The sequence below is a fragment of the Camelus bactrianus genome, chromosome 6, assembly GCF_048773025.1.
Source record: "Camelus bactrianus isolate YW-2024 breed Bactrian camel chromosome 6, ASM4877302v1, whole genome shotgun sequence".
Taxonomy (NCBI): Eukaryota; Metazoa; Chordata; class Mammalia; order Artiodactyla; family Camelidae; genus Camelus; species Camelus bactrianus.
In genome coordinates this window covers 2,766,775-3,331,203 of record NC_133544.1, presented here as the reverse complement: position 1 = coordinate 3,331,203, position 564,429 = coordinate 2,766,775, and the positions used below count along the sequence as shown (strand labels likewise).

At 47.8% G+C, this 564,429-nt stretch overlaps 9 protein-coding genes, 6 long non-coding RNA genes, 3 other non-coding genes and 1 pseudogene across 60 annotated transcripts; 10 read left to right on the top strand and 9 right to left on the bottom strand.

Annotated features, from left to right (window-relative positions):
• Positions 1-3,528: 3,528 nt before the first annotated feature.
• On the top strand, positions 3,529-17,882 carry LOC105079940 (uncharacterized). Of its 4 annotated transcripts, none has more exons than XR_012507335.1 (4): positions 3,529-6,247; positions 8,560-8,774; positions 10,807-15,117; positions 16,851-17,882. It is a non-coding gene; the product is annotated as an uncharacterized LOC105079940 (long non-coding RNA). The 4 variants fall into 4 exon arrangements; XR_012507334.1 differs by having other exon boundaries at positions 15,985-17,882; XR_836313.3 differs by having other exon boundaries at positions 3,532-6,247; positions 10,807-11,120; positions 11,570-17,882.
• Positions 17,883-27,624: 9,742 nt separating this feature from the next.
• Positions 27,625-88,897, top strand: DYNC1H1 (dynein cytoplasmic 1 heavy chain 1). Its single transcript, XM_074365017.1, has 78 exons — positions 27,625-28,019; positions 36,079-36,166; positions 38,270-38,443; positions 38,676-38,931; positions 39,316-39,502; positions 40,870-41,141; positions 41,232-41,459; positions 44,430-45,506; positions 46,139-46,318; positions 48,028-48,177; positions 49,774-49,920; positions 51,953-52,093; positions 52,445-52,621; positions 52,752-52,862; positions 52,946-53,065; positions 53,548-53,787; positions 55,243-55,398; positions 55,531-55,644; positions 55,874-55,984; positions 56,064-56,273; positions 56,441-56,587; positions 56,724-56,890; positions 56,968-57,141; positions 57,738-57,903; positions 57,983-58,171; positions 58,260-58,454; positions 59,127-59,409; positions 59,920-60,020; positions 60,616-60,775; positions 61,778-62,021; positions 62,190-62,373; positions 62,581-62,793; positions 63,509-63,747; positions 63,934-64,090; positions 65,747-65,974; positions 66,442-66,672; positions 66,871-67,011; positions 67,255-67,488; positions 67,577-67,783; positions 67,868-67,989; positions 68,444-68,609; positions 69,535-69,698; positions 70,509-70,638; positions 72,094-72,227; positions 72,657-72,771; positions 72,869-73,030; positions 73,120-73,334; positions 73,435-73,639; positions 74,649-74,822; positions 74,934-75,053; positions 75,256-75,376; positions 76,647-76,842; positions 77,309-77,426; positions 77,509-77,724; positions 78,407-78,619; positions 78,742-78,869; positions 79,619-79,772; positions 80,301-80,447; positions 80,539-80,689; positions 80,845-81,098; positions 81,181-81,315; positions 81,404-81,498; positions 81,641-81,815; positions 82,003-82,078; positions 82,745-82,905; positions 83,032-83,143; positions 83,243-83,303; positions 83,396-83,519; positions 83,640-83,753; positions 84,396-84,566; positions 84,703-84,920; positions 85,006-85,109; positions 86,343-86,554; positions 86,936-87,089; positions 87,611-87,753; positions 87,868-88,036; positions 88,230-88,357; positions 88,545-88,897. Exons 1-78 carry the CDS (start codon positions 27,764-27,766, stop codon positions 88,671-88,673), a joined length of 13,941 nt encoding a protein of 4,646 aa, XP_074221118.1. The 5' UTR covers positions 27,625-27,763; the 3' UTR covers positions 88,674-88,897.
• A 1,834-nt stretch (positions 88,898-90,731) lies between these two features.
• Positions 90,732-94,996, bottom strand: LOC105080018 (uncharacterized; annotated as a pseudogene).
• Positions 94,997-104,646: 9,650 nt separating this feature from the next.
• On the top strand, positions 104,647-107,133 carry LOC141577868 (uncharacterized). The gene is made up of 2 exons (XR_012507333.1): positions 104,647-105,895; positions 106,911-107,133. It is a non-coding gene; the product is annotated as an uncharacterized LOC141577868 (long non-coding RNA).
• A 3,277-nt stretch (positions 107,134-110,410) lies between these two features.
• Positions 110,411-115,851, bottom strand: HSP90AA1 (heat shock protein 90 alpha family class A member 1). 2 transcript variants are annotated; one of them, XM_074365015.1, is made up of 11 exons: positions 115,693-115,851; positions 115,096-115,257; positions 114,638-115,004; positions 114,249-114,382; positions 113,656-113,976; positions 113,279-113,444; positions 112,952-113,142; positions 112,694-112,841; positions 112,194-112,462; positions 111,503-111,836; positions 110,411-111,196 (listed from the first exon to the last, which is right to left on the bottom strand). In XM_074365015.1, the coding sequence occupies exons 2-11, from the start codon at positions 115,255-115,257 to the stop codon at positions 111,087-111,089; spliced, it is 2,202 nt and encodes a 733-aa protein (XP_074221116.1). In that variant the 5' UTR covers positions 115,693-115,851; the 3' UTR covers positions 110,411-111,086. The 2 variants fall into 2 exon arrangements, with proteins under 2 accessions (XP_074221116.1, XP_074221117.1); XM_074365016.1 differs by lacking the exons at positions 110,411-111,196; positions 111,503-111,836 and adding an exon at positions 111,843-112,078.
• A 1,548-nt stretch (positions 115,852-117,399) lies between these two features.
• On the top strand, positions 117,400-119,355 carry LOC141577867 (uncharacterized). The gene is made up of 2 exons (XR_012507332.1): positions 117,400-117,538; positions 117,754-119,355. It is a non-coding gene; the product is annotated as an uncharacterized LOC141577867 (long non-coding RNA).
• Positions 119,356-130,641: 11,286 nt separating this feature from the next.
• Positions 130,642-152,116, bottom strand: LOC141577866 (uncharacterized). Its single transcript, XR_012507331.1, has 3 exons — positions 151,508-152,116; positions 149,049-149,118; positions 130,642-131,302 (listed from the first exon to the last, which is right to left on the bottom strand). It is a non-coding gene; the product is annotated as an uncharacterized LOC141577866 (long non-coding RNA).
• Positions 152,113-211,964, top strand: WDR20 (WD repeat domain 20). Of its 22 annotated transcripts, none has more exons than XM_074364997.1 (6): positions 152,113-152,385; positions 169,036-169,095; positions 187,750-187,932; positions 190,534-190,626; positions 199,293-200,552; positions 211,114-211,964. In XM_074364997.1, the coding sequence occupies exons 1-6, from the start codon at positions 152,137-152,139 to the stop codon at positions 211,165-211,167; spliced, it is 1,899 nt and encodes a 632-aa protein (XP_074221098.1). In that variant the 5' UTR covers positions 152,113-152,136; the 3' UTR covers positions 211,168-211,964. The 22 variants fall into 22 exon arrangements, 20 of the variants coding, with proteins under 20 accessions (XP_074221098.1, XP_074221097.1, XP_074221099.1 ...); XM_074364996.1 differs by lacking the exon at positions 211,114-211,964 and adding an exon at positions 202,999-205,176; XM_074364998.1 differs by lacking the exons at positions 169,036-169,095; positions 211,114-211,964 and adding an exon at positions 202,999-205,176.
• A 1,543-nt stretch (positions 211,965-213,507) lies between these two features.
• Positions 213,508-258,278, bottom strand: MOK (MOK protein kinase). 11 transcript variants are annotated; one of them, XM_074365010.1, is made up of 14 exons: positions 258,041-258,278; positions 257,516-257,600; positions 256,778-256,878; positions 239,983-240,097; positions 229,222-229,311; positions 227,744-227,814; positions 220,993-221,071; positions 220,815-220,863; positions 219,008-219,186; positions 217,510-217,611; positions 216,476-216,649; positions 215,796-215,919; positions 214,100-214,300; positions 213,508-214,015 (listed from the first exon to the last, which is right to left on the bottom strand). In XM_074365010.1, the coding sequence occupies exons 4-14, from the start codon at positions 240,048-240,050 to the stop codon at positions 213,935-213,937; spliced, it is 1,218 nt and encodes a 405-aa protein (XP_074221111.1). In that variant the 5' UTR covers positions 240,051-240,097; positions 256,778-256,878; positions 257,516-257,600; positions 258,041-258,278; the 3' UTR covers positions 213,508-213,934. The 11 variants fall into 11 exon arrangements, with proteins under 11 accessions (XP_074221111.1, XP_074221112.1, XP_074221110.1 ...); XM_074365011.1 differs by lacking the exon at positions 256,778-256,878; XM_074365009.1 differs by lacking the exons at positions 256,778-256,878; positions 257,516-257,600.
• Positions 258,279-265,583: 7,305 nt separating this feature from the next.
• LOC123612417 (uncharacterized) lies at positions 265,584-269,609 on the bottom strand. The gene is made up of 3 exons (XR_006719642.2): positions 269,278-269,609; positions 268,828-268,902; positions 265,584-268,635 (listed from the first exon to the last, which is right to left on the bottom strand). It is a non-coding gene; the product is annotated as an uncharacterized LOC123612417 (long non-coding RNA).
• On the top strand, positions 266,093-266,166 carry TRNAI-AAU (transfer RNA isoleucine (anticodon AAU)). Its single transcript has one exon. It is a non-coding gene; the product is annotated as a tRNA-Ile (tRNA).
• On the top strand, positions 269,610-284,727 carry ZNF839 (zinc finger protein 839). Of its 4 annotated transcripts, none has more exons than XM_074364991.1 (8): positions 269,611-269,944; positions 274,259-275,143; positions 277,099-277,320; positions 279,573-279,665; positions 280,245-280,394; positions 282,331-282,471; positions 282,613-282,739; positions 283,520-284,727. In XM_074364991.1, exons 1-8 carry the CDS (start codon positions 269,657-269,659, stop codon positions 284,356-284,358), a joined length of 2,745 nt encoding a protein of 914 aa, XP_074221092.1. In that variant the 5' UTR covers positions 269,611-269,656; the 3' UTR covers positions 284,359-284,727. The 4 variants fall into 4 exon arrangements, with proteins under 4 accessions (XP_074221093.1, XP_074221094.1, XP_074221092.1 ...); XM_010968790.3 differs by lacking the exon at positions 269,611-269,944 and adding an exon at positions 271,561-271,817; XM_074364992.1 differs by lacking the exon at positions 279,573-279,665 and having other exon boundaries at positions 269,610-269,944.
• Positions 284,728-288,044: 3,317 nt separating this feature from the next.
• Positions 288,045-302,766, bottom strand: CINP (cyclin dependent kinase 2 interacting protein). The gene is made up of 5 exons (XM_074364995.1): positions 302,641-302,766; positions 298,991-299,159; positions 296,602-296,731; positions 290,133-290,262; positions 288,045-288,553 (listed from the first exon to the last, which is right to left on the bottom strand). Exons 1-5 carry the CDS (start codon positions 302,645-302,647, stop codon positions 288,351-288,353), a joined length of 639 nt encoding a protein of 212 aa, XP_074221096.1. The 5' UTR covers positions 302,648-302,766; the 3' UTR covers positions 288,045-288,350.
• TECPR2 (tectonin beta-propeller repeat containing 2) lies at positions 302,751-386,509 on the top strand. 5 transcript variants are annotated; one of them, XM_074364989.1, is made up of 20 exons: positions 302,751-302,890; positions 310,202-310,491; positions 324,318-324,446; positions 324,842-324,973; positions 328,787-328,944; positions 334,929-335,241; positions 337,080-337,212; positions 340,238-340,552; positions 341,369-342,372; positions 344,462-344,645; positions 346,512-346,685; positions 348,540-348,720; positions 349,950-350,091; positions 352,352-352,592; positions 353,308-353,397; positions 354,845-355,078; positions 362,848-362,996; positions 381,764-381,905; positions 382,275-382,424; positions 382,782-386,509. In XM_074364989.1, the coding sequence occupies exons 2-20, from the start codon at positions 310,273-310,275 to the stop codon at positions 382,931-382,933; spliced, it is 4,242 nt and encodes a 1,413-aa protein (XP_074221090.1). In that variant the 5' UTR covers positions 302,751-302,890; positions 310,202-310,272; the 3' UTR covers positions 382,934-386,509. The 5 variants fall into 5 exon arrangements, with proteins under 5 accessions (XP_074221090.1, XP_074221086.1, XP_074221089.1 ...); XM_074364985.1 differs by having other exon boundaries at positions 340,205-340,552; XM_074364988.1 differs by lacking the exon at positions 302,751-302,890 and adding an exon at positions 302,930-303,346 and having other exon boundaries at positions 340,205-340,552.
• A 3,674-nt stretch (positions 386,510-390,183) lies between these two features.
• On the bottom strand, positions 390,184-393,074 carry LOC123612428 (ankyrin repeat domain-containing protein 9). The gene is made up of 3 exons (XM_074364994.1): positions 392,839-393,074; positions 391,805-391,881; positions 390,184-391,270 (listed from the first exon to the last, which is right to left on the bottom strand). The coding sequence occupies exon 3, from the start codon at positions 391,217-391,219 to the stop codon at positions 390,275-390,277; it is 945 nt and encodes a 314-aa protein (XP_074221095.1). The 5' UTR covers positions 391,220-391,270; positions 391,805-391,881; positions 392,839-393,074; the 3' UTR covers positions 390,184-390,274.
• A 27,903-nt stretch (positions 393,075-420,977) lies between these two features.
• On the top strand, positions 420,978-431,943 carry LOC141577865 (uncharacterized). The gene is made up of 2 exons (XR_012507329.1): positions 420,978-422,662; positions 431,687-431,943. It is a non-coding gene; the product is annotated as an uncharacterized LOC141577865 (long non-coding RNA).
• Positions 428,412-428,483, bottom strand: TRNAA-GGC (transfer RNA alanine (anticodon GGC)). Its single transcript has one exon. It is a non-coding gene; the product is annotated as a tRNA-Ala (tRNA).
• TRNAA-UGC (transfer RNA alanine (anticodon UGC)) lies at positions 429,608-429,685 on the bottom strand. Its single transcript is given in 2 exon segments — positions 429,608-429,643; positions 429,649-429,685. It is a non-coding gene; the product is annotated as a tRNA-Ala (tRNA).
• Positions 431,944-454,698: 22,755 nt separating the features above from the next.
• RCOR1 (REST corepressor 1) lies at positions 454,699-561,506 on the top strand. Its single transcript, XM_074364984.1, has 12 exons — positions 454,699-455,268; positions 455,353-455,412; positions 520,484-520,567; positions 539,932-539,984; positions 541,409-541,570; positions 542,246-542,364; positions 544,622-544,700; positions 547,641-547,835; positions 553,202-553,279; positions 553,516-553,573; positions 554,180-554,409; positions 557,413-561,506. Exons 1-12 carry the CDS (start codon positions 454,965-454,967, stop codon positions 557,452-557,454), a joined length of 1,464 nt encoding a protein of 487 aa, XP_074221085.1. The 5' UTR covers positions 454,699-454,964; the 3' UTR covers positions 557,455-561,506.
• Positions 561,507-564,429: the final 2,923 nt, after the last annotated feature.

Sequence of the window (564,429 nt, the reverse complement as noted above, 5' to 3'; positions counted from 1 at the left end):
TGACAGTCAGGGGCAGGGCAGCCACGCCAGGGGCACTGGCCGGGGGCACGCGTCCCTTACTTGACCCAGGCCGGGCGCCCACTGGGCTGCCCACTCCGGCGAGGTCTCTCCGGAGCCTCCCACAAGCTCCCTGTTCACTCCTCTGATGGGGACAGGAGAGGTGACTTGTTATCGACCACCTCTCTTTTTTTATTTACTTTTTTTTGGAGGGGGAATTAGGTTTTTTTTGTTTGTTTGTTTGTTTTTTTATTTAATGGAGGTACTGGGGTGAACCCAGGACCCCGTGAATGCCAAGCACGCGCTCTACCGCTCCCCTCAGCCGCCTCTCGTTTTGCAAGTAGGCAAGTGTGAAGCAGAATACAGTAGATAGAAGTGGAATTATTTGAGCCCTAACTGTGGTGCCTAAAATTGCTCTTGGAGAGACATTAAAGTCGTACGAACATGGGCTCTGAGAATAGGAGTTTGGAATCCTGGTTGATCCACCCCCTTACTGGGCAGCGTGCGATCCTCACCTACACTGTTAGCGCAGGGTCACTGAGAGCGGGCCCAGAATAAAGCCCCTCCGTCATCGCGAGGACACCCTCCCCACCCAGGTGCGTTTGGTTGGCTTTCCAGCAGGTGGGCTGTGATGGTGCCCCTCGCTTTCCTTGCTTGTCAGACGTCCCTGTGACTAGCCCCCCCACCGTGGCAGAGGTGCAGAAGTTGTCCTTGGAGCTGGGGTGCAGTGGCGCGTGTCTGGTGACGGGGTTTGAGGAACCACACACACCCCATTCCCTGGGGGCATCAGGAGACACTTCAGCTCTGGTGCAGCCCAGAGTCTGCTGTGTCCTTAGCCGGGCCTCCCTTGTCTCCTGTCCTGAAACCGGGGAGAAGCTGCAGTGTCCAGCAACTTCTGACGGCGTGAGAGTTCTGGCGAGAACTTAGGGGACAGAGCAAGGCCAGCTTCATGCCTCTCTCGTTCCAGGGTGGCGAGAGGCCGCAAAGCAGAGAGGAGCGGGCCGGCGACTCCCTCCCGGGATCTGTCAGCCGCGAGCAGCAGTGACATGACAGCGACTGACTTCTTGCCCCATCTTCAAGCCGGGGCTGTCGTGGGGGCCTCGCTGGCCTGTGTCAGCCTCCTTCATTCTCACGACCCACCGCGGTCTTTGCCTCTGTCTTCCTCTCCGACAGAGGAGGGAATAGGCAAGGCTAAGTCGCTCGCCCGGGACACAGCAGGGACAAAACCAGGGACACAACCAGGGCTGAGTGGAGCCAGATGTCAGTCCAAGTGGTGAGCCTGGGGTCCAAGCCAAGCCCCACCGCGCTGCGCCGCAGAAACCCCGGGACGTGCTGGGGGCGGCCAGGAGCGCTAGCAGGGGCTCCGGGTCACTGGAGAACCACCAGGGCCTTCAAGGTCAGGCATGGGGCCCGAACACGACTCCAAGCTGGAAGAACCCCATGTGTGGTTTCACATGAGATTTCACTGGAGGGGGAGTGGCTTCCAACTGCCACTGAGGTGAGCTCCTACAGGTGGAGGGACAGGGGTCCTCCCCGCTCCGTCTGGCCTGTGTGTCTCACGTCTTCCTGCTGTTTACTCAGACGGTAGGTAAATCCCCAGAACTCGGCGGGAAGGACCCAAAACTCCCCCCTCACCGTTTTTTCCATCCCAGGTCCACCTGATCACTCCCCCAGCCTGGTTTGGTTTACCCCTCTGGTGCTTTCAGAGAAGTAACTATAAACGGGAGCTGAACTGGGCCTTACGACTTGTTGATTTTTGTAGCCTGAAGCGTTACTTCCCGTCCCTCACAAGGATTTTTTGACCCATCTTTTTTTTTTCCAGTTAGTGGGTACAGTGGACTCACAGCTCTGTACAAGTCTGTGTCCTGCGGTGATCTGCCACTTGTGAATAGTGAAGTGGTTCCTACAAGAAGTTTAGTTAACATTCAGCTCCTCCCATAGTTACAAAAAAACTTAATCCCTGTAATAAAAGCAGCCAATAACAGACACGTTTTTTTCACTTTATTTTTTATTGAGTTATAGTCTTTTTACAATGTGTCAAATTCCAGGGTAGAGCACAATTTTTCAGTTATACATGAGCATGCATACATTCATTGTCACATTCTCTTTCTCTGTGAGCCACCACAAGATCCTGTATATATTTCTCTGTGCTACACAGTACAATCTTGTTTATCTATTCTACATTTTGAAATCCCAGTCCCTTCCCACCGCCTGTCCCCCTGGCAACCACAAGTTTGTATTCTGTGTCTATGAGTCTGTTTCTGTTTTGCATTTATGTTTTTTTTTTTAGATTCTGCATATAAGCGATCTCATATGGTATTTTTCTTTCTCTTTCTGGCTTCCCTCACTTAGAATGACGTTCTCCACGAACATCCATGTTGCTGCAAATGGCGCAATAACAGACACTTTTGTTGAACACTCAGCACGACTGGGACGGAGTGAGATTCCTGAGGCCAGGAAACCAGTTAAGCTTCAAGGGACCCCCTGGAGTGATGTGTGTGGTCTGCTTTTATCACGTAGGGAAACAGCTTTTATCAAACAGGTCTGAGTCCCAGAAGTGTCCCCACACACACCTCACCCTGACACGCTCGCACTGGCTCCACACAGTCAGAATGTGGACACGACCGGGCACCAGGCCGGGGCAAGGTGGGGCAGCCCCAGCCCTGAAATGTAACACTGAGAAGTGGGTCCATGGCTGACCTCTCCGGGGTGGTGCCCTTATCAGTGCCTTCATTTCTGTCTCCGGATGCACCTTGTAGAAATCTGCCTCAAACTAGCTATAAGCGAAGGGGCCCCCGCGGGCCCGAGAGTGCGCAGTCTGGTCTCGGGCTGGGCGTCCTGCACGAGGCGGGGACAGAGCCCCAGGGAGCCTGCGTCCAGGCCTTCCTGAGGACAGGCTCCTCGTCAGAGGTCGCCCGCGGTGAGCGTCTCGGGCTTCGGGGCCACGAGGCCTGGCTGCCCAGGGCGGCCACGCTCACCGGCTGGTCCGGAGCCCAAGCTGATAGCACATGTGCTTCGTGTTGCTCGTGAACGAGTTGTTCCAGGCGTTCTTTTTTCCGGTGTCAGAGTCCAGGTGATTCCACAGGGAAAGTTTTGCTGGGGAGCCTGGGGGGCTGCCTCCAGGGCGGTTTCTTCCTGAGTTTGGATACAAAGCCCGCAGCGGAGGATGAATTCCAGCAAAGCCCAGCGCCGGGCGGGCAGGCCATCAGTACGGCTGGTGGAGGAGAGACACCGGCTTCCTCGGCCGCTGTGCTCAGCCTGGCGCTTTGGAGACTGATGGTGGGAGGGCTGTGTCCCCTGGGCCTCCCTTGGGTCCAGCGGTTCCCTGGAAGGACTCACCGCAGGAAGCAGAGCTATTGTACTCGTGGTGACAAGTGACGTCCGCAAAAGGAGCCAGGTGGAAACCAGCAGCAGGAAGAGATGCTCACGTGGGCGAAGCTCCCACTGCCCCTCCTCCCTGCCACGGGGTGTCCATGACCTTTACGCGGCTGACCTGGCGCCCAGCCCCTCCAAAGGTGGAGCTGACACTGTGCGGCCCAAGCCCCCCACCCAACTCCCACTGGGGGCGCAGACTATCCAGCGAGGCCCCAGGCCCCCAGTTAAACACAGGCACCCTGATCAGGCAGGACATTCCGGGGCCTCGAGGCGACCCTCCGGGAGCTGGAAGCGAGGGGCAGACGTCTGTGCGGCGGCGCGAGGCCTCGGGGACACAGCGCCTCGCCCGGCCCGAGCTGGGAGCAGAGGGCTTCGTCGCCCGGCCGGCCGCGGTGGGCAAGCGGCCTCTGACTACGAGCTGCTCGCACCGCACCACACGCCTCCAGTGAGAGGAGGGGGCTCCCGGCTGAATGGGAGGAGGCCTGCTTTCCGGGAGGCCTGCTTTCCATTTACCCTGCTTAGAAACAGGGGCCTCCAGACGCGAGACGGGGCAGCGCAGAACCTGTGGAACCGGGACCGGCCTCCGTCCCCCAGGAGCAGGCGGCTCCGGAGCTGGCCGTGGCTGAGAGGGGCGCGACTCAGGGTCGGAGCGCGCGGGCACCGTGTCCCTCGCTCCCGAGGCATCTGGAAGGGGCCGGCGCGTGAAGGGTGTGCTGCGGGGGAGCGAAGGTAACCGGCCGTCTTGGCTGCCGGCCTCGCAACGCAGGGGCCGGGCAGCGCCTCCGGGGCGGGAGCCTCGCTCGCTCGTCCGGAGGCCGCTGAGCGCGCGGGCGCGTCGCCGCCCCGGGGCCCGTCCGCGGCGGGAGCGCAGGCCTCCTTGCCTCCCGGGGCCTTCTGCCCGGAGACGGACGCGACTTCACCCCCTCGCGAGCCGCTTCTGGGTGAGGATACCCGGGTCCAGGGAGGCCCGCCGAGGTCCGGAGCGGAAGCCGCGCCTCCCGGTTCCTGGCCCCTTGCTCGGGCTGACCTGGTGCGGCGGCGAGGCCCCCAGTCTGCCCCACCTGAGCTGACGTTGTCGGGTGTCTGACGGCTACACACGGTCCCCGCTGCCAGCCTGCACGCCGGTGCTGGGTGTGACAAAGTGTGCACGACCCCGTCAAGATTAAAGGGCAACAGGGCCGGTTCCTGTCCAGGAAAACACTGTCCCTTACCTGACAGGCTCTTCCTCCACTCTTGGCATTAAACCTTCGTGAAACGGCAACACAAACGGCAGGGAGACAAAAATGTGTACCCGCCCCGCCCCGGAAAAAAGTGGTAATACGGCCATCTGCCTCCCGACCTGTGGAATCTGCAGTTGTAGGAACCCCTGGTCTAATTCGAAATCCTTGTTTAAGGAAAATGGAATAGACCCAGAGAAGGGAGCGGACAGAACTAGCGGACGCTGGCGCCCGCACCCTCCACTGTGCGGATGTAATGAGGTCTCAGTTGGGGGGGGGGTCCTCCTTTGTGGTACCGGCTACTTGAATTCTTTCTAGGTTGTCAAATTTTTTAATATCTCTGGGAAAATGCCCACATGAAATAGTTACTTGAGATAGGCAACAAGCTTCATGTGGAAATGTTTTTACTTTAACACGTAAAAATGTAGGTATTCCCTGAACAGGAAACAATTCCCCATATTAACGCCTAAGTTTCTCAGAACGTTTGGGAAGAGCTTTCTGGAATCATCTTCAGTCCGTTGTACAGGATGTACCAGAGATGCTCACTTATAACCATACATTTTCTATTTTAAAAAAAAAAAGACATATTTTTCACCAGTTGACTTTGCAAAACGTCGGTATTAAAAAAAATAATCCAGATCAAACCCAGGCCCCCAGTGAAGACTTGACCCAAGTGAACAGCGGGCAGAATTCTGAGGACAGGTGTCTGTGGGCGTGTGGGCGCCAGGGCCTCTGGGTGCCTGGGACGGTCCTGACACCCCCAAGCAGAGGGGCCACACCTGCCTGCCACCTCCCAGCCACGGTCCTGCAAGCGTCTTCATTTTGGCATAGGCACTGCCGCCGCCACCGGTCTAACCTGGGCCCCCCAGCGTGGATTCTTCCCTCCGCTAAGATCCGTGAATCCTAGAGAACGCTCCTCCCAGAGGCATCTCTGTCCGTCTGCCTTGCCCCAGCCTCGCTCCCCGGCCAGCCCTCAGCTTCCATCATCCCCTGGACAGTGATGGCCTTCTCTCCAGAGCATCTTGAATCAGTGATCACGTCACCCTCTTGCTGAAAACCCTTGAGTGGCTTCACGTGGCACTTAGATAAAGCCTGAGCTCCTCGCCATGGACACAGGAGTCTCTCATCTGGCTCCTGCTGAACTCTGTGCTCCTCATGGTCAACGTGTTCCATCGCTGGCGTCCCTCTCTCACCTGACAGCCTCTTTCCCACCTCAGGGCCTTTGCACAGGCTGTCCTTGCCCACCCCATCCCCCACCCCCAAAGGACCTGGCCAACTTCTTTTTATCCTGTGGGTCTAAACTGCAGCGTTTTCTCCTGCAAGGGATCTTCGCTGATCACCGTCCAGGGGGGCACCCCGTGACTCTCTCAGCCCGACCCCCGGTTTCCTTCGGAGCCCTAATACAACCTCAGTTAAGACCCTCCACCATCAGACAGGGACCTCACCTGCTTTCTCATGCGTGTCCCTGGTGCAGACAGGACACTTGGCTCACTTTGTCAAGAGAATGGAGGCACAGAGGGCTGCGATACAAGCGGGGCAGAGCCGTGGGGACAGGAAACCCGCTTATCCCATCTCAGTGTTTACGGGATGTGCCCAACAGTGACGGAGGTGATACTCTACAGACACCCTGCTTCCACAGAACTGAGACGGTCCGCCAGGTAAGGACCACGCCCGGGAGAGGGTGGGTGCCGCAGGGGGAGCTTCGCACTGGGCTTCCCCCTAGTGAGTGTGGAGAATGTCCTAAGCAAAGCAATGTGTACAAAGACCCAGGGATGGGGGAGGCTGAAGTTTTGCTGGAGCTAAGGTGTCACTGGAGGGGCCGTGGAAAGTGGCCACAAAATGAGACTTTTGCCAGGCCAGCTCACCGAAGAATTTGGTGAGACCACGGAAGGCACAAGCCAGCTTCTTTGGGGTGACGGGGAAACTCACTGACTTGTGATAGTGACTACCCAACTGTGTATGTCTGTCAAAACTCACAGAACAGTAAACTTTAAAAGTGCAAATTTATTTAACCCAATAAACTTGCCTTAAGTAAACAAGCAAAAACAATTTTACATTATAAAAACATAAAATTGGGTCCAGTGACCTGATGGTAGAGCACGGGTTAGTCTAAAAAGAAAGCAGAGTGTCACCACAACAAGAAAATTCTCATCGTTCTGAAAGTCATAATTTACTTGAAAATTTAATTTTTTATTGAAGTGTAACTGACTTACAATATTATATTAGTTTCAGGTGTATGAGACAGTGATTCAGTACTTTTATACATTACAGAAGGATCACCAGGGTCTGTCAGCATGCAGTGATTACAGTATTACTGATTATATTCCCCATGCTGCACAGAAATTAATTTTGAATAGAAGTTTTTAAAAGCCAAAAGTAGGAATTAAGAAATCTTTAAAAAGTAGAAATTAGTGAGTTAAGGGGGGGGGAGGGATAAATTGGGAGTTTGGGATTTGCAGACACAAACTACTAAAATAGATAAACAGCAAGGTCCTACTGTATATAGCACAGGGAACTACATTCGATACACTTGTAATAGCCTATAATGAAAATGAACATGAAAAGGAACATATTTGTGTATCACTGAATCACTATGCTGTGCACCAGAAATTAACACAACATTGTAAACTGACTATACTTCAATTAAAAAAATTTTAGTAACATTTTAAAAAAGAAATTAGTTAAGTTTGAAACCAGAAAAAAAAGTGAAAGTGACAGATTACTTGTCTTAAAAATCAACAAATAAATGAATCACCAGCCAATCTAACCTTTTAGAGTGAATCCCCAAATATCCAAAATAAAAAATGACAAAAGAATAACCATTTATACAGATGAAATGTTTTAAAGTCATAAGAGACTGCTTTGTAGGAAAGTCAATTTGAAACCTATTTTAAATGGATAATTATATAGGAGAATATACCCCAAACTGACCCCAGCTAAGATAGAAAATCAAAAGGGAATTATTGAAAAACAAATTTTTGAAGAAATTCCCCTTAATAAGAGAACCATGACATGTTAATCAGGGTTCTCCAGAGATACAGAACCAGCAGGCTGTGCAGAGGGAGACAGAGAGGCAGAGACAGTGGGAGAATGTGAGTGAGTGAGATGGATTTGGAGGAACTGGCTCATGTGAATACGGAATCTGGTAAATTCAGACCTGCAGGGGGAGCTGGCAGCCTAGAGACCCAAGGAAGAGCCAGGGTCACAGTGAAGCCTGAGAGCCACCTGCCAGCAGAATTCCCTCTTGCTTGGGGGAGGTCAGTCTTTGATTCTATTTAGACCTTACACTAGTTAGACACGGCCCACCAGCCTTATGGAGGGCAATCTGCTTTACTCAAAGTCTGCCATTTAAATGTTAATGTCATCTGAAAACACCCCAACTGCAACATCTGGAATCAGTTTTGATCACATACTGGGGCACCGTGGCCCAGCCACATTGCATAAAATTCACCATCACTCCCTTCCCTGGCCAACTTGGCTCCCACGTTGTCTCCTTAACCCAAACTTTGTCTCCAAATTAGGACAATAAAAGTTTGTAATTCCACCAAACACAATACCACTCTCCTCCATGCAGTCTACCAGAAAGCAGGAAAGTGCTCAAAAAATGAGGGGGACATGTTAAAAGGACACCAGAGCCAACTTGAAGGGACTCTCACTGCTCAAATCCACGATAATCAGAGCACCAATGTAAATAGTGAGATATCAGATTACAACCCACTGAGTAGGATTCGTGAGTCCATACGAATGAAACGAATGGATGAACAGAAAACTCTCTCAGGGAGAAGGGAAAGCTCTTCCTGCAGTAGCATGCCACCTAGTAGGTGTGGAAGGGATGGTGGGAATAGATCACTCCTGTGAGGCAACCACCATAGTGGTTTCTGATTCGCACAGAGGCATCAGTGGGCAGGAAGGCATGCGGGTGGGTGTTTGCTGGTGTAACAGTGGAATCTCTCCACAAAATGCTGTTCAGTATGAAGCAGGACATGGTGGCCTGGCTGGTGACTGAGCTTTCGTGGCCATCGGTGGACCAGGAGGACACCAGGAATGGCACCTGGAGAAAAACCCACATCAGCTCTGTGGTCTCTCTGCCGAGAATGCAGGGCTGCATCTGGTCACAAGGAACCATCCACTGGGCCCGGGTGGAGGGTCGTCTTATGCAACAGAGGCTCGGCTTCTGCAAGACTGGTAAGGACCCAGAGGAACAGAAAGGCTGAGGAATGGCTCCAGACCCACGGGGGTTGGTGGGACGTGACTGCTAACTGCAGTGGGTGTTCCTGGACCAGGAAGGAGAGGCCTGAGAACAGGCTGGTGCCGTGTGGGTGGGCTCTGACTTCGGCTCAGTTGTTACCATTTTTAATTGCTGGTACAGGTGAAGTGGGATGTGTTTTGTGCAGGCATCCTCAGTGAACTTGTCTATTTTTTAATGGAAGTATAGTCATTTTACAATGTTGTGTCAGTTTCTGGTGTACAGCATAATGTTTCAGTCTTCCATATACACACGTATATTCCTCTTCATACTCTTTTTCATTATAGGCTATCACAAGCTGTGGAATATAGTTCCCTGTGCTGTACAGTATAAACTTGCTGTTTGTTTTATATCTAGTAGTTAATCTCTGCAAATCTCAAACTCCCAATTTACCCCTCTACCCCCACTTTACCCCCTGGTAACCACAAGTTTGTTTTCTATGTCTGTGAGTCTGTTTCTGTTTTAATTTGTATCTTTTTTTTTTTTTTAGATTCCAGATAAAAGTGGTATCATACTTTTTCTTTCTCTGTCTGACTTACTTCACTTAGTATGACAATCTCCAGGTCCATCCATGTTCTTGCAAATGGCATTATTTTATTCTTTTTCATCTCAGTGAATTTAGAAGTGTTGGGGCAGCATGTCAGGAAAAAATGATGCAGACCAACATCTGGAAGAGAGGGTGCATTAGCAGACGTGATACAGCGTCAGCATCGGGGGAACCTGGCCCATGAGGTGGGAGGAAAACACAGAAGCCAGAAGCAGCGCGTGTTTCAGCTGAGAGAGGGAGGAGGTAGGCGGCCAGGGAAGGAGCACCCACCGTGGGGCCGGGCTGTCGGACGTGGCTGTGACATCAGATAGAGACCCACGGGGTGTGGTAGAAGCAGAAGGGAAGGTGAGGACATGGAAAGGGAATGTCTCCACAGAGACATTTTGATGTTTAGGAAACCAGGAAACAGGACCTGCCACAGGTGTCTGGTCAATGGAGTTCTTACAAGTATGTTTGGGCACCGATGGACTAAGCCCATCCCAGTGTTTGTGGAGGAGACAGGGGCCTGGAATCCAGAGCACAAGCCAGGAGGTCTCAAACAGGAACAGGATAGATTATCCAAAGTAGTTGTCATATATATACAGTGGACTACCATTCAGCCATAAAAAAGAATGAAATCATGCCATTTGTAGCAACATGGTTGGACCTGGAGATCGTCACTCTAAGTGAAGTAAGTCAGACAGAGAAAGAAAAATGCCATGTGCCATCACTTATACATGGAATCTCAAAAGTGAGACAAATGAACTTATTCACAAAACAGAAACAGACTCACAGACATAGAAAACAAACTTATGGTTACCAGGGGGGAGAGAGGGAGGGAAGGGATAAGCTGGGAGTTAGCGATTAGCAGATACCCACTACTGTATATAAAATAGATATGCACTACTACTGCGCAGCACAGGGAACTACATAATACCTTGTAACAGCCTATAATGGAAAAGAATATGGAAAGGAATGTATGTATGTATAAGTGAATCACCATGCTGCACACCAGAAACTAACACATTGTAAACTGACTATATGTCAGTTTTAAAAAAGGCCAGATTATCTGTTTCAACAGAATGAGGGAAGGGAGGGAGAAAGAAGGCAGGGATACAGGTGTGTGGATTTGGGGTGGGTAGGTAGGGGGGTGGCCCTCTGCCTCTGTCAGTTTTCTCAGTGAATTTGCAATGTCCAGATGAAGCTGTGCTGGTGAACCTAGAGTGAAACCAATGCTGTGATTCTCTCTGGCCGCGCCTGGGTGCGGAGGCCCTGGGACCTCCCTTCACCTGCCTGCCCCCTCCTGGGTGTGGGGTGTGATTGGCCCCATTCTCCACGAAACCTACTCTCCCAAGGATGCTACAGGTGGTGACCCAGAATTCACAAGACGTAGCTGGACTTTCTGTCACTATAAAGGAGGAAAAAGAATCTGTTTCCTCTAACAGGGCCTCCCTTGGATTGCGTCCCTCTAAGTGGTGAAGAGACATCAAACAGGTCATGACCAAAATGCTCCACGGAGCTGCAGCTGGGACGGCCCACATCCACCTGTGGCAGCTTCCAGCTGTCCTGCAAAGGTGGGTTCTGGAGGTTTCCTGAAGCCCGCTGGGCTGGGCTGCAAGTCTGGCTCTATCCTCCTCCAAGCTCTCATCTGTGAAATGGAGATAGTGGTCTGGTCCTTGCAGATGTTTGGGAAGATGAAAGAAATGATCCTCTAAAGCAGGCAGAGAAAGCCCATCAGATGGCACCTGCTGTAATGATTGTAAGTGTCCCCACCCCATTTCACATCAAGAAAACAGGGGCTCCGAGAGGGAAGGGGGCTCGTCCACTGAGAGTTAGCCAGCCTGGTGGGATGAGCTCCACCCCACCGACCTAAGAAAGAAATTCAAATCGCAGTGGGGAGGCTGGGAGGAAACAGCACTTCCGTTGATTGTTGATGGCTATGCAAATTTGTATGACTCTTTGCAAGGGCAATGAGGTAATGTTTCAAATACTAAATATTAGAAACAGTTCAGTGGGTAGGGTATAGCTCAGTGGTAGAGCGCATGCTTAGCGTGGTCGAGGTCCTGGGTTCAATCCCCAATCTCTCCATTTAAAAAGAAAGGAAGGAAGGGAGAGAAAGAAAGAACTAAAACAAAAAAGAGCATTAAAAAAGAAGAAAAATGTTTAAAAATTTTTTTCTCTCCATCGACACTGCGAATCTGCTCCCAGGAATTTAGGCAACAGTAACACTTGCTGGAGAGGATGAGGCTGCGAGCTGGAGCCTGCGAGCTGCAGCGTCATTCTCCACGGTGAAAAGTGGTAAAAGCCACAGAGACATCACTAAATAAACAAAAGGGCATCCCGGGAACTGAGAGCTCCTGGCAGACACTTCTATTGCACCCTAAAATAGAATATGTGTACCATACACCATATATAAGGTCAGTGTGTGCATAAACTAGATAAATATTCCAAGGGCTTATATATATCTGGAATATGTGCAATGATTTTACAAGTGTACAGTCTTTTTTTTTTTTTTTTTTTTTCTTAATCGTGAGTCACGCGGCAGTGCGACCTTTGGAATCAGCCATGTCCCGCTGGCCTCTCTCAGGCCGCCACGCCGGCCCGCAGTCTCCCGCCTCGCCACCAGAGGGCGCGCGGAGCCCCAGCAGCGACCTCACCACCACCTCCCGGCACAGGGGGTGCCAGCCTGGAGCCTCCGCAGGCTCAGCTGTTTTTTCAGTCCCTGGCCGGACTGTTCTGTAAACGGAACGCTCTGTGCTTCTTGACATGCTCTCCCAGCATGTACATTCTAAAAGCCTTTAAATGAAGTTAACCTCTTGTGGGATGAGACACATAAACATGAACTGCGTTACATTTCCCCAGCCGACAGTCCTGGGTTCTTCAAAGCTAACGGAGGAGGAAGAACGGAAGTGACACTTCCTGAGCCCCTACAGCACGCTGGCTGTCCCTTTGCACACAGCATCTCGTCGAATTCTCTACAATTAGGTCGGTGTGGTTAACTCCCATTTTTCAGATGAGAACACTGAGATTCTGAGGGACTAAATGATTTACCCAAGCTCATGACAGAGTCACTGATTGAATCAGAATCCAAATGCAGGCCAGCAGGGTCCTAAGATTTTGCTTTGCCCTCTAGAGAGCCCGCACTTGTCCCCAAATTTATGGATGAAGAACATAAATCCAGTGTGTGTTGGCGGAGACCCTCCATCTGAATTCAGTTGTCCAGGCACCCAGAACATGCCCTTGCTAATGCTCCTCTGCCTTCACATCTGGTAGGTGCCCGGCTGTGACCAGTGCAGAAACACCGAGGCCTGGCAGCTCTCTCTGACTTGCCATGTTGTTCAAAAAAAAAAATAATAAATAAAGTTTAAAAAAAAAAAGCTTCCTCCCAGTCCTGTGCCTTCCCTGCCCAAAACCATCCAACCACCCAGTTCCACTCCTCAGAGGCAAACTTGCTTACTTTTCCAGAGATTATTTTATATGTATGTAAATCAACGTTTTTTCAGAGTTGCCATTTCCTACTATGGTGTCCCCTAAAACCCAAAGACAATGTCACCTAGCATTATTAGTACTACTATTACCCCCATGTCACAAAGACAAAACCTGAGACCTTGGGAGCTGGACTGAATTGCCGAAGGTCTCACAGCAGGACAGCCGAGGGTCTGTATCTAAGGATGGCTCTCTGACCTGGGCAGGCCCCTGGGTCGTGCTCTTCCCAGTGCCCCCTTAGTGTCTGTGTCACTCTCTCCTCAGTCTCCCCTGCCTCCCTTCTTTCCTGTTATCTTTCTCCTGGCTGCAATCACTTAGAAATCCTCACCTGCCTGGAGTGTTGCTAAATTTGAATCACAGGTGGGAGGACCTTAAAGACAGAGTCCAACCCCTACACTTTACAGACGGGCAAACTGATACCCAGAATAGCTCCTGCACATGGTCAGATTTCTACATCCAGCCTGGCTCAGCTTTCCGGCCTGTCTGCCCAACTCCCTCCCGCTCTTGCACTCTTCGCATAAACAGCCAGCCAGCTCTTCATGTGGGAGTATCGCTGGTTTTGCATCTTTCAAAAACACTCATCTCACAGGTCCGCACCTTCCTAGCAACACTCTTAAGGGTCAAAACGCTGGCCCTGCTCCCTTCTCTACTCTCCTCCTGCGACAGGCGGAATCTTTCCCACGCTGTTCCAACCCGCTGTTCCCCCTCTCACCCTGACTTGGTTATTAGTCTTTATCCTTCAGTCTCAGCCCTCCCTGGTGACCAATCCAGAGGTGCTCGCAGCTTTTCCCTCAGCTCCAACCTCACTGTCTCTCCCAGCTTCTATCCTGGGCTCTGTAGGAACAGTGCCTAGGCCTGTCTTGTTCACCACTGTCTCCAGTGTCCAGCGCTGTGCTCCACCCCTCCACCCCTAGTATATAGGCTCAATCAACGTTTGATGAACAGATGAACGAATGAACGGTCCGGCAGAGGGAAGTGCGTGATCCCAGGAGGGAGGTGTGCAATCAAAAGTTGTGCAGCGTTCGTTCCTGTGGAAGTAGGTCGAGATGCCTGCGGGGGGTAATTGGGAGAAATAAAGTTAAGCTTTTCTCTTCCATCTAATAAGCGCCTTGGGACATCTGCACCAGGCCGTGTGCTGACAGAGAGCACCCAGACGGGACCAAGTGCCACCCCGTCAGTCCTGTGAGGAGTTCTCAGCACTTGAGTCCGATGAAAGCCCCCCCTCCACAGAAGCACCTGCACAGCCTGTTCTGCACATAGTCCGGCGGGGAGCACAGCTCTCACAAGTCCACTCAAGGACCACGGCTTAAGCACCCCTAGTCTAGGTGGAACCAGCAAAATCAAATGAGTGCTTGGAGCACGAGCCAGCCTGCGACAGAAGTGAGGAAGGAACCCAGGGCTTCAGAACACATCGCGGGGACAAGGCCTCAGAGGCAAGGAAGGGACGGCGATGGGAGGCCCTCGGGTCCACACTGAGAAACTCGTCCCATTCTCCAGACAGAGGGAGACAAGGAAAACTTTCAGGCGAGGAGCACCCCAAACTCCAGGCCGGCTCAGCAAGATGACGCAGGCGGCGCGCGAGGCCGCGCCTACACGCGCCTACCCCGCCCGCGCCCGGTGCATTGTGGGGCTTACAGTCACCATCCGGGCACCGGTCTCGCGAGCGAGCGAGATTCACGCGGATGACAGAGATTGGGCGGGCAGGGGATGACAAGGCTTCCACTCCTGGGAGCAAGAGTCCCGCCCCCCGACCGGGATGGACCAATCCCAAGGCCTCTCCTTCCGGGCCTCGGGGATTGGTCCGAGAGCGCACATGATCCAGCGCACGTGACCAAGGCGGCGGCGTCTTTGAGTCGAGTTAGTATCCGCGGCGGAGAAGGGCCTTAGAGACCCAGACTCGAAACCAGGGTTCCGGACAGCGAAGCTCGCGGCCTGTCGGCCGAGTCTCGACCTCCACACGGGGCGACAGCAAGTCGGGTTCGAATAGTTGCTAAATTAAAAGCCCGCCTAAAACGTGAGCTGTACCTCAGTTCCCTCGCCTGTGAAATGGGTACAGTGTTGGCAGAAGAACAAGGTTGCCGGAGGCCCATGTGAGGCTAGGGGCGTGGAAATGCACTGCCCAGTAGGAAGCGGGCCGAGTGCCTGGCGGGACTCAGCGGCCCTGGGGAGCGGGCACGCGGTTGCATCTACCCAGAAAGGTGACCGTGGTTCGCGGGTTGAGCAGAGCAGAGACCCCTGCCTTGGCTGACTTCAGCGACCAGTCGTCCATGGTGGGTATGTGGCGGACCTGCGCCCTCTAGGTGCCGACCGCTTGACTTTTGTTGTCTTAACTAGATCTTTACAACAGCGGTGAGGGGGTCAGTGTCATAGAGGGCGAGACTTTGCTGAGGCTGCACAGCCTGAAAGTGAAGGAGCCACCCTTGGTTGTAGGCGTCAACCTGCTCAACCGCAGACCTTCCATGAGATGGCTCTTGCGCCCTGAGGGGGCGTATGCAGCACCTCCAGAAGGGGCTTAGCCCTAGTCCGTGGGACCCCCACCTATCACTCCTGTTCCTAGCCTTGAAACGGGGTTCCGTTTTCCTGATCAGACCCAGTGTCTGGAAAACCTTAACGGGTTCGTGGCCTTATGGGACCATAATTAGGATGCTGGTACCGCGGGCCTAGAGATGCGGTTTTCACCGCCCAGGGAGGGGCTGCCCCTGAGCTGACTAGGCATGGCCGCCGCCTCAGAATGCTCCCCTCGCCCCCACCCCGAGTACCAGAGCCACCCACCGCCCCAGCAGGATGCCTGTTCCTCCAGGAGGAGGGGCTTTCCAACAGATGTCGTCACAACAACCCCAGCCTCACTTTCTTTTTTAATACTTTTTGGGGGTTGGAGAGTTTTGGATTTACAAAAAAAATGAGAGTACAAAGTATTCATACTCCCGGGGCACACACGCATACACAGTTTCCTTTATTATTAACATCTTACATCGGTGGCCCATTTGCTACAATTGATGAAACAATATCGATACGTTATTGTTAACTAGAGTCTCAGATTTTCTGTTTTTCCCTGGTGTGTTTCTTCTGTGTCAGGATACTGTCAGGGATACTGCATGACAAGTGATTTTCCACCTCACTTTTTTTTCATTCTGAAGGTGCAGTGCTGAGAGAGGAGGTTAAAGAAACACAGAATTGCTTAACATTTCCTTGGCTTTAAGTCTGAGTAAATGCTAGGGAGGGGGATGCCGCTTGTGGCTGCATTTTGGTGGTGTGGCTGACAGGTGACAGCCCAGTGGGGCGCTGGGTCCTTGGACAAGGTGGGCCCCTAAGGAGGAGCTTCCCCCCAGAGTGCTCCTTCCCAGAGCTGCCCCTCAGGCTGGAGTCCTGGGAGTTAGTTTAGAGAGAGAATCTCTGTGTGGGGTGATGAAAACATTCTGGACGTGGATAGTGGTGATGGTTGCACAAATGTACTTAATGCCGCTGATGGGGGTACTGGCAGTTCCCCTGTGCTTGGTGCTACACTGGGGACTGAAAAAGGCAGCCCACGCCCTCCTGGTGGTTAAAAGGCTCTGGACACGGGCAGCATCTGAGTTTGAACTCCTCCTCTGCCTCTTGCTACCTGTGAGACCTTAAGCAAGTTATTTCTGCTTTCAACTCTGTTACCCCATCGTCAGTCCACACCGGTCACTGCGGGCCCCCCGGCCCCATGGTGTTGTGCCGCTGCTCCCATCCTCAAGAGCCTTTCTGGCCAGCCTGCCTCGGGGACCCTGTCACTTGGCTGCACCCCCTGTATTGCTCGCTGGGGCCTCACGGGCAGCTGGCCCGGGACCCCATCACCTGCCTCTCCACTCCAGCCCGGGGGTCTTCCTGTGGCCCAGGATGTCTCACCACACCCTGCTTCTCCAGGACACTTTGCCCCCAGGGGAGACTCCAGTCCTTTTTTCCTCCTTGTTTTCCCGAGGGCTTGGACTGTGGGGAAAAACTAAAGCCCAAAAGACCCACAGGCACCTTCTGCTCTCAGTCCTAGGGCATCGGGCCTAGGCCAGCTCCTGCTTGCCGGGGGGCAGGAACAGGAAGACAGAGGGAAGATGTCAGTGCAGACGGTCCTGCTCTGCCCGGTTCCCGCAGGCAAGATTCTAGTTAAGTAACACCAATCCCCCAGCACAGTTCTGATCCCAGTGACCGCAGCGTGTTCACCTGAGTAACCGTGTCAAGTACCAAGTGCTGCGGGCTACTCAGCCCGCAGACCGATAGCAGACGTGCCAGAGCCACCTCCTGACGCGACGCTGCCTTCAAAGCCATTGGTCACCCCGCACCTGCTCCTCAGTTCCCAGGCAGCCGTGATCAACCCACTTTCCATGCTACGTAAAGGCATCACTGGCCAAAAGGTGAACGTGCAGGAGAGGCACAGAGCGCTAATAGCGCTGAGAGGGCCGCTCGGGGGGAGCAGTGACTGGGCCCTGGGAGGAAGCGCTGACAGAGAGGTCGCAGACTCTGCCGCGGCTCCAGAAATGGACACGCGTGGCCGGAGGAACCTGGTGACGCAGCGTGTGGACATGAGTGAGGACGGTGACGAGAAGGATGAATATGCCTCGAGGAGGTGGTCCCAGCAGAAAACTTCACGGTAAAGGGCTCAGAGGTGTTTCAGTCACTGACAGTGCAAAGATCATGGTGGAGGCTGATCCAGACCTAGGAAGGAGAAGACCCTTCACCGCAGGGGAGGGAAGACATCGCCCCTGTTGTAAGTTACACAGTGAGCAGAAGGCGAGCTCTGTTCCAACTACTGTTGACAAGTTTTTTTTTTAATCATAGAATACTATTATTGGAGCATCTGCACCCTTAAAGAATTTTATTTTAACTTAAAATATATAAAAGAAAAGTATGTTTATATATAAAACCTTATTCATGTATTTGCCAATTGTACTAGATACATAGCTGCTTTCAACCCTCATTTAACCCCTTATCTATTTGCAGAGCTTGGAAAACTTAAGGAAAAAAATCTATGTTTCCCAGACTCTCTTGCAGTATAGTTGATTAAAATGTTTCTGGTGTACAGCACAGTGATTCAGTTGTATATTCCGTTCCGTATTCCTTTTCATTATAGGCCATTACAAGGTATTGAATATAGTTCCCTGCGCTCTACAGTAGGTCCTTGTTGTTTGTCTATCTTATATATAGTAGTTAGTATCTGCAAATCCCAAACTCCCAATTTATTCCTCCCCACCCCCCCATAACCATAAGTTTGTTTTCTATATCTGTGAATCTGTTTGTTTCATAAATAAGTTCACTTGTGTAATTTTTTTATTCCACATATAAGTGATATCGTGGTATTTTTCTTTCTCTGTCTGATGTACTTCACTAGTATGATCATCTCTAGGTCCATCCATGTTGCTGCAAATGGCATTATTTTTCATGGCTGAGTAGTATTCCATTGTATAGATATACCACATCTTTATCCAGTCATCTCTCAATGGGCATTTCGGTTGCTTCCATGTCTTGGCCATTGTAAATAGTGCTGCTATGAGCACTGGGGTGCATGTGTCTTTTTGAATTAGAGATCTCTCTGGATATATGCCCAGGAATGGGATTGCTGGAGCATGTGGTAAGTCTATTTTTAGTTTTTTAAGGAATCTCTGTACTGGCTATACCAAAGAGATTACATTTTGCCATTAAACACACCCATGCAAGCCTTGGGAGGTAATCGTTCCCAGGAGATTAGGAGAATGGGTGGCAAGGAGGCTCTGGCAGCAGCTGGAGCCACATCCCACTGCCTGGTCACCTGCTTTGGGCTGCAGGCAACCAGACAGGAGCAAGCCCCTGACTTCTTATGACAACTGTGGCAGTGGAGCCTTAAGCACTGTTCGGAGGCAGCCCCTGATGTCTGTGCCTCTTTGCATCTGACTCCCTCTATGAAATCCCTTTCTACTTGAGATACCTGGAATCTTCTGGGCAGAATGCTGAATGAGCTAGTCAACCATGGCTTTTATATAAAGCCTGGAGCCTTCCGTTCAGGGAAGGGTCCCCTAATAGAAATGCCACACGGTCTTTCCTGCACAGCCCGCACCCCCATCACAGATCACGTACCATTTCCAGTCTCAGTTTCTTTACGTGGAGCGAGAATAGAAAGGCACTACGGGAGCTGTGGGCACGCTAGATACTTATGGTCCTCCCCACGCCCCCGCCAGCGTCTCTGCTTGTCTGACTCAAGCGTAGATCAACAGTGCTTTTTAGTGACGGGCGTTTATCCAGCCTTCCCAAAGAATCCAACTTCGTTTTCATTGGAAGAGCAACTCCTTTTGCGTTCAGAGTTCACTGACCTGCTATAGTGGTTTCATCTCTCCTCCCTGTGAGTTCACACCTCTTTGTCCGCAGACATCACACTTGGCCAAGTGACTTACTTCGGCCAATGAAATACGAGGGGAATTGACGTGTTATTTCGGAGCAGAAACCCACGAGCCAGCAGTGGTTCTCCACATAGCCCTTTCCTTCTGCCCTAAAGCAGGTGCCATGGGCTGGATGTTTGTGTCCCCCCAGAGCCACACGCCAAAGTCCTGATCCCCACTGTGACAGAATTTGGAGAGGGCGCCGTGGGGAGGGGATTAGTTCACAAGAATAAGCCCCCGTGATCGGGATTAGTGCCCTTACAGAAAGAAACGCTAGACAGACGGTTTCTCGCTCTGTCAAGTGACACAGCGGGAAGGCGGCCAGCTGTAAACCAGGAAGAGTCCCTGCCGAAACCTGCCATTCTGCTTCCCTGACCCTGGACTCCAGCCTCCAGAACTGTCAGAAATATGCTTTTGTTGTTTAAGCCCCCCCCCCCCCGTGTACGGTATTCTGTTCTACAGCTTGAATTGACTCAAACAACAGGCCGTGCTCCAGACAGAGGCTGTTCCATGAGTCGGTCTTAGAATGAGATCACACAGGGCAGAGTCACAGCCAGCCCCTGATGGACGCGTAGCTGGGGCAAGAAATGAACCTTTATTGTTTGAGCCACTGAGACTTGAGCGTCATTGGTCCCTGAGGTATAACCTAACCTCGCATGATTGATACAGTTACCCTGACTTTCTGTGAGGTTGTGTGTTGGAGTTTGCTCTACTGGCTTCTGTGACTGCAGCGCGAAGATCACTTCAAAAACCTTCACCTGGTCGTAACATTGATTGCTGGTACAAACCGATGGAACAGAAAGGGCACAGAGCAGACACGTGCGTCAGAGGAAGTCCCTGGAAACTGACGAAAGAGCTAGCCTGGTGCTTGCCATCCGTCAGCTCGGGGTCTGGCTGATTCTTCGAGAGGGGCAGAAAGGGAAATCTCACCAGTTTCTGCTGCAGGTGTCAGTGCCTGTAAAGGAAGCTCATTTTGCAGGTCCCTCACGTTTAATGACAAGACCACGTCATCGTGAAAGTGGATCACGTGATGCTGCACACAGGCGCTGAAACCAGCGTGTTGCGACCGTGCACATCAGGGATTTGTGCCACATCAGACACAGGGGTCTTTGGCCTGTTCTGCTTTGCAGAGGATACAGTGACAGGCCTGCAGGGGAGTGATCGATCCCACATTCATAGGAAGTCCCCGACAACTTCACTTTCTGGCAGATGGAATCCTGTCCCCCTTCCATCATGTAGTCTTGAAGTTTCCACAATGCAGGATCACGCTGTCTCTGGAACAGGGGCATGAATTCCCGAGGGCTGCTAGGGCAGATGACTGCCAGTTGGGTGGCTAGAACAATGGCAGTTTGCTCTCACACAGTTCTGAGGGCTAGACATCGAAAAAGCAGGAGTTGGCTGGACTGGTTCCTTCTGGAGACTCCGAGGGGGTCTGAGCTGTCTCTCCCAGCTCCCGGTGGTGGCCGGCAACCCTCAGTGTTCCTGGCTTATGGTTACCTCCCTCTTACTCTGTCTCTGTCATCACGGTGTTCTTCCTGTGTGGGTCTGTGTGTCCGGGTCCAAGTTTCCCTCCTCTTAGAGGGACACCAGCATTGGACTTCGGGCCCACGCTAATCCGGAATGACCTCATCTTAGCTCAATGGCATCTGCAAAGACCTTATTTCCAAACAAGGTCACATTCACAGGTCCCAGGGGTTAGGACTCCAACACATCTTTCGGCGGACATAATTCAGCCCACAACAAGTGGCCTCTCAAATCCCCAGACAGCCCTTCGAGATGCATGGAGAACTTTATATTTGTGTCACCTCTTCTCAAAGTCTTGAGGAAACGAAGAGATGACTTTAGAGCTGGGGTTGACTAGTGTATGCCTGGAGGGGTGCCTGGTGCAAAGCGTGACATCATAGAACCAAGCTGTGAGGGTTTCTTTACAACTCGGCTTTGACGTGTTTGTATGTAACAGTGGCTGAGGAATACTTTTTATTTTTTAACTAATATTTTTAGGATCGCCCTGTAATTCTCCTGGAGGGAACAGAAGCGCTCTGTGCCTTCGCTCAGGCCTCAGAGTTTCCTCCCCACTCACAGCAAGCAAGATGCAGTTCCAGCTACCCGGCCGCACTCAGATGCGCTGTTAACCAGAACGAGTCCTTGACCTGGTGGAATCACGTCCTAGTCTGGGGCAAGGACCACACACAGGAAGCCCAAGTATATGTCATGCAGAGAAACATGCTCGGAAGGAAAATGAAGCAATAAATAAAGTGGCGAGCGGTGGCCTCTCTACAGGGTCACACTTGATCGGAGGTCTGGGAAGAGAAGGACCCTAGAGGAAGAACATTTTAGAAAGAGGGGAGGGCCCTCGGGCTGGGGCTGCCTGTGGCACGGGGACAACGGGAGGTCAGCGGGGCTGCGGGGCTGCGGGAGACGATTGGAGGTGAGTTTGAAGGGAGAGCAGAGGGCCAATCCCTCGGGGCCTGAGCCATCCAGTCACAGGGGCGCTGGGCAGAGAGCGACCACTCTGATCTCTGTTTACAAAGACTCCTCCCCTCATTCCTGGAGGAAGCCACAGGCAGCCCTTGCAGTAGCCCAGGTGAGGCCAGAGGGGTTGAACCAGGGCGGCAGTGCAGGTGCAGAAAGGAGATCAGATTTTGCAGACATCCGTGGAGAGTGGCAGGGTTTGTTGTTGGACCAGATAGAGAGGTGAGTTGTCTGAGAGGCACCAGGGGAGCCTGGAGCACAGGGTGAGTGAGGCGGAGTGCACTGAGATGTGGAGTTCTGGAGGGGAGGGTGTGTGGGGACTCGGGACTTCTGGACAAAGAACAGGTGGGACCAATAGGAAACAGATAGCAAGATGGTGACTAAACCCAGGCATATCGATAAACCCCATCCCCCCAGATAAAGCACAGAGATTGTCAGGATTTTTACAAAACAAGAGCCAACTGACCTAAACCAGCAATTCTCTGATGAAGACATACAAATAGCCAATAGGCACATGAAAAAACGCTCAGTATCGCTAATTATCAGAGAAATGCAAATCAAAACTACAATGAGCTATCACCTCACACCAGTCAGAATGACCATCAGTAAAAAAGTCCACAAACAATAAATGCTAGAGAGGGTGTGGAGAAAAGGGAATCCTCCTACACTGTTGGTGGGAATGTAGTTTTGTGCAGCCATTATGGAAAACATACGGGTTTTCCTCAAAAAACTAAAAATAGACTCACCATATGACCCAGCAATCTTGCTCCTGGGCATATACCTGGAGAAAACTCTAATTCAAAAAGGTGCATGCACCCCAAAGTTCACAGCAGCCCTGTATACAATAGTCAGGACATGGAAGCAACCTAAATGTACATCAGCAGATGACTGGACAAAGGAGTTGTGGTGTATTTATGCAATGGAATACTATTCAGCCATAAAAAAGAATAAAATAATGCCACTTGCAGCAACATGGACAGACCTGGAGATCATCATTCTAAGTGAGGTAAGCCAGAAAGAGAATACCATACCATACCACTTATATGTGGAGTCTTAAAAAAAAAAAGACAAATGAACTTATTTACAAAACAGAAACAGATTCACAGACATAGAAAACAAACTTACTGTTACCAGAGGGGGAAGAGGGTGGGAAGGGTTAAATTGGGAGTTAGAGATTTGCAGATACTAACTAATATGTATAAAATAGGTAAACAACAAGTTTATACATATAGCACAGGGAACTGTATTCAATGTCTGAGTATTGTGAAAAATAATACGAAAACGAATACATATATTTCATGTATGAATGAAGCATTATGCTGTACACCAGAAATTGACACAATATTGCAAACTGACTATACTTCAATAAAAATATATATATACAAAAAAAGTAAAGGATGGTCAACAGATGATTGGATAAATAAGGGGTGTGTGTATATATATATATACACACATACATACAGTGAAATACCACTCAGCCATAAAAAGAATGAAATAATGCCAATTGCAGGAACATAGATGGACCTAGAGATTATCATACTAAGTGAAGTAAGTCAGAAAAAGACATGATATCACTTATATGTGGAATCTAAAAAAATGGCACAAATGAAGTTATTTACAAAACAGAAACAGACTCACAGACATAGAAAACAAATTTATGGTTACCAAAGGGGAAAGGGGGGAGGGATAAATTAGGAGTTTGGGATTAGCAGATGCAAACTACTATATAAAGAATAGATAAAGAATAAGGTCCTACTGTATAGCACTGGGAACTACATTCAATATCACATAATAACCTATAATGAAAGAATATATATGTATGTAGATATAGCTGAATCACTGTGCTGTTACACCACACAACATTGTAATCAACGATACTTCAGTAAAAACAAGAGAAAAAACAAAGGATGGAAAAGACATACCACACTAACACTGATCCCAAGAAAGCTGGAATGGCTATGCAACTGTCAGACAAAACACATTTCAGAGCACATGCTACTACTAGGAATAAAGAGGAACATGTCACAATGATAAATGGACAGATTTATATAAGGTATACAACAGTGGTCCATGATCAGGTACCTAATAACAGCTTCAGGATGCAGGGAGCAAAGCCAGACTGAACTGCATGCAGAGAGACAAGTGCACAGTTATAAGCTGGAAGTTAACCACCTCTCTCCATAGACAGAACAAATAGATAGAAAATCAGCATGGATATAGAAGACTTAACACTTGCAGCCAAGTTGGCCTGATTGGCATTTTCCGAAACACCCAACAACAGCAGACGTACTGCCTAAGGTTAGGAATGGTCAGTGTGTAGAGGTGCTGAGTACCCAGGGGCTGGGGGAGCGGGCTGGGAGGGAGTGTTGATGGAACACAAAAGCCCCGCTGTGTCAACGACATCCCAGGGGCAAGAAAGACAAGGACTGAGAACTGGTCACTGGATCTGGCCACGCGGAGGCTGCTGGTGACCTTGACACCTGCAGCTGCCCAGGAGTGTGGGAGTGGGCTGGGTGAGAGATGGTCCCCACCTTTATGAATTTTCAAGGAGTTTTGGTGAAAAGACGTGAGAGGGGCTGGCGGGAAGGTGTGGCAGGGGGTTCTCTTTTTTAAAAGGATGCATTGGAGTAGATTGGACACAGGTGGAAAGAATCCGGGAGGGAGGAGAGAACATTTGAGAGCGAGGAGAGAATTTCAGAGGCATGTCCATGAAAGAGGGTAGGGTCCACCGTCCCCAGGGAGCTGTGGCCTTAGCTGGGGACACAATTTTCAAGAAAAGGGAGCAGCCAGGGCCCCGGGCAGGATTGTCTACATTAGAAACCAACTTCTCTTACTTTACTAGTGGGCGGTGGGATGCAGGCTGGGCCACGGGCTGGCACTCTCTTCCTTATCACTGCTGTGTCTCGCTTTGTGACCCCGGACAAGTCACCTGGGTGACCTTGGGAAGGCCAGCCGGGCGGCATCACCGAGATGGACCGGGCTGCGGGGGAAGGTTTGGGTGTGCGCCCTCTCCTCTACAGCACTAGAGGGCGCCAAGAGACCGCTCTGGTCCTTAGGGGCGCTTCCCCTCCCGTCCCCCAACCGCGCCCAGCGGGGGCTCAAGCCACCAGGATCTGGTTTGGGTTCCAGCCTCACCCCGAGGCTCACTAGACAAGGAACCGAGCTCGGATAGGGGCTGGATGCTGGGACGAGCTTCATCAGAAGGTGTCCTGTAGCCCCCTGAGCGATAGGTGGGTGGGGTCCCGCGCTGGCGACGGAATGACACTGCCAGGTTAAAGCAGCTGGAAAGTCAGAATCCAAAATGTGCCCCGTGGACCAGCCACCGCCAGCACCCCGTTCCCGGGTGGAAGGCATTGGTTTCCAGCCGTTAACCAAGCACCTACGTTGGGCCAGGCCCTGCTGGTCTGGGAATGAGCCCATGGAATGAATGAATGAATGAATGGGCGAGCCCAGGGTGGCATTTCCAGGAAGAAGAGGCAGATTCCAGGCACAGAGCCTGAAAGCGCTGGGCCAGCCGGGCTTCCGCCACGGGCTTGGTGCGGCCCACGGTTGGGAGTGGGAGAGGAAGAGAGAGGATGAGGGTGAGAGTGAGCCCCTAACTCAGACGTGAGGGGCCCTCCAGGGCAGTACTTTAAAGAGAGGGGTGGGGAATGGACATGTAGACAGTTAATCACCAATTTCTCATAAAATATAGGTGGCCCAGCAGCCACTGTGATCCCCATCAACTTAGAACGAATCCTCCCTCCTGCACCCACAGCCCACAGCCAAGTGAAAGCAGATTCTACTGTGGATGGGAGAAAGCTGATGCCAACCAAAGCAAGGGATGAGAGAGGCCAGGTGTGGGTGGAGGACCTCCGCCCCTACCAGATACAGCTTGGGGCATGATGGGAGGCAGGGGCAGGAAGCCAAGGGGACATCTCACAAAAATATCTCCTTCCCTTTCAGCCCTGGCGCAGTCCAGCCCCCAGAATAAGGAATTTAGAGTGCTTGGCACTCTGTGTACAGTAAGCACTCAATCAGCGTTGACTATTCTTCTATGTATTTATTAAACACAGCAAACATCTTTAGAAAACAGAAATGCAAGCACTTTTGATCAATGTGTGGATCTTTGAGGACTGATTGTTCAAATTCTTCTGATTTCCATCCTCTCAGAAATAACAAGCACTTTACATTTTAAGCCTATAATACAGGGCTGCAAATCCAGAGCCTGCTGCTCTGTTGCTCTGGCTTGGGGCCAGGCTGCAGATGTCTGAGTCCCTTGGATGTCTGAGTGACTGCATCTCTGAACCAGTGCTGACTCACGGTGCAGGCTGCAAGCAGCCCTCTCCATCTGCCAGGTCGCTGCTGGGTTTCTGGGTTTCAAGTGGTGTGTGGTCAATTCAGAGTTCAGTAACCTGCACCTAGTTAGTGGAAGATGGATTTTCTCCCATTCCATACCGGTTCCTACGCTAAAGGACACAGCAAGGGGGCAGCCCTTAGCAGAGTGCCTGGTATAGAGCGAACTTTCAGTGTTAGTTGTTGTTGGCGTTACTATTATTCATTACCATTATGATCATAGTACAAACGCATTGCAGTTGCTTTATATTTTTCCCAGAAGGTTATTTAGATCTGTAATGGGCATACAATATAAGAGTGGAGGGCAGGAGGTTGGGATATTAATCTACCCCCTCTGCCATGAGCTTCTTAAAGACAAGAATCATCTGATTAGTTTCCAGGTCCCAGCGGCTCCTGGGGGTTGGCACCAGGTAATTGAGCAAGAATAGGCATACTGTATGTTTCGCAGTTTTCCAAAGATGATTTGGGGAAATCAAATCATCCTATCATAATTCCACCAATCAGGGCTCAGCTCTCTGTGTACTTTGATATAAAAATATCACGTTTGGCTTCCCTGCCTCCACTCAACTTAAGCAAGTTATGAGTTTGAACTTTTAAAGACAATTAATGCTACTTATAAGAAACTACCATTTCTAAGTCAAGAATGTGGGCAACCTGGATTCTGGCCTTTATGTCATTGCTGTGTCAGGGAGGAGGTCCGGGCTGATGGGAGCTGGGGCAGACTCGGCGGGCAGGCATCCCAGTCCCTGCCTTGTGTGGACTCAGGTACTGAGGCCCCAGGGATGACAGCGCCAGCCCCGGCTGCTAGCGGAGCATCACTGTTCTAGTGGATGTGCTCACGTAGGTCTCCCTCTTGATCCTAACAGCTTCCTGGCGGGAATTATTTTGCCATTTGCAGCCAGGACTCACAACAGCTTCACCCCACCGTTCAGGTGTCATCTCCTGGCTTCCTTTACATTGCTCCTGCCTCACTAACTTTGTAGAATCTGGTTTCTCTGCTGGGAACGTTCCCTCCCCACCTCCCTCTCTCCAGCCTTAGCAATGTGACACTGCCCCCATCTCCTCCCCCTCTGAAAAACATCCTCACTCTCCCTATGTATGCCTAATGACAAGCAAGACTGTATACACACGTCGTAGTCATTCCTTCGTTCAAGGAAAGAACGCAGGTTAAGTGCTTAGAACGATGACAGACAAGCTAAGTGCTTAAAAAACCTTAGCTCTGGCCATTAATAACACCATTCATTCAGTATTTACAGTGGCTCAGCCTCTGTGCTGTTTGCGAGGCCACAGCAGTGAGCAGGACAGACATAGTCCCTGACCACTCCTCACCCACCCGCCCGCCAAGTCCATGTTCAGGGATAGAGGTGCTTGAGGCGCAAAGCCCACCATCAGGGCTTGAGGCGCGGAGACGGCGGGGCCCCGCCCAGCCCTGGGACTACGAGTCCCAGAAGGCTGCGCGGCGTCATTTGGGGCTCCTGTGCGCACGCGCGACGTCGTGACGCCAGGCCCGCGAGCGGCCGCCAGTGGCTGCGGCGAGGGGCGGGCGGGCGGCCCGGGGGCGGGGCGGGTCCGGCGGGCGGCGGCCTTTAGGGCGGAGCCGGAGCTCGCTCGCCTCAGTCGGCCGCGGGCTAGCGGACGGTCTGCTTGCGGCGCCCGTTTCTCTCGTGCGTCCGCTCGCTCGCTCTCTCTCGCGCCCAGTCGCGGCCGCCTTCTCAGCGCTGCCTGCGGGCCCCTGCGCGGCGCCATGTCGGAGCCCGGGGGCGGCGGCGGCGAGGATGGCTCGGCCGGCCTGGAGGTGTCGGCCGTGCAGAACGTGGCCGACGTGTCGGTGCTGCAGAAGCACCTGCGCAAGCTAGTGCCGCTGCTGCTGGAGGACGGCGGCGAGGCCCCGGCCGCGCTCGAGGCGGCGCTGGAGGAGAAGAGCGCCCTGGAGCAGATGCGCAAGTTCCTCTCGGACCCGCAGGTCCACACGGTGCTGGTGGAGCGCTCCACGCTCAAAGGTGCGGGCCGGGCTGGGGCGCCCCCGGGTGGGTCCCAGCGGCCACCGACTCGCTCCCGCCACACCCCCTGCGCCGGCGCCCCGGGGCCCCCTTCCGGGTCGCGGGACGGGAGGAGGGCGCCCTGGCTCGCCGGCGCCCGCAACAATGGGAGCGCTTTGTCTGCTCGGGCCTCAAGATGGCCGAGCTGGGTGGAGACAGCGTCTCCGGGTGAGCGCGGGCGGAGGCCGCATCCCGGCCTCCAATGTCACATGAGCTGTTCGGTTTCGGTTTGTGTCCAGGCGAGACGGATCTCGGGAGGGATGTGTCAGGGGGAGGCCCCGGCGGGTCGGAGCCGAGGGGACTGCTGGCCGGCGGCATCCCGGCCCCTGCCTGGTGCGGACCCGGATGCCGAGGCCCCAGAAGTGACAGCGCCAGCCCTGGCTGCGAGCGGGGCATCGGTGTTCCGGGGGGTTAGCCCACACGGACGGTCTGCTTGCGGTCCGGCTCTCCGTCCCCACCGCTTCCATGCCGGGAGGTGTATCTGCCCATCCACCCGCGAGGAAACGGGCTCTGGTGAAGTGACTGGCCCAAGGTCACACCAGCTAATCCTACTCCCTAGACTAGCCTCAGCTTCTCAGTTTCCAGTCTGCCGCTTGTTTTCACGGATCACACGTTGTATTTGTGTAATCCCGAGATGACCATAAAGATGACCCAGTGATACCTGAGTCGGCCTTACGGATTTGAAAAGAAGAGAGATTCCGGTTAGGCACCTAGCGAAGGGAGGGGGCAAAAGGTTTACATATTCCAGTAGTCTCCTCAAATAGCGACCTCCAAAAAGCAAGGCTAGATTCCTCTTGAGAGTGGAGCTTGCCTTCAGGGAGGGTTTCGCCTTGATGCTCTCAAACGTTTTGTAGCCGATGGTGAGCAAGTTTGACTGGGCATGAATGGGTGTGGCATCGTCCATCCGGGAACCCAAGGATGATGTCCAAGTAGATGCAGGCTTAGTACCAAGGACTGGGCATTGCCTGAAAGTGTTCCCCAACCAGCTTCTTACAATCTCAAAAAGCTGTATGGTCTGTCAGTAAGAGAATTTCAGCTATATGTCTGTCCTGTCCCACGTCCCTCCCCCCCCGCCCCCGCCATGTTTCAGGTACTTTGTTTCTTTCACAGGCTTTCCTTACTCAGGAGATGCTTCATTGCAGCACTGGTTTCTGCAGGAGGGGTGTAGGGTCAGAGAGTGTGAAAGTGTTTTTCCTAGACCCACATGGAATGTTCAAAGCAAATAAGCCATTCAGGCATATTTAGAGTATTAATGTTGTTTAGGGTTTTCTTTTATGTTGGGGTTGTTTTCACACATGGAAACCACTACTGTTTACAGAATTTTTTAACTCTTGCTTTTTTCCCAAAAAAGTATGTAGAAAATTATACAGATAAAATTAAAGTCACCTGGGATCCTTTGTCCCAGATATGACCACTGTCAGCGTTTTGGTGTCTGTCTCCTTGGTCATTTTCAATGAATATATGTTATTTTATTTAAAATATATTTTAATCTGCATTGTTACAGTGTTTCAAGTAGCTTGACCTTAGCTATTACATGACCTCATTTTCACTGCAAGTTGGTGTTTTGAAATGAATGATTTCTATCTTGAGTCTCAATTTCTTTCTATGGAAAACACTAAGTTTTGTTCTTTGCTTCTAGAGCAAATTCACTTTTCTCCAACATCTTAAAATTGAACTTTGCTAAAATCATTGGAGGGGGATCCTGTTTCTGTCAAATGCTTTCTGGTGCAGGTCATCTCTTTTCCTGGTGGGTCCATTTTCTCCTTTCAGCACAGCAAATGCCTGGGCATCCAGATCTTGGCTCCATAATGACTTGCACTTTTGAACATTGACTAAGGAATGAGATTGTCTAAAATTGAAATCCTGTCTCATTCCTATATTTATAAAAATCCTGGAAATATTTCTAGTAATTCAACCTGTCTGTAACTTATTTTTCGCTTACAAAAATCTGAGGAAAAGGTATATTATCCCATCAGTCTTATTAGCATCCTGGCTACGCTAGTGTAATTCAGGTATACGCATAGACCCAGGTCACTTAGTAGGAGAGCTGTCTGTCTTCCAGGTGGTTTTTATGAATTAGCATTGCCATTTGCACATGTAATCAAATATGAACATCCAGTAGTTATTTACAGTGGGAAAAATAGGCTCGCATTATACAATGGAAAACAAATCTGAACAGTTTAAACAGAATAAAGACCACCACCAAGAATGGAGTCATGTAATTTATCTAACGAAAAGGAAAAATTACTGTTACGTTATCTTCCCCATTTTTTATGTAAAGAATTTTACAAACACATGTAATTGAATGTAAAAGCTTTTTTTAAAAAAAAAACTTGGGGTAATTAGATTTTTTAAAATTATTATTATTATTATTATTATTATTATTATTATTATTATTATTATTATTATTATTATTATTATTTTAATGGCAGTACTGAGGATTGAACCCAGGGTCTCACGCATGCTAAGCATGCGCTCTACCACTGAGCTTACCCTGCCCCCGAGAAACATTTTTTAATATGAAAGTCTGTCTATTTTATCTATTTTTAACTGCTCCAGCTAGCTATAAACTTTTTTTGTTTAAGTGCAGCATTCCTTAAAGTGTAGAATAAATGTTGTGAATTTAACAATTTATTTTGATAGCGAAGAATTGGAGAGTTGGTAGGAAAGGAAATGTTAAATCTCATTTTAAGAAGAGAATTCTCCTTTCTAAAATTCCTGGCGTGTAAAAAGTTGTTTCCTCATAATACTTCTAAAAGTATGACCAGATGTGTGGTCATTACCTAATAGGCATTTTACAATGTTAGTGATGTTTTTGGAGCACTTTTAAGCCAAAATGCGTTTTTGGTTGTGTTTCATCCCAGTGAGAAGTTGGGTGGTAAAGGTAGGAACAGGTAAGGATGCTCCGGTTTGCAGCTGGTGGAGCTGGCGGTTCCCGGGCTCGTCAGTGTCCAAGCTGGGAACAGGTGGTGTGGGGCTTGGGGGGGGGGGGTTCCACTCGGCTGTCTTATCCTTGGAACTTTGTCTGTAAGACCGAATATAGTGGCTTCTTTAGCCAATACTTATCCTAAACTAGGAATTCTAGTCTTTCCCGAGGTGCATGATTTAGGAGTTTTACGTCTGTCCTCTTCATCAGTGCAGAGATGGCTTAGGACTGGAATGTGAAAGGTAGTGCTTATGGGACTCAACTCCCAGAGGTGTAGCGGTGTAGAGAGCTTTATGAGGAATGTTTTTGTGGAGTTTTAAAAGTTATTTTTCTGAGGACTTAATTCCCCTAAAAGATGAAGACATGCAGTAGATTAATGACTAAGAAGTATTAATTTTGGGCCTATACTTAGATCTCAGACTGGTTAATGAAGTGATCAGTAAATTAACAGGAAGCATTTCCTGTGGCACCAGACTGTCTCAGAGCACTGGGCCAGGAGTCCATCAGCCTGGGTCCCTCCTGTCCTGTGCTGTCACGCTGTAGGCGGGGGCCCTTACACCCTTTGTGGGACAGGCCAGTGTGCAGCAAGATGAGTCTGATGCAGCAAGTGTAGTGTAGCGTAGTGAGCAAAGTGCACGTACTGGAAAGGGAAGACAGTCATCACTTCTTTTTAAAAAGTTAAGATGGATGGACTTTTTGTCTGGCAACATTATAGGGAATCAGGCTGGGAGGGGTGGAAGAGATTTAGTCCGGCCTCCTCTGTCGTGAGTGAGGAAACTGAAACCCCAGGGTTTTAAGACCCAATTGGGAAAAAGATGTTTTAAGGAGCATCCTGGAACCCAGAAACTAATTTCTCTGTTCAGTTCCTTGGTATCCATTAAAACAGGCGTGTTTGTTTTCATTTACTTCATGTCAGTTATTTCCTTTGAATTAGTGTTAACCTTAAAAAGCATTGTCTTTAGTCCCTTAGGCATTACTAACTTGCTAGTTTTTTCACTTCTTTATTTCTCTTTTTTTCTGGAAACTTCACAATGGAAGCATCACATGAGGTTTGACCCTCCTTTCATATTCCCATCAATGTTACAGATGGAAGTCTTCAGATTGAAGAGTAAACTAAAGACTTTCTCACCATGCTCTCAGCTTTGTGCCAGAGCAGGGAGGGGTGGTGGCAGAGAAGCCGCAGCCCCTCAGAAGCAGGACCAAAGGGTGGGTGGATGTCGAGGTGACGGGAGAAAGCACCAGAGATGGGAAAGGAGAAAAACTAAAGCAACCATGTGAGAAAAAAAGAGAAAGATGTGTGGTAGTGACCAGCCAAAACAATGTGGTATTAGTAGGTCTGGATTTTAAAAGGAAAAGAAGATGAAAGATAAAGAGAGCCAGGAACACATAACAAGTAATTTGGCCAAGAAAATGCCTGGCTTGGTTGGTTTGCTAGCCCGAGAAGAGACTTGCCCTGTGTCAGAAGGTTAGGGGGAAGGTGAGTGACCCGGGGCGCAGGGAGCTGCAGCCTCGCCTGGCCCCCTTCCCATTGCCCGCCCCGCAGGCTCTGGAAACCTGCCTGTCTGCCTGTTAAGGTAGTTGAATGTGCATCTGTTATTTCATAAAACGAGGCATATTGTTCTCAGAATTCACAGTGTAATGATACAAGTCACTCGTGGTTTGAAATACACTAAACTAGTCTTTCAACAGAAGTGCTCACAGACTAGTGCTAAATGACATTTTGAACATCTCTAGGAGTTCAGTAAACTCTGAGAAGTTAGCCCAGGAAACGTGCACAGAGGTGAGGTGTGGTAGTGCGGCTTGCAGCAGGGGAGCTGGCGAGGCGGGCGAGCTCTCCGTGCCGTTCTCTGAGTGCGTTAGCGAGCAGCATGGCACCTGCCTGCCGTGTGTTACTTGGTAACTTCAGCATCACTAGGGGACTGGTTCAGATTCTACTGCAGGGGGTCTCTATTACCTGATAAAACATGCAGATTGTGTTTGTATATAAGCTTCTAACTATACCAGGATTAATACCCTCTCTGTTAACATTGGACTGTCAAGTGTCTTTCCTCCTTCGAACAATTTTTTGAAAATATTTCTGCAGAAGTAGAATTACTGTTATTTGAAAGATGTAACAACTTACAAAGAGGCAAGAAAGTTTAAATTATTTAGCAGTGTATAAAACAATGTCATAGTTTTTTCACAATGGGAATCAGATACGCAGACTTCATTTGATCTTTGTATTTGTGGAGAATAGCACTGAACAACTAACCTAAAATGTAGTCTATGGCTGATTAATAATGACTTCCATAAGTAATTGTCATTGAAAGAAGTTAAAATTTGCCAAAACAGTTGCATCTGCCATTTGCGTCTCCCTGTGTGAGGATTATGTCACTGGGTGTGCCTCCCGAGCCGGCAGCGTTCTGCTGCATTGCGGTGCTGTTCCTCGTGCGGGCGGGGCATTCACAGCAGTCCCGGGTCGGCAGTGACTCATTGCTTGGCGTGGTGCCCTGTTCCTTTAACCCTGTTAGGACCTGCTGGTGTCCAGTCGGCATGTGTAATTTTATTTATACAGCTGATGACTCTTCATCCGGGAGGAAGAAGTGATTCAAAGTTAACATGCCACGTTCTTAGTTATGTCAGGACTTTCCTTTGGGGATTATAGAATGCTACTTTTATTTTCTATATGTTGTTTGGGTGTTATTTTAATGATGTATATTTTATATAAATCATAAAACATTAGGGAACGTTCCAAAAATTGAAGGAAAAAATACTTCCTAATCCCACCGCCCCAACAGCTATTTTAGTTTGGCGGTATTTCCTTATACTCTTCGTCTTTGTGCTTGTATTTTACAGATTTCAATTATGTTTAGTTGGTTTCAGGCAGTATGGTTTATTCTCTCTTGTGGTGTATCCGCATTTCAGTAGTTGGAAAGCTCAATTGGTTGGGGATTTTCTGAGGCAGTTAGTAATTTTTTAAAAACAGCTAGGAAGTACCTGGCATACTAGAATGTTCTGCCACTCCTCTCCTTCCTAAAATTATACTGAAAACAATATTTTGGAGGAATTACTGTCTTCTTCATAACTATACTAATATTTTATGCTCTTATAATCTTAGTGTGAATTTTGTATTTATCTCATCTTAAAACTAATGAAGCAAATCACTTTTGCTCAGACCCTGTACACCCAGATTTCATAGTTTTTAGCACTTACAGAATCCTGACAGACCACCTAATTTAAGATCCCACTCCCTCCTCTGCTGCCCGTTTTACATTTTGTGAATTTGAAGCCGGGAGAAATAAAAATGACTTTCCCAAGATCAGTTTGCTAAGTCTACCACCTTTGCTTTTGCACCACGACTGAGAAGTGCAGGTGCACCACACTTACCAGGTTGCTCATCCTTAAACAGTCCGTTTTGCTAATGCAGTTGTTTCGTGCAGTATGTCATCACAAAGATAACGCAGCTGGAGCTTGTCAGTACAGATCTAGAGGTTTGGATTGCTTCCCATTTTTACAACTTTTTATATTAATCTTTGCATTTTGATTTTTAACTGTTAAGAAATTTCATTCACATGCATCTTGAGCCGCCTTACTGTGAGGTTCCAGTCAGCTCTTCAAAATGCCTGCCGTGCATGTTTGTTGAGGGGAAGCCTTGCCCTGTGAGAGCTCATGGTCGGGGAGAAGGATGCATTCGTAAGTCAGCCGTGGAGCAGGCTCTGAAAAGTGCTGCAAGAGCAGAGGGAAGGCCAGGTGGATGCCTCTCAGGGACCGTGGGGATGTTTCTTGATAGCAGTTTTCTTTTTTTTAATTTTATTATTATTTTTTAAAATATATTTTTATTGACGTATAGACAGTTTATAGTGCTTTGTCAGTTTCTGGTGCACAGCACAATGCTCCAGTCATATAGGAACATGTGTGTATTCGTTTTCATATTCTCTTTTCATCATAAGTTACTACAAGATACTGAATATCGTTCCCTGTGCTATACAGGATGAACTTGTTGTTTATCTATTTTATACATATTAGTTATTATCTGCAAATCTCGAACTCCCAATTTATCCCTTCCCACCCTCTTTCCCTCTGGTAACCATAAGTTTGTTTTCCATGTCTGTGAGTCTGTTTCTGTTTTGTAAATAAGTTCGTTTGTCTTTTTTTTTTTTTTTTTTTAAGATTCCACATATGAGTGATACCATATGGTATTGCCCTTTCTCTTTCTGGCTTACTTCACTTCGAATGACTGTCTCTTGGTCCATCCATGTTGCTGCAAATGGCATTATTTTATTCTTTTTATGGCTGAGTAGTATTCCATTATATAAATATACCATATCTTCTCTAGCCAGTCATCTGTCGATAGACATTTAGGTTGTTTCCATGTCTTGGCTGTTGTAAATAGTGCTGATAGCAGTTTTCTTGATGAGGGTTTTCTGAGGGATGGGGGGCTTAATGAGGGAAGAGGACAGACTGTGTACTGGTGAGGACCCTGGGTTTGGAATCAGACTTCTGCATTCTCCCTTGTCCCTTTCCAGCCACATGTCTGAGGACAGTTTACTTACATTCCTTGCTTGGGAAACAAGGATAGTAATAGTCGTGCCGTCCCCCAGAGAGATGCTGTGAGGGTTGAATGTCTCATGCACCTAAAGGAATGCCCGTCACATAAAAAGTATTGAGTTAAACAACTGGGCAGGAGGCCCTGGGGTGTGGGGGTGGAAAGTGACTTCTGTGCTTGGAGCACTGAGGCTGAGACTGCTGGGATGGGGTGGGAAGAATTTGGCCATAGGGAACAGCACCTAGCACCACCTGGGGCCGGGCCGTGCTCTCCGCATCAGCTCAGTTCATCCTTCCAACAAGCAAGGCGTGCCAGTGCATCCCCAGTATACAGACAGGGGACCAGAGGTGCAGAGAAGTTAACTGCCTTGCCCAGGATCACACAGCAAATAAGTGCCTGGGTCAGCAGTTGGGAAAACTGGATAGAAGGAAAGTGAGGTGGAGCCAAGTCATGGAGGGGTTTACACGTCGGGTTGGGGATGGGTGAGGCTAATCATGCTCTAAGCAGTTGATAGATTAAAAATTGGAATATTGACGTGAATTTGACAGAATATTTATTATGATTTGTAGAGGATGTTGGCGATGAAGGAGAAGAAGAAAAAGAATTCATTTCCTATAACATCAACATAGACATTCATTATGGAGTTAAGTCCAACAGGTGAGTGGTATGAATATACCATTGTTTTGGGTTATAAACTTGTAAGAGTTAAGTGTGATTCCTGATCGACTCAGACAAAGACACTAAGAAAACACTCAAAGGATTTCTGCTTTTTCAGTTCCTTATCTTTAATTTTACTTATTCAAATTAAGAGGATTTCCAAGTTAATATAAAATCTAAAGTATTTTAATTTAATTGCCGTATCATGGCATCATCCATTTTAGGTTTGAGCCATAATATATTAAACACATCTAGTAATACTCCCAGATCACGTCTGAATTTTCATGATGATAAATAGCTAGTCAGCCTTTGGGTGTAAGTTTGGTTCTCCTTAGGATGAATCCCTAAAGATAGCATTACTGGTTCAGATGTGATGCACCGTTAAAGTCTTCAGTGCATGTTACCAGATTTCCCACCTTCTCAAATGGTGGTGCCAATTTATACTCCAGTAAACATATCTCAATTTAAATATGTAAATGTTTAATTTATTCTGCGTTGGCTTTTTAAACTTTTTTATTTTGAGTAATTTCAAGCCTACAAGAGTTGCATGGGTAGCATGTAGAACTCCCAGACAACGGTTAACGTTCACCACGTTTGCATTGTTTTTTTCCTGAACCATCTGAGAGTTAGTTATGGACAACCTGCCGCTTTATCCCCAAATACTTCACAGCATTTGCTGAGAACAAGGACATTCTCATTCATAGCCTCAGTACAGTTTTCAAATCCCAGGAACACTGCTGCAGGATTATGCTCTAGACACTGTACGTATTTGTATTTTCTCAGTAATGCCCCTTACAGTAATTCTCCCATGATGCAGAATCCAATTCTGTGCCTTTCTTTCTGTGTCTTTGATGACATTGACATTTTTGGTAAGTGCAGACCAGTGGTTTGATGGAACACGCCTCCTCTGGGTCCAGCTGATGTTTCTCCCTGGTCACATTCAGGTTGTACCTTTTTGGCAGGAGTGCTGTTGTGACTGTGTTCCTTCTCAGCGTGTCTCATCAGGAAGCGTCATTGACTTTTTAGAATAATATGAAGTATTATTTGTAAAATACACATACACAATGTGGGAACTGGAAAATTCAAATGTTAATTCTCTTGAAGCTGTTAATTCAGCCACCTTTGAGCACCAGTTATGTATAAGATCCAGCAGTAGGTATGCAAAGAAATAAAACATAGTTCTTGTTCCCAAGAAAGATACGGTCTTTTGGGAGGAAGAATGGCAGATACACAACTAACTGTAACACTTGCAAAATCTTAGAGGTGCAAAAATACCAGGAAACACAGACTAGACAGATTACTTCTGGTTCAGGAAGATCCCGGGGAAGACGTAATGCTGGAGCTGGGGTTTGAGGGTTACTTGGAATTTCAGCAGATGAGTAAAGGTTTCTTAAGCAACTACACAGAAGCACGTGATGTTTATAGAATGACATGTGTAGTTTAAACGGTGAGGAAGGGGTGCATAGCAGGAGATGAAGCTGGAACGGTTGGTTTGGGTCAGGCTCTAGGAACCTAGAGTGTTCTCTTGTCACTTTAACCTCTGGGTGACTTTAGTCAAGCCGATGTATGATTTAGTGCCATAAATAAATGGGACAGATTAATATCAGATCAGATTTAGGTTCATCAGGGCTTGTAACTTGTAGCTGCTTAAAGGGGTTGGTTTTAGTGATGGCAGGATCATGAACTCAACCCGCATATGAAACAGATGAACTTGGCTTGGTTTCACAGTCACGTGCTATAACCTTAACTTTGATTCAGAAGTTCTCACACAAGTGAGTAAAGAAAGAGAAGCAATATTTTTCACCATTAGAAAAGCAATTTTGTCTATTCTTTATTTATTTTGTTTGTTTTTGGAGTGGGGTAGGTAATTAGGTTTATTTATTTATTTTAATGGAGGTACTGGGGATTGAACCGAGGACCTATTGCATGCTGAGCACACACTACCACTGAGCTATACCCACCCGCCAAGTCTATTCTTAATGTGATTTTAAAATTAAAACATTCAGATGAATTTAATTTATAGGCAACACAGAGAAGGCTACAGTTATTAAGACTGATTAGGAATGAGACTCTGTTCTAATTTCTTCTTTTCCTTTCTTTCAGCTTGGCATTCATTAAACGAACTCCAGTAATTGATGCGGACAAACCAGTATCTTCTCAACTCCGAGTCCTCACGCTCAGTGAAGACTCACCGTACGAAACCTTGCATTCTTTCATTAGCAACGCAGTGGCTCCTTTTTTTAAGTCCTATATCAGAGAGTCTGGCAAGGCAGACAGGTAAAAACTGTTTTTCCTTCATTAGTTTGAATGTCATATTTTACTTACACAAGGCACTGTGGAAGATGATGTAAAATTCCAGAATTGGGAGTGCAGATCTCGTAAACCAAGAGGATATAAATCTGTTGCATTAATAAAACATGTATTATTAATACCTGACAGACCTGAAATAATGGAGTCTCTTTGGAGAACAATAGTGCACGGAAGTCTGAGGTATTTCCTGTCTTTTTAGGGATGGTGATAAAATGGCTCCTTCGGTTGAAAAAAAAATTGCAGAACTTGAAATGGGACTCCTTCACTTGCAGCAGAATATTGAAATTCCAGAAATCAGCCTGCCAATTCATCCAATTATTACAAATGTTGCAAAACAATGTTATGAACATGGAGAAAAGCCCAAAGTTACAGACTTTGGAGATAAGGTTGAAGACCCAACTTTTCTCAATCAGTTACAATCTGGAGTTAACCGCTGGATCCGAGAAATTCAGAAAGTAAGAGCACAGTGTTGGGAGTATCATGTGAAATGCTTTCCTCTTTAGTATCTGTGAGAAAACTGCTCCGAGTTTTTATCAGCAAGGTGAATTCTGTGCCGACCGGTAGCAGTGCCTCCTGTCGGCCCTGGGAACGCACAGGGGAGGACTAACGCTGGCCCAGGTGGAGCAGCCAGCGGGCAGCATGTTTAACATCAACCCTGAGAGGGCGCTGATCTCTGCTGTGGTCTCGGGCCTTTGATTTCAAATTAAACCGCTTACAATACAAGGAAGGAACTCTGCGTGAAATGTACAGCTAGATTGTAATGCATATGTTTAGTTAATGATGCTTTTTCTACTTTTGTTTAAATGATGAATACTTCTGAATGTTACTTTATATTTAAGGTGACCAAACTCGACCGAGATCCTGCTTCAGGAACTGCCTTACAGGAAATTAGTTTTTGGCTAAACTTGGAACGTGCATTATACCGCATCCAGGAGAAGCGAGAGAGCCCGGAAGTCCTCCTGACTCTGGATATCTTGAAACACGGCAAGCGTTTCCACGCCACCGTCAGTTTTGACACTGACACAGGTAAAAACGAGGGCTTACAATCTGATCAGTAGTTCTGGATCTGGGTTTTGTGAGGTCTTATTGATAACGTAGATGAAAATTAATAGTTGCACCCTCTTTCCTGACTATTTCCTCCCTCTCTTCTTTCCCCCAGCAATAGGCAATGAAAACGATGTTCCCACATACCTCCCACTTCCCTCCGGGGTTTGAGCACGTAAGCCCGTTTCTTGGCACGAGTGCAGGGAGCCCTGGGAGTTTCCCTCCGTTTCTCATTTGCTTAGTTCCGTGAGCAGGCTGGGCTGTACTTTCTTAGTGTAAAGTCAGGTGTGCTTCTGACAACCCAGGCAGAAAGATGGTTTACATTAAGCAGAAGTTCCTTGCCCACAGGGCTGTGGATGGAGAGCTGGTCAGTACGTTCTCTTCCTCTGTTTACCTGCCCCTTCCTGTTCTCTGCTCTCCTCCCCGTTCTGAAGAGAGGGGAGACAAATTTAGTTTTCTGAATGGGCAGCAGTGTGAGTGATGGTGAATGAGCACGTAACAGGGCCACAGATGTTGGAATGACTGAGCCTGGTAGACGCTCGTCCACAACTGTGTGCCCATGAGAGACCTGTTAGGATAGGCTGTTAGGACTGCAGTGGTTATCATGTCCTTTCCTTCCCTCCACAAAAGGTTGTGGTGCCACATTTTAAACATTAGAGGAAGTTCTGGGTAGAAATCTTCCACTTTGATCACACTACATACGTTCACTAAGATTTGGGCGTTCACTGATACTGAAATAGATACCTTGAATTTTTTTTAAAAATACCTCTGAAACCTTTCTTTCTTTCCTAATACATTTTTATTTCAGTCTTATGCCAGAGGAAGTTAAAAAAAAAAAAAGACTTGGATCCAGGTTCTTCATTGATTCCATGTCCATAACATACTACCCTAACTTGAGCCATGGGTATAGAATTTAAATTTCAGTGTTCTTAAGGATGATAAAATTCTAGTTTTTGAAACTTAATTGTTATTTCTAAGACATTTTAATAATATAAAATATATATAAAAATATAAAAGCAAAAAAAGATGAAATCTATGGGGCTACCACTCACAACCTTATAGTGTAAATGTGGTGGCTGATAATTCTTAAAAAAGCAAAAATGAGACCACACTGGAATCATCTTGTTAACAATATATTTTTTTCAAGTAGCACAACTTGTGTCATGAAATCTTTTGCAACATCAAAGTGTTTCTTTGTGAGGATATATTTTAGCTTACTTCACCACCATTAGGCTTATAAGGAATATTCTTTTCCTTTTTTTTTTTTTAATTGAGGTATAACTGACATAACATAATATTATAGTTGTTTTACTTGATATGAAAACCATTAACTGTCTCTGTTAATCTAGGTCTGAAACAGGCTTTGGAAACGGTGAATGACTACAACCCTCTGATGAAAGATTTTCCTCTGAATGATTTGCTGTCTGCCACTGAGCTGGACAAAATAAGGCAGGCGCTTGTTGCAATTTTCACCCATTTGAGAAAGATCCGAAACACGAAGTACCCCATTCAGAGGGCGCTGCGCCTGGTGGAGGCAATTTCAAGAGACTTGAGCTCTCAGCTGCTCAAAGTGCTGGGCACGCGGAAGCTGATGCACGTGGCGTACGAGGAGTCTGAGAAGGTAAGTTGCAGGAGCCCGAGACTCAGCCTCAGGGCGCCGAGGCGGGGACGTGCCTTACTAATGAGCTTCCTTTGTTAAATTACGTCCTAGGTTATGGTCGCATGCTTTGAAGTTTTCCAGACTTGGGATGATGAGTATGAGAAACTTCAGGTGTTGTTGAGAGACATTGTCAAAAGGAAAAGGGAAGAAAATCTGAAGATGGTGTGGCGAATCAACCCTGCTCACAGGAAGCTTCAGGCGCGCCTGGACCAGATGAGAAAGTTTAGACGCCAGCACGAGCAGCTGAGAGCTGTCATCGTCAGGGTCCTGAGGCCACAGGTGTGTTCACATCCTGAAAATTCATGCTTGCACTCTTTTAATGACCGCCTCTTTCTCTGTTTTTAGAAGTAACTGCTTGTTTCTATTTTAAACTGTTAAGTGCTTCTTTAGCTCCGTTTCCATCGTGCCACTGTCACCTTTAAGGTCTAGTGATTCTGTGTCATGGTGTTTCAGTCCAGATCGTCAACATTCTTCATCCGTTCATCCCTACCCCAAATTGCCTGGACCCTAGAGCCAGACTTCACGGCTTTAAATCCTAGTCCCACTGGTGAACTGGCTGTGTGACCGACCGGGGCACATTCTTTAACCTTTTCCCCGGACTCCTCGTCTGCAAAATGTGGGTAGTAATTGCGTATGCCTGAGATAAAAGAATTAAATGACTCCTTTCTTTGTTCCTGATTTTTTTTCTCTTCTTAGTTCACCTCTCTTCTTCACCAGTGCTTTTCTTACTTTAAAAAATCCAGTCCAGAAATGGAAAGTGGCTTGATGTACACGTAGGTAGAGGACCTGATACGTGGATAAACATGTATGATAAAGCCAGTATCTGGCCAGTGTTAGTTGGCTGAGTGTTAATTACAGGCTCTGGCTGGGGTTATAAGTCTTTCAAGCCTCCTGTAGTTAGAAAATTTTGTAATAAAATGTTAGGTGAGTTGGGAGTGGGGGGGTCCTGTCTAGAAGTCATGCCCTCCGGGGAAGGTTCATTCACTGACTAGGAGCACCTGCTGTACAGGGTGGAGTGGACTATGAACAGGGCGTCCTCAGCATCTTACTCTGCGGTTCTAAGTTATGTGTACACGTGTGCGTGTGTGGGTTTCAGGGTTAACCCTTTATTGTATGAGAGACTTGATGAGGGCTGATTCCTTCTAGCCTGGAGTGTCTCAACCCTTTTTACCATGTCCCCCTTCTCAGATACCTTTGTTTTAAAAGAACGTTACTTTCTTTTTGTTTGTAAACCGTGTGGTGCACATCCTTTATATCAGTAAAATTTATGATAAACTTGTGTGTGCATGCATACGCCTCAGAATGGTTTAACTGGAGGGCTTAGTCAGGTCACATCTAATGTAATTATTGGTAGGCTTGGATTCAGAGCTGCCACGTGCTCTTGGCTTTCCACGGGTCTCATTTTTGTTTCTCTGTTCCTGTACTGCCGCCGTTTGTGTTATTTTTAGTACGTCATTTTAATTCTCCTATAGACTTGTAGCTGTTATTTCTTCAGATGGTCTTCTTCAGTGGGCACTCTAGGGGTCAGGGCAGAACTCTTTAATGCATTGTGGTGGACTCAGTACTGACTCTCAGAGCTGCACAAGCAGTGTCGCTCTGCCTTCTCCTGCTTGTCGTGTGCACAGGGGGAATAAGGCTTTTCTTGTCATACGTGTACTTTACATACCTACTACGTCTGTTATAAACCCAACAATACAGCATTACAGGTTTTGTTTTAGAGTCATATATGTCTTAGGAAAACTAGGAGACGAGAAGAAAAGTAACATATAATCTTCGCGCTTGTCCCTGTTTGTGTTTCCCAGTGCTCTTCACTCCTTCCTGTGGACTGAGTCACTCCTGCTGTCTTACCTTTTTAGCCGAAAGGAATTCCTTTAGTATTTCTTGTTTCATAGGTTTGTTGCCAACAGATTCTTTCATTTTTTTAAAATCAGGAAAATATTTCACTTTCCCCTTTGAAGGATAGTTTCACTGGATATAGAATTCTTGGTTGACAGCAAGTTGTGAATCTCCCCAGACTTCCCATTCTTGCAGCACCCCCCTAGGGTCTCCCATGTTCTGTGCGTGTGTAGTTCCCTACCTCGGCCTTTGTCAGGCTCTCTGGCTTCCAGAATCTCCGCTTTAAGCGTGCTGCTGTTCTGCTCCCCCAGCACAGCTGCCGGTGCTCCTGCCTGAGCCGGGGCTGGGGCACCCCAGGCAGGTCGGCCACCAGCTCACTGCTCTCACCTCGTATAAACATGTCCCGAGTTGTTGGCCGCCTTGTTTTCCATTGCCCTGAAATGGCTGTTTAAGAATTTTGTCCGATTTTTGCCCTTACACTGTCGTTACCAAGAGTCCTCAAAATGCTTTTAAATACATAAAATAAAATGCACAAGTTTACAAAGAAATTTATCAACAGTTTTGAAATTGTGATTTAGTGACGTGAGTGCCATTTCACGAACATAAAATAGCAAAATCTAGTGACAAGCCTGAGGCCGTAATTTTGCAGTTAGATCTCAAGATGCACACAACTGTGGTGTGCTGGGGAGGGACGTATTGATGACAGAGTCTGGAACTGAACAAGCATGACTGGTGTGTGCCTTCATAATCGAAGGAAATGCTAAATTTATTTAGGGGTTAGTGGAAATAATGATTGTTAATTTCTCCTGAAGAAACTTACAACCTGAGTTTCATCCGAGGCATCTGTGGACCCCAGCTCAAGACCCCTGCCAGTGTCGTAAGTCTGGGAGTGAGGGCCTGAGCTGCGTGTAGGAGTCTGACTTCCTGCGGGGAAGGGCACCTGTGCTCCGCTCTCTCCCAGTAGCACATGGAGAACTGAATGGAATCTTCTCTGTTACTGTAGCACTTTATCGGTCCCTCTGCTGTGGCATTGATCCGTGGATTATACTTTAAAGTTTTAAAAATAAAAAGGGAAAATTAAGTTGGATACTGAATTATACGTAGCACTCCTGTGAATTGGGCTTTCCAAAGCAATTTTAGCCATAGGCTAAACATCACAGAGGGAAGTATCCAAAACTGAGGTTTTAACACATGTTATTTTAGCTTCTTAAGCAACAGAACTGCATTGTCAGGAGATCTTTACAATGCAGAGTTAAAATACACTGTGCTGTTTCACGTAGCCTTGTTGGGTTGTGGTTATAACATGCCTGACTGAAAGTCGGTGGGCTGGCAGTTTTGTGCGGTATGTACTGCTGGTGCACGAGGACATAATCCTCCTTGGTGAAACTTTCTGTCCCAATCCTCCCCTTTAAGGTCACCGCTGTCGCACAGCAGAATCAAGGAGAGGTGCCTGAGCCCCAGGACATGAAGGTGGCCGAGGTCCTCTTCGATGCCGCTGATGCCAATGCCATAGAGGAGGTCAACCTGGCCTATGAGAACGTCAAGGAGGTGGACGGGCTGGACGTCTCCAAGGAGGGCACGGAGGCCTGGGAGGCTGCCATGAAGCGCTACGACGAGCGGATCGACCGGGTGGAGACCCGCATCACCGCTCGCCTGCGGGACCAGCTCGGCACCGCCAAGAACGCCAACGAGATGTTCAGGATCTTCTCCAGGTTCAATGCGCTGTTCGTCAGGCCTCACATCCGGGGGGCCATCCGCGAGTACCAGACCCAGCTCATCCAGCGTGTGAAGGACGACATCGAGTCTCTTCACGACAAGTTCAAGGTCCAGTACCCGCAGAGCCAGGCCTGCAAGATGAGCCATGTGCGTGACCTGCCGCCAGTGTCGGGCTCCATCATCTGGGCCAAGCAGATCGACCGGCAGCTGACTGCCTACATGAAGCGGGTGGAGGACGTCCTGGGCAAGGGCTGGGAGAACCACGTGGAAGGGCAGAAGCTGAAGCAGGATGGTGACAGCTTCCGCATGAAGCTCAACACCCAGGAAATATTTGACGACTGGGCCCGGAAGGTGCAGCAGCGCAACCTGGGCGTCTCCGGCCGCATCTTCACCATCGAGAGCACCCGCGTCCGGGGCCGGTCTGGAAACGTCCTCAAGCTGAAAGTCAACTTCCTCCCGGAGATCATCACCCTTTCAAAAGAGGTCCGGAACCTCAAGTGGCTTGGCTTCCGAGTCCCACTGGCCATTGTGAACAAGGCTCATCAGGCAAACCAGCTCTACCCGTTCGCCATCTCGCTGATCGAAAGCGTCCGGACGTACGAACGCACGTGTGAGAAGGTGGAGGAGCGCAGCACCATCTCTCTCCTGGTGGCCGGCCTGAAGAAGGAGGTGCAGGCTCTGATCGCAGAGGGCATCGCGCTGGTGTGGGAGTCCTACAAACTCGACCCGTACGTGCAGCGCCTCGCGGAGACCGTCTTCAGCTTTCAGGAAAAGGTATGTTCTGCTCTCTTCCTGCCATGTCCTGGGAGTGAGCCGCACACAGGGACCACACACTCCACTAACACGCCAGCTCTCCCGCAGAAGGCGTGCATGTTTGGTGCAGCTTCGGGCCACGTGAGCTGAGAGCGAGAAAGGCTTTGTATTCACCTGCTGTTTGGTGATCGTTGGGGCTTAGGGAGGACAGTAACACCCTGAGCTGAGCCGGGAACCCGTGGAGAGGTGAGGGACGCGGAGTCTGACACAGAATGAGAGCTTTACGGGTAAAGCTGCGCCGTGAGCTTGCTCTCGATACCCCCCTCCCAGACCCTCGCCTGCCGCTGCCCTCAGGACAGAGTCTGGGGTCTGGTGCGCGCTGGCTCCCGGGGACAGGGGCAGGGTGGAGCTGGTTGGTTTCCTGCTCCCAGGCTTACCCGTCAGAGGTCTCCCTTCCCGTGCACAGAAGTGAGGAAGGGTTTCCCTTCCCTCTACAGCGACGCAGGGTGGGGACGTGTTCTCATGCCAACACACAGGGTTAGCTATTTATGGAAGAACTTCTCTGCCTCGAACATTTATTCATTAATTGAGAAGAATGTCCATAAGATAAAGGAATAGAGTGAGTGTTAAATACTAAATATGCCTTCCTTTAGGTGGATGATCTGCTGATTATTGAAGAAAAAATAGACCTGGAGGTCCGCTCCTTGGAGACTTGCATGTACGATCACAAGACATTCTCAGAGATCTTGAACAGGGTCCAGAAAGCCGTGGACGACTTAAACCTGCACTCTTACTCCAACCTGCCCATCTGGGTCAACAAGCTGGACATGGAGGTGAGGGGTGAGGCTTGGTGCACGGTGGTGTTCATTTGTCTGCTGTCAGCATAGGAGTGCTCCCTGTTTCATAAGTTCATTAGTCGATCATCAGTGACAGTCCAGTGTCTTCCCTGGAAATCCCGCATAACTAACAGTAGAGCCACGCTGTGGTCCTCGCACCTGTACTCACCTTCTTTCTAAATTGGGAGCAGGGAGCTGTGAAGGAGGAGAGAGTTTGGCCGCCTCCTGCCCTCCCCCACCCTTGCTAATAATGTAGGTTTTCCTTCCTGGGCCTCTTCTGCAGGCCCCCTTCTCTGCCTACCCTGTCCCCCCCCCCCCCCCCCCCAGTTTAAACAGAGATGCCCAGCAGCAAAGTGCCTCTTACTCCTGGTGTGGAGGGCCTCGGCTCACCGCTTGGAGGTGTGCGGGCAGGGGGAGGTGCGTGTGAGTGTGTCCACATGTGTGAGCACGCTTGTTTGAAGCATACTTCCCCATGGGGCTTTCTCATTGGTGGGTGTCAGAGACTGCAGCTGTGAGGAGCTTCCAGAAGGAGAGTGTTTTATGGCAGACGTCCCTCAGTGGACAGCGGGTGGTTGGTCAGTTCTGAGGTGGTGGTTCACACGTTTTCTCTTTTGAAATGGACACACAGATGAACAACAGGGTCCTACTGCAGAGCACAGGGAACTGCACTCAGTAGCTTGTAGTAGCCTGTAATGGTAAAGAACAGGAAAGAGGCTATGTACGTGTGTGCGTATACGTGTGTGCGTATAACTGAGTCACTGTACTGCACGCCAGAAACTAACGCGACACTGCAAATCAACTAGACTTCATTTTTTTTTAAGGGTTACTTAAAATGGATACATAGGGGAGAGGGTAGAGCGCATGCTCAGCATGCGGAAGGCCCTGAGTTCAATGCCCAGCACTCAATTAAAAATTAATAAATAAATCTAATTACCTCCCCACCCAAAAAACAAACAAACAAAAATGGATACGTAAGTTGCAGAGTATCCACCAGTGAGACCCTGACAGAGTAAAAGTTAACAAACCCCACTCTTCTGAATCTACCGAAAGTCCCCAGTTTTTCGCACAGCCGTCCTCATGGTATTCCCAGGATGGTTTTGTGGCCCGAGGCAGACTCTTTACAAGGACATACAGACATCCTTTTCGTGGGAAATTTGTCTCATTCTAGATCAGAGAGAGTTCTGACTTTCTTCTTTACCTATTGTTAAAAGAAAATGGTCATTCTGTTCAGTGACAGATGTTTACTAGACTTACTGTGTGGTGATCATTTTGCAATAAATACAAAAACTGAATCATTATGTTGTATGCACGAAACTAATACAATGTTATATGTCAATTATGCCTCAATTAAAAACAAAAAACGGATTAAGCACTAAACTATAGTTTTCTAGTTTTATCTCTGGGGCTGCCAGGAAAATGCTTTTGTTCTGTAAATTTTGTATCACTTCATCTGCTGTGTTCATGTTAATCTCTGTATCACTCACAGTGGGGAAGACTGCTGGTTCCGCTGGCCCAGAGCACAAGCACAGTCAGCCTAACAGATGAGTTATCTGAGGCCAGGAAGTGAGGAAGGGAGACTGAGCCTGGGCGGGGAGGGCTGCGGTCAGTAACAGTTCGTCTTGGACCTGCGGCGTCAGCTTTCTGGTATTGTGTTCTGTGAGCTACTTTTGGAAGAAACACTGTTCTTTGATACATTTTCTCTGTAGATTGAAAGGATATTGGGTGTCCGCCTACAAGCTGGCCTGAGAGCCTGGACGCAGGTGCTCCTTGGACAAGCTGAGGACAAAGCGGAAGTTGACATGGACACAGACGCACCACAAGTTAGTCACAAGCCGGGAGGAGAGCCAAAGATCAAAGTGAGTACCTCCCACGGCAGTCACATGGCAGTAACCGAGACAAGTCCCCCCTGACAGAGTGCCAGCGGAAATCCACTTACAGCGGAGAACCCTGACTCCCAGGTGATCCGGCCTGCGTCCCAGGGGTCCTGTGTGGGTGTCACATATGGAGGGGCGACATGGGCTCTCCCCTCTGTAGTCTTCCTCCTAGGTCCTGGGAAAACAGCAGACAACCCCAGAGGGAGGGTCATTTGATGAAACTCCAGAGGGTCTTGGTCGTGAGAGAAAGACAATGAAAAAGTGAGAAAACGTCACAGATTGGAAGGGACTGAGGAGATGTGACACCTGACGGGTGTGGTGTGCTGGTTAGATCCTGGGAAATCTGGCTGCAGTCAGGATTCTAGCTCATAGCCTTGTATCCACACTAATGTCTTAATGTTTCAATGGTCACATCACGTTGGCGGAAGCTGGTGAAGGGCGGGTGGAGACTCTTCATGCTTTCATCAGAGCGCCCCTGTAAGTCTAGAGTTCCAAAAACAAATTTTTAAAAAATGAAAATGAAACTTAGGAAAAATTCTACACGAGGGAAAAAAATACAGCAAAAAATCATTTCAAGAACTGAGTGTGATCTGCTACAAGGAAATGTTCAGACTGTGACCCTGAAATGTCACTGTTTCCACAAAAATCTAAACCAGAGTTTCGTGGAAGAATGCGGTAACACACTGGTAAGCACTCCAGACAGGAGTCTTTGTCTCCCAGCCACCTATTTCCCATTTGTGTGAAGGAGTGGTCAGCTGGGGCCCAGCAAGCTTTCCAGAAAGTTCTGTTCAGACTGTGCAAGCAGGTCCTGTCTCCTGGCGTGGGCAGTGGTTGTGAAAGTGTCCACCTCACACTAATTCATTAAGCCATGCATTTGTTTTATGTAGTTTACAGTATTTGTGTTACATTTACCAATAAAAGGGTCTCACAGATCAGAAGCCTGGAAGACCTTTGCAAGTGAAAACTTGAATCTGGGAGAAATGAAGACTTAACTTTTTTTTTCTTTTAATGCTTGAAAAATGTTTTTACTTTTGAGTATTACAGATATTCATCCCCAGAGCATATTTTTTAAAATACTGAGATGCAGAAAAGCAAGTGAGTGTGTCTGAGTTGATTCAGTTATTTAGTGGAGACAGGGTTGGAATTTTTGATTAGCTAAAGGCACTGGCAGGTGGCAGAAACCTACCCCACCGTGTAAACCCACGTCAGTAAGGTTGGCCTCATGTGGCTGCATCAGTGGTACTGGTTTCTCAGGTCTCAATGTCTTCGTGTCCAGAGGTCACCATGCACATCAAATCCAACAGTGCTTCACTGAGCGCCCGTGGTGTGTTGGACACGCAGGCGCTGGGGGACCGAGGAGGAACCTGAGCAGTACCTGTCCTCTGACCTCTTACAGTCCTCTGGGAAGGGCCACAGACCACAGCATGAGATCACAGAAGACTATCTGCTAATAACGTAACAGATTATGTGGTTCAGACGGAAGTAGTTTAATGATTCAGAGAGAGAAAAAAAAGTTATATATCAGAAACGTTTTACTGCAATAGATGACTGAGTAAAAATGAAATCTTTCTTTTACAGAACGTTGTTCACGAGCTGAGAATAACCAATCAGGTCATCTATTTGAATCCACCAATCGAGGAGTGCAGGTACAAGCTATATCAGGAGATGTTTGCCTGGAAGATGGTGGTGCTGTCTCTCCCCAGGATCCAGAGTCAGAGGTACCAGGTGAGCCTCCCGAGCTGCCCCCCTTGGCTTGGGACACCGCGCCTCTCTAAGGAAGCTTGACCTGTCTTTGCAGACTCCAGACCTGAGGCTCGGCACGCTAAGGGCAAGCTGGAGGAAGCTTTGTGTGACCTGACATTTTCCCCCAATAGTTGCTTTTCCAAATAGTCGTGTTTGGAGCTCTGGTCTCAGTGCTCTCTTAGAAATTCCTGCTTCTTTCCCCCTCACATTTTATTATGGGAATTTGCAAACACACAGAAGCAGAGGGAGTCATGTGAGCTCATACAACACGTGGCCAGTTTTGTTTCATTATATGCCATATTCCCTTCCCCACCCCACCCCCACCACCAGATTATTTTAAACCAAACCCCAGATACAGGGCACTCTTCCTAGTATACTTCTAGAGCAAAAGGAGAGCTCTGAAGACTGGCTTCAAGGCAGTGTTACTTCAAACAAGACCAGTGGTTTTCAGATAAACAACCCCCACAGCCTCTGCCATGACAGGCTCTCGTAGGAAACAGTGATCCTCTTAGGAAGCGTCTGCTTTCTTAACTTTGCACATGAGCGCAGTTCTCTTTCATATCCTCTTTTATATCCTCGATCTGCTCTCATCACTGGCTCTCCTCCCCGCTCACCGGCCGGTCTGCTCTACTCGCTCCTCTTTCGTGTTCCCGCCTGCTCAGCGCCCCTTCCGCTCCGTGCTCTCTCTGTCTCATCAGTTTGTCGGCTGTACATACCAGCCGTGTGCTGACAGCTCTGTGTTCGTATCTCCAGCCAGACTGCCAGTTCCACTGCCTCCTCGGCATCTCCACGTGGCCGCCTGATGGATGCGTCAGACTGAGCTCGTCTCTCAGTCCCCTCTCCCACTCGCTCCTCCCCCAGTCCTTCCTTTCCCATCTCCAGCTGCTCAGGCCAAAAATCATGACGTCATCCTTGACTCTCATTGCCTCCTTCTTCAGAGTTATTCCTCATCCGTGTCTTACCGCATCCCCTGCTACCACCCATCCAAGCTACCATCGTCCCTCGCTGGGATCAGTTAAGTTCCTCCTGACTGGTGTCTCTGTGTCTGCCTTTGCTTCCTGAAATCTATTTTCAACACAGCGGCCAGAAGAAGTCTAACGTTGTGTGCTGTCCTGAGTGCTCCTTTCAGAGTCCGTTAACGGCTTCCTGTTAGGCCCCACATGCACGCTGTGTGCTATCCTGCTGAGTTAAGCGCCTACCTCTCTTCTCATGGCTCTGCTGCGGCCACACAGGACTCGTGCTCATCCCACATTTGTCAGGCAGACTCTTATCCCTGGGCCTTTGCACTTGCTGGGCTCCCTGCTCAGAAGCCATGGTAGCAGATATTCACATGGCTCCCTCCTCCTCATCCTGGTCCCCACTCAAAGGTCACCTCCTCAGTGAGGCCTTCCCTGACTCCCACATTTAAAATACATCCTCCCCACCCCACTTTCTCCATAGCACTTCTCACCGTCTGACATTGCATGCGTTTTGCTTTTCCCTTAATTGTCTCTCTCCTCCCACAGAACGTAAGTCTATGTGAGCAGAGGTTTTTGCCTATTTACGGTACATAAAACAGTGTCTGGCACAAGGCAGGCTCTCAAATCATTGAAACAAACCAAGGACTGCGTCACAGGTTCCAGCGTCCACGTTGGTGCACACTCTTGGTCACAGTCCACCCCACTCTCTTAGACATGGCCTTCAGCCCCGCCCGCCCAGGCGAGGCTCAGACCTCAGGGCCCCGCTCTGGAGCGCCGCTCTCTGCCCCTGGGGCTCACGTGCTCTTCAGCTGGTTTTGCCTTGTGCCGACAGTGACGCCACAGTTTGTAGCTTATGGTTGGTGTTCTTTCTGTTGGTTCGATGTATTAAATATAGGCAGGCTTCTGGTTACCTGTGACCAGGAGAAGTAGGTGTCACCCCTGAAGTACCACTTTCATCGTGAGCTGTTCTTTGGTTCATTCTAATGAAGTGAAAGGTGACTGAGAGTCACGGTTTTGTGCGCATGACTTGGGTGTGTTTCCGGCTTTGCTGGCAGGTGGGCGTGCACTACGAACTGACGGAAGAAGAGAAGTTCTACCGGAACGCCCTGACGCGCATGCCCGACGGCCCTGTGGCCCTGGAGGAGTCCTATTCTGCTGTCATGGGCATCGTGACTGAAGTCGAGCAGTACGTCAAGGTGAGAAGCCAGTTCTGGTCAGATACAGCGCGTAACCTGTCTTAGGCACTCTTTGAGTGTGAGCCGTAGCGAGTGTTGACTGCGCGATACAGTTCGTTAGATGACGTTCGCTGTTTTAAAGCAAACGTCATCTAAGCTGAGCAGTAGGACAAGTGTTCTGAGGTGTTAGTCATTTTGAAGAACAGAAACTGTATACTCTTCCGCTATGAAAATTCTGAGAATTTAAAGTGAGAGTTTTTCTAACCTTGATGAAAGGACATGAAATTTTTTAACAGAGCGTGAAAATGCATATCAGTGTTACAGAGAATGGCAAGCCCGGCTGTCGTGTCTGACTCTGACCTTCGCGTGCAGGTCTGGCTTCAGTACCAGTGCTTGTGGGACATGCAGGCTGAGAACATCTACAACAGGCTGGGGGAGGACCTCAACAGGTGGCAGGCGCTCCTGGTGCAGATAAGGAAGGCCCGGGGAACCTTCGACAACGCGGAGACCAAGAAAGAGTTCGGACCAGTGGTCATAGATTACGGCAAGGTGAGCCCTGCTCACTGTGGAACAGTGTCAAGGCAGCTTGAAGGCTGCGTCTCTGACTAAAACGGAGTTCCAGCGTAGACTCCAGCACGGATCCTTGCTGATCCGCTGTCTCGTGCTCCCCCACCCGCAGGTGCAATCTAAGGTGAATTTGAAGTACGACTCCTGGCATAAGGAAGTCCTCAGCAAATTCGGGCAGATGCTTGGCTCAAACATGACAGAATTCCACTCCCAGATCTCCAAGGTGAGGACGCAGGATCCTGCCGCCACGACAAGGCCACGCACAGCCTCGGCTCTGAGTTACAGTTCTGTGCTCTCTCCAAACAGTCTCGCCAGGAGTTGGAGCAACACTCAGTGGACACGGCCAGCACCTCTGATGCGGTGACCTTCATCACCTACGTGCAGTCTCTGAAACGGAAGATCAAGCAGTTTGAAAAGCAAGTTGAGGTGAGCTCTGTCCGACCCTGCTCCTCAGGTGGGTCCCTGCACCCTGTCAGCCACGTTAACCGCAGACACTGGCCTCCTGGGTGTCTGCGGTTTAAAAAGCCCTGCAGGCAGTTCTCACGCACATCAACTTTTGAGACTCACAGGGTTTGTCTTTGGAAATCTTTTGCTTTAGTTGTTGATCTGTGAGTCACCACACTTGAATTTCCTTTGTACAACTCGGAATGAAGTGTGAATCCTAGCTCCAGCGTGCTTAGCTCCTGTTCGGGCCGTCGGGACGCAGCCGGGAGCAGGCCCGGGTCTGGCCGCGGGCGGCCATCGGGCGGTGGGCTGCCCTCTGACCACAGTGCCGTCAGGATGGAAGGTTCTCGGAGAGCAAATGTGTTCTGTAGCCATGGAGTGTCTTCTCTTTTGTGGGACTCTGACAGTAGTTTCGGTTTTTATTATGGAAGGAAAAACTCAGTTTATTTTTTAACTCTCAAAAGCTCTACCGCAATGGTCAGCGCTTGCTGGAAAAGCAGAGGTTCCAGTTCCCGCCCTCCTGGCTCTACATCGACAACATCGAGGGCGAGTGGGGGGCCTTCAACGACATCATGCGGCGGAAGGACTCAGCCATTCAGCAGCAGGTGGCCAACCTGCAGATGAAGATCGTGCAGGAGGACCGGGCCGTGGAGAGCCGCACCACCGACCTGCTGACCGACTGGGAGAAGACCAAGCCCGTCACGGTGAGCCTCCCGCGGGCGCCACCTCGCACACCTCGGGCCTGGCTGCGGCGCAGCGCTCCGCGTGAGGGTGGTCCTTTTTCAGTTAAAAGCAGCAGCCCTCGCAGAGAGTGAATTTGAAAGTGTCACAGCCAACTTAGATCTCTTTTTACCTGGAGCCCCTCGGGACAGTCATTTAAGTCAGGAAATGGTTTAAAAGACTAACGTTCTCTGTTCTTAAGTTACCCTCTTACTGAGGCTTACTCAGAGGTTAGAATTTCTTTTCTCACGGACGCAGGCCAGGCGTCACGCTGCTGCTAGCTCTGTGCGGTGGCGGGGCCGCAGGTCTGCCGTCGGCCGTCCCGCGGGTTAGAATCTCCTGTCCTGTCCCTGCGCTTGCCACCTCCAGTCCTTCGTTCATTCAGGTGTTTATCGGGCACTGCCCACGTTCAGGGACGCAGCAGTGAGCAGAGAGGCGGGAGCCCTGCCCTCTTGGGGTTACGCTCCAGTGGGAGAGACAGGATGAGAAGTGAATGAGGAAAAGATGTATTTTGAGTCAGAAGGTGATCAGTGGTGGGGGCAGGGGGTGGTAGTGTTTACTGCTTCGCAGGGAAGGTGACATTTCAGTGGAGACCTGAAGGAGGGGCGTTCAGGCAGAGAGGACAGTGAACTCAAGCACATGGGTCCCAGCCTGCCTGGTCTGCGCGGGTGGGATTCAGATTGAGACGCCTGTACAAACACAGCTGGGAAGGCGGGGGAGGATGCTCTCGTAGCTCAGGGTGCAGGTTCTCCCCCATCTGCTGGCTAGGCCTCCACCCTGCCCTTGGCCCTGTCTGCACTGCTGGGCTCTAAGGTCCTGCTTTGTGTTTGACTTCAGGTTGAGGGGCCCTGGTTTGAAGACGGCGTCTTCTTTTGCTGACGCCAGTACCTCCAGGTGATGCAGGACGCCAGCTCTGGTGGGGAGCGTGTATTGATCAGTAGGCAAGAGTCTGCTCACCAGAATTTGAATATCTCTCATGGCCTCACCTTGCTAGTCATGTGTTGCAGTTAAAATTTTAATTGATACTTTACATAGTTATCTTTAAAGGTTATTAAAATAAAAAGGAAGTGTGGAAATAGTCTTCAGGCTGACGTGGAGGTCATCTCCAGTGAACTGACGTGTCCCTCAGGGGGCACGGCTGGCCGCCTCCAAGAGCCTTGTCCTCTCGGATCAGGGGCGTCCCCCAAGGTGCTTAGTGAGGGGGTAGCTGGATGGAGAGGCGTCCCACCTCCTCAGTGTGTGTTGGGTCAGACATGGAAGTGAGCGCTCCATCTGGGAGTGGACCCGCGTCATCAGTGTACACCTTGTGTGTGGACGTATAGAGACATAGTCGAGGAATCACAAGTGTCTAGAAGCCCAGCAGGCTCCCCACTGTTTTGGAGCCAAAGCTCCTCTGTCCTGAGAACTGGCTCTGATTCTCTGGCCTCGACCACTTTCAGGGCAATCTTCGGCCAGAGGAGGCTCTTCAGGCTCTTACCATCTACGAAGGGAAGTTTGGCAGACTGAAGGACGACCGGGAGAAGTGTGCAAAGGCCAAGGAGGCGCTAGAGCTGACGGACACGGGCCTTCTCAGCGGCAGTGAAGAGCGCGTCCAGGTAGGAACCGCGTCCGCAGGGTGGGGCGGCTCCTCGTGCTGCCTCTGCACCCGACACGGCCGTCTCAGGGCCCTGCCAGACTGAGACGGCTCTCCTTCCAAAGTTTAACTGCTCTCCTCTTCTTAATCACAGGTGGCCTTAGAAGAGTTACAGGACCTCAAGGGCGTTTGGTCAGAACTTTCTAAGGTCTGGGAGCAGATTGATCAGATGAAGGAGCAACCCTGGGTTTCAGTACAGCCTCGAAAGGTACGTGTAGTTAAAGCGCGTGTGAGTATACCTTCACACGCTGAGCGTTGCAGGCTTTACCTAGAAACTTGGCAAGCAAGGAGCTACATTGTGGATCCACAAAATGTCACTGAACGGTCATTTATATTATCCAGGCTACGTAAAAAATTCCTTTAACGATTTTTTAAAATACGTTACCATTTAAAGGAATGTTGGCAAATTAAATGCCATCTTGTGTTACTCTTGATAGCTTCGACAAAATTTAGATGGCCTCCTGAACCAGCTGAAAAACTTCCCCGCACGATTACGGCAGTATGCGTCCTACGAGTTTGTCCAGAGGCTTCTGAAAGGTTACCTGAAGGTAGGTGATACGGAGCTGCGGTCGCGGATGCCCGTTAGAAACACAGCTACACAGGTAACGCTGCCTGCTCCCTCCACAGGTAAACATGCTGGTGATTGAGTTGAAGTCCGAAGCACTGAAAGATCGCCACTGGAAACAGCTGATGAAAAGGCTTCACGTAAACTGGGTTGTTTCCGAGCTCACCCTGGGCCAGATCTGGGACGTTGACTTGCAGAAGAATGAAGCTATTGTCAAGGATGTGCTGCTTGTGGCACAAGGGGAGATGGCTTTGGAGGAGTTTTTGAAGCAGGTAAGGGGCTGATGGGCACTTTTATGTCGTTTTAGGCTGTAGCGTAGATTTGAGCTGTGTGTAAACAGCCTCGTCTGTAGTCCTCTTTGTCCCTGTGACACCTGGTCACCTGTGGGGCTAGTGAATGCCCACGTGTTGACAACGCGTGTCTTCCGGGTTCACTTCAGATAAGAGAAGTGTGGAACACTTACGAGCTGGACTTGGTCAACTATCAGAACAAGTGCCGCTTGATCCGCGGCTGGGACGACCTCTTCAACAAGGTCAAAGAGCACATCAACAGCGTCTCCGCCATGAAGCTATCCCCGTACTACAAGGTGCCCGCACTCCCACCGTCATAGCTCACGGTCACTACATAGCTTGCTGTGACCTTACTCTGCATTTTGGGTAAGTTGTGGCATATCTGTGAGTGGAGAGCTTAGCAGCTGAGCTGTGTGTCCGTCTGCCCGCTAGGTTTTTGAAGAGGATGCCCTGAGCTGGGAAGACAAACTGAACCGGATAATGGCTCTCTTTGACGTATGGATTGACGTGCAGAGGCGGTGGGTCTACCTGGAAGGCATCTTCACAGGCAGCGCAGACATCAAGCACCTGCTCCCGGTGGAGACCCAGCGGTTCCAGAGGTGCGGCCTCGCGCGGGGGCAGAGGAGCCTCAGGCCGACTTGGCTGCTGACATCTTTGTGTTTCGCTTGGTTTGCAGCATCAGCACGGAGTTTTTGGCCCTAATGAAAAAAGTATCCAAGTCTCCCCTTGTTATGGATGTTCTGAACATCCAGGGAGTGCAGAGGTCTCTGGAGAGACTGGCAGATCTGCTGGGAAAGATCCAGAAAGCACTGGGAGAGTACCTGGAAAGAGAGCGCTCATCCTTCCCCAGGTGGGAGTCGTCTGATGAGGAGTGGCGGGAAGCTTGGCCCTGGGCCGCTCCCCCAGCCTCACGCCCTCTGGGCCTGCATGTCGGTCCCTCTGACGTCGGGGACTTTGTTACCAATAACCCTTTAGTGAATGCTCTTTCCCTTTCACCCACTGATTCCTAACTATAACTAAGAATCCTCATTTTCTACCTTGGAGTTACATGTTAAGCTTCATTTCAATTATCATCCACCCTCCCAGGGAAACTGCATGTCTTAAAAATTTAGCTCTGATAATTTTATTTTCTAAGTGGCATTTTTTTCTTTCTGAATAGCTCACTTAGTATAAATTGAACAGGTTTTTTTTTTTGTTTCTGTTTTTAATAATTCAGGAAATGAGGTGAATTACATGAAGTCCGTTGTGTTTCTCTTCAGTGTCTTGTTGGGTGGGTGTGTCCTGTGCGGAGGGCTGCAGAACTTTGGATGTGATCTGATCTCAGGCTGGAGATCGTCCACCACCTCCCACAGCCATCTCCCTTCCCACAAGCTGCAGTTTTGCCTCGATTCGCCTTATTTGTGTATATGTAACATTTTAGCAACCTGAACGCTATTTTAATTTTAGGTTCTATTTTGTGGGTGATGAAGATTTGCTTGAAATCATTGGAAACAGCAAAAATGTAGCTAAGTTACAGAAACACTTCAAGAAAATGTTTGCCGGTGTCTCGAGTATCATCCTAAATGAAGACAACTCTGTCGTCCTGGGCATCTCGTCCCGGGAGGGCGAGGAGGTAGGTCAGTTTCTGGTTGTGACTTGGAGAGCTTCTCTCACCTTGGCACACCGCAGTTCTCAGGTTGTCTTTGTTTCAGGTTATGTTTAAAACTCCCGTGTCAATTACTGAACATCCCAAAATCAACGAGTGGCTCACGCTGGTGGAGAAGGAAATGAGGGTCACGCTGGCTAAGCTCCTTGCCGAGTCCGTCACAGAAGTCGAGATTTTCGGTAAAGCAACTTCCATTGACCCGAACACCTACATCACCTGGATTGACAAGTATCAGGTTCGTACAGCAGAAGGGGCAGTCTGAGGGTGGGTGCACGGGCTGTCCTTAAAACGTCCTTTTGAATCTTGTGCCCTGTGTCTTTCAGGCCCAGCTGGTGGTCTTGTCGGCCCAGATAGCCTGGTCTGAGAACGTGGAGATGGCCCTGAGCAGCGTGGGCGGGAGCGGCGATGCGGCACCCCTGCAGTCCGTGCTCAGCAATGTGGAGGTCACCCTGAACGTGCTGGCCGACTCGGTCCTCATGGAGCAGCCCCCGCTCCGCCGGCGCAAGCTAGAGCACTTGGTTAGTCCTGGCCTGGCTCCTTCCTCCCAGTCCCCTCTTGTGCCTTCGACTCCAGTGGTTGAAAGAAATCATGGTTGGAAAATACTCTCATTGGTGTAAGGAGAAAGCGGACGGCCGCTGACAGGCTGGGGTGTGGTGGTCAATGCCTGTTCCTGCTGAAAAGCAGTCTTGGGGAAGTGGAGTCGCACACACGGCCTCCTGGTAAAGAGGAGGGGGACACCCCGTCAGGGTCTTCCGCCCTCTCGTCCTCTCCTTCCCGAAGAGCCACCCCAGGAGGCCGTGGCCCACGATCCGGGTGAGCCCGGCGTGCCCCGAGCCCAGGTCACTCGCTGCTGGGCTTTGCCCCGTGTGCAGCAGACAGACGGCTCCTCTCCCACCACGCTTCATGCTGGTGGCAGAGTTTTTACTTAAAATGGGGTGTTTTTGTTTGTTTCTTTGTTTTTGCTGCAGCTCTTGATTCTGTGTAATTCCATTACATCGATAACAGTCTATTGTTTTTAAAAGTGAATTTGCATTTTGGAATATTTACACTGTAACTGTGCCTAGAATCTCAGTTTAAAAGTCTACTGAACAGTCCCGACGCCCAGAGAATGCACTTGTGTACTTTAGTTTACATACTTTAGCTCAAGAAGCGTACTGTATGATAAACTCTGAAGGTGACTCTTTCTTCAGATTACAGAGTTGGTTCACCAGAGAGACGTCACAAGGTCCTTGATCAAGAGCAAGATCGACAATGCCAAATCTTTCGAATGGCTCAGCCAGATGCGATTTTACTTTGACCCTAAGCAAACCGATGTGCTACAGCAGTTGTCCATTCAGATGGCAAACGCCAAGTTCAACTATGGCTTTGAGTACCTGGGTGTCCAGGACAAGCTGGTGCAGACCCCCCTCACCGACCGCTGCTATTTGACTATGACACAAGCCTTAGAGGCCAGGCTAGGGGGGTCCCCCTTCGGTGAGTCGCTCCACAGAGCTGGACGGGTGGACTCAGATAGCAAATGTAATTTTTAAAGGTTAAGCAAATGATCTAAATGTATTTCATAACTGCACAGCTGGTCTAAAACTTTAAATTTACTGACAGTCATTACATTTACAGTTGGCCCTTGAACAACACGGGTTTGAACTGTGCAGGTCCGCTTGTACACAGATTTTTTTTTTTTTTTTTTTTTTAATAACTGATGCAGTCAGCCCTCTGCATTCATGAGTTTCACGTCCTCAGATTGGACCAACTGTGGACTGAAATTTCCATCCATGGTCGCTTGAATCCGTGGGTGTGGAATTTGTGGGTGCAGAGGGCCAACTGTGGACTTGAGTTCTGTGGACTGGGGGTACATGGCAGTCCTGGATCCAGTTCCCCTCAGATACCGTGGGACAACCATACTTTGACTTTTTTGCTTTTTATAATTCTTTTAAAACCAAAGGTGTGTTCTTGTTGAGTTCTCAGTTACTTTTCTTCAAACAATAGGGCCTGCTGGGACTGGGAAGACTGAGTCTGTCAAAGCTCTTGGCCATCAGCTGGGACGCTTTGTTTTAGTTTTCAACTGCGATGAAACCTTCGATTTCCAGGTGAGAAGCTTTGTGGGACCCATCTGGAGTCCAGAGCCCCCAGAGGGCCGGGTGGGACGCCATGCCTGCACCCTCACAGAGCCACCGGCCTGATCGCTCAGCTGGGTCCCTTTGCCTCTGAGGCCTTTGCGGACGGGGATGTTGGAGCTGTTCGAGACGCCCGGCACGCGCTTGCCGTCAGCCTGGCCTCCGCGCCTGCAGAGCTCGCTCTGTGGTGTGGCTTAGCGTCTCTCTAGTGTCTGTGTCGGGGAATAAACAAATGACGTGGAAAAGGTTTTTTAAATAACAAAAAGTGATGGCATAAAAATAACAGTTTCATCACTGGGATTTTATTGGCACAGGAGCAAAGTGTGATTTGCTACGTCTGTACACTTGCTGTGTGTAGGGCTGGGCCCCTCGCCTCGCGTGTGAAGCTGATTCCACCCTCAGGCCCCCCGGGAGGGAGGCAGTGTTGCTCCTACCTCACAGATGGGCAGATGAGGGTTTTGAGGTGTGATTTGCCCATGGTCGGGCAGGTGTCCAGGCCGGGCTTGGAGCCCTGTACAGCCAGCTCTGAGGCTGTGGTTTTTAGCTCCTTTCTGTCTTTCCATTTCAGGCGATGGGCCGAATCTTTGTGGGACTTTGCCAGGTGGGTGCATGGGGCTGCTTTGACGAGTTCAACCGCCTGGAGGAGCGGATGCTCTCGGCTGTGTCCCAGCAGGTGCAGTGCATCCAGGAGGCTCTGCGCGAGCACTCCAACCCCAACTACGATAAGAGTAAGACTCGTTTTTCTCCTTCAAGTTCCTTAGAGAACGCAGAGGGGATTCCACTGTGGGCTGAGTTACCACCCCTCTGGTTAGAAATAAGTGAGAATTTGATTTGTCTCCAGGACTTGCTGTTGGGGCAGGGTGGTGGTCTGGGAGAGCAGGTGCACCCTTGCCTCAGAGCAGTCAGTCCTTCCCCTGCAGAAAGAAGCCCCCTTGCTCCCCCCAACACCTGCCACAAGTACATGTTTGAGCCACTGGGGTCCTGTTCCCCTCTTCCTCCCACATCCCCATAAGCCAGGCTTCCTGGCGCCTGTTTGGCCAGAGTGTCACAATGGAGTGCCCACTCCAGGGGCTCCAGGGCTGCTTCACTTGCCCCGTCCCACGCAGAGCCCGGGCGCGGGAGCTGCAGGGGGTGTGGAGGTACATCGGCACGGGGCTGTTTACACGCCCAGTTCAGCTTCTAGTGCTCCGTTTTATGTGATAGCGGTAGTAACCCGTCTCACCAGACCTCCTGAGTGAAACAGAAGGAGTGTCAAAGCAGGCGGCACCTGGGTGCTGCAAGGCCCCGTATGGAGGAAATGTAACCCTAAGAAGCCTGGGCTGCTTAGGGGGAAGGCTGTTTATTTGTGTCATGGCCCCAGGAAAGGGTTATTCTTGTGACCTAAGCCAGCCAGTTTTTTCACGACATTCATTGGCTTTTATTTCTGCACCTGCTGTTGGGCTGTACTTGTGTTCTTGGGTTGACCTTGTGACACCCAGTAATGCGTGAGTAGGGTAGCGGGCTCCCTGCCTGGTGACTTGATCTGTTACACATTCAGACAGCTTTCGTGGGGATGAGGTGTGTGAGGATGGGTCTGCCTGGGCGGGTGGGTGACACGCCTGGTGAGAGCCCATGGAAAGGTCAGACAGCAGGGAGATGGGTGCTTGGTCTGTAGTTTTAGAGAGATTTTAGAGTGGGTTTTTTTGACCATCACAAGTCTTAACACCGTTGTCTGATTTTCTGATTTTCAGCCTCTGCCCCCATCACCTGTGAGCTGCTGAACAAACAAGTCAAGGTGAGCCCGGACATGGCCATCTTCATCACCATGAACCCTGGCTATGCAGGCAGGTCGAACCTTCCGGACAACCTGAAGAAGCTGTTCCGGAGCCTGGCCATGACCAAGCCCGACCGGCAGCTGATTGCCCAGGTCATGCTGTACTCCCAGGGCTTCCGCACCGCGGAGGTCCTCGCCAACAAAATCGTCCCATTCTTCAAGTGAGTAACGTAGGGGGACTCATGACCATGTTTCTGCCGTGCGTTAAGGCGCCATTTTAAGTTTATGTGATTGTGACACATCTTTCCGAGTGCCCATCTCTGACTTGGCAGTGGGCACCCTTGGTGCTTAAAGTGCACTGTTTTTGAAGAGACCCTTTTCCTCTGTAGACTCTGTGATGAGCAGCTCTCTTCTCAAAGCCACTATGACTTTGGTCTGCGAGCCTTGAAGAGCGTGCTGGTCAGTGCGGGTAACGTGAAGAGAGAGCGGATTCAGAAGATCAAGAGGGAGAAGGAAGAGCGCGGCGAGGCGGTCGACGAGGGAGAAATCGCGGAAAACCTCCCTGAGCAAGAGGTGGGGGCGGACGGACGTTCCTCCATCACTCAAACCCACACTGGTTTCCCCGGACGTTCCAGCGTCTCAGTCGTGGCTGGAGCGCTGTCACTGTACCCGTGCGTGCGGGGCCGAGCACTGACCCAGGGTGAGGGGGCGCCGGGTCTCCCTGCTTGTTCACAGGACATCCTGGGCATCCCCAGGGCTCATGCGCTTCTCCCCACGCAGATCCTGATCCAGAGCGTCTGTGAGACGATGGTGCCCAAGCTGGTGGCGGAGGATATCCCGCTGCTCTTCAGCCTCCTGTCGGACGTGTTCCCCGGCGTTCAGTATCACCGCGGTGAAATGACCGCGCTCCGAGAGGAGCTGAAGAAAGTGTGTCAGGAGATGTATCTGACATACGGAGATGGAGAGGAAGTCGGCGGCATGTGGGTTGAAAAGGTACCTGGGGTGGTCGTGGCGGCCATGGCCACGGGGAGAAACCCATCTGAGAGCTCTGTTCACGCAGGCTGGGCCCGTCGGCTGCCTTGTGCAGATTTGCCCCCAGGCTTATTAACCTAAATGTAGTGATAGCAAAACTTACTGAAATTTTCACTTACACAGCGTAGTTCTCTGAAGGTGCCAACTAGAGGGAGCGTCGTAGTTAGCAGGAAGCGTCTATGGCAATGAAAGCCCTGTTGACAAGACTTCCCAGCCCCGTAGGGTAGCAGCGTGCTGTCAGGACGCCGTTTACAGTCTGTGCTGGCCGTTTCTTTCACCCCCGCCGTGAGGTTGACTTAAGAGAAAGTATGTTAAGCACACAAGCCACGTGCTGACCCTGAGCTACTGTCCTCCTGGGTTAGACAAGCGGCTCGTTCATCTGGTCCCTGCTCTCCTGGCAGGGGATCTCGGTCTTTTTTGAGGCAGCTTGGTCAGCGTCTCCTATTCCAGGGGCTCCCAGTTTTCCTAACTTACCAAACAGCTCCCACAGTTTGGTTGAAACCCCTCCTGTGCTGGTTGTGGATGTGGCCTGTGGAAGGTCTCTCTGGTTAGAAAGCCCCAGTATTTGCCTTGAAGGATTCACGTTACATGTTTTTTCTTTGGTGTCGGGAGACGTGGCCGAGGAGCCTCCCTCTCCTCCCCCGGCGCTCACGCACCGCTCTGCTGGGCCCTGCAGGTTCTCCAGCTCTATCAGATCACCCAGATCAACCACGGCCTGATGATGGTGGGGCCTTCGGGGAGCGGGAAGAGCATGGCCTGGCGCGTCCTTCTGAAGGCTCTGGAGAGACTGGAGGGCGTGGAAGGCGTGGCCCACATCATTGACCCTAAAGCCATCAGCAAAGACCACCTGTACGGGACCCTGGACCCCAACACCAGGGAATGGACAGACGGGCTGTTCACACACGTCCTGAGAAAGTAAGTCCCCTTGGGTCAGTGTCTGCAGTCCAGAGAGGTGGGCCCTCGGCTCGCTGTCCTGTGATAAATGTACATTCTTTCTCCAGCCGCAGTCTGAATGCATGTGAAAGTCACCCTGGAGACCACCCTGGGGTGAGCATTTCTGATCTAAGTCATGCTGCTTTAAAGCCCTTCCTTCTGCCGCAGGATCATAGACAACGTGCGAGGGGAGCTGCAGAAGCGCCAGTGGATCGTCTTCGATGGCGACGTGGACCCCGAGTGGGTGGAGAACCTCAATTCGGTGCTGGATGACAACAAGCTCCTCACCCTGCCCAACGGCGAGCGCCTCAGCCTGCCGCCCAACGTGAGCATCGCGCTCAGCGCTCGCTGGCTGGGGCCGGGGGGCGCAGGCAGCGATCTGTGCGCTAGGTTCTTCCATGTCCGTGGCTAGTGAGAAATACTCTCAAAGGGTTTATTTGTAACTTTGCACTATTTATTGAACGTTAGGCAGGCTCCACAGTTGTCAGTTAACCTTCCCTGCAGCCCTGTGGTATGGGGTCGTAGTCAGGACTTCTGGGAAGTGGCAAAATGAGGAGGCTTTCAAGGCCATCCGTGCACACGCCGCCTGAGGGGTCAGTAAATGCGGGCGGGCCTGCCATGGCTGTGCGTTCGTGCTATGACCCCATGTCTGCAGTGTCACCATCTGCCGGCCCTTGAAAGTACAGCAGCGAACAAAACAAAACCCTTGCTCTTCCGGGGCTCACAGTCTGATCTGGAAGGCCAGAAGACGAGATGCATGGCGATGGTGCCGCAGAGAAAATTGAGGGGAGGGGAGCATCGATGGGGTGGGTGGCACTGCCGGGAGGGGCGACGCAGAGGCTTCTTGGGAAAGGGGGTGGCTTCTGCAGGGGTTAAGGGTGTGAGGGAGCAACCATCGTGGCTTCCAGGCATTCCAGGTGGAGGGACGGGGAGCAGGAGAGCATCTGGCTGCGCCTGGTGTGTGCGCGGAGGGCAGGGCAGGGGCTGAGTGGAGAGAACTAGAGGAGAGAAATCAGGGTGAGAGCAGGTCGGGCGTGAGGCCTGGTGCGGGGGCTGCGAGACAGTCTGGGTTGGGGGTGATGTAACCTGTTATGTTTACGGAGATCCTCTAGCTGTTTGGAGGATGATTGAAGAGGGCAGGGTGGGAGCAGGAGGACCACTGGGAGGCCGCACCCCGGGCACAGCCATGGGGGTGGGTTGGGCGAGTTGGGTGGTGGTGGAGGTGCTGAGAAGCGGCTGAGTTGTAGGTATAATTTAAAGTTTGTGCCAGAGGGATTTGCTGACAGCCTGGAGGTGGGTAGAGGGAAGGACCCTGAGCGGCTGGCGATCGCCAGCTTGTATCTGGAAGGGTCCGCACAGTGGCTGTTGTCACTTTAGGAACCAAGCTGCAGTGCTCAGTGCTGGTCTGAGAACGTGCACTTACGCAGACTCGAGTCCCCATCTGGCTTGTCAGGTTCTTTTCTCAGAGCTCGTTGCCCAGTAGATCATAGCGTTGTCAGAAAGAGATGGATCCCCTCGTGAGCACTGAAGTTCAGGCTCTGGAATCAGGCTCTGGTTTGAATCTCAGCCCTGCCATCTGCCAACGGTGGGACCCAGCCTGGTTGCCAGCCCCGTCTGTGAAAAGGAGACACTGCATGCCCGTCTCATGGGACAGGTGTGAGGACTGAGCCTGGGTGCGAGGCCACGGCTTCTGGCCGGGTGGCGCCCTCGCTGCTGACACCCCTCCAGGGAGCTGTTGCTCCTGCTCCGCCAGGAGCTCCCCTGCTCCTCCCCCAACACCTGTTTTCCTGCACAAATTCTTTTGTGGAGTGAGGTTGGTGGATGTTGTAGTGACGCAAGCTATAGATATTCTTATTTTTAAATAAGTGCACAGAAATTAGATTTAAATTGCTGTTTCAACACATCTATAGATAAAATCACTTTAACATTCAGGTCTTCACCAAACCCACGTTGTTAAATCTACTTAACGTTTTCTCTCAAGGTGCGAATAATGTTTGAAGTGCAGGACCTGAAGTACGCCACCCTGGCCACTGTGTCGCGCTGCGGCATGGTCTGGTTCAGCGAGGATGTGCTCAGCACCGACATGATCTTCAACAACTTCCTGGCCAGGCTGCGCAGCATCCCCCTGGATGAAGGGGAGGATGAGGCCCAGCGCCGGCGCAAGGGCAAGGAGGACGAGGGGGAGGAGGCTGCCTCCCCGATGCTGCAGGTCAGAGCACAGCCCAGCTCAGCTCGGCGGGGTGCTGGGTGCGTGTGCGGGGCGAGGTCAGGCGTGCCAGCCCTGAGCGGTTCACGGACAGTCACCGCACCTCTGTTGAAGGCAGGCAGTCGTTGGAGGTTTGCATAATCGGTGTTGCCTTCTACCAGCTTCTAGGGAAGCCAGTGGTCGCAGCTATGAAAGCCACGACAGGAAATTTTTTTGTTTTCTCTGCAAGTTAGTGGAAGACTGCCCTTTCCCTTTTCAGTGGTGAAAACCACTATTCCCATAAAGCGTGGTGTTAGAGGATCAGCAGGGTAAAGGGATAAGGGTTGGTTTCTGCCACTTCATTCTTCATTTTTGCGATCCACAAAAGTTTCTCAGAGTCGTGTGACCCTCTCCGGGGCCTCAGGTAGGAGAGATGTTAATCTCCTGGCTTTCTGAGGCGGCAGCTAAGCCTTGGTCTCTCCCTTCCGCAGATCCAGAGGGACGCAGCCACGATCATGCAGCCCTACTTCACGTCCAGCGGCCTGGTCGCCAAGGCCCTGGAGCACGCCTCCAAGCTGGAGCACATCATGGACCTGACGCGCCTGCGCTGCCTCGGCTCGCTGTTCTCCATGCTGCACCAGGCCTGCCGCAACGCGGCCCAGTACAACGCCAACCACCCCGACTTCCCCATGCAGCTCGAGCAGTTGGAGCGCTACATCCAGGTCAGGGCGCCGAGGCTGCGCATCTGCGCGGCCTGCCTGCCCCAGGGAGTGGGCTGGGCCTCAGGGGCTGGGGCAGTGCGGGCCACCTCCCGACCTCAGAGGCTAGGTACCACTTCCTCGCAGTTAGTGGTGCTGAAAGTGTTTTTCCTTTATCGTTGAAATTTTATTGAAAATGGGCTCCCGTTGCCCTTCCAACAGCGGTACCTGGTGTACGCCATCCTCTGGTCTTTGTCTGGAGACAGTCGGCTGAAGATGCGAGCGGAGCTGGGGGAGTACATCAGGAGGATCACCACAGTGCCGCTGCCCGCTGCGCCCAACATCCCCATCATCGACTATGAGGTCGGAGCATGGCGCACGCCCTCATCCCTTGGTCCTTGCCTGGCTGATTCCATCTGTCCTGGGGCAGCCTCACTGCAGACTTTGACTTTACCTTTCTTTCCTGGGAAGGGTTTTGTCCTTCTAGTTTTGTGTGGTACAAAGGAAGCAGGTTGACCTGGAGGTTCCGATTTGTGTGAAACTGAGCATGTCCTGTGGGTGGGGAGCCCACGGGTGGCGGGGTGACCAGCCCACCCATGTGTGCAGGTGTCCATCAGCGGAGAGTGGTCGCCGTGGCAGGCCAAGGTGCCTCAGATTGAGGTGGAGACGCACAAGGTGGCAGCCCCCGACGTCGTTGTCCCGACCCTGGACACTGTCCGCCACGAAGCCCTCCTGTACACCTGGCTGGCCGAGCATAAGCCGCTGGTCTTGTGCGGCCCTCCGGGTTCCGGCAAGACCATGACGCTCTTCAGTGCCCTCCGGGCCCTGCCCGACATGGAGGTAATGAGGCTGGCGTGGGCAGCAGGCCTTTGGGGCTTGGGTACAGGCTCAGCCTTCCAGCGCTTGACTGGTCTCTCCCCTCCTCGAGGTCGTGGGCCTTAACTTCTCGAGTGCCACGACCCCAGAGCTGCTGCTGAAGACCTTCGATCACTACTGCGAATACAGGCGCACCCCTAATGGAGTCGTCCTGGCTCCCGTTCAGCTCGGAAAGTGGCTGGTGTTGTTCTGTGATGAAATCAACTTGCCGGACATGGATAAGTACGGCACGCAGAGGGTCATATCCTTCATCAGACAGGTACGTTTTCCCCCCGGCCCCAGCCCCCCAACGACACTCCCCGTTCTCATTCCCCCTGACGCGTCGCGCTCCGCCTTCCCTCAGATGGTGGAGCATGGAGGCTTTTACCGCACCTCGGACCAGACCTGGGTGAAGCTGGAGAGGATCCAGTTTGTCGGGGCCTGTAACCCGCCCACGGACCCTGGAAGGAAGCCCCTCTCGCACAGGTGACACGGCCCTAGATGCCCCTGGCCTCGCACACACACCAGTTTCGTGATCGCCTTACACGTAATGTGACGGAAATCCGGTTCTAATTACAAAGCACTGCTAGTCTTAGAGTTCCTCTTGGGTTACTTGCTTTGTGCCACGAGGATATGCCCTCAGAACACAAGCACAGACTTTCTGTTGGGCAGGAGTGAGCTGCCCCTGACCTGACTCTAGAGCCAGGACGAGGCTGAGAGAAGCCTGAATCATTTTCCCATCTCTGCTTGGTTCTTTTTCGGATTTTCTCACCTGCTGTCACATGTCAGACCCAGGCCTGAGAAGTTGGTGTGAGACCTCGACCAGCGGTGACCTGGCCCCACGGAGGTGGAAGCAGCCTGGTCTGGTCCGGGGCAGGGTGGCTGTCCCCTGGGGTGCGCTGCTCCTCACCCGCTTGGCTGAGCCGGGCTCTCCGTGCAGGTTCCTGCGCCACGTGCCCGTAGTGTACGTGGACTACCCGGGACCGGCCTCCCTGACGCAGATCTACGGCACCTTCAACCGGGCCATGCTGCGGCTCATCCCGTCCCTGCGCACGTACGCCGAGCCGCTCACCGCCGCCATGGTGGAGTTCTACACCATGTCCCAGGTACACGGGCTCCCGCGCCCTCGTACCTGAAGCGCTGCGTGCAGAGTTCTTGGGCCCAGGGGCGTCCTCCAGGGGCTCACAGCCGTCCGCCCCAGGGCTGCGGCGGTGGCCGTTTCCTAGCCTGTTCACACCATCCTCGGCCAGCAGGGCACCTGTGTTCTCCACTGGGGAACTGAGGCTGCGCTAAGCGGTTTCTAAAGGGACGTGTACAATTCTGCTGTAGCGGTGTCAATATTGTGGGTCTGTAACTGTTCTGCTGTATTTGTGGTGACTGCGCGTGGCCTAGCCTCTCGGGCTGGACCAGTTACACTCCCACTGCAGTGCCCCTTTCAACCTCGAAAAGGTATTTATTAAGAAGACTTTTGCCCATAGGATGTACAGAAGTAGTTCCCGTGGTTTTGACTTTTGTTCCTTTGTGAAGCCTTCCTGTGTTGGTCTAACAAGAGCTTGTGGGAGGGAACTGCCCATTTTCTGTTTAGAGTCCTTATGAGCCCTTGTCTGTCAAGCACTGCAAATATTTTAAATTTTGTATAATTGCAGTTTTTTCCAACAGCAATTTTAATGTCATTAAATGTAAGGTTTTTTTTTTCAATTGCTTCTGCTTTGGAAGTCAAGCTTCAAATGGCTTTCCCTCAACTTAGCAATTACTTTTTTTTAAAGTATCTTTAGAATTTTTTGGTAGTTTCATTTTTATAGTTTTATTTCTTTCAACAGATCTTTAAATATAACTAATTTCAACATAAGGTGAACTTGGACTTGACTTTGTTCTGAATAGTAGTCCCAGCATTACTTACTCATTCTTAAATATTCCAGGGTCTATATTCTTTATCTTTAATATAAAAATGTTAGACAGCATTTGCCCTTTTAACCACTTGTTGTGCCTTAGGGCATGTACACGTAACTTACATTTTTCCAATTCCCGCAGGAGAGGTTCACTCAGGACACACAGCCCCACTATATCTACTCGCCCCGTGAAATGACCCGGTGGGTGCGAGGTATCTTCGAGGCACTGCGACCCCTGGAGACGCTGCCGGTGGAAGGCCTCATTCGGATTTGGGCACATGAAGCCCTCCGTCTCTTCCAAGACAGGTGCAGCCAGGGATCCGAGTAGCTCCGAGCTCCCCTGCGTTGGCCCTCCTGACCCCCCCAAGTCAGGGTCTACACAAGGCTGGCCTGCCCTAGTTTGAGGCAGTCCTGTTTTTATCTCTTATGTTGGGGTTCTACCACTTTAAAAGGTGGTCCTTTTTATGTTACGTGAGCTACCTTCATTCTCCCCTTTTAATTAAGAAATTGAGCTACAATACCATTTTCACAGATTTCTCAACATATCAGAGATAAAATCTTGCTTAGGTTCAAACTCTGCACCAGCAGTTATGCTTCTAAATTCTGCCTGGCTGCAGTAACTACATGTCATGCTCACTAGACTTGGTAGACTTCTGAGTTTATCATGTGTTCAGCTTCTCAGAACGTACCCCTCACACCTGTAAGGACAGGTAGAGGCTCTCCTGCCTACTATGTGTTTTCTTTCGTAAGCCTTGTGTCTCCCAGGCTGTGCACATTGCAGTTCCCTATTCTGTTCCTTTAATATCCCTTGATATTTGGAACATTTATGCTAAGCAAGCTTAGAAGTTAGAATCAAGCTTAGAATCAGATTTTCATTGTTTAAGACAATGTAAACATTTTTAGAGGAATTTTTTAAGGTTTTCGTATTTAATGTCTAAGTTTTGGGTTGCTTAAGCATCTTGAGATTGTTAGGTTCTTCCATTTGTAGAAAATGAAAATTTCTGATAAAAGACTAATCCCAGCCCTTGCAGTAGCCCACCCACCCACAGAACCTGGTGTTTTCTCACCGCGGCCTCTGTCTAGAGTCGGATACGCATGTCGCTTTTCTTCCAACAGACTTGTAGAAGACGAGGAGAGGCGCTGGACTGACGAAAACATCGACATGGTTGCTCTGAAGCACTTTCCCAACATAGACAAAGAGAAGGCAATGAGCCGGCCCATCCTGTACAGCAACTGGTTGTCCAAGGTAATGAATGTACATCATGTTACAGGTGCTTCCTTTTCTTCTGTCCTTTTAGTTAGAATTATCTCCTAATCAAGACATCTTTGCCTTGAAGTGCCCTGTAGATGGGGCTGTGGTCACAGGCATGCTGCTCTGCGTGTTTGCAGCCACTGATAATTCAGGGCAGAAGATCGCAGGGGCGTGGCGGTGGCTGGCTGGCCACCTGTGTGTCTTCCCTCGGGAGGCGGCTGCTCCAGCAGCTGTGATCCCAGCCAGCACGAGGGGGCTTCCGCCTGTTTGCACTGAAGGAAGTCTCTGCTTCGCCTTGCTTTCATTTCTTCACAGTAAAAACAGGGCAGTTGTGAATAATACTAAAATACTGAACTGAGTTGACATTTCCAGAGTTACCTATGAATTGTCCCTTTCTCTGAGAAAGAGAGTAGGACGTCTTCGTAAGGTACAGTCTCGTGCATTTCGTTCAGTGGGCAGTGCTGATCCAGGGTGAGTTAACTCTTCCCGAGGAGAGCTCAGTCTCGTGGGGTGGAAACGCTCAGTTTTGGGAGAGGTGGCCCTGGCCTTGGGTCTTAGGGTTCCTAGGCCTTCATCTGAGTGTCAGGAAGCATGTGCCAGGCAAGGGCCTGCAGAGGCCAAGGCACAGAAGCAAAATAGCATGAGAGGCTTGTTCAGTGTTGCTAGAATGTTCTATTTATTTCTAGGTTCTGGATACTAATCCTGTTTCATTTATTGGCAACATCTCCCAGTGGCCTTTCACTGTCTTTATAGTGTCTTTTGAAGAATAAATACTCGTAGCCGCCTTGTCATTTACACCTGTAGTCCATCTGTAATTGAGTTAGTGTGTGGAGTGAGCCCCAGGTTCGTTCTCAGTTTTTTTCTTATGAATGTCCATTGTCCCTGCACTGGGACTCTGCAGTGTCACTCTGTCACAGTGTGTTCCCTGTGTGTGTGGGTCTGTTACTGAGCTCGGTCCTGGCCATCGGTCCATTTGTTGCTTCCTGTGCTAAAACCATCACAGTTACGAGTTTACCTGGTAGGACAGTCCCTCACACCTGGCTCTTCCTTAGGGGAGGCCTTTTTATCCTTGGGCCTTTCGTCTTCGAGATGAAGTCGGCGCCAGAACACCACCCACCACTGCGACTTTGACTGAGCTTACGTGGAATCTGTGTCAGTTTGGGCGGAACTGACATTTTTACGATAGTATTTCTCTCTCCATGATCATGGTGTATCTCTCCATTTATTTAGGTCTTTGTGATGTCTTTCAGTGAAGTTCAGATTTCTCTGTAAAGATTTTCCATGTCTTTAGATCTCATCCTAGTTACTTACATTTTTGTTGCTGTGTAATAAATACCTACGGTCATCTCATTTTTTGACATTTCCTCGATACATGAAAATATTATGCACTTTGCTATAATAATTAAGGTGATTTCTTCTTAATAATTGAATCTTACCTTTTTCCTACAGGATTACATTCCAGTAGACCAAGAAGAGTTAAGAGATTATGTCAAAGCCAGGCTGAAAGTCTTCTACGAGGAGGAGCTGGACGTGCCCCTGGTGCTGTTTAACGAGGTGTTGGACCACGTGCTCAGGATTGACCGGTGGGCTTTTTGTTGTTGCGCCCTCGCCACTCGCCTAAGCAGTTCTGGATTTGACGTTGGGAGGGATCGCACCAGGCCTCGGGCTGTATCCTGACGGGCCTCCCTGCACCTCCACTTCGGCCGTCTCTCCCACTTCTCTCCCAAGTCCAGCTCTGCTGTCCCAAATCTCCCTGCTCCTCCTGGCACTTCATCCCTACCGTGATCACGGCCATTCATCCTCCTACTGGGGGCAGCTCCACATCTTTGGTCTTTGCATCCCCACTGGACCTGGCAAATAACAGTTGCCCTACAGTGTTTAATGTACAAATTCAAGTTAAAACACTTTCCAAATGCTATAGACTGAATCATGAAAAGGTTTAGGACTTGAGTGTCACAAGGGGAGTGGAGTATAAAAGCCTTAACGGTTTACCCTTCCTAATAATGTTTCAGAATATTCCGTCAGCCTCAAGGCCACTTGCTGCTGATTGGTGTCAGTGGAGCAGGCAAAACCACCCTGTCCCGTTTCGTGGCCTGGATGAACGGTTTGAGTGTGTACCAGATCAAGGTGAGTCTTGCAGCCTCTTAGTCCCAGCAGTGGATCCTTGTTCATGCATGTGGCTCCTTGAACAAGACCAGATCTGACCTGCCACCCACTCCTCTAGGTCCACAGGAAGTACACAGGGGAGGACTTCGATGAAGACCTCCGGACGGTGCTGAGACGGTCCGGCTGTAAAAACGAAAAGATAGCGTTTATAATGGACGAATCGAACGTGTTAGATTCTGGATTCCTGGAGCGGATGAATACCCTTCTGGCCAACGGAGAGGTAATCAGAGACACACCGCGTACCGTGTGCACATCACGTGGCGTCGGGGTGACGAGGACCAACCAGCCGTGGTGCTCTTTTACCTCCAGGTTCCTGGCCTCTTCGAAGGGGACGAGTACGCCACCCTGATGACCCAGTGCAAAGAGGGTGCCCAGAAGGAGGGCTTGATGCTGGACTCGCATGAGGAGCTGTACAGGTGGTTCACCAGCCAGGTCATCCGCAACCTCCACGTCGTCTTCACCATGAACCCGTCCTCAGAGGGGCTCAAGGACCGCGCGGCCACCTCCCCCGCGCTTTTCAACAGGTGTGCTGGTCTCTCTCAGCCCTGGTCACAGCAGTCGGCCCCCTTCCGAGAGGCAGACGCTGCTTTTGGTCGCTGTTTTGAGATGTGGGCATCTTTGCAGGTGTGTGTTGAACTGGTTTGGGGACTGGTCCACAGAAGCTCTGTACCAGGTCGGCAAAGAGTTCACGAGCAAGATGGACCTGGAGAAGCCCAATTACGTCGTGCCCGACTACATGCCAGTCGTGTATGACAAGCTGCCACAGCCGCCGTCACACCGGGAGGCCATCGTGAACAGCTGTGTGTTTGTTCACCAGACCCTTCACCAGGTCGGTTCAGTTTGAGATGACGGGCAGTAAAACCCGCCACTGCGCTGACATAAAACCCGCCACCGCGCTGACATAAAACCCGCCACCATGCTAACATAAAACTCAGCTGATAGAAAAGCAGGTCCCGAGATGCTTCTTAGTTGACATTGTTCTGTCACCTGCAGAAGAGATGCCCACTTCTCATCTGTTTCCTTACCTCTGCTAGTGGCATCTCCTGCTGGTCGCCCAGCTGTGTATTCCGAAATTGGCTAACCTTTACTGCACATGGTGACTCCATCCCTGTGGAGCACCTACCCCGACCCCCTGTCCTCACCGCCACCATGTCCAGGCCCGTGCTCTCCCTCTAGGCCGGGCTCATGCACTCTTTCTATAAAGGGCCAGGCAGTGAATGTTCTGGGCTCTGCAGGCCAGACACAGCTGCTCAGCTCTGCTCTGGGCACAGGAGCGTGTTCACGTGTGAGGGAGAGTGCACAGATGTGCGGCTGAAGCCCCGTCTGCAGAGGCTGCAGGGCAGGGTGTGACTTGCCAGCCCTGGCTTGCTACCTGTCCTTTGGACTCTGTATCCGAAGAGTCCAGTCTACTCCCACCTGCAAGGCTCTGTGAAAACCACTCTGAGTTTGTGGGTGTCCTGTTGGCCCTGCCTCCCCACCTCCTATCCCTGCCACGCCTGCAGGTGGCCGCCTCTGCTCCCAGTGTGGTCCAGCTGGCTTCCTGGATGGCCTCGTCTCCCACTGCCCAGCTTCGAACCCCCCAACCTTGATCACCAGGCATCAGTGCTGCCTCTTAGTGTGATGTCTGCTGAGAATCAGCAGCAGAAATGACTGGCTTACATAGTAATGACCAGTGTGCAGAGCCTTCCCTTGCAAGGTGTGCCTCCGGGGCAGCCGTAATCACTTTCTTATGGGGGCTGTGTCCATGCCACCATCTCTCACAGGCAGACAGGGTATTTGAGGGTAAGTCGCAGACAGCGTCCTGAGAAGTGAAAAGATTTGACTTTGTTTCCTAAAAGGCTAATGCTCGGCTAGCCAAGCGCGGAGGCAGAACCATGGCCATCACTCCTCGCCACTACCTGGACTTCATCAACCACTATGCCAACCTGTTCCACGAGAAGCGGAGCGAGCTGGAGGAGCAGCAGATGCACCTGAACGTGGGGCTCAGGAAGATCAAGGAGACAGTCGACCAGGTGTGCCTCGGGCCTGGGCGAGCGCCTCTTCCTGCAGTGGGCCGGCTGGGCTCCCCCGTCCAGGGAGTTCCCACATGTCCCTGTTTCCCTAGTGTGGCTTTTGCTCCTTAGGTGGAAGAGCTGCGTCGAGACCTCCGGATAAAAAGCCAAGAGCTGGAGGTAAAGAACGCGGCGGCCAATGACAAGCTGAAGAAGATGGTGAAGGACCAGCAGGAGGCTGAGAAGAAGAAGGTGCTCCTTTGTGTTTGGGGGCCGGGCACTCTGGGTCTCTAGTGAGGGAGAAGGGAGTTTAGTCTCGGGGTGGGGTGGGGTCAGGGCTTACCGGGTTTAGAGCGGGGTGGGATGTCCGGGGGCAGGCGAGGAGCGCTGTTTCAGGCTTTGCTCAGCAGGTTAACCAGTGCTGACCCCTAGCTCAGCCATCTTTCCTCCCTAGGTCATGAGCCAAGAAATCCAGGAACAGCTGCATAAGCAGCAGGAAGTCATCGCAGACAAGCAGATGAGCGTCAAAGAGGACCTGGACAAGGTGGAGCCAGCCGTCATTGAGGCTCAGAATGGTACGTGCACCCTGGCAGAGGCCTGACTCTCTGGGGGAACGTGGAGGCTGGGGGACAGCACGGGCTGCCCCCAGGGTTTCTGGCTGTGTACGCATCCCAAAGCGTGATTGATGAGCTTCTGGGGGCTTCTCTAGATTCTTACCACTGTCCTCATCTCTTAAGCAAAGGTCCTGTGATGTTACTCTGCCTTCACCATAGTGAGACCTTTTCTTAAGAGAAAATCGACAAAATAAACTTAGTGAATATATTTTTTAAAAATCTGGTAGTAATTTCACAAATATGTTAGTTATAAATCCCTGACTTAAATTTCATTCAGAAATATGAGGTACGCAGTGTTGCCATCTTATGGTCATTTCTGAGAGCGCCCTGGTTGTAACTAGTAGTTACTGATTCAGTCACTTCTTCCTGTCCACACTCCAAATGCCTGTGAAATGTTGCAGGAGGAGGCAGTAACCCATCACGCTGTCTTAGTTTGCAGTAACACAGTAACTAGGAGTGGCCTTGACCCTGCAACCCCCTTTCTGCCCATCAGCCTTTAACTTGTTTCAAATAACCTGATTGTAATTTTCACATTACACCACAAGATGAATTTAAATGCACATCTAAACTAGGTTTTTGTTCAGAGCTGTATTTCAATGAAAATTTAATTTCACTCTTGCCTGCTGAATAATTACTTTAAAAAAGCGTTTGAACAGAAGTTGAGAGTGGAAAACTGCATTTCAGTTTGTGGAAGGTGTTGGCCATTTTTTTAAGAACTGTTAGTTCTGTATCTTTACCCAGATAGACAACTTTTAAATTGTGGCAGGGTGGGATTTATAGCTCAGTGGTAGAGCACATGCTTAGCATGCACGAGGTCCTAGGTTCAATCTCCAGTGCCTGCATTAAATGAATGAATTCTGGCAGATTGGAAATGTCTTTTGTTTTATGGTGTAATAGTAAATGAACAATTTTATTTTTAAAAAATGTTTGAATCTTTATGGAGGTAAAGGAATTAATGAGGATTTGTGAGACATTTTTAAAGATACTACCCTGCTGGTTACAGAATGTTGCAATGTGGGCTTAGTACCGCAAGGTCTCTGCAACTGTTTAAGAGATGGGCCACTTCAGCTGTTTCAGAGGGTTTTAAGACAGAAAATCCTCCGTTCGCTTAGACCTTGTGCCCATTGTCCCTCCCCTGATCAGAGTCGAGTGTCCGGCTGTGGTTGGGTCCCCTTCTCACCGTGTTCTCCTGCCCCTCCCCGCCCCACCCCTTCTGCTTCTGTGCGCCCAGCCGTGAAGTCGATCAAGAAGCAGCACCTGGTGGAGGTGCGGTCCATGGCCAACCCTCCCGCCGCCGTGAAGCTGGCACTCGAGTCCATCTGCCTGCTGCTGGGCGAGAGCACGACGGACTGGAAGCAGATCCGCTCCATCATCATGAGGGAGAACTTCATCCCCACCATCGTGAACTTCTCTGCCGAGGAGATCAGGTGGGTATTGCCGGGAGGGGAGAGACTGCTCGGGTGTTGAGAGGTTTTCCTGCTTGCTCACGGCCTCGTGGTCCGTGGCTTAACGCACGCAGAAGCCGGCGTCAGCTGCATCGATCGCACAAACACCTTCCCAGCCCATTTCTACTCAAAGTGGTCAGATTTCTTCTCCACGTTCCTGACAGTAGTCTTCTGATCCCTTTACTCCTGAGTACTGTTCTGACCGCACAAATGGCTGAGCGCAGAGCTGGCCTGAGCCTGCCTCCAATTGTGGAGGGGGCAAGAAGGTCAGAGTTCCTTTCAACAGCCAGATCCCTGTCACCTGAGAACTGGGGTCGGTCTGGCTCATTCTCGGTGGTCATCGGAGCAGCAGGCGGGAACTGGCTCTGGTCCTTTACGCTTTGATTTCCTAAGACCCGACGTTACCTTTTCCATACGTGAGCTCAGAAACGCAATTCCTCTTCTGCAGTGACGCCATACGGGAGAAGATGAAGAAGAACTACATGTCCAACCCAAGCTACAACTACGAGATCGTCAATCGGGCCTCCCTGGCCTGCGGGCCCATGGTGAAGTGGGCCATCGCCCAGGTACTCAGCGCAGCCGGGGGCCCACGGGAAAGGTGGCTTCTCGTCCACTCACTCCTGACAACCACTGATCTGCCCTCCGCAGCTCAACTACGCGGACATGTTAAAGCGAGTGGAGCCCCTGCGGAATGAGCTGCAGAAGCTGGAGGACGATGCCAAGGACAACCAGCAGAAAGCCAACGAGGTGGAGCAGATGATCCGTGACCTGGAGGCCAGCATCGCCCGCTACAAGGAGGAGTACGCCGTCCTGATCTCGGAGGCCCAGGCCATCAAAGCGGACCTGGCTGCTGTCGAAGCCAAGGTACGATTGTCTCCCACACACAGCCTCTCTGCCAGCTCCCCTGAAACACCCCGTCTGTGCTCGCGGCCTCCCCTGGTGGAAGCCAGATTAATGGACCTCGACGTGCCCTGTGTGTACCACGTTCGTCTCGGAATCAGCTCCTCAGTGTCCACAGGAGCCCTGATGACTCCTTCCTGCGTGTCCACTGAGTGGCCTTAGACAGCAGCTGGGCAGTCTGAAGCCAGTGACCCCCCTCTGCCTGGCCAGCTCCAGACCCCTGTTCTCCCACCTTGGGTTTCACAAGTGGCGTCACCGAGGGCCTGCTTGTCAGGGTCTCCCATCCATTGCTGTCCCCACCGCTCACGCCCACACTCCTCTTGAACCTCAGAGCAGGCTCATTAGTCTCCTGCCACTAGCGTCTGTTCCCTCCAGGTCAACCCTCACCTACGGGTTCCTCCCACCTTGGGGGCACCTGCTTTCTGACCCCAAGGCTGCTCACACATGAGTCTCCAGTCCCACCCTTCATTCTCCACTCTCATCTTATGCCCTCGGATTCTGAGATGTGTGTCACCTGGGTCGCAGCTCCTCTTGGGTCTGAACAACTTGAGCATGCTTCTGGAAAGGCCCCCCCAGAACCCTTCCCACAATGGGGGGAAATATATTTGCCCTTCTCAGTGTAAATCCTGTTTGACTTCCGTTTCAGGTGAACCGGAGCACTGCTCTCCTGAAGAGCTTGTCTGCTGAACGTGAACGATGGGAAAAAACAAGTGAAACTTTCAAGAACCAGATGTCCACCATTGCTGGGGACTGCCTGCTGTCAGCTGCGTTTATTGCTTACGCAGGTTATTTTGACCAGCAGATGCGTCAGAACTTGTTCACCACCTGGTCGCACCACTTACAGCAAGCCAACATCCAGGTAACCATGGCAGGGGACGCCACAGCAGTGCGAGCCAGACTGATGGGCAGTCAGCCCTCCAGTCTCACTGGGAAGCTGCCCGCCTGCAGCTGTGCGGGGGCCATAACCGCTGTCACTCTCAGTTCCGCACAGACATCGCGAGGACGGAGTATCTGTCCAACGCTGACGAGCGTCTCCGCTGGCAGGCCAGCTCCTTACCTGCAGACGACTTGTGCACAGAGAACGCCATCATGCTGAAGCGCTTCAACAGGTACGTGCTGGGCCGGGGGGGGCCACCGAGCGGGGTGCGCCCATTCGTGTCCGTGAAGGCCTAAACCACCCCTGAACACGGACCAGGACCTGTGACCGAGGAGGAGGGCACGGCTGCCACTTCACCACGTGCCCTTGTGTAGCTTCTGATGTTTGTACAAGCGCTTGTGTGTGTTGGGTGTTTTATTGACTGCGTGACCTTGGACAGATCACGCTCGCCTTTCTGCCTTCTTTTCCTTCTCTGTAAAATGGATGTGATCACAGCATCTGTGTCTCAGGGCTGTTGTGACGGAGTGAGGAGTGTGTGTTATCTGCCGGGGTCCCGGCGGCATAAACTCTGTAACTGCTGGCTCTCGGTGCTGCTGCAGTGTGGGTGTGATACCTGCTCTCTTAGAGTTTGCCATTGAGGGGGCAGCAAATAATACAGAGAACAGTCATCCAGCGCAGGGTGCCAGGCCTTCGGAGAAGAGCACGTGCAGGACACAGAGGAGCACCTCTGTGTCCCCAAGAGAAAAGAAGTTTTAACTGCAGCCCTTCGTAACAGAGTCTGTGTTTAGTTACCTCCTCATCACAGTTCTTCAGAAAGATGATTTTAAAGTCTTAAGTCATGTTTGTCTCTACTGGTGAACCTGGAAACCACGCTTGAGGCCGGGGGCAGCCTTTCCATCACCTTGTCGGGCGGGGCTCTGTCTGCTGTGTTGTGCTTCCCCATGGCCTCTCTGACCTGCTCTCCTGTGGCCTCGTTCCCAGGTATCCACTGATCATTGACCCCTCGGGACAGGCCACAGAGTTCATTATGAATGAGTACAAGGACCGGAAGATCACGCGGACCAGCTTCTTGGACGACGCCTTTAGGAAGAACTTGGAAAGTGCGCTGAGATTCGGCAACCCCCTCTTGGTCCAGGTTTGTGTGTGCGTCTGAGTTCCTCAGACCCTGTTTCCAGGGATGAACACCTTTTAAGGCTGTGATTAGTTTTTCCCAAATGAATTCATATGAAATAAAACTGAGTCACATAATATAGATAGTGCTACTGTTCGAGCTTTGTGAGACATCATCTGATATCAAAGCAAGGAGAAGAGGTTGATCCAACAAAAGCAATGTTTGCACTTAAAGTTCCACTTAATCTAGATGACCCCTGTCTGTGGGGACTTTCTGCAGTGATGGAAACATTCTGTAACTCGTTCTGTCCTGTGTGGTGGCCACACGGGCTCCTGAGCACTTCCTGTGGTTAGTGTGCCAAGGAACTGAATTTTTAATTTTACTGAAGTCGCCATGTGGGCCTAGTGCTCACTTCACTGGACAGCGCAGGTCCAGATGGCTGGGTGGCTTCCAGGGACATGTATTTACGTGGAGCAGGAGGTCAGCTATTTGGGTGAACGTGAACACCGTGACCCTCTCACCGTGAGTAACACCTCACACGTACGTATCTAGGACGTGGAAAGCTACGACCCAGTTTTGAATCCAGTGCTGAACCGTGAAGTCCGGCGAACAGGGGGGAGAGTGCTGATCACCCTCGGTGACCAGGACATCGACCTGTCACCGTCATTCGTCATCTTCCTGTCCACCCGAGATCCAACCGTAAGGAGTGAGGCCCTTCCAGGTGAAAACGGGGTGTTTGGTGGTGCTGCTGACGCAGCCAGGCCGACTGTTCTGTTACCCCTTTTGGCAGGTCGAGTTCCCACCTGACCTCTGTTCCCGGGTGACCTTTGTCAACTTCACTGTCACCCGAAGCAGTTTACAGAGCCAGTGTCTCAATGAAGTACTGAAAGCAGAGAGACCCGACGTGGACGAAAAGCGCTCCGATCTCCTTAAACTCCAAGGTGTGTCCGGATGCATAGCTTCTAGACTCTCGGTGCAGGTGGGAGCAGAGCCCCCGCAGGACTGGGGCGCCCCAGGCTTGCCAGGCGCTTCCCAGAGCCGTACTGTCGAGCGAGCGGAAGTGCTGTAGTGAAGTTGCATGTTTTGATCACTTCAGGGGAATTCCAGCTGCGCTTACGTCAGCTGGAGAAGTCTCTGCTGCAAGCCCTGAACGAGGTGAAAGGGCGCATTTTGGACGACGACACCATCATCACGACCCTGGAGAACCTGAAGAGGGAGGCCGCCGAGGTGACGAGGAAGGTCGAGGAGACGGACATTGTGATGCAGGAGGTGGAGACCGTGTCCCAGCAGTACCTGCCGCTGTCCACCGCCTGCAGCAGCATCTATTTCACCATGGAGTCTCTGAAACAGGTGGGCGCGGCGCGCACGGCCGGGGCGTGGTGGCCGGCAGCCGGGCTCCGGTGCTCACGGCCGGGCGCCCTGCTGCTTTCAGATCCACTTCCTGTACCAGTACTCCCTGCAGTTCTTCCTGGACATCTACCACAACGTGCTGTACGAGAACCCCAACCTGAAGGGTGTCACCGACCACACACAGCGCCTCTCCGTCATAACCAAGGACCTCTTCCAGGTACTGCGCACCCGCCATCCCAGTGGGGGGGGGGGCCCCGCAGGGGCGGTTCCCCAGGGACAGCAGCGTCCCCTGCATTCGTCTCCAGGTGGCGTTTAACCGGGTGGCCAGGGGCATGCTGCACCAGGACCACATCACCTTCGCCATGCTGCTGGCGAGGATCAAACTCAAGGGCACCGTCGGGTGAGTGGGCCGCCCTGCTTCTCTTCCCGCCACTAGCGTTACGATGGGATGAGTTCTTTCCTTTCTTTAAGGCGTTATTGCCCTTTTAGAGACAGTAGAAATGAACCTTAGAAGACGTAGCTAACCTGTGGCCCCCTCCCAGGGAGCCCACCTATGAGGCCGAGTTCCAGCACTTCCTGAGAGGGAAGGAGATCGTCCTGAGTGCTGGCTCGACGCCCAAGGTCCCCGGCCTGACCGTGGAGCAGGCCGAAGCAGTGGTGAGGCTGAGCTGCCTCCCCGCGTTCAGAGACCTGATCGGGAAGGTCCAGGCAGACGAGGTAGGTGCCGTGCGGGCCCCAGCGGAGAGCCGGCCTCTCCCAGGAGGTCAGCGGGCAGGAAGTCCACGTGTTGTATCAACCCGGGACGTGTTGTGTCTTCTCACGTCAAACGCCTGACCCACTGGCCTGACCTCTGTGCCCGCGGCATGGGCTCTGCGTGGGGTGACGCGCCGCTGTTTCTCCACAGCAATTCGGCATCTGGCTGGACAGCAGCTCCCCGGAGCAGACGGTGCCGTACCTCTGGAGCGAGGACAGCCCCGCAAGTAAGCCCCCAGCGCTCCGGGCCCACGCATAGAGGTGGGCTCTGCCGCTCGAATGCGGGGACGCCCCCAAAAGCAAAAAGCCGCTGATTCCCAAGAAAAGCCCTTCCGTGTGAAACTTGAGGTGCTGGCTTGGAAGTGGGAAATTAGAAAATTCTAAATTTCTGGTGCAACTCGTGCCTAAAGAACAAAAGAGAAATTTATGGGAAGGTCCTTGCCCAGCACTGGGGAAACTGGCTGTTTCTGGGTGTGTGTCACGAGGCTTTGGGCCAGCCAGGCCCCCCAGGGGAGGGCGGGAGGGAGAGCTCCGCGCGGCGGCAGGTGAGCAGTGCGGGCCGAGCGGTTCCTGTGATCTTAGGTGTTCTTGAGACTCTTCAGCGGTTCTCCACGGGCAGGCTCTGTAGTCATTTAAAGTCAGTAACTGCCCTGTGCCCACAGAGACCCTGGTGTTGTCACAGCTGCGTCCAGAGGGTTCAGGGAAGACTCAGGGGCTGGGGTTCTCAGGGCAGAAAGGATCAGAGGGGGTGTCATGATTTCTGGGGTGCTGAGCCGAGTCTTGGACACCGAGTGTTTGGGGAGCAGAGGCTTGCGACAAGAACAGCCCAGGCAGGGGACACCTCACGGTCTGTGCCGTCACCAACCCCAGCCCTTCGCACGGCCTCATTTCAGCACCCATCGGGCAGGCCATCCACCGCCTGCTCTTGATTCAGGCCTTCCGCCCCGACCGCCTGCTGGCCATGGCCCACATGTTTGTTTCGACAAACCTCGGGGAGTCCTTCATGTCCATCATGGAGCAGCCGCTGGACCTGACGCACATCGTGGACACGGAGGTAGGTGCTGGCCCCTGGACTCGGAGCCTGCACGTCAGCACGAGCCCCGCCCAGTGGGCTCTGCTCCCTGGACAGTCCGCCGTCGGGCCGGACACTCCCCCTTGACTCCGACTTCCCCACCTGCAGGTAAAGCCGAACACTCCCGTCCTCATGTGCTCTGTGCCCGGTTATGATGCCAGTGGGCACGTGGAGGACCTGGCGGCCGAACAGAACACGCAGATCACATCCATTGCCATCGGTAAGGTGCCGGGTTAGTCCCCTGGGTGGAGCCCCCTGAGTTCTCAGTGGACACCGGAGCCCAGGCCCGCCGTGCTGACGCTGGGCTTTCTGGTTCCAGGCTCGGCGGAAGGCTTCAACCAAGCAGACAAGGCAATAAACACAGCCGTGAAGTCAGGCAGGTAGGCTTGCCTGGTCTCGCTTTAGAAAGCGCGAGTCCCCCGGAATTCAGGCAGGACATGTGACGTGTGGCTGTGCCGTGTCCTGCCCGCAGGTGGGTGATGCTGAAGAACGTCCACCTGGCCCCCGGGTGGCTGGTACAGCTGGAGAAGAAGCTGCACTCCCTGCAGCCGCACGCCTGCTTCCGGCTCTTCCTCACCATGGAGATCAACCCCAAGGTGGGCGCGGAGGACCAGGCTGCTCAGCGCTGCTCCAGCATCTGTTCTGCCCCGCAAGAGCATGGAGCCGAGCTGGCGCGCTCGTGGGGCCGGTGGTGACAGGCACCCTGTCTTCCTCAGGTGCCCGTGAACCTGCTCCGAGCTGGCCGCATCTTCGTGTTCGAGCCACCCCCGGGCGTGAAGGCCAACATGCTGCGGACGTTCAGCAGCGTGCCTGTCTCCCGGATCTGCAAGGTAGAGGCCGCCCTCCTGCTGCACCCCGGGCTTCAGCGGCACCACAGTGGCTGGCGACACAGGCCTGGGGAGGCTGCCGCCTGGGCCCAGATTAGCGTCTGCAGCCAACGTCTTGGTACCAAGCAGAGGCCGGGCTCGTGGCCAGGAGAAGGGGGTTGTGGCAAGAATTTCGCATCAATTCTGTGTTTCTTAAGCATGATTTCATTTTATGTCATAACTCACGGTTTTGTGCCATTTTTAGAAAATTGTCTTCTATCTAATGGCTGAGTGAATCTCACACTGTAATCGGGAACTCATCTTTATTAATAGGAAAATTGGCATGTTTTTCTCTTAGCAGTAAGATTTGTATTAATCATTAAGGTCAGGGTGGTTCCAGTGTTAGTAGTGGAAAGTTTTTTTTTTTTAAGCTTTTGGAGGAGCAGGGGAATTAAGTTTACTTGCGTATTTATTTTAACAGAGGTACTGGGGATTGAACCCAGGACCCTCGTCTATGCTAAGCACCCACTCTACCACTGAGCTATACCCTCCTCTCCATGGAAAGCTCTCTTTAAGGCTTAGATTCGACGGAGGACTTGCGCTGTTTTCTTAGACGGACACGGGGCTGCTCTGCTGGCTCTGACCTTGCTTACTTTCCCCATCCAGTCTCCCAACGAGCGTGCTCGCTTGTACTTCCTGCTGGCCTGGTTCCACGCCGTCATCCAGGAACGCTTACGCTACGCGCCTCTGGGCTGGTCGAAGAAGTATGAGTTTGGGGAGTCTGACCTGCGGTCGGCCTGCGACACGGTGGACACGTGGCTGGACGACACAGCAAAGGCAAGTGTGGGCCGTGCCGTGCCAGGGGGGGAAGTGCACCAGTCACCGCCCCCGCAGGGGCCTGCCTGCCCGCTGTGAGCGGAAGGAGGGAAGTGGCCCCTGCCCCGCACACGCGTGACCTCCACTTCTCCCCCAGGGGAGGCAGAACATCTCTCCGGACAAGATCCCATGGTCCGCGCTGAAGACCCTGATGGCCCAGTCCATCTATGGCGGGCGAGTAGACAACGAGTTTGACCAGCGTCTGCTCAACACCTTCCTGGAGCGTCTGTTCACCACCAAGAGTTTCGACAGTGAATTTAAGCTGGCCTGCAAGGTCGACGGGCACAAGGACATCCAAATGCCGGATGGCATCAGGTAGTGCCTGCGTCCGGACCCACAGCGCAGACGCGGCACTTCAGCACCGTGAGCAGCAGTGTTAACACGTGTGCCGCTTTTCCAGGCGGGAGGAGTTCGTGCAGTGGGTGGAGCTGCTCCCCGACACCCAGACGCCCTCCTGGCTGGGCCTGCCCAACAACGCCGAGAAAGTCCTCCTCACCACTCAGGGTGGGTACCTGCCGCCCAGCCCCACCTTCCCTGCCCAGACCCCAGCCTCCCCTCGCTCCGCTCCCAGGGGAGGCAGAGAAAATGACCAGCCCCCGTTGGTGTCTTCCCTGCATTGCAGGCTCTGTATCTACAGAAACGAGGTCTGGAAACTGCATTGAGGTTTTTAATCTTAGATTCAGAAATAATTTCGTCTTTTCTTGTTTAAAAAATAGGGGAGTACTTAGCATTAAGTGATGTTTTAAAGTTCTGAGGCTCTTTATTGGATGAAATTATCGAATCCTGTGGGTTAAAAGTGTGGTCCCAGACCAACAGCCTCAGCACAACTTTAGAACTGGGGCTGCTGGGCCAGGGCGGAGTCACTCAGGCTTGAGAACCGGACTCCTCCTGATGGGGAACAGGCCAGAGCTGGTGGTTCGCCCAGACTCACACAGCTGGTTGACAGGACAGACCAGGACCGTTCACCTCGGGTCCTCCCTTCAGCTCTGTGACGAGAACCCGGATGCCGAACAGGTTTCCCGGGGTTGGGCGTTCCCAGTGCACCAGCATGTGCGGAGCTCACTTAGGGTGTTAGTGCTGGTGCCACCTGCCAGGACGCCCCCTCAGTGCCGTAGTGACCATTACCTCAGCTCTCTGTCACGCCAGTGCTAGGGACATCACACCCAGTCCTGTTATAGAAGGCCCAGGGCAGTGGTGCCCAGGGTTGTGCCCCACGTGGAGGCCATGACGTCCGAGCCCACAGGGGCCAGGCCTGGGGAAAGCCGGGCCCTTACGTCTCTAGTCTCCAGCCTCCAGGTGGCAGCGCTGCTCGTAGCTGGACTCTGAGCACTCAGGCATAGGTCAGAGACAGGGACACCAAGGTAAAACAAGGCAGGGACCGGTGGGCACAAGCAGAGTGCAGAACACGCAGGTGGCTGCCATGTGGCTCAGCGTGGTCCCAGCGGAAAGTGGTCACGCGTGAACGGTACGGTGGCTTCCCTGCCCACAGTGCCCGAGCCCGCTCCCTGACCACCCTGCTCCCAGGGCATCCCAGGCTCCACAGTGAACGCGAGTCTTAAAGACCCCTCCTGGGGGTTTGCACTTAGGCCACTGGTTCCATCCCCACAGCCGTGACCTGACCTGGGGGCAGCATTTCTTTGGTCGCTGCCGCCTTGTCTGTCGGGCCAGGCCGCTGTCCGTGTACTGTTACCCCGTGTGAGCTCATGCTGTGCCCGTCCCTCCCTCCCTGCGGCCCAGGCGTGGACATGATCAGCAAAATGCTGAAGATGCAGATGCTGGAGGACGAGGACGACCTGGCCTACGCGGAGACGGAGAAGAAGGCCAGGACCGACTCCACGTCCGACGGGCGCCCCGCCTGGATGCGGACACTGCACACCACCGCCTCCAACTGGCTGCACCTCATCCCCCAGACGCTCGGCCACCTCAAACGCACGGTGGAGAACATCAAGGTGGCCTGCCACCCCCAGTTCCTCCGGCCTAGGGGCGGGGGTGGGGTGGAGTCGAGCTCAGTGTTGTCGGGGTGGGGCCCAAGGGCTGGGCCTAGTTAAACTGGCCGGAAGCCCCTCGGGTGAGGCTGTCCATCTTCCTCGAGGAGGTAGACGCCTCCAGAGGAAGCGGTGGCAGCCTTGTCCCCTCTTCACGGAGCTGCCGGGAGCCGCCGACAAGCAAGGCCGCAGCTTCACTCGGGCTCTAGACCAAGACTGCGCTGTGAATCCGGGGCCCCAGAGGCTCAGTTACTGCCGCTTCTTTTTCCCGCCAGAGAGAGGACCTCTTTCTGGCCCCTTTCCCCACCTTCACTCTGGCCTGCTCTTCTCTCCCGACGATTTTAGGATCCTTTGTTCAGATTCTTCGAGAGAGAGGTGAAGATGGGAGCTAAGTTACTGCAGGACGTCCGGCAGGACCTCGCGGACGTCGTCCAAGTGTGCGAAGGCAAGAAGAAGCAGACCAACTACCTGCGGACACTCATCAACGAGCTGGTCAAAGGTGCGCAGCCGGGCCGCAGGCGCCGGCCTCCCTGCGCTTCGCAGGCGGCAGGTCCCGGCCAGGTCTCGCCCGAGCTTCCTTCTGCCCAGACTTCTCTCTGAGGGCAGCTCGGGGCCCTCAGCTGGGGGCAGACTTAGAAACGCCTGGTTCTGCTGGTTCACCAAACGTTTACCAGAAGCTTCGCTTCCCTTCTGCGAGCTCTAGGGAGGGCCGGGCAGGGAGGGCAGGGCGGGGTGCTGGAGGCCGAGGCCTGGGGCCCCCGAGCCCGGACTGGCAGCGCTGCTGAGCTGCCGCTGTGATGGGAGCTGGTGGCTGCGGTTCTTGGGGTGGTTGTGCATCTCCAGACACACCCTGGCCATCAGCCTGGACTGAGTGCAGAGGAGGTGCAGGAGGGCGGTGGCCCATCCAGGGTGTGGGGGCAACAGAGTCACACGTGGGGTCACACCTGCTGTCACCTGTGTCCCCACCTGTGCCGAGGGAATTGTCAGAACTGACGCTGGCCCGGGGCTCCTCGCTTGCAGGGATTTTGCCTCGAAGCTGGTCCCATTACACGGTGCCCGCCGGCATGACCGTCATCCAGTGGGTGTCCGACTTCAGCGAGAGGATCAAACAGCTACAGAGCATCTCCCTGGCAGCGGCATCCGGTGGCGCCAAGGAGCTAAAGGTGGTGAAGGCTGCTTCTGAGGGGCCTGGGGCGGGCGCTCGGGGGACAAGGCCGGGCCTGACCTGCAGGAACGGGTGGGGCCCACTCCTCACCTGGGGCTGCTTCCTCCCGCAGAACATCCACGTGTGTCTGGGCGGCCTGTTTGTGCCCGAGGCGTACATCACCGCCACCAGGCAGTACGTGGCCCAGGCCAACAGCTGGTCCCTGGAGGAGCTCTGCCTGGAAGTCAACGTCACCACCTCTCAGGGCGCCTCCCTGGACGCCTGCAGCTTTGGCGTCACGGGTGAGTAGGGGCTGCCCTGGCCGGGCTCCTCCGAAGTTCCCCTCCTGGCTCCGGCCCGCCGCTGGCCAACACGCCCCCCTCACGGCCACCCTGACGGTGGCTCCCACTCAGCAACCGGGACACGGGAGAGCCATGCGTCCGTCCCCACCGAGGGCCCGTGCCCACCTCAGGGGTCCTGACTTGCTCCCTGCAGGCTTGAAGCTGCAGGGCGCCACGTGCGGCAACAACAAGCTCTCGCTGTCCAACGCCATCTCCACCGTCCTGCCCCTGACGCAGCTGCGCTGGGTCAAGCAGACGAATGCAGAGAAGAAAGCTAACGTGGTGAGCGGCTCTTTTCCGGTCAGGGGTGCTCTGCGGGCACCAGTAGAGCTAAGGCGAGGCCCCCCGTGTCCGCCCCAGACACTTGCCGTCCCTGGAAGTCACTCTGCACCCGAGAAGCCATCCGTTCCCCTCTGTCGCCAGGGCCACCTTTCCCTCCATCCATAGGCCGTCTGCCCTTTCCCTGCAGGTCACCCTTCCTGTCTACCTGAACTTCACGCGGGCAGACCTCATCTTCACGGTGGACTTTGAGATCGCCACCAAGGAAGACCCGCGCAGCTTCTACGAGCGTGGCGTCGCCGTCCTCTGCACGGAGTGAAGCACGTCCCCGCCCCCTTTCTGTAACAGTACAACTTGATATTTAACACATGTTTATTATTAAATGTTGGAAGGTATGGACTTCTCAGAGCAAAGTCTTTAGTGTGAGGTCAGAGGAAGCCGGACGGAGTGTGGCAGTTGGAGTGGTGGGGACAGGAGGGACACCATACGTGTTTTTGCGGGTCGATGGCACGGCTTGTTTTATGAATAAAACACTAAGCATGATCTGGCTCCAGCGTCTGTCTCTGCTCCAGCTCCTGCTAGGAACCCAGGGACCCTTCACATTCAGAGAGGCAGCCACGTGCCCGGCCTGGGTCTGTGACCAGCACCCCCAAGGCCAGACCCAGCAGCCCTGCTGCCCCAGGGTGGAGCCCGGCGGCACTTTCTGTGCCTCCCTTCCGCCTCCTCCCTGGCGCCTTCATTCCCAGGGGCCCCGAGGTGGTGGCAGGTAGAGGCGGCTGGTCAGCTGACGACTTGTTCTGGGTGGAGGTGCCGGAACTGTTTCCCGTGAAACAGGTTTCTGGCCTCTCTGTAATTCGCAAGAGCTCCTAGGATTGACGGGTGATCGGCCCAGGCACTGGCACAGACCCTGCGATAAAAGCCTGTTCATCCTGCTGGTGGGCTGGGGGCTGCCTGGGAACCAAGCTTGGCCACCAGCAGGAGGACATCCTGAGGCCCTGGACGTTCAAGCCCTGCCCCCCGACCCCAGACTCCAGTGGCTTCCCGCGGCATCCTGGGGGTCTGAGCTAGGGTCAGAGCCTCCTCCCACCCGGTTCTGGGACGTTCCCTCTGGGGTCCCTTGGTGGCCTGACAGCAGTCCAAAGCCATATTCAACTGAAAAATGTCTTTCTCTGAACCAGTAAATAAGGCTTTTTAGCTTTTCTTGAGTCAGTGGGAGTGTTGAACGGGGCTGCAGGCGCTCAGCTGAGAGCTGGGGGTGCCGAGGGGTGCCCACAGAAAGCCTGTGGGCACGTGTCCCCACCTGACCTTGCCACCCCTGCCCCATTCACAGGTGAGGGGCCCGGCAGCAGTTCCGGACGCAGAGGGAACGCGGTCCTGGAAACCCTGAAAGCCCACCAGGCAGGACGCGGGGGCCCCCGAGCGGGAGGCGTCGGCTTCAGCCCAGAGGGCAGGAGCCAGACCCTCACCCACCGCCTTCCACGTGGCGGGGCAGGGGAGGGGGCAACGCAGGCCCAGGACTGAGGCTCCCTGCTGAGGGTCCACGCTGACCACGAGGAGGGCCCGAGGCCCCTACTTGCTGCCCCCCAGCCTCACCCCACCGCGAGCTCAGTCCGTGGGGCCCAAGGCAGACCCACGTCGGACCACCTTCACCTGCCACAGGAGGGTCCAGGTGGATGGTGGGCCTCACCAGGCAGAGCTGGCAGGGGGACAGAGGAGGTCTGGAGCATGGACAGCACCCGCCCGGCCAGCTGGTCCACCCCCACCTCCCAGTGCCCTGGAAGAGCCACCTGGCTGTGAGGAACAGGACAGGCGCGCCTCTCCTCGGTGGACGCCCCTTTACTGGCTCTCGGGACAGCGGGCTCCTGCGTGGCGGCCATGGCGAGGGGCTCTGCTCCAGACTCGGCTCTGTGCCTACCTGCCGGGAAGTTTGTAAAAGGCTCAGTGAGAAGGAAGAAGGAAAGCGAGCCCGCCCCCCGCCCCATGTTCTCAGCTGTTACCCAGAGGAACGCTATGGCAGGATGGCAGGATCTGCCCACCGGGCCGCCCTGCTCAGGAAACCCCGCGTCGGGGGGCACAGGACTGACTGTGGGGGCGGAGACGGCGTCTATGCGAGGGCCAGGTCCCGGGCTGCTCCAGGGAGGGTCCCCCGACAACCGCACCCTCTGCTCCGAGCCGGCGCTCGGCCTGGCCTCCACCTCCGCGTTTAGTTGGGGCCCATTTGTTTTCAATATTCTTACAAAACAGTCTTTTCATCAGCCCCGAGAGCTCGACCCTCCCCCTCCACTGGAGGCAGCTGTGGGTGAAAATTGCCAGGGGAGGAGGGGAGGGCCAGGAAAGAACCACAGCCAAGACCCAGGTCAGCTACAGAGCACCGGGCCCCCAACCACCCCACTCCCCACGTCAAGGTTTACAAAAATACACAAATATTTAGTGAAAGTGCGGAAACTAGGGTCCGGGGAGGTGGGACCCAGAGACAGCACTGAAGATGCCTGCTGCCAACACCTTAATCTCAGGCTTTCAGTTCCCAAAACGGTGACAGTGAACTTCTGTTGTTCAAACCTTTAAAAAGAGATATAAAAGGGGCCAAGTGTTTCACTGAAGCTTCTTTTCATGTTCATCAGCCTCGGTTCCGACCCCCGAGGCCCCAACTCCCGTCAAGGCAACACCCACCCCACACCCAGGGCCAGGCTGGTTCCGCTCACCTCGGGCTAGGCCCCATACTGCTTCTTTTTCTTATTTCTCTCAGGCTCAGCAAGTAAAAGTTCCAGTTTCCTCTTGGAGAATGAGAGCTTGGGGCCCCCTGTCCTCAGTCCTGAGCCTGGGTGGCGGCCAGGACACTCTGGCTCTGCCCGGTGTGTGTCTGCCAGTCTCGGGGGTGCCCGGTCCTCCTCCATCATCCTCGAGTCCGCTGGGGGTCTGGGAAGCCTGGCTGCCCGCCGCTGCGCCTCCAGGCTGCTGGTGCCCACAGGCTGCAGGCCCACGTCGCTGGCCTCCAGGGATGCAGGGTCCCAGCCAGCGGCTGGCAGCACCAGGACTGGGATGTTCGGTGAGAGGGGGTCTTCGGGGCTCACTTCCCCTGGACTCCTGGATGTGAGCGCGTGCAGAGGCACGTTACAGTTCACGTCACCCAGAGAGCAGTCGTTGAAACTGCAGGAGGAGTGACTGGGGGCGTCTTCCGAATCACCGTCGTAAGATCTAAGAACTGACGACAAAAGCGCTTCTGAGCCAGTCAGCAATCTCCAGCAGAAGAATAAAATAGAACACACCCCTTATGTGCGTAACGTATCTCATCCACCACTGACACACAAATTTTGCCTGATCTGCCCTGCAAATAATCTTTCTTTTACCCCTGAGTCAGTGCTTTGGACTGAGGGGCTTGGCTGGAGAGCTAAAGTGCCCGCAGCTCATCAGCACCACGTCCGGGTAACCATGGGCGACCCCGAGCTGCGCTGGGGCTCCTTCCAGAAGTGCTAACAGGGCCCCGGGAAGACTGGCAAGCCGTGGGGTGGAGCCACACGACTCCACATGGGTGCACCTCCGGGCACTTCCCACCCCGCTGACCCGCGGCCTCAGTCATACACACGGAGAGGACCCCAGGGCAGAGTCAGCAGGGACCCCTGGGGGCCTTTCACTTGGATGAGAAGCTCCCGAGGGAGCTCTTTTCCTCTTTGGATGGTGGACACGTTTATTCCAGAAGGTAAAAGTGAAAATGATCACCACACACTACAGGCAGCCGTAATCATTTCACATACATATCAGAACAGGTGGAATCCATGAACTGGGCACCTGTTCCGGTGACCTCCCCCCTGGCAGAGGAGTGAGCATCCTTCGAGGCCCCGAAGCCCCAGCGCCCAGCCTCACGCTGCAGACGAGCCGGCAGGGTCGGTGCTCACTAACCCCGGGGTGCCTGGCCGCTCAGCTCTTCACTGGGTCTGGGTGGAATGACTGAGCAGCACGCAGGCCCTGCTCATCAGTGGTCCCTGGTGTCTCAAACCACCGTGAGGCCAGAATTAACTACACCTGTGTGACCAGTGAGAGTGAATTTAATTTTGATTGAGATTCATCGCAAACCTATGGTCTTGTCAATCTTTAAGGCAGACTACTTTGAGTCTTGTCTAATTTAAAAAGTTTGAAAGAGAAAAAAACATCTGAAAGAGGAAAAACAGTCAACTTCAATAAAGTGAAGTTTGTCCTCAAATATAGTAACACCGCTGGGCAGAGAAGACTCACAGGGCAGGCCTGAGACGGCTCTCCTTAGAAAGGGCTGCTTGCACAGTTGTCCTTGGCTGGCCTCTGGGATCGTGGATTTCAGGGGGTTCCCGCCTTTCCCCAAAGACAGGAGCGGTTTCTGGCTCATTTTGTGACATACCTCTCTCCAGGTACCTTCAACAAAGTCCATGTGGTTCTTCTTGCGACTGGCCTGGGGGGACAAAAGGAGGCTTGAAGAATCCTTCCTATGAAGGGGGATGGATGGCAGCTTCATGTTCAAGGGCAAGGGTCAGGGCTCCACAGCCCAGGCCAGTGGTTCCTCCCTCGCTGATACTCGCGGGTGGCAGGCCTGCGGGGTGGGTGTTGATGAGGAAGTCCGGGCACAGGCCGAGGACCACTTCGCGGGCTTGGTTTGAAGGACTGAAATGCAGACCTGGGAGAGCCAGGAATGCGGCCAGGAGACAGACTGCTGCTGGGTCCAGTCCCCGGCGTGTCGGGAAGAGCTGGAGGGCCCCGCTCTACACAGCTCCTGGTCCTTGCTCTGGACCCAAAGCCAGAAGATTACCCACCCCAAACCCTTCTGCACAGATGCAGAAGCTGGGGCCCCAGGAGGGGTCTGGCCTTGCTCAGGGTCCCCGGGAAGAGCCCAGGGCTGGCATCAGACATTCTAGAACCCTCCCCCAACACCAGGCTGCCAGGAAAACAACCCTTGTTTTGTTTTTAATCAAAAGATTAGAAGATTAGGACAGGAATTTGAACACCCACAGCTGGGAAAAGAGAAAAGATATGACACCAAGAACCACCAAGAAGACTAATTCCAAGGAGGGGTCGGGCCCAGGCAAGTGTTCTGCCTTCAGGGACATGGGTCCTTCCCTCGGGGACATGGGGTCTTCCCTCAGGGACATGGGGTCTACTCTGGGGCTCTGGCTCCTTCCACCCCTCAGGCTGCCCCTCCCCACCCACAGGGGTACCTTGAGGCTCCGGAGCGTTTCTCTGCCCCTTCTGGAAGCCGGCCCGGCTGCTGGCCGCGCTGAACGCCACCTGGATGCCGCTGGGTCGGCCGGACTTCAGACCAGCCGTGGCTCAGCTGCTTACGGATCTTTCACGTGAGTGAAAAACAGGTTCACAGGGATGACGCGCAGGCCAGTGGTGACAAGGGGTCGGGATAGGGCCGACCACACGAGGGCAGGAGGGAACTTTCTGAAGCCACGGAGCTGTTTTGTCTCCATGGTTGTTCCACGGGTTCATCTGTCCAAAGTCAGAGCTACTGTCAAAAGGGGTGAATTTTACTGGAAGGTGTAGCTCAGTAAGAGAAATCCAGGGAGGTTTCAGTTTAAAAAAAACAATTTTTTGTGGGGGATAATTAGGGATTTTTTATTTTATTTTTTACTTTAATGGAGGAACTGGGGATTGAACCCAGGACCTCATGCATGCTAAGCACATGTCCTACCACTGAGCTATACCCTCCCCACCTCAAATTGTTTTTAATTAAAAGGAAAGCCACAGGCCGCTGGTGGTGGGGAGGATGGTACTTCAGTTTGAGGAAAGCCCCTGTGCACCCAGACACTCATGGGAAAGTCACATGTCGCTGACATGAAGGTTCTAGAACATTAGAGCAGGGAGTGCCCCGATCCAGCCCCCATGTTCTCCCCCTACTTTGTTTTTTAATAGATGAGAAATTTAAGCTGAGTCCGGGGACTGACTTGCCCACAATGACATAAACTCAGTTTTCCTGAGAAGCGCAAGGTTGTGAAAAACATTCAACAATTTAAAAAGAAAGAAAAAAGACCTGTTCCCACAGGGGAGCAGAGAGAGGCCATCCATCAAAGTGAAACAGAGCGAACGACTCGCTGAGGAGAGGCTACCGAGCTCCCTGCAGCCCCGTGCCGCCGGCGCCCTCCGATCCGCGGGCGTCCCTCTCTCCCTGTTGGGAATCGGCCCGTCCCCACCGCACGCCGGCCCCCCGGTAAACTCAGGCCCCCCAGCCTGGGCCCCTGGGAACCCCCGTTCTGAGGCCAAAGTTCAGAGACACAGGAAATGCTACAAACCAGACCCTAAAGCACCATACAGAACAGCGCTTCAAAGGCTAAAACGGTTCCCAGCAAAAACCAGAAATCCACTTTTGTTGCTGTTGTTTTTAGGAAGGAACCGAAGTCCGCAAACTCAGGTGTCACCAGTTTCCCCTCCCGTGGTCCCCGTCCCAGGATCCCACCCGGGACACCACGTCACGTTTAGTTCACGTCTCCTCGAGCTCCTCTTGGCCGCGAGGGTTTCTCAGACTTCCCTTGCTTTTGGTGACCTTGACAGTTGGGAGGAATATTCTGGAAGATGTGCCTCGACTGGGATTTACCTGGCGTTTTTCTCATGAACGCCTTGGGTTAGGGACTTGGGAAGTGTGACCCAGTGGTGAGCTGCGTTCTCACCGCAGGCCATCGGGGACCCGCACTGTCACCGTGACGTGTCTGTCACCTGGCCGGGCCAGCCAGACTTCTCCCCTGTACCGTCACCTTCCCTCCCTTTCCAACTCATCCTCTTTGGTTTTTTGGAGGGGGGCATAATTAGCTTATTTATTTATTATTACTATTATTTTTTAGCAGAGGCACTGAGGATTGAACCCAGGATCTTGTGCATGCTGAGCACACACTCTACCGCTGAGTTATCCCCTCCCCCCAAACTCACCCTCTTGGGAAGAAGCATCTGTGCGCAGCCCCCAAGCAGGAGGGACAGCTGTCCTGACGCCCGGGGGGTGGGGCACAGCTGTCCTGGCACTCGGGGGGGGGGGGGCAGCCCCGTCAGCCCCTCGGCCTGGGTGGTTCTCCCACTCCCTGACTTATTTGCTCCCGCACCTGTCAGTGTGGACGTGCTCAGTTCACCCTTGGGTTGTAATAAATACCGCACCATCCACTCAGCTGGCTCCCGAGTCCCTCTGATGGGCCCACACCTGCCTCATTTTGATTTCCAAAGGAGCACAGCCTGGGAGGCACTTAGCACTCTCTCTCAGCTGAGTTTAGATAAAAGTACCAAAAAGTGACGTTGTAACAAGTAGAGGAAGCAGGTCCCCTCCCCCTTTCCTCCCCATTTCCCCCACCAGGTTAAAGGACTTCTCATATACTTTTTTAAATAAAAAGGCATTTCATGCATGTGGTTAAAAAAAACTATTAAACGATATACAGTAAGTAAATGAAGTCCCTCCCCGTAGGTCTGGTACCACTTTTTAACGCCGAGAGGAATTCAATAGATAGATAGAAGCTTGCAGACGGCCTAAGCATGTCTGCTAGTTTGCAGCTGGGGCAACTGTGGCTGAGAACATCAGATTTGCCCAGAGGCACAAGCCAAGGGCACAAGTGGGTCCTAGACCCTGCTGTGTGGCTGTGCGCCCCTACACAAACTCACACACACACACACACACAGGCCGCCACCCCAGGAACCTCCTGGGCCCCACGGGGCCAGATCTCAGCCTCCCCTGGCTGAGCAGAGCAAACAAGCAAACACTCCAAACGACCCAAGACTCCTGCCTCCGCCCTCTGGACCCTTACAAGTTCCTTTAAAAACTCGTCATCGCACAGATGCACTGAGACCCACCTGAATGCAAGCCTTTTATCACTGCAGTCACCTGGTTCCACACCCTGCCACCCAGTCTTCCTGATCAAGGTCAAAGCAGGCCTGGGAGGCTCCCCAGCCCCTTTCCCACCCCAGAGGTCGGCTCTCTGCCCCAGAATCGCCCAGCCCGTCTCCGTTCAGTCACTCCAAGCAACCGGCTGACTTTGCACCTTATCTCTTTTGGCCTCTTTACAACCACCTCCCCTCTCTCACCAGCTGGATAGCTTTTACCCCTAGGGCTGTGCGGCTACCCCCTCCCCGATTCCCCGCCCTCTACAGCTAACCCAGGTGACAACTCCAGGGGGCACTGGAGGTGCCATGAGGGTGCTGCACTGTGTCTACAAAGGCCTTCCTGCCTTGAAGCTGGGAGAACATTATGATCCTCTTCTGTTGTTTGTCTGAACATTCCCTAAAGCAGAGTCCAGAAGTCACCGCTCTGCCCAGAGCCACCAAATCGCCTGCAAGTCCTGTCCATTAAGCTCTAACCCTGAGTGCTGGCTGCCCGCCCAGCCTCTGCCCAGAACACACACCTGTGTATGCACGCACATGTGCTTATGCACACACGCACACACACGCATGCAGGTGTACACACATGCACACACCCATCCAGATGCACACACACCCATGCAGGTGCACACGCACAAAACATCCGTGTTCACACACACACACACATAAAGCCACACCCATGTGCCATCTGGCCCCAAGCTTCCACCCTCCCCACTGTGGCCCCGTTTCCACACTCCAGGCCCCCACGACAGCCTCCTCTGGGGTCTCCTGTGAGTTCTTCCAAGTTGACTTGTCCAAGATCAAACCTCTGATCTTCCCAAAACTAGCCACACGGGGGTCCTCCCAGCTCCGTGGAGGGCACCTCTGAGCAACCCATTGCTCAAGCTAAAAACACTTTCCCATCACCTGACCCTGCCCTTCTTCCAAACTGCACGTCCAGTGACCAGCCATGCGGACCCTGCTTCCCGGGGAGTCCAGAACTCATGTACCCCACTCCCCTGGCCCTGCCTTTCTCATCTCTGCCTCCTAAGTGGCCTCCCTGCTCTGAGCCCTGCCCTCCCTCATCCTCACCCAAGAACAATGCTGTGAACACTTAGCTGGAATCGAGCCATACCCCTCAGAGAAATCCAACACCCCTGCACCCAGAGGCCCTCCAGGACCAGCCCCCACAGCCCCCCAACACCTGGAGGCCCCCCCAGGACCAGCCCCAACAGCCGTCCCACAGGGTGCCCAGCCGCTGGGAGAGGACATTTTAAATGAGTGTCCCCCATCCACGCGGTGGTGGAAGTCTGCATGCCATGTGGTCTTGTCCAAAATTCTCCCAGGAGGCCCTGGGTATATAGTTCCACACCTAAACCCCAGAACCTGACTGTGACCCTATTTAGAAAAAGGGTCTTTGAGATGTAATTAAGGGTCCCAAGATGAGATCACCCTGGATTTAGGGTGGACCCGAAATCCATCCAGTGACAGGTGTCTTTATAAAGAGAGACCTTATACCAGTCAGAATGGCCATCATCAAAAAGTCCACAAATAATAATAGTGGAGAGGGTGTGGAGAAAAGGGAACCCTCCTACACTGTTGGGAATGTAATTTGGTGCAGTCACTATGGAGAACAGTTTGGAGGTTCCTTAAAAACTAAAAATAGACTTACCATATGATCCAGCAGTCCCACTCCTGGGCATATATCCAGAAAAGACAGAAACTCTAATTCAAAAGACACATGCACCTCAATGTTCATAGCAGCACTGTTTACAATAGCCAAGACATGGAAGCAACCTAAATGTCCACTGACGGATGACTGGATAACAATGAAATGGTATATTTATACAATGGAATATTACTCAGCCATAAAAAATGAATGAAATAATGCCATTTGCAGCAAATGGTTGGACCTAGAAATTATCATACCAAGTGAAGTGAGACACAGAAAGACAAATATCATATGATATCACATGTGGAATCTAAAAAAAAAATGACACAAATGAACTTATTTACAAACCAGAAACAGACTCACAAACATAGAAAGCAAAGTATGGTTACCAGAGGGGGAAGTGGAGGGGTGGATAAATTAGGAGTTTGGGACTAATAGATACACACTACTATATATAAAATAAACAACAAGGTCCTCCTGTAGAGCACAGGGAACTATATTCAATTTCTTGTAATAAACTATAATGGGAGATAATGTGAAAAAGAATATACATATGTATAACTGAATCGCTTTGCTGTATGACAGAAACTAACGTAACATTGTAAATCAACTAGACTTCAATTTAAAAGAGGAGAGCTTTCACACGCACACGCGCGTGCACGCACACACACATGCTTGCGCAAACACACACACACACATACACACACACACATACAGGTGGTGTGAAAAGAAAGCAGAGATTGGAGTGATGAGACCACAAGCCCAAGGTGTCCAGCAGCCACCAGAAGCTGGAGAGAGGCCTGGAACAAAGTCCAGAGGGAACATCTAACCAACACCTGGACTTCAGACTTCTGGCCTCTAAAAACTTCCAGAGGATAAATCTGTTGTGTGAAGCCACCCAGGCTGGTGGTTCATCACCGCAGCCGTAGGAAACGCAGGAACCCTATTAAGTACAAGGGTTGGTGCTCGGAGAAAAGTGATCCTAAAGAATTCTGATCTTTTCTCCTGCACTTCAAAAGAGCAAGAGAAGATCACAGTGCTGTTAACTTTGTGAGGGAGGGGAGAGACCCCTCCTGGCCGGGGGAAGCTGTGGCCAGACACTAAAGCACGGGGGATGGCAAAAGGCTTGGTTAGGCGTGAAGTTATCCTGAGTTCAGCTCTGGCTGCGTGAATTTCAATCATTTAAAGTGGCGGTATTCCCGAAACATGGCAGGAACTACCCTGACCGGTAAGAAACAGAGAGTAAAGGAAGAGGACAGTTTGGGTGGACGTGTGGGTCCACGTTTTAAAGACATCACTCTCCAATGCGGTATCTGAGTTTTAGAATGCATCCTTCAAAAATATAAAAGGAAATATATTGAGTATATTGTCAGAATAAAAAAAAAAACAGAAAAAATCCCAGGGCCCACCTGGGAAAAGGCCATTTTCACAGAATGACCCCACAGCTGTCAAGAAGTCACAGCCTGGCAACCTGGGGTTTTAAAGTGGAAAAGTGAGGGAGAAGCAAACCGACTTCTGGCCCGTCCTTGGTTCTGCCCTCCGACCTGTCCCAGCCCCTCCCTCCTGCCCACCAGGCCCGCAGCTTCGCACAGCTGTGGTCATTCAGGAGAGGACGGAAAAGCCCAAATGGAAGATGAGAGGCTGTTTCTGTCACTAGCCTCTTCTGGCATCATTTGCTGGGAGGGTTTTTTGCTTTGTTTTGTGGGGGATTGTGGGGGATATAATTTTTATTTGTTTGTGTATGCATGTACGAATGTATGTACGTACTGAGGATTGAACCCAGGACCTCATGCATGCTAAGCACGCACACTACCGCTGAGCTATACCCTCCCCTCTGCGTTTGCTGGTTAACATACTAAATGCCAGATGGCAAAGGGTCAACGTGGTAATTTGACATCTGTTACCAGTTGAACACTTGGCAAATTTTCCTAATGAAGATTTAAAAAATTCACTTTGTCAATAGAGTGCTTTAATGCAACAGTGAAACACTGGATCATAGCAAAAAAAAATTATAATAATAAAAATTAAATGCCTGCCAACAAGGCAGGAAGAGGAAAGGCATTGGGCCAGGACCTTCTGGAAACAGTCCAGAGCCCCAGAGACTGGGGCGGCTTCCTCCCCATCTCTGTACCTGCTCCAGCCCCTGGTCACTCCACCCCTGATGCCACCCCCAGGGGAAGTGGCCCTGGGGGGACAAGCCAGGTCCCCAACTGAATCACCTCTGAGGGTTCCTACCTGGAGTCCAGGAGCATCCAGGAGCAGGCACCGCAGACAGGAGGTGGAGGCGAAGTCCAGAGAGCCAGCTTCTGAGAGAAGAGGAGCTGGGAGAGAGGGACATTGGTCTGGAGAAAAGAACAAAGCAGGTGCAACATGGTCTTTAGAAGAGGAGCTTCGCAAACCTAGGCACAGGGGACGCTGGGATTCAGGATTCAGAGCTCGGGACCTCTAAGCTGGCCTCGGTCAGTGCTTAACTCAATTTTGCACTTCCCACTTGAAAGGAAAAACGCATTCAAAAAGTTCTCACTTTACAATATTCAACAATTAACCAACAGTTCTAGTTCAAGAACAGTCATCCTTTCCTTACAATAAAATCTGTCCTGAAAGAGGCCTCAAACTCCTCTTTCTCCAAAAGTGCTGTCTAAGACAATTCCCTTTACTCAGGTGCCAGTCGGCAGCGTGGAAATGGCCTGTGCTTTCCCAGGATGCAAAGTCTTTTTCTATGCACTTGAAATTAAGATCTGGTTGAAGCTTCAAATATCTGAGCACATTTCCTGGACCAGGAACCCGGGAGAGCAGGGAGTCTTTGACAGCCGAATTTCTGAAGATAACCCCCTGAGCAGTGCACACACACACTCTCTCTTTGACAAGGAACAGTCCTGGATGTGGACACCTTCCAAGGCTGCCTTCACCGTTTCCACTCCTGTCCCCGGGCCAGGGTAGGTGCCCAGGAAATATGATTCAAGTGCAGTAGTCTGAAGGGAAGTCAGGAGACTGTTATCCCCCATGCCTAACTGCACACAGGACAATGACGGAGGGTCCAGAGAAGTGCGTCCTGCCCCGTGTATGGTCAGGCCCTTCGGGGGACATTAAGGTCTGCATTTTCATGCACAAATCACCAGGTGTGGGAGGAGTGGGTCTTTCTTCTTTTTTTTTTTCTCCAGTATTAATTTTTAAGACTGACACCTTCATACCAGACTTGGTGTTATTTTGACCAGACACTTTTTGGTACAATTATTCTGAGATATAAAGGTAAAAGGAATCACAGTGGATATATCGTTCCATTTTTCAATCCCCTGTCCTTTAATGCCATCTGAAAAACAGGTCAAAACTTACAGCTCCAGGTCAAGACAATGTTGACCAAGCTGTAAAGGGAAAGAGTTTGAGGTGTGGCCGTGTCTCGCTTTACTTTGTACATGCAGGTCAGCCTCTCCAAAGCTCCAGGGCTCGCCTCAGACTCCATCAGATCACGAAGTTCTACAACCAACACAGAAGAGTTCCTGTGCAGCCTGAAGGGACTCACAGAAAAGCACAGGGCCATCCGAATTTTCTTATTTTAAATCAGTTTGTCTGGAGGAAACTACAGTTTAGAATATTTTATTTTGGAAATACACTACGTAGCTTTGCATGCAGGCGTTAATTTAACGCCAGGTTAATTCCCAGGTGTCCTGGAATTCTCCTGTGGGTTTGGGGCGGTGGGGGTCGTTGTCCAGACTTCCCAAGTACAGGCTGCTTGCGGTCCCAGGGACAAGGAGGGTGGCCCTTACCGTGGTCAGAGCTGGCCCAGGCCACCCTGTCTTGGACACGGGCTGGGGGTGCCCCTTCTCAATACCCGCTCATGCTGGGGGCACTGGAGGGACCTCCCCCATGGGCCCCCACCTCACGCCAGGATCTCTCCACCCTGCAGGCCTGGCTCCTGGAGCCAGGAGAGGGACAACAGATGTTTCCCCATTAAGGGGGAAAGAAAAGGGGACTCTGTGAGGCAGGGATCCCAGCCCCAGGGAGTAGGGCACCATCCTCACACCTCAGGGCACCCAAGGTGCCCCCTACGGCAAAGCAAGGACACGCCCATCCTCACGGTGGGGGCTCTTCACTCCCTCAGGGCACAGCCCACCCCACCCCCCACCTCCACCAGACTGGCATGGTCCTCCTGCCACAGGGCAGGGACCCCACGCGGGGTCTGGGCTTGGCTGCCTCCGCCCCTCCTGGCCGCTGGGGTCTGTCTCTTCTCCCTGGAGGAGGCCCACCGCGTCCTAATCCGGCCCGCGCGGCTTTACACTGGACAGCGGGGGGGGGGGGGGGGCGGGGGGGCGGGAAGCAGGCGGCAGCACCTCGTGCGGGGCGCGCGCCCCTGGAGGGGCACCTGCGCCCACCGGCCCGAGACGGAGGGGCTGGGCCGCAGCTCCCACTGCTCCCAGGAGAGCAGCGCCCCAGTCAGCCTCTGGGCGTAGCGAGGAACCGGCTCCTGAGCCTGAGGTCTTCTTACTCAAGTTGGGGCCCGCGGGACTCCTGCGCAGGGGAAGCTGGCGCGGCGGCGATGCTCATCCGGAGCAGCTGGGGTCGGCATGCGAGCGTCGGCTGCGCAGGGCACAGGACAGTCGCTGCAGACTTGCCTTCTGAACGGCATGTCCACTTTGCTCCCAGAGGGATCACCACTGAGTGGAGAGGGACGGGCAGGCCTGTGTGACGGCACAGGCATCTCCTTGGCAACAGGCGTGCGGCTCGCCCCGCCCCAACGCCCAGGCCGTCGACATCTGCGGCCTCGTCACGAAGCTCCTCTGATCCTGCCGCGCTAGACGCCCCGTCCGTGCCCCACTCGCGGGCAAAGAGGCCTCATTAAGGACACGGTTTTGCCACAAAACCTTGAGTGACTCCCCTGTGCCCTGGGATGACCGTCAAACCCTTTAGCCCCGTGCTCATCGCCAGCAGCATCCTTACCTGAGAACTGCCCCTGCCCCACGGCTGCAGCCGCTCCCATCGCTTCCTGATTAAGGAAGATAACAAATCCCCTCCCTTCCCAACCACTCACAGTGGCTTTCTTAATTTGTGCGTCTTAGTTTGACACCACCTCCTGGAAGCCTTCCTTGACCTCCAAGTCTCGGTTAGGAGCTGCTCCTCTGGGCTCCCACAGCAGGCCAGACCAGCGTGGGTCAAAGCTGCCTACTGATTGCTACGTGGCTCACTAGACAGTCACACTTTGAACCAAGGGACTTTTAATCTACGTGCACAGCACAGTAACTGCTCAAAAATATCTTTTTCAATGAATGATGAAAGGAATTACCAAATGAATATGTCACAAATCACATTAGCTTCTCAGTCACTGATATTTTTAATGGAAGTACAGTTGATTTATAATACTGTGTTAGTTTCAGGTGTACAGCATGATGATTCAGTATTTTTGCAGATTATATTTCATTACAGATTATTACAAGATAATGGGTATAATTCCTTGTGCTCTGCAATAAATCCTTGTTGCTTATCTATTTTTACAATAGTAGTTTGTATCTGTTAATCCCACACCACCAATTTGTCCTTCCCCCTTCTCTCTCCCCTTTGGTAGCCACTAGTTTGTTTTCCATGCCTGTGAGTCTGTTTCTGTTTTGTAAATACATTCATTTGTATTTTTTAGATTCCACATATAAGTGGTACTATATAATATTTGACTTATTTCCCTAAGCATAAAATTCTCTAGGTCCATCCACATTGCTGCAAATGGCAGGATTTCACATTTTTATGGCTGAATAGTATACCATTATATATATTATATGTGTGTGTGTATATATATACACACGCATATATTGCATATATACCACATCTTACTCAATTATCTGTTGATGGGCTCTTGGGTTGCTTCCATGTCTTGGCTATTGTAAATAGTGCTGCTATGAACACTGGGGTGCATGTATCTTTTCAAATTAGTTTTTTCATTTTTTCCAGATATATACCCAGGAGTGGGATTGCTGGATCATATGGTAAGTCTATTTTTAGTTTTCTAAGGAACCTCCATGCTGTTTTCCATAGTGGCTGCACCAAACTACATTCCCACCAACAGTGTAGGAGGGTTTTCTCCAAATCCTCCCCAACATTTGTTATTTATAGACTTTTACATGATGGACATTCTAACAGGTGTGAGGTGATACTTCATTGCGGTTTTGATTTGCACTAATTTTTTTTAGTAATTTTTGAAGTCAGGAAATGAGGACTCTCCCACTTTGTCCTTCTTTTTCAAGATCATTTGGCTTTTCTGGGTCCCTTGCATTTTCAGGTGAATTTTAGGACAAACCTGTCAATTTCTGTACAAAAGCCAGCTGGTATTTTGACGGGATGGTGTTGAATCTGTAGGTCCATTTGGGTAATGTTGCCGTCTTAACAGTATTACATCTTCCAGTCTAAGCATGGTATGTCTTTATTAGGTCTTCTTTAATTTCTTTCAAAAATGTTTTGTAGTTTTTTTTCAGTATGCAAGTCTTGTATTTGTTTTTGTGAAAATTTCTAAGTATTTTATTATTTTTGATGCTATTGTAAATAGAACTGTTATTTTATTTTTAGATTGTTCATTGTTAGTATATAGAAATACAGTTGATTTTTGTTTATTGTTCTTGTATCCTTAAACTTTGACAAACCTGTTGTTCTAACAAGGGGTGTGTGTGTGTGTGTGCGCGCGCGCGTGTGTGTGTTCCTTACAGTTTTCTATATACAAGATCATGTCATCTACAAATAGAGGTGATTTTTCCTCCTTCCTGTCCAATCAGGATGCCATTTATTTTCTTATCCTGACCAGCTTCCCTGGCTGGAACCTCCAGTACAGTGTTGAGTACAAGTGGTGAGAATGAACATCCTGTTTTGTTTTAAATTGTGCATTTAGTTGTAGTACCAAGTACCTTGAGTTTGAGTTACAAAGATATGTTAAGGAAAAGATGAAATACTTGCAGATGAAATGATATGATGAAATTCAGAAAGTGCTTCAGGAAGGCTGGGGGACGGAGGGAGGTTGCATGGGGTTCCACGTGCTCCTGTCTATGAGTGTACACCTTTAAAATGGAAAACAGAAGGAGAAAAATAAGGCATATGTAGAGCCAAAAAGAAAGAACAGAAAAATAAGGAGTAGGACACAAAACCTCCACTGAGGAACTGGAGGACGGGGAGGGTACAGCTCAGTGGTAGAGCACGTGCTTAGCATGCACAAGGTCCTGGGTTCAATCCCCAGCACCTCCATTAAATAAAAATAATAATAAATAAACCTAACTACCTTCCCACCTTAAAAAAAATAAATAACATGGGTGGCTCATTTATCACATTTTTTTTACTCTGATTTGTTAGTTATTTTTTAGCTTGGTATTTAAAAAACACACACACACTGCTTTTTGGACCACATTCAAAGCTCTAGAACTTTCACTGGTCAAGTGTTGAGTGAGGCCTTAAAGGACTTTTATATGAAGAGGATGTATGTTCCCCGCAGAGACACTTGGCAGATAATACGCTGAGCTCCCTGGCGCTGCACCAGCGTCATAGAATTTTTGTTCAGATTCTGATGTGCTATTAATACCCCATGACTCACTGAATGTTCCTTGGAGGAGGAGAAGTGATGTCCCTTCCTATAGAAGAGTGATCTGTAATCACACTTTCAAAGGTTTGAGCATATTTTGCAGGCTTAGAAAAGGGAACAACATCTTCCTAAATTATACAGAATTGTTGAACAACTCGCCATCCCCACAGGAAGAGGAAGAGTGTCAGCGGTATGTACCGGTGATTCATTCACTCCACAAATACACCGGCGCACCGGACTGGCACGGAGCGAGCTAGGCACCTGCCCGCCTTCAGGGGACTACAGGCAGCGGAGAGGCAGGGAGACAGACCGCAAACTAACCATCGCCGGCCAGTCGGGAGAAGCGCCACCAAGAAAGGGAGGAGACGCCGGGAGAGGCCGCTGGGGCTCTTCCGAAGAAAGTGACATGTAAACCGAGGCGGACAGCGGGGCGAGTTAGCCAGGTGTAGGGGGACACCGACCATCCTCGCGAGTGACTGCTTCACGGCGCAGTTTCTGCGGGGGGCGTGACGGCTGCACACTTTGAATGCAGGTAACGCCCTGGAGCTGCCCACTTCAAACGGTAAATTCTATGCTGTGCAGATTTTATCATCCCGGGCGGAGCAGCTGCTGTGTGGTGTGTGAAACTCTGAGAGGGGACATCTGGGACACAGCCCATGAAAGGCTCTGTCTGTTTATCCACTAATTCACTGATGAGTCTGGGTTGTTTCTACCGTTTGGTTAACATGAATGACTCTGCTGTGAACAAATGCGTTGAGTCACTGATTTCCCTCCTGAGCACATACCCACGGGCGGAACTGCTGGCTCATATGGTCACTGTTTAATTTTTGGAGGGTCTACAGAGTCCCTCTACGTTTTTCCAATAACAGTTTGAGATATGATTCATCTATGATACAACTCACTCATGGAAAGTGTGCAGCTCAGTGATTTTTTATGATATTCACAGTATTATGCAACCATCACAATCAATTTTTTTCAATGCTTACATCACCCCCAAAAAGAAATTCTATACTCATTAAGCAGTCACTCTCCGTGGCTCTTCCCCAGAGTCCCTGGCCCACCACACATCCATGTTCTGTGTGCATGGATTTGCCTGTTCGGGACGTTTCATATAAATGGGGTCACACAGTAAACACGTGGCTTTCTGTAAGAGATTTCTTTGACTTGACATAGTTTTCCAGGTTCGTTCATACTGTGGTAGATAAATCAGCGCCTCATTCCTTTCTAAGGCAATAATCCAATATTCCAAATAACATGCCACTGTATAGTTATACCATATTTTACATAGCCATTCCCCTGTTGATGGACATTTGGTTTGTTTCCACTTTCTGGCTTTTATGAATGACGCTGCTGTGAACACGTGTGCACAGTCAGCCCTGAGGATACAGAGGGCTCACTTGTGCTCGGTGCGTTACGTTAGGGACTGGAGCATCCTCATACGTCAGTAACCCCAGGGATCCTGGAACCAGTCCCCCAAGGGACGGATACCAAGGGACGACTGACTGTATATGTTTTTTTGGACACATGTTTTCATTTCTCCTTGGCAGATACCGAAGAGCAGCATGGCTAGATCATATGGTAATTCCACAGTTTAGCTTTTCCAGGAGCTGCCAGACTTCTCCAAAATGGCACCGTTTGAAGACCTTCCCATCAGCTGTGTATGAGGGTTCCCGTTCTCCACGTCTTCGTCAGCTCCTGCTGTTGTTTGTTTCCCTCTACGCTGCATGCATTTTGGAAATCTCCAAAATAAAAGAAGAACCCATAAGTTAACGTGTTTGTAAACTGGGAAGTGCTTAGACTTACTTGTTAACAAATATTTGAGTGCCTGCCACGTGCCAAACACTGTGCTATTTGGGATACATGAGTGAACAAAACAAACATCTCTGTTCTTGAAACTCAGGACTGGTCCTGTGGGCTCTTCCTAAGCCCCCACCTTTGGAGGCGGGGGTGGGGGTGCAGGAGCCAGGAGCCAGTGGGAGCCGGCGTGCTAGCTCCCTCCTGCTGTCCTGTCTGTCGGATGAGCTGGAACAAGGAGCCTCCCGGTGTGAAGGTGAGAGATGGTGATGCTGAACCCCAAGGACATTTCTCAAGGGGCGGGCATGGACCCCCCATTCTGGAAAAGCAGCCCCGTGGCAGACCACGGCTCCTCCCTGCCCCCCGACAGCTGAGTTGCTGAACAGACCCACTCCAGGCCTGAGGCTAACAGCTAATGTCCAGGGCACACACAACTAGCAAGGTTCCCCCTCTGGCTTTCCCTCCTCACTCAGACGCCCCCACCCTCCCCAGGTCACGTGCATCGAGGATCGCAAGCCCACCCTACCCTGGGAAGCCTCCCCACTTCTTGGCTGAAATCAGTTCACCTTTGTATGAGCAGTCACCTCCTCTCTGGAGCGTTCCCGGCCTGCCCGGCCGGGTGAGCCCCCTCCCCGCTCTGTGCTTATGCCTCAGGTAGGGCCTTCCTGGCCTTCACTCTCAGGGCCAGAGCTGGTTTGGCTTCCCCAGTGATGCACTTCATCTGTGCGGCCCATGGAACAGTACCGGGCTGGTTCTTCATTAGCGTTCAATAAAAACTTGACGGATACGTGCTTGGTAGGAATTACTGAAAGTTTGAGGACCGAGAGACAGTGAGGGCAGAAGCGATCTAGAAAAACTTCCAGAGGGAGCGAGGCCTAGGCTGGGGCTTGCAGGAGATTACGCTCCAGAGGAACACTTGGTGGGCGTGAGCCAGAGTAAGGCAACCTCACAGGGTAGGAGGCAAGGCCCCCCTGAGAAGTGAGTCCTTGGAAGTACAACCTCAGTTACGAGCACCCATTAAATGCCAGGCACCTGCTAGGCCCACCATCTTGAAAACGCCAGAACAAGCTTTTAAGCTATCATTAGCTCTAATTTACTAGATGCACAGCACCTTCCTCAAGGTCACTTTTGAATGCCAGCAGACTGCCTTCTAGATTTCTGCTTTTGTTTTTTCATTTGCTGTTCATGCACAGCACACCATGGAAGTCACCCATCTTGTGTATTCAAAGCTTGATGACTTTTAATACAGAGATACAGCAGTGGCTGCCATCACCCCAAGTTTCAGGGCTCTTCCGTGGGCCCCAGAAGTTCCCTCCTGCCCCTCTGCAGTGGGTCTCCCCAGTAGGACTCCTGGCCCCAGGCAACCTGCTGACCTGCTTTCCATTGTCATAGCTGTACCTTTTCTAGAATTTTATGAAAATGAAATCGTGTAGAAGTAGCTTTTTCTGTCTGGATTCCTCCACTCTCTCCCCCTTTCCCCAGGTGTGATTTCTCTCAGCAACGTTTAGTTCTCAGCATGCAGGTCTTGCAAAACCTCTTGTAAAATTTCTATCTAGTATGCTACTATGAATTAACTTTTGAAGATGAATGAGTATTGTCTGTTGAAATCGCAAACTTTCGACTGGATTTCATGTTTTGATCTCCTAACCTAGGACCTTGTTAAACTGATGTATTCTTGGACTGGTTCTGCAGACTCCTTTCCGGTTGTCCTCACAACCACGTCATCTGTGAATAAAGGCTTTTCCCGCCTGCACCGCACCCATCTCTACTGCTCAACACTCACTGCCACATCTGGTCAGGAGGGGACTGACTGCGGGACTCGGGCGGAATGTCATTGCCCACGTGCTCGTGTGACCTCTAGCCCGACTTCCCCTCCATGGGGCTGGGGGTCTTTGTGGGCCAGTCCCTGGCAGCAGAGTTACCAGGGACAGTTCCAGATCCACAGTTAAGTGCATGTATTTGCCATAAATGCCTTTCCAGGAACTCGGGGAGGATGTGCTCAGGTGGGAAATCGTTTATACAGAAGCTCTCAGTTCATTTCCCTCAAATGCCTTTTTTTCTTGAGGCCTTGACAGTTTTAAGTAGCAGTTTGGACAAACACCACGCGTCCTGGGCACCGCATGTGCCGGGCTGAGAGCGGGGCTCCAGCGGCAGCGGCGGCGTCCCTGCAGCAGGACAGCGCCGCCTCCCCCCCGGGGAACGCAGGGCACCGGGGACAGACCAAGGGGAAAGGCGCAGTGTCCCCCTGCTCTTCACTGTACCTAATCCCTCTTCCCGTCCTCCTGAGTTTCACTCCTGGAGGTACCTGCCCCCTTTCTGGAACCACTCCCAATACATTTGGTGGAAATGGTCCTTTGTCCTGTCAAAACTCTAACGAGATACAACCCCTTACAAAATACCCTCTGGTTGAAGCTGCACAGCTGTTTAGAGGGTGCGGTTCCCAGGAGCGGCCCCACGAGCCTAAGCACCTCCTCTTGGTTTGAGACCTGTCTTGCTACCGAACACAAGGATCATGGAAGAAACTTACCTTTTGCTCTACAGTTCCCGGCTCCCCCACTAAACCTCACACTCCCTCCCAGCTGGTAACATCTGCCAGTGAACGGGGGAAGGGGCTGACTCCACTTAATGCCTCCCATTTGTCTGAAGAGGGTAAGAACTTCTGCCTCAGAGGATTATCAAGATTAAACAGCTGAGTGCCTGCTGGGCACTGGGCGACAGGCCTTCCAGCCTTCCTGCTCCCCCGTCATTGGTCATTGTCACTTTTTATACATGGTCTTACGCTCAGGAACCCAAATCCATAGACCTTCCTGACCCGCCTCCTCCACTGCCGCCCTCTGCTCCCAGCTGCAGCCTCCTCCACGGGCAGCCTGCCCGAGGCTCCAAGAATCGGAGGATCGCAGGTGGGACGGCTAATGAACCCTGAGGCACTCGTGAAGCCAAGGTAGTAAGGGGCTGCGCTTACAGCAATGTTTTACCAACACTATTAAAGAGCAGCAGTCCCGAGGGAGGACACGCCTAAAGAACACGACACGGGGACACGGGGACACGGGGACACGGGGTGGGGCAGCCTGCCCCACCCTCCCGGGCCTTCGACACATGCTCCCCACCCACCGAAGCCTTACCATTGAAGGCATCTCCTTCCTTGCTTCTCCTCTAGCAGGTAAGGGGTGCACACCTCGTGTTCCACATGCTGGGACCACCATCCCGTCACCTCTAACCACCCTGCCTCCTCCCCAATTAAGACACTTTCACACAATTTTTTAATTCATTTGTATTTGTTACAACTTTTTAAAGCAAAATGTGACTTAAGCACTACATTTCCACTCACAAAACTTGCGGAGTTACTTTTCACACAGCTTTACAACATGCCTTAGGTTGGCTTATAATTTTGCTACTCTAAACAATACTTTTCTTTGGAAAACAAGCCCTACGGACGGACAGTTATTCCCAACGAGTTGGTTCAGTTTAACATACTATCTCCTAGAGGCCTGGTTCATGCAGTCAGTAACCACAGGGGATGGAAAGTTTAAAAAGTAGATCCCAGAAGATGACAGTTGCTTTAAACATCAAGGTATGTAGTTCAGAGCACTTCAACAACGAAAGATTTGGTCTACTAAAGAATTCGCTTGATAGCTACATACTCCAGAACACAAAGTTAACGTTAAGTTACATACAGCTTTCAACAAACGCTACCTTGACCTGTTAAAATAAGCCAACGTGAAACTAGGAGGAAAAACTAGCTCTGCTTTAGGGCCTAAAGTATCACAGTATCACATTTAGAAAGAAATCTTATCCCCCCTTACGTAGTTATTGTCATGCCATACGGGTATCTTAAACGTTAACAAAAATAAAGAAATACTTGAGAATAGATTACGGGAGGGAATGGAGCTAGAGGACTGAGCAGGGGTACAGGAGCTGGCCGAGGACGCCTAGTCCACTTCCTCCATACGCGACGTGTCGTCGTCCCCTTCCAGGGGCGGCATCTCCTCCGTCACCGCCGCACTGCTGTCATCAGCAGTCGGGTCATCCTCATCAATACCTTTTAGATAGAAGGCACATTATTAGATTTCCGAAAGCCAGCTGATCAACCTGAACCTGCTGTTCACACCCACTCTCAGGGCAGGCTGCGCCATTCCGGGCTCTGTGAACCTGCTCATCTTTCATTTCTTAAATCAAGAGGCCCATTTACCCCTTTTAACTCATGTGACTTCAGTGTTTCCCAAACCACACAAGACAGTCCAATCTCGCCTGAACTGCTGGAACTCACCGTTTCCACCAGTCTCTTGTGCTACAAGTGTTTTAAGTTTCCTGACGGTATTTCACATGATATGTGCGCAAGACTTACCAAGACCGAGTTTGATCATCCTATAGATCCTGTTGGCATGTGTCTGGGGGTCTTCCAGACTGAAGCCGGAGGACAGGAGGGCAGTTTCGTAGAGCAGGATGACTAGATCCTTCACGGACTTGTCGTTCTTGTCGGCCTCTGCCTTCTGCCGTAAGGTTTCGATGATGGAATGGTCCGGGTTGATCTCCAGATGCTTCTTTGCTGCCATGTAACCCATGGTGGAGTTGTCTCTCAGGGCCTGAGCCTTCATGATCCTTTCCATGTTCGCTGTCCAGCCGTACGTGCTGGTGACGATGCAGCATGGGGACGTCACCAGTCGGTTTGACACGACCACCTGCAATCAAGGCATCCAGTGACGTCTGCGCCTGCAAAGGCTGAACTTTCTCCACGCTCTATCAGCTTTGTTCGGAGTACTTAAGGGACTCAGATATTGATGAATTGGAAATACTACCTGCAAATCTAGATACCCAAAATTTCCTTCCTGTACTTTCATTCCCTTCCTCTTTTTAGGTCTTTTAAGAATCTTTAGGTCTATACCCATCACTAAATGGTCAGGCTGAAGTTTTCTAAACTTTCCTAAACAGAGAGAAATTGAGGGACCATGTATGACTTGTCTGAAAAACACGTAACACTCCTTTCTAAGAACTGTCATTATTAAAAATGCGCAGGTGGGAAGGCTGCATTCACGTACCTTCTCAACTTTCTTCTCCAAGATGTCCTTCATGATTTTGCAGAGGTTTTCAAACTTTGTCTTTTTTTCTTCCTGCTTCTTTTTCTCTTCTTCATCTTCTGGAAGCTCTAGGCCCTCTTTGGTGACTGACACTAAAGTCTTCCCCTCAAATTCCTTCAGCTGCTGGACACAGTACTCATCAATAGGCTCGATCATGTAGATCACTTCCAGGCCGTGCTTCCGAAGACGCTCCACGAAGGCAGAGTTCGCTACCTGGTCCTTGGTCTCACCTGAGGTATTAGAAAGTTTTAGACTTTTACCAGGAAGTGGTTTCTCTTCGTCTTTTTCTACTACCACCACGGAGGCAGAGCTAACCACAGATTTGGGCTAACTCATGTTAACCGTCTTGTGTGTATTAACACCTATTAATTTATCAGTAGCATCATGTGGGTCGAACACACCCACCTGCTCTGTGGGACTGCAAGAACAAAAGCATGACTGTAACATTTACTGCCCAGTACCTGTGATGTAATAGATGTGTTTCTGGTTTTCCTTCATTCTTGTGCAGTAGTCCTTGAGAGAAACCATCTCATCACCAGAAGCAGATGTGTAGTACCTCAACAGCTCCGACAACTTCTTCCGATTTTGAGAATCTTCATGTATTCCAAGCTGAAAGATAACGACAGCTTTATTAGGAAGGCTTTCTCCGCATTAAGATCACTTAAAATGAGAAACCAGTTTATTACTGCTGCTCATGATCAACCGTATTTATAACCAACCTTAATATTTTTAGAGAACTGCTCATAAAACTTCTTGTAGTTCTCTTTATCTTCTGCCAGTTCAGTGAAGAGTTCTAAACATTTTTTGACCAAGTTCTTCCTGATAACTTTCAAAATTTTGCTTTGTTGCAACATCTCTCGGGAAATATTTAGAGGGAGATCTTCAGAGTCCACCACGCCTCTAATGAAATCTGGAAAAACCAAGACCACACTCAAAGTCACTCCAAAGATCAAAACAGACAAATATATAAGCCCCAATAACCCCAAACCAACAACAGGATTAGTTTCTTGGACTAGTGACGACCCTATACACTTCACTACACTTACTCAGATATTCAGGGATCAGCTCCTCACAGTTGTCCATGATGAAAACTCTGCGAACATACAGCTTAATGTTGTTCTTTTTCTTTCTGTTTTCGAATAAGTCAAACGGAGCACGTCTTGGGACAAAAAGGAGGGCTCTGAATTCCAACTGTCCTTCAACTGAAAAATGCTGTAACCAAACACACGAAGTCACGATCAACGCAAATTGCTAACAGTTTCCACTGACATGTACCTCTATCAACCTGACAGCTACACACTTTGCAGTTACAAAACTTAAAGCACTTTGGGGGGAGCTGCCAGCATCAATGCTCCAATTTAACAGTTGGAGGCAGACAACCTGCAGAGACATGCTGTCTTTGAAGTATTCAAAAGTCACTCACCTTCACTGCCAAGTGATCTTCCCAGTCGTTGGTCAAGCTCTTATAGAATTCTCCGTATTCTTCATTAGTAATGTCGTCAGGATTCCTGGTCCAAATGGGCTTCGTTTTGTTCAGCTCCTCCTGATCAATGTATTTCTCCTTAATCTTCTTCTTCTTCTTCTTGTCACCATCCTTCTTTTCTTCTTCCTCTTCATCAGAACCGACATCTTCTATTTCAGGTTTGTCATCGGACTCCTTTTCTTCTTTTTCCTTTTCCTCCTCTTTGTCTTCCTTTTCCTCCGCCTCATCATCACTGACTTCCTTATCACGTTCCTTCTCCACCTTCAAAGAAGAGACATCACATCACCTCTCCATCCCAGAACTAAAAAAAGAAGCTAAACGGAGAAGCTGCACTTACACCACAGCCTACTCAGCCAACTGGCAAACATTAAGTAGCCAGGAAGCTTCCCATCAATATTTGATGTATTTAAATAACCCTGGGTACCTTCACAGGCCCAGTGAATACAAGTGTGGATCTCTTCCTTATGAAGACTAAGGAACTCACTTTCAATAGCTTTAACTAGCTACATACAAAATACATAAAAAAAACTCACAAAAAGAGTAATTGGATAGCCAATAAACTGTGAGTGTTTCTTCACAATCTCCTTTATCCTTCTTTCCTCCAAGTACTCGGTTTGGTCTTCTTTCAGATGCAAGATAACCTTTGTTCCACGACCCATAGGTTCTCCTGAAATAAGAGTAAGGTCAATTTCAATCTCAATGGCTTAACGTTGAAGAAAATCAAACTCCCAGCGCCATACCTAACAATCACTGAACACTACGAAATACAAGTTTACTTACACTACAAATGAGTGCAGTCCCAGAGTTAACTGCCTTGCCCAAGATAAACCACCACAAGGTCACGCTATTACACTCCAGGCAAACAGAAGCTGCCTTGAATTTTAAGAACCGCGCCCTCCGTGACAAAGCCTCAGACGCCCACCTGTGTCAGTCCTCACTGTGAAGGACCCTCCTGCAGAAGACTCCCAGGCATACTGCTCGTCGTCGTTGTGTTTGGTGATAACGGTCACTTTCTCAGCAACCAGATAGGCGGAGTAAAACCCGACACCGAACTGGCCAATCATAGAGATGTCTGCACCAGCCTGCAAGGCCTCCATGAACGCCTTGGTACCCGACTTGGCAATAGTACCAAGATTATTAATCAAATCAGCCTTGGTCATTCCGATTCCGGTGTCCACAATGGTGAGGGTTCGATCCTGCTTGTTCGGAATGAGATTAATGTGCAGCTCTTTCCCAGAGTCTAGTTTACTGGGATCCGTCAAGCTCTCGTACCTGATCTTGTCCAGAGCCTACCGAAAAACACGAACGACATTAAGCTCAAAGCCCCTGAGCAGTGAACCTGCAACCGAAACCAAAATTCCGCTCTCCACTGAGACTTACATCAGACGAATTCGAAATCAGCTCCCTCAGGAAAATCTCCTTATTCGAGTAGAAGGTGTTGATGATCAGAGACATCAACTGGGCAATCTCCGCCTGGAAGGCGAACGTCTCCACCTCCTCCTCCTCCATCGGCTGGTCTTGGGTCTGGGTCTCCTCGGGCATCTGGAAGGACACGGAGCCGCTCAAGCGCCGCTGGCCGCGCTCGGGAGCCGGGAGGCCGCGGGGACAAAGGGATGACCTCATTCCGGGCCAAGCCGGGAGCCAGTGCGGCCCGGTGAGCGCGGCTCCGACCCACGCGGGCGCCGCTCGGCCCTGATGCCTCCGCCGTGGTCGGCGGGAAGGGCCGGGGGCCCCTGCCGGGCGGGAACGAGCCCCCGACCCCGCACGTGCCCCCACCCGCGACCGCCCCGTTCCTCCGGCGCCTCGGCCCGCCCGCTCCCGCCGTGGGGGAGGGGAGGCCGCAGCAGGCCCCAGGCCTCCAGGAGGCCATGGCCGCCCCAGGCCCGCCGGCCGAGTGGCCCGGGGGGCCGAGCCCAACGCCCGCCTGTGCCCGGACCCCCGCGCCGCCCGCCCAGAGCCCCCCAACGGCCTCCTCACCTCGGCTGAAGGACCACACAGGCTCCGCAACGAGGCAGCACCAGGACGCAGAAGCAACTGGCGCGCCGCCCCCGCGCCTCCCTTATATAGAGGCGGGTCCGCCCAGCGCGCGGCGCCTTTTCCAGAAGCCTCCCGAACCTTCCGGAAGAACCCTCCCTAACCGCCGCCGCGGCCGCGCGCCTGCGCTCTGGTCGCCGCCCGCCCCTCCCCAGGGCGCGCGCGGGTCCCCGGTAGGGATCCGCCCGCGCGCACCGCGGCGCGCGCGCCTGCGCCGGCCTCAGTGCGCCTGCGCCGCCCGGAATTCTCGGGAAGGTCTCGCGCTTTCGAGGACCTCCGCCCCCAGCCCCGCCCTGCATTTCCGCGCCCCGCCCGGCCGCTTCCCGGGCCTGCGTCCAAGCCCACCTGCTCCTCCCCACGTCCCCGGCGCCCCAGGCCAGGCCCGGCGAGACTTGGCCGGGGAGTGCGGGCGCGTGTGTGCGTGTGCGCGTGTAGTCCAGAAAAGTAAACTTTCAGTTCTCCAGGAAGGGCCCCACGTTGTGTAAACTTCGGATACCCCAGCGTCAGGGCCCGAGATTGGGGACCCGGGGCCAGGTTTAGGGCCTGACGCCACGGGCGGGGGATCGAAGCAGGGGATTTGGGTGTCCCAGTTCCGTGTCACATTTATACCCCTGGGGCAGTGATTAAAGGCTCAGGCCTAATTTAGGGATTCGGGGCCCAGGGCAGCGGTTGGGTTCCAGGGATGAGTTGGGAGGCCTGGGGCGCATCTCTGCCAGGGGCAGCGATTCTGGGTTCAGGGCACAGGAATTCAGGTAACAGGTGCCTGCCAGAGCCTTGTTATGCAGAGGCGTTGACCCATGATAGGGTATAAGTGAGGGGTGACCAGCCCATGCACACGGCGAGGAAAAGGGGACCCCAGGGCCTCGTGGGGTTCCGTGTGGCTAGTTTCTGAGGCTGAGTGGGATCGAGGACAAGGGCCCTCCCCCATCCCATTGCTACGGACTCTGCAAACGCAGGGCTCGGATTTCGGGGCTCATCCTGTTCTCAGGCCACACTGTGCACAGGGGCACATGTTGAAACGGACACCAAAAGTCCCAGATTCTCCCAGCCCATGCTCAGTCCCGTGGGGATTTGTTCCTACTGTTGGTTTGTCCTAAAACCATGTCCTTCAATATGTTGCGGGCCCTAGCCTGGAATTCCACGGTTTGGTGAACATGCTACCCCAGTTGCAGTCATCATGCTTTTGTAAAGACTATCATTTTTATCCTTTCACGTAACTTGAGGTATCTGTATTAAGTACCTAATTCATGGTTTGGGTGACTAACTTGCCTTAGAAACCACTTTCTAAATGGGAATTCCATTCCCATGTTTTGAAGAGTGCCAGGTCAGACTTGTAAGACTCTTGGAGGTGGGAGGTGGGAGGTGGGAGGCGGGGAGGGGGGTGGCGGGGCTTCGCCCACGTGGATAACCGGGTGGCTTCCCGTTTGAGGAAACTGACGCCCGCTGAGCAGTACAGCCCTGCGCGGCTCAGGCCTCTCCCGGGTAAACCACCCCCTCCTCCCCTCTCCTTTATCCCTAGCTCCTCCCACCATTGCTCCCCCCCCCCCCCCCCCGTTCCTCCCCACACTCCGGGCCCTTGGGAACAATCTGGAATCTCCTTACGCTGTAAACAAACTTGACTGAACTCTTCTCTCCACTGCCTGGTCTCCAGAGAAACGCAGCTTTTCCCGGAACGGGGTTCTCACTTCTGTGCTTCAGACCCTTTAGGAGGCCGTGAAATCAACGCAGGGCGTCCCGACTGGGTTAAAACAGGAAAGATAGAATGGAAACCACCAGCCACGTGGTGAGGGTAGGTGGGGGTTATAAGCATTTGCTGGGCACCTTTGTAAAACTTGTTTCCGAAGCTGTCTGGAAGCTCTCTGCCGTGGGTGGTCTGGGTTTTCCCTGCGGCCTGGGCTGGGGGGCGCATGAGCAGAGGGAGGGGAGGAGGGGATGCGCTGGTAGCCCTGAAGTTTCCTTGTTGCCACTGTCAGCAGTGTGAGGTCGCTCCTCCTTCTCCTCTAGCCTGCAGCTGCCCTCCTGCTCTCCTGACCTGGAGCCTGGCCCACTTCCTCCTTTCTAGCCCACTTCTGCCTTGGCCAGGGAGGTTCAGGACGTCTTATAGATGAGCCATTCAAAGCCCCATCTGTGACAGTGAAATTCTCGACTTGGGGTCTTCTCCCTTCTCCTCCAGAGAACTTGCTCCAAGGCCACCTGGGAACCAGGGTTTCCCGCAAGCTCCAGCTCTAACATCCTTCTTCCAAATCCTCCTGCGCCTGCCCAGCCTGCCTGCCTGCCTGCCTGCCTGCCTGCCTGCCTGCCTGCCTCAGTTGCTAAATGCAGGGACTTTTTTGGTCGTGTCTGTCCTGACGGCTGGGACCGGTTCCACACTGACCACTGGGTGCTCCTACGCCATCGGCATGCTGTGGTTTCCCTCTCCTGGCTGCTCCTCTGCCCCCTCTCCTGGCCTGTCACCAGGGCTCCTGAAACCGTACCTATGTGCAGGTGATCCACAGAAAACCTCCGGCCAGGACTCTTCCAGCTCCAGACCTGGATGCTGACCTCACTTCCCCCACCTACCTGGCCTTCTTCCTGGTGACTGTCCCTCTTACCTTCTGGAACCCCCCACAGGGCATCTGGCAGGGTCCCTGCCACTTCTGCCTCCAAAATACCTCTTGCATCCACTTCCCTCTGTCCTCATCCCTCCCTCCCCCAGTCTCCCATCCCAGCCCACACAAGCAGCAGCTCACCTGGAAGACCTCCACAGCCACGGGACTGCTTCCTGCCTCTGCCCAGGTCTGTCCCTGAGCTTTGAGAACACGAGTCTGACCCTGCCAGTCCCCTCCTGCACACACTCCCCAGACCCTTGCTGACACCCCGTCACTGCTGACGTAGGCCTGCCAAGCCCCCAGGGCGCCCCGCCTGCCCACTGGCCCTCAGCTGCACTGCTGTGCTCCGTGTCCCGCTCTGCATGCGACCTCACCCTGCAAGCTGCCCCCACGGGCTGTGCACACGCTCTTCCTTCCACCTGGAACACCGTCCCCTCTGTTCTCATTAATACTCGAGCGGACCTGCAGTTCAAGCATTAGGGACCCCTTCCCACCCCCACCTGCCTTTCTACCAGGCCCCAGCCCATCCCCTGATACAACAGGTTCTCAACAGGGGTGGGGTGCCTGCCAGCCCTGCTCTTTGCTCCCACCCGCTCCCCTCCTACCCCGCCTTCTCCTGCTTCCCCAGCTCGGCTTCCCATCCATCTCCAAGTCCTGCAGATTTAGCTCCTAACCCTTTGTCGTACTCCTCCCAAGGTGACCTTCCTGTCCTGACCACTTTCCTTCTCCATTTGAAACCTTTCGGTGTTGCTCCAGGAAGCCGGGGCACAAAGCACGGACCCCGGGTCCAGGCATCCTGGGGTCAGACTCCAGCTCAGCCACTCCTACCTGTGTAACCCGCCAAGTCACTTTTCTCTCTTTGTGCCTCCAGTTCAGCATCTATAAAATGGATGTGAAAGTGTCTTCCTCGTTGGCTTGTTACAAAGCCTAAATCAGCTCATTGTATTTGGAAAAGGCCCAAGACAGGGTCTGGCCCACAGTAACTGCTGTATGTTTATTAAAGTAAATAACTTTCTAATTTCCCTTTTGATTTCTTCTTTTGACCCACGGGTAATTTATAAGTGTGTTAGTTTTCAAATATTTGGAGGCTTTCCAGGTATCTTTTTGGTTGGTATTGATTTCTAATATTTAATTCCATTGCGGTCAGAGAACATACTTTGCATGATTTGAATCCTTTCAAATTTACCATTTTATGGCCCAAATTATGGTCGCTCTTGGTAAATGTTCTGTACACAAAACAATTATGCTGAGGGAAAGATGCCCATCGTTTCTATACAATTTTAGAAAGTGCAAACCATAGGGACAGAAAGTGGATCAGTGGTTGGGGGAGGCAGGAGCAGGAGGGAGGGTAATGTGTGCAAGGAAACTAGGCGATGAATCTGTTCACTCTCTTGATGCTGTATGTGTACATAAAATCCAATTGTACTTTAAACACGTACAGTTTATTGTATGTCAGTTGTATCTCATAAAGCTGTTTTTTAAAAATTGATGTGTAGCCAGACATAGAAAACAAACTTTTGATTCCCAGGAGGGAAAGGGGGTAGGAAGGGATAAATTGGGAGTTCAAGATCTGTAGATACTGACTGCTATATATAAAATAGGTAAATAACAATAGTCAGACCTGCCGTCCAGCACAGGGAACTATATTCAATAGATTGTAACGGCCTATAACGAAAAAGAATTTATATATGTATATCTGAATCAACATGCTGTACATGAGAAATTAACACAATATTGTAAATTGACTATACTGTAATTAAAAAACAAAAACAAAAAAAGTTTGATGTGTAGTAATGACCTTGGAGAAATGTTCAGAACCAAGTTATAACTGTTGGGAAACTCAGCGGTGTGTACTGTGGAAAGAGGTACAGTTGACTTGCATGCAGCAAGATGTCGGTTACCACACAGGTCTGCAGCTGGCTGTGTGACTCTGAGCAAGCTACTCAATCTCTCTGTGTTTCAGTCGTCTCATCACCACAATAGGGATGATCCGTGTTAAGGATGTGGGAGGATGCCCTGAGCTAATCCCAGGGAAGCCTTAGCGCCTGGCACACCATGAGTGCTCAGAGGATGGATACATTGTTGCTCTCCTGGCAGAGATGGGGAGACACAGTGACCACACTGGCAGCCACAGAACCCCCACGATGCTGTCCTGCACTCGTGCCTGTCCGCTGGGTTTGGGTACAGGCTTGCGAGGGGAGGGCGGGCTGAGTGAGCCCCAAAGCAGGGATGAACTCTGCGAGCGAGGGGAGGTAGCCAGCCCTCTGTTTCTGGCCATGTGTCTTTTAGTGTCGGCTCTAAAGTTGATTTCCACAGAGCAAACTGGTTTTCCCATTGACTGTATAAATGGGGGTATTTTGGTACCAAAATTGTCCTTCTTTTGGCAAATTTTAACCCATCCTTCAAGGAGCACCTTGGGCAGCCACTCCTGGAATTCTGGGATGGCTTTGGCCACGTCTGCATCAGCTTGCCACGGGCTGTCACCAGTTGGGGGGCATGGCCAGCACTCCCTCCCTCTGCTCCCCACAACTGTTGTCAGCATTGGTTGTGGCCAAAAAAAAAAAATGTTTGGCCATTTTGGTAGGGGAAACGGTGTCTTGTTTAATGAACACCGTTCATTAAATGCCTGTTTACTGAAAGCCCACGTCCAGGCCCTGGGATGCAGTGGCGGGGAGTCGGGTCACTGCCCTCACGCCGGAAGCAGACGTGACGCCAGTGCCACACCACTACCTGGATTTATAAGCTGACACGTGCTGGCAGGGTGTGGGGCGCCACTCGGGTTGGGTCTCCTGGAGGCATCTCTGGGAGCTGGGAGGGGTCGGGGACATGCGTTTGTAAAGGCGAAATCTAGAAGGAATCCTAGGGGTGAGGAGCGGAGAGGGAGAGGGCAAAGCGGAGCAGGAAATGGAGGCTGGGAGAGCCCTTCTGTGTGAGGGGGGTGGGGACACAGCCTGCATGAGGCAGGGGTTGGCGGCAGAGCTGAAGCAAGAGGTAGGCTGGTGCAGGGGACTTGAAACGTGGCCCGAGAATCTTAGGAGGTGTTGGAGGCCTTCCCCGGGGCCCTGTCAGACCTGTGTCCACTCTGACCCTGGTGTGGATGAAGGTCAGGGCCAGTGAGACCCAAGGAGGGCTGGCTCCTGCAGAGCCAGTAGGCGGAGAGGGGGCAGGCTTGGAAGAGACCTAGGAGAGCAAGGTGACCGCGTGGGTGACGTGAAGGAGCCCCGCAGGATCCTGCATTGGTGGGTGGGGCTGTGGTCACCATGGAGCAGCAGGTGGCTGGCTTAGTGTCCCCACGTTGGGCACAGATGTCTGTGGGACACCAAGTGGATAAGGCATCCAGGAAACGGGATGCTGGAGATGTGAGCAAGAACGCGGTGGGAGGGCTGGGTGGGGAGGAGGGGAATCGGGCACACGTGGACAGGTGCAGGACCTACCTCCGTGACCACGGTCTCAGTACAGCCGAAGGGCTGGGAGGGAGAGGAGACTGGGGACAGGGGGCTGTGCCTGCGACGAGGGTCTGGTGTGGGGTGCCCGGCCCAGTGTCGCCACCCTGGGACGCAGCGGGCGGGAAATCAGGTCCCGCTAACCCCCAGCCTCCCTGGTCTCTCTCGGGGAAGCCCCAGTCCAGTCCCCATGTGGCCCTGTGTCAGGCAGGGGACAGGTATGCGCTGAGCCCCTGGGCAAGACACCTGAAGCGGGAGAATCTTGGGCAGCACCCTGGGGAGCTTCCCTCCCAGTGGGGCTGGTACAGGCCGTAAACACACGCGCAGGGAACGGGACGGGGTCGGGCCTCCTCTTCCTCGAGGAGCCAGCAGTCCTGGGCATGAAGCTGTCTTCTTCCCAGAAGTGCTGCCATTTCCCTCAAACTCACCTTCAAACCTTCTGAGTCATCTTTGACTCATTCCCTCAGCCCCCACGTTCTGACAGCTGCCAAGCCGGCTGGATTTTTTTGCTTTAAAATGTCCTTTCTCTCCAAGCTCAGGGTCCCACCTGATCCAAGCCACCTGCAGCTGGTTCTCGCTAGAGTTATCTGATCTGCATTCCTATTTGCCTCTGCCCGCCTCCCAGCGCAGAAATGCCCCAGGGCTCCTGACGCCAGGAGCAGTCTGGTGTCCTTCTCACCCCCAGCCCCACTGCCCAGCTCCTCCCAGCCCCAGGCCCCTCACTCTGCAACCACTGCTCTGTGACTCAGCCCACAAACTCCCTGTCTCCACGCCTGATCTCCGACACCCACCCTCCATCCAGGCCCTCTGGCCCTGCCCACAACCCCCGCTGACTGTCAGCCTGACCAGGTGACCTAGGATGCAAGGATGCAGCAGAGAAAGATACAAAGAGAGGACAGGCAGAGTGTGACAGCCAGCCTCCCCGCTCCATCCTGCCGCCCCTCGTAGCCTCCTGGGCAGCAGGAAGGGTCCCACAGCAGGGGTTCAGATGCACCCCCAGATGAGACGTCTTCACCGCACCTTTCCATGCATTCCCTGGACAGAATAATCACAGACCTTATGGTCTGGCCCTGCTGCCCGCTCTCAGCTGCCCCCAGACACTCCTGGAAGCTCACGGCAGTTCCTCCTCCCACCTTGACCCTCTGCTCCAGGCCACGCTTGTCCACCCAGCCAGCCCTGTTCTGCCTTGGCGCCTCCTCCCCGGCTCTAGCCCGTGGGGCGAGTTGAAATTAGACTTTGTCTTTCTCATCCCTTTCTCACCCAAACCCAGCTCAAGGCTGGGCACAGGGCAGGTGACCATCTACCACCTCCGTGCGGAAGGAATGACAGTCTGTCTGAAGGCAGACCCTCTGCCCAAAGGCAGGGTCCCCTTGGGCGCCATCTACTGGCCAGTTGATGGGCTGTGTTTGGGGACTCCAGCTGGAAATGGCTTTGATGTTCAGGAATTTCTTTTTTTTTTTTTTTTTAATTTCTCAGGAACTGGAGAGTTAGGAAAGGGAGAACTCTGTGAGAGGCAGTCTCGATCACCATCACTGCTGTCTCACTCTAGAAGTTCGTGGCAAAGCTTCCAGCCTTTCACTGAGTAGGAATGAAACTGGAAGAGAACAGGAGGCGACTTTTAAAAATTGAAAACAGAATTTTACACACATACATTAAATTATACGTAATACATATATCATTTATGCATGTATATATGTGTGTATTTTACAACTAAACCCCCCCTTACGTGAAGAAAGACCAGAGGGGAAAAAAATGCAAAATTCGACCCGTCTGAGTCTTCAGATGGCCTTAGGGATATGTCCAGCCCTCTCTCCTCCTCCCTGCACCCCCAGCATCTCCTGGGGTCTCAGGGTGATGGCCGTAAAGCCAGCTCTGCCCTCCCTGCTTCCTTCTTTGTCTCGGCCACCCAAGGGCAGCCTCTTGTTCAGCCAGTGGAGGGACAGCCCAGCTGCCCTGACAGGTGCCCAGAGGGGCTGTTGACCTTCAGATGACCCTGAGATGAGGCGAGCTAGGTCAGAAATGGAAACGGGGTGGGGGAATGAGCAGGTGTGATGTCCCTGGCTGGCCTAGGAGTGGACAGTTCCTTTCCATCTGCACTAAGCCAGGGGTCACCTCTGCACATATGGCCAGTTGGCCAGGTGGTGGGCACCTTGGTTTGGCCACCTTGCCACAAGTGAGGTCATCATGAATGAGGTCGTCACTCCAAGGGAGTCCCTGCCAGCCCCACACAACACAATGATCTTATTGCTTCTTCCCCTTCCACACGCACCTCAAAACCCTGCAGGAAAGGGCTCCCCCACCAGACTCCAGCCTCCTGCCTGTTCACGCCTCTGCACCCATGCGACCCCCTCCTGCCTTTCTCTCCCAGTCCCGCCTGGAAGACGCCCACTCCTTTAAGAGCCCTTCCCTGCCCAGCGAGAGGTGGTGTCTGCTTCTTTGCCCCTGTCTTGTTTCTCCTCTGCTGACTTTGGGGCCAGTCTCGTGAAGCCTGTTTCCTCATCTGAAGTTAGAGTGTGTATAAACGCGTTACTTCACAACTATGTCCCAGTGAATACGTCGTGACAAATCATAACGCAGGGTTCACAGGTCAAGTTGCCACTAGACGTATAGTAAGAACCACTTTTAATTTCTGAGCTCCTTCACAACGCAGCATTCTGAGCAGCATGACCGCAGCAGAAAACGGGCGGCTGCACATTCAGAGCCCTTCCCACAACCTGGCATTTCACCTGGAAACAGGGTAAGAAACCCACCCCGCCCTCCGCTGCAGTCAGCGTTCAGTCTCATCGTCCAAGTTAAGACAACTGGAGACCAAATCCGACCAGCGGATGAAGGGCGGTACAAACCCTGGGCTCTTCCTGTGGGGAGGGAGCCGGCAGGCCCGGTTCCTGCTGAGCCCGCCCCCAGCCGCCCAGCCCTGGGTACCGGCCTCCCGCTCTGTTCTCACGGGGCCTGGCGGTCCCTGTCATTAATGCTACCTCTTCTATTTTTAAAAAATGTATAAAATAAAATGATTATTTTAAAATCCCCCCTTTAGAGGGGAGAGTATTAGAGCACATGCTTAGCATGCATGAGGTCCTGGGTTCAATCCCCAGTACCTCCTCTAAAAATAAATAAATAAGTAAACCTAATTACCTCCCTCCTAAAATAAATAAATTTTTAAAAAATGCAACACATTGGAAAAATTTTTTAAATAAAATAAAATCAAATCCCCCTTTAAAACAGAAGGGCTGGCCAGCCCCCCAACTTTTCTCCTCTCTGAGGGATGATGGCAGCAGTGAGGGGAGTTAGACTTGGAGAGCTCCCCCAGGATGCAGATTTAGCGCATATCAACCAGGCGAGTGATGATAACATTAGCAGCCATGTACGGCCACCCTGCCTACTGTTACTCAACATCACCAGTAATAGTGAAGAGCTCTGTCTCACCATATACATGTGTGTGTTCTTAAACGATGGAGGTGTTTGTACATAAATAAATGGTTATCACGTGTATTCTGTGACTTCTTTTTTTGCTCGGCACTGTGTTTATGAAATTTATGCATATTGACTTGAATAACTGTAATTTAGTCCTTTTCCTTGTATGATATTCTACCAAACGACTCTACTACAATCTGTATCTGTTCTGCTGGTAAACATTTTGGGTCATTTCCAGACTTTTGTTTATTTGTTGGGAGGTAATTAGGTTTATTCTTTCTTTATTTTTAGAGGCCGTACTGGGGACTGAACCCAGGACCCCATGCATGCTAAGCATGCGCTCGACCACTGAGCTATACGCTCCCCCAGATTTTTTCTATTACCAACAATGCTGCTGTGGATAGCCCAGTAATGTTTCCTGGTTTCATTGGGTATTAAACTTTTCAATGTTAGCGGATATCACCTAATTGTTTTCAAAACAATGTTATCAGTCGACACTCCCAGCAGGGTCCTGTGGCTTTACATCATCCCTTGAAATGACAGTAAAATTTTTTCCCAGTCTGGTGGGTGTGCGGTGGTCTCTCACTGTGATTTTAATTTGTGTTTCCTAGATTAGCAATCATATCTTCACCTCTTTACTGGCCACAGGTTTGAGTCCCTGCTCCATCACTGGGCTGTGTGACCTTGAGGGAGATCATTTAACGTCTGTGTGCCCCAGCTTCCTCACTTGAAAAGCTCCTCTCTAGAGAGAATGACCAGCTTCAAGGACCTATAGACTCTGACACTGAGTGTGTGTGTTGGGGGTGGTCCTTGAAGAAACTGCTGGGCCCTTATCCACAAACCAGGAAACTTCCAGTTGGTGTTTCATACCACCCTTTCTCGTTCAAATTACCACGAGCTGGACACTGCACTGCTGGGGCTGTGAACACAGAGGTGATTAAGGCAAGGCCGGCTCCTCCCTGTCCATTAGCTCCCAGCGTCCGTAATGTGAGTCCCTTCTTTCCCGCTGCATTCTCCTCCTCATTCTTTTGTTCTATGCCTGCGGCTACGTGAGAGACACGTGGGTGACCTTTACCACCATATGGGGGGCTCTGGACCAAGTGGAGGTCACTACAAACGCCCTGCCCACCATGTCTAACCAGAGGCCAGGGGGACCTTCCGAGGCACCAAGAATGATTATCCCTCCACGGCTCAACCCTTCCCATGGCTCATTTTGACCATGGGGTTGAGTCCAACCCCCTCAGTACAGTCTGCCAGGCTCTGCCTCCATCTCCTCACTCACTTCCTGCACCACCACGCTCCCAAGATCCGGTCACCCCAAACCCCTCCCGCCCCCTCCCAGCTGCATTTTTCTGGTTTACTGGCTCTACTATGAGCAGTTGCCCGAGGGGCCCTGGAGATCCCCAGCTCTGAGAGGCCAGAGATCGTCCATCTCGCTCGCCTTTCCTCCCCCAGAACTCCTCATGCATGTGCTGTAGCCCTGCCCTGCAGCTACCTGTCCAGTGCTCTCAGGCGGGGACCTGGCACCCTCCTGGGCACTGCCAGGTCCCAGGTGGGCCCCAAGGAGAGTGGACAGATGAGGGAAAGAGCAGTAGTGGCAGGGACAGCCTCTGCCAGCCTGTGACGCTCACCCCTCACCAGGGTGGCTTGGTGGCCGGGCGGGTAACTAGCTAGAATGTGTAGTGTAGTCATTCCACACCTCAGTCCACGTACCCTTAATGATACGAATAATGCACACGGCTGCCAGAGCTCATCAAGCTCTCTCCCCTGGCCTGAGCTCCTAGGAGGCCCAGTGACGGAGACCCAGAGAGACAGACTGAGCAGCAGGGCCAGGCGCACACGTCTGACCGCCGGGGAACACTCAGGCCTTTCTGGGGTGCAAGTGAGCAAGCACCCTACTGCCGGCACAAACGCACGTGCAAACCAAACACAGAAGAGCCAGGAAATGGTCTCTGGGTCAGGGTGAGTCAGGTCCCAGCGAGGGTGGAGCCCGTTCTCCAGGTGTTAGGAGGAGGAGTGTTCGGGTCCACACGGCAGCAGCGCATCTGGCAGCTCACCTCGCGGTTGGGCCAGCAAGTCACCCAGACACATGCTGGCGGCAGAACAAATGCTGGATTGAAGGAAATGGGTGAGAGCAGCTTTGTGGGAGGGAACCCCCCGAATTAGGTCGAAATACATCTAACACAAATGTGCTGAACACGGCGAGGGCCAGAGAAGGCTTCCTGATGGTAGATGACACCTGAGCTGAGTCAAAAGGCAGAGCCGGGCCAGGGCAGAGGAAGGGCACACAGGGGGAGGGGACTGCATGTGCAGAGGTGCGAGGTGAGCAGCAGCGCGGTGACAGCGCAGCTGGAGGTGGGGAGCCGCGTGGAAGAGGCCTGGGAAAGAGGCAGGCCCGGCACTGACCGCGGGGAAGTGGCCTCCAGCCCACAGGAGACCACGGGGAGCAGAGAAGGCCACTTGGAGACTTGTTTCCAGGTAGATCTCGGTGGCTTGGTGGGAGTGGGGTTTGAGGGTCACAAGCCTGGGCACAGGGGGACGATTAGAAAGCTGTCACAAGGGTCCAGGCAGAGATGGGGCGAGTTCCATGAACCAGGAGCCTGGCAGGCGAGTCAGTTACGTCACATCCGAGCACCGGCGTGAGCGGAGACTGGCTCCTCCAGTTCCTTGTTCAGAAACAGCCCTCCGATCGATGATTCCTGACCTCAGAAAGCATCTGCCCAAACAAATGTGCAACTGCTCCTGGAAGTTGTTTTTTTTTTTTTTTTTTTTTTTGCTATTTTCAGATCAATGAATATGAAAATTCATTTTGGTCAAAGTATTTCATTAGCTTTTGACTTGCAGCGAGCAGGAAAGAGCCTCCATTTAATCAAGGACCTTTTATTCTGTCAGCTAATATCAAGTAGGGAGCCTCCTTAAAGAGACACCCTGATTACACAGTTGTGAATAATCACGATGAGGAGGAAGAGAGAGAAGTGTGGTGGAGATCAGCGTGCCAGCCCCACCTCCCTGGCAAGCTCCTTTTTTTTGTTTGGATGAACAAAATATAGATGAAGAAAAGCGTTATCTGAGATGGATCTGGGGAAGTGACACAATCCTGAAAACCAGCACCGGGAAGTGCTGCGGTTTTCCAGAAATCCCAAGGAAAACTAAAAGGTCTTTACAGTTATTCATAGAGCAAGAAGGAAGAAAGGTTAGATCTGCTGGTCAGGGGACAATACAAAGTAGCGAGATGCTGAGCGAGGGCAGAAACCCCTCCTGGGCAGAAAAGCTGCTGCCCTATGCAGTGATTTCAGCAAAGTTTAGGCCGTGTCTCTTGGTAAGCTCAGCCCTCTGAGAAGGCCTGGGGATGGGACACTGGAAAGTGCAGTGATGCAGGTTGGGGAGGAGCAATCGGCATCTCGTATTTCCACGGGGAAGGGCTGAGCTTCAAGAATCAGATGGAACTCCTACCTTTTGGCTGGTATTTGTGGCCGCTGTAACAAATGATCACAAATGTGTGATGTAAAACAGCAGAAATGTATAGAGGCCAGGAGTCCAGCATCTGGGTGTCGGCAGGACCTCGCTCCTTCCAAAGACACTGGGAGAGGAGGCTCCTTCCTGCCTCTTCCGGCTTCTCATGCTGCCAAACACAAGTTCATGTGCCTGACCCACCATGGCCAAAACACACTGAAACATCAGAGTTTGGAGCAGAAAGAGGTTCATTGCTGGGCCAAGCAAGGACGGGTGGCTCACGTGCCCCCCAAAACCCAGAACTCCCAGGAGGGTTTCAGCTGAGGGAGGGGCGTCCCAGGTATGTGACCAGCTGTGCACAATTCTGACTGGTTGATGGTGATCAGTCCTTAGGCACCAGAAGGTCTGGGGGCCATGTGCTCATGACAATCAAATAGTTAATTTCTTCCACTTGGTTGGTGGTTTGTAGCATTTGAAAAGCTCAGGAAATACACGAGATACTGGTATCTGGGCACTTCACAGAGGGGCTATAGTAGAGGATATGGGGGTGGGGTCCGTCCCAGGAAGGCCAGAGAGGGTCTTGCTCAGTTACACTGGTGGGTTTGGGTGTTCCCTGGCTTGTAGCCATGTTGCTCCAATCTCTGCCTCCCTCTTCACATGGCCTCTCCTCTGTGTGTCTCTTTAAGGACACTTGTCATTGGATTTAGGATAATCCAGGATGATCTTATCTTAAGACTCTTAACATAATTACATCTACAAAGACCCTTTTTTCAAATAAGGTGACATTCACAGGTTTCAGGGACTGGGACATGGACATATCTTTGGGGGGTCACTATTCAACCCACTACAGGATTGTAAACCACTTTAAGAATCTGATGAGGGCCAGTGAACCCTGAACTGGTCAAGGTCCTGGAGGCAGAGCCTGAGACAGAAGTTCTTGTACAAGTGACTTTTGGAGGCAGCGCTGCAAGGAGAGAGTAAGGGAGGCAGGCGAGGACCGGGGAGAAGGGCTAAGCAGGAGAGGAGAGGGCCTCATGAGATGCCGGGGAGCATGAACTGCACTGCAGAGTTGTTCCCACCCTGAGCCAAGGCGGGGCCTTTGTGCCCCCAAGGCAGTCAGTTTCCCTGGTCAAGGTGGGTGTAGCCTCTCTGGCTTGGAGCTCCCTTTCAGCCAAGGACAATTCATCACAGAAGGGGGCAGCTGTGAGCTATCAGCAACACTCACAGTGGCCCTAGGGTGTGAGCCCCGGGCAAGGTACCCACAAAATCTACTGTAGACTTTCTAGAAAAGTGACACACACACACACACACACACACACATACCCCTTTTCAATTTCAGTCACGGACTGAAGGTTAAGGACCCCTGACTGCTCACCTCACACTTCTGGTCTCTCATCCCACCTTGTCTGTCCCTTTTCCTCCTCTCCTACAGGAAACGATTGGCGATGTTTGGGAGAACTGAGCACCCTCAAATCAATCCTCTTCTGATCACCTACCAGCAGAGAGCACGCATCCTGGCCGACTCCCTGCCCCAGGGAGGGGCCTGCCGCTCTCCCAGCAGACTGGGACAGGGTGGGGAAACGAATTCAAAGGGAATTTGAACTCAAAGGGCAGTACCTTTGGCCACAGGTGTATAACCCTTGTTCCTAATCAGCTTTTCAGAAATAAAGCTAATAGCCTGATCTCCGCCTGTCCAACTCTTGTGCCTCTCAGGTAGTTCTGAACTCAGGCAGGGAAGCAAGAGGTTATTTACAGACCCCCTTAGCCAAATCACCTCCTAAAACACAGTGCTGCTCAAAGTATGATCTGTGGACTGTCACTTGAGTGCTCACCCCAGGATATAATCAACACACCCTTCCCTGAGAAAGCTTGCTGCCAAGGAAAGTCAGCTGAATTCCGTGTGTGCAGTAATGGACATGATCTGCATTCTGGTGGCAGCCCCTCTTGTGCCTTGAGGCTGACAGAGCCAGGATGGAGGGATCCGGAGAGACCGACGAGGTAGGTGGGGCCATTTGAAGGGCTCTCATTTGAAGCAGGACAGACAATGCACATAAGATAAAAAGAAGCAACATTTGACTCAAAATAATGTCATGGTAACAAGAATTATTAAGGGGAAATTATTCAGCCTTTGCTGCTGCTGCTGCATTGCCAGCTTTCGTCCTGGGGGCCCCGGCAGGAGGAGAGAGGGGCTCTGTCTTGGGGACGCAGGGGCTGCCCGGGGAAGGACCTGGAGCGCGTGTGGGAGAGAAGGAACAGCGTGGGGATGCGGAGAGGCGGGCACCACAGAAGTCCGGCTGACAGGCGTGGGAGGGCGCTCCTTACTGGGCGCTGTCCTGGAGCAGCTGCCACCCTCGGAGCGGGGAGAAATGAGGCCAGCGGGGCCCACCATGAGGCCCCCACTCGCACGGCCCCTGGGCGGCCCTGGCAGTGGGCTCATGTTTTTTAAGTTTCACTTCAGCACAGATGGTTTACGACCGCTCTCTCTGCTTCACTCCCACTGTCACCCGTCCCCTCCTGCGGGACAGCTGCACTTGCCTGGCTTCCGGGGCTGTGTGGCTGTGCTTCGGTCACTTCTCTGTGCAGCCAACGTGGCACTAGCTTGCCCAGAGGGTCAAGGGTGCAGGACCAGCGGTCACAAGGAGATGCGAACAGTAGTGCCTGCCAAGTGGGGGGAGAAGCAACACGTGAAACATGTGAAGCCAGCAGGAAGCTGGCGGAAAATCCTTCTGGCTACCAGAGGGGTGAGATGTAAATGGAGGGCTCGGTTCTCATCAGTGCCTGGTCAGAGTGGAAGGTCTCTTCTGCTAGGGACACACTCAGGAGCGCAGTGAGCACAACTGTAAACACATGGCATGTTTTCTTCTTTGATAGGAAATACATGACTAGACCTGATGAGAATCTGTGTCCTCTGTAAGGACCAGGAGCCATACTGCAAACAGCCAAGTACCCTGGGCTGTGATGCTGTGGATTTCAACATCCCAGGCTACTGGAGTGCAACTCTATATCTGCTGCATCCTGATGAAGTCTGGCACGCAAAACCATCCCGAAGGCAGCAAAACAGCCCTGGAAACAAGTGTTCATGTGACAAGGCTCCCACAAGTTTTCATCAATAAGTCAACGTACAAAGGACAAGAACAACTTGATGACAGCACTGGGGTGCAATACCACACAGTGGTGAGACACATTTGAATTGTTATTTGTATGTCTTAATTTCAGATTTATTTGGATATTCTGAATTGTTGATCATGCCAGAATTCAAATATGATGATGAGGAGATAACCTAGCAGATGTGAAACACATAAAGTGAAAGAGAGAAGATGGACAGAAAGTTTAAAACATTAAAAATTATCACTATATCATGACAACACTAACAATTTTATGGTCAAAATCATGAAGGAGAAGAATCATGACAGCCAAGAAGAGTAGATAATGAACCTTAAAAGAATAGAAATAAAGGTGATTATGAGAATCAGGAACTTCCCAGACAGGAAGCAAAAGAGTTAGAAGACAGGTGAAATAATAAAGGAAAAGTTTGTGTGTTCAGACGCATGTGAAGGTCCGCAGCAGCTGCCTTTAGATGAATTTGTTCAATAGACACCGTGGTCTTTTGTGATGGCCTGTCAAAGTGAACAATTGCAGTTTAAAATTTGGCAATTAGAATTTTTTAATTTCCAAAAGCTCTTCTCTACAACTAGGTTTTTAAAAAATATGTTTCTTTATATTACATTGTCTTTTGGGGGGGAGGGTAATTAAGTTTTATTTTTATTTATTTACCTTTTTTTAATAGAGGTACTGGGGATTGCACCCAGAACCCCCTGCATGCTGAGCACGCGCTCTGCTGCTGAGCTGTACCCTCCCCGCCTACAACAGGTTTTTGATCTAAGTAATTTTGTGGGTGATAGTGCTGTCACTCACGGAGATACATAAGACTGGGGAAGAACCCGTTTAGGGGTAAAATCAAGAGTGTCTTACTGTTTCATGCCTGGAAGAGGAACAGGAAGCACCGTTGAATCATACATCATTCAGACAATACTAGGTTGTCAACTAGCACACTAGCTTTCTGTGCCTTTCATTATCTTTTTTTTTTAAACAATCAAAAAAATTAATTTATTTTTTAATGGAAGTACTGGGGATTGAACCCGGGACCTCGTGCACGCTAGGCACGTACTCTACACTGAGCTACACCCATCCCCCCATTATCTTTTATACTCCTACGGTCCTACTGCCATCTCTGGAAAACATGGACAGGTGCTGCTCGGATTCTTCCAGAAAGGAAGCAAGGAGTACAGTTAGCTGACCGGCTCCGGCTTTTTCTACTTCAGGGTCCATCTCAGCTTTTAGCTGAGGTCATGCTCTTTTCAGGGCCTCTCCCAGCCAATGACTGACCAGGGCACTCTCTTCTCCAGGCAGTCCCCAGTCAATGATCGGGCCAGACAGCAGTACCAGGGCCTAGCCACTCCCCCGCACAGGGCTCCTCTGTGAGGCAGCCTTAGCCTGGAGCTCCCTGGTGGGCTGGCGGAGATTTGCCAGGTCTGTAATGCCATCTGACACTACCCGCCTGCTTTCACAGGTATTATTTTTCAGTAAACCTTCTGTGCTCAAACCCCATCTCAGCGTCTGCTTCCTGGAGAACCCAACTTGTGACACTGAGACCAAAGTACAATCTCAGTTTTCAGCTCTGGGCCATATATTAGTAAGATCATATGAAATGTTGACTTGGGGTATGTATTAGTCAGATACTGACACAACAATGCCATGTAACAAACAACCACAGAAGCTTGGCAGTATACAATAATCACTTATCTCCTGCCCAGCATACTAGGGTTAGCTGGGGCAGCTCTGCTCCCCGTGTCTCCTGCTGGGCTCTGGGCTGAAGGTGTCAGCGGGAAGCTCTTTCCGTGGTGGATTACTGGAGCGCAAGAGAGCAAGCCCAAGCGCCCACACGAGGGCGCTGCAAGCCTCTGCTCACGTGATCTTCACCAACATCAACCAGAGCCGGTCACAAGGCCAAGTCCAAAATGAAAGGGTAAAGAAAAACCTGACCACCCTGAGGTCACGGCAGAGGGTCTGGATGTATACTACTACTACTACCGTTACCACCTCAGAGGACCAGTCATCCACTCACTGCCAATAATGGTTCCATCAAGTTGGGGTAAGACCTGATATAGCCATACACAGTCAGCTCATACTTCCCAGTTATGTATCCTTTCTGTAAGACTGTGAACGCGTACTTGCAGGGTTTTGTCCAGGTTTAAGGGTAACTGAAGATTCCTGGGGAAGGCCTGAAGATTATTCAGATTAAAATGGCTTTCTGAATGTGCAAAGGCAAAATCTAACGCTTCTTTATTACCAATGTCATATGAAGATTGAGAATGCTTCTTAGTTCACTGAAATCTGATTAACATGCTTGGTGGGATATACCCTGTGACTCTGTCTTGCTGTGAAGCAGCTGTTTCAGGAATACATCCAAGGCAGAGCTTGGAGATTCTGTGGGTCTGGCCCTAGGTCACCACAATAAAGCAACTACTGCAATAAAGTGAGTCACATGAACTTTTTGATTTCCCAGTGCACATAAAAGTTATGTTTACACTATCCTGTAGTCTACTACGTGTGCAACAAATAACATTATGTCTAAAAAATGCACATACCTTAATTAACAAACACTTTATTACCAAAAAATGTTAACCATCATCTGAGCCTTTAGCAAATTGTAGAAGTAACATCAAAGATCACTAGGTGGGAATGGCTGTAGCTCAGTGGTAGAGTGCATGCTTAGCAGGCATGAAGTCCTGGGTTCAATCCCCAGTGCCTGCATTAAATAAACAAACAAACAAACCTAATCACCCCTCCAAGCCAAACCCCACTGATCACAGGTCACCATAACAAATAATAATGGAAAAGTTTGCAACATTGTGAGAATTAGAAAAATACAACACACCGTTAGGAAGTGAACAAATACTGTTGGGGAAATGGTGCCAACAGATTTGCTCAGTGTAAAGGTTTTGTACAATACACAGTATCTCTGAAGCACAATAAAGCACAGCACAATAAAATGAGGTGTGCCTGTGTGTGTGCGCGTTTAAACCACTTCACTGAGGTACATCTGACACAGAGGATGCTGTATGTACTGAATGTATATGATGATGTTTGTTTCAGGACACTGATGAACTTGTTTTGTTTTGTTTTGTTTTGTTTTGTTCTTTTGGGGGGAGGGAGGGTAAGAAGGTGTATTTAAAAAAAATTTTTATGGTGGCAATGGGGATTGACTCCAGGATCTCATGCACGCCAAGCACGTGCTCTACCACTGATGAACGCTGTTTTAATGTAGGCTTGATCTACTGTCAGTGTGACAATGCACACCTCTAAGCTCTCATCTTTTAATGTTCCTGAATCTGATCTACTGCACAGATCATAGGTATCTTGCAACCTTTATTTTCCAAATGTATAGAATTGGATTATAACAGAGCATAATTCTCAGAGCTTGCTACTGCTTTTATAATTCTTATCACAATCTAAAATTATTTTTAAACTAATTTTTTCAAAGTAACATACAGTTTAAAAATAAAGTTGTTCTTGGGGGAGGGTATAGCTCAGTGGTAGAGTGCGTGCCTAGCACGCACAAGGTCCTGGGTTCAATCCCCAGTGCCTCCATTAAAAATAAATAAGTAAATAAACCTAATTACCTCTCCCCTCCAAAAATAAATAAATAAATAAATAAATAAATAAAATTGTTCTAAAAGGCTCATAATGAAAAATAGTGGCCCCCAGCCCTACCAGTCCCCTTTCCTCTACCTGCTACACACAGACAACCACTCACTCTCAACCCTTAGCAGTTTCCAAATGTTTTAAGTCACCGATAGCTACTACGGGCTTCCTGTTATGACAGGTGAAGATTTAGCTCTTTTACCACCACTAACCCTTGCTTCTGCTGCCTCATCTTCTCATCATAGTTTACAATAAATTTTGGTTAAATCAATAATCAGTGTTTACACTTTTAAGGATGTGTAAAAGTTGCTCAGTGATGAGCCCAAAGGGTACCACTACATCCCTCCTTCTTATTTTTGATAGCTTTTATTCTGCCAAGGATTGCCTCGTATTTACATTTGCATTTTTTAAATTTTTTCCCTAAAGTCTCCAACAGATCCTTCAAATACCAATCAATATAATATTTTCACACCACTTAAATGCAGTGGCTCACCTATTAATTTCCTGGAATCCTCCTTCCCACAGCCTCACATCCTTCTGGGAATTCCTTTCCCCACTTTCCTAGACTAGAATCCTTGCTTCCGAGCTCCTATGCCTTCCTCATTCTTGGTTTAGCCTCTAGTTTTGCAGAAGCACATTCTGCAGGGCCGTGGCAAACACTAGCCACACTGCTGGTGGGTGTGTCGGCTGGCGCAGCTCTTCTAGACGGCCATCTGGCAGCTTCCATCAAAAGGAGGGTCCAACAATCCTGCTCCTGGGCACACTCCAGGGGAAATGCTCACATGCGTCCTTAAGAGGACACACACGAGGATGCTCACTGCAATGCCTTTGTGTATTTGTGTGCATGAAGCCTCCTGATTTCTGTAGACAATTTTATATCCTATTACTTCACTGAATTCTCTTAAGGGCAGTTTTTTTTAAATCAACAAATAGTAAAAGTTTTCTTCCTCTTTTAAAATATTTTACACATCTAATTTCTTCCTCTTGTCTGACTGCTTCGGTTAATACCTTCAGTACAGTGGTAAACGGTAGTAGAGTTGATGGTCACTCCAGTCTAGTCCTGACGTTAGTAGGGCTATGGGCATTCTATTTTATTTTAATTTTTATTAGACAATGGGATTTCTTTTTCACTTTTTTAATTAAAGTATAACTTACATAAAGTACTCAAGCCCTACATAGAACTTGATGGTTTTACAAATTTAGACACTTAGATCAAAACAGAGAATTTTCAGCACCCCAAAAGGCTCCCTGTGTCCCCTTCTCAGTATCTCCCTCAGAGATAACCACTATCACGACACTCTTGACTAGTTTTGTTTCTGAACTTCATATAAATGGAATTTTACAGCATGTACTTTTGTGCTGGCTACTTCCACTCAACACTGTGTCTGCGGGACTCGTCCACGCTGTGTGCAGAGCAGCAGGTACGTTGTCATTGCTGCGTGGTATTCCACAGAAATACGTCCATATACCACAACCCGCTTGACCATCCTACTGCTGATGGACACTGGGTTATTTCCAGTTTGGGTTATTATACATAAAGCTACTAAGAAAATTTTTTGATGCACACAGTATGTATCTCAGATGTATACACAAGAGTGGAATTACTAGGTCATAGGGTTTATGTATTTTAGTTCATCCATGTGCTTAGTTTTAGTAGGTATTGCAGAAACACTTTCCAAAGTGGTTGTAACCAATTTACACTTCCAGTTGTTCCATTTCCTCACCAGCACTTGGTTTTTCAGTGCTTTTAATGTTAGCCCTTCCGGTGTGAGTGCAAGGATACTACTGGGCTTTTGTTTTGAATCTCCCTGGTGAGTGATGATGCTGAGCACCCTGTCATAGGATTATTGGTCATCCAAATGTTACCTTTTGTGAAGTGTCTGCTCCAGTCCTTTGCTCATTTAAAAAACTGGGTTGCCTTTTTGTTGATTTGCTCTATATATTTAAAATTTTCATAGATACTGCAAAATTATACTTCAAAAAGTTTACATCAATTTACAATCCTATCAGAATTTACAAAGATGCTAGTTTTGTCACATACTCTTCAATGCTGTATATTTCAAACTTTTTAACATCTGCCAATTTGGCAAGGGTCAATGGTACTTCATTATTACTGTATTTTTAACTTTTTAAAATTGTGGGTATACAAAAGAGTATATATATGTATGTATATATACACACATACACATACATACATATATTCTAAAGAATAAGAATAAAACCAATAGCAATGTACCTATCACTCAGGTTAAGAAACAGAATATTATCAAATCTTAGAAGATCCCTGTGTGCCCCTCCCTGAGGTAGCTACCATCTTGTCTTTTGTGTTGTCATTTTGTATTAGTAAGGGGGTGGAGAGGATAAAGTCTGAAACAAAGATATTCAACATTGCATTAAGAAATGAAGAATTCTTTCTCTCTCACATGCCAGTACAATGGGAACAACTGTTTATTCTGAGTGGCCTAAAGTTCCACAATGATGTGCCTTGGTATGGATTTCCTTTTATCCATTTTGCTGGGTAACAGTTGGGCTCATTTATTCTGTAAACTCATGTCCTTCAGTACTGGACATTTTTCTTGGATATTTTATGGATTTCCTCCTCCAGTGCCTGGATGCTGACTGTGTAGGGCGGTCCCCTTCCCTCTCTCTTACTCTCCAAAGATTCCTGTTTTTCTTGCTGCTCTTTCTGGGAGATTTTCTCAATTTTCATTTCCAACCCTTCTGCTGTTTCTATTTCTGCTATCATGTTTTTAACATCCAAGAGGCCTTCTTTATTTTCTGAAGTTTCTTACAAAAAAGGTAATCCTGTTTTGATTCACAGATGCAACATCTATTTATTTGAGAATATTAACATTTGTTTTAAAATTTTCATCTCCCTTGTATGGCCTGTTTTATCCAATATTGCTTTTTTTTCTGTTCATCTGTTTTGATCTCTAAAACTCAACATTTCGAGGCTTGTCTCAGATGTGTGGATAATCCTTGGCTGTCTGCTTATGACTAAGAGCTGGAGACCAAGAGGCTGTTTGGAAGATCTGAGCACATGGTTTTTAGGATAGTCGGGCTTTGGGGTTCACTGCATGGTAATCTGCATGGGCTATTTCTTGAGGAAACCTCTTATGCCTACATCTTGGGAACTGTCAGATTCTCCAGAAAAGAATCTTCTAAAATTTCTGCATGGGGAGTAAAGCCCTGGTTGTCGGTGTTCTGGGGGACTGGTGGGGAGAAAAACGAGGATTTGGCATTCAGTAGTCACATGTTTACTTAATCCCCATGTTCAAGACACTGCTTGTGACCTTACTTTGGTTTAGAATCCCTGCACAAAAACTCTTTGTTTTGCTTTTTCCAAAGAATAAACTTTCAGATTCCCAAGAGGATGGGAATCTAGATTTGCAAGGATATACGTAGGATAGACTCCAAGAAGTGGGGTTGCTGGATTGAAGAGTACAGACATTTTAGATTTGGAATAATTATAGCCAAATTATTCTCTGTTGAGCTTACACTAATTTGCACCACCACCATCAGCAAGACATGACTGTTTCTTCACAACTTTGTAAACAGCAAACTTTTTCACTTTGAAAACAGGTGGGAAATATTTTATCTATATATTTTAATTTACACTTTTCTTCAGTCTGAGTTTGAGCATCTTTTCACGGGTAAGAGACGAATTTCTTTTCCCCTCAAATGCTTGCTCGTGCCCTTGGCCCACCGGGTCATTTTCCTTTCCTGGGTTGATTTCTAGGAGCTCTTTTCCAGTTTCTTGTTTGTTGACTTGCTTACAGTGGTTTATCAAAGGGAAAACTTTTTTTTTTTTAAACAAAACAAACATTTAAATTTTCTCGGCAAAGGTGATTCAGAGAATTTATATAAAGCTGGGAGAGGGACAACTGCGCAGGGAGCTTCCAGTGCAGCGGGGGCAGCACAGCCTTGGGATCAGGCATGCCTACCAGGCCTTCTGCGTCTCCTGACATGAGTGGCTGACTGGACGGGAGGGACAGCAAAGGAGGCCAACCCCAGCCTCCACCGTGCCCACCCTTCCCTAGGTGCCCGTTAGCAGGGCTCTGGCCCTAGCCTGAGCTCCACCACATGGGAGTTTGTCAGGCACAGGGGGAGCAGAAGCAGACAACTGCCTGTGGTGAACCATAACATCTCCTTGTTTCCCTTTTTTTTCTGTTTTGGAAGGAAAGGTCCCTGCAAGTCCCCTTCCTAAGCTGGGGAGGGACCAAAATGCCACAATAGCAGTAGGGACTATGGCGTCTGCCACAGTTGACCCTTGAAGAACAAGTTTAAACTGTGCCAGTCCACTTACATGCGAATATTTTTTCAGTAAATACATACTACAGGGCTGCATGATCCGTGGCTGGTCGAATCCAATGATGCAGATCTCCCCTCACTGCTTCTATGTTTTCTTTTTTATGTTTTTAACCTTTCATCCATTTAGATTTTTTCCTCCCAGATGGCTACCTACTTGTCCTAAGTCTATTTATTAAACATTCATCTTTTACTCACAGATATTAAATATTAAAAAAAATACAAAACATACAAAATTTTTGCGTGGCTTTATTTCTAGAATTCTCATGCTGTTCTGTTGACCTGTCTATTCATGCCCTTGCTACATTATTTATAATCATTCTGTTGTGTCTTTTAATATCTGGTAGCGCTGATTCCCCATTTCTTCTTTTTCGGAACTTTCTTGGCTCTTCTTACTTTTTCCACTTGAGCTTTGAAGTCATCTTGTCTAGTTTCCAAATATAATTCAGAATTTAATGGAATCACATTAAATTTATAAATTTAGGAAGAACTAACATCTTTATGATGTCGAGCCTTTCTGTTCAAGAATGTGCTGTGCCTTTCCACTTGTTCTTCTGAGTCTTTCTATAACATTTGAAAGTCTTTACCATAAAGATCCTGCAGTTCTTACTAAGCATATTCCTAGGTTTTATCTTATTCACAACTATTGTAAATAGAACCTTTTCTATATCTGCTAACTAGCATGGCTTGTGTATATATTGATTTCTGTACAGCAATTTTGTACCTAGCTACCTTACTGAAATCTTACTGCTTGCAATAGTTTCTTTATTCATTCTCTTGCATTTTCCAAGCAAAAATATCATTTGTAAATAATGATAATTCATCCCCTTCCCCCCTTAATCTGCATGTTTTTCACCTCTAAAATCCAGTTGTTTTTGGATATCCTGATCACCTAGAGCGTCTGTATTCATTCCTCAGGGCTGAGGTAACAAAGTACCACAAACCAGGTGACTTAAAACATTCATTGTCTCACAGTTCTGGAAGGTAGAAGTCCGAAGTCAAGGTGCAGGCGCGGCCACGCTCTCTGAGACTCGTAGGGGAGGCCCTTCCTTGCCTGTGGCTTCCTTCTGGCGTTTGCTGCCATCCTGGGGTGCCTTAGCTTGCAGCCACAGCGCTTCACACGCTGCTGCTGCCTCACACGGTGCCCCCCACCCCTGAGCCTCTGTGCGCCTCTCTTCTTCTCATAAGGACACCGGTCTCATGGAGCAGGGCCGACCCTGACGATGGCATCTTAAGTACATTTGCAAAGACTGTATTACAAGTAAGACCATGTTCACAAGCCCTGAGGGCTAGGACTTTAACGTGACTTTCAGGGGGACACAAGTCCATCTGTAACAGCAACGAAGCATTTTCCTCTCCTCTGTGCACCTTGAAGACTAGAATTTATAGCAGGAATCCACAGAATTATTTTGTAGTTTTGTTTTGAGGAATTGTCTATGGAACCCATAAAGTTGTGTGTAAAATTTGGTACGTGTATGCATTTAGGTTGGGGAATGCGGCTTAAAGCTTTCACTGGATTTTCAAAGGCATCTGTTACCTTCTAAAAATTTAAGAATTACTTATGCAGACCAAAAAGATAATAAGCTTTACAGTATTAAATCAAGTTCAAAAAATAATCACGTTTATTAGCTTTATTAAAATATAGATTAAGGAAGTCATCTACACTTAATGACTATACAGTGTATTACTGTTTATAAAGAGCTTTTACGTACATTTTGTCTTTTGGGCCTTTTCACATACCTAACAGGTATGTTTATAACACTCTAATTTTAGGCACAAGAAAAGAGATTCAGAGAGGTTACTCTATGAAGTGAAAAAGTAAGTAATGAAGTCAGTTCTTAAACTCAGGGCTTTAAAAAACCCCTAAGTGTATATATGTTTTAGTTTTTCAGAAATGGAATCATATCATACATACTTATCAGCAAATTAATGTTTTTCACTTAATATATTTTGGACATTTTTCCATGACAGTGTACGTGGATTTACATATTTTTTTAACAGGTAAATGTATGGCATTTCCAAAAATTTATTTAATTCCTTTCGATGGGTATAGTAATTTTCAATTTTTCACTACTAAGAGTAATGTTTCAGTGAAAATTCTAAAATACATAAACTCTGTACATTGTGAGAATAAATTCCTAGAATTGGAGTTGTTGAATCAAATCACATAACTACAATAAATGATTTGACTCATTATCAAATTACCCTCCAAAGAATAGCAATTTACATTCCTATGAATGGGGAGTAAAAGTGCCTACTTCTTGATATTTTTGCCAACACAAAAAATCTGTGGCAACACTATTATCAAACTTTTAATGATAATTTGTATTTTCCAAAGTGATAGTAAAAATTTTTGTTTTAACTTGCACGTCTTTCATTGTTAGAAAAGTTGAGCATCTCGGAGTGGGGACGGCAGGAAACTCGGAAGTTATAAACAAAAAGTGATAGATGCAGCTTTTGTGAATTGCTTACTTATATCCTTTGCCTATTTTTTCCACTGGGTTATTTTTCCTTTCTAACTGATCTTAAGAAGTATTTTTTTTTTAGTGATATTATCCTCTTGCCATATGTGTTACAAATATTTTTTCCAAGTTTGTTGTCTTTTTGAATGGTGTTTTGCGCCATGCAAGATATAGAATAAAAATGTCCTAACGCTTCTGAGTTTCAGGATATGTTTAGAAAAGTCTTCCCCATTTTAAGATTATAAATATATTATTGAACCAGTTTCTTTTTGGACTCTTACGGCTAAATTTTATATTTAAATCTTTGATCCATCTGGAGTTTATTTTGGTATGCGAATGGAATTAGGAATCCATATTTATTTTATTATAAATGACTAGCTGGTTGTTCCAATACCTTTCATTAAATGAACTTTGCCATCTTTACCAGTTGTCCATTTTTACTGGGGTCTAGTTCTCTGCTCTGTCATATTCCATTGATGCTTTAATTAAAGAGGTTTTATAGTATACATTAATACTGGGAGGAAAACTCATTCCCAACACTATTCTTCTTTTTCAGAATTTTCCATAGTGATTCTTAGATATTTATTCTTCTAAATGAAATTTAGAATAATTTTCACAAGTCCTAAGAAAATCTATTGATTCAGATTTGGATTGCATTCAGTTCATATATTGATTCAGGAAGAATCAGCATTTTTACATTGTTGAGTCTTCTTACCCAAGAAGAAGGAGTTTTCATGGAATTATTTTATTTAGTTTTTTCATAGTTTTAAAGTATTATTCAAGCAGTTCTGAAAACTTTCTAAATATATTCCAAGACATTGCCTCAGCTCAACCCCAGGGGGCGCCATTCACACTGTAGTCAATGATTAAAGGCCCCTACTTCCCTGTGTGATGAGTTCACTTCTACATCTTACTTTGTTGTTGTGGATGTGATATTTTCTTTAGCTATATTTAAATTAGATACCATTTTGACATGAGAAAGTTACTGATGTTTGAATATTAATTTTATAACCTGCTATACTTGTTTCCTCAGGTTTCCAGTTGACCCTCCTAGGTTTTTCAACATGCAGTCATGGATAACTAATAACTTATGTCACTTGAACTGTCACCTGCTGTGCTGGCTAGCACTTCCAACACAGTATTAGATAGTAAGATCATGAGTAGAACTCATGTCACATCTTTTGACCTCAAGTCCTGTGCTCTTTTTTGGGTACATATTCAATCCACTAAACAGCTGCTGAGCACCAATGATCTATATGAGAAAGACATGGTAAAAAGAGAAATAAATTGTTCAGTGCCCTAGTTCATAATCCTTTCTTATCCCAATACACAGATCCAGAGCCACAGTAAGTATTCAGTTGATAAATCTTATGCTGTTAAAACCTTTCCAGCAAATTCAATATTCTATCCTACTAAATTAAAATCTGACCCTAAAGAAAGATTATTCTCCAAGGACAGGACAGGGTTTTGTTTCGTGTTTGTTTTTTGGGGAGAGGGAAGCCAGCTGGGGCTAAGACAGTGAGTGAACAAGGGGCACCCTAAATGTTTACCTGAAAGCCAAATACATAAAGTAAACAGGGGGCTGAAGCCCCGTTAAGACACTAGAGGGAGAGCTATCCGAAATCACAAGGGATGTGGCCCTGAAGCCGAGTTTAACCTCTGGGGTAAGATACGAGAAAAGCAAGCATGAAGGAGCATGTTTTCAAGTATGTGAACTGTAATCACGTGTAGCTAACAATCTGGTGAGATGAAACAGCGACGTGATAAATGCCATAATAAAGTTAAGTATTAACATTAAGTGCTAGATGTTAGAGAATGTTTCTCAAAGGATGTGAGTCATTCATTTGGCAAATCTATGTGGAGTACCTGCTGAATGTCAGGCCCCAACCTAGGGAGAAGACACTGAACAAAAGAGATAGCGCGCCTGTTCTCCAAGAGCTTACAGTCTCCTGGGGAGGTGGGAGTTACGTAAGTAAACACAGACATCTGTGTGGGTCTATCATATACATATTATTAGAGACTGTGTCAAGGGCTATAAAGGAAATAACAATGCTGAGAAAATAACAGGGTGCCGTAATTTAGACGTGGGGTGTCCGGGAAGCCCCTCTAAGACAGCAGCCTCTAAGTCGAAACCTGAGGGATGAACCGGCAGGGTAAACAGCAAGCCGGGCAGGGGCGGTTTTCCAGTTAAGGTTTAAAGAATGAGGCGGCGTTCTATCCTCTCCGATGAACAGAGGAGAGGGAATTCAGCTTATGCAGAGGCACGAAAGCGCAGGTGTGACAGGTATGAGGAACCACAAATACCACAGCTCAGTAAGGGAGCATGTATAAACAGAAATACCAGGAAGAGAAAGGAAAAAAAAAGACAAAAATATGAGGAAGATGGATAAGGGGAAAACTAGAAGTTCAATTCGGTATATGTTGAGCATCTATTATGTGCTTCATGCTACCCCAGGGAATTCTTCCAATTTTAAAGAGTAAGAAGAAGGGTTCCTCCTCTCAGTAAACGCAGCATCTAACTGCGTCGGTAACCGTAGCATTCCCCTTTTAAAGAGAACCTTTTGGAGAATACTCCCCACCCTGTCCTAGACTGGATCTTTTTAATATCATAAACTGTATCTTTACTTTCCCAAACAGTAACTCCTAAAGTAGATTTTTTACTTATTTATTTTTTGTTATTTATTCATTTATTTTAATTGAAGTATAGTCGATATACAATGTGTTAATTTCTGGCACACAGCATAGCGGTTCAGTTAGACGTCTACATACATATTCCTTTTCATGTTCTTTTTCATTAGAGGCTATTCCAAGGTATTGAATATAGTTTCCTGTGTTCTACACACAGCAGACCCTCTTGTTTATCTATTTTATGTATAGTAATGGGTATCTGCAAATCTCGAACTCTCAATTTATTCCTCCCCACCTCATTTCCCCCTGGTAACCGTAAGTTTGTTTTCTATGTCTGTAAGTCTGTTTCTAAAGTGTATTTTTAAATGAACAAATGCTTCTTCCTTCCTATCGCAGCCTACCCACCCCCGCAACTCTCCACAGCGGCCTATGGCTAGAAATCAGCCCACTGTACCAGCCGCCCCACGGCCGCGGTACTCCAGAGGCTGGCTGAGCTCTCCCGGTAATGTCCAAGCAGCCTGTAAACATGTTTGACATACAGCACACCAACTTTTTTTTTTTTCAGACTTTTCTCTGTCTTGCTTAAGATTCTCAGAAAAAGAAATTGTTACTGAGGTTTAAGCTTGAATGTCCTTGTTCTAATCTCTAGAGATAAATCCCTTGGACAGGCTGTCATTGAACCTCTCACTGGAGGAGCTCAACAATGAAAAGCGAAGCTGGCACAAGTTCTAGCTTCAAAAAGTGATGTCTTCACGTGGGTCCAGCTCTAAGAACCCTCTGAGTAATGAGTCAGCTGGTTCTGTGCTTGTGAGCGAGTGTCATAGCCTTGTGACAACTGATTCTCTCACTTTCTCCCTACATTTTCCCCTCCACCGCTACAGTTTGGAACCCATATTTCTGTCTTATCCCTAGAGTCTGAGAATATTAAAACAGCATACATGGAGCTGCATTTAGATGAGGGTGGGAGACAGCTGTGGGTCTTTTAAGGCTCGGAGTGGAGAGCTTGGACAGTAAGTAGAGGTGCTTTTGTTAATCGGATAAAAAGAGTAATTCTGTTGACAACCACCAGTCCCACCACCAACCTCTCAGGCAGAACTAACCACTGTTTCCCCTCTTTCCTTGATCAGCATATTTGGGCTGCAGGCAAGGAGGCAGCGCAGGCAGCGCAGTGTGGGAGTTTGTCCAGGAGGCAGGGAAAATCACTGTGGAGCTGCCGTCCTGCAGGGGTCAAGAGGGACTTACTACAAGAGCATGGTGGAAAAATTAGTTTTGAAAAGAAGAGATACCTCTTCCTTTGATCCTAGAAGAGTCAGAGTGGGTTCAGATACAGATACAAATGCATGTACAGCTTGGAAACTGAGGGAGGTTCACACTTTCTGACAGAGATTCCTGAACTTCCTTGGTTCTCAGAGCCCTTAGCATCTCAGGAATTTCTTCAAGTCACCCCTAGACCAAAAGAACACCCAGTAGTTCTGTTTATAAGTCCAAACAACCTAATACATAAGTATTTATCCCTAAAATTTAGTAGCTGTTTGAAAAATAAACTGGGCACTGTACAGTTCGGATTGAACCCATATACATTTCATCCATTTCAAGTGCATAAAATTCAGTGGTTTTTTTTAGCATATTCAGCATTGTGCCACCATCACAATCAACATTAGAACATTTCTGTCACCTTAAAAAGAAACACCACACCCATTAGCAGTCGCTTCTCCTTCCCCCTCATGGAAGGGTGCTTCCATCTCTAAGCAACCAATAACCTATTTTCTGTCTCTAAAGATTTGCCTGTTCTTGACATTTCACATAAATGTAATCATGTGATACGTGGCCTCTGTGTCTGCCTTCTTTCATGCAGCATGTTTTCAAGGTTTATCCATGCTGTAGCATGCATTGGTATTTCATTTCTTTTTATGGCTGAATAATATTCAATTGTATGGACAGGCTACATTTTGCTTATCTATTCATCAGTTAATGAACATCTGGTTTGTTCCTACCTTTTAGCTATTGACTCATGCTGCTATGAACATTCGTGTCCAATTTTTTGTGTGGACGTGTTTCCACTTCTCTTGGGTGTACACCTAAGAGTGGAATTGCTAGGTCATGTGATAACTGGTTAAACTTTTGAGGAATACCAGACTATTTTCCAAAGTGGCTGCACTGTTTTACATTCCGACCAGCAGGAGATGAGGGTTTGAATTTCTCCACATACTCATTTGGTATTACCTGTCTTTTCGATTATAGCCACCCTAGTGGGTGTGAAGTGGGATCTCACTGTGGATCTGATTTGCATTTCTCTGATGACAATGATGTTGAGCATCTTTTCATGTTCTTACTGGCCATCTGTGTATCTTCTTCGGAGAAATTTCTATACAAGTCCTTGGCCCATTTTAAAAATAGGTTGTTTCTTGAGTTGTGGGAGTTGTTTATTCTACATACAATATCTTATCAGATATATGATTTGCAAATATTTTCTCCCATTCTGTGGTTGTCATTCCTAGTTTTGAGTTTTTAAAAAATCTTTGAATTAAAAAAAATACATTGCTTCATTTGAATTGCTATTTTTCTCCTTTTAGCAATGTATAGTTTAAAAATGAGTATATTTTGCTGCTTTACTCCAAGATGTTTCTCTTTGGAAAACTGAATTCAAATTTTGTTTCTGCTAATACCTAGCTCTAGGGTAGGAATTTGCACAAGTCATTTCGTTACTCTGACACTTCATTTTCTCATTCGTAGAAGGGTGATAAGGGTGCCTACTTTACAAGGTTGTGCATGAAAATGAGAGGGTGTAAAAGCACTTAGCATAATGCCTACATAGCACGCTCTCACAAAATGGGCTGTATTTGAAAATCCTAAAAGACCTTTTAAAAAACACTTTTATTTCAAGATATGTGTGAAATAGTAAGTATTGCCCCAACTTAATAGTGGTTATTTAAGAAAGAATAAGACTTTATATAAATCAATTTGTATCAAAAAACATATCGTAGTTTAGCAGTTCTGATGGTTTGTCAGTTTGACCATGTTGCAAATGTGAAAGAGTGCTGTATCAAGGACATTATGTCATGCTGTTTTCCAAATTCGTTTTCAAGTCCCATAATGGTTTTATAAGTACTGAGTCGTAATACAATCGAATAAGCTCATCCAACAAGATAAATGACAGATTGGTTACTTTACATAGCGAGTCAGTAAAAAATCTGAATGTGATTTCTACAGATACTTGCCTACCCCCATTTCTCTTTATAAGGTCACTGCAGCAAACACTGTTTCCCTTCAAAGTTAAAAAACAAAACAAAAAACCCCCAAAAAACTCACACTTTTCAGCATCTTAATGGAGTAATCTCTGAATCTGAAAAACAGCAAATTTGGCCTAAAGTATGGAATACTTTAATACTTAATACATATGGAATACTCCATATGTATTAAGTTGCAAAAATATGGTATGCTTTTTTCATCAATGAAAATTCTTCCTCTTCTCCTCCACCTCCTAGATTGTCCCACTGTTCCCACTCACTTCCTTGGTGATGGGATCCAGGCTTTAAGTCAATCTATGAGCTAATAACTGCCAGATACCAGTTGGAAGGCAAGACTCCTCGCCAGATCTGATTATTCAGCTGCGTCCTGGACGTTTCTTGTAAATGCCTTAGGGACACTGCACACTCAGCAAGTTCAAAACTGAGCTCTTGCTCTCTTTCAAAGCATGCTCTTCTTCAGCCTTTTCATCTCCACCCTCCAGCTGCTTATGCCTACTCTGGAATCATTCTTGACTCCTCCGTGTTTCTCCCACAAGTCACATCTGATCTGCTGGGAAATGCTATCGGTGTTACCTTCAGAATACAACTAGGATTCTCTAACCTTTGTTAATCTCAACTGCTACCATTTCTCATCCAAGCCTCTGTCATCTTTGGCGTAAGTGACTACTATTGGCCTCCAAAGTGGCCTCCCCTTCCCACTCCTGCCTCCCTTAGCCTACTCTCAACCAGCACACAGATGGATTTTTAAACCCTGCAATGGCTTTCTGCTCAATCTGCTCCAGCCACACTGCCTGTCTTGCCATTCCTTGAACATGCCAGGCACACTCCTGCCTTGGGGTATCTGCTGAGGCCTTTCCCTCTGCTTGGTGTGCTCTTCCCCCAGATCTTCCCATGGCCCATGCTCTCATCCCTTTCAAGTCTTTGCTGAAATGCCACTTCTCAAGGAGACTTATCTTGACCACCATATTTTAAACGGTAAGCTACTCAACACACTCCCAACCCCCCTTATCTTACTCTACTTCTTTTTCCTAGCACAACCATGGTGTCACCTACTTATTTGTGTTCACTGTTTATCTTCTATCTTCTCCTTATAAGAATATAAACTCCAGTAATGGAAAAGAATCTGAAAAAGAATATATATATGTATTACTGAATCACTTTGCTGTACACTTTAAACTAACATAACATTGCAAATCAACTATACTTCAATAAAAAAAATACAAACTCCGTGAGTGAGGGATTTTGTTTACTGATGCATCCAAAAGGCTACAATAAAGCGACAGGTGTGGGCACTCAAATATACGTATTTGATAACAAATTTTATGAAGGTCCCTCACATTGTGGAGTGTGCATACAATCTTGTTGAAAGGCAGCATGTACATACCAAAAGATAAATATCAATACAAGATAATTAGCACATGCTGTTGAATACCAAGAGAAGATAACATGTTAGGATGGTACACATAATAAACGAAAGCTCGGAGAAGTGCCACATTTAGTTTAGAGAGGTAATTTTTAAATTTGGGGGGAAGGTGGTCATACCTCCTTGAAAATCTGATGAAAGCTATAGACTTTGATGATGTAATGAACATATATACAAGATTCTGAATACAATTACAAGAGGTTCAAACATTCCCTGATGCCACCCATGAAACCTGAATCAAGAATCATTGGTTTCAAGGATGTCACCCAAGGCCTGGAAAAGGCTTGGTGAAGTTAGGACTCAAACCAGTTCCTGAAGAACAGGTTATGAAGATGAAAGGAGAGGAAGATCTTTTCAAGCAAGAGGAAGAGCTAAATGTGAGGGCAGAATAGCTTGACTAGACTAGAGGATTTATGTGATATGTAAGTATAGGCTGAGAACTGCTTCGTGTATGACTTAAATAATATGGATATTGAAAGTCATAGAGAGTTTTTGGGCAAAAGAATGTAATGCCCAAAGCATTGTTTTAAGAAAATTAATCTGGTGGGGTTTTTTAAGGAGGAAAGTTGAGACAAAAAAGTTAAAATAAGGAAATATTCACAAAGCTATTATATAATGATTCAACTTTGAAGGTATGGAAAGGGAGCTGATAAGGTTTAGAAACTAATAAATTTGAGGCACGAATCCATTTAGAGACACCTGGTTTGAAACTGAAAATCAGAAATAAACTTTAGGTCAAGCCCAGTTACATAAATTTGGGTATTTATTGAATCCCTGAGTGTGGTGGGGGTGGGGGGATGACAAGAGAAAAAGTATAATAGAGATTATTCGAAGGCTTTGAATGGGACAAAGTGAACAGCCTATTATTACTCTGATCACAATAAAATGATAAATTTATATAGACTAAAACCTTAATAGAAGCCTAAGGTATACAGGTATTATGCGCAATTGAAAGTTGTGGGTTAACTGAGGGCTAATACAATTTTTTTGTCTTAATTTTTGTTTGCTGAGGTTTTTCCTCCAAAAAGTATTAGGCTTTTTTTCCCTCTGATAACTAGGGAACACAGATGAATTGTTTTTAGATGATTTGGGATGTCATTATCCCTTGAGATCATTATAAATACACATTTTCAATATAAAATAACACAGTTATAGGCAATTGGGATAAATCCATGGTGACCACAGAATACATCCCGATATTTTTAAAGACTTCTGATATCTATCTGACTTTTAGCAGAAGACAGTTAACATCTAAAAAAACTGTAACAAAAAAATCTTTAAGTATTTTAGGTATGTATTCATTAAGATTTTAGTCTAGTACTTTTTTGCCAACAAGTACAAAGGATACAGGATGTTAGTGTCATATGCATTATTACATCATTGACATAGTTTCCACTGGCCTCTACTTGCTTTGTAATACATAAATGTTTATGATTTAGAGTCCTCTTACTTTCGAACTTAACTCCCTCTACTTTTGTGACACTCTAGCTATGACTTGTACGTAAAAGAAATATATCATTCTTGATGTAACGTTTGTTGGCTCCCCCCGCCCCCGAATCTACCAGAATGCTTCTGTCACCTTAGAAACTTTCTTATTTTAGTGCAACAGGCCAAGAAACCCAGGAACGACATGGTGATTGCTTAATCTGCAATACGTGTGCCTGTCCTTACACATCTAAACCTAGTATAGTAAGACCTGTAACTGTGCCTAGTAAACAACTTCGCAGATTCCAGCTGAGCCTTTTTTAAAAAAGTCAATGGCTCTAACTTAATTAAGGGCTCTTATTAAACTACTGAGCAAGAGAAGTGAATCCTGCTCAGATTCAGTCTCGGGTTCCCAAAGCCATTCCCGACCCTCCTTCTCCCGGCTTTCTTTCTAAACGCCTGGTGGAGACCAACTGAAGAACATAAGTACCAGCACAACCCGCTTCCCTTAGATCAGCCAGTGCTCACGACGGATAGGGATTCAGACATCTAACTTGCAGACGCGGATGCTGTGTATCTATACACTCCTCTCCCCGCCACCCCGCCTGAAAAACAGACGGTGAAGCGCAAAACGGACTCTGGGAGGTGCAGAGGGCTTCCTGACCTGAGCATCAGACGGTCGCGCGGGGTGGCCAGGGGAGGCCGCGGAGGTGGGGGCCGCCCCCCGCCCGGCCTCGGGGCTCCCCCGCACCCTCCGGTCGTGTGAACATGGAGGCTTCCAAGCTCGGGTCACCGTACCCCACGTGCGGACCCCTAATTGGGCGGCGACCGAGGCGGCTCCTCTCTCCGCTCCTCAGGGTCCCCGGGCCCGCAGGGGAAGACTGGAGGCTGCTGAGGAGGCCGCCCCGAGCTCACCTCAGCGCTGCGGACCGTAGCCCCGCCGCGGCTTCCCCCCTCCGGCCCAGCCTCAGTGAGGGTGGCGGAGGCGGCAGCACTGCCAGCCCGCCCCCGGACCCCCGCCGGCTACACCTGCGCCGCCACGGGGTCGCCCCGAGGCCGTGCCCGGGGGAGGAGCCTGCGGACGCCCAGCCGCGTGGAGCGCGCCAGGTGAGCACGCCTGCGCAGACGGGCCGTAAACAAGCCCGCCCCTTCTCCTCGCCGGCCTCCGCGGGGCCGGCTCGCGGGTGGGTGGGGCCAGCAGGAAGAGGCGGGGGGAGAGCGAGAGCCCGGGACGGCGCCTGCGCGGTGGGCGTGATCCGGGCACTTAGGGCAGGATGAACGCTGCTTTCCAAGATGGCGACGGAGGGAGGAGGGAAGGAGATGAACGAGATTAAGACCCAATTCACCACCCGGGAAGGTCTGTACAAGCTGCTGCCGCACTCGGAGTACAGCCGGCCCAACCGAGTGCCCTTCAACTCGCAGGGATCCAACCCTGTCCGCGTCTCCTTCGTAAACCTCAACGACCAGTCTGGCAACGGCGACCGCCTCTGCTTCAATGTGGGCCGGGAGCTCTACTTCTATATCTACAAGGGGGTCCGCAAGGTACCGACCCGGGCTTCACCGGGGCTCGCCAGCGGCGTGGGCAGAGGCCGGGAGCTGGGCGGTGACAGCGGGGGCCAGGGTGACCGATGGGGTGGCCGTCGCTCCTACTTTTGAGTGGGCCGGTAACTCCGCTGGAGTGCTCCTGAGGAAGGGGGATTCGGGAGTGAGGAGGGTGGTGGCGGGGGTGTCTCGAAGGGGTGGGGGCGGAGGAAAGGAACCGTGCGGTGGTGGGGTCCGGCAGGGAGGCCCCAGAAGGGCCGGCTGCCTCCCCTCCGGCAGGATCCGTCGGGCTCTGACACGGCCGGGGAGCGGGCCTGCGAGTCCCCGGAAGAGGTGGGGTGGCCGTCTGGTCTGTTTCGACCGCCTTGCCTCCCGGGAGGGTTGAGAGTCTAGCTCTGGGTTGGAGAACCGGGGCGCGGGGCGACTTGGGAAGATCTGTAAGGCGGAACCGGGGCTGGGAAGAAGAGGACTTGAGACTAGGTCAGAAAGGACCTGCTCGGCACGAAGGGCTACTCCACCTGCTGCCGCACTGACACTTCCTAGGAGCCTCTCCTTCTGGTGTTAACACTTTGAATTTCCGAAAACATCCGAGGGAGGACGGCTGTCACTGTCTCCGCGGAGGGAACCCCCACTTGAGAGAGTGTTAGAGAGGGTCAGCTTGTCCCTTGTCGTACGGGGAAGGGCTGAGTACTACAGTTAGGAGGGCGAAAAGATGTTTCCAGTGAACTAAGCTAGTTCCTAGGGATTCTGTGTGAGCGTGCCCAGCTCAGTCTTGCCCAGCTAGTCAGACTGTGTCCCCAACAGGAAGGGATATGCCTTAAAAGCTACTTTACAAGAACCATTCTTCCTGGCGGGCGATTTAACAGTAATTCTGTCAAGCATGTAATCATCCTTTAAAAATATCTCTTTAACAGAAGCAACTTAGGAGAGTTTTTCTTTCATTGGCTACGTAACTTTGTTCTGATTGAGAACTGCTTACTTTTGAGGTATGTGGTCTTTGAGTCTACTCTCGGAAGAGTGAGGGAATTGCTCCCCTCAGCACCTCGGCTTGTGAAACGGTGATAAAAGGTTAATTTATAAGTGTTCAGTCAGTGTGAAAATAAATTGTATACATTGAAGAGTGAACATTTTCTAGGAGTTTCTTTATCCAGAAGCGGTACGTTTTTGCTTGTTTAAAAGAACTAGGGATGTGACAGTGGTATCTAATTGTAGCGAGTTGTCTAATTTGTTCAAGGTGAATCTTTTTGTTAGTGTTTGTGGTAAGTGTACTCCTGTATTTGAGGTACACTGTTACAAATTGTTGAAAAATTCGCTTGACTTTCTTTCGGAATTGGAAAAGTGTGAAGTGTAGTTAGTAGTCTAGGAGCTGAAGTTTTAGTCCTCCTCCCAACTTTGTCACTGACTTGTTGGGTGACCTTGAACGTACACACGTTGTGATTTATAGCATAATGGCAGTAATGAACTTTAAAGCCTTGAAACACTCAGTAGATGTAAAATATAGTTAAACACTTAGAGCAGCTGTCAAATAGGAGCTGCTGTCTTGACAGCAGACAGACAGACTGAAAGGATCAGATTTTTTTTTTTTCAGGAAATAAGTTTAGGATTTTAAGTTATTAAAATTTATTTACATAAAATTTAAAAAGTGTGTAAAAACTATATTAGCAGTTTATAGCAATTAGTGCAAGCGTTACCTTAAAAAAACTTCTTTAAAGTATATTATTTGTGAAGCACTCTAGTGGCAAACCATAGTAGTTGTGGCTTGCATCATAAAAACAGGTCTCTTGTCTGGAAGTATCATAATAGTGTCCTCTTTTAGTGGGAGATATTCAGTGAAGGAGAAACTAGGAGAGCTTTTCAAAACTACACCAAAAAAATTATTTTAAATGAGACAAGTCTTAAACATGTAAATTTGCCTTTAGTTGCATAATTTACTTAGAACTTTAACTTTTTTGTAAAATTTCAGTTTCATGTGATAGTATCCTGTAGATACATTTGCATTACATGGTAGACATTTAAACTCCCTTCTAAACACTGTCATTAAAAAAAAATTCTTTGTTTTCCATGAATGATTTTGCATTTATTTTTTGTCTTTTCTGAGTATAAGTGATTGTTTTTGTGACTCTATTTTATGATTTTAAAACAGATCAGATAGGTTTCTTTAATCAAAATGCCAAAATTTACTTTTTGGGGTTAGGAGTTATAAATCTGTTTTTGACATTTGGTCATTTTGACTCTTCTTAAAAATGTTTTTCGCGGGGGGCATATAACATTTTACAACAATTAATCGGATCATTTAGAAAGTCTAATTTGGATGAATACATTCAACTTAAATCTGCCTGTAAAATTAGTGGAAACTAGGTCTTTCATTTATTTTTTATTGAAGATTTCCGATATGATATGTACAGCATAGTGATTCAGTATTTTTACAGATTATACTCCATTGAAAGTATAAGATAATGGCCATAATGCCCTGTGCTATATAATATATCCTTGTTGTTTATTTATTTTATATACAGTAGTTTGTATCTGTTAACCCTATACCCCTAACTTTCCCCCTCTCCCCTTCTCCCCTTGGGTAACCACTAGTTTGTTTTCTGTGCCTGTGAGTCTGTTTCTGTTTTGCATATACATTCTTTTGTATTATTTTTTAGATGCCCATATAATGATAGTAGACAATATTTAACTGACTGATTTCACTAAGCATAATATTCTCTAGCATAATACCCATCCACATTGCTGCAAATGGAAGCTGGGTCTTTTAAAAAACTTAAATCATGAACTATGTGCTGCCATTCCTGAAAGAAAGTGTGTAGTCGTGGGGGAATGGAATGGATGAAGAGGTAGTCTAAAATCTAAGCCGAGGACTGTAATCTTGGCCACTTTAAAACATTTACAAGTTTGTTTCTAGAGCTAGAAGGAACCTTAGAGTTTATGGAGTCTCACTCTCTCTCAGAAGCCAAGGCGAGAGAGAGTGCAGACCTGTGGTGCAGTTTTGTCTCATGGTGAAGAGGCACAACTGAATCTAAAGGACCGTCTAGTGAGAAGAGGCTGATGGAGCTTTTTGGTCAAGCCCTTCAGAATTTACCCTGGCGTTTTGCCATATGTTATTTCTTTGATTTTTTTTTTCTTTTTTCTTTTTGAATGGAGGTACTGGGGATAGAACTGAGGACCTTGTCCATGCTGAACATGCTCTCTACTCTGAGCTGGTCCTCCCCACCCTCCACCTTTGAATCTTGATCGCAATCCTGTTCCATAGATGAAAGTGTCTTCTTTTCACAACTGAAGTTCGGAATGGAGTTTCTTGTGTTAGGATATCTAGTTTTGTGAATTTATTTTGTTTAAAAATAATGTGAACATTGATTTAATACTGAGAGTGAACTAGTCGTTTCAACAAAGATCTGAGTGACTACTATGATAATTGCGCTAGGCAAGGTGATGTGGGTTATCCAAAGATGAGTAAGACCCACAAAGAACTTCCAGCTACTGACTTTCAAATCTTTTTATGACATATTTTGCTTTCCTCTTTTTTAAAAAGGTTGTTTTAGGATAAAGATGCCAAAGGGAGCTGAGCTTATTGGATCAACCCTTTCATTTTATGGAGATCTGTTTTTACATAAATGTGAACGGCCACCATTCAGATCTCAGCTTAAATATTTCTTCCTCGGCATATTCTTTGAATTCACAGGCTAGAAATAGTTTTTCCTATTACATGTTTTTATGGCATCCTATACTTTGCCTTTCTAGCACTTTTCTCAATTTGTAATTCTTGGTCTCTTCTATAAACAAAGCTTCCTTAGAATAGGATCTTTGCTGCTTTTTTGTCTTCCTGGTGTCCAGCATAGAGTAGACTCCTGTTAATTTGTTGAGTGAGTGACTGGATAAAGTGTCCAGGTCCATTTATGTCCTACTTTAAAAAGATCTTTAGGGGCTGAAAAATCTATTCAATTTTGAGCCCTAAAGTAACAGGTATTTTTAGTAGCTTACATCTTTTAAAAGACATTTTAAATTATTGTTAGTTGGTAACAAATTTAGCTTCTTACAACTTGGAAATTATGTAGCAAGAGATAGTGAAAGTAGTGGAAAGTAACCAAATGGTACAGATTACTTTTGATCTACTTCTATCGAACCATGTTACCTAGCAGATATACGTCCTATCAAGCAACTTTTTAAAACTATTCACAGAATGACTTAACATTCAAGTCAAAAAGCCTTTACTTTTTCCCTCCATCTTAAGATTCGGGCTACAAATGTACTGCCCAGAGATGTTATTGAGGCAATTCCTACAATAGATGAGAAGTAGAATTAGTTGGTGTCCAAGGTCTTTTCAACTCGTAAGGTTGTATGACTCTGTGCTCAATAATTTTTTTGATGAAAATAAATTCATTTTTATATTTGGGGCAGTATCTTCATGTCTTGAATTCTTTGCCTACTTCTTGAGTGGGAATTGAGAAGAGTAGGGTGTGTTGTGAAAGCACATTGAACACGTAGTGATTCTAGGTCTTTATGTTAGAAAGACCTCAGGTATTCACCATGCTGAGATGAAACTGGGGCCAGATAGTAATAACAGCTAAATTTTTTTTAGAGCCAGAATTATCCAGGAGGGTAATGGGTTGACTTGGGAGGGAATGAGCATTCTATATAGTAAATACTCTGTCTCAGTCAAAGGCAGCAGAACCACCTGTTGGTGCCTGGAGGAATTCGTGCTTTGTGTGGGAAGGTGAACTAGATGCCTTTTAAACGTTTTTTCCACAGACTAGTTTTAGATCCTCGATTGCTTCAGAGAAGGTAATATTCACACCTTTCTCCCCAGTTGTTATTTTCACACCTCTCTGCTCCCCATTTATAATTTAGAAAGAGGCTTAGAAGTCTAGAATTTTTTATTTCAAATTTACTTTGAGAAATTTTGTATTGAACTTAGTAGGGCGCCTGTGGAATTGGGTGGAAACCTGTAGGGCCCCTGCCCTCCATTAAAGGCCACTGAATGACTTTGAAATATTGATAAAGATTTAGTTATTTGACTATAGATTCTTATACACTGAGGGCAAAGCATCTTAATCACTTAAAGGAGGCTTGAGAAACTTTCATATGATACCTTGAAGAGGAGGATGGTGATGAGATTTTGAAAGACTCCATGGGTGGATATGAGCAGTGGTAAGAAGCTCCCAGAATGTGTAGTGAAATCCACTAACTAGTCATGAATGTCATTCTTTAAGCAAATATTTACGGCACACATCTACCAGATGTGAGGGACTAGATAACATGTTTTAGGTGCCAGGTGTAGATGAAGTCTCTGCCCTCAAGAAACTTGTCTCCTCTATTTATTATCATCAAATTTATTGTCTGGTGACTTAATTTAAGTGTTTATTGTGCTCTGGTAGAAACTCGAGCAGGAAGCAAAACAGTGGATTTTTGTCATTGACTAGTTTGGCTATATGCCTGAAGAACCTTATTTTAGAAATAAATGTGAAGATTTTTGTATTCTGATATTTAATATCTTAGAGAACAATCTTATTTATATTTCATCTAGGTTAGTTTGTGCAGAAATATGAAATCTGGTTCTATTTGAATATTTAGAAGAGGACATCAAAAATAGAAATTGGTAGACATTCTCAGTTTAAATTTGCAGGACATTTAAAATTGTCTGAGAATATCAGTGACAAACTATCCTCTGAACATTTGGCATCTATTTTTCATAATAGAGTACAAGATATGTCTTGCTTTGAAAAAAAAATCCTCACTCATCAAGTGTTTATTGCAGAACTGTTTTATACAAGGTATTCCTGTCTACTGTGGGAGATATGAACATGAATTAAGACACTTTCTGTCTGTAAGGAGCTCGTGTTTTTGTCTTGCTCGCTGTGATATAAAGTAGAAGGCGTGTGCTCTGCACGTGGTGTAAGCAATGCAAACATCAAGTGGCATTAAGGAGTAAAGGTGAAGTGGAGAAGTATTTCTCTGCCTAAAGGAGATGAATATTGGATTGGATTTCAAACAGAGGATTTGTCCTGAAATGTGTATAGAACACATTTTTGTACATTCAGAACGTGTAGCCTTATATTCTAACTTCAGAAATGCTTTATCTTCACTTCTGAGCCTTGGTTGGCAGTTGCGCTTACCTTTTAGCATTTTTCTCAACATCACAGCTTCTCTGACAATTGGTAATTTGAAAATGGAGTAATGTTTTTACATTGTCAGTTCTATTTTGTAATACGGAATTTTTAAAGGTAGGGTATTTTGTACTAAGAAACATACCAAATCAGTTTGTGCTACACTTCATCTAGTTTATGTATGTTATGTGTGTGTATATATATACATATATTTTATTATTGAAGTATAGTGAATTTACAGTGTGTCAGTTTCTGGTGTACAGCATAATGCTTCAGTCATACATGAACATAGATATATTCGTTTTCATATTCTTTTTCACTGTAAGTTACTACAAGATATTCAATGTAATTCCCTGTGCTGTACAGTGTGAACTTGCTATCTATTTTGTATATATTAGTATCTGCGAATCTCAAATTCCCAATTTATCCCTTCCCACCCCCTTACACTTTTATCTTGTTTTGTAGCAGTAGGAAAATTTGCCTGAAACTATTGATTTTATGAGAAAGAAGCAAGAACCGTTCGTGAGGGTGGAATTTTTAAGGTTTTCGTATTTTAAAATAAGAATAGGAATATTTTTAACATATTTTCAAGTAACCACATTATAGGTTGTCCCTGTGACCTGAAGCTTTTTTCCTTTAGTTGGTTCATAGCCAGCTCACTGTTGAGCAGGGTTTTTTTCCCTGCTATGTCCAGCCTGGTACAGGTGCTCATTCTCTACTTTGATCCTCATTTCAGAGGCTCTGTCTTGTCTTAATGTTTCATTTAGTAAATATTTGGGTGATTTTGTGTGAAAAATGGTATACTAGATTATGGGAAATCAAAGAAGTGTGAGATATGATCTCTGACCTTAGGAGGCCCGTCATCTAACCAAGGAGACCATTTGCTCACACACTCACGTATTCTATCAAGATTTATTGAGTGCCTGCTCTGTATTGTTGTTGAGACAGAATTTCTGCCATCAAGGAGTTCACAGTCCATTGGAATAATAAGTGACTTGTTCATTAACCTAACATTTATTGGACCTATAGACTCAAAGACAAATGAGACATAATCCCTGGGCCTAAAGTGACTACAGTCTTGTAAGATGGGTGATTAAGTGGTGGTGAGATGTACAGACGATACTCACTTAGTATGGTTTAATCTGAATGGAATTTAGGAGGTATGTTAATCTATATGGGAAGAAATATTTTACATCTTTATTTTTGTAACTTCTAACTGAATTTTAACATGTTCTTCAATTATGACTGTAAGCAACAAATGACACTAGGAACAGACCTGTGACCTCATCACCAGTGAAGATCACAGATGTTTTCATATCACATTATGGTTGTTGCAGATGTATCGTGTATCATTTACACTTTGAAATTACAGTAGTTAAAAAAATACTGAAAAAAATTATAGTAGTTGGTGGATCTGCTACTAGAGCCTATTATTCAATGTGAAATAAACTTAAAAATCCTAAATCTGTTTACTGTAGTATAACTGTATTTTAATATAATTGATCTCCTTTGTAATCTTTTGTATTTAAAAACATCATTGTGAGGAGTCCATGGCACAGAAAGTTTAAGCACCTTATTAGATAAGTCTTGGCTTACTTTCTTTAGCGTCATATGTGTGATTAAATGTGCAGAGGATAGCTGGTTTGTTTCATCAGGTGAAACTTTTAGCTCCACGAAGCAATCTCTGGTACTGGTGGTGGCGTTTTACTCAGCAGTTGAGTATCTGGAGCTGTGAGTTGGCCATGCCATGTGCTGCTTTTCGTTTTCCTCCTGATCATTCTTTGCCCGTGCTGCCTTAAATAGAGGGAGAAATACAAGAACTGCGCTACAAGAGTGGCTCTGTGTTCTTTTTGGTTCAGAGGAGATGATTACAATGTGATGTTTGTCTCAAGTGCAGTGGGAACTTAGGCTTTAACAAGGTGACGTTTGACTTGAATTCTGATGGGTGGGTGGGCTGCAGGGGGAGAGGGTTCTGTGCCAGCGTACTAGAAGCCCAAGGCCTAATGATGTGGCATTTGATGGCTCCTTCCTAGAGTCCTGAGCTGCGCTGTGAAGGTTGAAGCTTGAGCAAGGCTTGGGAGGATAGGACTGTCTTCCTTAGTGGTGAGCACTTAAATGTTGACTAATATTCTAGCTTCCAGAACTCTCAGTATGAGTTTTTAAAATTTTTTTTCAATGTATTTTTTTCTTTCAGTACTACTTCTGAGGTCATGTGCTGCATTAGTGTATTACTCTCTTCAGGGGCGCAAGCCATCGGTTATCCCACCCCTCCTTGGATGCTCATCACTTCCCTTCAGTTCTCAGTGACTTTAGCTCCTGCCACACTCCAGCTCTCTCCAGCATACTCCTGTCTTAGACGCTATGGTTAATTGTTTTAATTTCCCTTGCATGCACTCTCTGTTCTAACCCTGACTGAATCAAATACTACAGCAATCATGCTGTTATCTCCTCTGTCTTAAAAAGAGGGGGACCCTTTCTCGCCTCCACCCACTCCCTACAGGTCCTTTGCCTGGGGCAGCTGCTGCCCCATTTCTCAGCTGCTTTTTAGAGCAAAGCTCCTCTTGTTATGTGGACCCTCAAAGTGTGGTCCACAGACCCGCACCGCCAGCATCATCACCTGTGGGCTTGTTGGAAGTACAGAATTGTGCCCCACTCCAGACTTACTGAATCAAAATTCACATTCTAGGAGGGCCCCCAGGTGACTCATGCTCACTAAAGTTGGAGAGGCAGTGGTCTTTACAGCTTTCTTTAATTCTTTCGCTTGTCTTCAGACTTAATCCACTAAAATTATTGTACCTTCCTGCCCTCTATTTTAAGTGTACAATTCTTTGTTGTTGTTTTTAAGTAAGTTTACCCAAATTGTCCAACTATTACTCTAATTCAGTTTTAGTGCATGAGGGGGGATGTGTAAGTTTCAGTTATGCTAGATGAATAAATTCTAGAGCTCTCTATGGAACATAATGCCTGTGTTAATAGGACGGAATTGTGCACATCAAGATTTGCTAAGAGAGTAGATCTTATATCTCTGTCATATTAAGTGTTCTTACCACAGAAAACAAAAATAAAGGGACACGAGGAAGCTTTGAGAGGTGTTAGATATTGTCTGTTACCTTGATTGTGGTGTTGGTAGTATGAGTGTTTGCATATGTCCAGACTCATCAAATTGTACGCATTTAATATATGCAGTTCTTTGTATATCAGTTAGACCTTTCTAAAGTTGTCAAAAACAAATTCATTTTTGTGTTTTAATTATATAAAATATTTCCATGGTTCTGACATCAGAACCATACAGCACAGTTACATTCAGAGATGTCTAGCTTCCATTTCTGCCTGACCCCTAAGTTTCCTTCCTTTCCCTATAATCATTTTATTTGTTTCTGACTCATCCTTTTGTTGTTATAAGAATAAGATGACATTTGAGCAGAGATTTGAAGGGATTGAGGAGGGAGCAAACTGTGCATGATATTTTGCATCTTGTTTTTTCTGCTTAATGATATATATTGGAGATCTTTACATATTAGTAAATAGAGAGCTTCCTCACTCTTTCTTATAGTTGCTTTATACTCCATGCTGTGGATGTGCCACAATTTATTTAACAAGATGACTGCTGGCTGTTAATATTTTTTTAAATTACGGATAAAGCTGCAGTGAATAACTTTTCATGTGTATTATTTTGCACAGAGGCAGGTGTATCTGTAGTATGTATTTCCAGAGGAGATACTGCTGGGTCAGAGGGTAAATGCCTGTATGTTTTTAACAGATATCATCAAACCGCCCTCCGAAGGGAGGAGTTGTACTAATTTGTACTCCCACGTGAGATCACCTGTTGCACAACAGCCTTGCCAATAGTATGTGGTCAGACTTTTGCATTTGATCTGATAGGTGAGAAATTAGTATAATTTTGTTTGTTTTCTCCTCGTAACAAGTGAGGTGAACTTATTTCTAAATATTAGGAGTGAAATGTATTTCTTTTTCTATCAGCTATCTGTTTCACATCCTTTGCCCATTTTCTGTTGGGTTTTTGGACTTTTTTTTTTTTTTTTGAGAGCTCTATATGCTTCAGGGAGATTTTTGCCTGTGATGTGAATTACAGATTTTTTTCTTCTGTTTGTCATCTATCTTGTAATTTTGCTTAGGGGGGCTGCGTGTGTTTGTTCCTGTTTTTGTTTTTGCCATAAAGAATTTTCATATTTTTTGTAGTTAAATTTATAAGTTTATAAATTTTCTTCTATAAACTTTTATAATTTTGAGCCACAGTTTTATTATTTAGGTCTTAACCAGTTGTCATTCTCTAAGGTTTAAATAAGAGGGATAAGATTCTCATTTTTAAGTTTGAGAATTAGGTTTAACAAAGACTTTTCTGGAAGCAGGGGATGAACATTGAAATGTGCTGTACAGGGAGCTGGTGGACAGTGATTCACTCGTGGATTTCAGGGTTTGACTTACCCTGACTATGTTATAATATTAGATACTGGGTTTGCAAATAACAGGAAACCCAACTAGATTGACTGGGGCACCAGTTCTGTTTTTCAGAGATTCTCTGGGTTTTGCTTTCTGTTGTATGTCAGCCTGGCTTAGGAGGCAAAATGGGGGTAGGGGTTCCAGGCTTCACATTTCTGTACCACATGGACCAGAATGAGAACCAGGATCCAGGATGAGAACAGTTCTTCTAGTTATTTTCTCAGAAGAATAAGGACGATTTTTTTCACAGAAGCCCCTAGCAAACGTCCTTTAACTCGTTTCCCCGAATTGTATTACCAGCCCATTCCTGTGGCCTGAGTCTTGACTAACCCATACCTTTAGCAAGGGGTTTGGATTATCTGATACCCTGATTGCTCTGGAGCTGCAGTATGAGTAGATTCCAGACAGGAGACTAGATCTGTAGATAGACACTGGATGGGCAACCAAGAGATGCAGACTGCATGGACAATCTTACACTGGGTTAAGTGTTGGGGACCAGACGTAGTGGACACAGCTGTTTCCTCGAGAGAAGAGCTCATGGTGTGATGAGTTGGTAAAGCAAGGGCTACAGCTCGCTCCGGCCGCCTGGGCTGTGTTGTACTCCGGCGGGGTTTAGCAGCCTCTCTTCCCTTTACTCTTGCTGTGTGGCTACTTTGAATGTCCTCCCACTGTTTCCCACTGTATTGGCATTTTTTTGTCTGACTCTTTGTCTCCTCCACTAAACTGTGAAACTCGAGGGCAGAGACCACCTTATTCACTATATTCATCACAGTGCCTGTGCATAGGATGCACATTGTGTTCCATTTTAAATGAATGAGTTGGTTGAAGTTACAGTCCCCTAAGGACTTACTTGAGTAAATTCAGTAATCTTTCAAAATCCATGTCACAAGACAAATCTAGTTAGTGTTCATTACCAGAGCTTGCAGAGAGGTAGGCTTGCCAGCCCCTTTTGAATTTGTTGAGAGGCTCTTAGAAATTAGTCACAATTTTGAATCTTGTGCTGTTAAGAGTTTTGGGTTAATCCAAGAGGTAGCTGTGTTTGGTGTCTTGATTGCCTGGAGCAACATTGTCCTTGTCCTGGCGTCTTGGAAAAAAGTGCTCACGCTCTCCCTTCCATTCCCTTCTTTCCACTTAATCCTAGAAATCGCACAACTCTTTACATGCTCTTCTTCTTCTCTGGACTTTGGAATACGTGAGCGTGTAGCTAGCAAGACTGAGGACAGTATTAGCTCAGCTAATTAAACAATGGTGGCTGTTATGCTCAGGGCTTTCCTTGGTGCGACCACAGTTTGCAGTTCCCAGACAGCTCGGAGAGTGGGTGCAGGTTGAACTGGAAAGGCTTCACAGGGTCCCGACCGCTGCTCTGCAAAGTGAGCTCCAGACCAGGCATCACTTCGTTTGGCACTACGCATGTCCCTTTGAGTCTCTGCCCTTAGACTCATGCCATCTTCCTCTTTTCCTCATGAGCTTGTGCTGACTTCTTGGCCACCTCTGCTCATTGGGAGCACCTTGGTACCTGCCTCACAGCCTGCCTTTCCTCTCCTGCTCCTGCTGCCGTCTTGGGTGGTTTCATGAGTACCGCAGAGCCCATGAAGCTCCTTGGCTCCTCGATTTCTTGACTACCATGTCCACCCCCCGTGACCTCCTCTATGGCCCTCTCCCATAGTGACACTCTGGGTCTTGTCAGCTGAAACGGCTTCAGCTCCAAAATTATTAATTCAGGTAGAAACAGTTGTCCTTCCACTCCATTGTGACCTTGGCTCCCACTGCTCTAATCTCTTCAAGGTACCGGTTACTCAGCTTCACGCTGCGCAGTCGCTAGACACCATGCAGCCCGCAGCGTCCTTGACCTCTCAGCAGCATTTGACACAGCTGGTCATCTTCTCTTTATTGAAGCACTCCATGTCATGACACTGTTTTTTTCTTTTTTCTTTTTTTCAACATTTTTTATTGAGTAATAGTCATTTTACAATGTTGTATCAAATTCCAGTATAGAGCACAATTTTTCAGTTATACATGAACATACAACGAATAGTTGTCACATTCTTTTTTCACTGTGCACGTCATGACACTTTAATCTCAACTTCTTTCTGCCTTTCTAGCCCACATCTCTTTGGCCACTCTTTACTTCACCTTTCTCCATTCCGTCTGCTCTACCTAGTCTTTAACTGGATTTCCTTATGACTCAGGCCCCATTCCCTTTTCTTACTCCCGTTGTAAATGTCCTCTGTATCTGTGCCTTTTATTCCTGAAATTGTTTATGCCTTTTCTCCCCCGACCCACCACCCTCCACAAAGGAAAAGGTATTTATTGCAACAAATTAATTCCCTGTGGATATTCCCCTGCAAGCACAAATCCCTTTGTTAGGGCAATTAGATCTTATGCTACATGTGCTCCAGCAGAGCTCATCTCTGTCCCTCTTAGCTCTAGAGCTTCCTTCTTGATGGTGACTTTTGCCAGTTCCTTCTTACCCCGTTCTCTTTTGCTTTCTAGACCATGTTTCTGTGATCAAAGGGCCACCTCCAAGTTGGAACCGTGGCCCCGTCCTCTGCAGAGCAGGGACCTGCTCTGGAGCCCCTGGGGCATTCATGTTTCTGCATTCTTAGGCAGCTACTGGCTTCAGTCACTAGCTTGAACTTCACCCCTGGTTCATATTTAATCTTTTCTTGAATAAACTTGCAAGGGTTTGTCGATGAAAATTTTGTTTCACAGAATCAGTTTTCTGTGTTGTAATATCTGTTATCTTTATTTCCTTTCTGTTTTCTTTAGATTTATGCTGTTTTTTTTCTAGCTTTCTGAATTGAAAACATAGGTTTTCAGCCTTTCTTGCTTTTTAATGATGTGCTTAAGGCTGTGGAATTTCCTTTAACAGTCATCCATGTTACATATGTGGTAATATCATTGTCATTAAGATCTAAATATTTTGTTATTTTCATTTTTATTTCATCTTTAACCCTAAATTTCTAAACAGGCATTTAAAAAGTTTCTATTAATGGTATTTAATTTTGTTATTGATTAACTTATTCACATGATGTGGTCATAGAATATATTTTTTGATACCAGTTACTTGAAATGTGATGATCTTTTTCTTTGTGACCTAGTTAAAATGTTCCATATGTTTTTAAAAGAATGTATATCCTCTGTTTGTTAGTTCAAGGTGACATCTCTTTGTGTTTGATCAAGTTTTTAATGCTGTTCACATTGTCCAAATTTTTACAATTTTTATGACTGCCTTATTTGTCAATTTCTGATAGGTGTGTTAAATATCTTACTGTGATATTCTGTTTTGAGGATTGGAAACTCATTTTATTTTTGTTAGTTTTTGCATGGAATGTCTTTCTATGCTTTTTTCCAACTTATTTTTGTGATTTTTGTGTTTTGATCCTTTTAAATCTCTTCTATTTTATTGTTAGTCATGACACTTTCTTCTCGCTCTTCCTCCCCACACCTACTTTTACTGTCTGGAGTGCCTGCTGATTTTATCTCCATGGTAGATCTTGACTACATCTCCGTTTGTTGCCCTCGTTCGTCTCCCCGGCACCGTGCAGCCTTCTGACTGGTCTTCTGCGTTGCTCTTGCCCCCCTCTCATTCATCCTCTGTGAGCTTTAAAAATGTGATTCTGATTGTCACTCCCAGGCTTCACATCTTTCAGTGGTTCTTGTTGCTTTTAGCATTAAAAGCAAAATTACTGACATGGCTTCTGAGGCTCCGCGCGGGCTGGCTCCTGCTTACCTCGTCATCCTCTCCTCCCTTTGCTAGATCTTCCTGGTGCACTGATTTCCTTTCAGTTCTCTTACCGAGCCTGACCCTTCTTGCCACAAATTCTTCTTACGTGCCGTTTCCTTTGCAGGGAATGTACACTCCCTGCCCCTTCATCTCTTCAGTTCCTACTCTTTCAAATCTTAACTCATGTCTTTTTAAAAAAATACATTTTTATTGAAGTATAGTCAGTTTACAATGTTGTGTCAATTTCTGGTGCACAGCACAATACTTCAGTCATATAGGAACATACATAAATTTGTTTTCATGTTCTTTTTCACTTTAAGTTACTACAAGATGTTGAATATAGTTCTCTGTGCTGTACAACTCATATGTCTTTTTTCCCCAAACCTCTCACCCTGACCCCTGACTAGGTCAGCTCTTCTGTTATCCTCTACCAGGTTGTCTCTCTAGCATGTCACAATAATAATAAAATAATCCAAATTTGAAATGTGTTGTCCCTCTTCTCCCTACCAGCTAAACTAGATTGCAAACTCAGGAGGGCTGATTTCATCTAGTTCATTCCTGAACCTGTGTTCTCAGTGCCTTTGATGCATTACATGCACTCTTTAAATATGTGAATGAAAGGATAAATGTATAAATGACTTTGCTGTTTGTTTATTGATAGTAGGTAGATTATGGTAACCATATTGTCTTTATGTAGTTGGTATATTTGGTTAAATATTTTAAATGAATCAGTCTCTGATCTTCGTGATATCTGTTTTGTGAGATAATGTATTTCAAGAACAGCAAGCTGTCATGAGTACCCCCTTCCCTCTCACCTAGTCCTTCCCTCCCTCCTTCTGCAGGTACATCTTTCCCTGGCACTAGCAATGGGTAGAGGCATGAAAGAAAACTGAGAAATCTGTTCTGTTTAAAAGCTTCCTTAGACGGAAATTCTGCTAATCATTCAAATTACTAATAAGTTTGCCCTGTTGAAATTTCTCCTTCATTGGCAGCAGTAAAAAGGAAAGTTGTATTTCCCCCCTTAAAGTTAAAATTAGGATATGTTTATTGTAGAAAATTTGGAAAATTCAAGGAAGAAATAAAAAAACCTACCCCACAGCTCTTACTATTTTGATGTTTTTCCTGCCAGTCTGTCCTGGTGCTCAGTTTTACCTTAAGTGTCATTCAGATCCCCTGTGCCTAATACTATGCCTGGCACAGAGTGAGTGCTTGTTAAGTATGTGGAGAGTGAGCCCAAGTGTGGGCTCTAGTTGGTCTGTAGATAAGCACTGCTTTTTGTTGATGGTATTTAAAACCCATTCTAGCGTAGTTGAGCTTTGTATGCAGGTGTGACTTTTTTGTAAATGAACTTATTAGATCACTGTAAAGCATTGCATGGGCTAAATAGTTTGGAGTCCTCAGTCTACTTCCCATCCTTCAGTACAGCCGGCTGACTTTGCCTTAGAATGTACCCAGAATCTGCTCACCTCCACCGCACCGCCTTAGTTTCAGGAAACTCCGTCTCTCATGGGTTGTGACGGTGGACTCCCTGCTTCTGCTCTTGCCTCTTACAGTCTCTTCTCCTGTCGGTAGCCAGACTGACCTTTCACACAGGATCAGTCAGAACTTATTTCCCCACTGTTTAAAAATTTGTAATGCTTTTCCATATCACTTAGAGTAAGACCTCAATTCTTTATTGTGATCTGGTACCTTCCCCCTCCCTTAACCCCCCCAGGAGCTTTGCTGCTGCAGCCTCTCTCGCTGCTGCTGCTCCCTCCGTTCTGTTCCTGGAGGAGGGGCACTTTCCACCCTCAGAGCCTTGTGTCGCTGTGTTGTTCCTTCTGACAAATCTTCTCCCTGGCTTCCACAGGGCCGGCTCCTTCCCTTCTTCTCATCTCGGCCTTTCAAGGAAGCTTTCTGTCACCCCTACCCAGAAGGCTCTAGAATCACCCTTCCACCTCAGTCCTGCAACTCCCCTTTCCTGACTGAATTTTCTTCTTAGCCCTTTCCACTCTCCGATATTCACTTGATTATTTGTTTACAGGCTGTTTCCCTCCTGAAGTCCCCAAGAGGAGGGATTTATCTGTCTTCAAGGCTGAGACCCAGTGCCTAAAACAGTGCTTGGCACATGTAGAACTCATTAAATATTGAGTGGATAGTGAAAGGAATTTGTCATCTCAAGTAACTTAGTGGGAAAGTCTTCATTTAGAACATAGGTATTACGACTTCACATAGGCATACTTTATTTTTAAAAAAGGTAATGCATTCACATGATTCAAAGTTCAAATGGTATTGCAGCGAAAAGTCTCTCACCCCTGTCCCCTTGCCACCCTGTGCCCCTCCTCGGAGTAACTAGTGTTCTTTGTATATTTCCAGAGACAGCCTGTGGTTCTACAGATAAAATCACAGATATATTCCTCCCTCCTAAAAAAAAAAGTAAGTGTGAGCATCTGTACTGTTTTGCACCCTGCCTTTGTTTTGTTTTGTTTTATAAAATATATTTTGCAGATTATTTTTTGTCAGTGTGTGAAGAGCTCTTTCTTTTGTTAGTAGCTGCACAGTATCCCATTGTATGACTGTCCTGTTGTTCCTTTTGTGATAAACATTGACGTTGCTTCCAGTCTAACTATCATAACCTGCGCTGCAGTAAGTAACCTTGTGCAGATATCATTTTGCCAGGCTGCTAGTGTATCTGAAGAGTAGATTCCTGTGAGGGAAATCACTGGGTCGAAGGACATGTGCATCTGTAGTTTTGGTAGACGCGGTCACGTTATCCTCCACAGCAAGCTGTCCCAGTTTGTACTTCTGGCACAGTGTGCTCTTGTTTGATCTTTGCCACTTTGACAGACGAAAAGTGGTGTGAGCGTCACTTCATATATTAAAGAGCCATTTGTACTTTTTTCTGTGAGTTGTTCATGTCCTGTACCCATTTTTCTACTATGATTTTGGGTTTTTTTCTTTTTTTAACTTGTAGGAGCTCTCTTTTATATAAATTAGCCCTTAATTTATGATCTGAGTTGCAGGCATTTGGTTCCATTTGTCAGTTTTCTGACCTTGCTCATGGTAGTTTTTCCTAGGAAGAAATTTTATTTTTTTATGGACAAACGTATTAGTCTTTCATCTTGTGGCCGTGGGTTTGGGATTATACTTAGCCCTTCTGATTTTATTTTTTTAAATCCTCATGGTGTCTTCTTGTACTTCTGAGGTTTCATTGTTTACATTGGATATCCCTTTGATACTGCTGAGATTTATTCTGGTAGAAGATGTGAAAATGGGTTTCAACACTTTCCTTTTACAATCTTAGGGTTTTTTGATTTCTTATGTGTTACGTGGAAAATAATCTGTCAGCAATTTTCTCCTGAATTGTGAGTGGTGTAGACTGGTGAATCATGGTGTTGTGTGTATTTTTTCATTACAAATTGTAGTTATCTTTATCTCACCAACGTTGACCTAAAAATAATAATTGAAATGCAGTCTTTTGGTGAGATTGTTTTGTAACAAATTTCGTAGAATTTTCAGTTGGTAAATAAAGATTAGTAATAACAGGTGCAATGATAGCTAATTAACATGAACTGCACTTAAGGAACATGTTTAGTAAATGATGCAAAACTAAAGAAATAAGAGGTTTTTACCCTCTCATTTTAGTGAATCGTGTTTGAGGTGTCAGCTCCCTTGATTAACGCCTAGTAATGCCAAATCAATAAATAGGGTTTAACAGGGCTTGATTCTCATATCTGCTAGACTCCCTCTGTGGGGCATCATCGTGCAGAGTGAACGTTCTGCAGGTCTTGGCTGACAGGGTGCTTTGGGATCACTGCGTCAGAATCAGTGATGATTCTTCACTACTTCTGCCCTTTTATTCCATTTCCGTGCCAGCTAGCCTGGCTTTACCTTACCTGCTGCATCTTTGCTTATGGTTACCATTTTCACTGTGTGGTTAACTTTCTCAAGCTTTGTAATGGCTCATTTACTAAAACTGTCAAAAAAATTCAAGCTGAGCCTAGTGAGAAAGTTAGCCTAGCAATGGCTTCTTTAAAGTCTGTCAGTTCTTGTGATGAACTTCTCCCACATGGATATTTAACTGGCCAAGCTGTGGCCTCGCACACTTGTTTTGTCTGTCTGTCTTGGTCTTTTCTCCAGTGCCATCCCACACCTTTCTGCTCAACTATACCATTGCCTCAATATTTGACTTCTTAACATTTATGAAAACTGTCAGGTTCGTCTTCCTTCACTCTTCCCTTCCCTCACTGGTTCTCTTCCATGTGCTCCTCAACCAGCAGCATCAGCATCTTTTCAGAACTTGTGGAAATGCGAATCATAGGCCCCCCTCTTGACCAAACTGCATCAGAAACTCGGGCTGGGCCCAGCACTGTGTTTAACTGGCCGGTGACTCTCATGTGCTGACGTTTTGAGAACTGCTGCCTTATGGGGTCCAATTCAGGGCACTTCTCACAGCAAACACTCAGTAAGCTTATGGGTCACTTAATTTGTGGATTTTATTAATGGCCATTGATGAGTTTGTTTATCATCACAGTTACTGTGGTATTGAACACCTACTCAGTGCTGAGCACTGAACTAGGTGCTTTCACACACGTTATCTCATCCCGACAAATACTTTGCAAAATAAGGACTGGTGTTTCCCACTTTGTATACAGATGAGAAAGGGGAGTCTCTGAGGAGTGAAGTGGCTCGCCAAGCCTCACAGCTGGGGAGTGGCGGCGTGCGATTTCAGCGAGGCTGTCAGACTCCAAGCCTGTGTCCTTTCTGGCACACCACACTGCCTCGTGTAAAGCCCTGTCTTCAGAGAGTACATGCGAGTGTGTGGCTCTTGTGCGGCCACATGACAGATGTTTGTACTAGCCTTGTTTCTGGACTTGTCCCCTCACAGTCTTAACCATGTCTACTAAGCAACAATCTTATAGCTTTTTTTTTTAAATAGAAACAAACACTGTTTTATTTCCTTTTCTCAATATTAGTTTACTTACAGTATATCAGAGAATAGGAGGTAAAAGAGGCTTTGAGATCAGAGTCAGACCTCTGCGTTTTCACTTGTCTAGTCATCACATTTTATATGCTACTTGGTATTTTTGTCTCAGAAATCAACTTGCACTTTCATTGAGGTATAAATTAGTATACTACCCAGCTCTGGCCTCTGCACTTACACTATTTGTACAACTTTAAAAAATCATGCTGCATTAGATTTAGAAAAATCTTAATTGGATAAAGTAATCTTGCTGGCTTTGCTGTAGCCCAGCTGTGTTATGAGCGGGAAGTGAACAGGCCTCAGCAGGCTGAGCGCTGCTCTGACCCGGCGGCGGTGGCAGCCCACTGCCATCTCTGCCACAGTGGTGGTGGTTGTGGGGGGGCTTGTCATTCAGGCTTTTTGCTCCCTCTTACCTCTTTGACCTTCCCCCTTCCCGCTTTCAAACCCCCACCACTCCACACACACATTTTTGGACAGGCAACTAAATAGAAAAATACATTTATTTTTAAAATGCCTGCAAGGAATCAAATGCTTGTTTCCATGCTAATTTACTGTACTTCTTGCTTTGAATGCATTTAACAGATGTAAAGTGATACTATTTACTTAATAATGATAATAGCTAATACTTGCATGGCGTATTGTGTGGGCACTATTCTAATCGCTTTGTGTATTTTAACTCCTTAATCCTCAAGCACTGTATACAGTAGGAACTATGTTATTATCCTCCTTTTCCCATTTTGTGGAAATGGTAGTGTGGAAAGGCGAATCGTTAGTCCAAGCCCACAGGGCAACAGTGACGGGACACGGATCAAACCCAGGCATCCTGGCTCCAGTCTGTGCTCCTAATCACTCCTCAAAGTATAATGTAGGTTTTCCAACCGAGCTTTCTTTATAATGTGTCACTTTACATTTTTGAACTGGTATCCTGTTCAATGTTTTTATTTTCCTGGGTTAGGACCTGTGTGGAGGATGGGACTGACACAATTGTTTTCAGAAAGAAATAATTTAGGCCCTTTAAAAGTGTCAAATGATTGAGTTGTTTGCTAGGGACTCCGGCGGAAGACCTGTGATGATGGCAGGTGTCATCCTGGGCTTGAAAAGAGCCTTCCAGGGGCTTTCTCAGCCTTGTCCTGCACCGGGCAGGCCCTGGCTGGCTCTCTGCGCTTTGCCGTGCTCTCCCTCCTGTGTCCTTGAGTGCGCCCTGGTTCCTCGCTGCCTGATGTGCCCGTGTGTGGCTGGAGGTCTGAGAACTTTGTGAGAACAGCACAAGTGCTTGGACTTGCTGTGGGCAACAGGAACATTTGGGATGTTGTGTCTAATTTAAAGACGAATCTAGTGGCAGTACCCTACGTGGAGGAGAAGTGAGATCCTTCCATGCCACCCTAAAGACTGCCTTCTAGTGCACAGCCACTTAGAAACTTGTAAGTGCTGCCTGTGGGACCTGCTGGTGTTCGGAGCCTCAGCCTTTGTCATAACCATGTGTACCACCACGGTGAGCTGCTGGCCTGTATTTCTTAGCTCTCTGTGTCTGTGCAGCCTCGCTTAAAATTGCTGCCTATTTCTGCCATCCTTCTTGTATTTGCACACAAAATTTGGATACATTCCTGCTGGCCAGAGTGTTATTAGTGGGCATTTGGCTCAACTGCAGAGGGAAGATTTTCTGGAAGACAGTCAGGAGCTTTGGAAAGAGCTGTGGTAGTGGACGTTGGCCTTAGTTGCTCAGGACACAGCCAGCTCCAGAACTTTGAATTATCCAGAGGCAAGCAGCTCACTTCTCCTGACTTGGGTCTCCCTCCCCACTCCTCAGCCTAGAGAAGGCTCGCAACTTGGCGCCAGCTAAATGAATGTCATTGCTTTATGCTGTGCTTAATAAAAAGTTTTGCAGAAGTCTTCTGTATTTCTTTAAGTTGTAAATAGTTTCAACATTTGACAACTCGTTGTTACTGACTGATGTAGAAGCAAGAAAACCACAGGTGAAAAGAAAGGCGATGGAAGTGAGAGCTTTGGGTTAGGTTACCCTTGTGCTTTTCCTGAGCTTACTGGGTGCAGGGCACCTTGTAGGCAAGAAGAACAGAGCTCCAAGTTTAGCTGCAGTGTAAATCAGTTTTAGGATTTTAGGCAACTTACTTCCTTGGTCTTAAGTTGCAGCATCTTAAGAGTAAATGTGATTTTGTTTTTCTTTTTTGGAGCTCTGTTCCAGCTCTTCATGTCTGTCTTCTTTCTGATTCCGTGAGTGTGAGATTTAGGTTACTTGTGTTCATGTAAGATCATTGTGTATAGAGATATGTTGTAGAATTATGCTGGGATTTGCTTCTTCAGCCTGCTTCTTTGTGAATAGTTTTGTATTTAACTTTTTAAGCTAGCAGTTGCGAGTTTTACATTCTGTATGTTTTATCACGTGAGGTAATGAATGATAAGTGCTCAGAGCAAAGCACATGAGCAGTTGTGGCCAGGCGCTAGCTTTTGGATTATGGTTGATCTCAGCCTTCAGTGTGGAGCTGCCTTTTCAGCTGGTTGGCCTGCTAACCTACATTTCAAATACACTGCTGTCCCCATTGAGACTACAAATACAATACTGTCCCTCTCGAGCCTAATATTTTTATTTCAGGCCTCAAGATTTTAAATGTTAAAATATTACTGAATACCAAAAAACGAATTCCACTGTGTAATTCTTTTAGCTGTTTCTTCTGGATTGAGGAAAATTTAGGGCCTGGCATCTCTAGAAGAGCATAGGACTGATGATGAATTTGTAGTTCAGTTCTTGTGAGAAAGAGGAGGATTCAGCTTTATATCTACATTAGTGGAAAAATTGGGAGGAAACCTTGGAATAGATTGAATTTCCCAAAGAGGACTCTGGGAAAAGTCCTCTGTTTGCCACTGTAGCAAATTAGGAGCACATAGTGAATGCTTCTACACTGTAGTACTATTTGAAGAGTGAAACAGGGGAACCAGCCATGGCCTTCTTATCTGTCCCCTGAATGGTTGGCTTCTTTAAAGAATCTTCTTGTCCTTTCTCATCAAACTGAGTGACATCACTGGTGCCACAGAAACATTAATAACCGACTCCAGTGATCCTAATTGGTGTGACACTTATGATTTAGCCCATTCAAAATACATCTTCACTGTTGGTAAAGTATAATCCCTGCTCATGCATTTACTTGGTATACCCTAAACTTCCTTTTAAGGTGAATTTTACTGTTTGTTCGTAAGGCACATATTTTTCTGAGCCCGTGCAAGACCACAACATGCCTTTAAACTACTCGAATACTTTTCAGATGGTTTCAGTTGGGTTTTTTGTTCTTATTTGTTTGTTTTTTGGTCTGTATTTTCACCTTTTTCTATTTAAAAAATTGTACAAGTAATATATAATTATTGAGGAAAAGTTAGAAATTAAGAGGCAAAAAAATGTCATCTATATACAGCCCCCGTTTTAATAACCACTTTTATATTTTGGTGAATATCTTTTCAAGTTGTTTACTTTGCAAGCATATATATCTCAAACAGAATGAAACTTTTTTAACTATGGAAAATTCCCAACTTACACGAAAGTAGAGAGCGTGTCTCCCAGCTTCGCCAGTTGTCAACATAGGCTAGTCTCTTTTCATCTATTATCTCACCCTCACTGCATTATTTTAAAGCAAACCCCGAATATCATATATTATTTTTTCTGTATTTTTTCTATGATACATGGACTGTTCTGGGAAATAAAACCACATTTTCATATGTGCAAAATTTATATTTGATAAAAGTCTGTTCTTTGACAGATTCATGAATACTTTTTACAGTTGATCTCTTGATATATGAGGATCTTTTTTATTATTTTATTTATTTTTAACTTTTTAATTTGAAATAATTACAGATTCATAGGAAGCTGCAAAAAAATGTGCACAGAGGTCCCCTGTAAACTTCCGCCAGTTTTCCCCGATGATAATGTTTGCATAACTATAGTACAATATCAAAGCCAGGAAATTGACATTGGTGAGCTTTACAGAGCTCATTTGGATTTCACAGGTTTGTGTGTGTGTGTGTGTGTGTGTGTGTATTCCATGTGTAGATTTATGTAACCACTACCACAAATAAGTGTTATTTTATAGTCAGTTTATTCAAATTCATTTTGTAGTTGGTTTATTCAGATTTGTTTCCAAACAAGGACCACACTTTGCATTTAATGTGCATGCCTTGTAAGTTTCTTTTAAATACAAAATTATTTTGCTATAATTTCACACTTAAAGAAAGTGACAAAAATAGTACAGAGAACTTCCAGATAGACTAATTATTTAAAATTTGCCTATTTGTTCTATCATTTGTGTGTTCCCTCCCCTCCTCCTCTTCCATGCCTTCCCTCTCCCCTCCATGTATATGTGTACATATAATAAGTCATTTGAGAGTAATTTGTGGACATCATGTCCATTTATCCGTGTAAACTTCAGTTTGTTTCCCAAGAACAAGGATTTTTCTCTTATATAACTACAGTGCATTCATCAAAATAAAAAATGTAACCTTGATCTAATCCGCAATTCACGTTAAAATTTCACTTGTTTCCCATTTTCCCTTGGTTTGGGATCCAGTGCAGGTTCACACACTATAGTTAGTTGCAGGCCCTTTAGTCTCATTCAGTCTTGACCTGTTCCTTAGTCTTTTGTTTTCATGACTTTGACATCTTAGAAGAGTTCAGACCGGTTACTTTGTACAGTATCCCTCAATTTGGATTTGTCTGCTTTTTTCTTCATGACTGGGTTCATAGTCTGCGTTTGTGGAGCTGGGGATACCACAGAATGAGGTTGTGTCCTTCTCGGGGCAGCAGGTCAGGAGGCACAGGCTGCTCTTTGCCCGGGTTCACAGTCTTGCTCTTCATTGATTAAGGTTGTGTTTGCTAAACGAATCCATTGTAAAGTTCCACTTTGCTCTTTGTAATTGATATGCAATTTGGGAGGGGATACTTTGCCACTACATAAATATCCTGTTTCCCTTCAGACTTTCATTTGCTAGTTTTAGCATCCATTGATGATTTTTGGCTGAATCATTTATTACATTATTACTATGATGCTTGTAAAATGGTGATTTTCAGACTCCATTATTCTTTCCTTCTACGTTTGTTAAGTATTAGTCTAATGTAGGGGAAAGCTTTGTTTTCTTCCCATTTATTGATATTAGTATGAACTCATAGTCTTATTTTATTCCATGAAAGTTCTGTAGTATTGTTTTTATGTTTAAATTGTCCCATCTTTGACCAATGGTAGTCCCTCTGCTTTGCCCTCTGAGTGTTTTGGACCCAACTTCAGTAGTCTTTGATAGCTTTCTTGCGCAGAGGTACAAAAAGATGTTCCAGATTCATCTTGTCCCTTTCCTTCCCACACCTGGTATCAAGGCTATAGGAGCCTTGGTGACTTTAAGTTGCAAATAGCATTTGTGGCGCAGTGTGGGCAGGAGTTTCTATTACCATTTGATCATTGTTTCTATACCTTTTTACTGGACAGAGCTAGAAAATGAGTTTGTATTGGTCTTTCCTAATCAATTTTTAGATTAATGATTTTACGTTTATACCTCTCATGTGGAAAATCTGGGTTGCTAATGATATTCACAAAATTAATTTTTTTCTTTATTCTACAAGACATTCAGAATAACAATACACTATTATTACTAACAACACGATTACAGTATGAATACAATTTTAAGATTTCTTTGTAATTCTTTTTATCTTTGGAATCTTGTTCTTTTATTACATTTTTCACTTAATGAGATAGCATATAGCATCCTTCTTTGTGGGTAAGTAAATGTCTTCATTTTAAATGGCTACATGATACATTTATTTCATTTTTAGAACACATTGCATGTTAATAATGTTGTGTTAGAAACAAAGTCGAGTTGACTATCTTTGTATTTGTGTTTGGTCATTAAAATTACTTTTTAATTTAAGGATAGCGTTCAAATGGAAACGTGTGTAAGTGTAAAGGTGTATTAGTTTTTTAAAAAAGCAGAATCAACCCCAGATTAAGAAACAGCGTTCCTGACCACCCAGAGCCTCCCCTGTGGTCCTTTCCCTGCACTCCTCAGGGGTAACCACCGTCCTCACTTCCAAACATCACAGATTTAGTTTTCCTTATTTTTGAACTTTATATAAATAGAATATTTAGTATATGGTATACTTCTTTTGTATCTGGCTTCTTTCACTTGATATTACTTTTTGAGATTTGCCATGTCAGTGCATGTAGCCTACGAGTCAGTGTCCATGTACAGCCTGCTGTTTACCTAGCCTACTGCAGGTGGACATTTGTGCTGGGCCAGCCTTGGGCTATTGCAGACAGTTTCCACACTTGAAAAATATTTTCTGAGAATAAATCCCCAGGGGCTGATTTTGTGTATGAAGGGAAAGCAGCGTTTTCTCGGTCTTGCCAGGTCGCCCTCCTCAAGGCTGTGCTGACATGCAGCCTTGTCATGAGGTAAGGCCTGCCTCTCTGCATTCCTGCGTGTGCTGGTCTTCTCGTCCACATTTGAAACTGGCTGCTGTTGCATTACTAGTGCTGTACCAGTGCAGGATACACTTCAGGTGCCTAAAAAGGCTTTTTTAAATCTGATGGGGGAAAAAACATAAGAAACGTCCGAGTAAATGTTACTAGGTGGCCTGTAAGATAGTTGTGTCCTGAAAATTTTTGGATTAGTTAGGACAAATGGCTAATAGCACAAGTGCCAAGTGAGTAGTATTCCAATGATTCTGTAAAACTTTAGATGAAGGAGAGAGTGAAGCCTTTCCTCGTGGTGGTATGTAGAATGGGTCAGATCTCTGTTACTCCCACTGATTTGAGGCTGCTTTCTTTACCCGAGGCCTGGCTGGATCAGACTGTTTGAATTACAGAGGCCAAATCCAGTATTTTGGCCTCCTATTTTAGTGACTGACCTCCTTTCATTTTAAGATAAGTTTAGTGTTCTCTCTAGCTCTCTGGCTTCCTCTTTGAAAACCCAGCAATGTACTGACTTCAAAATGCTGTCATTTTGATGTAAAATTAATGGTACACATCAGTGTCATTTCTTGAAATTTTGTATGTTACAGATTCAGTTAGATCATTGTTCTAACTGAAGTTGGGTGATTGAAAAGGTAGCAGCAGCTTGTGATTGAAAGCACAGTTCTAAGCTCTGTGAAACCTTGGGCAGATCACCACTCCTCCGTGGGCCTCACTTTCATTGTAGGATGAGGAAATAAGGGTCAGAAAATTGGAGGGCTTCCACACAGTTGGAGATTTAGGGCATATCTTGCTTAGAATGGGAGCTCCTCTGCAGAGCACTGCTTATGTTACTCAGCAACTTGAATCGGAAAATTGAAAAATCACCCATGTGCTGTGCCAAACATAATAAGCTCGAGGATCATCAGGGAAACAATAGCGTAGTAGTTAAGCAGTGTATAGGAATGCTCACTCCTTGGAATGGTCTTTAATTGACCAGTATTGTCACAACACTTTTAGCAGGTCATAGAATTCCTCCCTACCACCACCCCTTGTAGGGGAAACTTAAAAATATATGTTTTCTAAGAATTTGAAATGAGTCTCTTTTGCAGAAATGAAAGCATCTTGCCTTTTCTTCCATTTGAGATGTTGGTATTCTGTTGGGAATAGGAATACATATTTCTGTGCATAATTAACAGACGGTTTTAATAAATATGGGTCATTTGAATATGTCAGCATTTTAACGTGATGAGATCTGGTGTTAGAATGTGTGCAAATTGAGTTTATCTGATGTTTATTCATAGTTTTCTTTAATGAAGAAATCAATATTTCATTAGCCTAAATGAAGCACCACGACAACCATTTATAGCATTTCGCGTTGTGCTAAGAGACGTAACCTGAACTTGGAGTGCAGCGTAGGGGAACAGAGAGATGGCGAAGATGCTGCAGTTAGCAGCTCATTAAGTTCATTTTTAAAAACCACTCCAAGGGAACAGGAGTAGAGTTTACTTGGCTGGCAGTTTTTAAGTGACAGGCTGCCTTGGGAAAAAATGGTCCGTGAGGAACAAGAGAAGCTTGTTATTTCAGCAGATACTTGACTGACAATGCCGGGCAGGGAGAAGATGGGGCTGCACCCACGGCCTGCTTCCTCTGGGCAGCCGCTCCCACCACGCCCAGAGCAGATTCCCACGGGAGGGAATCTGGCTCCTGTGAGAAGCCTTTCCTTGCGAACAGTAAGCAGTGCCCCAGTTTGTTGCTGTGAAAATTTTGCTGAACACGTTTTATGCGTTTTGTGACTGGGCATCTCTTCCCACTGGGGAGTGATGTAAAGGTAGTGCCCCTTGCATTTTCCATCTGCTTACTCGCCTATGTTCTGATGGCGGCTGGCATCGTCCTTCCCTTCTCTCTCCCTCTGTGGAGTTCCCTGCCCCACTTCTTGTGGCCATGCTGCTATCCTGCCACAGGAGAGGAGCCCCAGGTCAGGACCACCAGAAGCCAACAGGCGACACGCCTACAGCTTGTTTTTGGAAAAGGGAGAGGGTCTGGTTTGCCAGTGCCAGTGTGGGCGTGTGCTAGTCTGTCTGACAGTGAAGGAGGATGGAAACTAAGAAGAGGAAGGTACTGTCTTGTTTTGGAAAATTATATTGGAAGGAAGACCTGCCCTAAACTTGGCTTCTGATGTTTTTCTCCAGGAAATGCAGGGCAGAAAGAAATATCTCAATTTTTCCTTATTGGTATTTCTTTGAAAGCATAAGTGAATGACGAGAATTTTCAAAGTCTGTATGAAAAGCAGCAAGTCCTTATGTATTCAAAAGGAGAAATATGTGTTTCAAAGAGGGGAACTAACTTCTAAAATACTTTGAGTGTCAGGCATTATGCTTCGGGCTTAAGTGTATTACTCCATTTTAATAGAACAGCCCTGCAAGGTAAATGCATTGAGAAGGTAGGTCTGGAATCTGGGCCAAACGGAGCAAGACTGGAATATTTGATTCCCACTTCAGCAAGCATGGGAGTGCGGAGTCACACCGTGATAGAATTTTAGAGCTAGGTGCTACCTCGGATGTTGTCAGCTTCCTTTCACAGCAGCATGACGCAGGAGACGCGGGGCTGGGGTTCAGAAGGCCCGGGCTCCACCTGGGCCGAGTCTGTTTTTCTGTTTATAAAGTGGGAGTGGCGATAGTTCTTATGGGCACAAGATTGTAACGAGGGTCAGAAGAACTGATGCTTGGGGGTGCTTTGTCAGCCTCAAGTGACTACTGGTATTTGCTAACAGAGGTGGTTTTCTTTCACAGACGGGCACCCAAGAAGGCATTGGTTGTTAGGATTTTGGTGAGCAAAAGGATTATGTGTTCGCTTTCAGAAGTGTTTGGCTCTGGGTCTCTTCTGCTTCCTGTTACTTTACTTTTCTTTCTCTCCATTTTGAGAGTTTTTTCATTTCTACAATAGATATTTAACTATTCCTTCTGTGTGCCAGGCCTTTCCTTTATTAGATGTTGGAGATAGAGTGGTGAATAAGACAGATGTTTCTCTCCTTTGTGAAACTCCAGAACTGTACGATTGATTGGCAATTTTTCCCCTACTGGGATAAGTTATCCCAAACCCAACTTACTTCTTTATACCCAATATCTTTTTTTTAAATGTTAGGTTCTTTAAATATCATTAATGACAATTATGCAGATATTTTGAATGTAACTATTGAACTGAAGAAACTGTGAGAAAGATGGATTGTGTGGGTGTGGATTAGCCTGATTTTGTTTCTGCTTCAAGGGCAGGTGGGTTGGATATAGGACCGACATCTGTGCAGGGCCTTACAGCTGGCTGTACCTGAGTGTGAGCCTGTTCACCTGCACATGAAGTGCGGGCAGTGAAGGTGTTTGGTATTTTTGTCATTAGAGCTAGATGATTTTCCACTACGTTACAGAAACTCTGGATTAAACAGTGCGTTGAGCTTTGTTCACAAAGCAAATAACGTCTCAGCTCTGAGGGGTCCGCGTCTCACTTCTGTGCCTTGGGAGGCGCTTCCCCAGGTCTCGTCCAGCGTGACCAGCTAGGTGCATGTGGTCCAGCCCCAGACTGTGGACTGACCCCTCGCAGGCATTAGAAACCCCAAGCCTGACCAGGTTAAAAGTCTGCCCTGGGAAAAGCTGCACCAGCCTTTATAACACAATTTACTTTGGGGTCCCAGGTCTTAAGGTAGGACTCCAGCTGTTGCACTTCCTTCTAAGCACATGATCCCTTGTGGCCCTGGGAAGTAATCCCCTGTTCACTTCCGGCTCCTGTTCTGGTTGTATGAGATGTGGTCAGAAGGAAGGCTAATAGAAAGCAGAGGAGGGTTCTCTTGATTTTCAAATGGCACAGTGGCGACCTTTGATGCCACTGGGGCAGCTCCAGCTATTTTTTGATTAATCCACTCGGGCCGTTGGTGACTCAGCAGCCTCCTGACGGTCTGTGTTGTTTTTGAAAGGAACTGGGCTTTCACAATATATGGACTACAGTTCACCGATTACAGCTCATAGATACAGCACATAGTGAGAGGCACTCAGTGAAGGTCTGGCGAAAGAGTGCCTCCCAGAGGCGAGATCAGGAGGAAACGACATCTGTGCCGCGGCGGGCAGAGTTCGCGTGATGTTGGGGGTCGGGAAGGCTTCTAAGTGCAAGAAGCAATATGAGGAAAGGCAGGAGGTGTGAAGAGCACAGGTGGCAGGTGAGCAGGTGGCTTTGTGGGTAATATTTGTGAAGGGGCGGGTGGTGCGGCCTGTGGACGCTGAGCTTCAGGGGTCGAGCCGTTGTGATGCCAGGCAGGGCCGCGGAGGTTTGGAGAGGAAGTGACCTAAGTTGTAGTGAAGACCAGTCCGGCAAGTGTGGGATGAACTGAATGCGTGTAGAAATGGGTGGAAGGAGCCTGCTGCCAAGCCAAGGAAGCTGACCCCAGGCTGGGAGGGGACCAGAGAAGGACAGCCTGCACAAGGGCTCTGAAGCTGTCATGGGGGTGCCGCGCTGGGGACCCGACTGAGGCAACAGGCTCCAAGCTTGGGAGGGGGCACAACATGGGAAGGGCGGGCTTAGGGAAGAGAGTGGTCTCTCCGGTGGACGGAGTCAGCTGCTGGTCCTGGTTGGCTGTTTGGCAGCTGTTAGATATGCCGGTAAAAGGACTTTTTTCTGGCAAGTTCTGTGAGACTGGTTCTCTCTGAGGTGATTCTCGGCAGGGGAGGGAGGAGGAGAAATTTAGGGAAAATAAAGCCTACCTTTATTACCTAGATGCCCCCCCGTATCTCCCATATACCATGACCTGGCGTGAGTTTTTCAAAAGAAGTCTTTGTGACATTATTTTCCATATCCCATCAAATGCTTCTGGGCACTCAGCAGTATCAGGGAGCAGGTGCCATGAATAGGGCTCAGCACAGGCCCACCACATGCCTTCTCTGAGCTCCCGTAATGACCATGACGGGGTGCCAAGGCCCTGTCAGCGCCAGCAGGCCCACCGAGCCCACGGGAGCCCTTTCCCACCTGGTCCAGGTCCCTCGTCCACATTCCTGTTGGCTCAGCCACATTCCCTGGGGCCGGTGCAGATCTGGGGTGAAGGTGTGAGCTTGGAACAGCTTTCTTTTGCAGACCTTTGTGATTCTGGAATGATAAATGCTCATTAATGCCATGCTGAACTGACCCAGCTGACTTCCTATTTTGACAGTATTCGTCATGAAAAGAATTCCAGGGATTTTTAAGGATCAAAAGTCCAAGAAAAAAAGAAACATGACATTTTAAAGCTTGTATTTACTGATTGATGATTTTGGTTAACCAGCTCTGTTTATGCAGTAGGAATTTTTCAACCATCATTTAAATTTTTTCTGAGAATGAGACACTGACAAATTATTTGTAATCAGTAACTCCTTATGCAAAAACTAACGAGCATAATGATGAAACGTAATCTTATCATTGAAAAAAATTTGGATCGGTCAGTTTCATTCATTAAACATAAATTCAGCACTTGTGACAGACTGGATACTCTACTAGGGCTGGATAACCAAATGTGATTCTGATTCTTAAAATTGCTAAGACTTTTTAATAAATTGGTTCTGCTTTAAATTCATGTTTAAGAATTTAGATAATTGGCAATCATTAGGATGCAGAAACACTTCAAAAAAAAAATAAAGTATCTCTAACCTATCTATGCAGGATTTACCAGAGAGTTGACAAACAAAAGTTAATTTTGTGGAATAATACAGTGGTAACTATTTAATAAAGAAGTTCTGCTTTTTAAAGGAGTCTTTATTTGTAATTTTTGGTTGTAATTGTAATTGATGATAGCAGACATAAAACAGTACTGTAATCATGTAAGTGATTAAATACTAGATTTTGTGGGACGAATTAAGTACTTCAGAATTGAGGTAAAGGAGCCAGCTCGGAGAATGGTAGTGGGGGAAATGCTTGCTGGAGGTGATGGGGCTTGAACTGAAGGAAGATTCCTGGGAACAGGGGCAAAGGGGACTGTCCCCACCAAGAAGGAGACTTAATGAAGCCAGGAAAGAGGGGACATCTGCCTGCACCAAACACAAGACGTGTGTGCGGGGCGAGGCAGGTTGGGACGGCAGACGAGGTAGAGCAGTGCAGCATGGCCCTTGACCCGTAATTCCTTCCCAGGTTCCTCAGCTGTAAATACGGATGGGATTCGTGCTGATTTTGAGGGGCAACTGTGAGATTAGAAGAGATGGTAAGTGTGAAGTTCCTGGTGCACAGAAGGTGCTCCGTGGGCAGAGCTGGTGTTGCTGTTAGGGAAGATGGATGGGGCCGAACCAGCAAGGGCAGGACTGCTAGGTAGTCACCATATTTTGATGTGATGGAAATGAGAAGTCCAGTCTCCCGTGGGCCTCACCACTACCCTACAAGGGAGCAAGGGGCTTTGCTCCCTGAGGCCCTGGGAGAGGTGACAAGCACCTTGCCCAAGGCCACCTGGCTTCCAAGAGGGAAGGTGAGGTTTGAACCCAGACCTGCCTGGTTCTGACGTCTGGGCTCTTTCTCCTCCTCTCAGACTGCCTCTGCCCGGGAAGCCATCTGTCAGAGGCTGATGACCCCATGGGGAAGAGGAGTGGCTGGCCCAGGTAGTTATTACTGCTACTGAAAAGGGGGGTGAGTTCAGAGTATGTGTTGGCACACCCTACCCCACCTCCCAGGATGAAAGGAGGAGGGGGAGGAGGAAATTAGACAGCAGCACCTCAAGGGGAGAAGAGAGAGCACCCGGTGATCAGCTGCGAGAGGAAAGAGGACAAGCTGAGTTGGAGGTGGGCGTGCTGTTTGAAAGGAAGGCAGGCACTGGCAGGCTCTACCTTCCCTCCATCTGGGCTTGGGCCCCAAAATGCTCAGGCAGCAGTGGTGGAGTCGGCGGGTTTCTCAGAAGTATAACTTCTTCAGGGTTCTCAGTAAGTCTTGCTTAGTGTGAGTGACATGTTGCTTGGCTAAACTCCCTGTTTCATCTGTGCCATTGAGGGTTGGGGAGGAAGGAGTGACCTTAGGTAAGAGATATCTAGATGTTCTTGGGCTGGGGTCTACTTTTACGCCTTCTAGGGTAATGCTTCTCCCACCAGTGTTGAAGGACCAGTTTAAAAAAATTTTTTTTTAATTTAAAAAGTTTCCAGTCTATCTGGACTGATACTTTTGTAAAATGAAAACAGGGTTACTAGAAAAAGAAACTGAAAAAGATATGCAGAATGCAAACTTGCATTTTTTTGTATTTTTTATCATTAGATTTAATTAGATATAAAATCACTCTGTCACATTGCCATAAAAGTTTCTAAATGCTTATTCTCAATTCCTGTACTTAATTTTGACTGCAGACTAGCAAACTATTCATGGACTGGTACACTTTGAGAGCAATGATCTAGGAAGAAACTTTGTTAAGCAAATAAGTAAACAGGACGTTTTTGGAATATTTGCATGATTCAAGAGTAAAAACAGTCTTTCAGTTGGCATTTCAAATACTTTAGATGTGTGTTTGTGTGTGATCTAATTACAAATGACATCTTTTCAGGAAAGTTCCACGTTAGGGGGCAGGAAAGTAAAAGAAATACACCAAGAGCCGAGACGCAGTCATTGTAAGGGATGTGTAAGTTCAAGCTGCTAGCATTGCTTGGAAGAACGGGTGCTTTAAACTTCCTCTGTTGTTTCTGAGAATCGTATTTCTTTTCATTTAATTTATATTAGTTTGTTTTCTCTGTTAGTTTTTGCTTGTCTTTGAATTTATTTTTATATTTTGGTGCATAATTTTAGGTGTATTCTTTCAGGGGATAGTTTCTTAGGCAAACTTTAAAAAAGTCTCAAGAATTAACACGGAGAGGTCATGTGATAATGTAATTGTTCATATTTCAAATTTGGTTTCTGATTCTAGCTGCCAGTGTATCTTATTTTATATTTTGAACTGTTTTTACTTTTGATCTCTTCCCTTGCACCGAGATGAGCTGCCGTGTTCTTCCCTGAGCCTAGACTTCTCTTCCCTGCCTTTGGGGCCCTGCCCAGGAGCTGCTTCCCTGGAGGGGGGCGGCCTGTCAGCAGTGAGGGGTGCCTTCCTCTGGCTCCTGCAGCTGCCTCTCCAACCCCAGCTGAGCACCTGCTTCAGCACTTACTCCTCTCCCACTGCCCCTTTCCTCCTGGCTCCAAACTCAGGACTTCCTTTTGTTTTGTACCTTACTATTTATTACATGTTTCAAGGCTCTTTCATGTATATATTTTCTTATTTCATCCTCCAGACAATCCCATGAGTTTGGTAGAATCTCCATTTTAATTGAGGTGAGGCTGGGAGAGTTGTCCGCCTGGCAGGTATCTTCCTTCCTTTGCCCTGGGGCTCCCAGTTACTTGTACCACTCACGTCCAGACTTCCACACGCTCAGGTTTTGAGCCTGCCATTTTGAGGTCCTCTTTTTCACACAGTATTTATACTTGTTACCTGAGAAATCTAACATTAGAATACTCGGTACAGCATCACAGGCCTCTGGGAGAAAGAGATCTTCAGAACTTAACGCCAGGGCGGCCGGTAGAGAACAGGAGCTGAGAGAGCCCTGGAGCCGCACACGGGCCGGGGGGGTGTTTTGAAGGGTGTGTTGGGTTATCTGCACCTGTGATTTTCAGACGAGTGGGAGGGGTAGCTTTCTTCATTTCAGCAGTAACAGCCCAGCATAGTGGATTGCTCAGAACATTTCTCATGAAGAGAAAAATCCTGCTTTAAAAGAGGGGAGGCAGTTTGAAGAATCACATTTAGTCCAAGTCAGAAGTCGTTTGCTTTTGTCTTTGGAGTGCGTGTTGTATGTTTTCTCCTCGACTCTTGGTGAAAGAGACCTGAGTTCCAAATGCAGCCCTGCTACTTACTAGGTAGGTATGGTGACCTTGGCTGAGTTATCTAACCTCACTAAACATGTTTTCTTATCTGTAAAATGGGGGAATATTACCTACTTTGAGGATCGTTGTAAGAATTAAAGATGACGCAGGTACCAGTGGGCTTGACAGGTGAAAGTTACTTGAAAGCTGATAGAGAAGAGAGACTGACCCGGTCACTGCCTGCTTGTAATTGGCCGTAGTCGTGGTTCTCCAGCCTGAGTGGAGGGACCTCAGAATCACCTGGAAGACTTTTTAAGTGACCGCTTGCTGGGCCTGCTCCCTGTGGTTTCTGATTCCCCTGGTCGGGGGTGGGGCTTGAGAATGTGCATTTCTGAGTTTCCAGGTGATGCTGCTGCTGCCACCACTGGTCTGGGGACCACACTTTGAGAACCACTGGGCTACAGGTAAACTCACCAATGAGCACTTAGGTGCTGTAGCTACATTTGAAAGCCGAGCTTTTATGTGGTTAGAGTTAACTGTTAGAAAATGCTTGGAATACATTTTGCAAATACTGAATTTAGTATCTCAAGGATTTTCCCTCCTGAAATCCAGGAGTCTTTGTTAAATATATGTGAAGAGGAGTAAGTTGTGAAAGTAACCGTTACAAGCGTACTGTGGATAGTCTAACAGTGTCAGATTGGCTAAGGTGTGTGAAAGAGCTTTTATAAAATGCTGAAAACTGCAGTAAAATATATTAAATACTTTGTTTTTAAGATTGAACATCATAATGGAGTGTAAAATAGTGTAACTTAGATTTCTCACCTCAATGTGCTGTTTACCGTGTGTATTTTTCTCTTTCTCCTCCAGGCTGCTGACTTGAGTAAACCAATAGATAAAAGGATATACAAAGGAACACAGCCTACTTGTCATGACTTCAACCACCTAACAGCCACAGCAGAAAGTGTCTCTCTCCTAGTGGGCTTTTCCGCAGGCCAAGTCCAGCTTATAGACCCAATCAAAAAAGAAACTAGCAAACTATTTAATGAGGAAGTAAGTAGCACCCTGTCTTAGCTGTTAAGAATCCCTTTAAGAATGTGTACGTTCTTGCCAGGGGCAGTGGGCCTTATGTCACATGTTGAGCTAAAAGCCCAGTTTTCATTCTCAGCTGTCCCACCTAGTATGACCCAGGTTCAAATGTGGTGAGTTAATTTGTTGACTTTTACCTGTTCTCCCTTGGGGGTAACTGTCTTGTGTGTTTTTAATGGAGCATGCACAGGTGTCTAGCAGCAGGTGCTTTAAATTCTTTTATAATAGAGATAGGGGTGAGACTTGCAGCTTGATATTTATAATTTAAATAAGAAAATATGGAATTCTGGACTTTGTTCACATCACCAGAAAATTTCAGTAGTTCAAAGAACTTGATAATGTTTCTTTAGATTACTTAAACTGTAGTTAACGCTTTGGTGTGTGTCTTCGACAGGCATTTGACTGAGAATTAGTTCTCTTGTTGCTGTAAAACCACATAGTTAGAAATCCTGGCACTTAAAATTGGATCACATGACATAGCTTTTGCCAATGTTGTAGTATGTACTGGGGTTTCTGGTGTCTTAGCTTCATTCTGGAAGGAGCCTGAGATAACCTGAGCTGTCTGTTCAGGAACATGTCAGAAACTTTAAACATGGCAAAACAGAAGTTGCCAAATAGATTATATTTTTAAAAGCTGTCGGAGCGGCTTTTCAGCCCCGAGTATCTCCACTGCTTGTTTCTTGTGCCGCCTCCTCTGTTTCAGTGCGGCTTTCCCAGTAAGCAGAAGAGATGGGCTCGGCGCGCTGAGGTGAAAGCCCTGGGCCCCGGCCTTTGCCCGTGGCCTTTGCCTGCGGCCTCAGCCCCGGTGTGGCAAGGGTCAGATCGCGTGGAGTCGCTCTCAGGAAGAACAAGTGCTTTTGCGTGGTTCAAAGGCATAAATTTGGAGCAGAAGTGCATTATAGATTCTGATCTTTGAGAAGTAATTTTGTTTAGGGAAGAATATTTAACTAGACAAATTGCAGTTAAAATTCTGATTCTTTTTGCGGTCGTTATGGTATATGCTGTCCATGTGTGTCCAGTACCCATCCGAGGTGCTCCTGTGTGACACTGCCAGTGGATCTGGGGAAATCTTTGAACCATGCCATCTTCTCTTCTAGTTGCATCTGGGATAACTGGAAACAAAACTTGCTGTCTGGATTGAGGAGAAGTATTTAATCCCATTTTATGTTAAAAAAAAAAACAAACCTTAAACAGAAAATTAGTCTGTTTACATAGATGTTTTATTAGTATTATCTGAGGATGTGATTTCTGAGTGACTGGATGATTTGAGCGGGGGCCATAAAACCAGGCTTCTCTGTATTCTCAATAGAAATTATGAATTTGGAGTCTTTATAGGGTTTTGTTTATGTTTAGATGGGGGCATATTTTTGAGGGGGGAGGGATTGGAATCTTGTAAAGGGCTGTTGGTAAACAAGATCAGGAGGCTGCTCTGCTGAGGATGGCACAGAATGCCACTTAGAGAACAAGAAGGGTTGTGTGTCACTGCTGGGGGAGGGCAGGAGCAGAGACCACAGGCCCCAGGAGACGCACAGCTAACCCGTTCCTCACTCAGGACAGCTGGGAGTTGCAGGCTAGAAAGCAGCTCCTCACTCTAAGTGATTTAAGCATGAGCTATCTCCTACTTCTTTTACACTGTATTTGAAAAATGGCTGTTCAGAGTGCTGGGGTTTGCCTGGTCGAATGCCAACTTGGCATTTACGGCTTGAGGGGAGATTGATTGCCCTTCACAGTGAGGACACCCTTTGGTTTTATGGGTAACATTTTCATCAGATTTTGGCCAGGATGTCTAAGAGAAAGGGTCATCAGAGGTTTGTTTCTCAGAGACTGCCAGGAGTGGTGGTGGAAGCAGTCGTTATGCTGGGCTTTGCATTGGTATGAGACGTGGAGTGTTTTATATATTTCCTCTACGTGGGAGGGTGAGCAGCTGTCTCCATTCTGCAGATGAGGAAATAGTCCAAGAGAAGGTAAGTGCGCTGTTCAGATCAGGTAGTGAGTCAGTGATAGAGTTGGACCCAGAAATGAATTCCACAAGCTCTTATTGGTCGTAGACTGTAAGCAGCACCAGGTATGGTTGCCAGATGGGCTCTTGTCTCCCCAGGAGCTCTCAGTTTAGTAAGATGGGCATATGGGGTACTGGGACATGTGCTGTCATAGTGCTATGAACAAAGTACCAGGGGACATGTATTAATTGCATCCTTCAGTATGTATCAAAATATAAAGTAAAAACAAAAGTTCAGTGGGGGAAGTTGGAGAAGGCTTCCAGAAGGTGGCGTTCGATCTGGGTCTTAAAAGATGCATAGGAGTTGGAGGAGGGTGAGCAAGGCCTTCAAGGCTGGAGGAAACAACCTGGCACGTGGAGGAACATCAGACAACCAGGGGTGGCCAGATCACAGCGTGTGGGCCTTGGAGTGGGGGCCTCGAAGCTGGACAGGTAAACTAGAAACCAGGTTGTAAAAGCCCTTTCAGGACAAGCTAAGAAATTTAGATCTGACTCTGGAAGGTGTGGGGGAACCTTTGGGCTTCTTTTTGATCAAGGGAGTGACAGGATCAAATATGTTTTTTTAGAACTCTTGTCAGCACTTGTGGAAGGTGGATTGGAATGAAGAAAGAGAGAATGAAGGTAGCAAGACCAGTGAGGAGGCTCTAGTAACTGTCCAGGTGAGAGCTGAGGACTTGAACTAGAGTTGTGGCCGTTCTCTCCATTCATTCGACAGCCCTTAATTGCCTACTGTGTGCCTGGCACCGGGTCTGCACCCGCCCCGCTGTTGCTCCCTCAGAGAGACCTGGGACAGGTGTGAACAGCAGCGCTGCGCACGCACGCACCCTTACGGCAGGTGGCGGTGAGTTGTTGCAATGTTAGAGGAGGCAGTGGGCCTGAGAGACAGACAGATGGACAGACAGACAGACACAGAGCCCTGCTTTACAGGGAGGTGGAGAACGTCTCTCAGAGGAAATGGTGCGCTTTAAACTGAGCCTCGAAGGAGAAGGAGGCCAACAGGCAAGGAACTGCAGAAGGGAGAGCAGGCGTGGGCTCTGGGGCCAGAAAGAACGTGGGGACCAAGGGGACTGGGAAGACCGTGGGCCTTGGAGGGCGGGGCCACGTGAGTGCCCGCTGCTGGCGGCCAGCCGCTCAGGGCTGGACCCAGGTTTGCTGCTTTGCCTGAGATGGTGGGGTCTCACAGAAGGAGCAGGAGCAGGCTGTGGTCAGAGTGGTGTTTTTGAAAATTGCCCTGGTTGCTTCTTGGAGACTGAATTGGAGAGAGGCGTGAGCACGCCTTGCGCTTCTGGCTGTCACTTCCCGCTTCTGGCTGTCACTTCCCGGGCTGGGCGGGACTGGGGAAGGAGCAGGTCCCGGGACCAGAGGGAGAGAGCAGAGTTCCATTCTGCGCTTGGTAAGCTTGAGAGGCTAGTAGGTGGTTAGATACGTGGTCTTAGAGCTCAAAACTAGGGGTGAAGATTTGGGAGTTGTCAGTGTATAAATAGTAATCATGTCCCTGAGATTAGACGACAGGTCTGTGGAGAAAGCAGAGTGAGAGCAAAGAAGAGTGCCGAGGCCTGAGCCCTGTTTATGCTCTTCCCATGTTGCCTCCAGAGGAGCACTTAGAACAGTCGGTTTATTGCCCTGAAGTACTCACAGCCCAATGGCTAAGGACGCACAGACCCTTGAACTTGAATGCCCAGGCTTCAGACGCCAGCTCTGCCACGCACTGCCTGCAGGATGGGGGTCTGTTGCTCCCCTCTCCTCCTCAGCTGGAAGATGGGTAAGGACAGCAGCACCGTGAGGCGAGGCGAGGCGAGGTGTTAGCAGAGGGCCTGGAGGACAGTCCCAGTGAGTGCTCGGTCACCGCTCGGGCACAGGGGCCCAGAGGCCCCTTTCACCCAGGGCTGGGATGAAGGGCGTCCTGGGAGGAGTGACAGCAGCAGCTCTGAAGGAGGAGCACAGATAATTCTCCAGGACAAGAAGGTAAGAGAGGGGCAACCCGGACGGAGAATCAGCACATGTGAGGCAGGTGACAGGGGCTGTTTGTCATGACTGTGCAGTGCTTGTCTGTCTCGCCTGATAGACTGTTACGCACATGCACACACGTCTTTGTAATTTTTTATTTTTTAATGAGGCGAGACTGGAAGATTCTCTCCCTCCATTAGAGGTGCTGGCAGCCTCCACCTCCCAGGCGGGCCCTTATCTGTTCAGCTCATTTCAGTCAGCAGAGGCGAGCCCTGCTCCCAGGCCGTCCCAGTCACGTGGTGGCCCTGTTGGCCATGCCTGTCCAGCCCAGGAGGGAGGGGAGGGCCTGGTCCTTCCTAGCCTCCCTGGGGGAGTGATGGCCTCAGATCCCCTGAGTCTCCAGTCTCCTAGAGTAGTTTGGAGGTTTCTGTTTGTAGTATTGTGTTTGTTTTATGCCCTTGAAAGTAGCTAGTGGGTCTCTGTTGAGAGCATCTTGGCACAGAGAGAAGCTCCCAGACGGTGAGCCCAGCTTTGTGCTTCCCGGTGAGAGCTACCTGGGAAGCAGAGCCCCCGCTCAGAATTCAGCCCTGCGGGGAGCACCCCGAAGGGGTGAGGGGTTCACTTTCCGTTGCTCAGGTGATGATGTACTGGGGAGGAGGGATCACCGAGGGACAGTTTCTGCGTGGTAATGAGCTCTGCCTAGTTCATCTTCGTAAAAATTCTGATTATATCTGGGTTATATCCATAAAACAGTAACTTCAGAGGATTTTCAAGTGTGTTTTGATTTCTGGGAAAGATGTAAAACCTGAAAAGAACTTGTTGTCTTGGCTTCTTTCATCACTGGCATATAATGAGACCCTGTGTCGTTGACTTTCTCCTCTCTCACAGGTCGTGAGGCCAGGGCCGCACGCTGGGGAGGCTCCTGTGTCCTTGTCGTCTTTAGATCAGTCCCACAGCAGGGCGCTGAGGAGTGGCCCTGACTCGTGGCCCTGATGCTGCCCAGGGCTGCACCTGCTCTTCCATCCCAGCACCCCGGGAGTGGGAGGGGGTTGGTTTTGCGATATTCTGTCTAGCTCTCTAGCAAAAAGGTGGCGCTGGGCATTCTGTTAGTTTTGTTTTCGTTGTTGCTTTTTTTTAATCAAAGGAAGGAAATGAGCACATAATGATCTACTCCGTAAAGTCTTGACTTTGAGAAAAATGACACCTGATCCTCTCTCACAGAGCTCTGAAATGCCCTTTCCTAATGCTCCCTGTGGGAAGCAGCCGTTGCTGATGCGGTGCATAATCAGAGCCCTTAGTTGCCACTTTTGCTGTGGCTACATTATGGCTTTTCCAGCAGCTGCTGTGGTTTTTGAATTGTTTCAGTATTTTTGTTATAAATTAATATCTGCATTGTAAAAGGCAGAATACCCTTCCCCTCCCCAGCAATGTTTTCCTGCTTGTCATGTTGATAGTGAAAAAAAGGAAAAAAGTATGTGCTTTAGAAAAGCTTCGTTTTAGCGGTGGTGCTTTAGTGTGGTTACAGGTTTATTTTTATTCTTGCTTCCTTTTAACTAGTTTAGTATAGTTTGAAAATCTTGTATGTTAATGCCGTTAATGATGGCAGTTTTGGTGTTTGATTTTCACTGGATCAATATTAGAAATGAGACTAATATTCTGTGAACAGGATGAGGACTGTGGGGGCGGCAGGTGATGATCAGGAAGAGAAGTGGCTGGGGGAGCCCACCTCCTGGGTCGGGGTTTTGACAAACAGAAACGGTGTATTAACACCCAGATTTTGGCTTTGGTTTTGGTTTTTATGAAAGTGACTATAAAAGTAGGCCTTGGAGCATTTTGGAATTTGACTTTTTAATGGAAAGCCCAGTGGCTGCCCCAGGCAACTGAAAAGATGGTCTCAGCTGCTGACTCTGCCTTCGCCCCTCCCTGAGACCTGCCTTGCTTCCCTCCCTCTCCGTGCTTGCTGGGAGTGGGATGTGCGTCCTCCTTGGAGCGCCCTCCCCCAGCCTCTCCTCTCCAGCCCGGCAGGTGGCTCTCTCCTCGGGCGTCCTCCCCTCGCTCCCCAGCCTCAGGCTGGCTTCCCTGTGCTCTCGAGGGCGGCTGTGCCCCGCCTGTGGCTCTGCCTCTCTCCGGGCAGGGCTGTGGTGGAGGGAAGTGATGGTGCAGGGGACATCCTCTCCTCTCCTGGGGGGACTCCTGGGTTATTCTCTCCACTTTTCCTTCTGCCTCCCTGAGTTTTGTCCTGCTCCCTGTAAGCTGGCTTTTTGCAAAGCTTCATAGTCTCCTCCTTCTCTTGCCGCACCTGCTGCCTTGGAGGTCTGGCTCCCGTGTTCACAGCCGGTCTCCTTGTCTCCCCTGGCCACTCTCATCAGCTGCCTACTGGATGGGGACATGTGGACTTCTCCCCAGCTTAGCCACCCTCCACTCTTGGTGTCACCACTTTCCCAGTCACTCAAGCTCAAAACCTAGGCATTTTCCCATGCCTCACCTCACCGCCCTTCGCCACCCAGCTGATCATTGTAAACAGCCCACCTGCCATGCTGCCACTGGTCATGTTTAAGACTTTTTTGTCCACAGACAGTTGTCATAGTCCCCTAACCTGTCTCCACCCCCCCGACCTAATATTAGTAGTGGAATTGTAGGTGCTCTTCTCTGCCTGCTGACAGGGTTTTCACGTTGTTCTGTCACCTCCCTGTTCAGAAGCCTTCATGGTCCCCGCTGTCTGCAGCAGCACTGCCGGTAAACACAGTGTGAGCCACAAATACAACTTAAAATTTTCTAAGTAACTTAAAATTAAGTAAAAAAAAAAAAGGTGAAATTAAGATATTTCATCTAATATATCCAAATATTATTTCAACATACAATCAGTATAAAATCATGAATGAGGTAGTTCCCATAATTTTTCCAGTCTTGAGAATCCAGCACGTCTCACTTTGGACACACTGCAGGCGCTTGGGCTGTGGGATTGGGCAGCACCAGGCCTCGGGGTCACAGCCCAGCCCCCCAGCCTGGGACTTCGTCTCTGTGAGTCCCAGTTCACAGCTCCAGACGCGATTTCCTGCCCTGCTCAAGTGCTCCAGCCAAAACACACACACACACACACACACACACACACACGCACGCACGCGCGCACACACACACACACCCCCATATCCCCACATCCCCACATCCCCCAGCACCGTGCTGCGCCTTTGTCGGGCTGCCCCGCGCCAGCTTGGGCCCCTGCCTCTCTCAACCTCCTGCCTCACCTCTACTCAGGAGCTCCCCAGAGGGCCCTGGGGTTTTGCCAAGGGTGGCTTCTCTACACACTCAAACGTACACTCTTCAGGTCAAGGCTGCATTGATACTGGAAAACTTGAGCCCAGCAGGGAAATCCCATTACTTAACATTGAAAACTGAGTAAGATTCTTTACTTTCTGTGCTAGACATTTTCTGGAACCAAAAGATACCCTCATGGTGCAGAAACTGGGCTTCATTCTTTATATTTATTGAATAACATGTTCTAGGTATTTGTTTTTTAATTTGAAAGGCAGTGTAAAATGCTTTCTGTTCTCTTCCTTTTTGGTTAAACCTAAACCAAATAAGAACCCAGAGCAATTTAAATTCAGTGACTCCTGGCTAGCCTGAGAGTCATGTCCGCCCTGCTCAGGGTCTGAAGTAGGCTTGTGCCCTGTGCCTGAGAACCTGTGTGCAGTGGCCCTGGCCTTCGCTGGCCTTTGTTGGTGGCACAGAAGACAGACGGCAGCCCCACTTAGGGGTGTGACGCCCTGCGTTGGTGTGTCATCTTGCCTGGTCTGTGCTGCCTGCACCCACTCCTTCTGTGTCTCCAGGATGTCTCGTGCTTGGTCCCCCCCGCTCGCCTGCCATCAGTGCCCTTAGAGTGGTTCCCTCTGTGAGGCTGCTCTTCCCAGCATCCCTCAGCCTGTTGTCTGCTGCCCTTTAACTCTGCTCAGCGAGCCCTCACTGCCAGAGGTAGAGCCTTTCCAGGCCCTCTTGTTTGGGATTGAAATCACTATAATCCCCCTACCCTTTGTCTTTGTTTTGCTCCACAACACTCCTTACCATCAGAGTGTGCCGGTTTGACTATCTTTTCATCCCACTTGAACGTAAATTCCATGTGGGAAGGGGTGTCTGTCTGCCAGTGCTGTATCAGTGCCCAACACAGTGTGTGCTCAATGAACAGGGAAAGGAGGAGTGAGTGAGTGCGTGCACTGCCTGTTCCCTGGTGGGTGAGACGACAGTACCTGCCTTCATATGGGGACAGGCCCTCCTGCCTACATCGCGGATGGAGTTTAATTGTCCCCTTCTCCGTGGGAGGTGATTTGGTGATACCTATACAAATTATGCATGTGTGTGTCTTTTGACCCAGCTGTTCCATTGGGAATTTGTCCTGCAGGTGTAATTGTGCATGTGGGACCTGCTGTGTGTACGAGGCTACCCTTCGCTGCATACATGTCCCTCAGTGGGGGACTTTTGAAATAAACTAGTACGTCCATATGACTGACTACTCTGCAGCTGTAGAAGAGAGTGAGGAACCTGTCTTTGTAGCAGCACAGACGGATGCACACAGTGTGTGGCTGAATGAGAAAGCGGAGGTGCAGACGTGCGTGGTCTGCCCTTCGGTGTGAAGAGGGTCCGTGTTTGCCTTGTCCGCCAGGAAGACACTCCGGAGAGAGAAGCAAGACGCCAAGCACAGCAACTCGGGACGGGGTTCTGGAGCGGAGGGCAGGTGCGAGCGCGGCCTTTCTCCTGCACATCTCTGTGTGTGAGTGTGCACGTGTTACCTGTTAAAAACAAGCGCTTACATCGCAGGGTGGTTTTGAGGATCAGAGGGCACATGTGCAGAGCCTCTTCCTCAGAGCCTGTCACGCGCCCCAGACACGGGTGGGGCTGGGTACCCCGAGATGCAGCAGGCCTTTTCCCTACGCTGGAGCACACAGTCTGGTAGGGAAAAGCGATGATGCAGAGCAAGGGAGAGCCCCTTTCGCACCACAGTTGCATCTGTGGTGCGTTTATTTTTCTGGTCTGCGGTTTGTTAAATGGCTGTCCCTGATACCCACGTGCCGAGGCGCGACCGTAGCGTCTCCTACTTGGGTGTCCTGGGGGGACGCAGAAGGCGGGCTCAGGTTTTGTCTGGAAGTCACATCCACGTGCCTACTTAGAGCAGTCTTGGTGCACCTTTTTATATGGAATACTGTTTTTAAATGAGCTTCGTCATCCTAGTAATGCGTGTTTTAATAATGGTGCTACAGTTATTTCTCTCCTCGCCTCACATTTGCAGGGTGATACTGGTTTACTTGACAGCATTGCAGTTTTGAGTTCTAAGAGAATTACTTCTGCTGTGTCTTTTTAAATCAAGAGCAAAATTTTCTCATAACCGTGGTGCTAGAAGTTTTTATGCTCATCCTTAAAATTTTCCACACATGATACAGTAACAGTGGCGAGATCTTGGAAGAATTGAGGTTAGGTTTGGTTGTGGGGGATGTCAGGTTTGGGAGTGGAGAGCCTCAGTGCCAGGACAAGGACAGCAGCCTGGCTCCCCAGCTGGAGTTACCTTCTGTAGCCGCCTGACGAGGCCGCAGGTCGGGGCTGAGCTGGCACCATGCTTGGACATTAGGCTGGTCACAGTTTAAAGGCTCAGGAGCGCTGAGGCAGCCTGGACCCGGCGGTCCAGCAAGGTCTGGTGGGGAGGGGTAGGTCACCCCCACAAGCAAAATTCCCGATCTGTCCCTGTAAGTCACCTCTAACCTCCCAGGGAAGAAACGGCGAAGGTCTCGTGGAAGCCCTGCCGGAGCAGCCCTGGGCTTTCAGGGTGTTGGTGTTGGTGTAGGTCGGGTGCCACGTATGGGCAGGTCACCAGGCAGGAGAGGAAGGAGGAGGCAGTGACAATGTAGCTGTGTGCCTGAGGTCGGCTTGCAGCATCTCTGCTAATTTAAGAGGGCCAGCGTGCTGCCCTGTGGCTGAGACACTGCAGAATGACTGCAGTGACACTTGCCGCTCAGTAACCCTTGCTGGACCTGCTGTCCCTGAGCTTCGGGCCCTCGTGCTGTGCAGGGTCAGGCCTCCTCACTCCTCCCTGGCTGGGGTCATTGGTTGGCCACCTGCCTTCAGGGGCCTAATTTTCTGCAATAGCTTGCAAGGTTCATTAATCTCTTCTTTGAAAAAACCAAGTGTTTTCATTTTCTATGATTTTCTGTAAAGATGCAGCCCATACAGCAGGCACACAGTGCAGTGCCGACCAGGCAGAGGGCCCTGTGTCCCCACGGGCTTCGCATCTTTGTGCCCCAGGGCCCCTCTGAGGTGTGAGGTGGGGAATCCCAACCAGGAAGGGGAAGGAGAGCACTGAACTCAGCCCGAGCCTGCTGGCCCCTGAGGCAGCTTGCCCTTGGGGGCGGCCGCAGGGCATGTCTAGCAGCCGGACTTGCTGGGAACTCCCGGATGGCTTCTGGTGATGTGATTATGGGACCAGGCACCGCGCGGAAGCGCTGTGCCGGGGAGCCCCACAGCTTGGTCTGCAAGCAGGGAGGCTGGCTGGTCGTGCCTTCGGGGAGGCTTCTGCTTTTGCCTTCTGTTCTTTTGGTTTTAAAGACAAGACTCCCAGTCTGTGCCTGTTAACGAAACAGTTGGTCAGTGGACCAGAGCATCCTGGAGCAGAGTGGCAGTGATGAGGCGCATACTCCTGAGTTTTAATCATCTGTTTATTTTTTTTAAACACCACGTGGTTCCAAAGAAGATTTGGAGGAATTGCTTATAAAGATGCACACAGGACCGTGATGTGAGTGAGGAAGTTGCAGTGCATCAGGGCTGAGGGAGAGCCCAGGAAGTGCGTGTGGCAGCCCTGGATACCGCTGGCTGCACGTTCACTCCCCACCCGGAGCAGCCAGCGGGGCAGGTGTAGGCATCATGGGACGTGCGGTGACAGTACAGTGCAGAGAACGCGGGAGGCCTAGCTTCCTCTGCTGTGAGGCCCGAGAGTCCCTGGGGGCCTCGGAGAGAGGACGCTCTGTAGGCTCAGCAGGGCGCAGACCCAGCCGCTCCTGGCGTAAGACCTGAGAGGCGCCCGCAGGCAGCCCCTCACCAGTGTGTCCCGGCGCCTGGTATGGAGCGGGTCGGCTGGGCACATACCAGGCTGTCAACAGGGTTTGTTGAATGACTGACTCGCTCAGCGAAAGCCACTGGCCTGACACACAGGTGCAGTTCTAGAAAGTAATTCTCCAAGGGGCCAACTTGCTCTCCGCTGGCCTGGCTGCCCTCGGGTAGGACGTGGAGGGCCTGGAAGGATGCGGCTCCTCTCACCGCCAAGCGGACGAGTATTCTTGCTGGAAAAGTAGACCTTTCCAACTTCTCCGTTGTGATAACTTGTTCTCCTTTGTCTTCACAGAGACTAATAGACAAGTCACGAGTAACCTGTGTCAGATGGGTTCCTGGTTCGGAAAGCCTTTTCCTAGTAGCCCATTCGAGTGGGAGCACGTACTTGTATAATGTGGAGCACGCTTGTGGCACCACAGCCCCCCACTACCAGCTCCTGAAGCAGGGAGAGAGCTTTGCCGTGCACACTTGCAAGAGCAAATCCACGAGGAACCCTCTCCTTAAGTGGACGGTGGGCGAGGGGGCCCTCAACGAGTTTGCTTTCTCCCCAGATGGCAAGTTCTTGGCGTGCGTGAGCCAGGACGGCTTCCTGCGGGTGTTCAACTTTGACTCGGTGGAGCTGCACGGCACGATGAAAAGCTACTTTGGCGGCTTGCTGTGTGTGTGCTGGAGCCCGGACGGCAAGTACATCGTGACTGGGGGCGAGGACGACCTGGTGACAGTCTGGTCTTTTGTAGACTGCCGAGTGATAGCTCGAGGCCACGGGCACAAATCCTGGGTCAGCGTCGTGGCATTTGACCCCTATACCACTAGCGTAGAGGAAAGCGACCCTATGGAGTTCAGTGGCAGTGACGAGGACTTCCAGGACCTTCTTCATTTTGGAAGAGATCGAGCAAATAGTACCCAGTCCCGGCTGTCCAAACGGAACTCTACGGAGAGCCGCCCCGTCAGCGTTACGTATCGGTTTGGCTCCGTGGGCCAGGACACACAGCTCTGCTTATGGGACCTTACGGAGGACATCCTTTTCCCTCACCAGCCCCTCTCGAGAGCAAGGACACACACGAACGTCATGAACGCCACGAGCCCTCCTGCCGGAAGCACCGGGAACAGCGTCCCGACGGCCGGCAACGCGGCGCCGCCACCGCTGCCGCGCTCCAACAGCCTCCCGCACTCGGCGGGCTCCGGCGCCGGCGGCAAGGGTGGCGTGGCGGACGGGGCTGTCGCTTCCGGGGTCAGCAAGTTCGCAACGCTCTCACTGCATGACCGGAAGGACAGGCACCACGAGAAGGACCACAAGCGCAACCACAGCATGGGGCACATTTCTAGCAAGAGCAGCGACAAGCTGAACCTGGTCACCAAAGCCAGAACGGACCCGGCCAAAACTCTGGGGACGCCTCTGTGTCCCCGAATGGAGGACGTCCCCCTGCTGGAGCCGCTCGTCTGCAAAAAGATAGCTCACGAGAGGCTGACTGTGCTGGTTTTCCTTGAAGACTGTGTAGTCACTGCTTGTCAGGAGGGCTTTGTGTGCACGTGGGGAAGGCCTGGTAAAGTGGTAAGTTTTAATCCTTGATGCTGCACCAGATTGAGAACTTGAATAGGTAGTGATTTTTCCTCGCGGGAGGGGTGGGGTGTACAATGAATGTGAATGACACTCCTTATTCTTAATGTAAATCTTAAATGCATCAGAGCCATAATTTTGGATACTGCATGCCATGTAATTCTGAATCATTTGATAATTCACCTTAGAACGTTTAAAAGAATATAATCAAACTAATTGCCAGCCGAGTCAGTCACCCTCCTGGGAGTATATAGAGTCCCAAGGTTAGCGTTCCTGTATTAGCCTATTTCGATTTTAGGGAAATCATGACAGTGTGGGGAAGCTATGACTTTAAAATGCTAAAATTAAAATTTCTGCTTTAACTGGAAAATTTTTGCTTAACTACTCAATTAGAATATTGTACACCTGATCAGAGTGTGTATTCAATACGGACGGCCATTAATTGTCATTTATAGTCCAATTTTTTATCTTAATCATAAAATGTTTAGGAATCTATGAAATTTAACTTTAGGAACAAAGCATTCAGCAGGGTTGATTGATATTATTTTTACATTGTTCTGGCAATCCACAGAAAGAGAAGAGCCTTAATTTTTAAAACCCATTTTAGTCATTTTATGACAATTAAAATTGTTTAATAAACATCTTTTTTCAAAGAAGCAGTTTGTAGCACTTTGATTGAGATTCTGTGCACTAAATAAAAACCCACGTTTCTCAGAGCCTGGATAGTGACCGTGGCCCGCGGCTGAGGGCGCCAGCAGCCTTGTCAGAAGTGCCTCTTGCCACAGAAGCCAAGGTCTTTTATGTCCCGTGCATTTGCTTACGTTTTTCCCAAGGGGAAGGAGGTTTTGTTTTCTTTTGTTTTTGGTGGGGGTTGGGAGGATTTTTTTTTCCTTTTTTCTTTTTTCCCATTTTGTTTTTTTGTCTCTCCCTGCCCCCCCCCGCCCCCCCCCCCCCCCCCCCCCGGTCTAGAAAGGCACATGACCGTAGGCCCTAGGCAGAGCCCTCAGCTTTCTCTGTGAAGACTTGGGTTTTGTGTCCCGGCAGAGGGAGGGCGCGTGCAGGCCGCTCCGCTCCTTGTTGGCTGGTGGTGGCGGGTCCCCTGTCCTCAGGGCTCACAGCCCGTCCCTCCCAGTGGTGGACTCCCACTCCTTCTGAGCCTCACCAGCTGTGGGAGGAGTTTCTTTCCAGATTTCTGTTCTCACTACGGACAGCATGGCCGTTTGAGCTGTGTCTTTTATGTCAAGGTGAAGATGATCTTATTTGCTAACTTATTTTGGTCACTTAGGTTGATTTTTCTGTTGTGCACACCTTTGTTAAGTAAACACAGAGATACTGATTATTTATGCTGGTCTGAGTAGGGAATGGGAGTCAGCGAAGTGCTGACCTGGAGACACTCGTTCCTCTGTGGTGTGATACTGGCAGGTGAGCAGCAGCTCCGGGTACTCTTAAAGCAGCCCTCGCAGGATGGCCAGGCTGCTCCCAGCCCGCCGCCCGCCCCACACGTGTCCTGGCTGCATGCTTCACTCTGTGTCCTTCCCACGGTGGCTTCTGTTACCTCTATAGCAGTGTTCTTCCACTTGAGAACCACGGTGGCCTTCCAGGTGCTTGTCGCTTATGCATCACGGTCCATGGGAATGTTAATGTCCTATCTGCCTGTAAGATGCGGTCCTTTGTTCCTAAATGTTAACTAATGTAAGGTAGCAAAGACAGCCATTCTTGTGGACTGTTTGAAATTTGGAGGCTAATAAATTGGGCTGTCAGGTGGAGAGATTAGGAACCAACACTCCATGTGCAATTTTATGTACCTACCTAGTTTTAGAAATTCAGTTTCAAATGCTTCTGAGGCATTGAGTATGCAGTTTCAAAATTCAAGACTTTGTATGTGGCCTAAGCAAAGAGTGGCTAATCCCAGGTAAGTGGCCTTTATGGGGGAGTGTGTCCTGCACAGCCTTTCAGTTCTGAGCACTTGGCTCCTCGCACTGTGGCAGAAAAGCTGTGCGTGTGGCCTGTGTCACTGACTGGGCTTCTTCTGGTTCCTTCCGCCCTTCAGCGTCCTCAGGTGACGGATAACCTGCCCAGGGGCAGTCTGTTGATGGAAGCAGAGGTGTGAGAGGCAAGAGGAGGATGTTAGTGGTCCCCTAAAAAATAAGCTGTTAAATGTGTCCGCAGAAGCCTGTGTGACCATCTCCCCCATCTGCCCCCACCTTTACCCCACCTCCAGTTTTAAAAACCACGGTCACCACACAGTCTGGATTTGGGGCTTGGTCAGTCTTGTTGTTCCGGTTTCTGTTGGTGTTTCCTGGATGTGTCTCTGGCACCTGGTCTGGGTCCCTGTGCTGGGGAGGGGCTGTGTGGCTTGGCCCGGGCTGGTTCTGGACGCTGCAGGCGCTGCTGCTTCGTCGGCTTAGCCGCTCTGATGCCTGCCCCCTTTCTTTGACAGCCAGCAGAGCCCTTCTCCTGCAGTCAGGAGGGCAGGATGCAAGGTGTTCTCCAAGACCAGGACTAGAGCTGCCGGCAGCTTGAGAAGAGGGCCCTGGAGAGGGCGGGTGGGCTCTTCCCTTCCTGGCCCGGGTTTGCTTCTGCACAGCGGCTCCTGCAGACCCAGGGCGGAGCAGGGGGCAGGGGGAGCTACGAGAGGTCCCAATCGCAGGTGTGTGGGGCACAGCGGCCACTAAGAGAGATCTGGGGAGTATTTTCGGTGTTTTCTCACCAAACTTTGAGCTTCCTCATTGAAATTTAAGTTTTTCAGCTTAAATATTATCCTGAGCGAGAATCTCTTTTCTAACCAAACCTCTGGAATAAAACAGCTTTTGGCAAGAAGAGGCTGTTACTACTCTGTCAGCACAACTTTTCTATTGAGCACTGAAACACGTCGATGAAGAGACCAGAAATAAAGTGCTCAGAGTGGCACTCGAACCCTGCTCCCTCCCAGCAGGAGGTAACTCAGCCTGCCCACAGGACAGAAGCTCTTGTCCCTCCGAGGGCACAGGCCAGGCAGTGGCTCTCCACTCGTCTCTGGCTCGCCTCCTTTAGCCTTCTGGGAGCTCCAGGAGCGAGGCTTGTGCTGACTGCTGATGCGGGCTTCTGAGCCCACTGGCTGCCCCAGCCCCGGCCCTTCCCTGAGCCGCTCCTCTCCTGGGGGGCTGGGGAAGGAAGCCTTTGGAAAACTTTCCTTTCTTTTAAAAGCAAACATGTAAGAGAGAGTAGGCAGACTCTTTAAAAATAACCAGTAGCTTTGGATTCTAAATTTACTTAAATAATGGTGGAGAATCTTAATTTTGTCTTTTGTGGTGATTGAACCTCCTAGCGTTTTTGAAGTATTCTCCTGTGAGCCATTGACTTGGGGCTAAGGACAAATGCCTTACGGTAGAACAGTGGAGGAGTGGAGATGCAGAAGTAAGCTCTAACAGGGATCGTTGTCTCAGACATTTGGGAACCACGAGAAACCAAAGGCTATGAAACGTTATCAGTCTGTACGGCGTGTAGACATGTCCTAGATGGGACTCAGTATTCTGCTCCGCTGTCTGGCTTAGCGGCCAAGTCCTAGCTGGCAGGTAGCCCAGCGGCCACTTCTCCCTGAGTCCGCCACTGCCGGTGGTACATCTTGAACTTTTAAGAACCTGTCAGGTGTTGAGTTTGTGCTGAAGCTGGTGAAGCTGTCGTATCAGCTGTCTGCACTGGTGGACAGGGTCCTCATGACCTCTTGCTTGGGAGGGAGATCTTTGCTCTCTTGAGGAAGCTCAAGGTGTGAGGGGGCGAAAGGGTCGGGGAGCACTGGAGAAGGAATCCTTTGGAAAACCCAGATGCCACGTTTTGTGTATCTGACTGTCGGAGGAAGCCCTGCAAGCAGAGTTCGACTGTGGATTTCCTGGGACAGATGCACCGAGCACAGCACCCCGTGCTGTGCGTGAGGCCGTCGGGGGCTCGGCTCCATGGCCCCGGAGCCGGCCAGAGAGAGCGTCTGGGCTGGGAAAGGGTGGCCAGGGCTCAGCTGGGAAAGCGCTTGTGTTCAGCTGTTCTCTTTGAAGCTCAGAGCCAAGTTCAAACCTGTGCAGAAAAGCCCCTCTGGGCTGGGAGGGGGAAGCTGTCCCACTGGTACTGACTCTGTTCATTGCTGTGTCTGTTACATGAACTCCGTGTCTTGGTTAAATCGTTGTCTCTCCATTTAGAAATGTAAAAGAAAGGTTTTCTGCATTTTTTATTTCTGTATACCTAAGTTTATTAAAGGTTACTATGTTAGGTGACACTGTATAAAATTGTATGAATATTTACCTTTAGTGAAAATCAAAAGTAAAATTCATATGTATTTCCTTTTTTACATTTTCACCTAATTTCTTGAAAACTTGAATAAATTTCATAAAGAGTCTTCCTAACATGATATGTTGGTAAATTAAGTTCTTAACTGTTGCAATAATTAATGAAGCTTTAATATCAGTATTGTTACTTTATACTTTAAGAAAATCGTGTGTTTGTTTCACTGCCTTGGTTTTTAGCTGTTCCCTTGTCACTGTCACGGCTAGAGACTTACTACATACTTGATATTCCGAAGAACTTTGGGGTTGTCCTCTGTATACTGACCTTAAATAAACACGTGTGAATGAATTGTAAATGCAGATAATTTTCAATAGTCATTTTCACATCTAAGCTTTAAACAAAATCTCAATGAACCACAAAAGAAAAGCTTTTAAATGCTGTAAAATTAAGGGCCTTGTTAATGTTTACGGAACAGATAGCCCCAGAAACTGCTACCTCTTATTACTGATTCTGAGTTTCTCATAATTAGAAACTTACTAAGTTAAATGTTTGCTCTGAGTATGGAAGGTGCTGTCTTCTGCGACCTTCATCTAAGCCAAGCCCAGTCTTGGGGGGACGGTGGACTGACTCTTCAGCCGAGCTGGTGAAGGTTCTGTCTAACGCGCATGCCGACGCTCAAGTTGCCGGGGCTGGGCGGGCGGCGGTCTCTCCAGCTCCACAGCCAGCTGCCGGGAGGGTGGAGAGGCGGCTCCAGGCTTTCTTCCTTAGCAGCCCTTTTCCTGGGGAGATGTTGTTGTTTTCCTACTCAGAATCCTGGACAGTTTGCTTGAGGCTCTGTTGTCGCTGTTGGGGTCATCCTGCCCACACAGCAGGCCTGGAGGCAGCAGGGCAGCGGGGTGGTCCATGCTCCGGGGGGCAGTGGTATGTGATGTGTGGGCTCGCGCTGTGTGGGCCACGCCCTCCCTCTGAGCAGCACCTGCTACCTCCATCCCCAAAAGCTTCAATAGATGTGCAGGCCCCCCTCCCCGGCACCCTCGTCAGGCCCTGCTGCTCCCCGCAAACGGCCGTGAGCCTGGAGTCCGGGCCTGGAGCTTGGGGCTGGCAAGGCCTCTGGAAGCTCCCTCCCAGCTGCCCAGCCTGCAGGCGGGCCGCCTGCCTCAGCGATCTCCAGGGGTGCACGCTGGCGCCTTCCCAGCCGTGCTGCCCTCCCGAGCCTCCAGTGCTGAAGGGCTTGGGCTCTTGCCTTTGGCCCGAAGCTCCCAGATACCAGAGTGGAGGGGATGGTCACATGCTCCGCCCTCCAAGTGGCCCGCCGGGATCACTGCCATAGGAGCTGTATGTTTTTCCTTAGCACTGAGTAGATTTTAAGCCCTGAACACTACTAGGTTGACAGCAAGTTTAGAGACACATGCACAATTTTGATCTTTTAAGAATAACTAGTTTGTACCTTGAAAAAATATTGTAAGTCCAGCCTGTTGAAATAGTTGCATCTGGGCCACTGGGTGTCTTGGAAGGAACAAAATGTAGAGGCACTCAGCCTACCGCCTGTAAGACCGGAGCCTCTGAGCAGCCTTCCATGGGGCCGGCACAGGGAGTGCCCCTGAAGCGACTCAGGCTAGGCTTTAGGAGGACATAGTGAGGCCCCTCCCCCTGCCCCACAGAGCAGGGAGGATTTCAGAGCCACAGTGGGTCACCCAGGAGTCCGAGGGCCCGCAGGCGATGGAAGGGTCTCTTCCCAACCACGGTTCTCCCAGGAGCCCTTGCCTTTTCCCCAGATGTCTGAAAAGAGCATGATCACTTTTTCTGGGTAGAGTGGTCTCTTTGGAGCAATGTGCCACCATCAGTGTGACCCATTGTTGGGCAGGTTAAGGACAGCAAAGGGGCAGCTGCCCAGTGGAGCCAAGTTCCCAGGCCTATAGCTAACAGTGGGTCTGGGACAGGGAGGGGTGCAGATGCTCAGGGAATGGCCCAAAGGATGTGCTAGGGGAGGGAGCACGTCCCTCTCCTAGCCCCACATCTACTTCCTAAGTCTGACTCAGTGAGTCCAGGGACTCTGGCCTCACGTGCCTTAGAATGAAATGGTAGCTACTCTGTCCGGCTGTTCTTGGTTCTTCTGTACAGTGGTCTGGGTGGCGTGAGTACTGGGATCCTTGGGGACGGGCTACAGAAAATGTATGCATAGCTAGAAACAACGGCCCTGGAGGGAGTTAGCCTGGTGATGTTTCTCATCATGTTTGCACACCATCTCTAGAAAAAGGCATCACTTTACGAATCTTTCCCTCTTAGTCTCTCAGAGAGGTCATTCGGGGGAGCCTTCCTGGCAGGTGCCTAGAAGCATAGCCTCGGGGATCCGCGCTCTGGGTGCAGGGCACCTTCCCGTGACCTATCTGTGCACGGTCGTGCTCAGCTCCTCTCGTGGCTCTTTCCTTCACTTTCTACAAGGTCTCAGGACCTGTCCCGAGGCCAACACGCATGTCACTTTTGTGTGGGGTGAGGGTGACTTTGAGAGAATCAATTGACCAGGCTTTGAGCAGTGCTGGGATGACTTGGTGATCCACATGCAGCCCGAACCCGCCGACCTCTTCCGACCTCATCCCACAGCTGCCCCCTCGAGGTTCTGAGGTCTCAAAGGTTTATGGGTGAGTCCAAGATAACTGGGGTCAGATGGGAGCCCGCTAGGGGCCCAGCAGAGCTTCAGGACAAGGCTTCTGTCTGATGGGGGCCTCTGTGACCCCCATGTCTTTTCTTGCTTTCAGGGTCTGCAATCTTGGCAACAGCCGTGCACAAAGACACGTTCCTTGGTTGTAAATTGTAGCCGAAGTATTGCTTTTCCCTATGCATTCTTGTGAAACAATGTTTAATTCTGTTAGCTTAGTATTGTAAATTAGGATCAAACCCAAACTAAGAGCTGGAGAATTTTATCAGTTTCCATATGAGATCTCCAGCAGGAATGAAATGGCAACTCCGGTGAGAACAGACCAGCTATGAAATGTTAGACCCAGGAGTCACCACTGTTCCTGTAACAGGCTGCCTTCCTAGGGGGCTGTTAGGACCTTATGCCGACTCTTGGCTGGAGAAATGCAGTGATGCTTGCAAAGCTCTTAATTGCCAGCTGTCTGGTGTCAGGTGGACAGACCGGCAGTTGCCACGCTGCCCAGACCGCTGGACACCAGCAAGGTCTCCAAGGCCAGGCGCTGCCCCGCTCCCTTGATCCTGCCGGGGGAAAGGAGGGTGCAGGCGGAGGGGCAGAGGGTCGCCATGTGGGCCGTGGATGGCGGGTCGGGGAGCAGGTCCCCCACTCTGAAAAGCGTGCCCCAAACCGTGACCCTCCATTAATGTGTCAGGCTGGGCCTCCCTCGAGAGGAGTCTGAGTCTTCGATGGAGGCCTGTTAAGTGTGCGTTTTCCATCTCTCTTGTCATCACCCAGGAACCTTTCAACTAAAGCACAGGCTTATAGAAATAAGGTTACTTTTTACATTTAATTTTCTTTTGAACAGTGATGCTTCCTCTGATGTCTCCACTGTCCATTCTGTCCAGCAAACAGTTCCATCTCCAAGAAGCAGACAGGTGTCAGGTCTCCCTCTCCAACATACCAAGGCCGGACAGGCTCCCGGCCCGCGTGCAGACCCCCTGCCTGCGGCCATTCCCTGTTTAGTCCTGAGGGGCCCTCCCCTCCCCCAGTCCTCTTGTTTCAGACTCTGCCTCACCCGCCCCCCACCCCAGGAGCATCCCAAATCTGCACCCACACCTGGTGCCCACCAGGGGCCTGGAGGCCCAGCCCCTGGCCTTGCCCCCACACCACACTTCTCTCCCCGCTCTGGCAGGGGGGGCTCCTGGACGGGGTGCCTGGGGTCCTCTTGCGGTTTTCACCCACGACTGCTTCTGGCTCAGGGCCTGAGGGGCAGGACCCCAGGCGTAATGCTGCACAGTGTCCTTTCTAAAGTCATTGTCCCTCGGGGTTGGCATCAAAAGGGCTGGCCTGTTCACCCTGTCCAGTTGGTGGTTTAGGTGGGTGTGGACCGCAGGAGCTGGAGGGTTTGAGGGCAGCTGCTCGCTGAGATGACCATCAGGGTCTCTTTCAAACATCCTGGCGGACTGCTGTCAGCTCCCCGCGGCCGCCACAGCTGGATTAGGGCTTTAGACCAGCGAGACCTGGAGACTGAGTGCTTTCACTCTGGCTAGGAGAGCCTCCTGCAGCCCCTGAAGGCAGGGTGGCTTTCCAGTGGTGTCCCCACTGACCTCAGGACCCAGGAAGCCGGTGCCCTGCCCCTCTGTACCTCAGCTCCCTTCCTCCCTCGGAACTGCACAGAAAGGCGCCTAGGCCTCCAGCCCCTCACACTCAGAACTGGACAAAGCCTAAGGCCGGGGAGGGGCTGGGCCAGGGTGGCCAGACCCCGCTGCCACCTGGGGCCCCTGGACACTGGACAGGGGGCTGGTCCCAACCAACCTCCAAGGCTTCTTATATCATTAGTAATTCTCACATTGATTACATGTTGAAATGATAATATGGGATATGTTGGGTTAAATATTTAAATTCATTTGACCAGTTTTTAATTGTTAGATGTGCCACTAGTTTTAAATTTCATGTGTGGCTGGCGTATCCTTGTGCTAGCAACGCTGGTCTGGAGATACCACCTGCCCCAGTGGGACGGGTGTCCTCAGCACGAACATCACCCACAATTGGCGGGGGCTGGGAAAGGGGGCTCAGGCCCTGTGGGTTGAGAGGCCTGGGGTGGGGGCCTCTGCATCTCTGTCCCCCTTTGCAGGGAGGAGCAGTTTGGGGAGAATGGGGACCTCTGCCTTGGGTACATTTGACAGTTCCTGGACATCCTGTGGCTCCCGGAATCCACTTTCCTGACTCTGAATTGCCTTAGACCCTGAGGAGGTTTATCTGTGACACAGGTGACTCCACTCCAGACTGCCCACCAGGGACAGGGAGCTGGCCCTCGCGGCCTCTCTCTGCAGCCCCTGAGGAGCGTTTCTCCTCACTTGGCCAAAGGCTGCCCCCATCACTGAGGCAGTAAGACAGCTGTCCTTCCCTCTGTGCGCCGGGCCGAGGTGGGCAGTCTCCCCGGGTTGGGTGGGCCAGAGCTTTCCCTCCGCTGTCTGGACTTCACCCGGCTGTGTTGAAGGGTCTGAGTGAGAAGCGCGGAGCTGCCCTCGCCGTGAGGTCGGACAGGGCTGTGTCCCCTCCAGGAGTGGGTCCTGGAACCCAGAGATGAGCTTCTGTCAATTCTGAGCGGGGGCAGGTTGCTAAATTCCATCAGCTCTTTGCTTCCTGACCTTGTCCAGATGAACAGATTTCAGGTTTGACGTGAGAAACTGGAGATAAAATGACTTGCAGCAGGACCACGTGTTTCCCAGCTCCTCTCCAGCGAGGTGTGGGCGAAGCTGAAGGTCAGTTTCAGGTGGTCACCCTCATCTGTGTCGGCGCGATTCCGCTATGTGAGCAGGTGGCCACCTTGCTTACATAGCGCCAACCAAGTGCAGCGTGTTTCAGGACAGCTAAGGATGCTTGTGTCAAAACTGAAAATCTATAGCTGCAGTGTTGCACTATTGTAACCTTAAAATTCTTAGTAAATGAATGAGGCCAAATTCTGATGGCATCCCAGTAAATGCAAAGAAACCTAGTGCTCTTTGCTGTGTAAGAGGTTTATCTTAAGCTCACGCCTATATTGCAAGAAATCAGTGAGAGCCTGTGGCCTCTCAGTAGGAGCCACCCTGAAGGGACAGACACCACCTCTTACTGGTGCAGAGAGTCCCCAAGTCCACCAGGCCAAGTGGCAGGACTGGGCTTTGTCCCAGGTCCTCCTTGCTTTACCTGTTGGGCCCTGTATGCCGGCGCTACAGCCAGAGGGGCCCCACCAGCACAGCACCATCAGAGAAAGCCATGCCTTTAGGAAGTGCCAAGAGACTCCCTCCTTGGAGGCCTACCCTGGCTCCAGGGGACTGGGCGCACAGCCGTTGGAGGCGGCAGTGAACAGCCCCCTACGGGGTGCCCCTCACCTTTGGGCCAGTGATGCTGCAAAGAATCTCGGCCCTGAGACCTCCCCTAGGCCAGCCCTGCCCCAAGCCTTGCACCCAAGCAGGAGGCCGAGCTCAGTAGATGCCGAGCTCAGAGGATTCCGATGAGTTAGGAATCAAGTAGATGGAAATGGAGGGGTTGTTAAAACCTTGGCTTCCAAACCATCAGAAATCTAACCGTGACCATGTGAAACTCCTGGAAAAGAGTAAGAGTGACTGTGACTTTTCTTCGTTGCCCCGTGTTTTGCTGGGTTAATGTAAACTGCTTTGTTTGCAGGGTTTACTGTCATCCCCAAACCAGGCCAGTTCTCCAGGTGGGACTGTAGTGTAGCAAGCCCACTCCTGCTGGAAAATTCTCGCCCGACTGGGTCCTGAGGGAGCGACGCGGACATCGGAGTCCAGAGCCCACCTCAGCCTGGCGTCCGGCGGCGTGGGAGGCAGTCGCGGCCGGAGGGAGCAGACGTCGCAGGAGCGAGAGTGGGAGAGAAGCGCGGGGCAGGGGCCTTTCAGTTCACCCAAAGATGTTTCATTTTTAAATCATTCTTTTGGGGCTGCAGTAAAAAATAAGAAATGAGATTTTCTTGCTTTTTACTCTAAAAGTCAATGTAATTAAAACCTCATATATATATATATAAATATATACATATATACATAGTGTAAAATAAAATGTTTCTTGGACAAGAAATCCCCTTAAATCCAACTATTATCAACAGCACTTCACTCTGTTTTTGCACTGATCTTTTTAATACCTTAGGTGGTCGGAAGACAACCTGAAATGCACTCATAGAGAAAGTTGTTACTTTCTGGCTTAAACATGTGATTCAGGAAGACCAATGCTGCAATCATAGATTTTTAAAAAACTGTTTGCACTTAAACTAGTTTAATGTTAAAAAGTTTCTTTGAACTTGGGTTAATGGACCTCCAAGGTGTGGAGTGAAGGTGCCCTTTAAATCTGTTACCATTTATTTTAATACTGTTGTTCCAATGCAGTCACCTGTGTATTATATGTATACAATGTCATTCTGCGATAGGGGAAATGGTCACTTCGGTGGTAATTTTCATCATCTAAAAGTGGTATTTCTAATTCACAAAAAATATTAAAACTATCTTGAATATACCATTTGCTTATCTTCTGTTAAATTGGCTCAGTTTTTCACGTTTTTTGCTGAACTGAATGTTTAACGCCATGCCCCTCACAGCCCTCTCCATCGGTCAGCCCGATTTGAGATGGGCTCATGGGGAGAGTTCTCTGGTTCTCCAGACCCTCCATGCGGCCTCCCCCATCTTGGGCCTCTGTGGCAGCTGCTCCGTGTGCACAGACCCAGTGTCAGCCAGCCGTCTCCCTGTGGCTTCAAGTCCACGAGGCCGTCTTTTGTCATGGAAATCCTGGGATCACATGTACCTCTGGGGTGAGTACGAACAAGCTTTGCTAGCTGCACGGCAACATCACAAGGGGCTTTTATGTGGTTGAAACCAGCTCGGAGCAGGGGTCTCGCCCACACCTCCTGGTAGACGCCCACAAGTTACTAGGATCTGTGTGTAGCTGCTGCCAGGCAGAGGAACTTAGTTTAAAAGATATACAGCTGGCCCCTGTGAAGACCTTTTTATGGTGTGACTAAACCACGAAGTGCCTAGAACACATTTCTCTAAGTGATCCCGCTTAGCGCTCGCATGGTGGGCTCCCGGGCCCTCTGCGGAGGTGGATGGGCACCGTCCCGCCCCATTGCCACTGCCACACAGAGGCAGCCCTGAAAACCCCCCCAGGGGCTCGGATGGGCTTCACAGGAAGCTGTTTCCCACTCCTCTCCAGGGGGCACCCAGCTCCGACAGGCCCATCCCCCTTCCCGTCCGCCTTATTTCTGGTCCTGAATCTGCCCTGCCTGGGCCACTCTGCCCCCACAGGGCCCACATGCCCAGAACCCCGCTCCCCGTACCACTGAGATGCTGCAGCCGCCCCGCCTGGGGGGGCCCGTCCTTCTCTCAGTGCCGCCCTCCCCTCACTCCTGGTTCTCCCTGGCTGTCAGGTGGGCCCGAGGCGGCGGTCACCGGACAGTGTATGGAAGGGTGGCACAGATCTTTGTTGTTTTTTGTTTTTTTAGTAGTTGTATTTCTTTTTTGTTTGTGCCTAACAGAGGCCTGAGGATTGAACCCAGGCCCTGGTGCATGCCAAGCACACGCTCTACCACTGAGCTGCACCACCCACCCCACAGATCTGCCTTACAAAGGGAACAGGAAGGCAAAAACTCACCTGGGAGATTCATAAGTTTGCGAAGATGAGAAGGAACATCCACTTACCAGCTTACATTCCCAGACAAATGGGGGCTTCGATGGCTGTCCCCTCTGCCTGGCCGCCCCTCTGCCCCGTCCCCTCACCCCCCTTGTCATTGGCACCCCTGAACCCAAACGGGCGCACCCACAGGCCAGCAGGGAGCAGGGCTCTCTACTCACGGGAGGAGGCACCTGGCTCCATCCTCCCCGCCCAGGAGGCACTGAGCCCTGAGGGCACCAAGCCCAAGCCTGTGCTCCTTCCTCAGCGGTTTTGCAAGCAACACAGAATGAAGCCACACCAAAGTCTTCCTAACAAAATCAATTTCCCTGCTAAGCTCACAAAAGTAAAATTAAAGGAATGGATAGTCAGGACATATGTAACTCAGAAAATATTAAAATGAAATACTGTAAGGATAGCTTATTTTTTAATAAGAATCAGGGGTCTTTAAGGGTACAGCGCGTGAGCTGAAGCCTTCTCAGCACTACTGGTGGTGTGCTGAAGAAGGCCCACGGCGCCCGCGGTGAAACCGAGCCTAAATAATACATAATAAAGTATAATTTCTGTTTTGATTAATACAAAAAATTACAAAGTAGTCCCTGCCCCAAATTCTTATGTTACGAAAACGAAATAAAACCCTAAAATGAGGTGGTTATACACTGTATTAGACTCGGACGTGCGGTACAGCTGCCTTCAGGATGCCGGCAGCCGGCTCCAAGCTGAGTGGGCGGCGCTGGCCAGCAGGCGGGCTCTCCAGGTGCCAGGCCCCTCCCTGCAGTTGGGCGGGGCCACACCTGGACCCGCCCTCGGGGCAGGTACGCACGCGTGCTGGTCAGCAGCCTCCGCCCCTCCGGTCTACCGTGGGCAGGCGACGCTGTTTCAGGGTCGGCTTGATGTCCTTCTGTGCGTCTGTCTGTTAAAGAAAGTGACAGGCACTCAGCAGGGCCAGGATGGGTGCTGGAGCGGCCAGGGGAAGCCGGGGGGGGGGGAAGCCTACCTTCTGGTTTGCACCAACACACTTCAGGGGTCTCAGCAATGGGACTCTGCCATTTGCCCCTGGGGCCAGCACTGACTGCAGCGCCAGGCTGGAGTATGAGGACAGTTTGGTCACTCCCGCCAGCTTAAGTTTGGGCAGTTCCATCAGGTAGGCCGGTCCTGGTCTCCTAGGATGGTCCTTCTCTTGCTTTAGGGGCTGTTTCTTGAAACAAAACAAAGGCCAGTTGAAAAGAAGATGATTCCCTGCTCATGGGAATTAGGAAAAACAAGAGCAGCTCTTTCGTAGTACCTTTGCCAACACAATTTCCTGACCGTGAGGTGTGACCACAAGGTGACTGGAACACACACACCAGGTCCCAGCCACCCACAAGTGAGGCGGTCACTCACTAGGCCAGGGCCTGGACTAACATCGGGGGAGGCCGAGCTGCGCCGTGCGTGCAGCTCTGCAAGGGCCGAGGCCACGGTGACGCCACCTACTCTAATTCCTGGAGGGTGGCCAGAGCGGCTGTGGCCGCTTCTCTGTGGCCAGTGAGTTAAGGATGGATTTCACACCTTTCAATAGTTGGGAAATTTTCCTGGCATGTGAAAACTACATGAAATTCAAATTTTAGGGCCCACAGTTTTACTGAAATCCACCCCCACCATTTGTTTACATATCGTCCACGGCACCACAAGCCAAAACAAGTGGTCAGTTGAGACAGAGACTTGGGCCTGCAAGGCCTAAACCTCGGCCAAGTGGGCCTCACAGACCAGCCTGGGCCTCGTCTCCACCTGCAGGGGGCGCCTTTAGTGGATGGAAGCAGGAGAGACCGTCAAACACCTGACCAGGCACCTGCCCAGGAGGAAGGGGAGGCCCCGCAGGGGCGGCAGTCGGGGCAAGATGGGCGAGGCTCGGGCCAGAGGTGGGGTGGGGTCCGTCCAGGGTTCAGGGCCCTGAGCAGCTGAAGGACAGACAGCAGCACAGGGAGAAAAGCAGGTTCGGGGGGAGCGGAGCCTGGGTTTGAACACGTTTGCCTCCTGGACTCCCAAACAGAGCTGGAAAGCAGCGGGCTGGACACGGGGGGCCTGGGTTTCTGCAAAACAACCTGACTGCAAGTGCATCTGGGCCCTCAGCCCTCAGCCCAGAGCCACAGCCGCTCAGCGTCAGGCTGAGTGATAACTGATGGAAGGGCACAGCTGCCAGTCTGGAGCCAGCTCACACCTGGAAAACTGGGGGAACTGAGCAAATGGGGGCCACACAGTATCTGAAAAGAACACTCTGGTTTCTAAACCAGAAGTGTGCAAAATGACCTCTGTGATGGTCAGCGTGCCCCTCTGGAGCCTGCTGCTCTCACAGGGGCTCAGTGGCCAAGTGGGAATGGTCACCTAGGCCAGAGTTAGACTCTCTGTGGCCCTCCTTGGGCCGGTCTGAGGGCACAAGGAGGGGACATGTGCACTGCTTTGGCTCAGACCCTGGCCCTGTGTGCAGAGCCCCACCTGGGGATGCGGTCAATCTCAGCTAGAGTGGCAGGAAGGGCTGGCACAGTTGCAGCCGGGCTGCCCGTGTCCCAGCACAGGGAGACGCTGTCTGGCGGGGTGGCAGGTCCCTGACAGACGCGGCAGCCCAGCCAGCCATGCCCTCCACAGGTGGTGTTGGCCTGAGAGACACAGGCTCGAGGGCACCCGGCCCGGGCTCAGCTCACCGACGCTCTCAGTACCTGCTTTTGGCCCTCCTTGGGAGTTTGCCAGGTGCTGCTGAGTAGTTCCGGGGCCACAGGGTGCTTTGGAAAGAAAGTTGTGGCTTTCCTCCAGTGGCTGGCCAGAGCCTGCTTCTCGGTGGCCCTGCAGGGAGGGTAGAGAGGAGGGGGCGCCTACCCTCAGAACCCACCAGCCTGTAGCCTGTCTGCCTTCTTTGTCTCCAAATCGGTGAGCGCCTTGTCGCTGCCTCCCCTCCCCAGCGTGCGCTGCCCGAGGAGCCCTTTCCCTCTCCTGCTTCTGCCTGTCTCTGGGCCGGGAGTGGAGGGGTCCACCCCCCCAGACACTCGAGGTTTGGGGAAGATGAACCCCCTCGTCACACGTACCCCAGTGGACACGGGTGTGGACTCGCATGCCCTCCGGTGCCAGATGCCGCCCAGGTGCCCTCAGACCTCACGGCGCGTTCACCCCATTTACCCGGACATGCACAAGATGACTCGCGAGTCTATAAACAACTGAGCCTTGGCATCAACGGGAAAGCAGCTACAGAGCCCTCCTTCTGCCCCCTGCGCAGCCGCTGACAGCCTCCTTTCGGGAGACTATACCAGAAGGGGCAGGCTGGGGGTTCCCTGAGGTACTGGCACAGCTCCTGGAACCCACCTGCCCCACCGCGGGCCCCGCGGGGCCCCGCCAGCGTGCCCACCTCTGCTGGTGGAAGTAGGGGTGCTGCAGGGCCTGGTGGGCAGTGATTCTCTCGTCTGGGTCATAGGCCACCATGGCGTGCAGGAGGGAGAGGCATTGTGGAGACAAACTGGCTGTCAGGAGAGGTATTCCTGATCCCTTTTTAAAAGGAAAATCAAAACTCATAGCTCTCGACCTGTATTAAAAGCCCAACGATAATAAACGATCACACCATCACTGGAGCACATGGCAGGTCCGTCATCGCGACTCTGTGGGGCCTGCACTTAAGGTAATGGTTAACGGTCACAAAAGGGAGGGGGACTGGACAGCGGTCCAAATCCAGAGAATACAAGAGTGGACCGACACGGACACTGTGGGCTCTGGGTCACAGTGACGTGCCAGTGCAGGCTGGACCCCAGCAGATGTGCCCCAGGGCCCGCGCTGACGGCAGGGAGGCCGCGCGCCGTGAGGGAGGCCAGGCGGCACACGCGAGACTTCTATACCTTCCACTCAGGTGTTCTGTGAACCTCAAGCTGCTCTAAAAAATGAAGTCTATTTTTAAAAAAAGGTGGGGGAGATCATGAAATCTGTTATGCTATAAAATGTAAGAAAAATACTTTTCTTCAAAAAGACTAATCTCTCACTCCCACCAGAGAAGCATAAAATAAAGTTTAAAAAAGAAAAAGAGTCCAAAATAGTTGTCATCTCTTTACTCCCCTCACAGGGCCCTCCCTTGGAAGCCCCCAGCCCGAGTCCCCGTCCAGGTGACGGAGTGGCCACAGCAGGCTGGGTGGCAGCTACACTGGGCCCTTGCGTGCAGCCCATGCGTGCAGCCCATGCTTGACGACCTTTCTCACCCAGAGGCCTCTATATCCTAGCAAATGTTCAGGGGACAAGACCTGACTGTCCAGCCCTCAGGGGGGCTGTGAGGAGGCTCTGCCTGGGCAGCCGTGCTGGGGCCAGTGGTGCCCAGCAGGCGCAGGGGAGGCTGTGGGGTGAGGTACCCTGGCCTGGCAGGGTGAGTCCCGGGGGACTCCTGGGAGCAGGTGCACTTACTGCTTGAACTTGGCAAGGGTGTTCTCAGTAGGCGTGCCGATGATGTCGTGGATTCTGGAGATCTGGTCCAGCTCATTGGCTCCAGGGAAGAGGGGCTGCAGGCTGGGCAGGTGCAACCGGGGGCTGTGGTCAGGGCAGCAGCCCAGGTGGAACCCGGGGTGCCAGCCCTCCCCGCATGGTGACTTCCATCCCCCTGGGGCATAGGTCTTCCTCCATCTCCTGTCCCAGACAGACAGAGCCCTCTGCCCGCACAGCCCGGGTCTCTGCCGGCTGCGAGATGTAACCACCAAGGGTCTTCCCACAGCCCAGGAGAGTTTCACTGACAAAAACTCAGGCTGGGCCAGGTCAAGTTTTGCTACCAACTGAGTTCCAAGGAACATTTTGGGTTTGGAGTTTTTCAAGGATTGTGGAATTGTGGATGAAAGACTTCAGACCTGTAACATACTACACGCCACAAAGGAGGGTTTAAAAATCTGGCTCTGGCAGTAAGACTAGCTTCTAGCCAAGAGAACAGCAGCATCTCACGGCTCTCGGGGAAGAAGAGAAAACACAGGCGAGCAAGTACCAGATCCCAGTGGCGGAGGCCATGGGGTCACCGCTGGCAGCTAGACTCAGACCAGACGCCGCTGGTCGTTGCGCACTTAACGCTTAAGCCCTTTAACACCCTCGACTGACTCCCAGGACTTCAGCACGAGGAGAGACTGTATGCTGGTACTTCAGCGGCAGTGAAAGCGTCACTCCCCTTTCACCTATCAGTACGAACGACACAGAATCAGAAGGTGGGCCCTGAAGGATAAGGGGTCAGCCGAGCAGGCAGGAGCAGGCGGCCTGGGTGCTGCCTGTGCTGGGCTCTGCGTTCTGCTGCGCGTCACCCTGGCATTAAATTCACCCACCTCTTCATGATCCACTTCCTCCTTGGGTTTCTCCAACCCAGTACCCTCCGCCTGGGAGAAGAGCAGGCCCTCCTCCCCTCCCCCAGCCTCTGCTCCATCCAGAGGCTGCAGGGGAGGACACTCAGGGTTGGGACTCGCTGGACTCCAGCCCGTCCTCACACCTGGGAGGGCTGCGCCGCTGAGGGCAGACCTGGGGACCCACCGCTCACACCTCCCCACGGCAGGCCCCACGAGTGGCAGTGAGCACGCTTCTACTCTGCTCCTGAATCTGGTAATCAGCTGTGTCACTGATGAAACCAAATGAAAAGGCCCACAGACCCCGGGCCGGGCGGGCTGGCAGGAAACAGGTAACTGACAGTCGTCTTCTCCATGACAAGCAAACAAGGAAAAGTACTTGACAAAAAGGAAAAGGAAAGCCCAACACAGTTTCCATCGTTAGAAAACAGCCACGACAGAAGAATGACAGTAAAACCTGTGCAGCAAAGGAAGGGGCTGGCCCAGAGCCCCTGGACCGGCCGAGCCCCATTGCGCAAGCTGCCTCAGGACACCGACGCAGAGGTCCAGCGGCAGGCGGGGTGCCCCGCGTGCGGCCGGCTCAGCGCTACCTGGCCACCTCGTAGAGCACGCAGCCGGCACTCCACATGTCCATCTTGTAGGTGTAGAAGCCGTCGGTGAGGAGACACTCGGGGGCCCGGTACCAGCGGGTGGAGATGTACTCTGTGTACGGCTGCTTCGAGTACACACTCCGGCAGGACCCAAAGTCCCCTAATTTCAGGACATCCTGCTGCGAGGAGGGGAGCAGGGACAAATAACACCTTGTCAAGTAGCTCTTGTAACACCAACCATTTCAAATATTTACACACTAATGGGAAAATTTCTGACATCTAAACTAGCTTGTAAAATATAAACTACTGGCTTTGTAAGCACCTGAAACTGCCTCTAACAGAAGAGGAAGTGGTGTTTCTATTCAGTGGAACACATCTACAAATATTCTGGCTACGTTTTACAGATATTTCAAAATGTCTACTGGCTTCAGAAACTCTGAAGTCCCAGTGCAAGTCTACAAACGAGCTGCACACGCTGGTCACATCCCCTGTTACGCCTCAAACCCCCCATTCTGTCCAGCACTTCTGGGAGCGTGGTTCCCACTCGGGGGTGGCTGGGCCGGGGCAGGACAGACAGCCCAGGGAAACAGGTGTCAAGGCATTTCTTCCACCTTCTTTACCCCTCACATTCAAGTAATAAAACGCATGCTGTCAATACATTTGAAGCCTCTGGCACCTACAGCCACAGCGAACACTGCACAGCACTATTCCTCACCAGACTCGCAGGAAACCTACTCTGCTCGCCTTTTACCTCTGTTCCCATTCCCGATACATTCAACACAAATTACCAGGCATGTTAAGGGGCAAGAAAAAACACAGTCTGAAGAGACAAAGCACGCATCAAAACTGGGCTCAAATACAGCACAGGTTTTAGAATTTTAGAATTACCAGACAGGAAATTTAAAATAACTATAATTAATTTGTCAAAGGCTCTAATGGAAAAAGTAAAGAGCATGCAAGTTCAGGTGGAAAACATAAGCAGAGAGATGGAAACCCTAAGAAAGAACCAAAAGGAAACACTAGAAATAAAAAAAAAACACTTTAACAAAAATTTTAAAATGACTGATAGGCTCAGCAATAGCCTAAACACAGCCAAGGAAAGAACCAGGGGGCCTGAAGACCCGCCTAGAGAGATTCCCCAAACTGAGACGCAAAACAGCAGAAGACCGGCAGAAACAGGACCGAGCACACAAGAGCCGTGGGGCGGCTCCGCAAGGTGCGGCACACCTGTAACGTGGCCGGCTCTCAAAATGACGCTGACTGCAAGGAGCCGGCACAAACAAGAGTACATACCATCAGATTCCACTTATAGAACATTTCAGAAAATACACACTAATTCTGTAATGACAGAAAGTCAGCCAGTCTTCGCTTGGGGACAAGAGATGAGGAGGGAGGGGTCACCAAGGGGCAAGAGGAAACTTCTGGGAGCGATGGACTTGCCTGCTGACCTGACTGGGATGCTGTACGTTACACCCAAATGCATCGAACTGCGCACCTCACGTATGTATAGTTTCAGGGGTTTCGAGTGAGACAGATCTGAACTCGGTTCCTGCTTCTTCCACTTTACAAAGATAGTTTGACTGGAGTTTATTTTTGCATATAGTATTAGAAGGATACCTAAGATAACTTTTTTCCAGATGTCCACTTACATTGATGGCATTTATTAAATAAACTGTTTTTCCAAACTGGAAGAAAAAAAATTAAAATAGACATGGTATCCAGCTATCAGGGACTGAAAGCACATCTGATGGAAAAGTTTATATTCTACCTCTATTCTGATACCAATTCTTCATTTAAAGATTCTTACCTTTATCAATATATTTTCTGGTTTTACGTCTCTGTGAAATATTCCATTTCTGCATGCAACATAAAACGGAGGATAGAATTAATGGTACTGCATTCATTCAAAATCTTGTATGCTGTATTTTTAATAAATGTTAATACATTTTTTAAACTTGAAAGCCGCCAAGTCCCCAAGTGCGTACCTGTGCATATGGTCGAGAGATGTACACAGCTGGTACATATAGTGCGCAATTTTTTTTTCTGACAATGGGTGTCTTCTCCCTGTGTGATCAAGGAAGCAGCCAAATATGGTTACCAATGGTCCACACCCCCTTTACTGAAACCAAAATAGAATCCATTTTTATTAACAGTGCAAAAATCTGACTTTCTCAGTGAAAAACCACCTGAAGTAGTTCTAGGAAATACGGAGTCTATCTACAAAATATGCCAGTTAAAATTCGAGAGACTGGCACGATTTCACTTAAAATCCCAGCGCCATGCCTCTCTGACTGCAGAGCGGCAATCACAGGGCAGCTCAGCAGGACAACACGGCCTCAGGCGGCCCCAGGACGCGCCTTCTAACGCAGGATGCGGGATTGGGAGCTGTCCGGAGGCACGTGCAAATCCAGTGTTTCCCCAGCTTCCCGTCTAAACGGAGGGTTCCATTTCTAAGGGTGGCACCACACAGCTCAGAAGAGTACGTTTTCTTAATCCGACAAGACCAACGCTGGCTTTAGCTTTCACAGCCCGCGGGCTCCTCTCACAGAGGCAGCGATCCTGACCGCACTGCGGGCACCTGCGCCTGGGGGCGCCGTCCCTCGCCCTGCTCTCCACACCTTCCTCCCCTCCTGCCGTGTTCAGGATGCTCTAAAACTCCCAACACTACACTCCAGCATCCTAGCTACCCTCATGCTGGACGATGTCACACTTCACTTGATTTTAATTTCAAAGGTCTATGTTTTTCGGTTATTAAGTTTTAAATCAGCAAAGTATCCACTCTCAACCATTCAGAAAACCACTTTTCTCTCCATGAGCATATGTCCCACTTGACATTTTTGGTCCTAAATTTGCAATTTCTGTTGAAAAAAATAAACACATTCTTTTTTCTGCGTAACAAGAATGTTCATGTTAACAATAGAATGTAACTTAAATTATAAAATGTCTAAGTGAAATGAACTTTTTCCATGTCATACTATAATCTTTTTATCCCATTTCACTTAATTTATCATGTTTTCCAAAATTTAATTAAAAGAATTAAAACTAAAACTGTCAGCTTTCCCTAGCTTAAGGAATCCTGTAATTTTATTAATTATCTACATAAAGGTGAGAAGAAAGAAAACTTTACACAGGAGGCTGGATGAAGCTTCATGAAGTTCGGCACTCCTCTGAGAGGGCTCTCACTGCCCCCTAAACAGCCTGACTCCCCAGACCCCTGTCTGCAGATCCCCGCTGGTACATGGGCTCTCAGGATACAGGAACTTGTGAAGACCCAGAGTGCTCCCCGCCCTCACCCCCAGGCATTTCTGGCTCAGTAAGTCTGCTGTGCGGCCCCCAAAGCTGCCTTTCCAACACATTCTCAGAACCGGCTCCTGGGCCCAGTCCTCCCTTTGGGGACCACGCCTACCACACCCTCTTGTTTCCCCGAATGCTCCAGTCCCACCCATCTGTGGACGTTGCTGCACATGTGAACAGTTGTACTCATGCTTTCTGCTCCTGGAAGCACCCCTCCCAGCCATGTCCACACCTTACTTGTGGCATAATATTGTCACTATAGTCAACTGAACTTGAACTCCAGACAGGTGGGCTCTTTTAGGAAAAGTCCAATCCATCCAATCTTCATAATCACCTTGGGAGCTTTTAAAAGGTAGATTCCAAGGCCCAAACCCAGACCTAGCGAACCACAAATCTAGGCAGGTGGGCCAGGAGCCTGTGTTTCCAGCTGCCTCCAGCCCCTGGTGTGAGGGCATTTTCAGGTGCCTACCCTTCTTCTCTTCCTGAGTCTGATCCCCCACCTCACCCACCTCGACCCCTTTGTAGCCCCGGGAGCAAGGACACGACTCTCTCCCTGGCCCCTCCGTAGGAATCCCTGCCTGCATAAGGGGCTACAGTGGAGCGAGGGAACCGCATGGACCATGCGGGATACTGGTCTGGACCATCGGAGTCCACACCCTCAACAAGGAGAGGAAAGACTATCAACTCTTCACAACAGTTTTTCCAAAACAAGATCCTAACTTTCCAGGCCCAAGGCTGCATCTGGTTCCCACCAGATTTTTGTTATAAACATCTTGAAACAAATAAATAGAGTATAATTAATAAACTACTCTTAAGTTCCTCATATGAAATTACTGAATGCCAGCAGACTGCAAACAGCATCTCCCTGGTCTGTTGTGGCTCTCCCGACCAAATTCACTTTAGCAAGTTAATTTTTACCAAATATTCTCTTTAAGAAGATTCTAAAGAATGTCACATACAATCCAGCAATGTGAAAACACTAACAACGGTTAACTGTGACATCGGCTGTCAGCACTGACTGAACATGACTGCCAGGGTAGCCGGCGCTGCGCACCACGTCCAGCACACCCCCCTTCCCACAAGGCTCTGGCCCCAGGTCTGGGCCTGGCTTTCCTGGTCAGGCCTGGGGGTGTCTGCTGGCTCCACCAGGGCACAGCCAAAGGCGCCTGGGCCCAGGGGCTCTGCCCCACGGTACCCAGTAAGCACGTTTGCTGGCGGTATTTTCCACAGGAGAGCTGTGCACTAGGCCACACTGCTCTGAGAGAGGGAAGAGGTCTTCACAGGCAGAGCCAGCAGGTGGGACGTCAGGATCAGCGTGGAGCCGGACGTCACCAGGGCCCCTCTCTCATCAACCAAGACAGATTCAAGGATGGGGTCCTTCCGCTTCCGCTCTTTGAAGCTGGCTCATCTTAGGCAAGTGCTGTAACTTCTGACATTCAATTTCCTTCCCTCCAAATGGAGTGGAGCTCATAGAACTGGGAAGATGAAACACAGTAACACAGAGCAAGCCTGTGACAAACTGTTCCCACGATAACGGCAGTGACCTCGCCAGCCAGGCACTGCTCTAAACACTCCACACGTGCTACTTGGTTTACTCCTCACAGCACCCCTGAGAGGCAGACACAATGACCATCCCCACTGCACAGACAAGAACAAAGGCTCATGGAGCGTGACCGCCTCCCATCACTACATACACCCGGCACTGTGAGTGCTGGACCCGGAGAGTGGTTCTGCGATACGGGTGATCCACGCTGCGTCAACATGGCCACACGGGAACAGCACTTCCCAGAAGCAGCAGCTTTAAAACTAACAGGACAGCGCCATCGGCTTGGAAGAAAATCCCCGTGGCAAAAAGGCTGGGTCACTCACTCTGAATGGCACAGAGACCGACACCGTGAAAACGAAGACACCGACCACTGTGTCAAATGTCTGAGGGAGTGTCAGGAAGGCCGTGACAGACTGACGTCACCTCCACTTTCCTCATACATGCATGACGGGACGGTGACATGGGAGGAAACTCTAAGTAGTTCTCAAAAAGCTCTTTTAATAAGGACAGAACTAAAGTTGCTAAGTGATAAGAAAGCTAAGTGTCAGAGCAGAATTGTTAATGTTTTCTTCCTTTTTGTTGGTACTTAAAAAAATAGAGCATCTTACAATCAGTGAGTCGGATCTGATAACCTATAAAAACAAGATTGAATTAATCTGACACAGTACTGTCATGCAAAATCATTAGGCTGCACGGTGATAAGGCACCCTGCCCTAAACCGTCCTGGGACTGAACTGTCACGTTTGCTTCCAGTCAAACCAAGCTTGTTTTGCTTCTCCCTTCCTGGTTCACCCCCCAGTATCGCGGATTTATTTTAGGACACCTGGCCCACTCACAGACTCTAAAAGGTATAACCCCAAGGTGACAAGGCCAGCCCAGTGGACCTACAACAACCTATGCTCCAGAAGGTGGCTGGTGACGAGGACTTCTGGGCCACATGCCGCCAGGGGAGAGTCTCTGGGTCTGGGTGGCCAAGTCTGTCAAGAGAGAAGCCGAGGCAGGAGGCTACGTGGCCCTAAAGCGGCCAGCAGTGGCCTGAGCAACCAGGGCTTTCCTGGTTCCACGATGGGCTGTCAAGAGGCAGTGTGCGTGGTGGTTAAGACAAGACTCTGGAACCAGACTGCCCGCATCCTACCCCCAGCTCTGTCTCTAATTAGGTAACTGACCTTGGACAGGTTACTCATCTCTCTCCTCCTTTTTATCACCTTTAAAGGGGGACCACGAATATCTGCCTGGTAAAATGAGCTAATTCCCATCGAGGGCTCAGAACAGCGCCTGGCACGTGGTTAGCACCCAGGACCTGCTACATATCATCATCACCGTCACTGTGGCCAGCACCCCGTGTCCGTGGTTTCTACATCCACGGGTTCTGCATATGAGGTTCCCATGGTGGGCTGAATCCGTGGCTGTGGAATTGGTGGAAAGGAGGGCCACTTTACATGAGGGACTTGAGAATCCACGGATTTGGGTATCTGAGCGTGGGGGGGGAGACCCTAGAACCAATACCCTGCAGATTCTGAGGGACGACTGTATTTCCTCAATTCTAAGGCAGACTTTTTTTTCTCCCACATTTTAAAAACTCTGAAATCAGGATGCGTATTTCAATATGCAGTATCTCACAGTCACTGTGAGCTGTTTGTCCCACATTTTAACATCTCTGAAATTCAGATGCTCCTTACCACTGGCGCATCTTGGGTTCTGTAGTAGACACTTGGTGTTCACGTAATGAACGAGTGTCCGCTGAGCTATAATACAAGAGTTTGTTTTCTGCAATTTCTCTCTGTAGACAGATACTAAAAGAAATGAATTCAATTTCTCCAATTATACAATTCCCCTACAACTGGGAAATTAAAGACATTTATTTCTAAACAAAGCTTTCTCAAATCTAAACACACAGAAACTTGCCAGAAATTATTCCCTCTCCTTGAGTTTTAAAATACCACAGTCTAGGAAGCAACAATCAAAATTCTAATAAAAGACATACACCTAACAACAAGAAAATTGTTACTAAACAAAGGATGTGATTGTGTAGATTCATTAAGATGCAAAATGTTGGCTTCCTGGTAATAAGATTATCGTAAATTACTGCAAAGTTCAGTGGTTGTCTTCTCTTGGTTCAGTCTGATACCCTCTCCTGATACTCTGTTATGTATGTATACACACAGAGAGAATCAGAGTGAAGACTCTATGTCAGATAGCATGTATCTGAAAACGCAGTCGTAGGGTAACACCTGTTTATCCAGGCTGTTTGGAGTAAGACCTTACGTGGAATTTCCAGATAAATGAGATTTACTCCTTGAACATAAAACCCTCTTCTACACTAATCATTTTAAATGGAAATCTTTTAAAAACAATTCATTCACTTTCCCACCTTTCCCATCACCATTTACAGAAGCAGTACTAGGGCTAGCACCACACCCATTCCATGGTTGCACTTTCTCTGACCTGTCCTGGGGACTCTGGCAACTTCCAGCTATTTGCCCAGACCACTCTCGGTTTTGTTTTGTTTCTTCTTTGGCCTCAGGTACATGTTTTGTATTTTCAGTCCCCTCCCCCATTATCGGATTGTCACCTGTCACTTTCTGTTGGCATGCCAAGTTAGAGAACCTCCTCCTAAGAGCTCTATTTTTAACGGATTTTAGGCCAAGAAACCAGATGACTAAGTTTATTGAGAACTGTACTTAAAACAAGATTAAACAGATAACTGAGTGAGGGGCTTACCTATGAATAAAATACACAAGGCTTGTAACTTACAAGAAATACCGTATATTCCCAGATATAAGGCAATCTTCTATTTTCTCCAAAAGATGCAAAAAAAGTTTTTGGATCCAAAAGTTTTACATCAACTTTTACAGATATAGAAAAACTTACCTACCTACAATATTTATTTTATTAGTAATTTACTAAAACACATTCGAAATCACAGGTAAGATAAATTAATTTGATACAATGCTTTGTTCCACTCTCTCACTTCATTAAAATAATTTTATTTGAACTCTTCACATGCATCTTCAACATCAGTATCTTTCTCATCACAAGAACAGCCCCTCAATCTGTCTTCCCCAGCACGTCACCTTCAAGTTGGGCCGAAATTGTCTGAGAGCATTATACAGCAGGTTTTAAATCTTCTATGCCGCCGTCACTAAGACCGTTTCCACTGTAGGTGGCCCCTCACGTGCAGAAGGCAGCCGCTCTCCCTCTGTTGGAGACGTGTAACGTGGCCCGCACAGCACAGCACAGCACCTCCTGAACAGCTTTCCCAGTGACGCAGGCTCATCTGTCCTGGCGTCTAACGCCACCGAGAGGTCAGACTGCAGGGTATCTCCCTCCTTTTCTCCTCTTCCCTCAGGTGACCTCCCTAAGCTTCCAAAACCAGCCGCGACCTCATCAGGGAAACGAGCTTTCCTAAACAGGGCGGCATTGTTCAAAAGAGAGGAAGTGAAGGAGCGCCCCCTACCCCCGGGGGCTCTGTAAGGACCCGAACAGGAGGCTCCCTCTCAGAGGGACGGTCTGGGGAAGAGAGCCCTGCCTCACATTGAAGCACAGGCTAGAACATCAAGCAACCGCAGAGCCAGGAAGAGACCCTCAAAGGGGACAGGCTTGGGTGTGCAGTCTCCCGCAGGGCCCGGCAGTGAGGAAGGCCTGAGCTGTCTGCTGCCCTGTGCGCCCCTCACCCACATCACCCAGCCAGCCGCAGGGCCTTGTGGCTTTACTTCTCATCTGCAGCCGTGTTCTGAGTAGACAAGACTCTAGAAAAAACACCTCCCCTGACCACTGTATTTTTATACAGAACTACGGCATGAGGCTGACTAACGATTTTGAGAACTAAAACCAAAGTATATGCGAACTACAGTCTTTAAAAGAGCTTAGATTAGTTTTCAAATTACTCTACGTACCTTGTATTAGCTCATAAATGTTCATGTCCATAAGTTCACATATTAGTGCAAGAGAACCAGATTTTCTGTCACTGAAGAAGAAAGTAGGTTTTACATTTTTTTCTTGTCTTAATCAGAAATAAACATGTAAGTCACTTGTAAACATTTCTGATAAACACAAAGCACTACCACATCAGACACAGACCAACGGGTAATGGCTGAAACAGTAGAAGTTTTGATTTTCAAACAGTATTTCAGGTAAAAATAATTTAAAATAGTGAAAATCCACTTTAGGCAAAAAAAAAAAAACCAAAAACCTCTAAAAGCTACCCTCCTCCAACTTTTAAAGAGAAGGGTCTTAAAAACATAAAAGTAACTACGAGCAGAAAGAAGAGGTTGAGGAGTTGGCCAAGCAAAACAATTAAATAAAGTAAGCTTTAATTCTTGCTCTATGGCTGCAAATTTAGTTTTAATTTACCTAAATTACTTCCCTATAATTGGGACACCTGACAGTGCGGGGAGAGAAACCCAAAATCCAATCAGGGGCAAAGAGGAGAAAGATGAGTCACGTCACCCCAGCATGATGTCTAGGCCCCGGACAGCGGGGCCTGAGTCACCCCGGGGCACCTCCGGGAGGCTGGACAGGGTCCCCGCTGCCCCGCGGGCCGAGAAGAGGCCCACAGGTGGTGGTGAACGGGCGCATCCCCTGCACCGGTGGCTGCGCCTCGCACACGGACTGTGGGCTCCGGCCTGGCCCAGGCTAAGCGCTCAGCACACGCCAGCCAGGAGTACACCCAGCCAGGACAAGACACTGCAGCCTAAGTTTAGCACTGCTCAGCCCTCTGATTAAAACCTCCTGCACTGTGACTGTCCGTGCCTGTTGTTTCCGGGCCGGGTGCAAAGGCCAGGCTCTGGGGCGGGAACCTCTCGGAACCCCACCCACAGGGAGCCAGGCCCTGGAACCCCAGCCCTGTCCCCAGCCCAGGGGCCAGAAGCCCCATGGGGAGCTGCCAGCACCCCGCCTTCTTGATCAACTGGTAAACCTGTCTGTAATTTGAACAGAAATGAAAACCCCCTGGAATGATGTCAATTAGGCTAAGAAAGGCTACAAGAGACTGTACAGAGATGGCAATGGCAGGGCTACAGCAAGCTCAATCCCTGACACACAACAGCAAGGCTTCCCAGGAGGTCACGACTCAGACACCCGGCGCCTCCACCGTCTGCAGGGAGGCCCAGTTGCACTACAGGAGAGGAACCGTTTGAATTACTTATGCTTTTATGACCTGGGGTCCCCTAAATGAAGGCACTTCCACGTTAGGAATCACATACAGCGCACATCTGCCCAAATAAGTGAGTGACTTAAGATAAAACAAAATTATTACTCTCTGAGCTACCACAAAGCAAATATCAAAAATGTCTACCATGCCTTTCTTTCTTAGAGAGAGACTTAATAATTATCATCCAATGTAGGCAGTTTTTAAAGCCCCGAATATACTTACAAAAGCACTTCATGCAACGTAAGAATGTTCGGGTGTGGATTCAGACGCCTCAGAGCTTGTATCTCCCGGAGATTGTTCACTTGCTCGACACTATTGTGTAGGTAAAAACAGATAACCTCACAATTCAGGCCAACTTTAAAGTCACGGTTATTAAGCCATTATTTATTAACCATAATCACAACTGAAAAGCTCACAAATACATCAAGCAAGTTAATCAGATTTTCTTTAGTTGAACTTATGCATATTTTGTCTCTACATTATCTTATAAAAATCAAGGCTCCTATAGCTTTGGACATATATTCAAACTTTTCCCATCTAAGCTTTTGAAAGAATATCTTGGTGGTTTCCCAAACAAATATTAATAAATACAGAAACATACTAAAATTTCCTATTAATCAGTTTATGGGAACTAAACCAACTGAGCAATGAGCAACTTTACCATCTGAAAATAACCATTTCAGATTCATACTCAGCCTTCCTTTTTTTTTTAAATTTTTTTAATTGAAGTGTAGTTAATTTACAATGTTGTGTTAGTTTCAGGTGTATAGCAAAGTGATTCAATTATATATACATATATATATTCTTTTTCAGATTCTTTTCCATTATAGGTTATTACAAGATATTAAACATAGTTCCTTGTGCTGTACAGTAAGTCCTTGTTGTCTATTTTATATATGTAGTGTGTATATGTTAATCCCAAACTCCTAATTTATCCCTGCCCTTCTCTGCCCACTTTCCCCACTGGTATCCATAAATTTGTTCTCTATATGTCTGTGAGGTGATTTCTGTTTCATAAACAAGTTCATTTGTATCATTTTTTCAGATTCCACATATAAGTAATATCATATGATATTTGTCTTTCTCTGTCTGACTTACATCACTTAGTATGATTATCTCTAGGTCTATCCATGTTGTTGCAAATGGCATTATTTCATTCTTTTTTATGGCTGAGTAATATTCCATTGTGAACATATACCACAACTTCTTTATCCAATTATCTGTCACAGACAGATAGGTTGCTTTTGTGTCTTGGCTATTGTAAATAGTGCTGCTGTTAACATTGGGGTGCATGTGTCTTTTTGTTTTTTTTTTTCTTGGAGGGTGGGAGGAAGTAATTAGGTTGGTTTATTTATTTTTAGAGGAGATACTGGGGATTGAACCCAGGACCTCCTGCAAGCTAAGCATGCACTCAACCGCTTGAACTATACTCTCCCCCCTCATGTGTCTTTTTGAATTAGAGTTTTCTCTGGATCTGTGCCTAGGAGTGGGATTGCTAGATCATACAGTAACTCTATTTTTAGTTTTTTAAGGAACCTCCAAAACGTTCTCCATACCTTTAATGAAAGCTGTGCATTTTTTCAATGTCATTCACCTGGTGACAGGTGTTCTCACAGCAGGTGTGTCTTGCTGCAGGCTTTTCTTGATGAAGACTGCTCTGCCTGCCACAGTGTTCACATCCCAAAGCACAACAATACAAGTGACAGAGGCCAGCAGTCAGAAGCTGACTGTCACTACCCTCCAGACAGGCTCTTACAAGAGACGCTGCTCCCCATGGGGCCTACCCAATGGAACGACTCGGCCCGCCAGAGGCCTGTCTCACAGGCCCTGGAAGGAACTAACTCTGGAAATATCCTTTCTTTGAGCAGAACTCTGTTCCACCAACTTTTGCCATACAGTGTAAAGCTCAGCATTTGGTCTGGTTCTTCAAAGGGCAGTTATATCCAATAGTATATTATTATCTTTTTAAGTCAGCATGGCCGAACATTTTAAGCCTCTCTCCTTCTAGCCAACAGACGGGAGCCTGGTATCTAAGAACCTGAGCTGTCTGTGTGTAAGGGCGTCTTTGACTAAAAGCTCTACACCCCTTTCACACTGTCCTCCCGGATTCCCTCCCTCACATCCAGGATGATATTCAAAATACTAGCAACTTGCACACAACGGTCACCGGCCAACCAGGAAAGACACAGCCCGCAATGCTGGCACAGGATTCTAAAAGAGGGGGTGGGGTCCCTGTGAATCAGATACCATACCCCTTCAGTTGCTGGAGAGAGGAGAGGACTGGGGAGTGCTGGGCAAGGGGCCAAGCACAGTGCGTGGGGGTGGGGGTAGCACTCGAGAGGCTCAAGATAGCAGCTATTTACCCTCCAGTACGTGAGCCTTTCACTATTCTAATACCCATTACAGGCAGCCACACTGGTTGGTGTGTACAGGGACCAGATCACGACCTTGTCAGTTCATCATTATCAGCTTGGTAACCGCCCACCACCTGCTCCTCACCGGCACCCTGGCCTCCCCTGAATGCCTTTAGAACAGCACTTCCCAAAATGTGTCCCACCAAATTTTATTTCTCTGGAAAATGCTTTGTGAATAAATTTCATGTTCAAAAGGCTTGAGACAGGCCCACTCTAGTTCCTTTTGGAGACTGACAATTTACAGTTGATGTTAAGAGCCTTCAAAAATCCTGCAAAATAAAGAAACCACTTTACCTTTATTTAAACCAACATTTCCCAAGCTCCTGGATGATGCTAAATATCCTACATCGCATAGGGCAGGCCCTACAACAAAGAATAATCTACGCCCAGATGTCAGTAATGCCGAGGGTGAGAAGCTCTTCTTTAGGTGGAAAGAGCAAGAAACCAATGCAGGAAGCAACAGTTCTAGCTTCTGAAGACCCTATCTGAAAAAAATTTTAGAACCAGGTAGTCAAACAGCTGTCATTCAGACAAACAAATACTCCCTTTTCTCATCTTTAGTATGAAAACCAGCTACAATACCCTGAAACGTATCTCACTCACTGCAGACAGAAGCGTCCTACGCCTCGCCAGGCTCTCACTCAGAAGTAAGGAACTCACACGAACAGCAGAGAGGCACGCCCACCGCGGCACTGCTTGCCTCCATCTCAGCAGCAGGCCTCACTAAAATGCAGATCGACTCTGCTCCCTCTTTTAAAAGTCATGAGGAAAAAATCTAAAAATCCGCAAGTAACCACTTTTCTTTGCCTTTTGTGGTCAAGTGGCATTCAGTTTATTTTTCAAACTGTTCTGCTGGAAACAAACTATCATGATACAGGAATTTAGGCAGCCTCTGCTTCAAAAAGAACCAGATGATACCTACCATAATGGCCTTTTCCTACAACTGGAAAAGATTATATTACTAGGACTAAGTCTTTAAAAAGTTTTTTTAGTTAATTATGAAATTTCAACATTTCATTTCATTGGAAGGATTTTATGGAAAATAAGTTTTTCTAACCAATTCAACCTGTAGGAAGAAAGTCCTCAAGTGGTAAAAGGGTAAAGGAAGTGGTTATATTCCCATTAGACAAAATAGATTTCAAAATAAAGATTGCTACTATTTATGATCTCATGATGATAGAAGGGTCAGTACGTGAGGAAGACACGACAATTACAAATGTGTATTGCTAAATAACAGAGCTTCAACATACATGAAGTAAAAACTGACAAAACTAAAGGAAGAAAGAGTTGGAGACGTCCACACCCCTCCACCATAGGTGGTACAACAATCATGGAAAAAACCAGTAAAGATACAGAGACCCTAACAGCAATGCTAACCACCTGTGCCTAAATGACATTCACCTAACAGTGTATTCAACACCTACAGACAAAATACGCTTTTCAAGTGTATGTGGAACGCTCATGCAGATGAACAAGATGCTGGACCAAAAGATAAGTCTCAATAAATTTCGAAATACTGAATACTTACAGAACGTGTTCTCTGACCACAATGGAATTAAATTAGAAACCACCAACAGTGAGCAATCTAGAAAATTCCTAAATATTTGCAAATTAAATAACAACCTTGTAAATAACCCCTGGGTAAAGAAGGAATCACAAGGGAAATCAGAGAACATTTCAAACCAAGTAATAAAGCAAAACATATGAAAACTCATAGGATGCAAGTAAAACAATGCTTAAAAGAACATTTATGACATCAAACGCCTATGTTAGGAAGAAACGGTTAAAATCAATTATCTAAGTTTTCACCTTAAGAAAGTACAAGAAGAGAAAATTGAACCCAAAGTAAGTAGAAGAAAAGCAATAATAAAGAAAAGGCAGAAATCAATGAACCAGAAACAACAGAGAGAATCAACAAAGCCCAGAACTGGTTCTTTGAAAAGGTAAGTAAAACCAACAAACTCCTGGCAAGACCCAAGGGGGGAAGAAAGACGTAAAACACTAGCACCAGGAACGGGAGAGGGGACATGACAGTCAGATGCTGAAGAGGCCGCAAGGGAGCATCACAGAAACATATGCCAATAAATACAACGATTTAGACTAGGTGGACAAATCCCTCGAAAACCGTAATTACCAGATCTGACCCAAAATAAAGCTGAAAATCAGAACAGCCCTATGTTTATCAAAGAAAAGCCTCCTCACAAGTGACAGAACTGTTCTAAAATGACGTCATGGTGAGAGCTGCACCACTACACAGATCTCCTAAAACTCACTCACCACGGGTGGATTTTATCACATGTAAATTATCTCTCAATAAAGCCTTAAAAATGTATGAAAACCCAAATTATCTGGCATAGTTCCATTTGGTTATTTACTATTCCATGGTGCCGATCCACCACGGTGTCATCACACATTCCACCACTTCCTTTCGTTTCCAGTTTGTTACCACCATGATTTCACTGGTGAAATACTTCAGACATTTAAGAAGGAAATACTTTTACACATCTCACAAAAGAAGATACGAGAATGGCCAACAAGCACAAGAATAAGTATTCATCATTAGTCATCAGGGAGGCGGAAACAAAAACCACAGTGAAGTTAACAACACACACTCACCAGAATGGCTAAAATTTTAAAGACTGACACCACCAAATGCTGAAGATATGGAGCAATGGGAACTCTCATTCTCCACTGGTGGGAATATACAAAGGCACAAGCAATCACTTTGGAAAAAAGCTTGGCAGTTTCTTATGAAGTTAAACATACACCTACCCTTTGACCCAGCAATGCTATTTCTAGGTAATTAGTAACTACCTAAGAAAAATGAAAACATATAACCACAACAAGTTTTGTAGCAGCTTTATTCATAGCAGCCCCAAAACCAGGAACAAAACCCAAAACTCCATCAACAGGGGACTGGATAAGTTGTGTTGCAGCTACAGACTGGAATGAATACTACTTATCAGGAAAAAGGTCTAAACTACCGATATGACAGTGTGGGTGAGTCTCAAAGACTTCAATGCTGAGCTAAAGGAGCTGGACACAAGAGCACATACTGTGAGATTCCATTTAATACGGATTTCTAGAATAGGATAAAGGAAAAGAAAACAAACCCCAGAATAGTGCTACTTGGGATGGGGGTGGAGGATTGACTGTAAAGGGACATAAAGGAACTTTCTAGGGTGACAGAAATAGTCTATGTCTTGATTACATAGGGATATCTATTTGCCAAAATTATAGTTTAAAAATGTGCATTTCAATGTATGCAAATTTTGCCTTTAAAAAATTGCATAATCATAACCAAGTAGGGAAAGAGACTGGGTGGAGCTATAGGTTAAATAAAAATTACAGGATTAACAACAACAACAGAAAACTACAGGGTTGTTCATAGTGGCTGCCAGGTATCTGGGGTTCTTCATACTAGTCCACTTACTTTGTATATATTTGAAATTTTTTACAATTATATTCTTTTTAAGTAAAAGAGCTTTTAGAGTGACTCATGAATTTCTTACCTTTGTTTTTATTTAAGACCTTACAAAGAAGACTTTTCATTTTTGTAAAAGTAATTTGAAGACCATTTAGTGATGTGACTTGAGAAAAATTGTGTTCCAAGTCAAGGGCAGAAGGCGGCATTACCTCCTGCAGCACGGAGGGGCACTGGAGAGGACATGGGCTCTGGACCTGCACAGACCTGGGGCCCACACTGGGCTGCACCCCTCACCAGCTGGCCGACACCAGGCACGTGAGGGACTCATCTCTCACTGTGGGTTGGTCCCTAATCCGAAGGAAGACTCTCTCCCAGGGCTGCGCTGAGGATTAAAAGATGTGTCCATAGTTCACACATCGCTGGGCACCAGATGTTCAGGGAACAACTGCTGTAATCTCCATCTTTATCACTGCTATTATCGCACTTCAAATTTCCACACAGCCTTCAAACCACTCTGCCAACTAACCCTCACCATCTGTCACGTGACAAGTTGATCCACTACTTGGTTATTTAACTCTCACAATGACCCTATGAGGTGGATACTGTGCTGATCTCCACTGCATAAAGAAAGAAACTGAGGCCCAGGGAGATGGATGAATTGTCTAAGGTCACACAACTAAGAGAGGAAGAGCTGCCAGTTCTGCCTTCAGGGTCTGAGCTGGTAACCTGTGACCAGGATCTGCACCTGTTCATCTTGCTGCTTCAGGACACAGAGATCCTAAATACGAGACTAGGGATTTTTTTGAATGACTCATTCTGTTTCTTTATAATATTTCTATAGGAAGAATACCGAATACAATCGCAGCAGAAAGAGCCCTCTTAATAACTGTGTACTCCTGGTGAGTCCAAGTGGAGATTCTGAAGACATACCAAAAAAGTTATCAAAGGGCACGGTCATGCTGCAGCCCTTGCTCAAGTAACTGACCTCGTTATCCCCAAACCACGGCTGTGAGCGGCTCCGAGGAAAACAGGCCTCAGGAGCTGAAGTACCCTTCCCGACGCAAACAAGCTGGTTTATTTTACTTTACCTGGACTTCATACTAGCAATGATTATTGCAAAACCCATCCATTTCTATTTCAGTAAGAGCAGAAAGAAAGGAGTAGAAGTAAAGCTTGGAGGAGGTGGAGGTCAGCCTGCTGGCGGCTCTCAGCTTGTCCTGCCGCCCGCAGCCACACAAGGGGACGCTGAGGGCTCGTCTAGGTGACGATGAGGGGGGCAGACGTGAATTCTAGAGGGACCAGAAATTATTCCCCAAGTGATAAGATCAAATTGTTTAGTAATGATGACAGACACTCCAGAGCTCTAAAAGCTAGAAACAGAATTTTCATGGCTGAAAAGCAAAAATAAAACCAAAGACCAGCATAAAACTTGTGGATCAAGTGACAGTGACACTGAAACATCCAATAAATTATCAGCAACAATATTCCTATAAATGACACCAAAGGCAGTTGTCTTTCTTCTAGAAATATAGTCATTTTTTCCTGTAAATCAGAAATAATAACATCTTTTTCATGAAAGAAACAATGTGCAATATGACTCATTCCAGATCTCCTATGGTCATTTTCTGTTTGTTCCGAGTTGTTTTTTACCTTTTATTTTGAGATTATTTTAGATTTAACAGAAGAGTTGCATCGCTAGTACTGAAATCCCCTTCACCCGGCTCCCCTAATGTTAACATCTTACATAACATCCGTCAAACCCAAAAACTAGCACTGATACAACTCTGTCAGCTCTACTAGACTATTTGGATTTCCTCCCCTTGTCCACCAATGTATGTCTTTTTCTCTTACAGGATCCAGGTATCACACTGCAATTAAGCTGTCATGTCCCCTCAGTCACCTCCACACTTTGTTTTTCATTACCTTCATAGTTTTGAGGAGCACTGGGCAGGCATTTTGCAGAATGCCCCTCAATCTGGGCCCTTCTGACATATTCTCATAAATCAGCTGAGACTGTGGATCTCCGGGAAAGAACAGCGTGGGGGCGATAAGCTCTTCCTGCCCCATTTTATCAGAGGGCACATGTCTCATTACTGATGATGTTACTCTTAATCATTCAGTTAGGGCAGCGGCTACCAGCTATCTCACTGTAAAGTTCCTGTCTTTCCCTTTCTACCTTCTACCCTGTATAAGCAAATCACCAAGTCCAGCCCACACTGAAAAGGAAGGCAACCAAGCCCCACCTTCTGGAGGAAGGACTATCAGACAATTTGTGGACATAAGTTAAAACCACCACAGGAATTAATAAATATTTGGGGGGAGATCATTTGCAGCTGTGCAGAAATTCTGCTCCCTTTGAAGTTTCACCTACTAATTTTAGCATTCATCGGTTTATCTCACCTACAGAAATTACCACTGTGGTATTCTGATGAAGACTTTCTATTTCCCTCATTCCTTCTATATTTATGAATTGGAATTCTTCTATCAGGAAGAATTTTCCCCTCATCCCAATTTATTTATTCACTCAGTCGTATGTTTTCATCAGTTTACACTCATGGTTATTTAATGAGGAGGGTGTACATGGGTCAGGACACCCGCATACTGGCTCTGCTGCTGAGAGGACCTAGAGGCACTGACATTCCAGTAGCAACGAGCGTGCTTGGTGCCAAAGTCTTGTTTTCTAAATACCTTTCTCCAGTAAAAGGAACCAAAACTCCTTCGAGAAATGGAAGATTCTAGGGGCCGGAGAAATACAAGATGAGCTTAGAGAATCTCGGAGTACCAAAAAGTAAAAAAGTGTTAAAAAAAAAAGAAAAAGAAAAAGAAAATGAAAAAGGATGGGGGGTGTCAAAAAAAAAACAGGAGCCAACGTGAAAATGCTCCCCATTGCCAGAGCCGGCTCAGCTTTAGCTGGAACTATGACCAAATACATAACAACAGCACTGGATCATCATCTCCTATAGTTTTGAACATATACATCAAGAGCAAATAACCACAAGAAAAAACCCCAAATCCAATTCCCCTTGGGTCTGGATTGCACAGGCTAGCAGACACCTAGCAAAACTAAGCTCGAGACCCTATCACCGATTCCGTACATCAGAGAGCCACAAAATGCCACGAGCTCGAAGTGTACTTCCATTTAAGTAAAGCCAGTAATCCCCCACGTACACAAACTTAAAAAAAAAAGGCAAAGTATCACTGATTCAGTGGTATTTATTAAAAACCTTTACTTATTATAGGTTTTTAAAAGAAAAATATGTGTTCTAATCAATCACCTTTAAAGTTCAGGCAAGGAGCATGAACTGTTTCTGAAACAGGACAAACGATGGCACACCCAGCAGTGAAGGCTCCCCTCCACCCACTGGCCCGTACCCCGCCCACCTCGCCAGCTGCTTTCCAGTCATTCCCTTGGTTAGTCTTTAAGCACCGCACAACATGGAAGCCAGGGCCCTTTCAGTGTCGGGGACCCGGGGGATCCAGGACACCCTTGCCTGCTAGGAAGCCACGTCCCTCCAGTAACTCCACGTTCTCCTCGGGGACCAAGGTTACATGAAGGCACTTTTCCAGACAAATTGAGCGTTGCCCGTCCCCCCACCAAAGGACTGCTCCTTAAAGTGTCTAACCTTGGATGGAAACGTTTCTAAAACGTGTTCCAGGTATCTCCACCTTCCTGAAGGCACATCTGGGACCAAGTGTGACCGCTCCTTGATGGCTGGTTCAACAGAGCGAACCTGACTGTGCGTTATTCGGACACAGCAAGTCTCAGAAGAGCGTGAAGGCTGTGGGCTGTTTGTCCGGTCCGCCTTCTGCATCTGTCTCGTCACCAAAACAACAGCTGGCAAGTCCTGCTGTAGCTGCGAGTGCAGCTGCCCCCCGCGCTGCCGGGCGGCCGGCGGGGTCTCCGGGCCTCCCCAGCGTGCAAGCCAGCGCCCGCGCTGCTCCAAGGCCTCTCGGCTCTGCCAGGTTTGTGCTGCCTTTCCCAAAGGTGGCTGCTTAAGGCAGTCTGCTCTCTGATGTGGGACCGTCAGTACACTGTGCACCAAATTCCCTGCCACATGTAGTTTAAAGGTGAAGACGGGGAAGACAAACACACACAAAGAATTCAGAACACACAGAGGAAGAAACGACAGAACAGAGGGAAACAGACTCAGAGTCTGGGCAGCCGTAGGTAAACACCGCATGCTTTGGTCTGGCTCTGCCTGCCTCGTGACTTGGAGTGACATCTGTCAAGTCACTTCACACTTCTCACCGCCTGTCCTCCCGCGCAAAGCAGAGATGGTTACGACTACCCCGCAGGGATGTCACGAGGGTGGAATCACTGCTCTCCATACTCTGACACAACTGTTGTACGCTCCTTTCCGATCTGAGAAATTATTTTTCATACTAAGAGTTTGAAATCAAGATCTATACCCCAAACACTGCAGAAGGCTCTATATCAATGTGGGGGAATTACTGTTTTTTTTAAATGTGTAACAGATATTTTGAGACTTCAATTTTTTGATATTTAAAAAAAAAAAAGCTGCATTCCAAACGTCTTTATTGAAAAGTTTAACAGTTGCACTAAAGCCATCATTTACTTCAATAATCTGAGTTTCCTAACCATATCTGGTTTTTGACTCATTAATGCGATACATGTTAAGAAGGTGTGAACTCAAGGACTTTAAGAGACTGCTCTGTGGCCCCCACAGAACGAGTCCAGAACCAGAGCTCCCCTCTCCACAAATGACAACCCGTCACTCCCAGGAAATACATTTCTCTAATCCTAGGCGAAATCATTTTTCAATATAGTAACTGATTCACAACTAATTAAACGACAGGGACCTCTAAAATCTTTGATCTAAGTTTTCATTTATAAAAATCCAACATACACACAACTCCTTGGAACGTACAGACTATTTAAACTGAGGCATACTTTCACAACTTAAATTTTTTGTGATCATTAATCACTGATATTACAGTAAATATGGAAATGAGAAAACTCTAGTATGATAAACAAAAAATCAGCCCATAACCCTCACTGCCCAGAGGAATCTGATTGTGTCTTACATACTATTACATGAATACAACTTTCCCATTAATATAAAGCTGCCCTTACTGACTTCACCTGCACCTGTGTCCAGTCTGGAACATGTGACTGCCTACCTGTCAAAGTGCTGTTTCATCTGTTTACATGCGTAGCAGTTTCCGTCTCTCAGGCTCTGCATCTTCATCACCTCAGAAAATGTTCCCTCTCCTATCTTGCCGATTGCTTTATAGTCTATAAGTAAAAACAATTAAAAAAATGAAATTTTATGTATGCATTCGTTTTACACTCACTTCCAGACAGCAGACTTCTTTATCTCTAAGATAATCACTATGTCAAATCCATTCCTGCTTGAAATACCCACAGTAGTTTCTGTTTTCCTGACCGAACCTTGACAGATACAGAAATGAGTTCCTGAAGTGAGGTGCTGCCAACAACAAAAACCTGAAAAGCAGTATCTTGAGGACTGTTCACCAATGTTTTCTAAAGTTCAGTGTTCCCCTCATTTTTAAAATTGAAGTCTAATTGATTTACAATGTTGTGCTAGTTTCTGGTGTACAGCATAGTGATTCAGCTATACATCTGTACATAGATTCCTTTTCATTATAGGTTACTACAAGATATTGAATATAGTTCCCTGTGCTATATGGTAGGACCTTGTTGTTTATCTATTTTATATATAGTAGTTAGTATCTGCAAATCATGAACTCTCAATTTATCCCTCCCCCTCTTCCCAGCTGGTAACCTTAAGTTTGTTTTCTATGTCTGTGAGTTGATTTCTGTTTTGTAAATAAGTTCATTTGTATCATTTTTTTTAAGATTCCACAAATAAGTGACATCATATGATGTTTGTCTTTCTCTGTCTGACTTACTTCATTTAGTATGATAATCTTTAGGTCCATCCCTGTCGCTATAATTCATTCTTTTTTATGGCTGAGTAGTATTCCATTGTATAAATATACCACAACTTCTTTATCCAGTCATCTGCTGATGGAAATTTAGGTTGCTTCCATGTCTTGGCTATTGTAAACAGTGCTGCTGTTAACACTGGGGTGCACATATCTTTTCAAATTAGAGTTTCCTCTGATATATGCCCAGGCATGGGATTGCTGGATCATAGGGTAAGTCTATTTTTAGTTTTTTAAGGGAGCATTTCCCTCATTTGAAGAGAAGCTGGATTGTGTATTGGCATATGTAACAGGGAACCACACGACCTGAATCCTGGCCAGTGGAGAAAGGCTCAGCTCCCCTACAAGATTTGGAAAGCAGACATGAGGAGGTGGGTCAGTCACTGTCACAGGAGCAGGGAGCCAGGGCTTTGGCATTTGGCAAGTGTGACAGTGCACCAGCTGCTGGGGAACATTCTTCTGAAAATCACCCTCCATGGCCCTACAGAAGGCCCAGCTGATCTGCGGCAGGTTCCTGGAATTCTTGTGTTTCCTGATTTTCTGAAAGCTGACAGATTTCCCTGGCTTTGCAGCCACCACCACCATCACCCCAGCACAGATCGTGGTTTTGGAAGCCTCTAAATCACTATGTCAAATCCCTTCCTGCTTGAAATGCCTACAGTAGTTTCTGTTTTCCTGTCTGAACCTTGACAGATACAGAAATGAGTACCTTGAAGTGAGATGCTGCTGACAACAAAAACCTGAAAAGTGCAGCAAGGTGGCAGCCAGTGGGGTGGCTGCCAGAGAGCCTGGTAGATCGTGACAAAATACTGCCGGTGATGAAAGACTGATGACAGTAACTGCTGCCGTTAGCAGACCAAGTGCCCACTGAGCCTGCTGGCCCAGGGAAAGCGGTGGGAAGGGTCGGAATGATGGAGTGTGCTAAACACCACTGACTGCCTTAACAAGGTATTTCAAGACAAAACTCAGCTCAAGAGAGAACTGCTACTTCCCAAGCAGAAAAGGAAGGAAGGAGTAAAGCCCAGAAAGCAAAAGTCTCATGGGTTTTGTAAAAGCTTCTGCAGCCCAAATAACAGGAGGATAAAACCAAAAAACATCTTGACAGAAAGCAGTCTGTGAGGCCTGACAGTTAAACAAGGCCTTGCCCCAAAATCACAGGAAGGCTGTCACTCCCCACCTTACCCAGGGACTTGTCTCCAAGAGCCCCAAGGAAGCTCCCCTAGACTGAGACAGAAGGATGAGATCAAGGCCAAAGAGAAACAAGACAGGACTGAGAACTCTGTTTAGAAAAGAACTTTGAGTGTGGAACTGACCAGATACAAATAGATCAGAAACCTATTAAACAAACCTGGACCGAAAAGAGCCCACCACCTTCGGGTCCCAAACCCACATTAACACAGGGCAGGCTTTTAAAACTGTACCCCTCCAAAAATAATTTTTTAAAAAGCTGTACCGCTCCCAAGGAGGGCCTCCCCTTCAACACCTCTTTTATAAAGAGGGCATTTTTAATACCTGTATGAATTCTGATTTGGACAAGCCAACAGTAAAAAGGCACAATCTTTTTTAGAAGTAATAATATTTTTTAGAAATGATATGTTTAAAAAATTTAAAGGTCCTTATCTGTTAGCAAGAAATACTTAAGTATTTCCAGGTGAATGATATGATGTTCAGATTTGCTTTAAAATACTCCTATACGTTCCCATATAATTCTGCTTTTATAATCATTTTGGAGGGCAATTTGACTGTATCTATTAAATATTGAAGATGTGTATGCCTTTTTGACCCAGCAATTCCAATTCTAGAACTTATCCTGCAAAAAACACTTGCTCAAGTATATATATGAGGATGTTAGTGCAACATTCCTTAATAGGGGAAAAAAATCCAGTTCCCAAACAGGGAACTGGATAAATTACATATGGTCTATCCATATAACGGAATATACTGAATACATCTGGAAGGAGGACACAGATAGACAGACCCTTACAAATAGAGTCCTTAAAGACAACACACACACAGAGCACAATCAGTGGCTCTCTCTGAGGGATAAGGTTACAGGTCTCTCACTATCCACATTAGATATATTCTGTAGTGACATTACTATTTTATTTAAAAGCAACAATAGAAAATAAAGACTCCAGGGGAAAAAGGCGGTAGGGGTGAAATGGCAAAATGTTGATCACTGTTGAAACTCGGTGATAGATACACATGAACATTCACTCCATTATTTTCTCTACTTCTGGCATGCTTAACATTTTCCATAAAAAAGTGAAGCCAAAACAGCAAAACCAAAACCTCCTCCAGGTGATCCTCTAGGTCCATGCCACCTTCTGACTCGCCAGAACAGAAATGACTTTCAGGAGACCCTGGGAGCCGTGAGATGAACATGGTCAAAAACCACCAGGAAGGACTCCCAGCCAGGAGCAGCCGCGGAAGACACTTACAGGAGCAGGAAAAGCACCTGTCTTGTGCAAAGCCCACGACTCGGGGCTCATCCGTTACGGCATCCAGTAAGCACTGTCCCAATGTGCCTGAGACACAGATATCATAATTTATAAAACAAACAGAATGATAAGCTTTGAGAATCTGTATTTGCAGGATTTCACATGAAAAGTCAGCTTTTCATAAACATTCAGCAACTTCACTTACAAAAATTCAAGCTACATAGAATTTCTCTGGACGCATGTTTATGTTTGTCTGAGGTTTTACCCCACTTGTGAATTACTACAGCAGCCACCACTGTCTGAGACACAGATATCATAATTTATAAAACAAACAGAATGATAAGCTTTGAGAATCTGTATTTGCAGGATTTCACATGAAAAGTCAGCTTTTCATAAACATTCAGCGACTTTACTTACAAAAATTCAAGCTACATAGAATTTCTCTGGACGCATGTTTATGTTTGAGGTTTTACCCCACTTGTGAATTACTACAGCAGCCACCACTGTCCCCTGGATGCTGGCAGAAGACACAGCCTCTGGGCTCACAGGGGGCTTTATTACTCATGGTACCACAAGGCATGCGAGCATCAGAGTACCTGCGCTGGTTCCCCATACCCTGACGTCCCGCAGGGCGACAAGATGGGCCCGGATGACACCTGCACATGCCATGGACTGCTTTACAGGAGGGACCAAGGGCCAATTGCCCAGCTCATCCTGAGCCCCCAAACCTGTGACTGTGACCTTACCTGGAAGCACAGTCTCTGCAGGTGTTATTAAGTTAAGGTGAGTGAAATGAGTACACCCTGGTTACCTGTGTGGGCCTGGAATCCAACAAGTGTCCTTATGGGAGACACATGGAACAAGCAGAGTGGTGGTTGGCTGCCACAGGCTGGAGGGAGGGGGAAAGGGAGCTGAACTGAGCGGGCAGAGTTTAAGTTGTGCAAGATAAAAAAGTTCTAGAGATCTGCTGTACAGCGATGTGCATACAACTGACAATACTGCACATTTAAAATTTTATTGAGAGGGTAGATCTCGTTATATGTTTTGTACCACAATAAAAGAAAGAGATACACACACAGACACAGACGAGGAGGCCATGTGAACACAGAGGCAGGGGCTGGAGGGAGGGATGTAACCACAAGCCCAGGACCACCAGGTGCCCCCAGAAGCTGGAGGAGGCGAGGAAAAGTCCCCCAGAGCCCTCAGGAGCGCAGGCCTGCTGACACCGTGATCCCAGACAGTGGGCCTCCAGGACTAGGAGAGAATCCATTTCTGTTCTATTAAAGCCATCAGATTTGTGGCAACTTGCTGTGGGAGCCCTAAGAACTTAACGTCGAATGTAACTGATTTTTTTTTTAAATTTAAGGAAAACACTCATTAATTTTTTTCATTAAAGGAAAAAGACTTCCTGAGCATAATAATGTAAGAAGTCACTCAGAAAAGGCTGATTTATTTGACTACGTAAAAATTTAAAACTCTAGCACCTCAAGAAACACCTTAAAAATGTTAAATAAATTTTGAAAAAGCCACACAAAGGAGTACTATATGGCAGATAAAAAGGAATAAGGCAGCTCTTTAGCTTCTGACAGGGAATCACCTTTTAAGATAAATTATTAAATGAGAAGGATACATTAAAGGGCAGCATGTAAACTGTTAACATTTCTTTCAAAAAGTTCACACACTGTGTCAGGCGGAACAATGTCCGTGTCCTAGTCCCTGGAACCCATGAGCGCCAGGCTGCAGGGCAGAAGGGAGGTAACCGCTAAGGGTGCTGAAGAGCCGACCTGAAAAGGAGGAGATGATCTTGGTTCACTGGAGGGGCCATGTGCTCAGTCACAGGCACTCACACGAGGCAGAGGAAACAGAGACTGGAAGAGGTGACACCGTTGGGGCTGAGGAGGGAGGAAGGGGCTACAGGTCAAGGAGTGCAGGAGCCTCTAGAAGCTGGAAAAGACCAGGAAGCAGACCCTTCCCTGGAGTCACCAGAAGCAGCCAGCCCAGCCAGCAGAAGGATCCCAGTCCAGAGAAACGCACTTAAGTTGTGTTGTTTTAAGCCACTGAGTTTGTGACAATTTGTTATAGCAGCTGTAAAAAACACACACACTCACAGTTATGCTCATCTACACACAGAAAGAACTGGAAGGAACACAAGAAAGTGCCAACAGTGGTTACTGAGGGAAGGAGTCCAGATGGCTGGGGGCTGGAAACAAAAGGGAGACTCACTTTTCACTCTATGTCCACCTGTGCTTTTTTTATATTATACTTCATATACATAATAATTTTTTTAAAGAAATTAAAAACAGTTTAACGGATGAGAGAGATTTTCTTCATGATTCCTGTAAGAAAAATAGATTATGAGATTAAACACTAAGTATATTTATTTTTATATATCATTTTAAAGAAAATGGTGATCCATGAAATAAAATAAATCACAAAAAATTAAAAGTAAAAAGACATAAGGTATCACTTCACACCTACTAGAATGGCTAGATTCAAAAAGACAGATAATAACAAGTGTTGGCAAGGATGTGGGTAAGTGGGAACTCTCATATGTCGCTGGTGGAAATGCAAAATGGTGCAGCCACAGTGAAAAACAGTTTAGCAGTTCTTCAAAACATTAAACAGAGTCCCATGTGACCCAGAACTCCTCTCCTAGGTGTACACTCGAAAAAAATGAAAACATATGTCCAAACAATAACGTGTACACAAATGTTCACAGAAGCGTTATTTGTAATAGCCAAAGGTGGAAACAACCCAAATGGCCATCGACTAATGAATGGACAAACAAAACATGGTCTATCCATACAATGGAAAATTATTCAGCCACAGAAACAAGCTACAACGTGGCTGAACCTTGAAAACATCATGCTAAGTAAAAGAAGCCAAGCACAAAAGGCCATTTATATGAAATGTCCAGAAAAAGCAAATCCGCAGACAGAACGAGCGGATTAGTGGTTGCCTAGGGCTGGTGGAGTGTGGGGGAAATGGGGAATTACTGCTAATTGACACAGGTTTCTCTGGGGGATGATGAAAGTGTTTTAACAGATTATGATGATGGTTGCACCACTCAGCATAAATACCTAAAATCATTGATTTGCATACTTTAACCAAGGGAACCTAATAGTAGGTAAATTACACCTCAGTAAAGCTGCTGAAACAGACAAATAAATCTGAGGTGTCAGAAGTGAGAACAGTGGCACCCTTGGAGGTGGCGTGATTGGGACGGGCCGAGGGGACTTCCAGGATACTGGGGATGCTCTGCTTCTCGATCTTGGAGCAGGTTATGTGGGCATGTTCACTTTCTGAAAAGTAAACAACCCGTACTTACAATTTGTGCAGTTTTCTGTCTGTATGCTATACTCCAATATTAAAAATTAGAAGAAAAAAAGTAAGCCAAAGTTAGGAATAAGCAGAGAGTATGAGGAACAAAAGGGATATACACTAAAGAGTGCATTCAGAGAAAGGCAAACAGCCTGCGAAACCGTGTGAATGTCAGTACACTCATGTCCGCCGAGCCCCAGAGCCGCTTTCCCTGTGGTTCTGGTTCCGAGGAGAGCCAGATCTTCCTGCTCTAAGCCCGTCCTCAACTGACTGTTACAACACAGCGCCATACTGTGAAGCGTGGTGACACTTACTGGCCCTCACACCTGAAGCCGACTAAAACAATCTCATGAATGAGAACAAAGCTCAAGGGCCACTCACATTCCTCAACAGGCCCCTCACAGGAGACTAGCTGCCCCGCCGTGCTTGCTCAGAGCCTCTTTTGGTCCTGAAACACGTCTCCATCTATTTCCCAGACGGCCTCTTTGTCCCAAACGAAAACCCTCTGGGGAGGACTGCCAGCCCCAACAGTAATATTGCTTGGTCCTGGCAACCTACAAGAGTTGGAGGTAAAATACAAGACACTGAGACAAAGAAACATAAAAAACAACAGCCAAAACAAAGACTGCTTGGGGCGAGGAAATATTATTTTACTATTAAGACCATTCCATTCCTACATGAGGAAATCAGTACACCAAAAGTCTTCAGGCCAGACCTCAACAGAAGCCAAGCCTGGAGGCTGGACTGTGTCACGAGTTGGGAGAGGGTGGACCAGCAGACCCGGAGGGCCAACCCGCACAGGGGTGGCAGGGAAAGCTGCCTGAGGCTGCTGAATCTCCAGACTAGCATTTTCCAAACTGAGTCCCACAGAACACTAGTGCCCCTCAGACACTAATGGGCAGTCCAAAAAAGAGGGTTCCGTGAGCAAGGAAATGCACAGTTAAATAAAGAGAAACATGTTTGACTAAGGAATTCCTCTGCGCCTCTCCCTGAACATGCGGCATCTCCAGGGCATGGAGGAGCCTGGGGTGCACAACCAGGCCTGTCTCTGAAGCACACCAGTAACACCCTGTGACTGCTCCAGACCCCCAAATGGAAGACCTTCCAACTGAGCTATCAGAACCCTCTTAGCCAAGTCTTCCCTGAATAAACAACCGACTGACCCAGCTCCCGCGAGGCAGGGTTTCAAAGCCTTTTGGCCAGTGTTATGGCTCTCCCTACTCGCCCTCTAAGAGAAGCTGGCGCAAGTAAGGCAGGGGTCAGCCCAGTGGAGTCTTCAGGACAGACGTGTCAGAACCCTTGGGACAAAAACCAGAAGCTGTAACTTGCTTGACAACCACAGCTTAAGCTAAATCCCAGAGCCTCTCTAGAACCGGTAACCATCCCAGTAAGTCCGGGAACCAGACAAGTCAGATTCTTGGGTGTCTCTCCCGAGAAACTTCTTCAAAATAAACTGACCAAAGCACAGGCCCTGTGGCTTACCACTGATTTGTCCAGTTTGTAACCTTATAAAACGATTTTGACATATTTCATAAGGAGCCTCCCAACTTGAAACTTAGTAGGAAAATTCAACAGCCTGGCCTTTTTACTGGGTAATAAATCCTTCTGCCCTCAGGCAGACCCCCAACCCCGACCCACTGAACCCCACTCCCACCACTCGGGGCACAGCCCAGGGACAGCTGCTGCTCTCAACACAACACCGAACCTTTCCCCTCTCTTGGATGAACTAGACTGGAACGCCTGGAAATTTCCCTAAAAGGAGACACAGTCTATTCATTGTGCAGAAGAGTTCACAGGGCAGGCCTAAGACAGCTCTCCTTAGAAAGGTCTGCTGGCAAGGCTGTCCTTCGGCTGCCGTCTGGGAGCCTGGATTTGGGCGGGTTCCCACCATTCCCTAAATGGTAAGCGTGACTCACTGTCCCCAAGCTGTTCGTGCAAGCAACATGGCTTATGCTGAACCTGCTTTCCTTGTGGGCGCCCAGGATTTCGGTAAGTTCCGGAAGAGGGTTCCTTTGTCACCAGCTCCCAAAAAATATCCCAGCACTGGGTCTCTGACGAACTTCCCTAATAGAAAACGTTTCAGACGTGCTGTGACAGTGTGTTGCTGGAAGAATTAAGCCTGTCCTGTGTGACTCCACCTCCCCCAGAAGAGAACTCTTGGAAGCTTGTCTCATTTCCCCTAGACTTGGTCCCATGTCCCTTTTCCCTTTGCTAATTTTCCTCTGTGCCCTCTCACTGTATAAGTCACAAATATAGCCTGAGTCCTGGGTATCCTAGCAAATCAAGCAACCGAGGGGCGGCCTTGGGACCTGCCCCTCAACCCAATTCATACTATTCTTCAGTCTAAATGAATTAACTATCCCCAGTAGTCTGACTGCATCACTGTGGGTGTCAGTAAAGATTTATTAGCACCAGCTATGCACCAGGCACTGTGCCAGGCACGGCAGACAAAGATCAATGAGGCACAATCCCTGGCCTTGAGGACTCAGAGTGTGTCCCCACGCCCCCAATTTTAGGTCCTTTACTTAAAAAGAGAGGCCAGGAGAGAGAGCCATGCTTGTGTTTAGATAATATTAAAGGCCAAATTAAGGAGTAGACAGAGTATAAAACGGAGTACATGGTACTTAGATTCTAGTCTCCCAGGACCAACTTGGTAGGGGGGCCTTAAAGAGGATGTCTTTCCTCCTTCTGAACACGCCCCTGTCCTCTGTCCCAGACCTGCTCCTGGTCCACGTGCACCTTCTCTCCATGAGGCCATAAGCCTCTTAAAGGCAAAGTCCACGAACTGTTCTCTTTCGTGCCCTGTACATACTCAACAAATGACTCAAAGAGGAAATACCAGGTCACATGTCCAATAATCTAGTATTACAGGGGGAACGGAACTTCACTAACAGCTGAATCACGAAATTATTACTGTTGACTAATTGGCAACCAATCCTTTTTTATTCATCTTTGTCTTTGTATGTGGGGTATTTCCGACCACAACGAGAGAGAGAGAGAGAGAGAGAGAGAGAGAGAGAGAGAGAGAGAGAGAAAGACGGAGGGCGAGAGCGAGCTGTTGTCCCTTAGGTAACTTCCTTTCCCAGGTCAGACCATCCCTATAAACACAATAGTGAGATTAAAAGGGTAAGAAGGATAAAATGGCTGGAATCCTTCTAAAATTACCTTCTAAAAGTTTCATAGTCCTCCAATTAAACTGTATTTTAGAATATGTTTTTCCTAATTACATGCCAAGAAATTATGCACGAGGTGAATTCGGCCGACTAGGCCCCAGGAAACATAAAAACAAAGCCAAGCTGGACGATCACAGCTGACACTGTTGTGCACTTACCATAAGTCTGGCACCATTTTTTAAAATAAATTTAAATTTTAGAAGAGTTTTAGACTTGCAGAAAAATTGTGAAGACAGGATAGAGAATTCTCATATATGCTACACCCAGTTTTCCCTATTATGAACATCTTAAATAGTATGATACATTTGTCCCAGATTATACAAGTTAGTGAACTATCTGATACATGGCTATTAACCAAAGTCCACCCTTTATTCAGATTGCCTTAGTTTGTACCAAACACCTCTTTCTGACTCAGGATCCCATGTGGACACCAGATTACATCCAGCTGTTGTGCCTCCTCTGGCTCCTCTTGGCTGTGACTGTTTCCCAGTTTCCTGGTTTCGTAACACTGACAATTTTCAGGAATGCTGGTCACGTGAGTTGTAAGATGTCCCTCGACTGGAATTTGTCCTGATTAAAGATGGGCTGCGGGTAGGGAGCTGAAGTGCCATTGCATCACGGCAAGGACGCACACACCAGCAATGTGACTTGTCACCTCAGGCTGAGGCAGTGTCCGTCGGGTTTCTCCACTGCAGTGACTCTCTCTTGACCCCTCTTCCACACCATCCGCTCTGGGAGAAGTCATGTTCCACACTTAAAGAATGAGCAAGAATGTTCCCCTCTTTGAGGGCGGAGGAGCTACACAAATGCTCAGAACTGTTCTACAAGGGAAGCCTGTCCGTCTCGCCATCTACTTACCCAGTCACCTGCACCCGCGTGCGCCCGGGGATGGCTGTTCCATACTCTGTGATAAGCCAGTACTACTTCATCGTGTCGCTTCAAATGGTTCAGGCTCTGGCCTTTGGAGAACTTTCAGTTGGCCCCTGTGTCCCTTAGACATGCCCCCATCAACAAGGGGTGTGCTGGCTGGTTGGCTGGAGTAGTCTCCACTTTCTGGCACTACAAAATCTTGTGTATTTCCTGTTTCAGTCCTAGGATCAGTCACTTCTCCAAGGAGCCCTGGTTCCTTTTACTGGAGAACGACATTTGTTAAACTCTAGGTGTGAGGCTCCACTTTTCACTTCATGACCTGAATAACCCCACGCAACAAGGACCTGTTAGCCTATCTTACAAATGAGGCACTGGGAGGTTAAGCAGCCGGCCAAGGTCACGTCAGTGAGCACGAGGGCAGGGCTTTCAACACAGGGAATCTGCCTCCAGAAGTCACGTCCCAACCACACAGCCAGGGCTGTCTCCCACGAGCAGGACACTGCCGAGGAGATGCAGACGAAGCCCCACAAATGTACTTCCAAGGGCAGTGCCCACAGTAACTGACACTTTCCAAAATAACCAGTTCAGCTGACACGGTCCATGAGAAAGGCAGGATTTGGGAACCCCCCTGCCAGTAGTGGAGGGACACGGTCTGCAGTGTGAGGGACAGTGAAAGCACAGACTCCAGCTGTGACTGGTGCAACCTTCATGACAACCACCACAGCCATGCTTGGTCTTTCCTTATCTGTAACTTTCAAACCTTGTGACACAGTCAGTCCATCAGGCAATCTAGTCACTCAACACTCCCTGACAATGTCTACACTGAGCGGTAACAGCGGGCCTTTTATAACAGTAGACAGTCGCTTAACAAACAAAGTGGGAACAACTGGTTCTTAAAACTCCGGTTAAAACACATCCACTAGAATGTCAAAAATTTAAAAGACTGAAAATACCAACTGTTGGTGAAGATGTGGAGTGAAAGGATCTCTCATACGTGGATAATGGATTGAAAAATGGTATAGCCACTTGAGAAAGCAGTGAGGAAGCTTCTTGCAAAGGTAAATATACACTTCCAACCCAATCCAGCAATTCCACTCCTAGGCATCTACCCCAGAGAAATGAAAACACATGTTCACACAAAGACTTGTACACGAAGGATCACAGCAGCATTATTCACAATAGCCAAAAACTGGAAACACCTGAATGTTCACTAACTGGTAAGTGAATAAACAAATTGCAGCATATGCATAGGCTGGAATTCCACTCAGTGATAAAGAGGACCAAACCACTGACATGGCACCGCATGCGGGAAGCTCAAAAACATGCTTCATGGAAGAAGCCAGATTCAAAAAACCCACATACATTTATATACACATTTACTACATTTCATTTATATAAAATTCTAGAAAAGGCAACACTTTAGCAATGGAAAGCAAATCAATGATCCCTGAAGCCAGGGGTAAGGGGAGGGGAGTGATTGCAAAGGGGCCCAAGAGAATTTTTGGGGAATGACAGAAAGGTTCTTTTGCAGGGAGGTAATTAGGGTTATTTATTTATTTATTTATTTTTAATGGAGATGCTGGGGATTGAACCCGGGACCTCATGCATGTTAAGCACGCACTCTACCACTGAGCTATATACCCTCCCCCGCAAGAGGTTCTGTATCTTGATGGTGGAGGTGAAGACACTACTGCCAATATTTGCCAAAACTCAACAGACTGTACTCTTAAAATACGTGAATCTTACTGTGTGCAAATTATACCTCAACAAAGCTGATAAAACTGGGAGATTTCACATTAAAAAATCCAAATTAGATCCTTATTCCACAATACACTTAAATATTGGTAAATAGTGGTTAAAAAGCTGAATGTAAAAATCAAACTAAAAGAAAATGCACTCATATATTTACCAGCCAATCAGATGGAGATGACCTTTTAACAAAGTTCAGTGAAGCCACAAAGAAGGAAGACCCAGAAGTGAGCCCAGCCACACATTTTAAGGTGTTTATAGCAAAAGCTTCACAAACAAAATGTAAAGGCAAACTACAATCTCAGAAAATGTTTGCAACCAATATGAAAATAGCTAATATATTTAATTATAAAAACCATTTACAAATAAGTAAGTGAAATACTAATATCTCTCAAAGACAAAATGGACAAAAGGGCACAAGATGATTTACTCAGGAGATAAAAATGGCCAGTAAGAAAAACTCCTAGTATTCAAAGGAATACGTAGTTTAAAATAATTGCTTTTTTAAAAAAATGAGACTCTTCCATCTATCAAATTGGCAGAAGTTTGCAACATGTGTGTTCAACACAGGAACAAGACTGTGGTGAGGTGGTGGCCACATGACACAGCACAACTAACTGCGAAACCAACATTTTCAACGTAGCACAAGACCACTGAAGACATCACCTCCCCTGTGGAGGTGCACCTCGCGGGGAAAGGGGAGTGTCACAGACTCTCATTTTCCGCCTATCATTTCTGTATTGTATGAATATTCTACAATAAACAAGAATTACTTGTTCAAGTAGGAAAAAACATGTTAGAAAGAGTCCACATCCTTTGGTTTCTATCCCAAGGATATCATCAGACACAAACAACAGTTAGAGACAAAGATGTTCGTCACAGTCCTACAACAGCAAGGATGCTAAAAACTTAAATATTCAATGTCAAGAAAATGATCTATCAATTATGGAATAGCCACAAGCTGAAATATTATGGAGCCATTAAAAACAATATGCTTTAAAATCAACGAGTTTAAAATCAACTCTCTTAACACTACAAGAGCGGTTTAAAGGGAGACAGACGTGACGTTCCCAGCAGGGAAGAAGCCCAGTCACTGAAAGGCGGGTGGTGGACTGAGAATTCAGATCTGAGAAGAGAGGAGGGATGAATTTTACACAACAAATTCCAATTTTTGTTTCATCACAGATAAGTTAAGCAGACTCACTTAAAAACAATCAACTCTGAATTTTAAAGTGGTTACAAACTCCAAGTGTGCGCCAACACACTAGGCTGGCTCCAGGTCACATGACCAGCAAGCAATGGTGGGATCCACAGCCCCAGATGCGGCTGCGGTAGATAGAGTTGCTTCTTCCTCTGTGGCTCGTCCAACAGACAGAAGGTCTGGGTATAAAACCAGGATGAAAGACAGCTAAGAGAAAAAGAGAAGCATCCCAGGGAAAACGCTTAGGGAAGGTGTCTTCCTATTCTCTCCAATAGGATCTGCCATATCTTCACAGACCCTAATTAGATGAGAAACAAGAGGATCACAGAGAACAACACAAAGCTATGCTAGTGAAAAAAAAAAAAAATCCAGCCCCACATTGCTGGGAACAGAGGAAGCAGCCACTCAAAAACAAACAAACCCAAAAACCACCCAGACTCAAGGACAGAGAAAAGTTTAAGAACATATGTATGAAAAGGGTAGACAGGAGGACAAGTAAGTCTGTTCACATTCATTAAGGTTCTATTCACTTTTACCAAACCAAGGCTTGTTTCAGTGGAATTTAAGCCATCTTTAAAGTGTGACAGTGGACCCAGTACCTCCTCTTAAAAAAAAAAATAAATAAGTAAATAAACCTAATTACTTCCCTCTCCCCACAAAAATAAATAAATAAAATTATTAACATGCGACAGTGGAGATCAAATTCACTTTTTGTGAAATTCAAAACTCGTCACACCCAAATCCAAACATTTGTACTCAAGCACTGCTTCTAAAGGTCTTAATCAAGGTAGGTGATAAGCATCAAGAACTAGGGGGCTTCACCAGCAGAGGGGTGAAAAGAATAAGAGGGGGTTAACTACTGAATACAACTCTCGATTAGAGTTTAAAGGAAGAGGATTCAGCTTCTAAATTCCACTCTCGTTGACAGATCATGTAATTCAAACCAAATTACTAAAACAAAGTCAGGAACCTTCAGTAAAAATGGCTGTACGGAATTAAGTACTTGGTGTAGTGAGGAAAACTGTGACCTGAATTACCAAACATGAAAACACAAAAGGATATAAAATTATTTATAAACTCATAAAAAATGCTGATCATTTTTTTAATGTATAGAAATACTGAATCACTATGCTGTGCACCTGGAACTAACACAGTGTTGTGGGTCAATTGCACTTCAAAAAAATACTTATAAAATTTCTAAATTTCGATTGCACCCTTTAACCCATTTAAGTCCACTGCTAGGAATGTATGCCATTGATAAACATGAAGCACTACTCAAAGATCTACGTTCAAACATCCTCACTGAAGCATCACCCTAACAAGTTATAGTACAACACAGTTAATATAATCATATCTAGTTTTAGAACAAATACATATTCACACACACACAATATGCCCAGAAAATTTATGGAAATACATCTAAGGAAATGTTAACCAGGACTGACTCTGCCACGTAGGGAAGGATCCTGAGGCTAATTTCACCTTTCATGGTTTGAATTTATCACAAGCCTACACTACTTTTACCTGATTTTATTTAAAAAGAAAAAGTTGCTAGTTGATGCATCTATTTATAAAAGAAGAAGTTGATGTGCACACGAGGAAGGAGAGCACGGAGCAAGGTTATCTGAGGTAATTCACAACTTTCATTCTATAAAAATACTGGCATTTATGTGGGACAGAAAGCTTAAACCTCACTGCAATTACAACAGATAATTTTTAAAATTCTGTGATATAATAGCAAACTGTTACTATCTCCACAACCTGTAGTTTTTTCTCTTTTTATAGGTATGTTTTGAGTAAGCCACTAAAAAGTTCAGGCAGGAAAAAAATCAGTACTCCCACTAGGTTAGGTAAGGGTACATTTTTTCAAATATCTGACTGTTATTTGTCATTCTTTCTCTTTTCCATCCCTGCCTTCCATCCACTGGGATAGCAAATACTAACTCAGTCACATTTTACCACTTACCAGACACTATGGTAAAAGCTTTACAAAGATTATCTCATTTAACTTTGAAATGATCCTCTGTGACTTCCTGTTCTGGAATATTCTCTCCACTGTTAACTATTTGTTAAGCATTTAATTAATGATCAGGACAAATCTGAAGGACCATCGGTTACACCAGTTCTCTGACTGGATTTTAAGGTAAAGGAAAGGAGAATAAAGATGTACCGTTAAACCAAGTGATTAAAACCACCAAAATGGCCATCTAAAAGAACATATTAAACAATACTTGATATAGTCTTTAAAAACCTAGAAGTTTAAAGCATATAAATCATAAAATGCAAATGCTAACATATAACAATGTGCATAGATGCATATATATAGATGCTAAGATTAGTGTTTTTAGAAAGGGGGATAGATACACGTTTATTTCTGCATATATACATACACATATATATACAGACACAAAAGAAATTGTTACGAGTGGTTGACTCTAGGAAGAGGGGCATGAAGGGTGTAAGAGGCCAAGGTGACCAAATGGAATGATCAAATGATCAAACCAAGCTTCAACAGAACTGCGCCATGCTGACCTTGGGCACTCTAGATGGGACACACTGACAAGGACACAATTTCACCTATGACGTGTCCCTGACAAAAATATTTAAGCTAAAGCTATTGATGAGGAAACAGACAAAACACGTGGCCTGCGTTCTCAAAAAATGTCATCATCAAAGACATGAAAGGCAAGACACTGTCAGATTAAAGGAGACCAAAGAGATATTACAACAAAATGCAGTTTGCGAACCTAACAGTGGCCGAGCTGATTCTTTGGGGTTTCGAACTTGAATCAGTTGCTATCTAGCGACTGACAGATTAATTTTAGCTTCTATTTTCTGCCATTTTCTTACTGCAAAACACTTATCTATCCCCTCAAAAACCATTCGGTATGTCAAAATCATGATGTGTTCTAAGATTTCCTTTAAGGAACAGAATCTGTATGGAATTTTCTCCCCCAAACCTCCAAGTCATAAATAGCCGAAGACCCTCCACCCCCACCCCTTTCCATCAGCACCAGACGACAGAGCTGACCTCTCTCACAAGCTCCAACTGTAAATGGTTATTACATGTCATAGTCAGGTTCTGATACATGGAAATAGCAATCATACTAAACAAGAAAATTAGAGAAAAAATGCAATTTGTGATTTTTGACTGGGATTCTGGAAAAAATAAAAAGCACCTGTAATGGATATTATTGGGATAACTGGGAAATTGTGACATACAGACTGCATATTACATAACAGTATCGTACCATGTTATTCGTGCTGTGATTATGTAGGAGAATGTTCTTGTTCTTAGCAGACACCTGCCGAATTATTAGTGGTGAAATGTAATGATGTCTACAGTTGACTCCTAAAAGGCTCAGCAAAAATAAACACATAATTTAGAGAAAGAGAAAATACCAGAGCACAACTGAGGAAGCACACAGACAAGGCAGAATGGTGCCCTGGAGGAGAGGTTTACAGACATTCAGGGCACTCTTCTCGTAACTTTTCTGTAAATTTGAAATTTTTCAAAATAAATAACTGGGAAGGAAAAAAGAATACAGTAAAACAAAAATGTGTACATAAATTCACACAATGAGTAGAAGCGTAAAGCCGTTTGTAGACCTTGTATTCTAACTACCGCTTTGGGTGCATTAATGAAAAAGCTAAACATGTGAACAACATCTAACAAATAGGAAGGCCTTGTAAAGGATGAGATGAATTAATTGTTTTAAACATCTCTATTACACACTTTATGCCATATATAACTTACCAATTGACAATTAGCAATACAATGCAAATTTAACATTACAACTACACCTAACATAATTTAATCTTTTCACAGCAAAAGACGTTGGAATTTTTCTGCATCTCTGGCTCACAAGCATAACTGACAATTATATCTCTACAGTAATGTAAAACAAAACAAAAAAAAAGCCCATTCTACTTGGTTGCACTTGTATTGCCCATAATCCACAAATGGAAGCACAGGTAAATGTTCTTACCCGTTACATTTTCAAGGATGACTATTTCATTTCCCAACTTTCCAGTAACACTCTTTCATTTCACTAAAAGGTTGTTTCAAAATTCCTATAAGAGAGTTCCGATAAAAACACTACTGTCTGATCCGAAAAATAATAATAAAATAAAATACACAGCCAGCTTTCTTCTCAACTGTTTACTAAACCTATGTCATTAAAAGGCAGGAAGCCACACGGTAACCGCTCATTACAATTACTGCCGAATGTTCAAGAAAAGAATCTCAGGTTCAAGACAGCATTCAAAAAAACATTTTTTTTCACTCAACTCTCAAAACTCTAACATAACCTCGCACCAAAATAAGCCTCGCGGGGCTCGGGTCGGCGCTGTGAGGTCCCCATTGCCCGCAGAGCCGCCGCGGCCCCTCGGTGTGTTCGGGGGCGCGGCTCCGGACCGCGCAGGAGGTCCGGGGTTCCCCCCTCTCGGCGCCTCCCACGCCCGCCGAGGGCCGACCCGCCCGCGCCGCCCGCCCCTCCCCGCCCCCACTCAACTCTTCATCCTGGATGCGGGAGTCGGCGACAGCCCTCTGCCGATGCCGGATAGAGAATAAAGGGACAGAAAGGGTGGCCCTCTGGCTTTCACTCCTCCGAGGCAGGGTCCCAAAGTAGGACCTCCGCGGTGGTCCCTCGATGAAGAGAGCGTTAGGATCCGGCCGCCATGTTGTATCCTTGTCACCCTAGCAACCGTCAGGCCCTAAGCGCCCCGAAACCGCCGCCCGCGCGTGCGCGAAACGACCGGCCCTCGTGCGTCGGCCCTACTCATACGCGTGCGTACTGCGGCCCGCCTCCGCCGTCCAGTTGCTAAGCAACCCCCCTCGCCGCTTTAAGTACGAAATTCCCAGCCTTCGAGAGGAGTCCTTTGCCGGAATCGCTGTTCCCAGCCGCCCTGAGAATTTAGCGAGTTGGGACCTAATGTCCGGACGACAGCCTTGAGCTTTACCTGGACTGGGGACACACTAAATAATTGTCAATGGACACCTGTTCTTTGCAGTCTTATTCTACAGCTGAACATCCACTAACTAGTCTGGTGCATAGCGGTACATTTTTAAGTTTTTCTTTTTAATTAAACAGACGTTTATTGAGCGCCAAGCGCTCCTGCGGCCCTTGGGGATTAAAGGAAAACAGTGTGGACAAGGTCGCTGACTTCTTGAAACTTATATTCTACCAGAAAGTTGAAAGAATGAACATATGAAAATATGATACGTGCAAATATGATAACTGAGCAAGACAGCAGCCTAGTCCCCAAGGAACTGACTATGCAATAAAAATAACGACCTCTGTACATTGGTAGGGAATTTTATGAAGCTTATTTCATCCCCACAACTACTTCATAAGATTCGGTATCCCTGTTTTTTCTTCCCCATTAATGTTTGAAATTTAAAAAGTAAAATATCTGTTGTTTAAAAAAAAAGTACAGAAGTATACAGAGTGAAATTGAAGTAATCCCTTCAAAGCACGTTCATCCTTCTCACTCCTCATCCTCCCCAGAGTTGCCCACTGGCAACAGTTGGGTGGCGAATGTTCAGAATTTCTGGGTATGAATTTGGACAGATTTCCCCCATAATTGAAAATCATAGTTATTCTCCTATAACTTGCTTTTTTCGCTTGCTAAATCGTAGTCATCTTTTAATATGAGCACATATAGAGCTGTTGTTCTCTGCTGCATAGTATTCCATAGGATGAATTTACTCTCACTTTTAAAAACCATTTCCCTATTAATATTTCCCATTTTTGCTATGTCAAATACTTCAGAAAATATCGTTGTGTGCTTTGAGCACACAAGTGACTATTTCTGTAAGAATTAATAGGTTACAAGGAATCTATAATTTAAATGTGGACTGATATTAAATCACCCTCCAAAAACACTGTACCAATGCATACAAGAGATCTGTATATGAATTCTCTTCTCCCCATTCTTGCATGGACACTGGCTATTACCTACTAAGATTAAGAAGCCACCTGGGAAAAGATTGAAACATAACAACATGAAATTTTTCACTTCATTATGGTTCCCAGCCCTCTCTCTTTCTCTCCCTCCAGGATATGATTCATCTCTCTTCCTCTTGCTGGAAACTTTCTCCTCTCTAAGCCCAGCGTAGGCCTCACCCCTACAGGTGAGCCCTTGACACTTCCAAAGCTGGCCTTAACATCTTTTACCCCAACCTACCATCCTCTGAGCCCATGTCAACCAAGGTCAAAACCATCTTCCCAGTCCCCCCACCCCCAACACTTCCCCCCTCCCTTTCTCCCTCATTCTCGGCAGATCCCTCAGTTTCCTACGGATCCCTCCTCCTTTTTCTACCCACCTTACTTCTCGCTGGTCTGAGCCTCCTCCTTCCAGCTTCATGGGGACCAGGTCTCCACAAACAGCTGTCAGTCACAGGATAAATCCAGACTTCTCACACCATGTACACTCTCCCTTCGCCTGAAATCTTCAGGCTCTAACCCCTCACCCACCCCATCTTCCTGCCATCCCCTCCTTTCACACTTTGTGCCCAAACTGGGTTTAGTTTAGATTATTTTCTTCCTCAAATAACCTTATATATAGAGACAGAGGTGAGGGGAGCACCATATATATGTATGTATGTGTGTGTAGATATATATATAGGGATATTTTTTAAATAGATAATGCATTCACAAGATTCAAGATTCAAAAATAATAAAAATAGAACAGAGCTGAAATCCTCACTCACACCCCTCTGCCCCCAGTTCCTCTCCCCATAGGTTAGGCAACCCATGTTATAAGCGGTCTTTTATTCTTTTTCTCCTTCTCCTTATACAGATGGTGCCATAGTATAGACTCTGCTCTGTATTTTGTATTTTTTACTTAACACTTTAACTTGGAGATTTCCCTGCACTGATATACAAAGAGCTTCTTTAGATTTAATGGCTATTCTATTTCATGGTTGCACCAACCCATATTTCGCTGGCCCCCTACTGATGGACATCTAGGTTGTTTCTAATGGTCTGATCTTTCAAACACTGCTACAGTGACCAGCCCTGAATATACATCATTTCCTATCTGTTCATTGTGCCCATAGGAGAAATTGCAAAACAATGCAATAAAACCAAACTAAAAATAGACTTATCATATGATCCTGGCAATCCCACCCCTGGGCATATATCCAGAGGGAACTCTAATTCAAAAAGATACATGCACCCCAATGTTCGTAGCAGGACTATATCCAGTAGCCAAGACATGGAAGCAATCTAAATGTCTGTAGACAGATGACTGGATAAAGAAGTTGTGGTATATTTATACAATGGAATACCACTCTGCCATGAAAAAGAATAAAATAATGCCACTTGTAGCAACATGGATTGACTTGGAGATCGTCATTCTAAGTGAAGTAAGCCAGAAAGAGAAAGGAAAATATCATTCATACGTGGAATATAAAAAAAGAAAGAAGACACTAATGAACTTATCTATGAAACAGAAACAGACTCACAAACATAGTAAACAAATTTATGGTTACCAGGTGGGGAAAGAGGTGGGAAGGAATAAATTGGGAGTTTGGGATTAGCAGATCCAAACTACTATATATAAAATAGGTAAACAACAAGTTTCTTCTGTACAGCACAAATAATTATATTCAATATCTTGTAGTAACCTATAGTGAGAAAGAATATGAAAACAAATATATGTATGTGTATGTATGACTGAAACATTATCTCGTACACCAGAAATAATTGACTCTTTGTAAACTGACTATACTTCAATTTTAAAAGAAAAAGAAAAAGAAAAGAAACTACACTGTGAGCTCTTCCAGGGAGGGCCCCACCCCTCACCTCTCACCCCTCCCAGCATGCACAGTGCTAGCAACCAGGCATGTAATTTATCTGCTCAAGAGATGCTTGTGAAATGGAACCAGCCTGTATCCTAGGAGCTCCGCTTTTAAAACTCTGCATGAACACGGCCTAATTATAGCCCCTGGAGCCTTTTGACTCATTCTAAAACTGTTCCTCAGACAGTGCACCCGGTGTACTAGCATTAGCTCTTCCCTAATTTCCAGTGTCAGGAGATTCAGCCACTGGGCTATGTTAAGCAGACAGTCTGTTTCCTTCTGCTGAGCATCTTAAGTAATGTTCAAACCAGGAAATGGTCAGAAGGTAGAAAGAAAAATTAGGAAGGAGAGAAATTTCAGACACACTAACCTTGGTAAGGTGGCAACATGCAAATCTCCATCTACCTACAGATATTAGAAATTAGATTTTTTTTAGAAAATAATAAGCGTATCAGAGGAAACAAAGCTTGAGCAGAAATATGAGAGAAGGAAGAGCAAGAACATTAGCCAATCAAATTAGCATGCAGAATGGTGGTTAACCGAGCATTGAAAACAAGGTCTAATGTGGCTGCAGAAACAGGTAAACCTCAGACCAGAGAGAAGTCCATGCACTTCTCTGACAAAATGGCACTTGGAACAGTAGCTTTTTTTTTTTTTTCAAGTGTAAGAGAGGTTTTCCTACAAGGAGGATGAAAATTTCTTGAAGTGGCAGAGGAGAGAGGATCATACTGGGTGAGCCCAACCAGGTTACAGGACCCCTGTTTCCTCATTCCTGTAGAATGGGAATAAACATATCCTCTCCAAATGGTGATGAAGATTCAGTGCGATGTCCATGGTGAACTGTACAATACTGTTTGATTTTTGCCTATAGTCTAACATAGGCCTGGCACAGAGTAGATGTTCGTTCATAAATGTTGTTGACCAATCAAAAACCATCATTGGAGGGTGGAGGCTAGCTCAGTGGTAGAGCGCATGCTTAGCATACATAGGGTCCTAGGTTCAGCGCTCTGTACCTCCATTAAAAAAAAAAAACAAACAAACATCATCAACTGCCCTGTCACTCCTCTATGACAAGGGGTAACCTGATTATCAATGAATATTGAGCACCTAGAAGAAACATTAACCTTTAATAGGGAGGAATTAAACAGGCAGATTCACAGGTTGTAGAAGCCATGTGGCCTGTTGTTGGGGACCCAGAGAGGGGAAGGGCTTTGCCAAGATCACCACTCACTGGTGGCCACCCTGGCCTCCGACCGAGTCTTCAGCTCCCTGTGCTTCTATGGCTGCCTCTTATCTCTAAAGGAGAACTTTGTAAAAGCTTTGCAATTAATGTACGCACTCTAAGGAAGTCCATTTTTTAAGCCTCTGGAACCAACAGCTCTGTTGTAGTAAACGAGGCGCAGCATCTGAAAAACCCTTCTGTTTGTCTGTTTTTCCTTTGTGTTGTGTAACAGCTTTGACATAGCACGTATTGTACAATGAAGCATTTCATTTCTGTTTTTTTCTCCCCTCTTTTTTTTTTTTCCAGACTCGACTAGCAAGATTTCCACTTCAATATTGAAAGTGTTTCGCTCTTTGTCTGTACACACCAGGGCCCCTAGTCAAATTTTAGAATGTACAAAGAAGGTAGGAGGAAAGTCAAGGAAATTGTCCAGGAGACAGACGAAAGAGAGAGGCCTGGAACGTCAAGGAGAGAAAGAAATTAGAGAACCAACCCAGAAGGTCTGACCTCTGAAGAATGATGTTCCAGAAAAAGAAGAGAGAATATAGAGTGGAAGAGACTGTTAAATCTCCTTCAGAAACACTCTTCATCAGAAATGCTGTTGGAGGGGGAGGGTTTAGCTCAGTGATAGTGCGCATGCCCAGCATGCGTGCTGTCCTGGGTTCAATCCCCAGACCTCCACTAAAGATAAATAAGTCGAATTGCCTACCCCTCAAAACAAACAAACAGCGAAAAAAGAAAGAAATGTTGTCAGGACGGAAGGACACTTAGCACAACGAATTTAACGTTTGTTCGGCAAGTATTTATGGAACACCTACGACGCGTCAGGCTCTGTTCTGGGAACTTGGGATCCTTGACTGAGGATGCAGGCAGAGATCTATGTGATCCTTACACAATCCAAGGGGCACCAAAGGTGGCCAGCAAACCACGAGAGGCTGGGGAAGGGGCGTGGAACAGGTTCTTCCTCAGAAACGTCCCAAGGAACCAAACCTGAGGACACCTCCAACTTGGACTTATGGCCTCCAAACCCATAGAAGAATAGTTCTGTTGTGTAAGTCACCCAGTTTGTGGGATTTTATTAGGGCAGCTCCAGGAAACTGGTACAGTGTCTCTTTTATTTTCAAACCAAAGTTTCCAATTTATAAACAGAATGACACATTTTTTAAGTCGAGTTGAAAGCAAATGGACTATTTAAAATCCAAGGCAGCCACCTGCACCAAACCCCCGCTACTGGACATTTAAAAATCCAAGTAAAAATACTCTGTACCATTTCATTCTGATCATGTACGGATATTTGCGTTTTCCTAAAACAAAGAATGAAAATCAGCACTTGTTTGTCTTGGAAGCCCTGTAAAATGGGGTGAGAATTGGCCGCAGGAGGTCAGAGGCATTTGGAGAGCAGCGCTGTGCAAGCCCCAGCCCAGCGCTGCATCAGGACCAGTCTCCTGGGAGCCCTGCCGCCGTGGTGGGAGCCGACTATGTAGGTTTCGGGTGCCCCCTACCGTCTGTATTTCGTCACTGCGTCTCCCCGGCCGCGGGTCCTGGCCTCCAGACTGCCTTGGCCAGGAGCGCCCCTCCCACTCGGGAAACGGGGCTTGGACCCCGGGCTAGACCTCTAAGGGACGACCTGTCAATTTAGCTTCATTCGACAAACCTTGATCGGCCACCTATCATGTGGTAGTCACTGTTCTAGGTGCTGGTGTTGCAAAATAGGGATTACTGCCCTCCGGGAGTTCACGGTCTAGGGATGGGAGACAGACAATAAACGAAATAAGCAAGCTATGAAGGAAACAAAGCAGGGGACGGCAGGGATTCTAGGTGAGGGCTGAGATTGTAAACAGGGTTTCAGTGAAGCCTCGCAGAATACGTGACATATAAGCAAAGACCTAGAGGAGATGAAGGAGGGAGAAATGGATGTGTCTTGGGGGGAGAAGGGCCAGGAAGAGAGAACACAGAACTTTCAGGGCAGGAGCATGGCCTGGTGGACAAGAACCAGGAAGGAGGGTGTGGGGCTGTGTGGCCCAGGGAACAGGGAGGGGAAGGGAACAGGTTAGGTGGGGTCTTCAAATGGCTGTTACTCGGGCTGTGGGATAGCCGGATACAGTACAGGATGTCCAGTTGAATTCCAGATCAACAGCTAATACTGATTTAGTATAATTATGTCCGAAATAAGTAAATACGAAATTATTTGCTAAATCACGCAACTCTATCAGGGCGGGGCCAGTAGAGGAGAGTTTGAACTGAGAGAAATGACTTTATGGGACTTTGTTTTAAAGTGTAATTAATTTTGGAATTTGCTCATTTATCCACCTGACCTCTTTTTATTAAACACATGTTACTCCAGACAGTGTGCTAGGCTCTGGGCACTCAGCTGTAAGCAAAATGGACCAGATGCCTGCCATCATTGGCAGTTCACTCTACCCAGGGAGCTCTACCCTTTTGGGCTTACATTTATCTGTCCTTGTCCTTCGGAACACAGTCAGGTGTCCCAGCCTCCCACCGCCAGTGTGGTTTACATACACTCAGCACAACACCTGAGCATCTCCACTCACTTTAACAACTTTCTTTGCCAAACTGTGAGCTCCGTGAGGAAAGGATTAGGTCTGTTTTGCTCACAGCTGATTCCTGGGGGCTAGGGCACTGCCAGGCTTAATGAGTACGTTTTGTCTGAGTGGCCATTTGTCCAAAGCTGCTTCTCCAGCCTTCATGGTGGTGGGGTAAGCTACCTAACATCATTTCAATTAAATTTGTTCTGTTAAGATTAGCTAGACATGGCTTCTGCTGCTCACAAGAGGGAGTCTTGATGCATCTACCGTGGGGGCAGTTTTTTGACGTAGTCAGACCAGAGGAGCAGACAAGGTGAAAAGCTGGTAGTCCCTTTACCTAAAGTACTTAAAGAAACACGGAGGAGCCATTTAAAACGACATTTGCAATTACTTAGGGATATTCTTAGAATAGAATATTAAGTACACAAAGCAAGATAAAAAGTTCTTTTCTTTTTAACAAGGTTGCATTAAATCTCATGCATGTATATATATTTTTAATACACCTGTACAGTGAAAAAAGATTGGCAAGTAGGACGCCAAGACCCGAGCAGCCGTTGTTTCGGGGCGGTGGGAAATTCAAGTTCTTTTGCCCTTTATCAGGTTATCTGCATTTTCCAAGCTTTATTTAGCCATGCCAAAAGCTCTTGATACACAGATTCCACGCTGCAAGGATTCTCAGAGATAAATAAAAATAGCGCTGAGTTGCAGTATTTGAAAATTCTACTCCTGAGCAGTTTCAAGAGCACTTTGTAGTTTTCCTGTGAAAGCCTCCGATTCACTGTTATGGAGCCACCTCTTTTCTCCTTAAAGGCCCCAGGGTCTCAGTTTTTTCATCTCGCCAAGGGGGATGACTATGCGGATGACACCAGCCTTCGCAGGAACCGGATGGGAGTCAGCGCGGCGGACTCCACCTAGAGGCGCTTGGCCCACTAGCGGCACAGCGCAGGCGTAGAAATCTCGTAGGTGCGTATGCGGGCCACGACTGTCAAGTGGCCGGTTAGCTCAGTTGGTTAGAGCGTGGTGCTAATAACGCCAAGGTCGCGGGTTCGATCCCCGTACGGGCCACATGTTCTGTTTTCCTCCCTCTCAATTTTTTAAAGGTTTTACAACTTTTTAAGAAAAATGTGCTTCTGGAGAGCTGTGAGCCTCGTGCAAACAGAAGCGCGTCTCGGAATCATTCTGCACCTGGCTCCGAAAGTTGTCTCAGGCTGCTGGCAGGCAAAGAGGAGAGCATCCCGCGCATGCTCGGACTGTGTTTACCCCAAGTCCCCGCGCGTCGCGTGCTGCAGCCCCTTAGGGTCTTTTTATAGGATGCTCTCAGATGCCACTGCCTGCTGCTTCCTAATGCAGAACTTCTGAGAGCCCTTGGCGCAGCCCTCAGTTTTCTCGAGTTCTTAGAGTTGAAAATTCAGGCTTGGAATTCATTCATTCCACACTTGTTCATGGACAGCCTATTGCATGCCTGGCACCCTAGTCTAGGCAGGGAGCAAAGCAGTAAATGAGAGACACAAATCCCAACACCATTGAGCCGGTAATTAACCCATGACTGCCATACGAGGGGAGGTGTTCTGGTTGTGGAAGTGTAAGCAGATAGGGTAGGGGTGGGCGGTCCCCAGAGAAAGCAAACCAGGTGTGGATTTCTTGACATAAAAGAAGCCCTTTGAGGCCTAAGTCATTTTGGGATCTAAGCCTGGCCACAAGGCTTACCCTTGAGGAGGTCTCAGTAATAATGATCTTAAGGGAACAAAAGTTCTGTTATCCGGTGAGACAAGTAACAATAGCAAAGGTAATAAATCAGTTGTAAAGATTCCCAGTTCTGTTTCAGTGCTAAAGATTAGCCTGAAGCACTTTCTTGAGCTGTTTTGCAGAATTTAAACCACCCCCCAGCACTCAACCTCAAGATCAACCGGAACCTAAGGGGTGATGACGTTGACCTTTTGGTGACTTCAATCAACCAAAGCTTGAACTCTGCCAACCTCTACCCCAATTCTATAGCCCCTTCATGAATATGCATGTACACTTAGCTTAAAACTTCCCCAGTTTTGCTGTTTGGAGAGACACTGCCTTGGGAAAGATCCCCGGTGTTCTCCTTACTTGCTGCAGGTAATAAACCCTTCCTTCTCCTGGGCTTGGTTATCTTTTTGGCTCGACACCTACCAAGAGGTGGACTCAGTTTTGGGTAACAAAAGCATCCGGAAACTTTTTGCTATTTTTTTGCTTTTCAGAGAGATCGTAGACTTCACATTTCTCCCTCTTGGTTTTGCAGTTTGCAGCCAGAGGGCAGCTGCATGAATTTCTCACTCATAGTTCAAGTCAGGTATTTTTAGTTTAACACAGGCTAGCTTTTTAGGGTCAATGCCATATCATATAGGGGTCCAGACATGTTTGAAAGATCTCCAGTGAGAACATCAACTAAATCACCCATTCTTTTCTCAAATATGTTGTAAGCCCTGACTTAAATCAGTAACAGCTCAAGTCCATGGACCACACACATAAAGCCCAAGGCTGAGCCCAAGTGCTCAGCGTGGAGTAAAAGTGCTCACTAAATGCCAGCAATGGGATGTTGCCAGTATGAACAGTTGGTTAGAAGGAGAATCTGGGGCTGCTGATGCCTAGAATAGACACCTGTACACGGGTCGCATGTCACACCTTGGATGTGTGTTTCAGGCACCTTGTTAGAGGCAGGGACCCTGCAGAGGAGGACCCAGCTAAGATTGCTGCCCTCAGAGCCCACATTTTCCTAAACAAGGGCTTGAAGGGGTTCAGAATACACTTCTGTGGCATAAAAATTATTTTGAGTAGCAGCCATTTGAGTTCTTGAAAAGTCTCATCTGCCTAGAGCAGAGCCTTCCAAAAGACCTAGGTTGTCATAAATCCCTTCCCGGTGAGCAATCAGGGAAGACTGACTCTTATCACTGGAGACAAGTTGGCATCATACCTAAACAGGCATTGTCACAAGACTATCACAGCTTCCATTTACTCCCTAAGAGCTTATTTATCTTTCCTAAGTCATTTGTTTTCCGGTAAGCACCCTCTCCCCCATCCTTTCCCCTGTGAAGTTAATCTATAAGCCCCACACTCTAACTGCCTATTTGAGACACATTTTTCTGTGAATTCCTATAGGTACATTAATAAAAATACATTATTAAAATGTGCATTTTCTCTTGTTAATCTATCTTTTCCTGTTTAATTCACAGGCTCTTGAGACTGAACATAAGAGGATAGAGAAAAATTTTTTTCCTGCTCAACAGGCTCAAAAAAGATGGTTAAAGGAGATACTATGTTCTAGGTGAGGGGGCAGTTATTGTTTTAGAGGTCAGCGGGGACCTTTCTGACATCAAAGGATGAGAAGGTCTTTCTTTCAAAAGTTAAAAAAAAAAAAAAAGGACAGAATTAAGGATTTGAAACAAATTCCACAAATCTGATCTCCCTCTGGCCAATCCTTACGAGGCTACTGATGAATTAAGTTACGACACTGCAGGGAGCATAGTGAATGCAAGAGTACTGAGGATGAAGACGATGATGATGATGTTCCTGTGGAGAGAAAAATAATCGGGACGTTTACTGGAACCTTCTCAGACACCAGCCTGGCCCCCAGCCCCCCCCCACTATGAGCATCGCGGCATTCCTTGTATTATGCTGCAAATGCCAGTTTCCTCCTCCTTTTTCCAGCCTAGACCAGATACAGAGGGCAGGACAGTTCCAAGGGCAGGGATGATAACTCACCCAACAAGCGCTTAATTAATGTTTGTCAACCAACAGCCCTACTGTCCCCACCGAGAGAGGTGCACACACTAGCAGCTGTAAGACAAACGAAGCCAGGAGAGTAAAGAGGAGGGGGGTGGGGGAAGGGTGAGCCTAAGAAGAGCGGGCATAGAGCTGCGGACTGAGGTGCGAAGAGGGACGGGGAGATTCATTCCCTTATTCCTTCCTTCCTTCCTTCATTGTCATCCACCCATCCACCCATCCGCCCTGAGTGTGCACTGCTGGGCATTGAATGAGTGAAATATCACCTTGGCCCTCAAGGTGCACCCAGTATGGGTTGAGAGAGTAAGGAGTGGGCCGACCTGGAAACAATTTGGGGGTTGGGGAGCCCACTTGTTAAAAATGCACACTTTGAACCCCGTCTCAGTTGTATTAAATCGGAATGTCTGGAGGTGGGGCCCAGGAGTCTACCTGTCCAGACAGGATCTTCAGGTGACTCTGACGCACTGACATTAAGAACATTTGGATAGTGCGATGTTAGGCCAGGGGCTCTGGAACCTCGAAGACTTCTGCCTGAGAGATCCTGGACAACTCCTGGAGGAGGTGACATCTGAAAGATAAGTACGTCCATAACAAGGAAGCAATAAGATAATTTGGTCCAATCCTGTCCCTGAAGCGGCGGCGGGGCGGGGCGAGCTCAGGCCCGCCCGCCGACCCACTCCGACAGGTGCGGTCGCCTTCCGAGGTCTCTTGGCCCGCGGGGCACTCGTAGCTGCCCCCTTTCCCCGGTGACGCACATTTGAGCCGCCGTCGCTCGGCGACTCAGGTTCGAGTACTCGCGTCGGCCGTCATGGCGGACGCGGAGCCGGAGGCGGAGGATGGCAGCGAGGATGGCGGCGGCGGTCGGGCTGCCCCCTGCCAGAGCGGCAGCGTGGCGCGCGTGGCCCCGCTGGGCCCCGAGCAGCTGCGGCGGGTCCTGGAGCAGGTGACGAAGGCGCAGCCGCCCGCTGAGCCGCCGCCGCCGCCTTTCGTGCTGCAGGACGCGGCGCGGCGGCTGCGGGATGCGGCCCAGCAGGCAGCCCTGCAACGGGGCCCCGGCGCCGAGCCCCCGCGCCCGCCGCGCCTGCTGCCGCCGCAGGTGAGGCCCCGGGAAGGACGTGGGGAAACCGAGGCCCGGAGGGGGCGAGGCCTCACGGCGGGCAGGCCGAAGTCTGCGCCGCCGCTTCACCTCTAAGGCCTTAGAGCTGCGCTGCCGGAGAGGCCGGTGTCCGCCCGCGGCAGTATCAGGGCGTCCCCATACTAAGGTCCGTAGGGCGGCAGGCCACCCCCACCTGTCACTGCTCCGGCGCTTTCAGCTCCTCCATCCGGCCTCCCTCCAGGAGCCTTTGCCCAAGCTGGCCGTCTGCCTGGGACGCCTGCCTACCGTCTCTGCTCTCACAGCCCCGCTCGGCGCTCCCGCGTGCCGCTTAGCTCCTCTTCCCGGCTTGTGTCCATTCATTCCGTATTTATTGAGCACTCACTGTGTTCCAGCACTGCCCGAGGTGCAGCTTTGAACACTGTGCATGAAGAACGTAAGGCACGTTCTGGGAGTGACAAGGGGGCTGCTTTAGAGTGAGTAGTCCTTAGGCCTGACAGTGGAGCAGAGACCTGAATGGATTAAGAGGAAGCAAAATCGAGAATTTTTCAGGTGGAGGGTACTCCGAGGCCCAGACTTGAGACAGAATTAAGTGCCTTCCAGTAGCTTCATGCAGGACTTACCACCCTCAGGGATAGTGCCTGGGTTCGTAACCGCAGTTACAAATGACCCAGTTGGTGCCTGGCATTCGGTTAATGAATGAAATGTGAAAGCACTCTGTATACTACCAAACATTCTTTCTCAGTGGCATTTCTTGGGTCACACAGCTTTTGGCTGCTAGGGAAGTCGAACTGGACCGTGGTCTTCCAAGTCCAGAGGGTCTGGTGTAGCCCCTGAGACTGGAAGTCCTTCCCATCACCTGTAAAATCACCCCCTTTTAGCACTGGGGTTGTAAGTAACACAATGCTTCTCACTCCAGAATTGCCACAGGGATTCTTCTTTCACTAGAAGAAATAGGTAGAGAATAGGATCAGCGATCTTTGCTGTTTTTTTGGTTTTGGTTTTTGGCTGCTTAAGATTTATACCCAGATGGTCACCAAGACAGGGAAGCTGCCTTGTTAAAGTTTGAGAAGACAAGTACAATTCTGCCCAAACACCACACTTCTGAGAGGTGTGATCTTGGGTAACTGAACCACTCTGGGCTTTGGTCTCCTTACTTGCAGGAGGTTTGGCTCGCTGGATGTGCTTTCTAGCCCACATTCTGGTCGAGAAACAAATACCTCCTGTTGTGGGACCCAGCGTGGTGGGCGGATGTCGTGGGTGGTAAAAGAATTTACCAGCGATAAAGTATGAGAATAGGAAAGGAGTTTATTAGGGTGCACTGTCACAGACAGCAGCGGGCCACACAGACGGGAGGTGCCTGTGTGACCCCTGGGGGCCAGTTGTTCGGGTCTTCTATAAGGTCGGGTCACAAGGTGCCTGATCTGCTTGTGCACAAGGCTCTGATTGGTTGTAGGTGAGGCAAGAAGTTTAGGGTCCCTGAAGGGTGGTGGGGTTTATGACTGATAAGGATGAGGTGGGCTGAAACAAGCCAGCCTGGGCTATTGTGAGATTAGGCATTACCTAGGGCTATTAGGGCGAACACACCCAGTAAAGATTGTACTGTTCATCACAGGCAGACATCTGAGAGCCCACGAATGGGGGTCGTTGGACTTGGAAGGATGTCATTTGGCCCCACACCTACCATGTAAGCCCTGCACCGCTGGTCTGTGGAGTCAGAAGGGTGATGGTGGCTGTGTTCGCAGGCCTCTGCTCCACGTCCAGCACTGTGCTTGACCACTTGGTTCTCAGCAGCCACACAGAAGTGTTTGTATCAGCCTTTTACAGATGAGGAACAAAGTCAAGAGAGGTGGAGTGACTGCCTAGGGTTCCCCAGGTATGGCTGCACTCCAGGGCCTGTTGAATGTGACCACAGCTTTTTGGGTTTGGTGTGGCAACTTAGGAAAGAGTCTAAAAATTACATTTTCCATAAAACGGAAACAAACCTAATCAGAGTTAGGTAGCATGATTTTATTCTGTAGCTAATCTAATTGGGGTGATATGAATTCTGCATGCATTCACAATAATGTAATTTTGCGGTCTAATAGTCTTGTGCCCCAGCTGTGCCATGGAGGCCACAAAGACAAGTCAGATGTGTACCTTGCCCCCAGGGAGGGTATGATCTCATCAAGGAGATAAAACATAACTCACTTAACTTCTAATCAGGGTCAGAAAGCTAGAAATAAAGATAAAGAACTAAATGTGTTTGGAGAAGGGAGAGGTTTTGCTGTCCCTCCTCCGAGCCTATGACAGCCATATCCCTAACACCTGTGATGTCTCTGGCCCATGGGCACTGCTCAGTAACTATTTGGAGAACCTTGTTGACAGCAGCCCTGCCCTTTGGCGGGCTCTTTACTGTTACAGACAGTGCTGTCCTTGAACCTCCTACACATGCATCTTTGTGCCCATGCCAGGTTTCTTATGGGATCCAGGAAACGGGACTGCTGGGTCAGAAAGCACGTGCATTTAAAATTTTGTTAGATGTTAGAAAAAAAAAGTTGTTGAAGAAATGCAGCCCCACTCCTAGGTGTGTGCCCTGGAGAAACTCACATGTGTGTACACACGTCTGTGACCATGTGGAGCAGACCACAGAGCACAGGGTAGGGGACCATCTGCCCTTCAGCAGGAGATGCTGTTCTCATACTGCAGAGAAAATGAACGCTCAGAGTTATGGAATGTGGATGAATTTCATAAGCAAGATAGGGAGGAAAAAGCCTGAAAAGGCCCCAACAAGTTGCAGGAGATGATATTCACTTTTTATAAAGTTTAAAAACACATAAAGGGCCAGGGAGGGATAAATTAGGAGTTTGGGATTAACAGAGACACATTACTATATATAAAATAGAGAAACAACCAGGTCCTACTGTATAGCACAGGAAACTATGTTTAATTTCTTGTATTAATATATAATGGAAAAGAATCTGAAAGTACATATATATATTTACATGTATGTGTATAACTGAATCGCTTTGCTGTACACCTGAAACTAACATTGTAAATCAACTATACTTCAATAAAGAATAAAATTAAAAAGCACATCAAAACTAAATTATACATTTTTAGGGATGTCTACGTATGTAATGTAAAGAGTGCATGAGAACGACAACCAGCATATTCAGGATAGGGTGGAGAAGGAGGTGTGCAGACTGTCTCCCTGTGGTGACAGGGTCGCATGTTGTGAGGTGGGTGGTGGGGACTTGGGTTATACTGTTCTTTATGGCTTTTTTGATTTCCTAGATTTCATTGAAAACTTTAAAGAATGAGGCCACTAATTGAATTGAGTTCGATTTAGAAATACTAAGAACTCCAAGTGAATAAATACACATATGGTAAAACTATAAAGGATTTTTAAATAGTTCATGAAGTCAGCTTAGTGAATTATGACAAGTGTTTTTTTTTAAACTTTTTTTTTTATTGAGTTATAGTCATTTTACAATGTTGTGTCAAATTCCAGTGTAGAGCACAATTTTTCAGTTATACATGAACATGCATACATTCATTGTCACATTCTCTTTCACTGTGAGCCACCACAAGATCCTGTATATATTTCCCTGTGCTACACAGTACAATCTTATTTATCTATTCTACATTTTGAAATCCCAGTCTGTCCCTTCCCACACCCTGTCCCCCTGGCAACCACAAGTTTGTATTCTATGTCTATGAGTCTGTTTCTGTTTTGTATTTCTGTTTCTTTTTTTTTTTTTTTTTTTTAGATTCCGCATATGAGTGATCTCATATGGTATTTTTCTTTCTCTTTCTGGCTTACTTCACTTAGAATGACATTCTCCAGGAACATCCATGCTGCTGCAAATGGCGTTATGTTGTTGGTTTTTATGGCTGAGTAGTATTCTATTGTATAAATATACCATAGCTTCTTTATCCAGTCATCTGTTGATGGACATTTAGGCTCTTCTCCACGTTTGGCTACTGTAAATAGTGCTGGTATGAACATTGGGGTGCAGGTGTATGACAAGTGTTTTTTAAAAAGTGATGTAGAGCAGATACTATCAGAAGGCAGGAATGGTAGGAAGTTTCACAGACTTTATTTTGTTTATATATACAAATGCTTCTGCACTCATGATGGAGGTGACAGAAGCTAGACCACTGTGGCCTGGGGGGCAGGATGAATAAGAAACACTGCAAACAGTACAGATACATCATACAGACTTTTTATATGTAAGATGTATAAGTTAGAAAAAATTTAATAGGTTTAAGATGAGAGCAAAATTGCAGAAATGTTGATAAGCATAATGCTTCTTTTCTCTTTCTGTATTTAAGCAACTGGAAGCCATTTATGTGAAGGTAACATCCAGAGACTTGAAAGGCCAGGAGAAGCCGATGCCCACACTGGCCACCATCCAGCCCCAGGCGGCCGGGCCGGGCCCACCTCCCCAAAGGCACTGCAGTGTGCTGGGGCTCAGCATCGCCAGCTCGCAGCTGCTCAGGGCAAAGCCCCGCCTGAGCACCGGGCCACAGCCGTGCTTCCTGAGTACCTCGCCTCAGCCTCTTGCTCAGGTGTTAGTACAGAGGCCACTGCCCGCCCTCCGACCAGTCCCTGCGAAGACAGGCTTGGCTCCTGAGGCTCCAAGTGGGCAGGGAGCCACGTTGGCCCCTTCGTCGGCCTCCGACCAGCCAGCAGTGACATCTGTTTCATCCAGTTCAGCAAATTTATTTATTTCCAACTCACACACAAAACACACTGAGAAACTAAAAAAATCTTTAAAAGTAAAAACACGTTCTGGACGGATATCTCGACCTCCCAAGTATAAAGCTAAAGATTATAAATTCATAAAAACAGAGGATTTGGCCGATGGACACCCGTCAGATTCTGACGATTATTCAGAACTGAGTGTGGAAGAAGATGAGGACCAGAGGGGGAAGCAGGCACTCTTTGACCTGTCGAGCTGCATCCTGAGGCCCAAAATGTTTAAGTGTCAGACGTGTGAAAAGTCATACATAGGAAAGGGGGGTCTGGCCCGGCACTTTAAGCTTAATCCAGGCCACAGCCACGTGGAGCCTGAGATGTCGCTGTCGGAGAAGGCCAACGGGAGCGTGATCCAGGGCCCCACGGAGGGCAGGCCTGTCAGCCTGGCATCCCCGGAGCCACCCCCACTGGCTCTTCTAAGTGAGGATGGGGCCCGGTCAGCAGGGGGTGGCCTGCAGGTAACGTTTCTCTCTGGTGGGAGTGTCCTTATTCCTGCCCGTCCTTAAATTAGCTGCACATTGTCTGCACTGCCGCTGGGTAATCAGGGAGAAGTGTGTCTTCTGCCTGGTGCAGCGTGGTTTACTGAGCACGTCTGAGGGCAGTGTAGCCGCCGGTCCTTTAGGTCTGGTCACTGAACTAATCGCAGAGCACCCTTGGCCGGAACTGACCTGCCCGCGGCCTTGGGAAAGGCCCTAGTGGGGGCACCGGTCTCCGGGCTGCTTCCTGGGGCGTCTGCAGTAACCCGCTGCCTGCCCAGTCCCTGTGTCCTCGCCCTGCTTTGCCCCTTCTGACACGATCAGACAAAGCAGATACACGTCACTGTGAGTTTGCATCACTACATCAACGTGTATTTACTGAAATTTTAACTTACCCAACGTGTGTGGTGAGCGCTTGTGTGCGGTTCGCAGGAAGTCGATTATTTTAACAGCGGTAAAACCATGGGACAGCCTGGTGTTAGGATTCCAAGGTGCTACCTCGCTCTGTAGCATCAGCCTCAGTAGTGACAGTAGTAACAGTGCCGTTACTGCAGGCCTACCTTGGGCAGGAGGTGCACGTGCATTTTCTCAATCCTGGGAGAGCCCTGACGGCAGGTGCAAGGGTTCCTGCCTGCGACGAGGCACCTGGGTCTCAGAGAGGGTGGTGGGCATCCCTGTCGAGACACGTCTAGGAGTCTGTCCCGGGGGGAGTTTAGACCCGGTCTTCTGACTTTGCAGCCCATGCTCTAGGCCCGCCTGCCTCTGGTAGAAGGTTCTGTGCCTCTTGCAGCTGGAAAAAGCCCAACTTTTGTGAGACCTCTTACTTCTCTTAAGTTGTAGTAGGACCAGGGTGACCATGTGGTTTATCACCCAAACCAGGACATTTTGAGAATGAAAGGGGTGATTCCAGGGGACACCCAGGACTGTCTCAGACAAACTGGACGGCCAGGCTGACTGGCACTTTCTTTTTCCTTCAATAACGAAATCCTACACCACTGAAAAAGCAACTTCTGGATATTGGAATTCCTGAATATAGGCACGTGGCCTTGCTCCAGATTGCTTGGAGGCCATGGGGTCCTGGAGCTGGCTCCCTCCAACCAGAGAGACATCATATCTGTGTCCTTTCCTGAGCCTGCTGTGGAGGGCCACTTGATACTTAAAGCCACAAACAGACCTGGCACTCCTCCTGAGGCGCCACTGTCGTGGACTTGGGAGGAAAACTGTCTGGGAGGATGTACTTGGTGCTGGCTTTCCTTGCGTTTGTTTAACCTTCCTGTAGTCTTGGGAGGTGTAGGTGTACTACTCCTCTTTTCAGGGGAGGGAATTGGCCCAGAATGAGGAAATAGTGTCAGGTCCAGATTCTCTTCCTAAAGCTATGCAAATGCACGGCGACAGAGCACGCAAGTGGCTGCCCCGCCTGGGGCGGGGCCGGGGGGGGGGATGCGTGATGCTGCGTGCCCAGGGTTTCTTTTTGTGATGATGAAAATGTTCTGCGATTAGATCACGGCGATGGTTACACAGCCTTGTGAATATACTAAAACCAACTTAATTGTATATTTCCAAAGGATGAATTTTATGGTGTTTGAAGTATATCCAGTAAAAAATAATAAAATTTAAAAGTCATAGGTAAATTATGAATTAACAAAATTCATATCAGTTTTTAAGATGACAGTGACATCGGAAGAGTTTCTTGTTTCATTTTGGGCAACACCTCAGGGTTATGGTTTGTCAGACCAGACTTACTGGCTGGTTAATGTTCATCTGGTAGCTTAAAGAAATACTTCAAGATGCATTGATTATAGTTCTTAATAATGCAAAGAAGAATAACCTAGCAAGTTCTTTGCTTTTGACTTGACATTTTTCTGCTTTAAGGTTTTCATTATGGTGTGTAAAGCATAATTATTTTATTTTCATTTTGGGTTGCACCACTTATCTAGAATAGTCAGTCAGTACAAGGTGATGAGGCGTTGGTGTCTGAACCAGAAAATGGAAGTTGTTCAGCCCTTTCGGGATCAAAGAGACACCCAGGACCTAGAAGTGTCTGCTCCACGGCCCCTGCAGAGCCCAGCGCAGCCGTCCTGGAGCAGAGCGGACCGCACGTGGGTGCTGGCACGGCCGGGGCGCGGAGCCCAGCGAGGAGCAGAGCCCGGCTCCAGGAGGTGCGTCGCTCTTAGAACCCTGTTCTTGAAACCCATTTCTTTGGCATGGTATGTGGCAATTCACTATTAGGTTTCTGAATTTTAAAGTAAAATACCCAGATCAACTAAACAGTTCACCTGATGTGTAATTGGATGAAGGACATAATAAATTCATAATAGCATTATCTGAGAGAACTCCGGGGTTGGCCAGAGGGCCTTAGGTATAGCAAGAGCTGCTTGCCTCTGACTTTTGGAATAATTATAACCTGTGCTTTCATGGAAGCAGTTTAGAGAACAACATAATGTTTTCCTATTTTTTGTAAAAAGTTTCAAGGTATAAAAGCATATTTCAGGTTTTAAGTTCTAGACTCTCCATTCCTCTATTCCAGCCCCTGGAAAGTAGCTTTATTGAGTTTAGTTGAATTGGCTTAGGAAAGTAGAACCCTAAGCTCGCGCAGGTGGTCTTTGGCCAGGATGTACTCGCTTGTCTGCTAACGACCAGATGAGGATCTTAAAAGAGGTGAAAAATCGCGTGAGATGGCTCGAGATACGTTAGTGAGACAGCTGGCCCCAGAAGGAGTGGCTGTCAGGCCCAGGGCCTCCAAACTCCTGCACACAGGGGAAGACGTGGTTTTCAGAAAGGAAGTGGGTTTCCTAGAAAGCTTCACGAGGTTATGTGTTCTAGCAGGAAGCTTAAACCCTGGTGAATTCGCTTTTCTCCCCGTGGGGCTTGTTAATGAATCCTGGATGACTAATTTTGGGGAGTGGGGGGGGAGATATTCTCTGACTCGATTCATTTATTAACATGCAAAATAGCCATCGTCTTCTGGCACTTTCCACTGGGCAGCTCAGCCACGCTGACTGCTGTGCGCCGAGCTAGGTTCCATCCTGAAACTCAGGCTATTAACTCACATAAGGTTACTCCGCAGGCAGGGGGCAGACCCGGAATTTGAATCGAGGGTGTGTGGTCTCTACTAAGTAGGAGCGTGTGGTAGCACCTGAGATCAGTGAGGCCTGGCCTGCCGTGTGCATCAGCGACCCTGACCTATCAGCCTGCCTGATAGGCCCCATCTGTCGGCCAGAGTCAAGGACTGCTCTGAACAGGGCCCTCTCCTTCTTATTATAGAAGGGAATCTCCCCAGAAGTGGGCGCTGCTTTGCACACCAACCGGGTGTCCAGCTAGTATCAGGCCCTGTCCTGGGTGTGGGGGACACTGTGCATCACAGAGGCAGGGGCCCTGCTCCGGGGGAAAGATGACAGCCAGGGCGGTCAGCAACAGCACTGTCAGGTGGGCAGGGTGTGGAGCAGAGAACTGAGGAGATGGCCTCCTGCCATTGTGATGCTTGAACGTCACGGGGGATAAGGCCCCGTGTTCCGACCTCCTCACACCTCCAGGGTGTTGGGAGCCAGCTGGTCATCTTTCTCTAAGGGCTTTTGAGAGTCATAATTAAACATCTTTAACTTGCAAATGAAAAGGTTTTCCTTTTGCTTTTCTGACCCTGTGGCTTCCTCTGAACCCCTTCCAGTCCCTTGCAGCTTCTAATTGATCTCTCTTCCCAAACCCTGAGCTTGTGACCTCCCTGAGCCTCATAAGCCTTTCTGTTTCTAGGACTTCTCAGCTTCCCCTCATGTTCTTGCCTCCCTGGGGGATCTCACCCATTCCCCCTGGTTTCTCAGAACATCTTCTGTCTGCTGACTCTACATCTGTATTTCTGATCAGATCTCTCCCGAGCTTCAGAGCTGATCGCAGGCTTTCCTACGTGGGTGTCCTGTAGACCCCTCCACCCTGCACATCCCAGCAGGGCCTACTCTTCCTTGTCAGGGGTCTGCGAGGGCCCAGCTGGGGCCCCAGAGGCGCCCAGGACCCCTTCTTGGCTCACCCCTCCCTGCGTCGTCATCCCCGGGTTCTTGTTGGGTGCTTTGGTGGTGGTCTCCTGACGTGGGCTGCCTCTGGATTTTGCTTGCATTTTCATCCCTGGCATTGGTTGGCGAGCCCTGGGGAGCAGGGAGCGCATTTCCCCATTGGTCTGGTACCCACTACTCGCTCCGTGCTCTCATGGGGAAGTCAAACTCTAAATCCAGAATCCATCAGAGGACTTTGTTAATAGGTGAGCACGTGAGATATTTAATAAGGCAGAGTGTTTATAGCTGAGAGTTACGTAATCACTAAGATTTTAGGAAACTTGCTTTTATGTTCTTTGCTGCACCAATTTATTGGCCGCTGGGAGATTCTTTCTGTGCTTTCAAAGATGCCAAACACTTTCTTCTGGTAGTTTCTCCACCAGTGTGACCAGGAGGATCTAGTGGAGTTGGCTCTGCCTCAGCTGGCTCGGGTCGTGACCGTGTATGAATTCCTTCTGATGAAGGTGAGTGTTCTTAGTGTTTCTGAGTGACTGAGGGCTGATTTGAAGCTGTTTGGAAAGGCGGCCTTCACATTCACAGCAGACACAGCCAGCCCCTGGGAGTCGCTCCCCCCAGGACAGAGCAGAAGCGAGCCCGTGGCCGGCGGGGGGGCAGGTGGCTGCACCGCCAGGCAGGCCGCTCCGAACTCCCTTGACTGTTCTAACTTTGTGCGGGAGGAGCCGAAGTCAGCTTTCTCCCCGGCGCCCACCCACCCCGCCAGCCTCAACCTGCCTGCGGGCCCCGGCAGGCCCGCGGTCCGGGCCTTACTGCCTCCCTGTCTGGCTCCCCTGGCCTCTGGCCTCTGGCCGCCCTCACCCTGGGGTGGCTTCCTTCCTGGGCAGCTTCTCCCAGGCCCTTCCTGGCGTCCCTGCCAAGCCGAGAGCTGGGCACACGGAGGCCCTCCCCGGGGAGCGGAGGCAGCGCTGCACGGATGGGCGCCGAGGGCTCGGGAGCTGGTGTCCTGCCCTCCTTTGGGTCTCTCTGTCTTTTCCATACCACTGCCTCAGGCTGAAACATGTTCTGTCATCTTTGTCTTCACTAAGGTTGAAAGAGGTCATCTAGCAAAACCTTTCTTCCCAGCTGTATACAAGGAATTTGAAGAGTTGCACAAAATGGTTAAGAAAATGTGTCAAGATTACCTGCACAGTTCTGGTCCCTGTCTTCAGGAGCCCCTGGAAATAAACAACAACAAGGTAACAAGCTCGCAGGGGAGGACGCGTCGCTCTTAGGGCCAAAAGGAGTCTGTCCCTTAAAAAGGAGACTATTTCAGCAGAGATGTCTTCATAGTCAACTTCTTTTTGGTGCTTTTTTCCATGAAGTGAAGGTTTTTTGTCTTAACATAAAAGCAATCCGTACTTTTTTCAGAAAACTTAGAAATGCAGATAAGCTAAAAGAAAATTGTCAACACCGTAGCCCCCCTCTCACTGAGGGACGCAGGTCACAGGCCACAGGTTGTGTTGTTTCTTCATTATGTAGGTTTTTGCAAAGGGATGAGACCAATAGTTTTAGTTTGTGGTTGCTCTGACGAAATTCTCGTTTCAGTGTCACTGTCTTCATCAGACTGCCTTTAGCTCTGTCGGGTCCTTGACAAAAGCACATTGGGAAGAGATGTGGTTTTACTTGTTTTGGATAAAACCTTTTGCTGGGCATAGCACACGCCCCGTGGTCAGGCCATGCAGGGGCCTCTCACTGTGTCCAGCACAGAGCATCCCCTGACCCTCACAAAGTCCCTGCCCCTGCTCCCCGCCGCCCCATGAAAGTATGGCACTGAGTTCGTGGTCTTTTCCTGCTCTCACAAGGTCATGAGTTTAAAACAGTGTCTGGTTTTACAACAACATGGATGGACTTGGAGGATATTATGCTGAGTGAGGTAAGTCAGAGGAAGACAGATACCATATGATATCACTTACATGTGGAATCTAAAGCATAAAACAAACCACTGAGTATCACAAACAAACAAACAAATAAATAAGTAGTGTCTGGTGTATTTGAAAAAGTGTTTGTCCAACAGTGACAAATCCTTGGGCCACGCTGACTTTAACTGCTCTTCATATTTTGTTAAACTGATGAAGGACCTGCCTATCTGTGATCAGAGGCTGTCATCATTAGCTTTATACAAATTCAGTATTTACTATAACTTAATAAACTTTTTTTTGTTTCATTTTCTCAAATTGTATATTAGAAAAATATAATGGATTTTTACTGAGCCTCATATAGATGCCCCGGTTAGCAGTTGTCAACCATCTGTTCTTTAAACTGTAGGTGAAGCAGGCATGGGTACCACCTGTTATGAACCAGACAGGACGTGCAGGGACGCTGTGCACGCCCACCGGACCCATCTTTGCAGGCAGTTCAGGCTGTGCCACAGCCTATTTATTTATTTATTTATTTATATTTATTTAACAGAGGTGCTGGGGATTGAACTCAGGACCTCGTGCATGCTAAGCATGTGCTGTACTGCTGAGCTGTACCCTCCCCACTCACAGCCTCTTTGGAGCAAAGGCAGTGGCTCAGTTTGCAGGGGACACTATCAGGTTGGTAGCTGCTAAGCTTGCTGACCCCTGTTCTCTACCCTGACCTGGAACTGCTGCCCCTCCTGCCCACCCCTCCTGTCCCCTGCGGTGCACTCTCTGTGCTGGCTGTGTGTAAACCAGGTACCTTTACATCTGCTGTTTTACGTAGGTTTTGCAGGTGGAATCTAATCCTTACAAAATCCCTCAGGGCAGCTGTGGTCTGCAGTTTCCCTCAGATAAGGACTCAGAGATGTAGCTGCCAGGGTCACCCAGGCTCCATGCAGAGAAGCTGGGATCCAGCTCAGACTCTCAAACCCGCATCCTTCCCACCAGCTGGGAAAGGAGATCTGGTTCCAGCATAGGCGGGATTATTTTTCTGAAGGTACCAGTGAGAATTCAGGAAAGGAGGCATACTGGGCATAGAAGTTACCGTGGTGTCAGACTCACATTCTTCAGCTTGTGGTGACAGTTTATCTTCACTTTCCCGTTAGATGGCGCCTGGCTGTACAAAAGGGCTTCACAGATTTAAACTCAGCCCTTCGATTCTTCTGTGCTGACGTGCTTCTGGATCTTGTGTGTTTTGGGTGAAGCATCTCTGTGGCCCCTTTCTTCTCAGGTTGCTGAGTCCTTGGGAATCACGGAAGAATTCCTGAAGAAAAGAGAAACATGCACAGATTGCGTTCCACCCAAGTGCACCAGCCAAGAGATGGACAGGGAGGGGCCGGGGGAAGCCGGCCGACGGAAGAGGGGCAACCAGGTGGGCATGGCGTTGAGGGGGTGCCGGCTACTGTCCGTTCAGGGCTGGATTATTGTAGTTACACCTCTTCAACTCACAGCATGGTTCCCAGGAAGAAGAGGTTTCTTCCTAGTCTTGGCTGATCGGCCCCTCTCTTCACAGACCACAGAAGAGGGGCTGGCTTCAGTGAAAAGGACCAGGAGAGAAACTCTGCCCCAGGACACCGAGCCTTCTGCCAACATCGGAGGCCAGCAGAGGCCAGCCCTGTGGGTCTCAGCTGCCAGTGAGGGTAAAACGCTCTTTGTGGTACGCACCCCAGGGCTCGGGCCTGCTTCTCAGGGGTGGGTGCCCCTGCGGCCACGTCAGAGAATCTTCTCAAGAGTTTTACCTCCACCTCCCACTATTCTGTCGTTCCATGTTCATTCCCTCTGGGTCTTGAGGTATTTGAGGTTTACTTGGGTCATTTATTGAAATAAAGAGCTGCCTTGTGGTGAGTGGGTTGCACCTGAGAGGGTCCCAAGAAGTTGAGCAGACCTGAGAGCAGGGACAGGTACACAGGACACACTGAGTCCGTGGCTTCGCCTTCCTGAGACTGGCTCTAAGTGTCAGCTGAGATTTAACATTTGAAAAGAAGACATTCTGGCTTTTATTTTGGCTCTAGCCAGAATCAATCAATTAGCCACTTTGAACACATGGCAGGCAAACTGAGAATCGCTCTCTAACTTCCTAAACTCTTACCAGGGCCTCCTGATGCCTTGCCTCATCCTAAGGTCTCCAATTTGAAGAGGCATTCTCCACTTCAGAACTTACTGCTGAGTTCTGCCGTCGTGGAGGGCAGGTCTGTTCAGTGAGAACAGGAAAGACTGCCCTCAGTTGGAATGCAGCTCCCCTCGGCCGACTGGTCGGCTTCCTCTTTGAGTTTCATCCGTCCTTGGAAACGACCAAGCCCAAGTAGCAAGGAGGTTCATGCTTTCTTTTTTTGGGGCAAGAAAATCACTTTGGACTAGCTTGTTTGGGATAGTGAATGCAGTGAACCAGCTGTGATTACCTGTTTTTCCGAACTGTTTAGGTTTTGGCCCTGGAGTAAACGGGTGCACCTCTCACCTGGCTGACGACAGCCCCCCGAGGCCGGCTTCCGAGAGGGATGGAAGCACCGCACACGCCGGCCAGCGGCTGAAAGCGTTCGCTGACTTAGCAGCTGGGAGTGGGTCTGCAGACCCTGCTCCCTGGTGCCGGGATGTGAGTGGGCTGGGGGCACTGGCCCTGGGGTGGGTGGCAGCAGTCCCCGAGAACACCCAGGAACACTGGACAGACGCTGCCACCGGGGACAGCCTGAGGAGCTGGCGTCTCTGCAGCAGCTCGACATCCGCCGGCGGAGTGGGGTCCCTGCTGCCCGGCGGGTCTGGAAGTGCAGAGGCAGGGAACCTCTGTGAGGTGCGCGACTCCCCCGTGACCGGCCCCGGCGAGGTCCTGCTTGCCCAGGCTGCGGCCCCTCCGCTGGACAAAGTGTTGTCCTTGGACATCGGGCCCGCTGACCATGCCTACGGCTCTGTGTCCGAGCCCGGGCCTCAGCTATGTCCGGAAGGGGGTCTTGGAGGCCATGTGGGGGACTTGGACCAGTTGCCCTGTGGGACTGAGACACACACCGACCAGGGGGAGCTGGAGCACGTTGCAGCTGTGGCTTTTGAAGTTACCAACGGGTGCCATGGACAGGAGCGGATATTTATTCAGACTCCCGATGGACTTATCTTGTCCCACCCAGGTCCCGTAGTGTCTGCGGAGGGGGACATTGTCATAGTGACCAACGCAGAGGGGCCTGCCCTGCAGACTGGCCCCCCGGAAGGGGTTCTTCCAGATTCTGGGGAGGCAAGCCTTCACAGTGAAGTGGAGTCAGTCCTGCCGTCCTAGAGTTACATGTATTTTATCCAGAGAAGGTCTGTTTCAAGTAATGTATATTTTTCTAAAGTGAATGCTGATGCAAATGAATCTTATTTATAAAGAAGTGTCTTTCTACCCCGCCGCCGACCCTCTGCTACATCTTGCTCATCGCGATGATGGCAGATGTGCTACCTGATCACGAATTCCTCTGACACGTCTCACTCTTAAGAGCCTCTGACGCCACTATAGTTAATACCACTGCACTATTACCTGACTGTCCCCCTGCTCTCCAGTCCCCCAAAACTATGTCCCCTTTCCCCTTGGTGGTATACTGGTTTCTCACCAGACTTGGTCCACACTACAAGCTGCTTCTGGGTTCAATAAAAAGTCAATAAGTAAGCTTGCCATTTGGGCAGCATTTTATTGGGAAGTAGAAAGGAAAGTGTCTACTTACTTCTTATGGGTGAGGAAATCGAGGTGTAAAGACAGGAGCCCCAGTCCTTGGATGTCCCACTTGTGAAGTCACTTAACAAGGCCTTTTTTTCCCACGTTTTCCGTGGCTCTCTTATAGGAGAGAATAGGGGGGCCATTTGCCCACACTCAGGTGGTAGCATCAAAAAGGCACAGCGGTCCTCTCCCCTCACTGGCAGAGCTGGGGGTCGGGGGCTGCACCCCGCCCTGGCTCGGTGCTCCTTCCAGGGGAGCTTATCCTTGGGGCCTGCATTTCCTACAGCCCTCCCAGTGACGGCATTTTTCTGTCCTTTCACATGATCTCAAAGCAGGTCCGACGGGAACAGAAGGGCAGGCAACCTAGGACTGAAGGAGCAAGCCACAGCTGCCCAGGAGCACTGGGCTGGCGGCTCAGGCCGTGGGGTGCCCTCAGGAGTCCACAGGCCCACGAAACCAGCCTGAGTCCCATCCCTGGATCCTGGAGTGTGGGGGTTAGGATTGTGACACATGACTTTGTGGGGACCATGGCACCTCTCAAGTAAAACTGAGCTGCTGGGCATTCAGAAGTCGAGTGGCTTCACTCCAGAGGTGGTCCAGACCCAGGCTGATTCCTCACCTTGGGCGGCCCTCTTCCCAGAGGTCTCAGAAGGCTCCCCGCCCTTGTGTGTCTGCTCCGTCCTCCGGGACGTGAGGAGGAGCAGGAGGAGCACCCGAAACTTAAGGGGCGTGATCTGGACGTTGCACATGTGGCCTCTGTGCACATCTCATTAGTCACGTGGCCACACTTGGCTGCTAAGGTTCTGAAACCTAGTTCTAAGCAGGTAGCCATGCACCAGCTGACACTTCAATGGAGAATCAACACTGAAGGACAACCAGCCCAAGCCCCCCACCCCCAGGGTGGTCCAGGTTGCCGTGGGCCAGTCTGCAGCGGCAGTAGCAACAGCTCCAGAACCTCAGCAGCTTAAGAAACAACGGGGTATGTGTTTCCTGCCCACAAGACCTGTCACTCATAGGTTGGTGGGAGGGCTCTGTCTCATCACGGCCAGGCGGGGGACCCAGCAGGGCAGCCATGTCTCAAACACTGCTGGTGGCCCCACCGGAGGGGGCGAGTGCCAGGAGAGGCTAAACCCACCATGAGATGCACTTCAGGGGCCAGAAGTAGCCATGTGGCCCCACCCAACTGCAAGGGATTGTTAGTGCAACTTTCCATGGGCCAGGAAGGCAGGGCTCTGGGAACACTCGATGAAGAGCGTGATGGCTGATCAACTGTCGGCATGTTCTCACCCATGACGTGCGAGTGTTCTTCAGGCTGAGCTGTGAGTGGTTCTTTTCATGCTTCTGTCTAAACTTCCGTCTCCTGGAGACACATGTATGTATTTGTTAATTAAATGTACTTACGAGTGCATCTCGAAACCCTCCCCCAGTTGTGTGGTCAGGCCACCCAAGATGGCTGTTCTCTTGCTCTCTGTATGTCTCCTGCTAGACCGGTCCCTGCTCACCCACAGCCTAATCACCTGACTGGCCTTCCCTCTTAATCACAGTCTAGTCAGTAAACGCCTACCTACTCCACCCCAACTAGTGACTGTTTTAATCTTTAGATCAGAATCTCCACCAAGATAGTTTATCAAAGAGGTGAGGGGCCTGTTCCCCTGCTGGCTTCCCTGGTAACCAATGGGCCAGTTCCCCCAATAACTGGTAACCTCCCCGTCCCCTGAGGGTCAAGACTGCCACTGTGTCCTGCCACTGGCAGCTATACAAGGTGGGGTGTTGCTCCGGGACCTTCTTTCAAACGTGTAAGGTCCTGCACCCATTAAACCATTCAGGTCTGTGACTTGGACTGACTCTCAGATCCCGAGTCTAGGCAAGCACAGGGCTCACAGGCCTGCCTGGTGCAGCCCGACACCAGTCCCATTCTGTGTTTTTGTGGATTCCACCTGTTAACATTCTTTTACTATTTGGCAAGGTTTCCAGAGGCAGAGAAGACACCTGGTGATCAATCCACTGTGTTGAGAAGCCCCACGCGGGTTCTCTGAAGACTTCATTGTTCCTTTCAGATAGAAACTGTCCTTCGGTTGTGTAATGACTTTGGAACTCAGCAAACTCAATAGCCAAGAGCTCTTCCATCAGTTTGATGCCTCTTCTGTTTCATGAGGGATCCCTGGGCTAATGCCACTGGAAACTTGGCTCTTTTACTTGTTTGTAAACTTAGCAGTATCGATCCTTTCCATTAGTTCTCCCGGGCAACCTGGCTGTCTGGAGATGAGGCATCAAGAACATAGGAAATGTCCTAGAAAGGCCTAGAAATCCTCCAGTGTCTCCTCTGAAGAACATTTATCCTTTAAGTACCACCCCCTCCAGAGACTCCAAAATAAAACTGCTAACAGGGGTGGGTTACCTCAGTGGTAGAGCACGGGCTCGGCATGCACAAGGTCCCAGGTTCAATCCCCAGGACTGCCGTTAAAAAAAAAGTTATAGAAAAAAAGTGTTATAAAACTGCTAACGGACCTTGTGCCTCTGGGGGCCTGTCCCATCCGTCTGGGACCACAGCTCAGACAGCAGGGACCTTGGGGCAGGATGCCACTTCCACCAAATGCTAACCAGGTGGTTTCCGGACTGCAGGACATCTGATGGACTACTCGTATGATGGCTAGATTCTAATAAATACGGCAAAGGAGAGGAAAGAGAAATTCTAAGAAATGTTGCCTTTAAATGCTTTTGATATGTCAGGTTACACAGTGAGATATCTGTTCCCTCAAAATACATTCTGTCAGAAAGTCTTGTATTTTGGGAATATTTTCATTCCTTCCCTGGGAAGCACTTGTTCCTGGGGTGCTAGGACTTCAGCTTCATGAGGCTGCATCCCACATCACACAGCATGAAGTTTCTTAGATTTGTTTCTGGGGAGCAATGGTAGGACTGACCCCTGATATTTGTTTTTATGCCAGAAGAATAACATGGAGGACACTTCACTTGGCCTGCCACATCCTCAGAACTAAAATAGAGACAATTTTTGGTACGTAGTTTTCACCTCCATGGTGCCAGTCTGAGTTACTCAGTTAACTCTACGGTATTTAAAACATGACTTGTAATTACAAAACTAAGACAGTCCCACAACAATTTAAACAATACAGAGGGGAACATGCACAAGGTCCTGGGTTCAATCGCTAGCACCTCCACTAAGAAAAAAAAAAAAAATCACACACAACTTAATTACCTCCTCCCCCAAAATAAAAAATAAAATAAATCATACAGATAGATTTAAAATATACATATTAAACCAGGGATTGTTTATATAAATGTAATCTATGTAAAATACACCTGATTTACCAACACAGGATCAAGTGACTTCACGCAGAGGTCTTAACAGGTGACAGATTCACAATGGGCAGGTAACGCGGAGTGGCAGGCAGCATGGGAAGACCTGAAAAAGATCAGCAGGTGTCCGCGCCAGAGCCCAGGGTCTGGCGCCGGGTAGGCACGGGGAGTCATCCCAGGTCTGATGAGTGCCACCGTAGGAGCTACAGGAGCCGTGTCCAGAACCTGGAGGCTCTCATGTGAAGCTGTGTTGGGGGTCACAGTGCTCGGTGCCCGGTTTCCAGCAGCATGCTCTCCAGAAGCAGCCTGCTGTGGCTCTCCAGGTAGGGCTGGTGCAGCCACATGGACAGGTAGCTCAGGGTGAGGTCGCGGTCCGTGCAGTGTGCGAGCTCTTCCACGATGGTGCGCTTCAGACGGAGCTCCCGCCGGTACATGTTGGAGAGCTGGCAGGAAACCTCGTCTGAAACACATGTAAGTCCCCCTTTAACAAGAGTAATTCAAGGAAGCGCCCTTGACTGGGGACGACTGCCACCTTGAAAAGCTCCTTGTCAAAAGCCAGAATGAGCAACAGCACTGACAGAAGGAGGACTCAAGCTGGTGCAGATTAGCATCAGATAACAGGGTAAGTATCATGACATTAAGAAGTACCTGTTTCTCCTCACACTGGCCAGGATGGCCACCATTAAAAGCTCTACAAATGATAAATGCTGGAGAGAGTTTGGAGAAACTGTTGGTGGGAAAGTAAATTGGTACAGTCACTATGGAAGTTCCTTAAAAAACTAAAAATAGAGTCACCCTATGATCCAGCAATGCCACTCCTGGGCATATATGCAAAGGAAACTCTAATTCAAAAAGATACATGCACCCCAATGTTCACAGTAGCACTATTTCCAATAGCCATGACATAGAAGCAACCTAAATGTCCACTGACAGCTGACTGGATACAGAAGATGTGGTGTATATATTCACAATGGAATATTACTCAGCCATAAAAAATGAAATAGTGCCATTTGCAGCAATATGACATAGAGATGATCATATTAAGTGAAGTAAGTCAGACAGAGAAAGACAAATATCCTGTATCACTTATATGTGGAATCTGAAATGCGACACAAATGAACTTATTTACAAAACAGAAAAAGATTCACAGACAACGAAAACAAACTTATAGTTACCAAAGGGGAAGCAGGGAGGGATAAATTAGGAGTTTGGGATTAGCATATACAAACTACTATATATAAAATAAACAATAAGGTTTTACTGTATAGCACAGGAGACTATTCAATACCTTGTAACACCTATAATGAAAAAGAATATATATATGTATTACTGAATCACCATGCTGTGCACCAGAAGTTAACACAACATTGTAAATCAACTCTACTTCAATTGGGGAAAAAAAAAAGTACCTGAAAACTTTTCTCAACTCTTAAGTATCTGTAATCATTATAAACAGATTCACCTCAAACTGACAATATTCAATAAACACATTACACTAGGTGACTTTACCCTTTTCTCCCTTATTTAAAAGTCAGGTCTCAGATCAGCATCAAATATCTTAGTCCTTCTTTTGAACTAATAAAGCTAAAAATAGCCCTTGCCTCACAGAGCTTATTTAACTCATGGAGTCTGTTTTCTCAGCAGTCTTCTGGGGGCGTGGGCTTAAGTGACCACCATTTACTTTTTAATTAAAACAAAACAAAAAGCAAAAACCCATTAAAAAAAAAAAAAAAAAAACCCCAAATGAGGTTTCTGCTTCTGCCGAGGAGGCAAATTCATCCTGCCCCTTGGCTTTACAGGGCCAACAAAGGCGACTTACACATGGGTCTCTAATTACGTTTTAATATTCTTTGCTGATTATTAGGTAATTAAAGCCAAGAAGAAATGCTCATTTTAGGATGTCCCCATCTCCTTCCCTCTCAGTGGAGCCTCTTTAATTGAATTGCAAAGCCTGTCAGCTTTTCAGAGGGCCAGATCTAAATGATACCAAATGCTCTCATAACCTCCCCCTGAAAATCAATGCAGAAAGAACTACTTACAGAAACGGGCTGTGGGCCATGTGTGGAACAGCAGGGGCCGCTTCCTCTCCTCCCCGTAATGGTAATTTTCTAGTTCACAAACTCCCTTGGTAGTTGAAGACAGCTTTTCCATTTTCATCTGTATTTTGGTCTGAAAAGATAATAATTTAGAACATGAGACTTTATGATTTGAAATCTGCTCCTATCTTAGATTCAATAACTCGAAGATTTTCAAGCTAAGAAATGCAAATTTGTTGAGACTGTAAGTCTAATAATTCAACACGATTAACTCCATGTGCAGCAAATTTCCAGGGAGATACAGGCAGAGAGTTGCTATGAGTTCATTAATTTGGATGAGTTCGGTAATAAATCCCAGATTTCCAGTGTGGAGGGAGAAAGCTCAATGAGTCCCACTTTTTTAAGATTTCCGAGCATCACTAATTTTGTAGCACCAAAGACCTGGAGGCATCACGAGGCAGGCTCTTGCATTTATGGGATAAAAGATGGGAGAAGAGGCACTAAATGAGCTCACTTCTGACTCTTGTATGAGCCACCCTGGGGTTTACAGAAACCTCTTTGAGGGTTGGTTTCCCTGTTTATAAAATGGTAATAATGAAAGGCAGCCCTGCACACTTCACATGGGAAGGAAGTGGTGAGAACGTGACACTGATGGTGCCTGCACAGACGCTGGGCTCTGTGCTGCTGGCACAGATGGTCTGACAAAGTGCCTGCTTCCCCCGGGAGCCGGGGGACCAAGGTAGTATTTGTGAAGCACCTGCTGGAGTTATGTATGAGTTTGTTAAAGAAAACAAATGGGTGGGGGTGGGAGAGTATAGCTCAGTGGTAGGGCACATGCTTAGCATGCACAAGGTCCTGGATTCAATCCCCAGGACCTCCATCAAAAATAAACAAACAAATAAATCTAAATAAATATATCTAATTACCCCCCAACCCCTCCCCAAAATGGGCGAAGTAACTAAGATTTCAGATTTAAGTAGCGTAGGTCTACCAAGAGCACAATTCTAAGTCCTAAAGTACAGAGTTTGCTTTATGTATCAATCGTCAGAATCTTAATTCCTTGTACTTGGTCCTTTAACCACCCTCCAGTTCTGTCTGAAGCAGCACGCACTAAATTTAGCTAACATAAATTTTTAAAGGACTGTACTTTTTCCCAAATCTTTTCAGGTTCGATTTCTCACTTGGCCCAAGCCCAGGAGGCAGGACACAGCATGTCCATGTTCCAGCTGCAAAGACTCTCAAGGCGGTCAGGCTTGAAGCAGGACGAGGCCAGGACTTGAAACCAGGCTTTCTGGCCCCAGGTCTCTTGAAACCCAGTCCTAGGCTTTCTCCTCTGCATCTGCAGCAGCTCCCCGACGCCACCTGATGCTAAGAAAGGCCAGTACAGATCAGAAGAGCAACAAAAGGCCCAGAGGCTTGTCACCAGGCCATGGTTCCAGCTCCGTTCTGGGGCTCACTCAGCAATGACCATCTCTCAGTCACACGTCAGCCCTGAAGTGATGGCAGGTGAGCATGCTCTCAGCGCTGCACTGTCACACGTCTCCTCCCACAGCCAAGAGGCCACGCTGTGAAACGTTTGTCCAGCTCAGCAAAAAAGGTGCCTCCCCCTCCCAACTGAGGTTAGACTCCTTAGAGACACTTAAAGCCAACAACCTAAATGTCCATCGACAGATGACTGGATAAAGAAAATGAGGGGTGTGTGTGTGTGTGTGTGTGTGTGTGTGTGTGTGTGTGTGTGTGGATGTGTGTGTGTGTAATGGAATACTACTCAACCATAAAAAGAATAATATAATGCCATTTGCAGCAACATGGATGGATTGGACATTATCATACTAAGTGAAATAAGCCAGAAAAAGAAAGAAAAATTCCATATGACATCATTTGTATGTGGAACCTTAAAAAAATGACATAAATGAACTTATTTACAGAACAGAAATAGGCTCACAGGCATAGAAAACAAACTTATGGTTACCAAGGGGGAAAGGGGAGGGGAAGGATAAATTGGGAGTTTGAGATTTGTAGATAACACACTACTATATGTAAAATAGATAAACAACAAGGTCCTACTGTATAGCACAGGAAACTGTATTCAATACCTTGCCTATAATGAAAAAGAATATGAAAAGGAATACATATATGTATAACTGAATCATTATGCTGGACATCAGAAATTAATACATTATGAACTGACTGTACTTCAACTAAAAAAAGTAAATAAAAAACAGGAGGAAGTTAAAACATTAAAAAAAGAAAAAAAAGACATTTAAAGCCAAGTCTGGGAAACTATTCTCTCTGAAGACTAGAGGAAAATAGAAAAAAGGTATCAATTATTCTTACAACATCAAATTCTGGTTTTGAACATAAGGCTGTGAATTAATTTCCAAACCACTTTAAAAAGGAATAAATTGAAGCAGAGAACTTTGGTGTCTGACAACTAGCACCCAGATCTTGGTTTCTAATAGGATTCGCCAAAAGAAGGAACCAAGGCTCCTTGGAGAAATGGCTGATTCTAGGATTGAAGCAAGAAATATACAAGATGAGCCTAGAGCATCTTAGGATGCCAGAAAGGGTTCAAAAGAACCAAAACAAAACCTCAGAGGGACATGGGAGCCAAAGCAGGAACAACCTGAGGAACAGCATAAAGCACACCCAGATTATAGCTCAAAGCGTGTGAGGTGAATAACTGAGAGCCTGTACTGCTAGGAATCACTGACTGAACAATTAATAAGTAACGGACGCAGCTGCTCCACCTCCGAGAGGAAGAACACAGCACCCTGTGGGCTGCAGGGTGACTTCCTACAGTGTGGAAAGTGGGCAGAGAGTCACTTTACAGAGGGGGCAGCGGACACACTCCCCAGCCAGGTGATCAGGGTGAATACCCACAGCAACACGTCATGTTGACAGTGCGATGTCTATGATGTGGCAAGAGGTGCACCTTCCTTGGGTCTTCTTCTGAAACCCACAACCCCTCGAATCACAAGAAAAACATCAAATAAATCCCAACTGACAGCCAATCTACAAAATGCCTCCTCAAAGTCATAAAAAACAAGAAAAATTGGAGAAACTGTCACAGCCAAGAGGAGCCTAAGGAGACATGAAGACTAAACTCACTGCACTGTCCTGGACCGGCTCTTGGGACAGAGAGAGGATATTAGGCAAAAATGAAATCTGAATAAACTATACTTCAGTTAATAACAGTGTATCAGTGTTGGGTCATTACTGGTAACACCTGCCGAATGACATGAAATTTCTACTGTCCTGTATGAAACACTAATGTATGAACTGGGTTCGAGTGGGGATATTTTATGGGAACCCTCTGCACCATTTGCTCAACCTTTCTGTAAATCTAAAATTGTCCTAAAAATATATATTCTACTAATTTAAAAAATGCATAAATTCACTGAAGCAGGAACCTGTGGGTTAGGGACACAGCAGAGACCAAGGGGCCCACCTTTTCCCGAAATGCAGGATGCACGGGAGTGGGAGGGGAGCAGCGTCCAGTGGCACCAGCCACCCCGCCAGTGACCCCGAGCCCTGGAGCGAGGCTGCTTCTGCCTGGATCTTACCTTCCCGCTTTGGCCACCGGTGTGCCTCTCATCTCACTAATGCTTGCCTTTTTAAGAAATGATACTTCTGTTAGGAAAGAGGGAGTAAGCCCCAGGCTCAGACCCTGATAGGGAAGAAGTATTCAGCTAACATTTTTTATAATATGATTTTAATTGTATTATAGAAAAATATAAAGTAATTAAAAAAAAAGCATATGGGATGTGATAACAAGTTGTGAGGTAGGATAAGAAGGAAGAACTGATCCAGTTCTGCCCAGGAACTGCTTCCTCAACCATCTGTGTAATTAACCTGCTGAGGAACTGTCCAGTCCTTGGGGACAGGTTTCCCAGCATGGGCCACACCACTGTCTCCTCCCCCTTTGAGGCTTCCTAAACCAGACTGCCAGTTCCTTTTCTCAGGACAGCCTTTCGGCTGTGACGGCAGCTCTTAGGTCTTCTGGTCCCCCGACCTGGGGCTAAAACCCCAGCTCTTCCAGTTCCTTCTCTCAGACCTGGCCTCTCCCTCTCCCTCTGGAAGCACCCAGCTGTCTCTGACCACATAACTCGTGGGGCTGCTATGTCCTCGGCTCTCACTGACACAGCCCAGGCTTTATCCAAAGAGCTTGGGAACTCGGGTCCCCACGAGCATGCAGTCACCTAACCCAGCGACCACTGTCAGCTGGCCCACCAGGCCACTCCCCCTCACCCTGGACCTGAGCTGTGGGTGGAGGGACAAGGCAGTGGCCCCGTGCTCATCTGCTACTGCTCAGCCCCCTGAGCCACTGGCTGGATTTCCTGGACCTTGACTCCACCTCCTCATATCCTCCCTGGCCCTCTCTCCTCTGTGCGGGTCAGCGGGGCTGAGGAAGGGGGTCCTGTGGTCCAGTCACTTACAAGGAGAACCAAGGACGGAGGAGAAAAACCAATCTGTCCCTCTGGACCACCTCCTCCCCCCGCCCTCCCCGAGACACTTTTCCCTAAGGCGGTGTGCACATGCACAGTCACAAGTGAGGACGTATGAGCCAAAAAAAGAGCCAAGTGGCATTCAGAGACAAACTCCTTCCCAGGGTTTTTACACTTTATAAAAGGCACATTAGTAAGTGGCAAAGTGTTTCTCATTCGAACACAGTTTTGGGGGTTCTGTGAAATGCTTTATGCCAGGAAGGAACACGGCAGGTCAGGGACGAAGAGGTTCTGGCGGGAGCGTCGCCTCGTCCAAACAGCCGAGGACGAGGCTGCCAGCGCTCATGCCAGCCGGCCAGGCCAGGCCGCGCGGCTCTGCTGGCTGAAGTGTTTCGGTGCAGGAGCTTAGCCAGCCAGTTTCTTCTCTTTCAGGCAGTGTGTGTACCTGCATTTTGTGCCATAATCAAATGGGTTAATTTGGGAAAACAAACAAAGGAACAAGCAAAATACATGTGGTCAGTTTTCAATTGATTATCTGCAAATTTCGATGGATTATTTTGCCTGTGTTAATTCCCTGCTCGTCTGCAAGTCTAGGTCTAGAACCCAACTGCTGGAGACATAGCTGTGAATGTAGAGATAAAACAAAGAAAGCAGATCCCACGAGGCCCACACACCTTAGACTCCAGCCTTACCGTGAGTGGGCCTTAAAATGAAGTTGAGGAAGACACAGGCCTGTCCTGTGACCTGCTTGAGCACCAGGTGGAGGGGGCTGGGCGGCGGACCAAGTGATTATCATGGCACAACCCGAAGGCAGAATCACAAAACAGACAGGACAAGTACAAAACCTAATTGTTTATGTAGAGGAGACAAACGGCCCCATACATATCAAAACATCCCAAAGACAGTACTGCATTTCAATCATAAAGAAAACGCTAAATCACCAAATGGTTCTCAATGCACCATTCATTTTAATGTTTCAGAAACCATTACATCTTACAATCAATGTGATATTTATTTATGATTTTTATTTTTTGCAGGAGGAGGTAATCAGGTTTACGTTTATTTTGAACCCAGGACCTCATGCATGCTAGGCATGTGCTCTACCACTTCTCCCCTCAATGTGATATTTAAAAGGACAGTGTTTCCTGAAAAACTCCTTTAAACCTATAGTCTGCCTTACAATAATATACAGATTGGGGGAGGGGTACAGCTCAGTGGTAGAGCGAGTGCTTAATATGCACGAGGTCCCAGATTCAATCCCCAGTCCCTCCATTAAAAAAAAAAAAGTAAATAAATAAATAAACAAACCTAATTATCTCTCTCCCTACCCTCCAAATATAAACAGACTTCATGTACTTGTGGGAAAGTTTTAGTTATCTCAGTTCAAAGATGTACAAAACCTGATGCCTGTGTCTGGCAAAGAGATGAGGTATCATGTCCACTGTGGTGGCCAGTATGGTGGGTACTGACATCCAGCCTTTAATTCATTAAACAAACATTTCAGAGTATCCCTTTTGTGCTAGATCAGGGCTCATAGGCCAAATCCGGCCCAAAGCCTATTTTTGTGTGGCCCTCAAGCTAAGAATGGGTTTTACATTTTTAAGCGGTTGAAAAAAAATCAAAAGAAGAATATTTTGTGACGCATGAAAATCAGACAAAATTTGAATTTCAGCATCCGTAAATACCACAGCCAGAACCCCCTGGCCCACGTGCTGTGCCCGAGCAGCAGTGACGGCCTGCTGCCCACAAGGCCTAAAATTCTCACCGTGGGGCCCTGGGAGCGGGTGAAATCGCCCCGGACAACACACAAGAAGGAAAGAGCCAGGGGGAGGACAGCACCTTGGGGAACAAGATTTATGGGGCCTGTCGAAGCAGAGGGACCAACAGGGAAGGCAAGGAGGGAAAGACAAAAGCCGGGAGAAGGAACGCACAGCCCAGCGCGTGGAAGGCTGCCAGGCACCTGAGCAAACCCAATGCCCGGATCCAGCGACTGGGCACACAGGCGGTGGGTCTCTGCTTCTTACCAAACTGTCCAGGGTGACCTGCAGCTCCTCACACAGCATCTCCAGTTCCCTGTTATATTCTGGGCATATCTTTCCCGCATTTTCATCAGAAACCAGGCTGCTGGTCTCTAATTCTATCTTGTCTTTGCTCCTGGATGAAATGAAAAAGAGTGAGAACAAATACACTCCATAAGCCCATCTCATTTTGTTATGATAAACCCCAGAAAACTCAGTATCCACATAATTATGTCATCATGCTTCCTGTCATCGTGTTTAAGTGTTATTTACATATACAATCAATATGTCCATCTTTTAATCAAATTTGCACTAGAGTAAGTCAATTCCATCCAGCCTGGTGGCATCCTCAGGGAGTAAGACCCGGTCATACGTTCAGAGTTCATCAGCTAGGAATGTGTTTTGTAAGGTGAAAAGGCTGTGACCCACAGCACGTGAAATTAATCTAGTGGGGCCACGATCAACATTAAAGGAAAAAATCAAACATTAAAACGGAATAGGAAATATCAGAGTGCATCCTATGTGATAAGGGTAAGAACTGCTTCATGGACTTGCTGAGCAGGAAAAGGCAGCAGAGGATCACAGAACATGATGTGTTTGAGGGAACTGGTGAGAGCCAGGGGCCAAGGCCAGGAAGGTAAGACTCTAGAATCTGGCTGGCAGACAAAGATACCAAATGTATAATTATAACTTTGAGAAATTAAAAATATGTATAAACAGGAAAGTGCAAAGACTAATAAAGCAAATCTTCCCATTAGAACTGGCAACTGCCAAGAGTTTGTTTTCTTAATTCCTTTGTCTTTTTAAAAGAAATTGCTAAGGGGAAACACACTCCCGGGTCTTCCTCTGCTTTGAATACCCTACTCCACCTCTGACACCTGGTCCCCAAAGGTAAAGCGGGGCTCTCCACACCAAGCAATTCTCAGGTTCCCTGGACACCAGCTGGGCATCCTACCACATAGCTCAGTTCTGACACTGCCTACCGGGGATAGCATCAGGTCCCACAGGTTAAGGACTCTGTCTCACAAGACTGCCCAGGCTCAACTTCAGACGCCAATTACAAGTTCAGGTTGTTACCTGTGCTTCTGACAAACCAGCTGTCAGTTGGAGGTTCCCACGACCCCCTCCTTGGGTTCAATTAATTTGCTAGAGCAGTTTGCAGACTCCAGGAAGACACAGTGTACTTTCTAGATGATTGACTGGTTTATTACAAAGGATATGAAAGGACAGCTGTATGAAGAGGGACACAGGGCAAAGTCTGGAAGGGTGTGGAGCACAGGGGCTTCGGTTCCTGTGGAATCTGGGGGGCACTACCCTTCTGGCACATGGAAGTGCTCTTGCTCCCAACCAGGAAGCTCTTCAAACCCCCGTCCTTTTGGTATTTTATGGAGGCTTCATGATGAAGGCATGACTGATTAAATGACTGGCTGTTGCTGGTTAATTCAACCTCTAGCCCCTCTCTTCTCCCCTGAGGTGGGGTGGGGGGTAGGGCTGAAAGTGCCAACTCTAATCACGTGGTTGGTGCCTCCATCCTTATGGGCTTTCCAGAAGTACCCTCAGCAAACGAACTCAAGTGTGACTGAAAGGGGCTTGTTATAACCAGATACCCCTCTCACCTTTATCATTCTAGAGGACAAAAGAACAGATACTTCAGGAACCAGGGACAAAAGAACAAATATTATAACAAAAGATTCTCCCATTGCTCTTATCCCCAAGGAAACCATAAGGCGCTGTGTGCCAGGAACAGGGACAAAGACCAAATATATATTTATTATAAATCACAACAGTACAGAAATAAAATGCAGCATTACAAAGATGGAGTGCTATTTCCCTACTATCCCAAACTCTTTCTTCCTAGAGGATGCCAGTGTCATGAATTGAGTCTGTATTCTTTCAATTCATTTTTATAATTTTATACACAGATGTAACCACAATTTGTAGTATAATTCTGCATTTAAAGTATACATACACATCTATTAAAATTCATCAAATTGTACATCTGAAGTATGAGTAGTCTACTGTACAGAAATTATACCACAATAAGGGTGTGAAAAAAATGTACAGGGGGAGGGTATAGCTCAGTGGTAGAGTATATGCTTAGCATGACTAGGTCCTGGGTTCAATCCCCAGTACCACCATTAAAATAAATAATAAACAAACGTAATTACCTCCCTCAAAACAACAAAAAAACCCTAACAATAGAAATAAACATTTAAAAAAAAATGTACACAGTTCTTACTTGCATGCAGCATTTCACCACTTGCCTTTTCACTTTATATAATTTAATCTATCTATGCTGCTAGAGAGGACCCTTCCCACCCTAAAAAGACTCCCAGGAAACTTCTGCTCACTCATTATGGGTGAAGCGCACAGAACATACTCCATATGTACTTACAATAAACTGATTTTCATGTTGGCAATATTATTGGCGGTAGCAAAACCTCCATCATTGAGGCTTTCCCATTTCAGGATTAAATTATGCCAATCGGCCGCATTATCCTTAATTTTCCTTGCACTGACAGATAAGACAGGTTTTTTGGGCGTTGTACTTCCAAGAGTCTTGGCTAATAGGGAGTAAAAGAAACATAACTGTCATGAAATTCATGATTATAGTTGTGGGGAAATGTCCTTATAACTGCAACCTTAGAACTATCTGAAACACCACACGAACTGGACAAATCATGTCTTGGAAATGAAGAAACCTGGATGAATGTGAAAGTTCCTGAAACAAGACAAGATAGAATTGTTTTTATTTTTATTTTTGAATTGTTTTTACATTTTAAGACTCACTAGATAATAGCTGAATCCTTTCGAAGCTGAATGGCACCACAAAGTTTTATCCGAAGCATGCTGACCACTTTCAAAGGTTGGAAAGGAGGGAAAGTCATGACTTTCTGCTAAAGCTCTTGGATGACCCAAGATCCAGTCTCAGACACTCTGATGCCTTACATTTGTTCAGGGCTTTGTGGACCAGCAGCCCTTGACACTCCAACACACAGACAAGGCTGGACCCTAGAGATGCAGTGATGACCTCCATGCTCAGAACACCGGAGGACGCCCAAACTCCTTCCGGACCTGGCTCCCTCTCTGCCTCCATACTCATCTCAAACCCTACCACGAACCCCCTCACTCTCTAGCTAATATCCACCACTGCCAACTCTGGAAAAGCCCTTTGCATGTGCAGTTCTCTCTTCTAGAAAGCTCTTTCCTTCCTTGGGCTAATGCTGCCTGCACCCCAGGAATCCCCCAGATCCCAGCTCCTGTAGGAAGCAACTCCCAGACCAGCATAAGCCAACTCAGCTGTCTGGGCCATCCTAGTCCTCCCGTGCCCTCTCTTTTCTACTGAGGATCCTTCAAAGGCGTCTCACAGCCCACAGGATAAGATCCAAATTCTGAGGCCCCTTAAGGAATCCAGAACACACATTGGCAGTACAGTTTGGAGTCTAGACTCTGAAGACCGTACTGACTGGGTCTTAATCCCAGCTCTGCCATGCCAGCTGTGCAACCTTAGATAAGTTAGGTAAACTCTAAGAACCTCAAAGTTCCCATCTGTAAAATGAGAATAAAATAGATCTACTACATAGAGTTGATGTGAAGATTGGATAACATGTCAGGTTGTGAGGGCCTGACACATCGCAAGCATCCAACATAGTACGTGTTATCACAAGGGTGCTTTTTCCACCAGTGCCAAGCAGAGAACTCATTTCTGATGCTACCTACAGGAGATGGAATCAGATCCCACAAGTTAGTGTCTCGTCCTGTAGGACTCCTCCCTCCCCTCCTCTTCAGACGCCAGTCTCAAGTCCAGGTTGTCACCTGTGCTTGACCTACCAGCTTTAGTCAGAGGTTCCCCAGGGTTGGATTACTTTGCTAGAGTGGCCCACTGGGAACTCAGCAAAACATTTTACTTACTAGATTACTGGGGACGGCTAGATGGAAGAGACGCATGGGGGAGGTATGTGGGAACAGGTACAGTGCTTCCAAGCCCTCTCCCTGCATCTCCACATGTTCATCAAGCTGGAAGCTCTTAGCATCCTTTGTTTTTGGGTTTTTATGGAGGCTTCATTACATAGGAAGGATTGATTATTAAATGATGGACCATTTATAACCGATTCAACCTCCAGCTTCTCTTTCCTTGCTTGAGATGGGGGTTAGGGGGTGGTGAGAACTGAAAGTTCCAACTCTCTAACCACATAGTTGGTTTCCTGAGAACCAGCCCCCATCTTTTGGTTACCTAGGGGCTCTACTTTTAAATATAGAATTGCCCTTTCATTCATTCTTTATACAACTAGCCAATATTTGCTGCTTGCCTACATTATGTCAGGCATGGGTGATGAAGTGATGGAACTAGATAGACCAGGACCATTTTCACAGAATTTACTTTCCACAGAAGAGGTGGATGAGGGGGAGATAAATTAGGAATTAAATTTGGATTAACAGATACATACTACTGTATATAAAATAGATAAACAACAAAGACCTACTGTATAGCATAGGGAATGATATTCAATGTCTTATAATAACCTAAAATGGAAAAGAATCTGAAAAAGAGTATGTATATATGTAATTCAATCACTTTGTTGTACACCTGAAAATAACACAACATTGTAAATCAACTATACTTCAATAAAAATTAAAAAATAAAGAAAGCTATTTGGCCCCAGAAATTTAAAAAAAACACAAAGCAAACAAACAAACAAACGAAACTAAGAGGAGGTGGGTAACAGACAACTAAGTGGTTGTCATCAGTTTAGATCATAAGTGCCACAAAATAAAAGAGGGTCTTGTGTTAGAGTGAACCCCTTAGAAGTTGTCATTTTGGCTGAAACCTGAATGATGAGAAGTCAACAGCATGGGCCTTAATATGAGAATGAGCTTGGTGAGTATGAAAAAAAGAAAAACACCTGTGAGGCTAGAATGAAACAGAGAGTTGGGGAGGCGGCCAGGCAGCGAGAACCTTACAGGCCAAGATAAGAAGTCTGGGTTTATTCCAAGTCAATGGAAAGCAACCAATAAGTTTTGAGTAGAGAAATGACATGATCTGATTTAGGTTTATAGAAAGTCACTTCCACAAAGAAGTCTTTCTGGATCCCCAGGTTGGGTTAGGAGTCACTGCACCGTATATCTGGAACACCCTGTACTTCATTCAGCCATCATGCCCCTCAGCAGTGTAGTGTGTCTGCTTGTTTAATGTCTAGTATATTCCTCCCTAGACTGTGAGTTCCACCAGAGTAGGGACAAGACTATCTTGTTCCCTCTCATAACCTCAGGGCATAGTAAAACGTGTTAAATGGAGAAACAGCTCTTAGCACCTGCACTATAATCTTCTAAGGGTGTCTCTCCCCTAGTAGGGGCTCCTTCAGGGCCAGAGCCACATGTGATTCATCGTCTGTCTGCCCCATACCCAGTACATATTTAGGAACCAAAAACAATGTCCTGATTTCAAGAAATTAGGTTTCAAGAAATGAAAAAAAAAAACTGACTTTACAATCTAGCTGGGAAAGAGAGATCAGGTATCAGTTTCAGTACAGGACAGTGGCACAGTGGCTACGTTACTCATCCCCTCCGAGCCTCCACTCCCCACCTGCTGACTTTACTTCGTGGGAATAGCCGTGAGGATCAAATGAGCTGATACAGATCAAGTACTCAGAACACGACCCAGCACACAGAGAGCACTCGCTGAACGACAGCTTTTATTACAAGCAGAGAGCTGTGGACGGGAATTCTGACTGAGGGGAGTTCGGGGAAAGCGCGCTGCTGATACTAATCTACCACGACAATGACAATCTGAGTGTCAGGATCTGCTGACACTCCTTTGCACACATCATCTCGTTCCACACGAGAAAAAACGGAGGCTCGGCACAACTGAGTTCGAGCCGACCGCAGAGCCTGCGCGGGGCGGGCGGACTGGGCTGGGGCAAGGCACGGACCGCCGTTCAATCCGGGGGGGCCCAGATTCAATGCGGGAGTCTCAGGCCCAGCCCGAAGCTCACACCGTAACACTTACACCCTCCCAGCCCGGAGAAACGCGCGCTTCTCACGCACCTTCCATGCGGCCCGCAGATATCCCAGGAAAGAGACCCGAAGCTCCGCCCACATGCGCCGGAAGTGCGGCTACGTCACTTCCGACCCGCTAGCCGCCGCTTGAGGCTTTGCCGCTCTAGCCGGCGGCGGAGTCAGCTGCCGCTCGGCGGTGCCGGCTCCGTTGCCCAGGGAACGGGGTCCCGGCAGTCCCCGCGGCCCGGAGTCCATCCCCCCGGCCAGGCTGACGAGTCCGGAGGGGCCGCCGTGGGAGGTGAGTCCCGCGAAGCCGCCCGCCCCCGCCCCGCCCTCGGCCTCCCGCCGCCGCTCTCGCCTCCCCCGGGCCATCCTTCCCGCACCTCAGGGTCGCGCTGCCCCTCTCGCCCCCTTCCCGGCCTCCGTCTCGCCCGCGCCGGCGGCCGAGGCCGGATGCCTTGGCACACGAAGCGCCAGGCTGGCTGCCTGGCGGGTGCCGGCGGTCCGCGGGGGAGCAGTAGCCGCCCACCACTCCTGGGCTCCGCGGGCCCTGTGCCTCGCGCGCCCCGGCTCCGCTCGCTCCTCCCACTCCGCGCCTTCCCTTCCCTTCCTCTGCCGCACCCTAGCATCCCTTCTGCCCCACGGGCGCCGAGGCTCCGGGCTCCGTAGTCTCGGGGTTGACGTTGCGTTCTGTCCCCCGACCCCTTAGTCCTCGGCCCTTCATCCGCCCACCAGCGCCTGACACACGTACCCAGTAGGTGCTCAGTAAGTGTTCGTTATTTGGGTAAATGAACGCCCTCCTCTCGGTCCTGCTTTAAGGCCTCAGAGCTGAATAGTTAGTGCAGCTTACAAGAGTGGGGTAGACTGGAGTCAGACCGGTCCCAGCGCTGCCCCTTCCTAGCTCTGTGCTGGGGCCAGGTGGTATCTCACTACGCTTCAGTTTCATCATCAGTCAAATGGGGATGATAATACTTTTCGACCTCTGGCTTGGTGGGAGGATTAAATAGGTCAGTGCATGTGAATTGCTAAGCACGGTGCCTGACACGCGGTACATTTCAATAAAGCCTGGCCTCTGCCCTCCTTATCCACATACTCTACCTCCATTTCTCTTCCCTGCCCTTTGTTCTTCCTCACTTTCTGGCTGAGACTCAGGAATTGTATTCTGTTCTATTGCTTTATTAGATTTGTTGGCAGAGTGCGCCGTTCGGACCTGGGTGCACCCTTCCTTTATCTGCTGGAATGATCAGTTGTCGTGAAGTCGGCTTCCTCCTTATAGCCTCCTTATAGTCTTGAAAACTTTAAGGAGAGGAGTTCTGAAAATCCCCAAACCCAGATCCCAACATGAACAGAATCTGGGAATAAAGCCGCTGCAGCCCTGAGATGACCAGTGACTCCCCATCTTCTAAGCTGCAAGGCTCTTAGTACTTTCTCTCACCCAACTCCAGTGCACCTTGGTAAAGCTCTGGACTGGCTGCTGCTGCTTCTCCTCCTCCTCCTCCCCCTCCCCCTCCCCCTCCCCCTCCTCTTCTTTTTTTTTTTTTTTTTTTTCTTCTACCTGACTCTTAACATTTCTTGTTTGTTCATTCAGCAGGTAGGTATTTGGGGTCCCTTATCTGTCAGCCATAGTACCAGCCTCTAGGGATGTTGTGGTGGACCGGACAAACCCAGTCCCTGCCCTCAGGGGACTTTCAGACTTGAGAAGCAGCCGGCATGGTACAGGGGGCGCTCTACTTGGATTTGGGGATGGGCCTGGAGACTGGTGGTGGGATAAGGATAGTCCTCTTCTGAAGGAGTGACTAGTAAGTAGCTTTCATTAGGGTTGAGTTATTTTGTAGCCAGATTGTCTTTTTCTGTAGAAGATTGACTCCTACTGCATTTGTTTTCAGTTTTCTCTTAGAGAAACTGCACTTCAAGTCCCAGGAAGATCTCATTTCATATTTACTTGTGTGTAGTTTGAACAAAATGGCTACTGGAACTTAGTGGGGGAAAAGGGAAGGAAACAGGCATCAGGCAGAGCAGTTTAGGCTTAGAAAAGTGAACAGACCAGGAGTCAGTTATACACATAATGAAAACAGGCTTTGAAGTCAAGTGTGGAGAGATTTCTAGACCAAGAGTTTGGTAGAATCAGGAGTGAGTAGTTGATAGATCTGTGAACTGCTGAGGTAGACGTGATTATGATTCAGTGTGTGTTCGGTATTTTTTAGGTTGCTTTATTCTTTTTTAAAGTTTTTCTGGGTTTTTTTCGGGGGGGGGTAATTGGTTAATTAATCAGTTACTTTTATTTTTTTAATGGGGGTGCTGGGGATTGAAGCCAGGACCTTGTGCATGCTGAGCACACCCTCTGCCACTGAGCTATACCCTCCCTGCCAGTTTTAAATGAGTCAATTCTTTGAACCTGGATGTATGAGACCAGTGAATTTTTGCATAATGATGGATATAACTGAGGTAGAGAGGTTTTATATTTTGTTCTATCATATTTGGGGAATCTGGCACAGTGTTTTGAGAGAAATTGTTTCAACAAATACTTGTTGGGCATTGATTATACCACACTCTCCCTTAGTCTTTTGAAGCAAGACCAACTGAGTGTCAGAGGGGGTCTGTGAAGGCGTCCTGGCAGAGAACTAGTTCTTAAGAGATGGGGAAAGAAGGAACGGGACTTTGCAGAGACACACAGTTGGTGGAACGTGCAGGGACATGGTGCAGGGCGCGCCGTGACTGCAGCGGGGAGTACGTGGCAGGAGGAGCGACCTGAGGTGAAGCTGCTGGTGGGAAGGTTGTCGTCAGGCTTTATAGTCTGGGAACACCAGCTCGCCAGAAGGCTTGGGGTCCGGGAGGTGGCAGGATTTCATCAGGAAGAGAAATACCTCAACCTCATTATGTTCAGCTGTAAGATTTTAACACTTAAAAGCCATAGATGTTGTGGCCAGGCTTGAAAAATAGATTCTGCAACAGGGATACTAGTTATCGCTTCCTAGAGATTTTGGAGAGACCCCTTAAGGCGTTAGAGTTGTCTGGGGGCTCCGAAGGCTTAGGGTTCAGACCGTGTATTATCAGTCCTAGGTTCAGTTTTGAAAAACTGCCCATCAGGCATCTGGGTGCCAGCTGTCAGCATGAAGATCACTGTCACCTTCCAGACGTACGGGGTTGTGGTACCAGTAGGGGAGGGATTTGTCCTGACTCGAGGAAGAATGTTGTGATGTTTTATATTTTTAATGGAAATATTCATAGCCAGAGAAGCACTATTGATTTTAAAGATTGGATTGAGAATGTTCTTTTGCAGTAACATCTAAAGTTAACATTTTATTTATTCATTCAACAAATCTTTATTGAACTTCTCCCCCATCCCAAACATATCGTTAGGTACTAGGCCTTTCACTGGTAAACAAGAGAGAATTTGTGTTGTTTATATTCTTATGAGAGAGATGATCATTGAACTGTTTATCAAATAAAGTAGTTACAGCTTGTGATGAGAATTATGAAGGACATAAGCAAGATGATGTGTTGGAGGGAAGGGGGAACTGATGGACCCTGTGAGTGATCTGTGAGGGAGGCCATCCTGAAGCCAGGTGTGTGGGGTGAGGTGGAAGACTGTAGGGAGCAGAGGGAAGAGTCGGCTGTGAAGCCCCAGGAGGGACAGTGGGCCAGTGGAGCTAGAGCTTGGATGACAAGAGAGGTAGAGATGTGGTGGTGGGGCAGGAAGGGGTCAGAGCACACAGGCCTTGTAGGCCAAAGAAAGGTATTCGGTTGTTCTCAGAGCACCTGGGGAACCACTGAAGAATTTTGAGTAGGGTTGGTAGTGTGAAATCCATCCATTTCTCTTTCAAAGAGCTTTTTCTTTAACACTTTTTTCTAAAGCAGTCTTAGGTTCACAGCAAAGCTGAGGAGAAGGAGCTACAGAGATTTCCCATATACCCCCTCCCCCTCCACACGCAGAGCCTCCTGCGTCATCAGCATCCCTCACCAGAGCGGGACATTTGTTGCCACTGGTAAACCTGCCGTGATACAGCATGATCACCCAGAGTCATAGTTTACCTTAGGTTCACCTTTGTTGGTGTACACTATGTAGGTTTGGACAAACATGGAATGACATGTAGCCATCATTATGGTGTCAGAGTATTTTTACTGCCCTAAATATCCTGTGTCCTCCCTAGTCATCCTTTTCCCTCCCCAGCCCAAGCCCTGGCAACCACTGAGCTTTTTACTGCCTCCACAACTTTACCTTTTCCAGACTGTTACATGGTTCTGAATGTAGAATCATACAGCACACAGCCTTTTCAGATAGCCTTGTTTCATTCAGTGACATGCACTTCAGGTCCCCCCAATGGCTTTTCATGGTTTACTAGCTCATTTCTTTTTAGTGATGAATGATATCCCACTTTCGGATGTTCCAGAATTTATCCATTCACTTACTAAAGGACATCTTGGTTGCTTCTGTAGTTTTATAGTTATGAACAAAGGTGCTGTAAACGTGATGAAGGTTTTTGTGTGGACATAAGTTTTGAACTCCTTTAGATAAGTACCAGGGACTTCAATTGCTGGATTGTATGGTAAGATTATGTTTAATTTTGTAAGAAACCTTCAAATTATCTTCCAAATGGCTGTACCATTTTGCATTCCCACCCTGTTGCTCCACATTCTCAGCAGCGTTTGGTGTTGTCAGTCTTCTGGGTTTGGGCCGTTATCCTAGGTGTGTAGTGGCATCTCACTGTTGTAATTTGCATTTTCCTGATGACATATGATGTGGGACATCTTTTCACAGACTTGTTTGGCATTTGTATATCTCCTTTGGTGAGATGTCTATTTAGATCTTTGGCCCATATTTTAATGGGATTGTTTGTTTTCTTATTGTTGAGTTTTAATAGTTCTTTGTATATTTTGGATAATAGCCCTTTGTCAGATAGGTGTTTGCAGATGTTTTTCTCCCAGTCTGTGACTTGTTTTCTCATTCCCTTGACATTGTTTTTGTAGAGCAGAAGTTTTTAATTTTAATGAAGTCTAGCTTATCAGTTACTTCTGTGGATCATGCCTCTGGTATTACCTTAAATGTTACCACCTTACCCAAGGCCATCTAGGTTTTCTCCTCTGTTATCTTATAGAAGTTTTACAGTTTTGTGTTTTGTATTTAGGTGTGTGATCCATTTTGAGTTAGTTTTTGTGAAGGATGTAAAGTCTGTGTGTAGATTCACTTTTTACATGTGGATGTCCAGTTGTTGCAGTGCCATTTGTTGAAAAGACTGTCTTTGGTGCACTGTATTGCCTTTGCTCCTTTGTCAAAGATCAGTTGACTGTATTTATGTGGCTCTGTATGCAGGCTTTCTCTTCTGTTCTGTTGATGTATTTGTCTTTTCTGTCGCCAGTACCACACTATCTTGATAACTGATGCTTTACAGTAAGTTTTGCAGTAGGGTAGTATCAGTCCTCTAACTTCGTTTTTCTCCTTCAGTATTCTGTTGGCTGTTCTGAGTCCTTTGTATCGCCATATAAACTTTAGCATCATTTTGTTGATATCCACAAAATAACTTATTGGAATTGCATTCAAACTGTAGATCAAGTTGGGAAGAACTGACGTTTTGACAGTATTGAATCTTATCTATGAACCTGTTATTGCTCTCCGTTTATTTCATTCTTTGATTTTATTCATATGAGTTTTGTAGTTTTCTTTGTATAGCTCTTGTACACATTTTGTTAGATTTATACCTAAGTATTTCATTTTGGGGAATGTGAATATAAATGATACTGTGTTTTTAATTTAAAATTCCACTTTTCCGTAGCTGGTATTTAGGAAAGTGATTGACTTTTGAATGTTAATCTTGTATCTTGCAACCTTGCTATTATCATTATTGCTACTTTAATTTTTATTTTGACTTTAGTGTCCCATGTCCTTAAAATGATCTACATGCTTTCACAAGGTGTCTGATCGTGACCATCCTCACTTGAGTTTGCCTGATAGCCATTTCATTTTCATTTGGTTTCCGGGTCATGTGGATCTTGCCACCTCTCTGAAGTACTTGCTTCTCTTCCATTCTTTTTTTTAATTAAAAAAATTTTTTTTAAATTTTCGTGGGGGGAGGTAATAAGTTTTTATTTGTTTGCTTGCTTGCTTGCTTGTTTTTTAATGGAGGCACTGGGGATTGAACCCAGGACCTCGTGTGTGCTAAGCATGTGCTCTATGTGCACTGAGCTATATCCTCCCCCCTACTTGTCTTCCATTCTTGTCACTCATTCCTTCCTTGCAGATTTTCCTTTTTCATAACTTATTCATTGATTCAGTAAATACTTGGTGATTGCCTCCGATGTTCTGGACCCTTTTCTAGGTGCCGGGCCAGAGGGGCAAGGGAGGCAGATGAGGGCTTAGCTGTTGTGGGGCTTACCGACCAGTGGTAGAGGGGGTCAGGCAGAAATGGCCAGTCAACAGAAGAGAAAGGATGTGTGGAGGAAGTCAGGCAGAGGGAGGGACTGCACTCAGCAGGGAGGGAGGCCCCTTTAGGAGGCAGTCAGGTGAGGCCTCTTGAAGGAGGTGACATTCCAGCAGAGACCTACATGTTGAAAAGAAGCAAAAGCTGAGGGACATCTGGAGAAAGAGCATTCCAGGCCTCAGGAATAGCCAGTGCGAGAGCCCTGGGTGAGAAGGAGTGGGGTGGGTTTCACAGAAGGGACCTGGAAGTCTGCCAGTCAACTCTGTAGAAATAGAAGACCTGCACTTCAAATAGACTGTAAATCCAGCTTCCCAAGACATTTCTAATCGAGGGACTGGGGAGAGTCTCCATGGACCTAAATTTAGGGCCGGAAGACCCTCCACTCTGGTCAGGTACAGAGCGCCCACCTAGAGCTGCCAAGTGTGTTAGAGCTGCGACGGTGGCAGAGGGTCAGGACTTGAAGGGCAAAGACCTACACTCAGGCCTTGCCTGTGTGACCTTGGGCGTCTTGTGACCCTCTGACCCTCCGTAGCTTCATCGAAAAGTTGGGTAGGGTAAAGACTAAATGAGTGGTGCGCACTTGGTAAATTATAACGTGCTGCGTGCAATTGAGTATCTTTATTGAGGGGAGACTTGAGTCCAGATTTTCAGAGATGTGGTTTTCGGCGTGGAACAGAAAAGAGGGGCCGAGTGGCTGAGGTTCTGAGCTGAGAAAGGAGGCTGTGGGCATCTGGCCAGGGGCCTGCTCTCCCCCACCGCCCAGAGCGATGCCTGTGCCTGGCTTACAGCTGCAGCTCGGTGCCTTCACCGCTTCTCCTCCCACATTCTGTCTTTCCCGGCAGGCTTCAGAGTCAAGATGACCTGATCACATCTGATTTTGTGTCTCAGTTTCTTTCGCCTCCCTCACTATATCATAAGCTACTCGAGAGTGGGAACTATTTCCCGTATTCTTCCCACCCCTCCCCCTTCGTAGCATTTATCACGGTATAAATTACAGGGACCAGTACACAGTGAAGTGCATTTTAAGTTAAAATGCCCAACAGTGATCCTGATGACACTTGGTTTACTTATTCTGTCTGTTTAAGCTCCAGCTATAATTCATACCCATTTGAGAGTTCCTTGTTCCTGCCCCTAAACCTGACTTCCCTTTGTAGGACTAGACGTTGGAAGAGTTGTCACGCCCTGTTCTTCAGCCCCCAGGTTTCCCTAGATGCCAGTTAAGATTCCCTTTCCTGCCTGAAGATCATCCTTGGAAACCTTGGCCATGGCCTCCCTGTCAGAGCCGGTCACATTCAGAGAGTTCTGCCCCTTGTACTATCTCCTCAACGCCATTCCCACCAAGATCCAGAAGGGCTTCCGCTCCATCGTGGTCTACCTCACGGCCCTGGACACCAGCGGGGACTACATCGCCGTGGGCAGCAGCATCGGCATGCTCTACCTGTACTGCCGGCACCTCAACCAGATGAAAAAGTACAACTTTGAGGTGAGTGCTTCCCTTACTCGTAAGCACAGGTGAGCCCTGGCCATGTTCACCTGCGTGTGACATGGGACAGTTTACCTCTGATCTGCTGGAACGTGGCCTTAGTGCCTTAACCACACAGTGCTTTAAAACTATCTCTAGTTGAGGTCCAGCATCACTAAAAACGTTGATGCTTTTAACTCTTTTTTTCCTGCCTCCAAAAATCTAGCATTACGTTAAGAGAGAACATGACAGTGTTTAGCACTTAATAGAAAACTTTAGAGGTAGGTATTTTTTTCTGAGTGTTTCGTTTCTCAAAGGACCTTGACCACTTTACTTGAAAAATCTCTAGTTGTTCTGTTGAAATTATGAAAAAAGGATTAGGATCAGTATCAGCTAGCTGCCAAAAACGCGTGCATCTTAAATGAGGTCACTTCTGTAGGACACCACCCCTGGGATCCTGACCGACTGTGTTCTGTGTTGGTTGACTCAGGCATCTCTGTGTATGGTAGGTGTTGGTTGACACCGAGTATTGATGGACTATCTTTGAATTCGCCCGTTTAGTTAATATCTGTGATTTGTTGAGTACATGGCTTTTGGGAGAGACTCAAAGGTGACTGGGTTGTGGCTCCTGCCTCATGGCCCTGTGGGCTCTGCTCTGTGTGTGGTTACTGGGCCTTTACAGACTAAGACAGGCTTTTGTGTTTAAGAGAAATGTTTACAAATGTTTACATCTTAGTGGATATTCAAATTATTGACGTTTAATTAAAAGTTAGTTTTTCTGAAGCCTTTATACTCAATTTAAAATAACAAAAATGGTTAGCATGCGCATAGCACTTAACTGTGTGCCAGGCATTATTCTAGACCTTTACACATATTAACTCATTTCATCGTCACAGAAACTCTACCAGGTAGATGTCATTATCATCCCTGTTTTACCAGGGAGACAGCTGAGGCACAGAGAGGTTACGTGACCTGCCAGAGGCAGTTAGGAAATGGTGCCACCATCGTCTGAGCTTGGGGAGATTAGCTCTAGAGTTGTTTTATTTTTTAATTTTTGGCTCTACAATTTGGAGTTAGACTATTAGGTTAGATATTTAACTTGAAAACAAAGTTAAACATCTGCATGTAAAGCACATGAGAAAAGATTTAGAGAAACACCCCCAAACTGTTCATCAAACTATTGCTGTTTGTTTTCTTTGATTAATAGCTCATGGATATGACTGATCAAGTTTTCCAAACATTTAAGACCATTATGTAGCTAATCTTTAAAATTATGGTTGTAAATTAATATATCTGAAATCTCTCAAATATGTCAACACTTAGCAAGGAGAACTTATCTCCAGCAGTGAACCCCTAACAGGATAAACGAAAGAAACCATGCCCAGACACATCATAATCAAACTGCTGAAAACTACAGACAAAGAAACATCTTAAAAGTAACCAGAGAAGACTGATGCAGCGCCTGTTGGGGACAGCAATTCGAATGACTGCACGCTTCTCATCAGAAACTGTAGAGGCCAGAAGACAGTGGTACAGCAGGTCTAAAGTGCTGAGAGAAAAGAACCGTCAACTCAGAATTTTTACCCAGCAAAAATATCTATCAGGAAGGAAGGTGAAATAAAAATATCCTCAGATGAAGGAAGCTAAGGGGATTTGTTGAAGGCAGACCTGCTCTAAAATGATTGCTTCAGTAAGTTCTTTAGACAAAAGAGAAATGATACCAGCAGGAAACTTGGAATATCAGTCATGAAGGGAGAATGATAGGAAGTACAATAGACTGTTTCTCTTCTCTTGAGTTCTTCAAGATATATTTGGCAGTTAGCAAAAATTATTAACATTGATCGAGTTTTCAGTGTGTACAGATGTGGTAATATGTAAGACAGCTGTAAGACAAGAGGAAAGAGGAAGGGACCTGTATGGTGGAAAGGTTTCTGCTCTCTACTTGAAGAGGTGAGATATTGAGTCTAAACAGGTTTTGAAGAGTGTGCATCATGCCTGTTATGGTAATCCTTAGAGCAACCATTAAAAACCCTGTACAACGTGGACTAGTACAAGTCACTACAGATGTAGCAAAAGGGAATTTTTAAAAATATTCAGACAACTCACGGGAAAGTAAGAAGGGGAAAACAGAAGAAGGAAAAACAGAAGGAACAAACACAAAGCAAATAAAATGGTAGACCTAAATCAAAACATACCAGTAGTTTTGGAGACTTCAGCACCCCTCTCTCAGTAATGGAAGTAGCAGACAGAAAATTAACTAAGTTATAAAACTGAACAGCCCCATGACCATCATGATCTAATCGATGTTTACAGAACGCTCCACCTACCAGCAGCTGAATATACATTCTTTACAAGGGAACACGGAACGTTCACTAAGATAGACCAGGCTCTTGGTCATAAAACACACCTAAACAAATTTAAGTCAGGGCAGACTTCACATAAAACCACAAACCCTCAATGTGTAAAAAAAACACAGTGTCTGTGAAGTGCAATAAAATGGGGCACACCTGCACCTATGTTTAAATTTTCAGCCACCAAATCGGAAAAGCTTAAGGAAACAAGAATTTAGTGGTCCCCAGAATGAAACTACAAATTTTCTAGTTTTCCTAGAACTAGTTTTTTATTCATCACAGGGTGAGCGCTGTGAGCTTTGGAGGGGTGTGGTGTGTGTGCTAGGACAGCTTCTGCGGGGAGGAGTGGAGCTTGGGGGAATCTGCCACAAATTACTGGGCCCAGCAGAGTAGAAGGAAAGTCTGGGGGAAGATGCCATGTGTACTCTTCTACCTGGCTTTCCCTTACTGAGGGACCATGAAAAATGTATTCTACTGGGGCCAGAATCCACACTTGACAGCTCTAAATATCAAAATCATTTTTGGAACACCCGTAAGGTATAGAATATAAACATAATTGTGGAGAATCAGAAAGGAAGTAGAAAATAAAAATTCTTCTTTGGAAAGAACACAGAATTTGGAGTTAGACTGTTAGGTTAGGTATTTAACTTGAAAACAAAGTTAAATATCTGCTTGTAAAGCACATAAGAAAAGATTTAGAGAAACACCCCCAAACTGTTCACCATGATTCTCTAACTCTAGCAGGGGCTGAGAATGGGGTGGGGGTGTGAAGGAAAGGGAAGTACTTCTTATTTTTTCACTTTAAATCTGTGGAATTATCAGAGTTCTTTTTTAATGGCGATACTGGGGATTGAGTCCACAGCCTCGTGCATGCTAAGCGTGTGCTCTGCCCCTGAGCTACACCCTCCCTCCTGTTAGAAGTGTTTGCTGATAAGTGTGTTTTCATATGTTACTTGTACAAACACAACAACACAAAGATTTGTTTTGAATTTTGTCATTCATTAGCTGTGTGAGCCTGGAGATGAATTAAATATTTGTATCATTGTTACCGTGATTTTCATCTTTAGAGCTGGCTGAGTCTTAGCATCGTTCGGTACAAGCCCTGTGTTTTACAGGTAAAGAAACGGTAAGATTCCTGCTCCAGCCACAGCGCTGTTGCCTAACCATTGTGCTGTCTTCCTGTGTGAGCAGGCAGGGCTCCCATGGAAGTCTGGTTATAGAGGACAGTTGAAACCAGATTTGGAGTTTCTTTGGAATTTCCAAGTGGAAATTGAAAGATTGCATCAACTTGTTTAATTTAGGGAAAATCTAAGATTTTATGGGAAGGTAAATAAAAATGAAAGTTAGTTTACCTCCTAATAAATCCATGTTTGGAATGGGTGAAAGATTATGTCTAAATAAAGTTGTGTTCCAAAGAAGAAAGTGGACCTTTTATGTGGTAAATAGAACCTGATGTGTTTTCGAGAATAATGCTTTTGGAAACCTTTATTTTTCCTGCACAAGTTAGTGGGAGAGGGCAAATGGAGACACAAGAAATTCTTCCTAGTTGAGTGCCAAAAACATGAGGAAAACTCTGTAAGGAGCTAATAACAAGGGCAAAAATGTTGCAAACTTGTTAAATCTATGGGTGTGTCGTATGTAAGTCTAGACCAGAAAGATGACGTATGTTTCTGATTTTCTGCTTTGAAACTAAACGTGTGAGCTCTTTAGCATTTAGCACGTGGTGGAAATTTCCTGGATTTGCCTTCAGAACTGTCTCTGCACCAACCACAGTGACACTAGGGCTCGTTTCTGCAGCTTTTCCACACTGATCTCGGATGAATTTACTCACAAGTACGTACTGGGTGCCTGTTCTGTGCCAGGCCCATTTTAGGTCCCGGAGCCACAGTGGAGAACACAGCAGGCAGATCCCAGCCTCAAGGAGTATGGAGTCTGATGGGGGAGAACCAGAAAAACACAGAAACACAGACTAGCAGGAGAGGGGCCAGGGGAGGATGAGCAGCAGCAGGGTGGGTGGCCACGGGTAAACAGGAAGTTAGGAAGGTCACACCAGGCTGCTGTGTCTGGTGGAGTATTCCAGGTGGAGGGAAGGAGAGGCCTGGACGTGGCAGCACGGCTGGGTGTCTTCCAGTTAGAAAGCTCATGCCTGTTTCATTGACTTACGCCTGTCATGGTTTGCAGAGTGGCGCAGAAATGAGTTTTGGTCTCACCACATCAGCCAGAGGTGCATTTGCCTAACGCCTCCCCCATCGATCCCCTCCGGAAGTAACCCTTAGATCTGCAGGTTAGGACCCTGTGGTCTAAATTCGTGTATGTCAGTAGCATTATGAGGTAGGTTTCACTGGTGTCCTCAGCATTGAGAGCCACAATTCAGTAGCTGCGAGGAACTTACTAGCTCTCACATTTGTTTTCCAGTGACTCGTATTTTATTGGACATCCATTCTGCCTTAAGTGACCAAAGTTCAGTTCAATAGCAGTTTTTTTTAATGGCAATTAACAGGGTGACTTAAAAATGTATTTGAAATTGTAATGGGTCAGGAAGAGTCAAGACACTCTTGGAAAAAGAACAAGATGAAGAAGTTGCTCTACTGAGTAGCAAGGCTGTAAAGCTCCGATAATTAAGACAACGTGGTGTTAGCACAAGAATAGATAGATAGGTCATTGGAGCAGAGCAGGGAAGCCAGAAAACCCACATGTATGTGAACACTCGGGTTGTTGCAAAGGTGATAATACAGAAATTTTCTGGGAAGTGGTGTATGGAGTTGGACGTGAATATAGGGGGAAATGAAACTCGGTCCCCGCCCCACTGCGTGTGGTGACTTTGTCTTAGCGCTTTGACTGCTGAGACTTCTGCCCGGTGTCTGGGTATTCTCCTTACAGGCAGTCTGCCTTCTGTCCCTCTCTTTAAGGTCTCCTCTAGGGAAAGGGTCCTAGGCTCTAGGGAGTTCTTTCGAGTCTCGTGGACATTCCCTTCTCCAGTTTGCTCTTGGAGATAAGGAAGTTCCAGAAAACCAGGTGCCTTTGTGTAGCTTTTAGATCATTAAAAAGTTGTGTAACCATTCAAGCTTTCAACTTTGGTTCTTTGTTAGTAAAAGAAGGAGAATAGTGAAATAATTTGTATGAACTTAATGAATTCATATCTTATTTGAGTCTTCTTGAATATTTCGGATCTGTTGGTTATTTGATACGCTAGCAGTTTCTACCAAAGGCTGAGCTCTGGCATCAAAAGCAGCTCACAAAGAAAGCCTTGTCAGACTTCACAGTTCCCATGAACTTGCCCACAAAGAACACTTTTCCCCTGATGTGTTTTGTCTTGGGTATAAAGGGGAAACTGCCTGCCAAGAAGTCTAAGAAAGTTGGCTGAATGCTGTCCTAACGGTGAAGAGTTCCTCTGGAAATCCGTTGCGGGCTGCTTTCAAATCAAACTTTTTTTCCTTAAGCCAATGTTGAATTTCTGTTTGAGGAAGTTAAGTTGCCACAACAAGGCAATAGGAAGTGTGTCCTAGGAAGCTAGAAATGAGGGAAATATGAGTTAAACACACAATAGATGGGATCTGAGCTGGACAGCAGGAGACAGAAGTGGCTCCCATGCCTGAATAAGACAGAACTGTCCTCACAGCAAAAGAAAAGAGTTACGTGTTGGGAGAGAGTGAGCAGTCTGCCGTGTGACTGGGGGGGACTCAGAATCCGACTGAGTCAGGCTCTGCAGCTGGCGGTCCCCTGGAGAGCTGTGATCCTCGTGGCCTGACTGGCTGATGGAGGTTTGATCAGAAGTTGCTCCATGCTTGCCAGACAGCTTATGGACTAGAACTTGCTGGCCATGCGTGTCAGCCAGCGGGGGAAGAATGTGCCGGTGGAATCTCCATGTGCGTTCTGGTTTGTGAGACGGTTCATTCATTGTAAAATAAGGAGTTGGCTCTGGGACTTCGACTTCTTGTGAGTCACATGATCACAAGACCACCTCCCCGGGCTGATCAACAGCAGGACACTAAACAGATTGAAAATCTGGGTCAGGAAGTTTGACGGCCGGATCCTTACATGCTGACCCACGAGTGCGGAGCTGTGGTGGGGGCATAGCCATACCCTTTAGTGTGTGAGGACACGTGCACACGTGCACAGCTGTGAGTAAGAGCCAGAGAGTGCAGTGTCCCAGGTTCAGGGCCCTGGCGTGGTGGGTGGGGTGTGCAGTCAGGGGACGGGCACAGAGGGCCTCAAAGTGCTCTTGATAGAGGCGGCTGCTGGATCCGAACTAGCAGCCAGGAGTCGTGTTTTCCAGTGCTTTCTGCCTTCCTGGCTGTTTGCTTCACCTGCTGAAGGGGCTGCCGCCTTCTACCAGGAAAAAAGAAGGATGTCAGACCTTCCAGATCACTTCCTCTCCTCGGAAACTGTTGAGCCAGGAATGAAGATGGCTGCTGAGCCAGTGGAAGACAATGGCATCAGCTTTGTGGACGTGGCATTTATTGACAATGCACTTTGCAGCTGAAAGTGGTGGAAGTGAGTCCTCTGGTGGTGCTGATGATGAAAGAGATGGCGTCGTGTCATGTTCTTTCAGAGGAGAGTTCCAGGACGTGATAAGATACCATCTGAGTCTTCATTGTGCAAAGGACACTTTCTAGCTTGTAAAGAAGAGAATTTTCTTTTCAAACTCAGTTTGAAAGAAAAGGATGAATATGGAGATAAGTCTGTAATGTTTACTGTTTGGAACAAGAACTAGGTATTAAAAGTGCACAGTTTGGGGGAAGAAAGGTACTCTTCATGTTCCCCTGCCCAAGCTGCACGGGACTCCACAGGCTTGTTTTGTGACAACTCTTTAAGCTGTTTATATAGTCACGTTGTGTATAGCATTGTAGACATGATCATATTTCATTATTTAAAATAATGAAAACAATACTATGCCAGGAGGCCCTTGGCGATCAGCCAGCTGTCACCCTAAAGGCAGCAACCTTGCCTGCCCCTGCCTCTCGTGCGCCTGTCAGAGCAGACGGCGTCCTTCCTGTGACCCACCTATATGTGTGCATCAGTGTGGACAGGGCTTGTCCCTGTGTTTGTTGATGGGACCGTGAGACCCAAAAGCAGCAGCTTTGTGTCCCCCACAACAAGCACAGTGAAGCTGTCACTAAGCACTTAACTGCTTAACCCTACTTCAATGTCTGTCTCATTTTAAACTAGCAAGTCTTTTAAATACTTGATATTATTAAGTCCTATCTCCATTTGCAGACTTGTATGAAAACAATACTAGATTGGTACTTTAATGCAGTTAGTGCAGTAAAAATCCCATTTCTAAATAATGTGCTAAATGATTGGTTTTATGAAATAGATATACTGCAGAAAAATATTAATAGTGGATTTGAGCCTCAAGTCTTTAAGTATCCTAAAAAGTTTTGAATATCCTGATTTGGCTATAAAATATAACCCTGAAATATTTTATCTTTTTCAATAAGGTAGAATTGTTGTCAGTGTCTTTTTACTCCGTATGTCACTTGATTATAACCTAATCTCAATTACCCTCTCCTGCTGTGGGGACCGTAATTAGCAAAAACTCTGAATCCACCATTGTGCTCATTCCAAAGCCACACTTTTTACTACCTGCTCCCAGCCAATTACTGAGTGCAGCCAGGGCGCTAAGGCTGGCTCATTCCTGTGAAACAGATGACTCCTCTGACCAGAGACTTTGGCGTGGGGTGTCCCTGTTGATCAGAACTTTCTAAAACTGCACTGCAGACTGAGAGTTACCTGTCCCACTCTCCTCTCTTCCCTTTCTTTCCCTTCCAGGTTGCAGACCTGCATTGTGATCTGACAGTTCTTACTGTGTCCTCCAACTGTTTCCCCCTTTCCCTCACAGGTTTTTCCCCAGACGAGTACCTTGCATGTGTAATTCCATCTTTAGGACTTGCTTTTCAATGGACACAAACTAATGCAATAGTATAGTTCAGACTTTCAAGACATCTACATGTCTGTCAGTTACTGTGAGGTGTTGAAATCTCCAACTGAAATCGTGCATTTACTTTTCTCATTTCAGTTCTATCAGTTTTTGCTTCATTTATTTTTTAAATTGTGGCAAAATAAACATAATGTAAAATTTACCATTTTAACCATTTTTAAGTGTATAGTTCAGTGGCATTAAGTACATTCACATTGTTGTGTCGCTTCATGCATTTTAAAGCTTTGTTGTTAGGCACCTGTACATTTAGGGTTGTGTCTTCTTTTTGAACTGATCCTTTTATCACTATAAAATGTCTCTTTTCATCTCTGATAACATTCCTTGTCTACTTTGTCTTGTATTAATACCACCACTTTCTTATAGTTAAACTCTTGCTTTCTTATAATTAAGCTTTGCATGGTGTATCTTCCTCTGTTCTTAGCTTCAGCTTGTCTATGCCTTTATATCTTAAGTGCATTTCTTGTAGATAGTGTAAAGTTGGATCTTTTTAACCCAGTTTGATGATCTCTGCCTTCTAGTTGGCATATTTAGGCCATTTGTATTTAATGTAATTGTTGAAATGGTTGGATTTAAGTCACGGTTTCTCAACCTGACACTGCTTACATTTTGGTTTGGGGGCGCTGTCCTGTGTATTGTAGGATGTTTAGCTGCACCCCTGGTTTCTGCCTACTAGATGCCAATAATATCTCCCAAGTTGTAGCAGCCCCCAGATATTGTTAAATGTCCTGTGGGATGGGGGAGGGGAGGGACAAAATTGCCCCAGTGGAGAACTATTAGTTAAGTTTACCAACTTGGTAATTGTTTTCTAGTTACCCCACCTGTTCTTTATACCTTATTTTTTTGTGTTCTTTTCCTACTGCTCTTTGTTTTATTTATTCATTTTCATTTATTAATTTCTATTGAAGTGTAGTGACACAAGTGAACTTATGTACAAAACAGACACAGACTCCTACTGCTCTTTGGATTAATCATGTTTTCATACTTCTGTTTTACGTGCACTACGGCTTATTAGGCCCTATTTGGTTTATTTTTTTAGTAGTTCTTCTAGGGTTTATAGTAAGTATCCTTTAACTTACCTCAGTCTACCCTCAAGTAATAGTATGTCACTTCACAGATAATATAAAAATTATGCAACAGTTTTATTTCACTTTCAGATTTTTTGTTGTTGGTATATAGAAATACAAAAATCAATTGTATATTTCACTTATATTCTGTTTTGTAGATTTCTTAGGGTTTTCTACATTGATGATTGTGTTTGCCTATGAAGAGTTTTACTTCATCTTTTCCAGTCTGTGTGCCTTTAATTTTTAACTTGACTTATTGTGCTTTGGGCCCCCAGTGTAACGCTGGCAGTGGAGTGAACGTCTCTGTCTTAGCCTTAGTCTTCACCGTTACATTAGCTGTACATTCCTGACAGATGCTTCTATGTCTATTCCTAGCTATCTGAGAATTTTTATCATGAATGAGTATTGAAGTTTGTCAAATATTTATCCTGAATCTGTTGTGATGATATGATTTCCTTATTAATATGTTACATGAATTGAGTTTTGGTTATTATTCTAACTCTGCATTACTGTTTTAAGCCCCATTCTGTTATGATATATTATCCTTTTTAGAAAGTCTTGCTATATTCATTTTAGCAATATGTTATTCAGATTTTTTTGTGTTTGTATTCGTGAGGAATGTTGGCCTGTAGTTTTCTTATAATGTCTCTGGCCTTCTTCATTATACATGTAACTGTCTAGCTTTTTGTTTCTGTTTGTAACTACTCAAATTGGACTTATTATTATTATTATATTTTAGAGTCACTGTGTAGAGACTCTTACATTTTCGTCGTCTTCACTCGCCATTCCTTGTTACATCTCAGTTGTTCCATTTGCAACTGTTTCCCTTCTTACTGGAGCACAGCCTTTAGCAGTTCTCACGTTGAAATCTTTTGGTGGTAAGTACTCTTGACTTTTTGTTTGTCTAAATGTCTCTCTGTCTTTGAATTGTCTAGAGAGGTGTTCTATCCAAGGCCAAGTTTTTCTCTTAGCACTTTGAGGATAATGTTCCACTGTCTTCTGGACTCAATTGTTGAGAAGTCCTTTCTAAAAATTACTCATATTTAGTCGTTTTCCCTTTTTCTCTGACATATTAATACCTTCTCATTGCATTTGAGGTTTGACCGTTTCACTACACGATGTGCGTGTGTGTTCCTTTCCATGAGTCTTGTTCAAGGCTTGTGCTCCTGCGGGCACAGCCCTTTCATCAGTTCTGGGTGGCGTTCAGCGCATCTCTGAGGACACCACCTTCTCTTGCTCTTTTCCCGCCTTCAGAGAGTCCCAGTTAGACGCAGGTGGGACCGTCGTGTTCTGTCCTCTGTGACTCTTCACTTCTTTACGTTTTTTATCTTTTCTTTCTTTTCTACACCGATCTGCCATCTAGTGCAGTAATCTTTCAGCTGTGACTCATCTGTTATTTAGCCCACCATGAACCTCTTTTGATTAGTTTTCATTTCTACCTGATTTTTAAAGTAATTTTTTAAGTTGAAATATAGTTGATACACAATATTGTGTTAGTTTCAGGTGTACAGCAAAGTGATTCAGTTACACATGTGTGTGTATCTATATTCTTTTTTCAATTCTTTTTCATTTTAATTTATTATAAGATACTGAATATAGTTCCCTGTGCTATACAGTAAGTCCGTATTGTTTATGTGTTTTATATATGGTACTGGGCGTCTGTTAATCTCATACTCCCAATGCATCCCTCCCCCTACTTGATTATTTATAATAATGGCTTGCTCTTATGTTTCAGTTTCCTTTTATATTTCTTTCAAAATGTTAAGCATGTTTCTTTTATGTTCTGGATCTCTTCCTTCTAAGTGAAATACTTGAGTCGGGGTGAGGGGTTGTCCAATTCTGTGACTGCTTTTTTTAGCTGATTCTTCTTTATGGGGCCTGTTTCCCTATGGTAATTTCTATTTGTGAGCTTCGGGGCTGATCCTCACATGTGCAGATGCCGAGGGACTTGGGTCGAGACTGTTCCACAGCTGGGCTTTTGTTCACTCTGCAGGCACCTTGGAGTGCTACCGACCTCGGAAGCACGCCAGACTGCCTGGCACGGAGCTTCTTAGGGAAGGAAGAATAAATTCAGACTCTGGTGCTGGGTAGGGCAGGTTTGCGATTACAGATTCTGGGGAACTGTTCTTTTTTATTCACTTCAGTCAATGCCTGAGATAAGACAATTCCTTGTCAGCTCGATTTGCCAGCAAATTGACTTTTCCCTATGTCCACTTTCCCTGAGAGTTAGGTCTTCAGGGGTTCTGGGTTTTGCAGGGGAGATCAGTTCCAGCTCCCCCACCCTCCAGTCTGGCCTGAAGCCTTGTCCCCGTTACCCCTGCTCACCTCAGAAAGCCTCGGGTCCAAGTGTTGGCCAGGTAGCCCCGGGGTGGCCTGCAGCTCCAGGGCCGGCTTCTGTTCCAGTTTGACAATTTTCTTCTTGTTTTGGGCTCTTGTGGATCCTATACTTTCTCGAGATCCGCTGTGCATTTAGAAGAGCGTTCTAGGTGTCTCACTCGGCATTTCTGGGTGTTCGGAGAGGAATGATTTCCAGCATAGCTACAGTATTTTACTGTCAGGTGTTGAAACGTCATATTTTGTCTCTATCTGAAGTATAGTTAAGTACTGGTAATCCGATGCTCGGGACGGTTTGGTCTTAAGTCAAGAACCGTAGCGTTAATAATCATATTAAGTAACACTAAGTTGAGTTTAATACGTTGGTTTATCAAAAAGCATGTGGACATGCACTGTGTGTAGATATTCAGGCTTCCAGCCCATCTGAGCAATGATTTTTGTATTGAAACCATTCATTCAGAAAATCACACAGTTGTTTGATTTTTGCTGCCACATGGCATGCTCTCCAGTAAATGATTCTGATTCCAGATGCAGTAGCAGTTTTTATAATTACAAATTCCTGGGGAAAAATTCACTTTGAGCTTCTGCTGCCACGTCAAGGTGGTACCTACCTGAAGCATGTGGTCACTTTCTTCCTCAGAGCAGTGATGGAACCGTCACTCCTGTCCCCACACTCCAGGTGTGGGGTCCTCTCATTCTCCTCCACGGCCGACCAGGCTGTCTGTCTGCAGGGCCCGTGGGCTCGCTCAGAGACAGGGCAGAGCAGCGAGGCGGAGCGGGCCCTGGAGAGTCACACCCAGTGTGGGTCCTAACATGGGTCTCTCCAGCTGTGTGACCGCGGGCACACCACTCAACCTTTGTAAAGTGAGGCTAAGGACAGCACTCCCCTGTTGGCGGTCTGAGGATTCCAGGGCATAATGCACGTGAAGTGCCAGACAGTAGCCTGGGGAGCAGGGAAGGGAGACGCTCACAAGGAGGGTCGCTGTGCTGTTTTCACCACGGACGCGCGTTCTAACCAGGTCTTGAAAGTGTCTTCGTCAGGGTTTACTGCCTTCGTGCCTGTTCACTTGCCACTTCTCTCAAAGAGGAGCACCTTTTCCCTCCTCCTTCCGTCCTGTTCCCACCTGGGATTACCAGACACACCTCTGACTGATACACCTGCAAAATCAGGAGTTTCCAGGGCTCCTCCTTCCTTCCTGTAGCTTAAGACACCCAGATCCCTGACCCTCTGGCATGATCTGGCGCCAGATACATTTAGAGCTCATGAAAATAGCCTGCAAGCTGTAAAGCACCAGGTGAGAGACAGCTGGGTCACCGCAGGCGGCGGCCCTTCGTGCGCTTGTCTGGGTGCCGCAGCCCAGTGTGAGAGCGGGACCGTGCCCTGCTGTGCGTGACCGAGCGGCCCAGCTCCGCACCCGGATGTGGAGGGAGAGCTGCCTGTCGGACGGGTTAACTGCCGTCTAAATGACTGCATCAGGGATCAGAATGGTTTATTGGAGGTCTTGCCGAATGTCTTAGCAAGGTCAAAGTGGTTGTGTAATTTTTCTGAGTAAATGGTTTCAAAGTGAAAAATGATCACTTGGTGGGCTGGAAGCCTGAATATCTGTGTGCAGTGCTTGACATGTGCTTTTTAATAAACCAAAGTATAAAGCTTGAGTTAATGTCATTTCGTATGACTATTGATCAAGAACCCAGACATGCCAGGAATCAGTTTGTAACGCGCTGTCTTACTGATCCTCACGGCAAGACTGTCGCAGTCACCGTGGACAGCAGCCGGTGAACAGCTTGTCCACGTTGAGAGGTGAGAGGGCAGAGCTTCGGTCTAGGGCAGCTCTTCTGACTCCAGACTCCGGTTCGGAGGGCGAACTACCCCCTTGCCCGAGCTCCTTACAACTCCCTGGATAAGAGCTCAGTGTATTTGCACCTGGTCGGCCAGCATTTCCTGCCTCAGAAATGCAGTTTTAAATGTCATCTCAAAGACGAACAACCTGGAAAGAATAAGGTTTGAAGGGGTTTACTTGCCTTTCTGGGTTGTGCACGTTTTCACTCAGGGAGGCGCAGGCCGCAGTCCAGTGAGCGTTCCGTTCTGCTGCCGGGCGATGGCTTCCGTTCTGAAAGCTGGCCTGGCCCTTTGTTGCTGAACGTGTCCTCTTTCAGGGGAGGACGGAGTCCATCACAGTGGTGAAGCTGCTGAGCTGCTTTGATGACCTTGTGGCCGCAGGGACAGCCTCCGGGAGGGTTGCCGTTTTTCAACTTGTGTCCTCCTTGCCCGGGAGAAATAAACAGGTACGTGCTGATCATTTTAGCATCCCTTAACTTTTTGACAAATTCCTCATGTATTTTAAATGAGAAACTCTCATCTGCTGAGAAAATATGTGCTCAGAAAAGCCTAGCACTGTGCTCTTTATAATCTGGTAACATCTTTGCTCCTGGTAGGACACTCGGCAGAAAGCACACGTGGCTAATTTAAATTTTGCTTAATGTTCTCTGGCTCTTCTCTTGTCAGCTTCAAAGGTGAATAGATGGATGGGCCCCTGTGCCGGGCTCAGCGTGGAAGCCGGGCTGGGAGCACCGGCTCTTCCACAAACAGCAGGGAGTGCGTCCCAGCTCGTCCGTGCAGCTCCCTCTCACAGTGCTCATCCTTTTCTCTTCTTGTGTGTGTTTTTGTCATTTATTTGTAGCTTCGGAGATTTGATGTCACTGGTATTCACAAAAATAGCATAACAGCTTTGGCTTGGAGCCCCAATGGAATGAAGTTGTTCTCCGGAGATGACAAAGGGAAAATTGTCTATTCTTCTCTGGATCTAGACCAGGTAAAATTATTTTCAGAAATGTTGTTGGCCTTCCATTTGAAGAAATTATATTCGTAATTGTATCTTTAGTTGGTCAGTTTGTATTCTTGATCGCTGTCCCTTTCTAATCTCAATTGTTATTTGTAACATTTTCTTTCAAGGACTTTTCTAATGCTTTATAAGCTACTTCTGTGTCTAAAGAATTGGCCTTTGTTTCTACTGGAACATTTATTTCTCCATTCTCCTGCTGTTTATTGCTACTTCTTAGAAAAGAGCCACTATCAATCCTGATTCCTTGAAAGGTTTGTAGGAGGGCGTGAAGCATCTCACAGTCATAATTATTGTTAACTGAAAAAAAAAAAAAAAAAAAAGGAACAACCTGAAAGCTGAGAATGTTTTATTCAGTGGGCTTACTGAGGACTTGAGCAGGGCAGACAGGCTCTCAGGTAGCTCTGAGGGACGGCTCCGGAGAGGTCAGGGAGGAGCCAGGACAGAGAGGAGCTGTGCCAAAACAAACCAGGTAGTTGAACATCAAAGGGTTTCTGCTAATCAAAGAAAAAACAAACATCTCAAATTAATGACTTCAGCACTTTCCTATGTTTGGGAAGATGCAAGAGTCTGGGCTCATTGAAATCATCCCTTCGAGATGCACCTTAACACTCTAGGGACAACATCCTGTTCCTTCCATCCTAAGTTCCCTCAGGGTGCCCATTGGCTGCCGTGGCTGATGGCCTCAGGTTTCCAGCAGCCTTAAATGCTTACTGATATGGCAGGCAGCGTTCTTTGTCCACACTGTAAATGAAAATCAGCGCTTTCAGTGGCTGGAGCACTGGCCCGGCCAAACCTTGGTTGTGTGGGAGAGACTGATGGCAGAGGAGCAGGGGGGTTTGGTGGCAGCAGGGGGCCCAGCCTCACCCTCTTATTGGTTATTTTGTTTATGCCTCACAGCAGCACCCTGAGCTAGGTGTGGAAATCCTCAGGTGGGGACTTGCCACTGGTCCGGGGGCGCAAGCCTGACAGCTCAACCTCAGACTGAGGGTCTGCTCCCAAACCATGCCTTTCCCACTGCGAACGTGGCTTTATGGCCGCCTGGGCTTTACTCACTGTGCCGTGTGTCTGCCCAGCTAGAGTGGGCCCCTTGGAGACACAGTCCATTCGTTTTCTCACTTGTAGTCATCATTCCTAGTGCGTCTAGGAATTCAGCAATTACTAGCCAGGCCCTTCTGCTCCAAGACTGACTGCAAATATTCTCTAGCAGTAGTTCTCAGACTTTTTTTGGTTTTTTTTGGAGAGAAGGTAATTGGGTTTAGTTATTTATTCTTTGGAGGTGGTACTGAGTTCTCAGACTTTCTGATCTCAAGATCCCTTCACATTTTTAAAAAGAGGACCCCAAAGAGCTTTTGTTTGTATAAGTTTATATCTACTGAGTGCACTAGGTTAGAAATTAAAAAAGATTTATTAACTTTATTTTGAACTAATAAACTCATTATGTGTTAACATAAATAACATATTTGTGAAAATAACTCTTTTCAAAACAAGTGAGGAGAGTGGCATTGCTTTACATTTTTGCAGATTCCTTTAATTCTGGCTTAATAGAAGACAGCTGGATTCTACATTTAACCTGCCACAATGCATTGTTTTGGCTGGAGTGCGTGAAGACGGTCTGCCAGACCGCAGCTGGAAATGGGAGGAGTGTTTTAGTTGCCCTTCCTTTATAGGGAACTGTGGATGTTCTTCTTTAATCATATCCCCAGATCAGTAGTAGTTTCTTTAAAGGTTGGTCACAACATGAAATCTGAAGTCACGTGGGTGAGTTTTTCGTGCTCTGTTACAGTGAAATCCATTGGTCTACCTTACACTTTGAATGGCTCCTTAACCCATATGTGATTTTGTAGCATGCAATGGTCACTTGGAAAATATTGACCCACTGAGATGCAGATCTTAGAAATGTTAACACCCTTAATTATGTAATATCAAAGAAATCACCCTTGTTAATGCCACCATCATTCTAATGAAAAAAGTCTTTAACCATTGGAAGTCTGCCAAGTTCGCAGGGGTGGATACAAGTTTTCAAATTCTAATCTTCGCTTGTAAACTTGAATTTTATTATTAACAGCAAATACTATCACTTGTTTACCTTGAAGCGACAGGCTCGCTTTGTTCGTTCTGAGGAAATGCCTGCCAAATACCCAAATGTGAATAATTACAGTATTTCAATTAAGAATGGCGTTCTGTGACAAGGAAGCGATTGCCTGGGCTCACAGCTCATGCAGTGCACAGGTGCTTCTCCGAGAGAACCAGAGGCTTCGTGTCAGCAGGCGCGCTGTGTGCACGCCCCCTTTTGTCACACAGACACAAAGGTGTGTGCAAGGGTCATGATTTGATGAAATTGTCGTTTTCTTGCATAAAGACATTCGGAAGTGAAATAGTATGTTTTGGCTGCGAGCGTCAAGGGTTAGCTGAGCCTGTCATTTGGTGCCCTGCTCAGCTTGGGCCCCCTTGAGGTTCCAGTAGCTCTCCCACTGTGGGTCTGTACCGTCAGCACAGATGTCAGCTCAGCGAAAGGGCAGGTAAAAAAATCCAGTTTTTTAATGACAGTGGTTTTGACCTCGACGGGTCACAGGGACCCTCGGGGACCGTGGACTACACTTTGAGAACTGTACTCCACAGGAAAGTGTTTTGTCAAGATGTGAACGGGTCCCCTGTATTTGTGCTTTCCTGCTGCCACTCCCCAGCCTGTGGGCGGCCCCAAGGGAGCACTGCTCAGGCACCGTTTCCAGAAACAGAGAGAAAATCATGTGCAGAATCCATTGTCCTGAGCACACTGATCGTTTTTTCCCAGCCTATTGAGGTTCTGATAATTTTTTTAAAAGACACAGGTATTCCATGAGACTTGCAAAAAAGACAAGGGAAGATGTGTGTTTTTGCAAAATACAGTACAATACATTTAATTCCATTACAAGCTAAGTCAAAAATTGAAAAGCCACGTCTGCATAACTGCACAGGTAGGCGGGAAATCTGGCTTAAAAGTCCTTGCTGTTTCATGAGGAATGAGAGTTTCTCTATCTTGATTATGTTGGTGGTTACACAACTGTGTGCATTTGTCAAAATTCATAGAATTTTATATCTAAAAAGGGTGTATTTTACTGTATGTAGATTTTACCTGTACATCTGATTGCTGCTCCTTCTTTCCCCTCAAAGGTCTGTGACGTTGCATCAGTATTTCCTGAACAATTAAAGACACAGGTTCTGGAGAAGAATGACTTACAGGAGCAGATATTTGAGTCCAAGAAATACAGTTTGTGTTAGCAGTAAAATACCTTCTAGAATTTTAATGTATTTCTTAATATATTTAGTGCGACTTTAATTTCTCTCTAGCCTATTGCCTCTGACCCTTTCAGTGGGCAAGGGTATAATGTCCCCAGAATTGCTCTGAACTCTTTGTGGGGGAAGACTGGAATACGGACTTTTGTTGTCACAGGAATTTTGTAGAAGGTCCCATTGTGTTCTCTTGGAATAAATGATACACATGATGCAACGTATTTCTGCTTAGGTCTTTATGGATTCTTCTTTGAACCATCTACTGAGAACATTTTAAAAGAAATTGTACAGAGTGTTTAAATGTTTCTTGGCAAACTTGATGTAGCTGATGACACTAACACCGTTTTCTCACTAGTGAGGACTCTTCCATTCAGTCAGTACTGAACCTGATGAGAATCAAAGCATACGTTTTAAGGGCTGCGTTGACCTAAATGCAGTCACTGGGAAGGCCGCGTTCCATCCGGCCGCGTTCCATCCCAGTCACAGCAGAGCGGTCCTGCACTCTGTCCGCAGGGCGTCTGTAACTCCCACCTGGTGCTGGAAGAGCCGGCCTCCATCGTGCAGCTGGACTACAGCCAGAAAGTGCTGCTCGTCTCCACACTGCAGAGAAGTCTGCTTTTCTACACCGAAGAGCAGTCCGTCAAGCAGATCGGAACACAGCCAAGGAAAAGGTGAGTGTCCCACGTGGGCCGGCCCAGGTGGGTCCCCAGCCCGCCTGCCCACAGGACGTCTGGTCTAGGCATGGACAGGAGGCACGTGTGGCTGCTGCACCTTGAGGGCCAGGTCTAGGGGCCTGGAGTCGGGTCAGCCTACCACGTGCCAGGCCCTCGGAGAACCTTAGTGAACTCAGCAGCAGAAGTGTCCCTGGCTGTGTCACTGCCGGTGGAGTTCCCACGGGCTATCACCTAGTCTGGAGAGGAAGGGAGGGTCTGGAAGGATTCAGGGCTCCAGGCCGAGACAGTGTTCCCCCTTTGCCTGGTCCCAGGAGGTAGAACAGTGAGGGAAGGGTCGGTCCAAGTCCCCCTGCCTGGCAGCCGGGTGGGGAAAGGCATCAAAGCGCACAGTGACACTCTTGTAGAGCTCTGTGGCTCGGTTTTGCTCGTGGTTTGCATGGGGTGGGGTGGAGGGGGTGGAGAGGGGGATAGATGGAGTGGAGGAGGGGAAGAGAAGAGGGCTGGGGCGCAGGGACTTGGGCTGTGGGAGAAGAGGGAGAGGACGGCGGGAGTTGGAGGAATTCCGGTGAGGCGGCAGCGCTGCCTGCTGAGAACCGGTGGCTCGTGGGCTGGGGGAACGCTGAGGGGGCTTGGGTGGCCTTGCGGGGAGTGGGGAGCACGGCAGGGTGTGCCGGCGTGGTGGATGAGGGCCGGCTGAGGCTGGTGGTGCCATCGGCTCCGTGAGAAGGTCAGGGAAGGTCCGCTGGGCAGAGCCAGCCTCTGGCATCTCAGCATCCCTTATTCTGTGTCCTGTCTGCAGCTACACAGTGGAAGTTTATTCTCTTTTCTATGTCGTGGCCCATGGCTGTTAAAAGACACCGTGAGCCTCCCCAATGGTTCCTGCTTTCCACGCTGAATACCCTCCTTAATTCCGTCAACAATTTGGTCTTTTTATAGCAATTATCTCCTTGTTGGGCCCTGGAAACTCAGTGGCATGTGCAGCTTGGGCTTAGTGGTTCTGCAGAACTTGGTCCTGACTTTCCCTCTGCCAGGATCCCACTTCTCAGCCGGACGCCTTGTGCCAGCTCGTCTGTCAGTGCCTCGCAGACTGTGTCATTCAGGAGGGTGGACTATAAAAGCCGATTCTTCCCATGGGGATCACAGACCCAGCGGTCTTTCTTTTAAAACCTGGCCTGCTAACCTCTCGTGTGGGCACCTAAGCTGCTTTGCGTGAGCCTCTCCTGCTGCGTTTGTGTAGTCAGGTGTTTTGGCAGCTTTGGATAAAAGCGTCCTCTTGCCAAGCAGAAGTATATAAACGTGCCCCCTTTCTCTTAGGGAAGGTATATTAGAGAAGTAACGCAGAAGGAGTGGAAACGTCTTAACCTTTGAGTCCTGAAGGCTTGTCTCTGCCATGTGCTGGATTAGACTGTCGTTAGCGAGGGCCACGCCTGCCTCCTGGGAGTGGTGCTTCATTCAGCAGGTGGCCCACTGGGTGGCCCACACGTGACAGCATGGGCAAGGGGACAGATCGCTGCCTGCAAGCCAGATGAACGTCTGGGCTGCGGTGATGCTGGACAGGAAGCATCGGGGAGAAGAGGCGGAAGGTCAGGAGAGGCTGCTGTGGCGGGGCGCGTGTTTGAACTGAAGCTGAGGTGTGGAAAGGGGTCTCAGGGAACAGCAGGTGCCGGGGCCCTGCACTGGGCTGGGGCCTGGAGGTTCAAGGAGCTGGGAGGAGGCTGGGTGGCTGTGGAGGAGTGGGCCGGGTGCCCCGGCGTGACAGATGTTCAATAAACATGTTCTAGAATGTAGGGTAGTAAATCGGTGTGGAGCTAGCGGGGAGAGAGCAGAGGGCATGGTGTCTGTTTTGGGTAGGCAGGAAGGGAAGCTACTGATTGGCCCCGCCAGGGACCTGAGCACATTCCTGAGGCAGGATGGAGGGGCTGGAGGGAAGCCCTGGAGGCAGAAGCACTGAGGGTCTGAGGAGCAGCTGGACCAAGTGTGTGCAGAGCAGATGGGGGCTGGGGGCTGGGGGTGGGCCCTGCACAGGGGCTGCTTTACTCCAGTGCCCTTGAGAGTCCCGAGAGGCTCTGGCCAGGGGAGGTCACTCTTGCTGCTGTCGAGAGGGCGAGAGCGGCAGCGGGCGTGGGTAGCCGGGGGCTCCCGGGTGATTCCGGTGGGAGGTGGGGGGGGCTCAGCCGGGGTGGGGTGCCGGGAAGGCTTTAGAGGCAGAGCCGATGGGTCTGTGGGCTCTGGGGTGTGAGAGGAGGTTAGGCAGAGACTTGTGGCCTGAGCAGTTGGGTAAGTGGGGATGTGGGTTATTGGCCCAGAGAAGCCTGGTGGAGAGAAGGCGGGGACCAGGAAGCGTGCTCCTCCTCCCAGTCGAGAGGTGGAGTGGCGGGTGGAGGGTGAGCTGGGCATTTGGGAGCCCTTAGCATTTAGACGGTATTTAAAGCTCTGGGACAATGAGCTCACCCAGGGAGGGAATGTAACTAAGAAAGTGGGGGAGGCCTCGTGTTCTGGGCATTCTGTTGTTTACCTGTCGGGGGAGGGAGCGCCTTCAGAATCAGCTGTGTCAGAGCTACTGATTGGCCCCGAGAAGGGGGCTGGGCTGGACCTTTGGATCCTGCCACGTGATGGCCCCGTGTGACCATGGAGCCAGGGGGTTGGAGGGGCTGATGGAGGAGAGGCAGGTTTTTGGAGGCCTTTGCTTTTGTAGACGGGACACAGATCTAGGGTGTGCCTCGAGGGGAACGTGTGGTCTGGCGAGAGTTTGGAGGGATTGCGTGACAGCATGTGGGATGGATGGGGTAGGCCCAAATAGGGCCAGGGATGCCCTGTCAGTGGGAAAGCAGAGCTCGGGTCCAGTGCAGGCAGGGGCACTCGGTGGTGGAGGATGCAGGCATCCCCTTCTGATCAAGGGCATGAACCTCCTCAGACTGGACAAAACCACGTCTGTGTTTCTCCCGGGAAATCTCCAGCCTTCCCCAGACACATCCCCCACCCAACGGGTTATATCTTGGTCCCCCTCTGCGTTATGTGGCGCCCTCCCCTGGCCGTGTGCATGTGCCCTGCGGTCCTGCTTCGGCAGCACCTGCCCGCTGCAGCTGGTGCCGGGTGTGCGTGTGGAGCCTCTGCACCCCAGTCAGAGCCACGGCGGATTCTGGAGCAGCCTGAGCGCCTGAGCGCCGTGCCTGTGTGGTGGCCTCGGGCGTCTGGCTGTCGAGATCGCTGTCAGGGCTCTGGCTGGTTCTCTCGTATCAGGCTCTCTGCGCTCAGCGCTTTGGGTCTGTGGCACCATGAATTACACAAAAATTAGAAAACACTATTTTATGGTTAGCATTTGATAACCAGAAAACCTTTTTCCGTATCAGTGTGGCTCATAAAGAGAATTCAGGTATTCTTTTAAAGTCATCAGTGATTTTTCTGGAAATTGTCCCCACCAAAATTAAGAAACTAGGTTAGTTTATTCATGATTTTAGAATCCTGCCCTGATTAGACCTTAAAAGTTGGAGTTTGAGTGTCCAACTCAGAATGACACGAGGAAGCGCTGTGGAGCCTCACGGCTGGGGGCGGTGGCCGAGTCGGGGTGAGGACGGTTTGCGCCTGGCTTGTAGCTAGTAGCCCTGGCTTCACTGCCTCATCCCGACCCGCTCCCCACACGACTCAGCAGTTCCTTAGAGCCAGCCACCTGCCAGGACCCTCCTCTGAGTGTCCATCCCCAGAGTGCCTGCTCCCCTTTCCTCAGCCTGTTCGTGGTCCGCTCAGTGTCCAAGGTCCTGGTGAAACATGTCCCCTTTGTGTGTGCTCCTCGGTCAGCTCTCCGAGCCTCAGGTACAGCACCGCCTGGATGCTGTTGTAACTGTTCGTGCGCACATCGTAGGATAGTGCCACATCCTTCTTAACTGCCTTTCAAGTTGCCTGCAGCCCTGCACAGTCACTTACATAATGCAGGAACTCACTAAATATTAAAGTGAATGCTTTAGGTACCTAAGGTGCGCAAATCAAAATGGAAGTGACAAGAGATTTTTAAGAGGACCTTTGCATAGAAGGAAAATAGATTTAAAACTTGGATCATCAAATAGAAACTGACTTGATAGGAAAGGCAGGAGGAGGAGGTTACGGGCTGCCCTTCTAAAATTCCTTTGAGTGTTTCTAGAGAACCTCTGCAGAATGCATCCCGCGGACAGGAATCAGATGCAGTGTGGATTAGAGAGCTGTCCACGATCGATCTACGGTGTTGACACTTGGTTAGTCTGACGATCTTTGTTTCAAAGCTGAGCTTGGCATTGGATGCCCTCCTTGGACCCCGCCCAGAGGGCTTTAGTTACTGAGGTGCCAGAGGGACATAGGGAGATGGTGTAGTATGGAGGAAGCCCTAGATGACTGGCTATGTGTGGCTGCGCGGGGTCGGGGAGCTGCTGGTGCAGCGAGGCGAGGCGGGAGCACGTGGTGAGCACGCACACGTGCTGGAGATGTAGGTGGGGTCAGAGCAGTTGAGCGCTTGTGGGGACTCACAGGGTCACAGCGTTGCTTTCCGTGTCTTCATCGATTGTCACCCAGTCCTCACACCAGCCTTTGAGGTGGGAGTTGTTATCCCTGGTTTACAGACTAGGAAACTGAGACCCACACTGCTTCGTTGTTAAATGTCAGGGCTGGAAATTGAGCCCAGGTGTCAATCTAAAGCCAGTTCAAAATCAGAGAACCCTTTTGGAGAGAGAATCAGGGGGACTTGGGGTTCAACTGAAACTCTTAGTATTTGAACTCTGGTGGAAGTCTGAGCTTTGGCAAAGATGTGGAGCAGTGAGAACTCACAGTTTGCTGATGGGAGTCTGGGTCGGTGTAAACACAATGGGAAAAGTTTGAAATTGTCTTCCGGACTTGAATTTGCTCTTATCTAACCAACAGTTAGTTACCCAGCAACCCGACAGTCCCACTCCTGAAATATCCCTGACAAACTCTGAGGCCTGTGTACTAGGAGGCTCTGCAGAAATGCTCATAGCACTGTTCAGAGTGAAAAACTGGAGCTAATTCAAATACCATCAATGAGAGGGTGAATAAATAAATTGGGAAATACTTTATAGCAGTGGAAGAGAATGAGCTACAGCTTTTTTATTAAGCAAGGATAAATCCTAGAAATATTAAGTTAAAAGCAAGTTGCAAAAGGATGCAAATAGCATCATACTGTTTTTCATGCAAATGAAAGACAAACAAGACTAAGTTATGTAGTGTTCAGGAGTCCCTAGATCTGTGCTCAAACTGTCAATAAAAGCAAGGGAACAATAAACACAGAGTTCAGTGTAGGTGTCTCCCCTGGGGACAGAGCGGGCACTTCAGAGCACAAGGCCGTCAGCGGTGTCGCTAATGCCTTATTTCCAGAGCTGAGGGCGGGCTCCTGGGCGCGCCTTTCACTGCTGGGCTTCATGAAGTGCTTTCTGTCTGTGTCAGATGTTTCATAATTTGAAAACCAGAAGAAAATACCAAGCCTGCGGATTAGAAGGGGGTCGGTCCCTCTGGTGGGTTTAAGGGGGTCCTGAGAGGGCTGCTGCGGTTCTGGACATAAAGCTGTGGTGCTGGTGTGAGCTCAGCAGGCAGACGCTAGGGGAACAGTTTCAGAGCAGGGGAGGGTGGTGGGTCCTGGGTTTGTCACCTTCTGCCTCAGCTTCTGCTTCCCTAGAGCGGCAGTCGCAGGGTCGCTGTGAGGATTAAACCAGAGAGTGGAGTTAAAGCCGGGGTGCGGTGCTCGGGCTGCACGCTTCTGATGGGGCTGTGGGGAGTGCAGGGCGGAGACTTGCCCTCTGAGGGTCTGGAGACGGCAGTGCGATTCCGTTAACAGAAAACACTGCAGAAAAGGATATGAAAAATAGAAAAGGGCTTGAAAAATAATCAATTTTGTTTTGGCTTAATCCAAAAATCTTTGTTTTAGTTAATATCAGGGGTTGAGAACTATCACTTTAAATCAGTCCATGTCTCTCTCTTTCCTTCTTCTGCTCCTGTAATTTCAGCACCGGGAAATTTGGTGCCTGTTTTATACCAGGACTTTGTAAGCAAAGCGATCTAACCTTGTACGCATCGCGGCCTGGGCTCCGGCTGTGGAAGGCTGACATCCACGGGACCGTTCAGGCCACATTTATCTTAAAAGATGTCTTTGCCGGAGGAGTCAAGCCTTTTGAGCTGTACCCGCGCCTGGAGTCCCCCGACAAGGGGAGTTGCAGCTCACCCGAGAAGCACCTGGGGCTCGTTTCCTGCTTCTTCCAAGAAGGCTGGGTGTTGAGTTGGAATGAATACAGCATTTACCTTCTAGACACCATCAACCAGGTACATGGAGCGATCGTGCCATATCCTTGGTGACTAGAGGCAAGAGAATGTTTATGGACATTTCTGCTTCATTTCTCAGATGACGGAAGGAGCTGTACTGATTCTAATGCTTTGCTTTTTCTGTTGGGCCAGGCGAGGAAATCAAATGAAAGTTTGGTTATTTTTGTAGATTTGAAAAAACATTTGGTTTAGATATTCATAGTCCTGTCCCCTGTTGAGAAATTATGTGTGTGTGTGTGTTTAATTTAAGCAAAAAACAAAACTTGTTCTTTATAACCTGTTTGAATCTTTTGTTTTCCGACTACCAAATGACTATGAGCACGGTAAATGAAAACTTAGACGGGACAGAAACAGTAAGGCAGAGACTCTCCCTCGACACCCCCAGGTAACACTGAGGGCACAGGATGGGGGCCCTGTCTCTGTTTTTCTTTCCACCCTGTTCTTTTACCTCTGTTTCCTCTGTTTTTCCTGTCCAGCAGGAGCCACATTGTTTTGCCTTTTCTTTTTTCTTTTAATGTTGTATCTTGGACAACTTTCCAGCATCATCAAATCACAGTAGGAGACACTTTCTGTTTAAATCAGGATAATAATAGATTATGGCCAAGAGAGACAGATTTAAGAATTTAAAAAAAGTTTAGTGTCAGGTCCTCCTTGAGGGCAGAGCTTTTGCTGTTTTGTAAATAACCTCCCCACCTCAGCCCCCCCCATCCTTCTCGGTTCTTCCTTCCTGAAGCCTGTAGGCCTCTGACAGACAGTCTGCTTTATAAGCAGAGCTTCACTATAGAAATCAAAGGGGCTTCTTAATTGGTGTGCCAACAGAAACCGAAATTCATCATCTGAAGGCTTCTTAATTACTGTTATTAGCCATGCCTGCTACTGCTGGGTCAGTAGAAAGAAAAGGGACCTCTTCTTCTCCTGGAAGATCCTGGTTTGGTTCTGCCTACAACTAGGCATCTCTCATCTCCCGGCTGGGCTTCTGTACCCGGAGCATGGGGAGGGAGCGGGTGAGCTGGGTTAAGGGTCACCAAGGTGCCCTTTAGCCCTGAGTTTGTTTCTTAAAGAACATTTTGAAAGGCATTTTTGTATTCTTCCTGGTTATAGAGAATATAACTTCTCCTTTCTTTGGGTCCTCTTTGAATGTCATGCACACTTATTAATTAGTGGGGTCAAGATACACTGTGATTACAATCAGTTCCTCCCTCCTGAGCACTCACCCGGCACTCTCTGTAACAGGCACAATCCCCTTCATGTTATAGGTGGAGAAACGGAGGCACAGGGGCTGCTCATGGGCAGACAGTCTGAACGTGGCACCAGGATTGGAAGCTTTCAAACTGATGTCAGTCTAAAGCTGTTCATCAGGGTTATTTAAGAATGAACAAGAACTCAGCCCCATTTCTCTTCTACAGTGAACTAGTCTCTTATTTGCAGTGTTGACTGAGAAGCTTTTTAACTCAGTGTGGGCTCAGGGATGTCCTGTGTTTTGCTTGCTGCCTACTATCAGACGTTAGGAGAACCATCCCTCTCTCATTCATTCATCCAGAACCACGGATTGCAGTGCGCACTAGTCTCTCCCACAGGAGTACACAGTGGGGGACCTAGACCTGCCAGCCCCTGGTCCAGCCCAGGAGGGGTGTGCCAGGCGGGGGCTGGTTACAGCGCTGTGAGCTGGGACAAGTCCTGGGTTGCCAAGGAGGGCGAGCTTGTCAGGAGACAACAGAGAAGTTCCAGAAAGTCATCATAACAAAGGGCAGTTATCTGGATTCCTTCACATGCTTGTATGACTTGAACTATTAGGATTGCCTGGTTTTGTGATTTTTTTTTTTTTTTTTTTTTGACAGGCCACAATTGCTGGTTTGGAAGGATCAGGCGATATCGTGTCTGTTTCCTGCACAGAAAATGAAATATTTTTCTTAAAGGGAGACAGGAACATTATAAGAATTTCCAGCAGGCCTGAAGGGCTAGCATCAATAGGTTTGTATTTGTTATAAAATGTACCGTGTGTATGTAATTGCCGTTAATAATGTATAAAACTTACCATTTGCTCGTTAAATGGTCGTAGCTTTATCTGAACAAGGAGGTATTCAGTGGGTTTCCTTTGACTCTTAAAATACGGTTTGTGATACTTTTCTTGAAGGTTACCTACTCTCAGGCTTACGTCAGCCAGGGTCTCACGTTGGGTAGCGTTGCTTCTGTGGGCTTGGAAGATGGGGCGGTCGGGTGAGCAGGAAGGAAAACCCAGCCCCACTTGACTGATCTCCGATGCTCTGAGACAACCTGTGAGACTAATGCATGAGGCGTCAGAATGTTTAAATCTGCCATCTGGGGCATACTTTTTACCTTTAACACAGTTCTTCCTTGTGTCTTGATTATTCTGTTTTGACTTCTTTTTTTGTAATTCATATATAAGCCCAGATTCTAAAGAGTCTTACCGTGTGCTGTTGCGCACACGTCCCCACTGCTTCACGTATGTGTCCCTGGCAGTAGCAGCAGCTGTGGGGCGCCCGTCCCCATCACCCCTGTGTCATCCTCGCCAGGTTCCAGAGACTCTGCTAAGCACCTAACACTCGTGACCTTACGCAGTCCTCAGCCACCCACGTGGGAGGTTCTCAGTCTCTAGGTGAGCGGGGTGCCTGCCCAGAGTCACCACCACTGATGTGACACATGAGCCCCCGCCTTTCCCTGACCAGGCCCCTTCCCCCAGGGGCTGGAGTGGCCTCGCCCTGCCTTGCTCGCTGTGCTCCCGGGGCCCTGCTGACGGGCATGCAGGGCACCTCCAGTCCTGCCGCAGGCGCCCGCCCTGGGGCGCTTGCAGTGTCCCGGCAGAGGGTGGGCGCTCCCAGGGGTGGCTTGCCCTGGGGGGCGGTGCCCTCTGCCCACCACGCCTCTCTGCTCTCCGCACCGCCCTCGTGGCTCAAGACCTGTCCAGGTATCACTACATCTCTGATACTTCCCCTAAGTGACTTAGTTGAGTCAGTCTCTCCTCTTCGCTGAGTTCCTGGGACCCTTTTCCTGCTGCTCTTTGACCTCAGTCATTGACCTACCACTTACCCTCACAGAAAAATAGATTTTTGGTTGCAAGGATCTTGTGACTCACCTTTGTGGCCCTAACACAGCACAGGGCTTGTGGAAGAGCCTAGTATGATGTGTTAGCAAATGGTGTCCTCAGTTTGCAGATTAGAAAACTGAGGCTTGGGGGAGTGAGTGACAAGCCCCAGGTCACCTTTCAGATTTCTGCTGCAGCCGCTGTTTCTCCTGCCTCACCAGGGTCAGCCCTGTACACAGTTGTGGGTGCGCCGCCGGTTTCCTGGGGTCCCTTGGCCGCAGGGCCATCCTCACTGTTGTGTCTACTCTGATCAGCATCAGCTAATGTCTGAGTAAGTGCAGGAGAGGGAGCGGGGACCCTGGACAGGAAGTGGGGTGCCCTGCCCTCCAGCATAGGAGGGGCAGCAGCCTGCCGGGCCCGGCCCCATGCGATCCGCAGCCGGCACGAGGCATTGCTGCAGCCTTTTGTCTTTATTTACAGTGTTGGAGTTCACAGTGTAGCTGCTAGGAGAGTATAAAAAAACACTCTTGGGGGAGGGGATAGCTCACGTGGTAGCGCGCACGCCTCCCACGCACGAGGTCCTGGGTTCAATCCCCAGTACCTCCCCTGAAAGTAAAATAAAATAAATAAAACTAATTACCTCCCCCCCCCAAAAAAAAACCATTTTCACGTTAGCCAGATACTATCCTCAAAAAGGTGAAAATGAAATTATGAGCTATCCTGGTCCTACATTTATAATCTTTTCAGAGATGAAAGGGAGTGAATTACTACCTCAGATCACGGAGGGCAGGCAGGATGAACATCGTTCCAGAGCTGTCACTTTCATGAGGAGGAAATAAGGTCTGACTCCTGAGTCTGTGAGATGGGCCTTAACAGTGTCACCAGGGGGCAGGGCAGCCCACAGAGGGGAAGTGGCGTGGAGCCCGGAGGCCAGGAGAACTTCCTGCGGTCATGGAAGTGCTCTGTGTGTGCACTGTCGGTGGTGGCCTCTGTCCACACGTGGCCGCTGAGTACTGGCCATGTGGTGAGTGTGACTGAGGGACCGCGTTTTAAATGTTGTCAGGTTTTAATTAATCTGAATTTGAATGGCCACGTGGCTGGTGGCCACTGCTTTGGACCGCACAGCTCTCGGCCGAAGTCTGCGTTAGCTTGCGTGATCTCCTTCCTGCGAGTAACTTCCCTGCCCTGCTTGTCGCCGGAGTGCGCTCCCGAGCCTGCAGGCTGCCCCTGCGGCCCCCGGGAGGGCAGGAGTGCCCGTCTGCGTGGGTGAGGGTGTATCCCAGCCCCTGGAACATGTCCAGCATACAGTCGATACTCAGTAACAAAAGGACAGCCAAATGGATCAAAATGGGCCACGGTCCTGACTTGGGGGTTCTGTGGCCGGAGCATGCCGGTGTCATGTTGGGAGGAGGATGAGTCCACGGAGGGGAGCTTGCCGGCCCCTGTCATGGGAACAGAGCGCCGGGACTCAAGTTCTGCTGGCATCAGACACTGACACCTTCTTGGACTTCTGTTTGAAGTTGCACCAGTGGAAAATTACCTTTCCTTCCTTGAAATTCAGGAAATTTTATTATAGATACATGTGTTTTTCAACCGCCCTTTGACTAGTATTAAAGTATATTCAAGGTATAGGGTTAAAATGAGATGTCACTAAGCCCTTTTTCAATAGACAGGCATCTCTTTCATAAATTATTTGTGAATTGAAGTGAGAAATGCTCTATACTTGTCTTTCCCTTTGAGTTCTTTACAGAAGACAGCTGTGGTGAGTTTTGCTGATTTTGATACAGGGACTTGCTAGAGAACAAAAACCATTGAAGTCTTTTGTGCAGTTCTTTTGGTTTTGCTGGCTTCTCTGGGTTTAGCAGGCTGGTATTTAGGGCTGGCAGACCTTAGTAAGAGCACGCCGTCTTTCTCTCCGAGGACCCATTTTAAAACCGAACTCTCCTCTCCCAGCACGGGATGGTCTGGAGGCACCGGGATGCACAGACCAAGTCCACGGGCAGCGCGCTGAGAGGCCTCTGGGGGCCACGCTTCCCGAGACCAGGCTCAGAGGCGCTTCTGTGGGCAGCTCCGTGGCCAGTGAGCCCAGGAGCAGGAGCGGCTCACTCAACTCCACCGACAGTGGCTCCGGGCTCCAGGCAGCCCCCGAGCTGGGCAGGGGCAGCCAGCTCAGCACCAAGAGGTTCAGCGCTATTAGCTCGGAAGACTTCGATCAGGAGCTTGTTGTGAAGCCTCTCAAAGTGAAGAAGAAGAGAAAGAAGAAGACAGGTACAGCCTGCAGCAAGGCCCGCGCGGAGCCCCCCGCACACTTGGGGCGCTTTACCGCGCTGTCGGGGGTGGGGGGGTGCGGCTTCCCCGCGTGGGTGCTTGCCCTTCACCCAAAGGCACAGAAGACCTCTGAGGGCGAACGTGTTTCTTCCCCAGAGGAGTTTTACTTGAAATATTTTGCACATTGTACCCCAGGTGAAGCATCTCTGGTTTAAGTAACGATAGACCATGCCAACTTGCTTCACAGTTCTGGGTTTTATACTTTTTAATATTTAAATGAAAATTTTGGTCTGTTCCTGTATATCCTTATTAGACCAGAGAGTCTGTGAACCTGGATGGAAAGTCATGGAACTCTTTGGATGGACCAGTTTCTGTTTAGTGTTGAGCATGTCCTTAGATAGGAGATTTAACATTGAATCCCCTAATTTAAGGGATTCAACAGTGAATTTTTTTTTTAATTTTTTATTCTTTGGTGACTATTAAGCCTCTCTAGCTAAAGATCACTGCATTTTTGAAGGAAAATGTTATCAGATTCCTTAGCATTTTAATAATTTTTTAAAATTTTACAAGTTGGTCTGTGATCTGTTCCTTTGTTTTTCTTAGTTAACATTTCTTAAAGGAGGCTCAGAGCCATCAGTATGTACAGTATTTGCATCCATTTAAAACACTGGGATAGTTTGTGCTTAAGAGATTTATTCCTCACCATTTATTATCCTTCATTTAAAATGTTTCTTTCTTAAGCCAAAATTTTGTTTTTTAATTAGTGTCTTACTCTTTACATAGAGTCATCTAATTTCAAATGTTCTTTTAAATTAGACGGCGGAAGCAGGAGTGCCTGCCACAGTTCCCTCGAGTCGACCCCCTGTGGCGAGTGTCCCAGAGGTAGCCCCCAGTCCTTGAACGCAGACCTGCTGTCCATGACCTCGAGTTTGGGCAGCACCATGGATCGGTCCAGCACAGGGTCTCCCGACCAGGAGAGCACCCTCAGCGGCGAGGCGAGCGGCATGCTGCCAGAGTACAGCGACCCTGAAGCATTTAGTGTCCTGGAGGTGCCTGGCCCCACCCCTGACTCACTGAAGGAGGGACGTGACAGTACAATGGAGCTCCCACGAAGTGGCCATGCAGGCGAGGTGGGGCCGCACAGTGGAGGGCTGAGTTTGCCCTGGCTTTCCAGGGAGGACGTGGACTGGAGTGGCGACGTCCCAGAACCCAGAGAGGAGCCCTGTCCTGCAGACGATGGGCTGAATGGCAGACAGTCCACCTGCCAAGAACAGGGTGGCAGGTCTGCTGAGGCCCAGGAGGTGGGGGGCAAGGAGCCTGACAACCTCCAGAGCACGTTTTCTGAAGCCCCCCTCCTGGATGTGCCCCCGGTGCCGTCCAGCCTAAGCTGGGCCCCCAGTGCTGAGTGGTGGCTTCCGGGGACCAGAGCTGACAGAGGTGGGGTTGAGGAGCCCAGCAAAGAGCAGGGCTTCCTGACGCGTGCGGGGCCCCCTGACCACCTTGACTCAAGTCCCTGGCACGCTGCCACTGACAAAGACACAGGCCAGAAAGCAGTGGCTGCTTCAGAGTGTGACCCGGCGGGTGCAGGAGGACAACTGGCTCCCCAGGCCTCTGCCCTGGTGGCCAGCGCCCAGGAGCCTCACCTGGGGCAGCCTTCACGGGATCAGGGACTGACGTCCAGCGACGAGGAGGACATCTATGCCCACGGGCTGCCCTCTTCGTCATCGGAGACAAGCGTGACAGAGCTGGGAGGTAGCCGCTCTGCGCAGGACCTCAGCCAGCCGGGCACAGATGATCCCGGGCTGCTCAAGTCAGATCAGGTATGTGGGCGCCTTTCTTACAGGAAGTCATTGGCAAACTGATGATTTTTCTTCACAGAAATTTAAACGTTCCTACTGTAAAACCGTCAGGCAGATGCTTTGGAGTCTGGATTTGGGGGAATTTCCGGCGCAGGGACCTTGGATGGCCTGATCTCCTGCTGACCTGCCATCCCACTGGGCAACCTGCTCTCCTGACACAAGCAACCACTCCTGTTGATGCTGACCCCGCGAGGCCAGCCAGCCCAGCACAGGCGCCTGGGGTCGGTTGTTGCAGAGGACGCTGAAGTGGCGTGGGGGCCACTCCAGAAAGCCAGTAGGCAGAGGCCCATCCACTTGTGGAGGAGAAGGCGCTGAGCAGGGAGGAGGTAGGGGCTCTCCTCCCCTTCTCTGCAGACAGCATCTCAAGGAACCCGCCATGTTCAGACTCCTGTCTCCTTGACCTCCAAACGGTGGCACCAGGGCTCCCCTGCAGGCTGTGCAGAAAACAGGTTTTGGGTGTCTGGTTTCCTGTCGGTCCACCCAGTCCATGCAATTAAGAGACTCTTCTTGGTCGTTTTATGTAACAGAAGTGATTTTTGAAAGTACTTAACCTTCCATAGCAAGTAATTGTCATTAGCTATATTTGATTTCAGAACTAACTGTATTGTGACTTTTCCTGCTGAGTAGACGTGAGGTGTGGATTGAGTGTGAACCTACAGCCATGTGCGTTTCCTCCAAATTGCCACTGGGTTCTCTCAGCGCTGATGACATGTGACGTGGGGACTGCTCTCACCAGGTGCCAGGCGCCGTGCCCAGCACTTTACAAGTTTAACTCATTTACTTCTCTGAAACCAAAAACCATGAAATAGGTGCTGGTGTGGTCCTCGTGTCACAAGAGGAGATTGAGACTCGGACAGCTGAATGGCTCGCACGGGGCGCGTAGCAGGGGAAGGGCAGGGCTGGCCCAAGGCCCTCCCTCAGACCTGTGCCATCCTGCCTCGAAAGGGAGACGTGCTGCCTCCTTGTTTGAAGGCAGCATGTCAGAAGGCTGGCCCCTTCTCTCCGTGTTCCCCACATTCAACCTTCCTCCAGGGCCCTTGACTGCCAGGCGCCGTGTCTGGTGCTGGGGATGCCACAGGGACACAACAGGCAGTTGTGGGTCTCAGAGCCGGGAGGGGCCAGACACGTGTGCCCGTCCTCCCTGTTGAGTGGGCCTCGGCGATGGCGGTGCGACCTGGGGACGACACCGCAGGGCACCTACTCAGCGGCAGCATTAGCCTGTGGGCTGGACCTTTGGGATTCTAGGCCAGGGCTTTAGAAAAGTCCTAGGTGAGGGGGCACCTGGCACTTTGAGGACCCCCCCTTCTTCACTGTTCTGCCTCGCCCCCTCCAGATAGCTGGAAAGCCACATTCCCTTGGGTTTTGTCATGGTTCGCAGGGCCGGACGGAGGAGGGCTGGGCACCATTCTCTCTGAAGCAGTTACCTTCACGTGTGGGTAACTCCAAGTCCATTGAGTGCTTTCACAGTTTTAGAAAGCTGTTAAAGTACGCACTTTATTTAGCTTTGATTCTTAAAAGAATCCTAACAACTACCCTTAGTCTACAAAATTCACTCAGGCAGGGTGTCTTGGCCAGGTCGCCATCAGCCACGTGATGTGCCATGTGGCCAATGACTGCATGGCACTTGGAAAATACAGTGAAGACACAAAGCTGTGGTGCTGTTTCTCCTGGCACCTCTCTGATGATTAGACGTACAAAAATCTCAGTGCATGCCAGAGTGAAGTGGGATATACCTGCAGAATAAAACCTGGTCCTTTCAGGTTTTGGGAAAGATGCAGCATCTGTGACCAAGTGTCGTGCAGGGACGTCTGTGGTCTTTGTAGGGGGACAGCAGCTCCTGTTTCAGGGTGTTTCTATTAGAGCATGGTCCAGGGTAGCAGGGGCGGGTCTCTGCCTGGCTCCTCAAAGGTCCTTTCTCTCTCACACACACAGAAGGGTCCTTTCAGCTCTGTGACTTTCCTCATGTCCTGCACACTTCTCTCACTGACAGCAGCACGGCAGACGCAGCTGTGTTGCCTGCCATGGAACTCAGAGGCTCTGTCCTTGTCAGTTTGCAGAGAGCTGGATGGGCTACTCGGGCCCCGGTTACGGCATCCTCAGCTTGGCGGTCTCTGAGAAGTACATTTGGTGCCTGGACTACAAAGGCGGCCTGTTCTGCAGCGCGTTGCCAGGTGCCGGGCTGCGCTGGCAGAAGTTTGAAGATGCCGTCCAGCAGGTGGCAGTGTCACCCTCAGGTTCGCCTCCCAGCCCCCTACCCCCTGCCCCGGTGCGGGCCTCACCGCACACAGGGGTCCTGTCCCTGGCAGACTTGCCTTTTCCCGCAGATCTGAGGGGTTTTCTCCAAAGAACGAAAGCTGCTTCGTTTGGCATCAACTAAAAGTAGTATAAATGCAGTTCCATTTTTGGTTTTTTATTAATTGCAGCAGTAACATGTGCACATATTTTTATAAGCTATACAAATAGCTTGAAATTTAATGGGTTTGGGTTTTTTTTTCTTCTTTTGGAGATATTAACGTACAAACTCCTTATAAAAATGAATGTTTTTATTTCTTAGTGTTACTTTAAAGCAACTGAACTAACGAAGACAGGCCCACAGATGTACTGGATATGTTCAGATTACTTGGTTTCCTTTTTGGAAATTATTTTTGAATGAGCTACATATATGCTCTCTGACTGTAAGAAGAAAGTGCATTCTTTTGCACTGTGGTTGGGTCATTTTTAGTGAATTGGGGCAGACGTTTCCTGGATGGCGTTCCACCTCCCTGATCTGTGCAGAATCATTTGCTTGTTCGTTTTGTCATAATGTCGGCTGCTTTACCTGTTTGGGGGTGGGAGGTGGGTAGGCAGAACTGAAGTCTGTCTGTGTGTTTGTCTTATAGTAGCTGGTTTATTGTTAGGACGTTGGACTGGAAGTCAGACAAACTGAGTCTGTGACCTCAGCTTTGAGATGGACTGCCCCTAACCCTCCTCGTCTTTGCCAGTATTTAAAGTACTAGTTTGTTCAGGGTTATTTTGTCTTGTCTCTTTGCCTGTTTGGAAAGTATTTTCCCTTGGAGACTAAGATAATAGCCTGCTTGGCTAGCAGGCATTATGTAATTGTGCGTTTTAACTCTCTTCCTGTCGTTTACCTTTGGGTTCCTCTCCCCAGATATTTATAAACGTTGGCTCTTCCCCTATCGTGTTAATTACTTTGGTTTGCAAATCATTCAGTCCCGCGTTACTCTGTGAGAACTCTTCCCGCCGGCTCATGTCGCTGCTGAGCTGTCCTGCAGGCCCGTCTTGGGTGGCACCCGGGGGCGCTGCGGGCTTGGTGCCTGCCTCAGTCCCCATGCTTACTTCGGCTCCATCTGCACAGCGAGCCTTCCCGTCGGCCCCTGCTCGTTACCCGCCCCTTCTTCATGTTTATAGAACCCCTTTCTAAGCGAGAAGAGGACAGCCCAGTGCAGATGCCTCCCTTTCCTGCATCTCACCCATTGAGCTGGTCCAGAAAGGCCCCTCCCTTGGGGTCCCCACAGGACTCTCGGCCTTTCTCGGGGCACGAATTGTGCCTCGTGATGTTAGTTTGGGGACTCCTCTCTGCAAAGCTGGCCGTGGTGGCCCTGCTCCTCTCCCATGTGATGAGTGCCCCTGGCAGACCTGCTCCGTGTGCTGGGTCACTGACACGTTCTCACCTCCTGTCCTTCTGACACCTGTACGGTAGAGGTGACCCCCACTTCACAGAGGAGGTGATGAGGCTTGGAGACGTTAGGTGACATGATGGGCAGAGCCACACAGTGAGAGGTGGTGGCCAAGGGCACAAGCCTGGGCGCGGTGGGCTCTTTCCCCAGTGGGATGGTGGCAGAAATCTCTCACCCCGCAGACCCAGAATGGAGGTTTGGGGGTCAATAATTCTTAATCTTTTTTTTTTTTCAGTTTTTTAATTTTATTTTCTAGAAGGAGGAGGTAATTTGATTAATTTATCTATTTTTAGAGGAGGGACTGGGGATTGAACCCAGGACCTCCTGCATCCTGAGCATGTGCTCTACCACTTGAGCTACATGCTCTCCACCCGATAATTCTCAATCTTTATTGGACAGTGAGTAGAATTTTTATTTCCACAGGAGCCCTTCTCTGGAAGATTGAACAGAAATCTAACCGAGCCTTTGCTTGTGGAAAAGTGACCATCAGGGGGAAGCGGCACTGGTACGAAGCTCTGCCCCAGGCGGTGTTTGTGGCCCTGAGCGATGACACAGCCTGGATCATAAGGACCAACGGAGACCTGTACCTGCAGACAGGTAACTGCCTGCCGCTTCTCCTGCTTTGTGAGGGACATGCCTAGAGACCGTGACCAAGAGGCTAGAAATCAATTTAAATTAAAACACTTCTGGGAAGAGAGTATTTGCTTTTGGAATATATTAGCAGTTTTCTGCATTGACGCAAATTCACTCCTGGACAAATTTAGGGCAGGAGTTACTGGAGTTATTTAGTGAGGTACAGAAGCAGTCTTACTCTCCTTACGGCTAACCATTGCATATCACCTACCCTGCAATATCAAATCTTAAGGGAAAGAATAACAGAGAAATGACAGAATCATTTTTCCCTTTAGCTTGTGGCTGGATTTTTTCAGCCAGGTCAAAGCCCTGCTGCGTTACACTTGCTTACACATGGGTCAAGAAAAGACGGAAATAGTTTCCACTAAATAGCGGTTTATCTTGTCCTAGGAAACTGTCCTGAGGGGAACCTTTGGCTGCTGGAGGAGACACAGTGGGACTTGTTCATTAAAAATAAGCTGTAATGAGAGTTGGTGTTTATGTGCGGTCAGCAAAATGGGGTATGAGTTTCCAAAGGCAACGTGATTTATCAGTGTCTGGAAAGGGTTATGGGGCAGGAGCTCTTTTTTGGTTGTCAGGAGATCATATTGGATTTATCTAAAGATCAAACTTTTAACCATTTAATATTGCTGATTCTGGGAGGATGTTTAATCTCTGTTAGGAACTGTCAGCCAGGGACAGTTCTCTGAGATTGGAAGCCCTTGCACATCTGGTTTGCTCCCAGATGTGGGAGCCATGCGTCCTGGAAGTTCCTGCCTGAGCCCGTGGCGGCCGTGCCAGCTTCTGGGCCATGTGCTGGACCGTCTCCAGCCGGGTTTCTGTGTCTCCCTCAAGAGTGAAAAATCACTGGAAAGACATGTGCACACCCACGTGCAGGGCCGTCTGTGTCTTGCTCCCGGTGGGGAAGCAGCGTGCTCTGGCCTGGGCATGAGGAGTCACTGGGGCCGTGGTTTCAGACAAGCCCAAACCCACCCACCCTTCCTGGGTTAGAGTCTTCGGGGTTGGTGCAAGGGTTTGCAGTGTGAGAAGGCCCTAACCCTGGTTGAGTTCGAGGAAACACAGTGCAAGGACTGTGACACCATGGGGTGCTCTCTAGTCAGTCAGGGAGCTCAGTGAGTGCCAGGACCTAACTGCAGGCTGAGGCTGAGAATATGGGTTTAGGTGACAGCTCTTCTGCCAGCTCCCCTCGGAGTGGCCTTTAAACTCGCTAGGCAGAGGTCGCATGGAGGTGGGGGAAGAGCCCTGGATGGGGCTCAGGGACCCTGGGCTCTGGCCCGCACCTTCCAGCTAGGAAATTGGGGGGTTCCATTTTAGCAGTGGAACCCCACATTCCACGTGCAAAGCAGGGAGAGGGGACCCACTCTGTCAGAGGTGCTCTGCAGAGGATGCCTGGGGGCCTCAGGTCCCTGTAGCTCCAGCGGCAGCTGAGGCCCCAAGGGCCGTGGCCGCAGCGTGTGGAAGGGCAGGCCTGAGCGCCGGCTCCTTCGGCCTGGGCCCTCTGGCCCGGGGTCTGGCTGCTCTCCTGCACTGGGCTTTCATGCTCTTGCAGAATGTTTTTGGCTACTTGGGGCCACCAGAGGATTCTGAATTGTTATTCCTCCAGTTTTCAAAGAGCGTCTGAAAACACTTCATGTAGATGTTCTATTTAAGCACAATTTAACCATTTTCTATTGACTAGACCTTAGAAAGAGAAAAAGCACTTATTACAAAAGGATATAGCAAAATACCAGAAGAGAAAAATAAGCAAGCAGCAGAATAAAAATGAGGTGCGAAGTCCTGATTGTGTCTGTGGGGGCCCCCTGTCTCTCTCCCTGGCAGGTCTCAGCGTGGATCGCCCCTGTGCCAGAGCCGTGAAGGTCGACTGTCCCTACCCGCTGTCCCAGGTCACAGCCCGAAACAGTGTGGTGTGGGCACTGACAGAGCAGAGAGCCCTCCTGTACCGGGAGGGTGTGAGCAGCTTCTGCCCCGAGGGGGAGCACTGGAAGTGTGACATCGTCAGGTACCAGCGTGGGTGGGGCGCGGATGCCTTGTCAGCCTCCTGTGTGTCCCTCCGTTCCTTGTCAGCTTGACTTCCCTGAAGGCACCCGCATGACCTTTCCTGGGCAGAGCTGCGCCCCTGATGGTGTCCAGGGTCACAGTGTTCTCCGGGGTCATCAGTGCCAACTTCGGCAGCCTGACCCTGGAGACCTCTGGGCCTCCCTCTGACCAGCAGACTGGAGGCTGGGTCAGAGCACGGTTTTAATTTTTTTTACTTTTTAATTTAAAATTTAAAAAAATTTTTTTTTTAATTGAAGTACACAGCTGAGTTTTTAAAATGCTGCTTCCCTCAGGTGTGACCTCAAGCACCATACAGTAGCGAGTCTCTTGTGAAGGTCTTTATTCAGAACTGCCCAGTGTCAGATGGTTTCTGTTTAGAATCTAAGATGACTTAGGGCCAAATATTTTTCTTTATTGTCATCCTAATCATTGAAATTGGTCTCTGACGTGTAGTTTGTTTGGTTACTTTATGCCAGTCAAAATTTTAATGACAGAATTACTGTCAAATCATTTCACTGGTGTGAAATTATTAATAGTTGTTAGAAAATTAGATTAGGATATTCTTGGTTTGCATTTAGCAATCCAGCAAATTCAGGTGGAGCCAGGGTGGTGCTGGCTGGGTGTATGAACGTGACCAAGCCGCAGCCGGTCTCAGGGAGCCACGTGAGCTGAGCGATGCCAGTTAGTGGGGGTGGCCCTCAGCTGGAGAAGGGCACACAGCCCTGAGGTGCCTCTGCTCCCTCTGCCAAGGTCGGGAAGGCACTGCGCAGGGTGGACCTGCAGCTGAGCCCTGAAGCTGGTAGGGCTGTCAGCAGATGGGTGGGAGGGGGAGGGCAGCACTCGCTGGGGGGTGTCCCCTCGCTTGACTGGTGAAGGACAGAGCAGAGATGAACTATAGGGGCCTTGCGTTCCTTATGTTTCTGCTCACTTTTTCCCCTCGGTTATTTTGTCTTGAGAGCTTTCCCTGTAGTTCTGGGCCTTCAGTGTGTCTTTCAGACCTACCGCATGCCTGAACGGTATCTGTTGCACAGTAATTTAACTCAGAACTCAAGCCTCCCCCCTCGGAACAGGTGGTAGAGCCCGTCCCTGTCCCACACCGAGCTCTCCAGAGACAACTTGTGCTGGCAGTCCTGGCCGCGCTTGGTGCTTCGAATGTGGGTGCTGACTCCGTGCGCTCTTCCTCGTTTTCAGTGAAAGGCAGGCTTTGGAACCCGTCTGTATCACTCTTGGGGACCAGCAGACTCTGTGGGCCCTGGACATCCGAGGAAACCTGTGGTTCAGAACTGGTGTCGTTTCCAAGAAGCCCCAAGGGGATGACGACCATTGGTGGCAAGTAGGTGTTCAGCTCCAGGGCTGCACACCAGGGTAGCTCCCTTAGTGGGGGTTCTGCCCTCCCTTTTACAGCCCCTGCCATTTTCCTGAAAGAGGTCAGGGGTTGGAGTAAATTAACAGTGTTAATTTACTGGCCGTGTTCCAGCACATTAGAAACATCGAGGCCCTTCATCGCAGGAGGTCACGTGTAAAGGCCTCTGTGCTTAAATACGCAGGCTTTGTTTATTTTCGATTTTAGTGTTATTTAGAAATTTATCATCATATGCTGAATAAACCCAGTGGCGTCCATTAGAAGACTTAGGTAGTAACTTTAATTCTGAGCAAATGTGCTAAGAAAAGAGATTAGACAATAGGTGTGAAAAACCCAACCCACAGGCAACACTAAGTCTCTCTGCTTGTGCAGAAGTCCTCTCAGTAGACATGTCAGCAAAGAAAGGGGCTCTTCCTGCACGTTCCCAGAAAAGTAAACACTCTGAGAGGCAGGGGGGCACAGTGAAGCTAGCTGTTCCCCGCCTTTGGCACCATTCAGTGTGAACGTAGCCCCCACATCCCCGCCGTGGTCGGTAAGGTCGCACCAACACCTAGCCGCTGTAAAACGCAGTCTCAGTGTTCCGTCCCCATTGGTTCAGGTCTGGTTGCTGCCTCAGACTTGCCTTGTTGAAGGCAGGCCTTCCATCGGCTTCTCTGAGGTTTTTGGTCTTTCAGCTGAAGGTGTGGAAAAGTCAGTTGTGTTTGCTCTTTGATGAACACGTGCATCTCTAATTTGATGTGCCAGGTGCTATGTGAAAAGTTATACACATGATTTAAAAATGCTCTCTCTGTATTTGTGACCATATTATATGGCTTTATACACACACACACGTGCATACACTCAGGTTTCTACATTTACTATATAAACTCTGTCTTTAAGTAGCCTACAGAAAACTAGGTGTCATCTTTATCATAGCATTAAGAAAATTATCTGTAGAGAAAATAACCTGACAGAATCATCTCTGCGATATGTGGAAGGAGTTACTTTAATTACTGTAAGATTGATTTCTTCCTAGAGCCAGCATTACGTTTGGAAACTGTCAAACCTTTCTTTTCTTTTTTTACATTTGCATCCTGATTATCTGCAAGTCTTGGGTGCTAGGACTGAGTCTGTCACAGACTTTCTGTGTGGCCGGATGTTGTACACCCCAGGGGAGAGCAGCCACCACCCAGCAGTGTGCGTGGCGGTCCCCCGGCTCCCTGCCCAGCCTTCCGAGGGCTCTGATGGGATCCACCCAGCCAGGTGGGCGGCGCTTTCGAGACGGGGCCTTGGGGGTCCTGGCATGGTAACACCATTTGCTTAAACTTCAGCTAAGGCAGCAGCTCACAGTGTGAGTCCTTTTACAGATAAGAAAGGGCAGTATTTGTACACATAATACAGTACTGATTTTTAAAAGTTTCCGTTTTGTTTTGTTTGTTAATACACTAAGTTGCCCACCATGAATGCTGTCACTTCCACTCCACATTTCTTTGTGCGTGACCCTGGAACGTGGCCTGGACCAGGTGAAGGGCTGTGATGTTCTGTGTAGTCAAACCCGACAGGGCAGAGATACACGGAAAGTCACACAGAGTCAGATCTGGCCTGTCTGAGAACTTCCTACCAACCAGCCGGGGAGGGGTTCTCCTCAGAGGGCGGTGCCCTGGAGAAGCACCTCTCAGGAACGTGAGAGGCATTTTTCTCGAATGTGAGCCAGGATGAGTTCCACACATCCAGGGGGAGTCCAGTCTGTGCTGTTGTTCTGGTTAAGTTAATTAACAGTCCCAGTTTAGGTCGTAAATTGCCCCATCACCCTACTTACACTACCTTTTTAAACCCACATTATGATTCCAAGTATTGTACACTGTTGTCCATTGGAAGTACCCAACTTTAAAACCAAATCATCCTTTCTCACTGATTAGAATAAAAAGACCGTGGGGGTGTGAGGGATGATGTGTAGTCATATAAATACTTGCCTGTTGTGACGGAGCCATGCATCATGAAGGTGTGTAGGCTAGAAAGTGAACATGGTCTTCCACTTCTCTGAGTCCAGCCCTCAGAAGTAACTACGGCCGGCAGCTTGGGGCACCCTGCCACACTTCTCGGCCCTCACACAAATACGCACGTTCACGCTGCGTGTCTGGGCGTGTCTGGGTGTCTGATGGGCTGGCCAGGGCCTCACCTCTCGGGCAGCGAGCGTGCAGAAGGCACGCGTGCCTGCGCTGACGGGGTGTCTGCCCGTGTCCCCCTCCAGGTGAGCATCACAGACTACGTGGTGTTCGACCAGTGCAGCCTGTTCCAGACCATAATCCACGCCACACACTCGGTGGCCACAGCAGCCCAAGTGCCTGTTGAGAAGGTGGCGGACAAACTGCGCATGGCGTTCTGGTCTCAGCAGCTTCAGTGCCAGCCGAGCCTCCTCGGGGTCAACGGCAGCGGCGTCTGGATCTCCTCGGGCAAGAATGAATTCCACGTCGCTAAAGGAAGTCTCGTTGGTGGGTGAACTGCTTCATTTTCACGTTGGCTTGATGGGCAGCTTTCCTTAAAAGCCAACATTTAGAGAAAAGCTTTAAGGTCTCAACTTGAGCAGGTAATTTGGTGCCAGTGGTATGACAGGTTTGTGAGAGAGGCATTCTTTGTGCTTTGAATCAGCTTCCTTTTTTCAGTCGGTCGTTCCTGCAGCCTGGATACCAGTGTCTGGAGGGTGTGTGATCAGTTTCCACTAGGAACCTATTATGATACAAGAAGAGCATGTGGAGCTCATTTTTACGTTAATAATTTCACATTTAAATGAAAGGGTTCTCCCATACCTAACGAGCCTAGTAAGACAGAACAGTCCATTTCCTGGAGGGAGAATTACTGCACCATTGGAAATGCAAGGCTCTGGCCAGATCTGTGAACGTAGGAATAAATCCACATTTACCACCTGGGGCTTCGTTTCTGCGAATGAACCTGACTTTGTGAATTTTCTCCAGCTGCCTGCACCCTGCTGCATGGCCTCCCCCGACCCTGGGCACTACTGTGGCTCTGCTTGTCCGGGTCCAGAGAAGGGGGGGCTGGCCCTCGCGGTGCTGGCTTGGGTCTCTGACTCTAAGGACACTTCAGAACCAGCTATAAGAGGCTGTGAAGACCAGTTGTAGTCTAAAACCAAAGTTCTACAGTCTGCATTTTTTTCTTTCTTTACCACGCTCTTCCCATTATTTTTTCTAGGCACTTACTGGAACAATGTTGTTCCCCGTGGGACAGCGTCTGCAACCAAGTGGGCCTTTGTGTTGGCTTCCAGTGCTCCCACAAAGGAAGGTTGGTTGGGAAGTGTGGTGCACAGGTTGGCAGTTGAGTAGTGAAAGCCATGGTCTGACTGTGGCCTAGTTGGGGTGGGGCGGGGCTGTATGGACCTCAGAGACTAGGTGTGGTGGTGTTGCAGGCGAGCAGCCCTGGTTAGCTGAGCCAAGGGCCCCTCAAGAAGGAGGGTCTGGTGTGGTGACTTGGAGTGAGTTTGAAGGCCAGGTGTCCTTCTGCAGGAGGGGAACATACAGTGTGGCCACTAGGGCCAGCAGCCAGTGGTACCCAGTGACATGTCTCAGGGCCAGTATGTACCAGGCTTCTCTGGGCGCCTTGCCCCTTCCCCTTGTGATTGTTGTCTTGTTTACAGCCTCTAGTCAGCCTGCGTCCCAGGGTTATGCCCCTATTAGGGCAGACCTTCCCTGCAGGCACAGACCTCCTGGCTCCGGGCAGAGTGCACAGCCCCTCTGGCAGCTTGGGCGCCTGGCAGTCAGGTGGTCCCTCTGGGGAGCAGCCAGTGCCTCCCCCCAAGACTGAACTGAGGGTCCGTTGAGAGGACGCCATGAGTCTGTGGTTCAGAGGAAGCTGTTGGTTAGTTCGAGCCATTAGTCCCTCTGGCACGAAGGTAACTTGCTCAGTACGATAAAATGCTTTCTCGCCAGACCACTCTGACTGTGGTTCTGAGATGAGTAGGCTCTGAAAACTATAGGTTATTTCCTGAGTTTGGCACAGATTCATTTGGCAGCAAAACCTGACCTGAACTGATGGGAGGCTCCTTCTAGTCAGTTTGTCCTGCTGATTATGACTGTGACACGTTTTGTTGTGGGAATGTTCGTGCCTCCCACTGGGGGGTGCTGCCTGGCTCCCAGGGCTGTTACTTCAGTATATGGCAGTACCTGTGGTTGTCAGCATCCAATGTACTGTTGAATTACAGACCATGTCTGGCCACAAGTTTTAGGGACTCTTCAGATAGTATGTTGTAACTGAGATTTTAACTTCCCCAAGAGTGGTTTGCATTTTGAGCTGAATTAAACCAAAAAGACTCTAAAAATGGTGGAGAGAATGAAAGCATGTACTTTTGAGGTGAGGATGGGAAGAAAAGGCTTTCCCACTTTCCGGGCCCTCCCCAGCAGCCTCCCCGCCCACCAGCCCGCCCCTCCTCTCATTTCCAGAAAGAGGAAGCACCCTGGTGCTGACCTTCCCCCTCTAGGGCAATGACTGAACACCCAGTCAGAGACCTCCCCGTCCATGACAGAGTGTCCAGGGCCTGGCCACTAAGCCAGCAGTGTTGCCTTCCTGAAATCTCATGAGCCTACTTGCTCTCACGTCTGTAAAGTGTCTTGGGCTTGCTTCCCATTAACTGGCTGGTCAAGGTGCTTCCCGCTGGGTCCTGACCTAGATAGAATCCAGCATGGGCGGAGGAGCCACAGCGCTTCACCGTTGACAGCTGTGACCTCTCCCGCAGGAAGCTCCCTGTGGCTGTGCCAGAGCAGCAAGGACCTGTGCCGTGTCAGCGCCCAGGACGCCCAGTCGCGCCCGTCCACCGTGCAGCTGCCTCCCGATGCCGAGATGAGGGCCTACGCCGCCTGCCAAGACGCCCTGTGGGCCTTGGACAGCCTGGGCCAGGTGTTTATCAGGACGCTCTCCAAGAGCTGCCCCACGGGCATGCACTGGACGCGCCTGGACCTTTCCCAGCTAGGTATGCCGCCTGGTGAGCGCTCCTTGAAGCAACATCGGAGTGGGATGTCACTGAACCCCCGGGGCCCCTGTGTTCAACTTGTGTGATTTCTTGTGTGACACTTTGTAAGTTGCCGGGTTTCCGGAGGTTGATTAGCCGCCCTTGCAGGTTAAATGGGCCTCAGTTTTGTAAGGACTTTACTTCCCCACCCTTTACAGGCGGCAGGGTTTTCAGAGCCTGGGAGGAGCATGTACTCAGAAAAATATGCCACTAAGACCTGCATGCAGTGATACGGTTGATGCAGCCGCTGGCCTGTCTGAAAATGGCCGTGGCTTTGTGCCCTTTAACTCTGGGGGAACCAGGGTCAGTGGCCCGTTTCCCCGACTCCTCTGCAGCTGGGAGGATTGCTGCCCAGAGGGCGAGCATCCACTCTGCTCCACCAGACAGAAGGGCTGGCGTGCATCTCCCACCGATCCCCACTCGAGGGCTGCAGAGCAAGCAGGCTAAGTAACATGACGCCCTCTGTGAGTAGTCCGTTCCTGCTCCAAGACATAAACTGACAGAAGGAGCCACCACATTAGGTCGTTCTCTGGGCAGAGTCTCAGGTGTGACTTCTGACGGCGGAGGCTGCCCCGAGGGACTCCACAGAGTCCACCTGAGCCTGAGGAATGCCTCCCTGCCCCGGGCTCCCACTATGATAAGCTGACATCCAGTATCTTGTTTGTTAGGTGATAGAAGTGAATTATACAGGCATTTAATGTTTGAGAATTCAACCACAAGCACTCACTGAGGAAAAAAAAGGAGGAGGACAAAGAAAGAAGGGAGGACTTGTCTGCCTCCCTCCCCAGCAGCCTGGCTGCATCTTCAGCTGACGGGGACCCCCAGCATCCCATCCTGCAGAGACATCATTGTTCTCGTGTCCACCAAGCCCCTGGACTTTAGCCCGCTTAGCTGAAGAAGCAGGTTGGTTTCAAAGCTAGGAATTTCCCAGGGTCATTTTGATTACTTACACCTTTGACCTCACACCCTGTGTTTTGAACCTAATCTCAGCACCAGGGCCGGTCACTTCCCACTCGTGAGCGCATTTGCCTGTCACCGTTACTGACAATGCCTGACCAGAGAGCCTTTCCTTCGTTCAGAGGTCCTACTGGCCTGAACCTTTCTCTGGCAGCCTCCAACCAGACCTGTTTGGGAGGTGCCAGTTTGGGAGTTTCTGGAGGTAGAAAGGCCAGGGCGTGGTCCGCGTCCTCCCCGCTACTGACGCTGCTGCCAGTTTGGGAGTTTCTGGAGGTAGAAAGGCCAGGGCGTGGTCCGCGTCCTCCCCGCTGCTGACGCTGCTCTTGGCACCGCCTGGGTCCGAAGCAGAGCTCGTTCCCTGGCACCACCCCCTGGGAGGAGGCCGGTGCAGTGGGTGCAGACTGCTCGGTGCTGGCCGGGCTCCACCCTGCTGGAGCTGCTCCGCCTGGGGCTCTTGCCTCCCTCCCAGTTCAGTCAGGCCCTCCTGGCACTGGCTAGCTGGCTAGAGGGTTACCGGTCTCTGAGGTGCCCATTTGGGTTTCACTGTGGTTGGTGGCCATTTTTTTGAGGGGATAAACAGCTTTGGTGGGAATGGGTCTCAGTTACAGAGTGGAAGGAAGCCGGAACAAGGCCATCCTAAGCTCAGGGTGTGCTTTGGCTGAGGGCCTGGGTGCAGAGCAGAGGAACAGCCAGGCCTCCAGTGGGTCACTCTGACAGCGGGTGCGCGGTGGTCGGGTAGAGGAGCGGGAGCTGCCAGGTTACTGGGAAACCTCAACTCTCACCTTCCTAATGGTAGCAGCAATCCCTGCCCAGAGAGATGGTGCAGATAAGCGTCCTGCGTAAGTGTCAGCCGTCTCAGGCAGGTGTGACATCCTCAGGCTGTTGGGGGAGTGCTCACCTGGGTGTAATGCTGTGCGTGGTGGGGGACAGTCACGGGGGGTTCTGCCTTTCTTAGTCTTTGTCCTGCTCTGAGCTCTGAGCTCTTGATTTTACCTACCCAGCTTATTGGCTGATACTGAGACGATGCATGGATAAAGACTGCTGTCACCACTTTCTGAACTTCCTGGGAGAGCACAAGTCCAGAGTTGGTAGGCAGGGGAGGTGTGCAGGGTGCAGCAGGAGGTGGGCAGCGACAGGCAGGTCAGCCACCGGCTGCTCTGTTGTTTGTCTGTCCCCGGGGATGGTCTGATAAAACAGGTGAATCAAGGGGGTTTTTAATTATTCTTTCTATTAGGGGATACAGATTTTGAGCGCAGGTGCCTGCTCCCTTCCCTGAACCCCCATGTGAGTGTCCGTGGTGGGCTGCCACCACGCGGCATGCGGCACGTGGCAGCGAGCAGGTGTTGCAGTGCAGTTGGCGTCAGCGCTGCCTTGCTTGCTTACCTGCAAACTTCTCTTTCCCAAGTGCACTCTTTTTTTTTCTTTTTTGAAGGGCAGTTGATTACAGTACTATATTTGTTTCAGGTATATGATGTAGTGATTTGATACTTTTATAGATTACATACCATGGAAAGTTATTATAAAATGTTGACTGTATTCCCATGCTGTACGTTACATTCTGTAATTAATTTATTTCATAACTGGTAGTTTGCACCTCTTAAACCACTTCACCTACTTCTCCCCTCCCCCACCCACTCTGCTCTGGTAACCAGTTTGCTCTCTGTATCTGTGGGTCTATTTCTGCCTCATTGTATTTGTCCATTTGTTTCGCTTTTTAGATTCCACATGTTAGTGAAGCATACAGTGTTCGTCTTTCTCTGTCTGGCGTACTTCACTAAATTTAACACCCTTCAGATCCATTCATGTTGTTGCAGATGGCAAGGTTTCATTCTTTTTTATGGCTGAGTAGTATCCCATTGTATACATGTATCACATCTTCTTTTCCCATTCGTCTGTCAGAGGACACTTAGGTGTCTTCCATATCTTGGCAACTGGAAATAATGCTACAGTGAACAGCATTATGGGGTGCATATGTCTTTCCAAATTAGTGTTTTTGGTTTTTTTCAGACAAATACTCGGGAGTGGAATTGCTGGTTTATACAATAGTTCTATTTTTAACTTTTGAGGAACCTCCGTACTGTCCTCCATAGTGGCTGCACCAGTTTAAATTCTCATCAACACTCGACTAGAGTTTCCTTTTCTCTGCGTCCTTGTCAACCCTTGTTATCTGTTATCTTTTTCACAGTGGCCGTCCTGACAGGTGTGAGCTGTTATCTCGTCTGGGCTTGCATTGCCCTGGTGATCAGTGACGCTGAGCGTCTTTTCACCTGCCTGCTGGCCATCTGTACATCTTCTTTGGAAAAGTGCCTCTTCGGGCCCTCTGCCCATTTTTCAATCAGATTGTTTGATTTTGTTGTTGTTTTTTGCTAATGTTTGGGGTTTTTTGATGTTCAGTTATATGAGTTTTTTATATAGTTTGGATGTTAACTGTGTAGTGGATACATCATTTGCAAATATGTCCTCTCATTCAGTAAATTGTCTTTCGTTTTGTTGACGGTCCAAAATGTACTCCTCTTGCTGACTTCACTGCCCTGCCCGCACTGAATTCTGCTGGAGAGGGCAGAATTCTCTCTGGCCCTGTGCTTCTCTCCTGGCCAGCGTGGCCCACAGTGCTCCTTCCAGCTGCCCCAGACGGTCTCCTGGGCTGTCTTTTCCTCTGCTCCCTGCCCACCACCGCAGGGGTCGGAGCTCCTCCTGCCATACCTGCACCACTGCAGTAACCGTAACCACCCCATGGCTCCAGGCGTGCCCACTCCTACCGCTACTGCCAGAGCTGTCTTCCAAAAACTCAGCTCCGAGGCTGTACCCTCAACGTTTAAACGGCTCCACATGCTCCTAGAGTCAAGTTCCAGTCTTTGGGGTGGCACCCAGAACCCCGCAGCCTGGCCCCGCCTTTCCGGGGCCTCGTGCCGCTGCTCTTCCCCGTGGGCCCAGCCCCGTCATGCCTGGGGTTTCCCTCTCTCCCCGTGGCCTAGCTTCCTGTCTTCAGTCCGCATCCCCGTCACAGTATGTCCCCTGGCATCCTGCTCCTGCTCGGTCCCTACAGCCATTTCAGTCTGACCCATGAGGTGTTTCCGCGAGGCGAGTGGAGGGGCTCTGTGGGCAGGGACCTCGTGCTTGGCCACACCTATGCACAGCAGGAAATTCAACCGTCAGGAAAGTTGTCATTATTCGTACCTCCATCTCTAAGGAATTCTGGGGTATGAGCTTTGATTCCTTGTTGCTGATAATCACAAATAAAACATGCAGGAGCAGGGTGCCATCACCTGTAATTCTTTAGTCCAGCTCCAGTTGCCGTCAGCCTGCCCGGGCCATGAGGGGACGGGCTGGGCTTATAAACGCTGCTCAGGGGTGTGGCTCGCCTGGTTCTTCTCTTCAGTCCCCACCCCTTCTTGACAAGAGTTCTGACGCTGAAACATACAACAAAGAGAGCCCTCCTCCTAGCTGACACCGGATGTGGACTACCCCAGGCCAGCGTCAGCCTTGGGCAGCACCAGGTGCTTGTCAGGCCTGGATGTCACCAGTCTTCACCTTGCCCGCATGACTTTAGCAAAGCATCCAGTCATGAACATGATTTCTACCTTTAATTTCTTTTGTATGCATCTCTCTTTTCTGCCCCTATGCAAATTACCTAGTCAATTGCTGCTTTGAGATTAAATTAAGAGAATTCTTCAATTAAATGTCTGGCTACTGACCGCAGTTGTAGAGATTGAATATGGAATTTTGTGATTTATGGTAGTCCTAGTTTTGGGAAGAAAATTTACATCATTTAGCAGATATTTAAGGTGCTCATAACATTTCATTTCCCAGGACACATAAATACGCACATGTCAGGCGATGAGAGGTTTTAGCAAACTAATGTAGTTTGTAATTTAATTCATCTGGTCACAGCATTTAATGAAGAAGTATTCAGCGTCAGTTCATGCTTGTAGCTAACACACAGGATTATATTTTGTAGCCATTTATGCAGAAAAGTGTTTTATAAATAGTAAAGCGCCAAATAAATGCCACTGTTTGTTCTAAAACATATGTTTTAAAAGCACTCCTAAAGGGAAAATGTCTGATCTGTTGGAGAAAGTAATTAAAACTTTTTTTTAAGTGGGAGGGAAGAACAGAACGGGGAGGCAGGAAATTGCAGGGTGTCTGTGTCAGTCAGATGAGCAGTGTTGTAACGAGCCCCATCGTCAGCAACTTAACGCAGTAAACTCTGCTTTCTGCTTCCACAAAGTTGGCTCTCGACCTGTCAGTCTTTTCAGGTGGCCGGCTCCCGGGTGGCAGCAGCTGGTCCTGCGTGGTACTTTGTGGCTCTGCCATCTTGGTCACTGCAGCAGGGGACAACTGAGAGCCCAATGCCACCTCTTTTAGGCTTCAATTCAGAAGTGACAGACACTTCTGCTCACAGCCCATCATCCAGAACTAGATGGAGCCCTGCTTGACCCTAAGGTCTGCGGGGAACCAGGGAGTGTTTAGTGGCGGGTAGTCTCTGCCCGCTGTCCCAACCTCATAAACCTGCATCCAGGCAGCCTGGGAGACTCTGAGGCCATAAACTACAGCAAAGTCCTTGATTAAATGTTTTCTTCTTTGGCCTGTCTCTTCAATTCCGAATAAGCTGATTTATACACTGAAGACTATATCCTAGCAGCCTTTTAGGTTTGTTCTAAGAGAAAGTTTGCCTTGTAACGTGAACCCCATGTTTCACCGGCAGTAGTGCCATTCACTGCTGATTCTGAGAGGCTGACCCCATGTGTTTTTGTCACCGTGTGATTCTGTTCACGTGAGCAGCTACCATCTGTAGTTCCCATTAGGGCAGATTGAAGACTCCAGCATAAAATTATTTTTTAATTAGCATCTTTAAATTAGAATTTGTTTCTCAGCTGTTTCTGAAATTTAGTGCTGAAAATACTTTGATCGTTACAAATCTTTTATGTAGTGTTAGGGCTCAAGGCTATCTATTTTGACTCACTGGTAAGACATTCCATGAAAGATTAAGGAAGGAAAAAGATACAGTTAATATCAGTAAAGAGAAATCGTCATCTTTAGGAAATGTACGAAGGAGCATTTTTTTATTAGTAGTAGGTTAATACTTTTAAACTAAATACACACGATGAGGTTTTCACATGGCAGGATCTGTGCCTCAGTGCTTTGGTGCAGACACACGGGCTGTCATCTGATGCCAGTGACAGCTGTGTGAGGTATCCCAGAACAGCACTGCCAGCTGGATGTAGCTGCACCCTTTTCCCCCTGCTTTAAAGTCAAAATGACTCACCCTCTAACGAGTCATCAGAAGACAAACCATTCTACTTGAGAAACAGGCAAAAGACTTGCCAGACACTTCACAGAAGAAGATACGCAGATGCCCTGTGAGCACATTAAAAGGGTCTCAGCATCATTAGTTACCAGGGAAATGCAAATTCTAGCAATGACAAGATGCCGCTTCACACTCATTAGAATAGCGGATGTGGAAACGGCGCCAGAAGTGGGTGCTGTGGGCCCCCGAGTGCACTGCGGGTGGGTAGGTGTGGGGAACTGGCGCGCGCTTAAGAGGTGAACATACCTCTGCCCTGTGGCCCGGAGTTCCACGCCTAGGTGTTATTCAGGAAAAACAGCTCATGTTCACAAAAAAAAAGTCTCCTGCAGGAATGATTATATACATCAGCTTTACTTCTGATAGCAAAACGTGGAAATGGCTCAAATGCCCACAGGATAAGCCAACTGTGGTGTTTACATGCAGTGGAATAAACTCAGTGAGAAAAAGGTGTGACTGTGGATGAATCTCGTGTACAGTGCATCACATGGAGTGGAAGAAGCCAATTCTGGGGAGTGCATATGTGTGGTTCTGTTCACGTGACATCTAGACTGGACTGAACTGATCCAAGGTGGTAGAGATGAGAAGGGTGGTTGCCTGGGGGCAGAAGGGGTTGCCCAGAAGGGGCCTGAGGGAACTTTCTGGGGTGATAAAAATGTCCCGTAACTTGATAAGATGTGGGTTACCTGGGCACATTCATTTGTCAGAGCTGACTGAACTGAGCGTGTAAGGTCTGTGCACGCCCTGGATGTGGAGTCCCAGAGGCCAGAGGGAGCTGATGGGGAGCGGTCCGGCTGGCCTGGGTTCGAGCCTGAGTCCACCTTTGTCTCCTGGCTTAGCCACCTTCCCGCCCTGGGAACTCGAGCAGATCTCTGCATGTCTGGCTTCGCGTGGGGACTGGGGGGATAATAGCCACGCGTCATTGTCGGGAGGTTTGTAGCTTGACTGTTGCTCTCTTTGCCAGAAAGACGATAATCTGTGTAATTTCTCTCTAAAGGCTCCTCCCGCTTCCTTTCCTCTTAAAATTGGTTTAATCAACAAGGAAAAGTGTAAAAAGAAAAGTGAAGATTCTCAGAGGCTTAATTAGTTAATCGTAATTCTAATTAGGATCAAGGTTACCTACAGAGGTGAATTCTCTCTCCCCAGATCCAGAATTTGCAGGTGACAGTTCTGTATCTGTTGAAGCTAATGATGGGGCCCCCATTGAGAAATTAAGCTCCGTGCTTGGTGGCTGAGGGCACTGTGCTGATGGCGTCCTGACTGTTTCGCCGTGGCACCTGGCAGGTGGCAGGGCAGCCAGAGGCCTTGGTGACGCTCCTGTGCTATAGTTTCTCCAGCTGCGGTTCAGCTGCAAGTGCAGCCCCGTCTGTTCCTGTGGAGTGTGACATCAGCGCTCACAGACTAAGTGAAGGGTCAGTCATTTTACAAAAGTCGTAAGTGCGTGTACTTTTCCTTTATTTGTCTTCAGGAGCTGTAAAACTGACGAGCTTGGCCTGTGGAAACCAGCACATCTGGGCCTGTGATTCCAGGGGAGGAGTCTACTTCCGCGTTGGAACCCAGCCTCTGAATCCCAGTCTGATGCTTCCTGCCTGGATAATGATTGAGCCACCCGTCCAGGTAAGCAAAAGTTAACTGATGCCAACTTGCTCCTCAGGGAGCTGTTCGGATGCTGGTGTTGGGAAAGGACCATGCTTGTGTGGGCCTCCCAGCAGGTGGGGGCAGAGCCTTGTGTCTGGGAGTCTGGGGACCCAGGCGTGCCCCAGGTCAACACACACTCTTCATTGGCATCCCAGACTTAGAAATTGGTATTTGTGAAGTTTAACAGATTGTTAAAGATTATCTGAGCCACTGCTAAGTTTTTTGTTTCTCAAAATAAAAATATTTTGTTTTTAACTTTTTATAAAAATGAGCATTATTTAAAAAAAAATCGTAAACAGTACCCAAAAGTGTAGAGAAGAAAGTAAAAGTCACTTAAAAATCTTGTCATGGAGATCATCAATAGCCAGCATTTTGGGAGTGCCTTTCCTGGTTTGTGGAAGAAATTCCTTCTCTGGTGAGCCCCATCCCTGCCCCCGCCCCTGCTGTGTTTGTTTACCATGTATTCTAAATGTTCTTCTTTTTCTCTTGATTATTATTTTTTTGGGGGGGTGAGGTAAGTAGGTTGATTTTTTTTTTAATGGAGGCCCTGGGGATTGAACCCAGGACCTCATGCATGCTCTGCACACACTCTGTCACTGAGCTACACCCTCCCCCGTCTTTTGACTGTTCTGCCACTCAAATAAGCAGCAGAAGTGTGGCTTTAGTGTACTGTTCAGTTACCCTTAAATATCTAATGGGCCTGGTTTCTGTGCTAAGTATATTTCTGCTAAAATTTATGATTAGGGAACTGTGATTTAATGAGAGTCACTTGATCTAACTCCTGCTAGTCCTCACTTTGTGACTTTGTTGGGAAGAACATGCAGTTGCCATGTGAGGAGGTGGTGGCATGGCAGGAGTGGTTAGTCCTTGCACAGAAAATGTTTAAATGGAGACAGGAAGGAAATTGAGTGTTTAGGTGAATGCCTGTGTTCATGACTGCGTTTTGGGCATCACGAACCCTCAGAGATGGGGCAGCAGAGGTCAAGGGACAAGATGCAGGGCTGGCCGTGAGGACCACCAGGCCAGCCCATCAGACACGCGCTGTGTGCCGGGAAACCCTACAGTTGGACAGGACTTAGGTCCCAAGTTCTTTCACCCCACGGGTTAGTGGTCATGGCCTCGGGGAGGCTCCGTGTCGCTCCTAGTCCTCACAGGGTTGTGGGGGGTGAGTTGAATCCTGTCTGTGATGACACTTCCTGAGTTAGAAAGCGCCGTGCACACATGAGGTGACAGTGAGTGCTCCATCTTCCTCTGCACACAGTGGCATGGTGGGCACAGGCCTCCCCGCAGAGGGCGGAGTTTTGTCCCTGGCATGGCTGAGCGCTGCCGGTGCTCAGTGATTACGAAAGCAAGCCGGCTTGTAGTTGGTTTCAGTGCTGTCCTCAGATTCTCTTTCGGCAAGACACCTTGTTGCCTGGCTCCTTTGGTATGCCATTGTCAACCCCTTCTTTCTTTGTTTTTTTCTAACAGCTTTATGTTATTTCTTTAAAGAGTTACAATTCACCCTTTTACAGTCTACTCAGTGGTGGTTAGAATATTCACAAAGTTGTGCAGCCGTCTCTGCTGTCCAAATCTAGAACTTTCTCATCACCCCAAAAAGAAACCCCCTTACCATTAGTAGTCACTCCCTTTCCTCCCAGAACCCCCACCCCCTCAGGCCCTGGCAGCCACTAATCTACTATTTCTCTACATTTGCCTTCTCTGGATGTTCCTATTTCATATAAATGTAATCATACAGTATGTCTGCTGTCTTCCTCTGAGCGTCGTATTTTCAGAGTTCGTCCAGGTTGTAGTGTGTGTCAGTACTGCGCTCCTTTTTATGACCAAATAATATTCCATTGTGTAGATAGACCACATTTTGTTTATCCATTCATTAGTTGATGGACATTTGGGTTGTTCCTACTTTTTAGCTGCATGAATAATGCTGCTCTGAACTTTCGTGTACAAGACTTGTGGACATATGTTTTCAATCCTATTGTGTATGTAACTTTAAGTGGAATTCCAGGGTCATATGGTAATTGTATGCTTAACTTTTTAAGGAACTGCCAGAGTGTAGTCCACAGTGGCTCCACCATTTTATGTTCTACCAGCAGTGTATGAGGGTTCCAATTTCTCTACATCCTCACTGAAAAATTTTCTTGCCCAGTTTTTTAATTCTAGCCATCTTGGGTATAAAATGGCATCTTGCTGTGGGTTTTTTTTTTAAACAGGGTAAAAACTTTATTGAAATAGGGAAAGATTAATTTGTATATTGTGTGAGTTACTGAATGTTATGATTTATATTAGAATAGTCCCATAAAGAAAGTGATCTGATCCAAATTGGCACTTTTTGTTATAATTCAATTGGGTTTTTTTAAATTAAGAGATAATTGCCATATAACATATTAGTTTCAGTTGTACAACATCATCACCATTCAGTATTTGTGTATATTGTGAAGTAAGTCTGGTTACCATCTGTCATGATGCATAGTTACAATTTTTCTCTTGGGATGAGAACTTTTAAGATCTGTTCTCTTAGCAGCTTTCAAATTGTACATTACACCCCCATGTCCCTGTGGCTTTGATTTGCATTTCCCTAGTGACTAGTGATACTGAGCAACCTTTCATGTGCTGGTTGATCATTCGTACATCTTCTTTGGAGAAGTGTCTATTCAAATATTTTGCTTATTTTTAATTGTATTGTCCTTTTATTGTAGAATTGTAAGACTTCTCTATGTATTCTGGATACTAGACCCTTTTATAAGAATTATGATTTACAAATATTTTCTCTCATTTTCTGCATTATCTTTTTACTTTTTTTGTGGTGTCCTTTGATGCACAAAAGTTTTTTTATTTTGATGACGTCCCTTTTATGTGTTTTCCCTTCATCGCTTGTGCTTTCAGTGTCCTGTCTAAGAACTACTGCCTAAGCCAATGTCAGGAAGATTTATACCTGTGTTTCCTCCTAGAAGTTTTATAGTTTTAACTCCTACATTTAGATGCTTGATTCATTTTGAGTTAATTTTTGTATATGGTGTGAAGGTGTCCATATTCCTTCTTTTACTTTATGTGTAGATACTCAGTTATACCAGCACCACTTATTGAAAAGACTGTCTTTCCCCATTAAATTGTCCTGACAGCCTTGTCAAAATCAGTTGGTCATTAATGTAAGGACTCTAAACTCTGTTCCAGTGATCTGCATGTCTGTCACTGTGTCATCAGTACCACACCGTCCTGATTACGTGGCTTTATCAAATTTTGAACTCAGGAAGTGATTTTTCTTTTTTAAGATTGTTTTGGCTACTTGTGTGTCCTTCATATATCCATATGAATTTTAGGATCAGTTTGTCAATTTCTGCAATAAATGTAAACTGGGATTTTGATAAGAATTGGGCTGAATCTGTAGATCAGTTGAGGAAGTACTGCCATCTTAATAGTATTAAGCCTTCCAATTCATGAACATGGGATGTCTTTGTATTTTTTAGGTTTTCTTTAATTTCTTTAAATGGATGTATAGTTTTCAGAGTATACATTTTATGCTCCTTTTGTTAAATTTATTTCTGTCTTTTATTCTTTCTGATTATATTGTAAATGGAACTCTTTTCTTAGTTCTGTTTTCAGTTTGTTCATTGCTAGTATATTTTTATATACTGCTCTTGTATCTGGAAACCTTGGTAAACTTGTTTATTGGTTCTAATAACTTTTTAGTAGATTCTTTAGGATTTCCTAAATACAAGATCATTTCTACAAATAGAGATAACTTTACTTCTTTCTTTCCTACCTGGATGCCTTTTATTTTGTTGTCTTGCCTGATTGTCCTGGGTAGAATCCCCTGTACAATGCTGAATAGAAGTGGTGAGAATGGATAGCCTTGTCTTGTTCCTGATCTTGGGAGAAAGCATCCAGTCTTTCACCATTAAGTAACAGTGTTAGCTGTGTGTTTCTGTAGATGCCTTTTTCAGATTGTCTGTATTGCTGGATTTGATTGCTAGTATTTTGTTGAGGAATTTTGGGTCCCTATTCATAAGGGAAGTTGGTCTTTGGTTTTCTTTTCTTGGCGTGTGTTTGTCTGGTTTTGGTATCAGGGTAATGCTCACCTTTTATGAGTTGAGAAGTGTTTCCTTCTCATATTTTTTAGAAGAGTTTCTGGAGGATTGGTATTAATTATTCTTTAAGCGTTTGTTAGAGTCCATCAGTGTAGGCCTCAGGTTTTCTTTGGGGGGTGTTTTTTGGTTACTGATTCAGTCTCTTTACTTGTTATAGGTTGATTCAGAATTTTCTATTTCCTTTTGATTCAATTTGAGTAGTTTTTATATATCTTTTTAGAAATTTGTTCATCTGTGTTATCTAATTTATTGACATCCAGTTGTTTATAATATTCCCTTGTAATCCTTTTAATTTTTAGAAGGTTGGTAGTTATGTCCCCTTTTCTGTTTCTGATTTTGGTAATTTGAGTGTTGTCTCTTTTTTCTTTTTTGGGGGGGGAATCTCTTTTTTCTTAGTTAATTTAGCTAAAAGTTTGTCAATTTTGTGGATCTTTTCAAAAACTATCTTTTGGTTTTGTTGATTATTCTCTCTCTCTGTCCTCTGGTTCATCTGTTTCCTCTCCAGTCTTTGCTTTTCCGCACCGTCTTGTGCACAGTGCTTTGCTTGCCAGGGAGACTCCTCTGAGAGCTCTAAGCAGTGTTTGTCACATTCATCACACTCCTGTGGAAGACCTAGAGGAATCTTGGACTATATCGGTCCTTTGGTCCCAGCACAGAGCCACTCCAGGGCCAGTGAAGGGCTGCCTGGTGGAAGAGCAAGGTCTGCAGGATGGGTGGTGGTGAAGGACTATTGAGCAGGTTGGAGCACGTGTGCTCTGCCCCAGCCTCTTCCTGTCAAGCCAAAGGCCAGGATGAGGGGAGTGGAGCCGGGCAGGGAGCCGCGGGCGGCGGGGGCCCAACCAGCTGGACTCTTCTGTGCACCTGTCTGCAGCCGTGGGCACTCGGGTCTCTGGCTGAGTTGCGGCCCAGCCAGAGGGTTACATCAAGGACCGCGTGAAACTGCAAATTCCTCTTCCTTTTCTCCATTTGTATTCTAGAATAACCTCTAGGAAGCAGAGCTAAAATTGGGTGAAGAAAGCTTTACTTGGAGTGCTCTGTTGACTGTGGTGATCAACAGCTTTGCCCAGGAAAATGGCCAAAATAGAACAAATTCACATGAAAGGGCCTCAAAGCTGTGCTCTGAATAAAGTAGTGATTGCTAAATAGGCTGTTAAACATTAACTATTTCAAGCAGTTTCGCTGAATGGGGACCACATTTTCTCATTCAGTGGCTTTCAGTGTGCTATAGAAGAAATGCAGTTGGTGTGCGATTTCTAGGTACACAATTGGTTCCTGAGGGAAGAAAAATCAGCCTTTCCATTTGCACAGGCCTTTGTGCTACGCTTTTCCAAGCTTTGCTGGGCACCAAGGCCTGGGCTGGGACACTAACTGCTGGAGCCTGTGTTTTAGGAGAAAGCTTACGTTTAAATGGAATTTTAAATTAATCTTAAAATTGCAGAGGGTCCTGAGAAGATGAGTCCGGCAGTGGGAGGGGAGGGAAATGAGGCCTCATTAAAAGATTTAGAAAGTCAGGACAGTTCGGTGGAATCCAAGTGTTAGGATGTAAATGGGGTTTCCTTGTTTTGATCGTAATCAACCTCTTTCCACTTCATTTTACTCCTTGGTCGTGAGGTTCTTTCCTGGTCTGCAGGTAAGGATGTGTTTGCTGCTGAGACACGTGGAAGCAGTAGGAGATGCTGAGGGCAAAGAAGTGAAGCCACAGGGACCCTCTGGAATTCACAGCAGTTTCTCTATTTCTGTATCCTGCTCTCTTCTCTGGTGAAACCTCCTTCCTGTAGTAGTTTTGGAGTGAAGTTTTAACAAAGTGCTCAAAACAAATGACTCAGTTTTCAGACTTGCTAACATTTAGAAGGATTTGGAGAAAATATTTATAGTTGTGTTTAGCATCTTTTTCTTTGGAGTTTGCTGCTTCGGTTAGAGTTTTCTGTCCGTGTGAGAGATGCCTCTGAAGCAAACACACTTGGTGATGTGGTTTCACGGTTCTGTAGGCACTGTGTGCCCCAGTGGAAGAAGAGGCTTGTCCTGCCACCCCCGCCCCAGAGCCCCCCCCCCCCATCTTCCCTCGATGGAGCTTCTTTGCGGTCCCGTTTGCTCCCCTCTGTCTGGAACAACAACAACAAAAAAGGCAAAATAAATATACAAGCAGGATAATAGGTGATCCAGTGAGAAAGCCATGCTCACATGTGCTGCTGGGGACGGAACTTGATGAAACGCGACACATCAAGGTCTCTGGAGATGCTCACAGCGAGGACGGGACGGCTTTGGCGGGAGGACTGTGAGGATCAGGGAGGACCGGCCTGAGCTGGGCGCTGGTGATGCATCAGAGGGGAGGCCCCTGGGGGGGCAGGGAAGGGGCTTCTTCCTCGCTGCTCCCACTGGGGCGGTGCTGAGCCCCTGCCCCCTCCACCTTCCGCGGGCGCCCACCACCTGGTCACTCACACAGGGGACAGAGATGGCAGTAAGAGGGGAGCCCCACACTCCGAAGCCATGCCCTGTGGGCATATCCAAGTGCCTGCTTCTGAGAGTTTGGGGAGTTCTGACAGCTCGTGTCCCCCCGACAGAAACGGGGCCTGGCAGGTGATCAAAGCAGGTCCTGCTCACCTCACGTGGGCCCCTGTGCGTTAAATCCCTCCTCACATGCTAGTGAGCGGCCTGCTCTCCAGACACCACGTGCGCCCTGAAGCAGCGGGAGTGCCCGTCTCCTGGGCGGGAGCACGAAGCTTCGTGTGCCAAGCGTGGGACGTGGTCACATCTGACTGTCCCTGCTTTTGAATAAAAGGGGGGGTTGGGGAACACACAGGCCGGTACCACCCTGAAGACCATGGGGACCTGTGTCTCCAGCTCTGGGCGGTAGGGATGGTGATGGCTACCACAGCTCAGTACAGAAAAGAGGAAATGAGGTAACTGACGTGGCTGACGCAGCACCACAGAGCATCCCGCAGCCATCATCCTGAGTGAAGCAACTACCCTGGTTCCATGACGTTCCAGAACAGGTCCAACAGAACGAACCTTTGGGGACAAAAATCATATCCATGGTTGCCTGGGTGGGGTAGGGGGAGGTGACTGGCAGGGGGCTTGAAGCTGCTTCGTCGTGGGTTATGATTTGTCAAAACTCACGGAATGACATGCCTCCAGTCTGTACGCTTACTGTAGGTAAACTTCACCTCAGGATAAAACTGGAAGCAAATAGTGAGCTCTGGTCAATGATTTACACGTTGAAGTGTTTAGGGGAAGCTACTGATGTCTGCAACTTACTTAGAGGAACATTCAAAAATAAGATAGACGGATGGGTGGATGGACACACAGACAGAAAAAGCAAAAAGCAAGTACAGAAAGTATTACGGTAGTGGGGACACTGACACAGGATGTTTTGGGGCAAAGGAAGCCAGTCTACATTGGGTCCAGACCTTCTCTCGGTGACCAGACTAGCTGCCCCTGTGTGTGCCTGCTAGCACTGTTGCTAACCCTGGTCTCGCCAAGCCAGCATTGCTTGTGTCCACGAAGCTGCAAGAGACTTCATACCCTGCACCCCAGTGTCCATAGCAGCACTGTTTATAGTAGCTGAGACATGGAGACAACCTAAATGTTCATCAATAGATGACTGGATAAAGAAGATATGGTGTGTGTATATATATAGAGAGAGAGAGAGAGAGAGAGAGACACACACACACACACACACACACACACACGCACAATGGAATACTACTTGGCCATAAAAAACAATGAAATATTGCCGTATGCTGCAACACGGATGGACCTAGAGATGATCATACTAAGTCAAGTAAGTCAGACGGAGAAAGACATCAAATGATATCACATATATGTGGAATCTGAAAGTATGATACAAGAGAACTTAGTTACAAAACAAAAACAGACTCACAGACATAGAAAACAAACTTACAGGTGCCAGAGGGGAAGTGGGGGAGGGATAAATTAGGAGTTTGGGATTTGCAGATCCTAACTGCTATATACAAAATAAACAAGGTCCTACTGTATAGCACAGGAAACTATATTCAATATCTTGTTATAAATGTGTGTGTATGTATACACACACACACACACACACATATATATATATATATACACACACACACACACATGACTGAATCATTTTGCTGTACACCTAAAAGTAAAACAACATTGTAAATGAACTCTACTTCAATTAATAAAAGAGAGGCTGCATTCCCAGCTGGTCTGCGCACAGGCACCTCGGACAGACGCAGCGGGAAGGTATGTGGACACCTCCCAGGGGCCTTCAGGGCCTTCCCCATCGGAGGTGGGGTACAGTGCTCGGGGAAGCAGCGGCTGCTGGAGCCCTGCCAGCCAGGACTGCCCCCTCCAGTGTCAGAGACTACTGCTTGACATCAAAAGAACCTGAACTAAAACTTACTTTCTTCCATATGAGATCAAGTGACCTTGGGAAAGTTGCTCAAACTCACTGGCCCTTCACCTCCTGACCAGTAAAGAGAAGAGCCGCGTCCACCTGAGGACCGTCTGAGGCACGTGTCCAAAATGCCCGGGCCTGGCTCCCTTCCCGGAGGGAGACTCGGCATGAGTGGGGCTCAGACGTCTGGCTGGCTTTCCTTTTCGTCAGAGCCCACGTGTGAGCCCATAGGTTCCACGTCAGCCTGCTCTGCGCGATGTGGGCTGCAGGAAACAGGTCTCCCCATCCAGTTTCCCCTCTCCAGAGAACTACTTTCCTTTAGCTTCTTACCCTGAATAACTTTGTGGGGAGCTATTTCTTGTATTTCCATCTCGTTTTCTGTGTGGTTTTACATATTCAACCCCAAGCCCTCCCTGCCAGCTGCCTCAGTTTCCCTCCGTTGGGCGGACATGTCGGGTCTGTGCAGCTCACGTTGGAGCATCTCCCTGGGGGCTGGCGGCTGCATGTGGGCCCGGCTGCCCCCTTCCGGAGTCGCCCTCGGCCTGCGCACGTGCGGCCCCCCCCCCCCGGGCCCCCGTCCTCCTCTTTCTGCCTCTGTACTGGTGGAGTTTGCCCTCCAGGCTCTGTGGGGGTGACTTCCAGAGACACCGCCTGTCTGAGGGGCTTTGGCCGTGGGGACTCACCCTTGACCTCTCGGGCACAGCCGTCTAGGCTGGAAGTCCTCTTCCCTTAGACTCTTTTCTTCCGTCATCTCCTGGCACCCAGTGTTGCTGTTGAGAAGTCTGAAGCTGTTCTGATACCTGATCCTTGGCCTCTGAGCTGTTTTTCTCTCTCTGGAGGTTTGTCGGGCATCTCTGCGGCGTCCTGAGCACAGGTGGTGGCGTGCGCCCGGGGCCTGTTGTGGCCTCCGTGTTGGGGGCCCTGAGGCCGGCGGCGTGGCCCGGGCTCTGGGCCTCTGCCCGCCTCTGCCCGCCCTGCTCCTGTCCGCTGTTTCTGAGTCCTGCTTTTGTGCCCTGGTTTCTTCCCAAACTGGCCTCTACTCCCTCACCTTTGCTTCTGCGTCCTGCCCTGTGTGCTCTCGTCCTGCTCCTCACCCTGCAGCGCCCCACGGCTTGCTCCTGTGGTTGTGTTTTATTTCAGGCATGGCTGTCGCTGTTCCGCGCTTGTCAGGGCTTCTCCTGCCCCCAAGGGTGTCTCTGAAGCTTCCTCCCCTGTGAGGCCCCCATGGTCCCCGAGGTGCCTGCTTTCTTCTCTCCTCTCTTTTCCACGCAGAGGCTTTCCTTAGATGTGGTGATCGTGGTTATAAGGGGGGGCCCTGAGCGTGCGTGAGGCTCGCTGAGCGTGGTCTGTGCGCGACGGCCTGGCCCTGGCTGTTTGCTGGCGGTCCCTGCGCTCTGCTGCCTTCAGCCCGCTGGGCCCCGCTGAGCCCTTTCCCCTCACCTGCTCCTTCCCAGCTCCCGAGTCGTGTGGCTGTATTCTCCTCTCATTGTCCATGTCCTTGTGAGGTTTGAACCTTTTTTGTTTGTTTTTGACTCCCAGTCTCCGTGTAGTGTTGTTTCTTTCCGAAGGGACTAAGAGGACAGGTGTGTTCTGCCATCATTGCCCAGGGCTCTGGGTTCCAAAGCCTCGCAGGTGATCACACCCAGTGCTGAGAACCGTGGGTTGAGGTCACCCCTTCCCACCCACACTGGTGGGGCTGCAGCTCCTCAGAGACACCCCGGCCACCTGTCTGTCTCCCTCTGCTCCTCTGAGCATCTGAGTGGGGTCTCGGTGGCGGTGGTGCTCCCTGTTGCATATTAAATTGTTTGATGAGCAGGGGTGCCGCCTGCAAGTGAGGAGATGGGACCTCCAAGAATGCAGTCGAGTGCTGTTGGACGGAACAGCCCCATTTTGAGGAAAATTAAATTTTTTTGCCACTTACTGTATTTTTCCCCCACGTTGCCTTTTGCCCCATGGTTCCGTCTAAACACCTGTTGTTTTCAAGCTTTCATCTCCTCGAACTCCCCTTCTCAGAAACTTTCGCCTTCTCTGGGATATTTGGCTCTAGGCCTTTTCTCTCGTTCTGGGCGGCCAGGATTCCCAGTCAGGGACCCCCCAGGTAGGGATTGGCTGCCCTTGCCCTGCATTGGTCCCCTAACATCAGGTGACCCAGAGTTTAAAGCAAAGACCCGGGACCCCATCCCAGCTGATATGCACATGTGAGCACCAGGAAGGGCCTACGTTGATGCCAGGGGAGCGAACCAGAGGGCGCCTCCAGGTGTCTTTCCCTTCCGGGCGTCCCTCCTGGGGACGGCCAGTCCTGGGTCTGCGTGGGCGGCAGGCAGCAGCAGGCCCGCAGCGCCGGCCCGGTCCAGCAGCTGCCAGGACAGCCGGGGCCGGGGCCCTGGGATAGTCTCTGCGGCCCTGTCATGTCAGCGCAGCGCTGGAGCCCTGATGCTGACCACAGCCCCGTCACGCAGGCTGAGGTCTGCTCGGCGCGGTGGGCAGCCTCACCAGCCCTTGCACGGGAGGAACGGAACGTGACGGCTGCCCCGGAAGCCTGTTTCTGAGTGGTTTCTTTAGCGCACCCCCCGGCAGTGAGCAGACGCAGTGCCTTGATGGATCCTGAAGTCACACTTCAGACCAGATGGGGGCCGAGGAAAGTGCTGGAAGCAGTGCAGGCGTCACCGGGGAAGAAAGAGGACCTCTGGCTTCATGTTGGCTGAGAGGAAAGCAGCAGGGACTTTGCTCCCGTCCACACCCCGGCATCTGGTGGCCTTACTCAGCCAGGTCAGCAGTTTTCAAGCAGCTTTAGCAACTCATTCTTCAAATAAAATCCTGTACCTAAGCCAAATGTGTTCAACAAATACTAGCAGAGAGCTGATCCCGTGAAACTGCCCCAGTGCCTCCTGCAGGGGCCCAGGGCAGCTCGCAGAGCTGGGGCTCCGTGAAAGCCCCATCAGAGGAGCCTCCCTGGCCACCCAGCTCATTCTCCTGCTGAGGACATGGAGCCCGGGGAGGGGATCTGCCTCAGGTCACACACTGACTTGGAAGCCAAAGACAGCACCGAGTCGTTCACCCCGAGAGCTTGTCACCACTGGTATCCAGGTTTCAGGCTTATGTGAAATTAGAAGGGATAGACCAGAAGCAGGACGAGGATCTGCTTCAGGGGAAAACACAAAGGAATTAAAGTGAACGGAACCCAGAAAGTGCAACAGCCATGGGGCCACGTGCCCAAGGACCGAACAAACCCCACGCTTCAGGGGCTGAGAGCTTCCGACCGCAGCCGGTACAGACCCCGCAGGCTGGAGGGAAATGCAGTTCGCCATGTGGCACAGGTGCTGGGTGGACTCGAGGTTAGTTTGAGCAGAGTGGGGAGGAGGGGACAACCTGGAGCAGAGGGAGGGGTCTAGAAAGCACAGCTGGCCACCGTGGTGGGCGGTGTGTCTCCAGGAGGCGTCTTGCCCAGTGTGATTCGTGCTGCTGCTTTGCAGCTTCTGAGTAACCCTCGTCAGTGTTCCTGAAACGTTCCTGCTGAATTTTACCCAGGTTCACGTAAGGTCCACACCAAAATGATCTGTCTAGATAAACATTTCCTTTGGCTGTGGAATTTTCAATTTTTTTTTCTTTTAGCCTGGATTTATTCACATTCTGGCTGAGGGAAGTGTGTCTGTGTGTGTCTGTGTGTTCCTTAGGACAGAGGCTCAGTCTGCTAGAAGTTTGGAGAGCTCGAGACTCGGCTCTGGCCACGGGCAGGCCCCCTCACTCCTCCACATCACTTTTGTCAGTTTTCTCACCCAGAATATAAGGAAGTTGGGCTTAGCTGATCTCCTGGTCCCTTCCAGCCCACAGTCATTTTTGGTGAGTCCTTTTAATCAGAAAAACTAGATTTCTCTTTGTTAAGAAGCGTTGTTTTCTCATGAGCCTGGAGTTGGGTGTACCGCCCTCCTCTCCACGTTGTGTGCGGCCACTGGGCCTTGCTGCCCCGTTAGGTCCATTTCATGAGCGTGTCTTGAGCAGAGGCTCAGTGAAACCAGCCCCGCCTGGAGCTGTGAGGGTTCTGAACATGGAAAAGGTAACGGATCCTGAAGCTGGAGGGGCGTGAGTGAGGGGGGAAGGCCTGGTGGGATGAGCGTGGATGGGGCCCCTTCTGGCTGGTAGATGGGGGCAGGGGGCCCTTCAGGAGGCTGATGAAGTGGGCAGTCTGTGGGCTGGGCCTTGCAGGGCAGGGAGGGTTTTAACAGCGCACTTGCAAGGGGAAATCCAGAAGGTCTGATAAGAGCCAAAGGCCAGTGCTGTGGGACCCGGCCAACCATGAGGCCAGAAAGGAGGTGTTGCTGGTGGGGGGTGCAGGGCCACAGGGGCGGGGGTCACCCTGCAGGCGCAGGCACTGTGGCCACGGGGCAAGGCAGTCATGTGCCCAGTGCAGATTATCCTGCAGCCCTGGGCAAGGCGGTTTGCTGTGGGGAGACCAGTTAGGAGCCCCCTGACAGCTGAGGCCACACGCCACAAGGGGCCAAGCCTGCAGGCTCGTAAAGTTGAGTAGAAAACCAACTTCAATGAAGGTCACTGAGTGATGGGTGGACGGCTTCTGGGTTGCACGCTTCCTGCCTGCAGCTGCCACCCGCGGAGGGGCGGGTGACGGGCCACCAGAGCCAGCAGCTGCCTCTTAACCATTGTCTGTAGTTAACCAGAATCATTTATCCTAGGAGTGTGTGGTCTTGTCACAGCTGACTTAGCAGCTGTAGCGGAATTCTCGGAGGAATGTTCTAGGTGGGAAGCTTGGAGGCAGAGTTAAGTACTGTATCAAACTCAGACAAGCTTGTCTTGATTCCAGGAAACAGAACCTGTCTCATTTCTCGTTCATGTTGTCTGAGCTCAGTGGTATCTTCACTGCACCCAGCAGCTCAGATGAATCCTTTGACCTGAGAACAGTCGCACTGGCCCCCAGCCGGTGTGTGCAGCACCGGGGCCCTTGCAGTCACAGTTTGGGAACAGCCCACCACGTGAAAACCTCGTCCCTTAACTTGAACTTCACATCTAGTCAAGATCTCAATGTATGAAATAAATTCTGGAGAGTCTCTTGAGTAATGGGAAAGACCTTTATCTGTAATGCTGGTGACTTGGAATACGTAAAACGTGCTGTTCCTTGTTCATAATAATTAGTAATGAGTGTTTATCTTTTGAAAACGTAGGCTAGCAGCTTGGGGTTCCCCCACCACCGCCATAAGGCCTTGTTTGAGAGAACTTAACAGTCATGAGCAGCCCCTTTGATTTGCAAATATCAAAACATGTTGGTGGCTGTAACTAAATCAGCAGGTGCTTCCAGAAGAGGGGAGTGGTTCCCGCCCCATCACTGGCCCTGCAGTTCATCTTGAAAGGACACTTAAGCAGGAGTGGGTGCACACACACACCCACACACACACCCACTCACACATGCTTGCACACACACACTGTCTCAGTCTTCGGAAGCACACCAAGACAATACATAATTTTTTTTGTCATTTCCAAATGATTTTTTAAATCGTAAATTCCTTATTTACTCCATTTTTAAAATTGCACCATTTTTCCTTTCTTTTTTTCATTTTTGTGAAATTTTGAATATGAAAGGACCAAAATTTTAGGCTGCCTGCTTCTTTTTTCTTAATTGAGATTTGTATGGAGATCACTGCAGACTCGCATACATTGGTAAGAATAGAGGTCTGTGTGCCTTTTACCCGGTCTCCCCAGTGATGATGTCTTGCAAAACAACAGTACACGGTCACAACCAAGTCGTCTGCTTTTTGGGGTTTTTTTAATTGTGGTGAAATCACATACATAAAATTTACCATCAGCGGCATGTAGGATGTCGGCAGTGCTGTGCGGCCTTCGTCACTGTCTAGCTCCGGAACATTTTCACCATCCCCTGAGGAAACCCTGTAGCCAGCAGCAGTTGCTCCGCATGCCTCCCTGCCCTGCCCCGGCAGCTGCTCGTCTGCTTTCTCTCTGTGTGGATTTTCCTCTCTGGGACAGTTCCTGTAATCGGAGTCATACAGTACGTGGCCTTTTATGGTTGGCCTCTCACTTAGCATCATGTTGTTTTTTTAACACTTTTTTATTGAGTTATAGTTATTTTACAATGTTGTGTCAAATTCCAGTGTAGAGCACAGTTTTTCAGTTATATATGAACATACATATATTCATTGTCACATTTTTTTTCACTGTGAGCTACAGCAAGATCTTGTATATATTTCCCTGTGCTACACAGTATAATCATGTTTATCTATTCTACATATGCCTGTCAGTATCTACAAATTTTAAACTCCCAGTCTGTCCCTTCCCACCCCCTCCCCCTTGGCAACCACAAGTTTGTATTCTGTGTCTGAATCTGTTTCTGTTTTGTGTTTATGTTTTGTTTTTTTTTTTTCAGATTCCACATATGAGGGATCTCATATGGTATTTTTCTTTCTCTTTCTGGCTCGCTTCACTTAGAATGACATTCTCCAGGAGCATCCACGTTGCTGCAAATGGCATTATGTTGTCAGTTTTTGTGGCTGAGTAGTATTCCATTGTATAAATATACCACATCTTCTTTATTCAGTCATCTGTTGATGGACATTTAGGCTGTTCCCATGTCTTGGCTACTGTAAATAGTGCTTAGCATCATGTTTTTGAGGTTCATCCACGTGGTGTCAGCATCACTACTTCGTCCGTTTTTATTGCTGAGTGATACTCCGTTGTATGGACAGACCACGTTGTGTTTATCCAGGCATCAGCTGGTGGTCGTTTGGGTTGTTCCCACTTTCTGGCTGTTGTGAAGAACGCTGCTCTGAACGTTCACGTAGCTGCTGTTTGAACCTCTGTTCCCATTGTTTTGGTAAACATCTAGGAGTAGAATTTCTGGGTCACACAATCATTCTGTGTTTAACCCTTCGGGAACTGGCAGACTGTTTTCCACAGCTGCTGCAGCATTTCACAGCCCCAGCGACACTATATGAGAGTTCCTGTTCCTCCACAGATTTACCAACACTTACTTTCCATTTTCTTTTTTCTAGCCTCCCTCGTGGGTGTGATGTGGTATCTCGCTGTGGTTGGGGTTTGCATTTCCTGGGTGACTAATGATGTAGAGTGTCCTCCATGTGCTTGTTGGCCATTTGTATGTCTTTGAAGAATTGTCTATTCAAGTCCTTTGCCCTTTTTTTTAGTTCAGTTTGTCTTTTTGTTGTAAGTTTTAATAGTTCTCTTTATGCTAAGAGGGGAGGGTATAGCTCAGGGGTAGAGCGCGTGCTTAGTAAAAGCACTGGGTTCAATCCCCAGGACCTCCATTAAACAAACAAACAAACAAACAAACCTGATTATCTCCTCCCCCCAAAAAAACAAAAATAAAAAATAATTAGGCAAAAGTCTTAAAAAAAAATTCTTTGATCTGGATACTAGACCCTTATATACGACTTGGGTTATCTTTTCGCTTTCTTTACAGTGTCCTTTGATGTACAAAAGCTTCTAATTTCCGTGAAGTCCAATTTAGCTTTTTTCTTGTTATTGCTTGTACTTTTGGTGCTATAGACAAGAAACCGTTGCCAGATTTAGCTCTTATATTTATTTTTGATCCTTTTCAAGTTAATTTTGTGTATGTGTGAGGTGAGGGCCCAGCCTCCTTCTTTTACACGTGTGCTGCCCAGTTGTACCAGCACCATTTGTTGAAAAGACTATTCTTTTCTCATTGAGTGACCTTGGCAACCTTGTCAAAAATCACTTGACTATAGGGATTTATTTTTCAGCTTTCAGTTCTACTCCATTTACATGTCTCTCCCTCTGCCAGTGCCGTCCTGTTTGGTTATTGCAGCTTTATAGTAGTTTTGAACTCAGGAAGCATGAGTCTTCCAACTGTGTTCTTTCTCAAAATTGTTTTGGCTGTTTGAGGCTCCTTACAGTTCCATATGAAATAGAGGATCAGCTTCTCCATTTCTGTAAAGTTGCCAGGTGGGCTTTTGCTAGGGGTGCATTGAAATCTGTAGATGGTTTGGGTGGCGTCGCCTGCTTCCTGACCGTGGTGCAGAGCACTTCCACAGAAAGTGGCCCACAGACCGGCTGAGTCAGAATCACCTGAAGAGTTTGTTTAAAAGGTCGTTTCTGGGCTCCAGCCACAGAGTCTCATGTGGACAGTCTGGCCCCGAGCCCAGGAATGTTCCATTTTAACAAGGTCCCCCCACGAGTCCCAGGGACTCTGAGGTGTGAGAACCACTGGCCCTCCAGTCTTCCCCTCGTCCCTCTGGAGGGGACTTGGGATCAGCCAGAGCAGGCTTCCTAGTCTGAAGGTGGCCAGTTGGTGTGGAGGGTACTCTGCACAACTGCTTCCTGTCCAACCTCTCTGTCCTTCTGGCCGACCTGTCAGGTCACTGGGACTTGTTCCAGGCAACCTTTGTGAAGCAGCATTTCTTGGGCCGTGTTCAGGAGCTCCCAGGGGTGGCTGACATCTGTGGACACCTTGTCACCCCAGGCAGTTACCTGTCTTTTCCATCCTGCCTCTGCTCAATCCCTTTTCTCCCAGAGGCCGGGTGCTGTGCCCATCTGACCTCCACTGAGTCCCCACTTTGGCTGGGAGCTCCTTTTGTTCATTGCATCTTGTTTTTTTACCACCTGTCCTTGGATACATCTCCAGAACTCTCTCTCTGAACACCTCTGATCTCAGAGCCTGGATCCCAGCAGACCGCCCTGTCATCCACTGAGGAGACAGACTGTGCGTGGTACCGCCCAGGTTCAGCCTCTCTGGCTACTTCACTCCCCGGTGCCTCCCCTGCCTTCTGCTCCTGGTTCATTCTGTTCACCCCTCAGCCTCACTCCAGCCGACACCCCCTTGGGCAGCCCTCCCTGACCCCCTGGTCTCATGCTCATCAGATGCTCCCAGGTCACCTCGTTCTTCACCTGTAGCTCCTCTTACCTGCTGCAGTCTTACGGATCCTTGTGTGACTCTCTGAGCCACGGCATGCCTCTCACCAGACTTTAAAATCCAGGAGTCAGGAAAATGGGTCCCCAGCGCCCAGCACAGTGCCTGGCACGAGGTCGATGCCCCAGGAAACATCTGGTGGGTGGGTAGGTGGATGATGTGCGGGTGGGTGATGGGTGGATGATGACGGTTGGGATGAGTGAGGACAGGTGGGTGATGGGTGAATGAACGGGCAGGTGGCTGAGCCAAGAGTCCTCCCATTGTGTGTCAGGGCCTGGGGGTGGGCTTGGGCCAGACCAGGCGGGCACCTCCGGATGGGCCCTTCACAGCATGGGGCTGGCAGAGGGATGAGGACACCGCAGGAGACAGCAGGACTTAAATGACACCCTGTTCTCAGCACCTGATGTCACTCATGAGGCCACCGCGGGCCAGACCCGTGCCCGGCTCTTGACCCCAGGTTCTGGTGTGCACTTGAAGAGGCCCGGGTGGAAGGGCGTCATCTCCCATCCGGGAGCCGCCTCCTCGCCTGCCCCCGTTTCCCAAGATGCTCACAGCAGCCCCGCGCGGCCGACTGGGCCCTCGGCCTGCTCCCCTTCTGTGGACGGAGCAGAGCAGGGGAGGTGCTCGGAGCGTGGGTGGGGACGCCCGCCACGCCAGACACCCACCTCAACCCCGGCCCGGGCTGCCCACCCACCCGTCATACAGCCCTCCGGCCAGTCCACACACCTTCTCCTTGTGGACCCCTTGCCACTACACTCGCAACACCAACAACATTTTTTCGTGGTTTTTATTTTTATAATTTTTAAAATTAAACTTTCATTTTGGAAAACTTCAGACCGACAGAAAACTTACAGGCAGATTTCAAGAAACTCCCGTAGACCCTTCACCCAGAGTCACCCACTGCTAGCACTTGGCCACGTGTGCTTTCTCTCTGAGCCTGAAGCTGTGAGGACCCTCGGAGGCCAGGCCCCTTTCCCCCACCCCGGATCCTTCAGGAGTGTTTCCCCGCCTTTCCTTCCCCTGCCACCCCTCCTGCTGTCACCAACCGTCACCGCCCATACGCAGCTGCCCTCCTGGCCCAGGACCCCGCGGGTCCGCTCCCCATGTCCCTACCTTTTGACATCTGGCCCATCTCCACCTGTGTCCCCCCAGACCTGTGGCCACCGAAGACTTGGGGCTGCCTGTTTGGTGGGAGGCTCCCGCTCTGGGTCTGCCAGGCGTCTCTGTCCCTGCAAGGCTGCGCTGGGGACAGGCCTGGGCCCCTGCCATTCTTGCTGTGCCTCCGCCCTGCACCAGGCTGACGTGGACTCCCCACACCTCCAGCCTTGCCCTCTCCAAAAATAATGTGTCTCCGCCTTCTTCCTGCTGCCAGCCCGCCGGGGTCACCTTGGTCAGCGTCCACTCCAGCCCCAACGACCAGATGCTGTGGGCCCTGGACAGCAGGTGGAACGTGCACGTCCGCACCGGGATCACTGAGGAGATGCCTGTGGGGACCGGCTGGGAGCACGTGCCAGGTAGGGACAGCAGGCCAGCTGGGCTCAGGGGCCATGCAGCTGCCACCGCGGCCACAGCCATGGCTGGACTAGTCTCTCAGGCTCTGCTGAGGCAGGTGACAGCAAGTGTCTGTCTCGTTGTTCCCAGTGTAGGGACCCAGCCCCATGTCCTGGGGGGGGGGGATGATCATCTCTGGTCCACCTGGACCTCCCCACCCCGGTCTTGGGCTCTCGGCAGCCTTGCCCTCAGCTCCCACTTCAAGCCAGCCCGGAGCAGGGCACTGTCCCCTTGGGGACTCTGGTTGACAGGTGCACAGGCTGGCAGGGAGGGCTGGACCATCCCTTCTGCAGCCGGGTCTGAGGACAGGTGATTGCCCTGCTTGTCTGCAGGCTTGCAGGCCTGCCAGCTGGCCCTGAGCACCAGGACCGTGTGGGCCCGCTGCCCCAACGGGGACCTCGCGCGGCGGTATGGTGTCACCGACAAGAACCCTGCTGGAGACTACTGGAAGAAAGTCCCTGGCAGTGCAACATGCTTCACAGGCAGGTGCTGGGCCCTGTGCACTTGGGACTCCCTGGGCCATGTTGGGGGGCTCCTGGGGGGCTGCTTCTGCTGGGCTTGCTCCCAAACAGGAGCCCAGGGCAAGGCCTCCTCTGGGGTCACAGCTTTGGGGGGGGGACCCAGCACCCAGACAGCCAGGGTCTCCCAGGAGGAGGACAGGGTGCCAGGCCACCCACTTTAAAGCTGAGGAAACTGAGGCACAGACTGGGGGTGGCATGTCCAGGGCCCCACAGCTAGAAAGTGCCACGTCCAGACATGGAGCTCAGGCCCCTGACCACCTCTGCTCTCTTCCCGGGCTGGGTGATCCATGAGCATGTGGCTGGCTCTTGTCCCCGCAGTGACCTCATCAGATGAGCTGTGGGCAGTGGGCCCCCCCGGCTACCTCCTCCAGCGGCTGACAAGGACTTTCAGCCACTCCCACGGTGCCCCGAGCAGCCACACCACCACCTCCCACCCCGACGACCTAGAGGACGAGTGGGAGGTAATTTGAAGGAGCTCTCGGGAGGGACCCGAGCCTCGGATGGTGGACACGGTCGGCTCTGAGTTGCTCTCTCTTGGACACACCTCATCAGCTCTCGTCTGGACACGTCCAGCCAGGTCGGCCGCCTCACGCTTGCTCTCATCCTTGTTCGTTTCCGTCTCGTTCCAGCACCCACGGCCTCAGCTGAGTGGCCCGGAGCCGCAAGGCCCCTGTGCTCTTGCTGAGGTTGTCCCCATGGGAACAGTGGCTGCTGCCCATGTGCCGCAGCCACCCCTCCTCGCTGACTACTCCAGGTCCCACCACAGGTGGGACACATCAGAGCTGGCTCAGGGGCCACCCTGGGAGCCACGACAGGCAGCCATGTTAGTAGCTCCAAGGCGTACGGAACCGAAGGTCAGTGCTGTCCACCCGCTGACTGTGCTAACGATGGCTTTGTCTCTGTGCAGGGTCCCTCCACCTCCTCTCTGAGTAGCAGGTCCCAGCACGCATTCCACGCTGGACATGCCAGATGGGAAACCAAGGCTGTGTTTGAGAGGTGGGGTGCTGGCTGTGCCAGGACAGAGAACACACACTCACAACTCCCACACACGTGCCACACGCCCTCCCTGCCCACTCACGCGTGGGCCGTGCTCGCCTCCCTGAGAACACACCTCAGCCAAAACGACAAAGGCCAGTGGATGGACGGAACCAGAGTGTGCGCACGTGTCCGAGGCAGGGCCGTCGCAGGGCGGTGTGGTCGGGCCCGGGGCCCCGGCCAGGCGGTGGCTGAGGGATGTCTTCAGCGTGGTTTCTCAGCCAGTGCTGCTGGTGGGCGTCATAGAATCCAGAAGCGCCCTCTGAGGATGAATCTACTGATTATTGCCTTTTTTGTTTGTTGTATTACAAACCTACATACGATACCTCATTTGAAATCAAATCTTACCAATTTAGGAGAGAAATGTATTTTCCAAAATGAGTGGAAGGCCTTTCACTGCTTCCCGCTGTCGATCCTGAGCCCGCACTGTTCTCAGCTGCAGCTTCGGGGAGGGTGGGCACCCGCTCCGCGTGTCCTTGGCACGCAGGGCAGTCGTGGGGCCTGCCTGCTGGCTCCGAGAGGGAGCCAGGCCCTGTCGGCCGGCTGCTGGGTTGATGCAAGGTTGAAACGGGCGCCTGTCTTGGTTGGTTGCTGTGGCCACGTTAGACACCAGTCCATCCTGGGGCTTGGCCTGCAGTGCCCGCCCCTCACTGGCATCTGAGCTGTCGGAGTCCACGCCCAGCCCGTGTCCCACCCTGAGCCCACCTCCCCTCCCTCCCGGAGGCAGCCCCGCGGCAGGATGCCAGCCTAGCTGCTTTTTTTAGCGGCCCGCGGCCCTGGGCCCAGTCACTCGATGCCTGTTTTCTACTGAGAGAGCGTATCCCGGAGCCCCCAGGCCACAGGTGAAGAGTGATAAAATATGTTCTCTGACAGGACCCAGCAGCCACGAAGATGGAGGTTTTCCAGGTCTAAATGAGGACAAGGTCTTACTTCACACTTCACTTTTATAGAATCCTTTTTTAAAAAGTTTGGTGACAGCAGAGGCCACCGCAGGCCGCGGTGGCGCCTCTTCTGCGGACATCGTGCCTTGCCCGGCGCCTGCCCGATGCCGCGCTCTCCCACACCCGCGGGACCTAGTGCGATTAAACCCAAGCCGAGTCTGACACTTGTAAACCATTGTAGCTTCAGTGCTTTGTGCCGTTTGCTTTCTGGTTCTCATTTCTAATTGTGCTTTGAGACAGTGCAATAAACTAGACTTTTCCAAGCCTAGCTGAGCCTGCTGTCTGAGCGACGAAGACTGGCGTTCCCACCTGTGCCGGGGAGAGCCTGCTGGTCGCGTCTGCCAGCCCAGCCCCCCTGTCAAGAGGGGCGGGTGGATATGACTTCGTGATCAGCTTGCCCAGGGGGCTTCCTGGGAGAAAGTCACTCCAGAGGTAGACGCACCTGGCGGCCCCTGGGAAGGACACCTTGAGGTGAGGCGGAGCACAGGGCAGTGTCCTCCCGGAGGCCCATGGAGGTCACTTTAGGGGCCCAAGACCTGGGCCTGTCTCCGCCCATGACACAGAACCAGATTCCAGAAGTGCCTCCTGAAACAAACTTGCGGGAAAAGATCACATTTGTGAAGCCGCAGGACATCCCAGAACAGGAAATGACCTGGACAAGAAATGTCAAGACCCAAGTCAAGAGGTGGCCAAGCTTTACAGAAGACTTCCGAGAAAGCACGCGTCAGAAGGGCACGCTCGACGTTCCTGGCGGGAGACCCTGTCCACTGCGCAGGGACGTCAGTCCTTTCCGAGGGAGTAGGTGGGTTTCACTCAGTTTGTCAAAATCCTCACTGGGATTTGTTTTGTTAGGGGAGGCAGGCAGGGACCCCTGAAACCATGTTCGTGCCACAGACACCCCCTTGACTGCACCAGACGTGCTCCAAGGGGCTCACGCATGCAGCCACATCCTCGCAGGGCCCGAGGCATAAGTACTGTTTCCCCAGTGAGACTCAGAGAAGTTAAGTGACTTGCTCAAGGCAACACCGGGAGTGCATTGGGGAGCCCAGCTGGGTAGGTAGGCTGTCCGCTGCCACCTCACTGTCTGGGGAAGGAGAAACATAAGAATTGCCAAGAGTGATAGCTGGCCAGCGAATGAAGGATGGCGTGGATGGACGGGCCAGTGACATCGGGCCGCCCAGCGAGGCCCACGGGGAGCCAGCACTGCGGTGAGGGGACAGGAGGGCAACTTCACAACTGATGTGGACCACTCCTGAGTCATCTAGAGAAAATATTCACTGGATTAAAGGATCTTAAAATGAGGGGCAAAAAACAGTATCTGATTTCTGGAAGGCAAGCAGTTTCCTAAACTCAGAAGTGACGGGGAAAGCCAGAAAATGGTATATAGATTTGATTTCTTCAAAAATATAAAGATGCTGTAAATTAAAAACTCCACATAAAATTTAAAGTATAAATAACCACAGTGAGTAGGAGGAACACCTAAGATGTGTGTGGACGGAGGAGGGGACGGTCGCTGCTCCATGAACACCAGGCAGACGGAGCAGGTCAGGAGCCACCCCGGCACATCCCTTCCGGGAGAATCACCATCGGCCTGCAGCGGCCTTTCAGCCGTCCCCCCACGAACCCCTACTTCCAGAAACCTGTCCTCAAGAGCAAACCCTAGTTGCACAGCGCAGCGTCATTTATAATTGTGAAACCCTAAGACCAGCCGGCATTTGGGAGCATCTCTCCAGTGAAACAGCGTGCAGCTGTTAAAAAGCCTGTGTCCTCCTGGAGGAGATGTGTTCGGGGCAGTCTGTGACGTAATTTTGTCTTATTAGCATTAATCCCTCGGGTGTGGTTTTGCAGCAGGTCATCTAGAGGGAGACACTGCAGAGGCACTTACTCTGCTCTAACCACTTCTGGTGAGGTCGACGTTCTTCATAATTCCAGGGGCACAGGAGGGGCAGAAAGACACTACACAGGCAGCTGGTCACTGTGTCTGCCTGTAATGTATACCTTTTTGTAGCTTTTGAATTTGAGCCATGTAAACGTGTTATTTATTCCAGAAATAAAATTCCCAGTTTAAAGGCTCAGTCCTCTCTAACAGTAACTCTGTCTCATCAACACTAGCTGCATCAAGCATCACTAACACAAAGGCTTCTTAAAAATCATATTTACAGAGTGTTTTACAATATACGGAAATGCTTATGCTACAGGAAGTTTTTAACTCTAAATCTGATCTGATGGCACGTATGTAGAAAATATGCACAGAAAAAACTGGAAGAAAATACACCAAAACGCTAGCAGTGCCTGTCTGGGTGCCGGGTGCCGGCAGGGAGCCAGCCCCTTCCTTTGGGAGCCACACGCTGGGGCGAGCAGGGGCCCTGCCACACCCTGACCTGGGTTTCTCTGCAGTCTGTGTGCGCGACCACGAGCGGGAACTCTGTAAGCAGGAAAATCACAGAGATAGAAATCTGTTATCTTCGTCTCTATCTTGAGTGGGGTGGTGGCTGCACTTGTGATGACATTGGTCATAACTCCTCAAGCCACACACTTAAAGCTTGTGCATTTACTATGCGTCTTGTCAGCTACAGCTTAACTGTCAAACCCGGCAGGACAGACCCAGCCGCTGCGGGGCAGGGCTTCCTCAGCCTCACTCCTCCCGAAACAGGCTTGGTCCTGCCCCTCCTCCCCGACCGTGCTGGTTTCCCTCCTTCGACTCCCAGGAAACATTCTTGTTCTGAACAGGGTTGGGGGTAACTTAGGAAAGTGGTCTCAGTACAAAATTTTAAAGTTGAAGAAACTGAGAAGAAAGGAATTCAGCGGGAGAATCGAGGTAGTACAGAAGAGGTGCAGCGAGGCCCCGGCACAGGGTCATGTCACCACGGCCAAAGCTGGCAGAGCAGGGCCCCTTGCCCTCCTGGCGCCTCCCCCGGCCCCCTGGACAGCACAGGCACAAGGTCACCATACCTTGGGGAGGAGCGCCCCCGTTCTCTATGGGTCTGGGATGCAGAGATCCTGGCCCCTGAGCCCTCCCCAACAGTGGGTTACCAGGCCCCTGGGTGGGCATGAGGAGGGCAATAGTGGCCACAGGTTTTCCTTAGCAAGGTTGGTGGGATGAACGAACAAACCAACTAACAAGCTTCGTCCCAAAGACGTGGGCCTTGTTCCGGGCAGAGCCATTGCCTCTGAGAAGCCATCAAGGCCACCTGCCAACAACAGCTAAGAGCTGAGTCGCCTGGCTGGCTGCGGCTCTCCCCAGGCCTCCTGCTCATTGCCAGGGTTACCTTGCTGATGGGGTGGCCCCAACATCCTCTGGGGCTGGACGGCCCAGGGGGTGATAAGCTGAGGCCTGGCCCCGCCCCACCCCACCCCACCCCAGGCCAGCAGCAGCCACCAGATAACCCCGAGGCTTCTCCTCCCTGCACTGTGGCCCTCAGTTCTCTGCTCTCCTTGACGCCTGGGGTGCCCAAGCCAGGCGTTCCCAGTGAGATTCAGTGGGAGCCGTGCCCAGAATCAGGCCCCGCTCAGCTGCCACAGGGCTGCCGCTGCCTTCCCCCACCCCGTCCAGCCACAGGACACCAGGGGCTGATGCCCCAGCTGCCCTCCTACCCCTCCAAGGTATAGGGGCCCCTGGACCTGTGCTCTGGCTGGGCCTCCCTGCTCTGGTGCCCACAATCCCTCCTGCCAGGATCATGCCCCGCACTCCAGGAGCAGCCCAGGTGCAGCTTCCTGCTTGCCCAACAGTGTTCCCAGGGCCTGTTGGGGAGCTCCCCTATCCCTGCATCACCCCATCCCCAGCCCAGGGGGCTCAAAAGAGGTTGTCACCAAAGGGGCAGCTATAGGTCCAGAAGAGAAGTGAAGGGAAGCCCTGGGCCTTGGGCCAGGAAGGCTGACCCCAAAGAGGATCGAGCTAGGACTAGGGAGAAGTCTGCATGCCCAGGTCTCCCATCAGGTGCCTGTCAGGTGCCCAGGCTCTTTCTAGACAGAAGCTGCTGGAGCATGAGGGCACCAAGGGTTCCCCACACCTCCCCCTGCCCAAACCCCAGGAGCCACTGCAACCTGCTGCTCCAGGCCACCCCAGTCTCCACTTCTCATCTCCAAAGGAAATGTGCCCTCCCCTAACAGTGCATGCCTGTATGAGGACCTGGGACCCCCCCCCCACTTCCGAGGACCCAGAAACTCCTGATGCCCAAAGTTTTAAGCTCTAAGAGATGGCAGTATCCACTGTCCCCAAGTGTCAAGGCTCAAAGAGGCTATTTAACTGGGCCAGGACACACAGCAGGAAGGGAGGCACCCTGATTCTCACTTGGTATCTAGGGCCAGCCACTGGGCTGTACACCCCTCCCCCACCCCCTCCTCCCCACTCTGTGCACCCACACACAATTCCCAGGAACAGAGGTCACATCCTTTTCAAGGCAGGCAGGGAGCTTGGAGATGGTCTAAAACTCTTTAAAAACATGGCGACACTGAAACCTAAGGCATCCTGAGAGTGGGTGGCAGGTGCAGACCAGAACCAGGCCCCCCTGGCAAGACATTCCTGCTGCCCAGGCCCCTTCCATACCGTCCCACTTATGGCCCACCACCCCGGACTCTGCCTTGGCCACCCAAAGCCTCTACATCCCCAGGCACGCTCCTGTCACAGACACTGGGGGCAGGGTGGGCAGCGGGTGCCCCCAGCCAGGCAGTCACTCTTCACCAGGCAGATCTTTAGCCCTCTGCTCCTGGCAGAACATCATGGCCCTCCGGCCCATGCCGGCGTGGGTTGAATTTCACAGCCCAGCAGAATCCCCAGGCAGGCCTGCCTGGCCATCCTCCCTGATCCGAAGGCTCCTCAGGGCACAGACCCAGCTTTTCAGCCAGCCCTTTGTCCTAAAGGATCATGGTGCATCCGGTAACAAGTCTCCATCTTCAAAAACTTCCTGCAGAAACCAGATGTACTGGCTGAGGCAAGAGGGCTTGCCCACAGGGTGATGCGGCCACCCAGTCACCCACAGACACAACTTTCCACCTGTCAGGGGCTGGGCTAGACAGGGTGGGCCTGGAGGAAGACACATCTAATTCCACCTGAGGAAAGGTTGGAGCTGGGCCCAGGAGCCTAAGGCAGCAGGAACCCTAGTCGACCAGGGAGAGCAAAAGGGGCCACAGGGACAAGTCCAGGCCTGGGCTGGTTTGGGTGGAGGGAGTCCCAGTGATACCCAAGGAGGAGCAGGTGGCCAATCTGGGACGGAAGGTGGGGGTGGGGGGGGAATGACAAGGAGGCACAGCCTGGGTCCTGCCTCCCCTACTACAGCAAGGCAGGCCTTGCTGCCTGCCATGGTCTCAGGACCTGAGTTCAAGCCCCACAGGGGAGTTTACAAGGCCCTACATGCTGACTGGGCAGAGGACCTCCACCTAACACCTACAGGACACTTCTCTTAGCCTCCAGGCCTTTGCACAAGCTGTCCTCCAGCTTTGACACGGCAGTCCACCCCCCTGCACCTGCCCAATTCCTACACAGCTCAGCAGTCACTTCCTCCGGGACATCTTCCCAAAGGCTCTTAATCAAGATGGGAGGCGGGTCCTCACCCCCATCAGGGTCTGGGCAGTGAGCTCAGGGCAGCGCCTGGCTCTCAAGAATCCCAAGATCCAACAACCCTGCTCCACAGGGCGGAGATGGGGAGCTGAGCCCCGCTGGAATCAGAAAACTGCAGCTGGGGGCCCACCTTCCCCTCCTGGCCTGGCCCACCCCATGCATGCAACAGACGAAGCAGAGATTCTGCTGTACAGAGAACCATATATGTAAAGTGCCGGGTACAATGCTCTGAAAAATAGTATTCTCCAAAAATCCAGTGCCCAGGGTGGCCCCGTGGTCTAGCCCTTGCCCGTGAGGTCCAGTGGCTGCAGGAAGGGTGGCAGCGGCAGCTCGTCCAGGGCCTCGGGGAAGCGGCCGGGGGAGATGGCGGTGACCAGCACCTGCATGGCGCGAGCGAAGAGCGACGGCGGCGCCAGGCCCGCCAGCCACTGGAACTTGTCCTCGCCCAGGAGCCGCTGCCAGCGCGGCCGGTCGCCCAGCAGTTCGCGGCGGGCCGGGCCGGCGGCATCGGCAGGCGTGTACAGCGCCAGCAGGTCGAGCAGCAGCAGGCGGCGCTGGCGAGGCTCCCCGGGCGCAGGTGCCCCGGCGGCAGGGGTGGCCCCGGCGTCGCGGCCCAGCTGGCGCAGCAGCAGCTCCAGTGGCGTGAGGCCACCGCCGTCGCGCAGGCTGGGCGAAGCGCCGTGACCGAGCAGCAGGAAGAGGCACTCGGGGCGTGCCAGCTCGCAGGCCACATGAAGCGACGTGCCGCCTCCCTCCACGCGGCTGCAGCCGCGCCGGTCGAGCAAGCGCGTGCGCTCCTCAGCCGGGAAGTCGCGCACGGTGCGCAGGATGCGGCGCAGGATGCCCACGCGGTTGTAGCGCACGGCCAGCGCCACGTGCGGCCCGGGCGCGGCGCAGCAGCGGAAGCCGGCGCTGGGCGGAGCCAGCGCGCGCCGCGGGAACGTGGCCAGCAGGTAGTGCGCGTACGCCTGGTGGTCGTGCACGAGCGCATAGAGCAGCGCCTCGGACGGCGAGTAGGCGGCGGCGCGCCCGCGCTCGTCCCAGTGGAAGGCCTCGCTGGCGCGCATGTCCTCCAGCAGCCACACCGGCAGCAGGTCGCGCACTGCCTGGTAGAAGGCGAACGACGACTTGCGGCACTGCTTCTGCGCCCGCGAGCGCGCTGCGCCCGCGCCCTCGGGCCCGCCGTCCGCGCCGCTCCCGGGCCGCCGCGCGTCCCACGGCATGCTGGCAGCGAGGGCCTCTCGGCCTCACGGCATGGGCCTGGGGCCGACCACCTGCGGGCGGAGGGGAATCAAAGTGAGGGTCCAGGGCCTCCCGTCCAACCCTCACTCAGCCCTACCCATCCGGGCCTCTCGTGCCTGCCTCCAGCCTCCGACCCGGCCTTCCAGTCACTCCTCACAGCTCCCTTCTCTCAGAAGGGAGAGAGGCCCAGAACCACCTCCCACATCCTTGATCTAGCTGCACCTGATCTCCCTCCCTGAACCTGTTCTCTGGTATTCTGCTAAAAATGCCCTTCCCTGCCCCTGCCCTCACAGCCCCACCTACCGTCAAGGCCACACTGAAACCCCACATCGCCCTCCCTCCAGCCCAGGAGCCCACCGAAGAGTTCCTGCTCCCACCTGGGCAAGGTGCATCCAAACCCAAGTAAGGAAAGGCCAGGTAAGGGGCTAGAAAAGCTGCATCCCACATCTCAAGCTGAGCCAAATCCTTTTCGTAGCCCAGGCTCCCTGTCCCCAACCCCACCTAAACTTGACCCTGTCCTCTGACCCCCAGGCCAGGCAGAGGCAGAGCTGTAGACTCAGACCTACCTGTTTAGTGCACCGCGATCACCTAGTTTTGTGTAGGTAGTTTATCACTTTCCTTTTCTGAGCCTCAGCTTCCTCATCTGAGTAAGAAAGGGGGAAATGCAGGCTGTGAGCCACAGCAGGGAGGGGGGCCTCTAGCCTTCCACCCAAATATGTTTACTGGAGGTCCCCACGCCAAGCTCCTGGGAGGAGGCAGGAAGATAAGGTCCACCTAGAGACTGGTGTGTACACCACTTCACAGTCTGCAAATCCCCTCCAGGTCTGCTACCTCTCTTAATCTTCCCAACTACTAGAAGCAGGTACTGTCATCCCATTTTCCAGCAAGGGTCAAACTTGTCCAAGGTCAGTTAGCAAGTCATGTTAGAGCCAGTTCCAGAACCCAGATCTCCTACCTCCTATTTCGGGCTCATTCCAGAACCTGAGGGGCCCCCAAACACACAGGGAACCCAGCTTGAGCCTAACCTTGCCTTCTGAGTCCCCTGCCCCAAACTGAGCCTGGCCTCCAACTCCAAGCGCCGGCCCAAGCTTCCTACTGTCTTTTTTTCAAGGGTTAAACCCTTGGTCACAGGGGCCTGGGTTAGCGGACAGACTGCGTCCACACACACTGGGTAACTAAGTTACAGAGAGGGGCAGGGTGGGGGTGGACTGGAGCCACAGTGCCCCTTTTGGGGACACTGTGACTGGAACAGCCCCCCAAGCCTGGGCCTCTGTGCCCCGGGTGTACCCTGTGTCCACACAAGGTTACGTAAAGTTGGGCCGTCCCACGTCACTGGGCAGCGAGTCACGGTCGCGGCTCCCTGAATGGGGGGTTGGGCGCCCAGGGCATCCCGCCACCTCCACCCCGTCCCTTCCCGGCGGCACGGCCGTACCTCGGGCGGCCGCGGGTGCAAGGCCACGGGATCTGCGGGAGGGTGGCGGCCAGCGAGAGCTGCACCTGCGTGCGCGTGTGTCCAAGGGGGATGAGAGGTGCGGCGGCCAGGGAAGCAGCGCCCGGGGCTGGGGCTGCAAGCCAAGCCGACGGAGGAAGGGGGACTCACCTTGGGGTTGGCGGGGCCGCGGGCCTGGCGTCCCCGCCCCCGCTGCGGGCCAGAGCGCGTGCTGTCCCCTCGCAGGTAGGCGCGCAGGCGAAGATCCCAGGACGGACGGGAGGGAGGGAGCCGCCGCCGCCCGCGCCCGCCGCAGCCGCGCTCTGAGCCGCCGCGGCCCGATCGCTGCGCGGCGGTGCCGGCGCCGGCGGCGGGCGGGCGGGCGGGCGGGCGGCGGGCGGCGCAGTGCGGCCCCGGCCGGGCAGGACCGCGGGGCCGCCCGCTGCCACCATTGGCCCGCGCTGCCGGCCCCCGCCGCCGCCCATTGGCCGTTGCTCTGCACCATTGTTACGTCACCTGCCGGCGGGCGGGGCGCCCGGCGGGACCCGCGGAAAAGTTGGGAGAAACTTGAGGGCGCGAGGGGGTGGGGCCGGGATTGGAGCCAGCGGGGCGGGGCTCCCGGAAACCCGAGCTGCGGACCAGGAAAGGCTCCCGGTCCCAGCAGCCGGCGACCGGCTCTGGGAAGGGCCCCGGGGCCCAGCCTGCGGTGCCGCCGCCCAGTGGGAGTCTGGGCGCGCGAGTAGACGCCCGGGCCCCGCCAAGCGTGAATTTGCTCGTCGCCGCATGAGTCATAGTCCAGGTCACCTTTGCACTGACCATCTGTGACCTTGGGGAAGACGTCCTCAGGGGCTGTTTCTGAGACTGTAGCTGGAGGGGTCAAGGGGTAGGAGCTGTGACCCCTAAGGGCCTCGGCTGCGTTCTCCCCAGCCAGGGTCCAGGCATCTCCAGCCCCTACTCCAAGCTGACTTTCCCAGGGAATTATGGATAAATGGCTGCAGATAGCCATTTGTGAGTGCCTGCTGTGTGCCAGTCTCTGCTAAACATGCTTGATCTCACTGCATCTTCACAACCGGTAGGGTAGGAATTATGACCCCCAATTCACCGGCCAGAAAACTGGGGCTCACAAGGAAGTGACCCCCAAGTGAGGAGTGGCCAGGACCGAGGCTGCAGGCTTTTCTTTCTTTTCTTCAGACCTTTGTAGTGGATGGGACCTCAGCCACCCCAGCCTCCCCACAAAGGGGCCAACTGTGGAGCACACACATGCTGAGACCACCAAATACCGGCACCCAAAGTGCTGTCCGCTTCAAAGCAAGGTGGCCTTGCAGCCCCTACCGTACGGCTCAGGGGGTCCACCAGCAGATCTACAGAAATCAGTCATCGGCCAGGGTTGGGGTACAGGGAGCCCTGGGCTAGGAATCCAGGCTCCACCTCTGCATTGCCTCAGCTTTGGTCCCCTCCATGCTTTAGTCCTCAGTTTCCCTACAGTTTCTCCCACCTTTCCAGTTCTGGATGTCCTGAGTATGATGGGGGTGGGGGCAACGCGAATGGAAATCCTGGGGTTGACACTTGGCCTTTGGAGCCCCCAGACCCTGGGAGACAACCTGGGGTGGGAGGTAGTGTCCCAGGTGAACTACCTGTGGCTCAAGACTCTGCCACCTTTCCCCCATGTCCCCACTGTACTCTTCAAGGGCTGTGGTTGAGACCTCACACCATCTCCATGGCTACCAGCAGAATGAGGTGACAGGGCCCGGGCTGTGGGGCGCAGCTGGCCTCGGGGCGGGTCTCTCTCCACCTTAGTCCCCTCTGCTTCCCCCTTCGACTTGCCCTCCTCACTCCTCACTGGGTTTCCCGAAGGCCTCTCTCAGAATCAAGTCTGACCCTGTTTCTCCATTGCTTAGAAGCTTCCCATGGAAACAGATTTAGCCAGAAAGACCAGGTGGGGCAGAGGAAAGGCATTCCTGGGCCGGACACAGCTGGAGCAAAGGTCTGGAAGTGACAGAAGGAGGCTGCAGAGGTCAGTCGGGAGGGGCTGGGAAGCATGGGGTCTTGAATGCCAGGACAAGGAGCTTGGGACTGTCCCCAGGACCTGGAGGTGGGGATAGAGGGAGTTTGGAAGTTAGTAAATAATTTCAGGCATACAAAATAATAATAAAAACAACAACAATAAAAATTTACAATGTCTGGGAGCCTACGAGGAGAAATCTGTAGGCCAACGTGCCTGTCCTGGCCCCCAGCCACTTTCCCACGGTGGTGGCTCACACTGTAACACTGCATCGAGGCACTGTCCTCTGTCACTCTCAGCAGCCTGCCTTTTTCTCGCAAGGTCACTTGTAGACTCACCCTCTAGGGTACATGCTGCTCTGGTTCACGCGTCATCTCTCCTGGGGAGTCTTCTTCTGGTGAAATCTGTCCCCTGTGCCCGACACACGTGTGGTCTCCCAGGCTGCTGCAACCACCCTGCGCATGTCTCCTTGGGGCTATGGTGGGGTCAGGGGCCCCAAATGAAGCAGCGTCATATGCCAGGTGGCTGCCCTGCGAGGCTGTGAATAGATTGTGAAGGGGCAGTTTCCTCCTGGAGGGAGGATGGACTTGGGTGGGATGTGAAGGGATGCGGGGCAGTGTGGGGGATTGGGTGGAGGAGGGCGGCTCAATTCCCAGAGAGACTACAGCAGCCTGGGGGTAGAGGGACTGCCCTGTTCAGGTCCTGACGCCACCAGCGCAGGGGGTGCGCACCAGCACAGCCTTCTAAGGTCTAAGGCTTTGACCTTTGACCCATCATATTCCCACTGAGATCTGTTCCAAGACACACTCCCCTCTCTCCTGGGAGAGCTGGTCCCACCACAGCAGGCATCTGTGTGCGCCCAGGTAGGGGTGTAGTTGGTGAGGCCAGAGAGATGTAGGGGGCGGGGGCTGCAGATACAGAAGGACCCCACAGGTCAGTGGGAGGACTCGGCTCTGCGCATGGCTCTGCACAAAGGCTGGCTCCGGTTTTCTCAGGCTCCCCCTGGCTGCTGGGAACAAACCGCACAGGGAGAAGGTGGAAGCCCACCAGTAGCCAACTGGCCTGGGAAGGGGTGGTGGAGCCGAGGAGCGGCATGGAGGTCACTGGAGAGAAGCAGCTGGATTCTGTGTGGATTCTGATCAATGGAGTGGGAGTGAGAGGGAAGGAACAGTTTAGAATGCCTCCCAGGTTGGACTGAGCACGTGGAAGAATGGGGAGGAGCAGGTGGCGGGGCATCCGTGAAGATGCATGTCAGCCACGTTGGGGTGTCCATGGCAACGGGAGGTCGAGGGAGAAGCCTGGGCTGGTGATAACAGCTAGGGGTCATGGGAAAGAAAAGACATTGAAAGCAGGACACCAGGGAGACAGAGGAGTGAAGTCATAGAGGCGGGGCACGTAGGGGTGGGGAGAGGAGGACAGGGTAGGAGGTGGGGAGAGGCCCCTGGAGATTGAGAGGGCACAGGGCTCCCGGAAGCCAAGGGGTCCCAGGAGAAGGGAGTGGTCGGCCAGCACACGTGCCACCAGCGGGTCAGGAGGATTTGGCTGCATATAGGTCATGGTGCCCTTTAGGAAAGGTCATGGGACAGCAGGAGGAGCCTGTTGGAGAGGAGAGCCGGGGCAAGGGACTAGAGACAGCTGCATCGGGGAGCAGAGGAAGGGGGGCTGGAGATTAGTGGGGTTAAAGAATGAAAGAGGGGAAATTACACACATGGGAGCATGTGTGCATGCGTGCCTGTGCAGCGTGCTGTGTATGTGGGTGTGTGCACGTGTGTCCATGCACCGTGTGCTGCATCTTACACGCGTGTGCATGTGTGCAGTGCACCAATGGACCAAAACACTGATGCAGGAAAGACCTGTGAAGCCCTGACCTTGTGGCCCGCCACACATGAAGGGGAGTTCTTATTAGGGGGCAGAGTGTTGGGCAGGGTGAGAGCTCAAGTAAAGGTGAGCCTGAGAGGTCAACTCTGAAGGCTTCTATTTTCAAGGTCATCCACTGAGAGTGAGACGGGGTGGAGGACAAGGCTTGAGGAGAGGGATTCATTGACCACAGGGAGATCCTCCCTGATCTGAGCCCCAGCGGCCCCCAGCCAGGCCCATCATATGAGCTTGTCCTCAGAGCAGGGAAGGACGTGGCAGACGGCTGGGGCCTGGGAGCACAGCTCTGGGTATGCACTGCAGGTAGAGAGGAGGGCAGGGAGCTTCCTAGGGGAGGAGGCTGGCGCCAAACATGCTGGATTCTAATCAGCTACTCACCAGCTGTGGGGCTTTGGGGAGTAACTCCACCTTTCTGAGCTCCAGTCTCTTATCTGTGAAATGAGTCAGGTGGATTCAAAAGAGGATCTCAAAAGGAGGGTGTTCCAGGGGGCAGGACTGGGCTCTGGCTCCCAAGATGTCATTTGTCTTCACCTAGTTTTGATCTGTGCTGGCATCTCAAACTGAGCTTTGAAAGATGGGTTGGATGGGATGGAGAGCTTAGTGGGAGAGCTTGAGCCCAACCGCAGAGGTGGGGACAAGCCCAGCCCTCCAGGAAGGGGTGGGGGGCTGGAGTGCGGAGGAGCAAGCCCGTGGTGCAGAGCCTTGGAGGCCAGGTGGGTTTGGCCTGGCACAGCCAGGTGTTGGAAGGGCAGGACCCAGGTGAGGTGGGAGCCGGCCGGGGGATGTCCTCACCCTCTTACCTGGTCCTGGCCACTTCCTGTACTGGCCTTGCCCAGTAGCAAAGGAGTGACATTCAGAATGCATAAGGGGCTCTTACAACCAGTTAGAAAGATGAACCCAGGAAAACAGGCAAGGAGTATGAATAGGCAATTCACATGTTAGCCAAAACACACGTGAAGATACTCAGCTTTGTAAGAAAGCAGCCAATGTACAACCTTGCGTTTTGCCTACTGGCATAAACCAAGGAGACTGAAAACAACCTGTGATGGCAAGGGTAGGGGTCAGGCCCTCGCTGTCACACAGAGGAGGGGAGGCCACCGAAGGCCCCACCAGCAGGGAAAATGCTTCTGCTCTTGAATCCGGCAGTTTCTTCCGCAGGTGTCTCATCCCAGGTACTTACTGACCCAAGTGCCAAGCTCCATGTCTGGTGCTCACTGCTATGATTTTTGTTCACTTGCTTAATTCTTTAAAGTTTTATGAAAGAATTCAACCTTAATTTTACAGGCAGACCTCAGAGAGATTGCAGGTTCCGCTCCAGACCACCACAATAAAGCAAATAACACAATAAAGTGTCACACGAACTTTTTTTGTTTCCCAGTGCATATGAATGTTATATTTACACTCTACTGTAGTCTATTAAGTGTGCAATAGTATATGTCTGAAAAAATGTATGTACCTTAGGTAAAAAATATTTTGTTGCTAAAAAATTCCAAGTATCATCTGAACCTTCAGCTAGTGGTAGTGGTAACATCAAAGGTCACTGGTCCCAGATCATCATAACAAATATTACAACAATGAAAAATCTGGAAATATTACAAGAATGACCAGAATGTGACACAGAGACATGAAGTGAGCAAATGCTGTTGGAAAATGGTGCCGATAGACTTGCTTGACGCAGGGTCGCCACAAAACTTCAATTTGAGAAAAATGCCAAGATCTGTGAAGCACAATAAATCAAAGTGCAGTAAAGTGAAGTCTGCCTGTTTGTTTAAAAGATATCTTTTGTTTACTTACTTTTGGAATAGGTAGCACATTCTTTTTGTGTGTTTGCTTTGGGGGGACATAATTAGGTTTACTTATTTACTTATTTTTAGAGGAACTACTGAGGATTGAAGCCAGGACCTCCAGCATGCTAAGCATGCGCTCTGCCACTTGACCTATACTCCCCCCACTGCCTGCATATTTTATTTCTAACTATTTCATAGTTACTCCTTTGAAGAGAATACAGGTTAACTACCACGTATTAAGGAGGTAGGGTCACTGCAGCGTTTTTAATAATGAAAACCGGGAAACCAGCTAGGTGACCATCCAAAGGGGAACACCAAAAAGAATCATGATGCAGCCTTCCCAGCTGTGATTTTTGCAGCCTTCCTTTTCTGGCTGGTGGAGAGGACCCTATGTAGGCCTGGAACCAGGGGAGCATCTCCCTCACAGGCCAGGACCGTGCTCCTCTCCATCCTCCACCCAACGAGACCATCTCAGTGGCATCTCTAAGTCCAGGTAGGATCCCTGGAACCAGCCATATCTGAAGACTCAGGCTTTCTCGTTAAATGAGTCTGTTAATTCTCTTTTTGGCTTAGGTCAGCTAGAGATGGGTTTATCACTTGAAAAAGTCCTGACTCAGAGTATTTGCTGGGAACAGTCCCCGCCAGTGTAATTATAACAGTGTCCCCTTCACTCTCAACTGGTCCTGGTTCAGGAGGTAAATCATACTACGGCTGCCACCCACATGACTAAAGCACACACCAGGAGGTATCACATAGCCACAGGCAAGAATCAAGAGCAGAGTTTCCTCATCTGCCAAGTGGAGATAAGAGTTGGCCACAGAAAGCCACCCTGAGAAGTCACTGAGTTCCTGCAGGACACAGCTGTCCCTTGCACAGAGCTGCCCTCAATACCTGAGCTCCTAGGATTCATTTTCAACATTTCAACAGAACAATGTTAGAAGAAAAAACAGACGTATTGTTTTAAAAACACCAGAAGCCACACACTGACCCGTGGGGGGCAGGGCCCCCTGGGGACAGTGTCACCTGGGAGGGGGAGGGGGAAGGAGCACATAGTTCCTTCTCTGTAAGTTCTGTATGCTTTGGGTCTTTCACGAGGAGCACATGTTCAAATACTCTGTGTAACTAAGGTAAGTTTTAAAGAGGCAGGTCCCCCTGCAAAATGCCTCCTCACAGCCACCATCCCACGGACTTGCCCGCTGAGGTCAGTCGAATTGTCAGCCCACTCTTACAGGGAGGGAGGCTGGAGCTCTATGAAGAGGCAGGGCTTTGCCCACAGGGTTGGGGCCTCTAAGCTTCATCCCAGCCTAGGAAGGGAAGGCTTTGGTTTCAGGAGCGCCAAACTCCGCGTGCCAGGCTCCTCTGTGACAGCTGACAACAGCCCTGCGAGGCCTCTCTCCCGCTGGCCGGAGGGGGCGCGCTCCACGCTGGGTCCGGACGGTGGGCTGGGGTCAGATGGCCAGCCAGCCCTGCTGAGCAGAGTCACTCAGCAAACAAGCCCCTGGGGCCTGCTCTGAGGACAAGAGGTGAGCGGACAGGAGAGGCTTCCTGAAGGAGGAGCCACCTGCACCCCTCATATCGCCCCAAGGGGTCTGTGTCCAAAGCCCCTGGGCCCACCCCTTCTCACCGCTCCAGCTCACCTCCCAGGTCCAGGCTGCCCCGGACTGACCCTCCAGGCTCCAGCTTCAGCCTCAGCCTGTTGCAGCCTGAGGGGGATCCTATCAAAACCAAGTCAGCTCAGCCCCTCTTCTGCTCAGAGTCCTCCCTGTTCAAAGGTGCTCCCCATCTAAGTCAAAAACCCTGCTCTGCCTCAAGGCCAGAAGCCTTCATATTCCACTGGGAACCTTGGCCTTCAGGCCTCAGGGCCGTGGCTCATGCTGTTCCCTCTGCCTGGACTGCCGGTCCCCAGAAGTCCGCACTGACTCATTTCAGGTGTCTCCTGGCTAAAGGAGCTTGCCTTGCCCAGTCTCTCCAGGCCCCCACCACAGCCTCCTGCACTCCTGGGGGTTCTCCTCTGTCAGCCCGCAGGGTGGGGCCTGCCTGTCCCTGAGGGAGGATAGTAGGTGCCCCATAAATGCTGATGACTAAGTGGAGAAGGAGTTGATCAGGCTGGGTGGGTGGGGTCAGGGCGAGCTGGGAAGTGGGGAGCAGGCATGGGTGGAGGCCCAGCAGGCCTGGTCACCGCACAGAGAGTCAGGGCCAGTCCTGACGCCCGCAGCACCCCCGCAGGGCTGGGAGCAGGAAGTACATGATTCATCCCTGTTGCGCCAGAGTCCCAGGCACCAGGGAGCCTGGAGCACAAGAGGGCACTCAGCAGTGGCCCAGCCCACATCCTGGCCAGGGCAGCGCAGGAGCCTGCAGGATTCAGAGCTGGCTCCACCTGGAGGGGTGGAAACCAGCTCAGGCAGGAGCGCCCTTGCCCTCTCCCTGACCTTCCCAGCACGATGGGGCTGGATTCCTGCCTGGCTTTGTGACCTTGAGCGCATCCCTGCCCCATGAGGCCTGGTAAACATCCCACGGGGCTCCAGAGAGGGAAGCCCCTCCTCGGCCAGGCCTCTGGCCGCCCTGGGAAAGGGCCGCTACCCTCTCACTGGACGACGAACACTCAGGGCCAGAGGGGTGCGCACAGCCCAGGTGGGCCGGGCCCAGGACATAGCCCAAACTGCGTCTGCACCTCACGCTTTGCGTTCCACTGTCGCCTTCTGTAAACAGCCATGGTTTGCAGTGAAGTGAGTCAGAAAAGGAAACTAAGGTTGGAGGGAAGGCCGGACCCTGTTCACGGAGTGTAATAGAAAAGAACAAATCTGACTCTGTATTAGGTCTGTTCCTTTGGCTTTAACCCTGTGCCCTGTGTTCTAGGCTTAGTCTTGCTAACTCTGCACTCATGTAAAGATAACAAGCTGCAGAATGGAGGAGAACATTTGTTTTGCTGGAGGTTTGCAGGAGCACCATGAGCTGGCAACCTGGACAGCTGGAAAACAAAGAATTCCTACACCAAGTTTGCAACAATCGAGCACCCCCCCCCCGTGTTTTTTTGTATAAAAGGAGCCTGTAGTTTGACTAGGGGAGGATGGGTCTCCAAGACATGAGTCTGCCCTTATCTCCGTCTGCTGGCTTTCCGAATAGAGTCGCTATTCTTTGCCCCAACACCCCGTCTCCCGATTTACTGGCCTGTCGTGGGGTGAGCAGAACGAGTGTGGCTCGGTAACAAGAGGATCCCTGATGACAGAAGTGGCCTCTGCGTGCCAGCAGCGCCCAGGAAACTCACCCTCCCAAGACCCCCGAGCAGTCTGGGCCTGGATCGCCGCGTTCTCACAGCCACTTTCAGGTGATGCAAAGGGACACTGAGGTCCAGGGAGGCGGAGCCACTCGGCAACGGAGGGCTAGGGACACCGACCAAGCTTGTGGGACTCATCATGTCCAGGGCTTGGGAGGGAGGTCCCTTTATTGGGCTCCGCCGTGCAACCCCAGGCAGGAGAGGGCGAGGCACTGGTCGGAGCCTCTCTGGGCCCCGCCTCAGTTTCCCTCGGGCCAGAACTGTAAGAGGTGTCAGGTCTGGCTGCAACCGGCCCCCACCGCCCAGCGCGGGTCGACACCGCCCCCTGGCGGCCGGTTGTGTCACCACAGCCTGCATACAGTCACGGGGCCCAGCGAGGGTGCGGGGCCAGGACGCCGGGTCACCAGGGGACAGGAGACAGCTGAGCGCCCGGCCCCCGGGGCGGTGTTCGCTGGCTTAGGTCTCCACCCACGGACAGCCCAACCAGCTCTCCGCTTGCCATCTGGCCGCCGCAGGGCCCTTCTCACTCTGCGTCTCAGTCTTCGCCGTGGAATGGCCACAGTCGTGCCCACCCCCACGCCCCTGACCACTCGGCCGCGCCCTCGGGCTCCACCGAGCTGGCTTTCCTCTCCCAGGCGGGGTCCCACAGGACGAGCAGCTCCTCCTTTCCTCGTGGGCGGGCCGCGGGCCTGCCGCTGCCCCATAGGCCCATCAGGAGCCCGGGGGCGTGGCAGGGGGCGTGCTGCCAGAGGCGGAGGGCGTGAGGAGCTGGGGGTGGGGTGGGGTCCCGCCCTGGGGTCCCGCCCCGGGGTCCCGCCCCGGGGTTCCGCCCCGGGTTCCCTCCTTCCCGCACCTCCCCGTCGTGGGGTGCCCCCCTTCCTGGGAGTCCCGGGACCCCGGCGGGGTGCAGGGTAGGGAAGGAAGCTCTCCCCGAGCAGAAGAGGTCGAGGGGCGCTTCGGTTTCCGGTCCTCGAGGTGGGGACGTGAGCTGCCTCCTCTGCTCCCAGCTGGGAGACAGCCACAAGGCCCCCAACCCGGGCTCTGCCCTCCCGCGCCTGCCGCGGCCTGCAGCCACAGTGGCCCCCAGGGACCCGCCCGAGCGCTTTGTACAGCCCTACCTCTCTCCCAGGGAGCAGAACTTCTTTTCCCCTAGCTGTTCCTCCACCTGGAATGCGGTGCACCTGGCCTGTTCATGCAAGCGTCCTAGCTGCGCCTCCTGGGGCGGGGCGGGGCGCGGGGAGGTTGTTCAACGTATCCAGGCCCATTTTACAGACTGTTGACACTGAGACCACAGCGTTCTGAGAAGCTGGCCACAGGATGCTCAGCTGGGAGGTGGCTGGCATTAACTTAGCTGTCATTTGTGATCCACTGCTGGCTCCCCCCACCACAGTGTCACTGCATCCCAAGCCTGACCTCTACTCCCACTCCAGGGACCCCCAGGACATGCCTGGCAAAGCCCACTGAGGGTCCAGTACCATCCCCGGGGATTGGTCCCCTCACCCTGCCGACCTTTGTTTAATGCGGAGCTGAGGCCCAGGAGGGGCAGTGAGGGCCTTGATAGGTGTTATTAAGGCCCTAAGCTTTCCTGATGCCCCCTTGGAGGTGAGGTGACAGGCGAGTAAGGCCTGGGTGGGGCTTCCTGACCCCAAGGAAGGGGAGGATGGGGCAAACCCCACCTTCAGAAGCAATGGACAGGAAGGGGGAAGGAGAGTTGGACAGGTGGATTGGCTGCAGTTATTATGCCAATGAGCCCTGAGAGACAAATTAGACTTCCACAGGTGTGTCAGTTGTCTACTGCTGTGTAACAAACAACCCTACAACAGTGACTTGAAACCACAATGATTCCTTATTTCTCACCATTCTCTGGGTTGACCAAACAGTTCTTCTGCTTCATGTTTTGTCTGCTGAGATCATTTATACAGCTGCAGTTAGCTGGGGGCTCAACTGGGGTGAAATGTCTAAGGTTGCTTCACCCACATGGCTGCAGTTGACATTAACTGTCACCTTGGAAACTCAGCTGGCTGCCAGTGTGGGCTATCATCTCAGGTATGGTGGCCCTCTATAGCCACAGTTTCCATATCCCTGGATTTAACCAACCAAGGATCAAAAATATTTGGGGGAAAAAAATTCCAGAAAGTTCCAAAAGGCCAAACTTGAATTTGCCTGGTGCCAGCAACTTTTTACATAGTATTTACATTGTATTAGGTATTATAAGTAATCTAATAAGTAATGATTGAAAGTATATGGGAGTCCATCAACAGATGACTGGATAAAGAAGATGTGGTATATTTATACAATGGAATACTATTCAGCCATAAAAACTGACAACAGAATGCCATTTGCAGCAACATGGTTGTTCCTGGAGATTGTCATTCTAAGTGAAGTAAGCCAGAAGGAGAAAGAAAAATACCGTATGAGATTGCTCATATGTGGAATCTAAAAAAACAAACAAAGAAACAAAAACAAAGCGTAAATACAAAACAGAAACAGACTCACAGACATAGAATACAAACTTGTGGTTGCCAAGGGGTTGGGGGTGGGAAGGAACAGACTGGGATTTCAAAATGTAGAATAGATAAACAAGATTATACTGTATAGCACAGGGAAATATATACAAGATCTTATAGTAGCTCACAGCGAAAAAAAATGTGACAATGAATATATGTATGTTCATGTATAACTGAAAAATTGTGCTCTGCACTGGAATTTGACACAACATTGTAGAATGACTATAACTCAATAAAAAAATGTTTTAAAAAAAAAGAAAGTATACAGGAGGATGTGTGTAGGTCATATGCAAAGACTGCCATTTTGTGTAAGGGGCTTGAGCATTCTTGGGTATTAGTATTTGTGGGGGTCCTGGAACCAATCCCCTGTGGATACCAAGGGATGACTGTAGTTTTAGTTCTCCTCTACATGGCCTCTACACAGGGCTAACTGGGGCTTCTCCACAGCATGGCAGCTAAGTTCCACTGAGAACAAGCCTCATTGTGCAAGAACTCATCAAACCTCTACTTCCATCACCTTTGCTAATATCTCATTGGCCAGAACAGGTGATGTGGCCAAGCCCAGAGTCCATGTGAAATGAGACCTCCCCAAGGCACGAATTCCAGGAAGCATGGTTCACTGGGGGTTACCAACATTACAGCGTTCCTCAGTGGGAGAGGAATGAAGACAGACAGGAGACAGGAGAGCTTCAGGGGCAGGAATAACCAAGGAAGCCTCCTGAAGGGGGAAGGGCTTGGCTCAAGGGGGTCTGGGAGTTCTGCTCTCCTCCCTGCTTCTGTCCTGCAGCCCAGGGAGGTTGGGGGACAACCAACCACTAAGTAAAGGTATAAACCGGGAAAACGTCTGGAGCTAAGTGCTCTGTGGACAATGAAAGCAGGGTAGTGTGATACGGGGGAAGGGCAGCTGCTTCAGATGCGAAGGTGAGGGAAGGCTCCTCAGAGGGGGTGGCATTCGGACTGAGCTCCAGCCCACAGAAGGAGCCAGATTTGGGGAGTGCAGGGGAGAGTGAATTACAGGCAGAGGGAACAGCTAAAGCAAAGGCCCCGCGACGGGAACGAGCTTGACACTGTGAGGGTTAGAGGTAAGACCAAGGTGGCAGGGTGCACAGGGTCAGGTTCTGCTGGGCCTTGTAGACCTGGCCATTTTCTCCAAGTGCAATGCAGAACCTCCTGAGGGACAGTGTGACCCGGTACAGGCGCTGTCCCGGATGCTTGGGACTCATCGGTGAAGAAAACAGGAACATTCTTGCCCCTGTGGAGTGTGGTTTGATCTGGGTTTTTTTTAAAAAAAACACTGAGGAAAAGTGGGGTGTTTGAGTTGGGGGAGAGAAAACTGAGGAGGTGGAACTGTCAAGCCTACGGGGTTGAGGGGGTGAGGAACAAGAAGGGAAATTCAAGAAGGAGCTTGGGAGATCATCTCCATGACCTTGGGTTAGACAAAGAGGTCTTAGCTTTTTTTGTCTTAAGATAAAAAAATTGATCAATTGGACTTTATCAAAATTTAAAACATTTGCACTTCAAAAGATACCATCGATAAAAAGACAAGATAAGCCACAGACTGAGATAAAGTATTTGCAAATCATGTATCCAGACTGTATCAAGAATTCCTTAATGAAAAATAAGAGACAAGACAGGAAGAATATAGCTCAGTGGTAGACCGTACACTTAGCGTGCACAAGGTCCTGGGTTCAATTCCCAGCACCTCCATTTTAGAAATAAATAAATAAACTTATAAATAAACCTAGTTACCCCTCCCCCCCAAAAAAAAACCCACACAAAAAAACACAAATAAAAATAAGACAACCCAGTTTTTTAAAGAAGCAAAAGATCTGAACAGACACTTTACCAAAGAAGATAGACGGATGGCCAATGAGCATATGAAAAACATGTTTATCATCATTAGTCATTAGGGAAGTGTCTATTAGAGTGTCTAAAATTAAAAAGATGGACCATATCAACTGTTGACAAGGATATGAAGCAACTGAGACTCTCATCCATTGGGAGTGGGAATCTAAAATAGTGCAGCCACTTTGGAAAACAGTTTGGCAGTTTCTTAAATTTACCACATGAGCCAGCAATCCCACCCCCAGGTATCTACCCAAGAGAAATGAAAACATATGTCCCCACAAAGACTGGTACACGAACATTTATAGCAGCATTGTTCATAATAGCCAAAAACTGGAAGTGCATGTCCACGTGTCCTTAACTGGTGAGCAGATCAATGAATTGTGGTCTGGGGACGGATGGCTCATCTCAGTGTTAGAGCGCATGCTTAGCACGCACAAGGAACTGGGTTCGATTCCCAGTGCCTCTGTTAAAAAATAAATGAAAATAAATAAACCTAACACCTCCTCCCCCAATAAAATGAAAATAAATAAATAAATTGTGGCACAGCCATGCAACGGGAGATTGTTCAGCAGTAAGAAGGAACAAACTCTGACATATGCCACAAAGAGGAACCTCAGAAACATGACACTAAGTAAAAGAAATCAAACTCACTGATGGGCAGCAAGAATGTATTGTACACTTAAAATTGTGTTTGGAGGGCCGATCTTATCACAATAAAACATAACTTAAAAAAAGAAGAAACCAAACACCAAAGACCGCATATTGTATGATTCCATTTTCATGAAGTGTACAGAAAAGGCAAATACACACATACAGGAACAGGTGGGCGCTTGCCTGAGGCTGGGGGTGGGAGCAGGGATTGTCTGCAAAGAGGCACAGGGAGCTTTGTGGGGGGATGGAAAGGATTTAAAACCGGATTGTTGTGATGCTTGCACAATTCTATAAATTACTAAAAATCGTTGAGCTGTGTCCTTTCAACTGGGGGAATTTCATGGCATCTAAGTAATATCATTAAAACTCTTAAAAGAACAAGAAAGGAGCTGGGGCTAGGCCTTCAGAGTGGGCTGAAGTTCTGCTGAGAGCCCACTAGGGCTGGAGGCAGCCCTGAGCCTTCCAGGTTCAGATCCCAAACCCCTGGGGGCCTGTGTAGTGTTGCGGTGCCCTGGGATGCCACCCCTTGTCCCTGAGGCCCGGAGCCCCGCTGTGTAGGAGCCCAGATGATGTGGGGTACCCTCCATGAGGGAATGAGGCCTGTTCTGAATGATAAATGCTACAAACCAGAAGTCACCCCCACCCCAGTCTGAATTCTCTCAATCTGGGGAAATCAGTTTCTTCCCAATAAAAAGCTCCAGGCCCAGGGGAGGCCCCGCCCAGCTGCACAGGGGAAGTGGCCATTAGCACAGGGCACGTGGGTGTGCTCCTCTGTTGGGGTGGGGGCCCTGGCCCCGTGGCAGACACTTCAGGGAGGGGAGATCTGCTGGGAGAAGTAGACAGCGTGTGTGTGCCTGGCAGGGAGAGCAACACAGACACACCACCCCTCCCCCCGTGCCCAGTGGTGGCAGGGGTTGTATGACTTGAGCCTGGAACCAAAGGGCAGGGGTACCCACAGACCCCTGTGCTCATATACTCGCTGAAGGCCTGGTGCAGAGGACCCCTGACTCCAAACAGGACAACCTAGAACCTGGGTTTCTCTGACCTAGCCAAGGTCTGGAAAACCACAGGAGCTGAAGTCCTCCCTGTCGGGCTCCCTGAGTAAGAAAAGGGGTGTTGGCGGGAGGGCAGAGCTACCCAGGAGAGCAGAGCAGCGTCTGAGGAGCCCCTAGGGTCCCTCTCCACAGCCCACCCTGCACCAACCAAGTCCCCAAACACCAAGACTCAGGTGCCTCGTTAGGAAAAAGGGCGCCGGCGGGCCTCACCCCAGGGCAGGACTCCCTACCACACCTCCCTTGGTTATTGTCAAGCTCAGGGTCCAGAGGGCAGCCAGCTCCAACCCTGACCTTCGCCTTCTGGCCTGCCTGGGGTCCTCCAGGCCCCCTCCCTGTAGCCCCCATCAGACCACGGCAGAGCATTGTTAAACCCGCAGAAGCCCAGGCCCCATCCTGGAGGCACCACAGGAACTGGGATTGTGAGGGCAGTGAGGACCACTGGGAGAACCCCAGGCCCTCAGGTGGTCCCAGGTGAGGCTGCTCCCCCCACCACTGATTGGACCGGGCAGGGCACCTGACCTAGGAGAGCCCATCCATAGGCTGACCAGTGACCTATCAGGGTGGCCTGGCGAAAACACAGCCAATCAGATGCCTCCCTGGGACTTGGCACCAAAACAGACCCAGAGGGACAGGTGGGGCCATGGGTGGCCTCTGGCAGCACTTGATCTGGGTTAAGCTGAGAAGGAAGAGGAGGGTGAGCAGAGCGGGAGGCTGAGGGCCTTGGAGAGGGAACTGCAGGAAGAGAAGTCTGGGTTCAGCCTCCACTTGACCCTGCTGGGACTTTCTCAAAACCAAGTGGTACCCACAGCATCTGGTACCTTTCATCCCTCCACCGTCATTCTTGGTTGTTTATCCTTAAATCACCCACATCACTTCAGCCGCGTCCCTTCAGCTGCGTCCTAAGCGTTCATGTCTGTGAAGTGTGCTGTAGTCGCTGTTTGCAACAATATGCGTTAAAGTGAATTTACCACCAACAAAATCATGTTCCTCATTTTCACACCCATGTTCAGAGCTGTGTTACTCACAGAACCAAAAGGTGGAAAAAACTCATGGATGGATGAGTGAATAAACAAAATGGGTCTATGCATCCAGTGAAGTTCTATTATCCACCCACAGAAAGGAAGGAAATTCTGGCACATGCTACCACATGGATGAACCCCGAGGATGTTGTGCAGAGTCACTAAAGGACAAACGTTGCATGACCCCACTTACACGAGATACCAAGAGTAAAAACCACAGAGTGAGAAAGTAGGAGATGGTTGCCAGGGGCTGGAGCGCCGGGGAGAGAGCACTTCTTGTTTAACAGGGACGGTGTTTCAATTTTGCAAGGTGAAAAAAGTTCTGGGGATGGATGATGGTGATGGTTGCACGACAATGTGAATAGATTCAATCCCACGGAACTCTACACTTAAAAATGATTAAGATGGTAAATTGTATGCAATGTGTATTGTATCACAATGTTTAAAAACGAAATTCCTCCGTGGACCCGAAACTTCATCCTGCCCACAGATCCGCGCACTGAGTGAACCTGGAGGGCCTCCATGCTGTGCAGAAGCGTCGGTCTCCTGAGCGGGCTTGCTGAGGCCAGGGCAGAGGAGGCAAGCCCAACGGACTCACCCAGCCAGGCCTTGAGACTGATGAGTGAAATCTGCGAGGAGGCATCACAGTTGCCAGGAAAACTTGGGATCTGAGTGGCTGGGCAGGCTCTCCTACTGGCCCATCAGTCCTAAGTTGACTTAGGAGCCCGGAGTCAAGGCCACAGGAGGTGAGGAGAGGACCTGAAGGTCACGGGGGCCAGCTAGATCTGCTCTGCATGGCCCTCTGGAAGAAGCCTCACAACAGGGCTGGAAACCCTCATGAAGCTCCTCTTCCTGGAAGTGGTGAGTGGAGGATGGGCACTGCTCCCAGCAGCCTCAGTAACTGTGAACCCAGTCTCCCGCGTCTGCGCAGGACAGCTTCTGAAGGTCATGGTCTCCCAGTGCAGGTGAGGCCCTCCAACAGAACTTCTTTACAGCGCTTGGGGGCCTGCTCTGTGCCAGAAAAGGAAGCAGTGTCCCGACTACCACCCCAGCCACCTCCGCCCCGACACCGGGGAGTGAAAGCAGAGAGAAAAATGGAGGCTCAGAGAGGTTAGGGGGCGTGTCCAGGTTCACACAGTGGATAGCATCAGAGCCACAGCTGGAAACCAGCCACTGACTGCCAAACTCACTCTCTCCGAAAACATTGCTTCTCCACTAGGAGTGTGTATGGGGGGCGGGTGTATGGGGGTGGGCTGGGGTGGGGAGTAGCCATGGGACAGACACAGATCGGCTTCCAGAGCTTCAGGGTCGCTCAGGCACTTGTGAGGAGAGGTGGGGAATTCAGTGAGTGCATAAAACCTAGCTCCTGTTACTCGGCAGTCCGCATGAAAGGGGCCGCACATAACACCCGCACGAATTTTTCCAGAAACCGAGGATTCTGTGCTAGCAGCAGGGCCTGTCATCTGAGTTCATTGGCCTCCACAATTAAGGAAATGTTGGTGGAGAAGTTCGAGAAGGTTGTGTCCCATCTGCCACTTTGGGGAGAAAGCGCCACCCTGTCTCATGACATGCTTCGTGATGACTCATCAAACGGGAGGATGGGTCCCCCAGAATGCAAGGGTCAGCTAGGGTGTCATTTGTGGCCGCCTCCTCAGCCCCCCACCCCAGGGTCCTGCTCATCTGTTCTCTCTGAGGCACAGAGCAGAGTGGGAGGGAGGCAGGCAGGGCAGGGCGCCATGTCCCCACTTGACAGAAAGTAGAACTGACGCCCAGAGAGGCCAGGGGCCTGCACAGCACAGGAGAGATGGAGACGCGGGGAAGGGGTCTGGCAGGAGGGCTGTGGCCCCAGGTCCTCTTGTGCTTTTCTGGCCTTGACCCTGATTCCAGCTGCCCAGGGAGGGGATACCCGCTGCTTCTCTCCCTTGCCCCACCAGGGTGATGAGGGCTCTGGGAGGGGTGTGGCTGCACCCTGAGTCCCTGCAGCCTAGGTGCCCAGGAGTGACGGAGCCACCACTCTGGCCCCAGGGGGTGATGGTTGTGTGCACCTTCCAGGCTGAGGCACTGCAGTCTCCCATCAGTCTGTCTGTCTGACACCCAGAGAGCCAGGGTGAGGGGGCACATGTAGATGCTTCTGAGAACAGAGCCCTGGTGGATGCTGGGTGGGCTCACAGGATTTGGGACCCATGAGGGGAGGCTGAGCAGGAGGGCTCCCACCCCCTTCCTTTCAACTGAAGCTTCTCAACTTTAAAAAGGGATTCTGTTGTTGTTGTCATTGGGCGTCTGAGTCAGATTTCCTTACTCGGGGCTTAAGCTACTGGAAAACATTTGGGGTCCCTGCATTCTCATGAGGTGTTGAGCCATGAATCCCTGGGTCTCCTCTGCACCAAGACCTGGTTCCTTGTGGGGCCTCCTTAATGAAGACACCCTGGGAGAGGAGGAAGAGTTCTGGACCGAGTCAAACAGACCTAGCCGGAAAACCAAGATACCAGTGGTTTCGAAAAGATGGAAGTTTAGTTTTCTTTAACTCAAGATGTTTAGAGGTGGCCAGGGCAGTGTTAGGAACCTGGGGTCCTTCTATCCTGTGGCTCTGCTGCCATGTACAGTGTTCCTTCAAAAAATCACCTTGCAGTCCAACATGGCTGCTGAAGCTCCTGCCATTCTATCTGCATTACAGGCAGCAGAAAGGAAAAAGGGGAGCAGGATGTGCCTTGTCCTTTAAGGACCTTTCCTGAAATTAATACTCTGTTTACATCTAGGCCAAAACTTCGTCACAGGGCCACATCTAGGTGTAAGAGGGGCTTGGACACTGAAGGTGATGGGGTGGGGACAGGAACCTCAGGAATGGTGAAAGGTCTCTGCCCCTGCCGCAACCACTGACATGCTGTGTGCCCTTGGGCAAGCCCCTTCACCTCTCTGAGCTCCTGTCTGTCTCTGTGAAATGAGGGTGTAGAAAGACTGTCTCCAAGGCCCTTCCCTTCCTTGACATTTTGTGACCCTGCAGCAAAGAGCCCAGGGAGGCCGAAGCCAAAGATAGAAACAGCTCCTGATTAAAAGTTGCCTGTTCCAAGGTTTATAGATTTGCAAGGGCGTACAACTTGATTTTTGATTACTCAACTTGCAAACTGATTAACACAGCCTGCGAGACCGTTGTGGGGTGGGGAACAGGGAGGACTGGGCCTGGAACCTACCCAACAAGGAAAGTAACAATTCTGAAGACAGATGGCAGGGGGTGTCGGGGAGGAGGAAGGGGGACCAGGGCAGGGAAGGTGGCCCAGGGCCTCCTGAGACAGGAGGGGGCTGAGGGGACGGAGGACGGCTGAGCATTGTCTCTCTTAGGGTCACAGAGGTGGCTGGGGAAGAGAGGACCGAAACTGGGGATGCGAGCCCCTGTGGGGAGGGCAGGGGGCTCGGAGGCTGGTGAAAAGGGATGGTGGGGAGGCAGGCGGTCACCACCAGGAGCTGAGATGGCTCTCTGGAGGCGGCAGGAGGAAAGAGACCATGGATTTCCTTTTCTCCCAAGCCCTTCCTTGGCTTTTTTCCTCCTAACCTCATCCCTTGTATCGCTGTGAAAACAAATATTGAGAGCTGGGAAAAAAATTGAAGTAAGGAAAAGTCATCTAGGAGCTGCATGTGCCGCCGTGGAGTGAAGAGAGCCGAGGCTCCAGGACACCCCACTTCTGGTCTTAGGCCTCTGAGGGGCTGGGGGGCACGGGCCAGGCAGGACGGGGCAGGGGCCTTGGGGTGCTGCAGGGGATCCGCTATGACGCGGGCCTGGGCGTGGCGTGTGAGGTGTGTGCAACCAATAGGCAATTTCAGGCAGCCAGGCACTTGGAGCAGCCCCTCCCTCCTCCCTCCCTGTCCCTTGACTCCCACCTCTGTGGAGTGGCCCCAGCTGACGGCCGGAAGCATGTCCCTGAGACAGAGCAGGTTTCCTAGTCTTTCTCTGGGCCCCAAGAAAGGCCCAGCAGCGCCCAGCAATGCCTGCACTTCCTGTGGGATGGGGCGATGGGGCCCCAGGGGACAAAAAGGACATTCTCCCTGTTCCAGGATGGAGGTTCATTACCTAACTTTACTTATTTTTTGATGTGTTTTATTGTTTTATTTATTTTGGGGGGTAATTAGGTTTATTTATATTTTAGTTTTTGTTTAACGAAGGTACTGGGGATTGAACCCAGGACCTCACGCATGCTAAGCACGTGCTCTACCACTGAGCTGTACCATGCCCCTGCTCAAGCTGTTTAATACAAAAGACATGTAACCTAGGTGGTTAAGAGCAGGGCTCTGGGCCAGATGACCCGGGTTCTAATCCCAAGCCCTACAGACACTGGCTGTGTGATCCTGGACAAGTTACATAGCCTCTCTGTGCCTTACTTTTCTCATCTGCCAAATGAGGAGGGGGGAGGTTAAGCGAGGTCTTCTACAGCAGCCCTCAGAGCAGCCTATGTAAATGCTGAGTGAAAGCTAATAGTATGATGAGTGTGGCCAGTGACAATGGTGGGAAATGAAAGGGCTTACTGTTGGAGGCCCCCGACCTGCCCCTGGGGAGAGCTGAGGGCGCCAGCCTTGCAGACAAGCCAAGTGCAGACTGGCCTACCTGCTTCTCCTGGTGACGCAGAGACAGGGGAGGGTGTGGAGGTGAGGCTAATTTAGAAGGCGGAGGCCAGCCTTCCTGACTCCCACAACCCCATCTGGACCCTCCATTGTAACAGTTCCCACACACAAACTCTGAGGGCAACCAGGCTGGCAGAGGGCCCTGGGCTCAAACCTCAAGTGCTATGGAGAGCTGACCTCCAAGGGGGGCTGGAGTAAACAGTGGGCACCTCCACCACCAGTGAGGGTGGTGGGAGCATGAAGACCAGGGATGTCAACACAGCCCTCCCCCTGTGCCTGCAAGGCCTGGGACCAGCTGCCTGCTCCTGCCCCGAGCCCAGCCCCCTGACCAAGGCCCTCCGGGGCCCGCATGCTCTCAGCTGCCCCAGGCCAGGGGGCAAACCAGCTCTCTTGGTATCTGAGCCCCTCTCTCCATGGGTCCCTGATGTGGACAACTTCCTTCTTCAAGCAGGAGAGGAAGTAGGACCAGCTCCCCCTCCTCTCTGGGCAAGACCTGGAGTCTCTCTGCTCCAAATCTGTCAGACTGACTGTGAGGACCTCAGTGTCTCCACCTGCACCTTGTCAGCGCCCTAGAGGCCCAGTGCCCCAGGCTCACTGACCTGGCTTCAAATCAGCTCTGCCACTTCCAGGCTGTGTAGCTCCAGGCAAGTCACTTAACCTCTCTGAGCCCACCTCATCAGTAAAACAGGAATAGTGTGGGATTATTGTGAGGCTGTGAATAGCCTCTGCTGATTGGCATGTTTCTGTCATTCAGACTTTCCTACTTTCCACACACACTTGCTCAGCAACCCTGGGTGCTGTGTCCTTGGCTCCCAGAGGCGCCTGTCCTCGGGTGCCAGCTTCAGCGGGGAGATGGCAGGCAAACAGGCGGCCAGGGCCCACTGCTCTTGCTGATGTAAATAGCAGGCGCTATGCTCACGTGGGAGAGGGGAAGTCAGTTCTGACTGAGGGGGTGTGGAAGGAACCATCTGAAAGATGGCAGATGGGAGGGAAGGCAGAGCCTTGCTGGCAGGGGACACGGCCTGTCAAAGGCCTGAGGTGAGAACACTTAGGGCTAGCGGGCTAAGCAGCGAGCAGGACGAGTGCGGGAAGCAGGAGCGGCCCGGGCGGGGGGGGGGGGGGGTTTCCATCTGTAGGGATGAGCTGTGGGGAGGGGGTGGGCCACGCAGTAGGCGGGGTTGAGGGGCCCTCCAGGCGATCCCCCCAGGGTCCCTAGGGAAAAGCAGGCCACAGGCGGAACCTGCGGGAGCCCCGCCACCATCTTCCTGGGGCCTGCACTGCCCTCCCGGCCTTCCAGGGCAGGGAGTGGGAGGGCTGGGCCCCCAAACCCAGCCCCCACAGTGGACCTGGACCTTGTAGAAGGTTCCAGATGTTTAAACGCCAGACTCTAGCCCTGAGCCTTTGAAGTTCTTGGCACCACATTCTCAAGGCCACGAGGCCTTGGAGGGCCCAGCAGCCTGGCAGGGGGCAAGTCACACACCAGCCTGGCACATCCCCGGTGTTACCCGGTTCTCACAAGAGCCCTGGAGGAGATGTTCCCACTGAAGACTGCAAACTGAGACCTGGGAAGTGTGAAATGCCAGAGCTTTGCTTAGACCCCCTCCCCTAGGCCTGGCCCCAGCCACAATTTGGGGCTCACTGAGCCTCTGGAGGTCTGGGATCCAGTTAGAACATCCCTTGATGCTATAGTCACAGAAGCTCCTCCCACGGCCTCCAGAGACACTCGGGGTGCAGCCCCCACCCCACCCTCAGGTGGGCTCTGGGCATGCTCTGCTGCCCACGACCCTGGTGCGCCGGAGGCTGGGCGCGTGCCGGCTCCCCGGCTGCCCAAGCAGGGGTGTACAGGGTCCCTGGCGGCGCTGCCCCTAGTGATGGAGGCGGAATGTCCCCGGACGGCAGCCCCCGCAGCCACTGAGCCTGAGGGGCCCGGAGCAGAGAGCACACCGGGAACTGGAGACACGTGAGGCTCCGGAAGCCCTGCCCGGGGCGGCCGCTGCGGCCAGGACCCGCCAGGTGCCCTCCGGGAGGCTGCAGTCCGGTTCTGAGGATGGCTGGGTTGGTGGGTGGTCTCCCTGGGGCCCTGCTTTCCTCATTCCCAGATGGGGGTACATCGCGCCCTCCGGGTGACCCTGCAGGGCAATGAAAGGGGCCTCCAGGATAAGGTTCAGCCCTAGGGGCGCGGGACTCGCTCACCTGGGGTCAGAGACTGAGAGATTCCGGAGAAAGAGCCCAAGATGCCGCAGGAAGAGCTCCGTTCTGGCCGACCTTGCTCCTGTGGCCTCGGGCCTGGAAGACTCAACGAAAAGCGCTATAGCGGCCCGAAGGACAGAGGATTTTGCCCGACCCCCAACAGCCCAGTCTCTGGAGGATGATCTTGGCCCAGGGTTCCCTGCTCTGGGGTTCTGGAGTCTGGGATCCCAGGAACTGGGTTTTGAGGTCCTAGGCTCTAGCATCAGGGGTTCACAGCCCCTCTAGCGACCTGGGAAGGAGGTGAAGTAGTGGGGTGGAGAGGGCAGTCCCCAAAGTCCAGGGGGTCCAGATGCTCAGAGCCTGGCCCTACCCAGGCAGCTGAATCAAAAGCACCTCATTTTATAGAAGTGGAGACTGGGGCCTGGGTCTTTGGAGATGGCCAGGGGTCTAGGGGGGTCAGCAATCAATGATCCAAGACAAACCCCTCCCTTCTCCATCAGCAGGAGGCCATGGCCCTTTGGCTCAGGTGTCCCTGGTGGGGAGGATGGAGGCCCTTCCTCGGAGCCCAGAGGCTGCGCTGCTGCTTGCCTCAGAGTTGGCAGCTTCCCACCCCCACCTGGTCTCCTCCTCCGGAGCCAGGGACTGGCAGGCTCCTGCCAAGAATGCCCACAGCCTGCCAGGCTGGGTGGCAGAGCACACACGTGCAAGACCCCATCCTCAAGGGTCTTCGTGGGAGAAGTTGAGGCCCAGGGGGATTCAGGGGCCCCCAGACCCCTGAGATTCTGCAGGACTTTCCAGACACACTTTGGAGGCTGTTCTTTCGTGGGGTCTCCCCGCCCTACTCTTCTCAAACATGAGATGGTGAAGGGGAGGCTGCTGGGCCTGTAGCCATGGCAGGGGAGGGGCGTGCAAGAAGGTGTTGGCAGGGGTCATAGCGGGAGGATGGGCTGGGAGAGAGACCAGCACCCCTCCTGACGCCCCCCTCACCCCACTACTCAGTCCTGATCCATACCCATGATTCTCCCAACAGGCTGCCCAGCAAGCTAGGAGGGGCCCTGAGGCCACCCTTGGAGGTCCTCTCCACCACACACACTCCCAGGCTGCACAGGGGAGGACCCCAAGGAGACTCGGGGCTGGGGTGGCTGGCCAGGCCAGCCTCTAGGAAGGGTAAGCATTGCCCCAGTGGCTTTGTCCCAGGATGCTCTGCTGGGTGGAGTCTGAATTCAGAATGAAGGAGGCCAAAAATGAGAGGGGTGGAGCATTTTGTCCTGCCTGCTAGGGACTGGCTCAGGAGTCGTGTGTGTCACCTCGCAGGGTTGAAGTTACACCTGCATGTGAGTTGAGCACGCTGGATGACAACAGAATAGGGACATGTCAGTGTGTATGTTGTGGGAGCTGTGGGCTGGGACGTTCCCCTCAGTGATAAATCTGTCACACACACATTGAGGTGTTGGGGTACCCAGGGCAGACTTCCTGTCCTAAACATGCCCCTGCCCCTGCATCAACTTGTCTGAAATCCCTCCTGAGCATATTCTGAGCAGAGCACGCGTTCCCTAAGTTGGAGGGGCCACATGTGAGCTGGAAAACAGCCCCCGCGTCCACAGCTTAACCTGCTCTGAGTGGCAGCTTCCTCACCTGGAAGGCAGGCAAGTTGCCTGCTTCCACCTCACGCTGGCTGCTGCATGAGAGGCGCTCAGCGGGCTGGCCCGGGACCCTGGGGCTGTGGATGTGGTGCGGGGGCTCCTGTCTCACCCTGCTCTGCTTCTTCTTTGAGAGGGGCACCCCAGCAATGGTGGCAGAGCTCTGTCCAGCCGGCTCCAGCCCCATGCCTGTGATACCAGCTGGAGGAGGAAAGGGTTTGTCCTCTCTGAAGGTTTCCTTGGGTCTGGTTCTGCTCTCATTTGCTTTCTTTCCTTTTACACTTTCTTAGAATTTTAACCCCTTTAAGCCTCACGAGGTCCAGACCTTGTCAGCCTCTCTCTCTCTCTCTTTTTTTTTGATGGATGTACTGGGGCTTGAATCCAGAACCTCGTGCTTGCTAAGGATGTGCCCTACCACTGAGCTATACCCACCCCCCTCCAGCTCTCTTACACCGTGTCCCAAGTGCCTGAGCAGTGATCAGAGACCCCGCCAGACAGATGGACAGAGGAGCCCTAAGCCCAGCACCCAGCCTGCATTGCTCACTCATTCCCACGTGGCTCCTACAACCACACACACACTGGAGGCCAGAAAACCGAGGCTCACAATGTGAAAACCTGGCCCAGGGCCCAGGGCCACATCTGACTCTTTTAAGATAGCTGAAGGACTTGGTCTTGTCCTGGGCTCCTTCCTCCATAAACAATATGAAAGTTCTTTTTATGACTGCATTAGGGTAAAGAAGAATATATAAATAATATGTATTAAAATGTTTTCCTCACTCTAGAAGTTCCTCTTTTTTCCTTTCTGATTTTAACTGAAATTGAAATATTTCATGGGCCCCTAAAAGTGCTGTGGCCCTAGGTGCTGTGTCGCTGGGTCTCAGGAGGCGGCTGACCTGGCAGTTTCCTCCCATTGGAAGCTGACTGATGGGGCCTTGAACCTGGGTCTTCTACACCTCCACCTCGCCCGACCCCACCCCCTGCCCCCACCCAGCCGCTCTGGGGAAGGACCGGGTGAATTTTTGCTACTTTTTGGCATTTCTTTTTTCTTTCTTTTCTTTTTTTCCTTTTTTCCATTTTTCTGGTGTACAGCATAACACTTCAATCATACATATATTCGTTTTCATATCCTTTTCACCACAAGTTGCTATAAGGTATTGAATATAGTTCCTTGTTCTACACACTATAAACTTGCTGCTTATTTTATATATATTAGTATCTGCAAAATTTGAACTCCCAATTTATCCCTTCCTACCCTCTTCTCCCCCTGGTAACCATAAGTTTGTTTTCTATGTTTGTGAGTCTGTTTCTGTTTTGTAAATTTGTAAATCTTTTTTTTTTTTTGGTAGATTCCACAAATAAGTGATAGCATATGGTATTTTTCTTTCCCTTTCTAGCTTACTTAATTTAGAATGACAATCTCTAGGTCCATCCATGTTGCTGCAAATATTTTATTATTTTTTATGGCTGAATAGTATTCCATTTTATAAATATACCACAACTTCTTTATCCAGTCATCTGTCAATGGACATTTAGGTTGTTTCCATGTCTTGGCTATTGCAAATAGTGCTGCTGTGAACATTGGTGTGTGTGTATCTCTTTGAATTAAGGTTCCCTCTGATATATGCCCAGGAGTGGGATTGCTGGATCATATGATAAGTCTATTTTTAGTCTTTTGAGGAATCTCCATACTGTTTTCCATAGTGGCTGCACTAAACTACATTCCCACCAACAGTGTAGGAGTTTCCCTTTTCTCCACAGCCTCTCCAGCACTTTTCCTTTGTGGATTTTTGAATGATGGCCATTCTGACTGGTGTGAGGTGGTACCTCCTTGTAGTTTTGATTTGCATTTCTCTGATAATTAGCAATATTGAGCATTTTTTCATGTGCCTGTTGGCCATTTGTATGTCTCTATTGGGGAGTGGCTTGTTTAGGTCTTCTGCCCACTTTTGGATTGGGTGAATATCTTGTTTCTGAACGCTTGTAACAACAATGATGATAATACTATTGCTAATAATAGCTCTTCACAAAGCCCTTGACATTTTTCAAGCTCTTTCATCTCTGTTATCTGATTCCTTCAACAGTCTAGGGAAGAGGGAGGACAGCCATTGTTACTTTTTGTTGTTGTTGTTGTTACTTCTATTTTACAGCTGGGACAACTAGGACACAGGACAGTGAAGTGGTCCCAGATGGTGGGCTCTTTGCACATCCTCTCTCTGCAGTCTGGGTGAGCAGGTGGCAAGGAGGGGCCTGGCTTAGAAACATACCTGGATGAGGTGGGAAGGTTGGCATTCAAAGGGCAGGAGTGGGAGCAGCGAAAGGAGGGCTAGGTAGGTGGGACAGCAGGATGGCTGAAAGGGAAAGGTTGGGGGACAAAAGCAGGGGAGGGAGCGATACCTCCTGGCAGCCCGTGGGAGCAGGAAGAGCCCACTGCAGCCTCCTGGAAGGAGCTGAACTGAGGGGGATGGTGGGGTTACTGGGAGGGGGAAAGGGGGACCAGGGAGATAGCTGGAAGGCACAATCCCAGAGCCTTGGTGACTGATGGGATACAGAGGTAAAGATAAATGTTGACAGAGATGTTCCTTAGATTTAAGCACTTAGAAATCCCAGAAGCTGGAAACACCATAGCGCTGTAGGTAATTAAACAACAATGCAGCAGAAGCTTGCTTAACCCAGCTGCACTTAACTAGCTAACTGCATGGAGCCACTCCACACCCTCTGTAAAGCACGTGGGCAAAAAGCTAGTGTTTGCTACTGACCTTTTCCAAAACCCACACACAGTCATCCATGACAATTCAGTGGATACACTTTCAAGGAGCTCCTGGAACCTTTAAGCCATCCTCGCACCCCACTCTACCCCAGGTTAGGAACCCCTGGAGGGACTGTTCGATGCCTGCACCAAGCTTCTCTATTCATTGAGCGCCACCGCCTCGTTCCCCACCCTCTTTATACCCTCCAACACGCTAATGTGAGTCCTTTAATTGAATAATACACAAACTGCTGAAATCTAAGTGCACAAAGGCAGTCACTGTGTCTATGAAAACTAAGTTGACAATTTCAAAAGACTGGCTAAAAGTAACTTAATTTTTAAAATTGCTATTGAACTCAGTATAGATGAGACAATTGTGAAGACCAGGGAAAATGTAAAATCTTGAAAGGGTGGTGAGCACTGATCTGCTTCCAAGCTCCCCAACCAGAGGCCGGTGGCTTCAGGTCCTGCCCCAGATCTCTCTACGGGCTGTTCAGCGAACCACACCCCCCACCCACCCCCAGCACGAGGGAGAGTGAGCACCTAATCCCAGAAGTGATGATCGCATCATGTCTGCTCTTTTCTAGTCACTGAAATCAGTCAGTACCTCCTCGGCTCACACTCAGGGGCGGGGATCCTGCCAGGGCGAGAACGTGGGAGGCGGGGTCACGTAGGGCCCTCTGTTGGTGCCAACCTATCTCCCAGTGAAGGCGTCCCTACTGAGTTGGATAAGGGGTCCTCTTCTGAGAATCGAACACTTCCTGTGCCAGGCGCTGCTCCGAGAACTTTACGCCGACCCCTCGCCACCGCTGTAGGAGGTCAAAACTATTATTATCCTTATTTTGTGGGGCACAGAGAGGGAAGGCGCTTGTTCTCAAATCCCACAGCCCATAAGAGCCGCAGTTGGCTGGAATTCAAATACGCACGGGTTTGACCCCAAAGAGGAAGCTGAATTGGACATGGTGTGGCTGAAGAGCCTGCAAGACGTGGGCACTAAGTCCCCCCAGGGGAGCTGATATTTGGGACTGAAGTTCCGGAAGAGGCAGGTTGGAACTGGCTTTGAGGGCGTCCTCAGCCCGGAGGGGAAGGGGAGATGAATCCCAGGGAAAGGCGCTCACCCCCGGGAAGAGTAAGTACAGACAGGACAGAAGTGGGCTCTGTGTCCCAAGGCATCCAAGGGAGGTGGGCGCTGCCGTAGCCTCTGCCTCGTTGGAGCTGTGACGGGGGAGGAGGGCGGGTCCTGGCTGTGGCCACACCCTCTGCTCTCTCTACAGGGCGGTGCTGCCCCAGACCCCGCCCATACTAACACCCCGGAAGTGGCCTCCCAAGTCAGCAGCCCTCAGGCAGGAGTGTGTCATGGTTGCTCCACCCAGAGGCTGTGCCCCCTTCCTGGCTGATCCAGCTCGTTCGCCCTGTTGGCTGTCCTCTGCCCTCTGCCGCCGTTACTATCCTGGGAGCTACCTCTTTCATGGAGCGACCCACCACCTCAGACCAGGCTGTCACAAGGCCAGATACCTCCTCCTCCAGGAAGCCTACCAGGCCTCCTAACCATTCCCAGACCTTTTGAGGGGGCAGATGAGGGATTTGTGCAGACAGAGCACAACAAATGCGGATATTTGACTTCTCCCCAGAACCAGCTTCCCAGCACTCACCAGGTGCTACGGGTCCTGCAAGGCCTGTCCTCCTTCCCTGCCCCCACTCTTAACCAGACGCAAAATCTCTCCAGCAAACCCTGGACAACCTCCTTGCTTCTTCCCTGATTCCGTCTGACGGCCCACTCCCCCAGATGCCCAGCTAAGCCTCACTGACCTTGGGGCAGATGCAGTCCAGGGCTGGGCCCTCACCATCTGGCCCGATGTTGCTCACTGCTGGCTGCCAGCCCCCTTTGTAGACCCTGCATCCCAGCCCACCTCCATGTCTTTGCCCAAGCTGTTCCCCTGCCTGACATACAACCCTCTAGTCTCCAAATGTCCAGATCTCTCCCATCCTTCAAGGCTCAGCTCAAAGCTTGCTTGCTGAGCTTGGAAAAGCGACCCAACTTCTCAGTTTTCCCGGCATTAACAGGAAGCAAATCGGTTCCTCCCTTGCCGGGGACCTGGGAGGAGGGAAGAAAGCTCGGCCAGTAGGGGGCCTGGCGCACTGGTGGGACCCTGAGTTTCGTGGTCTCTGGGCCTATCCGCCCAGCTTGCTGCGCTCCTCATCCAGGCCAGGTGCTCGCTAAGCCTTCCCAGGTGCTGACGAAGCCACGGGCCGCCCATCCCCACTCCCCAAGAGCCAGTGAAGGGCCCCTAAAACGCGGCCCAGGAGGCCCAGCGGGAGAACATCTGTGAGGGGCTGCTGGGAACAGGCGGCGGGATGAAATCTGAGAGCTCGGGGCTCCCTTCCCCGCCGAGCCACACCCGCAGGGGGCACGCGGAGAAGAGGCGCGGAGCCTGACCCGGGGCTTGGACGGGTGGGTACTGATTCTGATCGCCCAGCGCTGGCCGTCCCGGCCCCCGCGGCGTCTGGCTTCGGGAGGACCCCGCCCCGCCCCCCGCCTTCCCCTCCCCCTTGGCTCCTCGGCTTTTGCGTCTGTAAAACGGGGCGATGGCACCGCCTCCATCTGTGCCCCTACTGCGAGTCTCTTGGAGGACGATTTATTGTCCAAGACCAACAGTAACTCAATCACTGGAGGAAGAAACTCAGAAAATAGCTCCCCGCCCCCAATGATTTCTGTGACCTGGACTCCACCCCCAGAAATGCCCTCGCAGCTGCCAGGAGCCAGAAGGGGAGCGTGACCTCGTGAGGCAGGTATTATTATGACCCCAGGTTTCGGGTGAGGAGAGGGAGACACAGAGGGGCTCAGTGGCCTCCTAGATCTCAGGAGGGTGGGGTGTAGTCTAAATTTGAACGCAGACCTGAGGGTCCTCGTTCAGCGCCCCCCGCCCCCAGGCCTCCAGGCCTATCAAGGGCTATGCCATGCCCTCCATGAGGACGCATCACTTGTCCCAGCTCGGACGGCACCCGCGCACAGCCCGTTTCAACTCCCTCAGGGCTTGCGGGTGTCGTGTGTGGACAGACGCGTAGTGGGTGGACTTGAGGCTCCGGGCCCCTGGTGACCCGCAGGTGTACATCTGCCCCCTCCCCAACGCGCGTGCGCCCCTCCGCCTCCCACCCGAGGAGATTAAGGGGAACTTTGAACCCTGTCCCCACGCCCTGATGGGGAGGATTAATCCGATTGTTTTAAAACCCTAGCCAGCCCCGGCGCCCCACTCCCCCCGCGTCCCGGGCTGCCCGCCCTCTTTTCCTCCATAGCCCGCTGGCCTTGTGGGGGGTGGGGGGGATCTTTGATCCATTTTACGGGCGGCAAATGGGATAGGCAGTGCCTTGGCCAGGGACCTGAGTCTTCCAGTGCCCTTTCCTGGACACCCCCACCCTCCTCCCACTTTGGAGTCCCAGCTCCGGAGGCCCACTTTATCCCGGAAGCCTTCTCTCTGCTTAGTGACTCACCACCCGGGAGTGGATCCTTTGCTCAGGGCCCTGGGCCGGGTTCGGGAGGGCACACACATGACAGCTTCTTTCTCCGACTCCTAAACTCTGCTGTCTGGGCTGGACCACTGTGGGGCCTGGGACAAGGCCATCCTGCAGCCTCCATTTCTCCACCTGCACTCCAGACACCAGACTCAGTGACCTGTGACAGCGCTCTGGGACTGAATCTCCTGGTGCCTGAGCGCTGTTCCCACTAACCTGAGTTCATCCTGAGGTGTCTGCCCAGCTTCCAAAGCCTTCTTCTTCAGATAAGAGCACCCTGGTTTTCTAGGGGGGACCCTGCCCAGCCACCTGCAGGCATATGTTATGCAGGGTGGCCCCCACCCTCCTAGCTCTTGGCCTGGCAATCAGCATTCTGCCCCATGGCTTGGAGAAAGGCACTCAGCCCTACAGGTGGGGAAGGGGCTGGTGACCTGGTGCTGCCAGAGCTACTGCCAACAGGGACCTCATCTAAGGGGGTGAAAACTTAAGGGCGATGTGGGGGTGGGGGTGGGCAGAGAGGTAGTCCTGGTGTCACAGAGCCCTGGGTTGAGTTTGAGGCTGGGTCCCCGTTGAATATGTCTGCTTGGCTTTTTGGCCTCAGGCTGCTTAGAATCTTCAAGTCCCCTCATGACTCTGAGTGCCCTCTAGACTTGGTGATCTGTTTGCTCGAAGCTGCAAAGTGGTTATTGCTGTCCCATGTTCCATATTCCTGCATTCAACACCTGCTCTCTGAGATAGCCTCAGGGTGCATCCTGAGTGACCAAGACTCAGCCCTGCCCCACAGGGCTTATGGCCTGGGAATGTGACCAGGTGATCTGTGCCTTGGGGAGGGGGATGTCACAGGGTCCCGGGCCCGGACATTCCCTGAGGAGGAGACACCAAGAGACGTGCAGGATGAGTTTGGAAATGACTAGTGAAGGGGCTGGAGGTGGAGGGATAGAAAGTGCCCCAAGCTGTTGGCCCTGAGACTGGTGAGGGCTCCCAGTCTCCCTTGAAAGAACAGCAAGGGGGGGGGGGGAGCAGAGAGGGCCCCGCAGAGCATTGTGGGCTGTCTGGATTCTAGCCCAGCAGCACAGAGGAGCCAGGCATGGATTGTAAGCAGGCGTGTAGTGCAGCCAGTTAGGGTTTTCTTAGGTCCCTCTGGCCTTGGTGGCTTCCCAGGGCTCTGCCACCTTGGGAAGAAAAGAATTCCTTGCTTAATTATGCAGTACTGCCACGAGGCCTCCTTGCCCTGGTCAGCTTTGTGGCAGGAGGAAGGAGACAGGTGGGATGCCCGTTTTGCAGATGTTTGTAGATGCAGTAAGATCCTGACTGTGGATGGGCTGGACCACTTAGAGAAGGCTTCCCAGGAGAGGGCCCCCAGCTGCAGATGAATAGAAATCACAAGAAAATGTGCTGAGAGGGATAGTAGGGGTAGAGGAGTACCAGAGAGGGAACAGCATGTGCAAAGGCACAGAGGCAGGAGGGAACACAGTGTACCTGGGAAACCCCTGAATCAGCATTTGAGTGTGAGGAATTGGAGTGTGTCTGCACATGTGTCAGTGTCTCTGAGGCTGCGAAGGTGCAGGCAAGGAGCAGCGAGAGGCCTCTGCATTGGGTGGGCTGGTGCTTGCAGGAGGTGGGTGGTGGAGGATGGGCAGAGGAGGCAGGGGAGACCACATGAAAGCCAAGGCTGTCAGATGGGGGAGGGTTAGCTGGTGGATAGAGGCGGGAGGTTAAACATGGAGAATAAACCTTGTGCTTATCTGCACTTCCTCTGGAAGGTTTATGAAAATGATGGCAAAGAATTTAAAAAGATATAAACACAAGAAATGAGACAACTGCCAATGAGAGGTCCAACACATTTTAGGAAGATAGAAACTGGCAGGACTCAGCAGAGAAGGGGAAGCAGCCACCTGCTTGCCTTCCTGGAGTGCCCAAGAAAAGCACCCATAAACCAGCAGAAACTGGTGAGGCCAGGTCTACACACTGCAGAAGGTAAGGACGGGTCTGATGACAACCATTGTGGTGGACAGACCCTGATGTGACCCTTATGATCCCCTGGCCTCTGATTTCACAGCCCTGTGTAATCCCTTCCCCTTGAGTGCAAGCAGGACCTATGACTTGCTTCTAACCAATAGACTATGGCATGGGTGATGGGATGTCACACCTCCATCTCAGAATACTGCAGGGAGAGACTCTCCTTGTGGGCAGGATGAGATAAGCAGCCTGTAGAGGAAGCCTGAGAGGCAAGGGACTGCATGTGGCTGCCAGCTGCCAGCCAGCAAGAAGGCAGAGTACTCAGTCACACAGCCACAAGGACAGAAATCCTGCCAGCAACCAACCAAATGAGCTTGGAAGCAGATTTTTTCCCCCAGCTGACCCTCCAGATGAACACACAGTGGGTGGCACCTTGATTGCAGCCATGTGAGACCCTGAGCAGAGGACCAGCTCAGCTAGGCCTCCAACCCCTGGGAACTGTGAAAGAATACATGTGTGTTGGGAGGGAGGGTCCAGCTCAGTGTTAGAGTGTGTGCTTAGCATGCACAAGGTCCTGAGTTTAATCCCCAGTACCTCCATTAAACAATACATAAAAAAAAAAAAAAAACCTAATTGCCTCCTCCCCCAATTTTTTTTTTAATTAAAAAAAAAGACTATGTGTGTGTTGTTTTAAGTCTGTGGTCATTTGTTGCACAGCATAGGAAACTGATACACTCCCAAGTTCTCCCACAGCTGCTCAGTTGTATAGGTCCACTTCCCAGGTTCCACCCTATCCCAGCAGGAAATAAGATGCATAATCTCTGGAGAGAGATTCCTAAATCAGGGCATCAGGCATGGCAGAGGCAGGAATGAGTATGGGGCTGAAAAAGGTTCTTGAGTATACCACAGCTTTCCCATCCTTCCCTGTCTTGCTCCTGGGATGCCAGTAACCAAGCATGTGTCCCTAGGCAGAAGATTGGAGGGGTCATCTGTGCCACCACTGGGAGATTCCTGATCACTCACTGCCTCTTGTTGTAAAGGCCATGTGACCCGTTATGGTGATGAAAAGAGTGGAAGTGACACGTTGCACTTTCCTGTGGTCTCACTATTGCTCTTTTCCCTCTGCCACAGAAAAGTGTGTCCTGGATGGAAGCAGCTCCTTCAGCCTAGGTCCCAGAATGAAAAGGACACACAGAGCAGAGCTGCAGCAACCTACAGACACAACATAACATGAAGAAGAAATAAACCTTTGCTGTAGTGTGTCCCTGAGATTGGGGGGGATGTTTGTTACCGCAGCATAACTTAGCAAAGCTGACTGGTACACCCAAGAAAGCTGTCTGGATACATGAAAACCCAGCAGGGACTCCTTCCACACAGAGAGATTCCAATTGGCTTGTCCAAGCTCCACCCTGGTGTGAGTGGCAGCCCAGGATTGCTGGGCACTAGAGAAAAACCTCCAATAAGAAGGACAGAGACCAAAACAAAGAGAGAAAAGGAAGTAGGATGAAAAGAGAGGATTCAGGGAGCAGAAGAAAGTGTCAAAATAAATCCTAATTCCTCAGAGAAGACATGAAACTAGAATGATGTTACCTGTTTTAATGGAGCAAAGAGCTTGTAGAAGTTTAAAAGACAATAGTCAAAATAAAGGGTGGGAGAAAATGTTAAGGAAACCCCCTAAAAAGCAGACCCTAAATGACAAAGAAATAGAAAAAAGGCAAAGATAAAACAACAAAGTTAGAGGATGAGCCCAGGAGTGCTAATTCCAAGAACAGGAATTCCAGAAGGAGAGCCCTGCAGTATACAGGTCCCCAGAGTGCTGAGGCCCACTGCCCCGGCCCTGTACGACAGTCTCACAAAGATCCTAAACAGTCCCAGAGAGGAAAAACAAGTCTCGTGGAAAGGACTGAGGGTTGGAGAGGCTATGGGTTTCTCAATGGCAGCACTAGGAGCTAAGACGGCAATGGAGAAATGTCTTCGAAATGTTTTTAAACTTGAAATTCTATACCTAGCTGAGCTATCACCAAGCATGAGGTTAGATGAAGACCTTTTCAGATGTGCAAGGATTTTACTAATCAACCTTTTATGCACCTTTTCTCAGAAAGCTGCTGGAGGATGTTCTCCAGAAAAACAAGGGAACAAGAAAGAGGAAGACATGGGATCTGGGAAACAGGGACCCAACCCAAGGGAGAGGCAAAGGAGAATCCCAGGTCAACAGTAGCTGTGCTGCAAGCTCAGAGAACAGCTAGCAAGGCTTATTGAGGAGGGATCTTCTGGGAGGCAAGCTGTGGGGCACGGGTGAGGACAGAATCTGTGATAGTAAATAGTATCAAGAGATTGTTGGAGCATTGGGAATACTTGGGGATGGATACAAAGGAAGCTATCAGTTATCAGTTGCTGCATAACAAATTGCCACAAATGTATCTTACTGTTACAATGGAAGTCTGGGCATGACTTAACTGGGTCCTCTGCTCAGGGCTTCACAAGGCTACACTCAAGGTGCTTGCTGGGACTGCAGGCCCATCTGAGGCTCACCTGGGGAAGGATCTACTTCCAAGCTCACTGAAGTTGTTGCTGGAATTCAGTTCCTTGCTGCATAGGACTGAGGGCTTCAGTTTCTTGCTACTATTGACCAGAAGCTGACCTCAGCGCTTAGAGGCCACATACAGTTCCTGGCCGCGGCTACACAACATGGCAGCCTACTTCTTCCAAGCCAATAAGAGCATAAGAGATGCTCGCATGATGGGCACTGCAATCTTACATCACATAATCACATACAGCCCATTTCCTTTACCACGTTCCATTGGTTAGAGTGAGTCACAGGTCGTGCCTGCACTCAAGGACAGGACATCTACAAAAGGGTGTGAGCACCAGGTGGTGGGGATCTTTGGGAGCTGTTTTTGTTTATTTTTGTTGTTGTTGTTTTTGGGGGGGCAGCAAAGTAATTAGGTTTATTTGTTTATTTATTTTAAAATTTAACTGGAGGCAGTGGGGATCAAACCCATGACCTCCTGCATGCTAAGCATGCGCTCTACCACTAAGCTTACCCTCCCTCCATTAATTTATTTTTTCATGGAGGCACTGGGGATTGAACCCAGGACCTCGTGCTTGCCAAGCATGTGCTCTACCACTGAGCTACCCTCCCCGCTAGGAGCCATTTTTGAAGCCTAAACAAAGCTAATTATTAACTTCATGAACAGCTAGAAGTTAAATCAGAAAGGACACAACCACAGTGCTTGACTCAGTAGCAAACAATGTTTCTATAATCATTATGATGAAACAGCTGAATATTGGTTTAAGGAAAAATTGTTACGTGTTGGTAATAAGAAGCGACCCAGGGAGAGCGTGTTGTGTGGGTGCGTTTCAGGGAGGGCTGTGAGAAAGCGGAAACCTTGTCTTCTGTCAGAGGAAGTCGATAGATAACGGCTCAAATTGGTAAATCAAGTAACAGCAGCACGAGTTTGTTATTTATAAACACGGAGATAAAATCCAGACGAAGAAGCCAAAAGAGTTGCCTGTGGTTGTTTCTGGGGAGGACTGGGGGTGGGGCAGTTCGGGAGGGGCTGCTGCTTTTCCTTACAGGCTTATTTATCTTTTAAAATTCTGTGCTTGTCATGTGCATATACTTTAAACTATGGCATTACTTCGATAAAAATACACATTAATTAATAGAGAAAGAGATAGGGGGGAGGAGAAACATCCTCAAGAGTGAACAGGGAAGTCCCCAGGCATCCTGAACAATCTTCTTACCCTGGAGGAAGGGGCTCCATGGATCCAGGGAATGGAAGCCCCTGAGAGCCCTTTACTGACGCATACAAGAGAGAATACGGTAACCGGAGGTTCCACAGGGAAAATACGGTAACTGCCTGGGGACTGGGAAACCGCGTGGCTGGGAAGGTATGGGAAGGTAGTGGTGAGGCCAGAATCAGGACCCCTCTCCTGGGGGCGGGTGGGGAGGGGCTTAAGCATTAGGCGCAGCGTGAGATGCCCCCACCCGATAGTCCCCTTCTCCCTAGACATTTCTCGGGAAAACCCTGGAGGCTCTGGTGAGGTTTTGTTTTGTTTTCAATTCAGTAGATTTTGTATAATTTGTTTTTATCTAAGTCGTAAATGCTTCTAGTAAAAACACTGGGAAGCACAAGATGTCTTGGAAAAGAACTGCCCAGCAGTGATGACCACTGTCAGGCTATCTGGGTTCCCAAGCGTCCTTCCGGTTCCTGTTTGGTTTTTTGTTGGGGGGAGGGGTAATTTGGTTTAATTTATTTTTAGAGGAGGTGCTGGGGATTGAACCCAGGACCCTATGCTATGCATGCAAAGCATACACTCTACCACTGAGCTATCACCTCCAAACATTTCCTGTTGATGTCAATCTCTCTCCCTCATGCACAGGGGTCTCTCCTTCCACAACCATGGTCTTTACCCCCACTTTATTCATTTAGCTGCCAGTAGACAGGTGCACTTCCCACAAGACCCCCAGAGAGAGCTGTCTTCTTCCTTTCCCGGGTCCCTGTGCCAGCAGCCCCCTGACTTGGGCACCAAGTCCCCAAGTGCTAGGTGTTCAGGTCAGGTGTAGGATCTTGCTCTTATTAACTCAGCTGCCGATGGGACACCCCTGCACCCCTGCCAGGCTTTCTTTTGGCCCATTGCCTGGGAGTCTGAGCTTGGCTGGGAGCACCTGTCATGGGCCGGAGTCCCAGGGCCTCACAGCAGTGTGGCCTGAACATCTGAGGAGGGTCTGGTGTGAAGGAGGTGGGAGGAAAGGAACAGTGGTGAAGGGAGGAATGGGAGAGAGATGGAATCTGGGGGTGTCTGGCAACCACTCAGGGCACAGAGCCACAGCTGGGTGGCCCACTGGCTGTGTGGGGCTGGGGACTGGCTGAGACACTCCCTCCCCAGAGCATAGTGGCTTCATATGGCTTCACCACTTCCTCCTGCATGTACTTTAATGTGGCCTTGACAACTTGCTTAACCTCTCTGGGCCTCAGTTTCCTCACCTGCAAGATGAGAATGACAAGAGCACATCTGTCATAGGAGGGGAGGCAGAAGACAGTGGGAAGGAGTTGGGGGATGTTTCCAGAGGAGTAACAAGGCTAGGCCATGAAGGAAAGAAAATCCTCACGAGTTTCTTTTACTTGCTTCACTCCGCTTTCTACATATGGAGGACCTTAACAATGTCTTTTATATGGGTTGTGCGTGTCAAAAGGGGTGTGTTGTCAGAGTTTTGGTCTAAAGTGCCTGTCCCTGTGGCTCCAGCCCCTCTTGTGGCAGGGCTGGCTCGCCTGGCCTCCAAGTCTCATTTTCCTCAATCAGATAATGGGCATGGCAGCCCCACCTTGGAGAGACATGGTCATAAACAGATAACCCTGCTTCATCCCCAGACCACCTGACCAAGGGTCCCTGCAGCCCGGGAATGGGCCAAGCCAAGTTTCCCTCTGCTCTTCCTGGGGCCAGTTTGGCCAAATCCCACCTGCTGTTCTGCTGGGGAGCCTGATTTTGGCACAGATGTATTTCTAGAGACAAGGAGTGTCACCAAGTCCAAGGCCCTGGGGGGTTTCTGGGCTCCTTCCTAGAGCTGCCCCTGGCCCTGGCCCCACCTCCCATAGTCATGGCTTGGGACTTGGAAGGGGAGGAAGTTCTGACCAAGGGGACAGGTCCCTAGAGGAAGTGTTGTTAAACAGTGGTAGAGTGTGGCCCGGCCCCTGGGCTTTCCCTGGCTCTAGAAAGAGGGTGGGGAGTAGCCAGAGTGTAGGGGTCTGAGGGCCGTGAGAGTACAAACAGTAGTCTGGGGACTGCTGGGGTCCTACTGCCTGGCCCCAGAGCTCCAGGTCAGGTGGAGTTCTCTTTCCAGGCACGGACCACACTCCCCACTCTTACTCTTGCCCAGAGTGAGGTCTGCTGAGTTCTAACACGGACCCCCACTTGCCCCACTTCGGGGACAGGCCTCCTGGAGCATGGAGTCCTGAGCTGGCTGCTCCACTGCAGCTGCAGGAAGGACTTTATTCCACCCAACACCCTGCACACACATATTCAATTACAGAAAGGAAAGAAAAGCTTGTGGGACAGAGCTTACCCTTACTAAGTACTCTGTCAAGTATCTCTTATTTAATTTTAAAAAATGTTTTATTCATAATTGTCCCAAACTGGAAACAGCCCAATTTTCCATCAGCCAGTGAATGGATAAGCAAATGTGGTATATCTGTAAAAAGGAATGCAGCTTCGCAATGAAAATGAACAAATCGCTGATACACACAGCACCCTGGATGCCTTTCACAGACATAAGAGTGAGTAAAAGGATCCTTGTACAATAAGTGCTTACCATCTAATTCCACTTCTGTGACGTCTAAACAGGTCAAGTGGATCTCGGTGACAGAAAGTGGATTTGTGGCTGCTGAAGTCTGAGGATTGACGGGGAAGGGGCACAAAGGAACATCGGGCGGCGGCGGAAATTGTCTATATCATGACTGATGCATGCATTGGCTAAAACTTACAAGACCGAGACTTAAAGTGGGCACATTGAACCATATGACTATTTTGCATAAAAGAAAGAAAATACTGGTTGTTCATACATTGATTGCATAGCCCACTAATAAATCGATGGCCCACCACTGGGGCTGCGCTGACATCTGTGGAGAAGAGGGGCAGGGAAATACAGAAATGTACAAGCAGGCCCGACCAAGCTGGCGAGCTGGAGAGATTGCTTTGGGAAAGGAGTTCCGAAGGGGAGCATAAGAGAACTTAAGCTGGAGAGATGGATGCAGGCAAGGGAATTGCAGGAGTGAAGAACCCAAGGTGAGAGGGTCACCAAGTCCTTGGAACTGGTGGCCCTTGTGGCCTGACTGCTCCGGAGGTGGGGTCTTTGTCTATTTTGTTCTGTGATGCAACCCCCGGTACCTGACCCATAGTAGATTTTCACTAAATGAGGAATAAGACATTCACTTAAAAAAAATGATGAATGAGAGAAGAATGAATGCTGGGAGTAAGGGAAGGTAGTGTCACGTGAGGCTGGGGCTGGGCTGGAGAGACTGTGAGGGACTCAAGGCCACCAAGAGCCCACTGGCTTTGTCCCCAGAGCACTGAGAAAGTGCCCCCTCAGCAAGCCTGGCAGAAGTCCAGCTGAACTAGATGAGTTCTGGGCAGTCACATGCCTCTCCTGATCCAATTGCTGTGCTCAGAAATGCCTCACATTGACTGGCTAAGGCTTGGTTCCTGATTAGTTCTATGAAGATTGACCCACCCTGGAGCTGGGGACCCACCCTCACCTCTGCAGCTACCTCCTCCTGTCCCTATCCCACCCTGGGTGGAGTGGACATTGTGAATGGCTGTGAGGTCCTCCATATGTAGAAAGCAGAATATAGCAAATAAAACTCACCAGCCCAGCTGTGAGTAGTCACCGCTATCTGTGTGGCACCCACTCACACCCCAGGTCTGTTACTCTGCACCCACAGCTTTGCTTTCTGGTTCTACAAGATGGGACCGTGTTGTACCCACCGATCTGCCACCTACTTTTGCATCAGTCATGACCCCATCAGCTTTTCATGCCTGACTCTGGCCTGGGCCTGGGAGTGCTCACAGTTATCCCCAGTTTTGAACACTGGGTACCCACATGGGCCAGAGAGAGAGCTCCCTGAGCCCACACTGCACCGGGGAGCCTAGGGGTGCCTCGACCCTCATGCCAGGTGTAGGTCTGCCCAGTGGCTCTTATTTCTTTGTTCTTCCAGCTCCACAAGGCTCCAGCTTCTCTCTCCCAAAGGCCCCTCTCCAGGAATAACAATAGCATTGATTGTGCCTGTGCTATGCACTGCCCTAAGGTTTGGCACACAGAACTCATTTAATTCCCTAAAATCGTAAGTTCTAGTACAGTCATCCCTATTTACACGTGAGGACACAGAATATGGAGTTATGACTCCCCAGTCGACAGCAAACACAGGGCAGGGTTGAATTCACACCTAGACTCCCTGCCCCAGTCCATGCTCCAATCACCAGGCTATCAGCCTCCTCCCATCAACTTGCTACGCAGCCAGTGGGTGTCCTGATGGCCCCATCTGACCACAGCACTCTGCCGACAACCCTCTCTTGGTTAGAAACACCATGTAATCCAGCAATTCCACTTCTAGACATAAGCCCCAATGAACTGAAAGCAGGGACATGAACAGATATGTCCCCATGTTCATAGCAGCATTATTCACAGTAGCCAAAAGGTGGGAAAAGCCCATGTCCATGGAAGAATTAATGGATAAATAACATGTGGTATATCCAGCCAATGGAATATATTCAGCCTTAAAAAGGAAGGAAATTCTGACAGATGATACTGCATATCTGAACCTTGAGAAAATATGCTGAGTGAAGGAAGCCAGTCCCAAAGGGCAAATCCTGTATGATCCCTCTTATGTGAGAGACCTAAAGTAGTCAAAATCGTAGAGACAGAAAGTAGAATGGTGGTTGTGGTTGCCAGGGGCTGGGGAAGGGGGCAACGGGGAGTGGTTTATGAACACAGTTTTAGTTTTGCAAGATGAGAAGGCTTCAGTGGATGGATGGTGGTGATGATTACACAATACTATGTGTTACTTAAGGCCGCTGAACCGCACACTTTAAGATGGTAAATTTTATGTATATTTTAATCACACATTTTACAAATAATTAAACAAGAAATGCTCCCTTGGCTCTGCAGTGCCCCCATGGCAGACCAGTTACATAATTTGTGGGGCCCAGTGTACAATGAAACTGCAGGGCCCCTGTTCAAAAATTAAGAATTTCAAATAGGCAACAGCTGAGTATTAAACTAAACATCATCTCTCCTGGGCAGGGACCCCCACCGGATGGCACACGTTGGATTTCAAGGGGCTGGCCTTCCCCCATGCCGCAGCCCAGCCCATCTCTCCCTGGGGTCCTCCTGTAACAGGGCTTTCTTTCGGCTTTGTTCCGGCGTCTGGGGCTTTGTCTATATTGTTCCCTCGGGTGAAATGCTCTTCCCAGAAGTTTCCTGCATCTTCAGATCCCAGCTCAGCTCTTCTTAATACCAAACTGGTAGTGGGTGTTGGCTGCTCAGTGAGGGTGGGGCCACTTCCGTCAGGTCCTCTTGCCGCCGCCCAGGCCCAGCCTGGGCCTGCCCAGACACGGGCTCCTAGGCCATTAGAGGAAGGAATCAACTCATCCAAGTCACCACGTTTTATTCAGAGTAATAGTGGGCAGCTGCTGCGTCCCAAGGCTCCCGGGCCTTCCCGCAACCCCCCCTGGAATCTCACCCATGTGACACTGGCGGGAATGGGCGCAGACAAGCGAGGGGCCTGCCCGAGGCCTGCCTGACGCCGGCCTGGGGGTGGGGATGCTCGCCAATATCCCCAGTTTTGAAACTCGGCGCCCACGTGCACCAGTGGCACGCCTGGGCTTGGCGGGGCGAGGCCTGCGGGGCTTTCGGGTCCGGCCCTCACTCCCCAGACGGGAAAATTCAGGGTCCCCGCCTTCGGGCAGGCTCGCAGGGCTTCTCCCTAACGGCGCGCCCATTTGCCGGGTCAGGAGACCGAGGCCCGGCCTGGAGGTGGCAGCGGGGGCGCGGATGTCCTCTGGGACGGGGCCTGGCCCGCGCTGTGCGCCCCGGGCGGGTGAGCGGGGGCGTCCTGCGCTGCGAAGGCGGCGCCAAGGCCTTCGGCAGCTTCTCCGCACGCCGGGCCCGGGTCCTCGCCCGCGCGGTGGAGAAATCCCGCCGGCGGCCCGAGGAGGAGGCGCGGCCGGGAACCGTAGTCATGGTGACCGCGGGAGACAAAGAACCGGCGCCGCCGGGCGACAGGGGCGGCAGAGGAGGCGCCGGCCCCGCGGGGGCCCCGCGGCCCAGCTGCCGCCCGAGCTCCGGCCTCGGGGTGGCCTTAGGCCAGTCTCGCTCTCTCTGGGCCTCAGTTTCCTTATCTGGACCGCGGGGCCCAATCCAGGAGCTCCTCTAGCTTCTCGCTGGGTTTGGCTGTTTTCTTTCCTTTCACCTCCCCCCTAGGCAAAAGTAAATAAATCTGGAAGGTCCTCTAAGGGGGAACCTGGAGAGGGAGTGCTAAGTTCTGAGGAGGCCCAGCCTCCTCCATCAGAAGAGGAGGAGACCAAGGCCTGGGAGCAGGGAGGGGAGGTCCACGGGGCACACGGGAGGCCCAGGGCAGACCCTTCCAGCTTGGGGCCAGGCTGTGGGGAGCCAGGGAGTGACAGGGGTGATCCCCCTCTCTTAGCCTGGCCCTGCCTCAGCACCTGCTGCAACCCAAGGGTCCCAGCAGGACCAGGCACTATTGTTCTGGTGGCAGAGGCCCGTCACTCCAGTTCCTGGACCCTTGTGCCCTCCTGGTGGGTAGGCAAGGCCTCCTTCCTGAGAGCCCTGTTAGTCTGCAGTCACAGGCCGAGAGACACTGGTCATCCACTTTACCCCAAGCTGGGCCTCAGTTTCCCCATCTGTAGAAGGGGTGAGAGAGCTTTAGACTCCAGCCTCTCACAGCCCTAGGCTCTCTGAGGCCTTGTTCCAGTCACCATCGGCTGGCCTGAGGTGTGATAGAGCCCTGGGCCCCTCCAGGCTGGGTGTGCTGTCCTCATCTGAGTAGTGTCTGCAGGTAGCTGGTGGTCTCCTTCTGTGCCCAGCCTCCTGGGTTAGACTCCAAGCCAGGGGCCAGGCCACAGTGAAGGTTGGGCCTGGCCTCTGCCCCACCACCAGAGCCCACAGACCCAGGACCAAGCACAGGAGGCCAGGGGCGGGGTCAGCAAGCTCCTCAGCACCTGTGGGGCCTGAGCTTCATTCCTCACCTGGCCCTCTGAGGCAGTCTCAGTTCCTCTCAGTGTGTGTGCTGACTCTGACCAGTGGGGACGGGGATGGATGGAGAGGCCGTTTCTAATGAAGTAGGGAGGGGTGACAGGTCACTCTGGCGGGTCTTCAAAGAGGCTCAGCCAGTCCTGCTGGTCTAGCCCAGCCTCAGGGGACAGACGGGCGCAGTGAGGGCACCAGGACCCTCTGGAGGTGTGACACCCTCCCTCCCAGTGACCTAAGGCGAGCCCTGCCTGTGTTTTCTCACTAGGAAGCCGGACCTGGCCAACTGCAGCATGGTGTGGATAAACCGCATCAGAGTGGTGAGTGACCTCCTGTCCTGCAAACGCCCGCCCCCTGCAGCCCTGGGGCCTCCTCGAATCTGAGCCCTGAGCTTGCCGTCCTCTTTTTCCTTCACACCCTGGCCCCTTAAACCCTTCTTGGAGTGTCTGAGGCGCTGCCTGTGATTCCTCGGGGGCCCCCATGGACTGCAGCACCCCTACCTGGCTGAGAACAGGAGACTTGGAGAGATGGGGGTGGTTTGGCGGCAGCCCTGCCAGGAATCAGCCAGCCAATCAACAAATTGTAGCATTACCCAGCGCAAGGGGTGGGTGTGGGGAGGCAGGGAGGCCACACAGATGGAGGGATGGGAGGGTCCCTCTGTGTCCTACAGCCAAGTCCTTCCTGAAGTTCAGAGATCCTCAGTCCAATCTCTCTTGGATGGGGGGTTCCCTTCCCCATCAGGGCAGCCTTGGGATCCCCCCACCCCGCAAAACTCTGCCCCACGACTAAGGCCAGTCTCCCTGCACATACCTGGGCTAACATCCCTACGTGCTCTGGTCCCTGCTGCAAAGATGAAGATCTCGTCTTGGCATCAATTTTGTGGAGACTCAAGAAATGTTCCTGATGTGGTCCTGCCCACCCCACCTCACACTGTAATGGAGGGGACAGCCTGGATTACCTGGCTGTGGCCAGGGAGGGCTCTGTGGTGAACAGTGCCCCCTAGCCAAGCCTGAAGCTGAGATCAAGATGGGTTAGAACGGGCAGGAAGGGCACAGCTTGGGCAAAGATGCCTTGACCTGTTGGCAGCAGCAGGTGGATGGATCTGTCTGAAACAGAGACCTTTCATTGGGTGCGGTCAGGGCTGAGGCTGCAGGACGGTGGCAGAGGCAGGGGCCTCCAGCAGCCCCTCCTCCCTGCTCAGCCCTATGGTTCCAGAATTTGTTCATGGAGTCAAATGCATATGCTTTTCCTTATGCTTAATCTGTGATTCATACCACTCAGTCTTCTAAAAAGAACTAGCAGTAGCCTACAGGAAGTCAGAACAATTAACTCATAACAATAGAGAAAGAGAATATTGAACATTCAAGAATGTAGGGAGACATGCACTTTCCCTATTCCAGGGCATTAATGATCAGTAATTGGTCATCAAATGTAGCTGTGAGTTTCCTGGCAGGCGAAGCATAAAGGGAATGAGAATGGGCCATAGGAACTTCACTTTTTGGTCAAGGGGAGCTTATCAGGCAATTCGGAAACCTGCTCTTATTCCTAGAAAGAAGCTCTCCAATGAATTTGTACCTCAAACCTCAGGCAGAAGTTGTTTCTGTGGGAGGGCCTCTGGGAACACAGCCAGTTAGGCACCCTTGGGGACCTGCCTGCTGTGTGGTCCCAGGGTGTCCTATTTTCTCTGGGCCCAGATTAACCTGAGCCTGCTGATCTGGGTCTCAGGAGCTGGGGACGCCAGGGGCAGGCCATCGGGAATGCTGCCCTGGAGCCATGCCCTGGCTCCCGCTGGGGCAGGACAGCCACCTGCCCTTGCCTCCCCGCACTGCAGGGTGTCCGAGCACAGAGGCTGTGCTCACACTGGGTCCCATTCTGCCTTTGCACAGACTCTTCCCAATGCCTGGAATGCCCTTCCCACCCTTGTCTGCCTGGCAAACCTCGAATTTTCTTCACTTCTCTGTTCACATGTCCCCTCCTCCAGCCCCATATTCACCCAGACAGCACCCTACCCACCCTGTTGTCACAATCCCTTTACTGGTCTGTCTCCCCCAACAGCCAGGGAGAGGACACCTCTCTGTTTGGGGACAATGTCTCTGTCCCTTTAGGTCCCAGTGCTCATGCTGGGCTGGTACCCGGAGAGCGGGGCCTGGCGTATTTGCGGAACGAAGTATCCTCTGGGTAGGAAAAGACAGATTCATCCTCCCCGTGGTGCAGATGGGGAAATAGGCCCTGGAACAGTAAATGGGGCCCGAGGCTGTCCATAGAGCCAGGGCTGGGGCCGCAGCCAAGGGCAGCTCCCTTAGGTGGGGGAAAATGACACTGAGATTTAGATGGCAGTACTAGGGTCTGGCTCCTTGGGTTCAAGTCTCTGCCATTTTCTCACCCAAGTGACACTGAGCAGGTCACTTCTCCCTCCGGGCTTCAGATTATTCCTGGGCAGAAAGGGGACAATGACGGATGATGACTTCATGGGAATCAGTGAGTTAGTCCATGGAGGCACTTGGCAAGAGCTCCACTGGGTTAACTCTGACGAGTAGAGCCTTGGTTACCATCTCCTTGTCCTCTGTGCCCCCCCTTCTCCAGCTGGACGCAGAGCCAGGGGCCTCTCTGCTCCCCCTTTTCCCTCCCGCCCATCGTCCAGCAGCAGGGACTTAGACTGTCCAGACAAGCCAGGGAAGGGCATTCCAGGCGAGGGAATGCAGTGAACCCAGAGGAGGGATGGGATCAAGCAGGGGGCCATTCTGGGAACAACTTGGGATCAGGTTCCTTTTTCAGGAGCCCCGGGCACTCACGTGAGGGAGAGGCCGACCAGACCATGAGGGGCTCAGATGCCAGGCTGAGGAGCTTCCCTTTTGCCTGGAAATGGCTAGGAGTTGTCCAAGGCTTGGTGCTGGGTTGGGGCACGGTCACACACCTGGGGGCTGGACTGGAGGGTCTGGCAGAGGCTAAGTGAGTGGTGTAGAGGCCTTCAGGACCAGGGGGTGTTGGGTGTAGCAGTGCCAGTCCCAGGACCCAGCTCAGGATGGCATGGAACACGCCCTGGATGAATGAATGAATGAATGCATGCATGCATGAATGAATGAATCACGTACTCAGGGGACTGGAGCCACCTAAGCAGTGGGCCCACCTGTCCTGTGTGTGCGGCAGCCCTGGGAAGCTGCCTGGGAAGGGGCTCTGTGCACGGCTGTGACTCCTCCGCCCCAGGCCGAGCCTGAGTGAAGAGTGGCTCTGTGTCTTTGGCAGAACTGGGACATCATCGGGTTCAGTTATATTTGGGGACCCCTGTGTGGCAGCTGCCGGGCAATCAGTCTCTCTAGGAAGCTACAGCTGCCCTGCAGGGTGAGACAGGTGGGTTAGAGGGGGGCTGTCATGCTGTCACCCAGGAGCTCTTGCAGACCACTGGGCCACCCTGGGCCTGGGACTCTCCAAGGTCAGTGTCCCCGCTGTAAAGGGATTGAGGCATGGGGTGGGTGGCCACACCTACTGCCCACTAGCTGTGCGGTCTCAGCCAGTCAGCTCCTCTTTCTAGTTTTGTCATACAGGATGGGCTGGGATATGTGACAACAACAAACAATCCCTGGATCTTTTTTTTTTAATTGCCTACAGATTTTTTTATATCAGGTTTATTGAGATACCATAAAATTCCCCATTTAAAAATGTACAACTCAGTTAGTGTATTCATTCAGCTGTGTAGCCATGACCACAAACAACTTTAGAACATTTTCATCACCTCCTAAAAACCTGGCACCCATTAGAAATCAGTCTCCATTAACCCCCTCCTGCCAGCTCCTGGCAACTAGTAATCTTTCTGCCTCCGTAGCATTCTCTATTCTGGATATTTTGTAAAAATGGAACCTTTGATGCGGCTTTTTGTGACTAATTTCTTTCTCTTAGCATAATGTTTTCCACATTAACCCATGGTGTACTTCATTCCTTTTAATGATTAAATCATATTCCGTCATATGGATAGACCATAATCTTGTTCATCCTTTCATCAGTTGATGGACAATAAGTTGTTTCTACTTTGTAGCTATTATAAGTAATGCTTTTATGACCATCTGTATACAAATTTTCATGTGGACATGTGTTTTCATATTTCTGGGTGTAGACCTAGAAGTGTGATTTCTGGGTCTTACAGTAATTCTATGTTTAACTTTTTGAGCAACTGCCAGAATGCTTTTTGAAGTGGCTACACTATTTTATCTTCTCACCAGCAGTGTCTGAGGGTTCCAGCGTCTCCAAGTCTTTGCCAACACTTGTTACTGTCCGTCTTTCGGATGACAGCCATCCTTCTGGGTGTGGGATTTCCTTGTGGTTTTGATTTGCATTCCCCTCCTGGCTAATGATGGTGAGCATCTTTTGATGTGTTTACTGGCCATTTACATGTCTTCTGTGGAGAAATGTCTATTCAGATCCTCTGCCTGTTTTGGGGGGAAGGATAATTAGGTTCATTTATTTATTGATTTGTTGGGGGGAGGTAATTAAGTTTATTTATTTTTAGAGGAGTTACTGAGGATTGAACCCAGGACCTTGTGCACCCTAAGCACACACTCTACCTCTGAGCTATACCCTCCCCTACTTTTTAAAAATTAGACTTTATATTTTAGGTTCACAACCAAATCAAGTGGAAGGTATAGATTTCCTGTATGTCCCTCCACCCCATCCGTCTGTGAGTGGCACAGCACGGCAGGGAACATTTTCTTGCTCTTGCCTCATGTCCATCAAGGCTGGCAGGGTCTCTGCTCCAAGTGTTCTCACTCCAAGACCCAGGCTGATGGAGCTACACTGGTTGCCATGGCATTGAGAAGAGGAAAAGGAAGTATTGAGTCACCCACTGGCTCTTAAAGCTTCCACTCAGAGAGAATACATGTCACTTCCACTCACATCTCAGTGGCAAAGGGAGTCACCCAGGCACGCCTAACTCCAAGGAGATATGCAGTCCTCCCGTGGGCCGGGAAGGAGAGGATTCAAATGTCCAAACACCTCTAATGACTCACAGCAGTTAAATAAGGTTCTTTCCTGCAGGACTTCTCAGTGTCTTTATTGTACTATTTTTCACTGTCCCTCTCTGGAGGGAGTGGGTTGCAGCAGGCAGAGCAGCCCAGATTTATTCAACTGGGGAACTCTTTTCTCCCAGAGCATCTCCCTAGAATCCTCTTTGGAAAACACTGCCTTGCCTGGTAGCCACTTCCTAGAGCAGGGGTGGGCAAAGTTTTTGGAAAGCACCAGATAGCAAGTATTTTAGGCTTTGTGGACCCTATGAACCAACTACTCAACTCTGCTGTTGCAGTGCAGAAGCTGCCGCACGTGATGTGTAAACAAGTGGGCGTGTCTCTCTTCCAACAAATGTTATTTATAGACACTGAAACTTGAATTTCATGTAACACTCCTGTGTCAACAGGATAGTCTTTTTCTTTTGATTTTTTCCAACCATTTAAAAGAGTAAAACCATTCTTAGCTCACAGGCTGTGCAAAACCCAGTGGCAGGCTGGCCTGGCCCAGGGTTGGTAGTTAGCGCCTCCCGATAACCCGACACCTTCGACTGGCATTCAGGACCCTTCCTGGGCTTGAAGTGCCTCACCTGCCACCACATCTCCACAAAGAGCCCAGGCTGGGGCATGGTGGGTGATATTCTTTCATTCCTGGGGCATTTGCACAGGCTGTTCCCCCTGCTGGGAATGTCCTTCCAGCTCTTCTCGGTTTGGGAAACTATGGCCTCTCTCGACCCAGGTAGAGTCAGAAGCTGCCATTGCTGCTGGCGCCTTCTCTCTAAAGTTGCCCTGACCTCACTGTATTCTGATTTTTCATAGACATATTTGTTTCCCCATCTAGGCCATGAGCTTCTGGAGGGTGGGGACCTTGTTCTCCGCAATTCTGACCTCCAGGGAGGGAGACATGGCGTGGAGTAAGGGCTGCTGAGGAAAGGAGGACTAGGTGAGGGGTGGTCTACGTGGGGATCCCAGCCCCGGCAAAGGTGCCAAGGTGAGGATGAGTTTGGAACCTGGAGGACCTGAGGACCCATCTGCTGCAGCTGGGTGGAAGGTGACAAGGGACAGAAGTGGGGCTTCAGGGTGCTGCTAGGGAAGTAGGCTTGGTGCAGCCCAGCAGCAGGAGCCGTGGAAGGTTCTGGAACCAAGGAGTGGCTTGCTGAAATTGATGTTTGGGTTGATCTAGCTCCCACCTCGGTCCTGGCGAGGTCCAGCCCCTCTGGCCATTCTCCACAGCCCCTGGGAGTGGAGTCTGTGAGCTGAGCTTGGGTCCCTCTGTCTGTGAGTGAGAATAAGGGGGCCCTTCTCAGCTTTTGAGGCCCCATCTTGGTGCTCCTTGGAATTGTCCAGATGAAAGTCCTGGGCCAAGGACATGGAAGCAACTTAAATGTCCATCGACAGATGACTGGATAAAGAAGTTGTGGTATGTTTATACAATGGAATAGTACTTATCAATGAAAAAGAATAAAATAATGCCATTCGCAGCAACATGGATGGACCTGGAGATCGTCATTCTAATGAAGTAAGCCAGAAAGAGAAAGAAAAATACCATATGTTATCACTCATACGTGGAATCAAAAATAAAATAAAATAAAGAGGACACTAATGACCGCATCTATAAAATAGAAACAGACTTGCAGACATAGTAAACAATCTTATGTTTACTGGGGGAAAGAGGGTGGGAAGGGATAAATTTGGGTGTTTGAGATTTACAAATGTTCACCACTGTATATAAAAATAGAAAACAACTTTCTTCTTTGTAGCATGGGGAACTACAGTCAATACCTTGTAATAACCTTTAATGAAAAAGAATAAGGAAAGGAATACATGTATATGTATGCATGGCTGGGACGCTGTGCCGTGCACCAGAAATTGACACATTGTAACTGACTGTACTTTAATTAAAAAAGAAAAAAGAAAGTCCTGGGCCAGCAGTCAGAGGACCCGGGTTCAAGTTCTGATTCTGCCCACCCAGCTTCTTGTGGGATCTGGAACAAGTCACTTCTTCCACTGGGGCCTCACTTTCCACATGTGACAAATAGGAGCAATAACCCCTGTGCTGGAAGCCTCCTGGGGTTGCTGTGAGGATCAAATAAAGCCGGGGCTCAAGGGGACTGTGACCAGGAGAGAGCTGACCTTGGTGGAGAATCCTGCCGCTGTATCCCCAGCACCCAGAGCAGTGGGATGCTCAAGGTGTGTGGTGCTGACGTGGAGAGTGAAGGAGGCCGGGAGCAGGTTTGGGTGAGAGGGGCTCAGGTGTCTGAGACTGTGCTGAAGGAACTGCTTAGACCTCACCAGCACCTGCACGTGGTGCATCAGCCCTGCGCTCTGGGACCTGGCGTGGACGCATCCTGCAGCAGGTAACTTCTGGGCCTGAATCTGAGGCGAGAGCCCTCTTGTTTTACACATGGGGAAACTGAGGCCAGAGAGGCACAGGGACAGGCCCAGGGTCCTCAGGCAGCCAGAGGTGCAGCCAGTTCTGGCCCGGGCTCAAGGCCCCGTTGCCCTCTCCCCTGGGGGTCCCCTGGTGGTGCCTGGAGAGTCTTGGCCACTGTGCCCTCCCCTGGGAGACACAGATGCCAGGATGTGTGGGGAGTCAGTGCCGCTAATTAGTCACATCATTTTTGGCATCTTACACAGCCTCGGGGAAGTGGAGAATGTCATTGTCAAAGTATTTTTGAATATTTGCCTTCTCAGCAAGAAGATGCTGTGAGAACACTCCGTCTTGCATCCGGGTGGATACTAACCAAAATACCAAGCACTGGGAGCTGGGAGGATCTGGGAGCTCGGGAGAGAGGCCTGGAGGACACCCTGGTATGCTGGTCACAGTTGTGTCACTCTGCCCCTCTGGGCCCCATTTCCTCACCCTAAAAAGTTCATTCATTTCTCAGATCTTTATGGAAGCCCACTGTGTGCCTTGCACTGCTTAGATTCTGGAGAGACAAGAGTGAACAGACCAGCACAAGAGGCTGCCATCCTAAGGCAGAGCCAGACAGGACAAATCAATAAAATACACTTGCTGGTGACAGATGCAAAGTAAAAGTGTGTTAGGCCGAGTGTGGCTATTTCCAAAGGGCGATCAGAACTAAAGGAGGTGAGGGGTGATCTGACAAGGTCTCTAGGTGAAGAGCATTCCTGGCACAGAGAACAGCAGCTGCAAAGGCTCTGAGGTCTGGACATGCTTGGTTTGTTTGAGGATCAGCAGGCAGGCCAATGGGCCTAGACCCAGGTGGTGACACAGAGAAGGCAAGATGATAAGGCAGTGTCCAAGAGGTCACTGGGGCCTGCTTGGAAGCCACTAGAAAGCCTCTGTTTTTGTTCTGAGTAGGAGCTGTCAGAGGGTTTAGAATTGGGGGATGACATGATCTGGTTTCCGTTTTAGCCATATCTCTCTGGTGCCAGTAGGTCAGTGGCAGGAGCAGGGAGACCAGGTATAACAACCCAGCTGACAGGTGACAGGGCTCCACAGGGTGGAGGAGGCTGGATGCCACATGTGTCCGGAGGCAGAGCAGACGTCGGGTGTGGAGTTTGAGGAGGAGAGACCCCAGAGAAGGCGCCTCCACGGTTTGATGTAAGCACGTGGTGAAGAGGTGATGCCCCCAGGTGGGCCTTGGTGGTGTGACACCTGTGGTGCCCACTGGACAGCCTTGGGCAGACTGGAGCAGGCAGCTGGAGCTGAGGGGCCAGTTTCAGCTGGAGACACAGATTTGGGAGTCACTGGAGCAGAGGTGTTACTTAGAGCCATGAGCTGGCCTGAGCTCACCATGGGGCGAGCAAGAGAGGAGGCCGAGGGCAGACAGTCATAGCAGCATCTCCCACCCCGGGAGCGCCTGGGGGCTGCTCAGCCCAGGGTGTTTGTTTCACTATTACAGCAGTCATGCCCGACACTCAGGCCTCGCCAGCACAGACCTCTCCCTCCGCTGGGACTGTGAGACATAGCCCGGGGAGCCAGGCTTGTCCTTTAGACCAGAGCTGGGGGCAGGAATGCCAAGGACGGAGTTCAGGGCCCACAGGTGTCTAGACACAGGGCTGCCCTCCCAGCCCATTGCCTGCCCCGCCATCCTCTCTGGTCCTACAGGTGAGCCCTGGCCTTGCATTCGAAGGCTGGGCTCCAGCTTTGGTCCCTCTGTTCTTGCGTGTGGGTTGAAACACACATAACATAAAGGTTATCGTTGTTGCCATTTTGAAGTGTACAGCTCAGTGGCACTCTACAGTCACAGTGTTGTGCAATCACCTCTATTACCTATTGGGGAACCTTTTTATCACCCTGATCCGGCAGGAAACCCCATCCCCATGAACAGTCACTCCTCCTCCCTCCTTCCCCTGCCCCTGCCAACCCAAGTCTGCTTTCCGTCTCTGTGGACTTGCCTGTTCGGGACATTTCATGTAAGTGGACTCAGACACTCTGTGAGCTTTGAGGGCCTGTTTCTTTCACGCAGTGTCTTATTTTCAAGGTCCATCCACGCTGTAGCTGTGTCTGTATCTAGCTCCTTCCTTTCTTTGCCTTGGTCCCTCCATTCTTGGCCAGTTGTGCGACCTTGAGTCGCAGAGTCTCCCATGCTACTTCGTCAGGTTGTCATGACGACCCTTAAATACACCAGGAAGTAGGGAGCCCACTTCCCATGGTGCAGAGGGGCCCGGTGCCCACCGCGTGGAGACCTTGGGGGTCTGCGTGGTCAGTGACTGCCTCTCAGCTTTCCCCACCGCTGGACTGGGAACCAGCGCTCTCTAGTCGGTGAAGTCAGTGGTCACTCACCTGTCTGATTTTTGGCCTCTGAGATTTTGCTGCTCTTGTTTTCATCCCTTTGTTTTCTTTTTGGTGGGACTGGGGGCAGGACTGAAGGTAAATCAGTTGGCTCCACCCACCCTCTTTCCATTCCTTCTAAGAACCTCTGAGATTTTTGAAGCAGCCCTTGGGGACTGGCTTCACCCCCTCCTCAGAGGGGAAGCAGGGACAGGGAGGCCTAAACACGTGGAGGACCCCTGCCAGGAGATGGAGCAGGGCTGGCCCAGGTCTGCCCAGTCCCTCCACTGGCTCTGATAAAGTCAGGCATTTGGTAAAATGGCCCTGATGGTATTCGTGCTGTCCCCCCACCTAAAAGAATGCCTCCCTCCTGGTCTGCCCAAACAGAACTCCAGAACTTTACTGAGGCCCACGTGTTCTAGGCCAGGAGGGGGATGGATGCTCCGGCTGTAGGGGAGGAAGGCCGGGTGAGAGGGTGGGAGTGCCAAGGAGGGGCTTTGGCTGAGTCCTGCCCTTGAGCCATGGGAGTCCTTCCAGTGCAAGCGGTCACATGGCCGTTGCCAGGCCTCGCCTGTCCCTGCATCACCCCAGCAGCCCTCCCCTGACGGGGCTACCACAAGAACATCACTGAGCTGTATTTGACACCAGCCAGGGCTGAGCACGCCATGAGCAGGACAGACAGACAGGCCCCGGTGCCAAGGTGGAGCCAGCGAGTGAGTGATAACTAAGGAGGACAAAGCCATAACTGACGCTGAGATAAGGCTGAGACGGGGCTGCAGGGAGGGGGGATGGCTGGGGCGCTTTCCTGAGGAGAGCTAAGTCTAAATGAGGTGGAGGTGGCTAGTGAAGGCCCGAGGGAAAGTTATTTCAGTCCAAGAAACAGCCTGTGCAAAGGCCACAGGAGGTGAGGGGGAGGCAGGGAATGGAGCTCTGGGAGAGAGATGGGGGCCTATCCCGGGGGGCCTGGAGTTAGCTGAGGAGGGCTTTGAATTTTATCCTCAGTGGGGAGGCACTGGGGGTTATAAGCCTGGAAGGGCGTGATCTGGTCCAGGTTTCAAAGATCATCTCCTGCTGGCCTGTGCAGGGGCGATGCTGTCCCACAGGCAAGTCGGGAGAGGAGCAGACACAGCCCAGGGATCCTGCTCTGCCCTGCCCGGGAGAAGGCCCCTCGTGGCTCTGCTGAGCCTGGCATCTAGGGCGGTGACCTGTCCCTGGGACTAAATGTTAAAAGAGCTCTCAGCACTACCCCCCCACCTGCCGGGGCCATCCTTCTCCTCTGTCCATCCATCTGTCTCAGGGGCAGTGTAGCTGGTGTGCCTTTTTCTGACACAGCGTCCTGTAGGGTGGGGAGGAGGTGGTCACTCCCACTGTCACTCCTGCAGATAAGGGGTGGGTCCTCAAACAGGAAACCACAGGCTGGAGGGCGGTTTCTAGATGAGAGAGGAGCCCTCAGCTCTCTGAGGGTCTGAATGTCTGGGTGCAGCAGGGTTGCAGCCTGAAAGCCGGCATCTGCCACCCCGGGGGCTACTGGGAGGCCAGTGCTGTGCTCAGTATTTCTTTCCCGGCCACGTGTTTACACTCTGACGCGGGTTTTGTTGAAGTGTCCCAGCCTGACTCCATGACAGTCAGCTGTGGTGATTTAACGAGCCTCTGCTGCGAGTGAGGCTCTCCGACCACGGGACCACAGAGAGGCCTCATGGAGTTTACTTTCCACTGGGAGAGAAAGACAGGGCCACATGTAGATCTTTACAATCATGGTCGGTGCCAGAAGGGGGAACCTGGGCTGGGACAGGGGCCTCAGGTGGCCAGGGAGTTCAGAAGGGCTCCCTGGAAGAGGTGACCTGTCAGCTGAGTCAGGAAGGACGAGTGGGCCACGTGGCCTGGTGGGAGCAGCAAGCCCCAGACGACCCCAGGAAGGGAAATCCTCATAAGTGGGGAGTCTTGAGACAGATCTGGGGCCAGAGGACCGCTGGGCTCCAGCGGGGAGACTTTCCTCGGCCACCCTTAGGCCTGGGGTGGGGACTGTCTCAGTTGGTCCTCCCGCAGACCTGTGGCCCCTTGAGGGAGTCACCCTGGGAGGCCCCACACTCATCCCAGGCCTGTGACCATCTCCCACATTCTCTTGGGGAGGCTTCATAGATAATGAGCGAAACGTTCCTGAAGGCACTTAAAGGAAGAGCAGGGAGAACTGGCCAGGAAAGGGCCCGGGCCTGATACTTCTGCTCCCAAGTCCTACCCTGATGCTGGCCTCGGGCTTGGCACCTGTCTCTCATCTGTAATGGAGGGTTGAGGCTGCAAGACTCGACATGGGGCTGACATACGCACAATGGGGACCTGACCAAGCAGGGACCTGTGAGACAGGAGCCTCACGTGGCCTTCCTGTGGTCCCCACACTGGCCCTGGCCTTCTAGGGGAGTCAGAATTTCATCACAGCATCGACTGTGTGAGGCTTACTGAAAACAGCTTTATTGAAACAAAATTCACATGCCACACGATGTACCCATTTAGAATTTACACTTCAGTGGTTTGTAGTCTATTCACAGAGTTGGGCAACCACCCCTACAATCAATTTTAGAACATTTAATCGCCGCAAAAAGAAACTCCATACCCATAGCAGTCACTCCCTAGTCCCCTCCTCTCCCAGCCCCTGGCTACTAACAGTCTTCTTTCTGTCTCTATACATTTGCTGATTCTGGACATTTTATATAAATGGAATCAGATACTACGTGGGCTTTTGTGATCGGCTTCTTTCATTTTAACATAATGCTTTTCAGGTAGCATGCGTTAGTACTCCATTCCTCTTTTATGGCTGAATAATATTCCATCTTAAGGATAGACTATATTTTGTTTATCCATTCATCAACTGATGGATGTTGAGCTGTTTCCACTTTTTGGCTTTTGTGAATAACATGGCTATGAGCATTTGTGCACAAGTTTCTGTGTGACATACGTTTTCAATTCTTTTGGTTATATATCTAAGAGTGGGATTGCTGGGTCATATGGTAACCTATGTTTAACCTTTTGAGGAACTGCCAGATTATTTTTCAAAGCAGATGCATCATTTCATATTTCCACCAGCAGTGTATGAGGGTTTCAACTTTTTCACATCCTTGCCAATACTTGTTATTACCACTCTGTTTTATTGCAGCCACACTAGTGGGGTAGGATACCTGGTGGTATCTCATTGCAGTTAAAAAATATTTATTTACTTATTTAGGGGGGGAAGTAATTAGGTTTATTTGTTTATTTATTTATTATGTTTCTATGGAGGTACTGGGGATTGAACCCAAGACTGCATGCATGCTAAGCACACGCTCTATCACTGAGCTATACCCTCCCCCTCATTGCAGTTTTGATTTTCATTTCCCTGGTGGCCAATGTTGAGCATCTTTTCATGTAAACTGATCAGTCATTTGTATACCTTCTTTGGAGAAATGTTTATTCTGATACTTTACCCTTTAAAAAATTGGTTTATTCATCTTTTATTTTTGAGTTGTGAGAATTCTTACATATTCTAGATAAAGTCATTTATCAGGCATGATTTGCAAATATTGTCTCCCATTGTGTGGATGGTCTTTTTAGTTTCTTTTTGTTTATTTTTTATTCATATTTTTTATTGAAGTGTAGTCGATTTACAATGTTAGATTCAGGTGTACAGCAAAGTGATTCAGTTACACATATGCATACATATATACATGTATGTTTTCAGTTTCTTTTCCATTATGGCTCATTACAACAACTTGAATATAGTTCCCTGTGCTATACAGTAGATTCTTTTCACTTTCTTGATGGTATCATTTGCAAAACAAAAACAAAAAATTTAAATTTTGATGAAGTCCAATTTACCTATTTCTTCTGTTCCTTATGCTTTTGGAATTGTATTTAAGAAGCCTTTGCTTAACTCACGGTCACCCCTTGCAAAGTGAAGATTTGCTCCTGTGTTTTCTCCTAAGAGTGTTATAGTTTTAGCTCTTACAGTTAAGTATATGATCCATCTTGAGTTTTTCTTGGGTTATTAACACAATAAGTAAAAAGATCTGGCGGCAGGTCTAGTATCTTCTGTGATTTGGGGAGATGAGTGTACATACTGTTCTGAGATCCCTCCCAATGACTGCTGTGATGAGACAGTATCATGATTTCTATGGGTGACAGAGTCCCAGCAATGAATGTACTGCCTACATTCATAATTGAAGAAAATGCTAGATTTCAGTTAAAGGTTCATTTAAATAAAACTGTAACTACCCTCCCAGGTTCATGGTACCTCTGAACTTTATCCACAGGTTGCAGGCTAAGAACTCCTCTGATGGCTAAAATTCCTGCCCCAAGTCTCAGTTTCTTTATAGCCTTTTGGGGTAAGGAACCCTCCAGGACAGGCTGCTTTCCTGCCATTCCACAGCCCAGCCCACAGCCTGTCTCCAGCTCTGGGGAAGCCATTCTTTCCCTAGCAGAATTTCCTAAAGCCATCTGACAATAATACTAAAACCAAAAAAAAAAAAAAAAAAAGAAGAAGCAGAAACGCTATGTGTGGAACTGGACAAGGCATTTTGCTCACATCCTCACCCCTTGTCCTCCCAGCGTTCCTAGGTCTCTGGCCAGGCACGTGGCTGCAGGGCTCTGTGGCTGAGACCTGCCGGCAAGTCGGGTGGCGTGGTTCAGGTGGATGACTTCACCTCCAAGTATCTCGGTTTCCTTACCTACAAGGTGTGGATGAGCCAGTCATAACCGTGTTTGCTGGATGGGATTACTGGAACGACTGACAGAGCTCTGGATTTCTGCACTGAGAGCAGAACCAGGGACAGTCACACCCTGAAGATATTAGCTATTATCATTAAGCCTTTCACAGGAGAAGGGAAGGTGCCATTTCCTCTGCCAGCATATCCTTTACCTCGTTCTGCTCCAGGTTAATGCCTAATAATTCATCTCATTCAGGATTCTTCAGGTTGTAACAGAAACTCAAATTGCTCAATTTAAACAGCCAGGATTTCAGGCCTGGCTTATGGGGTGTGGGGTATGGGCAGTGGGGAGAGGTTAAACGATTCCATCAGGACTCAACCGGCCTTTTCCCACAGACTGGTGGGCTAGGCAGGGCTCCCTGGAACAGGGCCTGAACTGGGGTGGGCAAGGGAGCCCCCAGCTCTGGGGAGCCCATGCTGTACTTCACACAGCCTGAGAGCAGACACCTCCTTCAGCTTCCAGCCCTGGGGACCTGTCCTGCCTGCCCCAGCCCTGCCTTGGAGGCTCCAGGCTTTAGATCCTTAAGTCCTGATTGCAGAGAGGAAGGTGCTGCCCTAAGAGTTCCAGAGAAAGTTTCAGAAAGGGCCTTGATTGGCCTGGCTAGGTCATGTGGCCATGGCAGAGCCAATCACTGTAGTCAGAGGTCTGGGGTGCTCTGATTGGCCAGGCCCAGGTCATGTGCTGGTCAGGGATGTGGAACTGCCCCAGCCAACCACCTGGAAGAGGATGTTTCAGATGTGCTGCCTCTAGGGAGATGCTGGCTTGACAAAACCAAAGGCCCCCACTCATAGGGCACATTTCACGTCAGGCAGACCTCACCTGTGCCAGGAAGCCTCTCCTCACTGAGACTGGCTCCTGCTCTGTGCACCCACGGCCGCCTGTGTTCCTCATCATTATTTCTCACTCCGCAGATTTAATGAGCACCTATGACACACAGAGAAGGGGGCCCAGGAGGAACCCCAGCAGTTTGGAAGGAAGGGGTGGAGGCTGCACAGGTGACTGAGGGGGAGTGGTCTGTGAGGCAGGAGGAGAACCAAGTGAGCATGGCATCCCAAGGTCCAGAGAAAGTGAGAGAATTTCTGTGGGAGGAGTGTGGGCTAAGGTGCTGCTGAGAAGTTCAGTGAGACCAATAAGTGACCTCTGGATTGGGCAGCAGGGAGGCTGTGAGTAACCTTAGCAATAGTTAAGAGGAGGAATGCAGCCCTGCTGGGGCAGGGTGAGGAGAGACTAGGAAGGAGGGAATGGAGAAGGCAGGTATAGACATGTCTTTGGTGTTTTCTGTGGGGGGAGTAGAGAAATGGGCGGGAGACAGAAGGGGGCTTGGGAGCAAGGAGAATTCTTTGTCTCTTTTGGAAAATGCTAGCCAAGGGGGAAGAGAGAGGTTGATGGCACAGGAGAGCAGCAAGGGGAAGGCGGCAGGAGGTGGATGCCTGAGATCAAGATTCGAGTGGGAGAGCCTGAAGGGGAGGTGGGTGCCAGGCAGGGAGATGTCAGTTTAGGGACTGGAAGACGAGAGACATGCCATCTGATGGCTTTGGTTTTTCTCACCAAAGACTGAGGTGAGATGGTTGGCTCGGAGTGAGGGCAGAAGGGGCTGTGGGAGGTGTAAGGAGAGGAGAGAAGGTGTGATATCTTAGTCTCAGAGGGTGGTAGAGAGTCACTGAGAAACATGACAGGGCTGCTGACTACGGAGTGCCAGTTTGAAGTTTGAGATCACAAATTCCCAATCAGAAGGGCTGTGTATGGAGCCCCTTATCCTCCAAACAACAGGTAGGGGCCGGAAGGGGGGTTTCCTTTAGGTTGGAGGGTTCCCTGTGGTGGAAGGAGAGGGGCTGGGGTTAGGGTTAGATGGAAGCTATAAACATCCACCAGACCAGTGGGTGGTAATAGCTCAGTGGTAGAGTGCATGCTTAACATGCATGAGGTCTTGGGTTCTATCCCCAGTACCTCCATCAAAAAAAAAAAAAAAAAAAAAAAAAGTCCACCAGGCCGGAGGGTAGGTACTATTACCTGTATTTTATAGATGAGGAAGCTGAGAGGGTCAAGGCCAGTACTGCATCTGTGTGGTTTTGGGGTCAGACTAGAACTGGGCCTGGCACATGTTAGGTGTTAATAAATATTTGTTGAAGAAAGTTAATGATTGGATGGTCCAGCGATGCAGCCACAGCCATAACACAGCCAGGAAGTAGTTCTAACCTTGGGATTTGATATGTGAGGCTGGTGACCAGATGTGGTGTGCCATCCTTGCTGCCCTAATACATGACTCTATCATCTTTGTGTCCTTGTAGGCTCATCTTTCCAGAGTCTGGTGGTATAATTTCATAGACACCAAGCGAGCAGGGCAGAGTGCCCTTAACCTCATTCCTCATGCAGTGCTCACCTCCAGATGAGTCATGGCCCTCAACCAGGTGGTTCAGCCTGGGGAATGTTGCCTCTGGTTTCTAACCCGTGGCTTTGCCGTTTGCATCCTGCCCAGGCCAGCTGTCCGGGAGTATCCCAGGGCCACACACTGGTACCACCCGGGCTGTCCAAGGAGAGGGGTGTTCTTTTTTTTTAATAGGAATCCGGGAGCTGAGACATCTGAACTTGGTGGGGGCAGGGCTCCTCCATAGGGAGGGCTGCCAGTCCTTTTTCTTACAGGCCATGTAGTCAGAAGAGAGCATGGTCACTTCATTGAAGTAATAACGATGGTTCATGTTGCAGAAAACGTAGAGAACACCTTGCTTATTTACTGAGGCTTTAAAACCATAAAACTCCAGATTTCTCCCTGTAGCTATTTATAACCAGAGCTGGTGTAAACTGTCCTCATATTAAGCTCAGGTCTGAAGTAACTTAAAAGGAAAATAGCCATCCTTTGCATTAAAAAAATTCATTTATAGACCTTCTCTCACCTCCTAATTACATACGAAGAGCGCGTTGTTTGGGGGGAGTTTTGGGGGGTGGGGCAGATACAGACCTCCAGGGGAGTCACATACTCTCCCATCCCCCTATACAGCTATAAAAGCAGCCCCTGGGCCGGCGGGTAGTTACTCTCCAGGGCAGGGATGTCTTGGGCTGGGTGGACCTCTCCCTCATCGGGTGCCTGGGGTCGAGTTGCGGAGGCAGGGCAGGGAACAGATCCGGAAAAGTGGCTCTTGCCTGAGAGGAAGTTGACCCTCCTCCCCTAGCAAAGGCTTAGGATGAAAATAGCGTCTTCCTCTTTACCCTTCCTGGACCCCAGCCCATTTCTAGAAGTCTTCCTTCCCATCTTTTAAGTGCTCCCCTCCCCCCGGGACAATTCGGCCCCTTCGCAGCTCTCTAAAAGGCCATCAGGGATGGCAGGGACCTCACGCCCCGACTCCGCGTCCGGGCAAGGGCCACTCGGGACCCTCCCCTCCGGCCTTGCAGGCGCGGCGCGCCCCGCAACCCGGGCAACTGCGGTGACTTCCAACCTCCCCCCACCCAATTAGCAGAAAGCCCCACCAAACCCCAGGGCTTCCGCACCGCTTCCTTTCCCTCCAGGGGAGACCGTCACCTGGGAGCCCTGTCCTCTACACTAGGACTCCCCTGGCGCCCATTCATCCCCAAACCCCTTGGGAAAGGTGGGGGCGCAATTAGTTTCTTCCAATTAGTTTCCCTTCTTTGTATAGAACCCATTCAAACTGTGAGATGTAATCCTCCGCGCGAGGGGGAAAGTAGTCCCGACCTCGCATTCAATTTCTGTTCTCGTGTCGCGTATATTTTTCTTTTCGAAACCTATGGGACTCTCAGTGGAGCCCTTCGGAGAATGTGGAGGCAGAGGCCGCGAGGGGTGCGCGCAGGTGAAGGGGGGCCGGCAGAAGGAGGGGGCGGGGAGGGCAGTTAACTCCTCGCTATTGCCTAGAGAAATGGATCATGGGGCGTAGAGAGATTGCAAACCTCAAACCACGTACAGCGGGCGATACGCGTCAACCGAACCTGACCAACGGAAGCCCGGAGCCTCCCCCTCCCCGCTCTCCCTCGGACTGACGGGTGCTTGGAGCCAACCCGGCTGCCGCTCGCCGTCCAAATCCCGCAGGAGCCAATGGGAGCGCGCGGAGGGCGGAGCCACCCCACGTCGGGTTGGGCTGCGCGCGGCTTCCCCCCGCTCGCCCAGGCCCCGCCCCCTCCCCTCCCGCTCGATGCTCCCGGAGTAGTTAGTGCCAGTGAAGTGCGGGCGGCGATGAGAGCGAAAGTTGCGCTCGGCTCGGCGCTGGGGGCTTGAAGCGGCTCCGAGCTCCGCCCGCCAGGATCGCCCCAGCCCCAACTCGCGCGCGCGGGCTCCGGCCGCGCCCGCCCGGCCCCGCGCCCGCCCGCACACCCTCCCCCGGCCCGGCGCCCCCTCCTCAGGAGCCGCGGGTCCCCGCCACTTTCGCCCGGCCCCGGCCCCCGCCGATGCCGGCCATGGTGGAGAAGGGCCCCGAGGTCTCAGGGAAGCGGCGAGGGAGGAACAACGCGGCCAGCGCGGCCGCCTCGGCCGCCGCCGCCGCCGCTTCGGCCGCCGCCGCCTCGGCCGCCTCCGCCGCCGCCGCCTCCTCGGCCGCCGCCCCCGCCTCGGCCGCCGCCGCCTCCGCCTCAGCCGCCGCCGCCCCCAATAATGGGCAGAATAAAAGTTTGGCGGCGGCGGCGCCCAATGGCAATAGCAGCAGCAACTCCTGGGAGGAAGGCAGCTCGGGCTCGTCCAGCGACGAGGAGCACGGTAGGTGGCAGCCTCCCCGCGCCGCCCCCGCGCCCGCCGCCCTGCGCGCCCGCTGACTGACCGCCGTGCTCTGCTTCCCTGCAGGTGGCGGCGGCATGCGGGTCGGACCCCAGTACCAGGCGGTGGTGCCCGACTTCGACCCCGGTGAGTAGCGCCCCGGCCGGCCGGCGGCCCGAGGGGGCGGAGAGCCGTCGGACAACTTTCTTTTTGTGTGTGTGGGTCCTGCGGTCCGCGGGGAGAGCGAGGAGAGGACGCACACCTCGTTCGTGAGCGTGTCCGCAGACGTGCCATTGCTCCAGGGAAGGCCCCGTCGCCCCCGGCCCCTGCGCCCCGCGGCGTGGTGCGGCCATACCTGGCCCGGGGCTCCGGCGTTCCCACGTCCGCACGAGCCGTGCCGGCCTGGGGTCGGGGTGGCCGGGCCGGAGAGTGAGCGTCCTCGGACCCGCGTCTCCCCTCCTGAAGGTTGCCCCCCATGCCCTTCCTCCTCGGCCGGCCCCGGACTCCCCTCCCATCCCGAGAGCGTTAGAATGACGAGCCCCCGAAACCAGTTAATAAAAGAAGTGTGCTTCCCAGAGGGCGCCCTGCCCGGCGAAGAGAGGCTTGCTGGTGGCAGTTTGGTTTTAGGACCTATTTGTAAATGTGCTTGTATCTCTTTCTTTCTTTCTTTTTTTTCTTTTTTCTTTCTTTTCCTTTGAAGGAAGGAGTTGTGAAAGAACAGAACCTTCAGAGGGTTTAGCCTAATGATTTCCACCTCCAAGAAATTCCTACGTCCTAGAATGGAACATTTGCTACCCTCGTTGCTATTCTGTGTGGAAGCAAATTTAAAGTGCCAGAAAAATCCAATCAGACAAAGGAATTCGTCAGTGAGATTCTAGCCTGTATCTGTATAAGATCTATACAATCTCTTTAAAGATTGTTGGCGTGGAAAATGAGAGGACGTGCATGGGTTTTATTTCAGAAATAAAATTCAAAAGAGAGTCTTGTAGAACTGGAGTTAACAGTCCTGGTCGGAGGGCTTTAGAGCTGGTGGTTCTCTGTGTAGATTGTATACTAGTTTATTTGAGAAAATAAACGCATAAATGCCTTTTCTTGGAAACATGACAGCAGAAAATTGCAAGGATCTAGTCCTTAAAAAGGGCAAGTGCTCTTAAGCTGTTATTAAAGTAGGAAACTGGGTGTTCTTTGAAGTGAAAATACATAGGGATCCCTGAGTGAGCTCTTAGGCACTCCGGAAATAAATGACCTTTCCCATATTTGCAGTCAAGATTTTGGTCTGTTGATTTAAATCTCTTAAAGTATATGTAGTCAATCATCCAGGTTTGTCTACCACCAAGTTCCCTTTACATTTAATGTTAGTTTTTTTTGATAGTTTCCCCTTCCCCCACATCTTCCTTTTTTGGTAGTCACTTCTCGTTTGTAAGAGTAACAGAATGGACCAGGCAATTCTTCTCTTCTATGCAAGCCTTCTCCATTCCTTCGTTGGCCACCAGGGGAAGCATACTGTTTTTTGGTTACAGTTGACCCTATCTTCATTTTGTAGGTCAAGTCCATCTTTGTTTTAAAGCACAGGACACAAAGCAGACCTTCTCACCAAGTTTCCCCCATATATTGAAAAAAATCAATTTGTAAAAATTCTTTTAGTAAGTTGGTCAGTTTTGGATACACTTTGGTTGTATTCGTTTTGAACGCGTTATTTAAATATGTTGCACGTGATTAAGGAAAAAGGGCATATTTGATGGCAACAGCAAGAATTAGATTTCTCACGTTCTTCTAAATATTGATGTCTAGCTCTGCATTGTTAGTACTGAGCCTCATTTCTTTGGAGTTGTTCTCTTTGAAACAGCAAATGTAATAAGATCATATTTTGAGCTGTCCTTGCAGTTTTGATGGAATAGGTGCAAGCGTAAATTTGCTAGCGACTCTCCTTTCTGAAAAGTAAAACACTGTAAATATTTTGTGCATAGTCTTAACTGCCAGTGGAGTGGGTCCTGGTGTTAACATTTCCTATTTTGTGTTTGTTTTAATCGAGAAAGGAATCTAACTGGTATGAAATAATTTCAAACCCTGTTTTGCCAATCTGAGCAGGGGACACATTCCTAGATAAGGCTGGAAATTGTGGGACTTTACTGTTTCCTACTGATTTATTTTTTTAGGTGTGTTCTCGTTTAACTTAAAATCAAAGGGAAGGGGAGACTTCTATTTTGGAATAGAAATGATACACCATATTTGTTTCATGGCAAAATAAAGTTTTTTTAGACTTTAGACTTAAGACAGGTTCTTTTCATAAGCACAAGTTAGGAGTAAAGTGGAACTGAGATTGTGACTGTTACTGCTTTTTCTTTCTGCTTGCCTGAGTTCTGAATACATCTTTATTTTTTTTAACCAGAATTTGAGCAGACAGGTGAATGTGGAAACTCATCAAGAAGCCACTTTTTTTAAACTGTCTCTGTAAAGACGTATGAGTGGAAGAAATTGATTTGAATTTTTTTAGTCATATTTTATTCATAAAATACGAGTATACCAGCTTGACCCTCCGTAGAGCTTTAAAAGCAAATGGTTAAAACTAGAAGCACCTGATATTCCCTGTACTGTCTAAGGAAGATTCATTTCTGTCACCCTCACAGATAGTGGGTGCAGCAGATAGAGCACTGTAGTCCCAAAATGCTGATTCAGTTCTTAAAATCTAATTAAGACCTAGACTAGATCAGTGGACTGGCGCAACTTTAGGTAAAATAGCATCTCTGTTTATGATGACGGAAACAGTTCAATCAATTAGATTTCAAAGCAGAGACCAGAATGCAGTCCTCCACCTTTAACTTAGATTTTGTCCTCGTGTGGTGTCCAGACTGTCTTTCCATAGCCAAGGGCATAGCATCCGCTGTGTTGTCTGTTTCCTTTAGAGTTTAGTAATCAGAGAATAAAGTAAGAGGGAGGAATGCTTATTCTAGCCTACCTCTGATCAGTCTGGTTAGTTATTTCCTACACCTGCCAAGCATACTTTATTTTGAAACAAGTAATGTTTTTCTGTACAAAAATGTGAACGTTTCCATGATCCTACCAATGAGCATGTGGAGGAAGAAGCTGTAGTCCATGTATTTCGTTGGTCATTTGTTTAGTCCTTTTCTTTGTTGTCTTCTAGCTAGAGGAACATAGTCACACGATTTTAAGGTTGACTCAAGTTTTTTGTTTTCTGAAGCATGTTTTGTTATTGTTAACTTCTGTCCAAGTTGGTTTTCAGCGTCACAGTTCACTAAGGTTAAAATGAAGACTGTTGTCAAAGAGGAGATGTTAATGGTAAATATTTTGGAGGTAATGGTCCTTTAAACAGATAACCTTTATTGGGAACTTTGAACCCAGTATATTTAATCAGATTTGAAAATTTGTGGTTGTCATTGGCTCAGCTGTCACTTCAGAGTTGACTTTTGTTAATAAAATGTGTTATGCTTTAATGTGGAATAGTTTTCCTGAACAGGTGTCTTGACCTGCTTTTCATATCTTTTTACTGGTTGTTCTGTATTCCTCTCTGAACACATGATTTTCTATGCTTTAGTTTCATTGTAAAAATCAATTTTATTGGTATCCTAAAATTCATTAAGTTATGGGGAATGATTTGTCATTTAGGACATACTTTGAGGCAGTGCTAACCCAAATGAGAGGTCAGGATAATAGTAAATCCTGTGAGTGGTCAGCTGGGTTCAGTGGAGTGGTGGGAGACACCTAAAACTTGTCAGGATATTGATACCCTGTCTCTGGGATTAAGAGTGTAATTTAAGGGGAGGAGGGCATAGCTCAGGTGGTAGAGTGCATGCTTAACATGCGTGAGGTCTTGGGTTCAATTCCCAGCCCCTCTATTATAAATAAATAAATAAATACATAAATAAACTTAATCCCCCCCCCCCCCAAAAGAAGGGTGTGATTTAGGGCAGAGCATGTCATTTTATCTCAGGAGCCTCAGTTTCCTCCCTCATGAATCAGGGTTCTTTTCATCACGTATGGCCTGTGATTATGTCAGGTATAGTCATCTTTAATTTCAGGTTTCTTTCAGAAGCAGGATAGAGTAGACAGTGAGAGCTTGGGCTGTGGGAATCATCAGACCTGATTTCAGATCTTGGCAGTGCCTCTTGACTACCCTGTGTTGCTCCTGGGCACGTCACTTCATTTTTGCCTTCTTATGTGAAATAGAGGCAATGCAACTCCTCCCTCAAGAGAAGGAATGAACTGAGCTAATACAGGTAAAATGGCCAGCACAGGGTGAGTGCTAAGTAAACATTTTTTGCTATCTTATTCTAATGATCATTTGTGGAACTGAAGTTGCCAAGTAGTGGTCCCTGCATGGCCTTCCTTTGTGCACTGGGAAGACTGGATTGTGAGGAAGCCATAGATTTGAGTGAGAATCATACACTGAGATATTTGAAGATGATTGATTTTAAGTTCCATGTACCCGCTACAATTTAGGTAAATACCCTTTCCTGGAAGAATGAACTAGCCCAGAACATTTATATAGCAGAAAAGTACACTTGAGATCCAGAGAGAATAGTTAAACCTGACTAGGAAGTTTCTAGATAGTACAAAAGGGACCTTGACTCCATCCCTGGGCCAGGGGAAGTGCACGTTAACTGGATTCTGAGTTAGGGAATTTTTTGCTCCACACTTTCAAGTTCTTGTCTTTGGGATTTAATGCTTTCGTGTGAGATTCTTCCTTCTGCCACAGCATTCCCTTCCATGGATGATGACTGTGACTCAAAGGTTAGCTGGTTGAGGCTGAGCAGAGCAGAGCTGTTTTAAGAAGCAGTGTTAAAGGTCATTTGTACTGAAGAAGTTTAGGTTTACTCTTAGGAAGCCATTTTCCTTGGTGGTATAAAATTCTATGGGGCAATTTAGTTGAAAAAAATCTTCCTAGTCTTTGGAGATGACACATCAAAGTTCTGTCCAAGTTACTATAGTCTCCTCCAGCGTATTTGACTTTTAATATTTTACTCCCTGCTACATAGATTGTTGTAATTAATTTATAATTTAGCTCTCCTTTTCTTCTTAGCCTTTCTTTAGAAGTTCTGTGCATAATGTGAAAGTAAGAAAAATGGCTCTATTTGTCTCCTTGCTCTAATGGAAAACAGTAATCTTTGCTAAGGAGTGTGTGTTAAGTTGGTGTTTATATTTAAAATAGAGAACTTTACTTTCTGCAAAGGGCGGGCGTCTTCTGTAGCAGCACAGGAAAAGTCTGAATAAGGTAGGAATTGGGATTGAATGCTGATTCAGTGATTTGGACTGAGTTAATACCTACAGCTTTAAATAGCAATTGTGGAAAATATTTGTGACCTTAGAAATAAGAGGTAATAGTTGTAATTATATAATTGCTTCTGTTTTGTATTCTGGAAGTTTTATTAATCTAACCTCTGGTTGAGTTTTATGTTACCTGTTGTTGATTTTTTGGGGTTTTTTTTGGGGGGGTAACTAGGTTTCTTTATGTATTTTTAAATTAATATTTTATTTGTTAGTGGAGGTCCTGGGGATTGAACCCAGGACCTTGTGCATGCTGAGCACGTGCTCTACCACTGAGCTACACCCTCCTCCTTGTTGTTGATTTTATAGAATATTTTAAAGTTTGTGTAAGGATGTGAAAACTAATATATGTATGTTCATGTATGACTGAAGCATTATTCTGTACACCAGAAATTGATACAACATTGTAAACTGACTATACTTCAATAAAAATATATACCAAATAAATAAATAAATAAATAGTTGGTGTAAGGTGACAAAAAGTGTTTTGCTGAAATGTTTGAGAGAAATAAATATTTTTAAATGACATTAAAATGTAATTTATTACTCCTTCACAGCAGCCAGCACCCTCTCTGACCCCACCTGCCCATCATTCCCAATAAAACACTAGTGGTGACAGGCGGAAAGAAAGTCACTTAAATGAAATGTTGAGAGTAAACCCTAAAACTATCTTTTTCAAATTAGTCAAATTTCTTATAGATGTGCATCTTAGTAAAAACTGCATAGTAGACATAATTCTTTGAAATTTCTGGATTTTCTCTCCCTCAAAGTAATGAGAGAATAAATTGCAGTGTCCATCCAGTTCAACCTTTTTGTGTTCTAGACGAGGAAAGTAAGATAGAGTGGCTTGTGTTTGTCTTTCAGTATCTAATCATTAAGAGAATTTCCAGGTAGACTTGAGGCCTATGAAGCCAAACTTTGAACGCCTATTATTTCAGATGTTTTAGAGTCTTGTTACTTGGTGTGACAATGAAGAGCAGTAGTATGTGTGCATAATTTCAGAACCAGAAGAAAGAGTTAAATGTCTAAAATTGAAGTGACTAGATAGTTTGAATATCTTTGCAAATTATCATAAGGTAGGATAATTTGAATGTATTCACAAATTATCGTAAGGTAGGATAGAATTGTAAAGATAGGATTATTTAAAAAAGACATTCAAGTAGGAAAGGAAGTAATACCTACAGTTGTATACCCACCAGTGTGATGAAACACTGTTGATACTACGACATATTTGCTTCGGGTGTAGCGATCCACTCCTGCCTTCACTAATTGAAAATTGATTTATGTTATTCCTGTGGTAGATAGTTTGCATCCTCTGAGAAGCAGATGGCAGGATGAAACTAGGTGTGCAAGAGTTTCATTAGGGTAAATGCCTGTGAAGGGTAGAGTGGAGAGGGGGAGGATGAGGTGGCAGAGCCTTCAGCCTGGATGCAGGTGTGACACTTGTGAAGGAAAACAGGGAAGGATGATTGATGAAGGCTCCAGAAGCCTAGGATTGCAGTGCAGCTTGGATGATGTCTCAGCCAGAGCGCAGGCTGTTGGCTGGAGTACGTTGGGCAGAAACGGCCCTACTCTAGGGTGTCTGCTGTGTCCACTCACTGGCCTGGCATTGGTGTGAGCACTGCAGTGGCTCTCGAAGGTGCTGGGCAGCTGGGCCTGTCAGCTAATTAGTTGCACTCCTTGAAGGGAGGTCTGAGTGGCATACTCTCAAGGCCGTCAGAATTCTGTAGCATGTTTCTGCACTTAAGTATGATAAACGGTAGGCTTTTGTTACTGTCAAAGTCTTTTTGTAAATGGAATTATTTGTGCATATTCATTTGCTTTGATGTTTTCCTGCAAGTACGTTGACACTGACAGAGCACACTAGTTCCTTTTCTTGACCCAGTTTTCAGTATGGTGTCAGATTTACTGACTTCTCAATGCTATCGTTTTATGGTTTATGTTGGCATTTTTCTTATTATTGGTGAGGTTGAGTGCGTTTTTATGGTTTTTTTTTTTTTTTTTTTTTGCTACTCAGGTTCCTCCTGTGAATATGTCTTTTACTATTTTTCTGTAGGGTGTTGGTCTTTTTCTCATTGATTTGTGTGAGTTCTTTATATATTTGGATACCAATCATTTGTTAGGGCTGCATATAGAGTTTTTTGTTTTCTCTCTAGTATAGGGGGTTGACTGAGTTCCTTTTAGCAGGAAGGAATAAAAATAGATCCCTGGTATGGTATATTTCTGCTCAAAGACTGGCCTTGGTACATAGCTCCTGTAATGTTTGTCACCAGGACTCCTGGTTTCTAACGTGAATGTCACTGAGAATGGACACATCTTTTTTTTTAGTTATGTTTCAACTTTATTCAGCTCATTTGGTGTACTATTAACCAGTTGACCTAAACTGTAGTGCCAGATGACTTGTAAACCTCTGACTTAATTTCTGTCCATCATGTTGTTATAACAACATACTAGTTAGAGGTTAAAGTTACAACCTCAGTTCCTGTAGTGGTCAGCTGTGGACTAAAACCAAATTCAGCTGTCTATGGATTTGTCACTGTAGTGAGGGAGAGGGCAAGCATATGGACGGGGAGGTGCAGCTTTTCATCACTCACGGAAAACCTTCGAAGGAATGATCTGTCATTGCCACGTTAGTGTAGTGCTTGCTGCATGCCAAACTTGCTTGAACACTTTGTGTTTACTAATAATTTAGCACAGCAACCACAACAATTATATCAGATAGTTAAAGTTGTTATTCCCATTTTCCGTACAGAGGTACCAAGAGGCTTATTGTTACAGTTCAGTAACCGTACAGTTACAGTACAGTTCAGTATAGTAACCTGCCCAGGGTAATCCTTTCTAAGATGCTGTAAGTTGTCAGATACACAATTATTGTATATATCACTAAGGAAAAAACATCAAGATACCATTATTTGTAAGTTACAGTCACATTTCAATCTAGTGTATTTCAGGGAGAGTCAGCCAGAAATCCTCTTTAAGAAAATACTCTTAGGAGCAGTGCTTTATTAAATCAACTGATTAGTTGTTTCCATGTGGTCCCAAGTGTTGTGGACTTTCATGTTTAGGATTGCCAGAGCGTGCTTTGTGTCCAGTTACATTCCTCCTCTTCCTGGCAATGAAAACACAAATGAAATGGGAGGTATCTGGCTTGGTTGACTGGGACAAATTGGAATGAGTTGGTTTACTCCTACAGGTGTGTTGAAATAATCATCTTCAGAGCTTAAAATACAATTTTTTTTTGAGGGGATCAATTTCTTGCGATTGAATAATTTAAGGTTACAAAAGACTGTGTTATGTTGCCTACCCTTTAGTTTAACAGATAGAGTATAACATTTAAATATCCACCCCCGCAGTATGTTTTTCTACAGGTTTACATTGGACTTGAGCTGTGGAGTGAATTTAAGAACTGTGTCTTGAATAAAATATGAAATGAGACACAAATTAAAATATCCAAGAGAGTATTTTTAAAAACCCTTGGTTTCACCTGTTATCTGGTTAGTATTGTTCAGCAACTGGTCTTCCTCCCTTGTGTATTATTCCCATCCTTCCTCCCCCATCAAAAAAACAAAAAACAGACTAACCCTGCCCACCCAAGAAACCCAAGTATATATTTGTTGGTGTTATTAGTGAATTTTGTTCAGTTTTTCAAAGACCAGAGTATACTTAAATTGTAAGCCTTATTCTGATTGACTTAGATGTGAGGTTTGCTATGTTTGGTTTGATCATAGTGTAGTTTAACTAGGGATTATTTTTGTCTGCCCAGAACCCCAAGACTTGCTCCAGTACTTCCACCGAGGAAACTTAGGTGAGTCCTTGCTCCTGAAGTTTGGCTGTGGTCCTCATCCTTCTTCAGCAGTTTCATCTAGTAACCAAGTTATACTACCTGGTGGCTTTATTTATGTCTGAAAAGGTTAATTAAATTTTGGGGGTTAATTTCACTTTATTCACTTGAACTTAGGGTATTTTTGTGCCATTGTACACACATACACACTCTCACTGAAGATTATAGATCCTGCTTTACTGGCCTGGAGACTTCTGGGCTTGGGGCTTACTCTGCTTTCAGACTGAGCATGGGTACAGGGAGATCCGGATAGTAAGAAGAATAGCTTAAGTACTTAGCTAGCCGGTCTTTTGAGTAAGGACCATGAAGTCTTCTGGGAGCTCATGGTGTCATGTGCTTCTGCTTTCTTTGAGGGTGGTAGCATGCTTCAAGCTACCAGTTTGGTTTAAATATCTTAAAGTTTATCCTCTGCTAACTTGACACAGCTGAACACGGTTCTGGGTGTAATAAGAACATGTGCTTGCATTGGCTGACTTTCCTTGAATAGGCATTTTGTAATGAACGTTTGATAGCTAAGCACCAAGTTCAGTTATTTAAGAAACAGAAACTCAATGAAAAATGAGCTTTAAAATTGCATTTAAAAGCTGGTTTTTCTCTGTTTTCTGTGCCTTTTTAATAATGAATTTGTCTGAATTAGAGATCGTGGATACATTCTTAAAATTTTTTTATTACGTGAAATTTGTATAACATAAAATTAACCAGTTTAAAGTGAATAATTCAGTGGCATTTAGTTCATTTACAATGATGTGCAGCTGCCACCCACTTCGTCTGGTTACAAGATGTTTTCATCACCACAGAGACATCTCACATCCATGAAGCAGTTACTTCCCATTTCCCACTTCCCCCGTCCCTCACACATTGCTGAAGGCAGTTTGTGGATGGCACTGGGGGGTGCATTGTGGTGGTGGATGAGGAGTTGAAGAAACCAGGAAGATGTTTAGATGAAATGATCCTTTGACCTAAGCTTTAAAAATACAGTTTTTTCAGCATTTATGATTTGATGGTGTTTTTTAGCTTAAAAATCAACATTATATAATATTGTAAGCTGTAAATACTTAAAAATTACTTTGAAAATCCTAATCTTAAAAATTTTAATCTCAATTTTCTTTTTAATTGTTTTGAGCTGTCCAATAATGTAGCCACTAGGTATCTGTAACTTAAATTTTATTTAAAAAACTTTAAATTTATTAAAATAAAATAATTAAAAATTCAGTCTGTCACACTAGCCACATTTCTGATGCTCAGTAGTTCTGTGTAGCTACTGGCTACTATATTGGACTGTGCAGAATAGAACATTTCCATTATCCCAGAAAGTTCTGTCAGACAGCACTGATCTGGAGGTTCTGATGAATTGAAAGCTTCATTTTAAAAAATTTTTGTTTTTGTTGTTGGGGGTAATTAGGTTTGTTTGTTTGTTTATTTATTTATTTATTTATTTATTTATTCAATGGAAGTATTGGGGAATGAACCCAGGACCTCGTGCATGGTAAGCATGCGCTCTACTGCTGAGCTATACCTTCCCCCCTTAATTTTTTATAATTAGTTCAGAAGTGTTGGACCCTTAATCTAGGTGCATGGTGAGATGTGATATTGGAACAGCTGATAGATATTATGATGGCTATGTACTGAATTCCTCTGTGAAATATTCTTTAAAATACTGCTATTGAGGTATTCAAAATAAGGCTTCTTGAAAACAAAATAGAAATTGAAGCTTAGGAGAGCTTTGTTTTTTGAGGTGGTTGTTTGGTACCTAATTAAACCAAAAGGATGATTCAGATGTATGGCTGTATTGAAGATAAAATACAAGACTTAAAAAATCGAGGGGAAGGTATAGGTCAAGTGGTAGAGTGCATGCTCAGCATACACAAGGTCCTGGATTCAATCCCCAGTACCTCCTCTAAAACCTAATTATCTCCCCCCTGCCAAAAAAAAAAAAATCAATACTGTGAAGGCTTAGCCTTGCTTGAAAAGATTAAGTTTTTAAAGCGGCCTTATTAAGGCAAAATTGACGTAAAATTATATGTATTTAATGTTCACAATTACACATGTATTGGGCTGCTTCAGGTTGCACTGCTTACTGATGCTCTGTTCAGTCTTTTTTTCTCTTTCATTTTGGTTACTTTTCATTGCTACGTCTTTAAGTTTGCTGATGTTTTCTTTTGCAGTGTCTAATCTGCTCTTAATATGTTGCATCTAGTGTATTTTTCATCTCAGACATAGATTTCCTATGTAGAAGTTTGATTTGGGTCTTTTAAAAAATATTTATATGTATTTCATGTCTCTGCCTAACATACTCAGTCTTTCCTCTCAAACACATTGAGATACAGCTATAATTGTTCTGATGCCCATCATCTTGTGCATTTCTGATTTGATGTCAGTTGATTGATTTTTCTCCTCATCGTGGGTTGTCTTTTCCTGCTTCTTTGCTTGTTTGGTAATTTTTGTTTGGATGCCAGAGATTATGAATTTTACTTTGGTTGCTGGATATTTTTATATTCCTATAAATACTCTTGAACTTTGTTCTGGAACATAGTTAAGTTCCTTAGAAATAGTTTGTTCATTTCAGATCTTGCTTTTAAGCTTTGTTAGGCAGGATCAGAGCAGCGTTTAGCCTGGGGCTAATTATTCCCCCTGCTGAGCCAGAACCCTTCTGAGTCCTCTGAAACCTTAATTCTGAGGTTTTCCGCTCTGGCTGTTGAGGACAGACTCTCTTCTTGGCCCTGTGTTAGCCTCATGGACGATCCCTTTTATTCTTTTGAGTGTTTCTTTATCCAGACACCTCAAGTAGTTTCTTCACAGGCATGTGCTGATCAGTACTATGTGGAGTTCTCAGGGAGGACCTGTGGCAGATCTCCGGACGGCTTTCTGTGCAGCTCTCTTCTCTGCTGTCCTGCCCTACAGACTCCAGCCTTGGCTTCCCTGACCTCAGCATGTCTCCTTGACTCAGGGAGACTGCCTGAAGTCTCTCCCTGGGTTCCCCTCCCTGTGCTGCCAGTTGGAAACTCTCCAGGCACTAAACTGGGGCAGTTGTAGGATTTACTTCATTCGTTTCCTGTCTCTTAGGGAATCACTGTACTTTGTTGCTTGGTGGCCAGTGTCTTGAAAATTGTTTGTATTTTTGTCTGGTTTTTAGTTTTTAAAGATGACATGGTAAATTCCACACTATCTTGGCTGGAAGCAAAAGTCTAGATTCTTTTTTTTTTTAAAGATAAGTAAAGGAATTGGTTATATTCCCTTTTTAAAAGAAAACTTTAGTATGTGTTTATATGTTGTCTTTTACCCCTAACCTATTTCATTTCTTCTTGAAATTGCTATGGCTTTTTTTCCCCCAATTTTTTTCTGTTTCTTAAAAAAAATTATTATTGTTATTTTTTTTAAATGGAGGTACTGGGAATTGAACCCAAGACCTCGCCCATGCTTAGTGTTTGCTCTGCCACTGAACTATGCCCACCCCATGGCTTTTTTTTTTTTAATTGAAATATAGTTGATGTACAATGTTGGGTTAGTTTCAAGGTTACTACATAATGATTTGACATTTGCATACATTATGAAATGATCACCACGATAAATCTAGTAACTATCTGTCCCCATACAAAATTATTACAATATTATTGAACATTTCCTTATGCTGTATAATACACCCCCATGACAGGAGGTTTGTACCTCTTAATCCCCGTCACCTGTTTTACCCAACCACCACCCCATCCCTCTGGCAACCAGAGTGTACTGCCTGTATTTTCTTCTAGGAGTTGTATGGTTTCTTACATTTAAGTCTTTAGTCCATTTTGAGTTTATTTGTGTATATAGTGTCAGAAAGTAGTCCAGTTTGATTCTTTTGGATGTAGCCATCCAGTTTTTCCAGCACCATATATTGAAGAGGCTGTCTTTTCCCCATTGCATTTTCTTTTATCCTTTGTCATGGATTAATTGACCATATAAATGTAGGTTTATTTCTGGGCTCTCTATTCTGTTCCGTTGATCTTTGTACCTGTTTTTGTGCCATTACTATACTATAATGATTACTGTAGCTTTGTAGCGTAGTTTGGAATCAGAGTGTGTGATACCTCCAGCTTTGTTGTTCTTTCTGAAGATTGCTTTGGCTTGTTATTGGCTTTTAAACTTTTAAGTTTGGGTTTTATGTTCATGGAAACATTCTATAAATATAATAATGCTTTTAGTAACTGGAATATCAAATTTTCTGTTTTTGAATAGCTAGTATTCATTTCAGTATTTGTGATGAAGTACTCAGTCTAACTACCTGCTCATTGAAATCTGATGATTCTAGCCCAGAATTTTCCAAAGCTAGTTTTTTTTTTTTGAGACTACTATTCTTTAAAAAGTTAATTATTTAAAAATTATTACTTCTAATTAATGTACTTCTGAGAAAAGTGTAGTTTAGGGAATATCTCATTCTTGGGCTGTCTTGGACTTCCATCTTGCTGGGATGTAATAAAATGAGAGAGAGAGAGAGAGTGTGTGTGTGTGTGTGTGTGTGTGTGTGTGTGTGTGTGTGTGTGTGTTCCCTTTGAAGCACTTACAGAATTTCTGTTGTTTCCTAGTCATTTTCAGCTCAGTGTCTTTTAGATTTTTGAACATCTGGCACTTTCAAATGCCATATTTTGATGCTTCTAAACTGAATTAGTGTTTTATAAAGCTGATGAGCTATCATTTTGAGTCCTTGCTGGTGTTCTGCTTGCTTGGCAACAGGTCAGTTTCCATGGTGTTGCCAGTTTTGTACAACATTGTTAGTGGAGCAGAGAGGTTGAGGGGTGGTGGTGAGGCCCCTGACCCTGCTAAAGCAGGGTACAAACTGGAATAGTTGAGCTTTTATTTAGTTTTACATTTTAAGTTTCTAGATAATTTTTAAAGAAGAGTTTCACTGCTTGAAAAAAATTTAAAGCCACACTTTCTGTCTTATTAACAACAAGTAGCAGTAGCAAAGTGAAAGTGTTGATACCAATGATTTGAAGTGTAAGTTCTACAAACTTTAATGTAGTTGAGACAAAGCTAATAATCATTAGGCATTCTAAAAGCATGCAGCTTTTAACTAAGACACATTCATTGGTTGACTGTTTAATTGTGAGGGGAAAACAGTTTAAGAACATGTATGAAATTGGAATTATGCTCTGGAAAAGTAAGATGAAGTATAATTAGATTTTAAAAAATTTTTGGAGGGAGATAATTAGGTTTATTTATTTATTTAGTGGAGGTACTGGGGATTGAACCCAGGATCTTGTGTATGTTAAGCATGCGCTCTACCGCTGAGCTGTATACTCTCCCCCTGTAATTAGGTGTTTTCAGTTTTTACGTTTTAGGAATGTAATTTCCCCATGAGATGTTTATTGTCTTGCTTTTTTACACATTGCACTTTTGTACGTATTTTTAGGAACTCATGTGAGAAAGTGATGGACTACTTCTGGTGGTCTAAGATCATTAATTTTTCTCTTTATTATTGGACTTCTCTCTGTTACACTTATATAGTTTTCCTAAACTTTAATGTTTGCTTTCTTGCTTATGAAGAATTTGAACTTATAGAAAAGAGTAGAAGATTAATGAATCCTATATGTCCAGCAACCAGATTTAGTAATTATAAGATTTTTGCCATCTTTGCTTAAGCAAAAAAAATTTTTTTTGGCTAAAGTTTAGTAAGTTTGCTTTTCCACCTTATGGAAAATAAAGTTGTATATTAGACTTAATTATTGGATACTTAATATATTCAGTAGTCATAAAATGCCTAATCTGGTGTTTGAAAGATGCCATGTGATAGGAGTCTGCTGTGCTCCGAAAGCCTAGGGGTGGGCAGGGTGGCATGAGGGGAGGTGGGTGAAATTGGATGTGGCACCCATGTTCATAGCAGCATTATTTCCAATAGCTAAAACATGGAAGTAACCCCAAGTATCCATCAACTAATGAATGGATAAGCAAAATGTGGCATATGGTATATACATACAGTGAAATACTGTGCCTTTGAAAAGTTAATTCTACAATATGTTACAACATGGATGAAACTTGAGGACATTATGCTGAGTGAAATAAACCAGTCATAAAAAGCCAAATACTGTATGATTCCACTTATATAAGGTACTTAGAATAGTCAAAATCATAAAGACAGAAGTTGTAATGGTGTTTGCCGGGGGCTGGGGGGAAGGCAGAATGTTGAGTTATTTAATAGGTATAGAGCATGAGTTTTACAAGACGAAAGGTGTTAGGGGACCGGTGATGGTGATGAGTACACAACAGTATGAATGTATTTAACACCACTGAACTGCATGCTTACAAATAGTTAAGATGGTAAATTTTGTGTTATGTGTATTTTACCACCTTGAAAAAAAATTGTAATAAAAAAAAGAAATTGAGTATGGGAAGGAAAGGCTTTCCAGAGGTGACCCTTAAGGTAGGTCTTGAAGGGCAGTTGAGGGAAAGCTGTCCAGGCTGAGGGAGCCACATGTTCATATCCTGTGGCTACAGAGGGTGTGACAGTTTTGAGGAAGTTTGATATATAATTGAAGCTTGGGGAGGTGATCAGGAGTGGTGGAAGATGAGACTGTAGAGGTGGATACATTGTGTGCCAAGCTAAGGAGTTTATTTTGTTTTTAAATAATAGTCTTGTTGAGATACAACTCACATACTGTAAAACTCACTCTCTTAAAGTGTAGTTTGGTGATTTTTAGTTTGTTCTGAGTTGTGAAACCATTACCACTGTCTAATTTCATTTCCCCTCCAAAAACCCTGTACTTACTAGCAGTCATTTCCCATTTTGGAATTTATTTTAAATGTTATTTAAATAATTTTATTTTGTTTTCATTGAAATATAGTTGATATTACAAGATAATGGGTAACATTCACTGTGCTCTACAGTAAATCCTTGTTGCTTATCTACTTTATATATAGTAGTTTGTAACTTTTAATCCCATACCCCTAATTTTTCCCTCCCTCTTTCCTCTCCCGTTTGGTAACCATGAGTTTGTTTTCTGTGCCTGTGAGTCTGTTTCTGTTTTGCATATACATTCATTTGTATTATTTTTTAGATGCCACATGTAAGGATAGTAGACAGTATCTGTCTGACATTTCACTAAGCATGATATTCTCTAGGTCTATCCATGTTGCTGCAAATGGTAGTATTTCTTCTCATTCCTCTGTGTCTGTGTGTATATACACATATGTATATATACATATAGACACACTTATCCCACATCTTAGATTGTCTATTGATGGGCACTTGGGTTGCTTCCATGTCTTGCTCTTGTAAATAATACTGCTATGAACATTGAAGTTCATGTATTTTTTTGAATTACTGTTTTAATTTTTTCTGAATATATACCCACGAATGGAATTACTGGATCATATAGTAGTTCTATTTTTAGTTCTTAAGGAACCTCCATACTGTTTTCCACAGTGGCTGTACCAGTTTACTTTTCCATCAACAGTGTATGAGGGTTCCTTTTTCTCCACATCCTCTCCAACACTTGTTATTTGTAGACTTTTTGATGATGGCCATTCTGACAGGTGGGAGGTGATAGCTTGTTGTTGTTCTGATTTGCATTTCTCTAATAGTGACATTGAGCATCTTTTTATGTTCCTGTAAGCCATCTGTATGTCTTCTTTGGAAAAATGTCTGTCCAGGTCTTCTGCCCATTTTATGATTGGGTTGCTTGTTTTTTTGATAGTGAGTTATAATAGCTGTTTGTGTAGTTTGGATGTTACCTCCTTGTTGGTTGCATCGTTTGCAAATATTTTCTCCCGTTCTGTAGGTTGAACTTTTGTTTTTGTCAATGATTTCTTTTGCTGTGCAAAATTAAATGATTTTTAATAACCATTTATGACTCATCTCTCTTAGAAAGCATAAAAATAACATACCTTAATGTTTCTGTTATGAAAGCAATAGTGTAATATTTTTATGAAATAATATCTGTCATATTGACCATGCATTTTAAAACTACACTGCTCCACCTTGAAGAATCATTGTTCTTTGGTGAGTAAGACTGGAGAATTTTAAGCCAGAGAGTGCTGTGAATGTAATTGTAGTTTGGAAAGACCATTGGTGGTTGTGATGAGGAGAGCTTGTGGGAATGAATTCACAGAAAGTGGAGAAGACCACCCATTCATCCAGAAACTTGTAAATGAGCACCTGTGCCAGACACTTGGTAGGCACTGTGAACATCCAGCCTGTGTGGAGGTAAGTTCTGGTGAGGGGCTGCTGTGAGGAATCTTCAGGAGGGAAGCGAGGATGCATTTATGTGTTTGAAAGCTGTTGAGCTGTTTCAGTAGACTGGCTTTTATGATAGATTTAATGCGGGGCACAGGGAGGTGACAACAACCCCTGGGTTCCTGGCTTAGGTGACTTGGTGACTGTGTGCCACTCCTCTAATAGGGGATATAGCAGATTTGAGAATTGAGACACCCGCACATGGTAATTCAGGCAGCATTTACTGAGGATTATCGTGGAATCCCCTCCCGTCTCTCCTCTAAGTTGGGTCCACCTTATCTGTCTTCCTGTTGTGCCTTGTCTCTTACCTCTGTTACAGCACTTCTCTGTCTTTACGTAGTTACCACCTTCTATGTCTTCTCCACTGCTGGGGAGGGCGGGAACTGCCTGTATCATTAGGGGTCATCTGTATCCCTGCCGGCAGACTGCGCCAGCAGGGAGACTGTCATTGCTTCTCATTGCCTCACTGCTGCTCTCCTCCTGTTGACCATCCTCATCTGTAACTAGGATTGCTGAGGGTGCCTTCTAGTAAGTCTTCTGCTCCCATGTACTAAAATGTAAGTCAGTGTTTTTCTGTTGCTTGGAACCTCACAGTGGCCCATATTTCACTTAGGGTAAAAGTGAAAGACCTCACTATGGCCTTATAAGTCCTGCTTAGGCTGGTTCTTGTATTACTTCTGACTTTTACCTCCATTGCTTCTTTTGAATCTTTGCTTGAATGTTACCTTCTCAGTGAGGCCTGTCTTGACCTTCCTCCTATCCATCTGTAAGTATGTTATCTCTAAAATAGGACTTAGAAACAGTCTAGCCTCATACTGTATTATTTCTCCCAACTATATAATTTTCTGGAAAAAGCAAAACTATGTAGACAGTAGAAAGATGAGTGGTTGCCAGGGGTTAGAGTAGGAGGAAGGATGATTGGGCAGAGCACAGAGGATTTTTAGGGCAGGGAAAATACTCTGTATGGTACCATAATGGTGGATACATGTCATTATACATTTGTTCAAACGCATAGAATGCACAACACCAAAAGTGAACCCTAGTATACTATGAACTTTGTGCGATTACGATGTGTCAATATAGGTTCATTGGTGGTAACATATGTCCCACTCTGGTGGGGGATGTTGATAAGGGGGAAGCTTTTTGTGTGTTGGGGCAGGGTATACGGGAAATCTGTCTTCCTCTCGACTTTGCTATAAACCTATTACCCACTCTAAAAAAATTCAGCCTTTAAATAACAACAGAAAAACCTAACCATGGATTTCACAATTAAATAAATTACTACTTGTTTCTTAGTATAACCCAGTCAACTCTTTTTAACAGTTGGTTTGTTTAGATCAGCATTCAAACATAGGCACATGTTGTATTAAAAAAAGCTTTATTGAGGTGTAATTGGTGTTCAGTGAACTGTCATATTTAAAGTGTACAATTTGATTGGTTTTGACACATGTATACACCTGTGAAATTTTCATCACAGTCAAGATACTGAATATATCCATCACCCCTCTGGCCCCAGTTTCTTCACGCCTCTTTGTAATTCCTCCTACCTGTCCCTGTTCCCCTAGGCAACCACTGATCTGCTTTCTGTCTCTATAGATTAGTTTGCATTTTCTAGAATTTTATGTAAATGGAATCTTAAAGTATATACTATCTTGTCTGGCTTCTTTCAGCATTATTATTTTAAGACTCATCCACATTGTTGTGTGTATCAATTGATTATTCTTTTTTATTGCTGAGTAGTATTACCTTGTACGGATACACCAGAAGTTCTTTATTTATTCTCCTCTTGGTGGACATTTGAGTTTTTTCCATTGTTTGGCTATGACAGGTAAATCTGCTGTGTGTGAACATGTATTTCCTTTTTTCTTGGGTAAATACTCAGGAATGAAATCATTGTAGTTGCATACTTAATTTTTTTTAGAAACTGCAGACTTTTCCGAAGTGGTGTTGCAGTTTTGCATCTCCACCAGCCGTGAGAGGACCAGTTGTTCTACAACTTGCTGAAAATATTACACTTGGTGTGGTTGCTCTTTTTAATTTTAGACGTTCTGATATGCCTGTGGTAGTATCGTATTGTGCTTTTAACTTAACATCCGTCTCATGACAAATGATATTGAGCTTTTTTTAATATGCATATTTGCCGTCCCCATAGCTTCTTTGGTGAAATAAGCTAACTTGAGTCTCCTGACTCCATGGCTGGAAGCTCTCTCAGAGCAGGAGGCTGGGACAGCAGCAGGGCTCCTCCTCTCTGTTTCCCATCTTTCAAGGATCACTGATGTCTGTTGTCTGGAAGACCATTGTTTCATATATTTTGTTTGTTGGTTTATTTGGATTTTTCAAGGGGAGGGTAAATTTGATCTCTGTTACTCCCATCTTGTCCGAAAGCACACACACTGAGTTTTAATACATAGATTTCCTCCTTTCTTTTTGATTTTTCTTGTAATGTAGTTGTGGAAGACCACTAGATGGTCTGGTTGAGTTTCCCTCTTTCTAGATTTGCTGATGACATCCCTGTCCTGTTTTAACATGTCCTTTTTCCCTTTGTATTTTGTAAACTGGTAGTTAGATTTAGAGGATTGACTGATTTCTAATTAAAATCATTTTTGGCAAGAGTGATTTGCAGGAGACATTTGGACCATCCTATTTGAAATGAAAACCTCCATTGTACTCCAGTCCCCTTACCCTGCTGTACTACTGTTTTCGTACCACCTGCTAACATAATATAAATGAACCTATTTGTTTAATATTGATTCTAAAATTTAAACCCCATAAAGGCACAGGTCTTTGTTTTGTTTACTGTGGTATCCCCAGAGTCTAAAACGTTCAGCATGTAATTGGCACAAAATAAAAATCTTTTTGAAAGAAATGAATGAAATACAAAGGCACACTGGTAAACTGTCATTACCCTCATTACCGTTTGTAGAAAAGTAACATTTTCTTTTGTTAGAATAATTGTGCTTAATAACATTATTAAAGACAATGTAAAATCTTCTGGAATTTGGGCAGTTAGGAACTCCTGAGATGGATTTTGGAGGAGGGCAGTGTATCCAGCTCTGCTTCTTCCTCTGAGAAAGCCCTCTTCTTGGTAGCTACCAGTGATTTATTGGCTCTTTAAAAATCCAAGCTAAATGTTGCAGCGTTTTTCAAGGGATCTAGAAAATGCTCCTGTGCCTGGAGTGAGATTGCTACTCTGCCAGCCTAGAGGCTTCGACAGAAGCTAAGGAAGCCCCGGAACTTCAGATGTTCCTGGCGAGATCCTCCCCGCACCCTCCCGTCCCTCAGCACGCCAGCTTCTCTGTCACTGTCTGCCGTTGGTATTGATCTCAATATGTGCTTTTTTCCTAGTGATCAGTCACCGAGAAGACCAGGATTCCTAGACCATCTTCTCATTCTGTCGACTCTAATCTCTAAGACTCTGTATGTTTTTTTCTAATCTCATCTTCCAACCCTGACCTTCTCTCAAAATCTTTATACTGAACCTTCTGAAACTCAAGGTACATGAGCAGAACCCCCTAATCCTCAGTTTCTTTTGTGAATTCCCCTTCCATTCTTGTTCTTACTGCATATTGGTTGTCTCCTGATGGCACTGTTTCCCTGCAGCCCTCTCAAGTGCTACTTGCTTTTCCCACAAACATTGCTCGTATCACTGGGCCTGGAGGCGGGATGTCTTCCTTGTTCTGTATTGCCGCTTCTGTACCATTTTTTCCTCTTCCCTAAAAACACCCCACTGTGAATATGATGCCATTAGATGATACCACTCACTACTGCTTTCTGCTGCCTTTCTTTCCAAAGATCCCTATGGAAGTTTGAGCTCCTTCTGGCAGTGTCTCCTTTATCTCTCGCAGTGCTTCTTGCCTTAATGCTCCTCCATCTCATATCAATACAGTTATGCCAGTTTCTTTTTGTTAGTGTTTGTGTGGTGTCTTTTTTCATCTTTGTGCTTTCAGCCTTTATTCTTATAGGTATGTCTTGACAAATTTTTATCCAAATCTTAAAAGCAAATTTTTGCTTTTGTCTTGAGCATTTAGTACTGTTTACAGTTTCATTTAAGTATTTACTGATGTATTTGTAGTTAGATCTACTGATTCAAAGCTTTCTATTTATTTGACCTACCTGTTCTGTGTTTTGTTTGTTCCTTTGATCTTTTGAATTGATTTAATGTTTATTATTATTCTAACATCTCTCCTTAGCTTGGTCTTTTTATGCTCTTTTTTAGAAATACTATTCTCATAATTGTTATCCTAGAGATTACAGTTTTCTTTTAGTTTTATTTTGTTTTCCAAAATTTTTTATTGTGGTAAAATACCCATAATATGAAATTTATCATCTTTAACCATTTTTAAGTGTACAGTTGAAGGATATTCATAGTATTGTGCAACCATCTCCACCATCCATCTCCAGAACTCTTTTCGTTTTGTAAAACAGAAACTCTGTCCCCATTAAACACTCTCCATTCTTTCCTCCTTTCAGCCCCTGACAACCACCATGCTACCTTCCGTCTCTGAGTTTGACTACTCTAAGTACCTCATATAAGTGGAATTATACAGTATTTGTGTTTTGTGTGTGTGTGTGTGTGTGACTGGTTTATTCATTTTGCATAATGTCCTCAAGATTCATCAGTGTTGTAGAATATGTCAGAATTTCCTTCCTTTTTAAGGCTATTTAAAGGACAGTTCTGCCAGATGAAGGATTTTTGGTGGATTTTTTTTCTTTTAGCACTTTGAATATATTGGACCACTTTCTCTGGTCTCCAAAGTTTCTTATGAGAAATCTGCTTATAATCTTACTGAGGATCCATTGACTGTAATGAGTCATTTCTCTCCTGCTTTCAAGAATTTATCTTTGTCTTTGACTTTCAAAGTTTGATTATAATTGTCATGGTGTAGGTCTTTGATTCATCTTACTTGGAGTTCATGTAGTTTCTTGGATGTTTATATTCATGTCTTTCATCAAATTTGGGGAGTTTTTTGGCCATTATTTGTTCAGATATTCTCTCTGTCCTTTTCTCTCTCTCCTTCTGGGATGCCCACAATCCTTATGTTGGCCCGTTTGATGACGTCCCACAGGTCCTTTAGGCTCTGGTCACTTTTCTTTGATCTTTTTTTCTTTCTTTTCCTCAGACACAGTAGTTTCCATTGTCCTTTCTTCAGGTTCACTGATTTTTATCCTGTGTGCCCAAATCTGCCTTTAAATTCCTCTAGTGAATTATTCATTTCACTTGTTGCACTTTTCAGCTCCAGAATTTCTTTTTGATTTATTTTTAGTCTTTCTCTTTATGGATATTTCCATTTTATTCATACATTGTTTTCTTGATTTTCTCCACATTTTCCTTTAGTTCTTTGAACATCTCTAAGACCATTGTTTTAAACTTTTTGTCTAGTAGATCTGCCATCAATCTGGTCTTTCTTAAAGGGACAATATCTGCTGAAAGTTTTTTCCTTTGAATGGCCATACTTTCCAGTTTCCTTTTATGCCTTGGGATTTTTGTTGTTGTTGTTGAAAACAGGACATTTAAATCTAGTAATGTGGTAAGTCTGGAAATCAGATTCTTCCCCTCCCCTGGGGTTTGCTGTTTGTTATTATTTTTGTTTTTCTGCTTGGTGTAGGCTGTCTCTATGCCAGGGGTCATCCTGAGGTCTTCTCAGATCTTTTCTGAGCTTGCTTTTTCCCTGGGCATGTGCAGTCACTTTCTAGTTTTCCTTGTATATGCAGTTACTTTTGAATAGCCTACTTATCAATGTCTGCCTCTTGACCAAAAGGGGAAAAAGAGAAAAATGAAGAGGAGGGGGACAGTCAAGCCTGCTAAATCCTCTGGAAATCACTTTAGCTGGAGGAGGAGGGGCTTGCTACAGACTGAGGTATAACAGTCATGGCCAGCTGCCTCTGGTCTACACCTCCCTGATCAGAAGCAGCAGTCAGCCATCAGAGCACAGCTTCTCAGTAGAGGATAGCATCTGCGTACCCTGGTTCCTGTAGGCTGTATCCATGCTGCTTCAGGAGCTTGTGCACAGCTGTCTGGGGGTTGGGTAGCTGCTGCTGTGTTAAGAGCTGAAATTGAAATTAACCTGCAGTTTGCTATCCAAGCCTTTCTCTGGAAGTTGTAAGCCTTCAGTAGACTCCCGAGTTCCACAGTAGTTTCATCAGACAGATTCTCCCAGTGCAATTGATGTGTAGGTGAGGAGGCTGATTCCTGGTGCTTCGTACTCCATCGTCTTCCCAGAATCCTTTCCCCAGGGGATTACAATTTACATCCTTGATTTTTCAGTCTGATGTAAACTGAGTGCTTTTATGCTCTGGCAATGCAAGGGCCATAGACCATTTCAGTTACCCCCTTGTGCTCCCTATATGCCTTTGTTGTTTTGTATCTTAAGTTTCATATATTTTAATTCCTGTAAGAAACAATTATCTTACACAGTTCCTGCATTTGGATTTAGTCGCACATTTACCCTTTTTGTTGCTCTTTGTTCCTTTGTATACCTCATAATTTTCTATCTGGGTTTATTTTTCTTCTGTTTGAAGGGTATCCTGTGGTACTTCTTTTAGTGTAAGCCTGCTAGTGATCAATCTATCTGAAAATGTTTTTATTTCAGGTATATTCTTGAAGGTTACTTTTACTGGGTATAGAATTCTAGGCTACAGTTATTTTCTTTGAGCACTTCAGAAATATTTCATTGTGTTTTGGCTTCTTTTCTTCTTTAGTAAAGCAGTATAATTGTGACCTGCCTTTTTTTTTTCAGGTGGTTTAAATATTTTTCTTTGTCTTTGTTTTAGCTATTTTATTGTGATGTTCCAAGGTACGATTTTTTTTTTTTTTAAGTTTACTCTGCTTAGGATTCTTAGGGCTTCCTGAACCTGTGGCTTGCTGACTTTCATTAATTTTAGAAACTTCTCAGTTGTTATTCAGTTATTGCTTCTGTTACATTCTTTCATTTCTTCTTGGAATTTCAATTTCGTATATGTTCTGTATCCCTGTCTCTTAGTCTCTACCCTTGTTTTTCAAATTTCAGTATCTTTGGTCTTCATTTGACATTTTATTCTAACTTGTCTTTCTCACTTTGCCTGTGTCAGTCTTTTAAACGCATCCATTGAGTTCTTAGTTTCAGTTCTGTAGTCCTTTTTTTTTTTTTTTTAATTTTAGAGCTTCCATTTTTTTTTTTTTAATAGTTTCTAGTTCTCTACTAAAATTGTATATGTTGTCTTTTATCTCCTGGAACTTTGGAAGTATAGTTATTTTAAAATCTGGTAACTCTTAATATGTGGAACGCTTGTGGATCTGTTTCTGTTTTATATTTCTTCTGTCTTTTGTTCATGTTGTATTGTTTTCTCATGTGTCTGGTTTTCTGCCAAATCATTTTTAATTATGTGTTTTATATCAAAGTTGTAACTTACAAAATTGTTTATAAAAATTTTTGAGGCCCAGGACAATATCTTCTTGAGAGGATTTATTTATACTAGCAGTCTGGAATCACCTTAATCCAATTTCAGATGACCCAGCTGAAATGATTCAAAGCTGAACTGCAGTCCCTGTAAGGATCTATTTACTTCAGTTTCATCCTTAGCTCCTAGGGTGTAGCCTTTTGGGCATCCACTGGCTGCTGTCTGTTTCTCCTCTCCCTGATGGCAGTACTTGTGGCTTCCAGTGTCAGCTTGCCTAACTCCAAAAGCTGTCAGGTGCATTACTCGGTCTCTTAATGGTCCCCTCTGAAATTGGCAAATATCCTTGCTGAGGGGAAGATGACCCCGGTAGCTGGACTTCCTTTCTAAGCTTCAGTCTTCACTGCATTCTGGCCTTATCTTGTCAGTTATCTGATTCCTTCAAGCAGATGGTTTAAGTATTGTGTTTAGCTTCTCTAATTGTCCTCAGTGGGAGGGCCTGAGTTTCTAGTCTATTACTGGAGCAGTAGTTTCTACCTTTCTGTCCCTTAGTACAGTACAGTGTCTGTAGTCTTTTGTGATTTCAGTATCTCTGAAGATAATCCATGCCACAGCGACAGTTCAACAGCTGTGACCCCGATCCTTCAAATACCTTGTCTGCTTAGTTCCTTGGCCTCTCTCCCAGTTGTCCTGTTCTCTGCCCTACCTTGGCCACCCATCCCCTTGAGTTACCACTGTCTGCAACTCCTCTCTCATCTCATTTTCAAGTTTAGCGCTAGGACTACTACTTTCTGATCTTTTTAGCTCATACCTTCCAGTATCCTGTTTCCTGCAGTCTTCAACCACATCATGACTTTCAGTTCATTGATCCTCCCACCCTTCCCCTGGTCACTCTCATGTTTTTGTTCACCTGAGGTTCTAAGGTCAGTTGTTATAATACATCCTCTGCTCCTTTTCCCTTGTTTTCCTCTGGTTTCATCTAGAGTCTTGGCTGAGCCACAACCCATGTCTTAGCCTGGATTCTCCAGAAAAGAGCATAAGAGAAAGCTTATATGCTACTACTTTATGTGAAGTTAGAGTGAGGGGGGAAAAGAACGTGAAGGAGAGAAAGCAAATACAAAACGGTGTGTTGTCAGGCCAGCCACAGCTTCACAAGAACCTTGGCTGGTTTCTCAGTGATGCTGGAAATCTCCAGAGAGTAATGGCACCTCTCAGAACATACCCAGGGGTCAGATGTGTCGAGAGTACAGCTGAGTCACTTGTTGCCTCCTCCCCGACTCCTGTCTTTTAATGATTAAAGTTACTCCACTGAGTCTTAAACTACTCTATGCTTTCAGGTTTGTTACTTGGCCTCTTCAGGCACCTGCTGGAGAAGCAGCTGAATTTGGGCATTGGTGCTGCTGTGGCTTCTGCTACAGTGGGCAGAAGGAAGCCCACCAGAGCTCAGTGCTTACCCCTGGGGGGAGGTGGGGACAGCTAGTGGTGTTAGGAGGAGAGACATGGGGAGTGGGCTTAGTGCTCAGGGGAAGCTTGTGCACTTTTGCTGGGCTGGGAAGTAGAGCAGCAGTCAAGTCTCAGTGGATTTGGGGGAGGGGCACGAGCTGCACCTGTTACAGTCTGTTTAATTCAGCCTCTTGCTTATTCTTTGCTGGTGTCCATGCAGCTGACTGTGGCTGGAGGAACCCTCCTGACTAGTCCCATTTTAAAGTTGTGGTCACCAAAATCACGGAGGCCTGTTATGGGTTATATTCTGTTTTCTTACTCCAGTTACTCTCCCAGACAGTATTTAAATATCTAACTTCAAACCTTCAGTTCTTCCTTATCCTTCCTTTATTTCATTGGGGGAAAAATGGAGGCAATTGGGAGAAAACTTTCACAGGCTCCCACTGCCATATGTGCCACCTTCCTGCGCCAGTGCCCTGCCCTCTGCCTGTCTTCTCCAGCTGCTGACGTTCCCAGCTAAGACCACCTTCTCTGTGTGTGCATTAGACCCCGTCGCCTTCTACCTACTCGAAGGCTTCACTCCAGAATTCATCCCTTATTGCATCATCAAATTTCTCTTCTCCATAGCATATAAAAGACTTGTTTCTCCCTTGTTTAAAAAAAAATCCTCCTGTAATTGTGTGTATCCCCGTCTCCTTTCCTAACCTCTTAATCTTTCTTGAACACTTTCCACTTAGGCTCTGCTGCTCTAAAATTGCTCATAATGTCGCTAGTGACTTCCATGTTGCTAAACCAATGGCCAGCTTGCAGTCCTCACCTCATTTGACCAGTTTACCCCAAGGGACCCTGTGGATTACTCCTCTTTGAAGCCTGATTAGGCATAGTTCTCCAGAGAAGCAGAATCAGTAGGAGGGGTGTGTGTGTGTGTGTGTGTGTGTGTGTGTGTGTGTGTGTGTGTGTGTGTGTGTGTGTGTGTGTGATTTATTATAAGAAATTGGCTCATGTGACTGTGGAGGCTGAGAAGTTCCAAAATCTGCCATCAGCCAGCTGGGGGCCCAGGAGAGCTGATGCTGTAATTCTGGCTTGAGTCCACAGGCCTGAGAATTGGCTCAAGCCGTCAGGTTGGAGAAGTTCTCTCTTAGCCTTCTCGTTCAATTCAGGCCTTGAACTGATGGAATGAGGGCCATCCACGTTATAAAGGGCAGTCTGCTTTATTCAATCCACCTGAATCACATGTTAATCTCATCCAAAAACACCCTCACTGACAAACCTAGAATGATGTTTGACCAGTATCTGGGCACCCTCTGGCCTGGTCAAGTAGACACAAAATTAACCGTCACAAAACCCTCTCTTCCTGTGACATTTAGAACAAGATGCCTACTTAGTCCCTACAAGATCTGGTTCCTGTCACCCCTGACCTCAGCTCCAGTGATTCTCCCCTTGTCTCCACTCCAGTCACAGGTGCCTCCTTGCTGTTTCTTGACCATTGTGTACACCCTCCCACCATAGGTCTCTGCGGTCATTTTGATTCTTGCTCCTCTGCCTCCCCCTTTACATTTAAACCGTATGGCCCATGGCCTGTTTTCTTTCCCTCTGCGCTGGAGTGTCACATTCTCACTGCAGCTTTTCCTGCTCAGTCCAACTAAAAGTTTTAGCTGCATCCCTTTCTCTGCTTAATTTTTTCCTGACTCACTCTCATCAGTCCAGCATACTTCCTTCTTTATCTTGTTTATTGTCTGGTTCCTCCAACTAGAAGGTACACTTTGTGAGGTGATGGCTTTTCAGTCTTGTTACCCTTTATCCCCGAAGCTTCTAGAATAGTGCATGGTGCAGATTTGTCTCTTAGAAACAATTTTCTGTTTCTTTAAAAACATGCACAGAAACTCTTCCCAGAAAAGTTACAAAATACAGGTTTCTAGTTTGGAACTCTCAGCAGTGAATACCTTTATTGGCTTACAGATGCCTTTTATATAGGTCTTTTCTAGATATGCCTTTGATAGTCTGTGGATGAGCTGATGTAATTCTGAAGGCACACTGCCAGCTTTCTCACTTCCTTTCTTTTTAGCTCCGTGCATGTGTGTGTGTGTGTGTGTGTGTGTGTGTGTTTATGTGTGTGTGTAAGTGTAAGAACCAGCACTGCTGAAGAGCTTTACAAGTATGCTCTTACTTAATTCTCAAAACAACACAGGCTATTTAACTGAGTTCAGCTTTAATAATGATAGGTATTCCAGGTGCTTAGCATACAAAGTGACCACTCAAAGTTAGGAATCCTCTCTTAAGATCAGTGCAAAAATAACTGAACCCCAAGCCTTTCTCAACTTTAGCCTTCCTAGATCTTCTCCGGTCAGTCTACCTGTTAGGTTCCTGGATCTGGGGTACATATCTTGTCCAGAAGGTTAGAAATGTAGTGGTACCTGCCGTCATGAAAGATCTTGCCCTTTTGGGCTCAAGTTGTCAGTCAGCTCCATCCACTTCTGGAGTGTTCCATGAGGAATTATAGGACTCCCCTTCTCCCCCATAGGAGAGTATAATAAACCACTCAAGTTTCATTGCCTAAGAAAACAACTGTTATTTCATGATTCTTGCTAGGCTGGCTGCTGTTCTGTTAGGTTTACTTGGAGTGTTTCATGTGGTTGCTATCTGTGCGTAGCTGGGGTTGGTGTCATCTGGTGGCTTCACTGAGATGCTGGGACAGCTGGACCTATTTTTTTCTCCATGTAGACTCAGGGCCTGTCTCCAGCAGGATAGTCAGATTTCTTTTTCTTTTTTTTCCCCCCCAAGGGAGGAGGTAATTAGGTGTATTTATTTATTTATGGAGGTCCTGGGTTCAATCCCCAGGACTTTATGCATGCTAAGCATGTGCTGTACACTGAGCTATACCCTCCCTGCCCCCGCCCCCCAATTTCTTATATAGTGGCTCAGGGCTCCCCAGATCAGGCATTCCAAGAAGGACGAAGCAGAAATGCTAGTGCTTTTACAGTGTAGGCCTAGAACTGGCACATTATCACCCTGACAAGTTTCCTTGGTTAGCATGAGTTACGGACCAGCCCAGATGTACTGTGAGAGTTTGTGACACATAGAGTGGAGCAGATTCACCGGCAGTAGACTGTTTTTGAGGGTGAACAGGGACCTATTAAAAGTTAATCTGGGTTGACAGGTATAAATTGGAACCGTCTAGGACTAACTTGGACATACGGTCATCGTAGTCATACTTGTGACCTGGAGGAAGTGAGAGACGGGCATTACCTTGAATCTTTTCTTGTGATTCTCTCAGTGTGAAGGTATGACCATGTTCAGTATGGTTCTCATGTTCTAAGTTAAACATGACTTCTAATAGCAGCCCAGCAGCTTGATTTGGGTGCTCAGTGAGTTACTTATTTTGACCATGGAGGGAAACACTGGCTTTAAGCTGCTGCTGCTTTTTTTTTTTAATTGAAGTATAGTCAGTTTATATTGTTCTCATATTCTGATGTACAGTGTAATAGTTCAGTCATACGTATACATACATATATTCGTTTTTATGTTCTTTTTCATTATAGGTTACAAGATATTGAATGTAGTTCCTTGTGCTATACAGTGTAAACTTTTTGTCTATTTTATATTTAGTAGTTAGTATCTGCAAATCTCAAACTCCCAATTTATCCCTTCCCACCCCCTTCTGCCCCTGGTAACCATAAGTTTGTTTTCTATGTCTGTTAAGTCTGTTTCTGTTTTGTAAAGTTTATTTGTCCTTTTTTAAGATTCCACATATAATTATACCATATGGTATTTTTCTTTCTCTTTCTGGCTTACTTCACTTAGAATGACAATCTCCAGGTCCATCCATGTTGCTGCAAATGGCATTATTTTATTCTTTTTTGCTGCTGAGTAGTACTCCATTGTATAAATATACCACAACTTCTTTATCCAGCCATCTGTTGATGGACATTTAGGTTGTTGCCATGTCTTGGCTATTGTAAATAGTGCTGTATGAACATTGGGGTGCATTTATCTTTTTGAATTAAGGTTCTCTCTGGATATATGCCCAGGAGTGGGATTGCTGGATCATGTGGTAAGTCTATTTTTGGTCTTTTGAGGAATCTCCATACTGCTTTCCATAGTGGCTGCACTAAACTACATTCCCACCAACAGTGTAGGAGGTTCCCTATTCTTCACATCCTCTCCAGCATTTATCATTTGTAGACTTTTAAATGGTGGCCATTCTGACTGGTGTGAGGTGATACCTCACTGCAGTTTGATTTGCATTTCTCTCATACTTAGTGATACTGAGAATTTTTTCATGTGCCTATTGGCCATTTGTATGTCTTCATTGGAGAAATGCTTGTTTAGGTCTTCTGCCCATTTTTGGATTGGGTTTTTTTTTTTTATTAAGTTGTATGAGCTGTTTATATATTCTGGAAATGAAGCCCTTGTCAGTCTCATCTTTTGCATATATTTTCTCCCATTCCGTAGGTTGTCTTTTTGTTTTGCGTATGGTTTCCTTTGCTGTGCAAAAGCTTTTTAGCTTAATTAGGTCCCATTTGTTTATTTTTGCTTTTATTTCTATCGGGTGGGTAGACTGCCCTAGGAGAACATCGCTAAGATTTATGTCAAGTAGTGATATGCCTATGTTTTCTTCGAAGAGGTTTATAGTGTCTTGTCTTATGTTTAAGTCTTTAAGCCATTTTGAGTTTATTTTTGTGAATGGTGTAAGGGACTGTTCTAACTTCATTGACTTACATGTGAGTCCAGCTTCCCAACACCACTTGCTTTTTTTTCTCCATTGTGTATTCTTGCCCCCTTTGTCAAAGATTCATTGACCACAAGTCTGTGGGTTTATTTCTGGGCTCTCTATTCTGTTCCATTGATCCATATGTCTGTTTTTGTGCCAATACCATGCTGTTTTGATTACTGTCGCTCTAGTGCTGTCTGAAGTCCAGGAGGATTATTCTTCCAGCTTCATCCTTTTTCTTCAGTATTTCTTTGGCAATTCTGGGTTCTTTGTGATTCCATATAAATTTTAGGATTATCTGTTCTAGTTCTGTGAAGAATGCTGGATAATTTGATAGGGGTCTCATTGAATCTGTAGATTGCTTTGGATAGTATGGCCATTTTAACAATATCAATTCTTCCAATCCAGGAGCATGGGATATCTTTCCATTTCCTTAAATCATCTTTAATTTCCTTAATCAGTTTTGTAGTCCTCCACGTATAAGTCTTTCACCTCCTTGGTCAGATTTATTCCTAAGTATTTTATTTTGGGGGGTGTAATTTTAAAAGGGATTGTTTCTTTGCTTTCCTTTTCTGGTAAATTCATTGCTAGTGTAAAGAAATGCAACTGATTTCTGTATGTTAATTTTGTATCCTGCTACCTTGCTGAGTTCTTCTATCAGCTCTAGTAGTTTTTGTGTGGCGCTGGCTTTAAGCTTCTTGAGATGTTTTTGGTTTTGGTCTCCAGAGAGGAGCTTGTCTGAGGTATTTTATAAGGTTGATTTCGACCATCTGCCATTTTCACATTGCATGATAAAACTAGGAACCTAATCCTCATGAGATAGAGCTCCATTCTGCAGTTAATCAGATGATGGCAAAAGGTCTCTCCCAGCTCTGAAGCTCTCTTCTAATCTTGTTGAGGTGGTTGCAGGTAACCAGAGGACACGTGGAGAGCTGTAATAAAGGCGTTCACAATTTATGTGTGATCTGGCTCCAGGTGGGATCCAGAAAGCTGTATGGGATATGGTTCTTTTTACTCTATACTTTGAAGAAACATTAGTTTGCAATCCAAAATGGAATTTGTTCTCCATAGAGTATTAAATCTTGAAAAATTGACTGTAAAATAAAATTCTAAAATTACAAATCCGACTTTTCGGACAGTAGAAGGTGAGTTCTGAGCCATGACCTTTCAGATCCCATTAGTGTCTCACACTTGCCTGCTTGTGCACTCAAACCTGTTGTGCTTCAGGAACGTAGAATGGGCCCGTCTTGTCTTTCCTGAAGTTGTCCAGCGGGGAGAGGATGTAAATGCCGTTCTTATGGAATGCTTGCCTGATGCAGTTTGGTATCTTGCCCCATTTGGTGAGGGGGGAGTGTCATTAGAAATTCTAGAATTGAATGCTTTGTATTAGCCTCTTCATTAACCCTGACTACAGTATAAAAAAACAGAACAAAGGAAACCTCTCCACACCTTCTGCAGGTTTGAAGAGCTGCACGTTGCTAGTGTGATTACAGTCAGATGAAGCGCTGTGCCCTCTGCCACTGAGGGCAGAGGGTTCCTACTAACACTGATTGCAGGTGGTGTTTACCAGATGAATATCCCATATATTTATGACATCTTTTCCACAGCATGCTTCGCATTACATTTTTAACGATGCAATAGCTCTAACACAAGTTGTGTTTGTAGCAAGGAAGTCTAACTTTATATGTTGTTGTTTGCCTACTTCTTGGGAAAGGGAGGAAGGCCAGCTGGTAAATAGGATGACCAGTGAACTTCCTTTGTATTTGTTGACAGGCTCATATATATTGAGATTCAGGGGAAATGTTAGCTAGTTTGTTTACTTTTTAGATGACTGTTGTCAATAATGTTAATTTTTTAAATTATTTAATCACATAGGGAGAGGATTGTCATTTGTAGAACACCTTTTATATGTACATTCATAACAATTTTGTGAGGAATATTGGTATTTTACACATGGGGGAACGAAGAGTAACTTGCCCAGTGTTACATTAGTTAGTCATTGTCAAAACTTGGTTTTGATCTGAGGTTTGACAAAAAATTCTCATGGATCACACCCCCGCCCACCCCCATCTTGGTAACTTACACAAAATCCTTCCCAACTGTACACCATCTACACTTTATCTTCCACTAAATTCCCAGATCCAGACTCACAGGAAAAACTGCTACATTTGGCTGCATTGTGTTCATATTTTTCATATGCCTATTTCTTACATTGTAAACATACTGAACATACTGGGTTTTTTAACCTGGGACCTAGGAACCCTCTGAAGTTGTGTGCAAAATGTGCTTTTTTTTTTTTTTCGTGGAAAATGTCAGGATCAATAGCTTTTATAAAATTCTCAATGATTTCTGACTCAAAGGCCTCAAGAACCACTACTTCATGCCACTCATAATTTCCAACACTATTATTAAATGAATTAATATGCATAAAGTGCTTAGAACAGTGCCTGACAAGAAGTTCACTATGAATGTTATGCCATTAATAGTTTTTGTGTGCATGGGCTTCAAAACTTTAACAGTTGGATAAGAGTCTCTGCAGTAGACTATTACCAGACGTACTACCCCTTATTGTTGGCAGTGTTTGGGCTTAAAATTTTTTTTCTTACAAGCAGTTTGAGATGAGTTTCCGTGTATTTAAAATAGTTCCCTATATTTTGGATTATTTCTGTGGGTTCCCCAAAGTGAAATTACTAGGTCAAATGTGTGAATATTTTGAAGATGTTTAGACATATTACCAGATTGCTTTCCAGAAGGCATATACTAGTGCGCACCGGCAAAACAGTGCGGTCTGTTTTGCTATGTATGCTCTTGCTTGCACTAGACAGATTGATAAGTAAAAGACCGCCTTGTTTAATAAATATTTTTCCAGTTTCCAGGGTGGAACATTTTCTGTGTGTTCTTTTGTGAATTGTCTTTATGTCCTTCTCTCATTGAATAGGGTTTTTGTGGTTTTCTTATCAGTTTGAGATATTAACGCTTAGTCATCTGATGCAAATATGTATTTTCAGAATAGCTTGCCTTTTAAATATTTAACTTTAATTTTTTAAAGTCAAATCTGTGGGAGTTTTTTTGTATGTGCTTCTATTATTTCTAATATGTAAGTCATCTTTCCCTTCCCATTGCTCCTGGTATTTCTTACACAAACTTTAAAATTTTCCTCCATGTAAACCTAAAATCTCCTCTATAAAGAAATACTAAAGCAATATATATTAATTACAGTGTATATACATATACAGAACAGAGCTGTAAAGGCAGCTGTATTTCTTCATAATGATTGTGTGGAGTATTTGTATGGATTTTACCGCAGTTTGACCCCATGATAGACATTTTCTTGTTTCTGATATTCTCTATTACAACAAATTTTGCATGATCATCCTTCGACATACAATCTCTGCTTATTTTGGTTGACTTTTCTGTACAGTAGATTCCAAGAAGTGGCACAGTTGGATCGAAATTTAGATATAAACTGCCAAATGGCCTGCAAAGGCTGTTTTTCATTCTCTGCAGACTTTGAAAGTATCCTTATTTTAAGGGTAATTATCATTCTTTTTAACTAGTGAGGTTAAATATCTAGTCATATTATTTATGGGCCATTTGTTTTTTCTTTCTGTATATTGCTTATTTGTTACCTTTGCCCATTTTACTTTTTTGATTTATAAGAGTAAACTCTTTGTATATTAAAGGAACTAGCCTTTTAATACAAATTTTTTTATTTTATAGGTTTTTATTTTGATGATGTATGGATAGTTTAGCTCTTAAAAAGTTATCGGTTTTCTGTAGATAGATCTATCATTTTATTTATGACTTCTGGGATTGTTAATCTTTAGTTTTTGTCAGACTGCTAGAAGAGAAAGGTAGTTTGGAGAGTATTTGCCTTTTTTTGTGCTGTTAGAAATTTTACAATTTAGGAAAAAGTTACCTTTTTTAAAATGTTTTCTAGGTGACTTTATTAGTTTTTTGTGGGGGAGGTAATTAGGTATACTTACTTATTTGTTATTTATTTAGGTTGTTTTAGAGGTGACCCTGGGGATTGAACCCAGTCAGAACCTTGTGCATGCTAAGCATGTACTCTACTTGAGTTATACCCTCCCCTGCCAAGGAAAAAGTTACTTGAACAAACTAAGTTGCTATGAAGGAGTGTTCCTTTATCTTCTCTATTTGCAGTGTATTTAACTTTAGTTTAGTTTTTTTTTTTTTTTTGAAGTTCTTATGTTTAAACACTGGAAATAAATATCCAAATTTAAAATACTTGTCTTCACGATTTGGATTATGTACTTCTTTTACTTCAAATGTTAGTACTTTAAAAATGTTAGTTTAGAAAATCATAAAAACATTTAACTTTCCCCAGATTACAGATTTAAAATGTAGAATAGGTTTCTACCTTGTGTTCAAGTCAATTTAACAAATTTGCTACATCAGAAAGAACTGTGTACCAATTCTGGAAATAGCACATATACAGATAGCCCAAGGTCATTATCAACTCTGATGCAGAGGTTGTTCCTGAATTCTTATTAACCACTATTTTTAGAAACACTGGGTAGAGGTAGATTTAAGGAGGGGGATTCTATTGGGACTTGTATGTAATGGAGAGATGAATTTTAGTGGGAAGGGTACTAGACATTATTCCTACCTTTATAGTACTGTTTTCTATCCCAGTTTTAAATATGATTCTCTTGGGATTCTTTTCTTGATTTGTACAGCTGCCACTGTGCTGTTCATGACTGTATCCATGGGAACGTAAGTGGGATGACATAAGTTTATAACTTGTTGCTAGGCAGATCTAGCTCAGAATGTAATAAAATTTCCTCATTAAATATTATTTGGATGTCTTACGTTCTGTGGGGGAAGGTAACTAAACAGAATAGTTTGGAATTACAACTGAAATTTTATGAACCTTTTATAGTGGAAAGGACTGGTCATGTTTTTAATTAATTGAATGTATGAAATTAAATAAGTTAGTTGTGTGCTATAAGCTTGGCCTCTTAGGTTTAAAAGACCAGTATTCAGATGTGTGGGTTCTAGATGTGGATACCTGGTCCATCCTAGAATATATATATTAAGTTCCAGAATGGCAGCTGTTTTTTAGTTAGTCCTTTTAACTTTCAAAGACTTGGCGGACTAACAAAGGAGGCCTTATGGAGATTGAGATACCTGTCTCTTATTTTGGTTGAAATATTAATTTTTTAATTAAAAAATTTATAGGTAATGTGTCATTGATATAAAACAATTAAATTTGAAAAAGATATAAGTGAAATGTAATTGGTCTCGTACCTATATCCCCTTAAATCATACAGTCCCACAGAGGCCACCACGCTCAGTAACTCCTTGTCTGATTATAATTTAAATAATTATTTGAGTAGTTATTTAACAATAATAGATAATATTTATGCATTTCTTTATGCCAGCCACTGTGATCAGTGCATTATAAGACAACTTAGTTAGCAGTTACTATTAACTCCATTTTACAGATAAGAAAGTCTTCTCCAAGGCTTAGAGAAGTTAAATAACTTGCACAAAGTTTAATATTTCTTGCTCAGTAGAGTGTATGCTACAGGAAAGAGGGGCCATGTTTCATTTTTACTTTTCCCCTATATCTAGTGTAGTTCCGATGGGGTTTGGGTAGTGTGTCAAATGTCCTGTGAAGGCTGGTTTTACAAAGGTGGTTGTATCCTCATTTATTAGCTTTGAACTTGTGTAGCTATGACTCAGACTTCTCTTTACAGAGAAGTCATGTTGAGAATTGGAGTAGCATTGTATCTGAATATTTATCAAAGGAAATTTATATTTCTGGATTTCATGTTGGGAACATTTGGGAGAACCTCTCTTGTGATTGCATGTGGTCCTGTATTTGGGGATGAGGGTAGATAATATAGGGTTTGGTTAATTGTGGCTCCATTCCTTTGGATATGTTTAGTTTTTTCCCTTTTCCTCCACTCCTGCCTCAAGTATATCTTGATCCAGTGTCCTTTTAGTTTCTTGAGCTAAGAGAAGGAATAAGTGGGAATAGAAGGAGTCAGCTGAGGAATAAATAATATCGTTTGTTAAATGTGGTATTAACAAGTGTCTGTGATCTTGAAAATCTGTGTGTAGTATAAGTTACATGTAGTGCCTCCAGCTGTTTACCTTTGAATTGTAGAAAATAAAGTTTCAGAGCTTGGGTAGGATTATTGGGATTATTTGGCAAGAGGACTATGAGAGACAGTTCACTTCCATAGGTAATTGTTGAATTACTTTCTTTAAGTGAGGATAATATTTATCTCACAGGGTTGATATGAGGATTAAGAGATAATCCTTTTAATTTTAAGAGATAATCCCCTCACAGTCTTGGGCTGATTATTTAATGATGATACTGATCATTAAACTTGCTGAGCACTTAGTATGTGCCTACGTGTAATATGGGCAGAAAAACATTCGGAGACATAGGAGGGATTAGAGTGCAGGACATTAGAGTCAGGAAGGCTGTTTAAAAGATTTTATAGTATTCTAAAGTTGATGGTGAAGGCTGAACTCAGTATTAGAAATGGAAATGAAATTAGGTTTGAGAGGATGTGAACAAAGCATATAGGGCTGAAAGAAAGGAAGGGAGGTAAAAATGCCTTGAGTAACGGGATACTATAAACAGCAGAGTGGTCTGGAGATGTGACTAATGTTTTGGAAACTGAAGGATGGGTTGATATGAAGTTATTACCTTGGCAGAAGTGAGAAGGCTGAAACAGAGGGAAGGTAGTGACACAAGTAAGAAGCAAGGAGATTGCTGGGGCAGAACCTCCAAAAGGCCTGGGGAGTGGGAGTACCAGGAGTCTCCAGTGGCTTGGGGTGGGGGGTTGGCTAAACCGCAGGGCTGAAAGTCTGTTGGAAGTCCTCTGCCTCTTCCCTGTCCCAGCAGAGGACAGGTTCACTCTTAGGGCCTGAACCAAATGGACACTAGGTTTGAGGGGGAGGATGGATGACCAGACTTGGGAGGATGGTGGATACATAGGTTAAGTGAGAGTTTGCATATTGAATGGTGAGAACCTCCTGGAATTTTGGTGGCCTGGTTCTACCCTCCGGGCTGCAGATTAGAAGATGCTCCTTTGGGAGAAAACTGGCCCAGATGTAGGTCTGCAGCCTCTGATAGCTGTCGCCTGTATTCCTGTTGTTGTTGCATCACTGTTGTCGTTGTGTTGCCTTAAAACAACAGCCTTCATTTCATCCTCTCACAGTTTCTGGTGCTCGGGATTTAGGAGGAGCTCTGGTGGGCAGTTTTGGCTTGGGTTTCTCTTTAGGTTGTGGTCATGTGGTGGTGGCAGCCGGAACAGCAGGGGTGCTGCAGCGGCTTGGCTGCCAAGCATCCTTCACGTGGTCTCTCAGCACGGGCCGCCCCCAGGAGAAGCAAGTGTGGGCTGTGTGGCCTCTTACCGCCCAGCCTCAGGGGTCACACAGCGTTGCTTCTGCCATCTTTGGAAAAGACAGTTTACCACAGTTTGCCCTTTGGTTGCAATCCAAATTACATGCAAATTATGTCCACACCCTACCCCACATCCCCAGTCCTTTCCAGTCACGGCATTAGCCCCAAGTTCAGGAGCTGAGACCACATAAGTTTCCTCAAGTGTGCTTCTAGATCTGCACACACATGAGCTTAGAGACAAGTAATCTGCCATTCCCCCCAGCTGCAGTGGTGGTCAGGCCTGGGGTGACTGCTGCAGACACGTCTGTCTGCACAAGGGGGAGCAGCCACAGCAGTTGCTGGTCCCGGGCTCCTCTGAAGCCAGCCAGGCACCGGTTACTGGTTCTTGACTAGGACTCAGCTCTGTCACCTGGGAGTGATTCTCCAAGGCTCTTGGCTCTACTCTGAGAGTTTTGTTTTGCCTTCTGAGTTATCCTTTTCCATAAGAAGTATCTTTTTTTAAAAGTATGTTAAAATACACATAACAAAATTTACCATCTTAGCCATTTTTAAGTAAACAGTTCAGTGGTATTAAATACATTCATAATGCTGTGCAGTCATTAGCAAAATTCCACCTTCAGAATACTTTTCATCTTATAAAATTGAAACTCTATACCCATTAAAAACAAACTCCCTATTCCTGCCACTCTGCCTCCTCCCAGCCCCTGTTTTTGACTACTCTAAGGACATCATGTAAGTGGACTCATACAGTATTTGTGTTTTTGTGACTGGCTTATTTTCACTTAGCATAATGTCCCCAAGGTTTATCCATGTTGCAGGCTATGTCAGAATTTCTCTCCTTTTTAAGGCTGGTTAGTATTCCATTGTCTGGCTGTGCCACATTTTGCTTATCTGTCTTCCGTGGTTGGACAGTTGGGTGTTGCTTCCATGTTTTAGCTGTTGTGAATAATGCTGTGAACGTAGGTGTACAGATACCTTACAGAGACTCAGTTTTCAGTTCTTCTGGATATGTACCCAGAAGTGGAATTGCTGGGTCTTAACGGTAATTTAAATTTTTTTTAGAAAAAAATTTTAGAACTATTTTCCGTGTCGACTGTACCATTTCATAATGCATTCCCATCAGGACTGCATAAGAGTTCATATTTCTCCACATCCTTACCAATACTTATTATTTTCTGTTTTGTTGATAGTAGCCATCCTAATGGGCATAGTTTTGTTTCCATTTCCCTGATGATTAGTGATATTGGACATCTTTTCATATGCTTCTTAACCATTTCTTTATCTTTGGAGAAATACTTGTTGAAGTCTTTTGCCCATTAAAAAATTTGTTGTTGTTGTTGAGTTTAAGGAGCTCTCCATATAGTCTGGGTATTAATCCCTTATCAGACCTATGATTTGCAGATATTTTCTTCAGGAAATGGCTGGTTTTTATAGCTGAGTAAAGTTTTCTCAGCCTGCTTCAAACTCATGATATTTTGGGAGGAAAAAAGACCTTCACTTTTTAAAAAATTGAAGTATAGTTGATTTACAATATTGTGTTAGTTTCAGGTGTACAGCAAAGTGAGTCAGTTATATATGTATAACTTTTTCAGATTCTTTTCTGTTATAGGTTATTACAAGATGTTGGCTATAGTTCCCCGTGCTATACATTAAGTCCTTTTTGTTTATCTATGTTATGTACAGTAGTTTGTATCTGTTAATCTCAAACTCCCAATTAATTTCTTTCCCTCTCCTTTCCCCTTTGGTAACCCTAAGTTTGTTTTCTGTGTCTGTGTGTCTGTTTCTGCTTTGTAAATTAAGTGCATCTTTAGATTCCACATAGAAGTGATACCATATTTACTTCACTTACTATGATAATCTTCAGGTCTATAAAAGGCCTTCATTTTGTATGCTTTTTTCCCTTTCAGTCCAGACTGGTACAATTCCTTTAAAAATTTTGTAGGTTCTTTGTCAATTTATGATTCACTCTAGTTAGACAGAAGCCATATTTTACGGTAAGTTCTTCACCTCCTCAAACTCCTTGTGAGCCTGCTACAGGCTCGCCACTCCTAACAGGCTGAGGAGCTCTTCTGTTTTAATGGAAAGGATCTTTAGAGGCAGCCCTGAAGATTTTTAGAAGACCCTTGGTCTGTTTGAAATGCCAGTTTGGAAACTTCTTGAATCTTCCTGAGATTTTTAAAAAAGTTTTCAACCATGACCTGGATTTGATCTTTCCCCTGTAGCCATTTCTTACTTTGAGACTCATTCTGCTTTCAAGAGAGGCTGGGAATGAACAATAGTTTTGTTTTGTTTTGTTTTGTTTTGTTTTATTTTATTTACTTACTTATTTTTTAGGTTGTTGCAAATGGCATAATTTTATTTGTTTATGTGGCTGAGTAATGCTGCATTGTGTGTGTGTGTATGTATGTGTATGTACCATTTCTTATCCATCTGTTGATGGACACTTAGGTTGCTTTCATATTTTGGCTACTGTAAATAATTCTGCTTTGAATATTGAGGTACATATGTCTTTTTGAATTGTGTTTTCTTTTTCTTTGGATAAATATCCAGAAGTGGAATTGCTGAATTGTGTGGTAGTTATATTTTTAATTTTTCGAGGAACCTCCATACTGTTTTCCATAGTGGCTGTACCAATTTACATTTCTACCAACAATGTACTAGGGTCCCATTTTCTGTGTATCTTTGGCAATTTCTATGTATCTTTTGCTATTTCTTGTAATAGTTTTATTTTTGAACCCAGCAAGTCCTGAGTCCTTTATTTTTAACAGTCTAGTTTCCCCAGCTCACCTCTCTCTCCTCTCATTTTGTCACAGGCAGTGTGAGGAAGCTGGATGGCACTTTGAGTATTGTGCTTGACCTCCTTCCGTGATTGAATTCCACGTTACTCCAGGCCACCTTTTCCACCACTATCTGACAGAGGTCCCCCTTTCTCCAATGTATTGTAATATTTTTCTTACTTTCCACCTTAACTGGTAGATTCCATGTGGAGGCCCTTCAGGCTTTCACCGACAGTTTCCCCAGGGCCTTCCAGTTTCCACCTGCCACCCTTCGCAAGGCTAGTACAACGTGTTCCAGGTTTTTGTTGCTGTAGCATCTCATTTCCAGGTGCCAAAATCTGTTTCACTTACTTTTCCTGCCTGAAAAATGATCCCCCAAACTAACTGACTTAGAATAATTGCATGATTTCTGTGGGTCAGAAATCTGGGGGAGCTTGGCTGGGTGATTCTGGCTCAGGTAACTTCTGTGGTTATCATCAGTTGGTGGAGCTGGAAGAAAAGTGGGCCCAGGCAGGCGAGTCTGTGTGTGCGGTGGGGGGACGGCGGAGTTCCTGTCTCTGCATGTAGTGTCAGGGCCTCTCTTTGAGGTCTCTGCTTGTGGATTAGCTTGTGCTGCTGCTTCAAGGCACTCAGATTGCTTACACGGACGCACACTGACCCAACATATGTGTCTCCGTAGACACAAGCATAATCTGTTTCATCTCTCTTTACCGTACTTAGTCTTGGAAGTCATATCATGTCATTTCTGCTGTAGTCACAAATTTGTCCAAGTTCAAGGAGGAGGGATCATAGACATCACCTCTTGAAGGCAGGAGTTCCAGTTGGTCACAGTGGAAGATTGGAGATGAACTCTGGGCAGCTTTAGAAATTACAGCCTGCCGTGATGCCTAGTGAAACAGATAGATCCCTGTCTGATCACCCTGCAGGCAAGGCGCCTCATCTGTGCACATGAAATTAAAACCGACTTTTTAGTTAGTGCTTCCTTTCTAACTATGACTCAACAGTCAAGGGTCATCATAAACATGAAAAAAGCCTCTAACAGTCTCACACAAACAGATAAAAAGAAACTGAAGAAAGAAAATGTAAGTTACAGAAGGAAAGTTCAGACTTCAAAAACAAAAGCCTGAAAGAACTAAAAGAAGATGTTAAATTCATGACATAAAAATAGGATGGTGTAAAATAGGGGACCACTCAGAGAACAGGAAAGAACTCTTGGGAAAATAGGGTAGCAGGAAACATTTCAGTGGGAAACTGAAGAAATTCTCCAGAAAGAATTAGGCAGAGATGGATGAAAAAGAATATGGACGGTGCCTGAGCTTTCACTGGATTGTTGATTGAAAAATATTGTTTGAGGTGAGAGGAAGAAGTGCAGAAATGTGAATATGGGCTGTATATTAGGTGATAATGAATGCTAATTTTCTTTAAATGTGATATTGGCACTGGTTACGTAGGAGACTGTCCTTACTCCTAGAAGCATACTGCAGGAGACATTACGATGTCTGCATTTATCAGGGTGTGCATATGTGTTTGCATACGTGTGTGGGCGTGCTTGTGTGTGTGCAGAGACAGGAGAGAGAGGACATGCACAAGAGATAAAGCAATTATGGCATCATTGTAATAGTGATAAATACCATAACAAAACTGAAGGGAAATATACCACAGGTAATGGATCAATTCAGGAGATCCAACATTTGAATTACTAGAGAGGGGGGAAAAAGAAAATTGAAAGTGAACAATGATTAAATTAGTACTTAAACATTTCCAAAACTGAAGGCCATGAATCTCTAGATTGAACAGATCCACCAAGTGCGCAGCACAGTGTATAAAAGAAAAAGTAAATTGGTATATCACAATGAGATTTCAGAAAACTGAGAATAGAGAGGATCCCAGAATCTTCCAGAGGGAACGAATCAAGTTACAACAATGGATTGAGAATCTGCATGACTCTGGAATCTAGGTGACAGTGGAATAGTGCCCTCGGGTTCTGGGGGTATTACTTCCAACATAGGATTCTATGCCAGTCTATTTTCCATTCCAAAGTGGCAGCACCATTTCACATTCCCACCAGCAGTGGATGAGGGGTGCAGTTTTTCTATATCTTTGTCAACACTTGTTATTGTCTGTTTTTTAGATGAGAACTATCCTAATCTAAAAAATTGATACAAATGAATTTATTTACAAAACAGAAATAGACTCACAGACAGAAAACAAATGTATGGTTACCAGGGGGAAAGGGGGAAGGGATAAATTAGAAGTTTGGTATTAACAGATACACACTACTGTATGCAAAATAAACAACAAGGGCCTGTACAGCACAGGGAACTATATTCAGTGTCTTGTAATAACCTATAGTGGAAAAGAATCTGAAAATGATTATATATGTAAATGAATAACTTTGCTATACACCTTTAGGTTGTGAAACTAACACATTGCAAATCAACTTCAATTAAAAAATTACAGTGATTCTAGGGGTGTGAAGCAGTATCTCATCCCAGATGGCTGTTGGTCTTGAGTCTCTTTTCATGTGCGTTTGTGAAAGAATGTCTCTTTAGATCCTTTTCTGTTTTTTAATTGGGTTACTTGTCTTTTTATTATCGGGTTGTAGACTCCATTGTTTTTTAATGTGTTGCTGTGTATTTCCTATAAATAAGTCTGTTCTCCTTTATAACCACATATCAAAGTCAGGAGATTGGGACATTGATCCAGTAATACCTCTGATCCACAAACCCATTTAAATTTCATCATTTGTCCCAATAATGTTCTTTAAGGGTCCAGAATACAGTCATGGATTTTGTGCTGTATTTAGCCGTCTTGTCTCTTTAGTTTCTTCCTGTCTGGAACTGTTCTTTGGTCTTTCCTTGGCTCATGACCTTGATATTTCTGAGGAGTCCAGCTAGTTACTTTCTAGTAACTATGTGCAATACATTGAGTTTGTCCGATGTTTTCTCATGATTAGATTCAAATTTTGCATTTTGGGCAGGCGTGCCACAGAAGAGATCCTGCTCTTTCGTGTACCTAGCGAGAGATGCCTGACAGAGGTTTGTCCTGTTACTGGTCACACTGCCCTTCATCTCTTGATTTTGAGCTGGTGTCTGCCAGGATTCTCCACTGTAAAGTTACGTAATAAGTACTTGTGTACCTATTAATGTGGAGTAAGTACTTTGTGAGGAAATAGTTCATGGCTTCTAATTCTCTGCCATTCCTTTATTTATGATCAGCGTGGACTCGTGGTTTTCCATTTTATTCAGAGTTACAGTTCATAAACTATCATTGTTTATTTGGTGCTCAAATTATTCTGGATTTGGCCAGTAGGAGCCCCTTTAAGCAGTCCCTGTGTCCTTTTGACAGATCTCCATCATTCTTTTAGGCACTTCATTGCTTGCTGGTACATAAAAATATTCCATCTTGTGTTTTTCCTCCCGTGCTGGAGTCAGCTCTTTGTTCAGGGGGCCCTGGTTTCTTTCAGTGGAGGGAATAGTGTTACAGAAACCAAGGTCTGGGGGCTGGGTGTGATCATTGCTCCAGTGTATCATTGCTTCCAGGCCTCTCAGTGCGCAGAACTAGGGAGTAGATCTTTGTGTGTACCACACACTTCTAGTGTCTGTTTCTGTACCTGTGCATTTACTTATATTAGAAACCGTGAATTCATACCAGTGCCACCAGATTTGATCCCGCACCATAGGGTTTGTCCTGGTCTTCCTCCTTTCCTTTTTTATAACTCCCTTCTTTGACAGAGTCCTGGTTCTCATTCTCAGTACGTTTACCCATTTGCTTAATCTCCCTGAAAGCTTGGCTCAGGCATGGGATCCAGGAAATGGGAAATGCAGCAAGAGGGTAAGATGAAGGGAATTTCTGGAGTGGGGTAAACAAGAGATCTTGGGATAACAGCTGTGCAGGCGTCAGCCAACCCGTCCCGACTCGTGAGTGCAGGCAGGGTTCCAAGGGGATGTCTTCAAGAAACAATGTGATGAGATGTATACTTCTCGTGGGAGTTGGGGTGGTGGGGGACTGTGGAAAGTATACAGAAAACCAAGCAAGCAAAAAAAAAAAAAGTAATTATTCCATTTAAAACAAGTTATACAAAAACAAGCCTATTCTATAATAGTATGCAACATGATTCAGCTGTGAATAATTTAAATAGCCGTGCACAAGAAAAATACTGATTTAACCAAGGTGTGTTAAGCATGTTTAGGATGATTGGAGGAGACAAGAGGTTGGTTGTATGAGACAGCAAACGCTCTTCTTTTATGTAAGGTAGCAAAGAGATAGTATTGAAGCTGGGGGAAGAAATCAATAGCAGTGTATGTTGTTTAGAAGTACTGGGAACAGCTGATAGAGTTGAGAATGCCTCCACTCTGCAGCGCGAGGGGGAGAGAGCCAGGGCACTGACCTTTAAAGAGCAGTTTAGGGAATAAGCCGAGACAAGGGCCGTAGAGGTAAGCGGCTAGTATGGTATCAGTTGAGAGGTTTTGTTGTGCTTCTTGGGCACCGGCACCTTTTGAACACTCTATCTTTGGGGGAATTTCCCACATTATTAGTCCTAAAAGGGAAGCTATTAATATGCGCTCCCACCCTTCTTTGTAGTTAGCTATAGACATGTGACTTCTGCTCACGTGAGCAGCAGAGATGTGCAGTAGCCAGGATGGCTGAAGGGCGGACTGCAGGGCGGCAGGTTCTGGCAGGAGCGTGCACTGCCCAGTGTCCTCGTGTGCCACAGCCGTAGCAGTGATCTGCCCTGGAGCAGTGCTTTGGGGTGGTGTGATGGCGTGTGGCTGTGTAGCCACCAAGGCTGACTTTTCTCCGACCCTCCTAGAGACGGTGTGAGCCCCTGAGTCCTTGTGCCAGCCAGAATGAGTCTGCTTACAGTGAAGAAATCTGACTGATGAAGAAACTAGCACTTGGAGTAGTGACCTACAATAAAGCGGATTGGTGATCTGGCCAGGTTGGAGGTGAAGGAGTGAAGAGAGGAGAGAGCTTGAAGAGTCCCAGCAATCTTAATCAGTTTAATGATTAAGATCATTACAAAATCATTGTGTTAATATAGGCGGTAGTGAGTGACAAATTTTACAAACCTCACTACCCGACTCAATAAAACAAACCAAAATAAAACAAAAGAGGATTCCCTTGGATGTGGGAAGGGGAGGTCAGACTTGAAGTGTAGTGGACAGAATTATGCCATTTCATTTGTCCATTGAATGGAATCTACAGATCAAGCCCAGGCCTCTCATTTTACTGCTAGGGAAACTGAGTCCCAGATACTTTCTGAAATGTCTGTATTTTTGGAAGAGATTGGTGGTTGTGTATGAAGGAATAAACCCCGGGGTTTGGGGCTCTATTTCTTCTCCTTGGTATTGTGGATGTTCTTCACAGCTGAGCTGGGAACTGATTTTCTTGAGATATTTTAACAATTTGGGACTCATTTTAAATTTCTTTATCTTCGTTGTTGAATGTTGGATGGTTTGCCCTGCAGTGAATAGTTTGTCTCTCACTAGTAACTGCCGTTTAGGTGGTGAGACTCATAGTAGAATCATGTATCTTAATGAGAATGCTCTCATTTTTAAAGTCAACTCCTCATTTACTAGAAGCTGATAGAATTCTCATTCTTGCAGGGCAGATTGTTGACTGTGATTGGATAGAATAATTTGACAGTAAGTTTTGAGTATTGCCATTAATGAGGGATACAGAATTAAAAATAGTTTAAGAGATTGGAGTAGAAATGGTTGACATGAGTAAGAGTACTTACAAAATAAACAGGTTCTGCAATTATTTAGTTAGTTACCTAGCTCTGATTTCTTGCGGCTGAGAGTTGTCTGAGTTATCACTAGGCCTTTTAAGTAAAAGGAAGCTTACACTAAAGGATCCTCATGCTGAGTTGGCTGGGGTAAGTAGGACTTGTTAGGTCAGCTTTAGATGAGAACATTGGAACCAGGTCTCTTAAATTCTAGTCTTGGTGTCTCCTCATATGTGCCAAAGTAAAATCTTTGCTGCTTGTTTTAAAATGCTACTTTATTTTAATCTCTGTGAGGAAGGAATTACTTCTTTCATTTTTATAGAAGAGAAAACTGAGATCTAGAGAGATTAAGGCATCTCTCTTTCAATCTAGGCCGAGCTGGGATTCCATTCCAGAACTGTTTTACTAAACCAAACTGCTGTCTTAAAAAATGACTGACAGTGAATACGTCGAGTCTTGGGCGTCTCATTTATCTGGTGAAAGAAGGAATGCTGAAAAGTGAATTATAGGCACCCTCACCCCACTCTGCTTTTGGCAGTGATCAGATTTCTCAGACCCTTGCCTAATTCTTGTGTCCTCACACTAAGTGTTTGATGTGATATTGTTTGTTTCTTACACATATTAAGCTTGCCTGTATGCTTGCTCCCTGAACATTTCCCTGCAAGTGTTGTACCATCCACCCACATTTTGTATGTAAGTATTTTGTTGTATCTTTTCATTGAGACCCTAATTTGGCTGAAAATTCTCCGAACGACTCTTCTTTCTAGTATATTCTGTTTTTATCAACCTAGAGCTAGCCTCCCAGCTGAGATTTTTTTTGTTAGATACATAACAACCACTTACTTTTAACATTTTCTGTCTTCTAATTGACAAAAATATCACTACTGATAAATAATGGATGCACTTAGAATGTATAACTATACACATAACATGGGAAGGGTGTGTGCAGGATTTCAGGGGAACGTGTGAAAAAAGCTATTTGAAAATAGCAGCTGTTGAATTTTATAGTGTTACTCCTTAATAATTCTTAAAGGGCTCATGTTGTATGTTTATAACTATCTAACAAAATGTGGATTGCATTTTGAGTTGGGCACTTGGATGAAGCTGAAGAGAAAGTAAAGACAGGATTTAGATCTGGTTTGAGCTAGTCATTTAGTCATCGAGTAGCGAGTGCCTTACTCTGGCTCTGGGGTCCTGACAGCACACCCCCCTTTCTGAGATGTGGAAAAGAGAAGGATGCTTGTTGGAACCGCCGTGCTCCCTGGCAGAGGAGGGTGGTGGAGACGAAGCTGTGTGATTTGGAATTGGTGGTCACGGCCACACTTTTCCTCTTGTTAGTTGACTTTTTTCCTTCTTAAATAGAGTTGTATTGAATATGTGGATAGGTAACGTAGGCATGTGGTACAGGATTAAAGATGTGACGCGTATGTACGATGACAAGGAGAGTTCTGCTGTGTCCCCTGCCTTTCGTTCCCCTCCCTGGAGACAGCCGTTTCCATCGTGTCTTCTCTGTGTGCTGATGGGCCTCCACGGAGTGTCTGACTGCGGGACCTCAGGACGGCCGGAAGCAGATGACTCACGTTCAGAAGTTTTTCCCCTTTCATGAAGCTCCCTGGCATTCTGTCTTCTCAGTACCTTTCCTGTTTCAGAAAGTTTTATGATTTACTTTTTTTCTTTATCGTGACATTTTCCTATGTTTTTATGATCTTTCAACTTTTATGAACTGGCTTTGGTGTCTTTTTCAGAGAGTTGTGATGATTTCAAGCTAATGTTTGTGGAAGTGCCTGGCACATAAGAGTTGGTCAACTACAAAAGCTACTTCCTTTCATCTTTCTTCTGTCCCTCCCAGTGTTAGTGTGTATAAAACAAAAAACAAGACAAAAAAAAAATTGTGAACGAGACAATGCAGTGGATTCCAAAATTAGGCTTGTGTGAGTTGTAATGTTTGTTAGTAAAGCCATTCATTTGAGTAGAGATAAATTATTTTCATTCTTTGAATTCACTTTGCCTCAGCTATTTAAAAAAATTCCTCAAGTCTGGTCTTGGTTTTTTTCCTTACATAGTTTCAGTAGTTTGACTCTAAACCCAAACACATACAGGTTAGAAACTTTTGAAAAAGATTTTGAACATACCTTTGCAAAATGTTCCTCATCGTTGTGGTGGCTACTGATGAGTGCCCATGCTGTTTTAGGACTTCCACCTGTATTGTTCTTGACTCCTCTTAGGTGACTTCATGTCCTCATGTTCAAGACATACAGAAATAATGGCTTTCTGTTCGGTGCATTTTAATCCTAGTCTAGGACTGGTCTACTTCCACTTGGAGCTAATTTGTATTAAGCTTTCTAGGAAGGTTGTCTTTGCTTCAGAATAAGATTGATATAACACAGAGGTGTTGTGAGGATTAGTAGGTATTGGCTTTTGAAGAATTTTCATAATTGGTGTACAGTTAAAATGTCTAATATCACCCTGGAAAGCTACCTGGAGTATAAAACTTTCAATCTTATCCATCGTTTTTGATATTAGAAAATTTGGTTTGTTTATCTAGTGGGATTTTAAACACTACATGTTTGCCCATAAGATCTGATTTTTCAGTGTAAGATTTTAACGAGGCGGTCTCCCATTGCATTGCTTCTCTGAAACAAGTGCAGGATTTTTCTTTCAGATGAGTGATCTGTAAAAAAATGAGCTGCAGACTGTAGTTTTGCCGTTTTCTTAGGTTTATGGCTGTAATTCTGGGAGTTTTTAGAACTTTCTCAGGCCAACCCCTCACTCAGTTTCCTAGTGTTCTTATCACCATTACACTGTATCACAGTATGGAAACTAAGAAGCCAGCATCAGTACATTACTGTTAACTATGCTGTAGCCTGGTTTACACTGATGTCACTATTAATGGGCTTGTTCACATTTCACTAATTTACCCATTAATGCGCTTTTTTGTTTCAGAATCCAGTCCAGGTCACCACATTGCATTTAATTGTCCTGCCACCTCAGTCTCCTCTGGTCTGTGACAGTTTCCCAGTTTTTCCTTGTCATTCACAATCTTGAGAGTTTTGAGGAGTTTTAATCAGGTATTTTGTAGAATATTCCTGAATTTACCTTATCTTTTTCTTATGGCTAGACTGGGATTATGGGTTTGGGGAGGAATATGCAGGGGTGAAGTGCTCTTCAAATCGCATCGTATTGGAGTGTGGGGGGGGTGGAGGGGTACATGCCGGCATCATGCAATGTTACCCCTGATTACCTGGCCAAGGTAGTGTTGACCAGATATCTGTCCTGTAAAGTTACTCCCACTCATGCTCTGTTCTTCAAAGTCCTGCACAATCCAGTGGTGGGGAATCAAGCTCCCTCTCCTGGAGGAAGGGAGTATTTATATAAATTATTGGAAATTCTGCAGGGAAGCCACTTTTTCTAGGAATATCTTCTTTGCCCATTTTCCTGTTGGGCTTTTTATTTGACTTTTTAAAGAAGTGCTTTACGTAGAATCTCCATGAATATTTGGATAAATTACTGAAATTAGCTGTTTGCCTATGAACAAGTAGGTTTGTTTTATTTATACAAAGTTATGAGATCTCTACTATCAAAACAAATGTATCTCCATTTCATCAGCATTTATAAATAGCTAGGTACCAGAATCATCACTGCCCATAAGTCTTTCATTTTTATATTGGCTATTTTGGTGGCAAATAACATAATATTGACAACAGCAACAAAAATTACCTTGTTTTACGGGAAATTCCTGTGAAGTGCCACAAAATACCAGGACAAGGAACTGTGCTCCTTTCTTCCACACAAAACGTCTGGGCTGAATGTGATCAAGTGTGGTTGAGAGAACTCTGGTCTGAAATAGGGCTGGGGGGCCTGCAGTAAAAACGTGGCCTTGGCGCTGTGTCACCGTGGGCAAGACACTGCTTGTCCGAGTGTGGTTTCCTCACTTGTCAACTAGGTACAGTCTGTCTATGAAGCTCTTTGTAGCTGTAATATTGTGAGTTATTTTCTGAGCTTGCGTGAATTTTGGAGGCATTCTTGCAAGGCAGTGTGAAGTACTATTACATGGACAGCTCTGGGCAGATGTTCCTTGTGCCGTTTATGGAACAGATGTGGATTTGGAGGCAAGGGGAGGAGGCAGAAAGTCTGGCAGGGATGTTACTGCAACCTGAACACGCCACTTAAGGCCTTGATCAGTGTTTTGGAATGTAGGAGAAGGGAGCTGTAGGCAGGAAGCATGAAGGGAGTTATGTTCAGTTATTTTTAGGTGTTTTGCGTGCTTGTCTTACTCCAAACACTGGCTTTCATAGTAGGAGTAATCAATTTTTCAGATGAGAAAACAAAGGCTTCCTTCTGAGGAATTTTTCCAGCGTCTTACACTTTGTAGGTACCAACCTGGAGTTCTAACCTATGGTAGTTTTCGTTTCGAGCCCATCTATTTAACCAGCTCATCTTAGTGGATTCTCTGTGGATGTGAACCAAAGTTAGTATGGTTCATGTGTTGTGGTGAATGTTAACATTTTGCTGACTTTTCGTAAAATAGTTGTATGAATTTGATGTACAATGTAAGTGATATTTTTTCTGATTTGGGATTTCCTTAATAAATATGAAAATTTTGGATAGTTCTGCATGGGTTACATTTTGGGCGCAATGTTTCTTTTTGTATCTTATATAATAAAATTAACTTTTCAGTTTATTCTAAATTAAGAAAAAAAGAGATGTGCCTTTTCTGCGACCAGTATTAAGCAATTGAAGGCATCTGGTTTTCCAACATTGTTAAAAGTGTGATATTATCAGATTAATACGGTAATGAAGAGACTGATAATTTTCAGCTTCAAATATAATATTAAGGATAGAGGTTTCCTTGATATGGTGTGACTTGTGTAAATTGCAGTCTTATAAATTGGTTCAGGTTTGTTTTTTAAAGAAAACAACTAGTAAAATTGAATATTGTGATACTGCTGAACTCTTCTGGGATATAACGTGGTTTATTTTCATATATATGTTATATTTGAATTAGAATGGTAATGACTGTAGCTTCAAACTGTACGTCCAGCGTAAGATCACTGCTTACAGGGATGAGATGGTACCCACCCCCCCAAAAATCTGTTATTAAGTTGTTTGCATACCACTGTATGTTAAAGAGAGGAATTCCCTAATTCCTGTTTAAAACCACAGTCTCACTTTTAATTTGGCTTCATGCTTTCTGGAACCTAGGTTGTTTAAGCACAGACATTTAACCTTTTGGGTGCAGAGTGCTCTTAGACTGCTCTTGGGTCCGGTCAGGTCAGTGTCATTATATCGTCTTGACATTACAGTGTCGTCACAGTCACGGGGATGACGCCCACGCCACGTACTTCTGGCAGTGCTTTGCTTTAGGCTGTATGGGACCCAGAGTGTCCAAAGTTTTTTCAAAGGAATACAGCACTGTAAAGAGAGATCATAAAGGTAGCAATCTAATAAAAGCCTCACAAATCTGGTTTAGTTATGGAAAAGTCAGTAATAATTATGAAGATTTTAAAAAATCTGGCCTATAGTGCTGCTTATTAAAAGTTCCTCCAAAAGATTGGATATTCATTCCTTTTTCTTTCATTAAACTGCATCAGTGGCCTTATACTCTCAGCATCTCTTAAACTCTTAAGACATCAGTTGGAAGAAAATAATTTGATTAAGAAAAAAGTAGCCAGCAGTTTAATCCTTTATTAAGTGTTAAGCTTGGGAAAAGCACCGGGGAGAGAGCATGTCCATGGCAGGAGGTACTCTTGTTAGAAGTGTGCTCAGCAGAGGCCGGGCCGCAGGCTGGACAGATGAGATCGTCGGCCACACCAGGACTTCAGTGTATATGTAGTTGTGTCGATGGAAACATAATTTTAATTGGATGTGAGTTGTTCTGTTGGATGATTCTGTAATATATAGTGCTCCTGTAGTCTGTTTCACTTTATGTATTGTTTCCTTATGTCATTAAATGTACTTTCTAAAAGAAACAACTTTTTAAAATGTGTGCATAGACTGCCCTTCAGAAAGCCTTAACTGATTTATGGTACACTTCTATCAACGTTTTTGGTGACTAGTTTTTCTGTACCCATCTCTAACATTCTGCTCTGCCAAATTTTTGGGAAGAATTCCATGTTCTCATTTTCCTAACCCAACTCTTTATAAGGAAACTCTAATAACATGGGTATAATATTAAAGCTACGTCCTCAACTAGTGGCTCAGTAACTGAAGCTTTCACTAGGCCCCGGGGAAGCGGGGATGACATTGGGAGTATTGTGTTATAGAGTAGACCAGGCCCTGTGCTTCTCTTGGTGGGTGATGTGTTACCATTAGTCGGACTATGGCTAGAGGCTTCTCTTTCTTTTTGGAGTGCTTGGTGGTGAACTGTCAGTAGTCTTGCCCATTTTGATTAGTGTGCTTTTGTGATATTGCTGTTACAATGGTGTTAAGAGAAACAGGGGGACCCTGATGTAGAACCTTTCACTGTGAAATTAATTGGTGTTTGAAGCGTTTTGTCCCTGTTTGCTTTGGTTTAAGGATTATGCTTTGTGATACTACATTGGTGTTAAATAATGAACTTGTTAAGTTGGCAACATGGAGGGAAAGTGTTTGTGTTTTCTTTAAAGAAGTCTGACTCTGAGTCCAAGACACCTGTAGGTCAGGGAGAATGAGAAAAAATAGGATGTTTTTAATTAGAAAGAAACTGAGCACACAAGTCCAATTTCTAGTGTAGACAGAGTTTACTTCAGTAGCATTTTATTAGAATCTGCATTCCTTCTTGAGGACTCAGGAAAGGACCATTGATCAGGCATTGATTGGACTCAGGTTACTGGACAGTGATGCAGCCAGTTCTGAGGGAAAGTACTTGCCCGGCGTTGTCAACCTGGAATGTTGTACGTGTAGTGTGTTTGAAATATCCTACCCACAGGGCTAGGGTTTATGCCCTGGAGGGTGGGGAACTCTTTGAAGGGAGGTGCACGAAGTGAAGGGCAGATCCCAGCCTGACGGGTTCTCACACTTGTCAGACAGGACTGGACTGCCATGGTGAAAGAAAGAAAGGAAGGAAATAGAATGGTGTACCACCCTTTTTCTAGAACTTTCCATATGTTGGCTACCTGACTTGTTACTTTGTGCGTATTAATTTATCCAACTTCTATGAAACACCTGTAAGAGGTCTCATGGGACTTAGTCTAATGGGAGACTGAGGAGAGTAATTGCTGTTACTTAGTATTTAGTATGTACCAGGTACTTAATGTGTGCTCTCTGACCTGCATAGAAACCTGGGCACTAGGTGGGCACATTCTCTCTGTTTTCCACAGGGGTCCATGAAGCTGAATTCATCATTACCCAGTGACAAAGTGGCAAAGTGGGAACTCAGACCCAGCATGGGGCTTAGGCTCAGATAGGAACTCAGATAATGGCCATTTTTACAGAAGGCACTTAACTCCTCTTTTCAAACATAAAGTAAAACACTTCTTATCTCATAGGGTTGTTCTGTACATTATGTGATGCAGATACATAAAGTATTTTAGCTCTGTCACGTAGCAACAAATAATTAGACCTTACTGATCCCAAAGCTGATGATGATAATCACTACTAATAATAATTGAGTTTTACTTACAAAGTCATCATTCTTTCCACAGCAGCGCGACAGCGCGTGTCCTTATGCAGACCGTTAATAAGAGTCTGAGCTGTGACGGAGGATGTTCCCAGTGCTACAGGAGTAACGAGGGGGTGGACTGCTAACCTGGGCTGGAAGACTTAGAGCAGACTTTCTGGAGAAGATGATACTTGGGCTGTCTTAAAGGGTCAGTAGCAATTAGCTGTGGGAAAAGATAGGGAGGGACCCTGGAGTGAGAGGGAAGTGGTAAGAGAGAAGACGGGGGGAGCAGAAAGGCTCGGCAGTGTAATGACCACGTGGGGATGCGAACCCGAGAATGGACAAAGGGTTAGAGAGTCATCCTGACCAGATGGTACCGGGCCTTGGAATGCCGTGGGGTTTATCCTGAGGACAGTGGGGAAGCTGTGGAAGGATTTCTTTTTCCAAAGTAAACTTTTTATTTTAGAGTAGTTTGATTTACGGAAGCTACAGAGGTGGTGCAGAGAGAGACCCCACATACCTCGCACCCTGTTTGCTCTGTTACTGTCTCACCTTCGTCTGGTGCACTTGTTACAATTAATGAACCAATACTGATTCATTATTATTACCTGACGCTCATAATTTATTCAGATTTCCTTAGTTTTACCCAGTGTCCTTTTTCTGTTCCAGGATCCCATCTGAGACACCGCATTACACCTGGTTGCCGTGTCTCACTAGGCTCCTCTCGGCTGTGACTGTTTCTAAGGCTTTCCTTGTTCTTGATGCCTGTGGCAGCTTTGAGGAGTGCTCGTCAGGAATTATGTGAAATGTTCCTTAGGTGGGGTTTGCCTGATGTTTTCTAATGATTAGACTGAGAGTTTTGGGAGGAAGACCGCAGTGGTGAGAGGCCATTCTCACCGCATCACCTCAAGGGTGCGTACTGGGGCATGCCTTAATCACCATGGCTGTTGACTTCCATCACCTGGCTGGGGTGGCGCTTGTCACGGTTCTCCACTGTAAAGTCCATCGCCCCTCCCCACCCCTTCCATGCTGTCCTCTTTTGAAGGAAGAAGTGGCTGTGCGCAGTCCACACTTAAGGAGTTGAGAGTTGTGATCTATCTCTGTGGAAGGATTTTTTTTTTTAAACTTTTTTTATTGAGTTATAGTCATTTTACAATGTTGTGTCAAATTCCAGTGTAGAGCACAGTTTTTCAGTTATACATGAACATATATACGTTCATTGCCACATTTTTTTTCGCTGTGAGCTACCACAAGATCTTGTATATATTTCCCTGTGCTACACAGTATAATCATGTTTATCTGTTCTACATATGCCTGTCAGTATCTACAAATTTTGAACTCCCAGACTGTCCCTTCCCACCTCCTCCCCCTTGGCAACCACAAATTTGTATTCTATGTCTATGAGTCTGTTTCTGTTTTGTATTTACGTTCTTTTTTTAGATTTCTGTTGAAGGATTTTAACATCAGAAGTTGATTTTGGAGTCACATAATAATATTTGGTCCCTAACCTAAATTTACCAGAAGATTAAATTGATGGATGCTTAGCTTCTCAGGATATAGTGAGAGCATGGATGGCAAATTGGTATATTTAGGAGTAAGAACTGCCAATGTGCACAGCTTTATCCCTTTACTACTTTCTTCATTCCTACTGATAAGTAATCTGTGCTCAGCATTTGGATTCCATATGGCTTTTTAATGTAGGTATTAGGGTATGATGCTGACAACCATAGGGAGATAGAATTTAGAGCTAATTTGAGATTAAGGGGGTTTGCTTATGTGGAGATATAATATCAGTGTGGATATAATGACCCTATAGCACCCTGTACAGGATTATAATTGTTTTACCTTTAGTTTTCTTATCAGGAACTTGAGAAAGAAGGTAGCACTTGACTCATAGCTAATTATGCTATTACCCACTTTGTTGAGAGTTTTTATCATAAATGTTGAATTTTGTCCAAAGCTTTTTCTGCATCTATTGAGATGATCACAATTTTTATTCTTCAATTTGTTACTGTAATGTAGTGTGTTACATTAATTGTAAAGTAGTGTATTACATTAATTGATTTGTGGATATTGAATCATCCTTGGACCCCTGGGGTAAATCCCAGTTGGTCATGGTGTATGATCCTTTTAATATCTGTTGAATTCAGTTTGCTGATATTTTGTTGAGAATTTTTGCATTTAGGTTCATCAGTGATACTGGCCTGTAATTTTCCTTTTTGTGTGTGTGTGATATCTTTGTCTGGTTTTGGTTTCAGGAGGATACTGACCTCATGGAATGAGTTAGGATGTTCCTTCTCTTCCTCTTCACTTTTTTGGAATAGGTTAAGGATAGGTTTTAACTCTTCCCTTAATGTTTGATAGAATTCACCTGTGAAGCCTGGACTTTGATTTGTTGGGAGTTCTTTTTATTACTGATTTAATTTCATGACTGGTAATTAGTCTGTTCATATTTTCTGTTTCTTCTTGGTTCAGTCTCGGGAGATTACGTTTCTAGATACTTGTCCATTTCTTCTAGGTTCTCCATTTTATTGGCATATAATTGTAGTAATCTCTTGTGATCTTGTGTGTCTGTGGCGTTGGTTGCAGTGACTTGGCCTTTTCGTTCCTGGTTTGGTGATGTGGACCCTCATCTCAACAAGTCTGTCTAAAGCTTTGTCAGATTTGCTTATCTTTTCAAAGAACCAGCTCTTAGTTTCTTTGGTCTTTTCCATTATTATTATTTTTTTAGTTTCTTTTTCATTTGTTTCTGCTCTAATCTTCATGATTTCTTTTCTTTCTACTAACTTTGGTTTTGTTTGCTCTTTTTCTAGTTCTTTTAGGTGTAAGATTAAGTTGTTTATTTCACATTTTTCCTGCGTCCTGAGGTGGACTTGTGTCACTATAAACTTCCCTCTTAGAACTGTTTTTGCTGTGTCCCATAGATTTTGGGCTCATTGTGTTTTTATTTTCATTTGTCACCAGGTATTTTTAAAAATTTCTTCTTTGATTTCTTAAGTGAGCCAATGGTTGTTTAGTTGCTGTTTTGTTTTTTAAGGAGTCTTTTCATTTTTCTGCCTTCTAATGGTCTAGAAGTTTATACTTACTTACTTTTTGGCAGCTTTTGATGAAATTTTTACTGTACACACTTAACATCTAACATTAGTCTTTCTTCTTTAGAACAGTTTAACTGTGATCCACTACCTCTAACTTACATGGTGGTGGTGTTCAGGATTTTAGTTTTGTTCTTTTCTAAAACTGCTTAAATTGGACATCATTTTTACTTTTTTCATAAGCAGTGTTTACACAATCTTGTTTACTTATCATTTTTTTTTTTTTTTTTGCATATCAACCTTTCAGGATTTTTTTTTTCCCTGAGCAAATTCTTCATTGTAGGTAAAACCTCCCAAAGTTTTTGTTCATGTGAAAACATTTTTATTTGCCCATGTTGCTGGGAGTTTTGCAGGGTAAATTCCAAGTGCTGAGAGGTCAGCACTTTAAAGATATTCTTCTAGTATCTCTGGCTTCTATTGCTATTGGGAATTTTACTGTCAGCCTGTCATTTATTTGTAGGTGGTAATTTTCTCCCAGGCTTTAGAAATTTTTACCAACCTTAGCTAAAGGTCTTTTTTGAAGGTATAATTAACATTCAAAACGCACAGATCTTTAGATTTGACAATTGTGTATACCTACATATCTGCCATCTCAAACAAGGTAAAGAACGTTCCTATTCCCCCAGATAGTTCTGTGCCACTTTCCAGGGACCACTCCTTCGCTCCCACCCACTCTCTGATTTCTGTCATCCCACAACAGGTTTTCACTATTCTTGGACTTCATAACAATAGACTCATGCAGTACACACTCTTGATTTATGAGTATGTGTCTAGATTTTTTTTGCTCTTCGTTTTCTTTTGTTTTGAGATTAATCCATGTTGTGGCTTGTCTGGTTTTGGCCTCAGAGGATGCTGGCCTCGGGAATGGGCACAGCAGTTTGTTCCTTTTTATTTCTGTGTTGCATTCCTCTGTGTGACTGCACCTCTATTTGTTCATCCATTCTTCTATTGATGAACGCTTGGATTGTTTTTATTTTTTGGTTATTATGAATATGGCTGCTAGTAACATTTTTTTTGAGGTATAATTGATATGTAACATTATATCAGTTTCAGATGTACAACATAATGATCCTATATTTGTATGCATTACAAAATGATCGCCACAATTACTCTGGTTAACATCTGTCACCATATGTAGTTATGAAAATTTTTTTTCTGGTGATGAGTACTTTTAAGATTTACTCTTTTAGGAACTTTCAGATATACAATACAATACTTCTTATTGACATATAGTTGATTTACAATATTGTGTTAGTTTCAGGTATACAGCATAGTGATTTTGATATATGGATCCACAAGCACTGTATTAGGTAATATCAGATCATACAGTGCAGGCTTTAAAAAAAAAACTCTTTAAAAATGTTTGAAATTTTACAAACATAATGAAAACTACAGAAAATGGTATTTGCCTACCTACCACCCGGACTTATGGAAAGCAAGGAAACGTTACAGAGAACAGATAAAGCAAGATCTCTTTCTCTTAGAGTGGCTGTTAACTTGATTTTTAAAAACCCTTATTACATATAGCTATTAAATGTGCACATTTTATACTTGAAATGTATGTACCCCCAGTAATATGTTGCATCTTTTTATATTTTTAACACTTACATTATGATATCATACATTTTCTTTAACTTGCTTTTTGTAGTAAAAATGGTTATCTATAGACCTGATCAGGTTTATTTTCTGCATTTAAGTCCTTTGGATGCCCATACTGCAGTTTAGCCAGTTCCTGTTGGACTTTCAAGACTTTTCTGTATTTCAGCACCATGAACATGCTGTAGTAGAAGTCCATATCAGAGTTCTCCAGAGAAACCGAACTAGTGGTGTGTGTGTCTGTGTGTTTAGACATTTGTTTTAAACTATTGTCTTATGTGATTGTGGCTGCCCAGCAAGTATGAAATCTGTAGGCCAGCTCCTGCAAGGGAGAGGTGAGGCTTCAGTCTTGAGGCACAGTTTCTCCTGGGAAATCTCAACTTCTGCCCTTAAGGCCTTTCAGTTGATTGGATGTGACTCACCTACAATATGAAGGATAATCTTTTTTAATGTCAACTGATGTAGGTGTTACAGTGGTTACACAACTACTGAATTCACAGCAGCACCTGGATTAGTGTTTAATTAAATGACTGGGTGCTGTAACCCAGTCAGGTCAACACATAAAACTAATCAACACAGTATCCTTCCATGTGTACATCTTAAAAAAATCTCTAGGGCAGGTACTTGGCAAATTTAAAAAAATCTCCCTCAATAATTTATACACATGATGAAACAATATGCTGGTGTCTTCTATTCTTGTTCTTTTTATAAAAAAAGAACTGCTGGTTAGGACCCAATAAATTAATTGAAATTGGTCTGACCTGCAGTGTGAAAGACATTCCTGCTGATACATGCCTTATGTTTAGAAATGGGTTGCTGGGTCGCCAGGTGTTTGTTAGACACGGCCAGTGTTCTCCACAGTGGCTGTGCAAGTGTGCACTGCCACTGCTCGTGCAGGTTCTCTTTTATCCTGCCCTTGAAGACGGTCAGTAAATTCAGCTTCCTTGTAATGCTTCTGCTTCCTCCCAGGTAAGTCTGGGTTTTTTTTCAAGGTTTGTAACAATCGGTAATCGACTTAAATTTTTTTGCAGGGGGTGTAATTAGGTTTACTTACTTATTTTTAAAGGAAGTACTGGGGTTTGAACCCAGGACCTCGTGCATGCTAAGCATGCGCTCTACCACTTGAGCTGTACCCACCCCTGGTAATCGACTTTAAACAAGGAGAGCATTGTGAAGCACCATGTTGTACACCTGTGATGTGTATAATAATGTGTATTAACAGGACTTCAATAAAAAATTGTATTGAACAAGGGGAGCAACTGTAGACTTACTAGCACCTTCTGGAGACGCCCACATCTGTCCAGAAATGAGTGCCATTGCTTTGTTCTTGCTGTATTTGCGTTCTTCAGTTGGTATACAGCAAAATGGACTAGTTTTGGTATCTGTATTTGTGCGTGTTGAGGCAGGTGTAGTTTCATATAACCACCACCACAATTGGAACACAAAACAATTCCGTCTCCTCAAAAAATTGCCTCCTAAAATTCTTAGCCTTCCTCCTACTCCTCACCCCACCGGTCTGTTCCCTATCCTCTAGTTTCACCTGTTCTAGAATGTCATGTAAACGGACTCATACACTATGTGGCTGTTTGAGACTGGCGTATTTCACTGAGTGTATGCTTCTGAGACATGGCCATGTTGCTGTATGTATCAGTAGTTCACTTATTTTTAATGCTGTGTAGTATTCCAGTGTGTGGATGTACCAGTCTTTTTAACCCTTTATTCTTTGAAGGATATTTGGGTTTTTCCCCAGCTTTTGACAATTGTGAATAAAGCTGCTATAAATAATTGTGTTCAAGTTTTGTTATAAATGTGTGTTAATTCTGTAGGGTATATAACTAAGTGGGATTGTTGGGTCAGTGATTCGTTAAATACAGTTACGTCTTTTATTAAAACTGTGAAACTTCCCTTGTGACTGTCGTTTTGCATCTACACCAGCAGTGTTTGAGTGCTTCAGTTGCTCCTTATTCTTGTCAGTGCTTGGTGTTGTCCATTTCTTTTATTTTAGAAGTTCAAATAGGTATATTTTGGCTTCTCATCATAACTTTAATTTACATTTCCTCATGGCTAATGATAGTTAGCATCTGTTCATATGCTTATATGCCATTTTTGGTGAAATTGTTTGAATCTTTTGCCCATTTTTTAAAAATTGGGTTATTTTCTTATTGTTATGTTTTAAAAGTTCTTTATATAATCTGCATGCAAGTCCTTTGTCAGATACATAATTTGCAGGTATTTTTTCGGTGTAAATTTTTATTGAGCTCAGTTTACCATTTTTTAACTTTTATGGATTGTACTTTTGGTGTTACACTTGAGAAATCTTCAACCAAGTTTGTGAAGATTTTTTCTTTTTCTTTTTTCCCTAAAAGACATAGTTAATAGGTTTTACTTTCATATTGTAAGATCCATTTTGAATTAAATTTTTATAAGGTATGAGATACAGATCAAGCTTCACTTTTTTTTTGAATATGGAAAGCCAGTTATTCAAATACTCTTTGTTGAAAAGAGTGTCTTTTCTCCATTTAGTTGCTTTTGTATCTTCGTTACCAGTCAGTTGACTGTATTTATTTGGGTTTATTTCTGGACCGCCTTCTGTTCGTGATTGGTGTGTCTGTCCCTTTGCCAATACCACACTCTCTTGAATAGTGTACTTTTACATGGTAAGTCCTAAAGTGTAGTGTGTTAAGTTTTCCAACTTTGACCTGGCTATCCAGGCCTCATTTGCCTTCCAGTCTCTTTTTGTCTATTTATGTCAGTATGAATTGATTCATAGATTATTGTTTTATTACATCATGGATTCATGGATTATTATTTTATTACTATCATTTATTTTGTTGCTCAACTTGTCACAGATTTGACTAGTGGGAGATAAATTCCATCATTCTTTGACCGCTTTCTTACCTTCTGGCATAACGAGATATTCCAGGGTCTTGTACTTTCCCTGTCCGAGCCCTAGAATCAACCATTTTTCCAAGGAGTCCTAGTTTCTTTTATTGGAGAGTGGTATTTAGAGACCAAGAACTAGGAGCTAAATGTGCTCATTTTTTGCTGGATTGTCATTGCATCAAGACCCTTGCAGTGGACAGAGCTGGGAAATATATGTGTGCATGCATACATGTATACACACATCTATATTTATATCGAAAACTATGAGTTCTTACTGTTACTGTCAATTTCTGTCTAGCACTACAGAATTCTTTCTAGCCTTCCCCTTCTGTATTTGTAACTCTTTCACTCAGCATAGTTATTTTGAGATTCATTCATATTGTGTGCTTAAATGGTTCATTCCTTTTTATTGCTGAGTTTTATTCCATTGAATGGATGTACCACAATCTTAGGAAATTGCCAGAATTCTCCCTCAAAGTGATAGTGCCTTTTTACATTCCCACCAGCAGCTTAAGAGAGTTCCATTTTCTCCGTATTATCACCAAACCGTGGGTATTGTTGGTCTTTTTAACTTATACTTTGTAGTAGGTATGTTGTGATATCTCACATGGTTTCAATTTGCCTTTCCCTAATGACTGTTGATTTTGAATATCCATCCATGTGCTTATTTGCTATCCATATACCTTCTTCTTTATTCAACTCTTTTGCCCATTTGTTAACAATGGGGTTGTTTCTTATTGTTGCATTTTGAGAGGTCTTCATAATATATTCTGGACACAAGTCTTTATCAGATAAGTGGTTTGTAATTATTTTCTCAGTGTCTGGTTTGGCTCTTCATTACTTTAGTACTGTCATTTGAAAAGAAGTTCTTACTTTTTTTTTTTTTTTTCTTTTTTGCAGGGAGGGATTAGATTTATTTATTTTAATTTTTCTTTTTAATGGCGGTACTGGGGGTTGAACCCATGCGCTAAGCATGCTCTCTACCACTGAGCTATACCCACCCCCAAGAAGTTCTTGCTTTTGATGAAGTCCAGTTCATGAAGTTTTTTCTTTTATGGATTGTGCTTTTGGTGTTATATCTATCTAATCAGATCTCTCTAAAGCTAAGATCAGAAAGATTTTTCTCATATTTTCTTCTAGAACTTTAATAATTTTGGATCTTATGTTTAGTTCAGTCATTAATCTTGAGTAAATTTTTGTATATGATGTGAGGTGTATGGATCTATAGTAATTTTTAAAATATGAATATCCATTTGTTCTGGCATCATTTGTTGAAAAGGTTATTTTTCTCTGTTGAATTTTGTCTTTGCACCCTTGTGGAAATCAATTGATCCTATATGTGTGGTTCTGTTTTTAGACTCAATTTGATTTTATTTCTTTCTCTATATGTTAATAACCACAGTGTCTTGATCTTTATAATTAATTAGTTTTGATTCAGGAAGTATGTCTTCCAACTTTGTTTTTGTCAAAGTTCTTTTGGCTATGTTAGGTACTTTCCATTTTTGCATACATTTTAGAATGTTTATCAATTTGTACAAAAAAAGTACGCTAGGATTTGTATTGGGATTGTGTTAAGTCTGTGGAGCAATTTGAGTAGAGTGCTGTCTTAATGATACTGAGTCTTTTGATCCGTACACATGGTATATCGCTTCTTTTACTGAAATGTTTAGTTTCTCTCAAATGTTTTACAGTTTTCAGTGTGTATGTCTTCTCATATCTATCCCTAAATGGAGTTATTCTTTAGTTTTGATTTTTGATTAATTGCTGGTATATAGAAATTGAATTGATTTTTTTTCTTTTACTATTAATCTTGTTTCCTGCAACTTTGCTAAAACTCATTTATCCTAGCTACTTTTTGTAGATTTTGTAGGTTTTCTACACAGGTGATCATTTCATTCCAATGTGGATTCCTTTTATTTCTCTCTTGACTTTCGGTTTTTAGATTTTTATTTGAAATACAGCAAGGCTGTATTCCATCTGTGGTCCCTCCTCACACACACATTTGTTGACTATTTTTAGATTGTATAGCCTTAACATTGTTCTAAAAGTCAGAGCCATAGAAGATGTGTCTCAAAGGAGTCACTCCCCTCCTTTTGTCATATTCCTGGCTCCCCATCTCTACACTCTGTTCCCACACAGCTTATAAATTCAACCTTTAACCTTGCTTAATTCATAATGTTCATACTTTGAGTCTTTCCCTCCTCTCATTCCATCATTTTTCTTCAAAGTAGATGCCCCACAAATTTTACCAAAAGTGTAGAAGTTCTTCATAAAACTTAGAACACATTAATAGACAACATTAAAGATCTGGCAATTTGATAAAAGGAATTCATGAACCAGGCTTCATGAATTTTCTAAAAGTATGTTTATATTGGGTGTGTGTATTAATGAATTTTTTTTTCTGGAGCTAGATTCCATAACTTTCATCATGTTTCAGAAAAGTTTATTTAAATAAAAAAAGATAAGGTAAGAATGCGTTTAGAATGAATGAGTTTGGGTCTGACCAGTATAAAGGCTGGTTAGTGGGCCTCTTGTCTTCTGAATCTTTTCTACCTTTTGAAGATAACGTTTTAATTATCTCTTGTAATATGTGACTTCTTTTTGTGGTTAATCTGATTATACGTGTCAACTCAGCACCTGGCACTTGTAAACCTTTTGACCGCTGTTTTGTATCACAGCATCTTAAGGGTTTGAATGCAATTCAGAAATTTCCTTCTAGGTTAAATCTTTTAAAATGGTCTTTATTAAACCTGTTAAAGAATCTTTGGATTCCTGCTGTGTCAAGTCACTAAAAGATTACTCCAGCAGTAAGGGGTAAGGTTATTCAAAGAAGCACATGGGAAAAATTCATATTTTAAAGGAGTCTTTGAGCAACCTGCCACATGTGGCTCCCTTTTTGGATGTCCCATGTCTGAGAGCAGAGTGTGGTATAGTGCTTAAACCCTTGGGCACTGTAGCCATTCTGCCTTGGCTCAGTCTAGGCTCTGCCTTCTACTCGCTGAATGATCTGTTTAGTTTCCCCACCTAGCAAATGAGAATAGCAGTTATACCTACCTCATATGCACCTGTTTATTAAATAAGTAAAAGTTAAGTAGAAAAAGACTTAAAAGTAGAAATGTTTCGGCAGCCTTCAGAGCCTCCTCCACCCCCACCTTTACCCTGTGATGTTGAGTGTGGGTTCCATTGTGGCAGATTTCAGTAAAGGGTGGGTGATGTCATCACATTCTGAAGTTTAAAAAAAGACCAGAGCGATGGTGTTAATTGTTGCTTATGTCTGTTAAATTGTAATAAGAGTTTTTTTTTTTCTCTACCAAGCCAAACTAGCAAGACGCAGTCAAGAACGAGACAATCTTGGCATGCTGGTCTGGTCGCCTAATCAAAACCTATCAGAAGCAAAATGTAAGTTTCAGAGCACTTTTATTTTCCACCTTTCTTATTTACTGTACACTTTTAAAGTTACTTTTGTAGCTGAAAGTCTCTACATGTGTTACATTTCTCTTACATTTTTAAAGTAAATGATCTAAAGAGTTTGAAAGTGTGTTCCTTATTGTGAGCCATCATAATGGTTTAAAGATTCTTCAACTGCGTTTCATATCTACTTTTTATTCAGGGTGCTGTACTAGTTAACATTCTAAAATAACTAGAAGGAAAGGTTCAGAGTGGAAAGAAATTTATACTGCAGAATATAACTCCCTCAGCTGGGAATTTATAGATTTATAAAGATGAAGAGTTTAACAAATTTCTAATTTGAAAGATTGCAAAGTGCAAAAGTGTGTTATTGGCAACAAGTTTTATAATGTAGGAGGTCAGCCTCACTGGAAGTAGAACTTTTGAACTGGCCATTTGTTTTATGTGCTTAAAATTTTATTAGAATGAGTATTTTCAGCTACCTTGGGTTTTCTTTTAGGGGAGTAGGGTCCTCTAGCTATTAGTAATATTAATTATATTTCCAGAGTTTACTTTTTCAACTTTTCTATCCCCTCTGCTCAAGCAACGCCATACCAGAGTCACTTATATCTGACGTGTTGCCTCGAGTCTACTATTTTCAGAGTTTTTGTTTTCTTCATAACTTAAATGAGAGAAGAAAAACTAAATCCCCCTTTTTGAGAATTTTTCAGTGGGGGCGGTCCATAGATGGGATTTATGGGGATTTGTGAACTTAGAAGTCACGTGCAAAATTTTTTTTGGTGTATGTATGTTTTTGTGGAGAAGATTGGATTTTCAAAGGGCTCCTTGACAAAAATAGGTTAAGAATCGATGCTCTAAAACATAGTAGGACTTACAAAGCCTCATTGGTAAATGCTGGACAGGAAATTAACATTGTCAGTGAAGGCTGGAACTTAGGCTTTGATCAGGATTTCCCAAGTTGTGTTTTTCAGTATTAAAACTAGGTGCTAACAGGTTTCCGCTGCGAGTAAGTGTTAGGGATGATGCATATTAAATATTCTCTTGTGTATTTAACATCTGTGTTTGCATGTATAAGGTGCAAAGGGCTCATATGGTAAAGAAACATGTTTCATTTTGACCAAGAAGGATCCTTTTTAAAAATACAGTAACCTCCATGGAACACAGAAAATTCAACTACTGTTGGTAATGCTAAATTTAGCAATAACAGAATAATCTCAGACCAGTCTTACTATCAGAGTATCTTAATTTTGCCTCTATTGGGCTATGGCTTGATGAGTTTATCTAGGAGAACAGACTGTCAGGAGGAAGTGTATTTATTGGCATTTCTGATGCCTTTGCTGTGCTGGGGAAAACCTTTTAAGTATTTCCTATATTTTTGTTTGTATCTTTCCTTTGAGCACTTACAGTAACTTAAAAAAGCCATCTATTCCATTTTTTAACATGCTGTTCTTTCTAACTAAGAGCTGAGAATCTGCCTCTTGTAATTTTTAAAGCTTTGTTTTCCTGAGCTCTGCTAAGTGAGTCTGCTTCCATGTGAGTCTTCTACATATTCAGTCATCCTGCCTCCTTTATTGACCCCAGTCCAAGTTAAATCTGCCTAATTGCCCAAAGTGTTTTTCAGATGGTTTGATTTTTGGGTCTCTTTTCATCTCTGTTGCACTCCTGGATATATGGTCCATTTGGTCACAGTGCCCACCTTAAATTATGGTGCCCAGAACTGAATGTTAATAGTGAGCATTTCAGATCAAAACCACAACTAGGTACCATCTCACACCGATATGAATAACCATCATTAAAAAGTCCACAAACAATGAATGCTGAACAGAGGGTGTGGAGAAAAGGGAACTCTCCTCTCCCACACTGTTGGTGGGAGCGTAATTTGGTGCAGCCACTATGGAAAACAGTATGGAGGTTCCTTAAAAAACTAAAAATAGAGCTGCCATATGATCCAGCAGTCCCACTCCTGGGCATATATCCAGAGAAAACTCTAACTCGAAAAGATAATGCACCCCAATGTTTGTAGCAGCACTATTTGCAATAGCCATGTCATTGAAGCAGCCTAAATGTCCATTGACAGATGAGTGCATAAAGAAGATGTGGTATATGTGTGTGTGTGTGTGTGTGTGTACACACACAGTGGAGTACTACTCAGCCACAAAAAAGAATAAAATAATGCCATTTGCAGAAACATGGATGGATCTAGAGATTATCATACTAAGTGAAGTCAGACAAAGGAAAATACCATATAATGTCACTTATATGTAGAATATAAAAAAGGGACACAAATGAATTATTTACAAAACAGAAACAGACTCACAGATGTAGAGAACACACTTGTGGTTACCAGGGGGAACAGGGGGAGTAGAGGAATAAATTAGGAGTTCAGGATTTGCAGATATTAACTACTATACATAAAATAGATAAACAACAAGGTCCTACTGTAGAGCACAGGGAACTATATTCAGTATCTTATAATTACCTATAGTGAAAACGAATATGAAAAAATATGTATGTATAACTGAATCTCAGTATACTGTACACCAGAAACTAATACAACATTGTAAATCAATTATACTTCAATTAAAAAAAAGAGTAGTGAGCATTTGTTGAGCCTTTATGCCAACCATGTAATAAAATGCTTTCCATGTTCTATGTCATTCAATCTTTACAGTAACCCTGAAGGAAGTTTTTGTCCCCATTTTACAGATGGCATTCCACAATTCAAAGAGGGTTGTGAAACCAACACAGTCAGTGGTGGAGCCAGCAGTATCAAGTTTGCTGACTCTTCACCCTGGGCATGCTCTCAACGTGTCCCTCAGGTTGAGCTCATCAGTCTCCGTCCTTTCTTCATTTCAGTCACTTTCCTTCTGTTACGACAGTTCAAGGTTATACTAGTGCCTCTTGCTCCTATTCTGTTACCTGTTGGAATCTTTCAAGTCAGAGTATTATTTTATGTTTTCAAGACCTAGAAGAAAAGAGCAGAATATGAAAAATTAGAAGATTTTTAAATAATGGTTTTGCCTAAAATAGATTTGTAGTTTTCATGTAAGTCTTGCCAGTAGAGATAAAAACTTTATATTCTTAAAACCAATCCACAAGTAACATTTATATATTGCTGAAAGTTCAGAAGACACAGAATAGTATAAACAAGAGACAGTTCACCCATATTTCATTATCCAGAGATAGCTATTGTTAAACAATTTGGGGTGTTTTTCCAGTCCTTTTTTCCCTCTGTGCATGTTTATATAAGTGAGATGATGGTGTTTCTATATATGTGGGTGTCCATTGTCTTCCTGGACATTGACCTAAGCGTTTCTTACCTTGCTAGACCACTAAACAGTGCTGCAGCAAACATTTGAAATAACCATGTAATATTCTATCATATGTATATATCAGTGTATTTAATCATTATTCTATTAAAAATTTAGGTTGTTTCTAATTTGTTGCTATTGTAAAAGAAGGTGGTAGTGAAAAACTGAATCACAGAGCTTTGTTCTCTTTTTCTTTCTGGTTACGTTTTTAGTATTTTCTTAAGATTTATCCCTAGAAGTGGAATTGTGGGTTGATGAGAATTTGCTTAACTGCTCAGGTGGGAAGATACTAACGTAGCCCTTGATGTGAGTCAGGTTTCTTTTGTGGAGCTCTGAGAGTCATACTTGTGACTGATAGTCTCATCACAGTTAGGCCTTGAAATGAAATCACAGTTCAAACAAGAACACACAGTTTGTTCTCTCTGCCATCTGTCGTTTCTCCCTCAGTTTCCCTCCCTCCCAGTATATAGGCAAAAGAGAAGTCTTCCCATTTGCCTTTCTGATTTATTTTCAGAGAATGTGGAAGTCTTGGTTGCCCACCGTTTGCTCTGACGTCATGTAGAGAGAATATGTGAGACCCCTGTAGACTTCCAGTAGATGTCCTCCCATGTGACGGTGTCTGTGAGCCCTGGCCTTTCCTGTGTTGGCTTCCTTCTTCTGAAGTAACAGTTTAGAGTTCTGCTTCTTAGGGTTACTGCAAGTTTACAGAATTATTTGTGTTTATAAAAATAAATGCTTTTGTAGAAATTTCAAACTATACGGAAAATATATAATATAGACAATTAAAGCTCTCTTACGGCGGAGAGAGTATAGCTCAGGGGTAGAGTGCGTTCTTAGCGTGCCCGAGGTCCTGGGTTCAATCCCCAGTACCTCCTCTGAAAATAGATAAACAGACTTAATTCCCCCCTGCCAAATAATGCATATGCGAATAGTGAAAAATACCCTGTGTCTCCCAAGTTAACCGCCATTATGTTAATTTTCTGAGTGTCTGTTAGTCCTTATAAACTTACCGTGTTTTTTTTTTAATGGTGGTATAATATAGGTGTTTCATAGTTAAAGCGTTTCTAAACAGTGCTGCAGTGAACCTCTTTGAAGGGAATTTGCTAGGTCAAATGGTACCTAGATTTTTCTGTGTTTCTTCTAAGGAGTTGTATGAGTGTGCCTGTTTTCCAAAACCTCCCTAGAACTTGAGTATATATATTTTTTTCTCTTAAGAATTTTTTTCAAAAAATTATTTTTTATTGTGGTGAAATACAACATAAAATTTACCATCTTAACCATTTTTAAGTGTACAGTTCAGTTGTATTAATTACATTCACACCAGCCTCCAGAACTCTTTTCATCTTGCAAAACTGAAACTCTGTTCCCATTAAAGAACAGTTCTGCATCACCCCTTCCCCAGCGTCTGGCACCCACCATTCCGCTTTCCCACTCAGTGAGTTTGACCCCTCTAGGTGCTTTGTGTAAGTGGGGTTATAGAGGATTTGCTTTTTGTGACTGGTTTGTTTCACTTAGCAAAATGTCCTCAAGACTCGTCCATGTTGCAGTGTGTGTCGGAATTTCCTCGTTTTTATGGCTGAACAATACTCCATTGTATGGATAGACTAGACCATATTTTGTCTATCCATTCATCTGTTGATGGACACTTGGGTTGTGTCCACGTTTTGGCTTTTGTGAATAATGCTGCTGTGAACATCGGTGCACAGGTATCTCTTTGAGACCCTGCTTTCAGTTCTTTTGTGTATATGCACAGGAGTGGGTTTGTGCTGGATTTGGTAATTCTGTTTTTTAATTAATTAATTAAGTAATTTTGTTAGGGGGGGTTAGATTTACTTATTTATTTATTTTTAGAGGAAGTGCTGGGGATTGAACCCAGGACTTTGTGTATGCTAAGCATGTGCTCTACCACTTGAGCTATACCCTCCCCCACCCCGTTATTAAATTTTTTAAGAATTGACATACTGTTTTCTACAGAAGCTGTATCATCTTACATTCCCACCAATAGTGCACGAGAGTTCCAATATCTCCACATCCTTGTCAACACTTGTTATTTTTTGTTCTACTTTGATAGTAGCCATCCTAATGGATATGAAATGGTATCTCATTGGGTATTTTTTTTTTCCAACTTAGCTGAACTGATAGAAAAGGATTTCATTAATTATTAATAAGGTTGAGCATCTTTGTATTTTGACCTTTTAATTCTACAAATAGCCTTATTTTTTGTTTTTTGTTTTAATTATGTTTAGTTAAATGTATCCATCTTATTTGTGGCTTCTAGAATACTGTCATGCAGACATATATATCTGTGTTTCTTCTGTTCACCCTCCTTCCCCTCCCTCTTTATTTACATCATTGTTATGTCTGCAGTTACTGAATTCTTTCCCACTTCACTTACATTAAACTCATTTATGTACATTGGTCTATATCTGGACTCTCGATTTTGTTTCATTGATCTATCTGTTGGTTCCTGATTTGGTACCATTTCAGTTCTTTTTCGTGTTCTTGGCTCATATGTTTATTATAGGTGAATCGTAGGCTTGTATCAAGTTCTCTCCAAAAGTATCTTTATTGGGGTTATAGTGGATTTGAGTTTATTTAGTGAGAGTTGGTTTCATTTATATTTTTACTGAGCAGTTTTGTGTGCCTGGTAGTGTATCATAACTGAAGGATTCTGGGGGCTTATATTCTAATGGAGAAAGAGGAGGGAGAGGAACACGTAAACAAATAATTTGTGTTTGCTTTAGTCCAACTTTTCCTCTTAAATAGTTGCAAACAATGGAGGCTTAGAGAAGTTAAGTCAAATGTTTATGGTCCCTCAGCTAGTTAGTAGCCAAATTTGGTAGGCTAGATCTCTGGTCTCCAGACTGCGTTTGTTACACACTTTTGCCTTCGTGTAGATTTAATAAACTATAATTAAATAACATAAAACATTACTGATATTACACTAGTTACACTGTGTCTAAGTAAAACTTCTTTAAAGAAAGATAAAGCTTGTGGAGTACACCTGGAAAATGTGCCTTGTAGAGACACATGTCATGTAGAGGACACGTAAACAATTCCAGGTAGCGTAGATGAGGACAGTAGGATTTAGATGGTGTTATATTACGTTACTGTGGAAATTACATGATTAAACAAAGACTTGGTATTTAGGGGACAAAGGAGGTTAAATCATTTGGTGGAATCTGGAGGTTGGGCAGACAGTAAGAGAAACTGAAAAATGTTCACTAATTGGAGGAGAGGATAATTGATTCTTACATTATTTTAACATCAAGCATCTCCTATGCAGTCTTAGTATATCTTCCTGGGTAGAAACAAGCATTGAAAAGAGTTAACATTTGGGTAGAATTTTGAGGAATGAATGAGTTGGCTGCCTGGACCAGAGACAAAAATGTACCTGGAAAGAGAAAGGAAAGAAGAAAGCGTAGGTGTGAAGATGCTGGAGGAAACAGTGCTTTATTATAGAGACCTGCCTCCTGGCTGTGATACACGTTGTACTTGGGGAAGTGAGCAGCAATGAAACTGAAAAGGCAGACTTCTTAAAGGGATGAGGATTTTTGAGGGACTTTTAGCTAGAAGCAATATATTTACATTAGAAAGCTCTTGACAGCCCTGTGGTTTAGAGGCGAGCTGGGACTGGAGGCGGTAAGTGCTGGTGCAGTTCCAGGTGAGAGAAGGTGATGCCCTTACTGGGCCATTGCTGTTACAGGGGGGCTTGATGGAGATGAAGGGAGTCAAAACAGCAATGTCAGGAGTGCTTGAACTTGCTCAAAGGAGGCGGAGATCAGAGGAGTGTGGGGTTAGATGGGTGGTCCAGGTGGCCTTTAACCTGCCTTTAAAGCAGGAGACTGTTACATCTAGGTGCAGTTGAATTTTTATTGAAGATACCTGCTAGGCATTTGTCTCTGTGATAGACATCCTCTCCCCGTGGGTTCTGCACCCTGTCGCCATTATGATGTGTACAGCTGCCCCTGCGTGGGTGCCTTCCTCTCCTCCCACCGGTGGGCATCCTCCCCACCTATTCCAGGCTGCCCTCCCTTGGTGACTCCCTCCTCATCCCACTTGGTTCACTCCTAGATGTCTGCCTTGCCCGCCCTAACAGCTCTGGGGCAATCCTCTCTCTGCAGGGATGCTGCTGCCCTGGTGAGTACAGTGCACTCTTCCTGGTCCCCTCTGGCTCTTGCGCTTCCCTGGGTGGACCTGCCAGGGCTTGGGCTTTGTGAAGAGAAGCACTTGTAGGTTACCAGAACCAAGTAGACACATTCATTGCAAGAAACCTCAAACAGTTGTTTTACTAGGTAGTCTTATCTTTGAAGTGTATGTGGAGTTTGACCACATCTTATTCCCAGTCTGGCTCATGTTACTGTGTTAAGGAAAACAAAAAAGTTTATCAAAGCAGGCATGGTTAAATGTAATACAGAACTGTGGCCGGGGAGAATTCTTAGAAGGGAGTTTTAGGAGAGAGGATAGGTTAGGAAAGGGAATAATCTGAGGATGACTTTTTACTGTCTGAGTCTCGTTAAGGTAGAGCTTGAAAGAGGTGCACTGGAGCTCATGGGGTGCGGGGTGCCACCATGCACACCGTGGAGGTTTCCTGAGGAAACTTGCCTTGGGCGTAGAGGGTAGCAGTGTAAACTTGGCTGTTGGGAACCAGTAAAGCCATGGTGTTGCTCATTATGCATCACGTATTGTGTAGGTTATATAATCAGTGTTTCTGCAGATATTCAAGGGATTGCATTTTGTTTCTATTTTATAAAAATGAAGAGAAACTGGTACAGTGATCAGAAGCATTGTTCCTAGTACTGAAATAGACAAAGATGGAAATCATTAGCTGTGCCTGAGACAACCAGGCTGGGTGATTTTTTTTTAAAAGCTGGCTGGCTATTAACTATAAAGAAAAAAACTAGCACATATAACATGATAGACATGGAATTTAAAATTGTGTCAAAAGGCAAGTCAGATAAACAACAAAGTCCTACTGTAGAGCACAGGGAACTACGTTCAATACCTGTAGTAGCCTACAATGAAAAAGACTATGTAAAGAAATATATGTATGTATATGTAGAACTGAATCACTGCTGTACGCTAGAAATTAACTCAGCACTGTAAACTGAACTTCATTTTTTTTTTTTAGCAAGTCAAGTTAGAGATTTTAAAATAAGTTTTAGCTTTCTTGGAATGAGAACCCTCATTAGACCTACAACATTTGCAAAAGTTGTTTCTACGTTGTCATTTGACTTCAGTACACATTTTCAAGATTATATTGTGTGTGAAAATTTCATAGATATATAGATATGTGTATATATATAGATTCATAGATATGTGTAAACTTTCATAGAAATATACAGTAAATGTCAGGAGCCTCTATTCAAAACTTTCCAGTTCACCATAGATGAAGGTCAGAAGACCTGATAGCTGCCACAAGGCCCTGTGCAGTCTGACCCCACTCCCGCCACTTACTTTAGTCTCTGAAAGCCAGTGAGTGGAGGAGCTGGACGTGTGTTTAGTTTGGTGCCACTCCTCTGGCGGCGTGTGATGGGCGTGCAGTCAGGTACTGTCCAGTGAGAAAATGATGGGGGTATTGTCACTTTTTTGTATGGAGATTTGCAAAAATAGGCTTTTTTTTTTAAACTACAGTTTACAATGTTGTGTCAGTATCTGGTATACAGCACAATAGTTCAGTCATATGTATACATACATACATTCCTTTTCATATTCTTTTTCATTGTAGGGTACTACAATATATTGAATATAGTTCCCTGTGCTCTGCAGTAGAAACTTGTTGTTTTATCCATTTTATAGATAGTAGTTAGTATCTGCAGATCTTGAACTCCCAGTTTATCCCTTCCCACCCCCTTTCCGCTTTGGTAACCATAAGTTTGTTTTCTATGTCTGTGAGTCTCTTTCTGCTTTGTAAATAAGTTCACTTGTGTCATTTTTTTAGATTCCTCATATGAGTAATATCATATAGTTTTTTTCTTTCTCTTTCTGGCTTACTTCTTAGTATGACAGTCTCCAGGTCCATCCATGTTGCTGCATACGACATTATTTTATTCTTTTTAATGGCTGAGTAGTATTCCATTGCATAAATACACCACATCTTCTTTATCCAGTCATCCGTTGGTGGACATTTAGGTAGTTTCCGTGTCTTGGCTATTTTATATAGTGCTGTGAACACTGGGGTGCATGTATCTTTTTGAATTAGAGTTCTCTCCAGATCTATGCCCAGGAGTGGGAGTGCTATAGTTTTTTAAGGAATCTCACACAGTTTCCTATGGTGGCTGCACCAAACTACATTTCCACCAACAGTGTAAGAGGGTTCCCTTTTCCTCACACCCTCTCCAGCAAAAAATAGACTTTTTGGCTATTTGCTATGACACTTGGGTCACCTGGAACCCTCTAACATTTTCTTCTTTGCCACTTACCTTTTGATGACCATTCTTTTACTCAGTAATTAGGAGTGACTGTGCGTGTGCCAGGCACTGGAGGGACACAAGGGTGAGCCACCTGACAGGTCCCCGCCCGGATGCAGCTTACAGTCTGATGGGTGGGTTGTATGTGCGCTGATAAGAGGGAAAATTGTACTTAGATTTCACACCTGTTCTTTGCCTGGAGTATGTGCAGGTGTAGGGATAGGATAAGCCAATGTTGGCACCACATGCTGACACCACATGCCAACAGAGGAGTTTTCAGCTTTTTATAAAAAAAAAGGCTATCAGGTTTTGGAGTTTGTGATTAAAATTATGTTTTTAAGGGTGTGAAAACTACTTTTTAAAAATCATTTTTATTCTCTTAAGTGCTCTAGAGTTAGCTAAAATGTGTAAAACTTACTAGAAGAGACAGAGCTGAATTTACAAACTATAGTGGAAGCCCTCCATTAAAAATCAAGTATTACTTTACCCTTTAGTCATGTCAGTGTGTCATACCTTCATCCTTTTAAATTTAAAAAATGTCATTTTTTAAAGATACCATAATTTAGCCTTTCTGTTTACAATGGACGTTTGTTTTCAGTTTTTTAATACTGCATCTATTACTCCTGGGAACGTCCTTTGACTGCTTTCTGAGGTCCATCCACAGTACAGATGTGCGGTTCTGAGAGGTCGATGCCAAATCATTTTCCAGAGTGAAATGCACACTGTAATTGTTCAGTGTTCTCTCCAGTGTGTGTTATTGTTGGACTTAACGCATTTTAGACTGTCCAGGGAGTATTGCATTGTTTCTCATACCAGGGAATTTTTCTGTTTTTGTTGGGAGTGATAGTGACATTGTGGTTCTGTCAAAAATATGTCCACATTTTTTAAAAGATGGATATTAATATATATCATATATATGATATATATATATAAATACACATATGCATGGATGAAATAACTGAGATTTACTTTAAAATTCTTCAGCAGATTTTGGGTCAGTTGGCCTGATTGGACACAGAGTAAAGTACTGTTTCAATGTTAAATTTACTGTTCTGTTGTTATATAAGAGAATATATCTACTCTTAAGAAATATATGCTAAGTATTTAAGAGTGCAGGACCATCGTGTATGGCACTCTCAAATGGTTCAGAAAAGTAGCTACACATACACATACAAGCTTGTTTTTATTATTAAAAATAATCTATAATTCCTTCACCTTTTGTCACTTTGGATGTAACCACTGTTAAAATTTTGCTTTCGTGTCTTTTCTGTGTGCTTGTGTGTCCTCTGATTTTAAGCACAAATGGGTCATACTGTATATAATAGTTTTTCAACTTAACTTTTCCTGTGATTAAAAATTAAACTGAGTTTTGGTTCTGAATAATATCATATAGCTTAATTTATTTAACCATGTCCCTATTCTTGGACACTTCTTTTTTTCCAACTTTTTCCCTCCTGCCAGTAACATGAGTAAGCAGGAATTTACTGTATGTTTTTCCAGTAGACAAGAAAGCCATCCTTAATTCAGCCAATTGGGTTTCCCATTTAAACTCTTTCCTAGTTCTTTTTCTCTGGCATGTACAGAATTAATGACTTGTGTGATTATTTCTCTGTGGCCAGACTGACTTCTGTGAAGGCAGAGACTCTTTTTAAATCATGGCTATATAAGCAGTACTAGGCACACAGTAGGTCTAAAAGATACATTAAATCAGTGGAGAATAATTAAATATAAGACATATTAGTTTATGATAAAATACCACTTTCTGCAACCTCCTTTGAAAGCTCAATTTATCTTTACTGGATAAAGAACACCCCCCCCCCAACAAGATTCAAGCACTGACAGTGGGAAAACCTGCCCCCTCCCAACAAGCATGCCCCCCCAATATTCTCACTGTCCCACTATGTAGTTTAGCTTTCATTTCTGGAGCTAGAGGAACCGGGGCCCGCAGAGAAGTGTTTGTCTAAAGTTTTGTGGGCAGGGCTTCCTGTAGCTGCCTCCCTGTGTGCCTCTCTTGGTCTCACTGGGGACCACTCTCTCCTGTGTCTCGTACGCGAATGGATTGTACTGAGGAAAGACAGTTGTATGTATAGTTGAAAGAGGCAGTGTTAAAGGACGGATGTCCCTATGAAGTGACATTTGTGGGCAAGTCACTAGGATTTGCAGACAGTTAAGTCCTTCTTCTGACCTTCCTCCCTGGTCATAAGCCCTCAGTGGGAGGTGGACTTGAAATTGGTCATTTAAATAAGAACCTCTTTAGTCACTGAGAGGAAAATTTTTTTGCATGATTGAAATTCACAACTCACGAATTCACAAACCTCATTTTATGTAGCAGTAACATAAAAAGCACATTCCTGTTTCTATTGTTCTGATATTGTCATAATCTTTTTAATGCCAAACCCTTAAAATTTTGTGCTTGTTCAGATGGGGTTTTTTTTATCACATTAAGTGGGGAATGCTCGTTACACATTAACATTGCTCTAACTCACTGATTCTCAAAACTGGCCCATCACAGTCACCTGGGAGCATTGTGAAAACCAACCAAAAACATCAGTAGTGCATGAGATTTTTTCCCTTGATCTAAGTGTGAGAATTCACCCTGCTGTGTCCTTAGGTATGTGCTTGTCTCTACACATGTCATATTTTGTAAAAACTACATGTATGCATAAAGTTTATGCATACATCCATGCACACGTGTGTGTATATGTATACACTTACACATACAGAACAGGCTGGAGCTCAAGAGCCAGCATTTTAAAGACATTTACCCCATGGTTCTCATCAGTTAGGACTGGGGACCGCTGAACCATAGCACAGCGCTGAGGGGGCTCAGGGACTGGGTTCGGTTTCTCTTGTAAATTCATTCTGTGGTTGGAAACTGCTGCACCCCTTCCTTCTAGTTTATGAAGGAGTTAATCTTAATAATACTTTACAATCACACATTTTGACTTCTTCGTGTTTTCATACAAAGTATACGAAGTATTTATATGTATATATTTATATATACACACACCTACGTATTTTTATACAAAGTATTTATAAAGTACTTCCTATCTTATGGATGACAAATGGGTTTAGCCTGAAAGTTCCTGATAGAAACTAAGGACTTTGACTCCTGGTCCGGGGTTCTTTCTGCTGTGAGGTTATAGGTGAATTGAGGGTTAGTCTTTTTCCCACCTACCCCACCCCCCTTTAATGTCAGGAGATATAGCCTTTAATTGCAGGAGACACAGACCTTGTTTTGAGCATGGTCCTTCCTTCAGCTCGTATGCATAAAAGCAAAACAGGGAGAGCAAACAGAACTACTTTGAGTGCACAGTTGCCCCTGTGGGCCTCAGTCATCAAGTAAGTGACTTGCTGTGAAGAAGACGCAGGAGGGTCGCATGTCACCACGTGATCTTACCCTTTACTGTAGACTTGGGACACTTTAAAGAAGAAAGGTGGTTATTGCTTTGATTAGTCACAACTAAATGTCATTCTAGTGATGATCAGTTTTTAAAATATGGGAGAGGCTATGCCTATCTGGAGAACACACAAGTGTGTGAGCACTGGAGTAAAGAGGAGGCATGCTCTTATCTTTTTATTGGAAAAAAATCTTCAATGCAGCGCACAAAAAAGTTCACATTTAACATTTAAATATTTAAAATATTACTCATGAAATGTTAGTCGTGGAAGATAAGTCTTAAGTCAGTCTACTCGTACACTGAAAAAGGAAACTAAGGCACAGACAGGCAGGGGAAGAACTTCTCCAGAGCCGTATGAGTTGATGCTGGACACGGGAGCGGTATAGAGGTGCAGTTTAGGAAGGAGTAGATGCCAGAAGCTGAATTTAAACACGTACAGCTTAGGAGGGTGCTCCTGTTTCTCATTTCCACTTGTGTCTGAGACTGGGCTGGATTTTGTAGAATTAACTGGAGTGCTGGAGGGTGGTGGGAGCTTTTTCTGTAAAGTGGGATTTTAACAAAACTACATTAAGAAATAGCATTTTCATAAAGGAAGTGTATTTTATTACTGACTAGGGAGGACTGGTTGATTGTATTATACTCCAGCAGTCTTGGTGGCTTATCTGGTTTCCTGTGCCCTCTCCCCTGTCCCTGAGAGACTCCAGGGGATGGTTAAGTGTTAACTGTAGTCATGTCTGTGCCCACCAGGGGGCATAATTGCTTTACCTAAATGGTTTATGCTCATTTTGATTCTCAGTGATTTACAGTGGTAACTCATTTCTCATTTTAGTAATAAAAGGCGATGCCACAATATTTGCTATAATATCCTTGAAAAATTTTAGCATGCTCATTTTGAGCTGTGAGGGAGAAATTCGTACCATGTTTCCTTTGCAGTGCCTAATGCTACTTATGATGATAAAAAAAATACGTCTTTAAAAAGCTGTACCAAGGCTGTAGCTTTGTCCTCAAGCTACCTTACGGATGTCAGCCTCTTGCTCTGCATACACTGCAGGATCACAAGGTCTTCCGAGTCTCTGCAGTGTCTGGGCGGGCGGAGGGTGAGCTCAGGTTACTGGGGCAGTTTTCATCTGCATTCTTCTGACCGTTTTGCAGTTGAATTTGAGACTCCTACTCAAGGTGCTGGGCATTTAGGTCACTGAATTAAAACATGAATCTAGAAACAAATGAAGCCTAGCACGAGGCAGCCATTTGCCTGTGGTCCTCAGTTTCCGTCTCTCCCTGCATCAACCCCAGTTCTGCTTTCTTCACTTCATTCATACTGAAATGACTGCTTTGCCTGGCTCAGCTCTCCGCTGCTGTCACGTGCCCTCTGCCTCGGTCTCCCTCACTCAGGCATGAGGCAGCACGCGGAGTCTGACCCCCGGGTGCTGGGCTCAGACACTCAGAGTATATTTGAGTCCATTGTCTGCTACCTGCCAGCTGGGTGACCTGGCCAAATTGCCTAACTTCTCTGAGCCTCAGTTTCTTCACTTGCAAATGGAAGTGATGATAGAATGGTGGGAGAGGACTAGCAGGCCGTGCATGCCCGCGGTAGTGAATTCTCAGGTGCTGGCTACTGCCGTTACTTCGTGCAACTGTGGAGTCTTTAGGGAGCTTTCCTTCCTTCATTGTCGTCGCTGTCGTTGCTCTCTGGTCGTTTTGCTTTCTCAGACTGTCCCACGTCTCCGCTGTTACTGCATGTACGTAGGTTCTCTTCTGTCCCTGGGTGTTCTTTCAGGCTGCTGCAGGGAATCTTTTTTTTTCTTTTGTATTGTGGGCTGCGATTTAACACAGTGCTCTGTACATAGTAAGAGCAGTTCAGTACCTGTTGGACGAGGCCTTACGGATTTTGTGACTTTTCTTGACGAGGCTCACACACATTCTGCCTTTATGTGATATTACCCCCAAACATAACTCCCTCACCTGTGCTTCCCATGATGGTGAGCTCTCGTCAAACAGCCAGTGGTGCACACGGTCCATGCACTTCAGCAGGTCCGCATGACGCGTCTGTCTGTGTCCATCGCAGTTTAGGACTGGGTGGTTCTCCCTGGTGGTTCTGCGTTTCACAGTGCTAGAGTGCATGTAGCCCTGTGTCTGACCCAGCTGCCTCAGACCCACAGACCAGGACGTTAGCCAAGCTGCCGAAGCGAGCCTGCTCCCAGCTCTGTCCCCTATGTGCCAGGGAGGCTGGCGAGTCTGATGCCAGGCCCGGCCCGTGACGTGTCCTGGCATTTCCTTAAGCTGCATGGACTTTGCTCATTGCCCTGATCGCAGCTCACTTAATGACTCTGCCCACGGTGGCCCCTCGCCCCAAATTGGGATGGACTCTGGTTAACCTTTAAGCTTCTAGAGCAGATCAGGCTCTCATTGTGCCACACGAGGTGCTGGAACCGCCCAGCCCCGCCGGCCGCCTCTGAGCTTGTGCTTCTCTAGCTCCCTTCCTGGTCATCCCCTGCCTCCGGCGTCTGGGCCTCCTTGGGTTTTATCAGGGCAGCTGGGAGGAGGTTTTGCTTTTTTGGGTTGCAAGCTCATTTCTGCTTAAGGAAGCCATGTGGGAGGTTTTGAAAAGTGTGCCCTTCCCATTGTCTTCCTGACTCCCCAGCAGCTCCGGGAGGCCGTGTGAAGGAGCAGGGCAGGAGGTGGAGAGGGCACTGGGTGTCCAGGACGGTGCTGGTGGCCATGTCCATTTGATGATGACAGGGAATGAGGGCTGGAGATGGTACGGAGTAGGAAGGCCGTAAGAGACAAGGCCTGTCGCAGCATTATTTATGCATGTGGCACTCTGAGTTAGCGCTAGTCCAGAACATTCCATGAGGAGGAGTTCCTACTGTGATGTAGTTTTCAGTTAGGTTAGGTGATGGCCCAGATCTACTGATGAGAGCTACTTCCTGGAAGGGTTGAGGAGATTGCTAAAGGTAACAGTCTTGAATAGAGTGCTTATTGCCTGGCAGACACCACTAGCTATGGGTTCATTTTATCAAGAGACAGAGCCAAGATTTGATCTGCGTCTTTCTTACCCCATACCTAACCTGTGTTGCCTTTCTTTTCTTTTTTAATTGAAGTGTAGTTGACTTACAATATTGTGTTAGTTTCAGATGTATGGCAAAGTGATTCAGTTTTTTTTTTTATATTCTTTTCCATTATATGTTATTACAAGATAATGAATATAGTTCCCTGTGTTGTACAGTAAATCCTTGCTGCTTATCTATTTTATGTGTAATAGTGTGTATCTATTAATCCCATACTCCCAATTTATCCCCCCTTTCCCCTTTGGTAACCGTAAGTTTGTTTTCTGTGTCTATTTCTGTTTTGTATATAGATTCATTTGTATTATTTTTTAGATCCCACGTATAAGTGATATCATATGATATTTGTTGTTCTCTGATTTCAATTAGTATGATCATCTCTAGGTCCATCCACGTTGCTGCAAATAGCAATATTTCATTCTTTTTATGGCTGAGTAGTATTCCATTTTGTGTGTGTTTGTGTGTGTGTGTGTGTGTAACAGTTCTTAAACCAGTCATCTGTTGATGGGCACTTGGGTTGCTTCCATGTTTTGGCTATTGTAAATAGTGCTGCCGTGAACATTGGGGTGCATGTGTCTTTTCAAATAAGAGTTTTCATCTTTTCTGGATATATGCTCAGGAGTGGGATTGCTGGATTTTATGGTAGCTCTATTTTTAGTTTTTTAAGGAATCTGCATACTGTTTTCTATAGAGTCTGCACCGATTTCCATTCCCACCAACAGTGTAGGAGGGTTCCTATTTCTCCACACCCCCTCCAGCATTTATTAATTACAGACTTTTTGTTGATATGTGCTGCCTTTCAACTTGCTGGAAAACGAACCTAAGATGTTGATGTTGTGCATATCACAGCTCCCCCAGCATTCATTCAGCAAATGTTTGTCTAACCTTTGTTGTACATTGGAGGCAAAGAAAAGAATGAAAAATGGTATTTTTGCTAGTGGGTATCAGATGGTAATTCTTTCACAAGTTGCAGGGCTCCTCATATATTAACTATTTCATCGTACCTTCAAGGCATCTGGTGGACATACCAGGCGACAGTAGCAGCTATGATAGAGGTCTTTCTTCCTTTACTTCAGATTTGAGCCCTCAGGGTGGTCTCCAGGAAAATCTAAAGGATGTGGGATTTTAAAAGCCGCCTTAGTGAGAGTACCTTGCTGTTTACAACACAGCAGATGTTACATCCATTGTGAGCTGCAGCAGTTGGAATCCACTGCTTTAGTCTGTTTTATATTTCCTACCACCAGCTAATTTTTATGTTAAATAACAAAAGAACAGATGAAATAGAAAAAGCATCCCCAAAATGCTCTTGTAATTTTTTCAGGTGGCTCTGGTTAGAGACAACGAGTACAAATTCTAGTTCTTGAGCAGATACGTCTGCCCTGAGAACTGTGAGCAGGATGGCCCCCGCCTCCCTCATTGAGCCTGTGCAGTTACTTGTTAAAGATCTGGTGGCTGTGCACACACCACTCGTTTGTCCTCAGCCGTGTGATAATAATAGTGCCTGGAAACCTGTGTGCTTGCAGAGTTGAGGTTACAGAGCAGAAGTTTGAGGTTCGTTTATTGTTCATTCACCAAATATTTACTGAAAGAAAGAACCCTTAAAACAGACTTCCATGGTTGACCCTCAGTTCACCGTAAGTGGTTTTCTCTCTTCCCCCCCGACGTCCGTGACTGAGCGCATCTCGTTACCCAGTTTTCCCTCTGACCTGCGGGCTGACCCCAGGGCCTGCTGTGCGTGTCAGCGTCCAGGTCCCGCCAGGGGGACCCCCCACCTCTCACAAGGCGCTAAAAGGTGTGCAGCAGCCACTCATGCGTGCAGCCAGTGCTGCTCATTAGCTTTTTTTTTTTTTGAAGAATCTTAGAGCATTTTTCTCTTATTTGGTGTAATCTACCCTATTGTGAAGTGATAGGCAAGGCACACACTTTGGAATATTCCTGTCCCATTTTTCAACTTTTGTGACAAACTAAGGGCATTCATTTCATCATTCACTGACTCTCAGGTAAATTGGAATTTTACTGTATTCTGAGTGAAGTAACCAGTTTGTGAGTACTTTAGATGTTAAAAAAAGGAAATAGAAAACTAGTGTCTTGATATTGAAATGCAACTATATATAGTTACTGTTTGAATTAAATTGACTCTTTTGTCAGTGGAAAAAAGCTTTCCCCTAGTCTTAGAATATATGCTGATAAAGGAATTTGAACTCTATTTTGAAACTGACTTCTTTTTCCTGGATTGGTTGTCAGTTGTACCACAGTTAGGGCGGATGGCTGTGAATAATTGAATTGCATACTGAAACGTAGAGGCTCTGTCTGACCTCTACTAGGTTCCTTCTGCTCACTGTGTGCACTGAGTCTGTTTTCCCAACTCTAGTTTGGTCCTTGCACCTGGGAGGGTCAGATATGGGGAAAGGGCCAAAAGCGGGTAGTGGGAATCTGAGTGTTTGCTTCATACAGTTCTGTGCTATTTGTTTTTCCCTTTTGAGCTTGTATTATTTTTGCCATTTGTAAAGAAAAGTCATACACGAATATAAGAAAGTGCTGTTGATTCGTAATCTCTTATTTTTCTGGAAGAAAGACTAGAAAATTTAGTAAGGAAGTAGATTCGCCTTTGAGGGGTGGCAGCTTCTGGAGTTTGAGTCTGTCAGTTTTCCTTGGTGTTTCCTTCGTGCTTGGACGCTGCCACTTGCCACCTGGTGTCGGAGTCCAAGAGCAGGTGGGAGGCACTGCTTCACACAGTTTCTCTATAAAATTTTTTTAACATAAAAGTAGGTTGCTTGTTTGTCATCCTCAGTAGAGACTAAAATCAAGCCCTCGTTTAATATTTCTTTTTATTTCTAAATATTTTTCAAAGAATCAGAGTAATATTTGTTTATCATAGAACATTTAAGTAGAACCAAGTTTTAAAAAAAGAAAAGAACCATAATCTCACCGTCCAGAGACAGGTTAATTTTTGAGTATATTTCCAGCCATTTCTCAGCGGGATTCACATACATTACGGTCCATGATGGAATCACATTATGCACTTCTGTTCTGTTGCTCTCCGTTCTTCATTTTCATTCCTGTGCGTGGCAGGCCGGAAGTGTGTGCACACGTACCCACCTCAGTATCAGTCCTGGTGCCTGTGGCCTGACCTCAGTTTGTTTACTGGCCTCTTGTCTTGTTTTTCAGTGGATGAATATATCGCCATTGCTAAAGAGAAGCATGGGTACAACATGGAACAGGTAATGACATGGTTTTCTTTTGGTTAAAAATGGGTTTTTATAGCTAACCTGTTAAATTTTTTTTGTTCTCTGTATTGGGTAGCGTTGTTTCGTCATTAGCAACTTTTTGGTTGTTACTAGCAGTCCTATACAAGGCTCTGGTCCCCTTTCTACGGCTTGAGATGAGGAGTGGAGGACACTTTGATCTGAAAGGCATCCATGTGTTCCTGCAAGTCTGCAGTGCTGAGGGCGGCAGTGGCCCTTAGGAGCTGGATACTTGGGCGTGATGCTTTCTCATCTGAATATGTGATTTGCTTGTCATCCTTGTCGTTGTGTGGTGGTTTTTCCCGAGTCATGTTGTTAAGCTCAAACCTACAGTGTTCTCAGTCAGTTCCAGGTTACAAAATTTGACTAAGGTTTTCTTTCAAAAGTTGTTTACAGCCAATTAATGGAAAATCTGCAAAATTAAATTTTCTCCGCAAGTGTGATGATATCTTACTTCAGCCTTATTTCTAACTACGGGTTTTAAGATAATCACATTCGTTGGATTAGTGCTGCTTCCCTTTGCACTGATCTAGATTTTACAGCCTGTAAGTTGCCACAATTTCTTACTTCGCCTAATGACTGAGGGTACCGCTGTTTAGATTGCATAGACTTGGGCCCTTTCTTCCAGCCTTGCCCTTACCTTTCATTGTTCGACGCTGGCAGAACTGTTGGGAAAGCCAGTTAACAGTAAGGGAGCTTCAGAATGTTTCCAGGGAAGAAATGTTTGCTGCTCCTTCTCCAGACCGTGATCATAAGCTTCAGAAGGCTGCTCAGGAAATCAGTTTTTTATTCTATTTGGAAAGTGTGAATATTATTGGGTGATTGCTAAATACATTTGTATGAATTTTTAAGGATTTTGGTCTTCAGAATTATGATCATTTCTACTTTAAAACTGTAATACAGAGAGTTTTCTCAGGAAAGTATTCCTAAAACTCTCTCTGGTTTCTAATTCATTCCTCACCCACTTGTATGTTTTTTCCTTTCTGAACTGGGGGAAAAAACTCTTGATATCTGAATTTTGGGGGCAAGACAGTAGCAGTTGCATGCTTTTGTGTGTTCCTCCCTCCTTCATACACAGTGACCCTAGAGCGTGACCCTTTATGAGAACAGGCTCTCGAGCCACACTCACTGCTGCTCCCGTTTATGAGTGCTGTGACTGCTGGCGAGTTGCTTCCCTTCTCAGGGCCTCTCTGTGTTCCAGCTTGAGAAGTGAGAGCAATGGAACTTAACCCCCTGGCGCCTGAGATAAATGAGTTAGTGTACAGAAGGGCACATATCAGCGTCTGCCACTTCTGTTTGTCTGGGTGGGGAGTGCACGCTCTTCTTCTGCCAGCCTCACTTCCATTTTAATGTTTGGTTCACGTTGTTGGTCGAAAATCTCACTGATACTATTTTTCTAGGCTCTTGGGATGCTCTTTTGGCATAAGCATAATATTGAAAAATCATTGGCTGATTTGCCCAACTTTACCCCCTTCCCAGATGAGTGGACTGTGGAAGATAAAGTCTTGTTTGAGCAAGCCTTTAGTTTTCATGGGAAAACTTTCCATAGAATTCAACAAATGGTAAGTAGATGAGCTCTCCCCTGCCAGCTCCCCTCGCCCACCTTCCCTGAGGACTAGGGCTACCATCCAGAAGCACGAATGTCCCCATCTTTAATAAAGCTCCCTTTAGAAGCAGCAGCTCACTACGTGCTGTTGGGTGGATGAGAGGCTTCCGATTCCAGGAGTGAAGCGTGTCCTAGCACCCCCAGCTATCAAGCTGGGACTCAGCACTGCCCCCCCCATCCCTCTTGTTTGGACTCCCCAGCTTATTCTCATAGAAAGGTTCTTAGATGCTTACTTGGCGAGGTGGAGTGCCACACGGCCCCGTCTGCCTGGGAAGGGTTGCTGTCTTATTACACTCTACAGAGCTGTTTGCTGGACTCCTATCGTGATGGCTTGTTGATGGTTACATTAGTGCTAAAGTCAATTTTTTAAAAATAACCTAGAAGTGATGTGAGAACTTCTAGTTGTGTCAGAGAAAACCCTGATTCATCTTAAACTGACTTTGCAGTCTTTCATGGTTAAGTTTCACTTACAGTCAGACTTCAGTAATTTGAAAATGGATCAGTGAGTGTTCTATGAATTCAGAGAAAATAGCTGTGACGTGTGATGTTTCTGAATATATGGTGTTCCTTCTGTAAACACGTGTGATTTTAAAGGTTAGCTTTAAATCTAAACCAGTTATTTTTGATTTAGCTTCCTGATAAGTCTATAGCGAGCCTGGTGAAATTTTACTACTCCTGGAAGAAGACAAGGACCAAAACCAGCGTGATGGACCGCCACGCTCGGAAACAGAAGCGGGAGCGGGAGGAGAGGTCAGTGCGTGCCAGGTGTTGGCTCGGCGCCCCGGGGCTTCCGGGGGCTGCTGGGTGGGTGCAGGGCGGAAAGGTAGGGGGACCGGGCTCCCCAGGACCTTCCTGCTGGAACCAGAGCTTCACAACAGCCTTCAGCTAAATGTTCACGAGCTGTGTTAATGCTTGAGCGTCATGCTCTTCATGTGCCTGTTCTCAGCGCTCCTCCTGCAGCCAGCGCACTTGGCTGTGAGGGGGTGGGCTTCCCCACACGTTCTTTGTGCCCCTTCAGGGGGTCTCCTGTTAATAAGAAGGGACCTGTCGTTTCCTAGTTGGAATTTATCTGGTGTGCTCATGCAGGATTCAGTTGTCGTGTTTTCATGTTTGTTGTGTTAAAAGATGAGCGTACAGTTTAGATTTCCTTGTCCCCTTTCTTGACATCTGTTTTATGATTTCTTAGTGAGGAGGTTAGTTTTAAGGGTAGCTCATTCTCGCCGTCGCTCCCTCAGCCTTGCACAGGGTAGTGGGAGTGGCCACGACCTCGCTCGCAGAAGTGGGTTCTGGTCTCAGCCCGAGGGTCTGCTGATAGACTCACAGGCAGGTTGGCTCAGTGCACCTCCTACCCAGGCGTCTGTTTCCTCAACTCTAAAACGAAGACGCTTCAAGTCCAGAAGGCAGCACACAAATACGTGCGTTTTGTGTTAGTGAGAATATGGATGACTTTTACAAATTATATTTCTATAATATATTGTTTTTATAAACTAACAATGCAAAATAAAATGAAGAAAGATAAACTATGTGGTCTCCATAGCCCTGTCTCCGGAGAGTATTTTATGATTTCAAATGAAAGCAGGTGACATGTGGGGATAGCTTCAGAACTGAGTATGACTTCTGGAGAGCTCAGTCTTGGGGCACAAGTGTGAGATGAGAGTGATGCCGAGAACATCTCCAAAGCTCTTCCCAGCTTTGAGACTCTGTGAGGGTGCTGACCTTGGCACCTCTGCATGGGTTTCGGTCTGCAGCACATGCAACTAGTGGATCTATTTATGGGCCAGTGCTCTTTGTAACCAGAGCAAAGGAGCGAACTCTGCTGAATTTGTTTTTAGTGTTGCAGCAACTTGATTAAAATTTTTTATTTCCATTATGTGTTAGGTCTGGTTGACTGTTTATAAAGTCTGTTATTACAAACAGGTGCAGTTGACTAAGCTGAAATCAGAATTAAATTTAAAAAAAACTGAGGGCTTGTTACCCTTGAGGGTGAACTGCCGAGAGCATCGGCTGATGTGCCTCTGTTCCCACTGCCCATGTGCTTTTCTTTGCATCCTTCCCTCTAGGGTGCCAAGGAGGGCCACACTGGCCACAGCAGTGCCACCTGTGAGATTGTTATCCTCCCAGCGGACCTGCCTGTGGAAGCAGGGGCAGGGACTAGAGAGATCTCCCAACCCCAGCCTTTTTCCTCAGCCAGAACTTCTGACCACCGTGGTCCTTGGGGTGGGTGGGGAGAAGGGGTCGCTCAGAGAGTGGAGTCCCCTGGGGCACTCCTGAGACAGGAGGTGTTGACGTTTGAACTTGAGTGTTTTCTGCTCCCAGTGCTTAGCTGGTCAGCTGTGGGCACACTGGGGCAGGCTGCTTGACCTGCGTGAGCTCTTGTGTTCCTACCACAGAGCCCCACCTGCCACAGAGCCCCCTTTAAAATTAGAAATACCGCATGGAAGGATATAAAAACAAAAGCATTTGAAGCGCAATATCAATATGAGTGTTCTTTTCTTAATTAACTTAATTTGAAATACCAGTTATCCAGGCCACCAAAAAGCCTGTCCTGTTCTCAGGCCTGTATAGTTGTCAGTAGACAGATGAGACTTGAAAATGAATTTTTACTTGTTGGTGAATTGATCCCCAGTGCAGTGGGTCTTTATTCTCAGTTATGTTGGTGATCTTGCCCTGGTCCTCCGCTAGATAATTACGGAGACATGAGGTAAATGTCTTAAATTTGATATTTCAGTTGAGAGTTGAGAGAAAACACTTTACAGATACAAAGAGAAAGGTTCTAGGCCTGAGGTGGGACTTGGATACCTATTTTAGTAGCTTTTTTAATCATTTAGACTAAAAGAACTATGGAGTTGGTATTTTATTTGAATTATAAAAATGTTTTTATCTCAGCAGTCTGAAAATGTACTAATTTTACGTTAAATGTGTCATTAAGTCAGTTTATTGCTTGTATTTGTGTACTAAATAGAACCAGTACAAAATAATCTTTCAGTAACTTGTTCTTATCTTCCAGTGAGGATGAACTTGAAGAAACAAATGGAAATAACCCCATTGACATTGAGATTGATCAAAACAAGGAAAGCAAAAAGGAGGTATTTTTTTCCCTAGTACTGTTAAGGCAAATAAATTTTATTACTAGTTTCATAAGTAAAACACTCCTCATTCTGCTTAATGTATGAAATGCTGTGTACAAGGCATTGAGGTGTGGCTTTTAAAACAACACTGACTTTGCTTTACAGAACTTCAAATTTGCTTGTCAGGAAATACAAGTGAAGGAAGCCTTGAAGGGGAAAACAGCAGTCAGGAGGAGCGGCTTTGCCTGGGGTGGCAGTGCCCACGCTTTACCTCCAGGGTTGCAGCGCTCACTGCCTTCTCTCCTGCCGCTCACGCTCACTCTGTAGGTTAGAAACCCGCCCGGGAGGGCCAGGCTCGAGCTCAGCTCCTCCTCTTGGCCCTGGTGGGCTCCTTCCTGCTGTGGGCGCCGGGGCCTGCACTCCTGGGTCCGAGGTGGCTGCAGGGGCTGACGGACATGTCCTCTGGTCACTGAAACAGCAGCATAGGCCATGTGAGGGTGAGCCGCACACACAGTGAAAATTTAATCTCTCATGTTTTAAAAATTATTATGCCAGAGGTTTCCAGTCTCTGGATTCATGGAGTCTGCGAACCCTGCGTGTATATGACTTTTTATCTTTTTGGTATATTTATAACATATATTTATTATGAACTGTCTGCTGAGAGCAGTGGGGTGTCTGGATGATCTTAGCCTTTTGAGATGGGGTCGTAGTCTTGGATTATTGTGCCCACTCAAACATTGGGTAAAGCATATGCGGGGTCCCCGCGGAACCGCCGAGGAATGCCGGGGCTCTGTGGCCCACTGGGAAACCCCCGCAGCACAGAACTGCCTGCATCAGGTCCCTGATGGATACACATCGCACCTGAAGGAAAGAGGTCCTTAGCCTATCCAGTGCCCGTCAGCCCCTCAGTTCAGGCTGGTGCACTGAATGCCAGCGTGGCTGCGACTTGTGTTCACACGTTTTTCTAAAGGCAGAGTCTTTAGTTTTAGTAAAATCTCAAAGGCTTCTCTATCTCAGAAGAGTCTAAAGTATGAGAACAGCTATTTTAGGAATGGAAAACAAAAAGGACTAGACGTACCTTACTTTAAAATTATACCAATAATATGTGCTTTCTGTAGACAAGTAGGAAATGTAGCTAAATAAAATGATTTGTAGTATCATCTCTCGTAACCACTGTTAACATTTGGGGACTCTTTCCAGATGACCTCTGTAAGTATATATGCCTTTATACATAATTCTGAATCTATACTCTTAAAAAATATTAAATGGGATCTTAATATATAATTTTTATAACCTTTTAAATTTACTCTACCGTGGGGGATATGGTAGAGCACATGCTTAGCACGCACAAGTTCCTGGGTTTAATCCCTAGTACCTCCTCTAAAGATAAATAAATAAACCTAATTATCCCCCTTAAAAAAAAAAACAACCAAACAAAAACAAAACAAATCAATTTACTCTACCATGAGCGTATTTTTATGTCAAATATATTTGTATGCATAGCTGTATGTTATGCCATCATACAGATCTTTCATAACTGAGTTAATTAATCTTACACAGGTTTTTACAGACTTCTCCCCCTTGGCTTTTGCTGTTATAAATAATGCTGAAATGCTGGTCTTATAACTACATATTTGTGCACTTAACTTTTTTCATTAGAATTAATTTCTGGAAGTTGAACTGTGTCAAAGTGTTCTAGATATAATTTTAAGGCTTCTTTTGGTATGATCAGTTTTATCAAGTAGGAAGCCAGTAATTCTTTCTGGATAATTCATATGAGTGCCCAAATAACAAGACCGTTTTAAGGATTAGCTAAATTAGATTGTTTGGGAAATCAGATTGCACCTGCAGTGTTTAGTAAGCTTCGTTGTGATGCATTGTTACTTATTAGGTTCTTCAGTGGAATGTTTTAAATGAAAGAGAAGAGGCTTGAATTTATTTTAATTTCTGTAATTCTTAGGTATATAGCACAATATCTGATTTAAACAGAAAATGGTTGAATATTAGTTTCTTTATGAATCAAATTGTTACTGAAACAGACACATGGTCAGTAGGTGGTCCTCACTAATATTATCGAGCATAGTTTATTGCCTATTAATATTTTTATGTGTTGTTCATTACCACTTGTTCAAGAGCTTATTGCTGCCATCATAGTTTGCATGGTCTTTTTACCTCAGTCTTTTAAAATATGAAGTAAAAAGCCTGAACATATTTTCAGCTTTATCAGCAAATGTTAATACACTAACACGATGAGATTATGAACAATTAACCAAAATTTCTTATTCTTAAAATGGTTACTCTTTCCTTGGCAACATTTTATTGCATTTCATTTCCAAGGGTTTTGATTTTAAAGAAAGCACTTTAAAAAAATGAGCAGCAGTCATGCATTTAAAAATGACAGCACATATTTCTTGAAGCAAGTTACACAGTTGTCCTAAAAGTTGTGTCATCAAATAAAGTGTATCAAAAAGTCATGGTTTCATATTGAAGTTTATGTTTTTATAAATGTCTGTAAAGCTTTAACTGGATCTTTATACATGTGCTGAATCGTGTTTCTCTTTTCTTTCTGTGGCCGTGTGTCTGTCTACATTGTTAGGGACTGTTAGAATAAAGTAACTCCTTATTCATACACATGAAGCTCACTGGAAGGGAATACAGATTGTTTTTCTTCTGTATTACTGCAGGAAGCTGGGAGTGCTTATTGTCAGAGGCTTCTAGGACCAGGATGTATCTGCAGGAAGGAAATGGCATCCACTTTAAAGGGTTCATTTAGCAAAGTGCAGTGGCCAGTGATCTTGTCTGTTAACCGTGTATTCGAGTCTGTAGGTGGTAACTGTGGTGCAGTGTGGTGTTTGTCTTAGATTGTTTGGAGCTGTGTTAAGAAAATATGCTTAGTACTGTTCATTTGGCATTTTAATGGTTTTAGTTTCTCATTTATCAAATATGTGTATCGTGCAGGTGCCCCCTACTGAGACAGTTCCTCAGATCAAAAAAGAGAAGCATAGTACACAAGCCAAAAACAGAGCAAAGAGGAAACCTCCAAAAGGAATGTTTCTTTCTCAGGAGGATGTAGAGGCTGTTTCTGCCAACGCCACTGCTGCTGCCACAGTGCTGCGACAGCTGGACATGGAGCTGGTCTCAGTCAAGCGACAGGTACCTGTGAAAGAGCTCACTGGCACTTTGGGCGTGTCTTACCTTCCTGCACGTGGGGCTCTCGTTCCACAGATCTCAGAAGGGCATTCTGTTTCTTAGGAGTTGGACGGGAGGCCTTAATAGGTACTGGCCCACTGACTTTAGGTGGTGTGTATGTGTATGCATCTCAGTATGTTTCCATAATGTGAGCACACGCAGGTGACTGGGTCTGGATCAGGAGGTGGAGCGTTGCCTATAGAGCCCGTGTCCCCCACCCCGGTCACTGCTCCGCTGGAGAAGTGTGTCATTGCCGCACACACGTGCTTGTGCCCCTCTCGTCCCTTACCTGCCTTCTCCGAGGATGTGGCCACTGTTCTGACTTTTAAAGCCATACACTATTTGTATCCATTTTTGGAGTTTATCTAAGCATAACAATAAAGGGTATGTGTGTGTCTGTGTGTGTTTTGTGTCTGGCTTTTATTCGGCACGTGAGACCCATCCATGGAATTCCGAGCCACAGCTCTTGCTCTCTCTCGTTGATGTATGAATACACGGCAGATCCTCCGTTTCACTTTTACTGGACGTCCAGGCTGTTTCCCATTTCTGACTGTTACACATGGTGTTGACGTGAACGTTCTTCTGTATGACTCTTGGTGCATGGTGTGTGCATTTTTGTGGGGTACTTACCTGAGAGTGCGACTGCTGGGCTATAGAACATGCCTATATCCAGCATTAGAAAACAATGCCAGACAGGGTTCCAAAGCGGCCCTGCCAGCTGATGAGTTGTGGTTGAGCTACATCAGGCCTTCCTAACTGTAGCACTGTGGGCGTTTGGGGCTGGATAGTTCTTTGTTTGGTGGGGAGGGGTGAACTGTGTTCTGTGTGTTGTATGATGTTTAGCTGCATCTCTGGCCTTTACCCACCAGCAGCATCTTCGCCCACCATTCTGGAATTGTGGGTGGGGTGTGGGGAAATTCTGTTTCCACGTTCTGAGGCCTTCCTTCCTTTTCACTCTTTGAAGTGTCTTTTCAGGAGAAATTCTTAATTTTAAGGTGGTCCGGTTTCTCATTCTTGCCTTTTGTAGTTTGTGCTCTGTGAGTCTGTTCAGAACCTCCCCTAAAGTCGTGACAATGCTCTCACACATCACTTGTGCTCTGAGTCTGTTCAGAACCTCCCCTAAAGTCCTGACGACGCTCTCACACATCACTTAACTGTAGCTTTGCCTTTTACCTCCTGATCTTCAGTCAGCCTGGCAGTGTTTTCCTTTGTGTGTGGTTACGTGTAGGGTCAGACTTCTTTTCATATAGATATCTCATTAACCAGGGACTGTTTATTCACAGACTAGCCTTTCCCTGTTGCGGAGGTGGGACCTTTAGTTCTGGTGTCCGTTGTCCGTTACATGTATGGGTCAGGTTTGGAGCCCTCGGGTGCCTTTGGCCTGTTTCTTCGCCAGCGCCACGCGGGCTTAGTTGCACCTAGGCTGTGAATCTAGGTAGCTGATGGTATAACTCCTCCAGGGCTGTCTTGGCTGTTCCTGGCCTTTGTATTTCCATATGAAACTTAGAATCACTTTCTCAATTTCCAGAAAAACAGTTCTGCTAGAATTTTGATTGGGATTGTATTTACTCAACAGATCAAAATGGAGAACGAACATTTTCAGATCCATGAACATGATACATCCCCTGAGGTCTTTAATTTCTTCCAGTGTTCTGTTGTTTCTGCAAACACGTCTTGTACTTCCTTTATTCCTCGATGTTTGCTACTTGTTTGGTGCTCTTGTAAAGAATACTGTTTTTAAAATTAACCCTTTCCTAGTTATTTGTGCCTGGTATGAGAAGTGGGTCATCATTGCAACCTGATTTTGCAGAGTGCGTGTAAACTGACCAGTCGGCTCAGGGGCTCAGTGCTGTTCTTTCTCTGGTCATCACGCCCCCCTCCCAAATTCAAGGGGAATTGTGGACTGGTGGTTTCCTTGTAATTTTTGCTGCTTTTGGTTTGTTGATCTTGGTGGTTCCCTTGAAAGGTGGTTTCCTGGACGATAGGGGAAACTGGGGACTGAGGCCCATCTGTCCCCGCGGAGGCCGCGGTGCAGACCAGGACCCAGCAGGCCCTGTGGACTCGGCGGTTGGCTTCTGGTCCTGGCCGCCGGCACAGCTGCATTCTAATCTTAGGACAATCACTTAACCTTCCTGGGCCTCTTTTCAGATGAGGAGATTAATCCTCGCCTGCCTGGTCTTATAGGATGCGTGCGGGAGCCCTGCCGGCAGGAGCGCTCTGCTGGGGCCTGGTCCTTTTCACCCTCCTCTGCTCCCCCGCCAAGCGCATGCCCCGCGCCTGCTGCTGGGGGCGGTACGTGGCGGGAGAGATGCTTTCTTCCCTGAGGGGTTGGACTCTGCAGTGTGGCAGGTAGAGAGCCTGTGGTGTTCAGAGCAGGGTCGAGAGCAGAGATTTGTTGTTTGAAGGTAGCTGTTGAGGAGAGATGGCCTGGAGCCCGGCTTTCTAGGTCGTTACTCCCGCAGCCTCTTAGGGCTGCTGCCAGCAGCGCTCCTGGCGGCTGATCACATGTGGATGTTTCCTCCGGGGCCCCGGCGGGGCAGTGTGTCAGGGAAGTGTCCATCTGACCCACAGCAGCTTAAACAGTGAAGGATTTATTTTTATCAAATAGCAAGAAATTCCAGCATGAGAGGCTGCTGGTGTCACTTTGTCTGTCAAGTGATGCCCTCAGGGTTTCCCTGCTAGTTCCAGGCTCCTAGGCTTTTCCCCTTGCCTGTGGCCTCATGTTGGAAGCCACAGGAGCCATTCTGCCACCTTTGCATCTGCAGTCAGGGCAGTGAGCGGAGGGCACGGAGGCGGAGCTGGCCCTCTGTCCCTTTTAGCAGGAAGAGCTTTCCCCTGACCATGAGCTTCTAACTGTGCCAGAGCAGCCCGGCTCCTCCTAGCCCCGAGGGAGGCCCAGCCGCTGTCGGAGGCCTGGGAGACGGGGCTGGGAGCAGTTTCTGCGGGGCCAGCCAGCAGGCCGCACCTGCCGCAGTGGTCTTTCTGAGCAGACCCAGTGAAAGGCCTGACAGCAGAGGAGTCACTGACGCTCAGCAGAGGAGAGCAGAGAAGCCATGTTCAACAGGGCGCTCCCGGTGAGCTGCAGGACAAGTCAACTGCTTTTCTAGTTTTTTTTCCTTAAATGCCGATTACTTGGTGTCCTGTTTCTCACCCATCTTGTTGCCACTCTGGCTTCCTTTCCACTGGCATGATGCTGGCCGCTGAGCCCTGTTCTTGTTCTGACTAGTAAAGACTTGGACATTTCTAATTTGGAAAATGACTAGAAGCGGACATGCAGGTAAGTGAGACTTGAGAGCAAACTTCTGGTTCAGAATTCGCGGGTGTTTTGCCTTGTGGCCGTTCATTCAGTCTCTGTGCTTCCATTGACTTAAAGGACAAAATGCTTTTTACACAATCCCAATGCAGGGTGTGTATACACTCTGTTTTGTACCACATGTTATAAATGACCAGCTGGAATGAATAGTCACGTAGTAACAGGAATGCTTGGGGACGTGTAGTGTTCTAGACCCCTGACTTCTGAGAACTTGCTGATTCCGTGTTGGAAGTTTCTAGGCCTAGTTTTGAGCCTATGGAGAGTTCAGGGAACATAATCTGAGTGCCTTGCAATATTTTATGGGTTGTTGGTAACTGAGAACTCTGAGCAGGAGGAGTCCAAGATGCTGCTGTTCTGTATGGTAACCAGCGGCCATGTGTGGTATTTAAATTAAGTTTGGATTAATTAAAATAAAAAAATTTAAAATTTTGATTCCTCAGTTGAATAAACCACGTGTTAAGTGCTTCTTGGCAACACGTGGCTAGTGGCTCCTGTATCAAGCAGCACAGCTTTAGAGTATTTTTATCATCAGAGGGAGTGCTGTTAGGTAATGCTGGTCTGAGCGCTTGGAATTACTTTCCTGAGAACTTATTGTGAGTGAATTTCAAGTATTTTCTGATTTGTGCCTTTTCAAAATAAAGTAAACTACAATTTCACTAAAGCAGGGTCCTGGTTTATGGTTTTACTGTAAATTTTGTGCACGTGTCTGAGATTTTTCTTTTCTGTTTTTATGTTCTGCTGTGGCATCGATTCAGAAAGACTTGGCATAGGCTGCATTTCTGGGGGGCTTTGAGGCCCTCATCAGTGGCCAGCAGGCTCAGTTTCTGGTCTTATGTACTTGGCCACCTGTCCCATAGCATGGAAAATTTTTCCTGCATGCACTCCCCTCCCTTTTAAACCTTCTAGAAGAAGTAAAACATAGGAGGAAAGGATGTGTGCAACTGGAATTCTGTGAAATGTAAATACTTGGAAGTGGAGTTTTTAAGAATTGTGTATCTATAAAAAGTTTTTTTTTAAGACAGAGAATTGTTTAAAAGTGTCCATATGATGGTATCCTTCACCACCATCCCCACTCACCGCCCACCCCCTCCCTACCTCTGAAATTCCTGCCTTTTTCTTCATTCACTTCGTAAGATTTCTGCTTTCAGGGGCACTTTCTGCTCATGAGTGTCTTTGATGGTTGACTTGGGAAAATGAACCTATTCCTCCTCTTGCTTTCTTATTTGCTCAAGTGACTACTAGAAATGAACACTGGCGGAGCCCGAGTCCCCCAGTGCTTGGCACAGGGGCGCCCCTGCGGGAAGGGTCCTCCTCAGCCACCCGGCCTGTTCCCAGTCCTTACGGAATTTGGGAGCGGCCGCGGATTGACTGCGTGCTTGGTGCTGATTGTGTCTTTGTTTTGATTAGGCCAGGGTGGTGAAAGATTAGGTCTGTTGTGTCAAAGCAAGAATGTGGAAAAGATAATTTGGAGAAAATGAAGACGCTACAGGTGCTCAAAATTAGGGTGATGGAAAACTGACATACTGCTTTCTTTTTTCTCCCCTTTAAAGAAGCCTGCAAGGTGGGTGGCTGCCTACCGTAGTGTGTGGCTTAGGCTCTGTGAGACTCGCCCGAGCCCTGTGCCTCTTCTGTCTTCACTCTGCCTTCCCTGCCCAGCCTGGCCCTGGTGGGGGCCAGACATCACCTATCTTGTGTGTCAGACCCCAGACATGCATTCTGTCACTTAGGCGTCACCTGGTAGGAAGTGGAGGAACAGGGTTGTGTACACAGGGCTGTTTTACCACCATCCCTTCCTTCTTGGTTGTGTCGTCCCTTGTCTGGTGCCCTGAGCAAGTCAGCTAAACATCCAGTTAGATGCTCTCGGAGGTGCTGTGGGGACCTCAGACCGTGGCTCCACTGCACGTCAGGGACCTTTCCCTCTTGGTTTTTTGTTTCTTTTGGCTTTCTTAGTTCTGTTTTCTTTTCATACCTTTATACAAGTTTTTCATTTTTAAAATGAAAACCTTCTCTTTCTTAGATTCAGAACATTAAACAGACGAACAGTGCCCTCAAAGAGAAACTTGATGGTGGAATAGAATCATATCGACTTCCAGAGGTAGGATTATGTTAACATCATCTTTGAAGTCATACCCCACACACTTTTATGTGTTTAAGAATTTGCTATCTGTGTAATACATCTGTAATACACATCTCTTAGAAGGAGAAGTATAGGCATAATTTTATAAATCTGGTTGATGTTCAAATTCTGATGCGAGGAGAAGACCCGTTAGCCCTCCTGAGGACACGCTGGTGTCCAGTGCTGCGTGCTAACGCGGCTCCTTTGGCTCCCAGGTCGCTCAGAAGTGCAACGCCCGGTGGACCACGGAGGAGCAGCTTCTCGCCGTGCAAGGTACGCACACAGTCTCTTAGAAGGAGCTGCGGGCCCGTGCTGCTTTTAGGGAAGAGCTAGCCCCGTCCTGCTCCCAGCATGACACCATGTTGAAACGGTCATGGAGGGTTACATTCTTCTCATGGACCTCATTTTAGCCAAATTACTGCATTCCCTTTTGGGCTTTAACTTTTTTCCTTTCCTGTTGTCTCACGAGATTTAAAAATTCATCTGGAAGCCTCAGTGTCTGGAGGTGCGAGTATTTCACGTTAGCAGCTGTTTGTTTGTTGGATTCTGAGTAGTCAGAAAACACAGATTGAGTGCTGGGGTTGTGAGATTGGAGATGTTCTGGCCCTGGGGACCCTGGAAGGGCGAATACAGACTGTCCACAGCCTGGGGTCATAGCTGGCTGACAAGTCACCGTGGGTCATGTGATGAGAAGGGGCAGGCTCGTGGTCAGTCATTGGCACTGAGCTCTCTCCCTCCCACTGGTGCACTGCTCTGAGACAGTGCCTGCTATTAAAAGCCTGTGTTTTCTTACCTGGATAAGGATTAAGTCTCAACTGTGTGTGTGGCTTTGAATTGTTTTTCTCTTGTATTGAAAAAAATGCTTTCTTATATCCTTAGCCATCAGGAAATACGGCCGAGATTTTCAGGCAATCTCAGATGTCATTGGGAACAAATCAGTGGTACAGGTGAAAAACTTTTTTGTAAATTATCGACGCCGCTTCAACATAGATGAAGTTTTGCAAGAATGGGAGGCAGAACATGGGAAAGAAGAAACCAATGGACCCAGTAACCAGAAACCTGTGAAGTCCCCAGATAATCCCATCAAGATGCCTGAAGAGGAAGACGAGGTAAGTTTGAGACCACGTGAGCTCTTCTCTGCCAGGCTGGTGGTCAGCACGCGGGTCCTGACGGCCTTTCTCAGCTGCAGGGACACTTCTGGGTTTCAGCTGTGTCAGTAATGTGACTTTGACCTGTTGTCAGTTTGCTCTAACATGTGTTGTCGGCAGTCAGTTTTGGGACACTACGTGTATTATTCACATTTTAATTCCTGGACAAATTCTTAATTGCGTCCTGGTTTCCTCCAGCCACTGAATATTTCACATTACCAGTATTTTCCTAAGTATAGTAAAGTTCCCGCCGTGAAACATAAAGTTAGAAATGCCTTGAGTATCAGTAAAGTTCAGTCCTGTAAATGTGATGTCGTCTCATTGTGAGGTTAGTGAATTTCCTGGTGGGCCCTCACAGCTGGCGCACCGGGAGCTCCAGGTCTCTCGGCTGTCCAGTTCCAGAGCCCTGCTGCTGGCTGCTCGGGGTTGCCGGGCCTGAGGCTGGCTGGAACCTCAGAATCTCCTGGGTGGCTACGCTGACTTCATCAGCCCAGTTAGCACGGATTAGGGAGGGAGATGACTGAGGCTGCGGGACCCGTCTCCTGCCTCCCTGCTTCCTGTGACAGGGTTGCCGGCCAGGTCCCTGTCTAGCCTGGCCTGCGTGCTCCACAGGGCTGGGCAGGTAAGAGTTAATAGCCGTTCACTTTGCATTTGAATTTGTTCATTGACATGGTGATTTAAGGATTAACTCCCCAAACCGGGCAGGAATGATTTGAAATCACCTCTTTTATATTGTCTGTGCTGTCAGTTTGCTCTAAGCCCCAGTCTGTAGAAGCAGGTCAGGAGGGAGACCCCTGCTGACCGGGGCCTGGGAGTGCCTTGTGAGGAAGACACCCCACCCCCCCCCCGCCAGGCGGGGCTCCGCCAGTCCGCGCAGTGCCTCCGTGCCAGCCTGGAAAAGGGCCTCAGGACACCTGCATCTGTCAGAAGAGTGTTGAAACACACTGATTTTGCTAGAATTAGACTCTTTAGAGCCTTCTACCAGAAAATCTTTGTAGTCAGTGTACAAAATCTGACTATGCCAGTGGTTCCCGGAGTTACACTCGGGCAGGGCCTGCCCAGCCTGCAACCCTGGGATGTGGTAGCATGTTAGCAAGACACAGGGGTTTCCTCTTTCCGCAGTGGTTTTGTCTGAGTGCTGGTTGCCCCTTTAGCAACAAATTAACTTCCCTGAAGTCTTGGACTCAATTTAGGCAGCTTTGAAAAAACAGGATCACTGGGGAAGGAACATTAGAATGTGCAAGAGTGAAAGCTCCCTTCAACATGTGTTTTCCAACTTAAGTCCTAGAAGCAGAAATAATAGGACACTGTGGTCTCCTCTCTCTTCAGATGTAATGAGAGCCCACGCAGGCAGGGTTAGGAGAGAAACAGTGCTGGTATGTTTAGGACCAGGAGTCATCACCACCATGATGCCAACTCTTCGCAGCCACCTTTCTGCATTTTCTTATGCCTGGTTCATTTACTGCCTGAGATAAGCGAGCTAACGTTTCCCCCTTTCTTGTTAGTCCAGAAGGTCCATCCTTGGCGGCCCACTTACCATGTTGCTTGCACATCAGAGCGCCCCTGTACCTTCCTCCCCAGCCTCTGGTAGCAGGGCAGGGGTGCTGACCCCCACCGAGCAGCAGGCCTTCCCATCCCCTGTGTGTCTGTTTACCCAGCCTTCTCTTTGGAAGGAATGGAATTAGCTAACTTAACTTGAATGTATACTCTTTTTATCACCTTGAAAATTTTTTCACTTTTTTAGTCAGTTAACAACTCTTGTCTGTCTGTCTCTCACGCACGCGCGCACACACACGTGCACGCCTGTGTTTCCTTTTCTTTGTCCCTTTCTTTCTGTGCTGCTTACAGCACCAGCCCTCCTGCCCCACCACCCTGGTTTTCTGTTCTTCATATGTTAGTTTGCAGAAGGAAATTAATCTGTAAGGACCAGCTGCTTCTCTGGTCCACCAAGGGCCTAAGGGAATGGGCTAATTGTCTGTTCATCAGAGCTCAGGACTCAGTGTCTTTGTAGTTTCCTCTCGTTTCCCCTGTGGAGTCAGCAGCTCAGAGAGGTGCCTGCTGCGTCCCGCCTGCCCTCGGGTTTTGTGTCACGCAGCGCAGACCGAGGGGGCGCCCTGGTTCTGCTAACCTAGCGGTCTGTCATCCAAGGCCTGTTTCCTTCAGAGCCAGAGAGGGAGAGTAGCCCAAGAGGGTTGAGCTTTTGAGACTCAGCGTCCTCTGGGGTGGCCACGGATGGAGTACAGTGGGAGTCGGGAAGGCACAGTGAGATGCTGAAGATGACTGGATGGGAGGTGAAGACTCTCACCTGAAACTGCAGAATGACTGTACTAGGAAGCCTCCTGGGTTGACTAACAGCAGTTCTCGCAAGTGGGATTTCACCTGAAGACACAGCTGTTCTGTTTGCAGGCTATGGACTCTTAGCTGTTGTTTCCTTGGTAGTGAGACAGCCGGAGGGCAGCAGTGGGCTCTGGGATGCCGGATGACTGTCAGGTTTGGGTCCGGGGGTCAGTCTTGAAAAGTGAGGGGGGTCAAGAAAGGCTATGAAGACCCTGTGATCCCAGGTGTCTCCTGTTCCCCAGCAGGTGTGGGGCAGGTGTGCGGCGTCCCTCCCGCCAGTGCTGCCACACCTGAGCGTTGTCTGCCAGGTGCGGTGCCAGGGTGCCCTTTCAGGGGGTTTTATTTCATCCTGTGAAGTAGGCATCGTTACTGTGTACATTCTGCTGACAAGGAAACTGAAGCTCAGGAAGAAATGATGACTCATCCAAGGACCCGCAGCTGGGAAGTGGCAGGGCCAGGACTGAGCAGAGGCCATGCTCCTGCCCCTCCCTGGGCGCAGCCGCCTCCACCCCGCAGGGGCCCTGCCCTGAGGTGTTTGCAGGACGGGGAGGGGGCCTCCCCACACCCCCTCCCGCTTTCTGCACGTGTTACCTGCTCTCTGATTCTGTTTTCTCCTCCTCCTCTCAGGTTGCTCCTGTTCTTGATGTCAGATACGCATCTGCCTCATGAGAAACTCCGGTAGCTTTGAGCACTTGGTATGGACGACTGTCCAGGATTCAGGTATTACAAGACGTCCCCTAGCCATCTGCATCACATCTTCGTGGACAAGCAGCTATTACCAAAAAAGGCATACACTTCCAGTCCTGTGCTCCATCTGCCTTAATTCTTTGCTCGTCCCTCCACTTTGGCGCCACTCCCCAGAGAGCTCTGCCGCACCTCTCACTCACTCTGCCTGAGTGCTGGGGACTCCCGTGCCTGCAGCCTCCTGCCACTCTGGGGACCTGGGGACCGCCGCCTCGGTCGAAGCGCCTGGGCCCCTTCAGCAGCTTCAGAACAGGTAGTCGACTCCGAAGGCACGACTCCGTTCCTGCATGGCCTGCAATCTCTACTTTGTGCATAGTATCATTTCAGTAACTGACCCTGTTGGCCTTCTAGAGAGTGCCCCTTGTCCTTTTCTGAGGCATCCACCTAAGTGGTGTCATGCTTCTTTGGGAATCAGAGCATATTGGCATCCTGCATTATAACCTCTGTTGTGCCAAACGTCCTGATACAACTCACGTTTCCCTAGATGTAGGTATAATTATGGTTTATAAATTTAGTTGGCTTAAATCTCTTCCTTCCCCCTCTCCGAGTGGTAGAAAGCTCACCCACAGTGACTGTCCTTGGACACTGTAGCTTAAAGGGAACGTGGACCTCAACACTCTGCCTTCAGCTCTCAGCATTGTCATCCCAGGATGGGCGCCACCCCATCTTTTCCTGACCCCCCGCCCCCACCCCCAGCTCCAAGAGATCTGGTCTGTACCACTGTACCTGGTGCTTGTACATTTGGAATTGGTGCCTTCTCCTTTTGGCAACCATGTTATCAGCCCTTTTTTCTGTTTTAGTGTCTTATTTCTTCTTTAAGGTTTATTGCTTGCCAAAGATGACATCATTGAGATTAGGAGACAGGGGAGAACTTGCTGCAGATTCTTGACAGAACACGGATTTTAAACGTCAGGTTAGCGCAGTAATGAAGGTGTTAGAACAGCTGGTGGTGGTTTTATGAAAGCTGTGCATTTGTTCCCCATCCTCTTGGTGTGCCTGGCCTTCCACCTGTCACTCCATGCTGGCCTCTGTCCTTCAGACACTGGTGTGAGCACATGAACGCCACCCTCTCTTCTAACATTACAGTCCAGGACAGAAGTGTCAGTTTATTGGTTCTAGTGAGACCAAGATGGAAAGAAACAATCTCCAAAGTGGTATGTAATGCCTTTGGGTTGGACTGGGAACAAGTAAAAATGTCTAATAAATGTTCTGAAACTTCCAGAATCGCTTCTGTTGTGTTGCCAGACCACCGTGGACTTCCTGAGGGGTTGAGGGCTGTAGACTGTCACACTGCGTTCTCACGTGACCCGGTCCTCACTCCACAGTCAGTTCAGCCTGCACTAAATACGTCAAAGGAGCTTTTGTTGTTGTTTTTTGCATCAATTAAATATTTTTCGTACTTTTAATACCAAAAAGAAAAAGAATGCGGATGCTTTAAGGCATAAACAGGATTCTTAAGAATTTGAAATATGCAATTAAATTTGATGTGTTTTGAATCCCAAGCACCTTGCTTTTTTTTTTTTTTTTCCTCCTTTTTTTGTCTTTTTTGGTTAGCTGATTTTCTCTTTAGGAAGGGTCAGCAAGAAACCTAGATTGTTTGGAATTGTACTTCTTTTCTTAGAAATCTGGAGAAAGGTCATTCAAAAGAATAAGTTGGGACTTGGCCAGTTTTGTCCTGTCCCGGTGCTCGGGCGCCTGCGGGGCGGGGGAGAGCAGGTGAGGAGCAGCACCAGTCACAGTGCACCCCGCTTGACGACACTAGTAACCGCCTCGGGGTCTTGTTTTTGTCCTAAGCCTGCTGCGTAATTGGACACTGGTAGGCAAAACCTGGGGAGGAGGTGGCACAAGTTTGCACGTGGCTCGAAGGGGACCCTAGGCCTGATCTGAAGCTCATCTCCTCACTTCTCCCCCAGACCGCCGTCCCCCTGGCGGGAGCGGTAGGCACTTTGCTGCCGTGGCAGTTCACCGCTTCACCCCCAGGCTGTTTTCCTTAAGAATCAGTCCGTGTGGCAGCGCTTGCAGGCTTGATGCCGGTTCCTGTGCTGCGTGGCAGGCACACCGGCTCTGCCGGGCCTCTGCCTGTGCTGTGCTCTGTCCCCTTCCCTGGTTCCTGGTACCAAGTGGTCTCCAGTCCCGAAGGGTCACTGTGCTGGCACACTTGGGGTCACAGCGGCTGAGTTCTGGCTTCCTCTCCACGGGGAAGGGGCGTGTCGTTTTCCCCGGCCAGAAGGGAAGAAGAGCTGTCTCGGCCTGACCACCACCGGTGTAGTTCCATGCGTAAGGTAGCACTGTGTTTTAAACTGCTTCATTACACTGTCTTTGCGATGACATAAATGCAAGAAGTCACTTAGCTTTAGAAGCTGAGTGATGTGGTCTTATTTAAGGGAAGACCCTTTTTAACATATCAAGACTTGGGTGCATCAGCAGGTTGTGTTGGACGTGTAAGGTCCACAGTGACAGCTGCTTCTGATGCAGTGTCTTCTTAAAAATTATCAATGTGAATGTCATAATTATATATATTTTTTTGTGGAAAATGTCTCCTAAGTATAAGTTATTGTGCAGAATATAGTACCATTGAAGCAAATGATAGTTTAACTTTTAGTTTAGAAATCCTGAAAGATACAAATTGTATTGCATATGCATTAAAAGTTTGTTTTATTTAATTTTATATAGATGTGTGAAGTGTCAGGTAAAAGGTTTTTTCACTTACTCATTTAAACACCTTGTTACTTGAATATTGTGGTGACTGGTCTGAAACAGTGATGGGTTCTGTAAGATGGCTCTTTTAACCAGGAAGCAGCCAGGCCCCAGCCGCGCTGATGAGACGAGTGGCGGCTGCGAGCTGGGTGCTGGGGCGGCCCCGCCCACCCCGGCTGCACCGTTCGGTGCGTTCGTGCCCCCCGGACGCCAGTTCCTCAGGATGGCTCTGGATAGTTTTTAACCTGTCGGACCCTTTGATGGTCATAAACTTCTAATCAAAAAATGAAAAAGAGAAACAGTTGAGTTTTAAGAGCTTTCTGTGGTGGACTAATGAAGCAGTTGTTTTCTGTGTATGTAAAGTTTTCTCAAATATCACACCACTCTGAGTGTGCTCATTGTCACTTTAAATTTCAACTCTGTCCTGTTTTTGTCTTTCTGAATATCAGATGTACTCTTGGTATAACTGCATACCAAAAATAAGCCAACCCGTGCATTACACTAACTGGATCCCTGATCTGTGAGCAAAGGACAGATGGACCAGCTCTGTGAGAGCCTCCGTTCTCTTATCTAGCCTGTTTCTAAATCAAGTGACCCAGGAGTCAAGCTTTTAATATCCAGTGAAATTTTGCCTCAAGTTGATTCAAGGTAGTTAGCTAATTTGAATCTAGTGGTGTTGTGCAATGCTCAAAAACAAATACTCTTTCTGCCACTCCCTGGATCTCTGCGGCTTTTCCTAATTATCGTAAAGCACAATTTGCAGTCACGTGACAGTTGGGAAGGAAGGTCAGTATTGTCTATGCATGTTGTATGGTGAGGAGTGTTTACAGCCGCCTTCTGCTAAGACTAAGGGTTATGCTGGAGTGGATAGGGTTCCATTATGTACACTTACAACTTTGCTAAGTGCTTTTTTAGACTGCTTAAAATTTTTCCAAGATTTTAAAAGATGTATAAGGTTAAGTTTGCAAATATAATGGAAATGCTGTATATCTTTTGAAGTGATAAAAATCCATGTTGGAATTTTAAAGAAAATACGTTGTAATAATGCTGTTGTAAGTAATATTTTAATGTCTCTTTTTGCCTGTTTTCTATTTCAGCACATTCATTGTGAATGTTCATAGCATTATAATTGCTTAGCCATTGAATGATAACATTTGTTAGTAGAGATTGAAAAATTTATTTGTGAAATTCTGCAGAATTCATTTTTCTATTTCCAGTATTTGCTGAAGTTAAATAAAAATTTTCAAGCCATTGATGTAATAAAATATGAAACAAAAGAATTTCTGACCCTCCATTCTCCATCAAAGCAATACCCCACCCCAGCATAAAGTGGGTATTTCCCTGCCCTTTGCACCGGGCCTTGGGGTTCTTAGTGTCTGAACCACCTGGTGGGGGCGCAGCCGGGGCGCTGTCGCCTTTAGCGCCAGCTGAACTACATTGTTATCTTATAATATATATGGTGGTCTTATGGTTGGGGTCAAATTGAAATAATGTGCGTTTGCAGAGTTTGCAGTAGTCGAGGGCTTAAATGGATGGGTTCAGTGAGAGGAATGTTTCCCCATGACTAATTTCTCTCTTAGCTCGACCGGGCTCAGACACCGGGGTGCTGGCCCCCGCACAGCCCCGGACCGTGCAGTGAAGCGGCAGGACCACCGCGCTGGTTGCCTCTGGTCAGCCCCGAGCGGACACAGCCCCAATCTCAGCACCGCCGAGTAACAGGAAGAGCATGTCGGGCGCCCGTGCCGTCCGTCTCTGTGGTCCCTTAGCTGGGATGTAGGGTTTGGTTAGATCATGCTTCTCCGAATCTGGCACTGCCTCCCACTTTTAAAATCCACAGGTGGGTTCGCTCTCTGGGTGCGACTGCATCGTGTAGAGGGGTGTACGTGGCACTTGTTTTGTCGGAGTTCCTTGCCTGGTGGACTCAGTTACAGCACTGTCACCAGAGAGCATGCCCAGTGTTGCTGAAGAGAAGGCCCTGCCCACTTGGACAGGACCTGAGGTGACCCCCAGGACGGGACATTGAAGGCTGGGAGACCTCCACGTGTGCCTTAAGGAAGTGCTTCTAGAACAGAACGGGGGGCGCAGGTGCCCCAGCCTGGACCCTGGGCTCTCTCGCCGGGAGGTGGTCTGCAGGGGTGGGGGACAGACAGGTGGCCGCTGTCTGCTTCTGGACTTCGCTGGGGCAGCACCGAGTGGGCAGCGAAGGCTTGGTCTTTCTAGACTTAGAAGGACAGCAAGCTAAGGGTGAGGGGTTCCGGAGGCGTGGGGGGAAGGGCTCCAGAGACTGGCGTGTGTGTGAGCAGAGGTGGTGAGGGGACAGGAGACAGTCCTGGGTCCCAGATCAGGGAAGCCAGGAGAGCTCAGAGCCTCAGGGTAACGGCAGGTGGGGCGTTGGGCCTCTGGGCTCCGCGGACAGCCCAGCAGCCCATCCCGGACGCCAGCACAGCCCCAGCCTCCTGGACCCGGCGGTGACTGACAGGGAAATGCTCCCTCACAGTTTTCCTGCTGTTCCCCGACCACCTGCCCCCATCCTCTGCCCTGAGGTCATTTTCAGAATCGAACTTTTACCCACAAACCCTCATCACAGGCTCTACTTTCTGGTTGGATTTTGGCCAAGACAACACGCAGGAGTGGGAATTTCTCTGTTCCCGCCAGCCTGTCTCAGGCTTGGTAACTTCTGCAGGGGGAGCCTGAGTGCCCTGGCCAGCCATGCCCACGTGGGAATGCCAGGCCTTTCCCGGCTCCCTGTCCCGGTGCTGTCGGGGAGCCTGCACTGAGAATGCTGCGTGCAGACGCTGGTGCCCCTGGCCCTGTGCTCCTGTGCTCCTGTGCTCCAAGGACCACGCCAGATGCCGACTCTCAGAAGCGTGAGATGTGTGCGCCATGCCGGAGGTCCGTTCCTTCCTTGCCAGCAGGTTTAATGAGACCCTGCTTGTTCCTCTCTGCAGCTGTGTTGTGCCTGGGGTGTCACTAAGGGCCAGACCAGCTCCTGGGGGATCTGGACTTACTCTGGTCCTGGGCTGGGTGGCTGGTCTCCCAGGGCAGCCTGCCAGGTACACTTGCCCACTGGTGCAGGCCTTGCAGCAGCCACTGGCCTTACCCCTCCTTCACCTCTCCCTCCCAGACTGTCACACCTCCTGACTGGGGCTTCTGTCCACACCGGTGGCCTGACAGCTCTCAGTCCTGTGATAGGCTCCCCACCTGTCTGCCAGGACCTCAGGGTGACAGGGCCAAGACTAGGGCCTCCTTCCTGACTCCTGCCTCTTCAGTTCTTTTCCTTGCTGTGTGGCCCTGCTGTGGACTTGCTCACCAAGCTGGAAACATGAGTATCACCTGCTCTGCAGTTCCCCGGCACCACTGCCAGTCACAGTTCCAGCCCTTCCCAGTAACCTGAGCTGATCCTGCAGCCTCCTAACCCATCATGTCCCCCACCTTCCTCACCTCCCAGCCGTAATCAGGGCCCTGTCTTGCTTAAAGCACTCCACTTGCCTTCTAGAAAAACAACCCCTCGTTCTGTCTTAAGCCGTTACATTCCTGCTTCGGGGGCAGCCCTGTGTGCTTTTCTCTGCTGCAGTGCCCCCTTCTGCCGGGCATGGCCCCCAGGGCTCAGCCACACGCTGCCCTCTCTGTGGCGTCCCGATCAGCGCCTCAGGCCTCCACCTGCAGGGGGAGCCATCCTCAGGGCTTCTGCCGCCTGCTCCTCTCTGCTCTCACCTGTAGCACTTACACTGTGAAGAACTGATTTCAGGTTTTCATCCTAAGCAGGTCACCCGTGCACTTGGTGTAAAAGGCGAACGGTGAGACGCAAGCTCCCTGTCCGTGTCCTCTAGCTGGCCAGCGCCCTCCACAGGCAGCCTGCCATCCTGCATGCCCACTTGCACGTGTGCACATGATCATTTTTCCATACAAACAGCGTACAGTGGTTCCTCGGTGTCCATGGGGGATCGGTTGCAGGATCCCCACAGATGCCAAAATCCAAGCATGCTCACGTCCTTGTGAAGTGTGGTACGGGTAGCCTCCACGCCGCGGCCCCCATCCGCCGATTCGGGGGCTGACCCTGCTGTGTGTACTGACCCTACCTGCTTTCCTTTGGCTTGACACTCCAGAGTCTCGGTCTCTCTGCGGCAGCACCTGTGTATAAAGCTGCTTCATTCCTGCCTATCAGCCTCCTGGCGTTCTAGTTACGGTCCTCTAATCGTGACT

Coding starts and splice junctions, on each gene's coding strand:
- DYNC1H1 (XM_074365017.1), top strand. CDS start 27,764: ATGTCGGAGCCCGGGGGCGGCGGCGGCGAGGATGGCTCGGCCGGCCTG. Junction 82,079..82,744: donor GAGCGAGGACAGCCCCGCAA/GTAAGCCCCCAG, acceptor GCCTCATTTCAG/CACCCATCGGGCAGGCCATC. Junction 83,144..83,242: donor GATCACATCCATTGCCATCG/GTAAGGTGCCGG, acceptor TTCTGGTTCCAG/GCTCGGCGGAAGGCTTCAAC.
- HSP90AA1 (XM_074365015.1), bottom strand. CDS start 115,257: ATGCCCGAGGAGACCCAGACCCAAGACCAGCCGATGGAGGAGGAGGAG. Junction 114,383..114,637: donor CACAGTGAGGACTGACACAG/GTGGGCGTCTGA, acceptor CTCTTATTTCAG/GAGAACCTATGGGTCGTGGA. Junction 112,463..112,693: donor ACACATCTATTACATCACAG/GTACTGGGCAGT, acceptor CTAATACCTCAG/GTGAGACCAAGGACCAGGTA.
- WDR20 (XM_074364996.1), top strand. CDS start 152,137: ATGGCGACGGAGGGAGGAGGGAAGGAGATGAACGAGATTAAGACCCAA. Junction 169,096..187,749: donor CCTCCCTCCTAAAAAAAAAA/GTAAGTGTGAGC, acceptor TTTCTCCTCCAG/GCTGCTGACTTGAGTAAACC. Junction 200,553..202,998: donor GGGGAAGGCCTGGTAAAGTG/GTAAGTTTTAAT, acceptor TTTCTTTGACAG/CCAGCAGAGCCCTTCTCCTG.
- MOK (XM_045505766.2), bottom strand. CDS start 257,890: ATGGGGACCTCACAGCGCCGACCCGAGCCCCGCGAGGCTTATTTTG. Junction 227,815..229,221: donor ACGTTGCATGAAGTGCTTTT/GTAAGTATATTC, acceptor TTTCTTCTTCAG/TGACAGAAAATCTGGTTCTC. Junction 217,612..219,007: donor GTGCTCTACGAGGTGGCCAG/GTAGCGCTGAGC, acceptor GCACCTGCCCAG/CCTGCAGCCCCTCTTCCCTG.
- ZNF839 (XM_074364991.1), top strand. CDS start 269,657: ATGGCGGACGCGGAGCCGGAGGCGGAGGATGGCAGCGAGGATGGCGGC. Junction 279,666..280,244: donor ATGAATTCCTTCTGATGAAG/GTGAGTGTTCTT, acceptor GTCTTCACTAAG/GTTGAAAGAGGTCATCTAGC. Junction 280,395..282,330: donor TGGAAATAAACAACAACAAG/GTAACAAGCTCG, acceptor CTTTCTTCTCAG/GTTGCTGAGTCCTTGGGAAT.
- CINP (XM_074364995.1), bottom strand. Junction 296,732..298,990: donor AACATGAAAATCAGTTTATT/GTAAGTACATAT, acceptor CATTTCATCCAG/GAGCAAAGACAAGATAGAAT. Junction 290,263..296,601: donor AGGTCACCCTGGACAGTTTG/GTAAGAAGCAGA, acceptor TTATCTTTTCAG/ACCAAAATACAGATGAAAAT.
- TECPR2 (XM_074364985.1), top strand. CDS start 310,273: ATGGCCTCCCTGTCAGAGCCGGTCACATTCAGAGAGTTCTGCCCCTTG. Junction 337,213..340,204: donor TGAAGGGCTAGCATCAATAG/GTTTGTATTTGT, acceptor TTTCTCTCCGAG/GACCCATTTTAAAACCGAAC. Junction 381,906..382,274: donor CGGCTGGGAGCACGTGCCAG/GTAGGGACAGCA, acceptor GCTTGTCTGCAG/GCTTGCAGGCCTGCCAGCTG.
- LOC123612428 (XM_074364994.1), bottom strand. CDS start 391,219: ATGCCGTGGGACGCGCGGCGGCCCGGGAGCGGCGCGGACGGCGGGCCC.
- RCOR1 (XM_074364984.1), top strand. CDS start 454,965: ATGCCGGCCATGGTGGAGAAGGGCCCCGAGGTCTCAGGGAAGCGGCGA. Junction 455,413..520,483: donor GGTGCCCGACTTCGACCCCG/GTGAGTAGCGCC, acceptor TTCTCTACCAAG/CCAAACTAGCAAGACGCAGT. Junction 539,985..541,408: donor ATGGGTACAACATGGAACAG/GTAATGACATGG, acceptor CTATTTTTCTAG/GCTCTTGGGATGCTCTTTTG.